Below are 449,759 nucleotides of genomic sequence, written 5' to 3'. Positions count from 1 at the left end.
CTTCGTTGGAGGAGGGGGGAAGGGAAGGTGGTGGTGGTAGTGGTGGTGTTGCTAGTTAGCTGCAGGCACATACGTCCATGTGAGCAGGCTCTGGCAGGACTGGCAGTGGATGGCAGGGTGTTTTTGAGGTGCCACTGATGGCCAGGCCCCGGCTCGGAGCTTTTAGGCCTGACGGAAGTTGCCCAGTTTAATGAGGTGAAGTGGACACCAACGGGCGACGAAGGAAACAGAGGATTGGTCGGCGTCGGGCTCTCCACCTTCGGCTGCTTCTGTTCTGTCAGCGCAGTCATCTCAGCGGACTCAGCGCTGGATCCAACTGTTCGGAAAGCGCGCCGTCCGCTGGAAAACCGATCGTTTCCTTCCAGCCCAAGGTCCTCTTAACTCGCGCGGCCTCTGGAGTACGTTGCTGGAGCACCTCCAAAAGACCCACCAAGATTCGTCTCTTCCACCAATTGATAACCCCTGACTACCTGCCCAAGGCCGACGCAAACCCCGGCCACTCACTCCTCAGTCAATGTCGTTGCTCAGAAACTGGGTGGCCATCGGCGACAAACGACACTTTAAATGCCTGCAAAGTCACAGAACTTTGTGTGCGAGCTAGGGGTCTGGAAGGAAAACATGAGATGAAACAACTTTCTGATTATCTGAAAAGGAAAAACAAAAAGTCATGAAAATGGGTACGGACATGCATCTATGTACCAACCTCGCATTGTTCTATCAACCTACAAATAAGTAAGGTGCAACTGCGTTTCGGCGAATCAATGGCCGAGGGTACGCATGTTCAAGACACCGTTGATTGCGACAGTCTATGTTTGCATCGCGTATCAACCAGTAGTATACTCAGCTCTGTCTCCTTGACTCCGCGTCTGACGAGATGTTTCCCACTGATGGCACGAATGGCACGAAGCAGGCTCATCTACTTCATTTCATGACTGCAGGTTGATCATCAAGTTGTGGTAGTACTTTGCTCCGTGGAACATCACTTTGAAACGTGGGCATGTGTTTGGCACATGAAATTCTAATCTTGTCTTGTCATTATCAAGGAGTCAGGTATTGAAAAAGGACCATCTGATTTACACTCTATCGCTCCCCATATTGCTCCCAACGATGAATCTCGTCTCTGCCGCCTCCACTAACAAAGGAGCTGTTTTAGAGAGCCTAGTATAACATACACAGAGACAACCGAAATGTTGCCATGCTAATTTAGTGGCGAACCTTGGTGTCCTTGGGAGGGTCGTACGCGAGCTTTCTCGACTTGAGCCAGGCCCACTTGTACTTCTTAACCCAGACGCTGAGGGCCCAGAGGGAGGCCGAAACAACGAGAACCTTCATACCCATGCGCTTGCGGTCGTCCATCTCGGGCTCAGCAGCCCAGTTGAGGAACTCGACAACGTCCTTGGCCATCTGCGAGGTGGAAGCGGGAGTGCCGTCCTCGTACTCGACGAGGTCCTCGTAAAGGACACGGGCCATGGCGATACCGGTACCGGGGAAGTAGGGGTTGAAGTTCATGCCGGGAGCGACGACGGCGCCCGCGGGGGGCTCCTCGGGGTAACCGGTCAACAAGCTGAAGATGTAGTTGCAGCCACCGTGGCGGGCCTTGACGATCAAGCTCAGGTCGGGGGGAAGGGCACCGTTGTTGGCGAAACGGGCAGCCTCCTCGTTCTTGTAGGGGTCGGGCATGTAGTCGGAGAGCTTGCCGGGGCGCATCTCGATGTCACCCTGCTCGTTGGGCTCACCGGGGTACTCGTTCTCCTCGGCCATGGCCTTGGCCTCGTCGACGGTCAAGACGGTGCCGACGAGAGTTCGGTAGGGGACACGGCTGAGAGAGTGGCAAGAGGCGCAAACCTCGCGGTAGACCTGGAAACCACGGCGGAGACTGCAATTCAATGTAAGCGTCATACATCTCAGATGGCCGAAAAAAATCGACGTGGTGTTCTGCTTACGCCTGGTGATCAAAGGTCTTGAACCATTGCTCGTGAACCCAAGGGTAGTTGGTAGGGTGAAGACTGAAGATGATAATTTAGCTCAATGATCGATCGCTGTCGGTCGGCCCCGGTTTCAATGTCGATTATGCCTCAACCCAAGGGATTTGGCGGCATTCGAGCAATTGTCCCTCGGCGACCGCATACGGATAGGCAAAAGACTCACCCCTCCTCAGCCGGTGCGGCAGCGTTGGCGGAAGGTCCGTAGAGGTGGTAGTACCAGGCCATGGAGCCCAAGGCGAGAGACGTCGACGTGACAGCGGCGAGGTTCAATCTAGAGGAAGCTTCGGCACCAGCGCCGCTGGAAGTAGAGGCGGCACGCTGTATCAATCATTGTCAGCGAATTTGCCCCAGAGTCCTTGATGTCCATTGATGTCCGTCGATGGCCATTGAGGCCGGGCTCGGGCGTGTTCGTTGGCGGTCGGTCGGATTGCCTCGGGAATTTCGACTCGTGATCAGTTCATCTGCGTACCTTTGAAATCGTGACAGCGCCATTTGTGAAAGTGCGCGCCGAGCGCAAGCAGGACCTTGCCAACATGATGGGCGAGCCGTATCCGCAGCTACAGAGACAGCCGCGAACAGATTGATGGGGCAATTGGTGGGAGGTCGTCTCGTGGCGGAGATCGTTTCTATGGTACAGCAGTCGAGGTAGGAGAAAATCGCTTGAGGCAGTTTTCGAGTGCCTTAGGTATGGGACGTCTCTGATTGGCTGATGGGCACGGTCAATGACATCTTCCGTTCCGGCGACTTTTCGCTTCCTTCCTCTTACCCGTAGTTGCCCGGTTGCACTCAATTGACCACACGTATTTCCGATCGCCCGTCTCACCCAAGTGAACCCAACAGCTGGCGTCTGCCAACCCTCGGACTGAGAAATGTCGCCCCCATGATTGGCCTGACTTGGATGCAACTGCAGCGATCTGCCACATGCATCACAACACGACATTAGACGATAAAATAGTCATTTCAAACAAAACCCCCTACCATACTTATTCTGAAGGGCGATAAACTTCGAGCAACATTTCCAGTAACTGCATTGAGACCGAAGTCTTCGGCAGCTCCTCCATCATGAGAAATACCGAAATGTTGTTGAAAAGGTAGCAAAAGAGTTGGGTATCAGGTGGGTTTTATTCGACAAAACTACAAACTTTTTAACCTCGCCGAACCGAATGTAGCTCCCGCAATCTACGGCGGGCAGCTATCGGTATATGCACACTTTATCCCTTCGCTAAGTCGACAGCCACGCCTTGTGGCTAGTCTGGATCCCATAGAACTCACTACCGTTGCACAAAATCATTAGGTTCGAAACTAGCTACTCAAGCACCATTCTTGCTGATGACTTCGCGGCGCTGCTTCACTGCGTTGGCCAGTTGGTCGAGCACAGAGACGGTGTCATCCCAGTGGATGCATGCGTCTGTGATGCTGACTCCGTACTTCAGGCCCTCCTTGCCCTCCTTCGGCACCTTTTGGTTGCCTATTGGGAAATTAGCATCTGCAATTACATGCAATGATCTAGACAGGTACTTACCCTCGTTGATGTTGCTCTCAATCATGACACCCATGATGCCAGTCTCGCCGCCGGCAATCTGGCCAGCGAGGTCTGCAGCAACCTTGGGCTGGTTCTTGTGGTTCTTCAGAGAGTTGCCGTGGGAGCAATCGACCATGAGTCTTTGGGGAAGACCGGCCTTCTCCAGGGCAGCCTTGGCCTCAGCAATGCTCTTGGCATCGTAGTTGGTGCCACGAGTACCACCTCTGAGAATCGTGAAGCAGTCCTCGTTGCCCAGGGTACCGACGACGGCCACGACACCGGGCTTGGTAACAGAAAGGAAGTGGTGAGGGTGTCTGACGGCGCCAATGGCATCAATGGAGACGCCGAGCGAGCCGTCAGTGCCGTTCTTGAATCCAACGGGGAAACTGAGACCGCTCGCAAGCTCTCGGTGCAGCTGACTCTCGGTGGTTCTCGCGCCAACAGCGCCGACGGACAGCAGATCGGCAAGGAACTGGGGCGAAATGGTATCGAGCATCTCGCTGGCAATGGGCATGCCCTTGTCGGTGAGGTCGACGAAGAGCTGTCTCGACAGGCGCAGACCCTTGTTGATCTTGAAGCTGTTGTCGATATCCGGGTCGTTAATCAATCCCTTCCATCCGACTGTCGTGCGGGGCTTCTCGAGGTAGGAGCGCATCACGATGAGGAGCTCGTCCTTGTGCTTCTCCTTCTCTTGTAGCAACATGTCGCAGTACTCGAGAGCAGCTTTGGGGTCGTGGATGGAGCAAGGGCCAATGATGACCAGTAGTCTCTCCTTCTTGTCGGTTCCATTGACGATAGCGACGGACTCGTCACGGCCCTCGATCACTGTTTGCTTCGACTTGGGGGTTTGGGCAATCTCATGCTGGAGCAGATCGGGCGACGTCAGCGGGTTGTAGCCGCGAACTACGGCATCAATTAGCTTGACTTGACGACTGAGAAAGTATCAATGCAGTTTGTACTTCTCCAATCTTCGCTCTCGGCCTTGTTGCCAACATTTTTGTTCTCGATGAAGAAGCTCTGCAAATAAGTGGTGAGTCACAGGTGTTGCACTTGCGCGCGGTGGCCGGGGGGTCGCGAGAGCTGACTTACAGACATGGTGGCGGCGAGGAACTTCAAAAGCAGGGTGCAATTGGACGCTGAATGCTTAGTGAATGCTGAACGAGTCGATTTAAAGGAACACTGAAATAGTTGACAAGTGAAGAAAGTGCAAAATAGACTTTTTTTCTCTTCTGGATTTGTAGGTTGCTGTGTCCAAAGGAGGGCAGCTTCGAGAGGACTGCAATACCTTACATCAGACCTGAGCACAAATGGGCGAAGACTCATTCGTCCCCCTGCCCAGTGCCACCCCGGCCGGCAGTACCCCGCCGAAGACGGACCCAGAAAAAAGTTGAACACCACCTTGACTACCACTACCACCACCAACCTACTGCGTAACCTCAAGTCAGGGCCACCCGCCTCATGCAAGCGCAAGCAAACTTGCCACCAGTGAACCAATGGGCCAACAGTGAGGGGTATCCTTGCCGCATCTTTCTCGCTGAATTATGGCCGTGACGTGAGGGTTGCCCCCTGTGGACCTGTCCAGCCGGCCTCAATGGCGCCACAAGATGGGTCTCACCGCCTGGAAAATGCCCGCGACAGCACCGAAGAACGGGCATTACTATTGCAGACTGTAGTCAGTGCTTCGACGACTTTGACTTGCCCTGAGGTGGGATGTCTACGTAGCTTCTTCTCCTTCAACCTATCGGGGACGAATATTTGGAGCACATGGTAGGAAGGTATGGTACCTTGGTTTTATTCCAAAGGCGCCCTAATTTGACATATCCTCTAACCATATCCAATCTATTACTCCAAAAACTTCAAAATCTGTATCGAACATCACCGATGTCGCTTGGAACCCCACGAACCCTTAGCATCAATCTACAACACACCACCTTCCATCAAAGTCTAGATCGTCTTTTTCAGGGGCTTGTAAGCCTCCTTCTCCATCTTCACATAGCCGTTAAATCGGCCATACACCCACTTCAAGAGACTGGTACTCGCGGTCATCAGCGCGGCTGAGAAAGTGAACAACCCCACACGCTGTACGGTGTTGAGGACATCGAAAATAGGGTAAGGGTACCTGCATCTAGTTAGCGGGCTATACAATGGGTCGAAGAGGGTAATCCTTTAATCTACCATCCGTTCCTGCTGAAGCACAGCTCGACCCAGCCCCAGTACAGGAAAGCGAAGATCATGCTAATGGCCATGGCCGAGTATGCGCGAATCGTCCATGGCGGGCTGAACAGAATAAGGTCCAGAGACAGGACCACAGCAGGGACCAGGTGGAATCCAACGTCCGGTAGCCAGTGAAGTTCGAATCCCTCGGGAATCAGCAGTCGCTTGTCAATGGAGCGGATTCCCCAGTACAAGATGCTGATGAGCACCTCAAGCGGTGCTGCCGTGGTCGACAGGGCGTTCTTTACAGCAAACAATGAAGGGCTGAGGGTGATATCGGCCAGCAGCCCTATCACAAATGTCACAAACGACAAAATCAGTCCGATATTGGTGAGGTGCTGGTAGTTTCCTCCGAAACCCATGGAGATGTCGTGAGTGAGTCCATTCAGGAAGTTGAAGGATGCGATGAACGAAACGATGCCGGTGACGTGCAGCAACAGAGACGCTGTCCGGGACGGCGACTGCAGCCGCTGTAACTGATGCTTGGCCATCTTAGTTTGTCTCGATATTGACAATGATGTTGCTTGTCCCACAGTTGTAGTTCTGGAGTAAGGTAGTTTGATTTAAAAGAAGGGATGAGATGGCACTTCCGCAACGAGACGGGCCCAAAGGAAAGGAATTGTTTAGGAATGGGAGGGAGAGAAATCCGAGGGATTGGGTCGTCGTATGTCGTTGATGCCTTGAGACGAAAACTTTATGAAGGTGAGATTTGCAACAAGGGTGACTTGTTATTTATTTGTCTTCTTTGGAAGAAAAAGTCGTTGCCGACTAATCAGGGTTCCAACTGATGCATCGTCAGGCTGACGGACCGCGGCAAGTTGCAACTGTCCGGTGCCTTCGGAAGGCTTCGTCATGAGGTCACTGATGGATCCCGGCGGCGCGGTGCCCCGTACCTGATCGCACCTCCAGTGTCACCAAAAGATCCACGGAGGCCCCCTAACCTGGAATCCTGGATGCTCCATCGCTGCCCGCGGCATGTGTTGCCGGCCGCTAAAGCCAAACTAAGAAGCAGCTCACAGTGGGTCCAGTGCCGGCAGCAAGGCTGCTGTACGTTGGCTGCCACTTCCCCGGTACCCTCATCTGATTGGATCAATTGACATAGCTTCCTGCACACTACCACAAGCTTCCTAGATTTCTATCTCAGCCTTACCACGCGACGAGCACCTGCACTCACGGTCACCACACTCGCCGTCGCTGTGCCTTTGACCTCCAGCATCGACAACATGGCTGACGACGACGCCATAACCAACAAACGAAGTCATGCGGACCTTGTTGCCCAAGATGACGGTAAGCATACACGATGCGATCTAGAATTATGTTCTAGCACTACTCTCTCCGACAAAGCTTGGACTAACGGCGTGGCTAGACAGCTCCTCCGATGACGATATGGGTCCCCAGCTCCCCTCAGAAGCACCAAAGAAGAAGAAGCGTCGCGTGCTTCCATACGAAAAGCTCTATATTGCTGCGCTGCCCAAGTCGACCCGGTACTCCAAGTCTCTGATGCACAAGGAGCAGCTGTCTTTCGTTACAGTGACGCCTCTGACGGACTTCATTATTACCTCATCTGTCGACGGTGTCGTCAAGTTCTGGAAAAAGGTGGCTGAGGGGATAGAGTTCGTCAAGGAGTTCAAGGCACATGCGGACGAGATCAGGTCCGTCTCCGTCAGCCAGGACGGGAGAAGCTTTGCAACCGCCGGGGCAGACAAGACTGTTAAAATCTTCGATGTCATCACGTTTGATCTTCTGGCGATGCTGAAGTTGACCTTTGTGCCGAGATGTCTCTGCTGGGTTCACAACCGAGGGGCTTCGCTACCTCTGCTTGCGGTGTCCGAGGAAACCAACTCCAAAATCCACATTTTCGATGGCAGGGGAGAGAGGCAAGACCCGATTCACACAATCAAGTCTCTACACAGAAGTCCGGTCTCAATCATGGCTTTCAATAGTGCCTACGACTGCGTGCTATCTGCGGACGACAAGGGCATGCTGGAGTACTGGCGACCAAGCGGCGACTACGAGAAACCGGACAATGTATTCGAATTCAAGGCTTCAACAAATTTATTCGACTTCAAGAAGGCGAAAGCAGTGCCGACATCTATCACGATTTCACCGACAGGCAAGCAATTTGCCGCCTTCTCTCAGCCAGACAGGAAAATTCGAGTCTTTGACTTTGCGTCTGGAAAGCTGTATCGAACATATGACGAATCTCTTCAAGTGATTGAGGATATGCAGCATGCTGGTTTGGCACTGCAAAAACTCGAAACTGTGGAGTTCGGCCGCAGATTCGCGGTCGAGCGAGAAATTGACTCGACAGCGTACAGAGACAAGGCGAACGTCATTTTTGACGAGTCTGGCAACTTCATTCTTTACGGCTCAATATCCGGCGTTAAAGTGCTGAATACCTATACCAACCAGATCGTCAAGGTGTACGGTAAAGAAGAGAACTTCAGAGCCGTCAACCTGGCGATATACCAAGGTCAACCGCAGAAGAAGGGTATTACCACAGTCGAGATGGGTGCTTCTGCCAATCCCCTGCTCCAGGAGTCCGAGTCCAGAGACCCCATCTTGATAACGACAGGAGTCAACAAGCAGCGATTTTACTTGTTTACCAATGACGAAGAAATCTCAAAGTCAGTGCGAGACGTTCAGAACGAGAAGCCCACAATGCTTGGCCAGAAGAAGGCAGAAGAGGCCAAGAAAGCAGAGACCGGAACCGCCGCAGTAATCCACACCAACTATGGCGACATTCACATTCGTCTCTTCCCCGATGCGGCACCCAAGGCTGTTGAGAACTTTGTCACCCACTCAAAGAGTGGTTACTACAACAATACGATCTTCCATCGTGTGATTCGCAAGTTCATGATCCAAGGTGGAGATCCACTCGGCGACGGCACGGGTGGCGAGAGTATATGGGGAAAGGAATTCGCAGATGAATTCAGCAGTCTGAAGCACGACAAGCCATACACAGTCAGCATGGCTAATGCAGGCCCAAACACCAATGGCAGTCAGTTCTTTATAACAACGGAAAAGACGGTGAGTACAACCCAACTCGGTGACTTAGATATAATGCAATCCTAACAGTCACAAACAGCCTTGGCTGGACGGGAAGCACACCATTTTCGGGCGAGCAACCCAAGGGTTCGACGTTGTCCACAAGATCGAGAACGCGCGGACGTATAAGGAGAAACCAGAGGAGGACATCAAGATCCTCAACATCGACATCGTATAGCCCGTTCCGTCGAAAGACGCCAAGTAATGAAAGACATGAGACCAAACTGCTCGACAGACCCCCACAGAAGGGCATAAGTGAAATGGAGTGGAAAAAGCAATTCGATGATGCAGCATCCCCGCAAGCCTCGCAACTGATACAGACGGGCCTCACGATGCAGCTGCATATCAGCTCAAGTCCACTCAACTAAGTGAGGCTGTATGTTGTTCACGTGGACGCGAAAAGGCCAGCATTGGGCCGCTTACGATCCCGCAATCGGCGCTGCCATACCGCAACCCAATTCGGGCCCGATCTCGCCCGCCAGCGACACCCCGTACTTATAGACGACGTTTGGGCGTACCTCATGTTCAACGGCGCGCACATCCGTTCTACGAAGTGGGCGACCCGGCCTTGTCGCAAGCGGTCTCAAACGTAGTCTACAACTTACCTTCAGCGTTGATAGTGAAGACAGTGCGCTCAACCATCTCACATATGGAAATTTCATAGACGCAGGCCTCCGGATTCCCTACCTGCGCTGCATGTTCGCGTAGCATGAACTAGCCAATCAACCTGCCTTGACCCCGCCCCTTTTCGGTTCGGCTCGTCCCTTTCTCATTGCCAGGATCGAGGTTTCTGGTCCAGTATGCCACGTCCGAAGAAGCCAGGGGCGCCGGAGCCGAAACGTCGAAGCCGAAATGGTTGTTGGTAAGTTCACAACGCTCTGTAGCGTTGATGTATATGGCCTGCTTTCAGTCTAACTATCGTCTTCAAATGACTAACATGCCCGCCCACAGGCCGTGCAAAGCCCGGAAAGTGAAATGTGGTGAGGAACACCCAACGTGTATCAAGTTCGTTTTATCTGTACAAAAGTGATGTTGGCTTTGGGACACTGTCTGCGTGAGAGACTACAATCGGTGGACGGCTAACGTACATACACAGTTGCCAACGCACTGGGGAGCCTTGCGATTATAGTGTACGACTAAATTGGGAGGGCCGTCGAACGAAGAGATCTCTTTCTTTGGGAACACTCACGGGGATCACTCAGCCATTTAAAGGCTCCTCCCGCACTGAACAACCGCCGTTCAATCATACGTTTACCATCAGCAACCCGACTCAGAATTCGGGTCCGAAGCCTTTAACGAAACGCGTCCTCGCTGCTCCTGTCGGCGTCGAGGCAGGGAAAAGAAAGCTTGAGCAGTTAGAGACTTGTGATGACTACTTGAGTTTTCAGAATACGTCCTCCCGATTGATCCAGCACCAGAATGGCGCCCTATTTGCTCCACCGCGCAGTGCACCAAACTACAATGCACGAGACCACTCCTCGACATCAAGCCTCCGTCGAATCGTTCCCGCGACTGCAAACGCTTCGTCAAGATTATACAAGAGGTCCAAATCCCTCGCTGAGACAGGTCAACCGGACATATTGAGCCAGTACGGCCGCATGTCTTCGCCAATCTCTCTGATCGGGCAAAGCTCTCCCACGTCTTTCCTAACCTCGGGTGCTATCTCAACGTCGACCGGTTCCCCCTTGACGCCCGTCTCGTTGGTGATCAAGTCTGACGATGAGACGAGATTGCCTGTCTTGAGCCTTCCTTCACCGGCGTCTCCAGAAGATAGTCGACTATCTGTGAACTATCTAATCTCGAGTTCTTCCCGCGTTATGCATGGTGCAAACAAGGGAGTAATTCATCCATCTGGTCCGCCTCTGTACAACTCTGAATGCAAACAGGATGTATCAGAAGAAGCTACATTTTATGGCTTCGATCTTGGCATTCCAGATGCTGACATTGCCCAGAATGATGATGCGGGATCCATATCCTCAACAGCATCTTCTACTAGACATTCTAGGCACTTCCTCCAAGCTATGTGTGGTGGATCCTATTCCCAACAATCCGGGACCATTAATGGCACGATGCCAAGGGTCTGGTACTATGGCCAGCCTATTCCGATATGGATACCGCGAAGCATTGAGCCCATCCCTGCCAAGTGAGTCTCTACTATCTTTGACCAGTTCGAGGCTGACTGATAGAAGGCTTCGAGAAAACCCAATGAACATCCTTGTAAGTCAGACTTTGGATCTCCAAGTAGATATTTAAATGACACTGATGACATTGATGAACAGTACTTCGTAGGTAGCCAAGTAATCTCATTGTCTCCAGTCATGAATTAATGTCTAAACGACAGCATCACTTTTTGAACCATACGGCCAGGGGTAAGGGGTTCTATTCTTCCGACTTTCAAGCTTACTGACTCAGAGATAGTTCTCGTGCCTTATGACGACCCCCAATCCAACCCGTTTCGCACGATTCTGCCGCAGATGGCTGTCGGTAACGACCACCTCCTCAGCTTACTCCTGGCCTACTCGGGTAATTATATCTCCTGTCTGCTCCATCGTCTTGATCTGACGACCTAGTCACAGCCGCCCATAGGTCAAGACTTCTCGGAAAGAAGGAACCACAGATGAGGATAGCAATCTGGGTGCAGGACATCTTTCCAGCACTGCGGCAGGCCCTCAACGACAGGGACAAAATCATTTCAAACACGAGCCTCGCCACCGCCATCATGCTCGCCTCGCTGGAGATCATCTCGCCCACGGCGTTCGGGTTCGACATCCCCTGGCAGCGGCACCTGAACCTGGCCCGGACGCTCATGTGGAGGCGGCTGGCGGACCTGCGCAGGACCGCCGAGAACGGTCTACGAGAGGACAGCGCGTGTGCCTTCCTGTGGAGCTGGTTCGCGTACTTGGATGTCTTGGGGAGCTTGAGCGGTGGTGGCGTCCCCGACCCGGATTCCTCGAGGTTCTGGCTGCTTGAGTATACGGTCCACAATCCCGGCGACAGCCAGGATGAGATTGACTGCGTCATGGGCTTCACCACGCGCTGTGTCCAGATCCTAGCCCAGATCGCGGAGCTGGCGCGCCGCTGCGACGAGCAGCGATTCGCACTAAGCGGTTCCTCGCCGCAACTCGCCTGGTATCCGAATGCGGCCTGTGTCGAGCGGGCTCAGTTGTTGGAGCAGGAGCTTTTTAACAGCATGGCGCAGCCGTCCTGCCCGTGCAGGCATATTACTACCATCAACACCCAGAGCCAGAACCTAGGCCAGGACACCGGCGTCAAAATCGAAGGGCGGGATAATAGGGGGGAGATCGTCCAATTGAACGAGGCATTCCACTGGGCTGGGCTTGTGCACCTACACAGGCGCATCCTGGGTAAGCCGCCTAGCCACGAAGACGTCCAGGGACCGGTAGGCAGGATCGTGGCGTGCTTGGAGGGTATTGCGCCTGGCGGGTCGGCGGAGACGGGGTTCTTGTTTCCCATGTTCACAGCTGGGTGTCATGCGCTGGAGAGGCTGCAGAGGAGCCAGATTTTGGAGAGGTTTCGGAGTGTGGAGAGGAATGGGATGACGCAGGTATGTTCGAACTCGAGCTTGGCTAAGAATTTTGTCTTGTAACACTGGTTTCATGATTGGTGACCTGTGAGCTGACTTTTTTTTTATTTTTTGAATAGGTCTACAAGGCGAGAGTGCTCATGGAAAATGTGTGGCTTACGGGACAGCCGTGGGAGCCTTCGCTGTGTACGGAATTCATTGGGTGACTTAAGCATCTCTCCTTCTTTTCCCTCAAGGATGGGAAATGCCAGCAGCCGGGATTATCGTATTTGAAGGAATTTCAGTTGTCTTTTTTAACTTACGAACGAAGCATGTAGTTGGATAGAGATGTTGACAGGGAGCACATCAGGGAAGCATCATACGGGTACCAGCATATTTTGTCATCTTCACGATGTTTACGAGATCATGATTCAAACGAAGTTTTCTACTTGATTTTGAGAGAGAAAGCTTGGGCTGGATATATAAGAGCTGGCAGCAATTCACGTACCAGGTCGTGATTTCACAAGTCTTTTCGTTTTATCACAGTAATTAACGGTTTTGCCTGATAATGCAGCGTAGACCTTGAACTTGTTTCTTTATAGTTCAAGGATCCAATGTGAATATCCTGATACCCTACCCGGCTGTCTTTTCAGGCTGGGGTAAGGCTGAGAGAGAGAGTGATAGTGAGAAGTTGGGCGAAACACCAGGTGATGATCTCGTGTGAGGGGAGTTTGATACCCAAGAGTCTCTGGTTTCTACCACAAAGGCGCCTACAGGTCATACATCATTCCTCCACCATCGTTAGTTCCCATCGTTACATCACAACACATCACTTACATAAAAGTCTATATATATATCTTTCAGGATTTAATCCGAGCAAAAACGAGGAGGATCAAGAAGTCAACAGCCCTAACGACGAGCTTCAAGGTCAAAAATAAGGAAAAAGAGGAAAAAAATATGTTGCGTCAATCGCGGACGGGAATTGAGCCCGACGTGGCTGGTGTATGTTAGTGATGCTGCTCGAATGTTGTGGTCTTTGGGGACAGGCAATGGCGCTTACGGGTCGAACCCACAACCTTGAGATTAAGAGTCTCACGCTCTACCGATTGAGCTAGCCGGGCAGGCTGTTTAAAGATTGGTGGTCGTGGATGGCGACGAGGTGGTTCATACTGGGTTGGATTTGTGGGATCTCCGTCGTGGGGTTTGTGGTGGATGGGGTGGATGAGGGTCTCCGAGGGCACGGAAGACCTGGTATGTAAAATGGGGCCCGGGGGTCCGCCGCGGCTTACACCAATGACTCGGAGCGAGATCGAAGAAAGAACAGACGACAGTCACATAGAAGGACAAGGGAAAGAGTCAAGTCTGGTTCCGAATTGTACAGTTTGTTTTGGGTTTGAAATTACTGCTACAAACCACCGAAGTAAATATATCGCCCATGTCCCAAAAATTGCAACAAAGGTCCAAAGTCTTTGACCCTGTTCTTTGAGATTTCCCTCCTTTCCCAACGCCCAGAATGGTATATAAAAGTAGAATCCTGTCAAAAGAGAGAGATGAAGAAAGGCGTGAGTGGGTTGGTAGGGGGTCTTGTGGTTGTTCAAAAAAAAAAAGCCAGCTCAGCTGAATACAAAGAAAAAAAGGATAAAAAAGAAGTTGTTCCTTTTTGGAACGCACACACGCAGGCTCTGACGTTCTTTCACTCGTCCTCATGATCATCACACCGTTTCTTTCTTTCCAACATCCCTCCTTTTGCTCGTCATTTTTTAGTCATCCTTATCTTGCTTGGCCGAAGGAGTATTGGTGCGGCGGTGGGCTCTTGACAGGCGCGTCGGCATAGGCGCCGGGGATGGGCACTGCGTCGTAGACGGGCTCATCCGCGGCCATGGGGGCGTGTTGCTGAGCCTGGGGCTGCTCCTGGTGGAATGACGGCGCCTGCTGCTGCTGCTGCTGCTGGAAGGGGAATGCCGGACCGGGACCCTCGGGCGAAGTGGGCGTGTACGCCTCCTGTCCCGGCTTGGTCGCCGCGCGCGCCTTCGTCGGGGGCGCCTGGAGCTGGAAGGCAGGCTTGGGCTTGCCGAAGCTGGACTCGGGCTCGACGAAGCGGGTGCCGGGGGTGAAGGGGGAGGCGCCGGCCTCCTCGATGCGGGACAGGCTCTCGAACGTCTTGTCCGGGTGGCGAGGGGACAGAGCGTACTGGGAGTAGAGGCCGGGGGACTTGAGGCCGGGAGTGTTGGGGGCGGACTGGGAGCGGAGCTGAGCGAGGTAGAGGTCGGAGCGGGCGCGGTCGCGCATGTCCATGGACTTGTGGAGGCGGCGCTTGGTGTAGTAGCGGTAGAAGACGATACTGTAGAGCAGGACGCAGATGACGTCGATAACGATCTCGATGACCATGCAGATGAGGGCCCAGTTCTGGAGGCGGCAGATGAGTGCGTAGTCGACCTTTTCGCCAAAGACCTCGGCGCGCTTGTTCTCCTTGCACGACCAACCCCACATGTCCTTGCCGCCGCCGTTGCTGCGGCTCGACTGGAAGAGGCCGGCGGCGATGGCCCACATGACCATGGAGAGAATGAACCAGCCTATGGCGAAGAGGGTGTAATAGGTTGCTACCTTCTCGGCACGTTGGTGGCCGCCGCGGCAGTAAGCGAGGAGAACGCCGATGCAGACTGCGAGGGAGATGGAAGACACTGCGAAGGATGTTAGAAAACGGCAAAGACTTGAGATCTGAATCCTCGACTCACTAGTGATAACCAGAACCTGGGGCCAGATGGCGGTTCCTTCAGCCCATGATGGTAGACCGCTTTGGGCAGGGAGACGCTTGGTAGCGTTGAAGATTTGGAAAGAGGCGGCAAGCATGGAGATGATGATCAAACTGCAGCTGAAGCTGACGCCACGAAGGGCGAACTTTGCCATACGGACGCGGGTCTTGATTTTCTACACAGTCAAAGTTAGTGTTTTGTATAGCCTGTCAGATCAGGAGTATACATACCAAGTCGCGTGCTTGCTCCTTGTCGGTCGCCGCTTCACGCTTCTCCAAGATATCCTCCTCGCGGAAAGTCGGGCTGAGCGGGTTCTCGACAATCTTCCTCGCTGGTGTTCCGGGCACCCTCATGGCACTCTTGAGCGGTGATCTGGGAGTCATGGGAACGGCGACGGACTCGCGGTTGCCGCCGCTGTTGTTGATGTAACCGAACCCGATATCCCCAGGCTGGGACTGAGGCACTTCTGATCTGACGGGGTCTGCGAACGGTGACCGTACGCCGTCGACGGGAGAGTGAACTGATGTTGCCTCTGCGAAGCGAGGCGTGCGAGGAGGCTTGAGTGATGAGTCTGAGGAGGATGAGTCTGTGGATGCTGATCGGGCCGGGGCGAGGTTGAGGGCGGCAGGCCGCCTTCTATCTTCTGTCACGAAAGTGTAAGCATACAGTGTTGAAGTAAATCACCGAACCTAGACAAGAGACATACCTTGGGAAGCCATTGCTTTGCTGTGTGACTGTGTTCCGGACGACGAAAATGGTTGCAGCAAGAGAAGCGTGTCTAGTATATAGGAAAGACACCCCTTAGACTTTGGGTCGCCAACAGGAAGACCGACTTCGGGACATGCAACAGATTTCGGTGATCAAAGCAAGAATGAAGCACGGTAGGAATCAGATTTCGGAGAGGCCAGCTGTCGGAAGGGAGAAAATAGAGGTCCAACAATTCGGTCACTCGGGGGAGCAGGTAGTTTTGAATTGGCGCCGGCAACCTCGAACAGATGAGGGACCCAAGACAGAGGCCCTCTCACGCACTGCAGGACCTGAACTGGACTGCATGGGGGCGGGCAGATCAACAAGGTGTAAGTGGGACGAAGCGGAATGGGGGAATTCCTACATGTAGCGTGGGAGGGTAGGATGGCGCGAAGTCGAGCAGGGCTCTGATAGGTGAGAGGCCAAAGTTGCAGGCCGGCGATTCGGTCGTGATGGAAATAGACGCCCACGAGAGTGGACGAGGTGGCGCCGAGCTTTGGTTGGCTCGGTGGCAGGTGCTTCGAGACTCTCTCACTCACTCTGTACTTCAAAAGTCGCCTGTTCCTAGCTCACGGATCACTGATCCGAGCGGAGACTTTGACACTGGTGAGTTTCTTATTATATGAGTCGGCGGTTACTGGATATATCGGGATATGGTCGGAGTGTGTAAAACTGTTGAACACTAGAGGCGGATTTCCTAGTCAGAGGCAGAGAGATGGAAGACCGAGAAGACCAAGGCACTGCGAGGAGGAGATTTGTCAAGCCAAGAGTTGCGCGCATTTCTCAACATCCAGACGAATATAGAATATTGGAAGCAACCCCCAAATAGGCATCCTCAAGAGAGGGGAAGAGAGGGAGATAGATAGAGTAAGTGAGAGAGACAAGGACTCGAAGCATGCACACTCGTCCATATCCCAGAGTGACCGGCCGGCCTTTCCAGCTTACAGACAGGACCAGCCAGTCTACCAGATTCCTACTCCTCCCTTCTCTACCGGCCCTCGTGCCTGCCCTCCTCGCCTCGACAAAGGCTCACTGGAGCTTGGCGGCATTTGTCGTAGCATCCGCATGGTTCGACGATGCACGTTAGGCCGGTGATTGGACATGGCTATCCAAATTGAGAGGAGGCAGGTGAAGTAGCAACGGCAGGATAAAGATATGGTTGGACGGAAGTTTGGAAAGAGGAGAGAGGCTTGCGGCCACCCTTGCTCATGTCCACGGGTCTTTGATCAACCACCGGCGCCAACTCCTCTCCAAAATCGACATTTGAACTTCGAACCCTTGCTGCCGCCCGCCTCCCCCCTGTCGGACAGCTGCAGTTATGATAGGCTCAGATGGTGCAGCCGCCTCCGAATGCCGCATGCTTGCACGTTGGCGCAACGGCCTGCGACCAATCAACGGCCAAAAGTGCGTGATGGTCTTCCAGCCACATGCAGGCTGGGCGGTAAGCAGAAGTCGGGGGAGATGGAGAATTGGGCGATTGAGCAAACACGGTAGCTAATGGCGAGGTGGCATGGCGTGGCCTTTTTTTGGTGTCTTCTTTTGTGCTCGAGTCACCCGAGTCTCTTAGTTCCTGCTTTTTTTTCTTCTTGTTCCTGGAACTGCCAGGGAGTCGGACAATGAGCTTGATTTTTGACTTCCTTCTGGCGTGGTCAACGACCGCGGGCGCTAATGAAGCTCAAGGTGGGGTCTTTCAACTGCCTGTTCCCTTTGGAGGAAGTGTGTTTGCTCTCAGCCTCTCTCACCCATAGTCTTCGGTGAGGGTTATACGTAGAGTGATGAAGCATGCAGGCTGTGCTGTAAGTTGCTCATTTGTGATATAGGTAGGTGTACGGAGTCAGTTTTGTTCGCAACCTCGCCCCCTCGTCCGCTGTTACCGGGCCCAAAATCTCACGTTGGCCATCTTTCGCTTGCGTAACCGAGAATCGCAGAAGGAACCCGTAGATCCGTAAGCTTGACCGAAGTACTGGGACACAAGCAGGATCAGGAGCTCGCTGAGCCTTGACGTGCAATTGAAAGAAGGACTGCCGTGTAATCTCAGATGTGGCAACAAAGCAGAGGCAAAACTGGCTGAAGATGCTTGCCTCTCGATGAATTCATTTCGAAGAGTTACCTTTTTGAGAGAGCCATCAGCCCCGTCAGCGATCGTCCTTGTTGTGCATGTGGGTGGTGCGAAGGAGCTACAGCCAACACGGATAATTACAGAGTAGTAAGAAAAATTACAGTAAGTAAGGCATGGCCCGTGTGCCGTCACTTTCCCATCCCGCTGCTCGTCTAATCACAAAGCGAACCAAGAAGGGTCGACAACGTTATCCGTGCTGCCATGCTTTTAACCCTCCATCATAGAGTGTGATAGAGTAAGACTACAGAATGCAGTCAAGTTTAGCCCGCATTCCCAAACCTATTTTTAGGAGATGTGTCCAATAAGATCACCAGTGACAATGAGATGGGTTACCTTTTGCCTACAGATAGGCACTTTGAGGTGGTGCCTGCCCAGCCTATTTTTACCCAACTTCTACGAGCCGTGACCTGGTGGATGTGACGGACCGCCGGGCATTTCGCTCCTTTGCGGCAAAGGAACGGCAATCTCGGTCTTATACGGCGGAGCTCGAGTCCCGGATGACGGGATGCGGGATGGATGTCGGTACTGTGAGTATGACCGGGCATGGGACTCCTCGAGGAGTCACGTAGACCGGCCCCCCCGGCTTGATAGTTTGGGATTATTGAAGGTACACGATCTGGAGAGTCGTCTTTCATAGCAAACATCTTGACCGATGAGGTACTGGCTTACTAGTTTCCCGTGGCCATAGTAACCTATCCACAGTCAATTATGACTATTGGTAGTCTGTAAGAAAAAGAATTTCGTATCCGCGCATACTCAACAATTCCTCTATTGCAATATTCAAGATACACATTGCTATAACATCTTCATTCCAAGGTAATTGTTGAGACCTGAGGTCACAGAATCTCTCGCAGCGTCACACAAACTCTATCTAAATTGGCATGACGGACATTAACATCAACTCTTGATGATGCTAGACCATGTCAAGCCCATCTTACAAATTGGGACAATGAGTGCAACGGTTTTCTATTGACTTTGCAAGAATTAGTCTATTAGTTGTAATTACGAACCTCGTGCCCTCCTTTCCCATGGTTGAGAATACTTGTGGTGCTCCTACAAGATGGCATAGACCTTCCAACATGCAAATTTTTGCAGAATATCAAGAAGACATGTCGCACATGTAAGTTTTGAGGTATGACTAATTTTGCATGATGCTATCACCAACTCTGTTCTTTCCCCAGGCAGGAAAGATACTAGGCGTGCTAGGTAAGGTAAGGTAATAGAGCAGAGGGCAGCAGGGTTGGGCGGGCAAAGGCCAGGCGGGGCACTTATCAGCTTATCAGTCCCAAACAGGTTAGCGTTGACTTTGACCACAGAATTCGAATCGACCCTCAGCGAGGTAAATTCCAGGTTGTTACTCATCGGAAGCAAATTTCACGGATCAACCTCGACGTCACGAAACCCACGAACAAGAGGCCCCATCCTCCCTCTCCGGTACCGTCGAATACCTACACCTAATCACCTGTTCACTCATCAGACGATCTAACTTCGAGAAAGAAGTACGACGTCCCCCGACCCGTCACAAGTCAACCTAGACGAATTTACCCCGCCATCCACTCACACCCCGTCGCGACAATGTCTGCCAACGGCGATAACAAGTACGACGACATCGAGTCGGAGTCCGACTCTGGCGAGTCTGTCGAGGAGCAGACCGAGCTCAACGAGGAGAAGACTCTCAAGCCCGCCCTCAAGAAGTCCTCCAACCCCGTTACCGCCGACACCACAGTTCAGCGCCCTGCTCTGCCCCCGCAAACCGATCCCAAAGACCTCGACGTCAAGACCCTCAGCCCCCTCACCCCCGAGATTATCGCTCGCCAAGCAACAATCAACATCGGTACCATCGGCCATGTCGCCCACGGAAAGTCTACCGTCGTCAAGGCCATCTCCGGCGTCCAGACCGTTCGTTTCAAGAACGAGCTGATCCGTAACATTACCATCAAGCTTGGTTACGCCAACGCAAAGATCTACCAGTGCGACAACCAGGAGTGCCCTCGGCCGGGATGCTTCAGGAGTTACAAGAGTGAGAAGGAGGTCGACCCTCCTTGCGAGCGCGAGGGCTGCAGCGGTACCTACAGATTATTGCGCCACGTTTCGTAAGTAGCTGAAGCTTAGAGAGAGAGCTTACCCCGGAATTGTGAATCGCAAGGACTCGTGGCTAATACCATATCTCCACTTAGCTTCGTCGATTGCCCCGGTCACGACATTCTCATGAGCACCATGTTGTCAGGTGCCGCCGTCATGGACGCCGCCCTGCTGCTCATTGCCGGCAACGAAACCTGCCCTCAGCCCCAGACCTCTGAGCACTTGGCTGCCATTGAGATTATGAAGCTGGATAAGATCATTATCCTCCAGAACAAGGTCGATCTTATGCGCGAGGAGGCCGCCCAGCAACACTACCAGTCCATCCTGAAGTTCATCAGAGGTACCGTTGCCGGAAAGTCTCCCGTCATCCCCATCTCTGCCCAGCTCAAGTTCAACATCGACGCCGTCAACGAGGCCATCGTCAACACTATCCCCGTGCCCCCTCGTGACTTCACCCAAGACCCCCACATGATCGTCATTCGATCTTTCGACGTCAACAAGCCCGGTGCTGAGATTGACGACCTCAAGGGAGGTGTCGCTGGTGGCTCCATTCTGCACGGTGTCCTCAAGCTCGGCGACGAGATCGAGATCCGTCCCGGTATCGTCACGAGAGATGACAAGGGTGCCCTCAAGTGCACTCCCATCTTCAGCAGAATTGTCTCCCTCAACTCCGAGTTCAACGACCTCAAGTACGCCGTTCCCGGTGGTCTCATCGGTGTCGGTACCCGCATCGACCCCACCCTCTGCAGAGCCGATCGTCTCGTCGGTTTCGTCCTGGGTCTCAAGGGACGCCTGCCCGAGATCTACAGCGAGATCGAGGTCAACTTCTACCTCCTGCGCCGCCTCCTCGGTGTCCGCACCGCCGACGGCAAGCAGGCCAAGGTCGCCAAGCTCACCAAGAACGAGGTCATCATGGTCAACATTGGTTCCACGTCCACCGGTGCCAAGGTTGCCGCCATCAAGAACGATGCCGCCAAGCTCGTCCTTACCTCCCCTGCCTGCACAAACATTGGCGAGAAGGTCGCTCTGTCCCGTCGTATTGAGAAGCATTGGCGTCTGATTGGTTGGGCCACCATCGCTGCGTAAGTTTATACCTCCTATGTTCATACAATCAAGTTGCAAAAGAAAGCTGACGTTTCTACAGTGGTGTCACTCTCGAGCCCAGCTCGTCTTAAATCGACAACCGACCCAAATCAAATCAAAAAACACAAAGTCTCAAAAGCCCATTCTTCAGCATCACAGGAGTCTAAAAAACAATCAGTCAGTCTGGTAGAGAGCCGAATGGGAGGGGCGGGGGCGCGCGGATCTGGCAAAGTTTTTGAGTACCAGGCGGGTAATGAATGCACATGAACAAGGTCACCAACTTACCGCGTAAATTCAAAATGACCAGAAGAGAGAGACACTCGAAATTCGCGAAACTGAAAGGTCCAGAGATTCAGGGTCCCATTTGATGGCGGAGAATTCGCGAGGGAAAGAAAAACACAACGTACAAGAAAAAGCTAGACGGTGTATGCTGATAAATAGGCCTGGACGATGAATGAGCCCCTTTTAACCTTTCTATTAGTTTTCTATTTCCTGACTTTGCGTGCATGCTTGACCAGGTTTTCTATCACGCCTTCAAAGGCCTCTCTGTCGCCTATCTTTTCGTCCGTCTTCTTGGTCCAGTACTCCAATACCTCCTTGGCCGTTTCCTCCATCGCCTTTAGCCTATCCACGTGCGCCTTAAGCTCGTCGTCCGTCATGCCGTTCAGGGCCTCGTCCGTCGTCGTGCAGAGCTGCTTGGCCGATACGAGGTCCAGGTCCGGCACTGGCGGCGGTCCCTTCCTCTTGGATGACGCCGTCGGTTTACCTTTTGAGTCGACAGACGTCGACGACGCGTTTGCCTCGGCCCGCACCCGTGATACGGATCGAGAATCTGATGATGTCCGCGGGGAGCCGGAGGGGACTTGTAATGAAGGCAGCACGAGCTTCTTTTGCTTGGAGGCCGGGAGGATCTCGTCCAGATCGACCGGCACGCCTAAGGAGACGAGAAAGAGACGGCGGATTCGCGAGCGGATCCAATCTGGGGGAGCCAGCGGCGGAGGTGCCACCAGCTGCGACCACAGTGACGCACTACGCGGTGTAATGAAGATGGGGTTTTCTTTCGTTAACGGTGGCGGAGAGCTGACGTCTAGGCTCTCTGGGGGAAAGAGGGTGTTGAGGTATGGGTCGACGGCTTGTAGGACGTCTTCGCCGTCCAAGCCGTCAAAGTCTGGTATATCCTGGATTGAGGTGTTAGAACAGTCAAACGAACTTGGAATAGCAATGTGCTTACGAAAGGCAGTGCTGGTACTTGTGGTAAGCTGGGCGCTGGAGCCGGAGCTGGAGCTTGGAACTCGGGTTCTTGGAATCCATCTTCAAAGTCGTCAAAGTCACCGTCGGCCTCAGCACCCTCTTCAAAGTCGTCGAAATCGTCACCAAAGTCATCATCATCCTCGTCTCCGCCTTCAGCGTCCTCTCCTTCCTCGTCATCGTTGTCAGCTGCATCGGGAGGAGGCGCAAGGCCGGCGCTGGACGGAGCAGACGAGAGTGCCGTTCTGGAGGGTTGCCGCTTTATACGAGGCGAGCTTGGTGTTGATAGCGCAGGTGATACAGGGGGGAGATCTACGAAGAATGACGCCAGGTCAACGACAAAATGCTCTTTGAATTTCAGGGATCTCTACATCGTACCGGAACTGCCACCCTCTTCAGTCTCGCCGTCAGGCTTGACAATCAAGTCGGCTGGGGCATCTGCCTTGCGCTTCTCCAAGAACTCCTCTGAGTGCGGCCCTGAATCGCCCGGGGCCTCCTCGACGACAGTCTTGGGAATGACTGGCGACTTGGGCGCACTGTCTGCCGTCGACGACGCCTCGCTGCTGTTCTTCTCCTGGATAGCAATCTCGTCCGGCTCAGCATCACCCTCCCTCAAGCGGTACGCCTCTGTTCCGGGGACCTCGCCGTACGACGGTTCATCGTCGACTTTCTCTACGCGGGTTTTGGGAATCGGAGACGTTCCGGGGCTGAGGGGAGCGGATTGCGCATCGGAGAAGTGGTCTTCTGAGTCGGAGGCGTTGGCTGCAGATTGTTAGACAAAAACGGCTGCACGATCATCAAGGGAGACATTGACAAGGGGTGGGGGTTGCTTACCCAGATCGTGTGCGCCAGGGTCGCTAGTTCCAGACCGTTTCGGCGGTGAAAGAGCCTCGTCGTCTGACATGGTTCCGTTGTGAGCCCAATTGAGAGCTGTAGGAATAATAGGGCAATGTTTCTTGAGGTTACAACAAGCTGAGGCAGCTTAGGGAGTTATCGATGGTGGGAGAGAATAGGAGTGGGCAGTGGAGGGGGAGCCTGTCGATTAGCGGATACGTAATTGTGTGGGCCGAATAGGTATAAGTAGGTAGCAACTAGCAAGAACGATATCCCCAAATCGATGATTTGAGGGCAACCGCAACTTTTGAAGAATTAAGCTTAGGCAAGGGCTTGTTGACACAAAGACGACGAGAAAGAATGGAAGCGACTTTCAGGCTCTTGGGCTGGGTGGCATAAGAAAAGCAGGCTCGCAGACGGTACCTATCAAGGCTCAAGCACCTCTTGCAGCTTCTAGACTCGCCCGCCAAGCATCACGTGGGGCACACCCCGGTTAATTTCGCGCTAGTACTTGATAGGCAGCCTGTCCCTGGTCCTGGGTCTTTGGGCAGGTGCAGCGCGCCAGTCGCGTGGAGGCAAGGCCTGAAAGGCTGGAGCATCACAAAAAAAAGCTGTCAACCATCAACACCAGTTGCAGCTCCCCCCAACAGCCGGTAGCAACCACACGTCGCGACGAGTCAGCGCATATCTACGAGCCAGATACGATTGCTTCATCGACGAACAACAGAGCTTTAGGGGGTCGATTCGCACCTCAATGCGACGACACTGAACCGAACGAAATACGATTGTCCAGACATCAGCTTGTTGTCACTAGCTCGCACATAGCTTGCGAGACTCCGTTAGGCTTCATCTCGACAGGCCCCAATCGATTCGCGAATCTTCCACACAATGTCATTCAGCTTTGGTAACACAGCTACGCCGACGTCGAACAGCGGCTCGACCCCGGCAACCTCTGCGCCCGCATCTGGAGGTCTCTTCGGCGGCGCTGCTGCCTCCAGCGGCACTCCCAGCTTTTCCTTCGGCAACCTAGGATCTGGAGGAGCGGCAGCTGGATCGACCGCCAGCACACCGGCTTCAGGCGGAGGTCTCTTCGGACAGAACACTGCACAGAAACCAGCAGGCGGACTCTTTGGCGGTGGCACGCCGGCCGCTGCTGCAGGAACGCCTGGATCGGCTGGAGGAGGTCTCTTTGGCGCCAAGCCCGCTGCCGGTGCTTCTTCGACTCCCGCATCTGGCGGCTTGTTTGGAGGAGCCGGTGCTTCTACACCTGGCACATCCACGCCTACTGGAGGGCTCTTTGGTGGCGGTGCCGCTGCCTCGACCGGCACACCGGCCGCATCGTCAGGAGGTCTTTTCGGAGGAGGTGCGGCGGCGAAGCCAGCTGGAGGTCTCTTCGGCGGTGGAAACACTGCCAGTCCTGCTCCCACTGGAGGCTTGTTCGGTCAGAATGCCGCAGCGGGCGCGTCGACCACACCCGCTCCTGCCGCAGCTGGAGGTCTGTTTGGTAACAAGGCCGCCTCAAGCACACCCGCCGGTGCTCCAGCAACCCAGGCCACTCCCGCAAAGCCTATGTTCTCTCTAGGAGGATCTACCACACCAGCCGGAGCTCCGCCTGCTGACAAGAAGCCAGCTACTGGAGGCTTGTTTGGAGCTGCTGCGGCGTCTGGATCTGCTGCGGCCGGCGCCGCACCGGCTACGGCTGCTTCGACGGCCAAACCTCCCGCCAGCGGTAGCCTCTTTGGTGGTGCGGCTCAGTCCCAGGTTGCATCTACAGCGCAGCCAGCCAGTGCCGGTGGTCTTTTCGGCGGTCAAACACCACAGCAGCCTGCTGCGGCCGGTGGTCTATTCGGAGGCTCAAAACCTGCTGCTGCCGCCGCTCCTAGCTCCGGTGGTCTTTTCGGCCAAGGCGCTGCCACCGCTACCTCAGCACAGCCGGCTTCCACTTCTGCCGCTGCTCCCGCTGCCGGCGGTGGACTCTTTGGCGGCGCAAAGCCTGCCACTCCTACAACCTCAACACCAGCTGCGGCCCCCGCCGGTGGTCTGTTTGGCGGCAACACATCTTCGACGCCAGCAGCTGCCACGACACAGGCTGGCGCAAGTACTGGAGGTCTGTTTGGCGGCGCGAAGCCTGCTGCACCCTCAGCCTCTACTCCCACCACCGCAGCGGCACCTTCGTCACTGTTTGGTGGTGCGGCCGCAGCTACACCTGCGAGCAAGCCTGCGAGCGGAGGACTCTTTGGAGCTACACCTGCAGCTGGCACCTCTCAGCCAGCTTCTACCCCTGCGGCGACTGCGACTACCGCCGCTACAACCACATCAGCTGCCGCGCCCAGCACAACGGCTGCAGCTGGTGGTCTTTTCGGAGCTAAGCCAGCAGCTACCCCGGCAGCTGGAACATCAGCTCAGAATGGCACTACGCCCGCCACCACATCTGCCACAACCGGCAACTCAAATACCCTCGCTGCCTCCACCACTGGCCCCACATCCCAGCTTCCTCGCCTGAAGAACAAGTCCATGGACGACATCATTACACGGTGGGCTTCTGATTTGTCCAAATACCAGAAGGACTTCAAGCACTACGCCAACCAGGTCGCCGACTGGGATCTGGGCCTGGTCGACAACGGCGAGAAGATTCAGAAGCTCTACCTCAACACCTTCGAGGCCGAGAAGGCGAGTCACGAGATTGAGCGCCAACTTCAAGCCGTCGAGAGCCAGCAGGATGAGCTTGAGGACTGGCTGAACCGTTACGAGGCCGACGTCAAGGAGATGTTCTCCCGCCAGATGGGACAGGGCGAGACCCTTGCCGGACCCGACCAGGAGCGCGAGCGGACATACAAGCTTGCCGAGAAGCTCACACAGAACCTTGACGAGAAGAGTAGAGACCTGTCAAAGATGGTTAAGGAGATCAACGACATTTCTGGTACTCTTAGCAAGGGCACCAAGCCTGAGGATCCCGTAAGTGATATTGATTTTTCCTCACATGTTGCACCTGCAAAGCTGACCTTCTCATCTACAGTTGAGCCAGATTGTTCGCGTTCTCAATGGTCATCTCGGCCAGCTCCAATGGATCGACTCCAACGCCGCATCTCTGCAGGCCAAGGTCTCATCCGCGCAGAAGGCGAACAACAACCTGGGAAGCCAATACGGAGCGCCGGAGAACGACGCTGCAGAGAGCTTTTACCGATCTTACATGGGCCGGCGTTGATGAAGGTCAGGACACACGGTAAAGGGTTCGTGTAGAGTTTGGTTTTTTTTTTTGCTAGGCAGCATAGGTTACGAGAGACAAGGGGCTAGGACATGCAACAATGAAAGACAACTCAGGTTCGGGGGTTGGTTGTCATTAATCGCTCAATTTGAGGTGGTCTTTCTTGAACAGAGATGGGTCGCTTAGCAACAGTTGAGTTGGATGGATTCGGCACCGCAAAGGTGGTAATGCATTGAGCAACACAAAGAGTACGTTGTACAGTAGCATAGAACTTGTGGGTGAATACCAGGTGTTTGTTTCTTGAATGGTTTACATGAGATTGAAAAGCTTCAAAATTCAGACGTTTGCTCGCGTTTACGCGGACCATCATCAGTCTCTGCTTTCCCCTTTCAGATTTAGTACATTTGTCCGGCTTTCCCTGAGCCAATCCTCTCCATTTGGTATTATCGCTTTGAAAAGACCTCCTCCGTGAAGCGGGGGGGAAATTGCATCTTTATGATTTTGAATTTAGTTGTGCTCGCCACCCTGGTTTTTGGTGATCTCGTCACTGTTTTGGGTGCCGTTGTTAGCAAATGTACAAAGTCGACGTCATTGCACGCGGATGGGGCGGGTTTGGAAGGGGGAAAAGGTGGAAAGGGGTGGAAGGATGAAAGGTGGTGGACGAACATGTGGTCAGACAGCTGCTGGAGATGGGCCTGCTGCTCGCTGAGCTTCTTTTTGAGCTCGAGGAGCTTCTCCTTCTCGCGCTGGCGGATGGCGTAGTCCTCGTTGGCCTTTTCGCGCTTCTGGAAGGCGTCACTGTGTTGGGCAAATTGTCAGCCTTTGTGCTCGTTTCCATTCTTTGGATCTGTTCGCTGTCGATTGCAGCCTCGCTTTTCGAGCTGTCGATAATGACAATGGGTCATGGGAACGACTGCGTTTGTGCGGAAGGGGGCTGCGAGAGAGAGAGAGAGAGAGAGAGAGAGAGAGTGAGAGGAGGAGCGAAGACTTACCCGCCTCCGTACTTGGAGGGAGCTCCAGTGTCGCCCTCGCTCATAGTGCGAGCAGTGGTGCTGAAGCAAGCTCTCGAGGCGAGAGTGAGGGGGCGGGCCGCGGCCTTGGTAGCAGCGATGCGCATCATTTTGAAAGAAATATCTAGAGGGTGCTCGAGGGGTTTTGGGGATTCCAATTGGAGGTGTTTATGTTTTTGTAGTGAAGCAAGTTGGCCGATGACGATGGTGCAAGTCGGACGGGTTTTGTGATAGGTTGGATTGTGGGGATCTGGGTGCTGGTAATGCCTGGAATAGCTCCTGCTCGGGGAAGGGGGGCTACGCTGCTATGCTGCTTGGGAGCTTATTGGACGAGGAGGGGATGATCTGATCCTGTCAAACTACGGAGTGCCTGGTCACTTTCTTGGTCGGGGGAGGGAGCTTCTGCTTACTCCGGTCTGTCCTTCTTCACCCGACTATGGGGGTACGAGGATGTGATACGTCATACCCGGCGTAAGCGAGGTATCTCGTTAACATGATCGTGCCGGCATTTCTCGGCTTCGACGGGTTTGGTTCACTGAACCGGAGAGCTGCGCTGAGGTTGCCTGAGTGTGCTTTCCTCAGGCCACTGAGTGGTGGTCACCTGCATGCGGCCAAATCGTCCTGACTCAATGTGCTTGCTGTACGCAGTACTCAAGATGGGCCAAGCAGTCGATGAAGCTTTGATGCAATTGTGAGCATCCGCATAATCCCGTCCTGACCAACACGCAACACAACAATTTGCCTCCATATTCTGGGCACCGTTTAACTATGCTAGACGCTATCCTTTTGCTGGGACTGAACTGCAAGAATCTATGAGCACCCACCAAGGGCTGCGAATTAGGCGTGTGGTGTTTTACCCGGTCTGCCGGTGTTGTTGCTCCGAGACGGCTTATGCATAAAATGGGACTCGCATATCTCCATTCCGATGATTCTCGTAGGTCCAGTATTCCACAGTGAGTTGCATTCTCCAGATATCCGTAAGCCCGTAGATACTCCGTAGGTCGCAGCCTTATCAGCCCTTGTTGTTATCTCCGGCAAGGCTGAATCTCCTTTTTCGACTGGGATGGTCCCCGGGACTGTGGACGAGAAATGCGGGAGATCTGTCGCTTCAAAGGCGACCGATGGGGTGCCGGTGGTGTGTAGTCATCGTGGTGCGACGTCTTCCGTCTTTGTCTCGCAGCCCGAGGTACCATTTAGTGGAGAGGAGAACGTCTGCCCTCTGCAGACCACAGAGAACCCATACGCCGTGTGTATAAGTGCTGCCTGGGCAAAACCTGAGATGGCTTCATGGCTTCAGACTGCTAGTGAGGAAGAGGAAAGGATAGCCTCTTTCTTCCCAAATCTCGTGCCATCCCCTCTGCTAAGTCAGGCAACGGCAACCGAGGAAACACACCTTCTTGGTTCAAGGGGTCCCGGCTACGAACAGCAGCATGCAACCTACATTGACGTGAAGTAAGATGTTTTGCTTTCAAAGACCTTGGGGTCAGGCAAGTCAATCCAATGTGACCAAACAACGGAATAAGTGCCTGAACTCAAAGGATGAATTGGGGCACGGTGGCCGCTCGGCGATTGCATGAAAAGAAGAGACGAGGTGGGATGAGAGAAGACAGGAGGAGTCTGGCCTCGCATCAACTTGCAGGTTGTATGATTTGAAAGCAAGTACGCAGTATGCATATGACCCAGTAGATCAAAACTCTGAGTCTGGTGGTAGAGTTTGGCCATGGAAAGCGAAGCAACAACAAACAAGGTGACGTGATCGGGGTGTAGCAAGGTCGGAGCTGGATAGGTAAGTAAAGGTCAGCGGCAGCGAACTGGTATACGAAGTTATCTTCTTGCAGGCCCTGGATCAAAACCAGGCTACTTGTGGCGAGGCATGTTAGATAGGGTATGCCTTAATCATATTTGTACCTGGATTCAAGGCCTTCCACAAGCAATGAGAGAGGAAGACCGCATTGAGCGAGGCCCGGTGTCCTGTGGAAAGAGCCCGGGGAATTGGACCCAAAGAAAGGAGCGGAAAGAGGTATGAGAATGTACCTCTGCGTACCCCCCACTATCTGTCGCAGAGTCAGGTTGGTAGCGTACCTAAGGCAGGCACGGAGAGTCTGGAGAGCCCTGGAGGCATTATGCGTACGTTTGGAAAGACTTTGGGGGCTCTGCCACTCTGGAGGGGTGCCTCTCTCAGCCGCAGAGCACAGCCGCAATACCTGACGCTACCCCGGGATGATTCACGTGAGCCGGCCATTCCAGGGCTAGCTCGCCGCAGATGGGGATTGGTTGAGACGCCCCTCGACCGTGACTGGCCAGAGCGTGGCTCACCAGCCCAGTGTGTCCCTGCCCAGTGCCCATGGAACCTGGCAGGAAGTCAACCACTCAAGTCGGCTCCCGTCCAGTCCAGTCGGTGCGGCAGCAGCCACCCCCCCCCCTCCTGCCTACCTTACCTTACGTCTACCTACCGCCCCAGCGTGTTTCCCCCCAGTCAGTCCAGTCGCCTTGCCTTGTCTTGCCTGGGCCACCTCACGTATTGTGCAGCCCAGAGCCCCTTCCTCAATTTCCATCCATCACCTTTTCGTCTCATCCATTTCTCAACTTCACAAAACTCTCGCACTACCTTTGCAAAACCGCCCACACCCGCCTCTATTTACCCTTCGTCACGCTCTCTTCCCCTGCTCCGATCCAACTCGAGTTTCGACACGGGAATCTTCCATTGACAACTTATCCATCGTTCCACTCGAACATCCCCGCCAACCTCAAAACATCGCACCAAGGTACGTGGTCCCCTCCCCCCATCCCCCCGTGCCCCCTCTGTCGTCATCGCATCCCTCGCCGCAATCTCCTTCCACCGATTCCCAACAACCGACTGTCACCGATTTGCGTCGACCGCTTCACGAAGCTGCCATCCGGCCATCTTTCTGCATCGATTGAGAGCTTCACCGACACTGCGCGCCCTATCTTGATCGGTCAGGCGCAAAACCCCACCAGGAGCGGGGGGCCGAAGCCAAGTCATGAAGTCAGCGAGGCGCATACGCTGCAACTCGTTCTTCTCTCGTTGAATTCACCCCGTCGCTCTTGCGAATTCAATTTGCGCTTCTATTTGCCAACCAGTCCAAAATTCACATTCATAATACACTTAGAACGCAATTTTGGCTTCATCTCCTGATACACGTGCTAACCAATCCCAACGTTCCAGATACCAACCGCCACAATGGGTCAGGATGATGCTGTGTACTTGGCCAAGCTTGCTGAGCAGGCTGAGCGCTACGAGGGTACGTGGCTATCTCTCATCGCACAAGATGGATTACACTGATGATTGGGCTTCCAGAGATGGTTGAGAACATGAAGATCGTCGCCTCCGAGGACCGTGACCTCACCGTCGAGGAGCGCAACCTCCTGTCCGTTGCCTACAAGAACGTCATCGGTGCCCGCCGTGCCTCGTGGAGAATCGTCACCTCCATCGAGCAGAAGGAGGAGTCCAAGGGCAACTCTTCCCAGGTTGGCCTTATCAAGGAGTACCGCCAGAAGATCGAGGCCGAGCTTGCCAAGATCTGCGACGACATTCTCGATGTCCTCGATGCCCACCTCATCCCTTCTGCCAAGTCTGGCGAGTCCAAGGTCTTCTACCACAAGATGTAAGCATTCGCGTCTATTTCGGTATTGGGACGATATGTTGACAACCACTGTAGGAAGGGTGACTACCACCGCTACCTTGCCGAGTTCGCCGTTGGCGATCGCCGCAAGGACTCTGCCGACAAGTCCCTCGAGGCCTACAAGGCTGCCACCGAGGTTGCCCAGACCGAGCTTCCCCCTACCCACCCCATTCGCCTCGGCCTCGCCCTGAACTTCTCCGTCTTCTACTACGAGATTCTGAACGCCCCCGACCAGGCTTGCCACCTTGCCAAGCAGGCTTTCGATGATGCCATTGCCGGTCCGTATCGTCATCCTCGAAGCAGGTGCAATCCACTAACGTCTCTACAGAGCTTGACACCCTTAGCGAGGAGTCTTACAAGGATTCTACCCTCATCATGCAGCTTCTCCGTGACAACCTGGTAAGTGACTCTGACCAACTCTACAAAAGAAAAGCCGCTGACAACGAATATAGACCCTCTGGACCTCTTCTGAGGCTGAGCCCGCGGCGTCAGGCACCACCGAGGCCCCCGCCGCCGCCAAGGAGGAGGGTGCCTCCGCCGAGGCGCCGGCCGCTGCTGCCGCTGAGGAGCCCAAGGCTGAGTAAGGTGTGATTGGTCTCGTAGCATTCTGCAACCTGCGTTCATCGCCGGATTTGGGTGGACTGGTGTCTACGGAGTGTGGACTGGAGATTTCGTTTTTGCGAATCGGCATCGTTTAGGCAATACACAAGAACTGTGAAGGGGTTGATTTTTCCTAGCACGGGGCTGGCTGGGGGCTAAAGAAGAGCATTTTGGAGGTTGATTCCACGTTTGCTTTTTTAGACTCTAATGCAAGGCCGTCTGGACAACAACAAAAAAAGACTAAAATTGCTTTCAAAGAAGCACATCCGGCAAAACAGTTCGAAAAAATCGTGTGATATAGTTGCGTGGCACTGTCAGTAGTTCTGACCTGGTAATGGTGGGATGTTGTCTAAATTGTTCTATACCAGTACACTTGGGTCGACAAAGGTGAAGTGGCTCGACATATTTGCATGTAGATGGACAACTTTGAGACGTCAATTCGACCATGGAAGGCCAAGAGCCCAGTCATACAGGCTGAAACTTAGGTTGAGTCTACAAAAAGCTTGAAGCACAAGTCAGACTTATGGGGTGGGCTGGAGAGACGATTGCCAAAGACAGAAACGCCAGACATTGGAGGACGGTATGTTTTTGAGAAGAGGATCTTGAACGCTTAATATGCGTGATAGAAAGATAACGGCCACGGAGTTGAGATTGGCTGAGAAGAAGGTACTCATCATGATGCGGCGAGACAATTTGGCATGAGGGCGGCACATATCGCAAAGATCATCTAAGGGATCCATTCGGTCGACGCTTGTACACTCTCAAACATGAGAGTGAACGAGCCGACAAGATGGACATGGCCTCCGATGGACATGGCCTCCGATGGACATGGCCTCATTACAATTGGTTGGTAATCACGGCGTCTTTTCAGTTTTGTTTCGTGTTTTGATTCTATGTTCGTCTGAAGAGACATCCTTCCCAAGTCATTTCATCAATCATCCGAGACAACAGCAAAATGTACCTTCATCCAAAGACTACAATCTTGACAACCGACGAGCAGCTCCCCGTTCTCACCCGCCTCTTCCAGGTCCGCCTCCGTAAAAAAGAAACCGCGTGGGTTGCCGCACCGGCAGCTACGGTACCAAGAGCACTCGGCCTCGGGATCGTCTGACGGAGGCTCCTCGACTTCCAGGTCGTCAAGATCGACGACCTCGATGCCCGTCTGAAAAGCTTTTTCCTCGTCGCCGTCGCCGCGCTGGAGACCTTGATTATTTGGTGCCAGGTCTAGAGCGCGGTCGTATTCAGCCCTCTGCTTGGGGTCCGAGAGGACCTTGTAAGCTGATGAGATTTGGTCGATTGAAAAGGTGGCGGCAGTAGCAGAAGAAGAGAGTGCTCGGGTGGTTGTACTGGAGGGAGGAGTATTCTTGAATTGTGGGTATTTGTCCGGGTGGTTTTGGAGGAGGGCGCGGTGGTAGGCCCGTTTGATGATTTGCTGCGGCCCCGCCGTAGGTGACTGTTCCTGCACGAGTTTGCGACTTATACCCAGGATCGCGTAGTGCGTGTGCCCTGTTCCCTGAGCCGCGGATGAAGAAGTCATTTTGGGCCAAGAGGGTAAGTGAGAAGAACGGCGGCGGCGGGCAGGGCCGCTTGGATTGCGGGCTGTCGTTTTTTTGGGATTGTAAGTGAAAATTTCCCTGGCGAATTGGAGTTTTTTGGGAAGCTTGTTTCTGCGGGGATCACGTGAGTGGTTTGTGGTTGAAGTGTCGACTCGAAAATGAACCTCCGAGATGGCTTTTGAAGACGTGACCAGCAGCTAGTCTTTCCAAGTCAAGTTCTCCTAGTGATTCTCGTCAATCTGCACCAGTTTCTGAACATGTGGTGGAAAGGTCAATTTTTCCCGTTGCCCGGACGTGGGGAAATCCCCAAATATGGGGTTCAAGACGGCGGGAGTTGATTGAAGTTCGTTTCTTATACATGATAATACATGGTATATGTACATCGTCTATGGTATTGACGCAGCGCAAGTGGAAAGTGCGAATAGAGTGCTTATTTGGGGAATCTTGTCCAGTTCTTCTTTCCAACCTAGTGCAAGTTTGTCAGTATACCGTTTCCAGACAAGTATCCGATGAGATTATGAATGCTTACCTTCTTCCACTCCTTGATGAGCTTCGGCATCGCCAACACAGCCGCTCTCCTCTTCTCCATTCTGCAGATGTATGATTAGTATTTCTTTCCGACTTGACCAACAGTCCAAAAGCCCAGATAGGTTTCCTCGACTGCGAATGAAGGATGTAAAGACATACCTGGGCTGCACCATCCTCTCGTGAATCTTTCCCTTGACCTTTTGCCCAACACCGGTACCCTTCACCCTTAATCCGTGTTCGACGCGGTGCGCAATCCTGTACTCGGTGCCCTTGACCGTATGGGGCAGCAGTTCCTCGACGCCGTGCTGGCGCGCGAGCTTGACGATCTCGGCCTGGCGGCGCATGGAGTAGACGGGGTCGTGCCACTTGCCCGTGACGGCGTGCTTCTGCGACTTGAAAGGGTTCGGAGTGATCTCCTGGAAACCCGTCTTGGGCGTCGCCGCGTTGTGAGGCAGGATGGCGGCGGGCGGCCAGCGGGCGAAGAAGCGCTGGAGCTGCGCCGGCAGCGTCTTTGCCAGCTGAATGTATTGCTCGGCGGCGGCCATTGTGTGTGGATGGATTCGGGATGCTCGAGGGGAGTATCTGTCTTCTTTATGTCCTCTGGTGCAAGCGCTGTGGCATTGCCAGGTCGTTGTCGTGAACGGGAGTGGAGGGTTTCGTCGGGCGATTTCTCTTCGTCAGTTTCCGTTCGGAGATGCTCTCTCAATCGATACATTGGACAAATTTGGGAGAAGACCAGCCTTATCCACCCCTGTACGTGCATACTACTGACAGGGGTGGGAGCTAAGAGCTTGGGAAAGAATTGCCGGAACCTCTGCGATCTGATTGGGTCGCATTTGTGTGGCGCCTTCTGACTTGTGGCGCAAATCGCAGCCTTCTCTCGAGGTATCTGAGATAAATCATCCATCTTTAACTTCTGAAATACACAGTCACCGGGCCCCAACTCAACTTGCAAGCTGCGGACGATTTTGCGAGAGACTGCTTCCAATCCCCTCACTTGTTGCATCCACACCGGGTAGTGAAACTGCGGACCTTGTCGCATCAAGGGGTTTCCACCATTCTCGGCACCTACTCAACACGTACTGCCATAACGAAGATCTCCGAACCCAGCAAGCCTTCCCTCATCCTTCCCTCACAGCACCACACACAACCTGAAAATGAGCACCAACCAAGCGAAGAAGGTCCCTTTGGACCTCGAAGAGATTCTCAAAAAGAAGAAGGCCGCCGATGCTGCATCATCGAAGCTACGATTCATCCCAAAGAAGGAACGAGAGCGCCAGGCAGCAGAGAAGGCCAAACAGGAGGAAGAAGAGCGCAAGCGTAAAGCCGAGGAGGATGCGAAAAAGAAGGCAGAACTCGAGAGGAAATGGGCTTCCGAAGCGAATGGCACGGGCGATAACAGAGCGCAGAATGGATATGGCAGCAGAGTTCCTACTGGTCCCAAGGCCATGAATGGCACGGAAAACGGCAGAGACGGTCGAGGTGCCGGAGGCCGCGGGCGGGAAAAGCCAGAACGAAAGACGACAACGAAGGACGGCAAGGAGAAGAAGACTGCAGAAGCTATCGAGGCCGACCTGCTGCGCAACCGGTATCTCGGACCGGAGGTGAACAAACAGTCCAACTTCTCGGTGAAGAAGAAGCGCAAGAGGGCAACGGAGTTCAAGTTCGAATGGGATGCGGAAGAAGATACCACGCTCGAAAACGACCCAATGTACGAGTCCAACTCGACAACCCTGAAATCCTACACATTCGGCAGTCTGTCTGGCGAGTACACTGAAGAAGCCGAAGAGATTGCGAGGAGAAGGGCAAGAATGATTGAGGAGAGAGACCGCGAATTCGGAAAGCAACGGGCAAAGGAGTTCATGGAGGACTTCTACAAAGCACGAGAGAAGGCAAAGGAGCGCGCAGATCGGTCAGGCCTGGGCAAGCACTGGTCGAAAAAGACACTCGAAGACATGCGGGAACGCGACTGGAGAATCTTCAAGGAAGACTTTGGCATTGCGACAAAGGGTGGCCTCATCCCCAACCCGATGCGCAGCTGGAAAGAGTCAGGATTGCCGCGAAGGCTACTGGAGATCGTCGACAGAGTGGGCTACAAGGACCCTTCGCCCATTCAGAGAGCAGCCATTCCTATCGCGATGCAGGCTCGAGATCTCATCGGTGTGGCTGTCACTGGTTCGGGTAAAACTGCAGCGTTTCTTCTGCCGTTGCTGGTCTACATCTCGGATCTGCCGCCTTTAACGGAAATTAACAAAAACGACGGAGCGTACGCCTTGATCCTGGCGCCCACGCGTGAATTGGTCCAGCAAATTGAGACGGAAGCGCACAAATTCGCCGATCCGCTTGGCTTCAACGTAGTCAGCATTGTGGGTGGTCACTCCATGGAGGAACAGGTGCATGCATTGGGCAAAGGTGCCGAGATTATTGTCGCGACTCCCGGTCGTCTGGTTGATTGCATCGAAAGACGCGTTCTTGTTCTGTCTCAATGTTGCTACGTCATCATGGACGAAGCAGATCGGATGATCGATCTCGGGTTCGAAGAGTCAGTGAACAAGATTCTCGATGCCCTGCCGGTGACCAACGAGAAGCCCGACACGGACGATGCGGAAAATGCGACCTTGATGAAGAGTTATCTCGGTGCCAGGGACAGGTACAGACAGACGATGATGTACACGGCCACCATGCCGCCGACTGTCGAAAAGATTGCGAGAAAGTATTTGCGGCGCCCGGCCATCGTCACGATCGGTAATGCTGGCGAGGCCGTCGATACGGTCGAGCAACGGGTCGAGATGGTGTCCGGCGAGGACAAGAAGAAGAAGCGGCTGCAGGAGATCCTTGCCGCTGGAGAATTTGCCCCGCCCATCATCGTATTCGTCAACATCAAGCGCAATTGCGACGCTGTTGCGCGAGACGTCAAACAGATGGGCTACTCTGCAGTCACGCTACACGGAAGCAAGACGCAGGAGCAGAGAGAGGCGGCGCTGGCATCGGTTCGCAATGGGCAGACGCAGGTTCTCGTGGCGACAGATTTGGCAGGAAGAGGTATCGACGTGCCCGACGTCAGTCTCGTCATCAACTTCAACATGGCGACCAGCATCGAGAGCTACACGCATCGCATCGGTCGTACGGGTCGCGCGGGCAAGAGTGGTGTTGCCATTACATTCTTGGGCAACGAGGATGCGGACCTATTCTACGACTTGAAGCAGATGCTCTCCAAGAGCTCCATCTCGCGTGTGCCCGAGGAGCTTCGGCGGCACGAGGCCGCGCAGCAGAAACCCACACGAGGGCACAAGAGGGCCGGTGGAGAGGAGCAGCAGTCGTCAGGCAAGGGGGGCCAGTGGGGCGCCTAATGTAGGGTAATGGGTGACGGTAGCATGGCGAGTGGATGAGGAAAGAGACTGAATAGATGAAAGTGGACTAGGTCCGGCCTCATAGATTATCGTGATAATCTGATCTGATAAAAATTTTATGTCCGAGCCATTATCGTCGGCGCCTCGGTTCTGTTAGCGCCTCTACTTTTGTGCCGTCTCTGCTGTCGCCCCTCCACACCGTCCCATATTGTTGTTTTTTGGACAAAACTGTGTCCGATCGTTGTGGGTGTTCATGTACGTCCTGAGACCTTATTTGATTCCTCAAATTCATGTCTGTCGTTGGATGTCTGTTCCAACAGATTCGTTACCTCAAGTACCTTTTTGGCCTATTGAGACTCGATATCTACTGTGTATGATCCTGGTTCCTGCCCAGATGGCGGGGCTCCGTGCTGTGCCTGACACCGACAGCGGGGAAGGATTCAGCACCCGCCTTCATCGGTTCGGGGTTTCCAAGAACTCACCCGACTGCCTAGCTCCCGCCGACCAGAGTGACAGGGCACTTCAGAGTTAACCCCACCAAGAAGAGCACTTTTACGCAATGTTCCTCCCTCGGTCTGATGTCAGGACCCCCAGGGATGTTCTAGGCTTGGAAAGTGCGCCTAGTGTCCCGTTGCAAGACGCAGGAAGCAGCGCCCGATGAAAAGGACCAGGCAGGGTACCTTATTCAGAAGCGGGAAAGGGAAAGAGGACAAGAGAATTTTCTGCAACCCGACCCAAGGTGGCTTGGCTCAAGGTATAGTACCATAGGTACATCCAAGTTGCCTCAATCATGGAAGATGGGAATGTACCGCTTCCCATGCTGACCTTGCCTTGCTGGTGCCGCCCAAAACTCCACCAGCAACTTGCAATTCCGCGCTTCCTTCCTACCTGCGCGCCCGCCCTTCACCGTTTCTTTCACATGGTGGTTCTAGTATAAACCCCATGCCATGCGCCTCTTCAAGTCATGAGCTGGCCGTTTTGACAACCACGTTGTTAATTCCCTCTCTCTCCTCTTCTGAGCTCTGAGTCTTTGGGCTGCCTCCCTCCCGCGCTCCCTCTCTCTCTTTCTCTCTAGCGCGCGGGCTTTTCAACGTTGCGAGAATTATTTCACCCAACGGGATCGACACTGACACAAACAAGCCCTTCGAATTGGTCGCAAGCTTGGTGCAAAGAATCCCCAACTTGGAAACTAAACTAAACCCTCCCCGGTATCGGTGGGTATTTTTCTGATCGAATACCACCCACCCCCGAAAAAAAAGTTCTTGGGCGTTGCGCGCTTGCTGGGTGACACACTCGTGGACACTGCCCAGCTACATTCGCTTTTGCCCCGCGGTACCCGTCCGTACTCCGTCTTCCTGTACGTTCATCCCACCTCCCTGATTCAACTCAGTACGAGGGGGAGCAGTGAGGACAGTGCTGAATAGCCTTCTATTCAACCAGACGTCCTACACTTGCTCCTTTTTTGAGCAAACTTGTTTCTTGTTTTGCTCTTTGATGTACTTGGTGGTCTCGAAGTTTCACGGCCGCAACCCAAAAAGCTGTTGAGCTGCGCGGTATCCTGGCTGGTACTTTTTCGTCGAACGACCAACTCGCTCAAACGCACAATAACCCCCTCCCCTCGTCCCACCGACCTTTGAGGGATAACTGGAGGTGCTCGATCCTTCGTCCGACCTGACGCATACCTTTGACGACCTCCAAGTAGCTCAGGCAGCTATCAGCTAGCCATCGCACCTCGCAATTACCATCACAATGGACTCGGCCGCAGTAGCGATGGAGATTCCCCACCATGACGCACCCGTGTCGCTGAAGAAGAGCCGTACCGCGGCTCTGGAGGCTATGGAGGACATCGTCTACGGATCAGTAAGTTGCCCGCTTGCAAATGAAGCCTTGAGCGAATTTCGCTGACGAGCCAATTACTACCAGGTCGCCGGCGTTGTCGGAAAATACATCGAGTACCCCTTCGACACGGTCAAGGTCCGCCTCCAATCCCAACCCGACAACCAGCCCCTCCGCTACAAGGGCCCGATCGACTGTTTTCGCCAGTCCTTCAAGGCTGAAGGCTTCCGCGGCCTATACCGCGGTATCAGCGCACCGCTCGTCGGAGCCGCGCTCGAGAACAGCAGTCTGTTCTTCTTCGAACGGATCGGTCGCGCCGCCGTATACCAGTCGGGCTGGACGCCCCAAGGCCAGGAGCTGTCACTCTCAGCCCTGTGGTTCACCGGTGCCTTCTCCGGCTTCTTTACTTCATACGTCCTGACGCCCGTTGAACTCGTCAAGTGCAAGATCCAGGCCCCTGCCGGCGCCGACGGCTTGGGGGCACCACAACAGCTGCGCCCGCTGTCTGTCGTCCGCGATATCTACCGCCACCAAGGCATCAGGGGCTTCTGGCATGGACAGATGGGTACTCTGATCCGCGAGTCGGGCGGCTGCGCTGCATGGTTCGGCAGCAAGGAGACGGTTACGAAGATGTTCAACGTGCTCAACGCCAGGTCGGCCAAGACGCAAGTAGAGAAGGACGCCTTGGTTGGGAAGCCACTACCGCTGTGGCAACAGGCGCTGGCGGGCGCCTCGGGCGGTGTGTCATACAACTTCCTCTTCTTCCCGGCCGACACGATCAAGTCGCGCATGCAGACGGCAGCTATCGGCGACGCAGCGCTGAACCGGTCATTCTGGCAGGAAGGCGCGGCCGTCTGGCGGCAACACGGCTTGAGGGGTCTGTACCGGGGCTGTGGCATTACGTGCCTTCGCTCGGCGCCCAGCTCGGCCTTCATTTTCATTGTTTTTGACGGCCTCAAGCGACATTTCCCTCTGCAGTAGAGGTCATTTTTTCCCTTTACACGTATCGAAACCCTTTTGAGATATCCCTAGACTTGGGTGGTTGTGGCTGCTGTTGTGGTAGGAAGACGGGGAGGTGGTTTTATACAATTTGGCATTTAGAAGGCGTACAAGGGGATACGATTCCGGAAACAGTATATATACTTATACATGTGCATACACTTTGGGCAGAATTGGCCCGGCTAGATGGATGTGGGTTTTTACCAAAAGTTGGGAAGAGACGTAAGCATAGACTATTGAGTCTTTCATATACAACCTTGAGTCAAAGGCTATACGATTTGATGTGTTGCCATCTACCGTCCGGGGCTTCCTCTTTGAAGACTACTCTTGCTGGCTTAACCAAGGTACCGCGCATTCTTTGCGACTTGTTGGCTTTGATGATGGTAGTAACGTAAATGCTTTACTCGACAGCTGCTGAGACCCACGTCGACCAGTCCTTCCTGTCCTATATTCTCGTCAGTTTTCATACGGCTATGTATGACCTGTGACAACTGTACGCCTTTCATCTATTACAAGCTATTCAGACATTGTCTGCCCGTTGAACGGTTTTCAATTCATACGTTGAGCACATGTTTTCATAAAGATGGATATCGAATTTATTTTCCTAGTAAATGCTCAACGTAAGGAACAGGCCAGCCAATAACCAACTAGAACGCCATAGCACGCAGATACGCCCACCAAGTCCACTCCTCCTCGTCATCTTCCTTCTCTAGACCATTGCACGAGTCACACACGCCCGCACGACAGCGGTAACAATCACAACACTACTGCTTCTTCCCAGCCTTGGCAGCCTGCTCGGCCTCGTATCGCGCCTCGGCGCCCTTGAGGTCCCAGTCGTTGAGGTAGCCCGCTCCCGCGCAGAGGTAGGTCGCGAAGGAGAGCCAGCCGAGGTAGGGGACGAGGCAGGCGCCGGCGACGGCGTCGACGGAGCCCCAGAGATAGGCGAGGTAGGAGTTTATGCCGAGGAGGGCGAGGATGTCGACGGTGGCGGCGACGGGGCGCTTGAGGAGGAAGAAGAGGGGCATCCAGATGAGGTTGAGGCCGAGCTGGATCGTGTAGAGGGTGGCACCATGTTTTGTGTCGGCGATTTGGGAGAGGGTGGAGGTTGGGGAGAGGCCCGTGTGGAAGGCACGGTAGGCGGAGTAGCCCATTAGTCTTGAAGGAGGGTTTGTTAGATACCAGAGAACAGCGTCATCGTGTTGGTGAAGTGTTTTGGGAGAGGAAGTTAGGCTTACCCGTAGAGGAGAGTCCATGCCGGACCAAACACCCACGCGGGAGGGCGGCCGGGAGGGTTCTTGATGGCGGCATAGGTCTTCTTAGTATCCTTGGCTGCATGAGCTTTATTAGTATCGCCTTTTTTGAGGGTGTGAAGTATCCTCAAGGGGAACGTACGCCGCGAAGAGAAGCCGACGGCCGTGCCGAGAGCTATGGGGAGCAGGATCGAGGCGGCTGCATTCTCGAAGACCTGGTGGGGTAAGGTCAGGGCCGGGATGAAGGTTGTCATTGTGGCCGATTTCGGTTATGTAGTCGGTGGGAAATTGACTAGAATTGTGAGAAAGGTATTAGACGCGATAATTGCGAGTGGTGTGTTTATAAGTGAAATGCAACGGTTCGTCTGGAACATGCGATGCGGGTGGTGAGAAGTAACCTCGGGGCGGGTCTCAGTCCGACATGCGAGGAAGCTATCCTCTTACAGGAGAGCTATGACGCAATGTAGAGAAAGTCTCCTGTCAGGAACCACCTCAATCTGGCGACTTCTACTTCGAATTTCGATGTTGACGAACGGGAAAGCGCAAGACAGACGTACTCACGAATCAGAAGGTGCATGTGGTGCTTGTCAATTCTTGAAAGACGATTGGGTCAAAGTAGTGAAAATTGTCACGTTGTCTATCCGCCCATTCTATCTCAGCTGAGGTGGCAGTTTGGCAGATGGGGACCCCCGTTCCTCAGATGGACATGCTTCTGCCGCTACAGGGGTGAAGCTCTGGAGATCGCTGGGATCGACCGCCGTTGTCTGCAGCTCTACAGCAATTGAATTCCACTGGACATTGACCCGCCTGTCACGGCTGGGGGCAGCTGCGACAGCATTAGCAGGTCTCGAGGAAGGCACTGATTACTGCGCTTGCCAGTACCCGGGATGCATTGTGTAGAGAAGGCATAGTCAACTCGAAAAGACTCTTTTTGGACTTGATTGACTGCGGCATCTTATCCATCATAAGGTAAGGTACTTCCCTTGTAGAAAAGGTGCAGATCAGTCAACGACTCGTATCTAGCAAGCACATATGCGAAAACGAGGACGTATGCAGTTAAGAGTGCCGTCGCTGCCGAGGATCCTCCGAAAGAAACACTAAGCCCGTTTCGCTCAAGGTGGACCTCTCCAGCCGACCCTTTGTTCGTGTCTCGCTCCCATCGTCTCGTCGCCCTCTGAGTACGGAGTCGGGTCAGCGTTCCCATCTTCAACCTCTCCTTCGTGCATCCCAAAACCCTCTACCTTTTGGATCACGACAACATCACGCGTCTTATCGTCGAGGCATACGCCCTCGCCATCGGAATAGTTCGTTCTTCCCTTTCTTTCTGCATTATCTTTACTCATCCGCAACCTATTGTCCATCCATCACCTCAATTCAATCCCCATTATTCCTGTCTTCCCTCTCCCAGACCATCCATTCTTACTCCCGCCCAACTGCCTATCCAACCATCCTCGTTTGTCAATCATTCTCAGCAGGCCTCACTTGGCATTCCGTCTTTCTTCTTCTTCCGTTTGCACCGTCATCGTCAGAGTGACGAGTCGGTTTTCAACTCATCTTTGCCCTCTGGCAGCTGCACCACTTTTTACTGCTACTTCCGTCCCGAATTCTCAATTCTTTCTCTATCTCTTCTTCCGTTTCCCTCAGAAGCCGTCCCGTATTCCGCCTGCAGAATGATTTCTCTAACCGCAATCATGTTGCCAATCAACAGGCTTCCTCCTTCCTTCCTTCGATCGAGCAAGCGAAACGAAATCACATGAGTAGCAACCACGCAGCTACCCGACGCCGACGCGATACTTAATCTGGCTGAAGAGGTCAATCGAACTCAACAAAGACGCCATTCACCGTCCCACACACTAGACTCAGCGCGACATATCCACGATGGATTCCTACTCTTCACATCGAGACTCTGCGCGCTCGCCGGGTGACAGGACGTGGAGCAGTCGCGACGACACGCGAGTCAAGGAAGAGCGAGCTGACACATTCTACCGCGGTAGATCGCCCGGTGCGTAGGATCTCTGATTTATCCCATTCAATGGCTCCGGTCGTTTCTTGTCGAGGCTTCTCCCACGACACTGAGCCTTGAATTGGCAAGGATTTACTGGTCAATTACTGACAAATCTTTCAGGCCATGAGCGTCAGCACCGTGACAGACGGCGCTCACGATCCCCAGCTGCTATCGACCGATATGAGCCAAGGGGTCGCGGTCGCGACGACTACGCTGGTGGCAGAGATCGCGATGACCGCCGGGAAAGGAGAATCCAGTCACCGCCATCCAACATTGATCGCTACGTCCCTGGACAGGACAGCAGCGCCTCTGCGCCGATGACCGTCAACCCCCTTGCGGATCCCGTCAAGCTCCCATACCAAGTCGGCTTCTCATACTTTGGCGAATGGTGGAGGATGAACGAAAAGATCAAGGAGGAGAAGGAACGCCAACGTACTGGCCGTCGCCGGGAACCGGAACGTGCCCGAGGCACACGTGAAGCCCAAGAAGAGCGCGAAAAGGAGAAGGCCAAGATTCAGGTCGCGTATGACGCCTACAAGGAAGAACTTCAAGCAAAGATGGCTCGCACTTTCGTTGGCGAGCACAAGAAGGAGCAGTGGTTCCGCGAGCGATACGTCCCTGAAATTCGTGACGGTTTCAGAGCCCAGCTTAACGAATTCCGCCGTGGCGCTTACAGCCAATGGGAGCAAGATCTTGAGTCCGGAACATTTGACGAGTTCTCGCTGGAGGGAATTCCTAAGAGCGAGACTAATGGCCTTGGAGGCCTCGTAGAGAAGGAGGAAGGTGAAGCAACCGCCGCCAACGAGATCCTGGGCGTGGGAGACCTTGTGCCAGCCAACGGCGGTGACATCAGAGACGAGAACCTGTACCAGCCTACCCTTCTCATCAAGACCATTGCGCCCCATGTCAGCAGACAAAACCTCGAGACTTTCTGCAAGGAGCATCTCGGCGAAGAAGAGGGCGGCTTCAAGTGGCTTTCTCTGTCAGATCCCAACCCCAGCAAGCGGTATCATCGTATTGGTTGGGTTATGCTTCACCCTTCATCAGAAGTTGCCCCCGCAGTCGTTGACCGCGTCGACCCCAAGGATGAGGATGGCGATATGCCTTTGAAGTCGCCTGCAGTCGTGTCGACTGCTGAGAAGGCACTTGATGCTGTCAACGGCAAGACTGTCAAGGACGAAGTCAGGGGCGATTTCGTCTGCCACGTCGGTGTGCACAACCCTCCCAGTCACCCCAGAAAGAAGGCTCTCTGGGATCTGTTCTCTGCACCCGAGCGAGTTGAGAAGGACTTGGGCCTGGTTCAACGACTTGTCAACAAGTTTGAGGAAGACTTCGGCTCTGACTTCAACGCCGTCTTAAAGATTGAGGAACGTGTCGACGATCTTAAGAACGGCGGCCGCCTTCAGCCCGCAGTCACTGCACCTAAGAAGAAGGCCAAGAAGGAGCGTGACCTCGACGTTGATGACGGCATGGAAGACGAAGAGGATGGTGCCATTGACGATGACGAAGATGAAGGTGCTGTTGAGGAGGACGACGTTGACGACGAAGACCTCCTGGTCAAGAAGAAGCAGCTGGATCTCATGATTGAGTATCTCAGACGCGTCTACAACTTTTGCTTCTTCTGTGTCTTTGAGAGCGATTCAATTCATGAGCTCACTCGCAAGTGCCCCGGTGGTCACCTGCGTCGCCCGAGGACCACCCTTAGCACTTCCGCCAAGGCCGTTGCGCGTGCTAGTGCCAATGGGGAGCCATTCCCTGGCAAGAAGCGCAGCGAGATCGAGGAGGAAGGCGAAGCGACTGAGGACAAGAAGTTCCGCGGTACTACCGGCAAGGCAGAACAACAGCTGCTTCGCGCCTACAACTGGGTCAAGACTTTCGAGGACAAGATTATGCAAATCCTTGAGCCCGAAACGGCAGACCTGCGCAAGCTTGGAGGCCGCCCCGTTGAGGATGCCGTCAGTGACGAGCTGCTGAAATACGTCAAGCAGGAGGACGAGCACAAATGGAGATGCAAGGTTCCCGAGTGTGCCAAGTTGTTCAAGGAAGAGCATTTCTGGCGCAAGCACGTCGAGAAGCGCCACAACGAATGGCTCGAAACCATTGAGCAAGAGGCAAGTCACCTTTCCCAGCTACTTGACGTCAGCTGCTAACCAACTCCACAGTTCCACCTTATCAACGCCTATGTCATGGACCCATCTCACATTGCTCCATCAAGGACTGATGCTAATTCCAACGGTCACTTCCCTCCGGCTAATGGTTCTTCTGCAACTGGAACCCCTCGTGGATTCAACTTGCAGAACTTTACTATGAATGGCATGATGCCCATCCCTGGATTCCCCATGCCACCCGGCGGGTTCCCGCCGTTCGTCGGTGGCGGACATCCCGGTATGCAGTCCGGATGGAATGCTGGTGGCGATGACCGCGGAGGCTCTGGCCCCATTCGCCGCGGAGGTATGAGCGGTAGCCGTGGAAACTACCGAAGCGGTCCCTATGACCGACGCCCGAATCCCCGTTGGGACGGTCAAATGAGGGGAGGAGGCCGCGGTGGCGCCGGCAAGTGGGGAGACGGTGCTGCCGGCGGTGGAGCGGCTGTCGGCCCACGGGAGGCCACTCAGGGACGTAGTCTCAAGAGCTACGAGGATCTCGATCACGTCGCTGGCGGCGGCGGCGGAGAGCTGAATTATTAGGACAAGAACTACTCCCATCGCTTGGAACGTCGCAAAACAGTGGTCAAGGAGGGATAGAACCATTGGTTGTTATTAAGAAATTTTGACTCGTGCGACTGGTCACGGGCGCCGAGAATGACGCTCTACCGGGGGCTTGCTTCTTACAACATGGGCATTGCATAATCATCGGGCACATCAAGTTGTACTTTGTAAAATAACAAAATTTCGGGGTTAGGTTGGGATTGCGAATGAAAACGGGTTTTAATTATTTGACCTGGATCATCAGACAAACAAAGTCTTGTCAGTATCCTCCCATACTGAGCAATGCTGATTCAAATGCCCTCTCATGTCCTTTGTTATAGATTGTGCCGTCTATGTCAATAAGCAGAAGTACAGTAAAGAGTCCACGCACAAAGTCTCCCAACAGCCAAGGCTATTCTTCATCTCTTTTTGTTTGTTGCTGGCATTGTATTGTTGCCTCTGATTGACAAAGGCCCCTTTCATTGAGGGCTTGGTATTTGAGGATGTAATTTCGCCATTTGCTCTGGGCGCAACAATTTTTTTGAGACTTATTCAACTTTGCTAGCACTGAATATCTTTTGCTGTGAGACTGTGCAGGGCAATTCTCATACAGATCTAGATAGTCAAGAGATCTGGACGCGTGTTGTCATCACTCTCTTTCACAAACTACTTCACTTTCCATGGCTGTATATGAATGCTACTAGCTCAAACAATCCCGTTCCGATATGACGCGTTCATGATGTTCATAGCCGGATCAGGACTCTTCTCTCGTCAAGTGAAAATTTGAACTGAAATTCTATTCTTTACATGAGAAATGATGTCTCGTTCTTACTGTTCGTGTCTGTATACCTGTTTGATACCGGGACATCAAACGTTGCCGGCCTGGACAGGCATGTTTGCTGCTAGGTACTTGTCTGCAAGCTTGAGAGTCGGGGGCAAGTATTGGCTTTTACCCTCAGTAGCTAAAACTCGTTTTAGGATTCTTTCCTCAACATAACATCTAGTGTTTAGCTATAGTAAGAAACACGGTCTTGATATCTACTTGGTGACAGCACTGTCACTTCCTTAGGCTGGTATAAGAACCATGACTTCTTTGTTTTCCATAGCTCAGAAGTGAAGAATATAGTCGCGTGTAGCCAGGTTCGCCTCTGGCTTCACGTTGGTGAACGTATTCGAATCCGAATACGTAGGGCGAAGGGAGCTAGCTGTCTGAGGAATGATGAACGCGATGAGAGAATGTGTTCAACATAAAGAATGAATAATATCACCAAGAAAGAACGTCGATATAAGGCAGCAGCATCACTCTCACATGCAGTCCGACTAGACCCAAACCCCGGGAACCCGCCAACCTTGCCTTTCGATCTTATCCTCAACTCCTGACTTACAAGACTACGAGAGGAGCAGAGTAAAGGGTACATAGATTATAGATTTAAAGGACGGAGCACCCCGCATTTCGAAGCTGCCGAGGCCATCCAGCTGAGTGGTTGATTAGTATGAACAAACCGAGACGCTGGTGTTTCTCAGGCATATGGTTCGACTCCTACAACCCAGCTGTTCGACAGTCAAGTTTGCCTCTGCTGACATATCATCACAAGAGCACGCAACACGTTCGGTATACATGAAGCAGGTCAAAGGGTCAAGTCTCACTGAACGCCGCGAACTTTTCTATTCTACATGGGTAACTTCATGATGCTCTCAACTCCTCACAGAAGCCTTTAGGGCCCCATCCAGCCTTTCCAAGTCAGGGCTCACACTCTCGTGGCTCTTGAGCGTCATGACTGCCGCCTTTTGCGCGACATCGATCAAGTCCTCCACCTTGCCCCCCTTTGACAGGCCAGCAATGAGAACTCCCAAGAACGTATCACCAACCCCATTGACGGATACAATCTCGTCGAGGGCAACCTTCTCAGCAGGCGGGAACAAGCGCATGTAGACGCCGCCGACGGTGGGATGATCAACGTAGCCTCTCGTAAGCAGCCACTTCTCTTCGTTTCTATCCTTGAGTCTGGGATCATTCTTGCCTAGAATCGTAGTCAGGAGAACACCCTTGGACCCCAGCTTTGTGACTAAGGTAGGGATGTACGGCAGGAGGTGAACCGTCTGCACGGGGATGCCCGCGTCAGTCATCTCCTTGGACGTAAGAGCCACGAAGCGGTCTCGCGCACCGCGCATGTTGAAGGCGTCAATGACCTCGAACCACTCGGGCGTATCAAAGAAGCCATTCTCCTTGGCCGCGCTATACATGGCGTTAAGCTCAAAATTATTGGGCGACGCGATGTCGATGCCGGGGCTGGGAAAGACGCCGAGGTGCGGGTGCTCTTTGGGAAAGAGACCGATGGACTTGGCCGTCGAGACGGGCTCAAAGGCGACCTTGCACCCTTGCTCGCGGCCGGCGTCGATCCACGCCCGGACGTCCTTGGGGCTCCAGTTGCCGTCGACGACGAGCCATGCCGGCTTGGCGCCGGCGACGGCGGACTTCCAGTAGTCTGGGAAGGAGTGGTTGGCGAAGATGCCCATGTCGGCCATGGCCATGACGAGGTTCTTCTCGGCGTCGTTGACGGCGACGTACTGCGCCGTCCGGTTCGCGACGTGGTACTCGGAGGTGAGCTGGCGGATGTAGGTTGTCTCGAGGCCTGAAGCTTTGAGAGAGGACAGGACGGTTGCGCCGGCGCTTTTCACTTCGTTAGGTGTGGAATTGTAGGTATAAGGGGGGAGCGGGCTTACACATCGTCACCGATCAAGCTACATAGGCGTACTGTCGTGTCTTTGCTTACTCTGTGAGCTGCTAGAGCGACGTTGTGACCGACGCCGCCGATGGACTGGTTGATACAAGCAGGGTTTGAGGTTTGCATATGAGGCGCGACCTCTTTCTTGTCACCCAGGGGATGGTAGTCGCAGCTCAGGTCAATCGCTACGGAGCCCGCCACAAGCACATCGGCCTTGCTGGACTTGGGTTCTTCCACTTTGACGGTAGCTTTAGGGGGAATGTCATAACCAGAAACATGCGTGCTCGAAGAACTATCTACGCAGTCAGAGTCCGAGTCCCCGGCTGAGCTATATACAACGAAATCGAAAACTTACGATTTCGAAACGCCCTCGTTCAGCAGTTTCGAGAGCTCCACCGAGATCTTGGTAGCCCGCGCCACGTTGGACCTCACCAACGCCTTGTTGGCCAGCGTGCTTCGCTCCTCCGTCAGCTGCCTGATCCTGCCGAGGACGTAGGGCGTGTTCTTGGCGCCCGTGAAGCCCTTCTCAATGGCCTCCGTGACCGCCGTCTCGATGACGGCGTCCATCTCCGCGCGGGGGATGCCGTACTCCTCGGGGATCGGGTTGGCGAAGAGCATGCCGGACTCGATGCCTAGGCTTTCCTGCGCCAAGATCATGGCGGCGGCCTCGCGCTCGGTCTGGACGACCGCGGGGCTCTTTGTGCCGCTCTCGCGGGCCCAAAAGGCGGGGAAATCGACGTTGCCGGTTCGGCCGTCGGCGAAAGTCGCGACGAAGGCGCCGTGCGTCTCGAGGAACTCGAGCGTGCGCGGGATGTCGAGGAAACCCTTGCAACCTGAGCTCACGACGGCCACGCGCGTGCGGCCGAGCTCCGTGAGGTCTGCGGAGACGTCGAGGGAGTTCTCGCCGCCGCGGTGAACGCCGCCTAGGCCGCCAGTGCCGAAGACGCGGATGCCTGCGAGTCTTGAGAGTAGCATGGTTCCGGCAATGGTGGTGCCGCCATGGACCTTCTTTCCAGTGATTCCCTGAGATATGTTAGAACTGAGGCATGGAATGTGCGCAGAAGACGTCTGTCAATGGACCAACACGAATATAGCGCAATGCTATCTAGTGACTTACCAGTCCAACGAGGTGAGCAACATCTCTCCTCGACACCTTGCCCGCCGTGCCAGAATCGACCATGAAGGCAACCTCAGCTTCCGTCATTCCAACGATAGGCTCGCCGTTCAGGATACCACACACAGCAGGAACACCGCCGCCCTGACGGACAATGTCTTCCAGGCCGAGATCATTGCCCAGCGCACCGTGTGTGTAGATTGTAGACTCCAAAGCCACAACCGGCTTATTTGTGGCAACGGCATCGGCAACCTCTTCAGAAACACGCAGGAGATTCTTCAGTCCGCCTGATTGGTATGCGGCGGCGCTCATGTGACGACGTGCTGGGTTGGCCCCAACAGTTTGGCGCGAGAGCTGCAGCTGCGAGAGAGCTTGTCTGGCCAAGCGGCAAGATGAGCGTGGGACAATCATGTTTGATAGACGACGGCGATGTGCCGTGCCCCTGGTTGCTTGGTTGTCTTGTTGTGGATGAACTGATCAATGTTTTGCTTCTTCGACAAGGAGAGTGGCCGCCAAGCTTGTCGTACTAAGCTATAAAAGTCGAGACTGCTACTGAGAGCTGAACACGATTCAATTAGGCTCGCTGGGTGCTCAACATATAAGATGAACGTCTAGCTCTCAAGAGCAGCGGAATACGGCGATATGAGAAGACGCCCTACCAAGTACCCAGAGCCGAGGTGCACGCCCTCCGAAATACAGTGGTGCTTACCTTACTTACAAGGAAGGTCCAGACTGGAACCCCACCGCGCCACGCTACCTGTGGCTTAGCGTAGGTGCATTTCGCGATCCCACGATACTCACTCTCACAACTCATAACCATGACAAAAACTTCACAAACACCACCCATTCTTCACGATAACTCATAAAATGATAAGTCTGGGCAAAAGAATACTCCTCGACGGGGAATTGAACCCCGGTCCCCTGCGAATCGCTGACTTTTCAATGACAAGCAGATATCCTCACCACTAGACTATCGGGGATGTGTGGATGTTTTCATCCAGTGATAGTTGGTTGACGGCTCAGACCCGCTGAGGGTATATGAATGATCCATCCCTTAGCGCAAGAACAGACATAGCCCTAAGCTTGGCAAAATAGTATGCCGGCCGAGACATATCTTAATCCCTTTTTATTACTACTACTTCTCTTATTGCCTCTGTCATTACACTCTTTTTTAGCTTCTTAAGACATATTGTCAATAGAATAATTACAGAGTAAAGAAAAGTAGTTGTCTTGGCGATAATTATAGTATTAGGAACAGAGCTCAAGATATACTTAGACTTGGGGATACCGATTTCTAGTCCGATCTCTTACTCCCGTCGGGGTCAAGGAAGCAGGCCTTCTCGAGGGTGTCTTTCTCTTCGTCGTCGGGGAGGTTGAAAGTAACAGCAAATAGAGTCATATACTATTACAAGACACCGTTCTGCCATTCTATTGTGGGACAGGTCGAGGCACTAAAACCCTCGGCCTCCTTATAGCTTTCTGCTTTGCAGGATAAAGTTGCCACGAACCCGGCTCGGTATATACACGGTCACTACATAAACACTACAATCAGCCTATCATGGCGCACACAAACACTGTCGACTGTGGGTTCATCACGGGCTTGATCACCGAGGGCGATGGAAAAGAGTATTCCTGCCTGAGCCACTTTATCGACCACTGGCCGACCATCGATAGCTACCTTGCCAGGGAGTCTGATAGTTTCGTCGTGCTTCTATAGAAGCTGCCCGATGGATTTACCCCTTGGTAGTAGTCGCGATGCCATCTTCATCGTCGGTGTCGCTACCACAGGCTGTGTGGCTGCTTAGGGAGTAAATAAGGTGGTAAGGCCAGATCTGGATACGAGCTCAATAGACTCTTACGCGGGTGATAGATTCATCCACTGCTCCCCTGGGCCAAATCTGCCACTCCCATAGCGAACAAAGGAAAACAATAACATATATATGTTTTTTTTAGAGAAATGCTTTAGCTTATTCTATATTGTTATATATTACTCTATCAATTGTTTTTGGCTTATTCCGTGCTGAATAGGCCTTGGTTGGAATGTGAGAGCTTGAGAGGGCCGGCGAATGGTTTTTAGCTTTATAACTAGACATAACCTCGCGAGACTAGACTTGGGCGACGACACCAAGGCCATCGAGGAGACCGGAGCCGAGCAGTCATCTCTGCCTTCATCAAGGCCCAAGAACAAGACGCAGCGACAAGCTACTCGTCGCAGGATTCATTACAAGGAGGACACAGACGGCGACATCTCTAGCGATGAAGGCGAGGACGATGACGATGACGAAGACGACGATCAGAGTACAGTCACAGAGGCCATGACCGACGATGGCATGAGTCTGTCAAGTCTCGCATCAGGAGAGGAGTATACAGCGGAGGAACTAGCCGACGCTCAGAATCAGCTGAACAACCAAAAGAGTTACGCCCTGGTGCCGACGAGGACAAGAAAGTAAGACGAGCAAAAAAGAGGAAATTAGCAGAAGAAGTAGAGGATAACTAAAAAGCAAGAAATAAAATAATATCTCTAGATACTAAGATCACAAACTACTAGTTAAGTAGGCGACATAGTCGTTTACCGCTCTATAGGTATTACAGTACCTAGCTCTCTTATCCTTCTTCTTAAGAGTATTATCTCATGAATATATAAAATACAAAGATAAGAAGAATGATGAAGACAGTGAGAACAATGAGGATAATAAAAATAATAAGGATAATAAGAATAGTAAAGGCAGTAAGAACGATAAAGATAATAAGAAGAATAAAGATAGTGGAAACCTCAAGAATAAAGATAAGAAGAATAAGAAAGTCAGGAACAATCAAGAGGTAAGTAGGTATCATGGTCGAGTGTCGACCAGCATCTTATTTTGTCACCCATTTGCCAGTTTGAGTCTCGTTAGGAGGGGTCCTAAATGCCCCGCAATCGAGCCTTATCATCACTCAAATGCCATTGGTTGAGTTGTTTCCCAGCGTGTACAGCTACGCCAATCAAATCCTCCTTGAAGATGCAAGGCTGAAAGCTCCATCAAAAAAATTCTGGACGTCCTCTGCAAGCCGCCCGTCCATTCCCACCTCGATCCGCTGGTGCGCCCACGACCGAACGAGACAAGAAAATCACCACCGACCGGCGACAATGGCAAAAGAACAACCGTTTGAGCAATCCTCCGAAGAGGAAGAGGTCACCTCCTCCGAGGAGTCAGAATTTGAGGAGGAAGTCCCCCGCCAACGCAAACCGAAACCCGTGTTCGACGAAAAGGATTCCGACGAAGAGGAGCTCGAGAAGCTGGTCCTGGGAGGCAAGGCCGATTTCCGCGAACAGCTCTTCCGCAACGATGTTCTCGGCGATATCGAACGACTCGAGAGAGAAAAGAACCTCCAGCTCACCAAGCCGGACGACGAGCCCACACTAGAGGAAGTCGCCGACCACGATCTCTTCTTCCTCGACACCGGAGTCCCCGCGGCAAAGGGCGGCGCAAAGGCGGGCAGCAAGCAAGAGCCAGCGGCCGTTGACGAGAACGCGCCTGCGTGGGAGGATAGTGATGACGAGCGATTGACCGTTTCCCTGGCGGCCGCGACGAGGTTACGAAAGCTGCGCATCACCGAGGCCGAGGACATGGTCAGCGGCGCAGAGTACAGCAGAAGACTGAGACAGCAATTCGTCCGCCTCAACCCGCTGCCAAAATGGGCGCAGGAGCCTTCGTCCGAGGGAAGGCCCGCAAAGAGGAGAAGGCGCTCCTCGGCCGCCGCCTCCGACTCCTCTATTAGCTCCGACGAAGAAGGCAGCGATACGAACCTCTCCGCGGCGCCCCTCGAGAAGTTCATGCGCGACGTCCACCGCCTCGCCGGCAAAGGCGCTGCCAACGGCGGCAAAGCCCGCCTCCGCCCCGAAGTCATTGACATCCAGCGCACGCGCGAGATCCCCGACACCCACAAGGCAGCCGTCAACAACCTCTCCTTCCACCCGCGATACCCCGTCCTCCTCTCCTCGAGCGTCTCCTCCGTGCTCTACCTGCACCACCTCAACCCGACGGCCCACCCGACGGCGAACCCGATGCTTACCTCAGTGCAGGCCAAGGGCGTCGACGTCCGCCGCGCAGAGTTCCTCTACCCGTCGGGCGACCAAATTTTCTTCGCCGGCCGGCGCAAATTCTTCCACAGCTGGGACCTGCAGACGGGCAACGTGCAAAAGACGTCGCAGATCCAGGGCCACAGGCTCGAGCACAAGACCATGGAGCGCTTCAAGCTTAGCCCCTGCGGGCGGTACATGGGTCTCGTGGCGTCGACGCGCAAGGGCGGCGGCATCATCAACATCATCAGCACCGAGTCGAGGCAGTGGATCGCTGCCGCCCGGTTGGACAGCCGGCACGGCATCGCCGACTTCGTGTGGTGGAGCAACGGCGAGGGCATGTCAATCCTCGGTCGGGATGGCTCCGTCGGAGAGTACAGCGTGGCCGAGAAGCGGTTCCTGGCTGTATGGCACGACGATGGCTGCGTGGGCGGCATCGTCATCGCGCTGGGTGGCCATCAGGGCCCCGAACTCCTCGGCGACGACAGGTGGGTTGCCGTCGGCTCCAGCAGCGGCATCACCAACATTTACGATCGCCACACGCTCGTCAAGACGTCGTCCAAGGCCGGCGAGGTCGACGTCGAGCAGCGGCCCGAGCCGACGCGCACGTTTGAGCAGCTCGTCACACCCATCACGGTGTTGACCTTCTCCCCCGACGGCCAGCTGATGGCATTCGGCAGCACAGAGTCCAAGGACGCGCTGCGCCTGGTTCACCTCCCCAGCTGCACCGTCTACAGGAACTGGCCCACGGAACAGACGCCCCTGGGCAGAATCACGAGCGTTGCGTTTGGGCGGAGCAGCGAGCTTCTCGCGGTCGGCAATGATACGGGCAAGATTAGAATGTGGGAGATTAGGAGTTAAGAAGGGTATCCAAAAAAGAAAATTCGGTTGGCATGTTTGTGTATTGAGGTTAATCATCTGGCGTGAGGGCCTGTCTTAATTACATCTTCCTGCATCAAAAACGGGCTGTCCTCTGTGCTCTCGCCATGTCGCCCTTTCACTCATCTCCCCTTTTAGCATTGGAACCTCCCAGCATTAAAATCTCATCTTGCGCCGTAGGGAGCGGAGCGGATCACCCTTGGGAAGCTCCTTGCTGGACATGAACATGCGGTTCTTGCGGCAATACCGTCCAAGCTGGGAGGGATTCTTGAAGAACTCAACCTCGCCCGGTCGGTTCTCGACACTGAGAAACTGCTTGATGCTGACGTGGACCGTCTTCAGGGCCTTTATTCATAGGAAATTCACTTTGTCAGCCGCCGATATATCACGCAGTGGTTCTTGAGGGTAACTCACCTTTCGACATTGGGTCTTGGTGGGCAGATCCGCTTCCAGACCCAGATCACCGCAGAGACGCTGCCAGTCGGCCAGCTCTCTCTTGCCAAAGTACTCCTCCCAGCGCGCGACGAGGTTCGTCTGAACCTTCGCCTGCTCCTTCTCGGTCAGCTTCCTGTTCATCCTTGGCGCGCTGTTCTCGCCGTTCGCCTTCTTCTCCTCATTAGGATCGATGTTCTTGGGGTTCTTGAGGTCATCCAAGGCCTCCTTCAGCTCAACACAATCCAAGATCGCATCATTACCCTTCTGATCATGACCGTCGTCGTTGCTGCCTCCGTTTGCATGATCCTCCCTCTTGATGTTCAACTGGATCATCATCTCCTCAATGTCGCGGAGATCGGCGCCTCCTTCGCCTCCATTATTGCCATTCTCCTCACCCTCAGCCTCCTCCTCCTTCTTGATGGTGAGCTCGCCCATCATCTTCTCCAAGTTCTGCAGCTTGGCGCCTCCTTCCTCAGTTGCGGCCTTCTCCCGGGCCTTGCGGGCAGCGTTCTTGGTTCTGCGAGTCATCGTCGGTGTGAAGGGAAATGAATGAGGCCGGATCTGAGAGAAGTAAATAGCGGATGCGAGGTGAGATGTTCCTCAACCTCAAACGAGTATGAGAATGAGCATGAGCCGATGCCGATATGACCGAAAGCGATTTTATGCGGGCGCTCCGTTTGACCCGTGTTGGTTCAATAAGGGGGATAAGGTCGCACAAACCCGCCGCGGAAGGATGGCGATCGCAAAAGGTGGGAGAAAAGATGAAGTGAGGAACGAAGACTCACTCGACTGAGAAGCAGGCGTTTATTATTCCACTCGTGTATTCAGGATAATACTGAGAGCCATGAAGTATTGCGTCTCAACTTTAGGACGTACATGGACCCTGAACGGCGCAGCATGAGATTGTCTCTGGTCTTAGCACAAACCTTGATCCCAGTCACATTTAATTACAGCAAACTCAAACCAAATCCAGTGCAAGGCAAAGAAGACGAGCAGGGGAATCATATTCATATATACGTTAAGAGACGTTCAAGTACTGGTCGATGGCGGATGGGATTCTCTGTACCGCGTGGTCGTGTAGAGACAGCCGAGCAAGTTTGACACGTCCAATAAGGCGCTCTAGGCATACAGATTGAAAGACATGCCAAGTTTAGAGTAGCCTCGGAAGAGACAAACATTTCCCCGAGATAACCATCTGCGCCTCTGGGTAAAGAAAGAACAAGCAACAAAACTTCGACAAAATTGTGTATGACACAATCACACTATTGCAGCACTACTACTCTTGAACACTATCATTCAGAAATAGACGTGGAGATCTCGTGGTTATGCACCCCGAGATAACCGTTCAAGGTGCTCGAGGCAAGGCACTCGAGGTTTAGATCCCATGCAAGCTTGTTCATTTATCTACCCTTGCCTCGAGCCTCGAGTTTTGCCCCATTGCATTTCCAACTGTTGGTGAGTGGCGGTATGGCGGGCGAGCGCTCAAGGGCGGTAAACGCAACTTTCGGGAGACAAACAGCTCAAGTTACACAGAAGTCTTGATAACAAGGCTGACCTGGATCAGAGCAATGTCACAGAGTACGCACATATACCAGATCTGTTACAAGCGAGCATATAGAATGAGTAGTTCATACCGGTTTCTAGATTTCGTGCTTTTGATTGCCTAATTCTAGTAATAGCGACGTAGACTGCGCTTTTGATCAGGCAAAACAGCCCGCCATGCATCGCTTGCGCGCTTGCGTTGAAACCCGCTGTATCAAAATAAAGTACCCCAAACGCCAATTCATGCCAACAACCGGATTTCTGCCCGGGTGGCCGCTGGACCTAGTCTCCGTGCCGCCGTCCAATTCCCCTCAAGTCATCATATCATCATATTTTTAAGAATCCTCCTGTGACGTTTATCCTTCTATCAGTCCCGGCAATGCGTTCAAAACGCGAAAGCGTTGCCCAGCCCCAAAACTCCTGCACCTCCAATTCCCCTGCTCTCGCTATTGCGTCGACTATTGCCAGGCACAAGGACCATGCCCTTATCGTTGTCGAGTGTCAACAGTACTTGCGATGGCCGTCGTTCTAGCTTCCCCTGGCTCTGTAGGGCTCTGATACCGACCAAAGCACCACGGAGACCAATGTCGAGACGACGCGGTTCCTGGAGGCCGAAGAACCCCGCAGTCGGTGATGAAAATTGACGTTTATGGCCGAATGATCCGCCGAAGGATGCGTAACTCGAGCTAGGACGGGCAAACAATGGCCGAGGGATCGACATCTTGCGCATGTGACCGAAGTAGCTGTCGCTCGAGTCGTCAAAGTGGTATGATCTTCTCTGCGGCGACCAGTGCGAGAGAGACATGGTTTCGTCGTGAACGGTCGCATCGCTGGAGAATTCGGGGAATGGTACGGTAGGCTCTGAAGGTTCTGAGTAGTCCGAATCCTCAGTTTCAGTCATCAACGGCGGAGTAGACGGTTCACGAGTTTCCTCTTTGTCGCTGAACGAGGGCACCGAGTCCGATGTCGGCGTACGAGGAGCTTCATCCGAGACGGACTGGGCCTCGGTCAGGACTGGAGGTTGTGAATCTCTGTGAATCTGCTCGGAGGAATCAAGAGTCGGCTCGACAGGTTCCAGGGGAACCGCGGACAGCTCAATGGCTTCGGGGGCAGGAGGAACGTCGGGAACAGCGGGCTCGTGTGTTTCAGGAATAGAAGGGTCCTCGGCAACTTCGGGAGGAGAATCCTCAGTTGCTTTGGGTAGCAAGGGCTCGATTGCCTCGGGAATGTGCGGGGCGGTGGTAGGTTCGATCGTGTCAGTGGAAGACGTACAAGAATCGACTTGGATAGTCGAAGCCAGAGCGGATGGCACATCCTCAAATAGAGAACCTGACTTCATCACCTCGACAGCAGGCGGTAAAGCTCCCTTCTCGAGATCAAGGGAAGGCGAAGCTGAATCAACCCGATTAGGTGACGCCGTCGCAGAATCGAGAATAAGGGGTGAGAGTGGCCCATTGTCGAAGTTGACGGGAGAGTTCAGCCCAGTCTCCGTCGCCGTTGCAAAGCTTGAAGGGCTCGACATGATGGCGAAGGCAGATGTAGAGTCTGCGTCATGGAACTCAGCATCAGAGTCGTCCTCGTCCTCTTCGACGATGGTTTCAATAGAGTACTCTAAGAAGCCTTCGAAGGATCGGGGAGGGGTAGAAGGCCTAGCTCGTGGTACGTCTGGAGTGATGACGATCACTGGCTGTTGTTGGCTTATCGACTCCTCGGCATTCTGTACTTCGGCTTCAAGCAATGCTTCCGACTCCGGTGCGACCGACTGTTCGTCGGCATCGACTGGTTCGCAGCAGTATTCGAGCCAACCTTCTAGAGCAGGCTCTTCAGATGGCTCGTCAACCTCCGCGGCAGGCGATACCGGCAAACAGGCGGCAGCAGACTGGACCTTGGGCTCCGACTCAGCAACTTCTTCGACCTGGACAATCACATCCTCTGATTCTGGCGAAGGCGACGGTTCCGAGTCGGTCAGTGACCGCTGTTCGGAACCAGAGTCGGTTGATACCAGAGATTGTCTGGAAACAGACCGGCTGCCTTTACCCAGCAGGCTGAACTGTCGTGGGCCGTTGAAGCGCTGCATCGTCGGTGTCGGCGGCCCTACTAGTGAATCGTCGACAAGGTCGCTATCGGAGGTTTCTGAACCGGCAATGTTCGGATCTGCGTCAAATTGTTGAGGGGTTCCCGAGAGCGTTCGCATAAAGGTCGGCGTGATCAAGAGGCTATCGTGGGGCGTGCCAATGTTATCGTCGGCAAGGCTTGGAGTAGACGACGAGGATGGATATGTAGTTTCGCCGTCTTCAGTCATCGAGAAGGACAAACTGCTGCCGCTGCAGTCGAGCTGATCTCTGGAAGCGATTGCTTTGGCTGGAGTTTCAGGCTGTTGCGAGGGCCCCACGGTGTCATTGACGCTTCCGGCCATCGTTTCAACCCCACTGCTATTCTGAAGCGTTTCATCTTCGAGGATCGAAGGTTCGGACGACTCAGTGAAGCTGCCATCGAAAGAGTCCGGCACGGCTCCATTAGGCGTCGGGATCGGGAGCGGGCTACTAGATGGTAAAGCTTCCATCTCTGCAGGGTCATTCGCTGCAGGAACTGGCCGCTCGACAACGCGAATGTTCTGTGGCTGAGAGTCGTAGAGAGCGCACGTGTCTTTCACCACCAAAGCAATGTCGGATTGGATTCGGCTCTTGAGTTTCGACAGGAAATTCTCCTTCACGGTCTCAGGATCTTCGTCTTGGCGCTGTCCCGTCGCGTAGTACGGCGAACGGGCCACGAGGGTCTTGTCCAAAACCAGGTGGCCACGCTTGTGAACCATCAGAGTGATACTTATATCGTTGCCTCCGAGGATATCCGCAACGCCGGTCTGCACTCTGTCCAAGATGGCTTTGACCGTTCTCCGAGAATAGCAGGCAGTTGAGTCGAGGCAGACAGCAAATGGCTTTTCGGTTTTCCAGCCGCGCCCGGACAGTTCATAAACTGTGACTCTGAGGTCGTCCATCTCGTTCAGTTCCTTGTCAGTATCATCTCGCACCGCTTCAAAGGCATGTTGGAGCTGGCTCAAGAACTGGTCGCAGTCGAGACCCTCAGGGTGCTCGAAGAGGAGCAGGTTGCTATCAAGCTCGCGGCGCAGGTGCCTGTGATCCAGTCCAAGTTGATTCCGTATTTGGAATCCGACATGAACGGCGTTTTGCTCAGAATGATGGGACTCGTCAAGGAAGTCAAATCTGTCACGAGATTGGCGGTGATGCCTATCAAACGCCATCTTCCTAGCATCCAAGGCACGTTGCATCGCTGTTGACAAAACCCACGCCATATCTTCTCCATGGGACAAGGTTAGCGGGGAGCTCTGCTTGCTCTTCAGCGTGATAGTACGTTGCCATTCTCTTTGCCTGCGTGACTTGCATCGACTCCGGAAGGATAGAGTGATCTCGTAGCCGGGGACGAATTCCCAATCTTGGGTAGCATCAATGAAACGCGATTGGGGGACGTGAAGGAGGGAGACCGGGTTGCTCAAAGGTTTGAGAATTTCCAGCTCGCTTGAGGATCGCTCACGTGTCCTCCCTTGCGTCCATCTGAAAGACTTGTCGTGAAGCTTCATAAAGGAGCCTATAATGCGGTCTGTCGAGCGAGCGATCTCCATGGCAAACGGCTTATCCATGGGGTACTTCTGGTACGAACTGAACGTTTTCGTTGCCCATGGTTCCGGGCCTCCGCGATAGATCTGGTAGGTTAACTCAAATCGAAGCGGCTTTCCTTCCCCAATTTGTGGGATAGTCCGCTCGAGGGCGGTTGAATCTCTGCGGGTGAGAAGCTCATGAGAGCAGTGGGTTAAGCGACGTATAAGTGCTTGACATAGTTGATCGGTCGGTTCGAATCCGTACGATGATTGGTATTGTCTCTCATAGGTAAGATCCAAAGACGGCTGAAACTTGATGCAGACTCGGATAGCCAAGCCACCAGCAGGCGAGGGGGTGTTGAATTTGGGGTCGTTGAGACCAGTTGCGGTTCGAGGCCGCCCCGGGCTTGAAAGAAGAAACCTCCTCTGAAAGCCCGAGGCGCCGGAATGCGACGTTGAAGGACGGACGAGATCAGACTCGGCCATGTCCGTCTAGAGTTGTGAAGGTGAGAGTAGCGCCAATGGCCATTCGGTTGGTAGTGTTGAAAAAGGGAGTTTGAATCTCAGTTCCCACCAGACTCAAACCGAACCCGTCAGATGGTGTCTGGGGGAGGGACAACGGGGGTTTTAAAAAAGCGGTTTCGACGGGGAAGAGACAAAGTAAGGTAACACTGGCTGGCCCTAATGCAGGCAGTCTCCATCAACAAGTCCATAAAAAGGACGGTAGCACCCAGAGAGGAAAGGTTGCTTGGGACCAAAGAAAGAGGAACCAAGAAAAGTGACGAAAACGGGTAGGAGAAGGAAGCGTAGGCGCTGCAGAAGCAAGAAAGCCAGAAGCACCAAACAAGAGGGCAGCACCAACCGCGCGGGCGGGTCACGCGAGGGATATGTATGAGATGTTATGGCTACGATTGTGGTGCGGTTCTGACGCGCCGATGCGAGAGGTTGGGCGACCCATGGCATGATACGCCCAGCGTAGCTTATTACAGGGGAAGCCTAGCCAACCGGAGGAGCCTCTGCGCAGGAAGCTTTTCTTTGCAGGACAACCTCAAATTACTCTTTAGGTAGTCCGCTGCTCCGGATGCCTTTCCCAACTTGGTCTACCAGTTCAGGGTGGTGGTGTGGCCGTGTTTGTTTCTGGAGTATCCGTACGACAAGGCTGATCATGGCTGATGAGCTGACAGCGAGACTGAGACAGTAGGAGCGGGAGGCAGAGAAACCACAGAAGGAATCTATCCATATTGGTTGGTGACCGAAGTGGGCGCCAGCGAGGTGATTGTCAATGCTACCCGTACCCGCATTGCCGGAGAAGAAAGCAACAAGTGAAATTCATTCAAGGCTCGGTCGGATTGCCATGGTGATTTCCCACGGGCGGCTGCATTGTTGTAGCGTCGTAGCGAATAGCGGCAAGACAACACAACAAGACAACAACATCTCAAATCCACCAGCCATATCCGCCCTTTTCGTTTCCTTGGGTGCCATATTCAGCGAACCCGCGCGAAACACAACATCGCAGACTCAGTGATGCCCCAAATGAGTCAGCAGCGGCGCAAGCAAGCAGCTTCCAAATAATGGAAGTGGCTGTTTAGTCGCCCGAAATATGCCGCTTGGTCGTGGACTCCTCACTTCTGCTCCTCTTCGCTGCATGCTGTGCCTTGAATTGCGCTGTCCTGTCCTGTTTCTGAGGCTGGCATGTGCATATTACTCCGTAGTCTCCTGCCTCATCCAACGCATTGAAATGGAGTTCGCGCTTGACATAAACACAAGGGTCAAGCGAAAGCAGGTGGGGATTGAGCGGATTCCGTACCCCTTATGGCTGCGATTTCTGCAAGTGGTCGTCGGCGTCAGCGACTCAGCAGGCCCATCGACGACTCAGCGCTCGCGTGTCCGTAATAATCTAAGGATTCAGATATCAGGCAATTGGGCAGACCCGACTCGGGGGATGCGGGCCTGGCAAACTGTCGTACAGCACACACGCAGTCTGCAGAAGGCTGGATGCTCCGGGCTGGGCGCCATGGGCTGAACCTGGGCGTCGGAAACTCTCGCTAAGGCGCCTGAAGGAACCCGAATCCGTCACCAGATCCTGGCATGATCTCCGTCCAAACCAAGCTGCCAGATGCCGGGCCAAGGGTGAAGCGTGGGAGAGGAGAATTACGGCACAGATCGGAGAGGGGCGGGCTCACTGGAGTCACTTCTGGCGCCAGCTGCTGTTCCTCCTCCTCCGGCCCCCGGTTTACCGTTCGAGATTGGAGGAGCTTGGGAATCGTGAATGTCTCCAAAAACGAATAACTCGACCCGGGCTGGTTTGCCTGACGACAGTCGGACCCGAGCGCCCGTTCTCGACCGCTGCTAGACTCAGCCGTCCGCGCGAGACATGTGCCGAAGGGATTCAGAAACCCAAAGGGATTGCATTTTTTTTCTCCCGGATGGCAAAGCTTGGAGTTGACCCCCGTAATACTATGCCTCCCAGCCAATGGTGACTGTTGCATGACTGTCAAAAGGAAGGTCTACATCGCATCGATCTCTGCGCCCAGTCAACGTCCCGCATTTCATAAGTAGGAGCTCCGCATATTCAAGAACCCGAAAAAGGACCCCAGAATGTCAAGGGTCGACCAGAATCCATGTCCAAAACCCACCTACTAACACCATGTCGATGTCGTGGTCTTGCATCTTGCCCACTCCAATGGGACAATCCACTCACAGTGGAAACCGTGGATACTCTCCTGCGACCACTCAAAGAATCGATAAAGAGAAAAAATACTCGTCGCTTGCAGGTCCGAGTCCTTCTGCGCGTGGGAATTGGCGTCATGGCGCCAGCCACGCGCCTTTTCCGCTCGCCGCCCGTCTCTGGAGTCTGCCGTTACTGGCTCCTTACCGCTCCGAGACCGAGGGTCTTTGTTCAGGCCGGCATTCCCGCTGCCGAAGAGGCATGTGGCCGCCGCCTGCCTCAGCACCTCTTTACGAATACAAGTCGTCTAAAATGTATGGTTGGTATACGTCGTCGGGCCATCTTGGCAGATAATGGGCGTCATGGAATGCATCCAGACTTGATGCAATGCAAAGTCTCAGGGTCCCACCATTCTGCTTCTTCGGTCCCCTCGGCGTCTCTATTGCAAAAAAACGCCCTCTGGAACCATGCTGCGATCTGCCAGATGCTAGTGTAGGTTCTCTGACTCGGGTGAATTGGACGGATGGTGGTCCGTCCGAAGTCGTGGGCAGCTTCGAGACTCCGCCGACGCACAGAATAGTTCGTCTCGATCGAGCAGCAGATGATGCATCGAAGCCTGGGTCCGAGCTCGAAGTTGTTCAGGATCCTGAAGTGATTCGACGGCCATCCTGGGGTAGTCGACGACGCGCCGTCGTTGGCTGCCACCAATCGTAGAGTATTCTTGTCGCGGTCCGCAAACGGTTCCACGCTGCCGAACCCTCAGTGTCTTCAGGTGAGCGGCGGTCGTCATCGATGGCTAGTTTCGAACCGTCTCTACGCGGGTGACCCTTGAAACGCCGGAACTTGGACCCTGTCAGTGTGCCAAGCATTCTCCCGACGACTAAGCTCACTTGATTAGTCCTGAGAATGGAGAGTTGAGATTGAGCCCGTGGCCATCTTTTATGTTGCGTAAGAGATGGTGATAGCAAGGCTGTTGACAAGAAATGGAGGACCCATTTATACATGATATCGGCTCTCTGCATAGGCTGCAAAGTTTGGTGGTTGGACCTCAAGCAATGCTTTCTGCTGCTACCGCGACCGCGTTACAAGGCGATGTCAGGCTATTAATTATGAGGGGTCGGGAATGTGACTCGCTTTTAGCGACAAGATACCTAAACGAAGTCAGTGCCGCCCGCCCTGCTCGTTCATTCATAGACGTTATGTTGTGACAGAGTCGAAAGAATCCGACCTACAGTCAGAAGTGATACGGATATGCTCACAGATCAACTCGATGAGGGCTCAACATACCTGGGCCTGCTTTTCATTTCTTCCCCGCATGTTTTGCTCGTCTGGAGGTCTCGCTCGTTTCAGTTCTTCCCACCAGTGTAGTTGTTAATACGTTCGACGTTTCGTTCTTCGGAGGTGAAAATTTGGCTATAAGGAGTGAATACAGGGGCAATTTGACGGCTCGCAATGTACCAGAGCGATCGCAGAGTACACGATAAATCTGTATCTGTCGAAGATGCGGGTTTGCCTCGCAGGCGTATTCCTCAAGAACACTTCTAAGTCACCGCCAGCACGATACCGTCTTAAGTATTCGAAGATGGAGCTCTTTTGAATTGCTTCTTAGGCCACATCGCCGAAATCTGATCTCCGAAACGGCACGATCAGTCTCACCCTGAGTGAAGATCATCAACCAGGGATTAGTGGCGGATATTTTTGACATACTTGCCTTCACAGTACCTTACCTAAAAGCATAGCTATAGTCAATCTTATATACTAGAGTCTTTGTCGTCTATGGCCGTTTGTCTTGCTCTTACAACTGGTTCACGAACCCGTTAATGACACGCGCTCGTACTCGATAAACGACGGCCATATATGACCAAGGGAAACTGAGTTCCGAGCTACTGGGGTTCAGTCAGCTCGAATGGACTTCAAGTAGTCGAGATGATCTGTACTTACACCTCGGGGACAGGCTTCGCGATATGACCGTGGATATGTTCATCCTGCAGATACTCCAGATCAGCTCGGCTGTCAGGGCTGGAGTAGCCTTCTTGATCCAACCTAACCCCTTCAAGGATGGAAACGCGAAGAAAAAAGACATCGATTAACCCTACAGGTTAAGTGCTCAAGACTGATGAGTCCCATCATCATGTCAGCCTTGTCATGGATGTCAACGCAATCAATAGACGCCAACCGACAGATGATGGCAGGGTTTTGTTCAAGGACATCGCATGGCATGCAAACCAAATGCTTGAGACATTTGCTCGTAGTTTCGATGTCGCCACCATCTCTTCGCTTTTTGATAGTGTGGTTAGGGGGGCTAGGACATGGAAGATGTGGAAGCTTGAGGATGGCAGGCGGAAGGTAGTGATGATTGAGACAAGATTCTCTGACCAAGAGTAAGGTAGAGTATGGATCGGGATGGAAGCCTCTAGTGTGGGAAGGTAAAGGCCGGGTAGGGTTCTTCTAGGAAAGGGGCAGGATTACGTGACGAGGCAAAAATGTCGAGTTATTAGGAAAGAACACCGAGCTGTCACATTTGATGGCAGGTGCGGCCATATATCGATGCGTCTTTGACCCGTGTTGTTCACCGTTAAATCAAGGAGATCGTTAAACAGCTCAAATGCTTGTAACAGTCTCAATAGTATTCTTTGTATCTTGGATACCCACCCCCAAGCAAACATCTTGATCGTCGTGAAATGCCGCTTTGCTGGAGTGAAAAGGAGGTCATTTCTCATCAGCTTTTCTGTATTCCAAACCCGCCCATAACTTCTTTTGCGCAAAAGCCTCATTCTCTGAGAAAGGAGGAGTGCATCTTTTCTCTTTCCCTCGAGATGGAAACTCATCCTCTACGCTCCCTAGACGTAAGATGCCTCGCCCGCCGCCTCTCATCTTCAGTCAGAACCCAAATCATACCATCCTCCTCCCCGTCATCCGGCTGAGCAGAAATCTCCTCCCATTCCTCCTCTTCCATATTGGCCACCATCAAGATCTGTGAGACCCTCGCAAACAGCTCTCTGACGCCGTAGTTGCCCTTGGACACGGTGCTGACGATGCTGGAGAAGTCGCGCTCCATGCGGATAACACCATAGGCGTTTGCCCGGGCATCCCAGACCCTGCGTTCGAGCACACGCGAGAGGTACCGCGCCGTCAGGTCATGGAGCGTCGTAAAGGTGTGAGGCGTCATGAGACGCGCGACAGGCTTCATGAGCTGGTCCCAGCCGTGCTCAAAGCGACGGGACACCTGGTCTAGCATCTCCTCCTCGTCCTCGTCGTTTTGTTGAGCAAAGTCGGCTAGCTCTTCTTCCGTCAAAGAGTAGTCCACGTCGCGGAAGGTGTCGCTGAGCACAGGCCGAAGGCGTGGTTGAACGACCTGCTTGAAAAGAACCTGGAGTCCCTCGTTGAGAAGCTCGGTGGTCTTCGTGGTGAAGGAGCTTTGCAGTGTGTTGAGAGCAGAAGCCACGAAAGCAACGTCTTTGTCGAAAGGGAATGTGTCTCTAAGTGATGCCTCATGAGCATCGCCATTTACCTTTGGCGGGTCGTTTGTGCTTCCGACGTTGGTCGTAATGATGCGTCCGAGGTACTCATTGGCAGTATCAAGACTGTTGATGAGGACGATGAACTGGATGATCCTGTCTTCTGGCGGGAATCCTCCTTGCACAATTGGTTTGGGGTAGGACTCGTCTCGCATCTTTCGTTGAATCATGCCGACAAAGTCTGAGCCGAGGACGCGACCGATGGTGGGAATGACGGATGAGATGACGTCTCTTTGAGATGTCGATATTGACTTTTGGATAACGGCACTGACGACGTACATGACGTCGTCAACCGCAGAGATGATGAATGCTTGGTTTGTGTCAATGTGCTTGTTCATACTGAGAGACAGGCTGCTCGCTGGCGACTCGTCCAGTTGAAACGCCTTTTCGACTGATCTTCGGAAGAAGAAAGTCATCATGATGTTATAGGGGGATGTAAGCTTGTCCGAAACCTTCTTCCTGAGGTTGGACTTGACGACAACTTCCGGCACGGACAGGGGAGCGTCGTCGGGTGTAGATGGGTCCTAAAGGAGTCGTTAGTAACGTGTTCGTAGTAGTAGGGAGGCAATCAACTTACGCGAGTCTTTCCTGCTAGGAACTTGGAGTATAGAGACCACCGGCCGAGCATGATTGCGATCTCACTTAGAAGGCCATCGACCTCCTTCATGTTGACGCCCTCATCCTCACTAGCTCGCGGGTTTGCGCCGGCGCCCATGGCAGGCGAGTTGACCCGCGGGGTCCCACCTCTCTGCTGAGGGAGAAAGCTCTGCACCAAGAAAGAAAAGGGGTAGCTCTTGACGTCCTTAAGCCGCCTGTCCACGTCTCGCTCATCGCTCCACGAGTCGAGGACAATGCCTCCTTGTACGTCGGCCTCCTGCTGCAAACGCTCAATGACACGAACCATCTTGCCAGAGCCATAATGCAGCTCCACAAGACCTCCGTGACCTTCCACAATGCGTGCAATATGGTCGAACAATCTGGTGAGAGCATTCGCATAGAAGAAGCCTTCTTTCCTCGCCTGGACACCGGGACTCTCCTTCAATACCGATCGCGCCGTACCGGCCACGCCTTGGCAAACATACCGCCCATATACGTCCAGACCAACGTCTCCTCTTCCAATGAGCGGGAACAGCTTGAAGAACCTCGTCACCTTGGCACCGTCTCCCTCCTTGGTCGCCTTCTCGAACTCCCTGAGGAACAGCCCGCATAGACTCTCCTTGGCGTTCTCGAGCGTCACCCACGGGGGGTCGGGAACCTCGACGGACGGTACAATCGACGCCGCAAATTTGCCCTTGGTGATATCTTCCGGCACCTGCGCCGCCCGCGCAAGGTACGCCGCGGCCGCCTCCCAGTCCTGCGGGGCACCCATGCTGCCCACGACGCCCTGGACACAAGCCTTGAGCTCGACGACCTGTTTCACAACCTCGAGTGTATCCTCGACCCGGCTCTTCTCCAAGTCCAGCTCCTTCACCTTATTGCTCAGCCGCCCCGCCGTGTCCGCGGCCGTCGAGAGCATGTCATTGCCAACGGACCGGGCAGCAATGACCTGACTACCGAGCCCCGCGCGCAGCAGGTCTAGTCGTCCTAATTCGCGGGCGAGGTCGGCCTGGGAGCCTAGGAGTGCGTCGAGACGGCTCGTGATTGTCGATTCGCGGGCGTGGAGAGCTTCGAGGGCAGCATGCACCTCGGCGACGCTCGATGCTGCGTAGATACTGCTGGTGCTGCTACAGCTAGGTCGGGCCGCAGCGCTGCTGTGTGCGCCGTCGGCGGCATTGTCGCTGTCCGCGCGATGGGAGGAAACGCCATTCGTGAGTGTTGACATTGGCGCGAGCTAGCTGACGGGTGCATAGCTACCTTGGCCTGCCAGCAGAGGTAGGGGGGTGTTGTCTGTGCCGTGAGGGTTGAGGTCCAGGTCAAGGTGTTAGCTGGCCCGAAGTGCTATGTAGGAGGTTCGGTGAACCTAGCTCACCGATAAGCGAGGTTAAGGTGTGGGCGCAAGGGAGGAACATACTTTGGGCTGATCTGCACAGCTGTCCTATTCCAGAGCATCGGACGAAAAGCAGGTAGTGATTTTGCAATTGAATTTTGAAAAGGCCGTTAAAATTATTTACCGTATTCAGAGTTTTACATATATGCTAAGGCCGTTGACTGGTACGATTCCCCCGTACCTTCGCATGAGTGATACTTCCGCGTCTTGGTCTACACTGCCTGACTGTAACCGCCCCCCATGCGCCGTCTGGCATACTTCCAGTACTTTCTAAACTCATCCGCCCAAAACACCGTGCTGCAAAGCATCAAAAGCCCCAACAGATCGAATAAGCCCAAAGCCTCTGTCTGGAAAACCTCCTGGAGCCAAGGGAAGTAAATGACAAGCAACTGGCCCGCAATACTGAGAGAGACTGCCCAGTTGAATAAGGTGTTTGAGAAGAGCCCAACCTCGCCTCGCAGAACTGACTTTGATTCGGATCGGCAGGCCATTGCGTTGAACATGTCAAAAAATACAAAGCAAGTAAAGGTCATGGTTGTATCGCGGCGATTAACCTCGCCATCGGCAAGCATCTCGCGTCTATATACGAGCATCGTGCCCGCCATAATGATGAATGCCGAGGTCATTACCCTGTAGAGCAGAGCCCTCGTGAGTACCGCATCGTTCCGCTTCCGAGGAGGCCGATTCATTACATCGGCATCAACGGATTCTACGCCAAGAGACTGAGCAGGTGGGCCATCCATGATGATATCTGGGATATTGTTAGTCTGGGCACAACCTTCTCTAGAAATGAAAAGACTTACTGATCCAAAGGATCTGCATAGCATTCAGCGGCGATTTGAATCCGAGTATTGTGCAGATAAGTACCAGAGACAAACCGGCTGCGCTTGTGCTCAGCTGGAATGTCAAAAAGTTCTGGATGTTGTTGAAGATTCCCTTGCCCTCTTCGATTGCTCTAAGGATCGTTGAGAAATCGTCATCCGTGAGAATCATATCGGCAGCCTCCTTGGCCACATCAGTCCCGTGTAAGCCCATCGAGATGCCGATGTCCGCTCTTTTCAGTGCTGGTGCGTCATTGACGCCGTCTCCAGTCATGGCGACAATATCACCTCTGGCCTGGAAGGCACGAATGATCTTGAGCTTATGGTCCGGATTCGTGCGAGCAAAGATGGTGGTGTGCTGAATGGCGTGGGAGAGCTCCTCTTCTGACATATTATCAACGTCCTCTCCCCTCAGGACTGGCCGAACTGCAGCTTGATTAGAGGCGTATTCGATTGGCTTCGCAATCGGCATGCCAAGCTGCCTGCCAATCGCCACGGCGGTCGTCTCGGCATCTCCTGTTATCATGACGACTCTGACACCTCCACGCAGAAGCCTCCTAATTGACTTGCCAACTCCTGGCCTTGGCGGATCGCTCATGCCGACCAGACCAGCAAACGTCAAGCCCCTGTAGGTTTCGTCGACGGGTTGGGGGGTGTTGGTTCGGCTAGTCGGCGCAAGTGCTGTTCTGCCCCTAGATCTAGAAACTGCGCCACTGGCGAATGCAAGTACGCGGAGGCCCTTTGACGCCATAGTCTCAGCAGCTTGCAGGGCCTCTTCACGACGCGTAGAGTCAAGGACAATCTCTCGGCCGTCCCGAGTGAGATAGGTGTCACAAGCTTCGAGAATTCTGTCGATGGATCCTTTCATGTAGGCGAACTCCTTATCGTTAGTTCCAATGGTAACACCCATCCATTTCCGCTCAGAACTGAAGGGGGTCTCCGTCAGACGCGGGCCGATAGACTCGCGAACGTCATGTTCCTTGAATCTGTCAAGCAAGTCGAGCATGGCAACGTCCGTAGGTTGGCCACACCAGCGCGTGTAAGTCGAAGTGAAGTCAGCTCCCTGAGTTGACGATAACACAGCTCTTGCAGCTGCACCGTTTTCAGTATACTGCTGTGCTAAGCGACCATTGTTCGCAATGTTACCAATCCGTAAAATACGTAGAGTAGCAGGATCGGGCTTGGTTTCCGTCGCTTCATCATCGGACTCGACATCAATGGCATCGTTAGCACCAAAGTACCACATTTTGGCGGTTGTCATGTGGTTCATGGTAAGAGTACCTGCGGCATGTCAGCAACCGGCGGGTTCAATCTCCATCTAGTCCTTCTACCACACACCTGTCTTGTCGGTACAAACAACATTTACTGAACCCAAAGTCTCTACCTTGGGCATTCTGCGTACGATGGCGTTATGGCGAGCCATTCTATGAACGCCCAGAGCCAGGGTTACGGTTACGATAATTGGCAGACCTTCCGGAATAGCTGCAACAGCAAGAGAAATCGAAATAGTAAAGATTTCCAACAGCTTCTTTCCTTGAAGCCAGCCGACTAGCGAAATGAGTCCAATGACCACGAACGAGGCTTTGCTGAGCTGAGAGCCTAGGTCGTCCATGGAGAGTTGGAGAGGCGAACGAGGACTCTCTGTTCCAGACACGCTAGTCGCAATTGTCCCGAAGTTGGTTTGTCCGCCCGTTGCAAAAACAATGCCTTGGCCGTGACCAGACCTCACCAGCGTGCCCATCCAGGCGATGTTATTCTCGCCACTCCCACCTGCATCACGATTGTCGGACAAGGCAGATGGGCTCGGAAGCTGAAGCGTGTCTGCACCATATGCAGGAGATGAGAGGCTCCGCGCCTTCGTCTCTGCGGTGATCCGCACAGGCTCGTTTTCTCCTGTGAGATTTGACTCATCAATCGTGAGATCTGCTGCCTTGGTGACCCGAATATCCGCCGGAATACGATCGCCCGTGGTGAAGTAGACCAAATCTCCCGGCACAAGCTGTGAGGCCATGACCTTTGATGAGGTTGCTTCCAGCATTTCTTCCCCAGGCGTGGTAGATCCAACTGACTCTGTGCCGTCCATAGGTCCCTGTGGTGGCCAAGTCGGAGTTTTGGCGCTGCCGGGTGTTTTGCTGATAGCTGAGCGGACCAGATGGGCGTGGGCCGGAACCAAGTGACTAAGAGCCTCTATCGACTTCTCTGAGCGGTATTCTTGCACAAAACCGACCGAGACCACGATGGTCACGGCGACTGTGATGCTGACTGCATCATCCATGTTGCCCAAAAACAAGGACGCTCCGGCCGACACGAGCAACAATAAAATAAGCGGCTCTTGGAATTGTTTGATGAAACGAAGCCATAGCGGTTCTGGGGGTTCGTGAGGGATCTCGTTCGGACCGTAGTCGCTGAGTCGAGTCAAGGCTTCGGTTGGCGATAGACCGCGGGTAAGTGACGTTTGAAGGCGGCTGGCGGCTTCTGCGGAACTCATCGAGGAGAACTCGTCGGCGGTGCTCTATGCAGACAAGAATTAGCTAGATATCGAGGACATGGACGTTAAGGGAGCCCATTACTCTTGATTGCGCTGATGTGGTTCGAATGTGGCCTGGCCTAGATCGCGATGATTCCGTCTCCATAGGTTCCATGGTCAAACCATTGATGCTCGGCATCTTGGCCGCCAGAGGCAATAAAGCTTCGCCATCGTCGGAGTCCTTCCTTTTATGCCACGGCCACTGCATATCTGCGTATGGCGAGGCAGAAATCCCTCGGTCACGACCTTGGAATAGTTGCAGAACGCCCAGCGCCGATCATCTGTCAGTGTACGAAGCGAAAAGGAGGCATGCGCCCAAGCGAAAGGATATGTCGTCGGAAGTCAGAGTACGTTCGATTTGGGAGGACTAAAGGTCCTTTGTCGCCAAGGTATCAATTGCGGGGAGCTAGGTCCGAAGACATAGTTTCGTGGAAGCTGGTGACTGAGTGAAGGCAAGCGGATGTCGTGGTAAAAGATGAGAAAACGTGTGCCTTCGGCTGGAATAGCAGATGCATGGCCAAATCTGGTACCAGGGACAGGGCGTGCGGCGTGCCAACGCGACGCTTAGTACGGCGGGTCCGTGGCTGTTGTACAGGGGGCCCTGGAACGAGGACTCGGGAGCAGTGTCGCCGCTCCGCACATCCCCGTGGATGGCTGCTCCAGTGCCGTAAGCAATCCAGACATGGGCATGCACGATATCAGTTACATGTCTCATGGCTGCAACGTCAAGTTATCCATGCCATAGGTAGGTATATAAGGGAACGAATGGTTCTAATTTGACGACTTGGTGCCAATGCCAGTGTACCTATCGTACTACTCCTGCCTTGCTCAAGTTTGTATGGGAGAGAAAATGCACGGGACCTTTCACCATCGAGGTCAGTTGCACCGAGTGAGTTTCTAGAGTTTTCAAATCGCAGCGCGAGGTGACACCAACATTCATCTTTGAAAGACAATTTGACTTGCTGCACGCCAGATTTAGCCAGGGCCTCCAGGTCCCAAAGCATGGTGATCATGTTGGGGATTCAAATTGGAGATACAGGGCCTCCAATGATATCTCGAGAGCTCACACTACCCAATTTTGGTTTCATCTCATGTGTATCTCCAAACGGACCTGTAGCAGTAGGAACTCCTCGCCTCGAGATTCCTCAGCTCAGCTTACAGTAGTAGCTGCAGCTAAGGTGTTTACCGCATATGAACGATGCGTTGTGGGTGAGATGAACGAGGCAAAAGGATATCCTGTTAGAAACCCAACTCGAGCTGCATGTTCCGCGGTACCTTGACACCTCAAGTGGTATTCACCATGCATGGTGCCTGCTTCGACTTATGTACAGCTTCCTTGTTGGTAAAGCTCCGGTCCTCCTCGTACCTGGAAATGATTAGATAAGGCATGGGAAGTTGGCATCCCTGCCATGTACTCTTCACACCGTCACAGAACGGAAAGATACCTATGACCCGCTGCTTCCGGGATGGTCGCCGGGTCAGCAAGTTGATGATCCAAGAGCGGAGCAACGGTGTCACGTGATGTGGCTGGTGCCACCAAATTCTGCGCGGACCAATCCCTGCCCAATCCCAGCCCCGTCAATTTGCGTCCACCGGCACGGCGTCGAGAGAGAGAAGACCACCACACCTTGACTCCCCCCCTCCTACTCATTTCCTCCATCTCCCTCATCGCTGCACATCGCGCTCTTGCTACTATTGCTATCGCTGCAACTTACTTTTCAGCCTTTCGCGATCCTCACGACTTGCTTCATGTCACCGCGCCTCGTACTCCGCGCGTGTTAGACTTCGCCCCGACCGCTACATCCCCAACGCGACCCGATTTCCCATAACAACGCGTTTTCGTGTTTACGAGAGCTTCCGCAACCACCCCTCCAACACCGGCGCGCGTCGCTGCCTATATACCTAACGAGGAGTAGCTCTTGCTTCTTGCCTCTTGCATCAACACCCTCGCGTCACGAATCGTTGTCGCCGCCATGTTCTATTCGGAGACGCTTCTCCAGAAGAGCGGGCCGTTGGCCCGCGTTTGGCTGTCGGCCAACATTGAGCGCAAGCTTTCAAAGACGCACATTTTGCAGTCCAACCTGCCGGACAGTGTAGAGGCTATCATTACGCCTGGCCAGGCCCCGATGGCTCTTCGTTTAAGTGGCCAGTTGCTGCTGGGTGTTGTCAGAATCTACAATCGCAAAGCCCGTTATCTGCTCGAGGATTGCAATGAGGCTTCAATGAAGATCAAGATGGTGCGCTTCTTGCCTCTTGTTTGGATATTTGACGCGTTTTACTGACTTTTTTAGGCCTTCCGCTCGAGTGACAATCACGACATGGCAGCCGCCAATCTCTACGTCAACAACCGCGAAGCGCTGCTGCTGCCTGACAAGATTACTCCACTAGACAACCTGGATCTCCCGCCGCCTCCTGATGCCGCTTGGCTTTTGTCGCAAATGGACGATGTCACAGCTACTCCAGTCGGTCGCAAGGGGCGTGTCAGCAACCGCGACATTAACCTTCAAGAGGATTTCAACAACAGCCAATTCCTCAACCAGGCGGACACCCTCGATGACGAACTGGAGCTTGCACCTATGGAAGATCTCGATCTTGAACTCGACTTTGGCATGGACATTGATGAGCGACCCACCCGCATGGATACGACCATCGAAATGGGAAGAGACGCGCCTCTGGCTCGCTCAGTCGAGGACGACATGTTCAGCGAGCTCGACATCATGCCGCGAGGCAAGGACCAGACCGAACGTGAGCCTTCACTGGGTCTGAACCTTGACTTTGGTGACGACACCGTCCGTATCGCTGACGAGGAGGGTGACATTCAAATGGGCGATGACGACTTCCAATTCCCTCTCGGCGATCAATCTGTTGTTCCCGGTCTTGCTGGAGGTCCTCTGGATATGCCTCGTGGTCGTATCTCCGAATCACCACTGTCGGAAATCGACCCGGAGTTCGCGAGAGAAGTTGAGGAGGAATACTCCCGTATCCAGCACACAGATCTCTATGAGCCAGATGAGGAGGAGGAGCATACAGTCATTCGTCATCCTCAACGAGCCAAGAAGAGGAAGGTTCTGTTGCCTGACGAGCAGACGATGCTTTCAAGCACTCACATCAAAGACCAACAAGCCAACCACGCCAACATCCTCAGAGCTCAATCGTTCTTGCCTAGAGATCCTTTCGTTCTGGCTCTTATGGAGATGCAAAAGAGTGGCGGCTTCGTCTCCAACATCATGCTTGACGGTCGCAGTGCCGGTTGGGCACCTGAGCTGAGAGGAATGCTTTCTCTCGAGGCTGTCAGCCGATCAAACGAGTTGAAGAGGAAGCGGGACAGCGGAATCGCTGATGTGGAGAGTGACAACGGCGCCACATCCAAGTCGCCTCGCCTGAACGTCGAAGAGGATGACGCGTTTGCTGTCGAAGATGCCGGTTTGGGCAACCAAAGCATAGCGGCCGATGGCACTATTATTGAGATCCCGGCTGATGAGGAGGGCATTGCTTTTGGAGGAGACGACGACAATACCGGCCGACCTGTTTCGCGCGAAGGCAGCGCCATGCCCGACTTTGACGAGACAACAGCTCCTGCCGTCCACCCTCAGGACAGTGGTCCGGTTTCTATGGGTACCAAGCACGCTGTCCACGTGCTAAGAGACATTTTTGGCCCCGACGCCGAGCACGACGCCGACAAGCGCAAGAAGACTGCCGTGGTCTTCCAAGACCTCCTTCCCGAGGGGAGAACGACGAAGGCTGACGCCACCAAGATGTTTTTCGAATGTCTCGTCTTGGCCACGAAGGACGCGATCAAGGTTGAGCAGGGCGAGACACTCGGCGCACCTATCAAAGTCCGAGCCAAGCGTGGCCTCTGGGGAGCCTGGGCTGAACGCGAAGCAGGCGGCGAGATCGCCGAGGAGGAGGAGCTCAATCAGCCCGAGCCAGCAGCAGTCAGCGCCCCGGCTGTTGCGGTGGAGGCATAGACGTTCGCTGCTTGCTTTGGCGAAGACCACTCGATTAATGCATAGCTTTTGGAGGCTTGGCATGTAAAGTAACCGTTCTTTCTCTCTGTTGGACTACGTTTTGGGGTCGGTCCTGGAAATGGCACTCTGCCAAGTGGCGTTTGGAGTAAATTGGGAGGCTGGAGAGATACCAGATGCTGTTGCGGCCTGGGAGGGTGGGAAAAGCATGATTTGGGAACCCGAGCCGCATCTTCGTCGTTTGGAGTGGCTTATTGTCGGTTTCTACTGGCTTTTTTTTCTGTTGGACTGCTAGTATAGCTTGTTTTTGATTGAGGCCATGACGGGCCTGTAAGGATACCTCAGTACCTAGTTAGCTGTTCCCATTGTCAATGAAGCTAGACATTTCAATCACCTAGATATCTTGAGTGAGCAGTCACATGCACTACACCTATGTTTTAGAGTGACGATCAACGTGCCGAAACGTGCCATGCTATTCCTGACGATTCTTGCTATATGTACTCTATCATGGACCTGTGCAACCTATGTGCAGCCACAAACAGCTCTGCCTTACCTCGAGGCTACCATGTTACCAATAAATACTCTCGATTGCAAGAGGCATGCGAGGCGACGTTTCTTCATTAAGTTGCACTTTACTCGACTGTTTCCGAATATTCGTTCTTTTGGAGTAGGCCGGCGCAAGCGCCCCGCAAAATCGGCTCCGTGACGTCCGGCCGCGTCACGGAGACTTCGACATCCTTTCAGGCGCAGTGGCCATATAAGTAACACCGACAATCCACGCAGATCACTGATTGCTAAGAATGTGGCTAGCCATTTGGTGTTTTCTTGGGATTCTAAAAAGTATGAGGGGGAAGGGGCCAATACCGATCACACAGCTACCATGGACTGAGGAATCCGGTATTTCTGAGAACTTCGCCTCTTCTTCCTCCTGCGATCTGTATAGGAGCATCATACCTAGATTTATTTCTCTCAACTATCTTGCTTCAGCTGACGCCACACAAGCCTTTAGGGGACGGACCGCAGCGTCTTACTGTCCCCGCAAACGGTCGTTGGGGGGAATGACATTAAGAAGTCTGCTCACCCAATCGGTGGGTGGTTGGGCGATGCAACAGGTGCATGTTTGCAGATCCCACAGAAGTGTCTTGACTGCAGCTTGTGCCTTCACCGCGCCTTCAGTGATTGAGAACGCCATTGCAAGGGGGGAGCTCATCAGCTTGCCCACAGGGGGGCATGCGAGTCAAGAGCATAGTGTAAATGATAAAACAGATGTGCTAATCTGTAGCTCGTCTGAGTGTTATCAAATTGTCTGATACAACAGTCCTCTTGCTCCTTCGCCAGATTTTACAAATCGACGATGTCAATACTTTATTGGCTAATCAGGGAAGTGAACTCTGAGCCGTAGCTTTACCATATACCTAGTGTGCCTGAACGATCTGCGTATATTTGCCGTTTTATTGACTATGATGTGGCTGGCTGAGAGTCCTGCACTCCTCTCTCCATGAGTAATTACTTCAGCAAGTGTCAACAAGTAATATCAAAAACACCTCATGACCTTGCTCTACCCCGCGATGAGGGCCTAAGACACGAGACATTCAGATCTAGAAATCCGACACATTGTAGTTGAAGCAGACGCTCCGGCCACGACCATGTCAATATAGTTAGTTCTTTTAATACATGGGTGCATGAAATGCTGTTTAGAATGACCCCGAAGGGGATTTAGGCCGGTGAAGTACGAGAAAGCAGTGTCCCGGTGATGTTAACTGGCACCGTCGATCAAGTTACACTGACTTCTATTACTAGGTAGATGGCAACGCCTTTCTGCTTCACCGCTTCTCGGCCATCGAGGAGAATTGCAGTTTACTTGCAGGTGTGAGTGAACCATAATGAGATCTGTGTTTGAAGCTCTAGCTGCACCAAATAGAGATTAATTCCATTTGTCAACAGCTGCTGTTGCTGCAAACTAGGAGAAATGGACCCAAGAGTCGTGGCCAGAATTCAGCCCTTAGGAAGACATGCTATGGCCGAATATGGAGAACCAGACTACCTTTCCACGATGAAACTTTCTTGGAGACTGGCTCGAAGACGAACACTTTCTCAGATACTTCTGTGTACCACTCGGCGGTCCGATTGCCGGTGATCCACCGTGATCGATCTACTGGCAGTGCATAGAGCATCAGGTCAGACAAGGGCCGGAGTGCTTGAGTAGGCGTCCAATGGCCACGGGAAACCCGAAATCAGTACTTGGCAACTCATCTGATGATGAAGTGAAGGGCATCTCACTCATGCAAGCCTTCGGAGCTTTGGCTCTTGTATGATGTTGCGGTGAGCAAAGACGACCTGTCTTCGACGCGAGTGTGCTCAGTGTCGAGTGTGACGCATTGTTCGATATTTCTTTCCAGCCAGCCACTTCCCTCTAGTATGCATCAGCATACAACTCGTTTCGTAGACCAAGACTGGTCGAGTCGAGACTTCGTGAGGAGACGTCGATGAGCTTGATACCTTCTTGACAGGTATTCAGCTTTCTCGCAGATCTTGGCGTGACTCCAAGTAGCGAGCTGAATCAAGACAAGATTGGAGGCGAGGGAATGGCGACGGAAACTTTTTACTTGATACAATTTCGTGGCTAGGTTGCAACGGGTATATAAGAAGCTGCTTTGCCCTTTCTTCTGAGCTCGAAGGATAGGATATCAGAACACACTTACACTTCGATCAAGACTTCGCCGATACCAACCTCTCAATATACCGCCATGTCTGTATGTCTTCCCATCATGTCTCCCAAAGGTCGAAGCTCCTCTAACCGCGTTGTGGATTGAAAGGCCTTCCCAGCCAACCTCGCCGCCGTAACCTTCGCAAATAGCACGCACCTATACTTCATTGACAGCTCCACTGGCAGGATCAACTACTACAAATCGCAGGACCCCAACGAGAACGCTAAACAGGCATACCATGGTCCAGACACCGTCACCATCCCGGGTGCTGCTGTGAACGACCCGTCTGTCGCGCCACTTGCTGCTCAGAACAATGCCCGCTTGGCTGTCGCCAGGTTCCTCCGCGATGACAAGGAAGAGGTATGATTATCGTAATCGATGATAGAGTGTAAAGTTCACGCGGAAGCCGCCATTTGTTGCTGACAGAGAGTCCAGATCCGCCTCTACTACCGTTCTTCGCAGAATCGCTTGATGGAGCTTTGCTTGTCTGCTGATGGAAACGGATGGCGCAAAGGCGACCTTAACGAGAAAAACTTTGCCTTGGATTCCAATGGCGGCATCGAAGCAATTGCCACACCTGACAACAAGGAGATCAAGGTCTATTGTCTCGGAGACGGCCATACGATACCTACCGTATGGTACCGTTTCAACGACAAGTGGCAGAGCCGCCTCATCAAATAAGAATGGTTGAATTGCCCGAGGTAGGCAGAAGGAGACCCGTGGGTTTGAGGAAAAAAAAAGGGGTAGTGACCTCAAAGATCCACCAGAATCTGGGCTGGCTTCAGGGTTTTTTATCCGCTGTACGGTTTTCCCTGGTTGCTAGTATAGAGTTTGTGGAACTGAAAGCAATATGATACTTTACCAATAAAAATTACATCTTGACTTGGGGAGAAGACTCATACGGTGCCTCTGAACGTGTTTAGCTTCTGGTCGAGGCTTTACGATGAGGGGAGAAGCACCAAATGAACAGTGGATCCGTGACGAGTGCTCAATAATTGATACGGAGATGTTAGTTAGGAACCTAGAACGCCCGCGCGCAGATCAAATCGCTGACGGTTAGTATTCAGCTTGAGGACCGACAGTTGCAGCCCATAACGAAGCGGACTTCAGCAGTCGCCGTCATATAAGAGAGTCTATGAGAATGACCGACGACCGGATACTGGACAGATTTTTGCGATATACAGGAGCAGAGGTACGATGTGAGAATGCAGTTTGGCATGAGAAGACCCTCACGTGTGTAGTCGCTTTGATTTAGAAGAAACGTTCTCAAATACTCAAGTAACTTCGGGACATTGAAGGTCGCCTGTTTAGTGCAAATGTACCTCTCAAAACATTTCGAAATGATATGTCCACTCATTAATAGGATTACAGGCCCATTTTCCTTTGCCTTGAGATCTTGGTCTCATTGGCCCTTCATACTCGTTATCCTAAAGGCTTCCTGCCCACAATGGAATACCTAGTCGAAAGATGTTAGCATATGCATCACACATAGAACCCTCCTCTCCTCTCATATGATGTACGATACACCGAAGTACCCGTGCGGAAAGGACTCACACAAGCCCATAAGCATGGATACTCTCATCCCTCATCTCCCTCTTCACATCCACCAAAAACGCGTCAACATCTTCCTTGGACCACCCAAACGCCCTCGTAAACGGCGCCATCGCGAACCCCTCGAGCCCGGCAACGATATTCTCCCCGCTCCACACGCCTACTTCCTTCAACCTCCTCCCTTCCTCCGTGTCCGCGGCAGGCCACCCGTTGGTAGGCCACTTGAACACGCGGACCTCGACGTCCACGAACCCGATCTCCGGATCGCGCATCACGTCGGCGAGCTTGGGGATCTCCTGGTACGGCCGGCCCAGCATCACCGAGGCCTCGTGTAAGAGGTTGCAGTACCGCGCCAGAGCCGAGGTCGTGGGGTCGAGGGTGCCGTCGTCGCAGGAGGGGCCTACGTCGACTTCTTGGAGCTCGAGGTAGCCTCCTGGTGTGAGGTTGCTGTTGCGAGAGTGTAAGAACGTCTAGGTTTGCGACACAGTCCAGGGGAGCTCAGGGGGATGAACTCAACTCGTAACAATTCTTCAGGTACTCCTTCCAGTCTGCGATGCTGGATGTCATGAGACGGCTGTGGATATAGTCAAACGGCTCGTCAAACAACCACTCCTCTTCAATGTCGTCTACTTCAAAGTCGACGTTTGGCGGCAGGCTAGAATGGAAAAAGTGTCAGTAAGGTCCTACGTCGAGATGAATAAGGGAGCTATTTCCAAACTCACAACGTAGGTTGATTAGGCGAAAGATCGATCCCAAGAACCTTTGTGTTTGCCAACTTTCATTAGCAAATAAACTCCCCCATGACCTTTGAGAGTTTCGACAAACCTCAGCCTCGGGATGCTCATCACCAAAGTCAATAGCCCATATACCCGTCCCCGTCCCAACATCGAGGACCCTACCAGGGACTTCGGCGCCCTTCTGGCACGGCGGCGCGAGTCCGAGCCTATTGTCAAACGTAAGGAGAAAGACGTTGTGCTGGAGATCTGGCAGTTGAGCTTCCCGTCAGGACCTGGATACATGGGGAGAGACGAAGGACTTCGCTTCGAACGTCGGAGGAAACTGCCGAAACGAAGTGCTGTGCCTGTATCTTGCAGCAGCAGCAGCAGCAGCACCAACCAAATGCCGGCGGTAGAAGGGAACAACAAGACTCACCTAACCTCTCCTGCTCAGCCTGGTCGTTTGGAAGAGTATATTCTGCAGAAAAGGCCGGTCAGAAACAACACCAACACCATCCATAACCCAGCCCGGACCACTGGGGCCTCCCACTTACTGCCGTCCTTGTACCGATGATACGTCCTCCCGTTCTCCATACGATACTCCAGTATGGATTCACTCAGACTCAGCCCAGACGACGTCAAGCCCTTCAGCAGGGGAAACCCCGAAACACAATCAGTTCATTATTTCTTGAAGAAAGAGACAGAAGGAAGTATGAGCCAAGAGGCAGGGGTAGGCGGGGGGTAAAGGCTGAAGGGAGTGAGATTCTAAACAGACGAAAGGCAGAAAACTCACAGGGACGTCCTCAGAATGTCCATGTTCGCAAGTGGCGTGACCGCATCCCTCTTCTTCGTCGTCGTCATCGTGAGAATGCTGCTGCCGCCCCCTCGAAGGCTGACCAAAACCACGGTCTGGATCAATCCCATAATCCGCCATCAACTTCGCTTTCAAGCTCAGAAACAGTTGATCATGCTTGGCCTGATCGATCTCTCCTCCATCAGGCTCTGATGAGTGTGACATCTGCAGGGGGTAAGGAAGACTGGCAGAGCAGAACTTTAGAAGCAACGTCGGCGGGCCTTAAGTTGTCGTCGTCGTTATTTTCTCAAAATAGCAAGGGACCAAAAATACTTTCGATTAAAAGTGACTGCGCCCAGACTCAATACACCAAGAAGAGAGAAAAGAGCGAAAGGAATCGTGTCACAAATTCCAACCAACTTCTACCTCTCTCTCTCCTCCCCCCATACCCGCATCCTTCAAAAGCCCGTCTGGCCCCCCCAAAAATGGCCAACCGAACCGAACCCCTCCTCGTCCCAGGGTCCAGGCATCTTTACCCCCCAGGCAAACATACCAGGGCTAACATTTACGAGCACACCGAACTAGGGGTGGGACAGACGCGGTTGGAGACCTTGGAGTAAAGGAAAGGAACCAACAGCATATGCACGTCTGCAAATTGCAGCTGTCAAATTGGGAATGTGAAGCGGCGTTTTCTGCAGAGGGCCCGCTAATCTTTTTCCACTCTGGCCCGCGCTACGGAATGGCACGACCGGGGAGGGAGACAAGCCGGGGGGGGGGGGGTTGTATGCAGGCCGGGCCGGCCCCCGGGTTAGTGAGCGAAGGAAAGTCAACTCTCTTAGCAGTGGGTTGGTAGACCAGCGCTTGAGCGCAGAATAAGCGCTTCAATGACTATTTGAACCGAGTTGGCTTGATCAATCGAATACGTTGGATCATGGTCGCCTACCGGACTCACGAGTACTGAAGGCTGTCATTGACGAATCGTACACACATAGAGTGAGGCAAGCAGGTGGATCTAGGCAATCCAACTCACTTCCATGACCATCACATAGCACTTCATCAATCTTTGTATCGGGAAGTTTTTGGTATTCATCCACCATGCCATCAGCGAAAAGCCCGATTGAAAGGCTTCTAGCCAAGCACAACTACCTCAAGCCAGCTGGATCAGTGCTATTCACCTAACACCCAGCTTCGTCTCCTCAGCCGCCCACTCCCCTGTCATCTTCAACACTGCGACTTCCACACAGAGTCATATCCTCCACACACAGCCCCAAACTCTAAATCATCCGAAACTGGATGACATGGCATCAAAGTACGTCGCCAGCCTGCGGCTCGTCCATCGCCAAGTAAGAAGAACCTTGCCATGTGGTTGGCCATTGCCACTCGAAGAAGATGCAAAAGAAAGGGCCAAACAGAAAATCTGAGAATACCGCGCCAATGCGACGCCTTGTAAACATGGAGAATAAAAAAAATCTGACAATTGAAAATCCAACCAAACAAAATCTTTGACCGTGGTCATTATACAGCTCCGATTTGCTCCTCGGTCATGGGTTGAAAAGACAGTGGCTCTTTGTATGCCCGAAACTCCAAAAGGCCCCCGAAAAACCGCATCTCTTTTTTGGGTGTTTCCAAACAAACGTCCAGTAGTTTTGCATGTAATAGACAAGGATTAACCATCCAAGGCACACCTTTATCAGAAACTCAAAGTAACGCCGCCTCGAATGAACTTCTGACTGCATTAGTCTTTAAATAGAAGTCGCCCCCAGTGCAGGGAGCTGTTGGTGCTCTTGGGCAGGTGTGCATATGCTCTTTTCCTTCTGTCGTTATTGTTGTCATTTCGCTCAGACGCCACTCCAGCCATCCTTTGTTGGCTGGTACGCCTTGTATCCTGGGTAGGTGCCTCCGCTGCTTTGCGGGGGTCGCTGTTCGTCTTCGTCCTCGACATGTTGGTTGCCACCGCTCGGGCCGCGGTTATAGTTGTATTGTTGCGGACGACTGTAGCCAGAGCTGAAGTCAAAACCGCCAGAATCATGCAGGTCCGGAGATGCCATGCTTTGGTCGCCAGTGTAGCTGCGCTGAGGAGCAAGAGGGCGAGTCGACTCTGAAGACGGTTGACGCGAGTTTGCTCCGTACTGGGGACGACCATAGTTCTCATTGAGAAACTGGCCTTGCTGGTTTTTCTGGTCAAAGCCGTAGTCGTTTTGAGGCGCGGGGGATCGCCGGTAGTCGCTGGGAGGGGGTGGAGGGCCGCGGTAACCGCCGGCTTGAGGACCAGGAGAGCGGCGATATCCAGCCGGGGCGGGACTGGGTCCATCGCGAGGTGGTGCTGTGAAGCTTCGGGGTATCGGTGCCGGGCTGGGGCCGTTACGGGGAGGACGGCCCATGCCATAGCCTCCCTGCTCGTAGCTGTTGCCGAAGCCCTGATCAAATTCTTGCTGAGGACGGGGGTACGTCTGACCTCTCTGGGGCCCGTAGCCATTGTTGTTGAACTCTTGGTGAGGTGTACCTCTAGCCTGCATCGCCATGCCTCCGGCAGCCATGGCCCCATTTCCATATCCTTGGTCTACGCCGAAAGAAGACGCTGACTGTCCGTACGCTCCATCACTGTAGCCGTTACCTGCCATTTCGTAGAGACCCGCAGGCTGATTGGCGTTGGTGAAGTAACCGCTGGGACCGGCCTGAGGATTTTGGCCATAAGGGCTCCTGTCACCCGGCATGGGGCTGTTCGGATGGGACATGGCGTTGGGTGCCATGAGAGGCATGTTCTGTCCATTCGGGTTCGGTGATACCGCCGGTTTGTTCATCTGTTCGAGCTCCACCTCCTCCTCAAGTGCCACCTTCTTCGAGCCTGCACCCTCCCAACTGGGCATCGCAGGAAGTGAATCGGCGTCTGCCGGATTGGCACCTGATTTGCTTACTTCGAATTCAGCATACTGGGGCGGCGCTGCAGCTCCGGAAGCCACGGGTGCTGTTGAGTTCGCCTGGTGTGCAGGCGCGGTGCTGGCATTGTTGTAAAAGGGAGCCATGGGCGCCTGGGATTTATATCCCTGATTGTTCGGTCCATACGAATTGTCGTCGAGGTGCTTGTGAGGTGTTCCCTTGGGGGTGTCGCAGCAACCGCAGCAGTTACCACAGCACTTCAAGCAGTAGCAACACTGACAGCAGCACGACAGACCGCAGCAAGCGCACCGGATGATGCACCATACGATAGAGAAAATGATCAGGCCTCCGAAGATCATGATTCCAATGACGGGCCACCTGCGCAAGTTAGTGTGTCGGAATTGAAGTGAGGCCATGACCATAACCTACTTGCAGAAATTAACGGACATGCAATTGTCCCAACTAGACAGCGCCGTCTTCACATCGTTGATCGAGTTTCCGGCGCTCTGTACTGTGTCTGTAATTCCGCGACTCTGAATGTCCGCGGCCATGCTCGACACCACTGATCCCCACACTCCTCCTCGGAGACTCCTCGCCATCGCGACATCGATCGAAGGCATTTTGAATGATTTTTGTTCGGCTTTACCTCCAACAAAGAACGTGATTTTCGGCGAATTACCCACAAAATTTGGGTACGTCGAGCTTGGTTGGTCGAGGGTGATTGATTTGCGGAATTAGAAGCGGACTATGGCTCCATCATCTCATGGGCTCGATGTTTCGTCGTTTGATCGGCTTGAACGGTGATCGGCGGACCGCTGGGGGATAAGGCGAACCGCTTCGTGGTACAAGAGAACGTCGTCGTGCAGGTGTAACGGGCGGTCGGAATCGCGCAAAACGATCTCACTTGAAGCCAAGATGGCAAAGGAAAGTAAGTGGTAGGCGTGAACCAAAAAAAGGTCGAACCTCGAGAGCCTCAGAGGATGAGAACTGAAATGAGTAGTGCCGCTGTACTGCCGGTAAATGAATGCAAGTCTTCTTCTGTCGTCACTGCCTATGGGAGGGCAAAGCGTTCGCCCCCTTGCGTGGGTGGGCTGGTGAACAGGTGGTAGGGGACGTTGTAGCGAATGGTAGCGACAAACGAGCAAAAAGCCCAGAGGCTTTCGTCTCAAAATGGCACTGAAACTGGGCGGTGCAAGTCAGCAAGCACGGCAAGGTCCAACAGGATGACCCCGAAAAATAGGCGATCCGTGGCCAACAAATTGGGTGTCTTGGTCTTATTGCTTGGTGACGCTGCTGGGTGCGAGTATTGAGAAAAGGGGTGGGTCGCAATTCGTGTCCAAGCTGTCGAGAGACACGGTTATCCCAGGTAGAAGGGAGGCTGTAGCTGAGGGGTGGTCGTTTTCGTGAGACGTGTTGAGGATAAATAAATCCCAGAGTGGCGGCGAGAGAGGCGAGGTTCCGGTATTCGTATGGCTTGCTTAAGGAATGACTTTTGAGCTGGAATTTTGCTCTTCTGCTTTGCGAAGAGAACGAACGAAAAAAGGTAGAAATGAGAGACACGAGGAGGACCGTCAAACAGCCTCGGGAATGGCCAAGGAGATGAGACGGAACGAAAAAGGAGCGAAACGGCACAGGACGCAGTCTGCCGGGTTGTCGGAGGAATATGCACCTCGGGAGGTTGTCAAGAAAAAGAGTGACAAGAGGCCGCCGTAGATGAGATGAAGATGTGAGGATATGTTTCCCTTGACCAAAAGGTCAGAAAAGCAGCAAAACGAGAGGAGGATTTGCAACGAGGTGTGGGAAAAGGAAGAAGGAACGGGCAAAGATTGGCGTGACGCACACAGAGTTACTTTGCCGGGAAAGCCACGAGGGGGACGATCAAAAGTGGCAGTCAGGCAGCCCAGGTGGTCACTGGTAGTGGTGGGAAGGGTCAAGGAGCAGCGGTAGAAACATCAGCACCTTTCCATTCTCCCTGTTTGACAGACTGAGCTGAGGTAAGGTACCTAAGAGAGAGCGAGCGCGACGGGACGCCGCGACCTGAGCACAGGGAGATTTCCAGAGGGAAATTCGAATTGCGATCGAGCGCCATGCCACACTCTAGCGGACTGAAGACCCCTGCTCAGACGAACTTGAGTGGGGGAAGCGGTTCCTGACTTCCCGTCCCCCCTTCTGCTTTGCTTTTTGCTGCGGCTTGTTCAGTCAAATCACGGCCATGCTGCCATGCTGCGCTGCTGCTGCTCGGCCTCGCATTCTCTTTTCTGTCTGCCTGCCTGTCTGCAACGCCAACACCCAACGTCCGTGTCCACTTCCACCTCAACTCCAAAACGGCTGTCTGGCAAGTCCCCATGTAATCGCGCAAGTGCCGCTTTTTCCCTCATGAAGTTCGTTCAGGGGTCGGTTCGGAGATGATTTTGGATTTGTCGACCCCAATCTTGATTGCGCCGATGAGCCGTCCCTCAAGTCCCCTCTCCCCCGGCCGATAAATCAAGATACTAACTAAAGTAAGGTAAGCACATAAGGTATCAGTTAGCGAGTATTGACTTGCAGCGTGTCTGGTCTGCCGCCGCCGCGCGTGCCCGCCACCCAACTGCACCAACCGTACGGAGCACTTCCGTATTGAAAACGAGATAACCTGGGGGCCGAGGGACCACCAGTTAGCAGCATGCAGAGTCAACATGATGAAACATGGTGCTCTTCTCGTCCTCAGGCATACGTACAGCACATTACGACTTGGCATTGGCCAAAGCGTCTGGGTCGCAACCCCCGTGACAGCGGGCACCCCTTGCTGCCTTCCCTCGCGCTCGGTTATGACGGGAATACGTAAAAAGCCAATGGTTATTTCCAGCCACACCAGTGTTCTACTCAGCCACAACCACTCGCCACATTCAGCACCCATGTGATGTGCAGAGTTGCATCAACTCGGCCGAGACGGCTGCAGAGCCCCGGGCCTTACCAGGACAATGCAGATTCGACAGTGGACAGGGCATCTCGGAGACAGGTTCTCCTTCTTGTCTCAGAAAGACCGCCGTCGCTGGCTTCGAGAACAATTCTTGGCCCCCAACCTCACCACCTTGAAATGAACGTCAGGGTCGAGCTAAATGACTAGAGGACCCCACGAAACGCCTGGAAGCGCGGAAGAGTAGCGATGGGACAGCGAGTAGGATCAGGAACGGACGCCACCGTGGTTCGAGAGACCGCTTGCGATAGCCCGAAATCTTACTCTCGCTGCTCCAAGTAGTCGATCTTCGTCAGAGGAGGCGCTCTGTCCTGGGACGTCGAGAGTAGAAGCTCCGGGCAGTGGCACCGACACGCACGTCCCAGAAGAAGAGCGCCTGGACGTCTAGAAGGGTAATTGAATTCACAGCTGCAGCCCAGCACAACGCAGGGCTCGTCTGATGTAGAAGCTATGGCTAGCAACCTAACCTGTGCGATAGCCAAGTCCAACGACCTTGCGTTGATCGTTCAGTCTTTGAATGACTTCGTGGATCAGGGCAGATGTCGCATTCCTAGGTATATTGACATAAATTGAGGGACAGGTCCGTCAAGGGCAGAAATCTTTCACATGTCGTTACCAGTCTCGGAAATTTGATTGTGGCCATGAAAGCATCAATAATGTTGAAGTTTACTATGGAGTCATGGTCCAGAGCTTTCTCGATTCTTTCTCCAGGCCAGGCTCAACCCCGAATATCATCGTCATCATACATATTGGCTGGCCCCCATCTTCCTTCCCTCTTGGCCCCTCTCGTCGTAAAAATCCTTCCAAAGAAAACCTGCCAACGCCTAACCGGGTTGTTTCGCAATCAAGGTATCATCTGTGTGTTCGCAAGTCGTCGTACTCATGACAGTCAAAGAAGTTTCACGCCTCTCCGCATCAACCCTTCCACGCCTTCGGAACCCAAGCCGCATTATCTTTCATCGACATCATCCATCTACTTTCCGGGCGGCGGGCCAGCAGGCGGGGCGTAAGAATCCCGCTGGTAGGCGTTTTGCGGCTGCTGCAGGTGAATACCCTCGTTGTGACCGCCGTAGTATCCATCGTTTGGGTTGAACGTGGTGCCAGTGTACTGAGGTTGCTGCTGAGCGGGCCCGTAAGCCGGAGGCGGGTTCTGGTAGGCGCCGCCCTGCTGGGGGTAGCCCGCGTATCCTTGCTGCTGGCCGTTGTACGGCTGGTTGTAGGCGTAGGTGCCCTGCTGGTTGTGCTTATTATTGTTGCTCATCCATCCGGTGCCGTAAAAGGGCTGGACACCGCGCTTTCTGCGACGGCGGGAGTTCATGCAGCTACATCACAAAAACATCGGTTAGCCATGATGAACGCACGCAATGGGAGGTCGTGCCAGAAGACGGGAAATAGCACTGGGGGAGTACCCTAACAAGATGAGGATCAGAAGTGCGATGCCGACGACGACGGCGGCGAGAACCCAGCGTCCCCACCAGTACCATGCGCCGCGTTCATAGCATGCTCCGTTTCTGTAGACTTGACCGGAGCTGCAGTAGAATTGTCTGCGAGATTGACGTTAGCGTCCGGAGGGCATCGCCGGGGGGTATGATGTATGCAGGGTCTCGCAGATCCATTTCGGATGGCATGCAATAAGGGGAGGAAGGAAGGAGAAGGCTTACCTCTTGTCGAGTGAGTCGATGGGAAAGGGTAGAATGTGAACATTGCCTACAGCGTCCGCCATCTTGATGACTGTGATGTTGTCGCTGGACGGGAAGTTTCTTGTTCGTGAACCTGGATGTTGAAGGTATGGGAAAGGTTGGCTCTCAGTGGTATGCCCGAACTTCTTATGCTATCGTTGGCGGACAGGGTTCTGGTGCGACGAATAAAGAAAAGACGAGATATAAACGGCAGGAGGAGCTGTCCGGGGAGAAGCTTCGTCCGACTATTGTATTTCTTGTTCGTGCTTCAGAAGAACCCAAGAGCTCACTTCTGCGTGGCGTTTGCTATGTTTTTCGTTGGCGGGGAGGGAAGATGGCGAGTGATGTTCAATGACGTGATGGCTTTTGACGTCCTGTCTGTCTGGGCGAGATCCGGTCTAGAGCTCTTGGTGGTGCAGTGCAGTGCAATGCATAAAATTTAAGGTGAGTTGTACCCGTGGAGAATAGGTAGCGTAGGTCGGTTTTGGTGGGAGGATTGCGGCCTATTTAGATTGCAATGCGAGACAGCCAAAGGTTGAATTAATCAAATAAGAATTTGGATGGTTTCTGTTATGTATCCGGATCCGCAGTGTAGGAAGGCAGCAGCGAAGCGCCAGAAGAGAGAGTCAAGACGTTTAGGTTTTTGATTAAGTACAGGGTTGATTGATGGAAAAGACTCTTGAGAAAAAAATCAGACGGGGGTACGAGGAAGAGGGGGGGGAAAAGAGGGATCCAAGTTATATTTCGCCCGACGGCGTGATGAAGAAAGCCAAGCAAACCGTCGCCAGACAAAAGCGACGTCTTGGAGGCTGGGCAGTCACTTGGCCCCAAAGCCATTGCGTGGCCTCCCTCCTCTGCCCAGACTTCGCTCACTTGGTCCCCCGGCGAAGCTTCCAGTGATGCCCACACCTTCCTCAGAGCCTGGCCACTCACGATTCACCACCGTCACCAGTCATGAGGCACCTATAGGCTAACAGGCCTACCTTACTTACCTTGCCGTGCTTGCCTTACGGATGGACTCATCATGGGTGGTATGGAATTGGAATTAGGTACAATGATTGTACTTCCATTGTCAGCCCTCAGCAACGAAAGTCCTCTCCGACCACACTCTACCGCCGAGTCACCACCAGGCATCTCCAGTGATTCGAATGAATGGGGCACCCGGACGGTTAGTTTTCCCTCCGTTCCCTCCGATGTTTTGTTTGGACGGGTTGGGTGCTTTTTCGTCTGAAACTACATATACTTACTTGTACGTATCTCTCTCGCGCGGACACTCACCAACTTCACCAAGAAGCTAACGGTCCTCCTCCAAGACACGAACCCATCAAAGCCCCATGCAAGGTACCAACTGGCCACCGCGGATCCTCTCCTCTTCCTCAGGCCATCAAGGGCCCAATACACTATAGTTCACCCAGTTCCAAACTATCCAATAACCCATCACGTCGCCCGGCAAGAGTTCTTATCGAGTCATCCGGGCTCCGGCATCGAATGTGGCTGTGTTCGCCCTCTCGCCCTCTCGTCAGCCAGAGAGGCCCGGCCAACGCCCAGTAGCCCACAAGGTGAATAACCGTGGTACCATAGCCTTCGTGAACGAATCGCAAAAGCGCCTCACACCGTTTCGGTAAACGAAAAAGACAAGAAGCAGAAGAACCTGAGCAAAAAAAGAAAGAATGGGGCTTCAAGGCGGCGCCTGACATCACCGGCACGAGCGAGGCTTGGCCGTCTCCATTCAATTATTGCGCGCCTCCCCTCATCCAACAGTGGTACATTTTGCCGCGGGCCCATCAACCGCATCCTCCTCCCAAGGGTTCCTCGTTCACCTGTGGCGATGCCGCGGTAGCGTGACCTCTCCAACTAAAATACCTGTGGTGAGATTCAGTAAATAACCTTTCCCCCCGCGAACCGCCGCTGGGAATTGGAATCATTGCTCACCAAAAAGCCTACCGTGCTTCAATAGCATGCGGCCTTCACGGCGGCCCTCTGAGAGTTGAGTTGTTGTTCACCACAACCAACACCATCCCCACCGAGCAAACTGGGCGGTGCACGCCTCGCGAGCTTATTCCAGCAAGTTTCCACAAAAAACATTGTCCTATTTGTCATTTACTCGTTGTGTTTCTCTCGTTTACTCATTCTTAGCATGGCAATCATTTTGTCATCCATTTTGCAGTCGCCGCTGCCCTGGGCTCCCCTCAGTTTTTTCGCGGCACTGCGGTTTGTTCAATATTCGTTTGCGGTTTCTCTCTGGGATTTCCAAGGGCCGGCCTCCCTGGCGGCGACATACCGGGGATGGATTCCGGCAAGGGAAGCTGAGCTCACACCGCCGCAGACCGATATCTTTCGGTCATGATCTACCTTACCTAAGCTTGCGGTACATCGTGAACCACAGGGAGAAGCTAGAACAGACCTCTGCGTTCAGTTCCTCTGCTTTCAGCTGGCGTGTCTGCCCTCGCTCACCAGTCACCCCACGCGTGCCACTGCCAGACACAACTCTAAAGAACCCGGTCACCCGCGACTCGCGAACCCCGGATGTTCTGGAAGAAACGGGAGCTGCTTAGACAGCAGAGTTGAAGGCACTGCCGCACTGGCTGGCTACTGACGCTGAGGTGGTGCGGCCGCTCTCCCCTCCCCACCTCGCTCCGCCCAACGCCGGTGACCCCACTACCTTAAGGGACCTTACCATCCGGATCACCCTAATGCTGAGATCCACCTCGCCGCAAACAGCAGTCAGCCTCTCTCGAGCTTCTTCGACAATTTTCGTGAACTTGTCCGAGATGACGAGCAGCCTCCCTTCTCTCGAAACTTTCCCTTGGAATAAGGCAACAAATACACTGTAATCCCTCTGAACAAAAATAGACCAGCCGGCAAAGGACCAATGGTCCATCTCGCCATGTGGAATGCCTCACTGCCTGGTCTCATTATCTTGCGAGCAACTCGACCCGGGGCTCGATCGACTGCACTCCGCTGCTCATCACCAAGACTGTTTCCAAAACATCTGGGCACAACTCTTTCTCGGTATGTCAGCCAGCTTGCCGCGCACTTGGGACTGTCTCAAACCGCTCCGTCACCTGAAAACTTCCGCGACACTCCGGCAACACAAACCCGGCCTAGGCGATCAACGGCCTGTTTTTTTTTTACTTCATCTCGACAGTGATTTTTGTAAAACGGCATATGTCTTTAGACATCTTCACTCTAAAAACTTCAGCAAAGACTTGTTGGGATTCAAGGTACGCTCTTGACATCAAAAAAGTGTAGTCTCTCTACGGACATACAGACCCCTCAGCGCTGTTCACCGAGTGAGGGCATGATTCCGACAAGCGCTGTGAAACACAGCCGGTCGACGAATAAACGGAATCCCGGATTTGCCTCCGGACTCGGCCCTGGCCCTCACATTTTCCCCATGTGATCCCTGACCTCTTCCCCAGTCCTTCAATAGCCAGATGAAGGATGAGGAACAAACATGCGTCGTGGCCTGATGGCAAAATCCCAAGTGACCGCTGCAGGTCTCAAAACAAAAATCGCAAAAATGGACATGCTCAGCGTCCCACTGAGAACCGCTCGTGACCCGTTAACACCGATTCATCGTGACTTTTAGTATCCCTCATGCCGGACTTTGTCGAAAATGAAACCACACCGAGTCCACACTCCCAAACGCCGTACCGCCGCTTATGTTGAAAAAGGTATGCGTGTACTTGAAAAGAAACCCCTCGCTTATTTGGGGAATGTAAACCGGGACGTAATCTTCTCGGGCTCCTTCTTGCCAGACGTCGCTGTCGTCTGCTGCTGCCGCGCCGCGAGGTCGGCAATCTTCTCTCGGGCCTTCATGAGGCTGCTGTTGTCCTGCTGCTTGAGCTTCGCGCGGATCTCGTACAGTGCCATCAGGGTCGACGCGCGGTCCATATCATCTTCGGCCTGTTCATCACCCATCATGTAAGCTCTCTGTCCCGTTCCAAGTAGTGGTTGTTGGTGGTGCTGCAAGGTGGTGGTGGTAGTGCTTCGTACATCAGAGTCCCTCTTGGGCGTGCCTGGGATGGAGCCCTGCGCTGAGTTGGAGCGCGACAAGGCGGGCGGGCTCATCATGATGCGACGGCCGAACTTGTCGACGCGGGCGGGCGAAGCGGTGCCTGTACCTGTCCGCGAGGTCTGGGAACTGTGCGTGTGAACGCGGCGGAGTTCATCGGTGGGACGCCTGGGCAGTCCGGGGGCGGCGGGGTTGGCGCTGGTCTTCTCAACCGTCTGGATGGCCTTGTTTGCGGTGACAAGAGCGGCTGCCGCGTTGGGTTCCTGTGTTGGAATGAGGTCATCAGCACTTCTGTAGATAGGGAAGATGGGTGAGTTGAGGAAAAGTTTATTGCGGATCTCCTTTCTTCCCATGAGCCCCTACAGCCGCCGAACCGCCCAGCGCATCGCATCGCAGAGGGAGTTACATGGGCGAGTCAGAGAATGCGACCGGGACGAGAATCAACAATAGTAGAGAGTAGGGAATGAGGGAAACAAACGGCTGCGTTGAGGCTGCTCAGGTCGGCAAGCATCTGCGCCAGCTGGAGGCTCTCCATGGCGACTTTTAGTATTGGGTCTGCGGATTCTCGTTGTTGGTGGTCTCCTGTCGCGTAGTGCGTAGAATGGAGAATGCTGTCAATTAACAATGCAGTGTTGATTAACGGGCTAGAAGTGGATGCAGGCAGTTAGCAGTGAATTTGGCCGAGAGGAGAGTGAAAGTGGGTGGATCTGGGCAGGGAATAGACATGGAGCATCATAGCATGGGGCATAAGGTAAAACCCACCGACACCGTCATTCCAGGCCAAGACTAAGGAGGCTTTTTGACTTTTAAGGCCAGGTACCACTGGCCACAAGTGCCTGACAGTAAGGCTCTTTGTGCCGGGTCTGTGAGAGATGTCAGAGGGGGGAGAAGGGACAGAGCGGAGGGTGCGTGAGCTAGTGTTAAGGGCTGCGCTGTTGTGTGTTTATGTGTGTGTATGTTTTTGCTAAGGTGTGATGATAATAGGAAAAGGGCAGGTATTCACCGCGTAGTGATGTTGATAAACAAATTTGGCAGCAGTGATCAGGCTGCGTGTGGAAGGTGACTTGATGTAGGAGGAATGCCACCTTGAAATGTGAGGTGTGAGGTGTGCCCTATGGCATGGGGTACGTAGTGACGATACGTATATCACAGTCGAGTACGGGAATATGGGTAAAGATCAAAGACATCAACATTTACCCCGCCGGAGACAAGGTAAAGGAACAGTTCCAAGTGGCAGATGGTAGCAGGGAAGTGTCCTTATTGGGCCTTCCTTAGCCATCCATCGGGTCCGGTGCAATGGTCTGTCACTTTCAACTCTGTCTTCCCAGGTGAAGGTACCTAGGTCGGTAGGTACCTTGACTTTAGTCCAAGTCGATGATCAAATCCACGAAACCGAGCTGGAGGGAAGGAAGGAAGCGGGGTGAGAGACACAGGGCACCTTCCCCCACACTGGGCCATTTCAGCCACATTGAGCACCCCAGGCCCTTCCTTGCTCTTCTGGCCACTTATGCGACTGCTGGAACATCTGTCGCCTGCTCTCCCCGACCGGTTGGGCGGGAAGTGTCTCCCCCGAAGCTTCAAGTCGATCCCGTCCAATCGAGGCCAGCTTCAATCCAATCCAGTCAGTTTCCAGACTGCCAGATCTCGCGTGCATTGGACTACTTTCTGCACAGGCCCTTCTTATAGGTATGCAAGCTTCAATGGTTGCCGCCGATTGACGCATCCGTCCTCCGAATCGCCTTGACCAGATTGGCAAGCCTCCGTGCTTAGTGCCGGCAGGTCTCCCGACGCACCCAACTTTCCAACCAGTATAAAATCTGACTAAGCATCCTCGAGTCTCCCAGGCCTGCGTTCCCCGGTTATTCGGAGAATCCGACACTGGCTCCGGCATCGCTTCGGCATCCTTTCCGAAGCTCGTTATCAACCTCACGCCTTCTCATAAATCAACAGACCTTGAATCTTGCAAAAATCTGTAACTCGAGGAGACGCAAATCACAACCGTCAAGATGTCCATGGTTTTCAGACGCTCAATGGCTACTGCCGCCTCATTGAAGAGGGCCGGTAAGGTCATGTGCATTGGCCGCAACTATGCGTGAGTGATTCGTCACCTGCCCCTCGACTCTCACAAACATGAGATGCAGGCACAGGGAACAGAAGAGAGGACTAACAACCAATCCACAGCGATCACGTCAAGGAGCTCAACAACACCCGCCCTAAGCAGCCCTTCTTCTTCCTGAAGCCCACCTCCTCCATCCTCCTCCCTGGAGCCGGCCCAGTGCTGAGACCCAAGGGTGTCGACATGCACTATGAGGTCGAGCTCGCTCTCATCCTCGGCAAGCAGGTCAAGGATCTCAAGGCCGATGACCACAAGGGCGCCATCGACGCCATTGAGGGTTCGTCTCACTCACTTGGGGCACATTGTCCCCCTTCCTACCCTCACAACCACTGACACACAAGACAGCCTACGCCCTCGCCATTGACATGACGGCACGCAACAACCAAAACGAAGCCAAGAAGAAGGGTCTCCCCTGGTCTATCGCCAAGGGCTTTGACACCTTCCTGCCCATGAGCGACATTATCAAGAAATCCGCCATCCCCGACCCCCACGACATTGAGCTCTTCCTCAAGGTCAACGACGTTGTCAAGCAGGAAGGCTCCACCAACCTCATGCTCTTCCAGATCCCCCGCATCCTGAGCGACATCTCCAAGGTCATGACCCTCGAGGCCGGCGACATCGTCCTGACCGGAACCCCCGCTGGTGTCGGCCCGGCCGTGCCCGGTGACGTGATCCGCGCCGGTCTCCGTGTCGGCGGCAAGGAGCTGGCCGAGGCCAAGATCGAGGTTGCCGTTGAGGAGTCTCCTAGCTCGTACGAGTTCGCCGAGACGTAAGTGTCGCTTTGATGTTGAACTATGGGAGGTGACCTATCTAGAGAAGGGGGAGGATTTGAGCGATTTATCTGCAATGTTTTACAGAAAAGTCATGTTGGGTCTCATATAAACAAAGGGCCGAGATGTGAACATCTCAGCCTGGATCATCTAGATCAATCATGATCACATGTACTTTTAAATCATATAGACCGTCTGCTCGCCTTCGCCTACAACAAATACCCAAACCTGAAAGATCACACCGCGTACCTCAGAGACAAAGTGCCTCTCTCTCACCCGCTCATCCACTCATCGAAATGTAACGCAGGCCACTTCACTCCAAGTTAGGGTCCTTAATCGATCCAGGCTTCGGCGCCGCCTCAGCGACAACACCACACGTCTTACACGTCCTCGCCCCCTCGTCGGCCTTGAACGCCTCGACAGCAGCCTTGATCTGCGTGCCGAGGTCGGTGCAGTGGAAGGCCGCCTCGTGGACGACCTCGCGGCAAGACTCGCAGTACCAGCGCATGCGATCGATGGAGCCTTCCGGTCGTCGCTGCTCGAGCACGACACCGACCGTGTCGGCGAAGCGGACGGGGTTGTGCGGGGTGTTGCCGGGGAGCAGGAACATGTCGCCCTCGCGGATGATGACGTCCTTGAAGACGCCCTCGTCGACGACCTTGAGCATCATGGCGCCCTTGTACTGGTAGAACCATTCGGGAGTCTGGTTGATGTGGTAGTCTGTTCGGGCGTTGGGGCCGCCGACGATCTAAGGCTCGGCGTCAGAAATGATGATGATGATGGTGGTGGGGGCGGGGGCGGGGGGTCAGGGGGATGAGTTTTGAGTTGTTGTGCTTACCATAACGGTGAAGTCCTCATTGTAGACGCAGTAGTTGTTGATTGGGGGTTTGAGAAGGTGAGAGTTCTCCTCTAGCCTGAGTGCGTGAGAGAGACGTTAACATCAATTGAGCCCCATTGCGAATAGCCTCACAATCGCATGCTATACAGAGCTGGGCAACGTAGGTAAAGTTGGAAACTCACCACTTGGGCAGGTTGACAGGGGGTCCAAGCATGATGGCTGCTTGTGGTGTCGTGAGTCACTTGAGCTTGTTTCGCGTTTTAATGAAAACTCTTCTTTGTAAAACTCTGGCGTGAACAATTCAACAATTGTGGGTTTCTGATGTTGAAATCGGGTGGTAAGGCTATGAGATGGTGTAGACAAGTTGTTTTTCTCCTCTCCTTCACTTCCGTGGCGAATGAGATATTTAGGCTTTGGATGACTACTACAACTCATTGATGAGGCTGCATTTATCAGCCGCCAATGCTCTCATTCCGGACGGGCCCGGCGGAGCTACTGGAGAGAGTTGCGGACCGCCCACAGCGGCGGGTAAGGTAAAGACCGACAATCTATGAAGGTATTGAGATAATCCTCCATATAGTTACAGAGAGATGTGAAATGAATATCGAGTCATCTTCATCGCTGACAAACACAACGTTGAAGGTCGGAATCACATCCTGTAGTTCGTCCTTTACGAGCTTCTAGGAAGTGATTCACCGGCACAGTTAGCCGTCGATAGGCAGTTAGTAATGATGGTCATAGACTGAAGACTCCGAGCAACCGAGAGCGAGCGGCGACAATGGCCTACGACCCCTCTCACTAAAAACAACCCCGCCATACCAACACGTCCCAGGCTCCGAGGACTCCATTGTGTAACCCCAGGTGCGATTTCCAATGAGAGAGATCAGAATGTCACTGGTAAGCCACCTGGCCAGTCCCAAGTGACGCCTGGCCTGGCACGTCTGAGGAGTGTGATGGGGGAAGGAGGGGACCACCCGCCCCGCCCTACCCGTCTCGTCCAGCGCCCACTTACCCGCCTCACGGGTTGTCGATCTTACAATCCGCCTCCAGCAAGTCTCACAGCATCAGTGCAGGGCATCACCATCTTATAAAGCTGCATGCTCCAGCCCCTGCCTGCTTAAGCAGCATTCTACGCAGGAGAGGTCCGGGCGTGTGCAGAATGGAAAGAGAAAAAGAGACATTTCAGACGAGTCAACGCCTTAGCCGCCGCGACGGTCTCTTACAGGCCTTTCCCAGCCAGCATCCCGCCTCAAGTCTCTCCTAACAGCCCCTCCGAGTCTCACGAGGACAAGCTATCTTACCTTAGCCCCAGCACGTCAGCTCCCCGCCGTTTGGTTTAGTTTTTGCTAAAGTATTCTTTGTTGTGCTCGTACACAGACAACCTGTTACTGACCACTCCCCTACACCGACACAGCAGCGGCAAGCGTGCTAAAGGTTCTGAAAGGTAAAGTGTTAGCTGGTTGGTGAGTAGAGAGGCAGCGCAAGAAGGGAACACCCCGTCTCAGAGGCTGGGAACCTGCGCACATTTGAGCGAGTTTCCATCTCATCCCCCTAAGCCACGGGCCGCCACCCCTTCTTCAGCCTTAGTCGTGAACGTGCAGGATAGATAGCTTGTACATATTCTCCGGTAAAACATTACTTTGCATTTGCAATAAACGACAAAATCATCTCCCATCCTTCGGCAATTTCTACCGTTTTGTCGTTCCCGGCAGTCATCAACCGAATCGTTGCTAGCTCCCGCTCCGTACAGATACAAGATCGCAGAACACCATTGGAACCCCTACCACCACGGTACCACCCCCGCGAAACCCGTACCCTTACCGTTATCCATTCTGGAACCGACATACCCCCGGTCCCGCATATCTCACTGAGGTGACTGACCGACTGACCGACCACGCACTGGGCAGACGCAACCTCTCCTTTTCAACAACAATCACCCATCTTGAAACCGTACCGAACGAAGCACGCAATATCCCAATCTACGTGCTAGAAAATTCCACACCGAGCTCTCGACAACCAAGCCTTCCCTCGATAACCACCCCAAGTACCGATCAATATGGACCACGCGCACATGGATCACTCAAAGATGGACCACTCCGCCATGGACCACGGCGATATGGGAGGCCACGGAATGGGAGGCGGCATGGGCGACCGGTGCAGCATGAACGTACGTTTCTTCACATAGCCCGTCATACCTGCGCATGCCATGTGCTCCCTCTACCACTTCCTCTTCGAACTATCGCGGAATGCCCTCACGGCGGTCCCTCCACGAGCCGGCCATAGAGCTCCTCTACTCCTCAACTCGCTCCTATCGGAGCTCAATGTCAAGATGAAAGCATAGCTCAAAGCTAACCCGCGTTCTCTTCTAGATGCTCTTCACCTGGGACACCAAGAACCTCTGCATCGTCTTCCGCCAATGGCACGTCCGCTCCACCAGCGGCCTTGTCATCTCGCTCCTCCTCGTCGTCGCACTCGCCGCAGGCTACGAAGCCCTCCGCGCCGCATCCCGCCGTTATGAGAACTCTGTGAACAAGCGCGTCGACTCTCTCCCGAGTAAGCACCCTCTCCTCTCCCGGCAGTCGCCATCGCACATACATATACATAAACCTGTATCATACCCGTCTTCTGTATACCAAACAATTACCTTTCGCCCATGATCCCCCACCCACATACTTCCCATCTTGCACATACACATTACCTTGAAAGCTGCGCTCCCCAACCAAGCGCCCCTCTTCCCGACCGACGTAGAGGTGGACCTAGGGCGAGCGCATACATCCCCCCACTCCCCTTTGCATCAAACGTGATACCGAACACAAATGAGCTAAGAAGTCTTCTGTCTTTCGAGGCGTCGCTGGAACCGTTACTGAGACAACCCCCTTCCTATGGACAGGACGCGAACAGGCAGAGGCCAGCAGGAGCGCACACCTCGTCAAGGCCGTCCTCTACGCCGCCCAGAACTTTTACGCCTTTATGCTCATGTGAGTTTGAACCTTTCTCCCCTTCCCAATTTTGCGTGCCATTTCGGATTCAGCTGCACTTTTGCTCTCCGTGGAAGAAAAGAAGCGAGTTCGCAAAAAAAGCGCACTTGGGACGCTTGTTGAGGGAGATTCATACCCCTTGGCATGTCGTATGGAAGAAGCGAACTGACGAGAAACAGGCTCGTTTTCATGACATATAACGGCTGGGTCATGGTCGCCGTCGCTATCGGCGCCTTCGTGGGATACGCCGCATTCGGCAGCTCAACCTCCTCGACCAAGGACAATGCATGCCATTGATAGGCTCCGTTCATTCGCGCAAGGCCCCAGGTGGCCTCAACAACCATAGAGATGCTTTTGTATTTTCCCTCGCACAATAGCTTCGTTTTTTTCTGGACATCAATGGTGGGAGGGGCGTATCTTACCACACGGGCGTTGATCGATCTTGATATTTGATAGCATTAGCTTCTGACTCCCCACAGGCCGAAGACAGGCGGCGGCGGTTGAGTCTGGCAAGAGAAGAGGAACCCCGAATAGGGAACTCGAAAGAAACAATATGCGAAAGCAAATGTTCATTCATCGTGACGGCTGCGGCTGCTCTAGCTGCAGCGGCAGACTCTATATATGTGATTTCTACATATTGATAGCGGGCGATGCGTATAAACACCCCAGAATCCTGATTCTCCGACACTATACGCTCGAAGAAATGGGTGAATTCCATCTTCTGGATCTCAGTCACTTACATGCTGAGCTCACATCTTCGCAGGCTCCGCCTTCTCCCCCCTCCCGTCCTCCGCAGTCGTACTTGTCGAACTCGTTGTCGTCTCATCCCTCTTCCGCTTCTTCTCCACCAAACTCCCCTCCCTCTCCGCCTGCAGAATAATCTCCTCGTCGCCAAAGTGCTCGTTACACTCAAACTCGGGATTTTTCCCGTACGCGATGCGCGCGCAGTCGACGAGCATATGCGCCGTCAGTCCCCACACTTTGAACCGCCCGCCGCCCTCCTTATCCTTCTCCTCCTCCAGCTTCTCGGCGAGGTTGCTCTGCGGGTGATCCACCTCCATCGCGTTCCCCGGCGTCGTGACGCGCTGGTCGTCGACGGGGACGTAAAAGTTGTGTACGCGCCAGGGGTGTTCTTTCCACTGGATCCAGCTACCGTCGTACCAGTGGCCCGGCGGGAGGACCTTGGATGACGAGGGTGGGAGGTCGGCATCCTTGGACCGGAGGAAGTTCTGAAAGGGCGCGGAGAAGACGGCTGCGACTTCTTTGGCGTCCAGGCGCGGGATCATGCGCTCCTCGACGAGGGGGCTCGGATCGTCTTCGTCCGGGTCCTCGTCGGCGTGGAGGAAGGCGACGCAGGGGCGGACGACGAGTTCCGTGCGGGCGAGGTTGTAGGGGAGGTAGCAGAGGGGTTCGATCTTGAAGGGTTTCGGGATGCGGGCGTCGTCCATGGGCAGGCCGATTTCCTCCCACGCTTCTCTTCTTGCGATTTCGTCTGGCGAGGTGGTCAGCTATACAGCCCACACACTTGTTGACAGCGTGGGTGGTGGACCCCGTTGGTATTGCGACTTACACGGTGTTTCTTGCAGCGTATCCGCCTTGCCTCCCGGGAAGGCGGCGTGCCCGGAGAAGCTCCGCAGGCTGGCCGCGCGCATCGTGATGACGACGCGCAGGTCGCCTCTGCGGTCGGCGTAGAGTAGAATCAAAACGGCCGCTCGGCGGCTCACTGGGAGTCTGTCCCAGAGAGGGAATGCGGGCGGTACATATCGTCTCAGGCGGGCGATGGCCGCCTTAGAGCGCATTAGCATCCTATTTGCGCAGAGATACATAGCCGGCAGAGGTGTTTCATGTACTGAAACGATACAATACAACAAAAGGAAAGGAAAGACAGAACAGCGAAGATGAGCAAGAGATGGCGGCGAGGGAGCGGGCGCGAGAGGAAGGAGAGAAAGGGCCAAGAGGGCACCAAGTCATGAGTTCATGGGGTGATACAGCGCTTGATATGCGGCGACATGATGATGGGCAGCAAGATAGAGCAGGAGGGGGGTAACAGGGCGTGAGAATATAGCTTCACTTTGGGGAAGCATAATACATGAATGGTGATAGGCTGAGGAACACATGAAAAAGAGCGAGATCGGGCATGACTGCAACGCTGCATCTAGGTTGCATCTACCCCAACTCCAATCTACATGGGCATCGAAGGAGGAGTTCGTGGGGAGGCAGACGGAGCGAAGAGAATCAAGAAAGTGACTAACCGCAGATACTGAGTTGAGGGGAGCCATGGCTCCAGCATCCCAGTAGCTCGTAACCTCTTCGTGGTCGTCGAGGATGAGGATACCCTCTGGGTTGGGGTTACCGTTGTCGTTGGTGTTCTTGTTGTCGTTCGTCTGGCTAGTAGCAGCAGTAGTAGTGGCGGCCGGATCCTTGGCGGCAGCGGCAGCGGCGAGCGTGGTCTTGATCTCGTGGACCTCCTGATCCGTCGGTGGCGTGGCCTCGTCTAGCTGCTGCTGATGCTGCAGGGCTGGCGACGCCGTCGCGGTGGTACTGGTGGTCGTTGTAGTAGTAGTAGTAGTAGTAGTAGTGGTGGAAGAAGCAGTATTACTGGTGTTGGTTCCCGTGGTTGCTGCAGCGTCTTCGGAGAAGGACGGAGGAGAGGTTGGGGCCGGCGAGGGGTCCGTCGCGGCCGCTTGGCTCATTTCTCGGTCTTATCTATCCGACGGGGGGTGGGGGAAGGAAGAAGAGGAGAGGAGGATGAGGGGGAGCAAGAGGTGCAGGTTTGCAACTCTATCTGCGCGCCTATGGATCGAATGGGATGAGGATGGAAGGGGGGAAGGTAAGGTAAAAAGAATCCCTAGGATGTTGTGAGGAGTATGTAAGCGTGTGCGTGTGATTGAGTGTGGACGGGAGCTCCGGTTAGAGGTCCGGACGAAGGATGACCGACACGAGGAAGCGAGGTCCAGGAAGAATGCGGCGTTCAAGCGTTCAGCGGTCGTGCGCGGGGAGTCAAGGGTAGAGGAGGAAGAGGAGGGGGCCGGCTGCGCGTGTTCTTGCCTAGAAGGTCGCGGACGTGAGACGTGGTTGGAGGAGGGTGGATGACGGAGTTGCTGTGTGCTTATCCAAGGCAATCTAAGGTAAGGTCTTTCAGACTGTGTACGGAGTATTGTGGTTGGAGTTGGAGAAAAGGAGGAGGAAACCGAGGGCCCAGAACAGTCACCTTGTGCGAACGTGTGTCTTGGGGGAAAGTTGTTGGAAAAAGCGCCGAGCCGAATTGCGGGGGTGGGGTTAGTTAAGATATCCCGAAGAGCCAAGTAGCCGGGGCAGTATGGAAGTACAGAGTGAGTCAATAGCAAGTAGCAACAGCAGTCAGATCAACCATACTTTTGAGATCTCATTATGAGATGTCACTTCTGCCCTAAAGGCTTACTTATCGTCAACTCTCATTGGGTCGGCAAGCTAAGGCATCTTGTTTCCATGGGAAGTAAGTAGTTACCATAAGGTAAAGCATGTCACCGGGTACCTTATGACTCCCAGGTACGTCGCCGCGGGTCTCTCACCTAAAGCTCGGCAGCCCGCGGCCCGGCGAACACGGAGGTCCCGCGGAGCTTGCCATAACCCGAACTTGTCATTGGCCCGGGTTGACGTCTTACATGGGAATGCGGGACCCTTTTCCGCTATTACTTATCGATTACTTTATTAGAGGTGGGGGAGCTGTTCACATCACACAGCTTCGGGCGCATTCAGACTTTGGCTTTGCATCCACCGGATTCGTCTGCATATTGTAGAAAGTAGAGATTATCTTCTTTCACTCCCTATATATTGTTCTTGGTAGGAATGTCTATCTAAGGTAAAATATTCATCTGGACTTTTGCCAGGTTTCATGGATTGGCAGAGACGTAATACGTACACTGCCCAAACAACGACAAACGCTTCTTCGCTTTTCAGAAAGGACGATGGACAGGCAGGTAGACTAGTGAGTAGTCTAGGCACCCTCCTTCCATGACAAACAAACAACGCTAAACACACAAACGCCGAGACATGACACCATCCCAGGACTTCTGGCCTGAGCCAGCTGTTCCCTCCCTTGACGCGAACCAGATGGTTCGCATCTTAAGGTACCTTACCCAGCGTCCTAAGCAGCGCAGGCAGTCCGCACCCCGAAACGCCACGCCGGCGCCGTCCCATAATGCCCGGCTTGCACTACTCAAGTGTGCTACCCTCCGGTATCACCCGGATGCTCTGCCTTAGATTTTCTCTCCGCCGTTCATCCTTAGTCAGAACCATCGAGTTCGCTGTCCTCTTGAACTGAGCCGCCAAGCCCTGCATTGAACGCCGGCTACTCATCCTCTTCAGTCCGGGTCCAGCTTGTGTAGGTGAGTCGGGCACCGGCGTAGCTGTGGTACTGCGAGGCTCTGACGTCGGCGGCAGGTCGGTCGCTGTCGTGCCCTCCGAAACTACCCTCCTGTGCTCGCCGCTCCATCGGAATACGCGAGAAAGAGCGTCCGAGTACTTGACCCGTAGACGGTCGTCGTCCATCGAGTGTGCGTGCATATCCGGGTGAAGCGACCTCAATGACTGCTTTCCCATGGTAGAGCCCGTCCCAGGGCCCAGTGATGATGGTGACTGAGGGGTCGTATTGATGCCCGTGGGTGGCCGCTTTCTACCAGACTGAAGCACCTTGGCCGCGAAACTCAGCCTATTCTTTGGTGGCCGAATAGAGCTCCGCCCGGACTCCATGCTGTCTCGGGAAGATCCCGCAGTCTTCTTCGCCGAGTTCGCAATCGATGTCGCCGTCGCGTGGTAGAGGTCCTTGGCCCCCACGTAACTGACTTCCATATGGTTATTTCGCCGTGCGGGAAGCGTCTCGAAGTGGTGCATACCAGGCGATCTCAAGCATCCAATCTCAGAGTCCCGACGTCGCGGGCTCGCTTCGTCAAAGTCTAATATCTCTACCCGAGGCGGCACCGGAGATGCAGGTATCCACGACGGGTGGTTCCTCCGTGAACTGGGACTGAAGTCCCATTCACTGCTATCAGGTTCCGAGTCGTCATCGTAGTCGTCGATCAAGCTCAAAGTTCGGGCTGGCTCCGAAGTTGATGCCGGTTTCTCCGAACTATGCTTCTCTGTGCTGTGAACACTGCTAGACTTGTCGGGTGTAGCTGGCATCAGCGTTTCCGAGACCAATGGTGAACGAGGTGGCCGAGGGGGCGTTGGAGTGAAGCCATTAAAATCAACATCCAGCCCAGTTATTTGCTTGATCTTTGCCGATGATCGGTGAAGAGTACACGGGCTTGTAATTGGTGTAGAGAGACGCCGGACGGCCAATTTTCTGATTTCTGGTTCGGGTCGACGACTCTGAGGCGAGCAACTCCTATGTTCTGATCTTGGTGATACAGGCGATAAGGGAGTCGGGCTATGCTGAATCAAAATTGTGCTGATCTCATTCTCCAGTCTCTCGATTGTCTCGGTTCCCTCAGTAGGTTCCAATCTCGAAGGGGACGGTGATGGTGTCGTCCTGGCACGACTTCGCGACCTCGAGGAATTTCTTGTAGTCGATTTTGTTTCGATGGATATAGCTGAAGTAACTGACATGGCCGACATGACAGAAAAGGCCGAAACTTGGCGATAAAATCCCGGGCGGAGAGGAGGTAGCGGCGGGAGAGGTTTCTTGTCGTAAGTGCCTCTCGGCTGCTGAGGAGGCAGCTCGCCTCCCGGCGGTATTGCAATCTCCAAACCAGGCGGAAGCTGGCTGGGAATGATTCGAGGCTCCATGATGGTGGACATCTCGAAAAAAGCGGCGGGTTTCGTCGATGTGGTGTGGTAAGAGGGAAGACGAAGCAGGAAAGTGTCGCCTAGGACGAAATCCGGGATTCTGGCGCAATATGTCCCATGCCACTGGTAGCCACCGGTTCAAATGACAAAGCTGATGACCGAGACACTTTGATCGGATGCGGCGAGACGATTTTCTAGAAGTGAACTCGAAGTTCTTTGTCGGACTTGTTGACTGAATCGGGAATGGCTAGCTTCGAGGGAATGACTCTGTCGACAAAGGAGGCTTCTATGCAAAGTGCAGGCCAAGCAGTATCTATCAGCCTCCGTCAGGTAAGGCTGCTTCGGTTCCAGTCCAAAAAATCCGCAGTCTTTAGAAACGTGCTCTTCCCCATGAAATGATTTGGGCGAGAGCCAGATTTTAAAAGAGTTTGTTCTCGAGGGGCCCGGATCACTGTATCTATATTCGAAGCAGACAAAGCCACCAGGCGCCCGCCGTCCAGATCGCATATTGCCATGCTGGACGTTGTTTGCCAACAATATTGAGCCACCTTTACGCCATCCAATGAACTCAATCAGTGACCACACCCATCCCGTTACCTGCTTAAATCAGTTTGCTTGTTTGTTCGTGTTGCACCATGGTAAAGGATGTCGGGATGCATCAAGAACTCCCCCCGGCCATGTCCTTGCAAGTCGTTGGATCACAGGGCTGACGCAGTGGTTATCCTGCTCCCTGTGCCACCCCTGGCTTCCCACCTGATGAATCACTTGCTCCATATTAGTAGACGCGGGACGGTAGGATCATGAGTTTAATCGACTTTGACAGGCGCTGAACATGGGTTCTTCGGTGGGTAAGGTTGGGGTGTTGTTGGAGGATCCCACCATGGATGCTTGGCTGGTATTCCAAAGCTCGGGTAGTACTAGCTTCATCAACCGTCAAAAGACACACAGTCATTATAACCGCGAGCCATTAAGATGGACAAAGAAGTCAAGAAAACTGTTGCGCCGCGTGCTGGGCGACAAACACGGTACTCTTCAATCCGAAGGAGCGCCTCCATATTGGAAACCGGCAAGCCGTGCTGTCTAGTGTGGAGGTAAATCGCATGGCTGTAAGTGGCATGCATCACAGCAGAAAGCTGAGCGCTCTCATCTTCTTCACCAGCAAATCTCCAGTAGCATTGTGCCGTAGAATCGAGTTTCCAAATGTGCGTTGACGACGTTGGTAAATAGGCAAGTTGCGCCCGCAGGCCTTCTTCAAACCTCTGACCCGACACCATGGCTCGAGCTAGGTGATCTCAATCGGCGGCATGGGTAGAGGAATCTCGGCCTCCCCCGCCGACCTCGCCGGACTTTGCAATCAAATGAAGATGGGTCTGCCAAGATAACCCCGTGGGGCTTCCTTAGTGATGAGCCGCTTCTCCCGGGACGAGGGCGATCTTGGAGATCTTCCGCTGGCCTTCTGAGACACGGGGATTGAATAATCGTATCCCGGCTAGCACCATGAGTATGACTGAACCCTCCTCGGCACTCCGTACACGCTGATATAACTTAGGTATTGGAAAACCCTCCAGATCTTGGCCGTTGAAACATGGAAGAACCGTTCGAGGGGTTGGATCTTGGATGCATCCGGGACAAGAAACTGCACATGGCCTGACAAAACTTCTGATTTGGTAGGTGTTTCCGCGTCATGGAACCGCAAACGGAACGAGATATTGCGAACCCCTCGTTCAGCAGACCATGGGCGGGCCGCTGCTGCTGTGTATGACGTTATCTTTGGAATTCATCTGATGTCGGTCTGAACCCCGTAGACCGAAGAGAGATAGACTTTTCTATATTTGGAAGCTTTTCAACGAGTTTATTCCATTTCCGACGTTAAAACATGACTGTCTGGTGTCTGGCCTCGAGAGTCTTCATCACATGAGTAAACTCGTCTGCGGGCTGTCGCCAACCAGTCCGTGAGTCTCTATCAAACTCTGCGACGAGACAGCGCAAGCGCCGTCCCACGCTCCGAGAGTAAATCTCTCACGAAAAAGGTCTTTGAGGCTCGGGGCGAGATCACTTGGCGGGTGCCATGAAGAAGTGGCGCATCGATTCTTTCTGACTGGACGTGCTTCGTGACGGGCCGTGGCCCGGGAACTTTTCTTCGACGACGCATTAGATGGCAAGACAAGCAGCGGGGTGTGCCCTGTAGCTCCCAATTAAGAATCAGTCTTGGTCAATGAAGTGTTGAAAATGAGCACAATTCGTCCCAATTGTGCAAAGACGAAGTTGGATGGGCATTTCCCAAGTGCTTAAGCCTAACCCACATCGGTCCATCCCTAGCTAGTCGGTCGGAGCTCCCCAAAGCGGGCTTTGTGAGAGACCTAGATGAGAAGGTCTTCATGAACCAGAGAACATTTGTACGGTATACCCAAAAGGGGCCAGAGACGGTGGATTGTCGGAAGTCGGACTTTGATGCCTGGACTGACATTGCAAGCCGCCCGCCGTCCTGCACTGCTCAGAAGGATGGCAGGAGGATCGGAACAAAATGCTGCTAGCACGACCTCCTTTTTCGATCCCATCATAAGCCTTTGGTCCTTATGCAAGTTCGTGCGAAAGGGCTGACATTCCGCCGCTAAATCAAGCACTGGCCCGTCCCGGCAAGTGGGAGCCAATGCCGTCCCATTTTGCGTCTCGATGGCGTGCAGACCATCGCAGAGCTAGTCAAGGGGTTGTCCCCCCCAAGCTGCTCTCCCTTCACAGCACCGCCAGTCTAGAAGGCGCCGGCCCAAAATCGAGCCCAGGACCTGATTTTACGTGTCTCTGGCGTACGTCAGCTCTATCAGTCGGCTTCTTAGATCCAGCTCGAACAAGGAATAATTAGCACGTGTATGTGTTGTTGGAGGTCAATGCTGTAAGAGGTAGGTAGCAAGTTGTAGCCTGGCATTCCGTGTTGCACGGCGGTTTCGTCAATAGCGTAGTCGTATGTCTTATTCCTTCAGCCCAGCTACTCGAACTACTCGCTGGGAGTAAAAACTACTGAGCTCCATCTCAAAACTTTCTTTCTGCATTCCTCTTACATTTGTCTGTCTTTCTCGTGGTGCGTTTGTGAAAATAGGCTCATGTAGCCGTGCCCCCCATTGCGATGATCCGCCGATATGTGAGCCCACGGCGACGGCCGTCGCGTTTCCGACTCCCCAGCTGGCTTTGGCTGCTTCTCGCGTTCGGTGTGATGGAGTCTGTACTTCATTGCAGAACCTTCAATGCGCCACGGCCAACCAGCGAGCAAGATCAGCCATTCTACACGTCTTGTCGCGAACCAGATGTGACAGGCAAACGTGAGAATGGAGTTTTGGTGATGTTGGCGAAGAACTCGGAGCTTAAGGAAGCCAACCATACGGTTGGCTCGCTTGAGAAGCACTTCAACCGATGGTTCCACTACCCAATCGTCTTCCTCAACAACGAGCCATTCGACGACCGTTTTATCGAGGTGTTGAACAGTACAGCGAGCGGAGGGGCGACATTTGAAGTGATTCCGCAGGAAGACTGGACATATCCCGCGTGGGTCAACCAAACAGCCGCGAAGAGCAGTATCGTTGAGCAAGGGGCGCGGGGCACTATGCATGCAGGCCAGGAAGGTTACCACCATATGTGTCGTTTCTATTCAGGGTCAGTGACAATTCCCCAACGTCCAGCTTAAGCTTCTTGGGGGCACGTACTGACTTTAAAACCTGCAGGAGTTTCTACCAGCTCGAAGCTCTGCGAAAGTACAAATGGTACTGGAGACTGGAACCCGATGTCGATTTCCTCTGCTCGATTACCTACGATCCGTTCGTGGAGATGGCTCGGCGGAAGAAGGTATACGGCTTTACAATCTCCTTATGGGAAGAATGGGACACGGTGCCGTCACTCTTTCGACACACGGCCGAGTTCAAGGAGGCGTTCGATCTGGCGTCTTCGGCATTGTGGAAGGCCATGATGGAACCGTCATGGCTTCCGTATCCACTGCGGCCGCTGATGAGCCTGCTGCCGCACCGTGATCAATCTGGCGACGCCTGGAGCGGCTGCCACTATTGGAGCAACTTCGAGATAGCAGATCTCGACTTCTTCCGCGGAAAACAGTATCAGGCTTTCTTCAAGGCGCTCGATGATACGGGAGGTTTCTATTTTGAAAGGGTAAGTGGATTTCCAACGATACTTTATTCAGTATTTTGTGGTGGGCAAAGAATCGGACTTGGAAAAGAAGGCTCGGAGATGAAGAAGCTGAGGGATGTCGTTGGAGAATTGGAATGACAAGGAAGCCAAGCTTCTGTCTTCCTTCTCCACCGTGAGCTTTGATGCTCCTTCTTCCAAGACTTGCCGAGTCGCATCGCGTCCAACCACGTTCTCTCCCCTGTGCCCGAACCCTTGGCAGCCTGAAGTCGATCACTAACCAGGATTTTGCGTCGCATTTAGTGGGGTGACGCCGCTGTACACTCACTGGCCGTCGGCATGCTTCTCGACGCGGACAAAGTGCATCATTTTGAGGATTTCGGATACAGGCACGACGAACTGTTTCAATGCCCGGCTAATGCGCCAGACGGGCAATTGCCTGGGTCTCAGACGCTTGGGAATGCGTCGTCATACTCAACACCAATTGATGGAGGAATCGGATGTCGATGTGAGTGCGACGGCAAGGTAAGGAGGAACCATAACGGGTACTGCCTAAATAAGTTGAAGGAGCCGAACACTGCGCAGCGACCTTGGTTTTCTTGGACATTGTGACGTGAGTTGGAGTGGTTGGATAGACGCGCACTGGAGGAGACACACAGAAGTATACCCATGTTTTGTTAGAATACAGAGAAGAAGGATTCGTTGATACAGAAATCTAAGCCCAGGTCAAGATCTTATTCAGATCCGCTTCCGTCTAGACCAATAACTCCAGGCACCTATAGTCACGCACGTACATTACAAGGTCTATCTCATCAAGGAAGCTGGCGTAGCTCCTAATCTTCATCAGAGTCATACTTGCCTTGGTAGTCCCCAAGCAAGATGTCGTCCACCGCAAGTCCCGACGTGTTGTTCCGCAGCCACTCTGTTTCAATCCGGAAGAAAATCCATACCCATCGTCTGAACACCTCAAGTGACTGCAATAAGAAGATGGAACTCTCAAAGTCGGTAAACTTGTCCAAGTGTGCGTTCAGCTTGAGCGACCAGGTACACCGCAGCATCAAGTCCATTCCGATCACGGCGTAGTAAATAACAGGCTGCTGGAAAACAAGCCGCCGGCGAAGCCCGAACGGGTGCTCCGGATTGTTGCGCTCACGCGCCGACGAGAATAGAGTCAGGTCCCAATCCTTGGCAACATCCCAATACCACGAGTAAAGGGAGTTGACCAGCACTGCCACCAGCCATGCTCTGTTCAATCCAGGCGCTGGCTGATCGGCCGGAACACTTCGCTGCAGTGCGCTGAAGATGATAACGGGGAACGCCGTGGCGTATTTGGTGGCGTTGGCCAGATGCTGTCCGCCCCAACCGACTGACTCCTTGTAAGGCGCTCTTCGGACTCGAAAGTACTCGATGATGCACTGCCTGAATCGTATCGCGAATGGCACTGCCATGATGAGCGGCACTATCACCGTTCCGCCGCAGTTTCTGTCCGGTCGCGCAGTTGAAGACCCAGACGGCGTGAAGAACATGCAAAGGACCACGTAGAGGTCTCCCAGGATCTTGGAGTAGCTCGTCAATACATCGGCGAGCAGGATATCTCCGAATTTCCCATCCTTTGCTTCTGCTATGCCTCCGATGCTCACGCGTCGCAGCGTAGCGAGGAACCGCGATCGTCCACCTTGCGAAAAGTTGCGGATGGGGACGAAGAAGAGGGCCGCAAGGGCGACCAGGTAGGTCATCGGTAACCAGTCATATTCGATTACGAGGGCGGGGGTTCGACGGGAGAAGATCCAGAAAGTCGAAATCGAGAGCAAGAAGACCGTCGAAAGTACGGTCGCGAGGCGGTAGGTCGATAGGTGATGCGCCGGTTGTGTTGGAGAGGATCGCGAGGGATATCGAATCAGGGAGGGCACATCAATCTTGACTTTGTGCAGGTAGTGGAGGTTGACACCCCAGCCCCAGACGGCTATGCCATAGTCAGCGTGTTAGTTCTGCCCGCGCGCAGTCGCGACCTACCGAGAACAATAATGAATCCAATGCGATAGGGTAGGGGAAAGGTCAAGCTGAACGAGTCGAGCTGCGACTCAACCTTCGGATCACCGTCCATGGCTGTTGGTAGAGGGAGAAAGAGGCATCGAGTGAAGAAAAGGAAAGGCGGGCTCTATGGAGCCAAAGTCGAGTGCAAAGGAATGACGAGAATACAAAGAAGATTCAGAAGGATTAAAATCCGAGTCGCTCAAGACGTGTGTCGCAAAGCCTCAAGATCGACTTAGAAAAGAGGATAGTTTGTCCCGTACAGTTCAGGAGGTAAATTGTCCTGTACGCCTTATCGTTATCAATCGGGCGAGTGGTCTGTGCCTCAAGGGACCTTACGTACCACTGATGGGGGGTGCAATGACGTCTGGGGTAATTCTTAGGCAACTGGGTCGAGATGCATTCGTGATGGTTCTAATTAATGCGTATTGCCAAAATGTCACGAAATGAGAATCCCATAATCATTTTGAGGATGACATCAGAGTTTTATATCTTACGTTGATCTTGTACCTATGATGGTGTTTTGCAAAAGGTAAACTTGAGGTTGAAAGCTGAGGTAATTGAGGTTATGTGCCTCCTCTCAAGTTGGAGTGTCATATCTCCAGCAATCGTTGCAATTACATGTGTGTTAGAATCTTTTGAAACTGACCATTTGATTGGTAAACTCAGCCCACTGCAGTAAGAGTCTTAGCGGGCAATGTTCAAGACTAAATTTATTTGATGTCAAAGGAAACGAGGTGTTTCGTGAGCAATCAGCGGGCATATCATCAATAGAGTGGCTAAGAAGGCGTCGTGCACTAAAGATGTAACATCTGACGGCATATCGACACCAATAGTTTCGACTCTGAGATCATTACGGATGTAGATAGGAAGAGCATTATCAACTACATTCATGTATCATGACCTATGTAGAAATAGTGAATCCTGAATGATGAACTATGTTTCCGCAGAAGTCACAGCTTCTGTGGGAGCTTCCTCCGGAGGCGCAGTACCTTCCTTCTCCGGCCTGCGTCCGGTTATGTAGTACCTAGTCAGAAATCTGTGTCAGCGCAAACTTGTGTCGCATGTGGGATTATCACACTAGGAAGGGTCGTGAATAGGTGGTCTCTTACACTGGCCAGTAAGCGTGAATAGTCCGGTCCTTGATGTCCTTTCGTACTTCCATGAGGAAGACCTCGACCTCCTCGCGTGTCCACTCATGGCCCCGGGTCAACGCGGCCATGGAGAACCCCTCGAGGCCAGTGAGCATGTTCTCACAGTTCCAGATACCGATTTCCTTCCACTTGTGGTCCTTGGGCCACGAGTTGCTCGGCCACTTGGTCACCGTCATCTGGACGTCGATGAAGCCAGCCTCCACCATGACATCTTTCAGCGGAGGAACCTTGGCAAAAGGGCGTCCAAATTTCTCGGAAGCCTCCTGAAGCAAGTCTGCCCACCTGAGCAGCGCAGAATCGGGCTTGAGCGTTCCGTCGTCGGATGTTGGGGCGAGGTCGATTTCTTGCAGTTCGACCCAACCGCCGGGCTCAAGGTTACTTCGGGTTGCGCCTGATTAGTCTTCCGTGTTTATCCAAACAGTTCCATCTGAACATAACACAAGGGCTGTTCTTACTCATAGCACTTCTTCAGATACTTTGCCCAACTGCTGATGCCTGAAGTGATGACTCTGCTGTGAATGTACTGGAAAGGTCGCGAGTACAACCACGGATCTTCAGCATCGTCGACTTCGAATCGAACGTTGGGAGGTACACTGAAAGATCTCGTCAGCTTCTGCTTTCGCGGATGCGACGGGGTAGATTTGTACTATGCAGGCAGTGTCGGAGACAAGTCAAAGGCTAGGACCTGTGAAGACTTTCACGTCAGTTACAATGCGAATTTCCTCATTTCCCGATCCGATAACTGTAATGTCCGGTAAGAGTATGAGCTAGGGGAATGCTTGCCTCGGATTCTGGGTGCTCGTCTCCAAAGTCAAGAGCCCAGATACCGCTGCCGGTGCCCACATCGAGAACTCGTCCGACCTTGGCACCAGGTTGGCAAGGTGGAGCAACACCGAGATTGTTGTCGGTGACAAGAAGCCACATTGAATGGGTCAAATCTGATCACATTTTAGATCAGAAGACAGTTCATGAGGCGAGTATTCTTTGACTCATACATACCCAGTCTCTCTAGCTCTCTATCGTCATTGGGAATGATGTACGCTACTTAAGTCAGAGGTGTTGCGCAAACGAATCACGTAAATGGACCTACTTCCGTCTTTGTACCGATGGTAGGTCCTGCCATTCTCCTGTCGATATTCGAGAATAGACTCCCGAAGGCTGGTGCTCGACGAAGCCACGCTCTAAACCGATAAAACGGCGTTCAGCAGGATTTCCGAGAGGCTTCAGCGAAGGCAGCGAATAAAGTGTGCAACGATTGCGATTAACTTACACTTCCAATTTCCGACTGTGAGTCACCTTGAACTGAGTCCTCTGGCTTGGGGGATGTTAGGACTTGCCTAGGGAATGATCTCATGTTCATAGTGGCATACCTCCTCTTGGTCGACGGCAAGCAAAACTGGTTCGTTGTCTTGGGACATATTGCACGTTCTGAAGCTCACGACTTCAAAATTCAACGAAGATAGCTGCTCACGGGAAATTATAGACCATAGCACAAGATGAAATTGCCAATGAATTATTGAAAATGATAGCAATCGAAGTCGGCGCGGGGGGGGGGGGGGAGAGCAATTGTTTTGTGGCGAGAACAGAAGAGCTCATGCGAGCCCCTCCTCGTGGCCGGGGTACGCTGCAAAACCAACAGGCAAACACGCATATGCGCCTCGGCGGTGCATTTCTCTCATTGCAGACATTTGTGGACCTGTAGGATTCACGGCCGAATGAGATCTTGGGACATTGAAGCGTTTACGGCAGCTGGAAGCAGATATCTCTAAGCGAAGGGGTGCGCTGGTGACCGGGACACTAGTTACTGGGAACCCAGAATCGGAAAGAGATCCGTATCCGCGGCACAGGTGCTCATCCATGTTTGCTGCCAAGGCCAAGACTCGACGAATAACGAGGATGGATCTTGATTTCGTTCCGCGATAAATTGAATGCGGCATAAGGCCATGCAGTCGCCGCACGTCGAGGGCTTCAGACACACCAGTGTGCAACACCAGGCCAAGACGAGAATAGAGACCGCCAGATACTTGAATGCTTTCCTTGAAGCACAAGGGTACCGACATGCAGTCACCGGATCTCCGCACCAGCACAGCACGATAGCATGATAGGCTCCTGTGCTAATTATGACCTTTCGGATCTCATGGACTTGCCATTGACGTCTGAATCCGGCTTGCTATTCGTGGATTACAGGTCATCTCATCCCTGCGATGCGCTAGGATGGACCTAGACTAAAGCAACTAGGGCCTAGGTCCCGTCCCGAACGCAACCTTGCTCAACAATATAAGGCTTGGGAATCAAGGTGTCGAGGAAAAGGCTCTTGTGTATTCATTGTATTCCTGAGAGAACAGCAACCTGCAGGTATTGCTTACCAAATTACGCAACACACTGTCAAGTTTAGCACTCTTTTCTTCCTGTTGGTACTCAACTCTGCCTTCAGCACTATCCTCGTTCTCCAGCCGGGAGTGAACCCTTCAGTTCTACGTATGGATTATGAATTTATCTCGGGTAATGAAGACGCCTATTCTAGTCGCGAGTTAATGATTCTGTCTGATGAACCCCTTATTAAGGACCGAACTCTCTGTGACGCAAGTCCATGAAGTTGAAAGTGCACACACTCGGTGTCAGACCCTTTCTCTCGATTTCTTTCTTTCTATCAATCACACGAGCCCATCTATTGAGCTGAAGGCTGAGCCGGAGGAGATAGAGACCATGGAGGAAAGTCGAGAGCCGGGTGCTGGCCAACTAATATGGTTTGCGTCCGACAATGCAATACCTGCGTCGGGTCATTATCATAACGCACATCTGAATGCTGAGAATGCTTACGCTGGCCACCATGCATGTATAGTCCTGTCTTGAATGTTTTCCCGTACATCGACAAGAAATTCCTCGACCTCGGCAGGTGTCCAATCGAGGGCTCGCGTTAAAGGTGCCATAGTGAAGCCTTCAAGGCCGCCAGAAACGTTTTCGCCGTGCCAGGTACCAATTTCTTTATACTTCGGGTCTTTCGGCCAAGTATTAGTAGGCCACTTACATAGACTTAGCGACACATCCACGAAACCGACCTCTATGAGGAGGTCCTTCAGTAGTGGCACTTCGACGTAGGGCCGACCGAACTTTTCTGATGCCTCGAGGAGGAGACTGCACCACCTCATCAACGGATGCTCGGGTGTGAGAGTGCCATCGTCTGATCTTGGAAAGAGATCAAATTCTTGTAACTCGACCCATCCCCCAGGTTCGAGATGACTGCGTTTCACCGGTCAGTATGTAACTTATCCTTAAGGTATTTCCTCTGATCGGAGTCACTAATAGAGCCAATGTGCACACACTTACTTGAAGCAACGGCGTAGATAAAGCTTCCAGTCACCAATACTGGAGGTCATCACCCGGCTGTGGATGTAAGAAAAAGGCCGCGACCAAGTCCACTCTTCCTCAGCATCGTCGACTTCAAATTTGACATTTGGTGGAACGCTATTGCAATTGTGTATGTCAGGATCTGTATTGTAAAGGCGACTCATTGGTAATATTCAACTTACTATATTGGGAGAGTTGGCGACAGGTCGATACCAAACACCTGTGGAACAGTCTCAGTAAAGTACCGTACCTTCAAAAAAGGGTCACGTCCAGAGATGGAACAGTTCCTGATATGTATTGGAGCGGCAATCTTACCTCGGACTCAGGATGCTCGTCACCAAAGTCGAGGACCCAGATGCCGGAGCCAGTTCCGACGTCAAGCACCCGGCCGACTTGAGCACCCTCCATACAAGGTGGAGCCATGCCAAGTTTGTCATCTAAAGCAAGAAGCCATAAATGGTGCTGTAAATCTAAAGCAAGAATCAGAAAGTGACTTCAAGAGGGAGGGAATGATTAGAGGAACCTACCGAGCCGATCTAATTCCTTTTCGTCGTTGGGGAGGTTGTATTCTAAAGTCGGGTGAGAGCAAGTCTTTGAATGAAGACCAAGCGTGTGTAACATACTGCCGTCTTTGTATCGGTGATACGTCCTGCCATTCTCGATACGGTACTCAAGAAGTGATTTGCGAAGACTGATAGTCGATGGAACTATGCTCTGGAGGACATAAGAACGTGTCAGTTATTGGCTGCCATCTTCTTCCGAGCATTGCCCCCTGTGACGCAGGTAGGCTCAAGCTTACATGCATATCTGCTATCCCTTCCTGTAGCCGTATTCGTTAGCTCACCTCTGGCAGCAGATCTGTCTACAAATCGAAGGCTCATTTCCTTACATCATCCACATCGAGATCAGCAACGTTGTTGTCATGAGCCATGGTGGCCGTGTACACAGATCTCTTGGTTACTACTGATGCTCTGTCTCCGAAACTTCAAGTCAAGTTCTGTCAACATCTTACGCCAAATTTTTTTGTTGAAAGAGTTAACGATGTCCGGGGTGGGACGCGGGTCTTACAATCCTTTTGTGTTAAGTTTAAAACCAACTACACAGTATGCCAATGTGATCCAGCAGACCCCAGGCGCAGACGAAAGTCACGCCAACAGGCAAACATGCATATGCGCATTAACGACGTTGCTACCAACTGCGGCGCAGACAGTTGTGAACCTGATGCAGATATGGCCCAGTAAGAGAGACCGGCTTCAGACAGGGGAGGAGGGTCTCTCCCTCATTGGATGTATGGTTATGCTTGCCATTAGTGATGACCCGGTTACTCCCATCCGCGTTTGCAAAGGATTTCAAGCCAGCACCAACGCCAGCACCAGTGATCTGTTATGTTTCAATTCAATTGCTCCGTATGCCATATGCGCTATTAAATGCCCGTCTGCCAAGCTCTCTGCTGAAAACACCCTTCTATAAAGCCATATAGCGAAGATAGCTACTCAATGCGGCCCTTTTGAAGGTTGGCTAGTCGCCTGGGAGGTCGAGCGAGACTGGCAAGATCATAAGCCCTCAGGTATCAAGCCGCCCCCGGTTGATTTCGTATGCAAAAGTTCCGTTGGAGCACTAACTTTCACAATCTCAAGTCCATGGCCACGAAGTAGAGATACGGACGCGCAAAATGCTTGTCAGCGTCTGGCCCTTATCAGTATTGAGTCGGCCCATCCCTGCGATGCTCTGGAGCCGCGCTAGGATCGATTACGCTAAGGCGTGAAGACTAATTAGACTAATACCAAACACAACCTCTGTTCGACTACAATGTCAGATCTCGCCCTTCATAACGCTTCGGCTCATGTCGATTACCCAGCTAAGCATTCCGAGCCAATCCGACTGGAAATGCCTCAAATCGTAGTCGTACTATCTTCAGGCTCCTGTTTGAGGATGGTCTAAGATGTCTCTGGACAACTTTCTTGTCTCGGATCCTGTCACTGTCACCGTCACTCCTCTTCCTCTACATATGCTCCAGTGTCAAGATGACGCTGCAGCTGGAGGTTGAGTTGGGGGAGAGGAAGGAGCCTCCGAAGAAGCCGGGGCTGGGGGAGCAGGCGTGCTCTCCTTCTCTGGCCTGCGCCCGATGATGCAGTAGCTGAAGCCGGTCAGCGTGTTCCAATTTAGTAAAATCGAGACATTTCCGTCTGTGCTACTCACGTTGGGGTATAGCTGTGGATAGTCCTGTTCTTGATATCGTTTCGAACATCAATTAGGAAAACGTTGACCTCTTCCGGGGTCCAATCAAAGGCGCGGGTAAAGCCTGCCATAGAAAACGCTTCGAGGCCACTTGTGAAGTTCTCACAGTGCAGCCTTCCGAGCTGTTTATATTTCTCATCTTTGGCCCAATCATTACAGGGCCACTTGTAGCTGGTGATCTGTACGTCGACAAATCCGATGGCCTTCAAGGTGTCCACGAGAGGTCTCGGGTCAATGTAAGCGCGCCCAAGCTGCGCCGTGGCTTTCTGGATGAGTTTGCACCACTTAGAGAAGGCATGGTTTTCTGTGAGAGTTCCGTCATCGGAAGCGACAATGACATCGAGTTCCTGTAGTTCGAGCCATCCACCCGGGGTGAGATTGCTGAGGTTGCCCCTGAGTTAGCCATATCCCTTAGACAATACTTCGGCCGTCTTATTCATTGCTTCGCAATCAAGTACAAAGAACAAGCACTTACTCGAAACACCTGCGGAGATAGACCTCCCAGTCGCTGATGCTTGCCGTCATGATGCGGCTATGAATATAGTCAAAAGGTTGCGACCATGTCCATTCTTCTTCAACATCATCAATCTCAAACCTCACGTTAGGGGGCACACTAATAATCGAGGTCAGTATTCCACAACGCTGGTGTTTCCGGGCGATGTCTGGGAACTCTTCATCACATACTAGTCAGGTAGGGTTGGTGAGAGGTCAATGCCGATAACCTGGGAAGAACACCATATCAGAATCCGGTTCGTTCCTTCGCCGTAGTACATGCAAAGGCCGAAATCTGGTGCTAGGCAGTCACATGAGATGGCTTACCTCGGCATCAGGATGCTCGTCTCCGTAATTGATAGCCCAGAGTCCACTACCAGTGCCAACATCAAGTACTCGGCCGACTTTGGCGTTCTCCTCGCAAGGCGGAGCGATACCAAGAGCGAAATCAAGAGAGATGTCCCAAAGTTCGCCTTGCAAATCTGAGGATGCTGTGAGCGTTTTGTTCAGACTGTACCCCTGGGTCATGAAGCGTACCTAATCTTTCCAACTCTCTCTCGTCATTGGGAAAGGCATATTCTTATCGAAAATTAGAGTGAATCTCCAAAACTGGGTCCATTTCGACATACTGCCATCTTTGTATCGATGATAAGTTCTGCCGTTCTCAATGCGGTAGTCCATGATGGAATCACGGAGACTAGTGCTTGATGAAGCGATGCTCTATGCAATGGCATTCTGGTGAGACGAAAAATCCTGTGACTTGACATGGGGCGGTCTCAAGCTTACGCTTCCAACTTCGGAAGTAAGATCATCTTGCTAATGCCACTGTTAGAGAAATTTCACGTAATGGCTATAGCACGGTAGGGCGGGCGCCGAAGCTGTCTCACCTCGTCTACTGCGAGAGCATCATCATGGTCGTGACACATGTCGTGTGGCTTTAAAAGATAGTTCGGAGAATAAGATGGTGAGTGTCTCTTGATCGGGCTCGCGACGTTGCAGCTGTTGTCGATTTGGCTGCGACCAAATTATCGGGTTATATCCGCTGATTCAGTGAGGGATGATCAGGAAACCCGCGCTGACGGTTGATGAAGAAAGACAACGAGGGGGCGGCAAATGTTTTCGTGACAAAGTCAGGCGATCTTTGATCCAACGCCCCTCTTCTCAACCGGGGGCTGGTGCAAGCACCAACGAGCAAACATGCATATGCATCTCGTCGGCGGAGTGTTCCCTTTGCAGAAAATTGTGGAGCAGAGGAAACAATTGACCGAATGAAGAGAGAATCGATGTGACAAGGCAACGTGCCAACAACTTCCAACTGCATATTGGCATCTAATCACTTGCCATATCCGTCGCACTACCCCTGTCAGCCGCGAGGGCTCCCAACTTCGGAAAGAGCTGCGTCTCCGTGGTCCGCGCCGAGGCTGCAACCGTGCTGAGGGGTTCCCGATTGCTTGGTCACTATTCAAATTCGAGAAAAGGAAAGAATGTTCATGGAAGTGTCTCCTCGGACAATTTCATGGAGCGCTGGGGGTCTGTAGATTTGGGTACGCAGTGCCATGAGCAATGCTGCGAGGTAAGGGGAGAGGAAATTCTCTGACAAAAACCTTCATCCAATAGCTAGTCTTAATCCCTTCGTTCTACGACCGAATGCGGTTGTTACTGAGCTGAAGCTGAAGCTGCCGCTGTGGAAGCTTCGGCATCCGCTGGAGTGCTCTGACTTTGAGGCGGAGCTGGACTGTTTTCTTTCAAAGGCTTCCTGCCTACAAGAGTGTAGCTACAGAGAATCGTCAGTCCGAGAGGGTAGACTGTGGAATAATAGTTCGAAAAACAGCAAGAACACTTACATTGGCATATATGAGTGGATCTTCTTGTCTCTCATATCTTTGCGAACACCTACAAGAAACACTTGAACCTCCTCCTTCGTCCAGTTGTGAACCCGGGTCAAAGGTGCAAGAGCCATAGCTTCAGCGGCATCAACGAAATTATGGAAATTCCATTCGCCAATTCTCTTGTAGTGCTCATCCTTCGGCCACGCGTTAGACGGCCACTTGAAGTTCTGCTGGGCCACGTTCTCGAATCCAACGTCGATCATGAGCTCCCTCATCTCTGGGATAGGAGCGAATCTGCGCCCAAACTTCTCAGCAGCTTCGCGAATGAGGGAAACAAACTGCGCTAATGGCTTCTCAGGAGGTAGAGTGTCGTCATCAGCTTTGATGACGAAGTCTCCCTCCTGAATCTCAAAGTAGCCTCCCGGGACGAGATTACTATTGCACGAGTCTTGTCAGCTCTGGTGTTTCTACGCACGCAGCTAGTTGAAAGTCGATGTGTTGCCCTCCGAGGCCCTTGGGCTTCTACAAAGATGCCAATGAAGCTCGGTGACTATGGCACAATAAGCCATGTGACGACTATGAGAAAGGGACGTACTCGTAAGCTTTCTGGATGATCTTCCTCCAATCCGAAATAGACCCGTTCATGAACCTAAGGTGGATGTAGTCAAAAGGCCGGGAATAGAGCCACTCTTCCTCGACATCGTCAACCTCAAACTTGACGTTTGGAGGCACGCTAAGATGGCATCATCAGTAGACTATTGGGCCTCACTGAAGGAAGGGCACATGCTCTTGCGGCTGAATAGGAGAAAGATCGACTCCAAGCACCTGTCTTTCTGTCAGATACCTCCGTCTGGGAAGAATTTCTTCATCAAGAGCCCTTACCTCAGTTTCTGGATGCTGGTCACCATAGTCAATAGCCCAGAGACCAGTTCCAGTACCAAGGTCGAGAACACGGCCAACCTTAGCGCCCTCGTCACAAGGAGGAGCGAAGCCCAATCTCTCGTGGAATGTGAGGATACATATTTCGTGTTGCATATCTACTTGGGTCAGTGACCAGTATGATTCAACGTAAAAAGCCGCAAGATTCACTACTGACCCTGCCTGTCCTGCTCCATGTTGTCGTTAGGCCAAGCATATTCTGGTAACCATTAGCTGCTGATTCGCAGCCCAAATATTTGGCAGAGAGCTAGCGTAGACTCACTGCCATCCTTATACTTGTGATATGATCTTCCGTTCTCGATCCTGTGCTCAAGAATGGAGTCCTTGACGCTTGTGGTCTCTGAGCGGATGCTCTCAAGGTCCTGTTCGCTATCGGAGACCTGAATCGACGGTCATCAGCAAACAATGTCTACGTGCCCAGATGCTTGCACAGATCCGTACATCGTCTTCAGCGGCCAGGTGAACTTCGGGATCCTCCTGTGTAGTAGCCATGGTAACCGTTTGCTAAGACCTGGCCGTCTTCGAATGCCACTCGAAATTGAGATGTTGTTTTGCTAAAGATTCGTGTTGGAAAGCACCTTTCAGAATGCACAAGTCGATACCAGCCCAGAGTTTCTGGGAGTGAGCAGATCCAACCGAACCCCTCATTGTTGAACCAACGTGTGGCCTGTCGCCCGCCAACTGCGAGCTATCATCCACAGTATCGGCGTGCAGGGTGCATGATGCATGTCGGCGGCGACGTTGCCCCTTTGCAGACTGGAAAAACTGGAGATATGACAGGGGGAGTAGGACGGGAAGACGTCCCCGGCGCGGACCGCGGGCTGTACACCCGTCAGGCTAGTGTCCTTCGCTTTCTAGCCGCACCAAACGACTAGAGGGTCTGGTCTCCAAAAAAAGAACCACGACACAGACAAAGTCAAACCGACGTTGCCATAGACCACCACGACCTCGAGTCCGTGTCTACAAGTCAGTATTCAAATCGCGTAATTATTTCAACCTTCTACGATGCATTATTTGCCATCAAAAAGTTGCTAGCAAACTCACTGGTGCTCGCGTCAAGCCAATTTCCACGCACGGGGTTGCACTGATCTGAGAAAGACATCGCGAGAGCAACTGGATATTTGATGACCAAGGAGCCTAACAGATTCCTACTATTTCTGCTGACCTCTCTTCGTCAGCGTCGTGTGCCTTTCCGTCTTCCCTGGGGTTGAGCTGAAAATGACCTCGTCATTTCTAAGGCGAAGCGGAAGTCTCGGCCGGCGTTGCTGCCTTCAACGGTTTCCTTCCAACAAGCGTGTAGCTACAATGATGTCAGAAAGATCAGCTCGAAGATGAAGAAAAGATGATTGACTTACATGGGAAAGTAAGAGTGAACCTTCGGATCCCGAAGGTCCTTCCGCACCTCGGCGGCGAACACCAGCACCTCCTCCTTGGTCCAGCCATGCACCCGGGTCAATGGCGCCAGGGAGACAGTCTCAACTGCGCCACCAAAGTTGTGGTAATTCCACTCCCCGATCTTCTTGTACTTGGGGTCCTTGGCCCAAGGATTCGTAGGCCACTTGAAGACGGTCAGCTCCACGTCTTCGAACCCGACCTCTGTGAGGACGTCCTTCAGATCAGGAACATGGACCAGGGGCACACCCATCTCCACGTAAGCTTCGCGAATCAGGGCGCCGAATCTAGACAATGCCTTCTCGGGGGGCAGTGTTCCATCGTCGGCGGCTGGGGACATGTCTGACTCCTGTATCTCGTACCATCCGCCGGGCGTGAGGTGGCTTTATGTTTGGAAACGCTGTCAGATATCCTTCGCGGAGTTGCACTTTAATGATAAGACTTACTCGTAGGCCTTCTTGATCATCTTCTTCCAGTCGCTGATGCCGCCCGTGATGATTCGACTGTGAATGTAGTCGAATGGCTGTGAATAAAGCCACTCCTCCTCGATATCATCAATCTCGAATCTCACATTAGGCGGAACGCTGTGAGAGACGAACGATCAGTCTTCTGGGTGTCTTGTCATGGCCAACCGGTTTCTCATGCGGAATCAACATACTCTGACGGCTGTACAGGAGAAAGGTCCATGCCCAGCACCTAAAGGACAGGTGATCGTTAGCAACCTCTCGATCATTGCGTTTAAGGAGTAAGTGGCGTCACAAAAATTGAAGACTCACTTCGGCTTCAGGATGTAGATCCGCAAAATCGATCGCCCATAATCCAGTACCCGTGCCGAGATCGAGAACACGACCAACTTTTGCGCCAGGCTCACATGGAGGGGTTATGCCGAGCTTTCCATCCCAAGTGAGATAAAAGATCTCATGCTGCATATCTGATAAGCCCTGTCAGTGGGATAAAACACTAGCCAGTGATAGTCTATCTTACCAAGTCTATCGAGCTCTGTCTCATCATTGGGAACGAGGTATTCTATCGAGCTGGTCAACCGCTGAATGCAGTCGGAGAGCGCCTGCTTTACCTACTGCCATCCTTGTACTTATGATAAGTTCGTCCATTTTCTTGGCGCCACTCGAGCATGGATGCCTTGATGCTCGTCGTCTCTGATTGAATACTCTGTCAAAAGAGCAGCATGAGTAAGGAGATCTAAGCAGTGAGAATACTGCGAGATTGGTGTCGTCCTTACCTGGAGATCAGCTTCGCTGTCGGTCACGTCAACCTGAACTTTGCATTAGTTGTCATCTACTTGGTGTTTAAAGTTGCAGTTACACGTACATGGTCTTCAGCAACAAGCTGGACCTCGTTATTCACGATAGAAGCCATGCTCGCAGGTGCTCGTTCGCGCAGTTAACAAGGTATCCAATCTTAATGTTTCTCCTTCAAACAGAAATATGGGCAACGTGAGAGCGCGAATCTTGACGAGACGCAAAAGGCGTTCGGGCAGCGGGGGAGGCACAGACTTGTCTATTTGTTGCGACCAAAACATTCGATTGTAACCCCCTCTTTCCGGCCCATGTTTCTGAGCAGGGCCAACAGAACGAAATGTGCATTGCATAATGCAAGTACGGCGGCCAAGTTGTCTCCATTTAGAAAGGAAATGTGGGACGGAGAGGGGACCGTCGTTCGTTGCTTGGTATCGAGACGCCCAAACCCATGTTAGAGCCGTTGGATGCAACGCCCGACCTTCTGAATCTGTCCGGAGCCGAGGCGAAGGTCCGAGTTACCCCGGCTTCAGCCACACGATTGATTCGCTTTGTGTATTTGACGAGCCGGGCAAAGATTGAGTTCTGTTTCTTCTGTATTGAGAGAAGAGATGATGCCGAATAGAAATAGAAGTTGGGCTTTACGGCGTCTTCTTTCTCGTTCCCGCTTCCTAACCATGTCTTGCCCCAAGGTAGTGGCATGGTTCTCACAATCTCTGTTCAATTCTCTATTCTTCCTTCGATTCTGGCTTCCGTCCAACGACAAAATACCTAAGTTGCTCAAGTCAGCATGCAAAGCGTGTTCGACAAGTGATCATGAAACAGAGATGGCTTACATGGGGACGTAAGTATGGTAGTTCTTGTTAGCCAGGTTCTTCCGGACTTCAGCCAAAAAGACATTCACCTCCTCCCTAGTCCACTTGTGGGCGCGCGTCAGAGGCGCAATAGAGATAGCCTCGAGACCGGCGTTGCTATTCTCAAAGCCCCATGCGCCCAGTTCCTTGAACGAAGGATCTTTGGGCCAGGTATTGATGGGCCACTTGTACCGGCTCAGCGTCACGTCCTTGAAGCCCACATCGACCATCAGTGTTTTCAAGGAAGACACCGAGACGTACTCTCGCCCAAAGATGGCCGCGGCCTCCTTGAGGAGGTTGCCGTACTTGGCCAAGGGGCAGTCGGCAGGAAATGTGCCGTCATCGGACTGGAACTCCATCTCTGGCTCCTGCAACTCTAGATAACCGCCAGGTTGGATGTGACTTACACGCATTAGTAGACAGCTATTGAGCAAAGGCCGGGAGTAAAAGTCGCGCTTACTTGAAACATTTAGTGAGATAAGCCTTCCAGTCTGCGATGCTTGACGACATGAAGCGACTGTGAATGTAGTCGAACTGGGTGGTGTACGTCCACTCCTCGTCAATGTCGTCGATTTCGAACTTGACATTCGTAGCTACGCTGGGAGACCCGGCCTCTTAGTCCTCTCTCCCGATAGCTTCACGAATTCAGAAACCTACATGTCTGGCTGCGTAGCAGATAAATCAACGCCGAGAACCTGTTCACAGTCAACACGCATTTAAATTTCATCACTTTTGAGCTTGCCTCGGCTTCGGGATGATCGTCGCCAAACTGAATAGCCCAGATTCCCGTGCCCGTACCAACATCCAATACTCTGTCAACCTTGACACCAGGCTGGCATGGAGGTGCTAGTCCGAGCCGACCACCGAGGGTTATGAGGCATATGTGATGTTGCATATCTAGCAGTGTCAGACAAGTAAGCCACATGCGTGAGATATCTCAAGGACTCTGTAGAGGTGACATACCCATTCTATTATTCTCTTGCTCATCGTTGGGAATCACATATTCTTGTTACCGATAGAGTCAGCACGGCTTTACAAGAGACATGGAGCGTGTTGCTCACTTCCGTCTTTGTAGCGATGGTACGTTCGCCCATTTTCGAATCGATAGTCCAAGATTGAGCCACTGAGGCTGGTGCTCGAGGAAGCAATGCTTTCAAAATCTGCTCGATTTTCTTCCAGAGCCTACGACTGCTATAAGCTCGAGAGAATGGCACCTGTCACATGGTCACAAACATACCTGTTCATCCGTAATGATTTTGATCTCGTGATCGACTTCAGCCATGATTACAAGTGTTGGTTGGGCGAGAATGACGTGCTGTAGTTTATGGACGATGAGCAAGAGTCGACAATTTGAGCAGAGGCATGGGAACCGAGGAAGAGAGGAATCTGGTCAATTTTGTGGAAAAGCAACATGCCATCGCTAACACCCCCTCAATCAGACTCGAATCAAACCAACGAGAGAAATGCACACACAACGCATGCCACCGGCGAAGTTGACCCTTGGCAGCATTCTGGGTGGACCCGAAAGAGCTGCCGCCGAATGGAAAGTGAAGTCCTCAAGGCAGGGGTATCAAAAGCGATGTCCTTGTTCTGCATGGTCCTCACACTTGCTTCCGCGGTGACTGACTCGATATGTGGCTGACTGTCCATCCCTTTCCCTGAATGCGACCGGCACAACCAACATGAACCTCGACCTCTTCTTTAGTTTCTGCGAACAAGATGACAGCACACAGGTTACTAGTCGGAAGGTCTAATACGTGTCGAGGACAGATCAACACCAAGAACCTGAGGCGGACCAAATGTCAGTATACGTCCAAAGAAACACTGTACATCGATAGGCGGAACTTACTTCGGCCTCCGGATGGTCATCGCCAAATTCGATAGCCCAGATACCAGTTCCCGTACCGAGATGAAGGACTCTTCCAACCTCAGCGCCTGCTTGGCAAGGGAGCGCAAGACCGAGCCTGCCTCCCAGCGTCATGAGGCAGATGTGGTGCTGTAGATCTATCGGAACGCGATCAGATTCTGAATCCTAGGTCAACAGTAATGTGACAACTCTCGCCTAGTCTATCCATTTCCCTCTCGTCGTTGGGGATATTGTGCTCTTGCATTTCTACTAGATTCCCGTACAAATAAAGAATCAGAACTCCAGGTCAGATTGTGAACTCAACCCCATCTTTATACCGATGATAAGTTCGACCATTCTCGAAGCAGTAGTCTAGCATCGAACCGGAAACGCTTGTGCCAGACGAGGCGATACTCTCAGAGGTAGTTAGCACATGCCAAGCCACTCACAAAGGAGAATTTAAATTGTTTACTTCGACTTCTGCCTGGTCATTGTCTATAAACTAATTTTATAATACTTGTCAGCCCACTGCCACGAGGAGGTACACACGAGGTTTTGAAGGACACAGTACCCCATCGTTGGCAGCGATGACAACTTCGTGGATAATTTCCACCATTTGGTTTTGAGTATCGAAGATTGGTGAGTTGGATTTGGAGTCACTTCTGCTCGTTGCTAACCAACCTTGTTCAATCAACCTCGCCCGAAGAACGAGGAGCGGGTAAGTCAACGAGGGATATGCCAAATTGTGTTCAGGAACAGGGGCAAGGGACTCGAGTCCCCCTCACCTTGGTGAACACGAACCAACATAACAAGACATGCAAGCCAACGGCGAAGTTGTCCCCGTTCACAAAAGGCCACGACGCCTCTATGTGGAGCCGATGAAACCGCAGCTTCATCAACCCCGGCCTGGGCAGGTAAAGAGGTTGAGCTCACGTTCCCTGCAGTCCTCGTAACCGGTGTGGATTCCTGGTCATTGTTATTTACATACACAAATAAAGTACGTGGACTGCAGACAACCCTTTTCACTCTTACGTATCAGTTGATCTTGATGTGGGCGAGTATATTAGACGGAAGCCCCCCGCCCCTCAGCGTGCCGTCCGGGAAGTGGATCTGCCTTGCGGATGGAACCGCGGATCAGCACCCGGCTCCGGCCCGATCCCCGCGGAGTCAACCAACTTGAGGCATTTCCAGTGAGCAGCTGTCCTGCCCCGTAGAGGTCTTGCAGGTACGGTTACAATAGTGCGTTCTCCGGGGATATGCTCAATGATGAAGCCGGAATAAGTAGTCCATAGTCGACGTTGGTGAATACATGATGTCATGAGAGTTCTCATCAAGAAATATGGCGGTCTTCAGGAAGTCAAAGATCTGAATATGATTCATGAGGACTGACAAGGGATGATGCGCTTAAACCAAACACCCGTATTGTTACAGCCCTATGGAGGCCATCTAGACCTGGTCCGATTATACATGTATCTAGCTCCAACTCCTAGCTTAAACAAAACAAAAACAAAAGCTCACGTCACTCCTTTGGGAACAGCTCCGCCGAGATATCCTTATCCCTTCTCTGGTGATTTGTCCGGCTAGAGCTGCTACCAATGACCGTCGGCGCGTCGCCGTCCGTGTCCGGGTCGTATTCGGCATCATCCGCATGTTTCGCCTTCTTCAGCTTCAAGCTCGCTCCATCGTCCGAATTCGCACCCTCCTCGCTTGCCGAGTCGGCGTCGTCGTACGGGCTGACACCTGCGTGTCTCGAGCTCCAATCGGGGTCATCCTCTGGGAGTCGCTCGTGTTCGTGCTGCGGCTGCTTGATGAAAGAGTCGATGATGTAATACTGCATGGCGTTCATAACGAGCGGGAAGAACATCATGACGAAGAAGATTTGCAGCTGCTCGTTGCCCTCGGTCCACCGCAAGGCCCAGTCGCCGACGCGCGAGATCCAGGGCAGGAGGAGGAAGATGATGAGGACGCAGAACTTCATGCCAAAGAGGCCGCAGAAGTAAATGAAGGACTGCTTCAACCACCACCAGGCGTTGGGAGGTGTGCCATAGTTGCCGGACCGGATCGACTCCTCAGGCTTGCCCAAGGGTGTGTAGGCAACGAGGCCTGTCAGAACGCGGAGAAGTACGATGAGGATGGGGATACCGATGGTGGTCTGCATGACGCATGTTAGTACGATGCCGGAGAGAGAAAGGAAGCGAGTGGGTTGCTTACATCAATAGCGAGATTGAGCAGGTAAAAGGAGCACGGGTTTGGTGTGTAGTCCTCGCCGCGTCTCATCAACCTCTGCGCGTTGGCCGTGGTTGCGGGGTCCAGTGTCACAGAAAAGCGCCCTGACGTCAACATTGACATGAAGATGTTGGCGATGTGGACGAGAACCGAGCCAAACACCTGCTTCGAAACATCGAAGAACCAGATCTTGACTGGACGTTGTGGCCGCTCTCTCCAGCGCTTGAAAACCAACGACAGCAAGGCAAGGCCGCCCAGGGCCGCCTGGACAATGAGGGCAAAGGAACCGAGCAGGCTGCACTCGCCATTACCACCTTCTTCGCCCTGTGTTGCAGCGTGGGTAGCCGTGGCCGCGGCGACAGCATTCGTGAAAGTCGCGACGGCGCCGTCGAGGGCTTCTGTCGGGGTCGCGATAGGGATCATTGTGTTTGCTGCTGCGTCGACTGCTGCTGTTGCTGTAGCTGCTACGAAGGCGGCGAGTGAAGTAGGAACATCTTGGGCGGCAGTCGCTATCAGGTAGGGTGGCGGAGGGGCCATTGGCCTGGCCGGGTCGGGGTGTGTTGAAATGGGACTAGCAGAGGGAGGGACAGAGAGAAAAAGGGCGGTCTCGTGCGAATGACGGGGTGATGTTTGGTCGGAAGGGGGGCGATAAAGCGGCCGTCGGTATGTGGATGACGTTCTTTTGGGGTGGGAGGAGGGTCGATCGCTTTAGGTCGAACAACGGGTTTTTGGCTGACGGATTAGGAGCGAAGGCGAGACAAGCGCATGCAACCGCGTTGTGGATTTGGGGTACCGTAGGAAAAAGGAAGGAATTTGAAAATTGGAAACCGGCGGCCAAAGGAAGAAGCAACACAAGTAATAAACCTCCGAAAAGTCTGGGTGAGGAGGGATGTTTAAGAGAAGAGGGAAGAAAGCAAAAAAATAAAGAGAAACACGGAGATAGAAAGAAGAGGAGCGGGCCAAGGTGTAGCGAGGAGCGGATAGGCAAAAAAGGTGATCGTCGTCGGGGATTGATGGGCCAGAAGGGCGGGCTGTCACGAGGCGGAGTAAGAAAGTGACATGCAGCACAGACTTGGGGGAGCTTCAGCCTTCAGCTTAGGCAACTGCGGTAGGTGAAGGGTTGATATCTTGGCACCGTGGCGCCCTGATACCGAAGTAGGTATGAGCCACGGTCAGTGAGCGATCTGGCGTTTGTGTCTGTTCGAGCGAGCACCTCAGGATGGTGATGATGATGATGATGAGCAGACCTATTGGTGGTAGCTGTTGATGAGTAAAGGTACGATACCACGGATACGTACAAAGTTGGAAGAGTACGGATGCCTCAAGGTACTGTACAATGAAATGGGAGAAAGGCAATGGCCGGGTCCTGACACAAGCTTACTTCTGATTGGGCTTAGCGTCCCCACATACCTTAACACACCTGGCTTTGCCGCCTTGGGGGATCCTCCATTAGTCACTTTCCCACGGCCCAGACTTGCCGTAAACTCGCCTGGAGCAATACTTCCTCTGTATTACGGAGCACCTACGGATACAGGCTACAGGCTACAGGCTACGGGCTAGGGGGGCGGATAGACGGAGTCAGGACAGGCACGAGGGGGGGCCACCAGCCAAGGCTTGTGTGTAATGTTGTTGGCTCCCACGGGTTTTACAGTTTGGAGCTTGGGGGCTCGGGTGGATCGAGGTGAGATTAGGAGATTTTAAAAAGGACGGAGAGACACCGCCGTCTGGATGGCACCGCCGGCCAAAGACATCACGAGATTTGTCCTTTGGCGTAAGGTACCTATCTACCTACCTAATGTAAGGAGAGGTAAGCTCAGGAGGCCGCGGCCAACGAGCGGACGACGGACCGGAGAAATCACCGCCGTTTAAGATCGACCACCCGACCTACCTACCTACCTACCTCCTTAAACTAGGTACCACCATCACCACCTATTTGTTTCTACGGATCGTATCATGCAAAGGCCAAGAGACCTTAAACCATCAATGTGGCTGCAGCGGCCAATATCCGTCCCAAAAACCATCTGCTCTGCCTGAAAAAGCCGTTGACCTGGGCAAGCCACAACAGGACAGAATGGGACACAAGTCTGCCAAACTCTCGACGCTCTCCTGCACTAACAACCTAAATGCAGGCCGGCCTGGTGCCGAGAACCCCGATTTACGAGATTCACAGGCGCTTGGCCCCATGCTTCCCCCATTTCCCCTGTCTCCGCAGACCACCGAGTCTACCCGCCGGAGCCATTGGATCGAAAGACGGCACCATCTCCGGTCCTCTTGGAAGTCAGGTACTTACTCCATAGACAATCTGCTCCATTTCGCGAAACGAAGCCCAAAAGGAAGATAGGGCAAAAGAAAAAAGGGATAGGAGGATCCGATACGAGGTCAAGAAACAAATCACAAATCCTAAACCCCAAACCCGTTCGAAAATGCGATACCGAAGCCTTTGATGTGTAACTTAGTTGGATCCCGCTATTATTCGGTCTCACTCCATTTCGTACTCTTGCACGACTCATTGCCATCTATCAATAGAACCATCGTTCCTTTGTTACAGCCAACTAACCATCCATCAAAGAAGAAAAAATCTCACAAAAAAGCCACTCCTCTGCTGTACTATACCTATGCTCCAGCCACAACCTCGCAATGTCTCGTGCTCCCAAATCATAAAGCCGCCGCTGACGGGCCAGGCGATTCTCTTCCCACAAATTTGGCTTTGCCCAGGCATCCAAACTCGTCCCGAGAAACTGGTTGCCCGGGGTTGCCCAGGGCAAACATAGCCCCCGTCTCACATCTCATCTGCATGGAAGCTGTCATGGAACGTTGACTTTAGGGGCGCGAGATTATCTCATCTGCTTGTTAGCTTTCCCGATGTACCACGGCATTTCGCATCAAAGCCACTCAGACAATGCATCTTCCAAGTCAAGTACTGCGCACTCATTCTTCAGCTCGGGGTTGGAATGGGGACGTACGGGCACTAGTGTGAGGTTATCATGGAGTGGAATGTTTCAATCTTCGACTTTTTCGACCATGTTCTGGCCGCTGAATGTCAAAAGATTGTCCTTCTTTTCATGGTATAATTACGATAGGCGAGAGTCTAATATTGCCAAGTCCCCGTTCCAAACACGCTTTTTGCATCCTATGCGCCAAAATACCTCGCAGTAGCCAACATGTTGCCATCATAATACCTTTCATCCTGTAGTGAGCCCAGTGAACATGAAACCAATCTAAAAACAAAACAATCGAAAAAAAAAGAAGAAGAAAAAAACCCCATTCCCGACCTTTAAGCTATCACCAGCTTGTCCAAAGCAACACGTGCAATCTCAATAATCTTCAGGCAGTGCCGATTCTCCTTGCTATCATCCTTGCCCTGCGGAACCATCAGGTGCTGATCCGTATGCAGCATCGGATGGGGTAGCCCGGCCGCGACCATCTCATCGAGCTTGTCATGCCGGTTATTCGACCGATCCTCCATCTGCTTGATGACGTCCTTCAGACCAAGGTGATGGTAGGGTACCGTAGATCCCGCCCCATCTGATCTCTGAAAATCGTGTCCGTAGATGTCGACTTTCAGCAAGCCTCTGACGGATAGCCTCCAGCTGTCGGGGTCCATCTCTCGGTTGTCAAACGTCTCTATCGCGCCGCAGTCGTTATCCCGTCTACTAAGCTCGCCCCACAGCCCGCCGTACTCGGCGAAACGGAACGTGATATTCCTCTTCTCTTTCTTGGCCTGGGAGGCTTCGTTGTCGATGAGCTCGAGAATCTTGGCGTAGGCGTTGGCTGTGGACGGGAGGATGGCGCCCAGCATCATCATGTTTTGGAATGCCTGCATTGGAGGCGGCTTTGTTATATCTGTAAGACTGCAGGAAGGGCAGCGGATGACGTCGTGGGCCACACGAGCGGCGGACCTAGCTATGCCCATTGCAATCTTGACATCGTTTGGCAGTCTCGATAAGGCGTCCAGGGAGAGGAAGATTTGGGATAGACAGGAGCAAGTGGTGTTGTTGTATGCTTTCGGTGCCCCGTCCACCTCTTTGCCAGTTCCATCCTCATTTTTGGTGTTGCCAGATGTGGATGATTCCGGCGTGCTTGCGGCAGCCGTGTGAGATGATGTCTCTGATGCCGCAGGAGGGGAGAGACTAGGAACCGTCTCGGGCACTTGCGCCGAGAGCAGTTCTGTAAGGCTTTTATTGATATCTTGAGGTAAATCCTCGTCAGCAGAGTCACTTTCGTCAAAGTTGATGCCACCTAACAGGTCAACACCCGCAACCCCAAACTGGAAGTCTCCATTAGGGAACCGCGGCTCGGTGTATGCCATGGTCAAGCTCGACAGCTCGGGCGGCAGCGTCGAAGGCGGCAAGCCTTCCAAGGGGGAGAGGAGGTCAAGGTAGTTCATGCTAGAGTAGTCTTGGGTGAAGAAGGCCGAGAAGTCGGTGTCTAATGTCGGTTGCGTCATGAGTGGCATCTGCGTCTGCTGGTCTTGGTTCTCGGGCTTGTCGGGGGAGGATTGTCCTTCAGCCTCCTCGACGTGTCTACGCTTCCTTGGCCGGCCCATCTGCTTCTGGGCCGAGTAGACACACCTAAGGCCCTCCCGCCGACATCTCGAGCAACCTTCAGGTTCCTTGGTGCAAGCCAGCTTTCGTGAACCTTGTATGGGTTGTTAGCATCTATTCGGTTTGGGCTTGAGACTCTCACTTACGACACTCATCACACGCGCGATGCTTTACGACACCGGCCGCCGACTTGGACGGGCTACTACTCTGAGGCATGATTTGATATGGACAAATGTGATAGGGGACTAGAGAGGCGTTGTCGTGGTTGCCTGACAATACCGATGGTTGAATTGTTCTGATTACTCAAAACTTCCCAGGGTGCTGGGAGTGCGGCTTTCGGGAGGGTTATATGTAGGTGACGGAGAGTTCGTAAAAGTTGATATGCTAATAGGGCCGATGACTCTGAATGGCAAGGTAGTGACAAGCCCAGAGGCACGACGATGAAGCCCTGGCTGCCTTAGCTCGTGGCTTGCTCTCCAGCTGAATCCCGGAGTGTTTTTCTTGTTGCTCAAGGCTGCGGTATGCACGAGATGAAAGCATGCAGGTGGTGACACCGACGGCCACGTTGGAAATGCAGACGTAGGTATTTGTGCGTGTGGTCCAGAGATCGGGATGAGAAAGACGGGGTGAGACACACGAGATGCGGTTGGGAAGCAAAAGGGCAAAGCTCTCCCGGCCCACGGCGTAATTGTTGTAGGCGAGGAGCAAGCCACGCAGCACAGCTTACCCGCGTTAGCTCCAGCCCGCCCCCTAAGACCAACGCAGTGGGGGGTGGTTGCTGTAGGGGATCCATTCGTAGGGCAAGGTACATCCGCCCAGTAAAAGTAAGGTAGGTACACAGCAAAACACTGCTTGGCCGGCCTCGTCACCAGTCACTCCAAAGTCCTTTCTTTGAAGGATTCGGAGCGGCGTCAGCACCATGCCAACCTTGCATATGATGGAAGCCAAAGTTCAGCCATAAGTACTTTTGCTAGATATATAGCTTGGTTCACCGTTGAAGCTGTCTTCACTTCTCTGAGTTCATACCAGTGGTACCTCTCTAGCAACAACCGAGACGACCTATCGCTCGAACAAAATCAAGGCTGAGCCACCTCTCAAGGTTCCCTATCCTGCTCACGCCAAGACACTTATGGTGAATGAAAGTCTTCCTCAACTTGACAGAAAGACACCATGAGATATGCTCTCCTCAGATTGGTATGCGAAAGAACTGGGCTTCAACGCCTTTCTCGTGTGTTTGCAGGATGAGATCCCCCGGTGCTTGGACTACCCTGAGGTGCCGTTCGGCGGCACTGTTATTGGTCAAGAGTGCGTATTTCGTAAAGATTTGAGTCATCGGCGTAAGTGCCTTAGTATCAGTACCATGGATGCGGACAGGGCACCGGCATCACGAGAATTCTCTCCCTTGAAGCCGTTTCGGAGCAGCCCGAAGCGTCTTACCCATCACTGGCATGGTCGGGCGGGCTGACGATGGAACATGAGAATACTCACACATAAGTCCTCCATTGGGAATGGTGAGATCTCTCCGTTGCGTCCACGATCCATCAACGTGTGTAAGGAGACACTCGGCGTCGCTGCGCCTGCTTCAGCGCGCAGTAGGCGTCTAGTTGTGCCAAGAAACCATCTCGTACCCGCTGCCAATGAGTCCAATGTTACGTTGTAGTGTCTTGAGCGCTGGAAGGTTGCGTGCGCTTAGCAAGACAATAGCTGAAGGACGCCCTGTAGGGCACCCCGTGCACTGCTGCATAGGGACAGCCCTTCCAACCTAAAGTAATAGCCGGAATGGCGCTAGGTATTTGAGTATGGTAGAGGCGTTCAGAACTTCAGGATGGGCTGACAGCCACTGTGGCGCATGTGTCATTCTCCCGGCGGGTAAATATGCATTCTTCTCGAAACTCTCTGCATGTGCGGTAGTTTAAGGCCTGTGACATTCGAATCGAAACGTTGAAACAACCAGTAAGATACTAGAGCCGGTCTCCTTGCATCGTTGTGTTCCAACGGGATGTGCGTGGGTGGAATTGGCGGTGTTGTTGTAGGGCAGATTTCGGGGCAGATTTTGGAGTCGCAGTTGGAGACGAATCGGAGCGATCCCTCCACTCTTCCGTCTCGCGTCTCGGTCGACCCCGCTAGGCGGTCTGGGAAACACTAGCATCGACCGACGGCACAGAAAAAAAATTCCCAGAAGGCGTCCGCCCAAACCGCCTGCGCTTGCATCGCGAACCGAAAGCTCCAAAAATAGCCCTTGACAACCTCTTTTGGCTGACAATTTCTTCCACCACCACAATGGGTGCACGACAAGCGTTAGGCAAGCGGAAGGAGCCGCAGGCGGATGTACCTGCTCCTGTTGACGACGAGTTTGGCGCAACGTTGGAAGGTGTCTTGTCCGGGAGCGAAGATGATTCCGACTACGAAGAAACTTCCGAGTCTGAGGGCGAAGACAATGGCCTGAACGGCGAGGAGTCAGAGGACGAGGAAGACGATGAGGACATTCTCAGCGACGAAATACCATCCGATGCCGACGACGAAGACATTGCCTCCAAGCTCAAGTCAACAAACCTAGGCAAGGACGCTGGCGCTGTCGACAACGAAGAGGACGACAAGCCCAACTATCGCGTCGTGACTGGTGCCAACGGCGAAGAGCGCTACGAGTACGACGAGATTAACGCCGAGTACGACTCCGACGACAGTGACGCCCAGGAGCCCGTCAACACAATCGGCAACATCCCTCTTTCTTTCTATGATTCTTACCCTCACATCGGGTACGACATCAATGGCAAGAAGATTATGCGCCCGGCCGCCGGTGAGGCATTGGATGCCCTGCTCGAGACCATTGAGCTCCCCAAGGGCTGGACTGGCTTGACGGACCCCCAGACCGGCAAGCCCCTCAACCTGAGCCAGGATGAGCTGGAGCTTTTGCGCCGCGTACAGATGAACGAGGTTCCCGAAGAAGGCTATGATCCCTACCCCGTGAGTATCCACAGACTATGTGCGACATGCCTTCGAGACTAATGATACCCAGGAAATGGTCCACTGGTTCACAGCACACGAGGAGAAGATGCCTCTTAGCGCGGCGCCCGAACCGAAACGCCGTTTCGTCCCCTCCAAGCACGAGGCGAAGCGCATTGCCAAGCTCGTCAAGGCCATCAAGGACGGACACATCTTGCCGTACAAGTCGGCGGAAGAGAAGGAGAAGGAGGAAGCCGAGAAGGAAGAAGTCTACTACGACGTATGGGCGAACGAGGAGGAGCGCCCGCCGCACGTCATGGACATTCCGGCACCCAAGCTTCCGCCTCCGGGCTACGACCTCAGTTACAACCCTCCCCCCGAGTACCTTCCGACAGAAGCCGAGAGGGAAGAGTGGGAGAAGGCCGATCCTGAGGACAGAGAGAAGGAGTACATGCCCGCCAAGTTTGATTCGTTGCGCAAGGTCCCCGCTTACGGCGAGTTCGTCAAGGAGCGCTTTGAGCGCTGTCTGGATCTTTACCTCGCTCCTCGCGTGCGCAAGAACAGGCTCAACATCGATCCCGCGTCGCTTCTTCCCAAGCTGCCCCGTCCCGAGGAGCTCAGGCCTTTCCCCACATCCTGCCAGACTGTCTTCCGCGGCCACGAAGGTCGCGTGCGGTCTTCGGCCATCAGCCCCGACGGCGAGTGGCTTGCAAGCGGCGGTGACGATGGTACTGTGCGCTTGTGGCATCTCCGTACCGGTCGTCAGGAGTGGATGGCCAAGCTCAGTCTTGATGAGGCTGTGAACGCTGTCCGCTGGCGTCCCAACAAGGAGACCTTCATCCTGGCCGCTGCTGCTGGTGAAGATCTCTTCTTTGCGGTTCCTCCCCGCGGTGCGGACGGCATCGACAAGGCCAGCCGTGACATTATCGACGCTGGTTTCGGTTACGCTACACAGAACCCTCAGCCCGCAGCTGCCGTCACCAAGGAACACCCGGGCAAGTGGGCCAGACCTGGCTCCAAGCTGGAGGCTGCCGGGGTTCTGCTCAAGGCCACCGTCAGGTCTGTCATCAAGGTGATCAACTGGCACAGACGCGGAGACTTCCTCAGCACCGTCTCCCCCAACGGCCAGCGCAGCGCAGTTGCTATTCACACCCTCTCGAAGCATCTGACTCAGATTCCCTTCCGCAAGCTGCCCGGTCTCGCCCAGACGGCGCAGTTCCACCCCTCGCGGCCTCTCTTCTTCGTTGCGACCCAGCGCATGATCCGCTGCTACGACCTTCAAAGACAGGAGCTCGTCAAGGTCATCCAACCCGGCGCCCGCTGGATCTCGTCCTTTGATGTGCATTCTGGTGGTGACAACATCGTGGTGGGATCCTACGACAGACGTCTCCTGTGGCACGACCTCGATCTCTCCAACCGCCCGTACAAGACGATGCGCTTCCACTCGGAGGCCATCCGCGCCGTCAAGTACCACCGCAGCTTCCCCCTGTTCGCCGACGCCAGTGATGACGGCACGCTGCAAATCTTCCACGGCAAGGTCGTGACCGATCTCATGGAGAACCCGACCATTGTGCCGGTGAAGATGCTCAAGGGTCACAAGATTGTCAACAAGCTCGGTGTCCTGGACGTGGACTGGCATCCTACGGAGCCCTGGTGTGTGAGTGCCGGCGCTGACGGCACCTGTATCCTCTGGACCTGATGAGTGAGTTCATCCGTGGTTGGAGAGGATACTTGTAAGTTTTCACAAAAAGACAGCGAGGCGTTGGGAAGAACCAAAAAGAACCAAAAGAAGGATCCTTCAACAAAACTAGACAAGTTTGCTTTTTTTTTTTTCCAAAATTTTGTTCATGTTAGATAATTCGGCCCCGATTTACCTACAACGCAGGATGGTGTTATTAATGGATGTCGAATTTGTACAAACCATCTTTTCCGATATCGTGATTTTTTAACACTCGCCGTGAACCTGGAGAGACGAGAAGAACCCCATAATATCCATATTATGGAGAGACCTTGACAAAATGCAAGATGGAATTCAGTCACTTGGCGACGGAAGACGATGCCGAAGGGACCGAAGGAGCTGGAAACCCCACGGCGCCAGCGCAGGGTGTTTGGCTGCAAGTTTAATTAGGCGTTGGCTCGTGCGTCTTCGCCGTCTCTTGTCTCATTGATGGAATTTCATGTCCTTTCTCCTTCGATGTTGGGGGATGGCCATTCTTCATCAACAAGAGAGTGGCCCTTGGCGGAACATGCGATGGGTAACGGGTTGTTCGCAAATTGGCAAAATTACAGTGCTCTTTTCAGGTTCCTCTTATCCAACTCTTCCCGCTCCTTCAATCTGAAACCTGCCATGCATCAAGAGGGCGTCACACCCACGGAGGGCAAGTCGGTCATCTTAATCCCCAGCCGTTATTGACCCTCACTCCTCTCACAATTCTCACTCCTCGTCCTATAGCTCCTCTCTGTTCCAGTTCCCTGGCGAATCCGAACCCACGTCATGCACAGACGCCATAGCCGAAGGGTTAGCTGGAGATCGCGTATCGTATGGTGCCACGGTGCTAGGTGGGATAATAGTGGTAGAGTTGTAAGGTTATTGTAAAGCGGTGGAACACCTGGCCCCGGTTCTCGACTTCCGGGAAGAGGCACGCACTCTTCTGTGTAGGGATACAAACACGGCATGAATGATAGTGGCCCAGAACCTGCAAGGCTCACAAAGGGCCAAGGTTTCTCTGCCGTCTCTTGCGTCGGATCGCCGCTGTCATCGAACCGAAAGGAGGCGATTTAGGCCCTGAGATGCCTTTTGCATAACGACGTAGCTTGTATCCGTAGTATGAAGCCTTCAAGACTTTTTCGCCCCCTCATCCTTCCTGCTTCAAGAACGGTTGACGTCCCATTTCTTTCGGGATTTGGACTGTTTACCTTTTCTGTCTCGCCCGTCTTCTCTCATCTCTGTTCGCCCACTCTATCCCTGGCAATCTACTCCAGGTGTGTGTGGCCCGTACGCTCATTTCCCTCGCGAGCACCCGATCCATCATCCCGCATCGAACGAAATCATCCTTTTCTTCTCTCTCGAATTTTCAAGGGCCGCCCGTTTCCACTTTTTCCCGTACCTTTTGTAAGAGAGATCCAGGAAACCCTGTTCCCGCTCTGTTGGATGCTTCAGGCGCGTGGGACTCTGAAATAATTAAACAAACTGCCTGCCCCGCGCAGGTGCAACGACGTTGCTAATCTTTTTCTGTCCCTCTTGTTTCTCGGTTCCCGGCTCTATTTTCCAAATCTTTCGCGGTCTTCCTTTCCGCAGCGTCACATTCAGTTCTGTTCCATCGTCATGGTCTCCTCGACGTCGTACGCCGCGACCGCGGTGGTGGCCCTGTTCGCGGCCTCCGGAACGGCCCAGAACTTCACCATTGCCAACGGCCAGATCTTCACGCCCGGGCTGGTCATTTTGGACGCGCCTCAGCCGGGGACCCCGTTGGGCGGAGGTTAGTAAACTTGCCAGACACCTTTCCCAAAACTTCAGATGAAGTCTCGCAAACAACATGAATTTTGACTTCCATCGGGCCACAAATGGTCAATACTAATACTGGTTTAACTATAGATAACCTCCATGTTGCGATTGACGTCTCGACGAACGGCAAGATGCCGCTGCCGCCGTATGCTTCGGATAGTCCGACCAAGATCTTCAATGTGACCATGTTTTTGTCAAGCTATGCTACCGGCCGCAACTTCACCATCTCTAACGGCACAGCGACGGCTAATAACGCCAGTTTGGGGGAGATTATGACACAGGAGCCCGGCAGCACGGTGAAGCACGTAAATTGGATATGGCCGGATTGTCTCGTCGGCAATGGTCAGCCCAGTTCCAGCTCCAGCGATCGCGGCGCGTACAATGTAAGTCTGGCATTTCACCTGATCTTCATGTAATTCCGATACAGCTAGGACTAACACCAACCCCCCCCCCCCAGATCTCCATCCGCCAAAACTTCCGCCTCAACGGCGAAGATCACTATACAATCTTCGACGTGCCCATCTCCGTCACGAACAGCATCGAAGAAAAGGACAGCCGGCCCTCATGCGACGCCGTCAACAACCCGCTCCTCACCCCCGAGCAACTCAACGCCACGGCCGCCAACTCGATCGGCGTGCTCTTCGCGCCGGGCGACTCCACCACGATTGAAGTTAAATCGGGAAGCGGCAGCGACGACGGGCTCGGCGGGACGAAGCCTGAGGCGACGCCCGGTGACGGTCTCGGCGCGGGAGCGAGCTTGAGGTGGAGGGACGGGGCGTATTGGTTGTGTTTGGTGAGCATTGGCGCTGCGCTGGTGCTCTGATCGGAGGGAGAGGGAGGCTTTTTGCCAGTTTCGTTGTGGACGAGCTGGCTGGTTACATTTGTGCCCATTCATGATACCCCCAGACGCGGAAGCTGTATTAGTACATATTTCTTAATTGAATCCCCCCCGACGGGAATCATAGTTCTTGTCCGTCGGCCGTCGGATGGTGCCGAAACCGATACCGATGGGGTTGTATATACATCCTTAGTATCTTACCTTTGCGCACAGATATCTCAAACGGCCGAACATTTGATGTCTTCCAGAAGTTGGCAGAAGTGAAAAACGATGATGGAGGGAAGCCAATTGGAGATAAGGTTAATTCTCTCCAACAAAAGTACGGATACACAGAAGGCTTCTCGTCTCGTAGAACTCCATGCAGAACTCAAAGACAATTAAGCAAACACCGGCCGATCGCTAGCAACGGGTCTATTACGCAGTAGGAAACTCATTCCCGGGACCTTGGTGATTCCCCACTCCCACCGGGTCGGTGAGTACCCGGAGCTGAGAGTCCTAGCCATCCGGTGGGCCCCATGCCGCACGCGCGACGAACTGCTTTCTGGAAAAGGCAATACGCACGTCAGGCCAGGCGACGAGCCTTTACACTTACAACTTGCATGTGGCCAACCACCCGCGCTTGTAGTGCACACCTACGGTTGACCATTCGGCTCAGCCTTTTTCTTAGTAGGCACTTGGGATTTATGGCACGAGGAAATGTCGATCGCAAGCTCGCAACTCACGTTTCTCTCCGGCCCTTGTCCTATCACAATACTCACTAGACGGGCTCTACATGGCTGCCACCCCAGACTTCCGCGCCGTTTCCACTACGGCCCCCCGGATTCCCCGCACTTTCTGGCCGCACTAGACCTCGGCTGCGCGTTGCATCTCCAATCTGGAAAAGGACGTCTGCACATGGTGTGGTTGTACGACTGAAGTGCGGCAAGCAATGATGGGACGGGGAAGGCGGACGGGGACTTGGATGGTCGTAGCTTCCTTTCCCACCTCACTCCCGCCAAGCATCAAGTCGGGTTGGGAGCTATTCTGCCTCTGTCACCCGGTGCGCGACGGTTAACCCTGGCCACCTTTTTCTTACTTATGACTGTTGAAACCCCCCTCGTCATTGAAACACCCTCTAAATACGGAGGGTTCGCATACTAATTGTGCGGTGGTGTCATGTTGAGATTGTCTTTCTTTTGACAATCCCTCCTGTCTTGGAAATCAGATATAACCCAAGCTCTAATTCAAGCTTCATTGCATCGCAACTCAGGGCTGTTGGTTGACGAATACTCACTCAACTCACCGGTGTTAGCAAAATCCCACCTCAGAACTACCTCTCAGTCTGTCGTTTGATTCATCAACGTTTTCGAGAAACGGAAGCCTGATCCCCCTGTGACACATCGCCAGCCTGTAAAGACAGACTTCCACGCCCCATCGCGAACCGCAGTAACAAAACACAAGCCCGACGATGCCTCTACACCAGGGCTTCCTCCCGCGCGAGGGCCTCACAGCCGACCCCATCTTCCGCCTCATCGCCAGGACTGCCCTGAACCCGTCCGTACTCCTCCCGCTCCTACTCCTCGCCCGCTACACCAAAAAGGGCGGCGATCTTGCCATCCTCCACCCCATAGCCTTTTCGCGCATCAAGTTCCTGGCGTACTGCGCCGTCACGCGTTGGGCGAGCAGTTGGCTCTCGCGGCGCGCCCTGAACAACTGGGTCGACGACCGGTACGACTGGCGCAGGGAGATTGTCCTCGTCACGGGCGGTGCTGGTGGGATTGGTGGGCATGTTGCGCGGTTGTTGGCTGAGCACGGTGCTACTGTCGTTGTGTTGGATATCCAGGACTTGACTTTCACTGCTGGTGAGTGATCCCTTCCTCTCAGTGGAGAAATCTGTGGTGATGCCCGTTTTCTGTAGGGTTCATCGTCTAACACCCGCCGACAGCTTCCAACGTGCACTATTTCAAGTGCGACATCACTTCGACTGAGAAACTCGGAGCCGTAGCCAACGATATTCGTGCAAAGGTCGGCCACCCGACGGTGCTGATCAACAATGCCGGCGTAGCGCGTGGAAAGACGGTCCTCGACTCGACGGAACGGGATATCCGCTTTACCTTCGACGTCAACACGCTTGCGCACTACTGGACGACCAAGGAATTCCTCCCGCACATGGCAAAGATGAACCACGGCATGATTGTGACGGTTGCATCGTACGCAAGCTACCTCTGCGTCCCCAACATGGTAGGATGAACTCTCGGCGCTAATCTGACTTGTCAATACAACAAAGATGACTAACTCTCACCAGGTCGACTACGGCGCGTCCAAAGCCGCCGCCATGGCGTTCCACGAGGGCATCACGGCAGAGCTCACCACCCGGTACAACGCCCCGCGGGTGCGCACGGTACTGGTCAACCAGGGCTTCACAAAGACTCCACTGTTCACCGGCTACGAGCAAGGCGTGGAGTTCATTATCCCGGCGCTGGAGCCCGAGACCGTCGCCGACGCCGTGGTCAGGCAGGTGCTCACGGGCGAGAGCGGCCACGTCGTCCTGCCCGCGTACGGCAACGTGCTGACGGCGCTGCGGGCGTTCCCGTACTGGTACCAGCACCGCATCCGGGGCGAGGCGCAGAAGCTGATGAAGAACTTTTCGGGCCGGCAGGTGGTCAAGGACGTTGAGGGGTTCTACGAGAAGAGGGAGAAGCAGGCGGAGCAGGAGAGGCCAGAGGAGAGCACCGTTTTGGTTCCGGAGCCTATTCCCGAGCCGAATGGGATTGAATGAAGATAGAGGTAAGGTTGGAGAGAGAGTACGGGGAGAATGCTGTGGTGAAGGTTCTGGGAGTCTGTGTTTGCACTGCGTACGAGATATCGGAGGTGAAGTCAAGTCACTCTCGGATCGGGAGTTGATTAATTTCCAGTGGTCAGTCATCCTGGGTGCCCTGTCCCTGCAAACACATGAGAGCCACAGCAAGGCGTCAAGTGCTGTGACTACGCGTACGCGATTACGTGAACAAGGTCATCTACTCCGTACGCTATTTGATACTTCAGGTCTTTATCCCAACTATGCCAATGTGTACAGAGAGTGATTCAAAATTCTCAAGTAAACTAATGAGCATCGGAGCTCCATGGGCTCTATCGTCGCTGTCCAAGGTAAGTCCCCTATGAGCTCAATTGCGAATTGTGCCAAGGCGTTGAGTCGCTATTCTTATCTCAATAGAAGGCTGTCGCTTTCGTCAAAGGCCCTTCCAAATTCTATTCTCATCTTGAATCTACGGAATTCAACTCATCCTTCATCGCGTCCGGCTCGCCTTATCGTTTTCGCGTAGAGCAGATCCTCATGCACTTGCGCACCCATATTCCAGGTTCTCGTTTGACTCGTTGAAGAGACTCAGCAAAGTCCGAACCAGGGTATTGCCAAGCCTGCCCCGTCGTCTAAAATCACGGGTTCCTCGGCGTTTGCTTCTCTTTCCAGGATATCAAAAAGTTGAGATGTGATGAGATATTCGTACACCCTGCAGCACGAGAACTTGCAAGTTCAGAAAGAGTAGAGTCTAGACCGACATGGTCTTTTCAATGGAAATCCGGTAGTAGCGTAAATCAAGACAAGCGAACGACAAGCAAGATGACTCGCCTCCATGTCTATCCAGAGTACGGAGTAAAACACATCCAAATTATCTCCCGAACCCCTTTGCCTATCCAAACTTCGTCAATTCGAAGGTTTCCACAATCCAAATGCCCGCCCTTGCGATTTCGATTGAGAAAAACGAAGGAGAACCAACGACGGCGAACATGCCACCCGACGGCACAGTTCGTTTAATCCCTCCCCTGGTCACCAGATCCGGCGTTGCCAGAATAAGACGACTTCCAACAACATTCACCACCAACGGTCCAACACTTCCAACGACCACCCCCCTCTTTTTCTTCCTTTTTAATTCTACCCTTTCACACTTTCCCCCGTCAGCTCGGGCCCGGTTTCTTCTCCTCGTTCTTTTCTTTTAGTTCTCAAAGCTGGTCCACGGATACGGATAGTTTGACAAGATCCGGGTTTTCGGGACCATCCCCCATCCCCATCCCTATCCCCATTCCCCCCTTCGTTCTAGTACGGGCTACACAACATGATCGACAATAACCCTGCAGTCGTGCGGGAGTTGGGCGATGGAGTAATAGATGAAGATCAATCAGATATCCAAAGTGTAAGAGCTTCGAGTCCTTCCCTTCTCTTTCCCTCGCCTTCACACCTTCCGACTTCCTTAACCTTGTGTCATTGGAAAGGGGAAGAAGAAGACCTTCAACTCAACAAGTGTGTTTTCGTATCCAGATCGTTTCGTCGAGTACAAGTCTCCGCGAATCCATTCTCAACTACCGCGTGGAGAATGGGAGAACATATCACCGGTATAAAGATGGCAGTGAGTTCCACCATATCAAGACTCTAACCTGAAGATGACCTTCGCATGGAGTTGAGGCCCTGACATGAGATACTAGAATACACCAAGCCCAACGATGAGCGAGAGATGGAAAGATTAGGTTCGCTCTCTTCTTCTCTGTATTTGCATGGTGTATCTCGACACCCATACTGGAGTACCCGAATCATAAACTGCTTTCTGTTTGATTAAACTAACCCGGACGGATGTTCCACGGCCTTAGAGTTGGAAAATGAGCTATGGCTCATATCCCTCGACTTCACCTGCGGCGTCGCCCCGCCGTGCAGGATGGACAACGAGACTGCGTGCGGCAGGGTGCTCGATGTCGGTACCGGCAGCGGTATCTGGGCCGTCAACTTTGCGGATGACCATCCAGAGGCAGAGGTAAGAAAGTCTCATGTCCCCCCACCCCGCACGGGAGGGTAAGGGGTAATCCGTCACCTTCTGTACTCTCCGTCTAACATAAAGTCTTCTCTATTGCAGGTCATTGGCATCGATCTCTCGCCGCCCCTTTGTGACTAGTATGTATTGAATCGACGTCCTTCGCTACCGGAACTTTCTCGCTCTCCTGCATTTCCTTCAGCCACGATTCTCGGGTGTTTCTAACCATGGAGTTCAAGTGTACCTCCCAATCTCAAATTCGAGATTGACGACCTCGAAGAGGAATGGACCTGGTCACGACCATTCAACTACATCCACAGCCGCGTCATGACGGGCGCCATCAACGACTGGGACCTCTACCTCCGTAGATGTTACGAGTAAGAAGTACCCCTCCATTGCTCGTCATTCAAGAAGAAACATGCAAAAACTACGCTCCCCCTTACCACGCCCTCCTGGACAGAGACTAATACAGACCCAGCAACCTCGAACCAGGCGGCTGGATAGAACTCCAAGAACTAGACGTCCACGTAACCTCAGACGACGGCACCCTGACCCCCCACCACGCCCTCTCGCACTGGTCCCGCCTTCTCGCCGCCGCCTCCCAGAAGCTCGGCAGGCCGTACATCGACCCGCGCGCCCTCGCCACGGGCGATCCGACCACGGGGCTCGCCGCCGCGGGCTTCGTCGACGTGTCCGTCACGACCTTCAAGTGGCCGCTCAACGAGTGGCCCAAGAGCGCGAAGCACAAGCAGCTCGGCCGGATCCAGCTCGAGAACGGGACGACGGGCATGGAGGCCTTTACGATGGCGGCGTTTACGCGCGCGTTCAAGTGGACACCCGAGGCTGTTAATGTGTTTTTGGTGGATGTGAGGAATGATTTGAGGGATAGGGATATTCATGCGTACATGCCGGCGTGAGTAGATCCTGCCCCCCCCCCCCCTTCCTTTCTCCCCCTTTCCCTCTGCTTGCTGTGCTCTTGTTGAGTTGTTTGGATAGGCGGACTAATTCTGTCTATAGATATTGCATTATTGGACGGAAACCTGATAAAGGGGAGTTGTTTCCATATGATAGAAGGAGAGATTATTATTAATAGGTCGTCCATGGAGCTTTGCGAGGCGAAAACCATACTTCCCTCTTTAGAATGCCGGCTCCCTATCGTTGCTAGGAGTTGAAGTGCTGCCTTGGTGTTTGAGGAGAAAGCAGGCAATAACTTCAGTAGTCACACATTAGGACGATGATGTGCTTCTTTATTGCAAGCTGGCGATTTTAATCGAAATACGTCGAAAGATTTCTCATGCTCAGAGCTCGAATTCGTATATACGTATCTCAATCTAGGACACTCCATCAAACGGCCCATAAAAACAGTCCAGCTAGAAAAAAAAGCTGCCATGGATAACATACATGGTTAGCATCACCGCGTCTTCTCACAATGTGAGAAAGAAACAGAAACTCACAAGCTCAGAAACAACATTCCCTTTTGCCTCATCCTCCTGTCTTCGAAGTCCCTGCCATCGACGCTCCGGTCTCTCGAAGGCTACTTGACTCGGCGGGCTGGCCTCCTTGTCTTCGGTACACTCTTCTCCAGCCGTTTCTACCGCGTTGTCAACTCCCAGACTTTTCCCAGACTCGGAATGCTTCTCCCAGCTGATTTGAGAACATTGAACACGTAGACGTACCTTTTTCATCGATAGATGCCCCCACGTGCTCCCAGTCCGTATCATCATAGGCAGCCTTCTCTTCACGCTCCGACTTTTCCTCATCCTTCCGTGTGACCTCAGCTTGGGGGTCCTTCAACGGCATCTTTTTCTGGTTATCAGTCTTTTTAGCGCGAAACTGAATTCTACAAATGAGACAGAGAAGCTTGCGTAGAGTCGAAAATAAAAACCGACTCTATGATCTCACAAGATTCGCTTCTTCTGCGGGCAGCGGGAAGGGGGATGAAAAGCCCACGACAACGTACGGACTCGTTTCGAATGTTGAGGCGGCTGCCTTGCGCCGCGCCGCTGCGTTGAGGTCAACAACATCAGTCACATGAGAGAAAGGCGGCACCTTGCCATGTCCGTGACGCAACTGTCCAGTTCAGACCTCGTTTACTGGCGGTGTTTTTGCTGAGCGTAAGCACATGCAGGTTGGCCCCGTTCTGTGCCCGAATCTGCGGCACAGTTTCCCTTGACTTTACCCATTTGGGATGTCGTTCCCTGGTGGTTTTCTACTGCGTCCACTATCGTGTCAAACGACTCTAGTGGCATTGATATACTCTCTCACTAAGGTCCATTATATTGCAATAAGAAGCTATTACGTGGTGAAGAAGATCAATAGTCCTTGGAGAAAAAGACACGTATTTAAGAACAATGTTGCAATTATGCAGTAGAAAGAAATCTGAAATAGACACATTATGTGTATCATCCAATGCTGGTATCAACCCGATATGCCATCTACTCGTATGCACAGGAAAAACAAGAAACCAACCCACCAGATGCAAACGCCTCATTATCCATGGTCCGCGGTGCTCTAATATCTGAAAAAAAGGCCCCCCCTCACTGCTCCATGACCTCCACGATCCCCTTCCAAAAGTTACACCGGTCCCTCTGCCCATCATCGACGTTCTCCATCCGGTTCTTATTCAACTCAAATACGTACCGCGACTGATTCCGTCCCCAATCGCCCCAGTCCGGCGCACCCGCGAGCTTATACGTATTGGGGTTGAGATCGCGCACAAACGAGATGACGTACTTCATCATCAGCGAGACAATGGGTTTGTTATACGTCCGGAAACTGTCGGGCGTCGGACACGCGTCGATGCCAAAGATGGCGGGCGCCTCAAACACGTGCGGTACGCCGAGGCCGGAGGCCGTGTTGTCGTTGTCCTGGACGTTGAAGCGGTAGGACCAGCTCGTCCCGGAGCGGTTGGCAGCCGCGTAGGCGTTCATGATGGTGTTGGCGGGGCAAATGAAGGTCGTCTCGCCGTAGGCTTGGCTGGTGGACGGGAACCAGACGTTGTGGTTCGGGAGTGGCGGCAACAGCGGGTACTTTTGCAGCATCGGGTCGGTTTCGTTCTTTGTGAGTTTGGGGTAGTTGTCTGTCATGAAGGAGACGAATTCGTCTTGGGTTGCGACGTTGGCGGCGAAAACGGATCCCTCTAAAGGAGTATGTGAGTACCTCGGTCGTGATTGCAATTGGATGACGGGACTAACCGTTACTTCCTGTCCCAAAGAGGACGGGGACTTTGATGAATGAACCCTTGTCATAGAGCCGGTACGGATAATCTTGTAGAATATCGCCATCTATACATGGAGTCCAGTAAAAGTGCGGGTTTGCCGCCCTCCCCGGAAATGGCGATGCGATATTGGCGTCCTGGATCGCTTTGATGTCTTTACCGCGCAGACAGCCCATCTGGTCCTTGTCATCTGTGCAGCCTACCTTAGCCAGCGTCTGATTGAACTGGTACTCAAGCTCCGGAACACGAGGCTGCGCGGGGAAGAAGACCGACTCGGACATGGCGCCTATGAAGAGCTTGTCGTCGCGTCCGCCGTAAGCTGCGAGGTGGAGGGCGACCGAGCCTGCTCCGGCTGAGAGGCCGTGGATGACTACATGGTTTGGGTCACCGCCAAACTGCAGTGCGTGTGAGTACGAATGAAATTGGCATGAAACATGAGAATTTACCTTTGATATATGAGTCTGAACCCATTTCATCATCAATCGCTGGTCCAAAAGTCCCACGTTCAGCTCGCCGTCTTTTCGAACCCGGTCACTCGCCAGGAATCCCCAAAGTCCGACTCTGTAGTTGAAATTTACAAAGACAACATTTTTGCCCGAGACATCTACAACTTGGGAGCCGTTCCAATTGGGATTGGCATTTGACGTGTAACCTTAAGCAGTGTCAGATCAGAGCTTAAGGAGAGAATGACACACAAGAGCATGAACACGAGTCGACTCTCATCTCTAAATGGAGCAATGTCGTATGAGTGGAGGGGACCTTACCACCGCCTTGAATGAATAACCATACAGGAAGCTTCGAGTCAGCCGTCGTGTTTGTTGGCGACCAGACGTTGGCGTATAAGCAGTCCTCGTCTTGGCCTGAAGTAGGATAAGTCACATCCGTCCCGAGACAAATGGGCCCAAACTGAGGTTCTGTCAGCGAGGTGGCACTCGATCCAACGACACGGCCCGGTGCCTTACATCGATGGCATCTGTCGTGCCCTCTTTCGGCTCAGGATCTTGAGGTGCTCTCCATCTCAGATTTCCTATCGGAGGCGCCGCATACCGCATTCCCAGAAACTGGTTCACGCCGCTCGGGAGCGAATTCCCAGAATACCTCGCGTAGCCGAGATCGACGGTGACCCTCGGCAAGTTGGCCTGTCACGCAGCGTCAGTACTCTTGTGCGACGTACCGCCAGGGAATTTTGGGGAAAAGTAGAGACATCAAATCGGACCCCATCTCGAACAGCGAGATATTCACGAATGTTGAAGTAGAGGACGACGGAGAGGGCCGCTAGGATCATGCTGGCGATGGCAACTGGCGCAGAGTATCTCCGCCAGTTGAACTTCCTCGTCTCCATGACGGGTCGAAGGAGGGGTGAACATGTTTCGAGGTCATATGGTCCCGCGGGCTGCGGCGGCGCTGCGCGATCCCACGTGAGAGCCACCGTGGGAAGCCGTCTGCTCTGCTTCGGGAGACAAGAGCCCAAAGCCGAGCGGGGGAAAGCAGCAGGAGGAGCGAGACTGCAAATGAGTGAATGCGAGAGAATGAGGCTAAACTAGCGGCTGCTGCATGTCGTTTCCGAGGAGGGATCCGTGCCAGTCTCACAGACTCTCTGCAGCAGTGAGATGGCGCGGGTAAGACGCCGAAGATGAGTCTTGAGGGGATCGTAGATGGACCTGCGGACAGTCTCGGACGAGAAGAGGCTGTAGATGTACGGGTGTTGATCGGTTCCAAAGAGAAAGGGGTGGGCCACTTTTCGGAATGACGATTGATATCGCTGAGAACGACAATATGGAATGTGTCGAACCTTGGCGGCGCCGAGCGTGTCTTTGTTCACTTTGGCTTGGCCTGCCCAACTGCTACGGCCAGGTACCCCAAATCCTCTCACCTCAGTGAAGAAGGGATCCGGGAGGTGGGAAATGCGGGTTTTCTGGGGTGATACTGCCCACCTCACGCACTACCTACACAACTGCCATCTCCCATCTACAATTCCACGCCAGGGCCCCCATGCTGGCTGCGCGCTGCAAACTTGATAGGGGGCACGGGCTGTGTCAGCGCACTGCCAAGTGACCCATCTGCAGTGACGTCGCCAGGGCCTGTGTTCTCTGTTGGCCGGCTTGACGCAGGGCACGCAGGTAAAGCTGGCCAGGAGGGTTCTGGAAGCCAGAAAGTCCTTGTAAAGAGACCCGGCGAACCCCCCCGGCCAGTCTCCAGGGGACCACTGGAAACACTGGAGCGTTGTCCAACAGTCCAACAGCAGGCCGCCGGAGAGCTGGGGTCTCGCTGTTTTCGGTAACAGGACGGCAGTGGTTCACCGAGGGAGAGACATGGGCATCGTCATCTGTTTGATCGTATCGGAGCAAAACTGCCGCAAAAATACCCCGTTGCTATCTTCTGATCAGTTGCCGACTTGTCCAAGTAGTTCACGGCCACTTAGTTCATCCTGAAAAGGGAATCATGATGAAGTTTTCCAGGCTCAAACAGCACCGGTAACAGAGAGCTCCTGGCACGAACACGGCCACGCGCGCGTAGGGGACTACGGTTCCTCCCTCTGCGCAGGGTGCTGCCGGCTTGGCGCTTCATCTGATAGATGAGGCTTCCCGCGTTCTCGTAGCCCGTCGACGAGCTTCTATCCTTGCGCGAGTCCTGGCCGTGTTCCCCTCTGTGTGCCAAGGATCAAGACTCGAGAATTTCTTGTTGATCCTTATCCGCTGTCACAGAGCTCTTATCGCTCCCTGCTTTTTGGCGTCACTGCTCCTTATTCTGTAGCATTCAGTCGGGGTAAATATGGGCATCTTTCAAGGGACCGTTGCTTAGATGAAGCAAGAAATACTGGGGAAGGTCTCCAGCAGTCATGGACTCATGGCCCATGGAAAAACTTCGCAAGGTCCAGAAATAGCGCTGGCGAGACATTCTCAACTCCCGGGTGTCCATTCTTGTCGTATTCCGACTCGGTGCTGAGTCGTGTCCGGGTTAGGTAAGCCGGCACCTCGAAAAGGTAAAGTGAGAAAGTGAAGCCAGCTGACTTGTCTCGTGATACCGTTGGTAAGACGAATCTGCTACACTGCTTCGAGCAATATAAGATGGCATCAGGCTGTCTGTCTTACACATGGCGTCCGCTGTCTCCTTTTGACGAAGGTCTCCGAATGGCGGGTTTAGCCGTGGAGGCACCCACTCAGCATGTGGTGTTCAACCACGAAATCCAAAAATAGCATCACCCTTCGCCCGGAGGGTGTTTGGCGTCTCGCTGTGGTTGGCCACTGTGAAGGGCTTGAAGGCTTGAAGCAACCACGACGATATATCTTGCCCATCCGCATTCGGAAATTCTGCAACTTCGGCGAGTCGCTGGGCTTTCCGCGTGTTGGAAGTGGACTGTTGGAAGAGAGTTGCGTCGGGCGGTTGGGCTAAGGTAGTTGGCGGGGGCATTCCACCTTTCTAGCTGAGATGTGAAAAGGCCCATCTTTCTCACTTGTAGAGTTATGTCGAGATGAGACTGGTGGCTGCTCATAAGAGACACTTGATTAATGCCTTCGGGGCTCAACTTGACACAGTTGATAGTACGCTCTCTCCCTGCATATCGCGATTCGCAGGTTGCCGCTGAGGTCCCGCATCCCTGTTTCAATGTCTTCCCCAACAGCGTCAAAGCTGCACCAGTCAGAGAACGAGTCTGCCATTCTCTGTTGGTTCTTAGCGGATAGCCAGCCGCCACCGGTTTGATGTTTTGTCTGAAGTAGCCACCAGAGACTCACGATAGCCACATGGTGATGAGGCAAGGAGAAGCCAAGATAAGCTTAGAGAGAGTAAGCCCAACGAAGTAGTAGAGTGTCTGCTGCTGTTACATGGTTTCAAGACTCAGCCTCATGTTGTCAGCTCCCAAGTGACCTGGCGAAGCCTTGTGTCTCTGAAGCAAGGCCTCTATCTCCACCTTCCCATAGGTAGGAAGACAGATTCCAATCGCCCAGATGTCAATGACAGATACAGCGGGTAAGAGGGTGCAGCTGTGGTTGCAATGGGATGCATGTTGGTTGCCTTTGATGTAGTGCTATCGGTAGTGTTGTGAACCTCGAAGCGTGTCGCAGAATCAGAGAAAGGGATCATTCACCTTCATGACCTTTGACCATTACTATTCAAAGTTCTTTTGAGCACTCCCGAGTCCCAAGTCTTAACAGAAAGGACTTGAGAACGTGCAGGTCGTCACGCCTTATTGATAGAAAGGGGGGTCCCTGGTCTGTTTGAAATATGTTTGCCTGCGGAAAGAAACTCCAAGGGCCCCATGGAACGGAAGATCTAGGCAAGGTCAGCTCGGGTTGGTCGGGTACCTTCCGATAAGGTGCCAACGCCGATGATTAGCGCCAAATCAGTGGGTAAAGTACGTTAGGAACAGGGGGGGACGGGGGGCAGAATGAGCCCAGCAGCAGGCAGACAGAAATGCACCTGGTTGTTTTGGAGGATGCCCTCACGCAACTCACCACTCACACCATCCACCCACTGATGCAAAGATAATGGGCTAACTTCAGGTGGTCCAGTAGCGTCGCTCCGCCACATGTTGCTTGCGTTCGCACGCGCAGCCGCATGTCCATGTCCCTCAGTCCCCAATTCCCAAGTCCCAGCCTAAAGACCAAAGGGCCCAATAGAGACAAAGCCTGTGATCCCACACTCAGCTCACACTGTTGTGCTTCCTGCACTTGTTGTCTTTGCGTTTGCCTCTAACGCTTCGCTTCTGCTTCTGCGTCTACTGCTGCTTCTCCTGCACCGCACTGCGCTGCCTTCCTACTTCGTCTCAACAACGGCCCTTTTCCAAAACTCCAGACGATTCATCATGTCAACTTCCTCCCGCCCTTCGCTCTCTTAGCCTCGCAGCGACAGCAACTTCGCCGCAAGCAACCAAGCAACCGGGCTGCCCTTGGTCCATCATGGACACCAGCACTGACGCTGGAGGACATGGGGAAGTGGCATCACGGTCGTCCATTGACAAACCCCCCATCCTGGCTCCGGATTCCGCTTTTGATCGCCTCCCGGACGAGATTATCCAACAGTATGGCTGTGTCCCTGCTATCTCTCTCAATCTCTCTTCTCTTACAAGTTTACTGACATTGGCCATAGGATATTGCAGCTCACCGACCCCGACTCCTTTGCGTCTCTCGTCCTCCTCAACTCGAAATGGCGATCAGTCGCCCAGCAGGCCCAGCTCTATGCCCTCCACCTCTTCAAATGCGAATCCTATGCCTCGAGCCATCCTCAGCTTCGCGATGCCGATGTCAGAGATGAAGATCTTCCGCGCCTAAGGCGACTATTCGCCAGAGAAGTCAAACGCAACCTTTTCGAAGCATACCTGCGACCCCGCGAAACCGTTATAAAGTTGATATCCAATTCCATCAGCTCCTCGTCATGCCCCGGCGGCGAGGGAATGCAATTTAGTCCGTCCCCCCGCGGTCACCACATTCTAGCCTATAACTCATCTCGAATTTACGTTCTTGATGTGCGGGGGAAGGATATCGATGTCAAGAGGGAGTTCAAGATCTTGCGCCGTCCCGTGTCGACCTGTATCAAGGACGACGGCTCGATGCTAGCCGTGTTATCTTCTGAAATGCAGGTCGATCTCTATGATCTGGAGCAGTCACCACCGCGCCGCACCCAATCTCTGATCTTGGATCATGCTCCGCGCACTATCGCCCTCTCACCCTGCGGGTCTGTCCTAGCTGCTGCGTACGAAGGGGGTATCGAAGTATCCCTAGTCAACCCTGGCGCGTTACCTACAGATAGACGCGCTGTCAAATGCGACGGAGTCGATTCCTTGTCCTTCTCGTTCGACGGCACTCAAATCCTTGGAACCACGATCCACTCATCACCACCTACCACAGTCATCCTCACAGCCCCGTATTATGACCCGGGCAACCAAATGGCCGACGATAGCATCAGCGCGCTTTGGACTACGTCTATTCTATTCCCTAATACCAGTCGTGACTGCAGTCATGCTGTGCTGCTGCAGGACTCTGCCCAAGAAGAGGCGAGCTGGACCTTTACTTACGATCGTAGTTTCGAGACGTTCAGGGCTGTACGCATCGAAGATCTGAGAAACGGAACAACATATTTCACGGGTCCGAAACCTGACCCAGGATCTCAGGCTAAGCTCACGCCTTGCACTCTTCCCGCAGCGACTTTCCATGGGGATCTTGTCAGTGCTGGGTTCCAAGGAAAAGATGTCTGGCTCTATGGTGTCCCTGAAGACCTCGACGCTGTACCCGAATTCAACTCTTCAGGGGTTGATGGGTTGTCAGCCTTGGCTGGACAAGCAAGAAGAAATAGTGGACCTCCCTCGCGTTCGTCATCGTCCCGGGCGCAAGAGAACCCAAGGATCCCCCAATGGCAAATGTTGTGTGATAAGCTCCGGAACACTTTCATCTGGGGTGCAAAGATTGCCGAACTCGACGGTGTCAGCACGGTGAAGTGGGTTGCGGGCTTTGGTCAGACATCGGCACAGGAGCGCCTCGTCATCGCAGCCCGGGGCATCTCCCCTGGAAAATCCATCATTGAGGAGGACGACATTGACTTCATTGACGGTGGCAGAGTTACCCTCCTAGACTTTGACTACAATATCGAAGATGGTGTCAGAACGGAGATTGAGATTGAAGTGGGCACCAAGGAGCCTGAGGTGCTCGAAGAGGAGCAAAGAGATATCGATACCGAAGTGGCTATTGTACGTCGCAGGACTGTGGCTCAGAAACGAGGAGATCGCGGTGCCTTGATGCGTGCAGCTACGAGCGCTGCAGCCCGGAGCAACCCTTTGCCGTCTATGCCGTCGATGCCACCGATGCCACCGATGCCGCCCATGCCACAACCCCGAGAAGAACGACAAGCCGACAACGATAACGTCGAGGACGACCCTCTCGTTCCGAGGCGAATTGGAGCAGCCCCGCGTATCAATGTGCAAGAGCCAACCTCACCTTCGGCGCCTGGGGCAGGCGAGACCGCCTCGATGATTGGAGAAGAAGAGGCAGAGGAGGCAGTCGAAGCCCCTTACTCGCATGACGGGCCCCGCTCCACCAACACTCTCCGTCGCGCTGCCACTGCTGCTGCTATGAACCGAAGCCGCCACCCGCAACCGCCGGCCGCTGGACCGGTAGAGTATCGGCGAGCTGACGGCCGACGTGAGCATCCTCACGAGAGCGACGCCGACAACTGGGTTCCACCGCCGCCTCCCTACCAAAAGGACGACCCCGGTGACTTGCCCTCTTTCCTACGGAACGCTGTCATTACACCTGGCGGTGTGCAGATACCGAGTCAGCCAGCGAGGACCCAAACAGCCGCGCCTGCCATTGGCGCATCGGCGTGGGCTCTCCCGACGCGACCTGCTCTATCTCAATCATCAGGCCGCCCTCTAAGCTATCAAGAGCCGGTCAACAGCCCCCCGGCTAATGCCAGCTATCATCTGCGTATAGCTAGTGACTCGACGCTCATGAGCCGGCCGCGCACTGCAGATTCGGCAGTTCGTCCGACGCACAGCCCTTCGGCCCATGTTGATCTTGACGATGATATCTATGACGTCTCGCCACCAGACTCCCCACGGATGGCGGCGAGAAGACAGAGCGAAACTCATGCCATCTCTCCTGACGACCAGCGGATGGTCAGCCAAGTTTCAGAGGCTCGACCATCAAGTTCTGGGACACACCAAGATTCTGAGGCAGTTTCTCCCGAGCAATCAGTCGTATCCCCGGTCGCTCAGCAGGTTCAGGCGCCTCCCTCGCTGGGTCTGGAGATTCCATCAGGTTCCTCTGCAAATACTGCGGGGCTGCGACAGCCACAATCAGCATCTACTACTGACTTGCCGTTAGTCAGACGCCTTTCCAATGCGTCAACTTGGCCTAGATCTGCGCAGCCAGGTGATGGATCTCACCTTCGTCCAGATGGCGGTCCCTTAAACAGCCACCCCTACTCCGCTCCTGCGACTGACGCAAGACTCGACGACATTGCCGGGTCTTCACTGCCACCATTCCCCATGGCAGATCAATTGGCCAGTCTGCGGGGCCATGAGCAGCTGCCTCCATCTAGACGGTTTTCTGGAAACTTCAGTTCAGTCCAGCGCGTACCAGTGGGAAGCCGCCGGCCTGGATCTCGTCGGGCATCTGTCCCACAGCCTGTCTCGCAGCCTGCTTCAGAAACCCAGGGACAAGCTCAGAACCAGACTCAAGTTGCCGAATCACAGTTCGAAGACCAACCCTTGATCATCAGCACACCTAGCGGCGTCACTGGCGCATTCGATGCGCCTACTCGTCAGCAATCGAACCGGAGAACCGAGATGCCTCTACTGGCCCCGATCCCGCGTCATCCACGCCCAACCCAATCGGGCCCGGTACGACCAACGGTGGAACGTCTCGAAACGATATACAGCACAAACTCCACAAACCGGCCTGAAGCTTCTGGCAGCAGAAGTCTGATGCCGGCATGGTTACAGGCGCCGTCGACGTCGTCTGCGGGCCGGCAGTCGCATTCTTCGGTCAACAGAAGACCCAGTCGTGCTGAGCGGAGTGCAGCTAAGAACATCAAGGACGCGAAACGGCGCGGTTGGAATGGCTCCCAAAAGAAAAAGAAGAAGAAGAAGCAGGTTGATCACGAGGTCGCGAGCTCTACTGCGTGGACGGAAGTTTCCACGTCTAGTAGGAATGCCACTCATGGTAAATCAGAGAAGGATAAGAAGTGTGTTGTGATGTGAGAACACTATTGAATGTTGGCTCATTGGAGGTATTGTGATGCGGCGACAATTGCTCCAAGGCTTTTTGCATGTTTGAATCTTCATGATTGGAAGTATAGCACCGGAGTTGGGGCATGGAAGAATACGTTTGAAAGATAGAGTGGAAGCCACTGGGCTGTACCCATTGCATTGACGATTCAGATACGGGAGGGAAAAGCGGTATTATTATGGCTTCCAGGGCATGCTATTGTCTTGTTGACTCTGCTATAAAGAAAGATAGGAAACTTGTAGCTCCTCACTCGCTGGAGATCGATGTGAGGTTGGTGCGTCGATCTATGATACCAATTTCTTTACGCACACACGCATTATACTACATATTCAAGTTTTTGAGGTTATTTTGCCTTCCACGTGTCCATCCGCTTTGAGGACGCTCATGGAGATCTTAAGAAAGTTCGTTGTGCGATGCCCTGATTCCTGGCCCGCCGCGATGCCTACCTCATTCTGCGCAAGTTTTCGCATCTGAGGATCCCTCGAAAACTGCACTGGGGAGCCAGGTACAAATAGATGGACGGTTGTAATATTGTTGAGCTCGCCGGGACCGCCTTGGCTGTAGAAATCATTTTAAGAAGGAGCGAGCCATGGGTATGATATGCATTCGGCAGGCGATAGACAGTTGGTATACTCCGACATTCCGCCCGTCATAGACCGTCCTGGTCGGAAGGGCGGACTTTGAACTGGCAACCCTGGATGGTCGCCTATAAAAGGGCATTCTCTAAGCAACTTGTTTTTTTCTGTTCATCAGTAGTTCATTCCCACAGCTTCCCGAGGAACATCAAGTCGGAGAATCATGACTTGGACGTATTGTGCTTCTCAGAATCCCAAGTCGTGAGATTCGTTGACGAATACGAGCAGGGCGCTGAATAGCTAAGGATAAGGGGTAGTAGAGTTGAGATCAGGGGCCGCTTCCTGAGTTTAACGGCAAGGCGATGAGTGATGCATTGTGGCGATGGAGTAAGGAGTATCAGCAAGGGAAGAGTACCCGCGCATTCATGATGGCTTTCCCTACTAGCAGCCTACTGAGAATGGGTTTTTGGGTGTTTGAGCTCGCTTTGAACTAAAAGATTACTGTTTGGACCTTTTTTAAAAAAAAAGTTCTGCACATGGGTGTGTGGAAGATAAATAAGAGATGCGATCCGATATGAGTAGTCCCCTTCTGGACCATGCCTTTCCACTGCCGGAATTGTGTGAAAGTTCGAGAGGCTCTGGTTTGCTCAAGCGACTTTGAACTTTAAGGGGATTCCGTGATCCTTGTTGAAGGGTTTGTGTGCATAGATGTGTGAATAGGTGAAAGACAACATGAGTTGCTGTTGCCTTTGTCGAGGATGTAACGGACGTCCCGTAACGGCTGCATCAGTAGAGCCTGGGAACCTTGTCATGATGCTTGAAGTTCGCGTGGGAGAGCTTCTCATGACTACCCATGGCATCCATCAAGCTACTGGTTCGGAAAGGTGTAGTGAGCTTCCTCTGTGGGCTGCAGAAATCGATCACATAGTAGATCTCAATGCGGCGGCTAGCTTTACGTAGTGCACAAAAAAGCAAGGTGTATTGAAAACTGGCTTTGCCTCTATACTCCACCGAGGCTGGCTTCCATGACTGGGAAGATGAAGGGGCTCTGATCGACCCGGCAGAAGGGCTCCCATTGAGTGAGGAGGACCGTTGATCAGCAAAGTAGGTGGTCAATGTAGTTCAGCCTCCGATCTGAACGACGACGGTTAAGACCCCTGAGCCGTTTCCAAAATTAGCACTCGGGAGTTAGTAGTCTACTTCGTTGCCGGTAGTGGTAGTGATACCCAAGCAAGTAGAAGAATAAAACGGGTCGAATCGACAGCGACGTGGTGTTAGGATGTCATCAGCGGCGTGCTTATTTGCTTGTGGTGCCAGGCAAGCAGAGGACCCTTCGAAATGGAATGCCAAAAATCCGGGTTTTCTTGCACCGTTGGGGGCGGTTCGGGTTCCACACCTTCTAGCGATCGGCTTTCTTGCAGATCTCGGTCGATTCTTGGCCAGAACTCCGGGGGGCGCACCCGCGGCATTCTTGACTACCCTGGGAAGCGAATACCACCCGGGCCCATACATGATTTCATTGAGCGGTGCAGTGATACCTGGTCCAAGTGGTCACTGGTGAGAGGGCCGGCTAGGCTATTCGAATCCTGCTCAGTGCTGTGTGCCAAGATTTTGTGAGGTGCTGGCTCGTTGCTGATGGTGGTTGATGTTGGGGGATATGATGAAAGAGTTGGTCTGTTTGGGCCGGAGACGTACTTAGATAACTGTTTCCCCATTTCTGGATAGAAATGCATCTATCCTTTTGGCCAAATTCTTGACAGTCTCTCACTTCTTTACTCTCGCTGTTCTTTTTACGTACTTACACTTCATTCGCTTATACTACACTCGCTATAGAAAGGAACAGAGAGAGAAAAGCAGAAGAGATGGCAAAACGCGACAGCTTGACAGTATGGCTCCCGAAAGAAATGTACGGCTCCGTAGAGCCTCTCGCCGACGATAGATTCATATGGTGCCCGATGCCCTTCGACAACTCCTTACCAGTCGAACAAACATCATTCATCGACATGGGCGGAGACGACGAGGACAACGACAATAAGGAACCCGCACGAATTCCAGACGATGACAGACCGATGATAGACTACGAGCTTCCCGCCCCGCCGCCCGCGGCCGTATTAGCGGGGCCGTCGACGGACATGTCAATGTCGGAAACCGAATCCGAAAGAGAGTTTCCGATGAGACAGATTAGTCAAAATCTCGGCCGGGGACGGCGAAGGTCCCGGAAGACAAGACCCGTCCGGCAACAGCAGCACAAGCATGCCGGGTCCGAGAGCCGAGGGTTTGCGGTACATTTGGGGTTGAATCTTGATATTGAGGTTACCCTCAAGGCGAGGATATTCGGAGACTTGGAAATTAGCGCTTTGTAAGTTGCTTCCTGGAGGCCCCGGGTTAGGGGTAGTGTGTGTACCTGTGCTAACTAACGCTGATCAAAGTGACGCATTGTGATTACGACTCTGATGAATTGAAGTGATGATAGATGATTGAAAGCGCAGCAACGTGCAAAACGTATTTGAGCGTTTACGACGCGAGGATATACACACAGAACTCGCCAAGACTGGCGTCGCCGAATCGGATGAGCTTCTGTCAGACAGCAAGCAATGCTGCAACACAGCCGGTCCGATGCTGTGGGTTCTCGTACTCTCAGAACACACCAGCACGGAACGCGATGGCCAAGTCCAAGGCAGCTCAGCTGTCAATTGTTTCTTCAAGAAAGAAGAGGACAAGGATCATCGGAGGTGATCCATATCAATCGCTTACCAGAGGACCTCTGTCAAAGCCGGACACGGTCATTCTGAAAGACTGCAGTAAGTCGTTATCATGGTGGAATCAGAAGCCAGCGGCCAGCTGTTAAGGCCACCCATATGCGTGTTTGTGGGAAGAAGAGACCGAAAAGAGAGTGAAATGCAGATTGGCAGCTAATATGTTGACGTTGGAAAACATCTGCCGCCCGGTGCGCCCCTCGGTCTAATTAGAACAGACCATGGATAGTGGTAATTCAGCTCTTGGTGCAAACCATGAGAATGAGATGGGATGCGAAACGAGACATTCACAATAATGATAGTAATTTACAACATCATGGCATGCCATTTGAGTTCATCAAGTGACTATATTACAAGACAATGCCAAAGCCTCACGAGAGAAAATGTATGCTTCACATTCTTGGTAGTGGAAACAGCTGAGATCTTCGCCCTCATCTTCAAACCCCGGCGCCGGGCTCGCCCACGGACCACACCCAACTCCCACCCAAAGAGATCGTTCTCGCCCGTCTCAATCTGGTCTAGAACATGCCCCAAACTTCAGCTGTAGTGGAGACAACTCACTATTCTCCCGAAGTGCGAACAAGGGCCCTCCCCTGAAATGTGCGTTTTTGAGCCTATGCAAACCACGCGAGACCTCTAGCGGGCTCCCGGACGCTAAGAACCCATTGGACCGTTCCTGAGGGACCTGAATGTGAGATTTTCCCGTTTGTGAGGTTTATCGAAAGGGTGCGGTAGCGTCTGGGCACTAAACCCAAACCACCAATGGCTTCCAGCCTCATCGCGGCGCAGTGATGGTGTGCAAATCTCCTTGAAGGGGTTTCGCGCCGCCCGGACGGAATAAAGGTGATTTAGCCTGCTTATCTTTTTTTCTCTCACATTCGTCTTGCCTCTGCGCTCTTTTGCTTCACTCATTCGCTCATTACGGTGTTTTGTGTTTGGACGACTTGAAGGAGAACCGACCAAGATATGACCTTAGCATGAGAATACGCCATACCCGTGTCCCAATCTCCCCTTACGATTTATGATATCCGGTGTGCCATTGTTTGGTTCCAGATAAGCGTCGATAACCGTCTTCTACTCAGCGCGCAAAGAAACAATACTCGACGATCCCGCCACTGCCGAAGTTCCCACAGCTTCGCCAAGAAAGACTCAATAGATAGCAAGAGAAGGACAGAAACGAGGTCTCCCAACTACAATCGCATCCAACTGCAGCCTTATTTCCAAGAAACACCCCAAAACGACAACAATGGCCCGCAACTCCCTTCTCTCCCGTCTCCTCCTCCTCGCCGTTCTCGCCATCCTCGCGCCCCTCACGGCGGCCCAGCTCTCAATCTACACGGGCTCCGACAAGTACAAGTACCAAGGCTGCTACAACGAGACAAACGACCTCCCCAACACGGCCCACGAGCGCGCTCTCTCGGGCGGCGCATCCAAGGTCATGGAGGGCAATATGACGGTGCCGCTATGCCTCAGCTTCTGCAGCACCGGCGCCGATAAGCAGTACACCTACGCCGGCGTCGAGTATTCTCGGTACGTGTTCTCGCTCTTCTCGCTTCTCTCCCCCTCCCTTCTTTCCTTCAAACCTCTCCGATAAGGCCATGCCCGCTGTGCGTGTAAGACGAGAAACAAGACTGACGAGTTCATATGTGCGTAGCGAATGCTGGTGCGCCCAGAGAATCTCGGGCCTGGCGGTCAAGCTCGACGATAGCCAGTGCAACCTGCCCTGCGACGGAAACCAGGGCATGGTCTGCGGCGGTGCGCTCAAGTTGAGCGTGTACATGGTCAGCGCCGGCTTGCAATCGTCGCCAGCAGCCGCGTCGTGGGCCGCGATTGTCGTGGGCGGCTTGGCGACGTACGTATTGCTGTAAAATGTGATGGTCTAGTGATGAGGTGTCTTGGTGGTGATGGGAGAGAGCCTCTTCGAAGGACGAAAGAATGGTTACACGACAGCAGCGTTTTATTGTTTCTTTGGAGGATACCCCCTGTTATGTGTGCATCTGGCCTATAGAATCTCTGAATTGATGATTTTGTCTCACTCTCGCAGCGTAAATCTCAACGTGCATCTCACATGTGAGGTCAAAAGTCAGACATCACGATGCTTTTTTCAATTGCCGCCTCAGAAACGCTGCATAAGGTAAATCGATGCCAAACTGCAAACGCAATCAATGGTATCCTATCATAACTTCGTGACGTATACGATAGCCTTACAATCTCACGGGACCCAAGCCTCTTTGCTCAACAGCCCTCTGGACAGCCGCTTTGATATCCGCGACCGTCTTCCTCCACCCCTGCTTACCCCGTCCCTCGCTGCCGTCGTCCTCCACCAGCCAGTCGAGCCACCGCACCAGCTTCGAGGCCTTTTGCATGTCTCGCTCCTCCGAGACGACCCTGACGAGATACTTCTCAAAGACCTTGACATCGTCTTGATGCGGCCCATCGTACCGCGTCCCGTCGTGCCAGACCTCGAGCATGTCTTTGATCTCCTGGATGGACTTCACGGCGGAACCCATGAAGTTCATCTTGGGGGGCGGCGCAGGGAAATGCAACTTAGTCTGTCCAGCGGGCGCAGCGTCGCTCGACTCACCATTCTGTTGCCTTCTGGGGGCGTTGAACAGGAGACCAGATCGTTTGGCCAGCCGCTTCTTGCGGTGGTCCTCGATGATCTCTTTCCGGACGTCCTCTGGGAGCTCTGCGAGGAATGCTTGATCTAGCTCTTCTGGGTCTTCTTCCTGGGCGACATTCGCAGGGCCTTTGTTCGCCAAGAAGTTCGTCTGCTGGCGATTGGCAGCTGCATCCTGCTGCCTCTCCCTGGCGTTGAACAAGTTTTTGCCTCGCTTTGTCGGCGTGATTGGCTTTTTCCCCTGGATAAGTCGGTCCTTGCGTGGTGATTGCGGCAAACGGGTTTGTTGCACCGGTTTGCGTCCATACTGCGCCAGGACCTCAGCTTTCATGTCATCCGGCAAAGCGTTGAAGACCTCCGGGTCAACTTGAGATGGGATCATCTCATCCTGAACCGCCGGGCTATTACTCCGCGATTTCACTTGGGGAGATGCCTGTCTAGGCTCCGGCTTTGGTCTTTGGCCCCTCAGAAGCTTAGCTCGTATGTCGCCTGGCAGCTCAGCCAACACCGCAGGGTCGACTTGGGAGGGAAGGATGAATTGAGTGCCCATGATGTTGAGAGGAGTGTGGGCCTTTTCGTCCCTTTCACCAGCCCGTGCTAGAGCCAAAGCAGGATGCACTTTGGGCTTTCTGGGTGTTAACGGGTCATCTGCAATGGGATCTACAGACACATCGCCCCGAGTTTGGGCATCCCTTGTCTTCTGAGGACTCTTTGAATCCTCAATCGATTCTACTTGAGCCTTCTTTGCCGACGGTTGGCCACCAAAATTTGGAAATGCCAACCGTCGTTGACTGCTTTCGAGCCCAGTATTGCTAGACTTGAGAGGCTCCAGTTTTGTCAACTGGACACCAAGACCTCGAAGGTCACCCGGGGTAAACTTGTAGGATCGAAGAATCGAGACAGCTTCCTTGGCAATGGTTTCGGCGTTGTAAGTTGCGACTCCAAACAGGACGCTCTTGCTGAATGAATCGCATTTTCCATGCCCTAGGTGTTTTGGTGGATCTCGGGGTGCGTCTTGAGCTCGTCGCATAATCTTCATTGTGAACTGCTTGCCCTTGACCTCTTCACTGAGCAGGCGTCTCTCCAGCTCTTTGCACAGGTTGAGTATAAACTCTTCGGCTTCCTGTTGATTGATGAAGCGAATGCCCCAGTTGACCTCTGCCGAGACGGACTTTCGAGATGTTTGTTCGCCCACCTCGGTCTTGTCAATGCCGCGAGCATACTCCCAAAGTTTCTCTCCCGTCTTTGGTCCAAGCGAAGAAGATAGCCGCTCCTTAGATACCTGTCTGATATCTTTGACAAACTTGACACCGATCTCCTCGAGCTTTCCACTAAGACTGTAGGCGACCCCAGGCAGGTCCTTCACCTCAAGTTCACCAATGACTTCTAACACCTGCTCCGGCTTTATCTGGAATTGCCCGGCTGGTTTCGCTCTTCGTAGCGCGACCTTTGCCAACAAAATGTTGGCTCCAATTCCAACTGATACGGCGCAGCCAGTCGCGTCTTTGATTTTGTTACGCAGGGTGAGAGCAATCTCCTCAGCCTTTTCCTGCTCTCTCCAGATATTGCCTTCGTCAACCCCTGCGCCATCGGATCCGGCAGAGGACAGAATGATTGACGTGATGTCAACGAGGGCCTCGTCGATGCTGACACTCTGGACAACTCCTCCAATATCGAGAATAGACTCGTAGAACAGTCGACTGGCTTCTTCATACGCGGGGAAATCGTATGGCAAGACCTTGATATCCGGGCACAGCTCAAGTGCTCGCTTCATCCACATGCCATTCTTGACTCCAAATTTGCGCGCAACGTAGTTACAGCTTGCAATCTCCGAGGCCGTGCCGCTGCTGTGAGCAACTACGGTTGGTTTGTCGACGTAATGTGGGTTCTTCTTGAGGGAAACAGCGCAGAAGAAGCTGTCAAAATCGACGTGGATAACGTACCGCCGTGACCCTGGCCTCCTCCGCACCGACTTGAGAGATGGCCCTTTTTCCTTGGCGAGATTCTGCATCTTCGACTTCAGCTCGGCTTTCCAGGTCGAAAGATGGTGAAGACGACTTTCCGAGTAAAACTGCTTCAAGAAATCAGGGTTCGCCGTTGATGATTTCCAGATCTTGGGATCCGAGAGAAGTATGGCATTATGTTCCTCAGATGTCATATTGTCTGATGTCTTCGGTTCCTGCTTGACTTCATCGGTTCCTCCTCGGGTGCCGTCTTCGTCAATTGTTGGCTGCGGTGCGGTTTTCGCTTCAACCTTTTCCACTTCAACTGCTTTGTCCTCCTCTGGGACTATGCCAACCATAAGCTCGTCAATCTCCATGTCATCGAATTCCTCCACGTCATCCTTTAACTTCATCGGCGGCTTCTTCATAGCCTGCGAGACGGCTGGACTGTACGAGTTTCGGCCATGTTGTTGAGCGAGCGGAGACTCGGACCGTTCAGCGAAACGGCTCAAAGAGGGCGTCGCGGGACTTGCAGTAGGCCCCTTGAACTGGCTCGTGTAGAAGCTAGCATCAGTCTGGTCCCTGTAGCCTCTCTTCACTTGTGGTGTCGATTGACTGAGCTTATTAGATTCGTCAATCTTGAAGACCTTCTGTCGCGGTCCATCGTGGTTGTTTATCCGATAATCCGACCAGGGTAGGAGTTTCCCAGCCTGAATTGAGTCCGTCACCCAGGCTGGTTTGACCAGTCTATACCTGCTGTAATCCACGGACTTCTTAGGCGGAACAGAGGACGCTATTATGTGCGTTGCCATGGTCTTCGAATCCAGGTACTGCAAAAAACCTGCGCCATGTTGCACAAGCTCGCGGTGCAAGCTGGAGCGTTGATTAGCGATATTCTTCACGTGGCAGAGATATAGATAATTACTCACATATGAAGCGGCGGTTGCGTATAGCCCATAACATGCGCAACGACGCCTTTGAATATTTGAGGCTTGTCACTTGAGGCGGCGCGCATGTCGGCGTCCAAGTTTTGAAGCTTGATCTTTTTCCGACGAAAGTAGTCGCCAAAGCCGCCGAAAGCGCTTTGCTCATACTCTTCGCCAGTCTCATCGGTGAACTCATGGTTCTCAATCCGCTTCCTCACCTGCGAGGAGTTCTTCTCAAGGCGACTACCCATTCTATCGGTTGTCTCGGGTAATGCGCAGACTCACGGCTGTATGAGTATTGGTAGTGATGGCGGCGGACTTTTGACTTGCGTCTCGACGATTTATCTTGCAAATCAACCCGTCCATACAGCTAGCTGACTGTAAAGCACCATCTTTGGAAGTTGTGAGTGAGTCTGACGTTCATTCGTTTCTCTTGATAAAGCGTAAATCAACAGAAGGGCGTGGTGACAGTTCAAGGTTGGTGAGTGACGGAGCCCCGGCCGAGGTGAATGCCTGCAGGCGCGTTAAGTGGGTGGGTCCGTCGCGCTCTGCAGCCCGCACGTCCAAAGATCTGCATGACTAATCAAAGTTCTTCAACTGACAGCTTCCGCCGACGACGCCTGATAAACTAGTCCAGCTTGCGGCCGCTCACCTCTCTGTCACCAATTCTGCGACAAAGAGCGATCATGAATAATCAACAATTTCGAAAGCTTTTGGGTGCTGACTCTGGCAAGGCTGCGTCGCCGAGCAATGCTTCAACCAAAGGCACCGCAACCCCAGGCGGCGGCGCGCTGGGATCCCGACAGCGATCTAGCATTCCCATGACTCCGTATGTTGTCTTCTTCACTTTGTGGTCCATCGGCTAATTACGTGTACCAGACGCTCCGTTGGAGTTGGTCATAGCCGAAATGAATTTGCGCGACAACTTGCCGAGAGGAACCAGGCAGGGCAGCCCCAGAAGAAATTTCGCACATCAGCCCCGAAGGGATCTAGACTCGCAGAGGGCTATGTCGACCGAGCACGAGACCGAACCGACGACGAGGAGGATGACCGCGCTAAAAGGATAAAGGCGCTAGAGGAAGCCCTGAAGAACGAGGAGATTGACCAAGCGACGTTTGAGAAGCTTAGCAGCCAAATCGCGGGAGGAGACCTCTCGAGTACGCATCTGATCAAGGGACTGGACTTTAAGCTTCTGGAAAGAATACGAAAGGGCGAAGATGTTTACGGGGACAAGAAAGGCAACGAAGAAGAAGCCGAAGCACCCCCGGAAGAGGAAGTTGACGATGCGTTCGACGAGCTGGAGTCAACAGAGGTGCAGGCTGTCGAAAAGGAAAAGGTGAAGAAGAAGGGCCAACTTGCGCCTGTAGCTCTCGCACCTGGGAAAAAGAGAACTCGCGACCAGATCCTGGCCGAAATGAAGGCTGCGAGAGAGGCTGCCAAGGCTCAGCAAGAGGCTGCCTTGAACAGCAAGTTTAAGAAGATTGGTGCTAAGCAACAGGCCGGAAGCCGCATCGAACGGGATAGCAAAGGCCGTGAAGTCTTGATCATTATAGACGAAGATGGTCACGAGAAGAGGAAGGTCCGCAAGTTGCAGCCAGGAGTCGAAGAGGAGATGCGCAAAGAGTTTATCCCGGACAAGGATGCGAAGCCGCTGGGTATGGAGGTACCCGAATTTTACCAAAAGCAACAGCAAGAAGCTGAAGAAGACGACAACGACGACATCTTTGCCGATGCAGGAGACGATTATGACCCACTAGCTGGCATGGATGACAGCTCTGATGAGGATAGCGAGGGCGAGGTCAACGACGAAAAGAAGACCAAGAACGAGAGCAGCGCCGACACAATGGCGATGCCGCCACCGCCGCGGCCAGCACAAGCGCGCAACTACTTCAAGGACTCCAAGACAGACCTTATATCTTCGCAGACTCTGCAAGGACCCTCCATGTCTGATCCGGCGATACAGGCTGCTTTCAAGAGGGCTGCGCAGCTCAAGGCGGCAAACAAAGATCCGGAGGGAGAAGCGGAGGACGACGACGAGGAAGCCAAGGCTCGTCGGGAGCGCCACAAGAGGATGCTGCAGAGTGTCGACCGAGATGCCGAAGATATGGACATGGGCTTCGGCACCAGTAGGTTCGAAGACGAGGCAGACTTTGACGATGCGCCGGTGAAGCTCTCGGAATGGGGCAACGAGGGAGACGATGACGACGGTCAAGGCGGCAAGAGCAAGAGGAAGAGAGGCCCCAAGAAGAGGAAGGGCGACGCGAACAACGCCGCTGATGTGCTGAGAGTAATGGAGCAGCGAAAGGCAGCGGGCAAATAAGTCAACTCAAGCTGTCTAACAGCTTGTACTAGAGCTGTTGCTTGAAGTCTGCTGGCTTGTTTCTTGAAATATCCTGCACAAACGCATACAGCCGTCGTTTTTACTAAATCAAAATGATACCCTTCACGCGCCCAAACTAGAGCGCGTCGACCACACAAATCGTCCTGTTTTACCGCCCAGCGTGTGAGAATGTTGATTTCTACATGGACTTTTAAACCCCTGGACCGTCGGAAGACTATCGCTACAACCCTCAGATATGTTGGGCGGTTTCTCACTACGAATCATCCTCAAGGCACAAATCCCTGAGCTCAAATACACAGCAGAACGTCGAGACAGTCAAGATTCAGGGTGACTCAGCTAGGCTCTAGCTTCCCAGAATTCCAGCGACCCGGCAAGCACGGGAGGTTGTTTTCTCGGGTGTGGATGTGTTTGTGTCTGCTGGACCTTCCGAAACGGGCGCAGGTCGAATTGCAGCGGCGCTCGGAGGGCACCGCCTCACTTATCAGAGACCGCCCGACTCCGCCCACGGTGCTTGCCTTCCCGCCGCCCCAAGAGTAATTTCGTCCTGTGAAGTGAGCTTGTGAGGTAAGAAAAACCCGGTGGACTTTATTTTGCGCAGGATTCATCCAAGAACCATGGAACCGCAAAGCTTCCCTTGTCCCATGACTCCCGACCACTGGGATTACCTAGATGAAGAAGCCGAAACAGAGCAGACATCATAGTCCTGATGGGATTGGCCAAACGTTGTGTGGAAAAGTCCAAAATCCAAGTCATTACCTAAAATTGACCTCCTGCTTCCTCTCGACTCGTCACCAGCAATTCCGCAGTCCGCAGACCCGCTGTAGACCGGCCGACTCCCCGCCCCCATCCTTGGAGCCCCAGAATACCTTACCTTTTGCGCAGTGTTCTACTCCATTCCACCACACCGTGCTCGTTTGGTTTGGTCTTATCCACCGAAAGTGGACACCAGACACGGGCTTGTAAACTAAAAGCGCAACCCCACGGCACCGGCGACAACGTCCGTGGTCTGCTCACCTTGCCGAGGGAACACCAAAAACCCACGTATCCGTACAGAGTATCATTTTCATCATAATCTTGTGCCGTTTCACTGCCTCTTGTGATAAGACACAGATCACACACACACACACACACACACACACACACACACACACACATACCTGTCATCCTCAACAACCATTTACCCTGAGCCATCATGGTTGACCTCGATTTGCCCGAAACACCGGTGCCGGTCTGGCTGGATTGTGATCCCGGCCATGATGTGAGTTGTTGTCTGTCCTAAGCTTCGCGATGTGTCACTCATCCTGTCCCTGTGATGTTACGCTGCCTCACTCAGATGTTGGTGACAAGTCAGACATACTGCAACAAATCATCACTGAACACCGTCAAGCCAGTACTAATTAGTTCCACAGGACACCTTTGCCATCCTCCTAGCAGCCTACCACCCAACAATAAAGCTGCTAGGCCTCTCAACCGTCTTCGGAAACGCCCCCCTCGAGTGAGTAAACTTCATCCTGCATCCCGCATCTCTTACACATCTCATGATCACTCAATCACAATATTAACTACGATCTCAGAAAAACCACAAACAACGCCACCTCAATCCTCACAGCAATCGGCAAACACAATGACATCCCCGTCCACGTCGGCGCCGCAAAGCCAATGTCCCGCCCGCCAATGCAGGCCGCCACCGACATCCACGGTGAATCCGGCCTGGACGGCACCGACCTCCTCCCCCAACCCTCCAAAGACGCAGACCGCTCCGTACCCGCCATCGACGCCATGGCCGCCGCCCTCTCCGCCCAGCCCGCCGGAACCGCCTGGCTCGTCGCCACGGGGTCCCTCACCAACGTCGCCGAGCTCTTCGCAAAGTACCCGGACCTGGTCGCGCACCTCAAGGGCCTGAGCATCATGGGCGGCGCCATCGGCGACGGCTTTACCGACATTGTACTCGGTGTCGTGGACGGTGTCCCCCGTGTGGGTAACTGGACGCCGTGGGCTGAGTTCAACATTATCATTGACCCAGAAGCCGCCGCTGCCGTGTTTCATAATAAGGCGCTCGCGGCCAAGACGACGCTTGTGCCGTTGGATTTGTCGCATCAGGTTCTTGCTACCGAGGAGGTGCGGGACGCGCTTCTGTATGGTACGCACGGCGGGGAGAAGACGGGCAAGGGGAAGACGACGCTAAGGCAGATGCTGGTTGAGCTCCTCATGTTCTTCGCCAAGACGTATAGGTATGTGTATACACACAGAATTCACTTACACTCGTCCCCTCCCTCCCACTGCCTCATCACGAATATCGCAGGTGATACTAACAAAGATGGCGAAAAGCGACGTCTTCGGCATCACAGCCGGACCCCCCCTCCACGACCCCCTCGCCGTAGCCGCCGTGCTGACGGGCACGCGGCACGAGATCCCCTTTCACGACTACGACGCCAAAAAGGGCAACTGCGTAAAGTACCACGAGCGCTTCGAGCTCACCGTCATCACGGAGGGCGACCTGGAAGAGGCCAAGACGGGCAAGTCGCAGCTGGGGCGGACCGTCGCGAAAGCCCTGCCGCCGGGGAGCGAGGGCGTGAGGATACCGCGCGGGTTGGATATCCCCATGTTCTGGCGGGTGATTGAGGAGTGCACGGAGAGGGCGGACCGGGTTAATGCGGGTAAGGTGGCTGGGTTGCAGGAGAATGGGACGTTGGAAAAGTAATGAGGTAATGAGAAAATCGGTGTGTGTTGTTGATCATGGTGGGTGGGACGAATATACATATTTTGATATCAATAGACGTGAGTATTCATACACTCAGTGACCGCCTATGGTCTATAGGTCGGTAATATGCTTCCTCTGCCACCATCGGATGAGGAGATCTCTTTGGCCTAATAGTTGGGACTGCCCACTCCCGACCTCAACCCAAAGAAAATTGACCCTGGTGGCTTCTTTTTGAAGGTCTTCAGTTCGAGTCCACTTGTAGACTCATTTTTTTAGTCGAGTCCAATCAGTGAGTCTAATCACGCAGCACATAAAGTGATGAACAATGTCTCTGAGGCAGCACGCTATGCTATTGCATGAAATTCATTCATTAACGTATAAATCGTAAGATCCATAAGACCATCGATTCCCTAAGAGACTTCATAGTTGACCAGCTCTTTTGGAAGTTAAAAACGGGAATTAAATGCATCGCGTATCTGTTATAATGAAGATAAGAGTTAGGGACCCTGAATTTGGACTCCATTCCATAACAGCTATTGAGATATCCTAAATCTACCTGCCAACGTCGCTTACCCGTTTACTTCTGGACATAACTTAGATAGCGATTCAATGGCAAGAATACCCTGCATAATGAGAGATCCGACGTCTCGTCGGCCCCTCCCCGGGGCAGCCGTCGTCTATTCCATATTCAAGGTAGTCAGTTCTGCCGAACGTGGAACACATCAACCACACCCAATTCAAGCCCTCGTGCGATGCGCACAATGGCTTCTAGACGTACCCTAGCTACGGTAAAGAGATGGGATTCATCGACCTTAATTAGTCTCACCTCACCACTTACTAACCCCAATAAGTCATACGTCTCTCTCCGTTTCCCGTCGGAGGGTGGAGAGTATTCCGATACCACGCAATGGGAAACGGCAACCAGTGGTGTCATGCCGCTTCGACTATACGAAGATGGACAATTCCGTGGATGGGGGTGTTATCTGATGGGAACTACAGCCCTTCGAGGACGCTGAGCCACCAGGTGCTTTCACCACCGGCCTTGATCAAAGAATGAACACCATCAAACAACTAATCTCTCGTTCAAAACTCCATTCTTCCTCATCTCATTGTGATTGTCGTGTTTAAATCCCCCGCCTACAGATAGCAAAGCAAAGGTTCCACGCCATTGAGGGTTCCTGCAAGATCTAGGTGTTAGTCCCGTAGTCAGGTGTGTGTGTACTCGTCACGGAAATGAATGACAGCCATCTCTGGCGGCTAAAGTTGTCTCCTGACGCACCAAATGTGCCTTTGTGTATTACGGCTTATCTATATGTGAAGGGTGTATCTATAACCTTCAGATTGTTGTACAAGGAAACTCTCTATCCCATTCCCGTTCTCTAAAAAGGGGTATCATGTTTTTTAAGCCCACGCGCAACTTTTAGTGTCTCATTTTCTTTCCTTCTTATCCGTGTAGAAAGACTCAAAACCGCTGGTCATCAGAACCATCAAGTCTCTGCAACACCCTCAAAACCCTCTCATATGTCCAAACCGTGATCGCGCTCCCAGGCGCAGCCTTGATAAGACTCACCATGAGACCCCGGTACAGCCCGCGAACACCCTCTTTCGCGAAAATGATGCGCATAGCGCGCACCGCGCCGGGGTACTCGGGGATATTCTTATGCACGTACCGCGCCCTCGTCGGCCCCTGGACCTGAATGCGCTTCCGCACCAGGTCGAGCGGGAAGACGGCCGTCTTGGACAGCACGCTGGCCACAACGCCGGCCGTGGCGTCGCCGCCGCCCCAAGGCAGGTGCAGATCGCCCAGCGGCAGCCGCAGACCCTCGTACAGAGCAAAGAAGATGCCCATGTACGGGACGATCTGCGCCACGCCGGGTCCGAGGCCGCGGAAGAAGCCGCGCGGGCCCTCGTCCCGATAGATATCCGCCACCGCGCGCCGGAGGCTCGTGTACACCCGGTCGTTGCCCTGCGCCGCGAATCGGGTTCGTAGGAGATCGAGGGGGTATGTGGCTGTCGTGGCGGCCGCGCCGGCGGCGGCTCCGGCGATGAAGGATTCAGCGGCGTTCGGTAGGCGGTTGTCAAACGCGGTCTTGAGGAACTGCGCCGTGGTGCGGTACGTCGTGAACTGAACGGCCGAGTAGCACACGTACATCATCTCGGCGGGGACGTTTCCCTTCCATAAGCCAGTGATGCCCTCGTTGGCGATGATGTGCCTCATGGTGTTCAGTGTGCCCTTGTACACGGGCCCGCCCCTGGCTGATCGGATCGACAGAGGGTCGGAGAGCGAGTGCGTCTGCAGCTGCAGGCGGATCTTGACGACATCGAGGGGGGCAATGACAAAGCTATCGCGACAAAAGGCGGCAATGGTCAGCGTGAATCACTAAGCCTCAACCGTTGGGTTTTGTCTTACCGAGCAAACAGGCCGGCGGTGGCGCCGGCCGTTACAACCTGCAGACGGGAGCCCTGGGCGCGAACAGTGTGTCAGCATCGTGACGTGACTTGAAGTCGTTGACAGGTCGGAGAGACCGTCACATCAGGCGTGGAAAGGTCTACATCTAGCCTTACCTCATCCTTGAGGCGTTCGCCGCTGGGCGACATGCATCCGGTAGTGTCCTCGTGGGACCTGGCGCAGAAACTCTAAGATGCAGCAGGAATGGATGACAGAGAGAAGCAGAGCGGACAGGCGGCTGCTCGCTTGCCTCTGACCTTCGGCGATGGACGAGTGGGCTTCGGGCCCGGGTGTGCGAGGTTTATCAAGGTCAGATGGTTGGTGTCGTCTGTGGGTGTCCGTCCAAGCGGCGCGATCCGAGATGGCACGGCGAGGTGTCCGTCGTGATTCGTTTCTCTATGTGGCGATGACGGGAAGCTAAAACAGCAGGAATTGAGGCTTCCGCAATGAGGCTGAGGGGTCTCAATTGATGATGAGCGTGTTTGAGAATCGGCGATTTTCTTTCGGGATTGTGAAGAAACGAACAATCTTCTAACGTCTGTTCGCTAGATGTCGCTGTTATTCTGGAATTTCCGTTGATATTCGTTGCGTGTGGAATTTTTTTTTGTTTGTACGTAAGATGAGTAGCTCTGAGTACTAGTGTTATTTAAGGTCCGAGCAGGTAAGTTTGCTTGGCCTTATCGCGCGCAAACACCCCCAGCTTCTTTACCTTGCCTGGATGGAACCGACCCCGAAATGCTAGGAGACCCCAAGCAGTGTGACGCAATTTCGACGATAGCGGGCTGTCAAGGACGGGACCTTCTCGATTCTCCCACTTGGCCACTGCAGCTCGGGGGATGTTTACTGCGGCCTGGCTCCACTGTGGGCGTGACTGCAAGCTGCAGGCTGCAACAGGGGCATCTTCCTCGCATTGAGCCTTTGCTAGATGGATGAAAAGTCACCAAAAGCAGACTAGCCAGCCGTGCCAGCACAGCCACGCAGGGTCTGGTCCCCTTCACCCGTGCGGAGGGAAACATAGCGGGCGAGATTCTTAGAGAGCGAGCGGCGATGGAAGACCACGGACAGATGCAATATGCAAATGCAAGTTCAATTTCAACATGGCATACCTACGATCGGAAAAAAAAAGTGAAGAAGAAAAGAAGAGACGAGAGGGGGGCTTGGCTATCTCACGGGACTCGCTGCGAGACTTGCCTGCGGGAGAAGGAATGTGATGACATATCTCGAGTTCTCAGACTCGCTGTCTTGTGACGATGGTAGGTGAACCCTCGTGACCTACATTGATAACACTTTGATGATTACAGAGGACACGATAAGGTAGAGCAGAGGAAGAAGAAATTACAGGAAGAGCGCCTCAGTCAGGGGCCTGTGCTGCACGGGTCACTATGTTAGGTATGCCTCAGTGATAGCGATGACAGAGGTAAACGAGGAAGAAGTCTAGAAAAGACATGGCAATGCGGTCACTGAGTGAATGCCATGTGGGAAAGCAGTCCTGACAAATGTCTTTGTCTCGTCAATGCTCGGCAACTCCTGTTACGAGACTCCGGGAAAGCCGCGAGAAGAGAATAAGGTACCGATGCCGGGTATTTTTCCAACACGTACGGATATTTTGGGAGGAGAGAGAAACAGAGACAGGGCCGGCAACGAAAGACGGAACACAGCGTAAGAGAAAAAAACAACCGTGAGACTAGGTAGCAGCTCCAAACAAGCCACGCCGAAATGAGACGAGACGTGGATGAGCAGGCAAGGACATACGGAAGTTGGAGCCGGAAATCCCATTGTGTGCAAATTGGCACCTTTGGTACCATGAGCAATGAAGAGTCTTGACACGTGCAAGAGACCTCAGCAGCGTGTCATTGGTCAGCTCGCCTTTTGTCAAGGACACCTGGGCAAGTAGCCAGTGGAGGAAAGTTCGGAGAGAGGTACTGCGCAGGGAAGTAGTCATGTCGCATTGGGTCGACCGTCAGTGGTCAACTTCCCTCCGTCCGAAACGACTGCTCAGGGCGGAGTCGCAACTGCCTTTGACCTGCTTGAATGTGCCTCCGCATTGGCCAGAACCGCCTGCCTTGGCGACTTGCCCGCCCTTGCCTCCCCTCAACTGTGGGGTCAGCCCCCCGACCGAACTCACCACCTTACGCAGTATCCGTCACCCGGGAAGGTCGACACCAGCCTTTTCCAGGTGGATCTGGACCTGTTGGCCCTTGACTTCCTTGGGATCTGGGACGGGAGAGGGGGGAACCACGGAGCCATCGAGCGTGGGGCCGCCGACTCTGCGTAACTCGACGGAGACCATACCTTCCTTACCTTAGACTTTGTCGTCTCGCCTCGCCTCTCACACCTGCTTCTCATAATAGTCGCGACTTTTCCTCCTTTTCATTTCTGCGATCCCCTCTCTCTACCGTGTATACTCTCATACCTCATATCTTACAACACTTACTTACTTACCACTTTGCCCAGACCCAACTACAAAGGCAGAGATTTCCAAGGCAGGCTGAACTGAACACCAGGATACCCAGTAGCGCTGCCGCATGTGATACCTACTGTCACGAGTGCCGCCGCCAACACATACACACAACCAACCACCACAGTCGCTCAGACTCAACCAGTGGCATCTCGCCTCCTCAAATATCTTACATTCCCCGCCCGGCAAGGAGTGGCCGCGAGGGAGCGATATCTCTGAAAGCATACCCTTACCTGTATCACAACCACAAACATGGCTTCAACTACCACACCAATGCCCAACATCGGCGGCCTGTTGGCTCCATTACTGCCTGCTCTCGTGCCAGCAAGCATCTCTAAACAGCCTGCCATCGGCGTCTTGCCTCTTCTCAGCCCTATCCTAAGGCAAAGAGTCCAACTTCTTTCAGAGGCCAGCACCGAGCCATGGCTCCGTCTCCTCGCATATGACACCGACAAGGCGGCGCGCCTGGCAGAGATTGTTCAGAGCGGCAGGCTAGAGCCTCACCCGGTATCTGGCGAGGTCGAGGTAGACTGGGAATACGACGCGAAGACGAGGTACAGGCGGCTCGATCTCGAGACCTTGCAGGCCTTTGTTGCTCTCGAGGAGCTTGAGTTGACCTTCCAACTCATCTACTGCGTCGGCGACAAGGATGGCGGCGGCGACGGCTGGAGGATCGGCGAGGTTAGCGTCACCGACAAGGCGGCACCCTTTGGAACTTTTGGCGGCTATTCGACCATCGCCGAGGCCGAAAAAGCCTATGCAGACGAAAAGTCAAAGGCGACGACGACGTCAAAGGCACCAGCCAGCTCAGCGTACAATGACGCTGCCGAGGCGGATGACGATGAGGACGATGGCTACTGGGACAGATACGACGCAACTCCTGCCCGCACGCCAGCAAATGAGTCCCCCGCCGCCGTCAAGCGTTCCCCCGCGCCGCACGTACCACAGGCGTCGCAGCTGGGCCAGTTCCGAACCGACTCGGCAGAGGATGCGTACTATGCACAATATGATTCAGTACAACCGGCAATGGACGCTCACGACCCCGACGAAGAGGTTGAGGGTTTCGAAACGGCCCCTCCTCTGGGACTCGGCGCTGTTGTAGGCCAGCATAACTCGGATCAGGGTCTGAACGAGACAAACGGCTCCTGGACACTGGCTGAACCCCCGCGGTCGCCCTCGATTCATAGTCAAATTGACGAAGACAGGGCTGCTGTGCTCCTTCATCCGCGCCCGGCTTCGAGCGCTAGCAGCAACGGCAGCCGCTTGGTCGAGAAGCTCGAGGAGAGCGTGGGCAAGCAGGACCAGAACGAGTTCGGCGTGAAGCAGCACGTGTCGAGGAGCATTCGCAGTCTCTTCCTGCTGGCTCGTTCGTCCGGTATCGACAGGGAAGAGTTTGAGCGGTTGGTGAAGACGGAATTGGATGTCCTTGGCATGATTGAAGACGACGAGGTTTGAAGCCACGAGGCTGGCGGACTTTTCTTGTATATGACGTTTCTCCTCCTCGGTGGTGCTCCGTGGGGATTTCCGCGGGATCAGGCTGTCATTCGGCATAGGGTTGGGTTGGGCTGCATGTAACGGGGCGTTTATCCATGGCCATATCTTTGAATACTAAGAATTAAAACATATATCTTGTGAAAAAAAAAACCTGTATCAGTGAAAAAAAAGTACAAGTTATAACGAGGAAGCAGCGACCATCGGGAAACGTGTTGGCATATAGCAAAGAAACGCTCAACAATTCCCGTAGTCTGATGAGCGAACCCCGGCGCTGATGATAGTTGAGTACACGTCGGGGAAGAAGATGTTGTCCAACAAAGTGCCAACGTTAGGCCTGTTGACCGAATAAAAACTTGAGGAAGAAGGAGCGTGAACAAGAACAAGAATGGGCGCCTCTAAGTTGATCGTAAAGCCATAGGTCCATAAGTTAAAGAAGTCAAAGTAGTCGCATCGAGGTAGTCGTCTATTTGGCCGGTCCCAACTGTTGTGAACCTTCCAGCATGCCGCGGTCTGGGATAGGGGGGGGGGGGGGTTCGAAATGAGTCGACGGCTGTCCAACCGTATCGCCCCTACTAGGTATAGGTAGTCTCGATCGTCTGATCTCTGACATTCCTCGCGACGAACGAATGGGGGAGACTCCGATGTAGGCTATATCTAATTACGGCACTTAAGTTGAAGATGCACTGTTTGTAGAAGATCGTTGGCATTGACTTCTCTTGTTGCTGGGAGCGGATCAGGTGATTTGCTGATTTTGGATCTTGGCCCATTGGGAGCATTCGCCAGTGGAGTGAGAAGTGTTGTCCGATGACGCTTGACGAGAGAAGATACATGTGAGTGTGTAGCAAGCCCTTCACAGAGAGCGCGCAAGGAGGATCAGCGACCTTGTTTGCTCATGGGTGGTTCTCAGTACTGTGTAAGCGCCCAGTCAGTCTTTGGCGGTGGTGTGTGTAAGACGAGCGGGCGCGCGGGCGGTTACGCAGTCGCCGTGGGCTGGAACCGAGTTCATGCCGTAAGCATTGGAATTGGCGGTTACGTTGGTGTACCTGTTCAAACGTTGGTCGTGACAATGATAGCCTACGATTGTGGAAGGATTGGCGGGACGACGAGTGGCAATGTCGATTGAAGGCTGGGTTTGTAGTCGATGTTGGTGCATTCACGGCTTAGAACCGAACCATCCGGGAGGAGCTTGAGCAGTGGCCGGTCGCTGATTGTTCCAGTCGATCAAGTCACAAGAAAATCCAACACAGGGTTATCTTTCTTCCCGAAATCTTCGGAAGATGCTCCTCATTAGTTGTCATGCCGTGCAAGTTGGAAGTTGCATCTTGTAAGTTGAAGCCATCACCAAGTGCCTCCCGGCTCATAGACCCACCCCCGAAAAAGACCCCACAAAACATCGGAACGTCTTCGCGCCTCAATCATAAGGCCACAAACAAACGCGCCAATTGGACACGCGGGAACAGCCGTCCCAAAAAAAGTTCACCATCGTCGAAGCTCCCGGCCTACAGCTTTCCCTTTCGTCGGCGACACGGTTCAACTTCCCTACCACGCCCCTCCAAACGACCGTCCTCCCCAAGATCCACCAGTGGTTGAGGAAATCCGACATACACATACCACAATAATGTTCTCACGATTAAGGTTACCGCGCATCGGCGCGAGCATCGCCGCCGCCGCCAGAGCAGCACCGGCCAGACCTCTCCAGCAGCGCTCGATACACTACGTCCCCCAGCTCTCCCACGACTTCAAGGACGGCGTGCCGGGTCTGCTGTCGGCCGACGGCTACGATATGGCGTGGAACCAGTACATGACGCTTGTCCTTGACAAGCTCAATGCCTTGATTGCAGGTCAGTCTACGCTGTTCTCCTTCTCCTAACTTGGCGATCCTAGCTCCCGTCGCATGATAATCTCGAATCGTTCCAATCACATTCAATGTGACACACAAAGCAACCAGAGATATACTAAACCACAGCAACACAGGCACCGACCTCGAACAGCGCGACGTCAAGCAAATCCTCCTCGCCTCGGCCCAGGACCCCTCCCAAGCCCCCGTCTTCAACAACGCCTCCATGGCGCACAACACCCACTTCTTCTTCAAGAACATCACCCCGAACCCGAAACCCATGCCCGAGTCCCTCGCCGCCGAGCTCTCCCACTCCTTCTCCTCCATCGACACCCTCCGCCGCGAAATGATCCTCACCGCCTCCTCCATGTTCGGTCCCGGCTTCGTCTGGCTCGTCAAGGCAGGCCACCAAGACTACCGCATCCTCACCACCTACCTCGCGGGCTCCCCCTACCCGGGCGCCCACTGGCGCCTCCAGAGCACCGACATGAACACCGTCGGCCTGGGCGGCTCCGCCAACAAGTACTTCCAGCGCAGCGCCGCCGCCCAGAGACCGGGAACGAAGCCGCCCGGCGCGCTCGACGCCGTGCCGCTTCTGTGCCTCAACACGTGGGAGCACACGTGGATCCGCGACTACGGGCTCGGCGTCGGCGGCCGCGGCGGCAAGAAGGCGTTTGCTGAGGCGTGGTGGGAGGTGATTGACTGGGAGGCCGTCAACCTCGCGGCGGACATTCCTTCCCGGCCACAGTTCATGCGGTAAACTAAGAAAGGAGGAGGTGGGGGTGAGTAGTGATCGCCGGACTTGTGGGAGCTGCGAGAGCTGGTGGAATGATGGCTGTGGCGCGACTACTATGCGACCTAAAAGCCGCTATAGGGGAGCTTAGCCAAGCTTTTTGAAGAGAGCTGGGGCGAAAGGGGGAGAAGTGAGGAGAGACCCGTCCATCGATACAGGAGATATCCCCCCTATAGTCCTGCAAGATCTTGTGTGGATAGCAGTCGGGGGCGGGCGACGGACTGGCAGACTACATGTAGGAATTATCAAAAAAGGCAAGACGAAACTGTAAGAATAGAAACCGCTGCGCATATAGAGAAGATGGGTGGTTGCAGAGTAACATGTACTATTCCTGTACTACTTTAAAGACTTCCCCCCCTTTGGCAATTAAGATCGTGCCATCACTCTGAACCGAACAAATTGTTTAGATGTGCTCTATAGATTGAGTACGACTCTTGGTCGTACCACCGGGCTCACCCCCTCGGCCTCTCCATACAGCTGCTGGCAAGGCCATACCTTCTCCTACCCTAAGCTGCCCTTGATCCATTTAGTGACAGCAAGGGAAAGGGGAAGAGAAGACCTAGGAAGGAAATTTTGATGGTCCTCAACTGGGCCTTCGAGATAATGCGCCTCGTCTAACCGCGCCCGGCTGGAGGTGATGCAAAAAAAAGCTTTGCCCTGTTGATATCTTGAAACCGATCCAAGGGGCAAGGTAAAGTCACCTCCACGCCTCTCTACGCATACATTGATGCCGCAAGCGAAGCAACGAAACAGGACCGCAATGCTCGTTCTTCATGCAGAGTTCCAGAAAAGGGCCCGGCCACTATGTCAGACGGAAACTGCAGAGAATCCCCGTGAGCTTCACCGGGTCGAATTAGCTCACCCACAAGTAAACCTTCCATTGCCCTTGCCTTTCATCTTTGCTTCGACTTGGAAAAAGAAAAAAAAAGGCTTCGATAGATGGATTCTATTCGAGTCGCTCAACTCAGCAAAGACTCTTCATCGTCTCGTCTCAAACCCCCCCCCCCCTCTTCCTCTCAACTCTGTTTCCCCTGACTGCATTTCGCGCCAGGCCAAGACTCTCTCTTGAGCAAAGACCAAAGTTCAATCTCTGATACATCACATCACAAGGGAAGTCTTCACAGCTTCAAAAGTCACGAGAAGAAAGAGCAAATGGTATTCATTTTCATAACCGAGATCCCGGAGCGTCGCCCACAAAAGCGGCTCGGCTCCTGTTCAGGTCCCCCCTATTTTCCAGTTTGCAACTAAACTCTCTCAAATAGCTATAACAAAAAGTTAACTTAGGTATCATGGTAATCCCTCCCAGTAGTAAGTAATATGTTTAGAAAAAAGGGCAAAGGAGTGTCTTTTCGTTCCATTTCATTCCGTTTCCGTTCCGTACGTGTTGTTTTCTTTTTGGTATTTTGTTTTTCTTTTCGGTTTTCATCAGAGAAATAAGAGACAGTGAGAAATAGAATAATTATGTTCAGTAAGGAACCTCAACAGAGTTGTCCAAATCAAAATCCCCGGGTTTCCTATCCTTTCCCTCCCCCCCTGTTGTAATAAATAGAGGAAAAAAGGAGTCATATACCCGGCGTCAGGTAGAGGGGGGAGGGAGAATCTGATTTCAAGGATGTAACAAATGCCGCTATCCAGATGACTTATGCAAGAGAGGAGATGAAATGGAAAAAGGAGACGAGGGAGATGGTTCAAGCTTCTCAGAGTGCCCGAGAAGCTCGACCTCTCAAAAAAGAAATCCAAAATATGGCAAAAGAGTGTACCAATGACGACCTTTCATAAGAGAAATAAAGTCCCCGAGGCAAATGTCGCTCGCTTGCTGGCTTGCTTTGCTTGAATTGAAGATGAAAAGCAGTGAAAAACAGACGTTAAACACGAAACGCAAGTCATTATCGGATATTCGGTGCTTTTCTTGGCTTTTGAGAAAGGATCATTTCGACAGGGAGGTCTAGATCATGTTGCCGTTAACACTGACCTCGAACCCATCACCCTTCTGCTTCAGCGCCTTGGCGAGCATCAACTCCCGCATCCAATCGATACGGTCATCGCGGCTCTTGACGGCAAAATGATGTGTCTTGCCCGTGCCGTTGGCGCCCTCGGCGGGGATCGACCCGGAGCTCGAGGAGTGCCCGTGCCCGAAGCCGTGCAGCGCGCTCCCGCGCTTCCGCAACTTGGCGCCCGCGGACTCCTTGTCCTTGTCCTGCGGGATGAGCTGGAAGCTAAACGCCGCAACGGGGTCGCTCTTCTCGCGGCTGTGTGACGACGAGGAGCTGAAGTGGACGGCCTTGAAGGCGGCGGAGAGCTTGCTCTGCGACGCGAGGCTGGAGCACGCGATGGCGTAGTCGTCGACGTCGACGTACTCGAGCGTGCGGTCGACCGTCTTTGCGTCCTTGTGGACGGCGAGACGAGTGCCCTTGAGGGTGCAGAAGGTGTCGTTCCACTCGTGGCGGAGCATCTTTGTCTTGCGCTTCTTCATGGGGCCCTGGAAGGTCACGCCGTCCTGCTGAGCGGCGGAGGCGGCTTGTTTGACGGGGAGGGAGGGCGCGAGGTGGGTGATGGGCGGGATAGCTTGCTCAAAGGGGGTTGTGCGCTCGATGGGGGACCAGGGGTAGTTCACACGGGGAGGGGCTTGGAGAGGCTGCTGTTGCTGAAGGGGTTGAGGGCGGACGGATGTGCGTGGGGAAGTGTGTCTGGGTGATGTGCGGGCGATGGGGGTCGCAGTGTTTTCGTTCAAGGCGGGAAGGACGGGGAACGAGGGGCGGCGGGCAGAGGAGCGGGATTGGGTGCGGGAAAGGGGCAGCTGCTGCTGCTTGGAGACGCCGGGACGGTAGTTCATCTCAGGAGGAACAGACTGGGACACGTCGCGGGCGATGCGGTCCATGGGCACGGCAGTGACGGGGACATCCATCTCGGAGAAGGGAGTCCCGAAGCGGTAGGGGTTGTTGATGGGGCTCTGCAGGTCCGGAGACATGGCCTCGGCCCGGTCCATGTGGTAGGGGACGAAGCCTTGCGGCTGCTGCTGCTGGTGGTACTGGGGTGTCGGGAGCGGCTCCGGGTGGGCTGACGGAGGAGGGACTGTCGAGGCGCGGAGAGGGCTGGCGCGAGGAGCCTGCTTACCCGGGATGGAGAGCTTCGGCAGGTGACGGAGGCGTTCAGGCTGGGCCTTCATGGCAGGGAAGCCCATCTCGAAGGGGGGTGTCGGCGGCACCGTGGTATCCTCGTGCTTCTGGAAGTCGAGGAACTGGCGCACATTGTCCTGGGGGTCCCTCGAGATGACGTTGCGGAGGGCAGCCTCTTGCAGATACTGCAGAGGCGTGGCGTTGCCGGGGCCCAGCACGTCAGAGGAAGCCACCACGGACGGGACGGCGTCCGAGACAGGCCTGAGGATTTGCGTAGGATCGAGGGCCCTGGCAGTGTGCGGATTGCCTGGGTTTCCGGTGATGACGACCTGTTCCGTGTCGAGGTCGACAAAGGGGTGCTCCTTCTTGAAGGCCTCGATGAGGCGCTGCTGCTTCCTCCACTTTGAGCAGTTCTCGCCCTTGGCGCACTGGTGCGGCTTGGGGACGACCTGCTCGATGCCGACGATGGACACGGATTCCATGGGCGTGATGATATCGTCGTGCGACGGCTTCTTGGGCCGCCTTCTGCTGCTCTTGCTCCTCTTCATCCCGCAGTCGTCCGTCTGCTGCCTTTCCGCCGCCCGGACCTCGCGAGTCTCCTTTTTGACTTCTCGGCTCGGCTCGTCTTGGATCGGCGTCGGGGCGCGTGGCGAGCTGGGTCTGCTGTCGCGCAAGACCTGAATCTGGTTCCAAACGCGCGTCCTCATGCCGAATGACGGAATGTCCAACTCCTTGAGATCCTCAAACTTCAACGTAATTAGGATGGGCCCGTTGATATCGTTCTCCACGAAGCGGCCGGCGACCGAGAGCTCAATGCCAGCATTGAGCATCGATTGCGCAACCATCTCTGGCGTCCATGAGACGAGCTCCCTCGACTCAAACTCTTCGTACGTGAACTGAAAGGGACCGCTCTGGTGTCTGGATGGGGGCATCGGCGGCTGCTGCGGTCTGATGTGTCGGAATGGTTCATCGAAAGGTCGCGCCGTCTTGGGTGTCACCGGGGACAGCGTCAGGATGGCCTCGTCAAAGTAGCTGGCGGTGGAAGCACGGAACAGGTGCGGTCCGGAAGGACCCTCAATATTCTTGTTTGGTGACTCCATCATCTCTGTCGCATACATCATCCGCCCTTGACTCGATCTTGGCGTCTGCACCTCATCGTAGGATGAGAGTGTTGTGATACTTGGCTGGCCGCCAGACTTTTTTGCGCCCACACACGTTAGCTATAGCCCTCTTGGGAACGAGGCCACTGCCGCTTCCAACAAAATCACTTACAGAGTTGACACTGATCCGAGGAGAGTTGTCTTCAAACTCGCTGAGCACGTCGTCGTCCCATTCCATGTCCATGAACTCGGTCGCCACCGACGTTGGCCTTTGCGGCTCGGCTTTGATGCCAAAGAACGTGTCGCGCATGGGCGCCTTTTCGCGCATCTCATGGCGCAGGCGACGCTCGCCTCTTTCATATTCTTGTGTGTAGTTCTAGCGGCGCAAAGTCAGCCTCAAAAGCCACACACCGCGTCGCAAAACCCCCGTTTTGACTGTCATTCCTCAACTCACCATTTTGTGTGTATGTGTGTAAGTGGTTATTCCCAGATACGGAAAGTGGGGTGGAGGAATGTTCAAGAGGGCGTGGACTGGCTATATCTGACTTGCAGTCTACAGCGTAGGACAGCCTCCTCCGTGGCAATTTTGGTACCCTTTTCTTCTTTGCTTTTTCCCGTACAGCTGGGAAACGAGGGGGGAAGCCGTTGCCGGCAGCACTCTGCTCTATGAAGCCTGTAGATACTTGGGGATAGCGGCACGCAGTGCAAGCTATGGGGAGGTTGAATACGCCTCGGGGCTAGCAAACAAGACCAGCGAAAAGGAGATGCCTAAAGGAAAAAGAGATATGAGGTCCAGCAGAGCCGAATATGCTCGTTTGGTATGTAACGGGTCGCAAAAGAGAAGAAGGAGGGGAGCCGGTACAAGGCGGGCGCCTACCGCGAGTTATGTATGTCTAGTGTGTCCATGCACGGCGGAGCAGTGTAGGGATGTGAGACTGGGGGGGTGGTTGACCGTTGAGAAGGAGGAGGAGGAGGTGGAAGCATGGTGGTTGAGAGAGAGTCGGATCACAGCACATACGCAGCAGCAGCAGAAGCACGCACAGGTATCCCATCACCTACCCATGGCATGCCCTCGTTCCCCAATATGCATGCTGGCTCTGGTGTGATTCGACCTGTGGCACTTGCACACGGCGCCGATGGTGGCACTCTGAACAGACCAGTCGAGTGTATAATAATAGCCCGGGTGGTGTGTGGGCAGGTTAGGTATCTAGGTTCTGTGTGCTAGGTTCTGTGTGCTAGGTTCTGTGTGCTAGGTTCTGGGTTGGAGAGACGACAGAGGCAGATAGAAGAGTGCGCTTGCGTGTACCTACGTGCGTGTGTGTGTGGCCGAGCGGGCAAAGGCCCAGCCCATGAATCGGCCATTCATTGAACCCTGAACAACGGCGGTGGTCCTAGGCGACGATACCGGCGTCGATTAGTTGTTGGGTGAAGATGTGAGGAGAGACAGAGAGTGAGTGAGAGAGAGAGGGAACGCTTCAAAGGCTGGTGGTTCCCCGGCCAAAGGGGGTGTGTAGCCGGGCAGCCATCCATGTGGATAGAGGTGCACAACCGGCAGCAAGCACTTTGCACTTGCAGCGAAGCACCACGCAGGACGCGGCATGTACTACGTTCGTCCCCCCCCCCCCCAATATCCCAACACAGGCAACTGGCCAGGCACAGGGCAGCACAGCAGCAGCAGTGGGCGGAAGCTGTGCTTGTACAGGCGTGGGGAAGCGTAGTAGTCAGTACTCAGCAATGGACCTGTCTCTGCTCTGTGAGGATGTGTGAATGGAAGGGGGGTGGTTCGAACTTCGAACAGAGAGAGGAGACAGAGGTTGAAGCGAGGAACGGGAGAAAGAGGGTCTAGGACGGCTCAAAGGTCGGGAAAAGTGTAAACCTGATTGGCCGGGGACGGGAAAAGAAGCTCGTGCATAGCGCCCAGCCGACGGACCTGGACTTTGGGCAAGAGCAAGAGGCAGGCGCTGGAGCTTCCCATTGGCCATAAATCCAAAGAAACAAAATGTCGTGGGATGTTATTTTAGGGAACGCTAACACGCCATTGGTTGGAAAATCGGGATACCGTGAAGTTATCTACGGGAATACATACGTACATACATCCTTGCCCCCGGCTTGCCGCTACGGCGGCGTTTAAGCGCCCGTCTTTCTCAATCTGGCGGCCACTCGCTGTTCGCTTGTCGTCTGAATAAGTGGGGCATGTCGACGACCACCCCCCGGTCGCCGGCCGTCAACGGCGTGAAGCACAAAAAAAAAGGGAAAGGCAGGAGACAGAAGGGAAAGAGGGGAATGGGGGTGTGGCACACATCCGCCGGGATGAGACCTTGCCATCCTCTTTCTCTTTCTCTCTGCTGTATCCGAACGGATACGTCTCTCACCTCACCTCACCTCACCTTCAATGCTTTTCCTTTTCACACCTTTTTTTGGGCAGTCATCCACAACTCCACAACACCCGATTGCGCACCCTCGTTCAACCCTCGCTCAGTCCACCGCCCGCAACATGGGCTCTTGCCTCTTGGTACATACACTCCGTACGTCCTCGAACTCGACTCTTCTGGCCCATAGCCCCCACACCATTCGAGCTAAAATTCCCATCACGCCCTGTCCATCACCTGCAAGGATACCACTGACAAGGACCAGGGGCAAGGACGAGCAGCTTCCCCGGCACACACACCTCTCTCTCCCCGTCCATTTCTCTTCTTTTTTCCTGATGACCTCGCACCACACAAGCTTGAAGCCGCATGCCACAGCAACAAAAAAAAGCAAAGAAAAAAGCTGCACTGCACTGCGCTGCACTGCACACTGCACGCTTTCCTCAACCCGCCCGCCCGTCCGCTCGTGGTTCGCTAGTGCCCAGCTTACATACCATTACCGATACAACCAGCTTACAGCTTTACCTTAGCTATCCATGCCAGAGTTCCCATGCTTGCTTGGCACCCTCCTCTCGCCTTTCGCGGCCTTTGCAGAGAACCCCCAAAATGCGCCGCCCACCGCCTGCTGTTCGTGGACTTGTGTCACTATCACCGCCCACGGCCCACCACCCATCACTTATCGGACCTTAGCTGTCATCACATTCCAATCTTATCAAGTCTCTTTTTTTTCCCCAGGATCAAGCCCAGCACCACACAGGCGTATTCTTAGCTATGTCTTTGACACTTCCCACCTTTAGTCTGGTCAAGGCATGTGGATCAAGACAAGACGAGACAAGCCATGTGAGCGCCCTGCCCAATCCCGTCATGGCCGTCCTCTCAACGGCCACCCGAATCCTTCTGACTGGGAAACTTTCCCAAGGAATGCAATGGCCCGTAGAAGTCCTGCATCGTGCGGCTTTTCTTGCCCAGCAGTTCGTTTTCCCGTATGGCGGGGACGAGCAAATCAGTGCTACACCGTGACCGGCCACCTTACTTGACCGTCCGTCAACCATACGCAGTAGAGAGAGGCCCAAAAAAGAAAGAAAGGGGAGAATTACAGCCACATCTACACCCCCTCTCCCCATTTCTGCCTCCTTCATGTTGCACCCTCGGCTACCTACAGCCCACCGCACACCTCCGATCCCGACGAGTCTCGACTCTCAAATGTCCACGGTCCAGGGCCAGGACCCCACCCTCACGATCAACTGACTTCCCCTCACTGGTCTTCTCAGCCACTCAGTATGCCCATCGGGCCTCCATCGGAGAAATCCCCATCAAACCGAGACTACCATTCCGTCCGGGGGTTTTCGACGAGGCCAATGGCCTTGCGAGAAGCCTCTTTTACGAAAGGTCCCAATATGAGGCGAGATTTCGTCTTCCTCTTGGAATTGGTCCTCTTGGGTGACTGGACTGACATGGGACGGTTCGGATCTTAATGGGTCCTGCCACGCCCAAAGGTGACCTTTCTTCGCCCAGTTGGCCCGTTGCGCTCCTCATCCTCCACCTTGCGTGTCACTGTCGGCGCAGTCCGTGGATCGCTTATCATTAGTCTCGCCTTGCCCTCAGCTCGCAAATCATGCGCGCCTCTGGATACTTACTTACCGCCCAATCGCTCCGTGTCAATAGCGAACAACGTGACCAGGCAGAAGCTGTAGCTGTGGCACATGACCTGCGCAACTGGCTCACCATTGCTGCCAGGCAAATTTGATAGAGGCGAAGAAATCTCTCAACAGTCAATGAATCCCCAGTCACATATCCACGTATGACTTCATACTCACAAGTCCTGCAGATGGCGGTCAAAAGTGTGACGAGAGGACATGGTTGATGCAGCAGCAGCAGGTCTCTTGGGCTTTTGCATTCGTATGTATGCACCCGTCGCTAGCTTCCATAGCTTGATGCCGTGGAATGGGAACTCTTGGCCTTGTTTGCTGGATGAGAGTCTCCATCCAGCGAGCCATACCTATCCCAAGAGGGACAAAGGGGGCTGGCAGAATGTGCTCTTGATAGGTAGACGACGATGGACGGTCTGGAGATGGTGGTACGACAAGACCTCGGTGGCCAGCTTTCTACCCCGCAGAGCCGTTGAGACAAATATGCGATACATGCCATGTCCGAAATGTGGTTGCTGCCACACTCTTGTAGGTTGGCGGATTGGGATGCGGTGATATCTGATAGAGCTGCAGTATCGGACCTTGCAGAATTTGGGAAGCTGACACCACCACTCTGCTCTCTCTCTCTCTCCGGATACAGGATCTGACTCTGCTAATCGAAGTGTCCAAAAAGCACATCTGATTGGGGCGCAGATAATGACATTGGAAGAGTCAAAGCATTGGTGAGTTGCCGTTGCTACCATGGTGGCAGCCGATTCCGGTCCCAGAAATTCCAACCCCTCTCCCGGCCGGCAATCAACCAGTTGCGCAACATCAACTTCTGTGTGTCGGTGTCGGTGAAGCACCACACATCTCCACATGTAAGGGAGCAATAATGTGCTTCGAGGAACGACAAGAGGCCAGCGCAGAGAATTCCCGCTGACTCATAAGATAGCCTAAAAGTGCTGTGAACTTGTGAAGGTCGACCCCGTACTTGCCTTAGCAGTGTGACGCTCTGCAGGGAAGCATAAAGCACGCTCCCGCTACTGCATCCCCATCTTCCATGTTCATTCCAGGTGGTGTTCGATGCGTCTCCGAGACATAAAAAAGCCGTGGCGGTATCCGACGGGACAAGAATTTGTGAATCATCTGCAGTCTTGCCTTCTTCACCGACTCTTCACGTCGTCTGGCATGCCCTTGGATGACCTCATCCGATCATTTCCGCGAGACAGGAGAACATGTGTTCAACAATGCCTCAGTGTCTCGGCCAGATCAAGAATCTTTCCTTGCGCTGTTGTCTCAGTCCCTTCAACGGCAATCCATAGAGAGCTTGTCCGACCGGAGCCGGGTCGCACAGAGAAACACCTGGTGGTGATTGAGGTTAAACAGCGACCAGTAAGAGGCCGAAATGCGAATGGCGGAAGGAGATCCCAGCAATGGAGAATTGGCTGTCGATAATTATGCTCCGCGGCCGACTCTACCCGATGGCCATTCGAGATTCAGTGTAAGACCAGGCCATGTTCCAAGGCAATTGGGCAGGGCGTCCGCATTCAATTTCTGATCCTGGAGGAGGATCATCGAATATGGCTAACCCTAACGTGGGCTGGAGCACAGTGCACCTTGTACACACCCCTCAGCCCGCAATTGAGCCCAGCAGGGGTTGATGGCTATAGTATGGTGGACGATGGTGTGGTTTGGGGGAGGCCATCCTCGAATGAATTGGCGTATTCTCGAGGGTGTTTTTACCTTGTGTGTGTTCGTGAGAAACGACGTTCTCCAGACATGTCTCCAGTGCGCAACTCATGTCCTCCAATGAGTTGGCTGGAACACGTTTTCACGCGCTCTCACATGATGGCGAACTAATGCGAGCCTCGCACTACTGTTGTGGATGGATGACTCTCCCGCTCATGTCAACCAGTGGATTTCGATGCTGGAAAGGGGATTGTGATGGTGTTGACGAGTCTCAGAACCAGAACTCGTTGCATTGTGACCGTTTGCAAGACCCTAGAAATCTCTTCGTCAGATCGCATGGCGATGCGGCGCGGATGGCCTGAGCGAGACGGATGCAGGTCATCGTGATTTCGGTCCGCAACTGGCGCTCCACTAGTGGCATGTCGAAAATGGCTGCCATCTCGTAGTTGACAGGGCGAGGCGAGCCGATACAGAGGGCGTGGCTTAACATCTGCAATGTGCTTGGCATCCATCTGCCACGAGTCGTATCGCAAGCAGTCAATTTATCCAGACAATGGCAGGCATTGTCCGTAAGATAGCTCTTCAAGGTTTCCTTTGTCATTCGTATCCTCAATGCAACATCGAATTCGTAATTCATTGTTGGTTGAAATGCATCCGATGTTGGGGCCTAGAATGCTAAATCTTCGGTGTTATTTGAATTGTCGATTGTTGAAGAGAAAGGTTGTCAGCTGCATGCCATCCCGTAATGTCTAGACATGCGACGTTGAAAATCATGCAAACTTTCCTATTGTGCCTTGGGGTCCGAAATCTGACCTCACGGGGGCCATGTTCTCTTCCAAATTGCAACGCAGTATGCGCTGTATTTGTGATTCTGTGCCGCAATACAACACAGTATTTGAGTGAATCGCGGCGTTGGGGGTTGGACCTGGAAGCTTAGATCCACAGATTCAGCGGGAGGGCGGGAGAGCATGGATCTGGTACAGTGCTCCCGTACGGTACGGAGCTCAAAGCTGACAATGTCGGCCAGGGTGTTCCTGGCCTTGTGAGATTTGCTAGGGAGTCGACCACAAAGGTTTGTCTGCCGCTTTGAATAATGCCGCGATCTTTCTTAGTTCGCGCGTCTTCTTCTCCATGTTTACGGACGTAATATTTTCGCCAAAGGCAAACAATGAGCCCAGAGACAGACTAGAGGCCGTAGGTTCCGACTAGGATCTGTGTCGATGTGCCGCGCGTGGCTGGGGTCCAGAAGCGACGCGATGTTGCGCCGTTCGCCAGCTGTTAACGGAAGAGCGGGAAGACTGGGATGCCCAGGCGTGGTTTCTGTTCTCCGCAAAATCTAGCGGCCGCATTCCCTGCAATCCGATATCTCGACCCTCAAGGTTCAAAGATGCTGTTCACATCACATCACATTAACCTAGCCACAACAGGACAGTGATTGGGGATGATGGGCACACCTCAACGCCTCAAAGTCTGTCCGCCAATCAACGGCGCGGGGTTTTGCTCGCTGCCATTGACGACTCCAGAAGATGAAAGCCGACATAGGTAGTGGAGGGAAACGATATGTGTGATCTGGAGAAAAGGAGATTGCACCGTGACAGGGGCGTCCTTCTGTCGCCTCTTTCTGGCTGAAAGCAGGTACGAACGAGGCTGTTGACCTTGCAACCGGAGTCGACGATCGCCTCAACTCAATCGAATGGTTCAATGCCACCATATCCGCAGTGTAGTATCCGTCATGTACAAGGGGAAATGAGGGCCCGAGGGTGAGGCACAAAAACAGTGTCTTGGCCACGCCGATCGTTGAATCATGCCATATTTGGCTGCGAGAGAATAAATATTTATGTCGAATAGTGTTGTTATATGTGCCGCACGAGCTGACAATGCAAATGAAAGGGTCGGATGTAGATGAGGTTGTGATAGCGAGCACCGATATCAATCAGTTGGGCACTGACAGTCTGACAGAACGGCAACCCGACCAGCGAGGCACATGTGGCGTCTGACCGGATAAACTTGCGTCTTCCGCGGGACGGACGCTGACGAACGGCGGGCTCTACTGCGGCGAAGGCGGGACGTAGTGTATCCGTACTGCGGGACGGGCAGATAATTGTTGCGCACTCCGCGAGCCATGGGCCCCCTGAGACTCGAGAGACGCGATGGGCGACGATCGTGGACATTTTGCGATGATTGTGATTGTCAGCGGGCAGAAAGGCAGGCATCATGTTGCGAAGGAAAAGAAAGAAGACCCTGGGCTGTTGGCTGATGACCGCGTGCGCAGAAACCTAGTCAAGGTAGGTACGGCACGGATGCTGTACAGGCCGGGTACTGCCTCGAGGCGGCGAGCTGTTGGTTCGAGCCGCCGATGCAAGACCGTTCGTTACTGACGGGTAGGTTTGCAGTGTACTCCGTAGACCCCGGATTAATGGCAAACCAACGCTCCGTCGAGTGTATTGGCGTGAACTAAAGTTGACGGAGTTCGGATGTAATGGCGGTAGGTAGTGTCGTTGGAGCTAATTAGGTCCTTTGGGCGATGGTGCCAGTTGGGTGGGAAGCTGTCGCCATAATTAGCCCGCATGATCTAAAAGTTGGCAGACTATCGATATGGGGTGATATCGTGACCTGGCGGGTTAAACTCCCGGATAAGAGGGACAATCCTCTCAGATTGGGGGTAAAATAAAAATAGAAGCAGACGACGGTTGTTAGTTGGCGTGACTGAATTCTGCGGGTGACAGTAAACAGCTGCAGCGGCTAGACGATGTGACGAGCTGGATGACGCATGGAGAGGTGTGCTCAAATTAGCCCACATGTCAGAGTTGCAAAAGGGCAAATAGTGTGACGCAAAGAGGGTTAATTCGATCACGCATCATGAGCTGGGCGGCTAATTAGGCCGCCAGAAATAGGACCAGATGGGATCATGGATGAGGTTTGTTCCGAGGGTGACGGATGGCCAGATGGTCAGATGAACGGTACCTATCCGTACTGCTTAAGCAAGCAATGGAAGGTACAGGGAAGTGAAGATGATCCGAGTATTCCGTCTCGGAAGGTGGTGAGGGTGGTACTCCGATGCCGTACCTTAGGGCAACGTAGCCAAGTACATAGGTAGTCCGTACCTTAGCTCACCAGGCAAGAGCGTCCTGTTGACGGGAGATCACCATCATCGGCGGACCTTGCCCGACGTGCCCCCTCCAGACAGCAAACTTGCCGTGCGGCGGGCGGCGTGCCTGCCAGATGCATACGGCAAGGAAGGTACCTTAGGTTGTCGTTCGGCAGCACTTGCACGGCACGGAAGGAAGCGGAGAGCAGGAATAGGAGGGGAAAGAGATGAAGATACGTCACCGTGATTGGCCGAAATTCGTGAGGAAAGCACAAAAGCCAGATTTTGGCTGGCAGATGGTGGACAAGCATCTGAGGAACGTGCCATGCGTGCCTTCCGCTGCAGCGCCTCTGTTTCCCTGCGAGGGCAAGAGCAAGAGACAAGAGGGGCAGGAAACATGGAGCTAAGGTGCCTTAGCATGCGAACCCCGCGAGAAGGTGCCCTGTCACTTGCCGCGCTCCTGCCGCGTATTGGCCAAAGCTCTGCCCCACCCGGAGGACTAGCTGGGGGGTCCCTGACCAATATTCCTGCACGATCTTCTCGCTTGCAGCAAACAATAGCCAATCCGGGGCCGTAGCGGTCCTTTCACAAGAGCTTAAATCCCTGCGACATCACAAGCGCTAATGAACGGTTGGTCCCGAAGCCCTGCACGAGACGACAGGTCGTCACACCTCGCCGTCGAATCAACGTCTGCGCCAGCCCTCTTGACAAAGGAACCTCGACTGCACCGACAATGACGCTAACGACGTACTCCGTACCTCTGTCAGGCTGTCCAAGCAAAGAGGTGGCAGGTGCTGGAGACTGGAGAGGGAAAAAGAAACGCAAAGCAAATACCTCAGAGGAGTAGTACCTACCTACCATCGGGAGGACGAGTAGCCAGCCGCAACCTTGTCCCTGTGCCTTTCTGCAGCCGTTATTCGCAACGACTTCGGAGTACAGCAGGCAAGAAGTAAAGAAATCCTGACGGCTTTGGCGGAGCGGAGCACCTTGCACGACATCTCCCGCGGTGCCATGATACCCCCTTGCTTGCTGCACCTGCCACCACTTTCGGCTGTAGTTGGGTATCGATGGCCAAGTACCGGCCTCGACATCTTCCACTCTCCATCAAAACCCACTCGCTCATCTTTGGAGATGGATACTCGCCTCACTCGCCTATCCTCCCCACGATCCGAGGTATTTTCACTCTCTTGATTATCTACGGATAATCCAATTACACCAAGCACAAACCCACCTGCTGACAGGCTACAGGATACAGCAAAGCACCCCTGAACTTCTCGCCATGCACGACAGAAAGTCCTAGTTCCACCGTATCAACTCCGGCAGCCACATTCGACCGACATTGAGTGGCCGTATGGACCATCCAATCCGGGAGCTGACCGCCTTTCTCGGCCTTCTCATTTGTGGATGGACTTTAGAAGGCCCTGTCTTGTTCGGTCGAGTCCAAGTCTCAAAGAAGAACATGAGGCAAGATGAGATCCAACATCGCTCTCGCCAGAGTCGGCAACCTGTTGCCAAAGTAGCAAACACTACGGGACCTAATTCGACGGGGCTTGAACTTTCACCCAGCATGGGTCTTTGGAGAACCAACAGCAATGAAGATCATTCCCAGAAAACGATCAGGCTAATTGCCATATTTGATGCCATTCAACGGGGGCTCCAGCGGTTGACTAGTCATGTTCCGCTCATGGTTATCCATCATGCAACCATGAAGCGAGGCTCCTCACATGGGATGATCGGATGAATCCACCGCGTTTGTCAGACACAGGGCTAACCTCACCAAAAAAGGCTGACAGGGCCCCATACCCATGCAAACCCGTAGGTTCTTGCCCGGCTTTCGCTTCTGGCTCTACGAATACCTACGGTAGTATTTCGATGATGGGTCCCACAAGCTCAGCGAACTGTGTTGGTGGTTGGCAAGCTTCATGCAAGTACGTGCGATCCTAGGACAGAGCTTGTTAGTGGGAGAAATGATCCACGACCAAATGTCATTTGCAAGGGGGAGCCTGGCTAACTGTAGCTCTGCTCAGTGCTTGGTCATCCGTCGGCCCCCGAAATCCTCTACTCAAATCGTGCCATCGACGGCCTGCTTGGCGGCCGAGGGGGACCATCTATCGATAGTACTTGAGGTCGGAGCCGGTGCAACGTATACAAGATAGATCAAGACCATACAGATAATCCATACGGATACTATTATGTGTTTCTGCAGCTCCGGCTGCGCAACGGACTCCCGCGGGGTGAACTCGCATCCGGGCGAACTGCTACTCGTAGCATCAAGTTTCCCCTTCCAGTCGATATTGAAGATCAGCATCTGCACCGGTCAGGGCCCGGGACGACAGAGTGGATGCGGTATCGACGGCGGACAGCCGGAGAGGCATATGGCCGGATGGAGCACAACTCGATAGCAGGTTGGCAAGTCGGGTTGGGCAAACAGGAGGCGGGCCCCATGTGGTTCTGCATGTCTCTGCGTAGGGTGGTGACCAGGTGGTCGAAGGTGTGCTTGGCACCTTGGTCCCCATGGCCTGCCATCCAGAGCCAGCCATGGCAAGCCACGATATGCATGCGTTGCCCGTTCACTCGCTCGACAGCTGCTCGCACCCATGTCGTCCATCTCGAAGCTGCCCCCCCTCTCGACGCGGAATTGTCCATTCCTATTCTATTCTCAGGTGGGGTCCAACAGTGAGTGCGACCGCCTTTGGCGGCCCATTCTCATTGGAGCCTGTAAGCGCAGGTCAAAGTCTCACGCACTCGATGTGAAGGCGGCCAGCCGGCCTGCCTTGTGCCCTAGCCTACGTTAGTCTGGAATGCAGAGCAGACACACACACACTCACGGCTCGGGGGGACGATGGAGACACACATACATAGGTGTATCCAAATTTAGAACAATATTGATGTTGGCTACGTAGTGAACACCAGGCAGACCACTCAAAGGCCCGTTGGTTGGCGCAACAAGAGGACGGTCATGATGAAGGCGGCCACAATATAAGACTTTGGACCATCCATCACGAACAATTGGATTCTGGCCTCCTCTCGTTGTTGATCTGTAGAAGTCAAGCAGAAGAAGAAGAAGAAGGAAAAGTGATCCAAGTGTTTGTTCAAGGTTTTTTCTCTCTCATTCATACAATTGTTTTTTGATACCCTCCGTCCACAATCTTCGGAAAACCCCAACCACTCGAATACCACCCGATAATCCAGTTCAAGGCAAGCCGGACTTGCTAAACGACCAGTCACTCATTCGACACCACCGAAACCAAAAAACCCACAGTCGATCACTCTCGACATATTTGCAATTTTACAATTTGCAGCGCGCCCATTGCTTACAGTTCACGAAACGAGATCAAATTTGCTGTTGCATTTTGAACGACAAGGAAGAAAGAAATAATTCAATAATCTGATACGATTTGGAACCTTGGGTTTCTGGAAACTCGACAAACCATTCGACAAACAACCCAGTCTCCCATCTCAAATTGCGTTGACAGCGGGCGAGTGAACAGACGATTCCTGACCATCGAGTCCCCCTCGTCGAGTTCTCCCCCCTCTCCAACATCGATCCCAGGTTGTCCCCGCCTTTTTTTTCACTCTTGGCTACCAGGAAAGAAAAAGAAGCGAGAGAGCACAGAGGAACGAAGACTGCTTCACCCAGCACACAAACACACACAGCACACACAAATCAGAAGAAAAGAGGAGAAGACCACAACGCGCGCACTCGCACTCTCACACCCCCAGGACCCCTGGTCGTTCTTTCCCCGGTCCAGAGCACAGTGTCGGTCGCTTCCGTCTCTACACAGTGTAACGGTTCCTGCCACGCCCCTCCACTTGTCGACCCTGGTCCCTGATCACCCCCCGGTCCACCACACATTCACACACCCTTCACCACACACCTCCCTCCCTCCTCTCTCTCTCCTCCGCCCCAGCCAGCCAGCTCTAGCTCTGTCCTCGCTGCTCGGCTTGTCATTCACACGCAGGTACCTCCATCGCGAACAGAAGAAGGGTACAAATGGCATCTCTACCCCCCAACCACATTCGAGAGGACTTCATGAGATCAACAGCTGCAGTCAACATGGCCGTCGCATCTTCTGCGAAGGCCAAGTCGGCCTGCAAAGCCAACACCACCAACAACAACAATGCCAGCTCCAAGGCAAAATCACAAATGCACCGCCGTTCAAGGACAGGTACGTTCATCCCAAGAATCCCCTTCTTTTCCCCAAATCCCATCCCATTTAGCATGGTATTAGCCATGCTTTACTTACACCCACATCCAAATCCCACTTACACGGGAGCGACTCTCCCTTACTCACCTCAAATCGTGACCTCAACGATGGTCAAACCTCATCTAAGCACTTGAGACTAATTGAATTTTCTACAGGATGCTACACCTGCAGACTGCGCCGCAAGAAGTGCGACGAGGGCTCGCCAATGTGCTCCGCTTGCAAACATCTTGGCTTGACATGCGAATACAAGCGCCCAATGTGGTGGAGCAACAACGATGCCCGCCGCAAGCACAAGGACGACATCAAGATGATTATCAAGCGCAAGAAGCTCTCAGAGAAGGCGTCGCACACAATCCAGACTTCCGTCGGCTCTCCTCCCGGCCTGTCGCACTCTTTGCCCACCTCTGCCACCTTTTCCGACCCTCTGGACCGCACTCGCTCCGCCTCCATTGACTCGCACTTCTCCCAGGCTTTCAACTTCAACAGCCCGCCAACTGTCGGTGCCGATTATGCTGCCTACAACCCCCAGATGCACCCCGACTTCATGTTCAGTGGCTTCCCCTCGCCTTACGAGATTGATGTCAAGACTGAGCGCCAGGTCTACATGAACGATGTGCCCACTCTAAGGGAGTCGACCATTTCCACTTTCAGCACCTACCACACTCCCCCACCTCCGGGAACCATCCTGCCTTCCTCCGTGCCCCTCGACGGCGAGTGGACCGAGCAGATCTACTCTGAGCGCAAGGAGTCCCTTAGCGAGGAGGCCCTCAACGTCAACTTCTTCGACTTCTCTCATGGCCCGGCCATGTCCAACCGCCAGGTCGCAGTTGAGCTTGACGAGAACGATCAGCGCCTGCTGGACCACTTTATCCAATTCGTCCTGCCCACCATCTTTCCCATCCTCGACTCCAACCAACATGGCTCAGTCGGTTCCGATCTGATCTTGCCGGCTCTGCAGAGCAACAAGGGTTACCTGCACTGCTGTCTTAGCATCGCCGCCCAGCACTACAAGGCGACCATGAACGTTCCCGGAGAGGAGATTGACCAGGACATCATGCGCCATCGGTACGCCACCATCTCGTCTCTTTGCGACGCTTTGAACAAGGACGAGAACCACCAGGAGATTCTCGAGGCTGCTTTGGGTCTTATCTTCTTCCAGTGTGTCGTCGGTCGCTTCGACGACGCACTGCCCGACATCCCCTGGCACCAGCACTTCCAAGCTGCCATCAGCTTGGTCCAGAAGCTTGACCTACCCCGCCTGGTTTCGGATCCCCATGAGCAGATAACCCAAACTCCCTTCAACATGACTTTGACCTCTTGGATTGACATTCTTGGCGCCACCATGCAGGGACAAGCTCCTACCTTTGCCCACACCTACCGCGAGAAGCACCTGTCAAACAACCCTAGCCTGGGTCTTCGCGAGCTCATGGGATGCGATGACCGTGTCATGTACCTCATTTCTGAGATCGCCTGCCTCGAGGCTCTCAAGGGAAGCGGCATGGACGACATTACTCTTTGCCAGCACGTCCACGCTCTTGGCGACCAGATCAACCTCACCGAGATTGGCGAGCCTGGTCCCAAGATGCCTTACAATAACAACGGAAGCCTTTCCCCTAAGCAGCTTTCCAAGAACATGACAGCCGCGTTCCGCCTTGCCGCTCGCATCTATCTTTGCAGCTTGGTACCCGGCTTCAATCCCGCGCAGGCTTCCTGTGTCGGCTTAGTTGAGAAGCTTGCCAACGTTCTCCAGCTTATCCCCTCGGGACCTGGAGGCTTTGACCGCAGTCTCGTCTGGGTCTACCTCGTGGGCGGCTCTGTCAGCTTGCCTGGCAGCTCTTTCCGCGCTCTCTTTGAGGACCGCGTTGCCCAGCTTGGCGATGTCTCTGACTGCGGCTCCTTCGGCCGCGTCGCCTCGCTCCTCAACGAAGTCTGGATGCAGACAGGCAACATCAAGAGCAGTGACAGCTGCGCCGGCAGCCCTGGTTCCACGCAAGGAGCTGAGGCGGTAGCATACATCCACTGGAGGGATGTCATGCAGATGAAGGGCTGGGACTTCTTGCTCATCTAGCATCCTGGCTGGTTCCGGGTTGTATAAATGTGTGCAGAAGGCTCGCCTTCCATTTGCATGGTATGTATACCGCCTCCGCAAAGGTGATTCAGGCAATCGCTTATTCCCTTTCGCGCAACCAGGGCTGCTTGGCAGCCTGTCTTGCACTGCTGGACACTTTAGAATCTTCTCTTCGATCTTCCCCATTTTGATACCACATTTTTCTACATTTACACCAACCTAATCAAAGGTTGCTTTGGGTTTACTAGAAGGACACGCCGCAAGGCACACGGAGCGGACATGAACGATGAGAGCGAAGACACTTGGATCACACTTTTTTACCTTTTCTTCTGACTGGACACTTTCACGGGTGAGGGTGCACGGGGCAGCTGGGCCTGGCTGCCAGGATGATGGATGATGACGAGGGATGATGGGAAAGGGACTGCCTGGGTGAGGCCCTGGAACATGCAATGGAAACATGAGATGCGACGAACGACTATTCTTCATTTATTCAGACGGAACACACTTTCGTCTGATATCTTGGTTTTTCTTTCTTCTCTTGGGTATACCATAGCATGAGCACGGGAAACGGGCTTCATCGGAGTTTATGTTTGGGACTTTGGGACTAGCAGTTCGGTGCATCTGGACTGGATCGGATGGATCAAAGAGAAGGGCTCTGGGAGCTGCGATGGGCTAGCTTCCCAGTTGACTTCTTCACATGGTACTCATTCGGTAGCCTTTCGGCTCTCTACGGAGCAGTTGGCAGAATCGAGCAGGATTATAGGAATCATGTAATACCAAAACATTATACCCAACAATTTCAAAAGCACTACTTTCGAATCATGCCCTGTCCCTCCCTTTACTGGGCTTTGAAAGCTGTGAAGAATTCCCTCACCAGTGGTGTCCACCGGCCGAGTCCGAGATTTGTCTGGGCCGGTCTATGCCAGGGTGGGGGGTCGAATCTTGGAAGAGTACACAGTAAGTTAAGGTAGGAAAGTTCTCCGGCTTACTGCGTACTTGCACGGGTGTGGCGAACACCACCACCTTCCCCCCTTGGAAGCACTTGGGCCGAAGCTTACGCGCAAATGGAACGATGGAGGGGAGGGTGCGTAAGACTGGAGTGACGGACGAGAGGAATCGATTACTGGACGAATTGAGCATGAGAGACAAGGAGAAAGAAAACAGCGATGGGGCGTTTTTCCTTTGGCAACTCGGGAGTAGAGGAGGGGAAAGGTGGGAGGTGAAGATGCAAGCTGCCGATCGAGGGTAGTACAAAGGGTCACTGTAACGTGTGTTTGCTCAAGGTGAGGTACCTAAGGCACCTTACAGTACAGTGTCTTCTTTGGAAGGCAATTGAAGCATGTTGCGGGAGGGTGCGGATTGTTTGGATGCGATGGACATGGCGTGGGTAGGTAATTGGCTCTGTGGGTGGTCATGAGGTAGCGCAGGTCCAAAGAATTTTCCCAATGAAATGGACGGAGAGCTTGTTCTTCTCATAGTGGGCCATATTGCTGTTCACACGCACTATAGTACACCTTACCTCGCTTGAGTGTACCGACGCGGTAGCGCCATCTCTTTTTCGGTCCTTTCTCTTCTTCGTCAATGGAGGTTGTTCTTGCGATGCCGGAGGGGGTCCGGTGGTTATGAGATGGGGGAAGGGGGTAGAGGTATGGTGGGAGGTTTGGAGGGGTAAAGAGGTCGCGCGGGCTGGTGGTACCCTGGGTTTGTGTATCCATGTCCCTTTGAAGTCTGGTGGTGTCGGTGTTGTGGAGGTGAAGAGATGGTTTGCCGGTAAGGTAGCGGTGAAGGTCGGCTTGGCTCGGTGAGCTTTGGCCCGGTGTGCGGCGGGGTGTTTTACCAGGTACCTTAGCTAGGGAGTGCCCTGCGAGGTGTGCGGTTCAAGGTGAGCTCACCTGACGTCCATCCTCGGTCTGTGTGGCTTGTCTTTGGCCGGGATCACGAATTGGGTAATCCCGTTTTTTCCCTCCCCGACACCGAGGTACTCAGGTTCGGGGTGATCACGAAAGAGGAGGGAGGGAGGGGTGAGGTAAGAGAAAGATCCGAGATCGTTGAGTGTGCAATGTTTCATGGATTGGAGGTCCGACGTCAGTGGTGAACAGGGTCGTTTGTTCCGAGTGCTGACGATATGATGAGTATTGAAAGAAGGGTTGATTGGAGACTATGGGGCCTGGGGTATTGGGAATGTGGACACCGAGTTTTGCTGGTTCTGCAAGAAACCCATCGTTGTGGGATAGAATAGAGTCAAGTCATCTGGAGGTCCATGGCATCATTCCTTTGCGTGTATTCATGTTCGCTACCTTACTGTGCAATGGGGGTGGGTGTGCGTCTGTAAAACAATACAGCTGGGGTGTTTTGAGGACCACAGTATCGAGTTAACTGTGGTCTCGAGATCCTATTCATACGGGCTTTGATATCGAGTCTCAATTGTTCAGATTACACACCCCTCTGTCATCCATCTAAGGTGTCGACGACAGGGAGAGGGGAGTTTTTGTGTTTGTGCGGGGACTTACATCTAGGCAAGGAAAGGAAAAAAGAGACAGGGAAGAGAGATAGGTCTCAGATGACGGAAAGCGAGATTCACCCAAGCTTAAGCGCTAACCACTTGCATAGCCCGAACCCGTACCCGTTCCCCACGATTTCGGGGGACCGTTCACCGCCGTTGTTGAGTCACTGAACACGCTCGAGATACGGTGTACGCACACATTTTTCCGTATATGTGTTGTGAATCACTGTGAATTGGCAAAAATGGATTGGTCCCCTTGGGGGTTGGTTAATTCTCGGCGCCGATATCGTCTTTGGGGGGGGGGGGGGTTTGGCACAAGATTGGTACCAGTATCAATTAGCGTAGTACGAAAACAGGGAAATTCAATCAAGTATCCACGTGACGATGGTGTCTGTGGTTTGCGATTTGCCCTTTCTCCCTTGCATGGGGCTTAAAACCTTGAAGCTTGGAAAAGTCGTTCCCTCATTCCTCTCTATTTCTCTGTCTTTTCATTTGCCGGGGGCCCTGCAGCGGATGAGACCACGGGATCGGACGTGCGTGGAATTCTTCGAGAGAGGTTCTGAGCGAATCCTGTATCGTCACGTGGATGAGGGGGGGGGGGTGGTGTATCCGTACAAGTGCGAGGTTGGCGAATGGGCAGAAACATGGCAATCATGGCAAGGCATTTTTGCTGCTCGTAGATCATTTGATTGGCAGTGGATGAGGGGACATAGGGTCGGGATGAGGACCGCCGTTGCGGTGGATCTTCATGGGCTTTTTTTTTTGGCGAACCCTGGGATTTGTGGCCGACACGACTTACATGCTCACCGACGGCGACGGCGAAGGTTGACGGGGGTTCTGACGATGGTATCATGTATGGAAGTTGAGAAGATCAAAGTGTTCCCAGATACACCCCCCCCCCCCTTGGTGAGCTGAAGCGAGAAGGACAACGACGATGGTGATGCTGCCTGGTGCTGTACGGACAGTGTAGGCCAAGGCCGATTTTGGCCCGTGGACGTGGTGACGGTCCCCGGTTTCCTCCATTGCGAGATGGGAGGCACGGCTCTTGACTGGAGGTATGTCGTCTGCCGGCTGCCGATCGGTCAAAAGGTGAGGCTTTCGCGAGGCGGTCCTGTGACCCATCTTCTGAGGGAACGTGAGGGAGCCGATGCATGGCCAGCAGAGCGGCTGGCGTATAAGCCTATGAGGTAGAACCAAGGTACGGGAATAGCGGCTTCGGTGGCTTCAGTGGCTGCAGTGGCTGGAACGGATGGCGTACGTCGCGTGTGGCTTGGACGGCCCCAGTGGCGGGCCATTAAAGGTTGTCGTTGTGATTCGGAGGCTAAATTTCCTCGGTCAATGTCCATACCCTTAGGTACCATGTCTTGAACCCTTGTTTTCCTTTAGTGAGGTCAAGGGTTGAGTCTCAATCCCTACGCACCACGAGCCTTCCTTCGTGTTGGTTACCCTAGTTGCTTAGCACCTAAGATACTGAACAGTGTCATGGATGGGATAAAGCGGTTAAAGGCGGACGCCCCAAAAGAGTACGAAAGTACCTGGATCTTTGCTGAAAAGAGAATGGGGCCTTGAAAGGGAAGGACGGACGCTAACAGAGCAATGGAGCGGCCCAGCGGTCCCGTTTGTCTCCACTTCTCAGCGTCCGCCACCCCGGACGCCTTTGACGCAGGGGCCATCCCTAAAGTCGGGGCCGCAATCGCCAGGAACGAATCATAGGCGCGCGTTTCGGCTGCGCGGCTACATTCTGGCACTTTGGATGACTCCTTTAGGAAATTCTATTCTTTGACTGGGCGACTCGCCAACCGCTCACAACCTCTCATTCTCCTTCAACCCTTCAACCCCTTCCTTCACCATGGACCCTTCAACCACCAAGGGGAATAGAAAGTCCCCACTACCAGGGAGACATACTCCAACGACAGCCTCTCGTTGTCGCCGGCCCAGCGACTACCCAGACCAGCACTGCCTCACGGCGAGACTCTCTGCCGCCCAACGTTGCCATCTATCTGCTGTCGTCGCTCCTCATTTGCTGATTATTGATATCCGCCAATGGTTTCCAAGCCTTTTTGGGGGCAGGGGGCCCTGAGGTCTGAATTTTGGCCGATTATGCCCTATCATACTCTCTCATGATGGGAAAAGCTCGGGGGCTATTGTCTTCCGCGTCGACATGGTGACACTGGAGACGTCCAGAGTTCGCAACACCATCGCTCCACCAATTTTTCACGCCCGCTGCGATCCAGTCGCGCTTGCAGAGCCCAAGGTAATCTCTGCAAAGCAGGAGCCCCCCTTCGTAGACCTTCGTGAGTCGCCGCGATGCCACTCGGGGGCTACTTGGTTGGCCACCGACCAGCCGGCCTTCTTAAGCGAGGTCGATCGGGTGGCATTGTTTCTTTAGGCACAGGCGAAAGCTCGTTCGTTTCGAAGCCGCGCAGCAAGTTCGTTAGTCGAACCTGAAAGAGTCTTTTACTTTTTTCTTCTTTTCTTACACTCTTGCTGCGGGAGTCCTCCGCCGAGTGGCAGTCGTAGGGGTCCGAAGAACTGGCCCCCATGCCGCCCTGCCGCGATATGGAGCCAGACCAAAAAAGATTGGGCTTGGATGACTTTTGGCTCAGTATCGAGTGGGAGCGACATCGTCATCTCATTCTTCGGGTCATCGCCCGATTCTTCTCTTTGCTCACCTTTTCATTCTCGTCATTGTTGCATCTTTCTTCCTGAAGTCATCTTTTGCTCGATCAAACTGCTTATTGGGTTCCTTTTGTGAGGCCTCTTGCCACCTGATGAACAACATAGTAGCCACTCCTTGTCTTACACCCTTTCATCTGTGAATAGCGACAATCCCATTGTACCTGCTTGTCTCTTTCAACTCGAAACCTCTTCAACCCACGACTTACTTCTACGCCTTTGTGTCTCGTTTCTCCTCCCCGCAAGGGTCTCGGGGCCTCGTTACTCTCCTTCCGTGGTCATGAACCATTGACACAAGCCGCCACCTGACTCCCGACTTACACAACTGTTGCTACGCGCCTCTGACTCTGCGGTAAAAGCTCAGACTTCACCGCCGGCCCTGCAACACCATCAAGCAACGTCCGGGCTGAAAGAGGCCCAACTATTACACCATCATAAACACAATACACTACCCCCAAACTCGGAACATGTCGAGATTACGAGAATGCACACGAGTCGCGGTGCTCTCCATCCTCATCGCCTCTGCTCATGCCGCCTCCATCCCCTCCGTCTTTGGGCGACAAGACAACACTTGCGCCGCCTCGGGCTTCACCTCCTGCGGCAACGGCCTCCCAGGAAACTTTTGCTGTGGTACGGGCAAAAAATGCATCACTCTAGCCGGGAACACCACCGTCCTCTGCTGTCCCGAAGGGGAGAGCTGCGACAGAATCTCGCCCATCACATGTAACATCAACCTCCAAGATCCCGTGGCACACCCCGATGCCTCCATCAAGACCACCGTCCTCAACGGCACACTCGCAACCTGCGGCGACAGCTGCTGTCCCTTTGGATACAGCTGCAATAGCCTGTCGCAGTGCACGAAAGACTCGGACCAGACCAAGGCGCCGGAGGAAGCCTCCACCCCGGTTCCAAAGCCGACGTCTACCGCCACCGCCGTCCCAAGCGTGATCCCGACGACCATCGCCGCCAGCACGACGCCCGCGGGTGACAACAATAACAACAATAACAACGGCAACGGCGACAGCGATAACAAGAACGGCACCTTCCCCACCGCCATCGTCATCGGCTCTCTCTGTGGCCTCCTCGTAGGCGTAGGCCTCGGCGTCGCTCTTCTCCTCTTCTGCGCCCGCCGCCGTCGCCGCGGCCCGCCTCCACTCAGCGAGAAGAAACGCGGCGGCAGTGGTGGTCCTCGCCCGTCGACGTCCACCTCGTCCTTTGGCAACATCATCTCGGAGCCCATCCCCATCACGGACAACGCCACCGTGCGGACGGACTTCATCCTAAAGACCCCGTCCACGACGCACTCCCGCTCGCGAAGCGACTCCGGCTTCGTCACATCGCCGGCGGGGTCCACCCCCAACAAGGGCCACAACCGCCTCTCCTCGACGGCGACGACGCTGGCGCACCACCCGATCGGGCTCGCGCGCAGCGACTCCGCCCCGCGGACGCCGCCCGGGAGGGGAGCAGGCACCGGAGCCGTCGCTCCCATCAGGGGTATGCGTCCCAACTCCGGGTCCAGGCGCCTCCAGCCGCCCAACGTGCCGAACCCGCTCGCGCCGCCGAAGCCGGGGTACATCAACAACAACAGCAGCAACAACCAATCACACCTCCAGCGCGAGCCGAGCAGCGAGAGCATCAGCGTGTTCGCGGACCCGCGGACGGTGGGCGGGCGGCCTGGGGTGAAGAGGAACACGACGTTTACGGATATGATGGAGGAGGCGGAGCTCGGTGACGTGCGGAGGGGGAAGCCGTATGTGCCGTACACGCCGCAGATGCCGTCGCAGCCTGCTCGATGATTTCTTTTTGTCTCAAGGGGAGTGAAGGGGGGGGAGTGGGATGTTGAGTGTGTCTTTCTTGATGATATTGAAGTTTTTGTAATGTCGGCATATTTGCTCCTTCGCTTCTTCTTCCCTTGTTTCTCGTATTTCTTCTCATATTCTTTAGAGAAACATTCAACATGCTGGACATGAAGACGGAGATTTGGAGAAGATTATAGGCCTGGCAGACATTCGCTTGACGCTTAGAAGACTTGGGCAGATTGTACCTCGCGGCAGTGGCAAAAGGGGCGTTTCATGTTTTTTTCTTTCCTTTGCTATTCTGGTCAGGATTATATACCCACGGTCGCTTTACTTGTCTTTCGTTGTTGGTGTAGGTTCAGTTATATAGGTTGATTAGTTTGAAGCCTAGGTGACACTCGAGTAGGCAGAGGATATATAAATACAAATCTTGTTTGCACGGATATCCATGATAAGGGCTCACCCGTGACGAGAACTTCCTTGAGAAATTAGACAATGGGAGGCATGGTTCATGTTAAGTAAGAGGTATTTAAATATTGGCTGTATATGGTTCTGGTGATGATCTCGAAAGAGCATAACAAGAGGTCGGCCGTGAACGACAGTCATTTAGGCATTCCATGTCCGACATCTAATAACCGAAAGCGAGGTAGAATTTCTGCGAAATGGCTTGCCATAACGGCCGAGTGTAAGTTTTATACGATGACCAGACATCGGTTCACACTCACTAAAAGTCCGCACCATACCTTCCTTCCTCGACAAGATCAACAAACTACGATCAAAACGCCACTACCGACACCAAAGATACACATCTCGAAACACATCTCCAACCTCACTTCAAGCCCACTAAAAACATTAGAACCAAAAGTGATCAACAAAAACAAACTATTCAGTAGAAAAAAAAAACGCCTAAACGTTCGGACATAGCTGCACCGCCGGGATGTCTGACACCCGGGGTTGAACCCGTGATGCCGGCAATCGATGGAGGATCTACAATCCTATGAGAACCTCACCTCCCCTCCACCAGGGGTATCTTCTATCAGGTGTTTAACCACTCGAATACAGCGGCCCAGGGCGTCCCCTGGGATTCGAGAGGTAAACAGAAAATTGTGAGTGATTAAGGGTATCAGGTGGGCGGTGTGAGAGGTATGAGGTACGGCTTGTGACCTTGGGGGGTGAGTTGGGATGAAAGGGTTCTGGTGAGAGGTTTGATGTTGTTTTCTCTCTTTCGCCATGAGGCTATGCACTATGAGGGTGAGTGGAAGGTGGTCTTATGGGAGGAGACTGGTTACAAAGGTGAACAAACGGCCAGACTCTTGGAACGTGATGAGCCATGCTCAAAGGAACCTTATATAACCGCGATGGTACACGTCGTAGTCGACCACGAGCATAACAGACGATTTCAAAAGACCAATATGTTACCATGGTTTTTTTTGTACCTTCTCCTTTACGCAGCTAGCGCCCTGTCAGATTTCGAGGCCCTAGTGCAGGTTCACAAGGCTGTACCATATCCCGGCGTGCTATGCTCTTCTTTCGGACGGAGAATCTTTAACAAGTCGACGCATTGATCACTTCCAAAGGGATGTCCCGGTAGAAACGCTCATCACTTGAACCCATCAGGAATAACTTCTATCCAAGTGCTTAGCCAAGAAAACTCATAAAGACGCAGACCTACTCTGTTCCGGTCTATCCAGCTTACCTCTTCTTAACTCCGTTGTGTGACACCACTAGACGCCTCATTGTGATATCATAAAACTCTCAACGTCTTTTACGAAAATCCCAAGTCAAAGAGTACTGGCTTGTCGTTCACATGGTATTGTCTCCAGTGACAGTATGCACCAGGAAAAAGTGACGGATTGCTAAAGAACAATGGAAGTGAAACATTCTAGAGTTTGGTTCGCGGAACATGATGAACGAGGCTTGTTCTTGGTCGTAATTTGTTTGTAGTGGTGGGAATAGATCACGACATATGGGTTTGGGGAGGTGCCGCCATGTTTCAAAACCAGTGAGAAGGGTTCTCAGCAGGTAAAGGTATATTGGCATATGGCAAGAGTAGGTAGGGAATCGCTTTCATGATATGATCTCTGTGGTCTTAGAAGTGAGCCACTACAAGGCAGGGAAACACTTGACAGGGCGGCCTCGACGTATTCTAGTCTCGCCGAGGATCATGGCATACATATGGATGCGATCCATGGTATTTGTTTGAAATTTTGTTTAATTCTTTTTCTTTTTTTGGTGTGGCTATTCTTCTCGAACTGTCTCTGCAGTTCTCATCATTTTTTGCCATGCCGACGTTTTCAACCATCATAAAACCATAGCAATCATCCCGGTACGTGCTCAAGCAACATCTCCCTTCACAATCCACTTTACGCTGCCTGGCTCGAGGTACCTACATACGCACCATACCCACCACTCCCTTCCTCACCTCAACACCAGAACTTAGGAGTGTGTAGGCATCGAGACATCAGCCTTTTGCGAAATCGCATCGGCAGACGCCCAGAAAGACGTGACCGTCTTCTGCTGCGTCAAGAAGGAAATACCGGGACGTCCGTAAAACGTGTTGGCGCCGCCCGCGGCAACACTCTTCTTGTTGCCGGTGAAGGAGAACATGGGCAGAGGGACGGGGATGGGCACGTTGATACCGACCTGGCCGGCCTCAATGTTGCGGCGGAAGGCCTCGGCGGTGGCGCCGGAACGGGTGAAGATGGCGGTGCCGTTACCGTACTCGTTCTTGTTGATGAGCGCGACGGCCTCGTCAAGCGTGTCGACGTTGAGGCAGACGAGGACGGGGCCAAAGATCTCCTCCGTGTAGCACTTCATCTCTGGCGTCACGTTGGTGATGATGGTGGGCGCGACCCAGTTGCCGTTGGGGTACTTTGCGGGCTTGTAGCCGCGGCCGTCGAGGAGGATGGTGGCACCCTCGTCCTCGGCACTCTGGATCAGGCTCTCGATGCGCTGCTTGCTCTGCGGGGAGATGACGGGGCCGAGGTCGGCACCGGCCTCGAAGCCGCCGTCAACCTTGAGCTTCTTGGCCAGCTCGGCCAGCTCGGGGAGCCACTCCTTTGTCTCGCCGACGAGGACGAGGGTACTGAGGGCCATGCAGCGTTGACCGGCGGCGCCAAAGGCTGCGCCGACGACGCTGTTGAGGAAGTGGTTCTTGTTGCAGTCCGGCAGGACGGCGGCGTGGTTCTTGGCGCCGAGGTTGGCCTGGACGCGCTTGCCGTGGGCGGAGCCCTTGTTGAAGATGTACTCGCCGGCCTTGTTGCCTCCGACGAAGCTGACTGCCTTGATGACGGGGTCCTCGAGGATGAAGTCCACCGTCTTGTGGGCGCCGTGGACGACGTTAACGACGCCCTCGGGGAAGCCGGCCTTTTGGACGAGCTCAGCGAGGATCATGGCCGCGCCAGGGTCGCGCTCCGAGGGCTTCAGGATGAGGGTGTTGCCGGTGACGGTCGCGATGGGGATGCACCAAAGGGGAATCATGGCGGGGAAGTCTAAACCCTGTTAGCTTCGCCTCTTGCTTTATTTGGTGCTTCACCAAAGAAACCATGTCGGGTTCACTTACTGAAAGGGCAGATGGCAGACACAACACCCAATGGCTCGCGGTAGCTTCTCGTCTCCATGTCCTTGGCCACCTCCAACACCTCGCCCTTCAAGAGCTCAGGCGCACCGCAGGCGGCCTCAGCAACCTGCAGACCACGGAGAACATCGCCCCTGGCGTCGGCAAACGTCTTGCCCTGCTCGAGGGTGATGCTCGCCGCCAGACGGTCCCAGTTCTCGCGGATGAGGGCGACGAACTTGAACATGATCTGCTGGCGGGCGAGGACGCTCATGGCACGCCACTTGGGGAAGGCCTTCTCGGCCGAGTCCACAGCGGACTGCAGCTCCTCGGTGGTCATCTGCGGCACGCGGGTGACGAGGTTGTTGGTGGCCGGGTCGTGGAGGTCGATGAAGTCGGTCGCGGCCGAGGTCATGAACTTGTTGTCCAGGAAGAAGGGGGTGTCTTCTGGCTTGGCAATCTTCTCGTGGGTGTTGGGGTAGGACTCGGCCGTCGAGTCCAGGGCAGCGTTGAGGTGCTTCGCCGTGGCGTGTATTCTCCTCGCCGCGACGGCGGAGGTGAGTGAGCCGGAGGAGGCCATGATGGTAGGCTTTGAGAAGAGGAGTGACGAGCGGGTGAGAGATGCTCTAGAGGTTCGGCCAGCACCGGTAGTAATGCTTCGAGTGAATGCTCGACGCATTGTGAAAGAAAGAGGGAAAAGGGAGAAGAGGGGAGAGGAGAAGGAAGAAGAGGAAGAAGGGTATAGGAGAGGTCTCTGACGACAGCCAACGATTGGGTAAACTAGAGACAGATAGTGCTACACACTGCAAGAACAACAAACTGTCCGCTCCGTCGTCTTGGGATCGTTCGTCTCAAGCCAATTGCCAGCCACTTCTTTCACAAGAGACGCGGGCACCGGAGTTGAGCGACATCGTAGTCCCTTATAAAGTCCCAGGGAACTCGGCGAGCTCCCAGAGTGTGGGGAAAGGTTGGGGTGGGGTAAGATAACGCTGCCATGGCTCCTACTGATTCCAGAATCCCTGCCCACTTTCCCCCAAGCTCCCAGTTGGCTCCTCCCAGCCGAAGCCGGCCCCAATGCCGCCTTATGCCGAGAGGGAACCGTGCTTTTTGGTGCTACAAGCGTCAGGTGGGCGCTCTTCGCCGGCGTAAACGGCGTAAACAGCGTATCACCCTACTGCGTATGCGGCGGAGAAGCGGCTGGTGGATCTGAGACCTTCATAGCGGGAGACCGGGTGCCACATTTGACCGCGGAGCTGATGACCTTATCTTGAGATGACGGGATGGACCTGGAACACAATTACATTTCGCTTTTAACATGTCATTTCACATCACATCTGAAATCGGAACGTAATGTTGTAATCAATCCCTTTGTTTTTTTTTGGTAGCTAGAATACACCTACGCCATGCTCTCTGTCTGTCCCTCGATGACCAAAAACAGGCATAGAATGAGGGAGTTAAACTGATAAAAGCAGCATCCATGATTCTCTTCGGTTCCTGATACCGCCCTTGTGCTTACGTTGAAGCACGATACTTTTAGGCCTCTGGCCTTCTCCCGGCGACGATATCAAAGAGAAAGCAAACTAATTCACAATTCAATCGCAAGAACCGTTCTCATCTAAGACGAGCTGCGGGTGTTGCGCTTGGTAGCGTCCTTCGCGACGTCGGCGCCAGAGGCAACAGCCTTGGTGGCCTTGTCCTTGACCTCCTTCGCCTTGTCCTTGACATCAGCCGCGGCCTTCTGGGCAGCGGGGGGAGCACCACCAGAGCTGGCAATGCCGACAATGATGGCAATCAGAGTGACGAGAAGAGCACCGATACCGCCAGCAACCTCGGGAACGAACTTGACGGCCTGGATGGGGTCCTTCTGGGCAATGGTGATGAAGAGGTCAAGCTTCTCCTTGATGAAGTGAACGGGGTCGTCAAGGAACTTGAGGTCGTTGGGGGACTTGGGCTTCTCGGCTTCCTTGGGCTTGTCGGCGAGCTCAGCGAGCTGCTCAATGGGGTGCTTCTCCTTGAAGGTCTCCTCAGCAAGCTTGGCAGCATCCTCAACGGAGTGGCCAATGTAGATGTTGTCGAAGAGGATGTCGTTCTGCATGGTCCAGATCTCGAAGCCAATCTGTTGATTCGTTTGTTAGCAGGCGAAAGACATACCGGTACGTTATCGGGGATACTTACAGCGCCCATGGGCTCAAAGTTGGCGGGGGTCTTGTCCTCGAAGTAGTCGGGGTTCTTAATCTTGCGAGGAGCCCAGACGCCCTTGTAGGCGGGGTTGTCAATGTACGGCGCGGTCCACTTGCCCTTGTAATCAGGGTTCTTCTTCATGGGCTTGGTCCAGGGGCCGCATCCAGAAGCCTCAGTGCACTTGGGGTTGGGAACAGTAGGGGCGACCCAGTCACCATCCTCCTCATCGTCCCAGTCCTCGGGCTTCTGGGCCTCAGGGTCAGGGATGGTCTGAGCCTCATCCTCGAGCCAGTCCTCGGGCTTAGTGGCCTCCTCATCGACAATCTCGTAGGGGGCATCCTCATCCCAGTCCTCGGGCTTCTTGGCCTCGGGGTCGGCGATGCGGGCCTCATCGACCCAGTCCTCAGGCTTGGTGTCCTTGGCGTCGTCAATCTCCTTCTCAGGGTTGACGGAGGGGGAGAAGTCCTCAAGAAGGGAGCCGGTCTTGACCTGCTCGCCGTTCTGCTGGATGATGAAAGTGTTGTTGGGGTGGACAATGAGAGTGTAGAGCTCGGTGGTCTTGACAATGCGAGCGGTGGGGGGAGAGGTAAGGTGCTTCTCCTCGTAGTCACCAGTCTTGGGGTTCTTGTGGTTGAAGATGAAGTGAACCTTGTTGGTGTGGCCGCACTTATCGGGACCGAACATGATCACATAGGGAGTGGCGTTCGAGAACTCCTCAGAGTGAAGAGCCTTGTTCTCACGGAGAAGCTTGAGGTAAGCACCACCGCACTCAAGACCGTCTGAGGGAACGATTGTTAGCACTCTGTTGTGAGGCTATAGTTTGAGCGGAGTGACGCGGAACTTACTCTGAAGCTTGACTTCGTACTGAACAACGAGGGTCTTGCCCTTGTTGTCAATCTTCTTAGGGAACTTGGCCGAGATGGCGTGGTGAGCGGCGGGGTTCTTGACAACAAGACCCTTGTCGCCCTCCATGCCCTTGTAGACGGTAGGCTCCTCGACGGACCACTCGCCAACGTAGGCCCATTCCTCGTCATCCTTGGAGTCCTTCTTGGCGTGAGAAGGGCTCCAGCGGCTCTCCCAGTCGTCGGTGAACTGCTCCAAGAAAGGAGCCTTCAGGGTAGTAGGCTGTAGAATAAAAAAACCATTGTCAGATAATCGCTTATTTCGTTGCCTATTGCGCAGGCGCGAAGCTCCAAAGAATGATTCCAGCCCGTTCCCATTGTGCATTGAGCTCATGCGTCAAGCATCAGATTGCAGCGAATGAACAGTGAGGGGGAGGAAGCTTCACTCGGAACAACAAAGAAAGCCATTGGCGAGGAGAAGGGGAGAGCTTACCGTGAAGGTGGACAACTGGGGAGTGACCGAGGTAGAGGACTCAGCAGCAGTGGAGGTCTTATCCTCACTGAGGACCTTCTGAGCATCGTCGGCGTAGACGCCAGCGAACATTGCCGCGGCGGACAACGCGGCAGCGTTGAACTTCATGTTGGGCGAGATGTGGTATCGGTGTCTCGGCTTCAGTCGGGTTCAGGTAGATGAGGGGGGGGAGGTAAGTAGCGTTAAAGCTGTTGGGTTGTAAAGGAAAGATTGTCAATTGAATGACAAAGAGGGTAGAAAGGGCTCCCGGTCGCAGTGGATGGAGAGGATTGGTATTTTCGAGGAGGAAATTCCCAAGGAGAGGGAAAAGAGTTTCGGAAGGAGGAATGGGGCGAGGAAGACGACGGATTTATCAGTCTGGAGGCAGGCACGCGCAAGCGGGTTGTGCTCAACGTGTCCTTTTTTTGCGGTAAAAGGTCCCCAGCAAACCTCAGCGACCAAAAGCAGAGAGCACCCGAAAAAAAGGCCAGGTAGGGGAGAGCTCACTAAGGTGTGGCCCGTCGGGGTAAGGTTCGGCAAGGCAGAGGTTCTAAGCCAATCAAATTGACAGAAAATTGGAGAATTTTCGGGGGTACCAGCAGCGAGAGCAGTTGCCGTAGCATGCAATCCGCTACCTAGCTTCAGGGGTCGTCGGGGTAGCACGCCGCTGCCCACCGCAGCCCAGTGTAGCCAATGCAAAGCCGCTGCGGTACCTTTTTCAGTGGGCTGCTTCTGCTGACAATGACATGCGGGCTGCGGACTGTGGCTCGGTGAGGTGAGGAAAGTGCGGGGGCCCTTGGCGACGGAACGGGATCCACTGGTTCTAACAGTGAAGGGAAGGAGGGGATATTCATGGTGCTTCGACGAGCTTCCAAAGTCTCAATTGCTGATCCTGGTTGATGGACTGAGCTCTTCCGCCCTTGGCTGGGTTGCCATTCTCTCCTTTGTACACCAGTTGGCGGAAGATGAAGAGTGAATGGTGTATCGCTCTCAGGAGCATGCACTCCGCGATGTATTGCGATTCAATCGAGGCTAGTATCTGAGGTTGGCGGCTGATCCCGAAATGTCTCGAGATGGACTGTATCAGTGCCGCGCCGTTGGAGCTGCCATTGCCATTCACTGCTTTACTAATATCACACACAGTCGACCAGGGTAGTATTATGGGTGCGCATTGAGCAGACAAGACTGCGAAAATGCACAGATATGCCTCGGTTTAAGCCAGCGCCTGATTGACACTCGCACGATACGATCCCGGCTGGGGTTCACCGGCTCGATTGATCGAAGAGATATCCGTTTCGGGCAGGCGTGTTTGTGGATTTAATATGACAGGAGTCAAGCTTCTAATTTGTCCTAATATCTCACGAAAGCTTCCTCCTGAATAAGGGCGTCAAGGTGGGCGCTCCCCACCCGACGGGATAAATAGAAACATGGGCGTTCGACCGTCGTCGAAAAAAGGCTAGGTGTCCTCTTTTTTGTCGCATCACCTGCAGGACGCCTAATCAGCCTCAACCAGCGACCGGACTAGCTGCCGATTCTTCACCAGTCTGTCTCATCATCTCTTCTAGCACCACCTGCTGGTACCCGTCCCCTTATTCCAATGCCTGAACCCGTGCCATGAGACTTTGTCAATCCCGCCGTCGCATTTACCAGCTATGACCCGGTGCCCATTTGTAGTTAGGGCTGCCGATGGATCCGAGTTGAGAGAGCTGCGAGATGGCGAGGATTGACCAGTCGCAAGAGCCTCTGTCACTGTCTTCTAAGTCGCAACTCTTTGGAGTGGAGGAGGAGCGTTCCGTGCCTTTGCGTGCTCGCCATGTGGGGAAGGCGACAACTGCCACTGGCTCAACTCTCCTCTCGCCTCACTCAGCCTCATATGAGCTTGTGTGGCTGGTGAGAAAATTTCCCGACTCTTGTGACTGGGAGAACTCGGTTTTACTGAGTTAATATATCGCAACCGTGAGCTCAGATTTTCCTGGATACCCGAGAAACAATTTTGTACCTCCAAACTAGGATCTCCGTATTTTTCACTGCGATCTACGAGTTTTAGCCCGAGCCAAATCGAGCATAACAGAGTCTCACAACTCGAGAACCCCCCGTTCGCTACCCAAATTACCCCGCGAAACTCACCTTAGAAGCCAGCCCACCATGGCGTCCACAACTGAGATTGAGAACCCCGACCTGCTCGTCACCTCAAACGACCCGGAACACCCCGCGAATCTCATTCCTTCGCTTTGCGCAAAGTTCTGGACATTAGGCTGGGTTACTGGTACCGGTGGTGGCTGCTCCATTCGAGATGAGTAAGTCTATACATCTCAAGTCCTACTTGTAAATGGGATATATTTGTCCATATCTCATTCGATAATCACGACTTGCTTCCTCGTTTCACACACCAAGAAGCCAAACATCGCATCATACCCCATTGCTCACAAACTTCACCTCACTTGTTGCACATACACACAAACCTACCTAAAACACATAAATCATGACTCTCACTTACACCCTCCCAGCGACCTCGTCTACCTCGCCCCCTCAGGCGTCCAAAAAGAACTCATGAAGCCTCAGGACATCTACGTCCTCTCTCTCGCCGCCCAAGAAGCATCCCTCAAGAATCGCGTCTACCTCCGCTCCCCGCCCTCCTATAAGCCCTCCCAGTGCACCCCCCTCTTCCTCGCCGCCTTCACCCGCCGCGGCGCCGGCTGCTGCATCCACACGCACTCCCACTGGGCCGTCCTCGTCACCCTCATCCTCGAGGGTCAGGGCCGCGCCGGCGGCAACGACAAGCTGTTCGAGATCAACAACATCGAACAGATCAAGGGCTTCGGAAAGGGGTTCCAGAAGCAGGGCAACCTCGGGTACCACGACACCCTCCGGATCCCCGTCATCGAGAACACGGCCCACGAGGAGGATCTGACCGAGTTTCTCGAGGAGGCCATGGACAAGTACCCCGACACCTACGCCGTGCTGGTCCGGAGGCACGGCGTCTACGTTTGGGGCGACAACGTCCACAAGGCCAAGACGCAGTGTGAGAGGTGAGTTTGAGTATCCCCTTCTCCGGGAGAACGAGATTATCATGTCTCTCTCCCCGTTGCAGAAGAATCGGGACGGCAATCTGCTCTTCCCATCTTGGAAACATTCCTCTTCTTCCCTCATCCCTTGTTCCTGATTTTTCATCATACCGATTGTCTGTCGCACAGTTGAAAGCGTGGAAATATGCTAACGAGGACGTTGCGTAGCTTGGATTATCTCTTCCAATTGGCCGTCGAGATGAAACAATTGGGCATCCCCTGGATCAGCGACATTCCAGTGACTGTTCCTACCCGGTCCTGAAAGAAGATTAGCAGTCGAAGAAACCGCTCTAATGACTGACGAGGGTCTTGTGACGTCCCTGCAATGAACAACGTGATCGGGGTCACTTACGGAGCACCTGTGTCTGAAACCAGACCGCCACCCGTCAAAAAGCAAATCGCATTGCGCACCGAACCAAGATATTCTTGCAAGGAGTCAACGCCTCAGATCCACTTATCACTTGGAATATGCGTTCAACTTGGTACATGGACCACATGTCACACAGAAAGACGAACACCTTCGAGCACGCACGAACTATGAGGAAGACATTGTGATATTGAAGTTTGGCAGACGTTGGTGTCCGCTAGTAACATTAACACATATCCTTGTAATCTGCCTATTAAATCATTGACCACATATATAGCAATCGTCTCCCAAATGGTATATACCCCTCTCCGTGAATCCATACATTCATCTCACTCATCCTCTCATCCACCTTTTATGTTCATCCTCCGAATGGCAGTAAAGGTATCTAGATCAGGAGAGCGGCGCCGATAAGACCGACAACACCGAATGAAGCAGAGCCGACCAGAGCGGGGGCAGCAGCGTTGGCGGTGGAAGATGAGCTGGAGGCAGCCTCGGTGCCAGAGGCAGCAGATGAACCGGAGGCGCGAGTGGCAGTGCCAGAGGCAGAGCCAGTGGCAGCGGCGGAGCCGGTAGCGGTGGCAGCAGTCGCGCTGCCGCTTGAGCCAGAGCCGGATCCAGATCCAGCGGTGGCAGCGGGAGAAGAGCCGCTGCTCCAGTAGTTCGCGGCGATGCAGTCAGAAGTGCATTTCGCGTAGCGCTCCGTGGCGGCAGCACTCCCGTCACCCTGATCACACTTGGCGACGCAGGCGGTGGTCTTGTTGACCTGGTCCTCGTTGGGGTTGGGGACCTGTGGGCACCATATGTTAGTCTTTCCGTGAAATTTCATCGGGATGACGCCGGATTTGGGTTTCGAAACGTACAGAGATACACTTGGCCTGGCAGTTGACGTCGGTGGCGGGGCAGCCAGACAGGCACTTCTCGATGACAGCCTGGGCGGAGGAGGCAGCGGAAGCGGAGGTGGTGGTGGTAGACTGAGCAGCGGCCAGGACGGCGAAAGCGCCGGTGACGATGATGGAGGTGAAACGCATCTTGACTGGTAGTAATTGGTCTGTGGTGTTACACGGGTGTATTAAGAATGGTGTAAGTTGTTGATATCCGAACGAGAACAGCGAATGTAGGCGTTTTGAAACAGGTGATCGAGCAACGAGTGTATGGCGGAGGCTAGAGAGGGAGGGAGGAAAAGAAGGGAGACCAGGAAGAGAGTGGATGGACTGGAGGTGGGTTTAATAGTGTGCAGTGTTCCGAGCGAAAATCCATCTCTGGATCCAATGTCGACCTTTTCCCGCTCGGGGTGACAAGCCAAGGCGCGCCCCCAGGTGCCATGCTATGATTAGCCTTGGTAGTGTGGTCTCTTCCCTGCGCTGCCCACCCACCCCCTTCACCTCTTCAGCTGCAAAGTTGTGTGGCCCATCGATGTTCTCCGTGTGTCGATGGGCCGGGAACACGCTTGTGTCTGCACGCAACTTGCAAGGGCGGATTCTGGGGTGGGTAGACAGGGTGTGGGTTCAACGAGGACCTGGAAAGTTTTACTGCGTACACTAGGTATTAGCAAGAAACGACGACCAAGAGAGCAAAGTAAGTGAGTACTAGGTACGGAGCAGCACCACGTACTAGAAGCCAAGCCGGCCAACAAGACCTGATTCTCCTTCGGGTTGAGCTTGTGACTTGTGACTCGACTCATAGCCGGTTGCCCCCGTCCCTTGTTGTTGATGTGGGCGGAAGGACTCAAAAGCCAAACACAAGCGAAAAAAGGGGAGCCCAAAGCAAGGTTGGATGGAGGTTGACGATCGAATTGGATCGCGCCGCGTCTGGGGAAAGATTGGGACCTGCGCCATGGACTGAGGTCAGGACGTGACCTAAGGCAGGTACGTACCGCACATAGCCTTAAGGTTAGGCACTTTGAGCCTTTTCGAAGTAAGGCAGGAACTTACGGATACACTAGGAAGGAGGCACGGAGGAGAGAACCCACTTCCTTCTTCCCTCCCGTCCGCGTCGAAAGCGAAAGCAAGAGCGAGAAAATACTCACGGTCCAAAAAAACGAGGTACAGCACTTGCAGACCAACCATGCCTGCCAAAGTGGGCCCGGACCAACTGTTTAATCCCAATTTTAAAATTGCACTTTGACTTTTTGCTCTCTCCCTCTGCCAGGATTGCCAGGGCCTCTTCGAATCTCCTCTCATTGTTTGCAACGGCGAGCCAATTGTCACCTGTCTCGTCCCTTGCAATGTCTCCATCCATCAGGACTTGCCGGGTCCAAGGCCAGCGAGGTATTACATCAGTGTGGAGGGCCGTTGGTCTGGTGGTCTGTTCGTATTCCCCTTTCGTTTTGTCGAGGCCCTCGATCGAACCTCGCCACGACTTTAGCCTCCGTCCACCACCACCACGCGGGTACAAGGTCTCATTTGACACATTGAATTTGGTATTCGAGGCATTGACGCCTCAATTTGAGCCCTGTACCCATACAGCACGCTATCGATGCAACCACGGCAATATAGCTGCAGAGGCTTACTTGTGCCTACGTGGTATTAGAGAAGAAACCCGTTCAGACGATGTTGACAGCCAAGCACAGGGGAAACATCAGCAGAAAAAAACAAAACAATAGACGATTTTCACGGACGAATGCTCAACGACCAGCGTGACACGACCCTGGCGCGTCTCCTCGAGCAATGCAGGGTTTCCTGGCAAATGGCACCGTGCCATAGGCCAAGGGCACATGCCCTTGTCTCAGGGGCCAGACGACCAGCGCTGTCGACCTGTCGACCGGACAAAGCGCTGGAGCGCCACACTCTATACCACTGCGCAAGCGCTCCATCGGGTACCTGAGAAAGCTGAGATGCGCTGCCGACTAGCACCTGAACGGCCATTCCAAGGACCCAAGATGAGCACTAGACGAGACGGAACGTCGGAACCTGAGCGAGTCTCAACCTGCCGCCAAGTTTTCTTCTCGACGGTGGGACGGCCAACTGTGGTGAAATGGTGAATAGTCCACAGCATTTGGCACTTTGCTCATCCGTTGGCCTAGGAGCGACACCGGTGACGGGTCATGACGATCCATCAGTCCACTGAGAATCCTCCCCCCTGTGACCTAGGTTCGTTTCGAAGCACCTACTAGTGACGGCTCTTTACAGGACAGGATGGATATCCGTCCAAACGAGCTCATATTCGTCCGGCTTCATTTGGGTCTACTCTATTCCCGACCGACAGCCGATCATCGTCATACGCCGTTACCCGTAAGGCCAACCACTTACACGGGTGAGGGCTGATGGGGAATACACACACAATGCACTCCCAGAGACCCAAGTGCCGTTGCCAGCTGCAGTGAGATTCAGAACAAGACCAACGATCCCAGAAATACATTCCGCCTCATTGAATTTCGTATGAAGCGGATTCTGCATGAATACGAGATGCACAGCAACCACATCGCTCAATGAACGATCTTTGATCTACATCCCACAGACAGTGCCACACGACACCTCCCAACACACCAATGCCGTGCCGGAGAGCCGTTGGACTTGCATTACGGGTTATGGCCCGCCCAGAGGATGCGCCGTCAAGCCTCCGCCTGTGGCGATGCATCACTTCAGTTCTTCTGACTCCCGTTTGCAGTAGGCAGTCGGAGATTTTGGCAACGAACATGATATTGCTACACCCTTTGTCGTCTTGGGTCGTGTGCAGCCTGCCACGGTTTGTCTCGTATATCCGGGCCCTCGAGTACATAGTAAAACATCGGCATAGGTATTTTGGATGGCAATATTCTATGGTAATGGGTCTCACCAAACCAAATCCCACGGCATGTCCGACTTTGCTCCCTGTTGCTCAATCCCAGAGAACGGAAATTTCACAACGTCATGCCGTCCTCCCCCGTCCAAACTCTACACTAGACCGCTCCGGTCCTTTCTATGCTCCTCCCTGGCGCCCAAGTTCAATGCACTGGGAAACTGGCAGAGAAAAGGCACATCCCTGCCTCGCGATCGCAGCATGTCATTGGCCGCTTACTCGCCCGGCTTTCCATGTCACTTCTCCTTTCTAGAAGTTAGAACGGCGCTTCTCGAAATAAGCTCTAAAGGGTACTGCGTGTTGGGAATTTGGGACGAACTTTTAAGCCGGGGTAAGGCTTCGAGATGTGCCAGTATGCGAAAATCATAATTGCTAAATTCCTCATCGCGGCCTGGCCGTTACTATGGAATGCCACATACATGATGAACAAAGGAACGGCGCCTTGGGCGCTTCTCCAGACTTGCAACGGGGGCACCACTAGGTTCAGGCCTCGCAGCAATACAGCTACTTAGTCGCAAACTGGGTCAAACGTACGGGTGCCGGAGATCAAAATCATTGTCCATGTGATGATATTTCTTCTTTTACCGAAACCGCTTAGGCGTTTCGTAAGAGCAGCCCCTCGACATTTGGTCGCCTGAGTACCTTACTTAGAGCTCGTCTCGCTGCCTAATCTCTTCTTGCGCTTCTTGCGCCCCTTGCTTCAGCTCATCAATGGGCACCTGGTCAACGACGGCCTCACCCTCTAGCGGCTCGCCATCGTCCACAGCCGTCTCCTCGCCGATCTCTGCCGGCATCTCCTCCACAATCTTACCCACCTTCTCGACCAGCGATTCGGGATCTCCACCGACCGCCGATCGCTGCGGCTCCCGTCCGACCTCAATGGTAGGCAGCGACTCATCCGGCAAACCCTCGACATCAATCTTGCCCTCGTTGACCACCACGGCCTCGGAGGGGCTTCCGGACCCGGCGTACTTGACCACCGCTCCGCCGCCGCCGACAGTGAGGTTATACACCAGGCGCAACGGCAGCCAGACCAGCCACCACATGGGCCCGTACAGCAACCTCCGGAACAGAAGCCACGCGCCCGTCGCCATGAGCATGTAGAGCGCCGTCTGGAGGTACCACGTATCACTCTTGTTCGAGCGGAGCAGCGTGCCCAGCAGGTCCTTGGAGCTCGCCAGCATCGTGTCGAGCGAGCCGTACGAGTCGTCGAGCTGCGCCAGCGCCGCCGAGGACTCGGTCAGCGTCTGGTGCGCGAACTCGCTGCGGGCTAGCTCCGCCGCGATGAGATCGTGCGTGCGCCGCAGCGCGCTGGTGACGTTGCCGCTGGCGCCGACGGTCTGCTTGTCCTCTTCTGTCAGGGAGCTCGTGTTGTTGTGTGTTTGGTGAACCTGTCGGTGGCGGACGACGTCGGGCTTCTGTTGCGCGCTGAGGGACGGCGAGGACGCTTCGGAGACGGGCTGCGAGTAGGATTTGATGAGGAGTTCGCGCTCGAGGCGTTGGGCCTGGGAGAGGTTGCGCCGAGCTGCGAGTTGTGCCTTGCGGAAAGTGATTCGTGAACTATGTGTGGCATCGCGTGTTAGTGACCTTTGATCTCCCGTTCGAGATCCCCTGCAATTACTGTCAACCGAGGGTAGAGCTAGGGGGATCCTCACCTCTTGATCTCCTGCTTCAACCTCTCCACGCCATCCTTGAGACGGGTCTTTGTGTGCTCCACCTCGCTCCCCGGCCTGCCGTCCCTGAGATCTTCCACCTCCTCCCCGAGAAGCTCCAGCTCGTCCTCCTCTTCCCGGAGGATCTGGCTGATTTCCGAGCTCAGCTCCGCGCTGGCGCTGTTCTCCTCGTCTGCTGCTGCGCCGCTGCCGAGCGGGACCGATCCCGGCTGGAATTTGAGGTTCTGAAGCCGGTCGATGAGGTCTTTGAGCTGGGTCGTGGTCTCTTGCAGGGCCGTCAGGCGCTCCTGCAGACCTTCGAAGGACATGGCTTCTTTTACTTCCTCTTTTCCCTTTTTCGACTTTGTGATCTGGCTCGTTTGGTTCGCTGCGTGCGCATTTACTCGGCTTTTGCAAAAGTCGGGTGGGAATGCTCTCGGGCAGCGGGGGGAGTGTTATAAGTCAAGGTGCGATGATGCAAGGTAGGGGCGTAAAGCTGGCCTTTCGCGGTGACGAAATGTGTGGTACAGAGGGATATTGCCCCCCGTTATACCAATATGCAACTTTCTGCGCCACATGGTCTCCGGCCACCGGGGGATGCGGCAAGCCACACGCGGCGGCGTCCAAGCTCCTCCCCCCGTCCTCCCGAGTCCCGACACGAGCCACGCGACCCAAATTTTTGGCGACAGCTTCGAAGCGCATTGTGAAGTACCTAATCGAAAGTTGAACCACCTCCCGCTTGACTACACCATCACCAATCCCCCCTCTCGTCCGACCTCGCCCTCAAGTCCGCTTTGAACGATACGATACCGCCCAAACACCTCACATTCTGCCATACCTACACCTCCTGCGAGACACAATTGAACCGCCAAGATGATTACCAAATTCATGACCGAGATCACGACAAAGTTCAACCCCTTCTCGCCCGCAGCCAAGTCCGCGCGCCTCTTCATGTCCAACATCCCGCCCACGGCGCGCTCTACGGGCACGACGATCAAGACTATCCTCCTGCCCCGGACGTCGACGGAGCCCGCTTCGCTTTATGTTAAGTTCAGTACGTCCCCCCTTTGCCGTCTGCACCTGCCTATTTCCTATCTCAAGCCACCAGGATGAAAGCATGGATCTTGGCTAATGAATTGCGTGTGTATAGAGGACGGCAAGGAGATTACCATTGACTGCGAAAAAATGGGCGTCAAGAACATGATTGAGGAGGTGGACAGACACTCTCGCGGTCTGCAAAAGGCTGCCGACTTGACCGACTAGACGTAAAGGCCAGAGAGGGAAGAATCCGTGTACTATTATAGCATCTTGTTCTTTTTAACGATAACCCGGCGTTTTATGTTGGAATTGGGAACGATAGATATCCCTCAGGGCTCTCTCGATTGGCTACGTCAGGCAGCTCAATGTGTAGGAGACAGACTAGACGAGTGAAGCAGATGCTGTCAAAATGCTGTTGTACAAAAACGCTTTAGGGGACTAAAACGTCTCCTACGAATAGAAAAATATGGACATCACAAGAAGCTCAAGACTTGGGTCATAAACAGCAGCTCCAATGGCACAGATTTTACGGTACTTTAACTTTTTTGGTATTCTAGTTGACGCCTTTCGGGCCCTCGAGCTCTGACTCCGTTTTCGACTACATCTACTAACAAAGTGACGCAAAAAATATGGTCTGAGCTTTCGTCTGGCTAAAGCAATCCGCCGGTACTACCAATTCAAGAAAACACAAGAGGGAGGAGGAATCCCTTATGCGGAGGCACCGCTGATGAAGAACCACTTGTCGATGGAGGCGTCGATCTTGGCGGCGGGGAGCTCCTCGTGAGCGGGCAGAGGGGGAAGCTGGCCGGCGCTGATGAGAGCGGGGGACTGCTGGACGGTGGTGTTGCCGCTAAAGACATGATTGTCAGTAAAGGGTATTCAGACAACACGTGGCTTGCTGTGCCAAGATATTGCGTGATAAAAAACTTACGTGGAGACGCTGCCGGCCTGGGTCTTGCCGGTGATGAGTCTCTCCCAAGCCTCGGCGCACTCACGGACGACGTCCATGGCGTAGCTGTGGCATTTGGTTAGCTTAAGGATAATAGGTAAGTATATCAATTGTTCAAGACGAACCTCTTGTTCTTGCACTCGCCGGTGAAGGCGAACTGGTTCTCGGGCTTTCCGTCGGGGATCTTGTAGATGCGGAACCACTCGTTGGTGGCACGGAGAAGGCCGGGCAGGTGGCGCTCGACGTCCTCGACGTCGTTGAGCTTGGGGGCGAGCGGGTCGTTCACGTCGATAACGATAACCTTCCAGTCGGTCTCCTCCTCGTCGAGCAGGGCCATGACACCGAGGACCTTGACCTGCTTGACCTGGCCGGTGTAGCCGACAAGCTCACCGATCTCGCAGACATCGAGCGGGTCGTTGTCACCCTTGGCCTTGGTCTCGGGGTGGATGGCGTTGGGGTCCTCCCAGGTCTGGAGCACAGCGTTAGATATTGTTTTTCTCGACCACAAGCTGTTATCTTTTCAGGGGCCTTTTTTCTTTCGTACCTGGGGGAAGGCACCGTAGTTCCAGAGGTAGCCCTTGTGGGGGAAGCAGTTGCGGACGTAGCGAAGCTTGCCCTTCTTGATGTCCTGCTTGATGGGGTTGAGGAGCTCCTCCTTGGAGATCTGCGGGTGGAATTGTCGGTCAGCGTCACATGCCCGTTTTCGTTCGTGTTCGTGTCAGAATGCTCATGGCAGAGCAACAGTAGCGATCACGGCACAATAGAGAAGGGGACACGAATGCTTACCTCGAGCTTGGCGTTGGTCCAGCGGGGGATCTCAACAACCATGTTCAGGATGGTCTGCTCCTGGTTGGCGTACAGAGGAATGTCGTGGAAGGGGGAGACGGGGACGCCATCCTTCTCGATGTAGACACGGTGCTCGAGGGTGTTGGGAGCACCAACCTTGCGGAGGGAGTAAGGGGAAGCCATTGCGGGCGATTGGTGATGGAAACTTGGGTCAGAGTCCTTTGAGATGGTAGAGAAGTGACGGGCAATCTGCGCGGTGCGTTGGGAGGGAATTTTGGATTTAATACCGGGGGCACCAGCAGTTTGTGACGGGCGAGGAGGGGTGCCGTTGGCGGATGATGCAAGGAGGGATGGAGGGGGAGGGGTAGGAGACCCGGACGTTAGCTTGGTGTGTGCCGCCAGGGTTGCAGAGTGATTGGCCCGGGACGGGGCCTGTATCGGGGGTCGACGAGTGAGTGTGGAAACGGGGCTGGGTCGGGCGGAAGGCACGCGAAAACTGAGTGCGCGGCGGCCAGTACCAGTACAGGCGGTGGAAGGCAGAGGCAGTGCGGATACGGGGGTGAATGAGCTGACAGAGCTGACAGTTGTCTTGCGAAGGGACGGGAGCTGCAGCTTAATGCCTCGTAGCAGCGGCATGTGTAGGTAGTGTAGTATACAAAGTGACCTTGGGGCCGGGCCGGAGGGAAATCGGTCAATGGAGAGTAGAAGAAAGGGTGATCAAAGGGGAATTCGGCGTGTGGCGTTTAGAGTTATATCACACAACAGAGGACTCTTCAGCAATTGCGGTAAGACTATTTCGGTCTCATCCGAGGTTCAATGGCAAAAAGAGGGTGAGTGTTGCGCAAGACGCTAATAGTTGTAGCCGTGGCTGGATTGTTGCCGTTCGAACAGGATGGATGCTGGATGGGTCTTTGAGGTACTCGCGGCTATCGGGGCTGCAGAGGCAAAAGGCAATTGCTTCTGGTCAGGACGGGGCAAGGAAGAAACCGGGAGAATCGTTCAGTCTGTTTTTGTCGCGACAGCAACCTGCCGACAACGTAACGCAGCCTTCAGAAAATTCTTCACTAGCCTCACCGTGGCTGGAGCTTGCTGATGTACCCCTGCAACTTTGCCCCTCAGTTACCCCTCCACAGGGTCGAGGTCTCTACCAGATGTCTCTTAAGTCTCAACCCAAGGAGATGCCATTAATTGTTCAGGTACATGACATGGTCAAGGCTCTCAAGCAGTGCCTATTTGAGTTAATTGTGATGTCAGCCTCCCAATGTGCCTATGTCTTATGTGTGCGCTACCCATACAAAAGGCTCGAGTGTCTTCCTACCAGAGTGCACCAACTTGTGCTCATATAGCTGATATTTGTTGAGTTTTTTTCTAGAACACAACCTTTAAAAGGCTTAGCTGTAAGAGGGAATTTGTTCATGATTAAGTGGGAAGGTTGTTGCCTCGGTTTTGTAAGTGAGACGGTCAAAAACCCCAGCAACAAATTATAATGAGAACTTCGGTAGAACACTACTGCACTGGTATTTGGGGAAACCCCCAAAGCAAAAAAACTTCTCTAATCCAGTATTCAAACATCGAGTTATCAAAATGACTTACTGGATGCAACGATTTCAAGTCGCGGGCGGCACTTGACATACAAAAGCAGTGCCCAACTCGCATCCAATTCAGCTAAGCGACGCCAAGCTGAATAGTCAAGAGAACTGCCAGCAGTCAAGTACCTTTCTCAAGTAACTCAAGCAGACGCACATAAAACAGCCAATGACCTACAATCAGATTAAATAGTGATCAGGGACATTTGATGGCAGATTTTCGGTAGAAAGATGGAATTCGTGGCATCTCAAAAACTTTTGGTCGGTAGTTTCCTCGATTGGTGATCCTCATTGCTTGTTCACTCGAACGCCACACCCCGATACTTGCTTATCGATAAGATACCGTGACACTTTTCTCCGTAATGCACTCTAGCCCGTCAGGGCATCGCCGAAGGAGTCAACCATCGGATTGCGCCGACCATTCCCATTTCTTTTGTACAAGACCATGTAGCTTGACTTTCCCCTCTGGCCATGTCCCTTCGCACGCTGCTCAAGACAATGGGTTCAGAAATCAAGAAAGTCCCGATTCCTCGCCGGGGTGTGGACTATAGAGGCAAGCTTGTTCTTGCGCCCATGGTCCGCTCTGGCGAACTTCCCTCTCGCCTCCTGGCCTTACACTATGGCGCAGACCTAGTCTGGGGTAAGTCGCAAGTATGGGGAACACTGAAGATTCGCACTGACAGGTTCAACAGGCCCTGAGACAGTCGACAAAGCCATGATCGGCACGACGCGCACAGTGAACCCAGTTACCAACACGATAGACTTCACCAAGATCCCCTCATTCGGCCACAAGAACCCTCCAAAGCACATGCCCGAGGCGATGATCTTCAGCACACACCCGGAGAAGGAGGCTGGAAAGCTCATATTCCAGATTGGGACGGCAGACCCAGACTTGGCAGTACAGGCGGCTAGGCTCGTGGCGGGTGATGTCGCCGGCATCGACGTGAACGCAGGTTGCCCGAAGCCGTTCAGCATTAGCGGTGGAATGGGCGCGGCTCTTCTAAAGACTCCGGACAAGCTTGTCGCAATCTTGGAGGCTCTGGTTGCGAACATTATGCCAGAATTCGAGATTGGCATCAGTGTCAAGATTCGCCTCTTGGACACACCCGAACAGACCGAAGCCCTTGTGCGTAAGCTTTGCGCTACGGGCATCACAGGCCTCACGATCCACTGCCGCACGACACCTATGCGTCCTAGAGAGCGTGCCATCCGCGAGCAGCTTCGTATGGTCGCGGAAGTATGCCACGAGGCGGGCGTTGCTTGCATCATGAACGGCGATGTCGAGAGCCGAGACCACGCAGTCGACCTGATCAAGGAGTTTGGAGTCGATGGCGCGATGATTGCTACTGCAGCTGAGGCGAACTCGAGCTGCTTCAGGACGGAATTAGACGGAGGCCTGGCGTCCTGGGAGGAAGTGGCGGCAACATACGTCAAGTACGCGCTCGAGGTCGACAACAAGTACGGCAACACGAAATACCTGCTCTGTCAGATTGTCCCGGGCAAGAGCGCGACATATCAAAAGATGAATCAGTGCAAGAGCTATACCCAAATCTGCCGCGCACTCGGGCTCGAGGATCTCATCGAGCTTGCTCAGCAGACTGATCTGAACAAAGGCGTCGACCCGGAAAAGGGGCCTGGCAAGGGTGGAAAGAAGCCCAATTCAACCGCCATGGCGGCCGGCGGCAAGATGGTCGAGAGCCGGGCTGCGCAGGCTCCTCGAAACAAGTCTCAAAGGGGTGTCGGCGCGCCCAAGGAAACACAGCCAACGCAGCCGGCTCCTGCTACCTTACAAACTTGAGATACATCACATAGCACTTCTCAACCGGGTTCATTTACATAGATAGGAGTTTGGGGCCATCGGTAAAAAAAGCATAGCGGCATCCTGGGTCCTTCATTGACAGGCCAGGTTGATGGAATGAGGGATATAGAACCCAAATACGACTTTTATACACATAATATTGGATAATGCCCACTCACCATGATTTGCTTCGCTCTGAAGACAAGCATCGAGCTGATGAAATATGTCAATTACAAAAGGAACCGATGGTAGCGACTCTTTTCGCTTCTATGGTACAGTTCCACGCTTCCTTTATTTGCCCTTCTTCACCCAGTCCTCGACGGTTTCCCGGGCATCCGTGACCTTCTCATCAACATATCGTACACCAATCTCACTGTGGAGCCTCGCCATCCTCCAGCTGTTCTCGATGCTCTCGCGAAGCTTGAGGTGACCCTGCGCAATAACGGGGAAACGCTGCTCGTACTTCCAGGTGAGGTTGGAGACGTTGCCCATGGTGATGGGCAGGACGGTCCAGCCGGCAGTGATACCAAAGGCCAGGGGCGCCGTGGCGCGCAGGATGATGCTGCGGTTGCGGGTGACGATGCTGCCGGCCATGGCGGCGACTAGGACGTAAATGGCGCCGGGCATCAGCTTCTCGCCGCTCTCGCGGGGCGGGGCGAGGGATGCGATTGTGCCCGTGAAGGACTGCTCGAGGTTGAAGGCCTTGTCCATCGTCCGGTTGACGGCATCCTCGGCACCTACGGCGTACTGGTACAGGGCGAGGCGCGCCTTGCCGATCTGGACGGCGAGACGGTCGGTAGGGGTAGGTCCTCGCGACTTGGGTTCTTCGGCCTGGGGAGGCTGCTCGGCCTTGGGGATCGGAGGAGGGAGAGTGCCACTCGTCGCGGGGAGCTCCAGGTCGTCGTAGATGGGCTTCTTGGACTGCATAATTGTCAGCTATGCTACTATCTAGGTGCTGCGAGTCGAATGCGGACGTACGTGGCTGCTCTCGGGAGCTTCAGCGTAGGCAGTTCGGGGTGCCAGGGCGAATCCTCCCAGCATAACCGTCGCTGCTAACGGCGCGGCGCGCTATGGATCTCATATTAGTCGTTACTTCGATTACTAGTTGATTGGCAAGAGAAAATTACCCGTTGTAGCAACACTCTAGCAGCCATGGTCCGCTCAATTGGTCGATTGAGGGAATTGGGTCTTGGTCTCGCGAGAATTATTTGGATGTCACGGAATGATGCTTGTGCTTGCAAGCACCTAACGCCAGGCCCACTGGACGCTGGTGCGGCTATTTCCGGAGCTCGGGAATTCGATTATGCACTGGCCTGAGATGACTGGCAGCACTGCACACCCTTGCACAAAAAATTACTCCCGCCGTCAGTCCGGATACCATCCCGGCTATGGCCTATCGATTGGTTTATCTCATTCCCATTAATTCTCCCTATCCAGAAGCATTCCCATGGTCACGGCCCTTCGTCGCATTTACGACCACCCTCCTTTTTTCTTGCTACATGTTTTACTAGAATTTTCGTCTCGATTCGTAGTTATGGTCGCGCCATCGACGGATTCTTCATAATGATCAAATCTTCAACCCGCGGCCTCTGGGTCTGCACCCAATGCGTTCGGCAAGCTTCCCGAGGCCAGCAGCGCCGGTGGATAGCCGCAGTGTCCGGCGCCGCTCACTCGAGCATCACGGCCGACCACTCACTTCCGGGAAGGAATACCGACGATGCGATCCTGCGCGAACTCTTCGACTCCCCCGACCGAGTGTCCAAGGCCTTTAAGGCGGCCGGCCCCAGTGTTGGTCTCTTCAAGAATCGATATCTCACTAGCCCGAATGGCTTCTACGTATTTGCCCGCAAGAGCTTGGACAAGGCGCAGAAGATTGTCCACCGAGTCCTCCATGCGTCGAGTGTGTCCGAATACCAGGCCGTCGTCAAGGACCTTGACCGTCTTAGCGACCTTCTCTGCCGAGTACTCGATCTATCCGACTTTGTCAGAATGACACACCCAGACCCCAGATTCCAGCAAGCAGCAGCCGGAGCCTGGTCGCTGGTCTATCAGTATATGAACCAGCTGAACACCATGACCGGACTGAGTGACCAATTGGTCAAGGCTATGGAGCAGCCCGAAGTGGTCGCGGCATGGTCAGAGGAGGAGAGGACGGTCGCAGAGATTCTCAAGCTGGATTTCACCAAGTCGGCTGTCGACTTGCCGCAGCAGGAGCGGGACCGCTTCGTGGACCTCTCGCAGCAGATAAGTGAGGTCGGATCCATGTTCGTCTCAGACATGCAGCCTGCGAAGCGGGAAGTTGTGCTTCCCTCATCGAGCTTCTACGGCTTATACCCCGGGATCGCTCGAGCGCTCACAATGAGGGGCAAGTTGCGCCTCCCCACCACCGGCCCTGAAGCTCAGGCCGCGCTCCGGAGCGTCAAGGACGAGGGGACGCGGAAGGAGGTGTACACCGCCATGCGTACCGCTTCGAAGCAGACAGTCGGTCTGCTCGAGACGATGCTCAAGCTTCGTTCTGAGCTGGCGGACCTGGCGGGGTTCTCGAGCTACGCCCACCTTTCCCTGAAAGACAGAATGATGGCAAAGTCTCCCGGCGCTGTGATGCAGTTTCTTCACGCGCTGCAAAAGTACAATACCCCTATTGTTCGCGAGGAAATGTCGGACCTCCTGAAGTTGAAGCAGACCCGACTAGACAGCACTGCTACTCAAGTCCATCCGTGGGACAAGGATTTCCTAATGGACGGCGTGCGGTCCGAGATGAGTCTGCCAGTCCGTCATCCCGATCACCTCCCGTCCTTTTTCTCCATCGGCACCGTCATGCAGGGCATGTCGAGACTGTTCACTCGTCTCTACGGTATTCAGTTCAGACCAAAGGAGTCGCAGCCCGGCGAGACTTGGCACGAGGATGTGCGACGCCTGGATGTTGTGACGGATACGGGCGATCTCATTGCTGTCCTGTACTGCGACCTGTTCTACAGAGAGGACAAGTCGCCCAACCCTGCTCATTTCACAGTGCGCTGTTCCCGAGCCATCGCCCCGTACGAAGTCGAAGAGGCTGCGGAAGACATCCACAACGCCACCTCCGATATGCCCAAGTTTGAGAGACCTGAGCAAGCCGCAAACGACGGTATGGAGAGCTTGCAGCAGGATGGCGTCCTGATGCAGCTGCCCACCATTGCCTTGGTCTGCGATTTCCCCAAGCACGATGCGAAGAGCTCCGCCCCGGCGCTCCTGTCGTACTACCAGGTCGAGACCTTGTTCCACGAAATGGGCCACGCCATCCACTCCATCCTCGCTCGCACCAAGCTTCAGAACGTGTCCGGCACGAGATGTGCCACCGACTTTGCCGAGCTCCCATCCACGCTGATGGAGCACTTCGCGGCAGACCCATCCGTGCTAGGACTCTTCGCCCGTCACTGGAAGACGGACGAGCCCCTGCCGTACCAGATGGTCGCCGAGCGGATCCGCCTGGCGAAGCGCTTCGAGGGCATCGACACGGAGAATCAGATCCTCCTCTCCCTGCTCGATCAGTCGTACCACAGCCCCGAGGTCGCCGGTCCGTCCTTTAACTCCACGCGCGTCTACCACGGCCTCCAGAAGCAGTTCTCCCAGGGCGGCGCCGACCCCGCCGGCACGTGTTGGCAGGGCTTCTTCGGCCACCTGCACGGGTACGGCAGCACCTACTACAGCTACGTCTTTGACCGCGTCCTCGCCGAGCGGGTCTGGCGCGTCGTCTTCTCCGCCGGCGCCGACGGCAAGGCGCTCAGCCGGGAGAACGGCGAGCGGCTCAAGGAGAACCTCTTAAAGTGGGGAGGCAGCCGGGACCCGTGGCAGTGTCTGGCGGATACCTTGCAGGACGACCGTCTTGCCAAGGGCGATGACAAGGCCATGGCTTTGGTGGGTAGCTGGGGCATCAAGGATGACCATGCGTGAGGGACGTATATCAGCCAGTGTATTATATATGTAAGAAGGTCCGCATCGTACGAGACTAGAGTTGTATAAGAGTAGACATGTATCAATGACTAGATCGCACTGATACGCTCATCTTGTATCAATGCCGTGATAACACTCATTCTGTTCCTAGAGGCTCGTACCTGACAGCCAGCTCTGCTTACGTGGAAAGATATAAACCGCGCCGACCGTCCCTGCCTTACCAAGCCTTCATCCGATGAATTTTCCCACCCCCGAATACACAGAGAATTCACACAGGAAGAAGCCTATATACCCCCCCTCAAGTCCACTCGCGACCAGCAACAGCAGGCGCCCCTCTAGGTCGGGGGGTCAGGATAAACTGGCTGGGTGGTGGAGTGGTCCAAGGTCAACAATCAAATTACGCCCACAGCCTACTCAACGATAGGCTCACGAGTTCCCGAGTTCGAATCCCAGTATGAGCACCAAGAGATGTAGCCCCCAATTCAGCACCGGGGGGTGAACTCTTTTTGACTGTTGTTATATCTAGTAGATATCGGCATGGCTATTCGTCTAAGATTCCCATGTCTCCAATACCATTCTCACGACGCCCGCCCCCACCCCCTTCATGAACCCGCATCCCGAACAGAACCTATCACAAACACCTCTTCTGGCAAACATCAACAATACAAGCAGAACACTACAACACCCATCGATTAGCGACACATGACTTCCCAGCAAATGAACTAAAACAAAAGTCAATAACAACGAGAGTAACTCACGTATTTATCACCATTCGCTTCCTTGTACCAACAATATCCGGACCCCATCGCTCTGCAGCAGTCGCACTCGACTCTCCTGGGCAGCAAACCACCGCCGACATTGTTAGGCGAGGAGGATTGGTCGAGAGAGCGGGCTTCTCGGACTTCTGCGGTGTCTAGGGCTGCCGCGGCGGCGGAGGAGAGGAGGAGGGGGAGGATGGTGAAGACGGAGAATTGCATGGTGGGCGATGTGGTGCCGTCTGGTGAAGTTGTAAGTGAGTCTGCCGTGTGTAGTTACACGGGTAGAGGCAATGAGAGAAGTGGGTGATTCTTTGAATGAGTTGGTGTATGGAGCTGGAGTAAAGGAGTTCGATTTGCTGCGATCGTGATCCAATTTATACATAATAACCTCGACCGTTACGTGGTTGGCACAAGTAGATACGGTAGGTGCGTAAAAAGGAGCAAATTCCCGTAAACGATGCTCTAGCCTTTGAGTTGGCTTTTGAGTTGAGCCTAGTCATATTACACGCCGTAACCTTCTGACTCTACAAATCATTGCAATGTCTACAATCTCATTTCTCTGTGTCCTCGCCAAGAGTTCTTCTACTTTATGGTTCTCGTAAAAACCCCTGTACAGCTAAACGGCCAATTGGCCGTGGTGAGAGCTTGGGGCACCAGTCGATCTTTCAAGACTGTGAATCGTCTCGTTATTCTGGGTATTGGGTTATTTCTTTAGTACCCCCAAAAAGTCAAATATAGTTTAGTCAAAGCTAGAGACAACTTTGAGACTCAACCGCCATACGCCAACAATAGACAGACCCCTTTACCATCATCCTCATTTGATTTTCCCCCTTTCGTACCTTTTCATATGATGATATTGGATCGTTGTAGAGTCTCAAGAGCTCCAGCAGTGATTTATAAATAGGTCGCACATTTCACTGTGGACGGCGTCACCGAGGGGCTGCTGCTCATCTAACACGGGCCATTGGGCAATCTTCAGAAAAAGCGTCGAAACCTTCCGGCCCATTTCCCCTGTACATCAGCTATTCTTTAATGCCAATGTGTACCTCAACGTCCACTCCTGGCTTAGCTTAGTAGTTGGTCCTGCTGAGGGCTACTCATAAACTAGAGCCCATGTGTCAGAGTAGAGGTGTTACGTCATATCTACTGGAGAACCAACATACAATCGCATCCTAGCAATTGGCAAGTAAATGGTCAACTTCAAAATCTTTATCATCGTTGTATTCAGGGAAATCATCTCTGTGCCCAGGCGTAGCAGAGAAAATAAACAGAGGACTGACTCTCCCACTGCTCCGCCACTAAACCTCCAGCGAGGCCTGAGAAAGGAATCCTGGATTTTTCCGCAGGCCAATGAGGTGACCTACAAGCTACCTAATACCTCCAAGTCAAAGAGCAGAAGCACATGTTGCGCACCTCACTCAACAAGGTGACGTCGGAAACCCCAGACCCCGCAGGTCCTTAAACTCCGGGGCCTCCTCCGAAGGCCAGCGGCCAACAGCCCTCCGAAAAGCCGGTCGTGACGAGGGCTCCGGTCATCATCCCACCGGAGCCGACTCACCACAGTGGAGTCACCCGGACCACGGACGTCGTCGGCATAGCAAACTTACCCAGCCGGACAGCTGCGCTGACACCTGTCAGTCCATCCCCAGCATATCACCTCAAAAGTCCTCCACAACAAACGTCTACCTCCACGACCACAAAGAAACGAAACAAACCAGATAGGGCAAAACCTCAAGACACCAACGGAAAACGAGGTTGTACAAGCAGGCATCTAAGCAGCGGGGGACACCCCGAGCCGATGCCTATCAGCCAGCAGACGACATGCGGAACAAGGTAGGAAGACGTTCATGAAGCGAACTCCCTCTAGCGCACAATATCCAGGTACATTACAGCTTGGGCGTATGGCATGGCGTGTGAGGCCTAGATCCCCATCACATCAGACAATAACCTTACGCCAGCCCTATCGGAATCGAATCATGCTCACGCCCCGGAACTTCGCAGCACCCTCATTGATGACCAACGGCATGCCGCTGGGCGGTGACGGTCCCCATCCCTCCCTAGACCTGTGCCGTACAAGCTACTCACTCCTCCCTTCTAGCACATGCAGGCTCCGAGCAGGGCAGCGGCAGACCGACCGGTTCCTTCGGAGGGAACAAGATCCCGGATGCTTACTGCTTAGGTTTGGGACTTGGTAAGGGACGAGAGAGAGCTGCCAGGGTGGGTACATGGGGAAATAGAAGATGACAGCTCGCATGAACCCTCCCAAACGTGGTGTCATGTTCTCGCGATCATTGCCCTAGCTCACTGCATACGTGGGCTCGTGGAGCTTAATTTAACCGGGGGAGTTGACCCAAAGCAGGGGATCTGCAATGAAATATTCCATCTATTGACATGTGTCTGCCTCATGTGGTAAATCTCATCCCTGAAAAGCTCAGCTATGGTGGAAAAAAACAAAATTGAGATCCAAGTACCCCTGCTTTGCAACAGAGCGTACTTAGCCACTATCCCCTTTAGCTCCTGAAAATGCCGTGATAACAACCGTACCGCGCCGCCACACTCCCCAACACCTGCCGGATAAGTTGGAAGAGAGAAAGTGATGATTTCGTGTCTGCGTCTTTCCTTGCATGCCTGGTGTCTCTCAGGCTGTGGATTATGTGTTCGCGTTTGTCGTGTGAAGTGGGATTTGTATGATACAAATATGCCCGAGTAAAAATGTCCCTGAATCGGACTCAAAATTAAGGGAATCTGTCTAAACTGCCATGGGGGTTGCGGTAGGGGTAGGCGATGCGCCGCCAGGCAATTGGAGGAAGCCGCCGTAGTATTCGTCTAGCCAGCGGGCAGCCTCCTCGCCGGCGTCGTCCATGCTGGAATCCCATCGGCCAACGGAACCCACATAGCCGTCAGGTCGTACGTTGACAATGGAAACCTCACCGGGACCGAGGCTACCAAGCCACTTGTTTGTGCAAAGCTGGCCACGCGTGTCCTGTTCTGGAATGTCGTCCAGGTAGAAGGTCCAGCGGCTGTCCTGCAGCAGGGCAGGCAGGTCCGAGATCTCCACATCATCTTTGGGCATTGTAGCTGTGGCTAGTGTTAGTAATTAAACTGAAATTCTGGTGAACAAGACTCACTAATCAAGGCAAATGTGAAGAGATGGCTGACGGCCGTGTATCTTTCGGGCCGGTAGTAGATGTCTTCAGACGATGGCAGTCTGGGCTGCGCAGCGTAAGAAGCACTAGCCGAGGCTGAGAGCTTGCTGATGAAAGAGTTGGCCGAGGCGATGGATTGGCAGAAAGTCTCCAGGAAAGGGCTCGACGCCTGGATATCCCACATCAAAAGGTAAATGCGGAACTGTCCGAGCATCGGGATGTCGAGCTGAATATCCACAGGATTTGAGTCGATGTATCTAGTGACCTTGGCCGGGGGAAGCAAGCAGCCAGGTCTGGCATCTCCCATAATGAGGCCTTGAGAGTCGGGCCTGTTCAGGGGGCTCTCAGAGTACTCAGCGCCGATGCCAGAAATGAAACGGACATTCGTCTTGAAGTTTTCTGACAGTGCTACCGCGTCACCTCCCGCAATCTGATTGGCGTGCTCGTAGTCGAAGTTGACCAGGTCAACAGCGATCTTTCTCCGCTCTTCTTCGTAACTCTCGAGCAGGCATTGCTTCGCGAGTCCTCGAATGCTCAGGTTGAGCTTCCACGCAATGTTCCACGAGTCATGCATAGAGGTGTTCATGCCCTGAGCAGACTTAGGGGAGTGCGTGTGACTGGCATCACCAGCGAGGAACGCCCTCAGATGGGGGTCGGTGAACCGACTGGCCACTCTCTGACCAATCTGGTAACGTCCGAACCACTCAATATACTTCCAGTCGACCTCGAAAGGCGCCATGATCTTCTTCGCTCGAGCCATGACGAATTCCTGGCCAAGCTCTCGCTTGTCGGCCTTGGGGTTCGCCTTCAGCTCAATGTAGAAACGGGTCATATTCCTCTCTCTCGGGATAATTAGAATAGAGCCGTATTCCTGAGAGTATACTAGCGTCTTGGACCAAATGTCTGGGAAATCGGTGATAAGTTCGCCATCGAGAACACCCCAGATTGCTGGTTGCGAAAGGCCAATAGCCCGTGCATCAGGAATGCTCTTTCGTACTTTGGAGTGGGCACCGTCACCTTTTTCGGGTCAGTATATGTCTTTCCCAGCGCAGCGGTTTTGTAGTAGTTCACTCACATCCAACCAAGTACTGTGTCAGGATTGTCCGCCGGTCTTGGGTTACGTTTGTGCGACAGTTAACCTGTAGGGGCCCTGCCTTGTTTTCCGGAACGCTGTAGGACTCGAATGCGGTATTCCTCCGTACCTCGACCCCGCGCTTCTTCAAGTCGTCGATGAAGAGGCCTTCAACCATACCCTGATGAACGAGCAAAATGTAGGGATCGAGGACGTCGATGACGGGAGGGTAGTGTACCTCGCGGCCCAGTCTGTGCAGCGGCTCGTCGGCAGTGCTCCGCCAGAAGGAAATATCGTAGACACGAACACCGCGGAGGAGCAGAGGGTCGGCGAGGCGCATTTGACGGAAAGTCTCGATCGTCTTGGGCTGCAGTCCGTCTGCTCTATTTCGGGTATTAGCTTACAGAGGCATGGTAGGTATGTGTGTATGGATTGTCTACCTTCCAACAGGCGTCTGGTCAGCTCTGTCGTCAATAAGCTCGACCTTAATTCCAAAGCGCCCGAGATTGGCAGCCAGCATCAAACCAGCGGGGCCAGCACCAACCACGCACACCTGGGCCTCTATAGGAGGCTCAGGCAAGCTGCGCAGGAGGGTGAGTGTGTCTACAGTGGGATCGATAGCATGGAGACGGCCAGCGGCGGTGCCGGCCAGCCCGTTCGTCGGGGCAGTCTGTCCGTTTTGGTCCTCCATTGAGCCGTCCGAGTTAAGTACACCAGGTGCCATAGTCGAGAGGCGTGTTGTGATGTCACAGTCTCACAGGACTACCGAATCGAGGTAATTGGTCGTCGGTATGTGATACTGGGTGGTTTGCAAAGTAAGTGACTAGCTAGCTAGCTATGGCAGAGGACCAATCGCCAACGAGGTCGAACGAAGACTATTGGAGAGGTAGGTGTAGGTGTTCAGGCTGGCTTGCCGCGCTCGCACGGCTTGCGGTTGAAGACTTTCGAACGTGGGGTCAAGGATGTAATGCGCGGGCTTGAGATACACCACACTGGCGCTCAAAGGCACAGACTGAAGTAGGCGTGGAGCTCGAAGCGAAGCGAAGAGGGAAACGGGATATTTTCGTACGGGCTCCAGCCGTCAAGAGGTTTAGTGTGGTGTCTCTTCGTCCGAGGGGTCTTTGTCTTGTGTGCGACGTAAGGGAAAATTGTTGGGTCCCAGGAGGTGGTATTCGAGATATAATAATAATATGAGATACGGCAGGGTCGCTGAATATGCAGCCAGACCAGGGCGGATTAGAGACCAAGGACCAGAATAGTGGGTGTGTGGTGAGGTGGGTTTGCAAGTTGCAGCGAACTAGCAGCAAGACCAATGACGGATGTTGCTGGACCAGGGCTGCAGCAGCAGACGGGACAGGCACACACGGGGAACGGGGTGAGAGAGCGCAGAGAGGGCAGACAAGACGGTGAGAAAATCAGAGAAGGGAAAGAAGGGAAGAGAGGAAAAAACAACCGACGAGTCCCTACAAGACCGAGAGAGTGGGAAGAGAAAAAAAAAAGAGGGGAGGGGCCTGCAGACTGATAGCTGGGTGGTTCGACAGAATTGGAGATTGCTTCGCGGATGCTTCAAACGATTTCAGAAAGTGGCATGATGAGCTTTTGGAGAGCGGCAGGAATCGAGTGAGAATCAGACCACCACGGATTATTTACCCATGCCTGCCATACTTTCAGCCTCTTCCCATTGGCCGACCCCCCTCCGGAAGGGACAGCAGGGTCCAGCTGGTTGGGCGCTAGTCCCGTTTCGGTGTGCTCCAGAACGTGGCAGGTGCGTTCAGTGCTCCTTCCTCTACCTACGAATACCACTACCTAGGCCTGGCGTGCCTGCTTCACACCTTCCAGAATCCACGGGTTGGACCTCTGAAGGCTGACGGATGACTGCGTTCACGCCATGGCGGGGGCAAGCCACGACCGTTTATGAGGCCACTTTTTGACTTTAGCCTCGTTTCCAGCAACACCTGCCCGGCGTTTTTAGCATCACCACTTCAAAGTTCACTTTCACTTCACCTCTCTTCCCACCTCAAGCTCCCACCCAATCCAACTCAGACCCTCTCCTTCTACACTATGACTACTGCCATGCAAGATATGGATATGGATACGTCGCTGCTCACAAATCATTCAACCTCATCCGGCCTAAGGAGTACCGTCCCATATCTTTCGATGGAGTCTTCAGTCGGATTCCAGTCTCGACCCCTCCGCTGAGGTCCGCCTATGCACCTTGGCAGCTTGTCCTCTCGGCGCCCAAGTGGGTTCTCTCGATAGAGTTGCAACCTTTGGATACCTTAAGCTGCGCTGTATAGAGTACATACATGAACGACACCATCACGAGCCAATTACTCCAGACTTTGCAGACGTCGACATCTGTCACCCTGACTCTCATATCTACCCATCCTACGGTATTATCACTGCACCACCAGCAGACTGCGGAAACATTCCAATGTCAACGTTGGACCATCCTCGTCCGGGATTAGCTCCGCCAGCGGGTACCAAGCACGGAGGTTGGATACGTGGAAACCCCCGATGCCGGGCATGGCATTATCTTCTACTCCCGTCGGCCCCTTCCCCATGTTACGCCAATGCTCATCTCTGACATGGCGAGGTGCGAACGGATACATCATACACACAGCCTAGTGTAGCAGCGCAGCCAGCATCCGACATGTCACTGTCACTGTCCCTGACGGAGCCCTATTCGTTTCTTTTTTCAACTTCTGACACCGGCTTTCTGCAACCTCCAGAGACCCCCTACTTTCTATGTTCCTTCCAACAAGTTCTAAGCAGAACCCTGGGGCCCAGTTCCCTCCCACACCGCTGCAGTAGCCTTCACAACACCATGGCAGAATCCTACGAGACTTCATGTCTACGATGACTTTCCTTTGCATAACATGCGCGGCACAGGTACGCTCTCGTATGGCAATGGCATGGTATGGCGTGGCTCCGGCCTATACCATCTGCTCTATCAACTGCCGTATCCAACGTGCCTCATCCTCATAGCTTTTTCTCGCCCAACTATCGACCAACCCGGCCGGCCTTAACACAACACCACGCGGCTGCTCTCCAGATTTTCCGATCTGACCCCACTCGCCAATGCCATGAATAGCAGACCCCGAGGGTACCGCCAACGTGGTCGTCCCCAGGTTTCTTTCTGGAAAGTCTTAGTCACTAGCACCGTCTTTGGTTCCTCGGGACTAAGACGGCACGTTGAGGGCTTTTTGACTAGACTGGCTAGTTCCATTGCCTCTTTACCCTGCTTGACCTGGCTCTCCTCCTTCTGATCGGCGAGGCCCCGCGCAAAAGGCCTGCCTGCAGACCGGAGCCGACCGTCGATTGCTTGACCCCTAGTCACGGATTGAATGCGTCTGCTTCCAAAATATCCGGATCAAACATGAGAGACAGCTCGCCTATCGGTGCAGCTATCCCAACGCTATGGCTCGATTGATAACAACGTCCCCTACGTCTCAGTGTGAACATTCTGGTTGGCTGTGAGAACGGCAAGTTTTGCCGTCTCATCATGCGGTTTGCGCGTGGACAATCGGCAAAAGGCACCAGGGAGTCTTCCCCTGCGTCACAGCTCCCACTCTCCCCGCGGCAAGTGACTTCTGGGGAATGCGAGTATCAAACACAAGCATATCGTGCGACTTGGCACATGTGTTCGAGCTAGACAAGTGCTCTTCGCTCGAGCTACGGCAAATGAAGAAGCCTTCGTTCTACTCTTGAGATGCGTAGTAGAAAGGTGCCCCTAAATGATCATACCATATGATGATGCTGGTCATACGGTATTGCTTCGGAGTGATAGTATCTTTCTTCACAGTGCTTGGACATCACCTAACCTCTTCCCTGTTTGTGATAACTTTCACATGGTATTCTCTCTGATACTGCTGAGGAATGCCGTCGCACGCATTCTTGCAATATCCTGGCAACATATGCTCAGTAGCCTCAGTCTCGCGTTCGCTTGGTATATTGTTCTTCTTCCTTCCATATGACTTCCTTGAGGACGATATACGTCCTTAAAGGCAGAAGTTGGTGATATGGAATGACCCAGTTTGAGCAGAAGCCTTGGGACAAGATCCTGGATAGTTTCAGAGTTCAAAACTGCCGCGACGGGCGCAATGATGCCAAATAGTGTTGATCTTGGTACACTCTAACATCACCCAGCACTTGTTCATCCATCGCTTTGAGCTGCGGTGCGGTATCTCCTCAATGAATTATAATTATAGAATTACAGACGCGGTGATCAGAGTCACCTAAACCTATACACGCGGACAAGCTTGCGTCTTCAAAAAGTCGACCCGAACCTCCTTCTCCCCTCCCAAAACAAGATCGAAGCTGGTGCTCCAGCCGCTCGTCGCAAGCTGCACATGGGCTTGGAAGAGCGCATACCCGCTATCCTCCTCGCCCGTCGCCGCGAGCTCGACGCTCTCGACGTCGAGCCTCCTGTGGATTGCCTCAGAACGCCGCACGAGACGCACAATGTCCATCGTCACGGCATCTCCCGCGCGCTCCTTCAACACCGCGGCCGTGACGGTGAATGTGCGCTCGTTGTTCACGCTCGTCCGGTTGACGCAAGAGGAGGCTGCTTGGTAGAGCAGCGCGTCGTCTAGCGGGAACCCGCTGCCGTCGTTCTTGTACACGAATGTAGCGTTGCTCGAGGGCGTCGTCAGGTGGACAAGGAAGCTGCTTATACCGCTCGCTGCGCTGATGGCCGTCTCAAACTGGTACCAGGCGAACGTCTCGCCCCAGAGCCCATGCGTGACGCCGCCTTCGTCGAGCGTCGCGGGGACAACAACGGAACCCTCGCCCCCTCGATCTGCGAAGCTCAGATGGACGGCCAAATCGCCAGTGTCCCGCCCCGTCCCTTCCGTCGTCCTCACGCGCACCCAGCCGCTGAACGCGAGGCTCCCGTTGCCGCTCAGCGCCAGCGTGACGTAGGGCTTGATATCGACGGGCTCCACGGGCTCCGTCAACTGCACCGTCGCGGGCACGGTATCAATCATGCGCGTAAAGACGTCGGCGCACGCCGTCCTGAACCCGTTCTTGGTACAACCCAGGTCCCTGATCGTCTTGTTCCCGTCCGACGAGAAGATGTGCTTGTCCGAGTTGAGCGTCTCGTTGTGCCCGACGACCAACGGGTTCGACGTGTTGCCTCGCACGTACTCGGTCGCGATCCGGTTATCAAAGTCGTCAAATGTGCTATCAAACTTGGTCACCGTGTCCGGGCTCGGGTCGAGGCCCGTGATGTGCGGGTTATTCCGGCTGTGCACGCCGCCGAGGGTATGCCCGCACGCCACGAGCGAAATCATCTCGCTCTGGCTGAAGCCGGCTTTCGCAAACGTCGCCAGCGTCGTGTTGAGCGGCGTCTGCGGCTCCGGTACGCCCGCTGGCCCGGCGGTGCTGGCGTCGACACGCCCCGCGCGGAAGGGCATCTTTGCGCCACCGCAGCCCGCGTTGGCGACGACGACGCTCATGGCGAGCAGGTCGGCGGCGGAGGCGCGGATCGAGTAGAGGTTGCTGAAGAAGTTGAAGGTGTTGTTGAAGGCCGCGCCGCCGTTCTCGGCGCGGCCGACCTCGAACCAGATGGAGCCGTCTAGGCCGCCTGTCCCCGCGGCGGCGTCGGTGGTGGCTACGTCGTGGAAGGCGGTGCGGATCCACTCGGCGGCGAACTGGCGGCCGGCGATGTTGCCGCCAAAGGCGCAAGGGGTCACGCCTGGAAGTCATCCGTGTGTGTTAACTAGATGGAACGCTGAGGGAAGGGGAGCGAAGGAGGGGGCGGACGAGAGATGCGGGACTGGGGGCGTAGATCACGAACCTTCGACGAAACCCCTGCTGCGGTATCCCGTCTGTAATGAGAGGATATCCTCAATCTCGTCGTACTTGGAAGGCCAGACATATGCGGCTCCCACGCTGTGCGACAACGCGGCGATGCCGCTGATGACGGCGACGACAAGTCCGTCCCTTCTCATTGTCAGAGCTAGTCTCAAATTACACCTCCAACGAGCGTCTGACCAGAAGAAGAGGAAAATTAATCAAAACGAGAGAGAACGCTGGCAGACATCCCAGGAAATAAACCCACGTCGCACGCGCGAAGATTTGGTGCTGGGTATTCCTTTATAAATCCCCATCATCGCATTGGACCCGACCCTTTTTGGCACTTCATTTTGCCCCAGGGGGTTTTTATTGACTCCATTACGTGGAAGAGGGTCAATTGGTCTTTTTGTTTTTTTCCCACTCGAGTAACTTTTTTCTAAAGAGAGCGAGAGCTCCAGTATCGCCAAGACGTCAAAGGAAAACGGATCTGGCTTGCATCGGGTCCCTGGCCCGATGGAGCATCTGTGCCCGAAACTCGTGGGTTCTTGTTGGCGGCAACAAAACCTCTGCAGTATGAAGATGCTGCTGCTTCATAGCCGCAGGTTCGAGAAAAAAACCCTCGCAGCTGAAAAGGTGTGGATAAAACGTCAAATAACTCTAAACTAGTTCTTTAGACTCGGCCGAGTTAGTCCTAGTTCCCATCGTTCATGGGATTAGAGAGCACCGATTGCCCCGGCCTCAAGAGGATAAGGTACAAGAAGAAGGGAATTCCCTTGGAAAGTCAGGAAACCCGGGCGGGATGCGAGCGTGGGAGGCTAACGTACTCCGTAGACCCGCGCGGAATGGCCGACAAAGCTGGACTATCAGATGTAAAAAAAAAAAGTTATCTGATCGACCAGGGGGGCGGTCTGTAATATTAAAGTCCCCGCTGCCGTTGTGGGGGGAGAAGGGGACTCGGCGGCGACTCGAGGGATTTGAGGAACCAACCTAAACAGGTGATCCGGCTTAGCTCTATGGTTTAAAATCTGTTCGGACAATATTCATCTCTCCTTCTTCCTTCGTTGACGGGAAAGTGGTTGATGTTAAAGGTAGGTGTTCATTTCTCCTCAATGGCATGATGATGTCAATCTTGCGTTCGAGGAAGAATGGTTCCCGTCTCAAGTCAGATGTCTTATACCGGATTATCTGTTGTCATTATGATACGGCGCAACTTTGCCATATCACCCACGCAAGACTACAACAACTCTCATCATTATATCCCGCTCGTCACAGGCCCCCTGGTCCAGAGAAGGTAGTGTAACAGCATCTCAATACAAGTACTAAAGCACCCATCTCTACCTCCTCTTGTCAATCAGCTTCCCCTCAAACCAAGCCGCAAACTTGACAGCATTGGCATCCAAATACCTCTGCGCAAAGTCAGCCACGCACACCACGCCAGGCATAAAGAAACACGTCGCCAAAAGCACCCCAAACGTAAACTGCCCGCTCGTCTCCGCCCCCGTCAGCCCCGTGAAGAAGCGCACGAGGTGCCACCCGTACAGCCACAGCAGCGACCCGTGGACGAGGTACAGCGCGTACGAGATGCGGCCAAAGTACTGAATCACCCGGTTCGTGAAGAGCGGCTGCAGGAACGGGGACCGGTCAACCGACAAGACGAGCCAGGCGGACGCGAGCGGGATCCAGAGGTACTCGCCCTCGCCGTAGCGCTCTGGCGTGATGGCGACGAGCGTCTTATAGCCCGGCGAGAGGCCCGCCGTGCCGGTGCCCTTTGGGTACGAGAGGAGCCAGAGCGCGCCGAGGAAAGAGAGGGTGCCGAGCATCTTTTTGGTTACGCTGTAGGTTGGTGACGATGTGAGGGAGAAGCTCAGCCGGGCGAAGCGGCCGTGTGGTCCCGGGGTTGCTGCTGCTGCCACGTATGGCAGGGTGTTATTGGCTATGGCAGGCTGCCAGTAGAAGTGCAGGTTGGCGCAGAGGAGCCCTGCGAGGAAGAGGAAGTACTGCCAGTAGTTGAAGTAGAGGGTGTACGCCACGAGGAAGAGGTTCATGCTGAGCCTAACCCGGGTGCGTAACCTCGAAAAGGCGACGTGAGCGAGGAAGATGACCAGAGAACAGTCAAATTCGATCGGAATCGTCCAGAGCGTAGGCTCGTACGGGTACCCCTCGCCCCTCCGCAAGTTCCTCCCAAACGGGTCCGACAGCCCGATGAGATTCATCGCCCAGTCCCAAAGCTGGTCGTAAGCACGATCGAACCGCGGCGGCCGCAGCGCCGGCACGGCCACGCCCGACGTGGGGATCTCGAACCATCCGAAATACGAAATCCACGCAATCACAAACGTCGTCATCGCGGGCGGCAGAAACAGGCGAATGTGCCGCCGAAAGGCCGACGAGGCGGCCGCGGTCGCGAACTCGGCCGTCTTGTGCTGGCCGAGGAGCTTCAGGGGCTTGTAGCTCAGCGCGAACCCGGAGATGACGAAGAAGACGCAGACGGACCAGAAGCCGGAGATGACGAGGCGTATGATGGGCAGCTGGATGAACATGGGGTCGTCGTCGCTCATGAAGCCGCGATGGATGTTCATGTTGGCTGTGACGAGGGACCAGTGGTGGCAGACGACGAAGAAGGCGGCTACACCACGGAGACCATCTGCGGTTGGGGCGGGTTTCTTGTTAGCTTTTGTCCTTTGAGACTGGAAGGCGAATTGAAGCAGAACTTACCGAGCCATGCTGTAGGATGAAGCGGCTTCTGGACGGCATTCGGATCTGAGGCCTTGAGGAAGCTTGGAATCAAGGCACGGAAGATGTTTCTGGGGTATCGGAGCCACACAGGCAGCTGCCGTGCTCGAGGATGTGTCCGAGGAACAACGACACCAAAGTCGTCGTCGTGATCCACCAGCGGGATCTCCTCCTCTGCTTCATATGCTTCTTTGCTCGGGGTGTCGAGGTCCAATGGGCCGATCCCCTCGCCGTCGTATGAGTTTGGCAAGTGCCTCAAGTGACACTCAGCCTGCGATGCCATGGCGTCAGTCCCAATATTTCCAGGCATGGCTTGTGTCGTCCTCAGTCCTGCCAAGAATGTGAAGCCTCCGCGGGATTGTTCTCCTCGTGGATCGACAGGAGAAGAGAGAGAGAAAGGGGAGCGGAAAACCGATACCAGCATGCCGCACAAGCATGAGCGGACCGGCACCACGTATTAAACCATACCGAAAGGCCGGTGATTCATCGTGCCGCCATCTCTTCCCCGTTCCCAAGCCCTCAACGTTGTTTTCTGAATATCGATCTGAAAACGATCAGCCGGGCAAGGCTAGCGGGTTCCGCCAAGATCGTCGCCGTCTAGGGCGAATCCGACGTCAATGAGGTCGTTCGTGAGGACGCATTGCGGATAGGATCGAAAGCCACGGCGTGGAAAGTGAGACAATTCGGCCAAGAAACTCGCTCCCCGTGCCGGGAATTATGTGCAGACGTCTCGGATATTGGCTTGGCTTTGGTGTCACCCGAGAGGCGGCGTAAGCTCCGTTTGCATCTGTTCCGATGTATGTTGTCAACATAGAATGGCGCGGCTGACGACTACTTACTTGTGCATGAGAAGAAGACATACATCAGCGTATCTCCTTCGTGCAAGATTGACTTATTCCATCGTGCGCGGCTTGGACCTCGACGAACACAAGCATTCCACGTCCACTTGCTCCCCGTCGCATTCATTGCCTCATGTTACACAAAACCAACTCTTTGTGATGGTAATTGGTAAAAGGCATTCATGTCAATGGTCTAGAAATGCAAAAATGATAACTGTGAGATTCGAACTCACGCCTCTTGCGAGACCAGAATACTCATCCGTTGAACGAATGAAGCTTAGTAAGCTTGAGTCTGGCGCCTTAGACCGCTCGGCCAAGTTACCTTGTTGAATTTGGAGAACAGTTAGCGCTTAATAAAGGGCGCGCAGTATTCCACCCCGCTTTCGCCAATGCTGCCCGCCTCGATGTCAACTTCAAACACACCAGACTTACAAACATAACACATAATCAGCGTGGATTTTACCAACATATCACGATGCTATTTTGTTTGTCAGTTCGCCCCGAGTCGCACGCTAGAAGCCGGTGGACCAATGACGCATTCGAATTGATGATTTATGAAAAGGGTGTTTGCGATTCATTCTGACCGTCCGTCTGGTCCTCATATCACGTCTGCTTCTTCCATGTCAGGAGATGCCACCGCGGCGAACTGTCTCTCCACTCGGTTGTACTTACGACATTTTCTGAACTTGACGCGCGCTCTGGGGAGGAGATTGCGCCTGTGCGTAATTGCTCTTTGGTAGTGTATTCCATATGAGCGAACCAAGAGACCGATTAAGTAGACTGCCATCCAATCGTATATCTCATCCTTGCGCAACGTCTCCGATGGCCCATTCCTTCCATAAGCTCGATCTCAATCCTGAGACTTCATTAATCATGTCCCCGGCTATAGAGTGAATAGCCAACTCATTGAGAAATGGAGATAGGGGCCTCGCTACTTCAAAGGCCAACCCCCCGGAAGAGCGCCGAATGGAATGTCATGAAGAGATAGTCACAGAAGCAGTAATATACTCCAATTTCCTTGCCAATTGAACCTTTTGTCTATTTTCTTCATAGAAAGCCACCCATTGTTTTTACTTCCAAAGCCCAAGAGCGAGGACTTTCTCTCCATCAACTCCCCAAATCGACCTGGCTTTAACGTACGCCGTTGCCTGCCCCTTCTCTCCTCCAGAAGATCCGGCCGGAGCCGCAGCAGAAACCGCACACTTTGGCACATTGAGATACACCAAATACGGTTGATCTCCTCCTTCACCAGCATCTCCAATAGACTCCCGATACGCCCTCCTCATCCACTCTTCCACCTCATCAAAGGACTTCGGCGCACGTGTAGCAGGGCCATTGACAGCAAGCCACGCGATTGTAGAATGCACCAACGTCCCCGACACGATAACGTGGCAAACACGTCTGTAGAAAGGAACATCAGCCGAAGGCACCTGGTCCGCTGACCGGTACTCGACAGACGACGAGGGCACCTTTGCAAGGCCGAGGTGGGCGTGCCACTCGACGCCGGCCTGGCGAGGCAGCTCCTCGACCTCGACGGAGAAAAAAGGCGGAACGGAACCCTCGGCCTCTCCGTCGTCTCCGCCGGTCGTCACAACGGCTGACCAATCCGGTAGCTTCTGCGCCGCCGCGGCGTCCTCGCCGAGAGACATGTACGCCGGGTTAAACTTGCGATCCCACAGATCGGGTCCGCCACTTCCATCGCCGTCTCCGTCCTCGTCCTCGTCGCGCTTGTGAACGGCCCTCCACGCGGCCGCGGCAAGTTGGCCTTGCCGTCTCATGTCTGCCTCCTCTGGTGTGCGCGGGAAATATGCTACCGCGCTGGTCCAGAGCTGCACTTTCATCTCGGTGGCGATGCGCCAGAGGTGCTGCAGAGATAGAGTGATTTGCATCTCCAGGTTGCCCTCCTTTTCCGTGGGCAAGATCATGCTGGCCGGGACGAGCGGAATTTGGCCCGCAATCGTTACTGCTCTGATACCGTCGTGTGCCGTATCTTGACCGCCGCTCCTCAGGGGTACATCGATAGCCTGGCTATAGGGGCCGATGTTGGCTGGCGCCCAGTACGATCTCGACTGCACATGAAGTCCATTCCGTTCACGAGGCTCCAGCGCAGGCTTTATTGTCAGATGAACGTTGATGGCACTTCCGGCCTGTAGTTCGCCACAAGAAATCGTTACTCTGGACGGAGGATTAGGGTGCTGGAAGAGTTTACTGTAGATCTTGTTGATGGCTGGAAAATCCGACATGGACTGCAAGACGATGATGGTATTGGTGATGGCCGTAGTCGGCAGCGGCGGAGTGTGGCCAGCAAGAAGCTTCTGAATCTGCTGTACTATCTCCTCAGTCTGCTGCTCGACAGAGGAGCCCTGGCCCGATACCGCTTGAGCACCAAAGGACCAGTGGATATCGTCCGAAGGAGTTCTCGGCAGAACCGGTGTTTTGCCGTTACTTTGCGTGAAGCCATCAACGGATGATGATGAGTCCGTTATTGACACCTGGCTATCCCGAGCCGCGGGCAATGACTCTAGGATAGACTGAAACCGGGGATCCAAGGCATTGGGAACCCGGGGCGGAGAGCAGCTTTCTCCCGTGCCCGCGTCAAGGGTTTGCTTTTCTCGGACACTCGCCCCTTGAAAGCTCAACCACGACGTCCCGCCGCCCTCCCTCACGGTCCGCCTGCCGGACTCCGGCACCTCGATGGCCTTTTTGAACAGCCCGGGCGGGCCGTCCAACACGAGCGTCTCGAACTCGCCCCCCTCGCCAATGACGGCGCCCTCGGCGGCGCCAAAGCGTCTGAGAGCACGCTTCACGCGCGACGCGCCCGCGATGCTGCTCACCTTCTCCCACAAGAAATCGTCATCAAGCCCCGCGCTCGCGACCTTGATGATCCTCGCGTCGAGACCGGCGGCCGCCATGTCGTGGAGCAGCTGGGCGTCCTCGACGGCGCCCGGAACCACCGGGGGCAGCACGGGATACTTCCACAGGTACGCCAGCGGCGTGAGGCCCAGGCGTAGCGCGACGGATTCCACGCGCGTCCGCTGGTACGTTGAGAGGATGGCTCCCGCACAGATAGCGTTGGCCTCTGGGTGGTTCGCCATGACGGTACGGAGGAGGGGCACCATGCTTTCCGTCTCATCCGCGTCGACTTCTGGGCCCGCGTCGCCGTCGCCATCACCGCCAGCACCACCCGACGGCACAGCATGGGAGTCGTAGTCTCTGCCCTCATACTTGGCACCGCCGTAGATGGGCTGGCGATAGAGCGGCAAGCCGGTGGCGTCTGCGTATAGGGGTATGACCTGGTGGCCGACGGTCTGGTACATGAAACTATTCAGGTCGGCTTCATCGTCGGCCCCTTTACCAGCCTCCTCCTCCACGACCTTCTCTTCCTTTCCCGTAGACTGATCTGACAGCTGAACATCCTTTACGTGATCCCTCGTGGGCTTGTAAATGATGGTTGCTGGGGCCGAGCGCGTGGCGTCGGAGCCGGCGCTGACGGAGGCGGAGGGGAAGAGATTAGCGAGTGCCACGAGTCGGTGCCCGTTCCTCTGGCAGTGCAAGGCGGAGAAGAAACTGTCCTTGCCGCCCGAGACCAGGGCGATGACATTGAGCTGTTCGGATGACATGACAGGCAGGCAGACTTCAGCCTGGCGTCCGACGTTATGCAGGCGGACGGTAGGACTGGGGGGACTCGGGTGAGTACGTCTGTCCGTGTGTCTTTACGGATATGTGTGTGCCTTGTGCCCGTGATCCGTGCTGTGCAGCGTGTAATTTCTGTGCAGGCCCTCGCGTTGGCGTATGCGTCCGGGCGTAAGGTGTGGAAAGCCTTTGTGCACAGAGTCAATGGTCCGAGATTGATGGGCTTGTCTGGGTCTCCGCGCACCACGGAGGTATGGCGGGATGGGGACTGACAGATTCGTCTAGACCTCAAGGGGACCCTTGAACGACTAGGAGCTCCGTCTTCGGGACGTCGCGGCGTCGCGAGGCCGGGACTGCGGATGGAGGTTGATGAGTGTCGAAGTGGTTTGAGCCTTTGACGTGGTACAAGACGGAGTCAGTGAGGAACCCGGTACGACGTTTGGATTTCTGACCATGGAGGGGAAGGAGGGGAACGTTCACAGAAAAGAAAAAAAAAAGACGGGCCCACTGACCGTAAGTTCGAAATGGAGCCCAATACGGAAAGCAGGAGGAAACGGTTCAACTTACAACGAAAAGGTCAAGAATAATCTATTGTACCTGCATTATTCACAACTTCACAGCAATTGCAGCTTCTCCGCTAGTACAATGCCCCCATCCTACGTGAGGAATGGAAGTCGCAATTCCTTCTGTTGCATGGATTGATGATGTGGGTAGTGGTCAGCCGTCAAGATGCTCCCCGGCTCTTATCGAATCATTCCCTGGTGACGGTATCCGTACGCATAAGATACCTTACAGAAGGCAAGACAAGCTTGACAAGGTGAAGTGAGGTGAGGCACTCCGTACCCGCCAAAACGGCACGGCAGCTGGATGCAATAGAAGCTATGGAGACCCTGCCCTCCAGTCGTTCCTTGCAGCGATTTCCTTCCATCGAGATCCGACTGGCCGGCCTCGACTCCTTCTTTGCCCATCAGTGGATGCTGTCCCGGGGGCCCTTGGGGGGAAGGGGAGGGGGCAACATACGGTACAGTACCACATTACAAACACGACTGTTGCATGATAGAAAGCCGTTACGACGACTGACTGGAGCATATCCATTCTCATACCCTTCGCTAGCCCTGGGCTATCTCTGGTCTGGGTTACGTTCGGCGCATGGGTGGTTGGGACATGGTAAACAAAGGTGGTAATTTGATATTCGTTAGTCGGGGGCCCCGGTCAGTTCCGCGCCGCTGGGGACTCGGGACTGGTGGACAACGGGTGGGGTCTTTTTCGGGGGTGGCCTGGAGGGAAATTCCAAAACCTGGCCGTCCTCCCGGGGGCCCGGCCGTCTCGAACGCCTCGGTTCCCAGGATGAGGGAATCCCTTCAGCTTTGTCAAACTCCGCCGGTCCTGTTAGTGTTAGGGGACCTGGTCTGGATTTGATTCCTTGAAGCCTTGAAGGAGAGGGGCTTTGGGGTCGCGGGCGGCGACGGGCCTTGTAGATTAGCGGGACTGCCGTTCTATGCCTGTGCCTGAGGTATCCCCCTTCGACCTCTCTCTTTCTCTCTCTCCACATCCGTAGAGTCTCATTCTCCCCTCAGGCTCACATTCAGTCTCCAGTCTCCCGAGCTCCCCCCTCCACCTCGTGCGAGTCGAGAGGTTCCCCTCTGAAGATAACCCTCGCTCGGGCGGGCCGCCCCAAGATTGCGCTGGAGTTGTCACTGGAGTTCGCTTCATGCCTCATGGGCTGATACCCTCCAAGGCCCCTCCAGTCAACCTTACACCGCCGGCACCCTCGTCCCTGAACTTCCATGTGGAATTCTAGAAAAGCTCGACTCGCGAGCGAACTCGCTTAAGACCAAAAAAAAAAAAAAAAAAAAAAAAAAGAGTGAGAGTGAGGGGGGAAAGAGGCAATGGGACGGGTTTGCGGGTTCCAATGGAACATGTACATTGAAACTGGGGCTTCCGGCACAACGGCGTTGGATTACCCGGAATGCCCGCCTTGTCCCTACGGCAGCATGGCTACCTATCAAGTTGCTTGCGCCAAAAGAGTCCAGCCCTTGGATGAACGGTGATGGGCCAGCTTTCATTTCGTTGAGGTATCATCCACCACGGGGGAACTGTCAAAGACGAGTTAGGACTTTTGTTGTGAAGTCACCTGTCCACGTTGAATTCCACCAAGAGTCCGTGATCATCATCGCCATCATGTCCATCAGAGGGCCCTTCTGTGTCATAATCACATCAGCAGAAGAGATACGAATAGTTCACTGCTAGCCTACGAGCACGGTTCAAGCACCATCCCCCATCAAGCAAAACCTACCCGTCAAACTTTCGTGGCAAGAGAAGAGATAATTGTCCGAGACGCGACGACTATCCGCAAGACCCTGTTGATTAAGCCCGGTCAATCAATCTCAAGTGCAACTTCTTGCCAGCCTAATCACATCCACTTGCCCCCGCCAGTCCATCAGGTCAACCTGACAGAGCTTGAAGCCTTGACCAGCGCAATATGGATCTTGGACGGTATCAGAATTTTCACCCAGTATCGCCATAGTTCAGAGGATGAGAATGAGATGAGGAGACGAGCCCATCTGGGATTGCTCGAGCTCAGACCCCATCCCTCATGAAGCGGTGAGAGGAAGCAATCACCAGTCCTGCAACTCTCGTCACATCTCGCTCCAAACTAAACCGTCGCTTTGCCATCTTTTTTAATTTACTGTTCCATCGCGCGGGGGGGGACCAGTAAGATGAACAAGAGCCAATAGTCACCACCAACACGGATTTGCTATTTCACATCCGTGCCCCCCATCCCATCTAAATGTGAAGTTTGCTCAAACTGCTCCGTGCACCTTGCGAGAGCCAAGGCACCCAGTAGGAAGATCCAATATCGAATTTCGTCGATTCGAACCACAGACAGGGCCTGAACTTCCTAAACTTCCTGAAGGATGCAGCGAAAACGGAGCTAGTGGGTGGCTTGGCTACCAGTCTGCGGTAAAGCGCAAGATTGACTTTCTGCTCTTCCCGCATCGTTAGTCAGGTACACGAGCCACGTTGCATGGCCCCCAAAAGACATGACCCTCGATATTAATACCAAAAAGTCAACTGAACCAACAGGTGAACTTTACGCTTTCCAACGAGCCGGGCACCCGGGCAGGCAAGCAAAGCAGGTACATATTACGGATAGGCATCCGTAGATAGGCAGGGCAAAGCCGGGGGGAAAGCTTGTACGGAGTAGTAAATGGTTTGTATTGATCCATTGTGTAACGGTGGTGGTAGTGGTTGGTCCAGGATTTGACTCGATGTTGGGCAAGTAATATCCGCGTCGAACCAAAAAAAACCGAACGAAAAGTCCAATAGCAATATCCCACTCCCGCCGCCCGGCCCCCAATCTCTCGTATCGGTGCAGGGCAAGCCTGACAGCAGTCTTTGGCAGCTCGTCACTGCGACTCGTGAGTGTGTAGTGTGTATACGACCATGCAATGCATCATTGCTGACAGAACAGGCTGACGTACCTCTCCTACGACTCGCGCCTCTCTTACACAGTAGTCAGTGGCACGGTAAAATCAAATTGTTCAACCACCGATAGCTTTTCCTTGGTGCCGTTCCATCGAACCAGAATAAAGAAGAAGTTTCGATCATCCTCCCGCCGGATAGAATTGCCTTGGTTCTAAAAAGGATCAACCCACCTTACCGTCCGACACCACATCACATCACCCCGCCATGCAAAGAAGAAGTGAGTGAATGTGACAGACCTATAGAAATAGAGCAAAACTTCGTAATCCGAAATATATCTGCCGTCAATGGTACGATTGTGGTGAGGCATGCTGTGTGTACTCGGCTAGGCTTTTTTTTTCACTTACCTACCTCGGCACTTACACCTGTAATGTGACTTGTTCATCACGTCTATCGCGCCCTCCATAGTTCCTCTCCGACTCGGATAGTAGAGCTACAGACCATATCACGGAGTATCGTTTAAACATAGCCTTCAGAGTCCTGACTAGCGAAACGACATGCGGACGGTCTTACCGAACCCGCCGGGAGTCGCCCATGTCAAATGTCCACCCAGAGAATGGCAAATAGTGTGGGAGAGAACTTGGCGAAGAGAATAAAAAGAAAAAGTGGGAGAATGAGACCGTTACAGCCGGACCTCAGTCCGCGACCGAAAATGGGGAATGGGGAGCGGAGCCCGGCCTGTCGAACAAACAAAGAAAGACGCGCGACTTACCTATGCGTACAGTCTACCCAGTCAGTTCCGCGGCAGGCTGACAAGTGTGATGACTCAAAAAACCCAACGCGCGCCTTGCTCACTCCCATAACCTAGGCGTGCTAGGCAGGTTCCCAAGTTCCCAAGGAAAAAAAGATAGTGAGACCAACACCCGTGGCGGCGTGACCCAACAAAGAGAAGAAGAAACCAAAAAACGTCACTTCAAATGTCGTCCGCCGTTGAAGGGGGCGGCGTACTGGAATCGTTTCGGGTACCTGGTGCCACACAGCCAGGTGGACTTTTTTTCTCGATCAGTCATAAACGCTGCGGCGCTAAGGCAGGTGTGTAAGTCAGGCACGTCGGGAGGGGGGGTGTTATGTTAGCTACTAAGCTGAGTTACATCCCGCTGGCGAGACAAGACAATGCCTAAGAAAAGACTTGGGAAGAAGAATGGGAATCGGGAAAAGACCTCAGAGATTCAGAAAAAAGAAACCATAAAACATCCGATTGGCGAATACAACGCGTGACGACGGTATCCTTTTCCGGGCTGGAACACCGGTTGATGTCTTGTCTTAGGTAGGAAAAAGCTGAGCCCATGTCGAAGGAATGTAAAAGTCAAGCCCCCATCGATCGATGAACTAGAACATTGTTCAGCCCCCGAGTCAGATCACACAACGCGGGACGCGAAAGGCACTTAGGGAGAGGAAGCATTGATCACAGGAAAGATGCGGGCTAGGTAGGGAAAAGTTTTTGGCAGCGCGTAAAAGTGTTCTCTTTTTTTTGTGTTCAGAAATGTGTTTGTGTGTGTACAGGTTTACAAAGTTGTTTTTGCGGCGAAAAGAAATGAAAATCCATCTTCTGTTTGTCCGATGATGAGGTGACCTGCACTCCAAGCACCCCCTCCTCCTCTGCTTCCGCCTCCGCCTCCTCTCTCTCACACTGAATTGGATCCGCGACCAACAAGATAAGAGCTCAAACGAGAAGAATCCCAACTCGATGGTGAAAAAAGTAAACACATGAAGGCGACGAACCCGCAGACGGTGAACCTTCCCGAGAGAGAGGTATCCGAGCGTCGGGTCGCCGCGCACAAGAAGAAATGTTCCCATATTCCAAATGCGATGCTGGCTGCCGGCCTCCGAACATGCTGGAGAGATTACAACGAGCGTAAAGAAAAGTACGCTTTGGCCGCTGCCAAAAAAATTGGATGGATGTTGAGTCTTGGGTTGTGTCTCTGTGTCTTCCCTCTTCCTCTGTCTCCGAAAAAATCCAAACGAATAAACAATCATGCTGCTGCTGTGAGTCTGTTTGAAACAAAGTCCGCCGTTACACGCCGTTGTCCTGTTTCCGGATTGCTCTTGCCTTTGCCCTTGCGTTCTTGAACTTTTGGTGGTGATCATCAATGCTGCCCTTGAAACAACGCATCCCTTCGACGCTGACTGTTCCGAGACCTGTGGGGGAGTCGGCGAGTCTGGCGTCGCAAATACTGATACAGTGGAAGATAATGCGTTGGTGAGAAAATGCCCAAACCCGCTTGCACTTTTCGCATGTGGCCCTTCCCAAGGCGGATCATCTTCTGGTGGTTCATGATGGTCCTCCTGTGGAAGGGCACCCTGTGTGACCCTAGTGACCTATCCGCGTAAAACATAGCGGGGCTGGCCTGAGAAGGAAAAAATATCAAAAAAGAAGTTGTCGTCATCAAAGTCGTGTCGGGCATGATCGAGAGCGACGGTTAGTCGCTGTCGATGCTGAAATTGAATGCGAAAAAAACAAGTCACTCGGACTGTTTAGTCAGAGCGCTTGCGCTTCTTCTTGCTGTTCTCATCTTCCGAGGAGAGCTCGCTGGCGCTTCCGGGAATCTCAGAGGCAACCTGGAAGAGGACCTTGCCAAGAGTGTGATAGTCTTCTGGGTGGCCCATCATGCTGTGGTCAAAGGAGTGAACGGCTGAGTCGTCGAGCTCCATGACAATGGCGCCGCTGCCGTGGGTTCTAGCGTGCTGAGACAGGTTGTCACTGCGGGAGAACTTCTTGCCGCACTCGTGGCACTCAAAAGGCTTCTCCCCGGTGTGGAGGGAGCGGTAGTGACGCTTCAGGTGCTCCTGGCGGCGGAAGCGACGGTTGCAGAGCTCGCAGACAAAGGTCTTCGAGGGGTCCTCGGTGAGGGACTGCTTGCGGCCGCGGCGGTTGACGGGAGCCGGGAGAGGCGCCGAGTTGGACTCAGAGTCGGAAGAGCTGTTGGCCTCAGAAGCGGGAGCCTGGCTGTTGGAACGCTGCTCGCTGCTAGCAGCCTGGGAAGCTCCAGAAGCTGTGTTCATGCTGGGCGCCGACTCGCTCGCGTCCTTCTTGACTACCTTGCGACGCTTGACCTGGTGGCAGTCGTTGTCGGAGCAGGAAGAGGAGGGGCTGGGAAGGCAGGCCGGCGCAGAGAAATCCGCCTCGTCAAAGTTGAACTCCTCGCCGATGAAGCTGGCGTGGCCGAGAGAGACGACGCTGGAGCCGGTGCAGGCACGGGGACGACGGACCTCAGCAGAGTGAGCGTCGCCGAGGTTGACAAGACCGTTGACGAAGTCGTCCTCAGACTCCAAATCACTCAGGTCCTCAAAGGCGGGAAGGCCGTGAGGGAAAGCAGGGTTGAAGTCAAAGGTCGGTTGAGAAGGGGCTGAGGTAGGGGTCTTGGCAGAAACTTCACTCCTGAGCTCATCACCGAGGGTGAAAGCGGGGAACTCGGGCGCCAGAGTCGGGTTGGACGTGTTGGGTACAGCAGCGACAGTGAGATTGCGAGGATCGCAAAAGTCAAGATCCTGTTCAGACGCGACAGACCTGGCGTACGGTGAGGGAGAGGGAGAAAGTGAAGGGCAAGATGCGGTGGACAGGAGGTCGCTAGTGTTGGTGTTAAGCGAGGGGACCTGGGCTGCTTGGTTTTGGAGGTAGACTGCCAAATTGAGTTAGCCTCCGAAAAACGTCCCTCAGTAAATCCCACGAAGTGCCCCGCCAAACTTGCTTTCCGGCAACCACCACCACCCAGGCCGTTGGGAATGGGGTCAAAAAATCCGCCGAGGCCCATGCAGCGCAAAAGTGTATGGAATTGCAGGTCGAAAGCATAAAAGTCGGTGCACAACGAAGAGGGAAAATTAAACGCAGTATGATTGCAACTTACCAGGTGTCATCGGGGGTGACCCGCAGCTGCTCCAGTCGACAGCGTGGTTCTCAGGCACTTCCAGCGTCTCCTTGAAGCCCTCCAGGCCGTCAATACCCTCCAAACCGGAGAACATGGGGTTCATCGGTGTCTGGAGAAGATCGTAGCTGGCATTGGGGCTGCTGATGGCACTGCCGCAGGTCGACAGCGGCGGTGTTGACGGGAAGTAGAGGCTATCGTCGCAAATCTCCGTCTCGAGCATGATGGCGGGCTTGTGGCTCATGGGTTGGGGAGATGCCATCGGCGTCATGTTCGCGGGTCCGTTACTGTACAGCGTAGGGCCCATGGGCTGCGAGCAGGACGAGTTGGGGCGCGAGTAGATGGGCGTTGAAGGCAGAGTTGGGACCATGGGGTACATGGGCATGTGCTGGGACATGGTGGGCTGCTGCGAGAAGTGACCACGGTGCCTTGAGGTGTCGAGCTTCTGTTCGGGGCGGTAGTAGAGGAAGGGAGCTTGTCCCATTGCCTGAGCCGTCATCATGGTGGCGTCCATTGTGATGCGTCTGCTTGATGATCAGTTCCTAACTTCTTCCATCCGTTGTTCTCTTATTGCTCATGCGGGACGCACCAGACAAGGTTGTCGTGTTGAGCTGTGGGTGTTAGTCGGCGGGGTGTTTGAGTCCGTCTTTACTGATTAATCGTAGGATGCGTGGTGTAGCGTAGTCGATGTTGTACACTTGATCCAAGTTCTTTCGAACTGGGTGATGGGCAGTTGGCCTAATGACGGTGGGTTTCGGTTTCTTCTGTGTGAAGGATAGGACGACGGGTCGTTGGTAGACAATGACCGTCAGGGTGTTGATGACTCGATGAGTGAAAGTGTGGGTTGTCTTAGTTGTACATGGAACTCGTCTGGAGCGTTTCTCTGTCTGTCTTCTGTTCTCGGAAGATGTCGTTGGAAGATCGAAAAGGTATGATAGAGTTGAACTGGCTTGGTGTATTATGTGCTCGAAGACGGTTGATGGATACTGAGTTGTAGTTGTGTTTAAAGGAAGGACGGGATGGTTCGAGCAGGTCGAAGTGTTTCCCAAATGTCGAGTCTCAAAAGAAGGAAGAACCGAGAGGTCATAAGAAGAAAAGATCACAGCGCACTGTAGCCGAACGGAGTGTCGATCATGAAATAGCGAGAGTGAAATGAACGTGGGTGGTGAAGGGGGATAAGTAGAAAGAGACCAAGATCAACCGACTGGCGCAAGATAAAAGTCGTCGATAGGCCGATGGTACAGGACACTGAGTACCAAGCCAAGTGGCAGACCCGACCAGACCATCCCAGACCCTAGCGCGCCTTCGAGTCGACAGACCCTCGTCCTCGAACCCCCGTCCCCTCGTCTCCTCTCTCTCTCACTCGTCTTCCCTCTCCACGCAGGCATGTCTCACCCACACAAGTCGACCAGGGCCAGGGGTAAACGAGTACGTATCTTGTGGATCCGAGTACGTAGACGACCCGGCTAGGGTGTGTGGAGATACGTACCGGAATCCCTCCTCTGTCGGTACGTAGCTCTCGGTCGCTGGGATGGGCTTCCGTTCCTAGCGCCTGGACTCGGAAGGGGGGGGAGGAGGTCAGAAGTGTGAGTGGACCGCCACACTCGTTGGATAGTGGGTGGATTTGGGAATATGTGTGGATGGATGAGCGACGGCGGCGACGGACCAGGAACAGGAACACCAGGCGAACGAGACGGTGTCATGGGTGGGTCCTGTCTGTCTGTACATATGCCCTCTGCATGTCTGGCTCTGGGGCCAAGCGGACATCAGGTGGGTGGTGCAGTTGTGCTGGTGGGCTCCTGGGTGCCACGGTGCTTTGGCCCTACCGCACCGGATGATGAGTTGTGTCGTTTTGTGGGTGGCATGCTGTGTGTGGGTGGGCTGGGACGAGAGGATGGCGCAGCCAGCAGGTCAATTCTAATTCTGGATGAGCAAAATGCAGGTACGGTACAAGATGGATGTTCGTATGGACACACCGTTCAGACAAACCACGAGCTCCCCTTCTCCGTTCTGTGGTCTGTGTTCTTCACTCCGTCTCTGCCCAGAAAGCGACGAAACGGACAAAACGGACGAGACGAGACGAGACGAGACGGGCCATCAAGCATCACCCGGATGTACCGACCGCACTCTGAAGGGAACTTGACAGCTTCCCCGTTCTTGTTTGTGTTCGGGTAGTCTTTTGCTCTATTTTGCTGCCGGCCTGTTTGAAGTACCTGACGACGAGGACCCTCTGGCTGGCTGGCCGGCTGCGTATCCGTACTGTAGGTAGTTTGCTGGGTGCCAACAGACGCCCACATACGACATCTTGCAGGAACACGCCGGCCTCGATGCCGTCAAGGCTCTTGTAAACCCAGTCTTTCAGATGAAAAATAGCCATACGTTCTGCAGGCAATATCAACCCCAACTCGTTCAGCCCAAGGCCGGAATTGTGGCTGATGTCTTCCTCGAGCAATTCTCACTTGCAAGCCGGAGTAGAGAGAAAAAGCCCCAACCAGCCGTCACGTTGCTCTCAGACGGCTACAGCAACCAAGCCAACGCTGGCAGATGGCGTTGACGGCGGCCCTGAACGGGCGTCGGGGGAGCATCTGGACCTGAGCACAGAGCAAGCACTATACATGACTATTGTATGCCGCCGTCCTTAAGAGTGCCATCAGCCGTTTGTTCGTGATTAAATGCCCAGTCCATAGTCCGTTATGCCTTGAATACTGAAAGGCAAGAACCTGGTTGCAGTACGGAGTACCGAGCAGGCCGAAGTACAGCCAACCAAGCCACAGCGGCTTCTCAGTCATTGAACGTAGACAGGCACCAAGCAACACCACCAGGAAAGAGAACGCTTAAGGTAGTTTTAATCGGCCTGCCACCAACAGAGTATACAAGATGAGACAGGTTCGAAGTACCTCGTTCGCCAGTGGGCACTGGGCAAAGAGTATCCGTACGTCGAGGTAACCCAGCGGAGCTGCATAAACCCGAGGACCATGTACTCATTCATAGGACGGCAATTCGAGGCACAAATGGATAGCGCCTGTCGATAGACACATCGCCGTCCACACAACTAGCACAGATGGCTTCCTCGATTGGTACTGGTCATCTCAGCCCAGTCTGGCGCGCGTCCGACCACACTCTTGGGCACCATCATTCGCTGGATGAACCCTCTGTCCACAGTCACACATGCAGACACACTCATGCTGCACGCCAGTCGTATCGCTCATTGTGCTAGCACACCCGCAGCGAAGCATGGTCGACGCGCGCATGCAAGGTACCAGTCCAGTGAACACTGGACGGCGATGCGCCGCTTACTGTTGATCACTCGAGAAGTTGCGTCTGGTAGCTGTAGTTACAACAGCGGCAATGGTGATGGTGAGGGAAACCAGCGTGAGCGGCAACCAGGGGAAAATACCAGCTTGTTTCTTTTGCGGGCAAAACGCCAACTGCCGTTCGTCTCCTTGATCACGGTGGCTCTGCTAATGACCCAGCAAGTTTCGCGGTTCGTGGGAGCATTCGTAATCCATTTTCATGCTTCAGAGCGGCTGAGCAGAGCTATGCTTGCCTAAAATCCCCAGACAGGCGACTATGACTGCTCCGAGATGCTCGAAACGCGGAGCATTGCGGCAATTGCTGGGCTGCCCGAGCAGCATTGACATAGACAGCTAGGATAGCCAGCGGATCGCCGTCTATCATTCATGCCAGAGCCGCAGAAACGAACAGAGCCTGTCAATTGTCATTGAACTGAGGAGACAGTGGGCTTGAGCGGTAGTATTGCAACCGCAGCTCTGGGAAAGCCGTGTGTGGCTCGTCCATCCGATGTCGTCAGGCACATAATTGCTGCGTTATTGGAGTATATTCGTGGTCCCGGCTTTCTAAGAATAAAAGCCCACAGCTATCAAAATGTTAATTCGTCCGAGTATTGGATTGATTGTGAAAATGGCCCTGGCGGAGGCCGCACACCCACTAATCCCCGTTGTGCGCCGCGTCTCCTCTTTCGGAGGCCACCGTCTTCTTCTGAAGTTCTGTACGGATAAGCCCTTGGATTCCTCGAGTGGGAACCAAAGCCAACGGCATGCGAGGGGGGCCAACAACGAGTGCCCCCCCCCGGTTCGTAGCACAACTCGATTTCTTGGAAGCGGCGAACATGTGAGTGTGCTCGAATAATGTCGATGCATACGGGCGTCGTATTCAGCTGGCCAACGCGCCAGTGAGCCCTCTCGGGGCCAGCTATGCAAGCCTCTCATCTGGTGGGTACCGTAGTTGTGCAGGAACACGAAACGCACAAAGGATGTGTGATGGAGACAAGGCCGGGCCATTCAGAACGCTGAGCAGGCGCATCTTTGGCGACCCCCTGCAAAAATTCTAGAGCAACGAGTCTAACGATGAGCTCTGCCGTGAGGTGCCATCCACCACTAGACGTCCGTCGAGTGCCGCTTGGCATATCAGTGGTCGATTTGGGCGTCCGTCACACGTTTGCTATCACCAGTCAATGACCCCGCGTCGCGCTTTGAGGATTTGGTAGTGGCTTTGCGACATCGCGTTGGCTAGCGATGACGCAGCCGCCACTAGCAAGAGTTTCTCGCGCGCCTGGACTCTCACGGATCCATATCACTCGTGAGTCTTAGTCTGGCGGATATGTTGACGGGCGTTGTTTCTGGTTTCGACTTGTTCTCCATTCTTTCACGCGTCTGTCTGCTGAGTCGAGCCGGCGCGGGGGGCGTTGGATTGCTGACTGCGTCACCCGACCACGACCCCGCCAAAGCCGAGTTGAGTTGTCTCGACAGATCTAGCATACCAATTCTGGACTGGCCGTCCCGGTTGGTCCAGCAGCTTGGTGACGGCCAAGCATCAACCCTGACACCCCTGGCATTGTTGACGGATTGGCGGGAGCCTCTTCAGACTGTACTACTCTCGGTTGCCTCGATATGCTTGAATGTTGAAGAGTGGACAGTTAAGACAGGCCGTTCGAGGTTGCGATGGCTGGGACTAAGCAAGCCTCTCGAGTGGCCCGCGGCCCGCGGCTGATGATCATGACGGGACAGGGCAGGGAGCCGATATTGATGGTGAAGCAACCAACGAAGCCAGTTGATTCATGATGCTGTCGAGTTTTGCACGGACGGTGGGCGACAAAGTGACATCCGATCTTTCAGGTCCGAGTTGGGAATCCGACCCTGGCAGGATGGAAAGTATGATTGAGAAGAGCGACAAGATTGTCGCCACCACGTCGCGGCGAGGAGGTCCATGCAGCAGGCAGTCTAGTTGAGGCAGTGCTCGGCGTGCATGCCGTCAAGTAAGGTGTGTAAGGCATGGACTATTGAGGCACCACGGAACCACGGGCACGTAAGTACGCAGCACCCATGGATCCGGAGCTGAGATGGGTTCGGTAGGGCAATGTTTAAATCCATGAAAGTAATGGCTACGGGCTAAGGCACAGGGCGGGCGGGTTGGTCTGTTCGGATGAAGTTGAAAAAACGGTGATGCTCTCTCTTTCCACCTATCTTTCGACAGAGGTAAGGCGGGTGAGGTACTACACCCGAGGTACCGAGTTGTCAATTCGAGGCAGGTACGAGTGCTCAGACTCAGGCAATACGCCACGTGACTACTTGATCTAATAGGATGGGATGGGAAGGGAAGGGAAGGAAGGAGGACTCGATGTCACCACCGTCCATTCAAACACCAACCTGAATGTCACAGGCAACCTAACCTGGAAGGCCTCACACCCCGCATGGTTGGAACAGGAAGGCACCAGACCAAGGATGTACCTGCAGATGCAGGAAGAGGAGCAGGAGCAGGATTACTTCGTACCTTAGGTGCAGATGCAGATGCAGATGCAGTTGCCAGCTGCGGCCAACCTGGAGAAGGCACAGTTGAGATGGAGCCAACTTGCATGCCATGGAACCCGAAGACTCTCGAAAGCCAAGTGCCAAGTTCCTTCCTGCCCACTTCCCTTCCATCTCTTCCCAAGTTTCCATCGAGTCTTCGTTGGCAAGGCGGCAGGGGGAGCAAGGAAAGTTGCTGCCGTTGGGAATTGGGAAACGGGAGTCCCGGTGCCCCGTTGGTCAGTCCCGTCTGCACTGGATCCATGATGCGGGAAAAAGCAAATATTCGGCTGTGAGAAGGCGCTCCCGAGTCCCCATTCTCCCACCTCATGCAGCAGCTACCTACTTCCAAGACCTGAGGTAAGTGACAACTGTGTCATAACTCACACAATCGATTCTCATTCTGAAAGCTGCGTCAACACCAGTCAGGATTTTCCCTTCGTTTTCATGGGCCGAGACTCCCGTATCCACAGTCGATGCGGGTGATGATACCATCAGGCAGGCAAGTCCTTACCTCAGCGGTCATCTTGCAGCTTGGTGCCTGCGATAGGCCCTCGACAAGAAACGCAGCAACGTCTAGATTCTGATGGCCAACCACCCAACCTCACTGCTCAGTAACAACTTACTTTACCCAGTCCCACTATACGCCGTCCTTCGTCCACCAATGCCACCATCCACCATGACATCGAACGAACTCGTCTCGCATTAGACGCATGGAGCCCGCCTTACGTACGCACTCGTTTCTGAATAAGGCATTCTACTATGTTTCTTTACTGCGTACCTTGCCTGCTTGAATGCCCACACAGCTTTGTGGTACGTGTGCGGCGTGCCCCAACTCTGACCACCTCCACCACCACCGAAATGTTGACCAGAAAAGTTTTTTCCACAGAAAAGAAAAATAATTGCTGTACCTTACAGGAAACGCAGATGCAAGGAACACCGCGAGATGCAGCCTGTCTGCGCACGCGAGGCACGACCAGCGCCTTTACCCCTCATTCGCCCTCGTCCTCCCCTTGCACCACCCCGCTTCATCCTCACCACACCCTCACGATACTCGGGTACGGATAGATGGTCGGACGGTATATACCCTGGCACCCTAAACCGATGACCAAGAATTCCCCCGCGACCTGTCACTGCTGTTCGGACTCATGTTGCACCAATTCTTGCCTTATCGATAGATATCATCCTTGACGTCCACCTCACTTGCAAGCCAGGGAGAGACAACGCCACGATACTTCGTATGAACGTTACCTTGGTGCCGGTACGCCAGGTTCAGCCTGTCAGATCTTACGTATCGGCAGTATACACTAAATCACCTTGAACTTGATGCTCGCAGGGACAGCGCTTTGAGAGGGACTCGGGCTTGGCCAGGCTCGTGGAAGTCTGCGGCGCACTAGTTCCAGCCTCCAAGCACTCCTGTCAGGATTCGATCCCTGAACGCTGCGATACTGCGGATATGCCACACTCTATCCTACACCTCTGGGGACAAGGTGCATGTGTCAACTCCACGGCCGTCTCGTCTCGTCCAGATCACAGATCCATCCGCCCGGGCCTCGCAATCTGGGATGTCAGAGGCAACCGACGGGAACGCAGTTTGCATCGGTACAATTCAGCCTATGCGAAAGCTAGCTTGTGCAGTGATGGCATGCTGGTTGGTTTTCGACTTTGCGGACCAACAGCAACTAGCACCAACCGCAAACTCATCTAGCTTCCCGATCCACCAGAGTGTATCGAATGTCGATTTGCCGTTAGCCATTGGTCTAAAGCCTCCAACAGCAAGCAAACAGATTCTGCTCTCTGTGCTGCTTCCAACAACAGCCTCTTTAAACAAGCCTTCAGGCTCTTGAGAAATGACCAGTCACTCGGAGAGCTGCGCCGCTTCAGGTCCTAGCTATAATGTGGCACAGAGCAGAGCGTCGTTTGCAACGGTCCAACCAACTCAGACTGTTTACTTTCACATGTCTCCATCCAACCGTCTGTCTCAAAGGTATCCGCATCTCTTTGTTCGCCGCCAATCCCGCACGTTTTAACGGCTCGACTTATCCTCTCCGTTGCTTTCTACCTTTCCGCATTGGGCGGCTGGGTTGGAAGCAGATTGATTTCGCTGACGCCAGAGCTGTCCCAAGATGAAATGTGGCAGCTCTATCGACTCCTCCGCTAGCCATGTTGGACATGGACAATATCCCATTGGCCATAGGAAGGGCGACGGCGATGACTTCAGTCGGCAGCTCAAGTCGCGTAACGAGAGTCTGGTTTCCACAATGCTGTCGGCTAGACCCGCAAAGGCGGGTTCCATCTCCAGACAACCTACTCAGCCGTGAACACGAAAGACTTTGCAGGAAGAGAGACCTTTCCATCGTCATCGTCAATACCTTTTCAGCTTCAGGCAACTACAAGTCTCGACTATGGTACGGCCTTCTTCCCACTAGTCTTCTAGCTGAGACGTTAGCTCTGTGCATAAAATTGCACCAGAGCACCTCCGGCACCAATGGTGCATTAGTTCTGTGGTTCTGTTGTTTGCTCCATGATCCATCCAGCTGCCACAGAGCGATGGATGGACGATGCACGCACAATGGGTCAAACAGCTGCGCCGCAGCACAAAGCGGGCACAAACCGGCTCGATCCCGCGGCTTGCACCATTGGCAACCGACTCGACTCGTTTCTGGCCTTATCATCTTGTCATTATCGCTCTGTGTGGTCCAGGTCTCTACCCATGCAGCCATGCATAGAGTCCAGGTCTCTCTCGCAGCGGAGACAGCATACATTATCAGCATATCTTCCGGTGCACATCGGTGTCGAAGCGGGCTATGCTAGACATTATGTTGCATAACTTGTATGCACCACCGGCGCTGTGTCCCTATTTGGGCATCTTATCATGATCGGTCTCGCACACGCAGATCATCTGCAATAGGTATTTGACCGTCGCACGCGTGGTTCTCACAGCTGGGAAAGTTCCGGTGAGCTTGTGCCAGGGTTCCATGTCCGGTCAAAACCCTGGCGATTATCCAATCACCAATTTGCCTCCGTTCATGCGACCACGCAACCACGTCAGGGCTTCCATACAAATGGTGTTTATCAGCCCCGGTCTTGCTGCGCGCACCCATGATTCGCCGGACGGTACTTCGGAAGAAACGGTACCACGTAGTGTACTCCGTCCTCACAGCTCAGCGTATCCGTACCTTGCATATTGCAAGCTTCGAGATGCTACAGGCCACTCAGTGCCCCGAAGGTGCCAAGGTACGAAGTACATTTCTCTTTCCATACATATGCAGGAACAGACGAACCGTTGCACCCTTGCATGCAGGTACAGTATGCTGGGCATCGCGGCATCCCACAACTTTCCAAGCTTCCTCTCCCCCTCACCAAAGCAACTAATCCCATTACTCAGGCTCTCCAGGTTGGATCTTGTCAAATCCCTCTACAATGATTTCAAAATAGCGAATGGGTATGCTCTTGGCATCAGCGACTCAGCAGCCCGAAAATGCCAGTATGATTATCGTCGAGAATGCGAACAACGTCAAGACGCTCTCGAGTAGTTTCCGACGGTCATCCCACCCACTGCCTAATTCCTTGGGGTTTGCTGGCTTGCTGAGAAGAAGGTCTCGAAGACCAGCATCGAAGGCCCGAAATCCCTCGTAATAACTTCGAGAACAAGGTGTTCTCGGTCGAACCATGGGTGGTAGTGGGGTCTGGCTGCAGCATCCCAGACTACGGGGAACCGGCAGCATAACGCTTGGGACCGTTCTAAAGCCCTACGAAGAAAAGTGGCTTTTCGAATTGTGGGTTTAACAGTCGAATAGGAGCCCGGCTTCTGCGACCGACATGGGATGGCATGGAGAACGATTGCCTGCTAATAACCTTTCTGGACTCGAGTCCTACTGAAGTTGATGGCACCAGGGCTCAACCATATGCCTGCCGACCTTTTCTGGATTAGGCCAGCAAAGTAGCCTAGGCTTGTCAAATGGCCGGGGCTCATGGATGGCAGACCAGGTGCTATCTCAGCGGAGGCCACGGGGAGGAGCCAAGTGCCTGGCTCAGAATCCTTTCGCCACCGTCAGGGTGGTTGGGCCGTTCCTGGCTGCTGGATCAGACATGAGCAAACACTGACACGATCCAATACACCGGAACACATTAAGCCCAAAACAGCCCGGGTCTTCCAACAACCCGACCTAACGTGTGGATTCACCATGTAGGAATATACTTCCGACTGCAAAATTTTCCTCCATTGACCCCGTTTTACGAAGATGTCCCAACACGGTGGTCGTGTTGGTCAACGCCTGGTCTTTTGCGTTGTGTGATGTGAGCCAGACATGTTCACACTTTAGATGTCCACTGAACAACAATCCACACTAGAATATCAGCTAACGGTCCATGGTAGATCAGCAGCCGACCATTGTCATCCGCTGGAACTCTCCGACCGCCGCTTCCCTAAAACTCCCCACCGAGAGCCATTAAAAGCCACGGATGGCGCAATTTCGATGTCCAAGGACGGAAGTTCAGCAGATCTATTCGCTGGTTGATCGAGGAGACCCCGGCGATCCGTCGTTTGATGCTCATGAAGTTCCCAATTGTACCCGCGGGCCCTTCTTTTCTCTCTGGGAAGTTCCCTTCTCCAACACTCCAATTCACCTCCAACGACTTGGGTGCCTGGCTGGTGGATATGGTACTTTGGGCGGCCCGGGTAGGAAGCCGTGGGGTCCCGGCCCAGCCAGTGGCACCGAGACCCCCAACGGCGACCAGGCCCAAAAACGGGCCTTGTTCCGGTCTAGTTGCCCCGGATTTCTGGCAAATCTAGCAAAGGCCTGCTTCAAATTTAAGCCAAGCGGCGGGCCACACCATCTGTCCATCTGTCTCTTGCTCGGCCACAAGGGTCCTCGCCGCAACCGGGCATGAGTCTGGAAGATCGCCAAAGGGACCCCCAACGGGCCCGAGATGCTTTGGAGCCTGGGGCCGCCGTTTAGCCTGACTGTCCTGACCCGACTACCCCAAGAAGTCGATGAGCATATTCACCGCTATCGCTATCGCCAACCAGTATTGTCTAGAGATAACTGCTGAGGCTAGCAGTCCGGTCACGGACTGGGCAGGGGCTTCACTTGGCGTGGAAGATCCTCCGGGATCAAGTGAATCCCTAGCGTCATTGTCAGGCAAGGCACTTCTTACTTATCAGTCTGCCAGCTAACGGCAATAAGCAACCATTGACAATCAGGAACGTTCTCGGCCAAGTCAAGCCCGTGGGGTGCCTCACTATTGTTCGTACGGTCTAACAATTACACTGAACTCACTTAATATTTGCCATTTCGACAGGGAAGGTCGAGTGGATGAATTATTCATTGGGCTGAATCAAGAACAAACTGACTTGGCTAGAGCAGCCGGAGCACTGGATAGCCGACAAGTTTTCCCTTATTACGGACACTCTCTTCTCTTCTGCCGTGGCACGCGTGGATACGTGGCGTTACAGACCGGACTCATTGTCCTCTCCCGGCTGAACGAAGCCCACATACTTTGCAGTAGTTCTGAGAAATCGGTTAATAATGGGAGCTGTCATCCTGAGGCTTCCCGACGGGGCACTCCAACTCGTCTCGTCAGGGGTACCCCGTCGCACCGGTCAATACAAGGGGTTCCTCCGGAGTGGCCAATGGGCATTCCCGCGGTCGTTAGCCCATAGGCCTCCAGGCTCCAAGACCTTCGAGAAGGTTTCAGGGCCCACATACTCCGACGCCTGAGTCCCCATCACGAAGCATCCCGCATAGCCTTGGGTATGAGGGACTTGCCTGTTTAGGGCACCATGGTTATCATGACGCAGCGCCTTGTGCCATTGGAAACAATGGAAACGGAAGACAGATGGAAGGGGTACCAGCATGAAGCAGAGGCCCCAGGTCACGATGGAGCCGTTTCTCATGTTGCATCCTTCCATTGTTCTAGAAGGCATAGCTTCGTCACCACGTATCAGACTGCCCGAGGTGATGACAAGCGGCCATATCATCCGGCCGATCTATATTGGTCACCGACAGAATACGGTAGTCTAGCCGTGGTTTCTCGATGCCAGCCAGTCGTTGGAACTTGTGAGGCGTTTCGAACATTCATCACCAAGAGCCACGAGGTATCCCAGTATACATAAACGTCTGTCACTAATCGGCCCATCCCCATTGATGACTATGTCGATCGAACCGTCTTCAAAACAGCATTTCGACCTCGGCAGAGGATTCTCCAGAAGCCACCCGCCTTTGCCCGGTCAAATAGTACACGACATTGTTAATTGATTGCAGCTCGGTGCGGTGGAGTCCCTGGTGTCACGTTGCTCGAATGAATAGTATTTTGGTGCCCACGAAATTGACAAGCCCGGAGCTCGCCATCGGCACGACCCATTCACGATTTCCAAGATAGCAACGTGGAAGACGGCCAGGCCAGGGTCCTAACAGGCCTCCCGCTTGTCCCGCCGATGGTTCGTCAGTGGTTCACAGCCAAGCGCGATAGGCTCCAATATCTGCACCAGAAAGGCGTCCACCTTCCGTGGGGTCCACGAACGGGAGATAAACTCATTTCCTTGTCTCTAACTACCGACGTTACTCAACCTTCTAGAAGTGATTAGCGTGGGGAATGGGAGATTGAGCGTCCCGGAATCCAACCTCAGCTTTTGTCATCGGTGCGGTCTCTCAGTGTCCGCACGAAGTACTGTACCGCACACTGCACAGCCATCTCAAAGCTGGAAACGGACAGGAAGCCGATGCATCTATCAACACAACGAAAACGTGGAAGTGACCTCGGCCAACGGCTGGCACATCGGGATACCTAACTAAACTAGTGACAGCTCCACGGTCAGTAGACCGAGAACATCATACCGCCAGGGTAAGAAAAACCATGGCACGAGTCGATGCGCGGGTGTGAGACGGCGGCCGGCAACGTATGCTGAATGCTTTGTCCACCTGAATGAGAGAGCGAGATGCGGGTGGTGGCTTGACGGGAGCTAGCTCGCAATACGACGACTTTCACGTGGCGAGAGACAGCTGCAGTTTGTAGCCTCAGGTGAGCGGTCAATGTCATATGCTGCACCAGAAACTTGGAAATCTTCAATGTCGGGAGCCAGTAAGAAGCCGAGGCGCTTCCAAGATATCAATGTTTGCCGGATGGGTGATCGGGGGCAAACAGCCGTTTCCGACACAGCATGCGCGAATATTGTCAAAAGTTAGGGTTTTCACCAGACTTTGGCATATTGGAATTCGAATACGATGAGAGCTGAGGCATGCCAGCTTATGGACCACAGAAAACAAGCTACAACCCCACCAACAAAACGACTAGAAGCAACAGACACGAGAAAAACTTGGCATCCCGTCTACCTCGGACTCGGAAACTTATTGGTTTTCTCCAGTCTCAAGTCTTGCGAGCCTGCAGTGCCCAACTTTCGAGGTCTTTGGCAGCCCTGAAACACGCTGTCTAGATGTTAGCCTGGGGAGAGGCAAAGTTGGAGGGAAACTTCACCTGCATCATGCCGAGTGATGAATGGCGAAGGAGTGCGTTGGTTTCAACTTCTCGGACCTGCATTACATCGATGTGTGGTGACTGATGGGCAGCCTTACTGCGTGGACAAAGACGTCCGCATGGTCGCAAATGCAGGTGGTTGAATACCTATCTGTGCAAAGTAAGGCGAGCATGCATATGGCAACACTCACTCAGCCTATGCTGCAACTTGCACCCGAGAAAACGAACGGCGTGTTCCTGAAGCAGAGATGCGGTGGAGGGGTGGGTGGGTTCCAGCCTTCGTCCGCCACCAAGAAACTCATTGCTTTCCAGCAAACCGGCTGTCTCTCCGGGCCTCCGGGTACACCGGTGTCTTCTTTCCGGGGATTAGGGCGGGCTTGGGCGGAGTGGTGGGTTGCATTTTGCAGCTTGATGCAGGCAAAGGGCTCGCTCAGGCACACGGCGCACAAGGCCGCATTCAATTTCTTGTCCCGATTTTACTACATCAAAAGTTGGCTACAAGTGGTCAATGAGACATCGCGCGAAGACCTACGTCGACGCAACCCAACGCTTAACGCAGCAGTCTCTCTAGTCAAGTCTCTCTCTCCACACGATGTGTGTCGTCGCCACAAGTTCTTGATGATCAGGGCGCCGGGAGGCATGATGTTGCGAAGCAGGGCTAGGTACTCTTGACAAAGTATCGGGACCTGTGCGGCACTATAACTCTCCATCACTGGGTCTAATACCCTCGGGGGTCGCGGCTGCGTGAAAATCATCCACCAGTCTCGCTCGAGACCCGGCCATGATGAAGCGTTCACTCACTCATGACATATTCCCCGAAATTCTATCTTGAGATACGCCTCTGGCCCTCCAATGGACCCTGAACCTGACCACGTTGATGGCTTTCTGTGCCCGACTTAAGATCAGGGTAATTGGGCTGCTAGCGGCTGGCCTGTGATGGCATCTTCCTGGGTCAAAATTACGATCTTCGGTCTCTAGTTGAAGATCCGAATGGGGCTCTGTCCAACTCGGGCGGGGGCGCCATCTTCATGCGGAAGAGGACCTTGCGTTGCAACACTACCAGAAAGCCCCCGGCGCGCGGAATACTGTGTAGAGGATTGAAGAGGGGCACTGGGACACAGAGAGAGAAACGAAAGACACCACCAGTGACGACCTATGCTTGAACTGGTTCTCACCGCTGAATATCGAAATTCGGGGTCGTCACGTCTGCCGAATAATTCTGTCGATCTTCACCCGTTTGTGCCTGGGGAAAGTCTTCCCTTTTACCGAAGACTCAGGAAAGGTGTGTCCTTCGATGTGTCCGAGGTGGCTCGGATGGGACGTGGATCGCAGTAAGACGTACGAGAGTCACCTTTGACACTTGGAAAGCAAACGCTATCCATCCGTACGGTTACGTAGCATGGGAACTACTGCGAGGCTATGAGCATCCACTATTGCTGTCGGCAGTGGCCTAGATGCAGCAGGCATTGCTTCTTGTCGGTCCTCTGCCGCTCAAGGAAAAAATGATGCTCCCATACCTAGTCAGACAGCGGCTGCGCTTCCTGCGTCCCCCGCCCGCTCGAGCAGTCAACGAACCCCGCACATTCCGGTTTGGCCCTCTGTAGCTTTCAGGCGGACGGCAGAAAGTTTGTCTACGTGGTAAGAGAATTTTTTTTTTCGTTATCAATCAATCAATTGTCGTTGCTTTTCTCGCTAAGAAATGTCTCGCAGATGCTTTGACCTTCCCTCTATCAAGAACTGTACGGCGCGGCAGGCAAAAATGAGCTGGGCAGGCGGAGCGCTGGGGGGGATCCGCGCGGTCCACGCCAGGCGACGCTGCGGCTGCGCTGCTTGACTCGATGAAGCGTCCGTGTCACATGCCGAAAGCTCTTGGGACGACACTGACAAGCCAGGGGATCCTCGAGGGGGGTTGGTGGTGATGGATGGATCATGGAGGGGAGGACCTGCGGATCGAGAGAGAGAGGTACCACTGTGTCTGTTCGCCGGTCTAAGAGGTATTGGATTTTTTGACGTTTGGCTCGGTGGCTCGGTTGGCTCGTCAAGTTCCTGTTGGCTTTGTGGCTCGAGCCCTGATGCTGACGCCTACGCTATATTGCCCGGCGGCGATTTGGTACGGGTGAGAGAAGGAGACGAGTCCGGCCAAGATCTAGGGAATTTGGGATGCCGTGGACCACTCGCTCCGCGGTTCCGCGTCGTCGAGGGGATGCGTGAGGTGCGTTTCCCCGGAGAGGCGGCGCTGTGTCAAGTGACTGGCCGGCGATGCGTCCTGGATGGTGTCGAGGGCCCGTCCTGATTCAGTCTGGGTTGGGTTGGCTCTAGTCCGTCTGACCACCGGAACGGCGGCGAGAAGCGGGTTCGCGGGGAGAGACTCCCGGGGGCGTGTGTGTTTGCTCAGGTCGCTTCTTCGTCTTCTTCTTCTTCCTAAGCAACCTCGTGGCAGCAACGGGTTCCTGGTTGTGGTCTATCAATCTAGACCAGAGTGGCGCCCTATTTTTTCCTCGCTCTCTATCGGCGGTGGCGTTTGAATGGGCTGACTCGTAGCTCCGAGACCCTTACGACCCCAACGATGGAACACACACCAGAGAGAAAGAGAGACCTCTTCTGTATGCTGTCGCCCTATCTCTGCAAAACTCACCGGACTAACGTTCGGGGACCATGAACTAGGTTTTTAGGCCGCCTCACCTTTTTTTCGTGTCTCACACAAGAGGCTCGGGGCGGGCCATTCCCAGCACACCACCACGAATTCCGTTTTTTTCTTTCTCTCTGATAGGTAAGCGGGGACTTTTTTCCCCCCTTGGGCTGAAAGACACCGGCGCGCCGGAGGACAAAGAAGCCGTTGAGAGGGGGGCGCGGCCGACGGGGGACTACGGCGACAGAACATCATGTTGGGCTTTTCCGGCTCACTAGGTAGGTACTCAACTCCCAAAAAAGGGCGCCGCGTGGTTTCAGGCGGCTTGTGGGGTTATCTCTTGTCTTTTTTCTTTGAGGGTGTCGTGATTATGTGTGTGGGTGTATGTAAGCCCGTTCCTGGACGAGTTGGGCTAAGATGTATGTGTGTGTCGTTTGGTGATCGTCGAGGGGACCGGCGTGAGAGGACTATCCCGAGTTGGCGTAGCAGGACCGGTGGGAGGCTGGTTACGTTACCGTGTTTTCTTGATCGGACGCGTTCTGCGCGACGAGGACGCGGTGAGATTTTTGCGATTGTGGGCGATGTCGTCGTCGTCGTCGGGTCATCGGTCTTGTTGGAGATAGCTGTGGCGTTGGGTTGGCGTGTGTATCGCCACGGTGTTGGGCACAGACTCGACGAGGCCGTATCTCGTTTCTGAGGTTAATCGGATGTTTTGGGCTCTCACTCGGCTCGTATATTCAATGTGAGTTCAGGTGGGCTGAGGGAATGGTCTGCATGCAGAGGTCAGGGGCTGTTGGTATCTCGAGATGTTGGGCTTGCTCCTGGTGGCTGTGTGGCCGTGTGGCCTCGGAGACAATCGGGACGTTGCTCTTTGGGGAAAGGGGGCTTTCGTTGATTGTAGGTCATCCATAAGTGTATCACTTGATCGGGAACATATAGATCCTAGTGGTGGTGATGGCTCTGATGGCTATTGTCTCTGCGAACCGTCACCGTGCTCTTGCTCTATGGGCTTTGGGGTGTTAGCGACATGCCAGACAGATGTAAAGCGTTCTATGCGTAGGATTCCTTGTGTCTTGCGATGTGTCTGAATGTAAGCGTGCTATAATCATCCCTTCCAATAAGAGGATTGGGAGAAGCAGAAAAGGGTGACTCTTCTCTGATCATGTACGGTCGATGTGCCTACGTACGCCAGAGGCTTCATTTTTTTTTACCATTGATATTAACCTCTGGGCTTAGGCACTGAGGGAAGAACACCAGTTAGTTACCTTGTGTTGTTGGGATATTGCCGGCTTTTCCCCTTTCTCTAGATGTGCGGGTGGGAGTTTTTAGCCTATACCTCTCTTTACCTACTTGAGAAATGTTTTACTGAATCGTGGTTCGCTGCTGGGTGTCGTTTTCATGCTCGCCTCGTTATTCCTCTGTTGTGAAAGGTGACTTGATACACTCTATTGACGATATGATGAGTTCAATGGGTGAAGTAAGAATCATTTCCAGTGTAGAGGGCTCTACAGGGAGACAGCAACTTAGAATGTTTACACTTCGTATGGTTGTTGTGTCGGGACGAGTTGTGTGAGGAAATGATGGCATGTTCGTCAGAGCCATCATGTCCTTTTCAGTATTCATGTGCTTCCCTATGAGATTGAGCGTAGCCATACCTTGCCATTGAAAGGACTTGAGTTTTACAAGCTTCTTTAGGCCGCCAAGATATCCCTCGTCCTCCTGTGACCTTATCTAACCGTAAATGACCCCTAGATGCCATCTCCCGTGGTGTCTTGTCAGATAAAGTGATCTTGCTGCGGGTCTTTGTGTTCCTTTTCGACACAATTGGGTCCATCAAGAAGAGTGTCAGGTACTTGAGGCAGCTATGCCTGGGTGATCCTCGTCTCAATTGGGATTTGAAGCTGTAGGGGTCTGAGTCCTGCGTAAGTAGTCGGATATATATCGATATGATGTCGAAAGAGTCCGCCATTACGGTGGAAATGTGCTCGGCGGAGATCATCAAGTGGTCTTCCGTGATCGACAAGCATTTCATCTAAGAAACGTCTTTACTCTTATGAGAACGAAGCGATGCTTCGAGAGATCTCCAGAGGTACATGTTATTCGTCCTGGACACCACCCTCCGTAACGTTGGCTCTTGGGGTTCTAACGAGCCTTTACACGTATTCGAGCTTATAGCACCTTCGTACAGGCAACTGGCCGCGTTTGCAAGTCGTAGCGTCTGTTTTGATCCCGAATGTTACGTCACGTAATCATTACTCGTATGGTGTATGGCTGAAAAAATCATGGAGATATCGTCGTTGGTAGAGGTGATCTCGACCCCTGATCGTTTGCAATACTGATCTCGACTCTGGCTGCAAGCAACTCCGTCTAGCAATCCAGTCACATAAGATCCGTTTGTGCTATGCGTTTGAGCTATCTTGTATGCTATTGTAGATGGCTTCTTGCTTACCGCTGCTTATCCCGTGACTGTCTCTGGAAATGAATGAGCATCACCGTGGTCGCATTACGAAGTCTCTTATCTGAGATCAATCATCTTACAGATAAAATGCTTCATGAAGTCATCAGTCATGTGTATCCACCGGTATGCAATACTGTCTCAATACCGCGTAACGAATGTACTTCCTGCCTGCGGTCAGCTGTATAAAGAAACGAGACAGAGAAGAAGGAGACCTTTGTAGTTTACGATGGTGCCAGCCAAGACATGGACATCAACAGATTGTCAAGGCCACAGCATATGTGAGATGGCATGAAATTGCGCTGTGTCTAGAGTAACCGTCTTAGAATGAGAAGAGCTACTACGAAATAAAAAGTCTTGAGCGTACAAGGGACGAAATTCCTGATCTCGATAGACTCGGGCAATCCAAAGAAAAGAAAAACAGACACACGGGGGGACCCTTCCTTGTGACAGGGATCCAGCTTGATGACTCTGTGGTGTCCAGTCTAGAAGGATCGAGTTTCTCAGACTTTCATTTGCTGCGTGTATAAACGTCTCAGACTCTTCTTCATGGGGTCTCTTCTGCGAAACCACAGCCCGCACTACCCAGGGCGGCGGGCTCTCATCATGCCCAGGTTCCACGGATTGAAGTCCAGAGCCAAGGGCTCAAGACCGTCTGCGATCATCGCAATGAGCCAGATAGGCTCTAATGCTAAGTGTACTTTCTTCGCCTCGAGATACCGTCGGTTACTTTCCAAAGTCGGTACAGAGACATACCAAAAGAAATATTTTCGCAACGTGGGGAAAGGTGAACAACTGCGTCTGGTTAAAGTGAATTATACAATCCTGTTCTTCGTCGCTATACGCGCATCTACAGATATTAGACGATCGCTCGGTCTTAAGACACGCCATAGAGGGCATCGCTCCAACAGTGACATTGCACTGGAACCCTTTAAGCCTACAGAATCGGCATTGTCATTTTATAGTGGCCTAGGACGTTCCAGATAGTGTTGATGTTAAGTTTGTAGGCGGCCGGGCGAGTAAGACCGAGAGCAGATAGACGTCAGGACGCAGAATTTGTTGGGACACTTCGTGAACTCTGCAGAGTCATGACTTCTGGTGATTCTGTCCGAGAGGTCACGGGTTTTTTCCAGCGAGCGGATACCCAGTCCCCAACATACACATTCACACACTAAACAAGGGCATGTATCTCCAGATCTCCCTCCCTCTCTTGGTTATTATTGACTGAATACTACGGCGGCGGAGGCAATGAATGAGAGATGCTCTTTCCATCTTGGAGTCACTTTGTGGGCTTCTGAAAACATACTAAACCAGTCTGTAAGATCGTCTTGTAGCGATCCTCGTAGTTGTGGGGGAATGGCAACGACGAGACTCGGGGCTGCTCCGGTCATCGCCAGTCCTGACGTCTGGAGATTCAATCGGCGAGAGGCAAAGAAAAAGCAGCTTTTCAGAAGTTTATTAATCCTCGAGAAAGAGATTGTTGGTGAATCGAAGCGATCATTTAGGTCGTCAGTCTATTATTTCCGCCCGACGTGGATTCTGCACACTAGTGATTACCAAGGGTACTCGAGAATCATCTTGTGAGATTGTCTACTTCCGGCAAATGTCTGTATTTTCCACGAGAGTAACCCTTTCTACGGCAAGACAGTCGTTCAAAGATCACCTCAAATAATCACCAGTTAAATTAGCTGAGAAAGACTGCGGAAGTCCAAAGTCACACAGTAGCATTCCATCTCCGCTGTGGTAGGCTGGGTGACATCGTGCTAGTCCTAGGCCGCGAGCGAATGTACTGAAAGACTGGATGGCGCATTAGACACCCCAAGGCCTGGCGATCATCAGAGTTCCTTAACACATCAAGATAGACGTATAATTAAAGTGTGTTTACTGCTGCAAAGGATAGAAGTGAGGTTGTCAGACGTCGACCGTGGGCCGAAGGTGACCCGTATCCGTCCAGCCGCCCCGACAGCCGGTCCGATTGGCGACGGGTAGGACCAGGCTCCGTGCCATCGGCATCGGCGGGGTCAAGCGGCTCCCCCCAGAATTCTAGGGGCCTAGATCTTGGGATGGTCGGCGACCAACCAGTGAACGGTAAACCCCTCCATCCCAAATTCCCCAATGGATCAAATCAGATAAAGCTCTAGAGGGGCCCAAGCTATGTCATGGGGTCCCTTTTTCCACCTGTACACGTGAAGGAGACAGAAACTCGACTCGTCTCGTCTCATTTCTTTACAGCAAGGAACTGCACTTGCCAGCCTCATATTGCTGAAACTTTATTCCTACGCTACTTTCTTTTCACCACCTTACTGCACGCTTACTCCTCTCAACTATCATCCTTTCAGTCCTCCACTGGCAAGGCTTCCCAGGTCGGTCCCCATTACCGCATCCTCCGCCGCCGGCCGAGAAAGTGCGCTAGCGAACGGCGGCATTGCATGAGGAAAACGGCACTAACGCACCTCCATCAGCCGCCCTGCGCGATCGCCCACCCAACCTTCTCCATACCTAAGCTCAACGGGGAGGAGAGCTTTCCCCAAGAGCCAAATTCTGGGCAAGAAACATTTTAGTGCCATTTTTCGCCATTTTCGCCTTTCAAACCGTCTCTCCGCCTCTTGATCACGTCACCAGACCCTTGTTCTGGCGTGAGGGACGCCATCTTCAAACCGCGTTTTTACCAGTGTGCCTCTCTATCTATTCGGTCTGAGGGCACTCGACGTCAACTGCCCATGTCTCGGACGTGATGGCCTCCGCCAAGAAAGAAGCCGCATCGATGCCGGCAGCGGTACCGGCTACTGCTTTTCCTCCTGCACCTCCTCCACCACCACCACCGTCGTCCGATGCTCATCCACCGCAATCCCAGTCCTCTGCGACCGCCTCGCCGAGAGGGTTAAGTAGGCGCTCCTCTTCCTACGACGGACGCTCGCCAGCGTCCCCGCGCTCGCTCTCCCGGAGGCAGAGCACCAACGAGCGCATTAACGAGATATTAGAGGTACGTTCTTCTACCTGTAGCTCCTTTCGCTTCTGCATCCTACCCCATCGCCAACCGAGGATCTGGGACTGTGGAACCCTCTCTGCGTGTGTTTAAACGTGTGTCGTCTACGAGCATGTACATTTCGCTCATCGCTTGGCACCGACCCTTCTGGCCGCCAATCCACGGCATTTCTCTCTGAACCCTAGTTAATTCAACATTGACCTCGCTTCTCCGTTTCCTTTTTGCCCATCCCCATGTTCTGTTCTCCTTCCTAATTCCGGATCATTCTCCCTGTCCGCCATCATACACATTTCCTACTTACACCTCACTCTCTCGCCCCAAAACAGAACGCACGAGGCCGCGCACAAGCCATGGGCGGCGGACTCTCAACAACCCGCTCCGCTCCCGCCAGCCCCCCGCGGCACTACTCCCGCGCGGACGGCTCTCACAATGAGAACGTCGGCATCATCTCCCGCGGCCCGGACCGCAATTACCAGAGCATGAACTCGGCGCCGCACCCGTCCGCCGTAACCACCACAGCGACGACCCCGGAGCTGGCCGGCATGCGGCCGCGCAAGTCGGTCCAGTCGACGAGGAACTCCCTGCCAGCGCAGGCCGAAGAGGAGGGGGAGGACGAAGACTACGATGCCGTGGTCGCGCGGGAGGAGCGGGAGAGAGAAGCGCAGAGGAAGGAACCCTGGTACACGATCCTGCTGTCCAGCTTCCAGAGCATTGAGCTGGAGAACAAGGGCAGCGTGGCTCGCGATCACCTGGCGCTCGGTACGTATTGCGCTCGCACTTTGTCACGAGAGCTCAGCCCATCCGGGTCAGCTTCCCCCTCAACCTAGACGGTTCAGCCGCCTCTCCAACCCATCACGGTTCAACGCTTCTCTACGGCTGCCAATGGCCACAGCGTATCCCTTCATGAATAACCCATCCTCCTCCATCTCCCAGGCAAACGGGGGCCAACTCCCCCGGGCGCTTTAGCTCAGTGGAACACTCAGCTGGGGACTAGGGATTTCCACATGTCTTTCGAGACGGACCTCGACCCCTTGAGTTCGACTCCACGCTATGAGCTACTCTTTTTTGCGAATTCTTTTGGCACTTTCACCTATGAAGAATCATGACAGCCGTATACAGCTCCAGCTAGCCGGGACTAACTAACTCTTCTCACCAAAAAAACAGAACGAACATTCCTCGCATGGCTCCGCACATCTCTCGCCTTCGCCTCCATAGGCATCGCCGTAACGCAGCTCTTCCGCCTCAACTCGTCCCTCTCGACGCCGGGGACCGACGACCCGAACAGTCACACCCTCCGCCAGCTGGGCAAGCCGCTCGGCGCGACGTTCCTGGGCATCAGCATCCTCATTTTGTTTTTGGGCTACCAGCGTTACTTCCGCGCGCAGCAGTGGGTGATGAAGGGCAAGTTCCCCGCGAGCCGCGGGACCATTATCATCGTGTCCATGGTGGCGTTTGCGCTGATGGCTGTGAGCTTGGTTGTGGTTGTGGTTGTGAGTCCTACGAGCAGGGAGCGGTGATTCATCCATCGTGTGACAGGTTTTGGTCTTTATACGGGGAGTTCATATGTTTGGTGCCTAGATCTGGCTGCATATGTTTGAAATGAGAGCGTTCTGCATTGAGGTGACACTTGGGATTTGAGTTGGTTGAAAGATGCGTTATCTACATTATGTCTATTTGCTTCTGATATGACGCAGTAATGAGTATATAATACCCTGATAATACACAACCGAGGATACTGTAGCTCAACCAGCAATTTTCTACGGTGACGTGAGAAATCCGCCTTGAAAGCTAGGAGACAGAGTACACTTGAATGCGATACTATAATGGCCGCGGAAAATCGACAACGTTAATATTCAAGCAAGTCCAATTTAATCCTTGCAAAATTGGGCGGCTCAGTGAGCACGTTCACTTGAAGACGAATTCGCCATTTGAGCAACCCTTTCTCAACCGGCATCATGCATATTTGTATTACATGTCATCTACCATGCCAACCTCTGTCCGACGCGAAACCCACAAAGGGCAATTGCATAAGAGACACATCGCAAGACGCAGGTATCCGGCCCGTTCGGGTACCTCATCTCATCTCATCTCCTGACCTGAAAGCTAAGAGCTGAGTGTCGAGAGCTTTCACCCCTCTAAAACCCCAACCTATCAGATGACGTCAAAAAAGCCGAGCCAGCTGCACCTCACATTGTGGGGAACCCGCACAGAACCACTTACAACAGGCGCAGACAACGACACACACTCTTTCATCTCGACCGCAGCTCCCTCACCTCACTGTCCCACAATCTCAATATCACCACCCATTTACTTGCGCGCACATGAGGTCATGAGAACTCATCCCGCCAACAAGACAACCTAACTCAGAAAGAGGCGCCAAGAAAGGGAAAAAACAAATCATTGGGACCACGTCAATAAAGGGAACAGAAAAGACCCCCCTCCCCAAAATACAAACATGTCCCCCTCAACAGGACCCCTCTCACCCCCCTCCTTCGCAACAACCCAACTCACCCTCCTCGAAGCCGAACTCGCCGCAGAAGTCTCGGAATCATCCGCCCTCGTCTCCTCGCACTCCCCCACGGCCCTCCAGCGCGCAGGCCTCGCCCTGCCCAACCTCGTCGTCACCGCCCGCCGCACAGGTCTAGGCGGCCGCACCGTTCTCGAACTATCCTCCGATCCCGCCGTTGCTTCTTCTTCCGGTGAACTACCCGAGCATGGCCTCCGTCCGGGGGACATTGTGCTCATCTCGGAGCAGCCTGCGGGAAACGCCAAGAAGAAGGAAGTCAAAGAGCTCGAGAGTAAAGGGGCGAGAGGGGTGGTTACGAGGGTTAGGAGGGAGGTTGTTGGTGTTGCTGTTGATGAGGGGAAGGGGGAGGAGAGGGAGTTTACGGGGAGGGTTTGGATTGTCAAGGTTGCTGACGATGTCACGTACCGGAGGTGAGATCTTCTGTTCTTGATTCATTCCCTTTTCAGTCGTCTGTCGGTCAAGGATCAAATGCTTGACAGAGATGGAGTCTGTCAGCTGCGTCACTTGGTGCGAGACTTCACGGAAGCAGGCTGGGCTCTCCGTGATTGACGACTTGTGGCAGTATCACAATGCTGCAGCACCTAGCGGAGGAGCAGACAGGACTAACAAGCGCCTACAGGATGAGCCAAACCATGGGCAAGATCGAAAAGATGACGGAATCGGAATACACGGCCTTCATGCGTGTCCTCTTCGGCCTCTCGAGCCCGTCGCCAGTGCCCCCGGACCTAGCATCCGACCCGGAGCTCGCAAAGATCCAATGGATCGACCCGTCTCTCAACGACTCCCAAAAGGACGCCATCCGGTTCGCCCTCGCGTCCCGCGAAGTTGCCCTCATCCACGGCCCGCCAGGCGTGAGTCTTACTTAACCCCCTAACCGACCCGATGAAAGAAACGCCATGGCTGACGAAAAAGGAGGAAAAAGACGGGCAAAACACACACCCTAATCGAACTAATCCTCCAGCTCATCAAGCTCAATCTCCGCATCCTCGTCTGCGGCCCCTCCAACATCTCCGTCGACAACATCGTAGAGCGCCTCGCCCCGCACAAGATCCCCATCCTCCGCCTCGGCCACCCGGCCCGCCTCCTCCCCAGCGTCCTCGCCCACTCCCTCGACGTCCTCACCCAGACCTCCGAGGCCGGCGCCATCGTCAAGGACGTCCGCGCCGAAATGGACGCAAAACAGGCCTCTATCAAAAAAACGCGCAACGGCCGCGAGAAGCGCCAAATCTACGCCGACCTCAAGGAGCTCCGCAAGGAATTCCGCGAGCGCGAGCGCGGCTGCGTCGCAAACTTGATTCGCGAGAGCAAAGTCGTCCTGGCGACGCTGCACGGCGCGGGCGGACACCAGCTCCGGGACCAGCAGTTCGACGTCGTCATCATTGACGAGGCGAGCCAGGCGCTCGAGGCGCAGTGCTGGGTGCCTTTACTGTCGGCCAAGAAGGCCGTTTGTGCCGGCGATCATCTGCAGCTGCCGCCGACAATCAAGTCGCTCAATTCCAAGGTGAAGCCGCCGGCAGCAGCAAAGTCAGCGGCCCCCATAGAAGACGTGGAGAAGAAGCATATCAAGGGCATGACGCTGGAGACGACCCTGTTTGATAGGCTTCTCGCCCTACACGGGTCATCCATCAAGCGTATGCTCACCACACAGTACCGCATGCACGAGAACATCATGAGGTTCCCGTCGGACGAGCTCTACGAAGGAAAGCTCATCGCCGCGGAGGTGGTCAAGGAGCGCTTGCTCAGAGACCTGCCGTACGAGGTCGAGGACACGGAAGACACCAACGAGCCGGTCGTCTTCATCGATTCGCAAGGGGGCGACTACCCCGAGAGGAGCGAGGACGACGACAAGGACGCCGTCAAGAAGGCAAAGTTCAGCTTGCACGGGGAGAGCAAGAGCAACGAGATGGAAGGGGCCTTGGTCCGGCAACACGTCCAGAAGCTGGTCGACGCGGGAGTGAAGCCAGAGGACATCGCCGTCGTGACCCCTTACAACGCTCAGGTAAGCCTGGTCAAACCAACGAACCCCCCTTCCCCCCCTTTGATTATGGATCTTCTGTTTGGAAATCTTGGGTCCGTCGCGAAGAGCCGCAAGGCATGAAAGCTGACATCGGATGAACCGAACGCAGCTCGCCATTTTAGCGCCCCTGAAAGAACGGTTCCCTGGCATCGAGCTGGGCAGCGTTGACGGCTTCCAGGGCCGTGAAAAAGAGGCCGTCATTGTCAGCCTTGTACGGAGCAACTCCGTAGGAGAAGTAGGGTTCCTGGGCGAGAAGCGCCGACTGAACGGTAAGCTTCAAACGAGAGATGATCCCGCCGGCCGCGGCCAGGCTGGGAAGATCCCAGTATGCGGCCGACCGTTAGCGCATGAATGTTAATGCGTTCTTAGTGGCGATGACGAGACCCAAACGCTCGCTGACGGTGATCGGAGATTCAGAGACAGTCAAGAGGTGAGTCGGTTTGAGAAAATTGCTTTCTTTTCCCCCTTCTTCCCCCAAACCTTCCCCTTCCCTAGTTGATTTTGGGGCGTGCGGCGCAGAGCACCTCTGCAGTCTGCACAGATGGTGGCAGGCTTATCCTGAGACATCTGCTGAGCCGCGTCAAACGTCCAACACCTCGGGCCTGTTTCTTCTTTTCTTCTTTTTTTTCTCTTGCTAACTTGGGTTGTGTCATGGTCAGAGGCAGCAACTTTCTCAAACGGTGGATGGATTTCCTCGAAGAGAACGCTGATCTACGTTACCCGGATTTATCGTCACTTCAAGGGTCCTGAAAGGTCCCTAAATTTGGGACGGTTGGGGAGATCGTGGGCTGGCGGCGTTACCGACGGACCATCTTCCATGCAAGGTCCGCCCCTCTCCAATGTCGACCTTTATGCGACGAGAGGACTCGTGGCAAGAAAGAACAGACGATCTGGAATACCGACGAACCGGCTTTGTCGATGTGGTGGCCCGCCGTGGAGGGGTAGCTGGGATGAATCCTTATGCGATGGGATGTGCTGGTTTCCCAACGATGCCAAAACAGGAAAAGGCTGCATTGTCTGACTTTTGGCGCGGCGTATCGTAGAATTTTGAATCGGCCGTCAACCATGCTCGCGGCCCACCAGGGGTTCATTGGGGGAGGGTGCGTCCGTTGACGCAAGTTGATGGGCGCCAGGGCATGGACGACTTGGGTCGCGGCTTGTCGTGTCGTGTTCGCGGTCCTGGGCAGCGGACGAAAGAAGACGGGAGAGAAAGACTTTGGGTCCTTTGGAGTGGAGGGACGGGGGCACAGATGTCAGCCGTCACTGATCAGACGAAGAAAGTGGCATCCATGTATGTTTCAGGTTACTTTCCACGTCTGGCGACCTGTGCCATCCTTGTTCGCGTGGCCAGACCCGCCATATTCTCCTACCGAGGAGGAGGGGGATGCTTGACTTGGACGTTGCCCTCTCGGTGTCGACGAGATTGTGCGCTGGAATTCACGGTGCCTTCGGGGTTATGTACGGAGTCTGCGGACTATTCGTACGGATAAAGTATTTGAAAGCAGACCTGAGACTGCAGCTGATATTGGGTTGCCCGCACCAGAACTCAACAAATCAGTCTTGATCCTTCTTGGCACAAGATATCATCTGTAATCTGACCAGGGCTCTCTCTCCTGTGTTGGGTTGAAGCCATGTCTGTCGTAAAGACAAAACCAAAGTGAAAAAGCCTGTCGCCTATCTTGTACTCTGTATATCTGGTTGCGTTGTCTCTCGCTGCGTTGTGCACTCTGCCTTAACTCCGCGCAGCGAATATATCTCGTTGGCTATCACATCTGTTATTATCAGATTGTAGCATCCCGACTGCTCAGCCAAGTTTGGGAAGCTTAGACATCCGCATGTATAGTGTGAGCTAGGACATTGCACAGCCCAGATCACTCACATTCGGTCGGCACATCAACTCGCTTCCAGAATAATGGTTCATCTCCATGTCTATGAGACATGGCTAATTCCGGGGCAAACCACCAATTGGATGTGTGTTCCGATGGCTGGGAGAGCGCTGGCGAGTAATGTGCTTTGCCAGCAGCTTAAGCCGTGTGCCATTTGTTATACTCGGCTCCTATAGATGCCGGCCGCTCGTGCTCTGGGCTGACGGGCGATCATAAGTCGGTTGTCTCGCTATAAGATGCTCCGCCAAGGTCCACTGTGCAAGACGATCAAACCGTTGCTGGAGCGGGATAGCTTCTCAGGTGTTGGATCGAGGTTGGACTAGGGGGGCTACATTGACGTGATTGACTAGGCACGAGCACTCCGTGTGGGTGATTTGGCATGGCTTTGCTACCTGTATCGCCCACGTAACAGCAATATGCATTGCATGATGTTGGTTGTCCACGAGGGGAGCCGCCGCCTTCCTGGACGAAGCTATACCGTGATCGCATATAGGCACCGAAAATAGCTGACTGGCCAATAATTCTTCCGACGCTTTGTTCTGTGCGGATCTGGCAAGGTGTTTTAAACCAGAACCTCAAGGGAAAAGAATCACGGCGGGTTCGCGGTGCCTTTAGCCGTCGCTGAAAACCCCCCACGAGTCAGGGTGAGCAGGCCAAAGAAGCCACCATATTGCGTTGCGGAGAAGCTGTCCACATCGATACGAGCCGTAGGACTGTCATCGAGCTTCGCCCAGAATTGGAATGTTTTTGATCTAGGCAGACAATAGGGGACAGCGGGGGTCCTGCTCGACGGGCAAAAGGCTTGCAAGCCATGTGGTGGTTTAGCCTCCTCTGAATCCTGCGATGTGGGGCTGTCCCAAATGCAGTTGTATGGATCCTGGCCTGTCTTTTGGACGCGAAGATGCTGCACGTCGTCGACGGGGGGGCTGGAAGACATGGCTTAGAAAGGGTTTCGCTCCTACAAGAAGGGGCTCAAAGTGAGTTGTGATGGAAACTTCTTGATTCCTACGCAGTATTGGAGTATTGAGTGAGGTAGTTGTGCCGCAGCATCCAGAGGTTGCCGCTGGCGTGAACCAAGAATAGGTAATGCAGGCAGGTGGCAGGTGCATGCAGGAGGACGTGGCATGTGGTTGCAGCGATCCAAGTGAGGAAAACTCCGTCGTAACCTGCGGCTCGGTGGCACATTGGATTCGTCCGAGAGGCTAGCAATCACATCTCTGCAAGTGCAGCGTTGCTTCTGAGGAGCTGAAGCCAGCGCTACCACAAAAGATGAAGAGTCGTTGAGCAATCGGGATTCAACCAGCTAGAATCTAGTGTGAATGGCTGTCAGGTCTGACGGCGGCGGCGCCAGTCAGAGTGACAGAGGCATCCAACCGCAAATGAGATAGTGCAAACGGCCAGGCGGACGAGACGAGTTAGTGCCGTTGATTCTTGATGGCAGGACGCTCGAAATGCCAGCATTCCGTTTGCCGGGGCCTTCGCTCACTTCCTATTGGGGTAAGGCAGGCGTTCGCTGATACCCTAGCGCGGCGTCATGATATTGGACGACTAGTTGGCGATAGAGGTCTTGGATGGCGGGATCTGGGACGCCATGTCGGGTGAAGATGCTAGCTAGGCTTGGTCGATTTCCGATGGTGTTGGCCGATGGCCGACAGACTAAGAGGTTAGACGCAGTGTGGATTGTTGGTAAGAATTACCAGCACCCTCGAGCAGCATGGCTTTGACCTCGTCCACGACTCGTCGGTCAACTTGAAGAACGACTCGGATTCATCATACAAGAGCGTGGACTTGAGAGACGAGGCCTGTCGCTGGTCGATGCCTTCACCCGATCAGCACGGATAGAGTCGGGGTTTGGTAGCGACAAGGCCAAGAACCGGGTCGAGTGATGCGAATCTAGAGTTGTAGCGGATGGCAGTATCCGTGTGTAGAGTAGTAGTATGTAGCCGTAGGCGGCATCATCAATCACACACCGACTCTCGATGACTGTCTTTGGCTCTTGTTATCGGTATGTGCAGGCTTGTTGCAACCCGAGGACCAAACGAGGATGAAGGTAGGTACTGGCAGTCTCGTATCTGGCGATGCGAGGTGAGGTTGACACACACGGACCACAAGACACAAAAGTGACCTCCGACCTGTGACCTCAACATGGATTCATGGAATGAGCCACGGCGGGACGGGCAGCGGGAGCGAGTTCCCTTGTTGGGCCCCCATGTTGATGTGGGAAAAAAAAAGAAAAGGAAGCAAAGACTGAAACAAGACGCCAAATGCGGCAGCTCCTTGGAGGAGAAGTCGGACCAGCAATCCGGGTGAAATGGAGCCGGCAGGGCCGGGAATTGCCTTTCCACAGACTCCAAACTCTTTCCACCCAGGCCGTTACTCTTCTTCTCGAATCCTCACGAAGTAGTTACCCACGGAAAGTTCTTACTCAGTGCCGCCTGCAGATATCATGTCAGGACCACAGATGGCGGCAGTCACGCAGGCAGGAGGAGCTTTCTAAAGTAGTCCCCACCAGAGGTACTTCTCAGGCATGGTATCCGTACCTGGTACCCTAGACATCTACAAAAACTTCGTACCATCCGTCGACTCCTCATCTCACAGCTGTCAGTGCAGGTGAGTCGCGCATGTGGGGGTGGTCACGGTCGTTTAACAAGCAGGTCGCGTGGATCACAATGACCTTTTAGGCATTCGGGAGGGTAAACTGTTTTGCGTTGAGGCTGAGACATTGCATATCCGTGGGAAAAGTGTGGTCCTGGAACTGGAACTGCCACTGACGAGATGAGAGAATCCAACGATTGATACCCAGGCCTCTTTTCATCGCTTTGTATGGGCACAACGGAGTACTTGCTTTTGCCAATACACTGCCCACATACCATACCTTATTCAGTCGGTGTAACGAGCCCCAATATTGGCCATTTTCGTGCCACTTCTCACGATGATTCCGCTTCAACATGCCCGCCCCCCGCTCACCACCCGTTCCCTTGATCGACGCCTGGAACATTGTTTGTTGATGGATAGAAGAGCCGACGTCGCTGGCTTGGTGCTTGCCTGGATGGCGAGTATCGAATACCGGTACAATGTGCCCAAGACCTAGGTCACTGTCTACGCCCCTCGTTCTCCCACATTCCACTCATCCCTCACGTCGCTCATACACGCCCACGACGCCCAAGACGCCCTCCTCCTGCGTATGGACGACACACGATATCTCAAACGTGACAATTGGTCAAAGTCAACGTCCACCCACGTTCCTCGTCCAATCCCGACTCATTCTCAACCACACAGACCTACCACAACAACAGACACCACACGCAACTCTTGCAGCTCACGTCTAGTCCCGGCTCTGTGTCCCCTGGCAAATGGCCTGCTCCGAAATGCACAACGAAAAGGTGGCTTGCCTTGGATGGGCAAGGACACCGAGTTCAGTTGGTCGAGGTGTCACCGTCTGCGCCTCTAGCGCGACGACCACCACTTCCAGTCCTCCGAGACTCAAGTCCACGACCCCCAACTGTCCAATGGCTCATCCAATGGCTCATCCAAGAGTCCAAAAACTCCAACATGCTCTTCCAGCCAGGGGGGTCCCACGTCCTTTCTCCTTCCCCACTGCTCTGGGCGCCCCAAGCACTGGCCTCAAACAAGGGCCATCCCCCGAGCCAGGGAAGCCAAGAACGACATGGAGCAGGGGGCGGCGAGCGAACGGCGACGGCGAAGGCCACGAGGGGCGCCGGGGGCACCACCAGGGAGGGCACCCTGACGAAATGAAATGGAAACCGTCGTGGAATGGGATGCATCGGCTTCCATTGCGGCTTCAAGCTCGTCGTTGACCTCGGACCTTTCCTGCTGCCCCATCCCGTTACTCTGCTGAGCAATTTGAGTCTCTGTTCGTTCTCTCTTCTCTCGAATCAACCCTGACAAGTTCGAGGGCAAGACATGATGTGCAAATTATGTACCATAATATGCCATGACCATTCAGTCCAGATTTGGAAAACGCGTCTGCGTGGACGGTGGCTATCCGTGCCGTAGACGCAGAAAACCAACGGCTGGCCTGTCCTTCTTCTCGAATCTTGCGGCTTGCGGCTTGCAACTTGCCCCATCACTGTATCCTAGACGCGGGCCAATACGCACCATTGACGGCGTTCCAATGGTCCGTATCCTCCTGGTCGTGCATGCATACTTGTTTCATCGCGCTAGCATCTGCGTCTGTTCTGCATCTGCCTCTCTGGTCTTCCGTAGTGTACGGATACATGGTCCCCATCAGAGCCTCCCGCCCTTGTCTTTCCATCTCCTCGAGTCCCTCCCCTTCAGGAACCCTTGCTGGTTCGTTGTAAAGTCTAGTGTGCCTCGTAAAGTACATTGTACACATCGTGCGCAAGAACAACCGATACAGATACATGCCATTGCTTTCCCTTTTCTCCCGCCCTTTCTGTCCTTGTTTGTTTCTTTTTCCTCCTGCCCTCTGCCGTGTTGTGCTTTTTGCCGTTGTAGACACGCGGAACAAGGAATAAAGAAGCATCTTCTGAACCAACCGCATCTCTTCGCTTCTTCCCCGACCAGTCTTACAACACATCTACTATTACCTATTACTTGCCTATCGGCTTATTATTCAAGTACGAATACCTGCCGTACCATATTCCTTGCTCCCTGATCTACTTCAGGTACCACTACTTTGCTCTCACGTTCCTTACGCCTCTACCACTATTCATCACGCATTCCTCTCTTGTCGTCTAATTCATACCCTTCACCAACCATTCTTCTTCCACGCCCTACCTCTCAGGCTAAGCGGCGCGCTATACGCTACCGCCCGTTCTAATCAACATTGCTCCTCCGGCCCGCCTCGTCAGCCTGTCGCAGACCTGCCCGGGTGCTCCTTTGATACATGACGCATGCGCTGCTAGGGTCCCCCCTTCTTAGTTGCTTAACTACTACCCCAATCCTCGGTCCCCTCGTGGGTTTCTCTCCTTTTGTTCGCCTCAGTTCTCGTGCCTTGATTGACCACTCGACTTCCTCCTCTCCTCTCGTACGGATACTCAGCGTCACCGCGGCTGTAGAGGGCGCATTTCGCCACCTCTCCCGCCTCTCCGATTCCGACAGGCCTAGACGACAAGCCGCATTGCTGTCTATATGCACCATGAATCAGGTTCCAGCATAGATCACCACCTGGCCTAGACATCTGGGGCGTCCGATCAAGAATCCCACCCAGCCTGGACTGGCGAACCGGGCATTGACATTGGCATTGGAACTAAACAAATCGTCACGGCACGGCACCGGACGCATCCCGTTGGCAATCCTCTTGGGTCTCACCAACAATATCTATACCCTTCTCCGTCATCTCTCTTCGGACCTCACCACACTTCATGGCATAACAGGGGTCAGCTATCAAATACAACGCTCTTCGTCCTCTGGCCTCCTTCACACTCGCTCTAGCCTAGAGCCACGCACGAAGTAATCACCAATTGCTGGCACTGCCATGGGCCTCTTCAAGTCGGCCAACCCACCCGCCGCTCCTGGCGCAGTACCTCGATCTTTAACGGGCCAGTCCATTCGGGGCAAAATATCAGGCCCGATTCCTATCCCTAGCCCAGTCGACGACGAATTCCCAATGCGCAACCCGGGTACCGGGATTGCTACGCCTCTGACCGAGGGCGACATGAAGGAGCAAATGATGCATCCGCCGCAGGCCGAACAAAGGGCCGGGTCGATTGTCTCGGTCCCTCAGCCTCAGCCCGAAGTTTCACAGGCCCCGAGAGCAGACTCAGTGATTGCACCAACGGGTTCCGCCGGTTCTGGCTCCGGTTCAGCATCATCACCAACATCGGCGACACACGCGACACAGGCCAACACGCCCCAATCACAAAGAAGAACAAACGCATCCAGCAATTTGCGATATTCCGCCGTGAGTGCGTCATCTGAACAGACGGGCGCGAGCAAGGATCGTCCACAGCGCAAAAAGTCAACATTGCGCGGCGCGTTGGGGAAGCTTTTTGGTCGCAAAAAGAAGACGGGCTCTCAGGGCTCGACCGATTCGCAGCGCGTATCGACGTACAACGCCTCGAACCAACACAAGAGCGTAAGTTTCGGCACCGGCTGCTCCCGTACCATAGCATTCTTTCTGAACTTGGAGACTGACGGGGGGACCAACAGGACACTTCCGGGTTAAGCCGAGTCAAGGAAGCCGAACCAAAGCGATCGGCGTCCTTGCCGATCACGGAGTACGACAGAGCATTACGGTCTCACTCCATAGGGCCCCAAGACATTACCGCCATTGAGAGTGCGCGCAATTCAATCAACGTCGACCCATCTCTGTATCAAGGCCACAAGAGGGCGGCCACAGCCACGACAAGTCAGATCTACTCGGCTCCTTTCAGGAGTCGCGAGGGAGAACTTGCAGGCCTCTCGCCTCGTCCTGCAAGCACTCACGTCCGCGGGAGCCGCCTTTTCACAGATGACGATGACCCCGAAGAAATTGGGCGAGCCATCACTAGTGATGTTAGCCAAAAGCGCCGATCCAGGAGTCTCAGTGGAATGCAGAATCCAGAAGGACGATCCGAAGTTCGGCGCAGAAGCGACGAAATCCGATATTGGAGAGAGAGCTATGACCCGGCCTTCATCGCATCGCCGGCGTCATCCAATATTCCAGACCATGAAAACCAGTTCACGGGCATGGCCCCTCCCATGAGCATGCCCGAATCCCCAATCGAGCAGGGACAGGTGCACACACCACCTCAACCATTCTCGTTTGGGAACTTGACGCACATGAATGTCATGGCTGGCATGAAGATCACGCAGGCGGCCAGCATCGAGACGCGCATAGAGACGCTGGAGGAGAGGATGCACCGTGTGGAGGACGTGGTGACGCATCTGTGCAACTCTGTTCCTGGATTCCAGATCCACATGAGCCAGCCGCAACGTCCTGCGCCATCGGTACCGGGTTCGAATCCATCTTCTCAGACGACAAGCACCGCAGTCAATCCGGCACTGCAGCAACTCTCGCGCCAGCAAGCTCCAGTCTCTCGGTACAGCAGCTCTGCACACTCAAAGGAGTCTCACACCTCCTTCGGCGAGACGCCCACATATGTGGGCTCTCTTCAACTCCCTGCATCCATGAATAGGCCAACCTCGAATTCCACCATCCGTGGCGTGACGAGCTTACCAGCACTATCTCGTGTCGAGCCGAACAGGGCACAAGAGACCTTCACAGCAGATCACTACACGATGCTTCTCGCGCTGCTGGAGACGGAGAGAGCCTCTCGACAGGCCCTAGAGTCTCAGGTCAAGAAGTTGACGAGACGCCTGAATATGATCTCTGGGCCCAGCGGTCACGGCCGCATGTCTCTGGCAATGGAGCCTCCCCCAACTGCCAAGTCGTTTGGCAGCGTGTCTGCCTTCGACCAGGATTCATCCGATGAGGAGGAGGAAACCGCGTCCAGGAATCGGCAATTTTTGGCTGAAGATTCTGGCGTTGGGACCGGCCCCGGAGACGAGGACTCGTACTCGGAGGTTTTCGCGACGCCAAGGGAAGAGCAGCATCACGGCTACGGCGCGTTCGGGGAGGAGTTGCGCGACGAGGACGAAGACCCCCAGCGAAAGAAGGCAGCCAGGACATTGTCGCTGAGCCAAATGACGCTAGGCAAGAAGCCGTCGTCGACAGGAGTGCGGATTTGATATTTGATTTGCGGCACTGTTTCGCATTGTTTTCCATTTTAGGTTTGTCATTATACCCCGGGAGATGTTCTCCCACTCACGAGGCGACGATGACGATTCTGTTCTCGGCAGCCGTTGAGTTGAAGGCGTCTCCTGTCTTTGCGATTCGGCACTGATCCCTGCCCGTAGCTTCTGACGGGCTCAGCATTGTCATGGTAGCGAAACATTTTTTATTTTAATTTCTTACTTTTTCTACCCGTACATACGACTGCCCATTTCCGTTCTTTACGATCTGGTCGGAACAGTCTTTGTGGGATACATTCCATTGACGAGGATTCTGTTTTCTTTTTGTTTTATCCAAGCGTGCGGATATCTCGGTGAGAGGAAAGAGGGAAAGGCCAGAGAGCCTTCTACCGGTGCAATCGAATTTCAGGACGATAATGCCCGCAAGAAGTGGAAGAGGCGACCGGTCAGGTAGCCACAACTTGGTTCTGCAGGTTGTGTGCGTGTATAACATGCAGATGTGTGCCCTCAGTTGGACACGGATTAGTTCCAATCATGACAAGACCCAAAGTGCTCCGCTGCTTTAGATACAAGATGCACCAGACGTGTGGTATACTCCGAGTGATGCACAATTCAGACAGACAGAGCAAGACAAACAAACAACGGGCCCGTATGACAAGGTTACCCAGTCGTAATCTCCGGATTGTCATCTCGGGGAAGAGAGGCCAGAATGTTTCGAGAACATCTCCAGGGCCCCCATCCTTACCGTCAGGCTAGGTAAGTGTAACGCGGATTCGGGAAGCCTAGCAGCGTGATTAGTGGCTCAGCTCGTCAACATGGTGTCAGCTCGCCCGCACTTGGTGATGGCGTTTGTCAGTGACAGCGTGATAAGTAGCCATATCGCTCCGCTCCGCCCCCGCCCGACGAAAGCCGCACTTTGCAGGTAAAAAACTTTCCACGGCTCGAGAAAAGCCAGGTCAACCGGCCGGCGACCTAGCAGAAGCTCTAGCGGGCCAGCCGTAAATCGACACTATTTGAATAATGTTTCAGTTGGAATTCCTTGGGCTTTCCAGAAAACTAGATGCTAGGCAATCTTAGCTCAATCCACTCATGAGTCGCTCTATCCATAGGTCCAGCCAACTCCGCAAAAGATTAAGATTGAATGATACGGATAGAGGATTTGTGGATAACGTAGGCAGCTTCTCCGCCAACTGGGTTGGGGAGTATGGGAGGACCCAAGGAGTGAGGATTTGAGTGGGCACCTACGTAAGCACAACTCTACCTAGACGGAGGCCGTTATCAGTGGGCTAAGCTCTTTGCACAAAAATGCGAACCACGAATACGGATACAAGGAATTGGGGGGGCATTTTTCTGCGAACAAACAAACGCACATACCACCCAACCTCTCTCTCTCTCTCCTCCGCCCGCGGTTTCTTGCCCCTCTTGATTACTTCAACTACACACGTAACTCCGTTCACCCAACCCCTCGTTGTTCGTGTTGCGCGATTGATAGCTATCAATTGCAATTGAACGTGTCGGCTTTCTGACCTCGATCGAGAAGGTCAGCGGATATCTTTGACGAGTCGAAACCTTTGCGCTTTATAAAGCGAATTCTTTCGTCGCGACAGCAAGCTCGCGCGCATTATCGCTCTCTACCGCATCCACAAAGCCGAATAGCAGAACGAGAAACCGCCCAACATGTCCGGCTGGGTCGATTGGTCAAAGACCACGCAATCCCGCAACTACCGCGGCTCAACCTCCTTTGCGACGTTCATGATCATCGGGCGTACGTCTCCTCTTGTCCCCCTCCCCCATGAGCAACTCGCGCATCGAGAGCGAGAACTCCTTGACCACGAACTCAACCGAGAAAACTAACAACTCACCAAACAGCAACCTGCTTCTTCCTAGGCATCCTCTTCGCCTCCTTCCCCTACGACTTCCCCCTCCTCTGGACCTCGGCCCCCGTCCCAGAAACCTTCTTCGCCCACCTCGAAACCCACCTCAAATTCATGCACCAATCGCCTCCCCTAATCGGCCGCCTCCTCAACATCATCGTCTTCACCGGCTTCCTCGGCTTCTTCATCAAGCTCTTCCGCCCCTCGGAAGCAAACGTCCTCTTTGACGGCGCATCCCTCGTCCTCTACCTCATCGGCGTCGGCGTCTACATTACCAACATTGTCAAGGGCCTCCGGTCCGTCAGCGCGGGCATCTGGGATGACCCCAACTTTACCGGAGAGGTCAAGGATGGCCCCGTTACGGGGGAGATCATTCTGGGCAAGGAGGATAGTTTGAAGGTGCTGGCGGCGAGTAATACCATTTTGGCGCTCGTGTTGGTTGGTGTCCTGGTGTTGCAGGCTGGGCAGTGGTATGCTGAGCGCAAGGACCGCGAGGACTTTGCGAAGCTGGAGAAGGAGGAGAAGGGGGCCAAGGGATCTGCGAGTAAGAAGAAGCAGTGAGAAGCTTTGGACTCTTCTTTCTGGGTGCTTGCGCAGGTGGGCGTTACGCGGATGCGTATAGGTCCTTCGGGGGGCTGTTGGCAAAGTGAGAGGTTGCGACATGTCATGCGATTGGTATGCCCCCTACATCGACTTTGATTGCTTTAGGGTGGCTCTATGTGACATGTGACGTTCGCATCGATGCAAATAAGGATCACAGTATGAAGCGCACCACTAGTGGGCAGAGGCAGATTATGCCTCATTCAAAATATATCATGTCTCAACGCCTATCATTTTGAATTTTGACATTCGGGCTCTATCTAAACCCTAACCTCTCGATAAGGTAACAACGACAAGCAAAGAAATCCTGCCCCCTCAACTAGCAGTCCTATCGCATCTCTACCATAGATAAATGCGTCTACCTTTTTTTTACTCCTTATCCCACTCACACACAAACCCTTACTCGAGCTTGAGCTGCTCAAACTGCTTAATCGTGTCCTCGAAACTCCTGGCCTCAGACTCGAGGTCGACGAGCTTCTGCTTGTCCAGCTTCTGGACGGCCTCGGCGACCTTCTCCTTGTAGATGGGGTCGTTGAGGACCTTGTGCTGCTTGTCAATATTGGCGCGCGCCTTGTCGAGCCTCTTCTTGGCCTTCTCAACCTCGGCGTCGAGGTCGACGCGGCCCTTGACGTGAAGGTACACAGAGGCGGAGGAGGCGACGGGGAACGCGACGCAGCCGGCGGGACGGGCGGCGTCGGAGGTAATGATGTCGATGCCCGTGACGCCCTTGCCGCTAAGGGTTTTGATGGAGGCCACCTGGTCGTTGATGGTCTGGTGCGAGGTGGCATCGTGAGACTGGATAATAACTGATGATCGTGTCAGTGGGTGGGACCTACATCGCAACATCGGCACATGTGACTTACTCTTGCTCTCCTCCTTCTGAGCGTACTCGCTCATGAGGGATCTCGCACCACGCGAGCATCCCAGGACAAGCTCGTACGCGGCCTCGGACTTGGGGTCATCAAACTTGGCGTCGTAGACGGGGTAGCTGGCAAGCATGATGGACCTGGTCTTGTCTTCAGGGCGGCGAGGCAGACGCTGCCACAACTCCTCCGTGAGGAAGGGTGTGAAGGGGTGGATCATGGTCAGCGCACCCTCCAACGCGGTGTACAGGGTCTGGACGGCGCTGGCGGCCTCCTCGGGAGTGCCATCCCTGATGATGGACTTGCTGTTCTCAATGTAGACATCGCAAAGGAAGTTGAGAATGTACTGGTACACGATACCAGTGGCCTGCTGGAAATCTCTCGCCGCCAGAGCGGTGTTGATCTCCTTGGCGGAGTTGTTGAGCTTGTGAAGGATCCACTTCTCCGCGAGAGTAACACCAACGGTGGCCTCCTTGGCGGGAACAAAGTCCGCGGGCAGGTTACCCAGGACATACTTGGACGCTTGCCAGATCTTGTTGCAGAACTTTCTCCAACCAGTCATGACCTTGACGTCAAAGTTGACATCACCGCTCGTCGATGTGAGCGCAGCCATGGTGAAGCGAAGACTGTCAGCACCGTTGCGAGGCAGACCATCAGGGAAGGCCTGCTTCTGGTACTTCTCGGCCTTGGCAACTTCGCTGGGGTGGAGGTTACCGGTGCGAAGCTTGGCGTGGAGGTCCTCGAGCTTGATACCAGCGATGGCGTCCAGGGGGTCAATGACGTTACCCAAAGACTTGCTCATCTTGCGGCCCTCTGAGTCACGGACGAGGCTGTGGCAGTACACCTCAGTGAAAGGAACCTGGCCAGTAAGCTTGATACCCAGCATGATCATTCTGGCAATCCAGAAGAACAGAATATCCCAACCAGTCTCGAGGACAGAGGTAGGGTACAACTCCTGCAGGTCTTGGGTCTTGTTGGGCCAGCCCAGGGTTGAAAAGGGCCACAGACCAGAAGAGAACCAGGTATCGAGCACGTCCTCATCTTGCTCAAGAGTGAAGTTCTTGCCGGGAAGGGCAGCCTTGGCCTTGGCCTCGGCCTCCTCGCGAGTCTTGCCAGCGAACCACCGCTTGTTGTCCAGGGAATCGGACTTCTCGCCCTCAACCTTGGCCAGGTACACAGGGCAACGGTGACCCCACCAAAGCTGACGGGAGATACACCAATCGTTGATGTTGGCCATCCAGGCGTAGAAGCTGCGCTCGGAGGACTCGGGCTTGATCTTGATTCTGCCGTCCTTGACAGCGGCAACGGCATCGTCGGCCATGCTGCGCATGCTCATGTACCACTGGGGCTTCAGCAGAGGCTCAATGACGTCCTTGGAGCGCTCGCAAAGGGGAATAGTCATGGCGTTGTCCTTCTTGTCGACGTAGAGACCGAGCTGCTTGAGCTCCTCCTGGATGGCATAACGCACGCTAAAGAGGTTAGTTTGCATGAGGGTATGCGAGATCTGCACAGTCACTTACTCGAATCTCTTCTGACCCTGGTACTTGCCACCATTCTCGTTGATGTTTCCATCATCAGTAAGAATGTTGATGAACTCGAGGCCATGCTTCTGGCCCAGGTTGAAATCGTTGGGGTCGTGGGCCGGGGTAAGCTTGACGGCACCGGTACCGAACTCTTTGTCGACATAGGTATCCGCAACGATGGGCATCAGACGACCCGGGATGATGGGGTGGATGGCCTTCTTTCCAACCAGGTGCGTATATCTAGGATCATCCGGGTGAACAGCGATACCTGAATCACCCAGCATGGTCTCAATACGGGTGGTGGCAACCTCAAGATACTCATCGGTACCCTCAATCTGGTACTTGAAATGAATCAAAACACCAAACTCAATCTTCTTCTCGTAGCCGGGGACCTCCAACAATGTCCTTCCAGTCAGCTCCTTGTTGATAACCTCGAGGTTGGAAAGGGCGGTGGTGAGCCTGGAGGACCAGTTGACAAGTCTGTTGGCGCGGTAGATGGTACCCTCCTCGAAAAGTCTGACAAAGGTCTCGGCAACGGCGGCGGACAGGTTCGCGTCCATGGTGAAGGCCTCACGGCTCCAGTCGAAACTTCCTCCCATCTTTCGGAGAGCAGCGTTGATCTTGTCGTGGTATTCGCCCTTCCAGGCCCAGACCTTGTTGACAAAGTCCTCACGGCCGAGGTCGTGACGGGTCTTTCCTTCTCTTCTCCAGAGCATGTTCTCGACAACGCTCTGTGTCGAGATACCGGCGTGATCGCAACCGGGGATCCAGAGCGTCGTCTTGCCCAACATGCGGTTCCATCGAATCATGATATCTTGAAGGGAGTCGCCAAGGGCGTGGCCCAAATGCAGGGCACCGGTGACGTTAGGAGGAGGGTGAGCGATGACGAACTTGCCCGCGGGCTTAACCTTGCCCTCGGCAGTGAATTCGGGCTCTGTTGAGGTTGTATTAGCTCACGCAAGACCTCCCACAAGAAAGGGGTGCCACCGGTATCACGTACTGAAGAAGCCTTCCTTCTCCCACCAGTCATACCAGGCACTCTCGACAGCTTCAGGGTGATACGCCTTGAAGTGGGGGTCCTCGAGGGGCTTGAGGCGCTTCTTCTCTCCCTTGGGGGTATCTTCAACGTATTCAGGGATAGCCTCTTCCTCCTTCTTCTCGGCCTTGGCCTTCTTCTCCTTGTTCTTGGATGCAGCGGGGGCTGCGGCGGCCTTTGCGGCCTTCTCGGCCAACTTCGCCTTGAATTTGGCGTCCTTTTCGGCCTTCTTGCGCTCCTTCTCCAATTCCTTCTCGGTCTTCACCTTGGGAGGTGCGCCAGCGGTCGCACCAGCATCCTGACCGGCGGCATGGGTGGCGGACGTCGAGGCAACCTGGGCCTTGGTTTCGTTTGAGACGGCAGGAGGAACCTCCTCCTTGAGGCCCTCAGTAGCGCCGACTGGGAAGGAGACACATGGGTCAGCTCAATGTCTGAAAGCGTCACAATGGCAATTGGGCCGGGAGGCATCGTGAGAATGTGGGGTGTGGGATGGGGGAGGAGGGGCTTGCGCACTGGGGTTTCCGCGTCCGCTGTCGGTGGCCATGGTGGCACGTGTCTGTAGGAAAGGTCGAAGACGGGGAGGACGTGGACGTAGACTGAGTGATGGAGGGCGCACGCGGAGTGCTCGAAGAAATATTGAGTTGGACGTGGTGGATATGGTTGCGAAGAAGCCCGGGGAGGTGGGCTTCGACTGATGGTAAAATACAAAAAAATCTCCAAAGGTCTCCGAGGAGGGGCAAGCAACTATGACTCGGCGGTCTGATTGCAGCACTTCACGGATTTGAGTCACAGGATTGGGTGTTCGAGGAGGAGGGCCTTGGAGGGGTCATGCAGCTAAAATTCGGGTGCGAGCCACAGGCGCAGGGAACCTGAGGTGCTCAAGTCCGATTTACCAGCCACAAGCAAGGGGGGTTTATCGATGACTTTGCCTTATCGATAACGAGTATCCGTTCCTCAGAGCCGATAAGGTACCAAAGTTCCATTGGGATGAGTCGCACGCCGCTTCTGCCCCTGGCACATTTTCCTGCCGACGCATTGAACCTGGGAAGCTCAAGCTCCAGCCACACCAATCAAGGTTGTTGGATAATTCATCATACATTCATTCACTTCCTACCTTCCAAAGCTGGAGCAGTTGCGGGAAGCTGACTCACACAAGACCTCAATTCATTTCAATGGGTTTGTAAGAAAGGAAGTAATCTCATCAGCATATGCGTCTGTGATTATCAATCCAGTCGCGGACGAAGAACAAGCATTCCGAGAGCTCGGCCCAGCTTGGAGGTGGTGATCGTGACGCGATGTATATCCAGAGAGCCATCCCCCGGTTCGTTCAGTGTGCCAGACATTCATTGGCTAGACGAGGATATAAAACTGCATGCTTTTCTGTCCACGGGAATGAAGAGAGCTGGCAGGTGAGCCTGCCGGGAAAAAAAGAGATCTTCCTTGCATCGAGATCTCATGTCTCATTAATACTGACCCCGTGAATAGGGTACCCTCGTTCAGAGAGTGACCAAGACTGTCAGGTCTTTACAGAAAGCAGGCCTCGAGAAAGATGACGGCGCGGTTGTAGTACTTGCTTCCCGGCCATATGCGTCGTGGCTGCTAGATGAAAAGTTTATGGCCGCATTGCTGCGACCCTTTGGGGATTCGAAATCATCCGGCGATGTGGGTCGCGAATTCAACGCTCTTACCGGCGTAGTCGATGGGCTTCACCCCCTTCGTGCATTCGGTGACATCCCACACGGATTCTCATTCTACTACGGGCCAAAGGATATGATCATGCCGAGGCTGTGGCAGGGGAAGAGCCCTAACATGCAGTCTGCTCCTCGTAGCAACGACAAGCTGAACGCTGCCATTACGTTTTCCTACGGGTCGAAGCCTGGCAGTTACGTATGCACACTTCCCTTGGCGAACACGATCTTTCAGAATGGCCTTCAGTCGACTCTCATCGCTAGCCGCTGGAAATTCAACCTGAAGGGGGGTTTGGATCTGGTCGAGCGCGAAGAGCAACGGGCTCAGGAAGTCAACATCTACACCAGAGGGAGCGATCACACCAACTCGATTCAGGCACCCCTGGTCCCCATCACGGCTCCGCGGAAGATCGTATCGGGCCTGGGCAACATCATCAGGCAGGTCGACGTAGATGGTAAAGAGACGCCTGCTTCTGCGGAGCTCGAGACGGCTGTCCAAGCGCTCTTCGATAGGCGGACGGCAGAGGGCCATGAGTTCCCTCCGGGCCCCGTAGGTGTATGGGGAGTTGTTTGTCCCCCTGGCGATGACCAAGCGGGAACCATTGAGTTCTTGAACCGGTTGTCCGAGACAGCGTCAAAGGTACGGAACGCTGGAGACGAGTGGTCCATGGTCCTGAATACGAAGGAATATATGAAATGGCTCATCAATAGGGGTGCCAGGGTCTACAAGATTCGTAAGTTGAACACCCAGCCCAACAATGAGTAAGCTCATCTAACCAGAGAATGAAGAGAGCGGCGGCGGCGGCTGGGGGAAGAAGGCAGGCCTTCTTTCGCTCGATCCCGAAGTCAAGTATTCCGCTTCCTCTGAGGAAGAGGATCTTGACAGCTTCATCCGTTCCTTTGAGAACCGGAACGACGGTGGCGGCGACGCCGAACAAGGCGTCATCGCTCCGGGCTCGTACATTCAATACTTTGTCGCTCCGCCCTTCACCGCCGCCAAAGCGAATACGGCAGCGGAAGGCGAATCTCAGTTCACCGACTCCTTTGGAGTGACGGATGACGCGCGGTTAGAGGCATCGCCAGTTCCCGCTTCGCGAGACTGGAAACAAATCCGGCACCAGTTTGGAGCGGTGACAACCCACGGGCTCTTCCTTGAGTGCAGGTCGCTGCATCCTCTCGTCCGTGAGACGAAGCTGGACGTGCCCGGAGCGTGGATCGGACATTTAGGACTCCCTGACCAAAAACGTTCCAAGTTCAGAAGGCTTAGCCTGCACACGGAGAAAGGCTTGGGAGCCTCAAGCTAAGATGTAAAATCTATGGATGTAAGACTAGGGGGGAAAACTACTGTAATTTTTTTTTAGGGAATGAGCTCTGATACGTATTTTCTCTCGTCGTCGCTGCAAAGCTTGAGCCGGTCATCCGGTGTCGTGGTGTAGGTAATCGGGAGGGTTTTGACGAAAAAGAACTGACGCAATTCTGTAACTTACAGCTCAGATCGCCGCAGGTGGATATGCATACTCTTTCTCTTCCATACATCTCATTCTTTATCAACGGGAGGTAACTCAAGCATTTAGACAGATAATTTAGACGACATAATCCTCAACGTTCCGCTTCCTCGATCATGGCCGCAACCAACGTGACGCCCTCAAAGATTGGAGTCATCTCCATCGGCGACATGGGCGTCGGCATCGCCAAGCTCCTCATTGCCAAAGGCTTCCAAGTCGCAACGAACTGCAAAGGCCGCAGGTAAATTCAAACACTCTCCACCTGTATGAAGTAAACATTCGATATCACCTTGGAACTAACATTGCTACAGCGAGGACACCCTCCAACGAGCCCGCGACGCAAAAGTAGAGCTCGTAGACACAGACGAAGCCCTAGCATCCCAGTGCGCCGTAATCCTCTCCGTCGTGCCCCCGCGCGACGCAGAAGCCACCGCGGAGCGCATCATCGACGCCCTCGCCGGCACTGCATCGTCGCGCGAGACACCCCTCTACTTCATCGACATGAACGCCGTCGCCCCCTCCACCTGCAAATCCATCGCCGCCTCCTTCGCCCGCGCCCGCACCCCCGCACGCTTCGTCGACGCCTGCATCATCGGCGCCCCGCCCAGGCCCAAATCCGCCCCCAACGCCGGCACAAACGTCTCTGCCTCGGCCCCACCGCCCGGTACCGGCGACGACGACAACGACCCGGATGCTTGGTACGTCCCGGGCATGCCCATGTCCGGCCCCGACAAGCTATCCGACCTCTCCCTCCCAGGTTCCTTCCCAGACGACGCAAATGCATCCTTCGGCGCGCGCCTAAGCGCAGCCCTAGGCGGCAACCACATCTCCGACTCCATCGGCGCCGCCTCGGGCCTGAAAATGTGCTTCGCCTCCCTCTCAAAGGGCTTCACCGCCATCGCCACCCAGGCCTTCACCTCGGCCCACAGGATGGGCGTGCTCCCCCACCTGCGCGACGAGCTCGCCGCCCGCCTCCCCTCGCACCTGCAGTCCGCGGAAAAGGGCGTCGTGACGATGCCGCCCAAAGCGTACCGCTGGGTCCGCGAGATGGAGGAGATCGCCAAGACGCACGCCGAGGAGGGCGGGTTCGGGCCCGAGTTGTTTGTCGGCGCGGCGGGCGTGTATAAGTCCGTGGCGGAGGATTCGCCGCTGGGCGGGGAGAAGATTGGCAAGAGGAAGAGGGGCACGACGGTGGAGGACGTTGCTGCTGCTTTGACGGAGGGGTTTGAGAGAAAGAAGAAGAAGACGGACTGAAGACTGATTCACTCTCCCCATAAGTACAACTTGGACGAAATGTAGATTTCAGGCAAAGGGTCAAAAGTAGCTTTGAAGACTTAAACATTGTCTCAGTTACATTTCAACGCTGCACTCGTTTTTTTGAAGTTTTCCAAAGATCGCTCTCGACGCCATTCGTACCATGAACCATATGCTGCCTGCCCAAACCTCCTAGCGCCTCCTATCCCCAGTACTATTACACCATGATCCATTATGCGCCGGCCAGGATACTCTTACACTATATAACATCATCGCACCTTCGTCACAAAATTCGTTGTCCTTATTCCAAGAACAAATATTATAATACTGACAGTGTCAGGTCACCAGAGAGCTTCGCCTTGATGTGCACCTCGACGTCCAGGTTGAGTCTGAGGTCAACAATGAAGCCTCGCTCGCCTTCGTGTAAGATTTCTCGCGGGTTCTTCTCGCGTTGAGGTCGCGGTGTAGAGAAGTCGGGACCGCCAGGAGGGAGCTCGCCACCGTCCTCGGGCATCTCAGTTATCGGAGCTCTCAGGGAGAGATTCATATCCGACGGTCGCCGACGGCACGCCGGAGGCCGCCGGATCGGTGGGAACGCTGATGATGATGATGACGATGAGCTACTCGTGGTGTCCGTGTCAGACGCCAGCGCAGACGCGCTGTTCTCGCCGAGGCGCGGCACTCTTCTAGGTGCGGCCCGTCGGTTTGAATGGCCTGACCGGAGTGGTACCGGGTCGACTAGTTGCTCATCTTCCGAAGGCATCGCTGTCGATGGTGCTGGCGCAGGCCGAGGGGCAGCTGGGCGTCTTCTGGCAGGCCTCGACGCCGACTGTCCCGAGCCTGACTGATTAGGCTTTGGGTTGGCAGCGCCCTCCCCAGCGTCGTCGGTCTCCCTGTCGCGGTCAGAGCCGTCCGACGCAGGTCTCCTACTCGAGTCTGATCCCTGTGGCCGCGACGGTCTCCTCCGCTGCTTGGGTGGTTGAGATTTGGGCCGGGGCCGTGATTGTTGCTGGTAGTTATTTGGTGTAAGTATAGTGTTATTGTTGTGTGAAGCTGGCGACGGGCCCTCCGTGTGCTGGGCTGATTCCATCCCGTGTAAGTGATGAAAAGTCTGCCCAGTAGAACCGGTTGATAGATGATGACGGAGTGTAAGTTGATCAAGAGTTGTTTAGATTAACTGTGTATATGCTGAACACGACGATGGTGGTTGCGTATGTTCCGCTTATGTCAAAAGTTAAGATGTTGGAGATTCGAGGGTTGAAACAAACCCTCGTGTCGCGCTCTGCAGGTGGTTTGCCTCTTTATGTGTCGATCGTTATTCTCACGATTCAGTCGTACAGCGAAGGGCGCAAGACGGGCCTTCGTGCTCGGGAGAGGTGATATAAGTCTGTACTATCACTAGCAGCCGTCATATTGTTGCGCTTGCCCTATCGTCGGTCCGTTTAGAGTCGCCAGGTCGATGGTAGCAATCGGTGTCTCCGTTTGAAGAAAGTGTGGTCGTGTCGGTGTTCACGGTTCACCGTCGACTCTCCATTCCGGTTGCAACGATTTCCAAGGTTTGAGGTGACGGTGGGAAGAGTGAGGCAAGGTAGACGCCGGGAGAGAGCTGGAGTGTTGTGGTGGGAGACTTGGGGGAGACGGGAAGGTGAGAGGCGCAGACTGGGGGCCGGGGGGTTGGAGTGGGCATTTGTCTTAGTGCCAGAGCTTCTTCCTGCGACGTGCAAACGCGGGCGCGGGCGAGGTGCATGCACCCTGACGTTGCAGGCCGGGACGTGCACTTGGCGGGGGACCTGGGGCAACATGGGTGATTTTTCTTGGTTTTTGGAGGACCGTTGCCAAGTTGTATGTCACACTCTTCACATGCATGGAGGGTCCCCGACGATCGCAAACTTGATTTTTTAGGGGGCGGCGCCGCGGCGGCTCACTCGTGGACCTCCCCAGATAGGCATGTCCCTTGTTTTGACGACTGCGATTTACGGACACTGCAGTTTATGTACAGACATCCAGTCAAGCCAGTCTCACCCATACCGAGACATGCCCTGCTCTTTGCCGCATAGGTGAAGGTGAGCCTGGTTGGACAACCAGGCCCTAGCACACCGAGGTACCCAGGAACAGCCGCTACCATCGATAACTCGTCCTTGTTGAGTTGCTCCAGTCTCCAGGGGGCCCAAAGCGGCGAAAACGGGGATCTGCAAACCTACCGAGTAACATCGGCAGGAATATTTCAGGAAATCTTCGGCGGACCACTCGGGCAAGTGGACACAGAAGCCACGGAGGCAATGCCGAAGAAAAGGGTCCAAGATTCCAAAATCCTTGATTGGTGCCCTGGTTCACTCGAGTCCCTGATTTTGGACCATGCGCGGACTGTAATCCGGATTCAGATCAGGTTCATCAACAAGTTGATGGTGTTATTGTTGACTTCTATACTTAATGGTCCACGATGCTATTGGTGAAGGCGCACAATGGGGGGTTTTCTGACAACTGGCTTTCCACGTGTCTCAACCAGGCTTCTCCTCTCTCGTAACTTGGTCTGAGGACTGGCCCGAGACATTCCGTGCAGCATAAACCAAGGTCAGACTGAGCTGGACCAGGGTTTACTCGATCATATCGATATCGTCGTTCGCGGCGGGGACCGCGGCAGCGGCAACGCCACCGTTCGGCTGAGGCGCAGCCTCTCCGGAGTTGCCTCCGCCAAAGTAGTCAGCCATCTCGGCATCCAGTTCCTCCTGTGTCTTCCGAGTACGACCGTCTCTACCCGAGCGGCCACCTCTTCCACCTTCTTGGTCTCTGCCGCCATCTCTACCACCGTCTCTGCCACCATCTCTACCGCCTTCTCTGCGAGCTCCAGGTCTGCGTCCGCCACCACCGCCACCGTTTCCGCGCCGGCGGGGCATAGGGCTTCGCGAACGGTTTCCACGGCTTCCGGGGACGTATCTGTCAATGCCTCTCTCAGCAGCCTCGTCGACATCGTATCTTCGTCCAGGGGACATGGATCTCGAGCGACCGCCGGGAGCAGAGATTCGCTCTGCAAGTGGACGGCCCGGCATCACCGCCGAGTCAAAGGGGTTGCGAGATCGACCGCCGGCTCCACCGCCAATGATTGACAGTTTGATGGGTTGGCCTGAGATGTTAGTCTTTGAACTGCCACTGACAAATTGACTCGAAAAAAGGCACTTACCGTTAGCATTAGCACCGTCAAACTGCTTGATCGCGTCCAAAGCATCCTCGCGGGACTCCATCGTGACGAAGGCAACGCCCTCCGAGCGACCAGCGCGATCATACTTGAGATCCAACTTCGCGACAGGGCCGATTCTGTTAAACAATTCCTGCACAAGCTTTAGTCCGGGCCACGGTATTCGACACCTTTAGGGGAGCATACTTCCAAGTCGTCAGGAGTCAACTCGTAGTGGATGTTCTCGACGCGGATTTTCGAGCTGCTCGAATCTCTGTGACATCCAATCAGCGTATGCTCGGATGGATTACGGCACAAAACTTGCCTTTGCTCAGGCTCGTCGCGTCTCCGTCGAGGGGCCGGCGCACGGCGATTGTCTGCTCCGCTTTAGCTCATGTTGTAGGTGTGGTATAGGATATTCGGTCGTACCGTGCTCTTCGAATCGATCGTGAACCCATTCACTATTCGCAGGATTAGCTCACTGCCACCTTGGGAGTTCATTCTGCGTGGAAATACCTATCGAGGTTTCTAGGCTCGTCACGGAAGGACTGTATCGCAGGACGGCGACACCTGTTAGCTGTGCCATTGCAATCGACAGGTACCGCTCCCGGCCTTCAACAAGACGGTCGGCATGGAAGCGAAAGCTGCGCGGTAGTCGTGGTCGACCGGGATGAGGAGGGAGGAGGGTCATTCAACCTGGACAATCAGCCTGGAGATCTACCAGGTGACGGGTTGTGTATGCGGCATCGTACCTTTCTAACGCCGTCGCGAGGATATTCCTGGCGTTCGCGTTCGCGTCTTCGGGGGGCACCTCTACCGTTTCCACGATTGTTGCGAGGGCCGTCGCTCTTCTGCAATTATTTTGGTCAGATCCGAGGTCGCATATCGTACAAGGCTGCGGGTTTCCTTACCTTCTCGCCAAGGATCTCGTCAAGGCTGCGGTCCAGCTTGTCCGCCATGATGATTTGTTGGGTGGAAGTATGTTCAGAAAAGAATCTATGCAACCCAAGATGTCGAATTGGGTGGTCAAAAAAATCACCTCGGTACCGTGGGAGGTGAACTTTGCTGCAGGATGTAAAAGGGACAACAATGCTGATCGCGACTCAAGTGACCGAGTGCAGTAGACGCAGCTGGTAAAGGCAGGCACGGCTGACCGCGGATTGAATGGAGCATCCGACCGCCAAAGAAGTGTGGCGCACGCTGCGCTAGGGACAAAGTGGGTACGTGGCTGAAGCCCCTCGACTCTGCTGGAACTTTGCTTAAATAGGTTAGCACCAATTGGCTTCGAGATGTAGAACAGGAAATCTGGAAATAGCTCCCCATGTTTTGACGCCTGGCGGGCTCCCCACTACAGGTCTCAGGGGTCCGAGTAATCCACTCCATTTGACCCACCTCAGACTCCCAGTGGCTTCCCATCCGCCCACCGTTATCCACTCAGTCAGTGGAGTGAACCCGCAAGTACAAGCACCAAATAGCGCTGCTGGTCGCAAGCTTTACAGGCGCTGTCTCGCTTGTCTCGCCTGTATCATCCGTGCCGTCAGCGCCCTGCATCCCCTGATGTGAGGCAGGAGGATCTCTCGGCCCGGAATTAGTCCTCGAGGGAGATGAAGCTAAGCCCCTTTTGTCGTCTGAAGTGTAACTTTACTGTAGAGCTGTCCTCCCGATGCGCCTCCCTTGAGTCGACCAGCCCGCCAGAAGTAGGAATCTCGTATCTGGCCAATTTCTTCACTCCCTCGGCGAGAGACACACGGGAAGGAGCGCTCAGTGTCATCTTTCATATCTATTGCACGGCACCCCCGATTCCCTGCGACAAAGGAAAGAAAACCGTACCTGTTCTTCTTAGGACCCAATACCCGCGATAACCAAAGCTCGCTTGCAGCTTCGCGAAAGCCAAGCCAAGCCGAAAAACCATCGAACAACCACCTCTGATCCCTCGACAACCTTTATGATTTCCGCATAGTCTCCCTACTCGTCAGATTGCCTGCCATGGCCCGTCCCATGGGGTCAGTTCGCTTGAAGAAGGCGAACCCGGTGACCCTCGTCCTCGGCGCCGTCCTCTGTATCTTTATCGTCGTCTTCCTCGTCGGACCTTCCAAGTCAACAAAGGCAGAGCCAGCCGGTACCGCCTCCCACCATCTATCACCTCCTACCGCCCCCTACCGAAAGAAGGCCAAGGGCGACACGAGACCGCCGCCCGTCGTCCGCTACAACCTCAACAATGTCACCATCACGACCGACCCCATCGGCAACCGCGAATCCGTCCTCATCCTGACGCCGATGGCGCGGTTCTACCAGGAATACTGGGATAACCTCTTGAACCTCAACTACCCCCACGACCTCATCTCCCTCGGCTTCATCCTGCCCAAGACCAAGGAAGGAAATGCAGCGACCGCGGAGCTACAAGAGCAAATCACAAAGACCCAGGGCTCAGAGAAGAACCGCTTCAAGAGCATCGTTATCATGCGCCAGGACTTTGAGCCGGCCATCGCATCCCAGGACGAGGGCGAGCGGCACAAGATGGAGAACCAAAAGGCCAGGCGCGCCGTCATGTCAAAAGCCCGCAACTCGCTGCTCTTCACGACCCTGGGCCCCCAGACGTCGTGGGTGCTCTGGCTCGACGCCGACATTGTCGAGACCCCGCCGACCCTGATCCAGGACCTGGCGGCGCACGACAAGCCCGTCATCGTCCCCAATTGCTTCCAGCGCTACATGAACACGGAGACCAAGAAGATGGAGGAGCGGCCCTACGACTTCAACAGCTGGCAGGACAGCGAGATTGCGCAAAAGATGGCCGAGACAATGGGCCCCGACGACATCCTGCTCGAGGGATACAAGGACATGCCGACATACCGCGCGCTGATGGCGTACTTGGGCACTGATGAGAAGGATAAGTCGGTGGAGATCCCCTTGGACGGCGTCGGCGGTACTGCCTTGCTTGTCAAGGCAGATGTCCACCGCGACGGAGCCATGTTCCCACCCTTCTCCTTCTATCACCTCATTGAGACTGAAGGTTTCGCCAAGATGGCGAAGCGCCTAGGCTGGCAACCGTTCGGACTCCCGAATTACAGAGTAAGTAGACCTCGTCAAGATGTCATTGATCTACACAACCGCTCACACTACTTCAGGTTTATCACTACAATGAGTAAGGGCTAGGCATCACGATGGATGTGATCTGGGAAACAAAATGACGAGTACATCACGCCTTTCATCTAGAGGTGTTCAATGGAAAACAGAAAGTTGAAACATCCCCCACCCACCTCTTAGTCGCCAACAGCATCGGTGGCGGTATTACGAATTTTACGCGCGGAACAGACCTCATTGGAAAGAAACCTCATATGCTCCTTTACCCCTATGTGCAGATTACCCCCTTTCTTTCGTATCTTGCCAAAACATAATTGCGTTCCACTTTCTTCGGATGGGAAATGGCGGCGGGGGGGTTGGGCAACGGGCGTTCTCTGCAGTACATTTCACACAGCAAACTACATAAACAAATCTGGGAGTCTGGTGGAATATCGGGGGGATTAGCTGGTTGAAGGGGGTGGGAGAAGGCTTCACTTCTGACCATTGGCTTCTTGAGGGTGTAAGATGAAAAACAACGACGCGCCGCGAGGAATCGAGAGGGGGGTGCGGTGACGAATCGTGGGTTGAGCAAGATATCCGCGGCATTAGAGAGAGCACCTATTCCATGTTTTCAAGGGCTCTCGTGTGATAGAACAAATGATATTGTATCTCAAAGTGAGCTTATCGCTGCAATTATACAATCTGTCATTGAGTGATGATGATAGCCCTCTGGGTACTCCCTACCAAACGAGCCTTCCGTCCTTTCCCTTCCCAGCCCATCCCGTTCCATGTACATTTTATGTATGTGATCTTGTCAAGTTATCTTTATCCAAAAACATAAGCCGCTGCTGAAATCCAACCCAAATTCTCTCCCTTCAGAAGACTGGACCGCATCAGTCTACCAGCCAGCTAGGCAGGGTAACGTTCTCCCAAGTCAGACTATGCCGCCTCCAAGCCACGATGACAGCGACAGCCTTCACCCCGCAAATCAACCTCCCCTCGCCTCCCCAATTCCTAACGGCCCTCCATCTACGGTCCTCTACGATCCTCTACGATCCTCTACGATCCCTCTACGGCCCATCATACCGCCCTTCGTCATCGCGGCACCAAAACTCAACCAGCGCGCGCGTGCCCAGCACGTCCCCGCCGCGCAGCAGCGCCGCGACGTCGACGTTGAGCGGCGAGTCCGTCTCCGGGTAGGCGAGCAGCGTGCGCACGGCGCGCACGCTCTCGAGGACGCTGTAGGCGGGCGTCCAGGCGTCCTTGAGCAGGTCGAGGCAGATCTCGCCCGTCTGCAGCGCAATGTTGGCGTGGACCACAGGCGTCGCGAAGCGTATCGTCGGCGGGCGGATGGGGTAGTCTGTCGGGATCTGGATGTGTAGGAGCCAGCGGCCCTCTGTGTCGTTGGATTCAATATTAGCTATGGTCCTCAAGATGGAAAGAGGGGGGCGATTGTGCAAGGGAAGAAGAAGAAGAGAGAGAAGACCTACCATCATACCCGTTCCCGATCCCCCGCCCGTTGACAACAGCCTCCCACGTCAACAGATCCTCATCGTCGACGGGGCCCAACCTCTCGATGCCCCTCTCCTCCTTCTTCTCCGACCGCCACACGTCGAGTTCCTTGATGAGCCTCTTGATCGCGCCGCGCCCGTCCGACGTGGACTTTGACTTTGACTTCTTGCTGCCACGGTCTCGTTCTCCTCCGCCTCCTGGCGCCGCGCCCGAGGGATTCGTCTGGGAATCGGGCAGGTTCTGAATGCGCCACGACATCTTCGACAAGTTGGGATTCCTGTCTCCTGCTTGCAATCCGGGCTGCGCGCGCGATGGATGGACGGACGGACGGACGGACGGAGGGGGGAGGACCTGTGGTTCGACTGATAGGCTCCTGGAGCTTATGGTTCGCAAGTAAGGGAGGGAAGACGGTCAATTGGTACGTAATCGCGTATGAGTTGATGTGGTTCACGACAGTGTTCGAGTAGATTCTCGGAGCAAGCTGGCTGTATGAATAGCTGTTGATAATCTTTTTGGATTGGGGGGAAAGCTTTGGGGCAATCCCCAAGCCGATGGGCTGGGTTTAACTTAGTTACCTTACCTTAGCAGTAGCCGAGCCACGCTCTCCAGCTTCCCCAGGGTGCCAATGAGACGTACCTTGTGACGCGACAGGATACCTAGGTGGGTCCCGTGGGTTCAGCCGAGGTTTCCCACGCCGGCTCTCGACTCCGGGTTCAGTCCGGCATCTGGCCAACATCTTCCGCATCGTCCGTACGCCGTTTGCGTTCCTTTTTGTTCCGTCTCATGCCATCATCACTGAAGTCTTCACAATGCAAATGCTTAAACTCAGTATCATTGGCAAGTGGTCAAGTGGAAAGATTCAGAGTGACTCTCAGAAATATGTTCATTAATATTTGTCTACGTCGCGATTTGTGCCATCTTCCATCGTCTAGAGGGCTGAAACAGCCGGCCGGCCAAAGAACTATGAGAGACACTGCAAAAGTGCCTCGACTTGTCTGCCTCGCCAAGTTTTCGCCTTCCTAAATTCGCATTTCATCCCCGATATGTCCAGAGAACGGAAACAAAACCATTGAACCACATGTTTCCGGCCTCCACAGTTGTCACCAAGACATATGGCCGCGAACCTGCTATGCTCATGCAACTTGCTGCTCATGCTATCATCACAAAGAACGCCAAATCCGTGTCCCAAAAAAGCCGAGTCGTCGGGGTTCCCATCTCTGCGCGTTGCGTGAAGCTTTGGTGACGACCCGGTGATGCTTTTCTTTCGCTAGCCAGGCTGCGTCGGCAATGTAGTTGCAGACGCAAATCCCGTCCTAGCGAAGAAAGACATTGTTCCGCCAGAAGGATCTGGTCGAAGAGAAAGTGTAAAGAGTTGTACAATAATTCCATATACATGCGTCATGAAGTCACATTTGTTGTTTGCGGTGAAAGCTGGCTATATCGTAGCCAGTCACCCTGACTCGTTGGTGTGCGTCTCCTATTGAAGTCTAGGATGCGGCCTCCTCTTTGCTGGGCTTCCAGAATCGCATCATCCGGCTGAGTCGTTTCGATTTGCTGGACTTGTGCTTCTTGTCACCCTCGCCATCGTATGAGACCTCCATTGATAGCTTGCTTCGCTCCCCATGAGAACTGCTGATAAGTCTACTCAGACTGGCAAGGCTGGATCGCCGCCGCCCGAATGCTGCTGAAGATACTGAGACCGGCCGCTGTTGGTCGGGTCGTATGGGCTCCTGTCTCAATTGAGAGCTGGTGGCAAAGGAGCTGTCCCTTGTCATGGTCGAGTGACTGGAGGTCAATGACGGTATATCTACGGAAAGCCTGACTTCTGGGCCCGGCTCCCCGAGAAGTAGAGATTGGAAGTTGTTCTCCTCATTGACTGAAGATGGTGCCGTAGAGATCCGCTGAGCGTCATATGACATGGGCGAACGGGGTGATGGGAAGGATGAGGCGTGGCTCATTGAATAGGGGCTGACGGGAACGTGCGAAGCAGTCGGCAGGTGGAGGGGACTAACGTCGACAGGGGCCAAGTCCTTGCTGGCGAGAATTCTGCGCGGAGACGGGGTTGCGGAACCAGTAGACTCTGCTTTTTCGTTGAAGATGGAACCGGTACGGAACTCGGGGATCTGGGCAAAGGGCTCTTCAACAATGACGTCCTCTTGCAGGGGAATGGGCGCTGTCTCCGCGCTCATCTTGGCTTCTACTTTCGGTGCGTCCGTACCAGTGACCTGATCACGGCTGATGCTGCCATCAGGGCCGCTGATAGAAATATCGTCGAGAATGGGCTGCTGGACTTGGTTGACAGCGGGCGGTGTCGCCTCGTCGCCAGAGGATTCCGCACTGTCGTTGAAATCGCCTCTGTTGGCACGACTGCTCGTGTACAGTGATGCGCACTTGCCAGGGTGCTCGTCGTCTTCTTCGTCCTCCTCGAATACGTCGGCCATTGTCGAGCTGCTGCCAAAACGATGTATGCCAAATCGGCCCACATCGAATGGTACCATCTCAGGGGCGCTTTCAGCGCGACGGTGGTAGTGCATTCCTGGCCCGCTGAAGCCTTTCATACCCTGTGCGCTGTGCAGCTGGCGCTTGGTGGAGGCTGCGGCTTTTTGGGCGGCGTCCCATTCAGGATTATTCGCAAGAGGCGTGTTGAAAGGACCCAGCGCAGCATCCAGATCAATCATGGGGAAAGATGTGTCGTCTTGGGCCGAGGCAGAGCGCGGCTTCCATTCTTGTAAGCTCTGAGGTTGGCTAGATGTATCCGTCACCATGAGTGTAGGTGTGACCGGTTCGACGTTCACTTCCGGTTCCATCAAGAGTGTGAGGGGTTCATCCTTCTGCTCGATTGTCTCGAACTGGCGGGCAGAATCGCCCGTGAGATCCAGGTCTTTGCACTTCTTGTTCCGCGGTTTACTCTTTCGTGCTAGAATTGATCCGGCCCAGTTCTTGACCTTCTTCTTCTTCTTGGACTTCTTGCCGTCTGCTCTCTGGCCGGCGTGGTCCGAAAATTCTGAGAAGCCAACCGATTCCGAGTTGGGCTCCGAGGTTGATGAGGAAGATGAGCTGGTTGGCTTGGATCCAGAATCTGAAGAACTCGAGCTCACGGGTCTCGTGCGGAGTGGTGACGCAGTTGCGTTGAAAGGGTCCAATCCGAAGAATGACCACCTCTTGGGAGTCTTGGTTGGACTAGGCATCGGGAGGCCGACAGAGCCTGCTTCAGGCACGTTGATTAGGGTAGGGATGGAGTTTCTCCTCCTTGGCGATGCCCCGACTGATTGGATGCTCTGGGATCGTTCCAAAACCGCCCCAGCAGTGCTAGGCCTGGACTCGTTGTTCTGGCGAGAAGGTGTAAGTACCAGAGGAATAATAGGCTCGGTCTCCACATGTGTAGTTGTCGTTGGGATGGAAATGATGGACGAAATGCTTCCAGATACCGAATGCCCTCCGGGTCGAGCTGTAACTGTGCTGGAAGTATCGCTTGACACCATTGATAGCGGGCGTGGGATGAACTCGAGGGTATCAGAGAACCCAACACGAGCACGCGTGACTGGCCTGGCTGCGGGAGAAGCCCTGCCACTTGATGAACCCGAATCTGCAGTGACTGGCCTGGTAAGTTCTCTGGGCACTCTGAGGACTGGTTCGGATTCAACACCCTTCAGAGTCTTCTCGACCAGACCCGCATTGTGATGGTCTAAACGCCGATCAAATTCAGCCGGGCTTGTAGGAGCACTGTTGCCCCTGAGGTTACCGGACGCTGAAGGCTGGACAATGAGAGATAGGTCATGGCTTGAGAGCGCAGCAGAGCGTCTGTGTTTGTGGCCACGACCGCCCGGAGGCTTCGGGGGCAATTGGAAGTTTGGGGACGCAAAACCACTCTCGGATCTCGTTGGGCTTGTGCCAGTTACGGTGATGGAATCTCCAGAACGGATGCTTCCTCCTACAAACTCGCTCCCTCCTCTCCTGTGTCCAACTCCAGTTGGTCTTGCAGGTGATGCCGCTAGTCTCGGGGACACAGGCGGAGGGGATAGAGGCGGGCTAAGCAAGAGGGATGTATCTGGAGACAACGAAGCGCCGGGATTGAAGGTAAAGTTGGGAAGCGCGGGTGATCTTGACGGCCGATCTGCTGCTTCTGAGTTCATGTTGAAGGTCGATCGGTCTTGGATTTCGATGGCGGACAGCGGACGTCGCCCAGTTGCTCTCGAGAAGGATGACGGTGCAGAGGCCGAAGAGGGCCTTGCCGGGAAGACGAATGGTGGGTTTGGTAGTGGAGGCATCGTTCGTGGAGAGTGTGGTCCGGAGAATGATGATGTTGAGGAAGTAGAATTATCCAGCATTACTGGAAGAGAAATCGCTTGCATCGAGGGCTCGTCCAAAACCTGTGTACTTGTGGCTATCATCATACTCTCAGGTCCGACAGTGGTTGCCATGCTTTACTGAGCCGCTCTGCGGCTACAGGTTTGATCAGCAACTAAAAGAGGGACATAAAGAGGGCGCAAATGCAAAATGGTCGTCGTTGGTTGAGAATGGAGGATCGTTTGGGTGCTCGACAGAGGACGACGCGTCAGGGGGCGTTTTGCGAAGTGATGGCGGGTTTGGTAATTAATTCTGCAAGGTGGCAGATTTAGCGAGTTGGTTCTTCTTTTCGTTTTTGATATCGCGAAAGAGAATTGGAAGAATCGATGGGCGAATAAACACCTTTCGGAACAAGTCGAATATGGCGCGCTGACGATGGGAATTGGGCGAAATTGGCGTTCACGATTGCGTACGTGACAGAAGCGGTCGACCAGGTAAGACAAATGCTATTTATCGAAGATGAAAATTGAAGGTGTTGTTAAGGAGCGGACGGCACAAGACCAGAAGCAAATCTGCAAGATCTACAACTAGAATTGAACCACGAGACAGAAGTCAAGAAACGACGACGACCTCGAAGGGTTTTGGGGGGAAGAGAGTTGATGGGAAGAAGAGGGGGGTTGCGACGCGGAAGACTAAAGAGAGGATGGGATGGATGGGTGGATTTAGGATTAGAATTGGGGACAGACACACACACACACACGCACACATACACACAACAGCGAAGAAGCGACGAGTCGGGTCCAGCGGTCGGGGTGTGTTGGCGATGGGAGAAAAGGGGGGTGAGAAGACAGGGATGAAGAGGGTGTGTGGGAGGAAAACCTCAGTTGGGTTTGGACTGGCTCGGGGAGAGGGGGGGCCAGTCTGCAGAGGGGAAAAAGAGGGAGAAGTAGTAGTAGCAGGAACAACTACGACCAGGGGGCGTGCGATTGTGATTCCAACCTGGAAGTCACAGTCAGGGCCCGGACAAGCAAGGCAGGGACGACCAGGGGCTGTTCAGGTTGATGGGGCAGCAGCCGTAGCGCACTCGCATTTCATCACTCAGAGTGCCTCAAAGACAAAGTACGAATATCCGCACCGGATTTACTATGCAAAGCAAGGTATCTCTCCTATTCACGCATACGGAACGGGGCAGGCAGACAGCAAAGAGGCACCTCGCGTCGCAGGATTTGACAGAGCACACCTCACTCAGCTTTGAACCCAGCGAGACATGGACCAGTCCTTAGGAGGTGGGTTGGACTCTTGGTAAACAGAGCATATTATGTATAGGCAAGCACTACAAGGTAAGTGTTAGGTATCTGTTGTTCATGAAAGACATGAATCCAGAGAGTCGCGTCGAAGCAAAGATGTGTATGTAAGGCGGTTACAGCTGAACAAAAATTATCGAGTACTCTTTATTCACTGTTTGGGACAGTTGTTGAAACTCGTATGCGCCTACATTTGGTTTTTTGCCTACTTACTTAGTTGAGGCACAACGCGCCGTATGTATACCTTTACACACAGAACAAGACCATGCATGCTCTACAGTTCCAAATGTATCAGTAGTTCATCAGGAGTACCTAGCTGGAAGATTCATATCCCCATCAATGAAGTCCCTGGTTCCCTACTCACTTCGACGCTTCCAGATGACATTGACATCCTCCGTCTTCCGGACCTGTCTTGGTTGTGTCTGTAACCAACGTAACGTGCAGCAGTATCGCTGTGCTGCCCTGCATTCTGCATGAAGCACTGCATTCACGCACACACGTTGCCGCAACTAGACGGGCCCTGACAGGTTGGTGTTTTGCCTTGCAGCCAATTCTGCACTGAGTTGGGTGCGCCGACCAGCCTGCCTCCAGCAAACCGCTCACTCAAAGCCGCTCAGTTCCTGAGCAACCTGACCAGGCGGCCCAGGTCCAGGTCGTCGAGGAGGGCACAGACTGGATTCTCTAGCGTATCATGGAACCTGCTTCCCGTAGTTGTGCGAAGTGTGGTGAGTGGCCGTACTAGTACCGAGTAATCGTCGCTGAGGTGAGTTGACGGTGAGATGTTGGCTGCCACACCTTTTCCTCCCCTCCTCCATGCTAGCGAGCTTTAACACCCGTACCAGTTCGCACTAAGACTCGGCCGTCGTTAGGCGGCCACAGCCCAGACCCATCTTCCTCTGCTTCCTGACCTTAGCGGCGGCCCAGTAGGTTGTTGGCTTGTTTGGCTTGGTTGACTTGACGAGGTTGCCAGGCAGAAGCTGGCACGAGAGGACTAGACAGAGCGTAGTAGAGCCTAGAGGACCCGCGAAGCTGCACCTCAGCCGTCAATGGCAACGCAACGTCTTCACCGCTTCGTGTGGCCTCAAACACACGTTCGCTATTGCTTTCCTTTGTCTCTCATGCGCGTATTTGGTACCTACCTATTTCATGACCCTTCTACTGGTAAGGCAAGATCATGGACTGGGCAAAGGGAATCTGACTTTTATCGAAATGGTTTGACGATAGTTCTGAGACTGGAACAGTGGATCTGGGCCTGCAATGAGTCGGCTTGCTGTAAGTCAAAAGAGAACCTAGGAACGGAAGTGGACTGAAGGCAGGGAATAGAGGCGCTGAGAGTTCAGTGCGCTCTGTGTCGTGCATTGTGTAAGGGACGGAGACCACGGTACCCTTGGGCTGTTGTGTTCAGGTACTTGATCGCGGTACAATAGTGAATTTTCTGTTGGCCACCACCACTGAGACTGAACTTGATTTCCTGCCCTGGTATTACGGAGTATTCCTACCTCTTTCTTTCTCATCTTACCTAAGTCCACCCCAAGCACTCAAGCGCACACACGCACACCAAGCAGGCACGGCAGGTAAGACCTTCCATGCGGGGAGGTAGCGATACGTATCTTTTCACACAGGCGGAAGGAACTCTCCAGGAGCGCTTCCCCGTCGCATCCCGCAAGTGCCTCACGAAATGCACGGTCAGAGCAAGACTCAGAGCGGGAAACTTCCCTTTTCGCAAAGAGAGAAACCACCAGATGTTGACTTTCTCTGATGGATAACTTACCAGCAAAGACTGAGCCAAGTAGGGCTCGGCGAGCGATTAAGTTCAGCCGTCAGCTACGTTAGTATACCTTAGCAGCAGCGCACATCATCAGCTCAACCACAACCACGGCACCTCCGGGTTTGGGGGGATGACAAGAGAAGGTGCCGATGGGAGCAAATCCAGACCGGTGCTATGATGGACGACCGGATGGCCAGCACATGGCAAATGCAAACGAGACGAATCATCGCAACGCCGTGCCCGACTAACAGCACCAGAGTAGCGATGGCAGACAACCGTCTCTGCAGGTACAGCAACGGCGTTGGCTCCATTCGACCACGCCCCCTCCATCTCCATCGCTGCCATCCGCCCCTTGCGGCAATTCTGCGAGAAAGCCACCACAAGACACAACTAAAGCCTCGAGAGAAGAGACGGGACGATGAGGCACCAGAAAGTTAGGCCAAGTCACTTCAAGTCATGTCATATCATGTTTTGCTCGACACCTACCACTTCCCAAGGTTCATACACCCAGCTCCCGCCCAAGCACCACCTCATCGGGGATTACACTTTCGCTTCGTCTTCTAACCTAGATTCAGTCCCGTATACTGAACACCTTCTTTGCTTCTTTTCCTCGACCCGAGCGACCCGGCCTGGTTTCAACCCCAATCAAAGACATCGGCGGCCGTACCTATGTACGAATATTGCGCGGGGGGCTTCAACTCGATTCGAATCGACAGCCACGCCGCATCTCGAAAATGGGCCGACGCCTCGGGTTCTACCTCGTCCACGGCCAACGCCAGAGCCAAAGCGGTCAAGCGATGTGTGTGGGCTCAGTGCAGCGTCCCAAAATGGACTTCTTCGATGGTAACACGGGCGCTGAGGCGGCACTGGAGCCGAATTTCTCCTCCACGTCCAGGTTCAACGGCGGCCTCTGACTGGCTTACGGTCCTGAGAACGAGAGATGGCCAGGGGTGTAAAACATATGTGCCAAGGTCCCTTCGTCACTCTTTATCCACTCTTTATTGCTGGGCTTCAGAAACGCCCGCGTACCCCCAGGCCCAGAGGAGACGATGGCTCCCCCTCCAAGCCTCAAAGACCCCTCCCATCTCCATTTTATTTCAATCGGCCAGATGACCGATAGCACCTGGCAGATCTGCTTGCTTTTTCCTTAGTCTGGAAAGGGAAATCTCTGGATCCACTGGAACCACAGCTACGAATGTCTACGAATACCTCACTATTGTGAATAGGGTACGGAGGACAAATCCACGCGAATTGGAGAGGCGTTCCGAGGGAGACGAATGCCATTGTCAATAGTTGCCTCTTCAGTTGTTCACTTTTCGCATATCGGGATGGTATGCGGACATTCGACTGAATGCCGTCCGTCTTTTCAGCAATTGGCGCACAGCATCTGTCAAATCGTCGTACTGGGACAGCAATGGCGACATGATGATTGAGGAAACATTTCATGTCCTATCATTGGCAACCACCACACACTTTCCGGATGGGATGGGATGAGATGGGATCATTACCTTATTTCTCCCATGTTCCCGTATTTGACGCCCCCGTTTCCTCAACCCACTTGGCCGCCTAGGTAGTAGTGGGGGGGCATGTCACAGTCGGAGCTGATGGAGCATCAAAGGCAACACAACCATACAACCCCACACAGGGCTATGTCTTCTTCTGTCACTGGCAGGCATGGCAGGCCAGTTCGTATGCACGGAGCGCTCGTTTACGTTCACAACGGCAACAATCGATTCCAGGGCTTTGTGCGGGTAGTGCGCGTCGAGCCATCTTTGCACAGCTTCGGCGGCGCCTTCAACGTTTGAGGAAGCCACAAACTATGATAAACCGCCCGAGGGATGGTTTATCTGAGGCTTGCAATTGCTTACAGCGGAACAAAGAGAGTATCACGCGGCTCAACTCTAAAGTCTGTTTTCATTTTCGTTGCTACGGTCGGGAGCCTCATCTTGACTCAGTCGCAAACTCGGGCGTCGGAGCCGGACCAGGAGCTCTCTTGATCGAACGACTGGGCCCGCCGAGTTTCTTCCAAGCCTGGTCTTTCCCTCGCTCTGATCAACGTCCGCCAGCCCGTTGAAAAATTAACAAGTTCTTCGTGCGACGGCGCCGTCACGGTTCAACCCATGGCATCAAAGTATGACAAAGAGGCGAAGCTATCCCCAAACGACTAGCTTTGCTTAGTGGCCTGGCCATCAACTCTTTACCCTTCAAACGTTTCCGAGTCGCCCATCGCGACGAGCATCAACAAACAGGCGGCTTCTGCCCGTTGCTGGCCTACCAAGGCCCGATGCTTTTCCCAAGCCGCCCTCATGCGGCTGCTGCTCACTCACCCTGAGAGTTGCAGATACACCTGCAGAAGCAACAGATGATAACCTTCGCGCCTCTTGCATCGCTCCAACCAATCTGGCCTGTCAATCGCCATGTTGCATTCGAACCCACTACGCGAATTCAAGTTGCATAGTGCACAGACGGACCTGCATGACGCTACGCACCAATCGAACACAGAATGAGGCACTTCGGTTTGATATCGACGAGAGGGATTTTGACAATGGTTCTTCGTTCGATACTAAATACAGGGCGGTGAGGAATAACGCATCAGTTGCATCTCTGCTGTGTATCCGTACGGATATCTATTGCCACCATGTTGAAACCCTGGGTCGATGACATGCCGAGACTGATGGTCGTATTCGATCCTGCCACGGGCAGAATCCTCCATAAGCAAATCAGGAACAGTTCTTCCTTTCAAACACTCATCTCCCAGCAGGGAACAAAAATCATCCTCGTGATGGTGCTTTGCCTCCTTGGCTGACAGCCATCTCCACCCCGACTGGGATGTTCAGTCCCCATCAATTCCCATTTCGTACTCTTCCCTTGTCAAATGTTTCTTTCCCCCGAACTCCCACCAATTTTTTTGCAAGCGCGGCTCCGGCCCAAACCATACTGACTTGCATCATTTCATATCCGATCCGATCTGCCAACTGTTCTAAGAATACCTCACCCAACTGTCCCCTACGCTTCTGCCAGCTGGTGGCCCTCTGTCGACCCTTTCAACGTTTGCTGGCGGCAATTCTGAACAAGCCGGGTCCGGTTGAATTGCGGGTGACCCAAACTAATCTCGCCTGCAAGATTGACCAGCAGCTGCTTTCAGCATGACCCCACGCCCTCGGTAATAAAATGAAGTGGTGGCCAAGTCATCACAAATTTTAGGTGCCGCCGTTGTTCAAATTTTTTATGCCAGCTGTCTTCACCTAATTCCCCGTCAATATTTGCTCCGGTATCCCTGCGCCGACCAGTAAAGACATCATCTTTAAGGATCACTAGAGGCTCTAAACATCGGGAACCTAGGGTTTAATATCTGGGATATCCAAGTTTGACGTGACAAGGCACGCGTTCGATTAATTCGGGCGGCAGGGATGCCGACTCCAGAATCTGATAGTCTTGGCCAAGTTGGCAGCTGGGGAAAGGAGGAATGTCTTTTCAGTGTCATTTCGGCAGCCTCGTGCGCCGCCACATCGTCGGACATGAGCTTGCCTGTCTAGAGGCGGTACATCTCAACCGCAATTTGATTGGTTTGTTGTTGTTCCCTTGACAAGAACCAAATCTCAACGCCATTCATCTCTGCCGACACTACACACCAGTCCTTCATGCGAGCTCCCGGCCGAAGTTCGTTTTCCTTGAGGCACCAATCGATATGATGTCTCAAAGCCAGGCCCAGCCATGAGCCACAGCCGTTAGACGGCGGCGCAAAGAGAATAACACAAGAAAAAAAAAAGGACTCAGGCTTCGGACGTCATTTCAAACGGCGGATACATCGGGTTATTGATGACGAGACTCGTTTGGAAGGCTTCTCGCAAGCGCAACAACGTAGCGAGTCAGCTTTAGGCAATAGATCCAAAGTATATCGCGAAACCAGTTGAGCATCGTCATCTAAGTCATGGAGATCGTACTCCTTGTCGGTTTCTTTCTTGATTTCCCACTACTCCCAACCTCGAGGGTCGTATCAATGTTGCTTCTGTCACGAAGCGGCGCCATTATCATGCACATCTGGCTTCTGAGCGGAGCAAGGACCCTGAGAAGCATCTTGGCACCCTTTCCTCAGCCACATGCACGGTAGCTTATTTTCTGGGTACTCGCACCGCCACAAGTGACAGCGTGCATCTTAACTGGTTGAACGGCAGAGCCTTGCGCCCCGCCCGCCGCATTCCCTCGCTTTGCAAGAAATTTTCTGTTCGGCGTGAGGGACCTTGAATGCCGCCCGCTGCACATTGAAATCTCGACTACGCAAATTAACGTTCCTCAGCCTTTGAAGTCTGCAATTCTTCAACACCTGTCATCATGTCTGCTGCGGAGCCCCAAGCTGCTACTGCCGCTGTCGACAAGCCGCTTGGCATGCGAAAGAATGGTACTTTCATCTGCCCCATTCTTGGGCTCATCCGACAGCTTGAAGCTAACTTTTTCTCCCTTTAGGCAAGCAATGGCACGAGACGAAGAAGGCATTTAGGCCGACGTCAGGCCTGACTTCCTACGAGAAGCGCGCCAAGGAGCGCGTCGCAATGGCGGCGATGAAGGCCAAGGAGAAGGAGATGAAAGACGAGAAGGAGGCAGAGCGCAAGGTATGATGATGCTTCCCTATGCTTGTTCTCCTCTCTCGGGCTACTCGGCTAACAACAATTACAGCAAAAAGTCCAGGCTATCAAGGACAGAAGAGCCGCCAAGGAAGAGAAGGAGCGATACGAGAAGATGGCCGAGAAGATGCACAAGAAGCGTGTAGAAAGACTCAAGAGAAAGGAGAAGCGAAACAAGCTCATCAATTCATGAGCTTGACTGCACACGGGCAGAGTTGCTATTGGAACGGGCACTACGATCGAATCTCGGCGCCGACAAAAGTCAGGAGTAGCGCCGGTTCCCCCGTGACAAATTCCGAAACAGACTCCGGTGGTGGAGGGAAAGAGTCGGGCCTAACGCGCCCATATTTTGCACAGCTCAGTCGACAAACGACTCGACACACACGGGGCTCATGCGAGGCCGAACGCTATATCGTCAAGCGATACCCCCGTGGAGATACCAAGGCTACAACAAGGAGCAAACCCACAGAGCGGGCAACAGGCGACAGGGAGGCGGATCCGGAGCCGGCGGGACGGAACAGAGGAGGGATGGAACTGCTGATCCCATCTGCGATGATCTACGATGTGTACTACGAAGAAAGCCCAATGAGGCTACTCATCCGAGCTTTTTCGCTCGGTGAAATCGGATCAAAGGGCCAGATGGCGGCAATGGAAGCCCAGCCAAACGTGGGCCGCGATTCATAGTTACATAGAAACAATAAGCGTATGACTTGACCCTCATTTTTGGGAAGGGGGGTTCTGGACCAGCAGTTTGCAAGTCCACCAAGGAAAGTGCCGGTGGTTTCGTTCAGACGACGTTTCATGACAACGGGGAAGGACCCCGAGAGGCGCATGTGAAAGTGCGTCATTGGCCCATACATAGAGAGGTATGCAGAAAGGCAGCAACAAACGACCAGCTTTCACTGGGGATTCTGGGAATCTCCGTGCACACTCCACCTCCACCTTTTTTCCCGATCTTCCACACTGCGACCTCCCTTCTGCAAGGAAACAGCCACACACACAAACCCAGCGCATCGCTTTTGCCCCCCAAAAGCCCAAAGCATTGACCGTTCCAGGCATAGGTCAAAAAAGTCTAAACTACGGATAGGCCGTCCCAACCAAAGAAATCGTCTGGCTCGGGGAGGGTCTTTTTTTTCAGCGCTCTTTCAGCGGGCGGCACTGGGCAACAAGCATAGGTACTCGCTGGCGTGTGCGGCTTTGCTTGAGCGCGGCGGAGCCGCAGCTGGAGCGCCTCTCTCTATCGTCCAGTTTCTTTGAAAGGGGGTGGTGGGAAAAGGACGAAAAAGCACAGGGTGAAACCATGTCTGCCAACGGCGACAGTGCTCACGGCTTTGAGCTGCCGTCGGCATCGGCCTCGACGTTGATGACGGCAGCCGCTATTGCCAACTTTTCCCAAAACCACGGTCAACAACAGCACCTATCCGTACACCACAGCCACAGCAGAAGCAAGAGCAAGAGCAGAAACAACGATAAGATAGCTTCGGTCCCGATCTCGGCGCCCGTCACTGCTGCTGCTGCTGCTGCTGCTGCCCCTCCTACCACTGCTGCCGCAACCTCGACGGCCACCGCCGCCGCTGCCGCCCTACTCCCCGCGCGACGACCGCGGCACCAGATCACGCGCTCCATCACCGAGTTCTCGCCGCCGCTGAGGATGCATCGGCACCGGCACAGTCACCACCACCACCCGACGCAGCACGCGCTGCACCTAAACGCGCAGAGCCGGAAAGATAGGGACAGGCTTCTGCTCTTGGATGAGAGAGCGCCCGGCGCTGCTGGTGCTGGTGGATTGGGTGGGCGAAGCTCGTTCGACATGACGAGGTCGGAGTATGGGACGCCTAACAGGAGTCCGGACTCAAGTCGGAGGACGAGCGCGCTTGTTGGGCCGATGATTGGGGGTGGAGAGAACCCGGCTGCTGTTACGCCGCCTTCGAGGAAGTTGAGGAAGGTGAATAATGAGGCTGCACTGGTGGAGGAGAAAGGTCGGACGGCGAATAGGGTTGCGTACGTTCTCTTCCGTGATGGTCTTTCTTTGAAGAAGCTTGGGACTGACATGTCGGTGTTTCTACGTATAGCGGCTTGAAGAACTCGCTCGTCGAGCTAAGCGGATTCTCAACAGCGACAACCCGACGACTAGACGAGACGTACTACTCGGTCCTCGAAAAGAAGAGCATGCTGCAAAACACAATCTCGGCGATCCGCGAGCTGACGGAGGCCTCGCGGCAGATGACGGGCGAGTTCGTCTCTGAGGCCGACGAGATGGCGCGGGACGTGGCGGGCCAGCTCGACACTTTCGGGCAGTTCGGCGAGCAGGAGTCGCGCATCAAGACGCTCCAGGGCCGCATCGAGTCCGGCCGGACGAGGATCGAGGGCTTAAGTGGTCGCGTCGACCTCGTAAGGCGGCGGATCGAGGGGTGGGAGAGGGCGGACCGGGAGTGGCAGGAGAAGACGCGCAAGAGGCTGCGGGCCGTGTGGATCGTCACGTCGGTGGTGTTTGCGGTGCTGATTCTGCTGTTTGTGGGCGCGCAGTACCTCGGCGGGCCGGCGGATCCCGAGGGCGCTGCTGGGAGGGTGTTGAAGGGGCTTGAGAAGGGGGCGAATCGGAGCGTGGATGGGGCTGAGGGGGGGCCCAAGTTGTCGCCTTTGTGGGAGGATAGACGGGGGCGGGAGGAGGAAGAGGATCGGTTGAGGGTGTTTGACGAGCTTTGAGGAGCTTCGAAGGATCGACTTGTGATATACTGTGTTTGAAAAGGGATTTGGCATTGCGGTTACTGCATATTAATATGATACCCACACAACAGAGGCATTATTAGATTGGTTGATTACAATATAGCTTCTTTTTCGTTTGCAAGATTGTGACTTGTTTCAACTCTCAAAGCCATTCAGTTCGCAATTCTACATAACTTACCCCTATTTCATTGCCAAAGCTTCTGCTCACTACTTTCATCGAGAGAGCTTCACGTGGGTCTGACTACCCACACCCGCGATCTTCGTGATATACAGAGGCTTTACCAGGGGGTTTATACCTCAAGCTTCATCATGGCAACAGTTGCAGATGTCCACAACCCACACCTTCTTCTCAACCTCGTGTGGCATCCTCGAGTACGATACGGCGATAATGCTCAGTCGACATCAAGCCTTGTCGTATTGTCCAAGGGCCTTGCGTTCAGGCGTATTCTAGGAAATCGGCCGAACTCTGGGTATTACTCGGTTTCTGTCTTGCTTGGGATTCTCTGCTCTATGTATCGTAGTAAACTGGCACTTGCCCCCTGTTTGGAAGTTATCCGAGCTTGTCGGCATGAGATTATCACGTAGAGTGAGATTAGACGCGTAGCGATGAAACACGACGAGAGAGCCATTGGGCCTATGGTTTTGGCTCTTTTGTTTGCAATCTCGGTGTAGATATTTGCTCGCGGTGCATTCTGATTCTGAATATCTCTTCTCGGTCTTAGCTAGACTACTGAATAGGGTTCTATGCCTTGACAGGTAGAAAGCACCGCAGAGAATATAGGTTTGATTTACCTCCTCGTTTGTCATGGCCATGGGTATGGCCATGAATCACGCGCAGTTGGTTCCGCGCAGTGCTGGATACTGCCCACACTTATCGAACCATCCAAGTTTCCAATGATTGCTCGTCAGTTTTCCACTTGTGTTTCAAGGAACTCCGACGTGAGGGAACGGTATCCTGCCATCGAGGCAATGGAATACCGAAAAGGCAGGAGCGAAGAGCGCTCGTAGCAAACTTCCGCCTTTAGCCACCTTCTCTAGCACAAACTTGTATACCTAGCTATCACCCACCGTGTTGTCTGGGGTGGCGTTATACGATGTAGTCGAGACCGGTATCGAAGACGAAGAGAATCCCCTCATGAAGCAGAATCGAAGGGCATAGCTCTTTGTTTGACATGGGGGGCTGATGCCCTGTACCTAGATTCGTCCATTCTGTTTCCTGATTGAGGCAGGCTTCCCCTTGTTTTCATGGGCGTGCGATAGACCAGCCTTGGTAGATCCTTTTTGAAGCTCAATCATTGGTTTTTATCTCTACCTAATACTGGACATGTATACTGCTCCTGTATATTACGGTGAGAGATTGCGATGGCTTTGATAATGATTTGCTTAGGATCCAACTTCGCCAACGCCTTTTCTATAGTTTCGAGCTGCTATAGTATGATGTAAAGCAAGTACTATAATGATGCAGGGATAAAGAGTATGCCGCAGTCAGAGATCGTAGTGGGTAGGTGAATTAGCAAAGTAGGACTCAACGTCTGTAAGTTCTTGGACGTGATCGGAATGAGGTTCCCGGGAAGACCGCACGTTTGTGACTCCCAGACCTGACAAAAAAGGGGTAACCCTTCGAAGGAAATGCAAGGCGGTGAAGAGGGACAACGACCTTGTTAAGAAGGAGCCATACAGTCACTGACTATAGGTAGCTTTTAGCAAAATTATTTGCTTCACCTGTCACCATCGGGTGAGGAGCCTCCTGGCGCAGTAGCTGCGACTGGTCACTTGCAACAACACACAAAGAGAGTCGACCCCGGATGATTTTGTTTTTGTGAGGTCTGAGTTCGATTCTAGCTTGCACCGCTTTTTGTTCTTTTTCTTTTCACTCCAATGATTCTTTTGACTTGATGTCTTACCACATTAGTTCTATATTAGCTTCCATACGGGCTTGAGATGATACTCGAGGCGGCTTTCTATTGATAATAACAGACGAATACACTCTTAGAATAGATTGTCCCCAACAGCTCTCTGGCAGATATGAAGCAATCAATATCGAATGAGACACACAGCCGACTGAGGAGCAGCTTTTGATACGTGATCATTTCCCCACGATCGATAAAGCAACTCGTCTTCTGAAATTGTGCGACAGGCTGACGTTTAATCTGACACATGGTCAGAGTCTACATTAATCCATCACTTGCAAGAGTATTGACGATGTAGCTTAGGGATCTGCCCCTGATAAATACTTTAGCCAGTATCGTATGCTCACAGTTTCACAACGAGAGCTCGACCGCATTCTATCGTGAGAAACCTCCACATAGGCTGCTTAAGATGGTATGCGGTGGAATTCGGCGACGATGTACCGGGTTTCTCGCTAAACCAGCGACCTACGTCCAACTCGAACATCCCTTGGTGTCACCCTTCTGCTCGCATCTGGCCCTCGACCAGCCTGACCTTTCTTCATACGTATCGGCGAGCTCTTGACTACACTGTACCACCCGTGTGCCCTGATGCTCCAAGCGAGTACGACATGAGACCTCTTACGACAATCGGAAACAGTCTCGATTGTTATAATCAAACTCATGGGTCCCCCCCCCCCCCTCTTCATCTCTGGAAATGGAAGACGCGTTCGACAAAAAGTCTACAGAGCTCACAAATTTGCAAAACAGTCATCAGTCATACAAATTATCAAATCGTGGGAAAACAATCCTCCCGTGAACTAGATCGGTAGTTGTGAAAAAGATAGTAGAGCCGGCGATGTCCCGAAGCGATGTGACATCCCGTCCGCGGACAGCCCTACGAGTACTCCGTACCAGGTACGCAATCGGGCATGCCGAGGTGCTTCCTTAAATGAGATATTATGCATGTTGTTTAGGGCCCTGGACGATCACCGAACGGGCGCCGGCTCCGAATCCCGACGGGTGCGCGGTGACCCACACCCCGTGCGTCTTACCTACAGCGTCCTTCAACTCCTGGGCTCCCGGCACCGTAGCCGGGTAGGCGCAAGGATTGGGTGGTGCGTGTGGGATCGGGGTCATTCCTGCCTCTATCTCTCTCTTGATACTTCCCTATCTGGGCTGTTCTAGCCGTTCCGATTTCCTCGGAGCGCGACAGCGTATAACACGCAGGCTGATGTTGGACGTTTGGCACTACCTTACTTACCTTACTTTTTGAACGTCGCACTAAAGGTAGATCGTCCGGGCGGGTGTCCGCAGGCCGCGGGTTCCAGAAGCCCGTCTAATGAATTCCATGCTTCCGTCGTATTACGGCGCCGAAAGAGTTTGGCGCGGTTGGGGGAACAGATTGGGAAACATAACTAACTCCCCCCGTGTTTTGGCGAACCGAGCCACGTTCTGGAGACTCTGAGCCTGAAATCAGCCTTGGAATGTTTATTGATCAATGGGAAAAGCAAGTGTTTTGTGATGTCTTTGCGAGAGTGGATACGGCGGGGATAGATGGGAACAAAGTCATCCAAAAAAGGGCCGTAGAATCTCACGAAAGAATGAGGTGTGCTTCTGAGAGCGGATACGTCAGTAAGGAAGTGGGCGGCGCTAGACGTCGATTGCCCCATAAGGCGATTCGGTCTCGTCCGGAGCCAAGCACCCAAGGAAGAGCTGATGGCGACAATGATTGCGCGTCTACGGCCTTGGCTCTTTTGCACAGCTTCGCGGCTGATGACTGAGTTGTGAGTTGACAACACAATGTTTTTTCTGGTGGGGTCAACCAAGGGAGTCTTTTTTTGCTCATGACTTGTTCGATTCGTGTCAACGAATGATGTGCTACGATGTGCAACTTCTGCAAGTCATGCCCAGTCGCCTTCTGCAACCTGATGACTATACTCTGTAGTTCCTACTTGCTTGCTTTGCGGGTCCGGTGCATTGCCTCTGTGAATCGTGTAAATGGTTTGAACAAGGAAATGGCAAGCGAAGCACGGCCAAGACTGGACGCGTCGTGTTGCCCAGAGTTGAGGTGTGGTCAACCAGGGAAGTTGAAGAAGCGGTTGTGGCTGAAGTGGGTGAGGCGTGTCGAGGAAACAGCGGCTGGGCAGCCTGGTGAAGAAGCTCAGTGGGCGTTGCGTCCGTGTCTAGCATCTCTACTAGTATTGTGTGGTGTCTCTTGTGTCTGGTCTCGGCACTCGGCTCCGCATCGCTGGGGTGGATGAGAACTTGAGAAGGTACTTGCACAGCATGCAGGTGTGCTACCCCACGACGTCATGCATCCCATGGCCAATTCTCGACAATATGGGGAGATAGGTCATAGTCACCGCCACGATTCTCGGCGCCATTCGGGTGTGCCTCCGACTCTCGAGTCGTGAGTCTTTGAGGTTATAAGGTATTGCGGTTGGGGGGCTTGGCCTCCTGCGGTGTGGCTGGGCTGTTTGAGCCCTTGGAGAGAGAAACAATTGGGAACAATTCGATGGCACACAGCCAGGCGCAGCAGCAAGTCATCGTCAGCGTCAACGAAGAATACCGTCGGGGATTACGGGCAACCTACATACAAAGTACACACATTAGTAGGAAGGTGGGCGGGGCCGGGCAGTTCCCTATCCATCCCGGACTTCCACCCAGCGCCAGCGGTGACTAAAGAGGCATGCGGGAGCGGAAAGGCTTGGCTTCTTCGTCCACCTCAAGTTGAGGTGCGAGGTGTTGCGCAGTGATAGCAACATGGAACGGATCCCTGCCCTGTCTGTGAGCTTCTTCTCTTCTTCGTTGGTTCTTATTCGCACCTCCAACTATTCTCGCGTCTCCAAACTTCGCTTCGCATCGCTGTCAGGCACCCGCAAGCCGCAACAGGAGGACCCTGAACATTGGAGTCTGTCTGTCTGTCTGTTCACACAGAGTTTACACCAAAGTTGGGCGTACAAGTACTGCGCTCAGTGTACTGGAAGAGAGAATTGGGGACTGTTGGTTTTTTTTTTGGGGGTACTTCCGCGTGTTACGGAAGATGTTCCTTGCTTTTTTAGAAACGACCCCTGCCTCGTTTTATCTGCTTTTGTCAAGTTTTGCTGTGTTTTCTCACCCCGCCAAACGACGCTTGCGTGCCGTCTCTCCGTGCTAAGGATATCCAACGTCCGTCCCGGCCGGGTTTGAGCCTTTTTCGAGGCGACTCGCGACGTGAGAAAGAAATGAAAAAACATCCCGATCTATCCCCTCCCCCTCACCTCCCATCCGTCCATTCAGCCCAGCCCTCTTCGCCTCTCGCACAGCTGACCTGACGCACAGCACACACCTACGCGCTCCCCCTTCCAACGCCCAATCACATCTTTTGCTTAGCTTCACCGAGCTCTAAGCTCATTCTGTCTCGTCTCATCCAACCTCTTGGGCGCTACGTAACCTGCCGAGCTCCCGTCATAGGTTATCTTGATGCCACCCAGCTTCTAGTTGTTAGTAGGAGCTAGCTAGGTCTCAACATCCGGGAGGGGGAGCATCTGAGGCAACACCAAGAAAAGGAGGGCTCTGGGTTCCTTGCGATTGATAATAGACACCAAAGACGGCGAGGGTAACGAGTGAGGAAAAAGGTTAGGCGGTTTGGGAACTGGGACTAAAATAAGGCTCCGGCCGGGCTCCCCCCCACTTGCTTGAACCCAACCTACAGGGCCCCGCGACGAGCACCTGACAGCACTGACTTTTGGCCAAGGTACCTTCACACTACCAAACCAAGTACCTCCTCCCTCCACCTCACCTCATTCACTGTTGCTGCCAGAGCTAGGTGCACTTCACCGCAGCACCATAGTGGGCAGCGCCTGTAACTACCCCGCCATACGCGCGTTACGTACAGCGACCCTACAGCCTACCGCCGCCTGCGCCCCCACTGCGATCTGGGCCCGCTCCCTGCCCGCCGCCCTGCGACCACAACCTAACCATTGGGATCTGCCGCGCGCACTACACACTATTGAGACCCGGCTCGTGCCCAGCCCCCAAGTACCCAGTCACCCCCCAGTACCGCTGTACCGTCCGTAAATTGATTATTACGTCGCGGGTCCCCAGCTGTTGCTCTGACGCCAGTCAGCTTGTCCACCTTCTCTCGACCCTTTCTTCCTTCCGCAAATCCGCAACCACCTTTCTCTCCTCTCTCCCACGATCTTGGCACCGAAGAAAAACGAGGGCATTCTGAGAGACCTTTGCCAGCCCCCGAGAACGGCTCAAACAACTCGAAAGAAAACAGAAACGACGCTGATGGCTTCGACATCCCAAGAACAACCGCAGAATGGCGCTGCTGTAGACCCAGCCCAAGCCCCGGTCACCAGGGAGCTTCCCCTTCGTTCAAAGAGCAACATGTCTATTCCCCCGCCGGGCCAGTCCCTGACAGGAAAGCAAGAGCATTGTAAGCCGCCTGTCATTTTCGACATGATCCAAGAAAGAGGAGAAGGTACTAACATTCCACCCCGCCAGACCTCAAGCGCGAGCTCGTTTCTGAGCAAGTCAAGTACGAAATCTCGGAGCTCAACTCCCCCACGGCTCTCAAGCGATTTGGCGCCCCCTTCAAATCCGACGTTGGAGAGGTATCCCCCCTCGACTCGGAGCTCCCCATCCTCCGCTACATCTTTGTACACCATGTTCGCGATTTCCCTTTTCTCGACAAGGCCAGAGAGAAGGAGTTTTGGCAAGACAAGCTCCAAGTAGTAAGTGCAAAAGACAAGAGGCTTCCCCCGCGCCATTACAAACCGCCCTCACTTCCTCCGGACTAGCTCCGCTGACTCGTTCCACCACCCCCAACTACAGTTCCTAGAATCTTTTGCGACAAAGAATATTTCATCCTCCGAAGACAGACTCGAAGAGACCAAGCGGCGCAAGTTGGCTATCAAATGTCAAAAGCTCGTTGAGCTGATGATGGTGTCTGGTTGCAAGACTTCGTCCGGCTTTGAGGAGAGGATACGCTTTTCCGAGATCGAGGTCGTCGACAGCAATGCCATCGACACGGGCGTCATGCATGCCTTGCCGGAAGGCAACTACATCAATGGCTGGGATGTGAACATCGCTGCCGTTCGAATCACGTCGGAGAGGAAGACTATTAGATCTCACAAGCATGCCGTAAGCTGGCTCTCCCGAGTTGTCATTGCTGGGCGAGCAATGCAGACGCTAACATCGATTTCAGGAGTTCATTATGCGCATTCACCGAAAGGGCGAGCTCGAGTTCTTCATCGGTAGAAGATATAGCGATTTCGCCAGGTTACATAAGAGACTACGCCTCGAATTGCCGGGCAAGGTTCTGCCCACTCTGCCGAAGAAGAACAAGTCGGATACGACGACTACGGGCCTGTTCTCTTCTCTGACGGGAGGTGGAAGCCCGGATTCTTCTGCCTCCTCGGTGTCGTCTGTTTCGACCATGATGACTGGTCTTACTCCTCACGAAAAGGATACCCACTCCAAGTTGTCGGTGCTAGGTGAGTATTTCTCATCCCCGTACGGTGCCGTGGATGCTAATCAGTGTAGGACACAAACGTGCTAGCTCTACTACTTCAGGTCGCAACTCGCCTCGCGTGTCAACAGACAGCAGGCCCAAGAGCCCCCTGCCATTCCTCGGAGGAAAGAAGAACGAACAAGTGACGCTGTGGCGTGAAAGCCAGCGTGTCTCTCTCAGAGCTTTCATTCGCACACTGCTCTCGAACCCCCAGATTGCGCAAACAAAGGCTATGGAGGAATTCCTCACCAGGGACCAGATCACGCCGACGGATGCCGATATCGACGATATTGAACGGAGAAAGGCAGTCGATGCGATGCGTGTGGAAGAGCAAAAGAAGTTTTACGAGGTGGCAAGGAAACGCGCTGCCGAGCTCGACATCTACATGGAGGAGTGCGTAATCCTGCACTCTGTACTCCCCACTACCAAGTACTAACCGCGTTTAGATTCCGTCAAGAGATTGTCGAGCGCAACGGTCTTACGTCACTGTTCAAGGAGATCAAGGAGAAGGAGACCATCCAGGACCTGAGCATTCAGTACCGGAAGTTCGCCGAGTGGCTCCGGATAGAGGTCGCAGCTACGATTTACCACCTGTTCCTTGCAGAAGACAATTCTCCCGAGCTTTTCGCCCAAGCCAAGAGGATCCACTCGCTCATTCCTTACACCGTCATCAAGAACGTTATCAGAATTGCGAACCCGGCTGCTGTCATGTCCGGTGTCTTGGACGTGTTCCTGGCGCAACCTTTCGGCACCCGATCTCTTCTTCAGCGCATCTTCTCATTGACCCTCAATGACGGCATCAAGAGCTTCCAAAAGTCTATCGACACGCTCGGCGCTAAGATCGGCGATGCGGCCTTTACTGGCAAGCTGAAGATGTATACCGAAGCCGAGGAGCACATCAAACTCGCAATTAGGGAAGAAGCGACTGCTGAAGATATTGACTTGATTGTCGTGATCCTCCGCTCGGATTACCTTGAGCCTGGTCTCACCTCGGAACAGATTGGCCGACTCTACAACGCCTACGTCGCTTTCAACAACGCTGTTGAGAACATTGACGAGGAGTTGAAGCAGGGTGCTCAGCTGTTCTCGTACCTCAAGCAGTACCTGAAGCTTTGCACAAGACAGCATGACAAGGCCATGATGTTGCAGTTGGTAGAGCAGCCGGTCACACTTCAGCTTTTCAGAGATCTCTTCAGCATCTTCTACGAACCCCTTGTTCGGGTCTACAAGTCGGCAAACGTTTACAGCAGTGTCACGGACTTTGCTGTGTTCATTGACGACATGATTCAGGTAGGCAGTCTCGTGAAAAACTACTGTAACAGCACTAACATGCAATGTAGGTTGTTGAGAAATGCCAAGAGCAGGACGCATCGGCGGACCCGAACCAGACCGTCCAGGCCTTCATTGATCTCTGCCAGAGACATGAGCACAACTTCTACAAGTTTGTGCACGAGGTCCACACACACGACAACGGTTTGTTTGACCAGCTGATGGGCTGGATTGAGGACATTTTGGAGTTCTTGAGGAAGGGTCCCAAAAACGGCACCTTGAATGTCAATGCGCTCTTCGAGGGAGGTGTTAGCTCCGGTGCCATCGATAAGGCCAAGGTCATCGATGAGGTTAACCAACTCATTGCATGGCAAGAAGCCAGGAAGAAGTGGCATCACGACAAGACGAGACAAAAGATGGCGGCCGAAGGAAACGGAGGTCCCGATTTGGTACCCACTGGTTTCTCTTCTTCCGACTTTGGCCTCGACCAGATGGACTTGGAGGACATGGCGTATGACGACGAGGACGGGGATGAGGAAGACGAGGCGGAGGAGGAGGACGAGCTCGACCCTATCGAGGCCGAGCGCCGCCGCCGGGCCAAGAGACGCGATAGACTCCGTCGGAGCGCCGGCGAGCCGGCCAAGCCGCCCGTGTCCGAGGTTCACAAGCTCAAGGATAACTTCCTTGTCATGTTGCGCGAGGTTCTTGCCCAGTAAGCTTTTAGAGAAAGCATGATATCCCCTGGCTCGTAACTTGGGTTCACATACATGGGTGGTTGGGTCGGCTGGGACAGGTTTCATGGGTTTGGCACATTTGAGGGTATCAAGCCGCATAAACTCTGGCGTTTAATGGTTTTTCGCGTCTACAATACCTGAATTATTTTGAATCAGTTGACGAGATTTATACATTTCATTGAGTTTTGTGACATTATTCTTCGATTTTCCCGAGGTTTGTCAGAACTCTCCGTTTCTTTCTCTGCCATTCGTTCGATACTTGGGAGAGGCGAGACTAGAGTTGATGGTACTTCAGCATATGCGGGAGCAATAACGTCAGTACATATAACTTCATTTAGCTAGCATTCTCGAGGGAAGTCATGTACTCAAATAAGGAGGACTATAGCGTGTTCTATAACGACCGAAAGCCGATTCATGTGACGGTGCTAATCTCGATGGGAGTACCTCTCATTACAGAAAAGGGGTTTTCAAACGGAAAGAAGGTGCACTGAGAATGAGAAATCATCTTCTCCATAGTTGCTATCTACTTACTACCAGTAAACCATAACAGAAGGGCGTGCGAGCGGGGGGTATCCTCAATTCCAAACTCCATTATAACCCATCTTCGTCCAACCTTGGGAGAATGGATCACTAGCCCACCTCACGGGGTAGATAGCTCTCCATACCCGAGTCTCCATCCGAAGCCTCTCTTCCTTCCCTCCTAGACCGCCTTAATCCAGACAATAACGAAATATCAAACACACTCCAAAGCAAGAAGGGACGTTGTCCGAGAGAAGCGGAGAGACACCCTCAATGCTTCGAATACAAATCCATCATGCCAGCCTTGAAATCCGCAATCTGCTCTCTCTGCGTCCTCGCCCGCGCCTCCAGATTCGCGACCCGTTCCTGCAACTCCGCAATCTTCTCGTCCTTGGCCTTGAGCGCCGTCCGCACCGTGTCCCGGCCCCGCGCCAGCCCCTTGGCCTTCATCGCGAACCGGCCCAGCACGGCTCTGACGGCGGCGACGTCCACGCCGTTTTGACCCTGGTGGATTAGGGCCATGACTTCCTCTGTTGGATCGAGCTGTTCTTCTTGTGGGGTCGAGGTTGGCGGCGAGGAGGAAGGGGGCACGGTTCCCGCTCCTGCTGTTGAGCGTCCGAGTGTCGCTGACGAGGTGCTCGTCGAAAAGGAGACATTGCCTGGGGAGATCTCCCCTACGACGTCCTCGACGACCTTGCGGCGTTTCGCGTCGGGGAAGAGGGTTCGGCTGACTGTCTGCGGCGTAGGCAGCGCACCGCCATGCACCGTACGCTGCGCAGCGGGCGTGGAAGGCGCACCGCCGCCACCACCACCAACACCACTATCCTCGATGCGGAGCTTCTTGGCGCTGCGTTCCATGGCCTCGGTCATGGCCCTCTCCTCGTCCGAGGAGACGTCGTCGTCAAGACCGTAGTCGTCGGTCCCGGCTCCTCCTCGCCCCTGCCCCTGTGCTTCTTCTCCGTTGTCGTCGTCAGAGTCAAAGTCGAAGAGGACTCTCTTCCTCTTTCTCTGCGCGGGTGTCGCGTGGAGCTCGGCTTCTTCGTCCGTGACCATGAGATCGTTTGGCTCTTCTTCCGCGGGCACCTGGACAGGTCTGTTCTTGAAGTAGGTATCCATGAACTTTTGCTTGGCGGCGCTTCTCTGCGCCGTAGGCGACGACGGCGGTTCCATCGTTGCCGTTGAAGAAGCCGCCGCCGCCGCTCTCATCGCAGAGGGTTTGATAGTGGAAGCCGTACCCGGCGTGAAACCACCTGGAGTCTGGCCAGTCGCCCGACGAGGCGTTGCAGCAGCAGCAGCACCATCTTGCGGCATGGGCGGCAACGTCATGGTCGCCCCCTCGGCCCTGTTCTCCGCGTCCTCGGCCCATAGAAAGAAGTTGCAGCCGCCGCGCCGCTTCTCGCACGTGTAGAACCACCGACCCTTGTTGGCCGTGTTCTTGCTGACTTGTAGGAATTTGGCCGTGTTTCGCGGCTGGCAGTTGCAGTACCAGTTTCCTTCGAGGAAGAGCCCGTCGAGACGCTTCTTTTGCGAAGGAGGGGGCGAGGGGGAATATGTCCTGCCGCCGCCGCGATTGGGTGTATAGGGGGTCGTCGTTCTGCTGCTGCCGCCGCCGCTATTATACGTTAGCCGTCGGCCGCCGCCGCGGCGCGGGGTCCGGTAGCTCATTTTTCTCGTAGCTGTGAAGTAACTGCTGATATCGCGGGTTCCGGTATCGATGATGGGGGTGGTAGCGGTAGCGATGGCCGTAGACGTAGCCCGCTTCCTGGATATTGGTTGAGTTTTGCTTTCGACGGCGTGGCCGACTTTAAGGTGTGGATGCGTCCACGGGAGGCGGCGGACCATGTGCGTTGTCCGGAGGGGGGTAAAAGAACGTTGGTCCGTGGTTGTCGGGGAAGCTTTAGTTTCAAGGGCGGTAGGTGCGGGAGGGTGATGTCATACTTGGGACATTGAACCCTTTTTTTGTTTACTTTGTCTCTGGTCCTGATGAAAACTTTCAATGTCGAATCCAGGTTTGGTTTTGTTGTGTATGGTTTTCCAGCTCACAACGGCTGAAGCGTTCGGAGTCTCGAGTTGCAGGTAATCGATATTTCGTATATCTCGAGGGGGGTTGAGGTTTGGTTTGGGAAACTGCCCCGCGGCTGAAGCTCCGATATTGAGGGGCTGGGAAGCCAACAGAGCAGGGGTGGATATTGGGGGCCATTGTCTGGGGCCTCCGGGGGTGGTGGATAGGATAGAAGCTTCCCCAGCCCTACGAATACTCTGAAATCCCTGTCCGCAAGATAGGTCTAGGAACTTGAGTCTGGTGACACCTCTGGTGACACCTCTGGTGATTTAGCATTTCGAATCAGATGCAGCGATATCAAAATTGACTACATTGACTGCGCGCCGCCAGCCAAACGCCCGAAGTCAAGGCCCCCAACCCTCTAACAACCAGCCAACCTCAAACTTGTTATTGAGAAAGACTCACAGCACTATCCAAGATGATCAGGAATTTAAAAAATAGCACGCACTTATATCTGTACTCACTGCTAGCCCACGGATGAGGAGTTCTTTAAGAACCGTCCCGCGCGGCTGGGATCCTCTAACCCCAGTTCCTAGATAGTGATCTTGCCGCCGTGCTCCACTATTGCACATTAGCCTGGAGATCCCGCGCGGGACCACCTCCGGCACTCTTCAAATGTCCGCTGTCCAAATTCGTCCGTCCTGTAGACTCTTTTCTCATATGCGACAAAGCTCCTTCATAGCTGCTTGATCCGCTCCTTTAAGGAAGACATATGGCATTGAAAAAGCATATTGTAAGCATTCGTAAGCGTTAGGTGAGGTGAATAGTATTTATAAGCTAAGTGCTACTGTATTGACACTGGCTTAGAAGGGCACTTACACGACTTTGGCCATGATCGTGAGAAGCTCGCATACAAGTATCATTCGCCTTTCAGACAAGAATCAAGCTGAACGATTCCATGAATGATTCATTCCATTGACTGACACTACAGCCGTGTGTTTGGAAAACCTTCCCCTTTTCTGATAGAACTTCAACACCTACAACACCGAAGCCCGGACGAAAATCCAACAACAGTCAACTCTTACATCATGTCAACCCTCCGAACAGTCCACACAATCTTCACCGCCCCCGAGCAATCCGAAGGCGCAGGCGCCCGCGTCCGCCGTTCCATCGGAAGCAACCACCTCCGCGCCTTTTCGCCCTTCCTCATGCTCGACCACCTGGACGGCGCCACCGGCGAAGGCTTCCCGGACCACCCCCACCGGGGCCAGGAGACCGTCTCCTACATCCTCAAGGGATCCGTCGAGCACGAGGACTTTGCGGGCCACAAGGGGATCTTGCACGCCGGCGACCTGCAGTTCATGACGGCCGGCAGGGGGATCATGCACTCCGAGCAGCCGATCCCGTCCGAGGACGGGAGTAGTGGAGCGGGATTGCAGTTGTGGGTGGATTTGCCGCGGCACTTGAAGATGTGCGAGCCGCGGTACCGTGATCTCAAGGCTGCGGAGATCCCGCTCGCGAAACTACACGACGGGAGGGTTACTGTGAAAGTCATCTCGGGCGTATCTGGAGGTGTCGATAGCGTGAGGGACCTGACATATACGCCGATATGGTACCTAGACATTCAAATCCAACCGGGCGGCGAGATAGCCCAGCAAGTCCCTAAGGGCTGGAACGCGATGGCGTACGTCGTCGAAGGATCTGCGCAGATCAGCTCCTCCACCGAGGACGACCGGATGGAGGCACAGCAGTTCCAAGCTGTCGTGTTTGGGTTGGAGGGCGACGCGGTGCAGATGCGAGTTCCGGACACGGCGACTGTTGGCGCGCGGATGCTTCTGATTGCGGGTGAACCCCTGGACCAGCCTGTCGTGCAGCATGGTCCGTTTGTGGTGACCAGCAGCCAAGAGGCCCGGCAAGCGCTCGAGGACTTTTATTTCCACAAGAATGGGTTCGAGAGGGCGGCGGGATGGGAAAGCCGGTCCTCGAAAAGGCTGGCGAGGTCGTAGATGGATAGGAGTACGGGTCACAAGCTTTGAGATAATACAGAACTGGTTTGAACCTACCTGTTGAGCTCGCTCCCTGATCACTCCTTGCCTTGCGGAGTTATAAAGTAGTGGCACAAGGAACTCACGTTGTAGAGAAAGTCGGCACCAGAGAAGATGGGGTAATTGGGACTTCCATCTCAACCTATAGTCGCGCGGAACCGTGGGCAAGAGAACCACCACTAGCACGACCATCTGACAATATCGTACCGACTTACAACATTGCTGAAAAGGAACAGTACGCAATCTCAAGCCAGGAGAAGCGTGTAAGTCCAACGAATCGTGAAAACCCAGCAGCCGAAGACGTCACGCGCACTCAAACACTTGGTATTCCCTTCACCTGTCCCAACGAGAATATGTTCATAAGTTGTAGTATTGGCGTCTGGAATATACTCGAGCAAGTCTTCAAGACCTAGCTCTCGAGAGGCATGAGCATACATGAAGAGAGAGAACAAAAAAAGAAGCCCTGCCAGCACAGCTAAACAAACCCACGAAAGACCTGTACACCATATATGGTAGCATTCTCGCCATTGTAAGAAAAATCGTCGCCTGCCAAATCCAAGCCTTTCCTTCCCATGATTACCTAACGACGCAACTGGACCGCTCGCTATGCTTCATTGTAGGCGGCCAAGCCAGAGAGAACAACTGATCAAGAGTTTTTTTTCCCTGTCTTGGCTCCATTTCGTTACATCTCTGGCCGGTATAGAGCAAGAGGAAAACGCGGGTATATGTAAGCCACCAAAGAAAAAACCAGCAACACAAAGGGAAAAAACAGCGATTTCGGACCGCTCTCCATTCCATGACCTGAGCCCTCACCGTCCCGGTCATACGAAATTTCTCACACGTCGTAGAAGTAGTCTTCGTCGAGGCCGTCCCTGCTAGGTATCACTCCGGCGCCTGGTGGTGGCCCGGTATACGCAGCCTCGATTCTCACATTGAGAAGCCTAATCTTGAGCCCAAAGTCGCTCACGAGGTTCACAAGCTTGTTCGTCTCGGCTGTGATGGGGGCTTGGTTGAGCAGCATCAACAGACCGTCAAGCCACTCCGACGCCAGGCTGTGCGAGACCGGGTTGAGAGTCAGGATAGCCTGCTCCTTGGCATCGCCGCCGTTGGCAGCTTCCGCGGGATTGGCGTAGCTGAAGATGGTGATCTTGGTTGTCGATTTGACTGTCACGTTGTTCTTGAGCGTCGAACTACTAGTCGCGCTGCGGCTTTCCTCATTGGAGGCTGACACATTGGACACGACTGAGCTGATGGTGCTGAGATCGACCTTTTCCGTCAAAATGTCAAGGCCCGGATCCTGTGCTGTTTGTGCCTCGAAGTCGGCGTAGTGTAGGTACCGGCGATTGTGTGACAGCTTAGCGAACCGCCAAGGGCGCGGCGTATACAAACGACGCTTGAGGTTCTCGTCTCTAGGGTTGGTGTCTCGCCGTGGTAGCGGCTTGGAGAACCAAGATCCCTGGAGCAGACATCGGATCCGCTGCTCCTTTACAAACTGAAGTGCCTCTTGCCTCAACTCCTCTCGGACTTGATATAAATGCTGACCCCACTGATCCTCAAACGACAGTTCCAAAAGCTCCATCTGAAGCTCTCGTAGTCTGGTGCAGTCGTACTCAAGCAGCTCCTCCTCGACCTCCAACACGTCCTTGGTCCGGCTTGCCTGGCCGACAACTTGCTCGATGAGAATTCGGACCAGCTCTGCCACCTTTTCAAAATCCAGGTGCTCCGCAGCGGTGGACTTCCATACGCGGAAGAAAGCTTGCAGGCCGGCCGTGTGGAGCCGCGACCACTGGAGGAGGAGCGGACGGAATAGCTTTTCGTTGTTTTTAATACCGTCCAAGCCTTGGTAACCCTTAATGTCCTCAACGTCCGACTTCTCCACCTCGAAATGATCGTATAGGATCATCGTTACTGCGAGACTTGCCCTAGCGACCGGGCACCTTTCGTTCCTTGCTTTTGTGGATTGTTCCAGAAGCATCTTCTGGAAGCTGTCCTCGTTCTTGCGCACGTAGTCTGTCAGGTCCATCATGCCCAAGAAACCAGGGACCTCAAACTCCTGTGTAGGACTCTCGGTTTCGAAGCCCAGTCTCCTCCATTTCTCAGGGTTGTGACGCCGGCTTCCCTTCTTCCCAAGCTCATTGACCTCGTCCAACCGGTGAATGCCATTGACTTGCTTCTCTGGGTTGCTGGCAAGGTGAAGTCCCTTCAGTCCCCGCCTGTGCTCGGGCCGCTCAAGGTCAACCCTCACCTCCCGCCACTTTCTCAGGAGAACCTTAGTCAAGGACTGGAACTCAAGCAGAGGATGCGCAAGATCCTGTAGTGACGAGCTCTGCATCAGGTTGTACACTGCCTTGATAAGACCGAGATCCTGCAAGCGCTTGATGAATTTTGACCACTCTTCCATCGCAGGGTTGTTCGCCTTCGTGATGTTGGTGTCACTGGATACAGCGTCGCGGATCATGGCATTGATGAGCATGAGGGCATTGGCGCACAGCGCGTGGTCGGCGGACTGGAGCTGGGCGATAACGAGCTCAAAGAACTGCGGGTAGACTGCGACGGCGGGCTTCAGGGCTCTGAAACCAAAAGATCCCGGCGTGCGAGGGGTCGTCGGGCGAGAAGACTGTGTGTGGCCGACGAGGGCGACCAGGATCGACATAGCACCGCGCAAAATGTTGACAAGAGGGTTCGTAACGATCAATTCGACAATACGCTCCACGAGATCCCCTGACGACGATCCCTCAAATATCTCCCAGCCCATGTCTACTTCCAGTAGGCGCGTCAAACTCTGCAACGAGTACGCCAACGTGTTTCCTCCCGCACTCATAATCAGGCGTCGTAGAATGACCAGGCCTCCCGAGGATATGAAAACGTCGGCAAAGGCAGGGTCGTTTATAGAAGACTGCAGCTTGAAGACGGCCATTTTCCTGGCGGCGTCCTCGTCGCTCGCGAGGCGCGACAGAAGCGCGGGAATATCGGCCTGATCCATGGTAGCGGCGTCGAGAAGGTATGTACAGGTTCGGAGCGGGAAGGAAGAGCGTCGGTGCTGTGACCGATTGTCGAACAGAAGGTCGTCAGCAGTTGGAGTACAGAGTCGCGTCCGTCGTAGTCATGGCCCACGGCTGTGAGAGAGAGAAAGCGCTCGGGTCGGGTTATATAAGGCAAAGGGTATCGGACGGAAGATCTCGAGGATTGGCGGAAGAGGGTCCGTGTCAAGCAAGATGGAACACGGGCAGAAGCTTCTCTGTAGATCCCTCGCAAATGTGGACGGAGGGAATGGCGTCGATCGTGGGTATAAAAAAAGAATTTTAGGATGCTCCGTCGACAAGGGGGAAATAGTGTACACTGAAGAGTCAAGGAAGGATTGTGAGGGTGGTGTAATTATTCGTACACTAAAAAAGGGGAGAGAAGGAGACGGGACGGGAGAGAAGAGTGTGCGTCGAGGGCTGTCGAAGCAACAGACCAGTTGTGTTGACTTTGGTCCGCGTTAGATGCGCACGGGCGGGAAGTTTGCGCATGTCCTGCAGGAGGTGGGAAAGCACAGATGCAGCGACAACGGGGAGGATCCCAGCAAGCCTCCAACTGATTTGGGGCCGTTTTGGGGTTCACTTTCACCACAGTCAGCCGGTGTTGCACCAATGGTGCTGCACGGCTTGGTCTTCTTTGCTCCACCTCTCTTCTCGGGGATGTTTTAGTGGATTTTGGGGTTTTTTTTTGCTTGGCTTCAAGTCCGAGAGTGACTGGAACGGCGGGACTGCGGCGACTGGTCGGGAAGTGAGATAGCGCGTCCAACGACTGGTTTCACCATGTCTTCCCACCGGAGACCGTGAATATTTTCATCATCTCTCGGAAGGAACCTTATTGAGATTGTTCAGCTACGCGCGGGTTTGTTGATTTTCCATCTAAGTGTGGTCTCGTGACCTGAGGTTAGACTGTACACCTCGGAATTTTGACTTCTGTCGACAAGTCATCATCATCGGATGAGTGAACCTTTAGTTACGGTGGGCAGAACATCATTTAGTCTAGCAGACGCACAAACGAATCTGAAAGCCGGTCCATAGCATTAGACCAAAATGATGATCCCTCTGTTGGCGTCTTTCAACTAGTAGTCCGATATCATTGGGTTGAGGAGAACCCAGTGTTTCAGATGAGGAGCTCAAGAAGCAACTTGTCGAAGCCAGCATTGCAATGAGGTTGAGCAAGGCGTTTTGATTGGTATCAAGCCTCTATGGCCTGTTTAGATGAGGGGAACATTGAATTGTGCCAGAACCGAGGATCATTGTCTGGACCTGGAATGAGAAAAAGCCGTTGTAAGGCTGACCTGGGAATGTTTGGATTCTATCGTAAAACAACGAGAAACCACACAATTCGCCCAAAACGTTCTAGACCATCGGCTGGCAACGCCGGTACGTACTCTGTTTATTCCAGTCCCTGAACACAATCAGCGGGGTTCCATAAGCAAGAACTGCCTAGAACCCACCACTGCTCGAGCCACACGTTTCCAGCCACAGGCCGAGCTCCAGCCTCAACATTACTAATCGTCGTGGCGCGCGAGGCTGCTAGAAATTCCAACCTCTGGTCCGTCGCATTTGTCGCGCCGCAAGCAAGCCCGTTTCCGCAGCTCCATCAAAAAACGCGGCCGCCAAACGAGACAACAGAATTTCTCCCTCCCAACGAGCAATCAAGCATCTAGAACCATCGTCCATCACTTCACCACGCGGGAGTTACATATCAGATACAAGCACACTCGAAACCCACGTCGCGACGACAGTCTTAAACCGCAACCATGGCCAACTTCCTCGCCTCCATCTTCGGCACGGAGCTCGACAAGGTCAACTGCTCCTTCTACTTCAAGATCGGCGCCTGCCGCCACGGCGACCGCTGCTCGAGAAAACACGTCAAGCCCAGCTACTCGCAGACCATCCTCATGCCCAACCTCTACCAGAACCCGGCCTACGACCCAAAGAACCGCATGAACCCGTCCCAGCTGCAGAACCACTTTGACGCCTTTTACGAGGATATCTGGTGCGAGCTCTGCAAGTACGGCGAGCTCGAGGAGCTCGTGGTGTGCGACAATAACAATGACCGTGCGTCGTCGTCCTCTTCTTCCTTCCCTCTCACCCATTCTCTTGTGGTCTTGAGAAGATGATCGTATACTAACCAAAGACACACAGACCTCATAGGAAACGTCTACGCCCGCTTCAAATACGAAGACTCTGCCCAAAAGGCCTGCGACGACCTCAACTCGCGGTGGTACGCCGCCCGCCCCATATACTGCGAGCTCTCCCCCGTCACCGACTTCCGCGAGGCCTGCTGCCGCCTCAACTCGGGCGAGGGCTGCGTCCGCGGCGGCTTCTGCAACTTCATCCACCGCAAGAACCCCTCCGAGGACCTCGACCGCGACCTCACCCTCAGCACCAAGAAGTGGCTCAAGGACCGCGGCCGCGACGAGAGGAGCCCGTCTCGCTCGCCTACCCCCGAACCCACGCGCCGTCGGTACTAAAGAGCAAGAAAGGGTGGTAATTCGGTTCAGGGGAACACAACGATTGAAAGCTGTTTGTTTGAAGCGTATCGTTGTCGTATGAGGCGGAACAGAGCGCGACGTTTCCAGACGACAAAGGATGCGGACGATGATCAAACTCTGGCATTGAAGCTCGGCTGAGCAAAACAAAGCAGGCTGTTTGGAGATTGCCGGAAGCCGGGCCGCCGGGCATTGGCATGTCGTAACATGTCTCGACAGGTCTAATCAGCAGAAGGAGGAAGAGGAAGACGAAGAGTGCAAGGCGAAACCCCCAGAAATTGAGAATTTGATACCCATCCCCCGTACCTGTCTCAAAGGGGTGGATTGGAAGACCAAATAAAAAAGAGGGTGAGAGCGGCGTTTATGGCGTTTCCGGGATGGGTTGGGGTACTATGGGAGAAACTCTTGAAAGGGCAGAGCACCATGTAACAAAACATGTGAGATTAAGTAGTGCCTCCAAATCGAAGAGTAACTACGACCCCTGCATCATCATCAACCCTTGCCTCGAATATTGGGAGTGAATCATGTCCAAAAAACTTCTCCGCAGTTGAGTGCCGTTATTACTGAGCAGTAAGCAATGCTATACATATCTACAGAGGTATCCCTTTTCTACCAAACCCCTTCCCCGGGTGTTCGCCAATGCAAAAGCTTTATAGTTTGTTACCCCCCGACCAGCCTCCCTTTCCTCCATCCCCTCTAGCCAGAGATCCGCCTCCCATGGTGAATTAATGTGATGTTTGGCAAAAAAGGGGTTCGCCAGATGGGGTGGGAGGGGAAAACAAAAACCAGAGGGACGGACGTGCGTCCTAGAATAGCTTGGCTCTGATCTACTCCAAAGCATCATGGAAGCTGTCGTTACTCTCATCGGCTCTCTTCAGCGGCGGTACGCTCTTCTTCATGTCTGTGAAGTCCATCAATGGTCCCTCTTTTGCTTGCGTTCCGGTGCTGTTGAGCATCCCTTCGATGTCCTTGGATCCACTCCGCGCCTCCTGAGCTGCCGGAGGAATACCGCTTGGTGGCTGAACAGCAGGCGCAGTTGCTATTGGGGCTGCTGGAGTGGTAGCTGGCGCGTCGCCGAAATCGATCAAGTCATTGCCTCCAACATGTTGCTGAGCGACCGGAGCGGGGGCCGGGGCCGGGGCTGGGGCCTCTGCTGTCGCAGAGGGCTTATGGGGAGGAATGGCGTTTGTCGTAGAAGGCTTCTGGCCCGGAAGAATAGGGTATATGGCCAAAATTTGCTCAGTCTGCTTCTCTGGGTTCGTGTGGTCACTATTTTGTGTCAGTATTTCTTGATCCGATGTGAGAGTTAGATGTACTCACATATGAGCATTGATGATCCACTCCAGCTCTTCCTCGCCCTCTTCAGGACCACCCGGGCCGCCCTGAACAGCTCTGAAAAGCCTAGGCTTCCATTCAACGCCTTCGCGAGCTCTTGTCTCGCGTTCCTCGCGTTGTCTGTCCTCAACCTTGGTCTTCTCGTCCGTCGCAAGCTCATGGTTGCGATCCTTTACGGCCTGAGCTGTCGGTGCCCAGAGCTTCTGAGATTCGCGCTCATCCTGCTCTTCGATGGGCCGCACCAGGGGACTGCTGGGCTTCGACCGTCTAGCGTTGAAGAACATCTCCTTATGACCGGTCTGAGGCTGTCAGCAACGTGTCAAAACTGCAGCATCATCCTGAGCCTACCTTGACATCCTTGACAAACATCTCATCGTTCCAAAAGCCCGAGAGCTCGTAAAGGACCTCGCCTGTGCTCTCATGCTTGATTGAGCCACCAATCGCATTATAGGTACCGCTGACCCAGCCCTTCACCTTGAACTCAATGTCGGCGACCAAATCGAGCTCTGGGCACCGGACAAAGCTGTGGTCGCCAAGCTCATACTTCATCTTTCCAAAGAGAATGCCTCGAGCGTACATGTTTGGCTGTGTCAAGATACTGGTCTCAAGGTCAGCGTATTATGTCACGAGCGGATTCCTAGCCAACATACTATCGTTCGCCCTTTGTCTTGTCCTTGCCCCTATTCAGGAACGACAAGACCGCTGTGCCCTCCATCAAGCTCGCCGCCGAGTTTCCGAGAAACTTGCTCCTGGGCTTGAGTGTGCCATCAACACGGATGTTGTGCTCGGGGACCATGTAGAAGTAGCTAGACTTGGGAGGGTGATGCGATGTTTGCTCGGAGATATAGTATGCCCTGGTGTTATCGAGCAGATCCCAGTAGCAGGAGAAAACCTCGCCGAGGATCGGGTTCAGGGGTTTCTTCACTCCTCTGGGTACAGGTTAGCAACGTATACGGCTTATACGGGTGGCTCGGAAGAACCGACGGTGGTTTAATATGCCATCCACTGAGGTAGAACTTGACAACGGAGACGAATCGTAGTACAGGGTCGTCGATCTCGGGTATAGGGAGGAGCATTTCGGGGTGGCACATGAAGCTACGACAAACGCACATAGTCAGCGAAGGAGGTCTCATAACCCGCATCTTTTCCGGAGACTACTGACTTTGTAATCCTCTCGAGCATACTACGGGGCTCAAGAATGAAGGTCGGCAAAACAACGCGACTCAAATCAGCTCCCGGACGAAGCTGGGAGATGATGTGGCCGAGCACTGGACTCCATGTTAGCCGAGTGCGCGTGAAGCACCCCGCGAGCAGGCAAATGCGGGCGCAACGTTTCTTGCAGAGGCTTCACTCACCGTTGCCCTGGTCGGCCTCGACCACAGTCGTGTCGTCATCTTCAGCAGCGCCTCTGGCCTCGTCGATGCTCGAGCGATTGCTAGCTGGTGGGTTGGAAAGCCAAGAGGTCAGCATGGTTGGAGGCAACTTTTTTTCTTCGATTTGCGCACGACAGAGGTCTGGAGAGTGGGAGTGGAGGCTTTTCGGCTCCCGGAAGACGCCAGAGCCAAGGTACGCGACTAGGGAAACAAGCAGGGTATAGCGAAACGGGCAACGGGCCGTAAGGGTATGTAAAGGGAAAAGGGTGTTAGAAGGCGCGCGAGTTTGCCGCTGTATGAAGTCCACAACAGGCGCGACGAGGAGGGGACGACTGGTATTATCCAGACAACGGACCAGGCAGTGACGCTAGGGCTGGTAAGACTCACTGAGGCTGGAGGCTCTGGAGCGTCTTCCTGGCACATGGACCAAACCCATGACTGCGACTGGCTCTTGGTGGGCGGTGGGTGCAGCGATGCCCCTCAGTTGTCTTTCAGACCGCTATCGGTCTTATCGGCGCGGTGCCCGGGATGTGCCTTCTTGCTGGAATGAGGGGCAGTGCTCCCCTAAAAGGCGTCTGCGGGTTGCTTGAAGCTGCAAGTAGGGGTAGAGTCGGCAAGTAAAGGATGGGGCCTCGCAGCCCGGTACGTAGTCGAGCGAGAGCGAGGGGACGGCAGTGAAGAGTGGCAGCAGTTGAACAGTGGACTTTGTGGGAACCTGTCGTACTAAAAGTAGTTGTTGGTCGATAAAGCCGAAGATGGTTTGAGTTTCTCCGGGGCAAGGGGTTTGCTGGCGAAGGAAGCGTCGGGAGGATAAAGGTTGGGGACGTATCAGTCGGATGCAAAAGTGGGAAAGAAAGAAGTCGGGTTTAATGATGTTGAGTTTAGAGAAGCGAAGGGTTGGAGAGAGAAAAAGAGGCCCGCTTGGCGAAGGGCACTGGCGGGAGGAAAGATGACCTATCGATGTCTCACTCGCTTGCTGTTTTCGATTGGGCGTTGCCGCCTCTGACAACCTGAGCTGGAACGTAAACCAGAGCTGTAGAGAATAAAATGGATGAAAAAGGTAACTGGGCGCCCACTGGGAGACCGGGCGAAGCGGAAAGGGTGAGGCGGATGTCAGATGAAGGTCGATGAAGGTAGGTAGCTGTTCCAGGTTGTTGGTTAACCAAGGCACGGCCGGAATTTGAGAAGAGACTGAGGTCAAAGATGAGTTCCCATGTCTGAAGTCGTAAGGAAGGAGCACAAAACCGTGTACAATGTAGTTTGGTGACACAAGATGACGATTGCCTGGCAGATTCCTTAGCAATTGTCAATGGCGAGAGCAGATTGGTGTCAAAACGAGGCAACTTTGGGTAAGGTCGTAGACGGAAGCTACCTCCACGCCTACCTTAGCAGCTCTTAGCTACCTGTGATGGTTAGCACCAATACAGTCGCCAGTGGCCTGGGCTGGGCTCCCATGCAGTCCTTACGTCGCTGATGTACGGAGGGGACCCCACAACAGAGGACGGCGGAGGAGGAGGGGTGATGACGTCGCGCCATTCATTGGAAAACTTTTTTTTTGTCCATTTCTCCAATGCCATCATGTTCCATTAGCTCCGTGCACCTGCCTACCTCGCCGTGCTTTCCCCAACCTAGCTGTCATCATCTCTAAAGTCCAGTGCAATGGCACCCAAGAAGAAGCCTAAAGTAGCCCGACGAACCCGAACCACCTTATGAAGAGTCACTCAAAACACTGGGGTGTTCATCTGCACTTCCGCAATATTTCCCACAAGTGACAACGGGCGGGGAGGAGCGAGCGAGCCATCGAGATGCCAACCCGCGCATCCGCATCTGTTCGCACGGGAGTGTCTGTCACCCCAGCTTCCCCCCCTCCACTCCTTTCTTCCGTCCCATCCCATGTTCAATACCATCAAATGCTGTGCTACCCTGCACCCAATCACATGCCCGCCGGCTTCTCTTCATAAGCCAATCATGCAGTGAGCGACTCCCCCTTCTGTTCAAAATGCTTGAATCCCTCGCCCACTACACGGTGCGCCCTGCTGCAGGGTACTAATTATTGAGACTTATGCGGAAAGGTATCTCATCTTGAGGACCTGGCCCATCTCGCGTCTATTTTATACATGAAAGCTTTCGACCAAATCATATGTATCAACCCAAATGAAATGCTCTACAACGAGCTAGCAATTGTCTATACGTGCATATGTTAGGTACCTAAGGGAAGCATCCCAGTTGAAGATGGAGAGGAGAACGCCGAACAAGATCTCAACAAGACCAGGTCACCTACCTTACCCAGGTGATTGGCGTGCCCAGGCATCTCACCCCCATTATGCAGGTCAATTGTGGCAGTGCTGCTACTTCCAAGCAATATTAACCACTTCGAGTTGCAGACCGAGACCTCATACCCTCAAAGTCCCACGCCCTTCGACCAAGAGGTCCACGACGTTCCAGTCTGGTGGACCACTGAATGGACAGCTCTGTTTCCATACACAGCTTACTGACGAATGGCCCGCACGGGTACCATAGCCCATGTCACTCGCGTTTTTCGGCACCATCGTATGTGTCGGATACCCGTCGTATGTCACTTAATACGCGTATCATTGTCAAGCTGTTGTCCTTTCTACCTAAGGAAAGGCACGCTGCTCGTAAGCGCATGCTTTGATGCCTGCCCTTTGCTCTACAACCACCATGATATCCTGACAGGCAGCCAAACAGTGACCAAACCCTGATGATCCGGTCGTGTTGCTGCTTAAAACCACACAAAAAAAAAAGTAGGCCGCTCTGGAGAGGCTCCCAACGATGCCTAGCCTCGCAAACCATGGCGGCTGTCCCGGGTCTTCCGGCCAGACCTGCCACATCATCCGAGTGCCTAGGCACTTGTCATCTCGGTATAAACCAGTGCCAAATCCACCCGCCATCTTCAGGCTGCGGATTCTGCCCTTTTCCGTCCCCGTGCTTAATCCATCTCTCCTTTCTCGCTATTCGTTGTTCGCAAAGCAATGTGATGAACAGATTGATGGGTATCTTGTTTTTTCCGAATGTCCAGGTCTTGCTTCCAACCACAACAATGCTTTGGATAATTCTTCGCTTTTCTCACAGCTCCTTACTTGTCAATTCGAGTGGGCTTCGTCTATCGGCCTCTCAGTGACCTGGAACCCTTGACGGTGGCCGGTAGACACTGCGTCAGCCGGTCGCGTTCTGTTCGGGAGTTAGCATGAGCCCGAGTCCATTCGGCAATGGGTCTAGGAAAACTTACCCGCTTCGTTTTCGAAGAGGAGCGTGATGTCGTCGTGCTCACCCGGCAAGTCCGGCAGGTCCAGACAAATGAATCCCATGTCGTCTGACGGTCCGTCGCTGCCGTTGGGCATGCGTGGCATGGGGAACTTGGCGTCAACAAACTTGATACCAGCTTTACTGCTCCTCGAAAACGTCTCGTATACATCCGTGCCTTTCAAAACGAAGTTCATACACTGGCCGTGGTGAAAGTCTGGGAAGAACGCGAGGAGTTGCATGATTGTGCCTTGTTGCACCACTTGGACTCGAGTCAATCCCGCCTCCCATTTCTTGTGGATCGGAACCACCATTCTTCGTCGAGAAATTGCAAAGGTAGCGGCGAGGCCGTCGAAGACGACTTGGAATCCAGTCAATGCAGCCTGGAAGGCATGGAGATCTTTCTGCGTCGGGAAGCTGTAAGTGCGAATTGTTTGGGTCGTCTGCAGCATTTGGAGCATTTCGGTCATAGCCTTGGGGATCTCCTTGCCAACAGTTCCGTCTGCTACGTTTGCAGTCATGTCGAACTGTGGCTGGCGCATCACCACGAGGGACTTGGTCTCTTGAACCTCGAGCCTCACTCGCAATTCGCCAGGTTGCAGGTTCACTCGGTCGGTGAGTAAACCCTGCTTGGATTCAACGATGACTCGTAATCTGTCGGCTAGAACTGTCCGAGGATATTCGTCGTCGGCATCTTCGTTGATGACTCGAAGGGATGTCCAGGGGATCTGGCTGACGCCTGGAAGATACTTGCTATCCTGCAACGATGTCGACATGGAGAATCCGATAAGGGGCACATCTGCGTAGATCGTCTCATCCTTTTGCACAGAAGTACCGGAAATGAGGCTGTTAAGCTGGGCCCGCTCCCCCTCATCAGCGAACGAGAGCACCATGCTCACCTTTATGCGCTTGTTCGGATCCGGGTTGACATTGTCGTACTTGAGCATCAAGGCAGCATCACCTCCGTCCGACCTAAGGAAACTGAAGGGGATTGGCATCTGTGGCGTGTAGGTGTGGTTGACACCACTCAGCGTTCTCGTGCGAGGGCCTGTCACCACGACGATTCTGTACCCCCTATGGTAAGCGCGTGGACCTGCAGCAGCATGCTCCTTATGAATCTTCTCAAACAGAGCCACATCGCAATTTGCCACGGCTTCCTTGGGAAACGCCCGGGAATTGGGATTTGAGTCGAAGTACTGGAATGACCGAAGGGTAGAACGGAAAACGCAGTGCTCGTCGGATCGAGCGTACAGTGTCGACTGCACCTGGGCACCGAAATCGTACATATTCCACAGCATTCGGTAGTCCTGCTGTGAGCACTGAACGACGATCATGAAGCCTCTGGGCAGTTTGATCTCGAGTGAGTGGGTTGAATTGCGCCAGCGGACATCGTCCCAGGTCGGGCCCGAGTTCTTATTTCCTTGGATTCGTAAGTTCACTTCACCGTGTTGACTAGCGATAACAAAGACCAAGTTATGCTGTTTGTTAGGTCGGACCATGGTCAGGAGGCAAGGGAAGTAGAATCTCTGAGAATCCATGCCTTGTTCCATCAAGAACACGTCCGTGCTCACTCTGCCGAATGTGAAGTTCTCAGCAGTATCGTTAGGGGGCAGAGTCTCCAGAATTTCGAAAGCAGAGGGGGTGCGAACAACACCCGTCATGGCTGCAGATGAATCGGCCGTGAGCAAGGCAATCATGTCAACGCTCAGTCGGGGATATTCAACCCAGATAGACTTGTCGATGGTCTGAGGCAAGAACGCCTCTTCAGGCGGAAGGAACCCGTTTCTTTTCATTGAGACGGCAAGCTTCTTGAGAGCGCCGACCAACGTTGAGCGAATCTCAGTAATGCCTGCATCGGGCGCAAGGCGCTTGTTCTCCTGCACCTCAGGTATGGCTTCCTCCACCAACCAGTAGCCTTTGGCAAGGTTGGCATATGCCTGCTGGCGATCATTCTCGTTCTGCATCTGGTCTTGAGGACTACCAGGTCGTGCACGAACTGCAACCTCTAAAGCAGTGCGTCCTTTGATGAGCCACCACAGTGCAGCACGTGATAGCTCTAGAGGTGAACAGGCCGAAATGGGTTTGATTGTCTCGGCATGCAGCCTGAATAGTTCATTAAAGTGGCGAGTGCGAGTGACGAATGTGTTCAGAGCGTCATCACCAACTGCAAGGACTGCATCATGCAAGTTGAAGGATGCCTGTCTCGAGGCAACTGTCGCAGATGGGGGCGCCATGTGGTACTGGGAATTGACAGAAGGCTGCCGAGAGAAGTTGGCAGCTGTGTTCTGCTGCTGGCTGAATTCGGTGCTGCTGGAATATATGGATGAGGGGCTTTGCTCGGGAGGCTTTCTGTAGTCATCTGGGGATCTCGGCTGGAGAGGCACCTTGCTAGGTGGCACTGGAGATCTGGTTGGGGACGCGTTTATCTGCGGTACGAGAGGCGTTTGGCCTCCATGCTCCTCCCGCTCAGCTTGACGTGCGGCCTCTGCAAATGCCTTGCCCTCTGCTTGTCGCATCTCCGCCTGCTGGTGCTCGATGAAGGACTTTCGATTCTCGTTCTTCGCGGTGGTCGGGGTGTCTAGGAATGGCGCCGAAACTGCGTTACCTGGTGCCACCTCTCTATAAGCTGGAGGGGGTTCTCTGGGCTCGATGGGCTCGTTGCTGACAGAGGAGAAGCCTGTCTGTGTTCGTCGCAGGCGGCCAGGCATGAAGTCTGAGTCCTCTTTCGGCGCTGAGGGCGCTCTCGGCGGGGAGTCGTGAACAGCAGCCACGGGTGTACGTCGTGGAGACGGAGGAGGTCGCTGCTTCTTGCGCCTCGATACCTCAATGGCTGGGATCTCCGACTCATCACCACCTTCGCCAATGATGTCGGGTTTCTGGTCCACAAAACGAACGGTCAAGCCCTTTCGGTTGCTACGCCGCGGGCTCCGAGGTGGGATGCCCGGGCTTAGGCCAGGGCTGCGGGCGGAGTACTGGTTCGGGGGGTTCAGGCTTTGCTGTGAGTGACTAGCAACAGACAAGGCTTGTGGATAGCGAGTAGCGGAGGAGATATCGAGCTTCGAAAGCTGGGGGATGGCGGTGGAAGGCGAGGCATGGTTGACCTGCAGGGTATCAGAGGGGCCGTTGAGGAAATCATTGATATTATTGCCCGTTTCTTCGGCCGTGGGCTTGCGATCTTTCTCTTTGAGGGCAAAGAGCTTCCCCATTAGACGACCCCGCCTCGAGGTCGCGGAAGGCGGCTCGTTCTCCATTGTTTGAAATCGTTATCGACGCGCGGTAATATCGAAACCATAGGAGTAGGTGGGATCCTGCGCAAAGTAGGCAGCGTCAGCAAAGTCAAGCAAGGTAGGAGGCGTGAGCTGCCTCTCCGGTGGGATGTAGTTGGAGGAGGAAGGAGGTATGGGTATCAGCAGCCAGACCAGAAATTGAAATACCTCGAAGAGTTACAGAGCAGACTACAGTCGAAGCTGCTAAAAATGTCCGCAACCACTCGTGAGCGGAAAGTGCGGTTCTTGTATTTTTGACAGTTGGCAAGTCGATTTGAGAGAAGGACGCGGCACCCGTGATAATTGTGCGAAGTGGCCTACCCAAGGTTTGGCGGTAGGTAGTCGTCTGTCAGCCCGGCGGGTGCGAAGCAAGGTAGTTGCAGCGAGAGCAGTGACAATTCAAGGTTGGAGAAGGTCTGGGTTTGGCACAACGAGCCCAGACGAATCGGGATTGTTTGCCTTGCAGCAGGTAAGTTGGTGGTGCTTGCTGCTGGCGTCACTGCAAATGCGACCGTGACTGTGAAAGAAAGGCGGTCGGTGGCTTCAGCCCAAATGGGGTGAGATTTCGACGTTGGGTTATTCAAGAGAAGCAAGGGGTTTCAGTTTCGGAGAGATCGCAAATAGGTACGCAGTGGTATTGTATTGGAAGGTGCGGAGCGGCAAGGTAAGGTAAGGTAGGCAGGCACGCAGGTAAGGTGCAGAGCAGTGCAGTCGACGCGCGGGTCTGCGGGTGCGGAGCTTGACGACGACACAGGGAAGGTAAGGTAGGTACGGATACTGGACCTGAGTCTTGGCTTCTTCACTAATAATTACCATGCGGATTCCAGGCGAAGGACGGCCACATGCACCACGTCGAGGAAGGAAGTTCCAGCGTCCTCGAGCATGGAAGTTGCAAAAGATGCAATAAAAGGCATGGGGGAGTTGAATGTGGGCAGGCGCCCGTGAAGTGCGGATACGTGAGGTGGTGAGGTGAGATTTCCAAGTTGTCTTGGACCGACTCCTCGCTAATACCTCGAAGTACCTTACCACGGTGCGTACAGCGCGTCTGTCTCCAAGTTCCTTGCCTAGGAACTTTACGCTACTTCCCCCCTCATGCGTGGACCCTTGAAGACTCCAGTCCGCCCTTTAAGTGGCCAGGGGCCGTCATTGACACTACAACAAACTCAACCCCCCTTTCCGATCCCCGCCCAACCAGGCCGGGTCGACGTGGTTGCACGTCACAAGCGAGACAGAACAGGTACCTTCTTCTGTACCAGACAGTGGAGGGGCGTTAATGGAGGTACAGCAGGGCGGGCACACCAGATGGTTCAAGTACGTACTCGGCTGTCAGGTCAGGTTGCCCCAGTATCAGCACCAATCTCGAGTGGACGGCAACCGCATCGTTTGCAAATCCCCAAGAGGGGTCGGATGGTATCTGTTCTTTCTCCACTGATTCTGATTGCGGTACTGATTCTCTTCCGACTATAGGAACTTTGGCTTACGGCTCATTTTACCTGCATGAGGGAGGGAAAGAAAAACAAAGGCAGCAAGGCGATTGTCGAGGTGTCCAGACATGGGTCTTATCAACTTGATGGACGGGCACTTTGATCGGGAAGGCTGCCCTACCCATTCGGCAACGCAAACGAGACATAAGTGAGCAGGTGTCTGTCAACCTCAGTGCACCTCACGCCATCTCCATCGTGGGACATCGTACATGGCCATTATCACGCCGCACGCACAGCATGACACCAGAGGCACGTCGCAGCACGAGCACGTCCTTCCCTCCATGGCGAAGCTTGACTCCCTCGCTGGGCTGTAGGGCGGCCATTCCGGGTTGAGTGTCCGGGGAGGATTGGAATCCCAAGCCCCAAGAGCACGGAACCTCTCTAGGGACCTTGTCCCTACCGTTCCTGGGTACGGGTGGCCTACGCAGTAGGTATACCGCACTAATACTTAGGCGCCGGCCGAAGGCAAATTCCACACTATTTTTGGGGTCCCATTCTCCAGCTCCGAGGCCCAGGGTGCACCAGGTGGGAGGGACCCGTTGTGCCGTTGCAGTTGGGGGCTCCTGCTGGACGACTGAGTCGGGTCTTGGGGCCCTGGGGGAGCATTGGATGGTCTCACTTTCGGGGTCCTCTTTGCTGGGCGAGAATAAAGCTGCTGAGTGGTGAGAATGGGTGAAGGGCGGAGACGAGAGAGCGCAGGCATTGCCGTCATTGGGTCGCGTTTTAAAATAAGAGGGAGGTCTGGGGGGTCTGGGGAGGGGCTCTTCGGCCTTGAGCGGTTCTCAACACGAACTTGTCGTACTCGCCCGTTGACAGTTCTACCTGTTAGCGAACCGAGTGAATTGGCCGCTTACTATCCGTAGATAATTGTTTCCTTTCAAGGTTGAGTGGGCTCGTAAATTCTCCCTCGTGTTCATAGTCTGCATACGACCTGTTTCCATAAAATAATTCACTTCGTATCCGTTTTAATTCCTGACCACCACCTCGCTCCAACCCAACACGGGCTGGTCCGCTGGCATCAATTCTTCAGCTGCTACTGCAGTAAGAGGTACTGGGTAGAAGCAACTTTGTAAGGTCGGTCGCCGGTCGTCTATGGAGTCGTGGTCGCGCCTAGCAAGTCGCACGTGTAGGTCACAGATCAAATGCAATGCGATACGCAGTCTCATGTACCCCTTGATTTCACGGGTTTGCATACACATCGGACAATTCAAGGTTCAGAGTTCAGACGCTACTTACATGATGATGTGCAGCCCTTAAGTTTCAGACATGGGACGAATCTATCAAGCTGTCCGAACCTTAGCCTACTTGAGCAGCAGCGTCCTTGGCGAGCCGCAACTTGGCCATCCCATCTCAAAAGGTACCTTACACTGCGGTAAGCATGTGGGTGACAAAATAAGATGTCTGGGCCGGTCAACAGACAAGGAGCCGCATTCTCAAAGTCATTGTTGTATCATAGTTGCCATACGCTGTCTAAATCGTGTTCAGTGAGAAAGACATGAGAAATGTGAAGCAATCATAGCAGCAGTGGCAATAAGTAGAAACAAGGCCGAGGAAAGTTTTGACCATGTGTCTTGTAGATTTCCTCCGAGAACTTAGGAGGCACTCTCAGAGAGGCCACATGTCGCGTGAGCAACACCCGGACTGTCCAGCCGGAGCTGTTCCCTGCGACCAGCCAAAAAGAAAAGCTTCCCGCAACAAAAACAAGCAAACAGCACATGCAAGATCCCGTCCAAGACAAGAGGTGTGGATAACAAATCTCTTCAACCAGAAAACTTAACTGCCTTGTCCGTTGCATACAGCACGTGGCATTGACGCCGCTTGCCTTTTTCTCTACACAATTCTGTCCGATGCAGCAGAAGTTCTCTTCTCCTCCTTCATGAGACATCTCTCCGAGACAAATCGATGAGGAACGAGCAACTTGGTCGATGAAAGGCATCCCGCTAAAGCATTTCGGAAACCTCGCAAGTCATGCAAGCCGCCTATCGAGCCGCTAATACGACGCAGAGCCGAAACTTCTTCACCTTAGCAAAGATACCTACGAGTCATTTTGCTTCTCTTTTCACGGACACGACGCAGACAATTACCATCAACTCCACAACACACAAAGTATGTCGAAAATCAAATCGCTTTCATCATTTCATTTCCTAGCTGTCGCTCGCACCGCAATTAAACCCAACTCAGGGATGGCCACCCGACCGTGTCTGTGTTACTCCGTACGGCTACAACGTTCAAACTCGCCCCGATCCAACAAACTAGATGCCAAGGCCCGCCACGCCGTTATCAATAGGTTCACGCATGGACCATTTGCCGGAGTCTCTTCTCAATCTTCTGACGTCCATCCAACGTCTCCCACACGTTGTGAGGCGCGTCGTCGACCGTATCCCAATGCTTCAGGTTTCTCGTCAGATGGCTGAAATCTCTCTGCTTATCCTCCCATTCGCTGTCCTTGCGAATGTTGACGCCGGAGCTGATGACCACCAGAGGGGTATTCGGGTACTGGATGGCCTTACTACTAATCACCTCGCGCTTGGTGAGTGAATCAGCTACGAGACTCTCCTGCAACTTTGAGAACAGGTACTTTCCACTCTGTCTGGCCGAACGACCCCAGACGCGGTCTGCGCTAGTGCGTCCACGGAAGATGGCGCCTGGGAGACGTTCGATTCCGAGAGGGGAGAAGACGCCACGAAGCCAGTAGGAGAAGCCTCTACCGGGGTCAGAAACCCGGTGAAGAAGGTCTTCGTGAAGCGGATCGATCAGAAGAAGGCCGTTTACTTCTCTGCCGTGTCGAGAGGAGAAGATTTGAGAGTAAACGGAACCAATTCCAGCGCTGGCAAGGATCCAAGGGCCCTTCTCACCAGCTCGTGCGAGAGCCTCGCTAAGGGCGTCAGTTGCCATGCCTGCTGACAGAGGGCTGGGGGCGGTATCGCTCCATCCGTAGCCCGGACGGTCGGCGAAGCAGTATCTTGAGATGGAGTCGTTCTTCAGAGCGTTTTGCGCAAACTGCCACAGTCCATTCTCGACTGGCAAGTCACCTCCCTCGAAGAAAACAGTAGGTAGCTTGTTGCCCGCGGCATCGGTGCCGTTCCCATCGCAGTAGACGTGAATGCGGTATTGGTCGCCATCGACCCAGTACTGCTCGCCCGGCGGGCCAAACCCGGCATCAAGAGATCGTAGAATCAGAGTGGCAGTGATAAGAATGATGACCAGAGACAGGACGATATAGGCCACCGTTGAGATGAGCACCTCGGTCCATTCCCAGACTGTGCGTCTCGTCTCAACGCGGCCAGTCAGCCTCTCCTCCTCTTCAGCTTTGCCCCATTTCACAGTTCGGTCACAGGCGAGTGCCCACAAGCTCACGACGAATGCCCCTGAGGGTGGCCTTGTCAGCAAAGGACCGGTCACATCAGATGCCAAACTCTCAACTTACAGACAACACTCGCAACTCCCACTCCAGCCTCTTCGTAACGGTTCTTCTGCACCGCAACAATGAGGATCATGTTGACAAGTAGCATGAGAGCCATAAAGATGGCCAGAACCCGGACAGCCTTGGACGGAGCCGCAAAGAACACGAGAGTAAACAGAAGCGTGAACAGTGCCACGCTCGAATAGCTGAAGGCGTAAAATCCGGAACCGCGGGTGTGCATCCCAGGCGGCGTAACGAAGGAGGAGACCAAAGTCAGAGTCCACCACGTGAAAGTGAGGGCCGTGAAGAGAACAGTCACCCATCGCAGCAATCGCACCGTCCACAGATTGTAAGGAGACACCGCCGGGTCGTCGGGCGTCAAATACTGGCGGTTGTCGCTGTCGAGCCGGTTCGGTAGGAGCCGAGTGTGTTCATCGGGTTCCCGTGCCGCGTACTCATTCGAACCTCTCTCTTCCGGAGGACCAGGTCCATCACGAACCTCCTGATCGTCGTCCTTCTTGTTCCTCGAACCCCAAAGCGAAGACATGGCTGGCGTTTTGTGTCGTAGCTATCGTCAAAGGCCTGGACAACGGGGGGGATGTTCGCACCAAGTGGCACAAGTGATATGCGGCAGGGTATCTTTCGTAAATGCAACCTTGACCGAAAAGCACAGAAAACCGATGCAAAAAAGGAAGAATACGAGGGAGAGAAAGAGGGAGAAAGCTGAGAACTGGGGGACACACGTCCAAGTAAATGGCGGTAGACTGAAGCAGCTAAGACGAACGACCGTGGACTAGGCACTAATACCTACTTACATCCCGCTCACAGACGTCTCAATGACGGCAGGGGGGGTTCCAGAGCTTCATCGAATCAATGCTGCAACCACCACTCACCAGAGGGCAGAGGCCAGAGCTTCCTGGTCATGTACGTCATCCTCTGCAATTGGGGGAACGCGACACACAGCGCTGTCACCGAAAGCGGAAAGGTGGGGAAAACAACCACGGCGCTGGCGCCGTGAGGATCGCCGATTTGAAGGCCCCATTTTCCAGCAGTCCAGTCGGGGGAGCTGGCCACTGGTTACTGCTTCAGCATACTGCACGTCCGAAATCTCCACACCCGACTCGGAGCTAAGCTCCGGCCTAGCGTGGGGGATTCACGAAGCGGTGGTAGCCAACGCGGGAGCGAGTTGTCGAGAAGCAAATGCTCGCGCCTCACTTTGGGCAGCATGGAAAGAAACAGGGAATTCAACGTTTGGTGGTGGTGACCCAGCCAGCCGCTCTTTGCTGTCCTGCAAATGCATCTGCATCTGCGGGTGCCAATGACAGTTTTCAGCTCCATGCCTGAGCTAACACGAGCATCAAGTGGTGTCTTGGTGTTCGACTTGACCAACCAACCAACCGCATGCGATCGAGCTGTCACTCACGCAATCTTGACGGGTAGGCCTCCTCCACACCACTGGTGAATCCCATCGTGACTAAATCTCTCAATCGTCCCACCCCAGTGTGCCCTACATGACTTCCGGCAAGTTTGTAGAGTTATGCCGCGATTGGGGACCGATATTGCGATACATTTTGTGACTGCCCCAATTTCCTGCCCCACGACTGCTCCAGATCTCCAAATAGGAACTATTCATCGTCAATACATCTACAGAGTAACGGATACAAGTTCCACATCATAAGACTACTGACAATTCAATGTCAAGTACGCATGTACCTTCAACGTCCTCTGTGACCGTCACCAGCCGTCAACTATTGGGAACATTACGTTGGCATGTGAATTTGGCACTCAAGGAGCATAGTGGGAAATCTTCCGCTTTCATCAGACTATGGTACTCTTAAAGACAGTCGTTTCAGGCCCTCCATCCTGTGGCGCACGAACGGCCAACAAAGTTTGAAAATTCCGCCGTAGCTTCTGTGACAGGCTCATTGCCGTGGCATCTAGAAGCAGGTATAATGCAAACGCGATTCAAGCAAATCATCATCATCTTTCAGTCGTTGTCTCGTTCATCAATCCACATACTCCCGCGTCTGCCGTGTCACAAATAAAGGCATGCCCCTTCCCCAATTTCAGCCTGTTGAATATCACGCCTATGCCCATGGGGCAATAGGGTTGACCTCCCTGCTACCCGCCGAAGACTCAGAAGAAACAGAGCCGGAGATTCTCTCGCAACCGCCATATGCTTGGCGAACCTGCTTTCGATTGGCAAACTTCTTCTTGGCAATCGTCTCGGGATCAGGCCCGCTGGAAGGCTTGATGGCCTCTTCAGGAATTGCTCCAATGGGAGCGTGCAGCTTTGCGCTGGCATCTGGGTCATTCATCGCGATCCCATGTTTGTGGTACTCTTGTTTCTTGAGCTGTTTCCAGTCTTGAGAGGACGGCTCGCCAGTACTGAACCAGTCTTTGAGCTGGCTCACCCAATGATGCTTGCCGTCTTTGGGTTTGGTCTTATCACTTCGTCTCTTCTTTGTAGGGCTTCCACTGACACTAACTGTAGAAGCGCTGTACTCCGATGTCTGAGAATGGTCGGAGAACATGCGTTTCGGAGGGGACATTCTCAAATCCATCTCCGAGATTCTGCGTCTGAGACCCATCTCGTCGTCTGAGAGATCGAGCAATGTTCCTGGATGGTTATCTTCTTCGTCTATCGCTAGCCCGATCCTATGAGGGGCAGTTCGCGTGTCGACTGTTGCTATTCCTGAGCTAGATGCCGGGCGAAGTGGGCTCGGCGGGCGTAGGTGGGTGGATGCAAGATCGACTGACTTGGCGAACTTGTGACCGAGAACAAAAGCGCGCTTCTGAGGAGACGCCTTCTTAGGTGAGCTTTCAAAGATAGCCCGAGCTGATGGATGAGTAGTTTGAGATCCAGTAAGAGAATCTCGGTCAGGATTTTGCGGCGCACTTCTATCGATTCGGGGCAGTCCTTCGGATTCAATGATCTTTTTGGTTCTCAGTGGTGTTGAGATTCCGAGTAGACTTCGCCGTTTCTTTTTCTTCTTCTCTGGAATCGGCCCCTAGCCGTAGACAAATGCCTCTGGACCAGTATCGGAAATGAAAGACTGCGAATCTGTCGATGGTTCGATCTCTTCCTCCCGTATGGGTCTGTACGATGACGCCCAGTAGAACGGGGGCTCGATGAGGCCACTAGGTGTGGATGTTCGTGCTTCTCCAAAACCGGCAGGAGGTAGGTGAATACCCAGCTGTGCAGATGAAAAGATGGAGGGTCCCGACGGTGGTCGTAAGGCCGCGGTTGGGTATGAGAAATTCCGAATGGGAGGCGAAGGTGCTGGTGAGTCGAAGGGTGAAAGCAGGTCTTCTTGGATAGGTTGAGGCGGGTTCTTCTGCTTGTTTCGATGTCGATGGAAGAGCCGCATTGTTCGGTGAGAGAATAGACTAGTCAAACTGCTATTCAAACATTCGAAAAAGACGCCCGAATTCCCCGAGATTTGCAGAAGAGACGCCAGACAGTATTCTTTGGTAGGTGAGGACGGACAGTGTCACACAATTTCCGTATAGGGCAAAGGTGAAGGTAGCTTGGAGGATTTATATGTGTGCGGAGAAGGCGAAAAGGAATGGTAGAGTTTGATAACAAGTATTCGAGGCAAAGGAGTTGGGTGTTTTGGAACTGAGTGTTGAGAAATCTGTATATTCAGTTGAGGCCGTGTCAGAGAGAAGAGAAAGAAGAACTGGCGGGCGAGGAGTAGAAGTAGAGAAGATCAGCAGAGAGAGAAAGAAGGACCTCGTGGCAGTAACGTGTAATTTGACGCCGGCCCAAAAGAAGCGGAATGGAAACAAGAGCATGGGACGGAAAGGTCTCAGAAGCCATGCATGCTCGCAGCTCGCTGGCTCGCTCTTGTGCTCTTGCCCCGCTCGTGTTGATTACCTTCCACGCTCTCCCATGTTTTTCTCAGGAAAGAGCAGGCGGATTGGCTTAGCCTGCACCTTCCATGCTTTCTTTTGGTGGATGCCATGCCTTGTCCCGCATGCCACCCCGGCGTTCAGCACCTCGTGCCCATTAGCTCCTGCCATGTTGAGGGCAGAAAGAGCGAGGCATCACGGACACCATCTACCCGACCCTGTCGATATGCCAGCCCTGCAATACGACTGGACGCCACATGTCACTAATCATACGCTAACGCCAACGTTGGCAAAGACTGTGCGGTAATCCATAAGAAACGACGTTTAGTATTCATTGTTAGGGCACCCTCACGAGATGAGTGACGTCTTCCCCGGCCGCTCCACTACTGCGGCATCGTTGAACTATGAGCAGAGCCCTTGCCTGAAGTTGTTCGAGGGCTGGGTCCATGCAAGGAATGGGACTTCCACCGTCGGACTCCTCGGTCGACCGTCGACCTAGTCATCCCTTGGTTAGGTGTCTCGTAGTGTCTCAGGAACCAAAACGCAAGACTGGCCCAGCAAAACCAACTGCTAGCCCTTTGACGGCGTGTCGTTTCGTCCTTTGTTGACCGTCTGAGATGGGGAATGTGGTGCTCTCAGCTTGAAAGCACGGCCAACCCAGCGGTATGGTACAGGGACCAAGATGCATCTCACACACTTTAGGCTTCCCGTATCGGGGCGCAGCATCCTTTGTCTACTGGCCAGCAGGTTGAGGGGGCCCGTTTGTGCGGTAGTTGGATGTTTCGAAGGAAGAAGAATGCACTGATGATCGCCAGAAAGAAATGAAACAAAATCTTCGCCGATTAGATTCAATGTTGAAGACAGACCGAGTTCAAGCTAGATATTGGCGGGTCTTTTGCGACAAGTTTTCCTTATTCGGAGTTGTGGTGCTGGGTCATATCGAGATTTCGATAGCGTGGGCTGTAAAATGGAAGAAGCAAGTTTTCTTGCTGCAGCCACAATCTGATGTATCACAGATTCAACTTGCCGCCCGCGGATTCCGTTCCTCGTTCCGGTGCACCAGATGTGCCCTCTCCTGCGTTAGGTAAAATATCACATCTTCAAGAGGCCGTCGAGCTTCTCACGAATCTAGGCAAGCTCGGAAATCTACCATGGGCTGTGCGGGAATACGGACGTACGGTAGAACAACGTTGGACGGATTCTCAGAAGCTCTGGCTAAAAAGCTGAACTGCTAGACCTGAACCGCACCAGTGCTTTCGACGTCATCGCCAGATGATCGAGATTCGAGAATACGCTCTTTTGTTGGACGTGAACTCAATGCCCATGAAGTTTCTCTCCGGAAAGAGGTTCATCGTCGATTTCTGCATCGGCGACTCTCCTCACAATAGCGGCTGAACAGAAGTCTCGGGAGGACAGCCAATCAGTCTAGTCCACCTCTGCACTTCGGACCCTGACGAAAATGAATGGAGCACCTGGCACGTGCACGCTCTTTCTAAGATGTGCTTACGGATACCGAGTGCCTAGGTAGGTAGGTAGTAAGGTACCGGTAGACCGTGCACTGCCTGCCTCCCGTCGGCGACGTGATTCCGATCTTGACAATCTTCTGCAGGCGCCCTGCTCCAATCGAGCTAGCCAGTGGCGAACCTGCATTTGAACGTCAACCTCGGAGCGCTGTTTTCATTTCCCTGTCTTGCATCCAACCTTTGACTTTGGAATCCGTTGAATGAATCGGGCGGGCCACACAAGTAGGTAGGACAATACTTCCAACAACATCAACAACACCAGCAAAGTCAACAAACAGAAACCGTCGCTTGGCGCACGCACTTTGAGTTCACCCGACCCCTACGTCCGTTGGCTTACGCAGCCCGCTCTGCGCCCTCATCGTCGAACGTATCATATCACAACGCAGTTCCTCTCTAGAAGCTTCTCACGGGCACACAAGCCCACAGGCACCTGCTTGAGAACCTGACTTAAGCTGAATGCAGCCTTCCCTGCACGGCGCTAGTATCCGAAGCTGACAAACTTCCCGAGCCATCTGCACGCGCGGCGCGCTAAACGCACGGTGCACATTCAGCTCCGATTGCACTCCCGTTCCCCCTCCTTCCCAACCCCACCACGAGACGAAACACATTCCAACTTTCAACCTTCGATTCTCCCGCTCACACACCCAGGCGCCGACCACAAGAAAACAAACCAAGAAGCACCGCTGCTCCCGAGAGCGAGCCGCAAGCCTTCTCCCAACTATGCCCGGACTCACGATACAAACAGACGCGATCTCACCGCGCACATCGAGTGCGCCGGCACCCGCGCCATCTACGTCTGCGGCTGCTGGTCCGACTGCTGCCACAACCTCTTCGGCAGGCGGAACAAACCCACCACATGCGCAGCAGACCCCTCCGCGATCCTCTCGCTCCTCATCCCCCGCCCGGCCCCCCATCAGCCCCATAACCCCGACCCTACCCCCGGCCCGTCTGCCGGACCCTCCCGCCCCTTTCGCTGCCGACCGCCCTGTCCTCACCCACTCTTCCCAGCCGTCCGCCGCTACCGCCATCCCCCCTCCGCGTCCCGAACCCATCGACTTTGATTCCAACCCCGATGTCCTCGCCCTCAAGTCAGCCATCTCCATCCTCCAGATGCAATCGAGAAAGGCCGCCGCCGATATCCAAGGGCTCAACGCCGCAAAAAACGCCGCCGTAGAAAATCCGTCAGCTTTCCTCGCCGACCTCGGCGCAGGCAAAGTGCACACGCAAGGCGACAAGCTGTTTGCTGAGTCTGATTCGGACTCAGACGACGAGACAGAGGGCAAAGCAGATGGGAGTGCCGCGCAAGGCAAGGCGAAGGAACCGCCACAGCCGTGGGAGTCACTTCCTAAGCCCCAGAACGTGGTGCGCTGTCCGCCCATCAACTGGTCACAATATGCCGTCGTCAGCGAGTCTCTCGACAAGATTCATGCGGACCAGCTGGCCAGACCAAGCCAAGGCGCTCCGGCAACGTTAGGACCCAGCGGGACATACGAGTTCAAAGGGGAGCCCGGAGGTAACCAGAGACCCTTCATCGGCGTCGCGGCCCCTTACACACCTGGGAAGGACAGGATCGAGAAGAAGGCAAGGGGAAGCAAGCGATGAGACGTGACGTTTCTTCCGTCCGAAAGATTTGAGAAAAGCCGGTTGAGGCAAGGTTGCCGGAACAAACATCCCGGGAATGGATGTATGATTGATGCTTTTCTACTGAGGTCATGAGATTACGAGGCGTTAAGCATGAATAGGGTGCATGGAAAGGAAGGCGTTTTGATGTGTTAAGCCAGGGCCATATTTCCATTTCGAGTCTGAAGAAGAAAAAGAAGAAGAAAAACAACGATATCAACTTTCGAACGTAGCTACTTTCGTCGCGTCATTATCCGAGGTATCTACTGGAGTCTAGCGGGACAATCCCAAGCCCGTTCCTGAATATGCATGATTCCTATGCCGTTAACGCCGTCCAGCCCTCTGAAAGCAACTTGAACTTGGACAAGCCAAGATCAATTTTCACTACCATCCCCGTCATGACCGGGGAAACCGATAACCGGAAAAATGTCCACCTTTGGTACCGCGTTGGTCGCGTGGTGAACACCCGCGCACCCGTGGTGATGTGCCTTAGCCTAAAGGTGGTCATGAGAAGCAATATCAAAAGTCACTGAAAAGTTTAGCTTGGAAACATAGGGCAAGATTCCGAGAGCGACTTACTCCATGCTCTGCTGCACAGATCTACGAAGCCGCCTGTTGTAGTTCTTCCGCGCCTCGGCACCTCCCCAGTAGAGGGTGTGCGCCTCAGGGTGTACCAAAGTTCGAGGGTCGTAAGCCGGATCTTCTTCTTCCAGTGCCGTAAACACAGCCTCGATGTGAGTTCGAACGTCCTCCTTCCTAAGTGAGTTCGGGAAATAGCACACTGTCCCGTCTTCTGCAATGCGATGGTGGAAAATGCGTGTGTGAAACTTGACTCGAGGTTGCTCCTCGGGGAACTTAGTACTGAAGTGGATTTTGAAGCGGAATAGGCCACCGTCGAGGTTCGTCATTGGACGCCCGAAATAGGTGATGATCCAAACGAAAGGATTGTTGTCCTCCAACTGGACGTCGTGAGGAATGTCTTGACGTTTGAATGCCTGCACCACTTGTTCATACTGGTGGCGCAAGTTGACGGAAAGTGTCATTTCCTTTTCGATCGCAACCTCGCCATCCGTCGCCCACTTGACGAGCTCATTGTCAAGCGCGGCCTTGACATTCCGCAGACGTCTTTCCAATTCTGTGTAGTTGAACTTGCCATCCATGGTGTTGCTAGCACCTTCAAACGGCATGCGAACAAACGCCTGGTGGTCCTTGACCTCGGTCTTTGCCTTCTGCACAGCAAGGAGGTAATTGTCGTAGTACCATAGGAACCGGCGCTTACATAAATCCTTAAAAGGCTCGAAAGGAACGTTCGTATCGTCGATATCATCGTTGTCGATATCCAGTTGATCTCCGTCCGCCGCAGACTGTTGGGCAATAGCGTTGCCGTCGGGTGTGAGACCAAGGTATTCCTCCATACGCTGGATGACGGAGACTCGAAGTGTTTCGTGACGTATCTAGAGCAATCATTAGTTATATTGTCTCTCATCATCCCCACACACCAGCGAGTCAATTCACCTTCTGGACGTAGTCTTTCTGATTCTTCTTATCCGATGCTTCGTTGGCCTCCTCGAATCCAGGCTCGTTCTCGTAAGGGTTTCCGGACATTAAGCTCTGGATTGAAATGAGGATAGATTCGAGGCCCTGTGCCGCAGACCATTCCTCTCCACGCTCTCCACGCCATGTGCTAGGTTCTGTTAGTCAAAAGTCCCTTGGCAAATCCCAAGCGCCTGGCTATACCCGAGGATGGACCTGCAACACACGTTAGTGCTCTTTGCTACTGAATACTCATTGCGGGAGGTAAACCTACAAGCAAACCTTGCCAGACGAGTAGATGTTGGGGTTGAATCGGCATCGACCTCCGTTCGTTGTAATACCGTTGACATTGGGCGACTTCCTAGGGTAATCTACATTTGCGTCAGTCCAACCCACCCATAATTGCCACATTATAGTAGAAGTGTACCCTTGTTGAATCTGATCGCAAACTACTTTCCCGTTAGTACTGCGAGCAAATCGGGCACTTTCACATCAAATCAGTACCTCAAAGAACCCAAACTCGTACGGAGTGTCGTGAGGTCCGATGATCAAGGCCTTAACATTGCGAACATCGACATCACGACAAGCAACAGCTATGGCTGGCAAGGAGGTCAGCATGTGGGCTCGACTGTGTTCGCGGGGAGGCTCGTACAAAGATCCGAGGTTCGCTGGATGTCGCCGAGTTCCTGTTGTGCGATCAAATGTCAGCCTTGCCATTCTTGCCCCTCCTTCATCGCTCTGGTGAGGGGCGGGGCAGCTAAGGTACCTTGGTAATCCGAATGATGGATTGATCCGCCATGATGCCAGTTGGGTCAGGCACTGCCCCTTGACAGTCAGTGAGCGTGCTTTGGCAGAAGCTTGGTTGTAGGCAGTGATCGTAGATTCTCCTTGACGTGGGGTAGGTAGTTGATGGAGAATCGAAGATGTGAGTGCGGCCTGAGAGCCTGGGAGAATGGTAGATGTCTGGTCAGTAAAGCGCTCTCTGCGACCGGGCAGATGCAACTTGAGGTGGGTTCTGTTGGTTGTCGGTTGCTTGGTTGGTGGTCGAAAACCAGGGTAGGGAGGTGGATAGGCACTACCACAGGCTACCTTAATGCTGCTCGGGCTGGTAGAAGTACAAGTTCTGGGCGGTAAGGGCTCACCTCAGTTGATGGGACACTGGGACGAGGCAGCTGCACCAAGTGCCTAAACTGGCAGTTTGGCGGGGCAGGAGGGGTAATTTTAGGGTGCGTTGATGCAGGTGAATCGCAGCGTTATTGTATGGTGAAGAGGCCTCTTTGAACTTCACAACTAAGAACTCCTTTCAAGCCCCACAGCGTAAAGCGGTGCTTTCATTGACGCGAAATTTGAGAAATGCGACGGAGCAACAAAATGGAGAAATGCCCATAGGATATCTTCTTACCTCAGCCTTGAATGAGATGTGGCTGAATGAAATACTTGATGTCACACAATCACCTCTACTAAACAGAGCCTGCTTTACCTGGAGAAGTATTGATGACAGTAGCTGAGGTGTGGCACTTGCTTTAGGCGGTGTTCACTATATTTGTCAAAACGATCCCTTACCGCTCCTAACCTTTCAAAGGTCGCCTCTGACCAGGTCTGAGTCCTAGTCATCTGGGTAAGGTCTTACTCGAAATCTTACATCGGATGCCATCGGGTTCCGTATCGGATAGTGCTTCCTTCCCCCCTTATGATATCATTATCTTACGTGTGGGCCCAAGCAGTTTCTAAGGAATTAGTAGTATATCCCTTCCACCGTACAATCATGCTTGAGAAAACGAGAACGCGATGACCAGCTTGCTTCTCGTATAGGAACCCTTTACGCCCATTTGCCCATCTGGACCTTCGTACTGTTCACATTCTCAGCCAATGGGCGATTTTTCTTTGATTGAACAAAGTGAGCCGTTGAATGAAATGAACTAAACACAAACTCACAATGAACAGAAGTAGAGCACTGTGAAAGAAGTGATGTTATGGTCGCTTTCTTGACAAGTGTAAGATAGTTTCAACATTGCACTGAGTACCTAGGTATCCCGGACTGGAGAGCTTCCGGTACGTATCTCATGTAAGGTTCCGAGGGTACCTCGAAAGTGGGACGGTCGCGGGGTTCCGTCGACGCGGTGGGTTTACACCCCTGTCGGTCAAGAAAGCTCCAATACGCGTCAAATCGACTGGGCAGCGCGTCTGACAGTTTAATTGATTTTCTACGATCGTCACTACCGCCACACACCTGAGGTGCAGAGAAGAGCTACGATTGATAGAACAGGACAAGATATCACGACCTGCAACGTCAAACCTCCAATTGAGATAACGATCAATTACACATGGCGAGCTTTTTCGACCTCAAAGCCAGGAAGGCCGCCGCGGCAAACGGCACATCGACCCAGAAGCCAGAGAAATCTGCGCAACCGCCACGAGCACAGCCGTGGGTTGAGAAATAGTTTGTCTTCCCACGAACTTGCTAGAAGTCGTACGCGTTCTCATTCACCATACTGACGTTTACCGACAGCCGTCCCAAGACTCTCAGCGATGTCACAGCACAAGACCACACCGTCACGGTTTTGCAGAGGACGCTGCAAGCCTCCAACGTACGACTGCTCCCTGATGCATTGAGGCATTGCTAACCCCGAGACGCAGTTGCCGCACATGTTATTCTACGGCCCCCCAGGCACAGGAAAGACCTCTACAGTGTTAGCTTTGGCCAAAGAACTCTACGGTCCCGAGATGATCAAGTCACGCGTGCTCGAGCTCAACGCTTCCGACGAGCGTGGAATCTCCATCGTCCGAGAGAAGGTGAAGGACTTTGCTCGCATGCAATTGACGAACCCGACGAATGAATACAAGAAGAGATACCCTTGCCCGCCATTCAAGATTATCATCTTGGACGAGGCCGACTCCATGACCCAAGACGCACAGAGTGCCTTGCGCCGCACCATGGAGACATACAGCAAAATCACGCGGTTCTGCCTGATTTGCAATTATGTCACGCGAATCATCGACCCTCTCGCTAGTCGTTGCAGCAAGTTTCGCTTCAAGAGCTTAGACCAGACCAACACGAAGAAGAGACTGGAGGATATCTCAGAAAACGAGGGCGTACAGCTGGAGGAAGGCGCAGTGGACGCCCTCATCAAGTGCAGTGAGGGCGATCTGAGAAAGGCTATCACATTCCTGCAGAGTGCTGCGCGACTAGTGGGCGCGGGCGAGAAAGACGCCGCCGGGGGTGATGCTATGGACGTCGACAAAAAGCCAGTCACGGTGAAGATTATTGAAGATATCGCTGGTGTCATTCCGGACAAGACCATCGACACATTAGTCTCTGCCATCCGCCCGCAAGGCGCTGCAGACACGTACGCAGGGGTGGCCAAGGTGGTCGAGGACATGGTGGCAGATGGCTGGAGCGCTGGGCAGGTTGTTACTCAGGTGAGCTACCCCCCAATATTTGACTGCTCGTCGCGTTGCTGACAGTTTCCCAGCTCTACCAAGCACTCGTATTTGACGAGACTATCCCAGATGTACAGAAGAACAAGATTGTTCTCATCTTTTCCGAGGTCGACAAAAGACTTGTGGATGGCGCGGATGAGCACTTGTCTATCCTCGATTTGGCCTTGAGGATATCGGGGGTTATGAGCGGTCGTGGCAACTGATCAGTACTCATATTGGGTCATGGGCTTGGTCAACACTAAGCGGCGTCCGGGTTGGCAAATTAGAGGCGTTGATAATGGCAAACAAAATCCATCTATGAGGGGTATGTAACAACTGCACAGAAAATCAAATATGATCTTCATGACCGATGAGACCGAGCTTCCCATCAATGACAGACCAAATATCATCATGCGTAATCGTGGATCCCTTACTCTGGTGTCTGATGTGCTGCCTCGCCTCCGTCTTATGTTCTGACCCTTGCGTCAACCATATGTCTTCCTCCGTCGTGTCTCCCGCCTCCATCTCGGCCTGTTTCGGCTCGTGACCTAGGAGCTTGTCAATTTCCTGAAGCGCCGTTGTAGAGCCTTCCAGTGCGACCTGGCCCTCCTCAATCTTCTCCGCAACAGTCTCCAACGTCGCAATCTTGGCCGAGTCTGCTGCGAACACCCAGGGCTTGACTCGGTCTGAAGGCACTGGCTTCTCAGCCATGGCTGTGGAGAAGTCCTCTCCGAATCCTGACTTGGGTCTGCCCGCCCCAGGCATAGGATGTCCCGGAAGAAGCTGACTTTCTTCAGCAAGATGATCCAGCGCCTGTCGAGTTTCCCTCGCCTGCTTAGCTAGAACATTGTGGATGTGCGATTTTTGTGTGATCATCCCCTTCTGTTCTCGAGAAAGCGAGAGAAGCTTCTCGAGGTAAGGTAAGAGAAGGTGCACAGTGGGTGCTGGGGGGATGGGCTGGCTTCGGCCGTTTGAAGATGAGACGTCACCGCCAGGCTTCAGGACTGGTTGCGTCTGCTCTGAGACGATGTTGAGCAGCGCTTTCCTCGAAGCTACATATTTGCTGTATTTGCTCTTGATATCGCCCAGATGCTCGTCGATAGTGGCTTGTTCGGTATGGCCGTTGTATCCATTTGCCTGGTCGTCTGCTTCTCCCGAGGCCTTACTGAGCTCCGTCTCAATCCAGTTGATCAATTCAGCTCGAGTAGCATCCAAAGCATGCGCCTTGGCCTCGTCGCTAACTTGGCCTGCCAGTGATGCTGTGTTTTGTCGAACACCATTAAGGAGTTGCTCTTCACGCTGAAGCAGAAGCTTGGCTCTCAGCACGACTTTTTCGAGCTGATCAGCTAGACCTCCTAGATTTGTCTTCGTTGCACTGGCGCTAACAGAAAAGTTGTTCACAACCTCTTTTGGAACTTCTGGTAAGGACATTGACTTTCTGAAAATATCTTCCAGGTCGAGAAAGTCTGGTGATGCTGCGGGCTGGCGTCCCAAAAGGTCCAAGTACTTTTGAATCGTCAACAGTCGCTGTTGCTTCTGGCGTAGTTTGACAAGGGCCACATGTTGCTCAATCTGATCCCCAGGGTCGGCAGCCTTGGGCCGGGATGGGGCTGCCGTTACCGCTGCATCCCGCGTGATCTCGTACTCATTGCGAGCCTTGAGGTTCGCATTCAAGGCTTTGAGGTATTCCTTCTGTAAGCCTCTGACCTCACTTGTTGGCCTCACTCTGCAAGAAGCATCAACGAGAGATAATGGCTCCTGAATGGGCCCTGGTTGACGACAGGCCTGAAGATGGAGGGCCAAGGCGCGCCGGATGTACGCTACCTGCTCCCGTGGTTTGACGTAAGGTTCAAGTGATGCCTGAACCTTTTGAATGGATTTGGGAACTGGATCCATGTCGCAGAAAGCCTCAGTTTATGCCATAGAAAATGTTCCAGTCGTGCCAAGGTAGGATGTTTCCGCCACATCAAAATTTGGCCTCAATCCTGCTTCACGTGTAAATGTTGATGGATGCTGGTACCGTGATTTACACAGCTCGGTGGTTCAGGGGTGGTGTGGATTTCTTGGGTATCGCTACTCCACCCTGTGTCGATGCAGTGACAGGTCGACGCCACGACGTCACGTGCAGCTATCTGCCTGGGCTGGAGTGCTACTAGCGCGTTTGCCGCCTAGCGCCATCTCCCGGGTTTTGCCATTGCAACCAGCAGATGAAATTTGTTTCGCGCGACAGGTGTCGAGACATCTATTACACGCCTCCACCCACCTTAGCCACATCGCGATACTGTTCTCATTGAGTCACTTGAACTTCGGGAACATACTAAAACGATACTGTAATATTTGACGAATCATCAATTTTAAGGTCAACACGGCGTTATAAACGGAATAAAGACACGGCGCGAGCCGCTCGCTGCTGTCGCTCGACAAGCTCCTGCACCAATTCGATCATCGAGCGCAATCGAGACAATACGATACCCTCCAATTCATCGCCACAATGTCAAACCAAGACCAACACCGCGATGTATCCCAGTATAAGTACTCGGCCATGTCCAACCTGGTCCTCCAGGCGGACCGTCGTTTTGTTTCAAGACGAAATGATGAGGCCACGGGCGATCCCGAGTCTCTCGCTGGAAAGCTGAGCATTCGCGACATGGGAGCTCGCGTCGCTCGCGAAATCGCACCGAAACAAAAGAAGTCGACTGGCCTTACCGGCGTGGAACGCGGTAGCTTACAGGAGGGTGAGGACGTGCTAGCTCGCGAGCAGAAGAAGAAGAAGGGCGAAAAGGCACAGCCGAGAGGTGCTGGTGTCCTGGGAACTGGAGACCTGTTCGTCGAGGGCATCCGATACCGCCCGCGCACACCGGCAACACGGGCGACGTTCGAATTGATACTGAAGATCGTTTCTGACAATCTTGGCGATGTCCCCCAAACTGCCGTGATCAGCGCCGCCGACGTGACTTTGGAGTTCCTGAAGGACGACGACTTGAAAGACACAGAGAAAAAGAGGGAAATTGACGATCTTTTGGGTGTCTCAATGAGCGCGAAGGAATTCAACGAGCTCGTAAATCTCGGAAAGAAAGTCACAGACTACGACGCGCAAGACGAGGACGAGGATATGGACGACAATGCAGAAGACGCCGACGGAGCCGAATTAGACGAAAGACAGGGTGTCGCAGTCGTTTTCGAAGATTCCGATGATGAGGAAGGAGGCATTGTGAATGAAGTCAGGGAAGAGTCCTCCGAGGACGAGGAAGCGGACGAGGATGAGGACGATCCCGCCGCCGACACAAACGATGCGATGGACCTGGAAGACGACGCCATGGTCATCGATTCAGCCCCTCGGAAGCAAGCACAGGAATCAAAGCAGGCAAAGAGTGTCTCTGCTCGAGACATCGATGCATTTTGGCTGCAGCGACAGATCGGAAAGCTCTATGCGGATTCCCACGAACAGCACGACAAGACGACCGACGCTTTGCGCATTCTTTCCGGCGAACCTGATGAGCAGGGCGGAGAGGACAAGTCACTCAGAGAGATCGAGAACGACCTCATGGAGCTTTTCGACTACGAGCATCACGAATTAGTCCAACTCCTTATTGAGAACAGGGAGAAGGTGGTTTGGCTCACTCGTCATTCAAGGGCTGAGACGGATGAAGAGCGAGCTGTGGTGGAGCGCGAAATGGCTTCCGAAGGTCTGCAGTGGATTCTTAATGAGAAGTTTGGAAAGAAGGGCGACGACCAAAAAGGACGGAAGATGGAAATCAAGATGGACCTTGATGCCCCATCATCACTCACAAATGCTCCCCCCGCAGAAGACGAGCGCCCCCAGGGATTGGTGGGTGGTTTGCAACCGCGCAAGCTCATCAACCTGGAGAACTTGGTCTTCGACCAAGGCAATCATCTCATGAGCAACCCCAAGGTCAGGTTGCCGGAGGGCTCAACAAAACGAACTTTCAAGGGATACGAAGAAATCCACGTGCCCCCTCCCAAGAAGCGCAGTGATGCCAGCGACACACTCGTTCCCATAACCGAAATGCCAGAATGGTCTCGCCTGCCCTTCGGTACCACCAAATCCCTCAACAAGATCCAGTCGAAGTGCTACCCAACAGCCTTTGGCGACGATGGCAACATGCTGATTTGTGCACCCACTGGTAGTGGAAAGACAAATGTGGCAATGCTCACAATTCTTCGAGAAATCGGCAAGAACCGCAATCCTGAGACTGGCGACATCGAGCTGGATAACTTCAAAATCGTGTACATTGCGCCCTTGAAGGCGTTGGTACAGGAACAAGTTGGCAACTTTGGAAAGCGACTTGAACCCTATGGTGTCAAGGTCTCTGAGTTGACTGGTGACCGTCAGCTTACCAAGGCTCAAATCGCCGAGACCCAGATCATTGTCACTACTCCTGAGAAGTGGGACGTCATCACGAGAAAGGCTACCGATCTCTCTTACACAAACCTAGTGCGCTTGGTTATCATCGACGAGATCCACTTGCTCCACGACGACCGTGGTCCTGTTCTGGAGAGCATCGTCAGCAGAACCATCAGGAAGACTGAGCAGACTGGCGAGCCCGTCCGTCTGGTTGGTTTGTCTGCGACACTGCCAAACTACAAGGATGTTGCTAGCTTCTTGCGTGTGGATATCAGCACTGGTCTCTTCCACTTTGATGGCAGTTTCCGTCCTTGCCCCTTGCGCCAAGAATTCATTGGAGTCACGGATCGCAAGGCCATCAAGCAGCTGAAGACCATGAACGATGTCACATACAATAAGGTCATTGAGCATGTAGGAGCGAAGGGAAATCAGATGCTCATTTTCGTCCACTCACGAAAGGAGACTGCCAAGACTGCGCGCTACATTCGTGATAAGGCTCTAGAGATGGACACTATCAATCAGATTCTTCGTCACGATGCAGGAAGTCGCGAGGTGCTCAACGAAGCGGCCAGCCAAGCCACCGACAAGGACCTCAAGGATATCCTTCCTTACGGTTTCGGTATTCATCATGCTGGTATGAACCGCATCGATCGTACAGATGTTGAGGACCTCTTCGCCCGTGGCGCTATTCAAGTCCTTGTCTGTACCGCGACCCTTGCTTGGGGTGTCAACCTGCCAGCGCATACCGTCATTATCAAAGGCACTTCAGTATACTCTCCAGAGAAAGGTAGCTGGGTTGAGCTCAGCCCCCAAGACGTCCTGCAGATGCTTGGACGTGCCGGGCGTCCACAATACGATACCTATGGCGAGGGCATCATCATCACAACCCAGAACGAGATCCAGTACTACTTGTCGCTCCTCAATCAACAATTACCAATCGAGAGTCAATTCGTCAGTAAGCTCGTAGACAACTTGAACGCCGAGATTGTGCTCGGCAACGTCCGCAGTAGAGACGAGGGTGTCGAATGGCTTGGCTACACCTACTTGTTCGTTCGTATGCTACGTTCGCCCGGCCTCTACCAAGTTGGCGCGGAATACGAAGATGATGAGGCTTTGGAACAAAAACGAGTTGATTTGATTCATTCTGCTGCTTCAGTGCTAAGGAAGTCAAATCTTATCAAATACGATGAGAAGACCGGCAAGCTCCAGTCAACGGAGTTGGGGCGTATCGCTTCCCACTACTACATCACACATGGCTCTATGGAGACTTACAACAACCTGATCCAACCCTCAATCACAACCATTGAGCTGTTCAGAGTATTCTCTCTGAGTGCAGAGTTCAAGTACATCCCCGTGCGTCAGGATGAGAAGCTTGAGCTTGCCAAGTTGTTGGGCAGAGTTCCGATCCCAGTTAAGGAGAGCATCGAGGAGCCTCACGCGAAGATCAACGTGTTGCTGCAAGCCTACATCTCACGACTTAAGTTGGACGGTCTAGCCCTTATGGCTGATATGGTCTACGTCACTCAATCCGCTGGTCGTATTCTCCGCGCCATCTTCGAAATTACCATGAAGAAGGGATGGGCGTCTGTGGCCAAGACCGCCTTGGATCTTTGCAAGATGGCAGAGAAGCGCATGTGGCCAACCATGTCACCACTTCGTCAGTTCCCCAACTGCCCTAGAGACATTGTGCAGAAGTCGGAGAGAATCGAAGTGTCTTGGAGCAACTACTTCGACCTCGACCCTCCTCGAATGGGAGAATTGCTTGGCATGCCCAAGGCCGGCAGAACTGTCTGTGGCTTGGTTGCCAAGTTCCCCAGAGTGGAGGTTCAGGCTCAAGTTCAGCCACTTACGAGATCCATGCTTCGAGTCGAGTTGAGCATCGATCCCAACTTTGAGTGGGATGTCGAAATCCACGGCCCAGCGGAAAGTTTCTGGATCTTCGTCGAGGATTGTGATGGAGAGGATATCCTCTTCAGTGACCAATTCTTGCTGCGCAAGGAGTACGCCGAGTCTGAGTCGAACGAGCACATTGTCGACTTCACCGTGCCGATCACAGAGCCAATGCCCCCGAACTACTTCATCTCAGTTGTGTCTGATCGCTGGATGCATTCCGAAACAAGATTGCCAGTATCATTCCACAAGCTGATTCTTCCCGAGAGGTTTCCTCCCCACACTGAGCTCCTTGAGCTTCAGCCTTTGCCTGTTGCGGCGCTGAAGGCCAAAGAGTATGCCAAATTGTACCCTGACTGGGACCACTTCAACCGCATCCAGACGCAAACTTTCAACTCGCTGTACAACACCGATCAGAATGTGTTCGTGGGTGCGCCGACGGGAAGTGGCAAGACGGTATGCGCAGAGTTTTCTCTACTGCGACACTGGTCTAAGGCAGACGCTGGACGTGTAGTCTACATCGCACCCTTCCAGGAGCTGATCGACTCACGCCTTGATGACTGGCAGAAGAGGCTTGGCGGTCTCCGGGGTGGAAAGACTATCGAGAAGCTCACGGGAGAAACCACTACCGACTTGAAGATTCTGGAGCGTAGCGACCTGATTCTTGCGACTCCCATCCAATGGGATGTATTGTCCCGCCAGTGGAAGCGCAGGAAGAACGTTTCCACTGTCGAGCTTTTCATTGCAGATGAGGTTCATCTGCTCGGAAACAACATGGGATATGTCTACGAGATCATCATTTCGCGGATGCACTACATCCGAACCCAGACTGAGCTTCCAATGAGAATTATCGCGCTTGGTGTTTCCCTTGCCAACGCCCGCGACCTCGGCGAGTGGATCGACGCGAAGAAGCACGATATCTACAACTTCAGCCCGCACGTCCGCCCTGTACCCCTCGAACTTCACATCCAATCTTACACCAACCCTCACTTCCCTTCACTGATGCTGTCTATGGCGAAGCCGACTTACTTGGCCATCACGCAGATGTCCGCTGACAAACCCGCTATTGTGTTTGTTCCGAGTCGGAAGCAAACACGAGCGACCACGCGTGATCTGCTGACAGCCGCCTTCATGGATGATGACGAAGACCGTTTCCTGCACGCTGAGGTGGAGCAGATGCGCCCTCTTCTTGATCGCATTTCCGAAGAAGCACTCGCCGAGTCTCTTTCTCACGGCGTGGGATACTACCACGAGGCTTTGAGTCAGAGCGACAAGCGTATCGTCAAGCACCTGTACGAGCATGGAGCTATTCAGGTGCTTGTTGCTTCTCGTGACGTTTGCTGGGAGCTCAACAGCACTGCCCACCTCGTCATCGTCATGGGCACGCAATATTTCGAGGGTCGCGAGCATCGCTATGTCGATTACTCCCTAAGCGAAGTCTTGCACATGTTCGGCAAGGCACTCCGACCTTCCAAGGACGGGAGAGGCCGGGGCGTTCTTATGCTTCCCTCAGCCAAGAGAGAATTCTACAAGAAGTTTTTGAATGAGGCTCTCCCTGTCGAGTCACATCTCCACAACTACCTTCACGATGCCTTTGTCACCGAGATCAGCACGAAGATGATCGAGTCTGGTGATGATGCCATCAACTGGACGACGTTCACCTACTTCTACAGGCGTCTCCTAGCCAACCCCAGCTTCTACAGCTTGACCAGCACTACGCAGGATGGTCTCAGCGACTACATGTCGGATCTCATCCAGACCACCCTGCAAGAGCTGAGCGACTCCAAGATCATTGAGCTTGACGAGGACGATGGCTCCGTTGCGCCGCAGAACGCGGCCATGATTGCAGCATACTACAACATCTCCTACATCACTATGCAGACGTTCCTCTTGTCTCTGAGCGCCAAGACCAAACTCAAGGGCGTTTTGGAAATTATCACATCGGCTACTGAATTCGAAGCTATCCAGATCAGGAGGCACGAGGAGGGCATTCTCCGCAGGATCTACGACCGTATTCCTGTCAAGATGGCAGAGCCTGTGTATGATTCGGCCCATTTCAAGGCCTTTGTCCTCCTGCAGGCGCATTTCTCGCGAATGCAGCTGCCGATTGATTTGGCCAAGGACCAAGAAGTCATCATTTCCAAGGTTCTCAGTCTCCTGAGTGCAACGGTTGATATTCTCTCATCTGATGGCCACATCAACGCCATGAACGCCATGGAAATGTCGCAGATGGTTGTGCAGGCGATGTGGGATCGCGATAGCCCCTTGAAGCAGATTCCTCACTTTACACCTGAGGTTGTGAAGGTGGCAAACGAATTTGGGTATGTACCAATTTATGCAGTGCTGATTTGCAAAACTAACGTCGAATTTTCTCACAGTGTCAAGGATATCTTCGATTTCATGGAAGCCATGAACCCCGAAGAGAACCCGGATTACGCCAAATTGGTCAAGCGTCTTGGTCTCTCGCAGAAGCAGTTGGGTGAGGCTGCCGCCTTCACCAATGACAAATACCCCGACATTGAGCTTGAACACAGTGTCTTGGATGAGGACGATATCAGAGCCAACGAGCCTGCGTACCTTAGTGTGCAGATCCAACGACAAGTGGAGGAGGAGGAGGAGTTTGACCCGACTGTGCACGCACCGTTCTACCCAGCCAAGAAGTTGGAGAACTGGTGGCTTGTTGTAGGGGAGCAGACGACGAAGAACTTGCTTGCCATCAAGCGTGTCACGATCGGACGGGAGCTGAAGGTGAAGGTGGAGTTTACGGTGCCAACAGCTGGTAAGCACGACCTTAAGCTGTTCCTAATGAGCGACAGTTACGTCGGAGTGGATCAAGAGCGCGAATTTTCCATCACGGCTGCGGAGGGTATGGACGTGGACGACAGCGATGAGGAAGAGGACGAGGAATAGACGGTTCGGCAGATGGCAGAACCATCTCGTCCGTACAATATCGCAATGTGTACTATATCGATCGAGAGAGGAGTTGAGGGTAATAGACAGATTTGGTCACATTCAGTTCTTCGCCCTTATCAGATGAATCATCTACAGGCGGCTCTTGTCCTCTTTCGACAGGGTTGAATGGCCTGAAGACCGGTTGCGCAGACAGTGTGCGGTGCGACAGTAGTTGCGGTGGTGCCTCAGCGGCCAAGGTGGCATAGGAACGCTGAACAACGGTGATTGATAACCTATCTCAAGTGGGAAAGGCGCAACTAAAGTCAACGACGCATCTTGATTTCTTTTTCTTCAATAAACCACAAGAGGCAATGTAACCTGATCGCGGTGTATCTCTGCCGGAGGCGTTCGGCAGGGGTCAAAGTGATATTGAAGTGAAGGAAGCGTGGCTGAGTCGAGGCAGCGAACGTTCGGTGGGCTGGGCATTGACCGGGCCACGTCCACGTTCCCTCTCACAGGCGTCGCGCAACTGAGACTCCGCGATTTAACTCGTCCCTTGGTGGATCAGCGCTAGTCACGTGTCTCCGCCGTCATCCGCGTCCAACTCCAAGAGTTTCTGCGTTCATCTTTTTCCAGGCCATTGCCTTTTTCTGCTACCACAACACGGGGAGCTCCCAATCGCGCCCATCATCCTTCCTGCAGCCAGATTATCTTCTACCATCGTCGCGACAACAAAAAATCACGAACCGCGCGTATCACGACGCGTGTTTCTTCCTTTGACCCATCGCCATTAGTCTTTGGCGTCGCGACTTGCCTATTTACCCCATCCATACCCTTGCAACCCAGCTTCCAAGCTATCGCCACATCACCGACCATGTCTGACGAGCCGACCACCAGCGGTCAATCCGCGCATGCCGCGACTGAGGAGGTGGAGAAGAAGGTTGAAGGAACCTCGCCTGCTGCTGAAGCTTCTGAGGCGCCCGCGACTGCTGCCAGCGACGCGAAACCATCTGAGTCTGAGGCAGCTGCCAAGGAGACCACCGAGGATGCGCAGAAGGACGACTCCAAAAACAAGGATTGTAAGTCCCTTTTCCGTCGCCACTTAACCTTGATATCAGCACTTGCATACTCAATTGACCATCTTGCTGACGCATTGCTTGACAGCAGCTGAGACCAAAGACGCGGAATCATCCGGCAAGACAGACGAACAATCCAAGGACGAGGACGTCGAGATGAAGGACGTGACAGACGGAGCTGAGGCGAAAGAGGCATCTGATGCCGTTGCCAATGATGCTGAGCAAGCGCCTGCTGCTGACGCCGACGCCGCTGATGCGACAGCTGATAAGTCCAAGTCGCGTCGGAGATCGTCCGGTATTCCGGAACACAAGGGCAAAAAGCTTAGCAAGAAGGCATCGAAGGCGAAGTTCTTCAACACCAATGCGCAACCCGGCGATCACTTCCTCGTCAAGCTCAAGGGATACCCTCAATGGCCCGTCATTGTCTGCGACGAGGAAATGCTCCCCGAGACCCTGCTCAAGAGCCGTCCCGTCACCGCGAAGCGTGCCGACGGCACGTATCGCGAAGACTTTGCCGATGGTGGCAAGCGTCAAAATGACCGCACATTCCCCGTCATGTACCTCCGGACGAACGAATTGTAAGTCAATTGATGATACAAGCTCCCAACCCGACCACAAGACGTTCGATGCTAACTCGTGATTGTCCAGCGGTTGGGTACCAAACTCTGCTCTCCAAGAGCTGAACTCCGAAAAGGCGACCGAGCTCCTCACCGACAAAGTCAAGAAGGTCGAGTTGCGCGATGCCTTCGAGCTCGCCATCGAGCAACACCCCCTTGATTACTACAAGGACGAGCTTCAGAAATACCAAGATGAAGTAGCTCAGAAGCAGGCCGCCAAGGATGCCAGAGAGGCCGCAAAGAAGAACAAGAAGAAGACTCCTGCGGTCATTTCGGACGATGATGTCGACATGGCTGATGCTGCGGACGAGGAGGAGGAGGTCCCCGAACCTAAGGAGAAGACCAAGTCCAAGAAGAGAAAGGCGGACGAAGAAGCCATTAGCGTAAGTTACTGGAGACGTAATAGGATTCGTCCTAAAGCTTACTTCCTACAGACCCCGGCACGGACTGATTCTGCCAAGAAGCCTAAGATCAAGCTGAACACATCCTCCACTCCTAAGACGACAAACGGGACAGCTACACCAAAGTCGGCTAAAGAGTCAGCCGCTAAGCCTGCGAAGTCCAAATCGGCCAAGAAGGAGGGTGCTGAGAAGAAGGCGGAGAAGGAAGTTCCTAAGGAGCCTGAGCTCACCGCTGAAGAGAAGCACCAACGCAAGGAGGCAAGTTAAGATCATGACACGGCTCCCAGCCTAGATGCTAACACGGACTACAGAAGGAGGTTCTCTTCTTGCGCCACAAACTTCAGAAGGGCTTGCTTACCAGAGACCAAGAGCCGAAGGAGGAAGAGATGAAGATGATGTCAGACTACATTACTAAGCTTGAGAGCTTCCCAGATCTTGAGGTCTCGATCATTCGGGCGACCAAGATCAACAAGGTCCTCAAGGCTATTCTCAAGCTTGATTCCATCCCCAAAGAGGAGGAATTCAACTTCAAGAGTCGTTCGCAGACGCTCCTTGACAAGTGGACCAAGATTCTCAGTGGTGGTGATGCCGCTGCTGCGTCCGCAACTCCGGCTCCCACCAATGGTGTCAATGGCACCTCCGGAAAGACTGAGGAGAAGAAGGAGACTTCTGCCACTCCTAACGGTGCTAAAGAGGAAAGCAAGGAAGCTGAAAAGCCCGAGGATTCTGAGAAGCAGACCGAAAAGGAGGCAAGTGCGAAGAAGTCCGAGGAGCCTGAAAAGGCAGAAGAAAAGCCCGAAAAGGCCGAGAAGCCCGCTGAAGAGCCCAGTGAGAAGGTGAGTAACAGTGTCTCATGAACATGCTGAGATGAGCTAACCAAATTCGTAGGAGGCATCTGCGGCCCCGGAAACGGATGAGGTTAAGTCTTAGGGAACCCGTTCACGTTCCCAAAAATCTTGAAAGTGAAGACAAGGCCCAGCCGACTGTGGGCGTCTCGGGCCATTTGAGCCTGGGCTCTTGCGTTTCCTGGCGTATACGGTTTCTCTCGAATCGCAAAGCGATCTCAACTTGGTTTCGGTGTAAAATTACTTGTTCCCGTGTTTCTAAGCGGTGCAGCTGGGAATCGTTAGACGACAAGCAACTGCGGCAGTGCTGATCTCAGACGGCATGCATCGTCTTCGTCCAGTGAAGCGGGTTCATTGTACAAAGGGGTGAAGGCGCCCCCAAGGGAGAGGAATCCAGCTCAGAAAGGACAGTCTTGGCATCCACGGATGCTCGCATTGCCTGCGGCGACCGCTTGTTTGGGTTATGATGAGGCAGGTGTAGGATGGCAATGGCCTAAAGTTTTTGAGGTAGAATGAAGCTCGCCTCAGGTCAAGGGTTTGCGATGTTAGGAGGGCGAGGAGACTGGTAGTCACTAGTTCAACACGGCCTTGGAGGATTGATTTAATGTCATTTATATGGAAAACGCCTTGAAAGACGTGCTTGCGTCCCGACGCACTTATCTGCCAATTCCTAGGCATCTAAATGTGCTATGTCCGTGATATTGTCACCACGGGGATAAAGGTATCCCAAGCCTCTACACACTGTGCACACCAGCGTTGCTAAGGGGTAAAGTGCAGTGCTCCACGTCTGCGACACTGTGTAAGTCCGTGCTTTGAAGATGTTGGCGACGCGTGCCAGTCAGAAAAGCGCGACCTCCATTTCAACGACATATCTTCTCACCGCCAACCGCCTATGTCAACCCACAAAATGAGTGTTGAAGATGACCAAGAACCCCAATTTAGGCAGGAAGATCACCAGGTCAGTGGTTCTGCTTCTCACATGTGTAATTGATGCTGATCTCCGTCTACAGGCCGCCTTCATCTTCCGGCCTCCTGGTGAGGAAGCTGGAGTGGATCGACCGGCCAAACGTCGCCGTTTGTCCAACAAGGCTGTCGTCGAAAAGGCGAATATCGCAACCTCGTCCTCGTTTGTGCCTTTATTGAACGGCGAAGAGCTTCCCGAGTGCGTAGCGCTCCGCGAGAAGCAATTCCAAACGAGCTGGGACCATCTTGAGTCCAAAGCCCAGGTAGGTAGAGCATTATGCCCAATTACTAGAATCTTACGCTGAGCACGAAATCTGGTAGGAAAAACTGCGTGATGCCAACTCGGCCACTCTAGATCAAGTGACTGCTTTCATTCGTGACCAGTCTGGTTCACAGTGAGTGAGAACGGCGTGGGGTTGACTTGCACGACTGACGGCACCACAGGAGCAAAATCCCGACTGCTTTTATCATCACCGGCCCAAACATCTCATCTCAAGACCTGCTGTTCGAACAGTTATCCGAAACGCTTGAGGGGAATACGCGAAGCAAGTTTGTCAGGCTCAAGTCATCGGAAGCGTCCAATTTGAAGGCTGCTCTCAAGAAGATCATTGAGGATGCCACGTCTCGGGGATCTCTGGATGACGATCATGTCGAAATTGCATCCGGACAAGATGTGGGTTTACTTTCCTTCAGCTTGAAGAATGCAATATTAAGCTCACAAACATCAGGGCCGGAAGTATCTCAACTACGACCTCGAGGGTCTGTACGCATTCTCAACGGCGCAGAAATGTGATCACATTTTTGTCTCTTTCCAGGATAGCGAAGGATTTGACAGCGCTCTTCTCTCCGATCTGATCATCCTCTTCAAGTAAGTTGCTATCACAGCAGACTTCTGAAGCATACTGACGTTTTGAAACTAGCTCATGGAGGCCCAAGATCCCATTCACACTTTTATTTGGCATCGCAACATCAGTAGAATTGTTGCAAGCGCGATTACTCAAATCCGCGTGCCAACATCTTTACGGTGCTCAGTTCGATGTCGTCCAAACAAGCGCGATTTTGGAACAGATCTTCAAGCCGACTATTGCGGGATCGGATGCTGCTCTGACTTTGGGAGAGAATTTGTTGCATAGTTTCGTGGAAAGACAGCAAGACCAGGTCGCCAGCATTCAGTCTTTTATCGCATCAATTAAGGTAAGGCTTCCAAATGAATGCTGTAGCGGCCGGGCTGACATTTATAGTACGCATATATGTGTCACTTTTATGCAAATCCGTTGAGCGTCTTTGCTGTGGAGGACGATGAAATGAACAGCGAACTTGTCCAGGACGTACATATCGAGTCAATCCGGTCGCTTCCTTCATTTCGGCGCGAGGTTGAAAAGGCCGTTGAAGCGAAGGATCTGAGATTGGCGAGGTCTTTGTTGGAGGATGATGACCTGTTGCGCGAAAAGGTTTTCGACATTCCAGAGAAAAAACGGGAATGGGTCACCCGCCTTCTCCGCTCGCTCAAGCTCATCCAGGCAACGGGTGTCGTTCAAGACGACTTTTCCTCAATGTACATGAAGGCGGTGGCCGAGGGAATTTCCCCTTCGTCCGATGGCTGGGACATTGTTGAAAGCATCAAGCGGATGCAACCGGATGACTTTGTCTCGATGCTGCAACGTGTTCAAGACGCCGTGGCCAGCGGAGATGCCCAGCTGTGTCTCACCGGATGGGAGTCCGAGGCCGGGGACCTCCCTTCTCTTGTAGAAAGCCTTCTCCGCGACTCAAAGGAGCTTCTCGGCAGGGCGCAAGAGGACGGCAGCACTTTGCGGAGCGCCTACAGTGGCCACAGCCGGGTCCTTCGCACCACCGTTGTTGCGCAAAAGGTGCAGCTCAGCCACGATTCGGCAGCCCTTTCCGAAGACGATAAAGCTTTTACTAAAATCGTGGACCGTGTCGCGGAAGTATTCCAAGACGTCATACACTGCGAACCGGCCGCAGAGATTTTCCTGCACGAGACATGGCTCTACGATTCCAAGACACCGTACCGCGACGTTTTCGTACCTCGGCCCCAGGATGTCTTTGAGCGGAGCCTGAAGCGACCGCAAGACTACCTCGCGTGTTCGTGCTGCAGCACCGACGAGGGCATCTCCACGACGATGCCCGTCACGTCGCTGCTCTATCATTTGTATTTGGAGACGGGTAACCTCATCAACGTCGCAGATCTATGGGCCGCCTTCTACGCCATGGTTGCCGGCGATACGGAGAGCGAAGGGAACGCCGATGAGCGGGGGGCGCTGGTGTCCTTTTACCGGGGCCTGGCGGAGCTAAAAGCACTCGGCTTTGTCAAGATGAGCAGGAAGAAGACGGACCACATTGCCAAGCTCAAGTGGCTTTAGGAGCTGAAAGGCTTGTCGACGACGGCCTGGGACTGTGAAACGAGGCCGTGGCGTGAGGTTGCACGTCAGACGCGGAGTCCAGGAGAGATAATTCGGCGTTTGGTGATGTTATTTTTTTGTTCAGTATCAGCAGGCAAAATTGATGCTTTACCTCTACAGACCACTCTGCGAATGATCAAAAAGACGGGTTGTAAGGCTATTTTGGAGGGGGGGACGGGTGTCTCTTTGAAGGAAATTTGTCATTGACATGGTTTTTTTAGGGTCGAGCACAGTGTTTTCGTGTTTGTGTCTGTCTAAACCTCGGACAAGGCTATTGTACGTTGACTTCTTTGTCTAGTAGTCGTCCGGGACACCACGGAACCGACTGCTCAGCCCCCCTTCACAAATCCAAGCTCCGTCCGCAAACCGCTGAAAGCACGGCTGTCCGATTTACCGGTCTTTGGCCGGGCGAGGGACTGTGCTAAGAGTAAGAATTGTAATTGAGGATAAGTCAATGTGTAGGAGGGTAGAGGAAGCATGGCGAGGAGGGAAAACGGAGTGGAATGGGCGGATCTTGTCTCGGAACCTCCATATTCGGGGCGGGCGGAGCTGGCTTCTTGTTGCGGCCGGCACGCGACTCGTTTCTAGGCCGGCCGGACTGGAATTTCTCAGACATTTCATACGCAACGAGAAGCGCGAGCCCACCACCTTGTATCCTTTCCGTCGCTGTGTCTCGCTCCTCCACCCCCTGTCGAGCTGTCACTCACCCGACCCTCTTCCTCCCCGCCCTCCGCCATGTCTCATACTGGATTTTAGGCGTATCGAGCAGATAAAGAGAGTCGGCACACCAAAACCACCTGGACTTGTAAGTCCGAATAGAGAGCGAGAGAGAGAGAGGGAGAAAGCGAGAGAACCGGCAGTCTGGGTAAGGGGGCTTGTTCTTCCCAAGCCCTCTCAGGAGAAAGTAAACGCCGCTTACAACCTCGCCTGACCTTACCCAGGATAGCAAACTCTGGCCGTCAACGGACAAAGCAGTCGTGTCTCGCCTGACGTATTAGTCGCCCTACCGCAGCCCCCCTCCTCCTCGTTTGACTTCGGGTTCCAGTCGGTCGGGTCGCTCTGGTGGAGTAATGCGTGCGAGGAAGTGTGGTCTGGATTTCTGTTGTGACGGTTTCTTTCCCGTCTTTTTTTCACTGTTCCAGCTGCTTGTGGTGGGCCCCCCATTGCCCCATTGATCCATCATCTTTCCCCCTTTGGGGGCGGGGGGTTCTGTTCTTGTTGTTTTTGTCTCTGATCAGGGTTGCTGTTCCGGATCAAAGAAAGCCATATCGAGGAAAAAGGGGGAACGGTGTGATGGGAGGGTTCAATCGGCTAGTGGCCGGGCCCCGTCCCTTTGGGTTCGGTTTGCTCACGAACATACAAGAGAGGCGGTCTTCCGCATCCTCAAGTGTGTATAGATGCTTCAACATCGATCTCTTTCAGATTCCATTACCACAAGTTTCCTATCTCGAGAATCTATAGAAGTCAACAACGTTTTTTTCACACAAACACGTATTACTTTCTAATTCCCTCTCCCGTCTGTGCAGGCATAGATCTAAAGCACAGAGCCTCCTCTTCTATTCTATTCAAAGGAACCAAAAATAAGACGGGGAGAGGACAGCATCAAAGCTGCAAGACGCCACAGTCTGTTCTCACGGAGATCTTCATTTTATATCTCTCAAAACACTTTATTCATCACTCTACTTTTTGCTGAAAACTCATCTCATCACTTGAATCACTACTACAAAATCAATTTTCTCTCTGATCGTTGCCATCGAACCGTGCTGCTGGTACCTTGATATTCATAATACTCTTTCGAAAGCATACACAAAGCTACCGAACTTAAGACACCCAAATCCCTGGAGACGAACCGCATACTTCGGAAGAGTTTGACAGGAGGATAAAAGGGGAGCTGAGAACGCAAGGGAGGAACCATAGAACTCAAGGAGGAAAAAAAGAAAACAGAAGAAAAAGATGGCAACCAGACACCACCACACCACCAGCGGCGGCATCGGCAACCGGCGAGCGGCCCGCAACGCGGCTTTCCAGGAGAAGATGCGCCAGATGCGCCTCCCCCTGGCCCCTCTGGTCCAAATGTCGACGGGCGCCGTCCACCCGGCCTTCCCCGCGACGCTGCTCAACTTTTGGCTGCTCACCGAGGACCAGCTCGACGACCTTGCGCGCTTTTACCACCAGCGCAGTCCCTCGCCCTGGTCTGGACAGTACCCCTGCCCCATCACCTGGCAGTCGGGCCTCACCGTCGAGGAGAAGCGCAGGAAGATTGGCAAGTTTATCGGTCTTAGGTACGTTGAAACGTTATAGCACTTTGAGTCTGGATTTGCGACTGACGTATATTGCGCAACAGAGGCTGTGAGACTCCCATCCGGATACGTATCAAGACCGAGGAGCAAATCATGGAGGAGGCGCGGCAGGCGAGATTAGCCGAGGACGAAGAGGCCTTGAGAAGGAAGATGCCGTGGTACTTATGATTTTCGAGACCACGAAGGTTGTCATTGATAGTTTGGGTTTGCCCTTTGGTTTTCTTGCTTTCTTGCATGGCATTGCGTTGATATCACAACACATTTCAAGGCGTTGGTGGCATAGCTTTCCACATAGAATTAGACCATCTATGGACTCACGTCTGGGGAAAAGAGGGGTCAACCAAGCATTTTAGAGACTTTCAATCAATTCATGATGCAAAACGTGCCGACTATGACCCTTAACGCCTAAAAACCGTGAAGCCGTTGAATGCTCTTTTTCCATACACCGGGGGGATGAGGTATCTAATGACAATGTGGACGGTGCGGAGCGCCTGAGCGCTTATTGATATGTGGACGGGACGTATGATGTGTGGATGGAGGTGAATTCGTGGTATAGTAGAGATGATGGCCGTATTGCTTATTTCTTGCCCTTCTTCTTCTTGGAGGGTGTGCTGGTGGTAGAGGCGGTAGAGTCAACGAGAACGGCGTCGCCATCAACACTGGGAGGGGCGGTCGAGCTCTTCTCGGACTCGTCGAGCTCCTTCATAAACTCGGTCTGGATAGTCGATCTGCGCTTCTCCCACCACGCCTTCTCCTGCTCGACGGTGTTCTGGACTTCCTCGAGGCGGTTGCGCACAATAGTGTTGGCGGCAATCTCGTTGGCGGACTGGAAGATGGACTGACCCCAGTTGGGGGCAAGGGCGTTGGCCTGGGTATTACGTTAGTAGGCAATCTCCTGATTTGAACAGAGCCCTGGGCTCTGGAGTAGGTATACTGACCTCCATCACGACGTCGCGCAGTTCATCCTCCATCTCCTTCTCTGCGCGCTGGAAGCGCTGCCACAGATCATCACCGACGCTTCCCCGCTGCAGCAACGTGCTGCAGGCCTGCTTGGCGGAACGAATCTGAACCAGACGGTGGATATCCTCGACGGCGCGGCGGAGGAGGGCGGCTTTGATGACGGTGGAGGGGATCTTGGGGGCCTTCTCGGCGCCCTCTTCCGGAGATTCGAGGTGTAGCAGCGACAGGTAGATGTTGCGCTGTAGATGGGGACCGAACCAAGGAGCAAGGTTGGCGCTCTGAGCTGTAACAATGAAAGAGCCTTGGTCAGTATTCTTGTTTTTTGAGGATATCGTCGGCATCGCGGGCTGTTCTTGCGCGAAAGAGGTCGGTAGGACTTACTGGCTTTGCGCTTTCTGTAAATCGTGGAAAAGGTCATGAAGACGCCGCCGAGAACCGTGAGGTAGGCGAAAGGGAGCACAAGGCTCATCCAGTCGACATCGAACATGGCTGCGGTTTATTGTGCGCTCGTAAGGATCGTGGTGGGAAAGTAAAGAGGATGAACGAAGGACAAGGAATTTGTGGTTGCAGGCGATTTGTCGTTGGTGTTGATGAAGCGTGTCCAGTACTGTACCAAATTGACAGGACAGCTTGCCCGTCGCATTGGACACTTTTTTGGCTGCCCACTGTAAAGTCAAAGGCCGTCCCGCTGCTTTACTCCGCCCTATCCCTGAGCCCTTGCACCTTGGATTTTCTGGCCCGAGTAATTCACAGAAAGACCAAAATCGACTGGCAAACTGACAATACAATAATTCAAAGACATATTCAACTTTCGAATCTTCCACAATACAAGTACATCTTTCTTTTTCCATGGTTCTTTGGGTGCTTGATGAATGCAGCTGGTAAAGCGGCAGCTTCCTGGACCAGGTACAAGGGTACAAAGAGCCCTTAGGTCCTTGAGCAGGGCAAGTGTGGCTGCTGGTCCGGTCGCACCTTGCCTCGAAAGCCATCCTAGTACTGTGTAAGCCTGTAAGGCCGTTCCCAACTGCCCCTGCTTGGGTGGTGAATAAGCTATGCCAGGGGCCGCTGAAGGAACGTGCATCCCCCTCCCCTCCGTCGTTTTGCCGGTCCCACAATAAGGCACCACCTTTGATGACGCTGTTGCAAGCTGCGGCGATTCACCTTTAGGTTGGCCAAGTGGTACGCACTGGAGCTCTCATGAACCCATCTCATCCCACTAAGCAACAGCGAAAGCAAAAGCTGCCACAAACTCGAGCCTTCTTTCCACTCCTTCACTCTGCTACAACGTCTCTTTTTCACGCACCAGCTTCGAAACGACATATGCAAGGCATGGGCGCTCTACTCTGAAATCAATTCTATAGATTTTCTTATTTAATCCTTATACCCCCCGACCTTTTTTCGACATTGATCACACCTTCCAGAGCTTCGATTTTCGCCATCCAAGATGCTCCTCAGACTCCGAGGGCCCGACGGCACAAGTCGTCTGAATATAGACGCCAACGACACATTTGGACACCTGGGCAGTCTGGTATGAGGCATCTGTTCTACAAGCTGTGGGAGGTCCGACTGACCCTTCTAGTTGATTCCGAATCTTCCAGAGACCGTCGACCCGAACTCCATAACCCTTTCAAATGCACCTACAGGTGGCGATGCTAAGAACTTGGTCGAGATCGCCTCCTTCAAGGTGGGACAGATCGGACTGAAGTAAGCCAGCGTCTAGCCTCTAGCCTGAGTACAATACTAACTTCTTCGCAGACATGGCGACCTCATCTTCATAAACTACAAGCTCAAAGATGGTCAAGCCAACGGTGATGCGAACGGCACCGAAGCAAGCCACCCTTTGGCATCTTCAAACCGACTCAACGGCAAGCCCATTCTGCCGACCGAAAACCTGCCGATCGATCCCCCGCCCGTGACGTCGCCGTCCGAGAAAATCAAGAATCCCTGGGATGTTGTCAGGCAGCATCCACTAGACGATCGGTTAGACAAGAAGGATGGGAAGATTCCGAGAGGCCGCGATCACAAGATGTGCCGGCACGGACCGAAGGGCATGTGTGACTACTGCATGCCTCTGGATCCGTTCAACGCGAAGTACCTGGACGAGAAGAAGATCAAGTATCTGTCGTTCCACTCGCATTTGCGGAAAATCAACTCCGCCACGAACAAGCCTGAGCTTGGAAGCTCTTACATCCCACCCCTTGTCGAGCCATACTTCAGAGTCAAGCGCGACTGTCCTTCGGGCCATCCTCAGTGGCCTGAAGGTATCTGCACCAAGTGCCAGCCGAGCGCCATCACCTTGCAGCCGCAGCCATTCCGCATGGTTGACCATGTGGAATTTTCGTCACCTGCTATTATCGACACGTTCATCGACGCTTGGAGAAAGACGGGAGGTCAAAGATTGGGCATCTTGTACGGCCGGTACACAGAGTATGAGGTTGTACCTCTCGGCATAAAGGCCGTCGTCGAGGCCATCTATGAGCCGCCCCAAATCGATGAAGTGGACGGAGTGTCGTTGAATATGTGGGAGAACCAGAAGGATGTTGACGAGGTCGCAAGGCTCTGTGGGCTGCAGCAGGTCGGCGTCATTTTTACTGACCTTCTGGACGCTGGAGCAGGCGACGGATCAGTCGTTTGCAAGAGACACGCTGATTCGTACTTCCTGGCTTCGCAGGAAATCTGCTTCATCTCACGTTTACAGGCTCAACACCCAAAGCCCACCAAGTGGAGCGACAGCGGCAAATTTGGATCCAACTTCGTCACTTGCATTGTCTCGGGCAACGAGTCAGGGGAAATCTCGATTTCATCATACCAGGCTTCTAACGATGCTGTGGAGATGGTCCGCGCCGATATTATCGAACCCTCAGCTGACCCCAACGTGATGCTGGTTCAAGAGGAAGAGGAAGACGACGGATCCACAAGCCGGACAAGATACATCCCCGAAGTTTTCTACCGTCGGATCAATGAGTACGGTGCCAATGTACAGGAGAACGCAAAGCCATCGTTCCCCGTAGAGTATCTCTTCGTGACCTTGACACACGGATTCCCGGATGAGTCCAAGCCTACTTTCACCCAATTGGGTTTCCCCATCGAGAACCGCGAGTACATGGGCGAAAGTCAAGAACACTCTGCGGCCGCTAGGATCCTCAAGTTCTCAGGCGGTCAGAAACCCGCCGAAGGTGGCTTGGAAATGTCCAACTTCCACTTACTCACCTTTATTCGCCAGATGGGCATTCTTTCCAAGGTGTGTTGGTCACGCTCATTTGGAAGTTTGTTACTTACATATTCTAGGACGAGGAGTCGCTGTTATGCCGAGTTGCATCGCAACACGACCTGGCTGGCAATTACCAGCTGCGATCTACCGAGGGCTGGAGGACTTTGCAGGCGATCCTGCAATCGACCGGTGAGCGAATCCCCAAGCGCCCACGGCAGTCCGAGGGCCATCCCGCTTCCAGTGAATTGCATGATCCATTTGGGCGCCAGTTCAGTACCACAGAAGAACCCCTTGCTAAACGATTTGCTGCCTTCAGGCTGAACGAGCGTCGCCCACCTCGGTAAGCAGAGCAATTTCGTGAGATGTGCTCTGTGAATCCGTATATTCTACGCAACTGGGTGTCATCAAGCGATGATGCGGACCCTGGGAAAAGGCTCTCTCAGAACTCTCGAGAACTCTAGATGGGAAAGGATCGGGAATGCATGCTTATGCGATTGGCCAAAGGTGACAGGCTTGGTGTTTGGGGATCAGGGAATCATGTGATGGCATGGGAGGCACAAATGGTCCTCGGGCAAGTGGAAGCGATCAAAGGCACCTGTACCTTAGTCAACAATTTCTCCGGATTAAAGGGGGGGGGGGTGGCTGGGTTCAAATAAGAAACCCAAATGAAGCGGCCTCGTCTTCTAATCCACTGTTCACGATCTTCAAGTTCAAGTCATTTCACCTCAGTGTCTGCTGTGCTTTACACGTCACAACATTCCGATCCGAAGGTGGCCATTCCTGAAAGCATAGCAGTACTCCTCATCACGACGTCTCCAAGTTCTTGATGATGTGAAAGGCCATCGTATAGTCGTTCTTGTTGCCATAGTAGTTATCCAGAAACGATTTCAAGATGGGAATAGAGCAAGAGCATGAAGTCACATACAGGAGCGGAGCAGAGGAAGAGATGTTGTTTTAAACAAGTTCTTTTCTTTTTCAACTAGAAGAAAAAGGGGTAAAATAAAAACAAAGTTCCTTATTTTTTTTAATCCACCCCCTTTGCCGATATCACCATCGCCCTTCGCCGATTTCGAGGTCTTTCTTTTTTCTGTTCGTAGAAACGAGAACATTTCCGGCTAACCTAAAACTCCAAATTTTTGAAAAAAAGATACGAATAAAGTTGGTGGTATTTACAAAGGCTTGCCGCCGAGGAAGTTGGACCACGGGCGGACTTCGGAGGGGATTCCCTCCTTGCGGGGGAGCTTCTCGCTCATGCACTGAGCAAAGAGCATGGCAGTCTGTTGATTGTTTGTTAGCAAAATCATTCACATCAAGTTGACTTTTTGTCATGGTGATCCGGGGAACTTACCTTGGGCTCCATGAACAGAGGGACGCCAAAGTCGACGGCGTTGCGACGCATGACGTAGTCGACGTCCATGACGGTCTTGCCACGGGCCTGAGCCAGGTTGAAGACACCGCGGATGTCGTACTTCTGGAAGACCTCGCGGAGGGCGCGCTTGTCCTCCTTGGGGAACTCAATAACCTCGACAGAGACCTTGCCCTTGGCGCTGGACTCGATGAACTGCTTGACCTCGTCGTCGGCGGCGAACAGCTTGTAGCCCATGGGGGCGAGGTAGTTGACGACGGTGGGGAGCCAATCCTTGTTGAGCTCACCGCCGAAGAGAAGACCTTCACCGGGCTCGGGCATGCGGAAGTTCATGGTCGACTGCAGGGAGGTCCAGTAGGCCTCGACGAGGTCCTTGCCGAAGCAAGCAATCTCACCGGTAGAGGCCATTTCGACGCCGAGGAAGGGGTCGGCACCGGCGAGACGGGTCCAGGAGAACTGAGGTACCTTGGTGGCGAGGTAGTCGCGCTTGACGGCCATGAGGTCGACGGGCTTGGGGACGTCCTGGCCGACAAGAGCCTTGGTGGCGGCATCAATGAAGTTGGTGCCCAAGACCTTGCTGACGAAGGGGAATGAACGGGAGGCACGGAGGTTGCACTCAATGACCTTCAGCAGAGGCTCGCCGCCCTCGGGGTTATCGGCCTTGATGATCTGCATGTTGAAGGGACCGGTGATGCGCCACGCCTTGGCGACACGCTCAGCGATGTCCTTAACACGGTCCATGGTGGTCTGGTCAAGGTTCGCGGGGGGGAGGACAAGGGTAGCATCTCCAGAGTGGACACCAGCCTGCTCAACGTGCTCAGAGACGGCGTGGAGGATCAGCTTGCCCTCAGAGGCAACACCATCGACGTCGATCTCCTCAGCGCCCTCAATGAACTTGCTGATGACGACGGGGTGGTCGGGGGAGACATTGGCCGCAGCCTCAAGCTTCTCCTTCAGGTCCTCCTGACTGCGAATGACAGTCATGGCAGCACCAGACAGGACGTATGAGGGACGGACGAGGACAGGGTAGCCGACCTGGTCAGCGAAGGTTTCGGCCTCCTCAACGGAGGTAAGCTCCTTCCAAGCGGGCTGATCGATTCCGATGCTGTCGAGAATCTCAGAGAACTTCTGTCTGTCCTCGGCCTTGTCGATGTCCTTGGGGTCAGTGCCGAGAACCTTGGCTCCGCCAGTCTCCTGCAGACGGAGGGCGATGTTCTGGGGCAGCTGGCCACCGACAGAGACCACGACGCCCGAAGCGCTCTCAAGCTCGTAAATATCCATCACACGCTCGTAGCTCAGCTCCTCGAAATAAAGCTTGTCAGCAGTATCGAAATCCGTGCTGTAGGTCTCAGGGTTGAAGCTGATTGCTTGTTAGCACTTGGCATTACATAGTTGAATCTTTGAGACTTACTTGATCATCACGGTCTTGTGGCCCATCTGGCGCAGAGCCTGGGTAGCGCTCACAGCGCACCAATCGAACTCGACGGAGCTACCGATACGGTAGACACCGCTACCAAGAACGATAGTGCCCTTGTCCTCAAAGGTGACGTCGTGGGAGGAGGCGTTGTAGGTGGTGTACAGGTAGTTGGTGTCGGCGGGGAACTCAGCAGCGAGGGTATCGATCTTCTTGACCCATGGGCGAATGCCGAAGGCAAGACGAGCAGCGCGAGCCTGGTCCTCAGTGCTTCCAGTGGCAAGGGCAATCTGGCGATCAGAGAAACCGAGCTTCTTGGCCTTGGTGAGCTGGTCCTTCTTGAGGTTCTCCAAACCACCAGCCGCCTCGAGCTCGTGCTGGCAGTCGACAAGGTTCTGCAACTTGTACAAGAACCACTTGTCAATCTTGGTCAGGTCGTGAACCTTCTCTACTGAGTAGTTCTCGTGGAGCATGGCCTGACCAACAGCGAGCCAGCGGCGGTCAGTGGGGTTCTGCAGCTCGAAGTCCAAGTCCTCGAACTTGTCACCCTGGAAGCCAACAAACTTGGGGTCGACCTGACGGATGGCCTTCTGGAAAGACTCTTCGAAGGTTCTGCCGATAGCCATAACCTCACCGACAGACTTCATGGCACTGCCAATGTCGCGCTTCACGTGCTGGAACTTGGAAAGATCCCAGCGGGGAATTTTGGTGACGATGTAGTCAAGGGAAGGCTCAAAGTTGGCAGTAGTGGTCTTGGTGACCGCATTGGGGAGCTCAGGGAGGCTGTGGCCCAGGCCGATCTTGGCAGCAGTGTACGCAAGAGGGTATCCGGTGGCCTTGGAGGCCAAAGCAGAAGAGCGAGAAAGACGGGCGTTAACCTCAATGACACGGTAGTCAAGGCCGTCGGGCTGGAGCGCGTATTGAACGTTGCACTCTCCGACGACGCCAAGATGACGGACAATCTTGATGGCGGCAGATCGCAGCATGTGGTACTCCTCATCGCTCAGGGTCTGACTGGGAGCAACGACAATACTGTCTCCAGTGTGGATTCCCAAGGGGTCGAAGTTCTCCATGTTGCAAACAGTGATGCAGTTGTTGTTTGCGTCACGGACAACTTCGTACTCGACTTCCTTCCAGCCCTTCAGAGACTTCTCGACCAGGATCTGGGGGGAAAGAGTAAGGGAGCGGGCAGCCATGTTGCGAAGCTCCTCCTCGTTGTTTGCGAAGCCAGAGCCCAAGCCACCGAGTGCGTAGGCGGCACGAACAATAATGGGGTATCCGACCTTCTCGGCAGCGTCGAGAGCCTCCTCGATAGTGCCAACGGCGATGGACTTGGCGATAGGGATGTCGATCTCGCCGAGGGCCTTGGCGAAAAGGTCACGATCCTCACTGGTCTCGAGGGTCTTGACGCTGGTTCCGAGAACCTTGACTCCGTACTTCTCAAAGAGACCCAGGCGCTGCATCTGAACACCCAAGTTCAGGGCGGTCTGGCCACCGAAAGACAGGAAGATGCCATCGGGCTTCTCCTTCTCGATGACATACGTCACGTACTCCGGTGTGACGGGGAGGTAGTAGACCTCATCGGCGAGCGAGTGGTTGGTCTGGATGGTGGCAATGTTCGGGTTAATCAGGACAGACTTGACGCCGGCCTCCTTCAGAGCCTTCAGAGCTTGTGATCCTTTATGAAGAGTCGTGTTAGCCAGAAAGCTCCTTGGTGTCTGTGACTCATTCTCTACACTTGTTGAGCGCGAGTTCGGCAAGCAAACGAACCTGAGTAGTCAAACTCTCCGGCCTGGCCAATGGCGAGACCACCACTGCCAATGACGAGCACCTTCTTGACATCGACGCCCGCTGAGGGCTTGATCACACCGCTCTCAAGATAAGCCTTGGGGTTCGGCGCAGATTGCGCGGCACTGGGACGAAGTGCGCTCGCGGTAAAGAGACGCTTTTGAAGCAGCTTAGCACTGCTGTTCTGGAGTTGGGCTCTGGCCAGGCCGTTGGAGGCGGCGAGGGTGAAGTTGCGGCCGGTCAGAGCCGTAGGGACTCGGCGACCATGTCGGAGGACAGCCGGAGCTCGACCTGCCAAAGAACTTGACATGGCCGACGGCATTGTGAAGGATTCAAGGGATCAATGCGACAAAGACCTTGGGGAAGAGAGAGAATACTCGAGGTCAGAGCCAATTGAATGGTTTTTGGACCAAGAGAGAAGAGGTATTATGGCCGCCGGGGAGGGAAGGTTTGTGACTCTTCCGTGAGCTTTGTTAGAGTTGTGGGGAGGGAAGATGGTCGCAGCGGTCTTCGTCTTCAGCGACAAAAGGCGGTCCGAACTGTGATAAGATAAGGAAATTTTTCTCTCAGCGGTTGTTGAATTGGCCGATCGGGGGGGCCCAACAATGGCTCAGGACGCTAACTGGGGTGGTATCACATCCGTCTCTTCCCTCAAGGCCCCGTCTGCTGCCCCGTCTACTGCGCCAGGGACCACTTGGGCGCCGTTATCGCAACTTTCTGCGTCACCGCAGTGACTGTACACACCCTCGCACATCCATCTCTCTCTCGCTGAGGGACCACCCTAGTGTCTCCCGCCCTCACCTCTAATGAGCGAGGCTTGGGATTTGGCGAAAATTTCTGACAGTGCAGGTACTGAACAAGGTTTTACAGCGTTGTCAAAACTCTCAGCAACGCATTCTCGTCTGTAACCGACAGATGCCCCGAGCCGTTCCCTGGCTTTTGGTTTGTCTTAAAGCGAGAGAGTATTTGAAGCTGGTGGTTCGCCCACTGGTTCGTCCCAGCCAACTCGAGCTTTGTGCATACCTTGCCTTCCATTCTTTCCTGCGTGTCTGCGGAGGTAGGTAGCCTTGAGCTCAAGGTGCCCAGACATTGCTGGCAGCTTGGACAACATGCACTGTTGAGTCACGGAAACAAACTCTTTCGGGATGGAAATAATGCTACATGTACAGTACATATCGGGAGTGTACCTTAATGATTGACTCAATTGAGACGGCTGGAGACCCATGGGGACTTGCAAATATTCCCCGGGCGTGCTGCAGCTGCTCCAGTCAATCTGGCAAGGACTACTCGACATTGGAGTCCTGGGGGAGTGACTCACGGCGCTCGCTCGCTCGCTCGTTCGCTCCTGCCCGTCTGCCGGGTGGCATCCCGTCTGTCGTCTACTCTCACTGAGGCGCGACGGTGCTCAGTGAGTCTTACACCCTGTGCCAGAGTCGGATTGCACGCACCTTTTCGTCCTGAATGAGGGCCCGAGCTTCTTACCGTTTGGGATGCGATCTGACGTTTGGCCTAACCAACCCCGCTACATCTGGCATTTGCCCCGCCTTTAGCACTCAGTGCCGGGGAGTCGTCAATTTTTCATCTCAACCATTGGCCAATGCCTCAACTACAGTCCGAGCAAATGCCGCTGAACGACTCGGAGGCGGCCGAATCGGTCCTGGCGCCGATGACACCAATGACACCGATATGGGATGTCAAAATCTATCATGAGGATCACCTGCCGACCCTTGCCAGACGTTGACAGCTCATTTAAATCGTCCACCTGCGGAAGGGTAGCCGTGGGGCAGCTGAATCTCACGATCGTCGATGGGACAGACCTGAGTCCTAACACCCTGGTAACCTCATGGTTGACAGCGTGACAGTACGACCTTTCAAAACGTGATTGGTATTCCATTCGCCAACATATGCCAGCCCAAGCCCATCTCATGTAAGTCGTGTCCCTTTTTCTACTTTCCCATGCCGAATCCTCTAGTTTTTGTCAAGTCTTACTGCTGGGTTTCTCTCAATGAAGTTCAAATCCACCTTGTGTCCCAACAGCTCACGAATGTTGGAGATGCCGTACTTGATCATAGTCGGTCTCTCCAGGCTCAAACCCCAACCGTATACTCTCAAATCCTTGGGCAGACCCATTGCCTCGAGCATTTCCGGTCTGAACATACCGCTGTTACCGATTTCGACGAGCTTGTTCAAGCCCTTGTGGAAGCTGAAAATCTCCATACTCGGCTCCGTGTACGGGTTGTACGCCGGCTTGAACTTGATGTCTGTGATACCCATCTTGTTGAAGAAGATCTCCATGAACTCCATCAAGCCTCCCAGTGTAAGTCCGTAATCCGCAATGACACCCTCGACCTGGTGGAACTCAGCCAGATGCGTAGCGTCGACACTCTCGTTACGGAAGACTCTGTCGATGGAGAAGTAACGGGCCGGAGGAGGTCTGCCGTCCGGTCCCTTTCTGGAAGCCAACTGATGAAGTACTGCCGTGGAGATGGCTGTCGTGTGCGTGCGGAGAACAAGCCTCTGAGCCTCGTCCGCAGCCCAGGGGTAACGGTAGCCGATTGAGCCAAACTTGCCATCCTGGTGGACCTCCTTGACGTTGTCCCAGTACGTCTTGTAATCCTTCTTGTCGTCTTCCGACTCGGGACCAGGCTTGTCCGCAACCTTGGGATCCGAGATGTAGAAAGTATCCTGGAGATCTCTCGCGGGATGTTGTTGGGGCACGAAAAGGGCATCGAAGTTCCAGAATCCAGACTCGACGAATTTGTCGGTCGGCATCTCCTCAAAGCCCATCTCGAAGAAGATTTGACGGAACTCGTGGCGGACCTTGTTGAGGGGGTGAAGCGCGCCAGAGTTCTGGTCGGATCCAAGAGCCTTGAAGTTGTACGGCTTGAAGTTGGCAGTCTTCCATGAGCCAGACGCAATCATGTCAGCCGTCAAGTCCGTCTCCTCCTTCTTGATTTCCAATGCGAACTCAGGTCCCTTCTGGATCTTGTATGCGATGACCTTCTGGGTCTTGATGAGTTTGCGCTTCTTCAAGTCGGTGATGATCTTGGGCTCGTGGGTCTTTGTCTCCAGGATCTGCTTAAGCTGAGCCTGAGTAACATCTTGAATCGAGTCGGCCTGCGCACACGGTATTAGCATGTAGTGGTGACATTTGGGGCAGACAAACTTACAGTCGCAATGAGCTTGCCGTCGCCACCCTTCTTGATCCACTTCTCCTTAAAGGCCTTGCCTTGGCCGACCTTCGTCACATTCTTGTCTCCCACAGCAGCCTCAAGCTCTTGAACCGTCAACCCCTCCAAGGCTTTCCGGACCGCCTCAAAGACACGAGCTTCGTGGCTGCCGTGCTCAGCAATTTGCTTGCCCTCGGCCTCAAGGACGGCTTCCTCCCGGTCAATTGACTCGTATGTGACCATGGAACGACTAGCGAGGCGGTCTAGTGCGGCCTTGACGTCCGTGAAGTGGAACTCTGGGAAGTGCTCGGCAGACAGGATGGGATCCTTCTGGGACAAAGCCAAAAGGATCTGGGATGTAAGGTCCCCAGAAGGACCGTTGCTTGCCGTCGCCATGATTTCGTGCGTTGTTGTCTGGATAGGTGGCTTGCACGTCGAGATGTCGATGTTCGGCTCGTTGAGTCAGAGGGGCACTTGTAAATTAGGCGGGAACTCCTGGCAGAAATTTGGCCGCTGCGAATGTCGAATCGGAGGGGAGTGTGGACCCTTGCGCGGGATGGATGGAGGGGTACTCGTATCAAAGATTCTCCTGTTCCGATATCAGCAGGTGCCCGCGCCAGTGGATCTAGCTCCTGAGCTTACCGCGTCGAGTCCTGGACAGCTTGCCTGCGTGCCTGCCTTCCATTCCTCAAGCTGTGGCGTCACACTTGGTATCCCTGCAGCTGGCTTCGGTCGGCTTTTATCCACATCTGTTCGCATCACGGTCCCAACGGTCGGGAATACCTTCATTCGTGCTTTTATCTTGACAGCCAACTCCACTTTCCCTAGCCGTCATTTGCCAATCTGCTGGAGTATGTGAAGCATCGCACTTGTCGCCACGCTGCAGGAATCCCCGCCGACACCAATGAGGCCAACGAGCTATGGTCGATGATGCCGCGCCAGAGACCCTGCCAGGCCGATCAATCCCTTTCGGGAACGACCAGGAGGATGGCAGAGGGGATCCAGAGCCTTTAAACCGCGCCGATGATGCAGAAGCTAGAGGTTCTAGAAGAAGGCGACGGCGGAAACATCGAAAGATCAATCCCGGCCTGGCAAAGAAGTTCGACTTCTTGACCCAATTACTGCGGAATCTCGACTCCATAGTCTACGCAGAGCTATGCACATTATACTACATGGAGTATGCCACTCTCCCCTTCTTATGCTTCGTCATCTCATGTTCTGACTATTATTCAGGTGCTCCATCTTCCGCTTTGCAGTTCGCGTCTATGGACAACACCACTGGCTTACACCCAAGCCTGACGACTACCCATTGACTATGGCGGCAGCCCGGTCACAAGTCATATCAGTGTTTGTCCCGAACTTGCTATGTATCTTGCTACATATATTTGCATCCCTACCTGTAGCTGGCGAAGCTGCGCGTGGCTATCTTCACGGCGGCGTCATCGTCGACTTCATCGGGCAGAAACCACCAACCTCGAGGCTGGCTTTTCTAGCTCTCGACTGTATAATACTGGCTGTGCAATGTCTCATGCTGGCTGTCCATGCCGAGCGAGAGAAGCTACGGCCTATTGTAAGGCCATTGCTTTTCCGCCTGCCCCCGGCACTAGAAGAGACGATCGGTCTTTCGACCCAAGATCACGACGCCGAAGAGCGGGGCGTTTTGAGAGATGCACCTGGACTGGACATGGAAGGCGCAGACAGTGTGGAGCTCCAGTCTCTGAGGCCTAACGGCGAAGCTGAACATGGCCAGGAACCTTCACGAAGGAGATCCTCAAGACGACGCTCGTCCTCGAATGCAGCCAGTGGGATGCATTTATTCGATGTCTTCAGTTCAGGAAACGGCGATTTGGGGGAGTTCCACATATCTCACACTATTAGACACGCTACCACTGATTACTGGGGAGCGGCAGGTCACTCGCTTCAAACCCTGGGTTATACCGCGACATTGACGAGACTGTCCGCAATGAGGAGGATACCGCAGCTAGAACGCAACCAGAGGAATCAGAGGTAGTCTAGATGGTATCATGATCGCATTCTGGTATCTTAAGCAATTTTGCGACCAACATTACCAACACCGCTTCCCTTGACCGAAACAAGTATATCGTTCGACTCGTCGTCTTCAACGTCCCTTAAACCCCAACTACTCGCGCCGAATGTCCGCAAGTCCCTGGCGAGCCCAACCATCTCTTCTGTTCCGATGACATCTCTTCCTATCCTCAATCTTCCTACGTCTTCAGATCCCATAGCCATCAACGTCATGACGGTGCTGGCTGATGCTTTGCTGACACATCCACCTTGCGCAATGGTTTCCAGCAGTTGATAGGCACAATTTTTGCCAATATCTTCAGGCACTACGCCGCCCACAGGTGGCGCTACTACATCTGCCGAGTAGAGAACACCTACAGAGCTCGACTCAGCCACCAAACTGAGACCGAAGCCAATGCCCGTTCGTGTCTTTGACTTGTCGGCCGCCGTGATAAGAGGTGCTGTATCGTACTGCGCTGCGATATGAATGTCTGAAACGAGAGCATTCAGGACCTCTCTTGCCGAGTGAATCATTCTGCTGTTGTTGGACGCTGAGACTCCCGTACAGTATGCGACTCCTCGTATCCTCCTTATCTTGCCGGGATTGCGGTTTAGGTGCAACGTTTTCGGGAGTCGGACCTGGCTTGCGAACCGGAGCTCAACGACACCACCGCCACCTCTACCATTCTTTCCAGGGCAGGATCGCGACAGCACTCTCAGCTCAATTCGCGCAGGCGGGATACCGAAGAGCCCAAAGAGTGGTAGGATGGCTGTGCGGAAGGAGTCGACAGAGATATCGCCAGTCTCAGTCGCAGATGTGATGACACCCGGGCCAGTGAATCGGATGTTGACATGCGCCTTCGAGAATGGAGCGAGGAGGCAGATTGGGAGGAGGAAGTAGGTGACGCCGCGGTTGTTGTTTGCGGGTAGGTTGTGCTCGATGACGTCGCCGTCGGATGCGCCAAAGCCAGCCATCGTTCCAGTGATCAGACCGGGGTGGTACGTGATGGTCGTACCGGTGTACGAAATTTGCATAGAGCTACCATTGGTGACGGCTTCCAGTAGTCGGAGGAATGAAATCTCGTGGGGCGCAAGACCGGGGTGTGTCGGCGACGAGCTGCGAATCTTAGAGATGTGGACTGGCCGACCAGTCAGAGTTGATATGATTAGTCGCTGCGCAAAGGACCTGTGTCCTGTGAACCGCAGGTACTCGGGAGCGGACGCCATTTTTGCCGTGGGTCGTTTGGGTGCTGGTGATATCCGCGGCCAGAAAAAAAAGAGTAGACGAAGGTGGGATCTAGAAAATTATCTTTTTCTGCCGGGATATGACCGCTGAATCTGTTACAAGTGGTAGGCGGTAAAGTGATCTAAATGTCTCTGATAAGATAAGCTCTTAATGATTCGCGACGCGCAGATGCAGGTGCACCTAGGTTCAGGGTCCATCAAAAAATCTGACCCGTTTCTCTACGTGCCATGAGCTTCCTCTCTGCTTGAAGCGCCCATTTTCTTCGCTTTCTCCTTTATCTTTATGTTGACCAACTTCGCCTCTCCTTATGTCTCATAGAACTTTTTTTCGTGACATAGCATGTCGAAACACATTCATTTGCCAATCATGCCAGTCAACTTTGGGCTCTTCTGCCCCGCCGCCATGGGCGATTCGACATAGCTCCCGTATTGCTCAACTAGGAGTCAAGCCTCGACCAGGTGCTCAGAACGCACAGCGCAAATCTTCTCCGACGCCCTCCACCCAAACCGATGCCGATCCGAGCAGAGCAGCCGCCGACCTTCTCAAGGAACTGATGCAAAAAAGAACCGACGAGCCTGTTATAAAGTTCTTCGAGAAGGGTGAATCCGGCCAGATTGAGCGGCTGGGGGACGAGGATGCTTTCAGAGAATCTATGGGTGGCGTAGACGATCTGAAGAAGGAGCTGAACCAGACTTTTGCGGCTGATATGCGGCGCACGCTCTCTCGTTTCCAGAATGAGGGCGGCTTGGGTGCTTTGGGAATCAACGATGTCGACTCGATTGCGAAAGATTTCGAAGACAAGCTCGGGAATGCCAGGAACCCCGAAGACACATTGGAGAGCTTGAACGCATACATCAAAGACTTAGAAAGCCAATTCGAGGCAAGAGGATTCGATGTCAGCCAATTCGATTACAAGAACCACGCGGCAACACTGGGCGTCATACAGGCGACTGCTCGCGTGGACCCCTCACAACGAAAGAAGCAACCCCCAATTCCGCAGATCCCTGAGAAAGTGTGGAGCTTCAACCAGCGAAAACGGATAGTACGATTGAACACGCTCCTCTCCCGAACGACTAAAGAGATGCGACGAGGTGAGGATGTTACGGCAAAGACTGCCCAGACGGTGTGGAAGACGTACGGCGCGGCGAGGCAATCTCTAGCCAAGGCTTGGGCGCATGTTCCTCAAGACGTTTGGAACCTTCTGTGGGACATTCTGTCACTTGACGATGCGAAAAACCCAAGCCGTCTCACATATCTTTCGCTGCTAGCAAGAGACATGAGCGAGGCGAAGGTTGCTTTGAGCCCTTCGCAACAGCTTGTCACAGTCGAAGCCATGTTTGTGGACGGATGGGAGGCCAAGGCCATCGATAACTGGAAGCGATGTATGTCCACCCTCGGCGACAGTGGCGCAGATACCTTCAAGGAGTTTTGGGAGCTTGGAGTGCGCATGTTCTGCCAACAAGGTGATCTTGTGCAGGGAGAACGCGCGGTGAACAAGCTGCTCGAGCGCCAACTCGATCCACGCATTCTGTTGCCGTACATTAGGAGTTGTGCAACAAATCCGAACGCGGAGCCAAGGATAAAGGCCTGGGACGCATACCGTCGAATGAGGGACCTTCTTGGCTCTTCAATGGGGCTCGAGGACTACGACCAGGTGATCTCTTTCTTCCTAACGACTGGACAAACGGAATACGCTTTGCAAGCCTTCGTCGATATGATGAGCTCTAGTACGGTCGAGCTGAGTGGACGAGACCGATTGCCTTCTCAAATCGGCAACAAATTCTTCTTCGGAAAATGGCTGAAACGACTTATCGGTGCTGGAGACCTCGATGGAGCGCATAGCGTCTTCGAATTCATGCGCTTTAAGGGCATCGAAGCGGCCAGCATTCAGGTGAATGGGCTTATTGGTGCCTGGCAAAGGTCAGGTGGCGCCGACAATTTGGAGAAGGCGGACAAGTTGGCATGGCAAATGATCGATGCTCGCGTGGAGTTCGTCGAGAATCGTCGTCGACTTTCAACCATGGAAGGGCCGGTTCGTACAGTCGAAGTGTCTGTGAAATCTCATACAGCTGCCATGCCCAAGGCCACGCTCGAAACGTTTTCCCTACTTGCGGAGAATTATCGCCTTCGAAGTCTTCATGCCGACTTAGCGAAGTTATGGGACGCTTTCAGAGAAGCAGAAATCAGCCCGGACGCCTTCATGATGAACCAGTTGCTGGAGTCCCACTCACAGAACGGCAACATCTCTGAGGCACGCCAGCTGTACCAGACTCTCGTGTATGACCGTCAGGTCAAACCTGATCCCTACACATTCATGGCATTGTGGAAGATGCTTGGTGCCAATCGTCTGCACAATATCGCAGGCGATGAGCTTGTCAACGAAACCAGAATTACACGCGAGACTTTTGCAGAAATGGTTCGCTTCGCGTCTGTGTTCAAACCAGACGGTCTCGACGGGCAAATTGCGAGGAAGATCCTCCACACATTCCGCCGACTAAAGGACAAGATCGGCATCGTCGTTGCCCTCCAGGCTTTTAAGGCTGTCTTCGACTTCACTCCGCCCGAGGTGTTGGCCCTCGAGATGATGATGGAGACTACAAGTCTTGCCTGGGAGACAACGCAGGCGCGACAGAAGCTTCGCCTCATTAAGCGCAAGATTGACTCGCACGTCGAAACCCGACAGAAGTCCATTGGAGGAACTCTGACTCTTGACGAGATGTCGCTCAAGCAGCGTGGCGAGGAGTACTCGTCTTACTTGCAGACGGCGTACATGCAAGAAGCTGGTGAGCTGGCCAAGGGCCAGGTGTCGATGGTGGCCAAGGAGATGGGCGTGTACGATATATTGGCACGCAAAGGCAGGGGCTAGACGCCACAAGTCCTCTCTGTAATATCAAGATGTAGATATTGTACACTATAATGACACTCAATACTATGATACCATGCAAGCAAAATTCCATTCCCACTTAGTCGTGATCCTCTTCCGTAACACCAGGACACCCCTCCAACTCATCGTCCGGATACGTGTACTTGCACCAGAAACAGTACCGATGCTCCCTCCTCAGATACTCCACCAGCCGCCGCAGCTTCTCAGCGTCTTCCAGCTCGTTGAACTCGTCAAGCTCGGGATCCTCCTCGTCCAGGTCCTCCGCGGTGACGTAGACAACCTGCTTCTTGCCCAGTGCCGTGCGGTCGTCGGCGTCCTCATCGTCGTCCTCGTACGTCGGCAGCCGCGACAGGCTCTGCTCCAGATCATACCTCATCCTGCGGTCCCGCTCCTTTTCCTCGCGGTGGCGGGCGAGACCCCTCCAAAGGACGTTGATCGACTTGAGCGGTCTCGACGCCGCGCCGGCCGCTCGCGTCTTTTTCGTCGTTGTCTTGTCCTTCTTGCCGTCTCCCTCGTCGTGATGACTGGTGCCGTCCTCCGCTGCCCCTTCGACAACCAGCGACTCGGCCACCTCCTCGCCCTCCTTCTCCTCCGCCATCCTCTCCGAAACCCGCTGCGCCGCAAACACCTGCGCCTGCACCCTCGCCGCCTCCCTCTCCATCCTCACCCGGTCCCGATACTCCAACGGATCGACCCTTACCCTCTTCCCCTCCCTCACCTCCTCCTCGATCCTCTCCGCCGCCTCCCTCAACTTGCGCTTCCTCTCGCTCTCCATCCCGATACCGCCCCGGTCCGCCTTGACCTCGACGGCAATCGGCTCCGTCCTGGCATCGTTGCCAGCACCAGAGCCGCCTGTCGCCCCGGCACCTGCACCTAGCGCACTGCCCGCCTTGAAGCCCATCTTGGCCATCATCGCGAACCCCTTGCTCTTCTTGGCGGCCGCGGTCTCGAGGAGGGACCGCGAGAGCGCCTTTTCGCGCGCCGCTTCCTCCTCGGCGGCGAGCTCCTCCTTGGACTTGGGCCGGCCGCGGATCTCGCCTTCGCGTTTGAGGCGCTGGCGGCGCTGCAATGAAGTTTCTGGTTGGGATTTTGCTTTGGTGGAGGCGGCTGGTTCGTCAAAGGTCATGTTCATGTAGTCGTCTTCATCGTCGGAGGCTGCCATGGCTTGCTGGATGGTGGCGGATTTGCCCTAGGGCCTGTCCACCTGAAAGTTTTGTATAGGTGTGGGGTTGATTTTTGAACGCAAGGCTTTCGCGTTCTTGGGTATTGGGTTTGTTTAATGGTGTGAGTGAGGCCGTGTAAGCGTGGACTCGGTAGGTGGTTCTTCAGTGTTATGAGGCGCAGTGTTGGTACGTTGAATCCAGATCTTCTGAGCTGGGGAATTCACGGCTGATGAACAGCTGGAGAGATCTTGAGTCGTTATACCGGGGCGGCCTCTTAGACGAACATCTGTGATAATGGTGGCAGTTCGCCTTCATCGCAATGTTGAAGTTGAGGGATGTCGAAAGAGCTTGTTGATGCACGTTCTGGGGTACCTTGGAGTGGGACCGACGTCAGCTGGCAGGCCAGGCAGTCAATGGATGGTGGAAATTTAGCTAGTTACACTGTACAAATGCACTTCATATGGACGACTTCGAAGCACCTCACACATCCGTATTACAAAACCATGAACGCTGGTGTCTCCGGGCTTTATAATGGCACTCCGTCTGCCGACTGGTCCATTTGGGTGTGGAATTTTGATTAATGGCCCTTTGCCTAATCATGTATATGAAGCCACGACTGAGCTCTCCACCCCTCTACCTCTACTGGTATTGAATACAAAAAAAGGGAATAAACTATGCCGAAAAGCACCCGTCAACTTTTTCATACCGTAACACAAAAGACCGAAGCGCAAACCGTCTACCGGTTCCTGGCCCTCTTTCTGCCGTCCTTCTCCCTCTCGTACGCATTCGCCTCCCTGCCCTCCTCGTTCTGGATCTCCGCCACGAGCCTCTTGTACTTCTTCTCGTACGCCTCGTCCTTGGCCTTCTTCGCACGCAGGTTCTCGCGGGCCATGAACTGGGCATCCTTTCTCAGTTCTCTCATGGCACCCTTGCGCTCCTTCTTGTGCTCCTTCTTCAACTTGGCCATCTCCGCACGCTCGCGATCCGGGTCGTAGTGCTTGTTTGGGTCGTACGAGTCCTCGAACTTGGGGATAAATGTCTTGATGGCAAGCGGGCGGTGGTGGTGCAGCTCAAGCGGCCGTTTTGAGAGCTGGGCAATCTTGAGCATGCGCTCCATCTTGAGCTTGGACTTGGCGAGCTGTCCACCAAGAGCCTCAGGGAACTTCGAGCGGCTTGACTTGCTGCTCAGGTGAGCCACAATGTCAAGTGCTGGCTGGAACGTCTCATTGAAAGCAGACTTTCCAGTCCAGGTGTCTGCAGCAGCACCCAAAAGCTGAAGAGTTGTGCTCAACAGGGCAATTTTCTTGGATTCAGCTTCCGCACCGCTCACCTCTAACTTGGCACAGTCAGCCGGCGAGAGCTGTCGGAGCTCCGTCTTCCGCGCGTTTGCGACGCGAATATCCGCTGCAGGCTCATGAAGAGGGAAGTTGCCAGAAAGCTTCGAGATTGCTGAGGGAGCCAAAGCACACAGGGTGTTGAGAGAGAAACTCATGACCTCTGGAACGTAGCGCTTCGAGAACTGCTGATACTGGACTGCCAAGGTCGAAAGGTAAATACCAGTGGCATAGTCGCTGAGTGTTTGAGGGATCTTACCACCGAGATAGCGCCCGATGGTAAGCATAGCAGGAGTTGCGACCTGGTGGAAGTGATCTGATGTAGGGAATGTCGATCCGATAGCAGTCAGTAGTGTCAGGTCGCCAACATGCACTGCGAGAGGGCGTTGTTGGCTGATCTCCTCAAGATGGGAACGGTACTGGTTGGCAATGTCGACGGGGAACATCTTAGCGAGGGAGTGGATGTGTCGTACCAAACTCTCCAGCACTTGGAAAGATGGGCTGCTGTTGGTCCGTGGGCCGTGACCGATCATGTCCACAAGCGCCTGAGCAAACTTGCCGAGCTTCTCCTTGTTCGCGCTGTTCAGCTTCGGGTGGTACAAAGCTCGGATACGCTGCACGATGGTAGGCAGCTTATCGCTAGGGTACTTCTGTGCCAGCGCCGAGAGTTCATCGTAGCTCTGCGGACATGGGAAAGTGTAAGGCAGCTCAGAGCTGTCGAGTTCCGCGCCTCCTTGTCCACCAGGGTTTGCAAACACAGAGCTCTTCGCTTCCTCCTCGTTGAGCAGACCTTTGGTGAATTCCTCGTCTTCGGAATCGTCGCCTTGATATTCCTCCTCTTCCTCCGATTCTTCCTCTTCGCTCTCGATAGGCTCCAGGTCCGAACCGCTGGCAATCAAATCGTCCTCAATGAGGAAGTCGTCTTCATCGTCAAAGCCGAGCTCTGTCGCCGTCGGGCGGGTCTTGGTCTTGATGCCCTTTCCGAGACCGAAATCCTCTTCCTCCTCCTCAGGAAGCCACTGGAAAGCAGGATCTTCGGCAGGTTGGTCCTCCATCTCTTCATCCTCCTCGCTTTCTTCGTCGGAAGAGACAGTTTCGCCGTTCATTCTCTTTAAGCGCTTCTCTTCGAGCTCCTTCAGCCTCTTGGATTCCTCCTCTACCAACTCCTCGTCGGTCTTTGTGCGCTCTGTTGGGGCTGCACGGCGGTCCTGAACGAGCTTCTTCAGGCGCAAATCGAATTCCTTATCGAAAGTTGCCTTGTCAACTCCAGCAATCAACTTGCCACCCTCATCCTTATTCTGCGCATCCGATTTTCCATGAGCCATGAGGAGAGCGTGGAGGTTTGGCAGCTCCTTGTCCAATTGCATTCGCAGGTCCTCATCCTCGTCCTTGGCAATCTGCCGCTCGTACTTATGCATCTTCGATTTCGCAATGACTTCTTCCATGACCTCCTTCTTGGACTTTTTCCTGTCCGGCTCGTCAACCGCTCCCTCTTCGTCTTCACCGAAACCAGCTTCGCGCAGGCGCTTGAGCTTTTTCTTCGCGGAAAGGGAGGAGTCGCTGTCGTCGTCTGAGCCAAGGTCGTCCTCGTCGAAATCGTCGGCCATATCCGGATGGTGCTCAAAGTTGAGAGCCTGACCCATGTGTGTCAATTCGCCCAGTGGTTCGGCTTCCTCGAGATCGAATAGCGATGTCTTCTTGTGTGACCTCTGCTTTTCGCGGGCGAAACGTTCGAGCATTTTGTCTTCCTCGGCCAAGGAGGGGTCGTTTTCACCGAATCGACGATCAAGAATACCGCCGACTTTGTTGCGCTTCTGCATCTCGACGAGAAGTGTCTCTCGGCGCTATCAGATTTATTAGCATCGCAAAGTGCTGCGTAGGAGCGGTAATGTAGTCTTACCCTCTGCTCGCCCAGAGACTTGGCCTCGGTAGGACGGCCATTGACTCCTCTCGCTGCGGCTCCAGTCTGAGGCCTGTTGGTTGTAACATCGAATTTGGGTCCTCGTGGGTTGTGCTTCAGGTCAAAGGGGTTGAATTGTTCTCTGATTTGTCCCAGCGCAGCACCTCTTTGAAGACGCTTGTCAGTCTTGGCCTTTTCGTCCTGCGCGAATTGGCGTTTCTGCTTCTTAGACTTCTGAGGACCAGTGATTCCCTGCTCCCTCAGGGAGGCTTTGAGCCGCTTGAGTTGCGAGCCGGCCATTTTGTCGGGCGTAAATGATACTCGGCGTTGTTGTCGCTGAGGTACGAGCAAACTCCATCAAAAAGCAAATCAGTCCTCGCACTTGCCCAAATTTTTTGAGCGGGACGGTTGGCTTATCTTATCGGGATGGTGGGGATTGACTAGGCGGTGGCGCAAGGCAGAACCCATGGATGCTTTGGCTTGAGCTCCAAGCATCCATCGTTACAAGCTACATACTCCGTACAGCTGTGTGCCTTGAGAGTTTCCCACACGCGAAAGCTCAATGCTTATGTATCGATAGGCGACCATGCTTCATAGGGCCGTTTTTCAGCATCAAAAAAGATGACTCTCATGTCATTTATCCGCGATGAGCGCATCATCCTTGTTGGCATTGGGGCCGCTACGTTTGGCCTGGTCACTATGATGACCCAGATGCTGACGTACATTCGCGACGATAACGAAGTAAAAGTCACTCCGCCAAAGACGCAGTACATTACACAAGAAACCGAAGACGCGCTTGGTCTTGATACTCTCGACAAGCTGCTATGCCACCCCAACTTCTCCATTCGAGATGTTGCCATCAAAATACTTTGCGACCGTGCTGTAAACGACAGCGGTACGGTGCGACAGCTCCTCTACGGCATCACGCGACCGGACTACGATACTCGTATGAAGAACCTTCGTGCCCTGGCAACGCTTACTGGGCAGACTAATGGTAGGCAAGGGAACCTTTCTTACGAGACGGACGAGCTGACTGACTTTTAGACTTCGCAGAGGGCCTGTCGAAGTTGCACACATGGAGAGCGTACTCTGCCCTCGTCAGATCCCTTGAACTAAGTCTCGACGATACGGAGCAAACGAAACTCGACGACAAATACTGGGACGAATACTACCTTCGCGATATGGCTGAGAGGTTCTGCCTCATGTTCGTACTCGAGCTCATCACCAAGTACGGTGCCGACATGTTGGTCAAGGCCAAGTTCGTGGAAAAGTGGTTGGCCAAACAACACTGGGGAGACACCGAAGCCGAAAGGCAGGAAAACTTCATATACTACATGGAGCACAAGAATAACCGCATCGTCGACATTGTCACGAGGATCGCACACACTACCCAAGGCGCAAAGGCGATCCTCGCCTGCAACCTCGCCGCCAAGACGAGTTTCGACCTCAACCCAGACACCAACTTGGCCGGATTCACCATTGCCTTGCAGTCCACATTGTGCAATGCAGACGTTGATGACGACGCGGAAGCGCTGCAAGCAGTCGAGCAAGTCCCTCGGACACGAGAGCACTCGGCCGAAGAACAGCGTCTTAGGCGGCTGCACCGTGAGGCAATGGTGTTCAACGACGGTACCAGACCGATAGGAAGGGATGACATAATCGAGAGAAGCCACGATTCGCCAAGCTAAACAACAAGCATGGTTCCAGCAGAAAAGCAAAGAAAAGTCCCAGCAGTACGGGCGGGATCGCGAAAGTGCCCGACAGGGACACACAATGTACGCTCAAGTATGGATTCGGAGACAGCATCAACATCGCAATGAGTAACAGGCGACGTGCCGTCAGGTTCCCTGTGGAGGAACTCCTACTCAGCACAGACCAGCGAGAGGATGGATAGCCAGGGACACTCTTAAGCCATCGATATTGAGTAGGGTAGGGTAGCCTCATGTCGTATGACATGAGTTGGACTAAAGGCACGCGTCAAGACGCGGCATATGTACTCCGTACGGAGCCTGGAGTACAGCATTCGCGTCTAATTGACTCGGGAGGTGGGAGACTCGACCAGAGAAATAAAGGGGCGGGGCTTCTTCCGCGAGCAACAAGCCTGCATGGGTGCAGCCAGCTTAGCAGCATAACACCAGCGATAGAGTTATGACAAGATACAAAGAAGAGGATCGAATTGCTTCTCAGGTTAGTACGTGAAATGCCGTTTTAACCCCACCGTCTGCAGTGCACGATGGCCCAAGGGGTCAAGGTGATAGATTCGCGAACCCAGGTAATTTTCATCCGATGATGGATGCCCTTGGGCGCTGGGGAACTTCCAGGCTCCGGCGTCGAGCTTTAAGAAATTAGCGCGTAAACGCACTGAACCGGTGGCACCCTGTGACACTGGTCAAGCCCAGCTATCCGCACCCGATTCGGAGGCTTGTTTCCAGAAGCTTTGACACTAGACCCCGGGACCCGTCTTTCATCTTCGGCTTGTACTGTAAGTTGTCGGGTACCCATTTCTCGACCGACCAGGCGGTCCTAGTACGGCTCATCCGGTTCATCGGGTCTTGAAAGCATGTGGATTGATTATCCGTGGAGTGCTCTCAGATGGATAATATCGAATGGGAATATGCATTGGGTTACGAACAAGCTGAACATGACTTGCGCCGTTCTGACTCGGATCAGTATTGTTTACTTGAGCTTGATGCAGGGGTTTGATACGAGCAGCACGGCGACGAGCCGGAATGCGGGCTCTCTCAACTTCTTGTGCTCCGTACGGAGTACTCTGTGCCTATTCTGTAGTCAGCAGCGCCGTTTGGCGGATCTGATGCGACGCTGTCCTTTCCTAACTGGTGCTGATTCGCATCATGCAGCCGCGTGACGGGCTGCAGGGAGGATCCATCTTCTTTCAACGGATAACCTGGAGGAGCCTCTTTCTCTTTTGAGAGCCGAGGACAGTCCGGAGTAGCAATGCCGCAATGCTCGGTACTACGACACGACTCATTCCCTGGCTTTCTTGGAGTCGGTTCGACCGTTGAGGATGAATACACAGTAGGTTTTCATGGGCGGGCTGCCGGGATGAGGGGGTACTGATGAGGTAACATTTGTTGTGGTAATTATGTGACCCTCCAAATCCATCAGAATTCGACCGGTGTCTGTCTAAATTTGGGAGGCGCAGACGGAACGAACTGGTGCATCGAGCCAAACTTAAGATTGCCTGGCGATATTGGACTGTGAGTGGTTGCTCGCAATAACTGCTCTGATGCTACGCCAGTCACAGTGTAAGTTGCATTGATACATTGGATAGTAATTGTTTTCCAGAGATGATAGGGCCCATGTGCGACTGCAGAAATTTTGATGAAGCACACCATCAAGATGAGAGGAGGCAGATTTTCCCACCCATGGTGTGAGTAGCTCTGCTGGTGAACCACCCGCTGCATGGCAACGAGCAACGGCGGCGTGAGGAAGAGACAGGTTCTGTACGGATACTCCTCAGACGTCGAACACGTTGAGGTGCATGTAGGCGGTCAAACTGCCCCTGCTGGACTGGGCTGGGCGTCTACATACACCTCCGCTGTCTGCATGCAGCGTTAAGCAGCCACCGGTTCGGACGATGCAAAGCTACGACAGCGTCATGGCAACCGCGAGGGGAATGGGGAGCAGCTGGGGCCACTGACGAGCCTCCTTTTGTGCCTTCTCGACGTTCCAGGGTCTTTTTTTTGTGAGATCTGCGGCCGCGCTACGATGTGTGATGGGGAAGATGAAGGAGCAATGCAGGCTGATGGCCCAATTGCAGGCGGGCATCTACTCGATCCCCTACCTTTAGGTACCTCGTCACCTCATGAAGCTTCAAGACCTAGTAAGGTAAGGTAGACGAAGCTGCCTGTCCAGTCCAGCGAAGGACTGAATCGGGATCCACGTAAACAAGTAGCTGAGCTGTTGCTCCGCGATACAAAGAGACAGCTGTGGAATGTGCCCGACCTGACGAGACCAAAACCAAGAAGACCAACGCAGACGCAGACACAGTTGAGTCTTGCTCGTTTTGTCTCGTCCCAACTCAGATATAGCTCTCTCCTTCCCAATCATTCGTCTTCCGTCTGTCTCGCCTCTTTCTTCTCAGCCCGTGTGCCACGGCGTATGTGTCTTGCTCTTGTCATTCTTTGCATCCCACCATCCCACCATCCCGCCATCCCACCTCATTTGCGAATTTGCGACTCCTACCTCTCTTCAGTCCTCACTTCAGTCCTCACTTCAATTACAGACAGAGTATTGAGTACTCGCCCGAGAATACCACCTTCCAACGACCACACACGCCTCCGTCACGGTACCTGATCCCACCGCAAGGGTAACGCTACTCCAACTGACGGATCACCAACCCATTTCCCGCTCCCCTTGACATCCATCACCCCTGCATCTCGCTGGTCTACGGATCCTTACCTAAAGAGCTGAACCAAAAAGTGGTCAACGTCTGAGACCCCATCCCAAGGAGTCAGGACGGCCGTGCTCTCTCACAAGGGCTCACAAGGGGAAAGGAGGCTCAGAGCGTCACAAAAAGCCCCTCGTCTGGCGACCACTTTAACTCTTTTGCTTGCGTCGGGCTTCTTTTGTCCTTCATCTTCTCATCGTCGCCGTCGTTGCCGACTGCCCTGGTATCTTTGCCCGGGCCTCTCTCTCTCTCTCTCTTTCGCTCTCCCTGCGACTCATACGGAACCCTTGGTATCAGTCGGCGCTGGTCAAGCTGTTCGGAGCTGTCAGATGATCTGTCAGGCTCATTGAAAGACGAACTCGCAACGACTGTTAGAGACAAATCATTCTCCACGTCAAAGACACGCCCAAGGCCCCGAGACGATCACACCTCACGGTTCTTTAGCTCTTAGCGCTCTTTCGGTATAGCGTCCGCCTGTCTATCTGCCAGTTTACCGCCTACCGCCCAATCGACCGGAATTTGTCCTGTCCGCCACGTCTTTGCGCTTGCCTTTCCCACCTAAGGCTGTCAGATATTTACGAATTAACCCTCCCGTTCTATCGCCCAACACGGCCTGCCTCGCGCCTCTCATTCGCTGCTCGGCTGCAATTGCGACTAAGGCAAGCAACCTTAGTTGACGTTGGCCCCAAGATACCTTACCTTGCGGGCGACGAGTGGGGCGTTCGGGAATCAACACCACCACCACAACCTGGAACCTGGTCTTACCCGCGCCGCCTAGTAGTGAGCCAAGGCCAGTAAAGCTGCCATCCGGCGCGCAATCTAGCTGTCGCATTACTGGCCGGCACCCTGTATGCGAGCACCCGCGCCCAATAATATTCTGGACCTGTCTGGCCTTAAACACCCAAATCGACCCGACCTGACTGTTCATCATGTCCGTCACCACAACAACAGCGACCGCCGCATACGCGCCGACCCATAGAAGTCTCGCCCACCCGCCGCGAACTCTTCGCAAAGCTACCAGCTTCACTAGCAACTTCGCCTCCTCCACAACCGCTTCCTCTCCCAGTCTTAATTCCCTCTACAACACACATTCGCGACTTACGCCCTCCCATCAATCGCTTCCGCGCAAATCCTCCTTGGCTGCTCTTACCCCCAAGTCTCTCGCCTCCATCCCCGATGTAAGCGAGTCCTATGCCTACAACAGCGTGCTAGCCGAGTCGCCCGATCGCAAAATGCCACCCGCCACGCCCGGTAGGGCCGGGACCGATTTCGTTCTCGGCGATGTCGTTGAAGTCCCCGGCAACATGTTAGGCACTGTCCGTTTTATTGGTTCGGTGGATGGAAAGAAGGGCACTTTTGCTGGTGTCGAGCTGCATCCCGAGTTCTCTCAGCGGGGCAAGAACTCGGGCGAAGTGGAAGGGTAAGTTTGCGCCCAACCAGTTTGTCAATAACATTCGCGCCTGACTGCATCTAGTGTTTCCTACTTTACTACGACTCTTCCTGGCGCAGGCATCTTTCTCCCTCTCAACAAAGCCGTGAGACGAGACTCTCCTCCTGGCTCGTCTTCCAGCTCGTTTCCTCACACTCCCACTGCCAGCACCATGGGCGGTCTCAAGGTCGGCACGCAGAACTCCACGAACACACCTCCGACGCCGTCAGTGCCGCTATTCAGCAAATCTGTTGGCCCTGGCATTGCCCCCGGCCGATCAGTCAGTCCTCAACTGAAGAAGTCGATGAGCAGGCCCTCTGTACGCCCGGAGTCGCCTGTACGAAAATTACAGATGACCCCAGGACCGAGACCATCACTGGCGACACCCGGAAAGGTGCCTTCCAAATACAGCTCTCCTGCCCCGAATCGCTTCGCGCAGAGCGTTCGTGGAACGGCTGGAGACCCGAGCAAAGGTTCACGATTAGATAGGAAGCCAAGTGTTGGTCCGCGCAGTGCCTCTGCCCTTGGCCAAACGTCAATGTTTGACGAAGAGCCGATGCCCCAGCCACCAGCCACTCTGCAGCGAACACAGACCAATGGGAGCACCAATTCGGTATCTTCCTACAGCTCCAAGTTCAGAGTACCGTCGCGGGCTGGAGCCGGCTCAAGGGCCGCGTCACGAGCTCAGAACGACGACGAGGTTGACCGGCTTAGAGCACAACTGGACGACCGTGAAAGGCAGTTGAGGGATCAAGCATCTACGTTGGCAGAGATGGAGAGCAGTTTGACCGAGCTTCAGACTCTTATGGAGAGTTCGGATCTGTCAGCACCCAATCGCAAGAGTCTCGACGATAAGGACTCGATGCAACTTCGCGCATTGGTCAGAGAAAAGAATGAGAAGATTGCGATGCTCACTGCCGAGTTCGACGCACACCGAGCCGACTTCCGAAGCACCATCGACACCCTCGAAATGGCTAGTTCCGAAACCGAACGAGTATACGAAAAGCGCATCGATGAGTTGATGATGGAAATGCGTGAGCTCGAATCGCGGACGGATGACGTAGATTCGGTCGCTCGTCAGTTGAAGCAGCTTGAGGAGTTGGTTCAAGAGCTCGAAGAGGGTCTCGAGGACGCACGACGCGGTGAAGCGGAAGCAAGAGGGGAGGTCGAATTCCTCCGTGGTGAAGTCGAGCGTACACGAACTGAGCTGCGTAGGGAGCGCGAAAAGGCATCAGCCGGAACGAACGGCACCACAGGTCCAAGCAACGGAGACCGTGGCTCCATTTCCAAGGAATTGGAGCAGAAGGAAGATGAGATTCGGGGTCTTAAGGCGATCATCCACTCTCTCAGTCGCGATTCTGTTCCTGGTGCCGACAAAGCTGAGGACCCCTCCGTACGCGAGAACGCAGTGGCTCGTGAAAGGCTGGAGCTCGAGTTGGCAGAGCTCAATGATGTCGTGAAAGACAAGAGCCGTCGCGAGGAGGAGCTCGAGCGGGAAGTGGAGAGACTTCGTAGGGGAAGCGTCACGACTCAGCTTACCGGACCTCTGACCAACGGCGGTGCGCAGCGTTCTTCATTGCGCGATTCTCGAGATACCGTCATCTTGATGCGCAACAGCGAGCCCCAGTCTCCCACGACGACGCACAAGCGTGTTCGTACACTGGACACGATGCCCGAAAGTGACGCCTACTCGTCAGTCACGGATAATAGTACTCTTTGGTGCGAAATTTGCGAGACTGGCGGACACGATATCCTTACTTGCACCAATATGTTTGGCAACGAGGGTGGCAAGACCAACGGCGATGCCGGCAAGGCCATCAAGGAGGAACTGAAGCCCATCCCCGCAGAAGACAAACCGGCTCCTCTATCGCCAATCAAGTCTAAGCCGCTTGCTCCTCCGCCGACCGTCAAGATCTTCCCAAATCCGATGGATTCCGGCCCTGTGGCTGGAAAGGAGAGCGGAATTGTCGACGTCTCCAAGTGGTGTGCCCTATGTGAGAGAGATGGACACGAAAGCGTCGATTGTCCATTCGAAGATGCATTCTAGGCGGATGGACTTTGAATCTCGACAGCAAGCGTTGTTTTGGGTTGAAAAGAAGGGCCTGGCCACTCTGGTGTGCTTGTCTTGGCCGGTCTTTCAATGTCAGAGTGCGGTATATCCCATTTTGTGTAGGATTCAAGGGCGGCTAGAGCGATGGAAGTTTTTCGTTCGTGACAGCATTTGTAGCGATGATACCACAGCTCGATGAGAATTGTGTTTCGCGGAGTTGGTTTCGCATGTTGAAGTCAACCGACAGCAGGGGATGGTGGCATGAGGTCATTGGCTTGCTTTGTTGACATTCAGTTCACCCCGAGAGGTTTCTATAATACTAATAGTAGTAGACCTTCAAAACATGAATAATGAATCCATTGCAGACACCCCTGAATCGACGGGAGATTCTCGTGGGCTGTGAAGCTCTTCGGTCGAGAAGTCAATATCATCAAATGTTCCTAGAGGACGGGCTGCATTCAGACGACAAGGGTCTTCCCGTCGCTGCCGGCCGGGGGCCTCTGGTGTTCAATGCCACTCTCCAGTGTGTGCCCTTCCACGTTTCTCCACCTCAGAGGGTCCCTGGTGACGTTTCACGGCCTTTGCGCACGACGGGGGATTCGTACCTCAAATCCTCAGCAGGGCGCAGCCCAGAGCTGGGTAATGGGTGCCAGGCACGTCTGGTGAGGTACATACTCCGTTGTTGGTCTGATGTGTCTATCCCCTTGAAGAAGTCGCCTCAGATCATGTCAAAGTTTTCGTCATATTTTTTCCCTTTAATTTCCCATTGAGAATAGTGATCTCGTCCTTAACAATTGCTTGCGGCAAGCACAGAATAATCGCATTCTTTCCCGGCGACTATACACTAGAACATCTATATACTCGATTGCAGACTCTACAACGGCCCTCCCGAGTCCCGCGTTCCCCGAAAGCGGATCCTAGGAAGCGCACTACTGGGACGTGGACCGTACCGCAGCACTACGGACCTGCGTCAGCGTCCCCGTCAACCCGTCAGTTTCCTGCCCACTTTGGTTACCGGGGGGAAAGCAAGCAAGCAGTGGCACAGCACACAGCATAGCAGCAAGTAAGCGGGCAAGCTATTAGCTGTCCTGATTCTTGTTTCTTCAATCGCGCGCCAACGCAATATCCCACGATCTTACAGCATTCGACCCCGTTGGGCCTCTTTTTGTCATTTCAATTGTTGTCCGCGTAGTTCAATCGCGAGACTTGCTTAACGACACTTTTCTCCCGACCTCATTCGTCACGGACCTCCAATTCCGGGTAGAGAATACGCTTTCTCTTCTCAAAGTGTCTGATCACCAATACGCCGACCAAGAACGGACGACTACGGAATCTCTTTGGTCTGCAACACCAGCGCTTCAACGTCTACCATACGCGAACTCGACGACAATTCCCTAGACTACCGTATCGTGCCGGGTTGAACCCCCCAGTCGTCTTTACGCAATCAATACACACCCGCCCTTCAAGATGGCGCAAATATTCCTCGACGTGCTCTATTCCTTTGGCAACTGCCTCAACTGCTTCCCCGGCTCGCCGACACTCAAGATCAACAGTCGGAGCTTCAAGATCCTCCGCCTGCTGGGCGAGGTAAGCTTCCTTCGCGCTCTCCTCTTTTCCACGCTTGACGAATTGGAACATGTACTAATCATTGAGAAAACACACAGGGCGGCTTCTCCTACGTCTACCTCGTCCAAGACACCCAAACCGCTGAAGAATTCGCCCTCAAAAAGATCCGATGCCCCTTTGGCGCAGAGTCGGTCGCCCAGGCCATGAAGGAGGTCGACGCCTACCGCCTCTTCGCCCGCAGCCCGGGCATCATCCACGGTGTCGACCACGCCATTGCCACCGAGCGCGGCGGCGAGCCCGGCTCCAAGACGGTCTACGTCCTCCTCCCCTACTACCGCCGCGGCAACCTCCAGGACCTCATCAACGCCAACCTCGTAAACCACACTGCCTTCCCCGAGCGCAGGCTCATGCTCTTGTTTCTCGGGGTGTGCAAGGCGCTCAGGGAGATGCATCACTACACCGGCGGTGGCGGGCAATCCTCGTCACAGCCCGCCGCAATGGAGAGGATGGAGATGGGCAACGGCGACGAAGACGACCAGGGCGCCGGGCCGAAGCGCAAGAAGAGCGGGAAGAAGAACAAGGGCGGGAAGCGCGTCTCCAGTATGGCGGCCGCCGCGGGCGCAGACGAAGAGGACGAGAACGAGCAGCAGAGGCCGCTGATGGAGGGCGAGACGCCCGGGTCCGGGGACGTAAAGTCGTACGCGCATCGGGATATCAAGCCAGGTTCGTTGCTCCCTAATCCCTAATCGCCCTCGTTTGCTCTTCAGAAAGACAGACGCCCAAGACTAACATTGCGACCAAAAACAGGCAACATCATGATTGACGACTCGGGCTCAAACCCAATCCTAATGGACCTGGGCTCCATCGCCCCCTCCCCGATCCCGATAACGTCCCACTCCCTCGCCATCGCCGTCCAGGACACGGCCGCCGAGCACAGCACGATGCCCTACCGCGCCCCTGAACTCTTCGACGTCCGCACGGGGACCGTCATCGACACAAAAGTCGACATCTGGTCCATGGGCTGCACCCTCTACGCCTGCCTCGTCGGCAAGTCTCCCTTTGAGGCGCGCTCCGACGAGACGGGCGGCTCCCTCAGCATGTGCGTCCTCGGCGGCGACTGGCGCTTCCCCGACGAGGGCATCAAGCGCACGGGAACCAGCGGCGGCATGAAGGGCAAAGCGGCCGCCACGGCGGACGCCGGTGCGGGAGCCGGAGAAGTCAAGATCAGCGAGCCCATTCGCGATGTCGTGAGGAAATGTCTCAATGTCGAGCCTACTGAGAGGCCAGACATTGACGAGCTCATTGACCTGGTGGAGAGCGTCATTGAAGACCTGCCTCAAGAGGGGTCGCTGTGAATGAGGTAGACGGACTCAAAGGACGAACGAAACCAAGAGGCTTGCGCAAAGAGTGATGTATTGTATAACGATGTTTAATCTTTCTACTATTCCCAAGGAAGATTCGATGGGCTTCATGTCACCACGGCGTTCTAGGGAGGGCGTATGTAGGCAAAGGAGCTAGAGAGATATTCTGGGGTCTTTTTGGGTTTTTTTTAAGAGTTTTCTGAAGTACAGGTATTCACGTCCCAGGCGCCTACTAAAAGCCTTCATTATCCATCGCAGCGCCTCCTAGCCCAAGTGTATATATTCGTGGTCCAAGATCTCGCTCAAGGTGGAGGCGAGCTGTTCGTTCACCTCGTCATACTCATCCTCATCCGAGGGACACTCGTGATCGAGACCGCAGTCGCTCAAATCTTCGTCCTACAACTCGAGGCGGTATGTTGCGATCTCGAAGGGTCGCAGAGTAATCGAGAACTTTCCACCGTCAATCTTGATTTCCTCAATGTCGTCCTCCAAAAGGTTGCACTTGAAAACGCGCTTGACGTCCCAAGTCGTCTCAATGACACCCTTGCTCTGGCCGCCGAGACTGTCGTAAACGCGAAGAATAACGTTGCGGCCCTTGCGCTTGGGGAGCTCGCCACGCGTCACATCCTCGTCGTCCTCGCCACGCTTGACGGTATCGAGGATTAGGGAGCCATCCCCAGTGAGCTTCACAGGGCTCTTGTTGAGAGATGCCTGCACGGCGCTGGGCGCAGAGAGTAGCTTCAGAGGGCTGTTGAAGGCGTAGGCTGCCCGTACAGTGGAGGAGCTCAGTGTTCCTTCGTGAGGGAAGATCGCCCAGCGAATTTGGTGCGTTCCCATGTCAGCGTGAGCATCAGGAGCCTTGGGAGACCGAAGAAGAGAGAGGCGCTGCAGGTTACCGACAGTGGCGAAACCATACTTGCTATCGTTAAGGATAGAAACTCCGTAGTTGTGCTCAGAGAGATCGGCGAAACGGTGGCAGCAGACCTCGAACTTGGCCATGTCCCAGCTGCACAATTCATTAGCAATAGCTCTGTCATGACATATTGGAAAAAGCATACCTGGTGTTGTAGTGAGTAGGTCGCTTCACAAGACCATACGCTGTTTCGTAAGAGGCCTCGGTATTTCTGACATCCACGGGGAATTCGACCTTGAGGAACTTCATAGTCTCGTGCCAGTCAACTTCAGCACTGCACTCAACCCATGACTGTTGCCCCTTGAGGGCGGCGGAGAGAGAAATAGTGGACTTGATCGAACTTTCTTCGCTGATCTTGATCTGAGTAGTCAAGCTGACGCGATGGGCCTTTTGCTCAGTAATTGACGTTGTGCCACTCGGGAGCTCCTTTCGAGTGTCGAGATGGTACACCTCGACATCCCAAGCTTGCCAGTAGAGAGGCTTGTCATCAAAAATGACATACTGATTGGCCTTGCCTCCCTTTGCGATCACCTCGCGATCGGCATTGCGGTCGTAGAGGGATGTAATGGTGCCATTCTCGACCTTGACCTTGAGCTGGTCGTTTTGTAACACAAAGACGCCGCTGCTAACTTCTTCAATCGTAACAGCTGGTTCTTCTTCAGAAATCTTGAAGGGACGAATGGTCAACAACTGGCCCTCGCCGCAGGCAACACCCGCTTCGGTCTCGGATATTTCGACAACCTCCTTGCGGTGCCAAGGGAGAGTATTCAGGGCAACCGTCTCACTAAGACGGCCGGTGGTGGCGGCGGACGCTCCAAAGACACTGTGGATATCTTCAAGAATCTTCTTGCCCGTCTTGAAGACCATGTCATAGAGCTAGCCAATCTAGTCAGCAATAGTTCAGGTGAAATCCGCTGTGTCGAGACTTACCTCGTCTGAATCATCGTAACACATCTCGATGGAGCTACCCGGAAGACAATCGTGGAATTGGCAGAGCAGAACAGCCTCCCACATATCGTCAATTTCCTTCTTGGGATACTTGTAGCTCTTGCTGGTATCACTAAGCGTCGCAATGGTGGCAAGCAGTTCAACTTCCCTGAGCAGGACCTCCGACTTGCGGTTGTTGAGCTTGTTGTTCGCCTGCGTGGTGTATGTACCACGATGAAGCTCGAAATAGAGCTCGCCGTACCAGGTGACAAACTCTGTGGCTTTCGGCTGCAGCTTGTCGAAGAAGTCATCGACGCTGTTGCCCATCTGCACTCTAGGCAGCATGCCAATCTGATCGGAGATACCGCGACACCGGCGGAGCTTTTCGAGGTGCTGCCAAGTAGGGCCGCCGCCACCATCGCCCTTTCCGAATACAAGCAAGGAGGTGTGGTCCTGGTCCATCGACTTGTGCTGGCTGACACTGCGCTTCACGTCGCCAAAGTGTGCTTCGGCAGTATAGGTCTCTGATGGTGGCATGTGGCAGATTACTTGGCTACCATCAAGAGCAACCCAGTTGAAGGTGGTGTGTGGGAAGTTGTTGATGTTGTTCCAGCTGAGCTTCTGGGTGAGGAAGCGATTCATGCCAGCAAGTCGGCACAGCTGTGGAAGCTGAGCAGCGTATCCAAAGGTGTCGGGAAGCCAGAAGGTCTGGCAACGCTCGCCAAAGTTGCTCTCAAAGAATCTCTGTCCGTACAGGAATTGTCGCACAAGAGACTCTCCACTGGGCATGTTGGTGTCGTGCTCGACCCAGCTGCCTCCGATAGGATGGAATCGGCCCTCCTTGACCTTCGTCTTGACACGATCAAAGGCGTAGGGGTACAACTCCTTCAACCATTTGTATTGCTGGGCTTGCGAACAAGCAAAGTTCAGCTCTGGGTATCGATCCATCAAATCGCACTGGTTAGACCAAGACCTGACGACTTTGCGCTTGGTCTCAGCCCAAGGCCAGAGCCAACAACTATCGATATGACAATGGCCAATGCCGTAGACTTGAGGCTCTTTGTCATCGCTGTAGACCTTGTGCGAGTCGACATTCGAACCAAGGTACTCCTGAGCAATCTTTCGACACTTTACGATCGATTCCTTGTTGCCGAGCTCAAAGGCGTCAATGACATCGGTGGCAACCTTGAGAGCTCTGTGCTGCTCCCACGAGTCCTGAGGAAACTCCCGTGCAGCATCGCCAATGATCCAGATATCAAAGTAAAGTGCTCGTGCTTCGGGGTTGACAGCAACTATGTCAGCCCGTCCCAGTTGGAAGTACTTGTTTGGGTCTGGAGGCTGAATTGAGTCTCCACCGGGAGCGTTTCCAAACATGCCGTTGCAGGCCATCTCGATGTAGATGATGTGTTCCTTGCCGTCCCTGAACTCCTTGGGCAGGATCCATTCTACCCGCTCGCCACCCCCAGTAAGACCCTGCAGCGGCTTGCCATCATCGGTCCAGATGAGGCCTTCATTATTGGCATCCCAGTGAAGTTCAAGCAAGTCCTTGTCACGAAGTTCTTTCGGAACGGTCAAGACAACCTTGAACCAATGTGTCGACCATGATGGGCCAAACCAGGCGCCCACCTCGGTCTTTTTGAATTCGTGCGAAACAGCGTCCTTGAACGTTGGTCGAGTGGTTTCGGGAGCGTCCCAAACGGACAGTTTAACATGAGGTTCGCCCGATGCGGTGCCCTCCGTCATCATGCTATAGCGCAGTTAGCGGGACGTTCCCCAGCTTTACTACGGAGCATTGTGGGGGGTTACGCACGCCAGGAGATTGTGCTTCTCCCATTGCCCGGTAGAGTAGAATTGGTTAATTCTATCCTTGTAGAGCTTTGAGATCCATTGTCCGACAGGTCGAGACGCGAGAGCTGGGTAAGAGCTCTTGCTCTTGAGTTCTTTTCCGCCGCCCATGGTGGTCTGTCCAGCGAAGCTGTCGAGTAGCCTGTCTTCGGACTGCTTCAATTGCTCGACGGTACCAGGTGGAGCTGATCGATTGTTCAATCGGCGTACACGATGGGGCACCGATAAGTGGTGATGATCGGATCGCGAAGCAGTTAAAGGTGGGCCGGCGCCTTGTTCTTCTGAAGACTGGGAAGCTCGAAAGGTGTCGTTGAGGTGTTGATTAAGGGTTTTGGAGTTGTTATGGCTACGAAAGGAGGGTGTTCTTGTTAGCTTTGACCTCGGGATTGTCTGAAAGCAGAGACGGACTCGAAGCTCTTGAGGGGGGAGCTAAGGTAGAGCACGGGAGTACCCCTGCAGTACAGATAGACAGACACTGAAACACAGCCAGTAGGAGCGTGCGGGGACAGCTCGGTGCAGCGACAAGTGCGGGGAGGTTGGGCAAAGGATGGGCGTGTGATGGAGGTGACGCAGCCATCATGCGATCCCCCTTGGAGAAGCTAAGTAGCTCGGAACACCGGGCGGAATATGCTCGGTGGATCGTCCACCATTGAGAGCACCTCACATACCTCATCTTGTCGATGTGGTGATACGAATACAGCGCCCAGCGGCTGAGAGGGGAAGGTGACGGTATAGAGGATTGTCGACAAGACCGATGTTAGGATTGTGATTCGATATCCGCCCGGGCTGAGATGGCCAGAGCAAGAAGCGCCACGGATGGAGATGAGGTAGACGAGTACAATGAGGATACGGATGGCCACCAAAAAGGAACAAGTGCCCTCGTAGAAAGGAAACAAGAAACGATGCAGAGCACAGCTTGTTATTGTGAGGTGTCGAATGCCACCTTGCAGTAAGTGTGATGTTGACGATAGAATTTGGAGACAGCCAGGATGTACCTTCGTCGGTGTAAGTCATACTTTCATTGCTTTCGACCGAGTGTACTTACCCCCAGCCGGTATACACCAACACGCAAGTACGGTTGCTTTCGACTGGCGCAGTTGCAACTTACCTTGGTTCATCCATGGTCATACAGGTATCGCGGTCCAAAATGCTCCTGCTGCGCCTGAAGTGGGCGAGTACGTAGCGCTTCTCAGAAACCTAGGTTACACATGAAGGGGGCTCCGCAACGAACTACCCTGTGGCTAAATATTGTATTTTGGTTAGAAGCACCTCCCTACCCGGATTACTCGTTCACTATCTCGACCACGTTGCATTGTTTCCCATACGCGCTTTCGACTTCAATGTCCATACAACGGATCAGATGGATAGAAATGGTGAGAGAGGGAAAGTCATATCATACAGTCAGGGTACTTGGTCATAAATATTCACAACTTCGAATTGGATCTCGTGAACAGTTGCCCAGCCATCAAACGCAATATCACGCACCACGATTTGACAAAAAATGGTCTTGTGAGCTTGAGACGCAAATACAGTTACACCAATACAACAACAAGAAGAGGTCACATCATTGGGAGACATCGGGCAGAGCAGGTGTCAGTTCTGTACGCCTTCGCTTGCATGTAAAGGTAGAACGAGGTGGATATCCGGGGCAACCTGTAGGGAGTGGGAGACGTGCAGATGAGTGCGCATATCGCTTGTCAGTCAAATGGGGAACCGGCGGCAGCTTGATCGCGATGACCAGATCACCAGTTAAGAGCCCGAGGGCACACTCTTTCATAGGAGACCCCCTCCACTTCCCATGTGCAAGAGAACAGCACCGGAAAATGTCAACCGAAGGAAGTGGCGCCAATAAAAGACAAGCCCAACCCCGGTTGGTTGGAGGGCATGGCTTGCTGTTCGTAAGCGAAAAGCGATGGTTCGATTGTTCCACGAGATTTAAAAAATCGGTGCCCGCCAACATACGATCCCCCGATTTAAGGTTTCCCCCCCTCTACTTCTATCACTTTGCAAGTTCAGAGGCAGATATCCATCAGCTTTTCAAGGCTTGAGATGATCACTCATCAGCTGAAACTTGTAGAATGGGATGATGTCAATATGTTGTAAGAATATTCGTCTTTGTTTCCTACAGACGCGGTCCAGGATATATAGATACTATGTGCAGAGTGGCCAAAATAGCAAGGTATGTAGATCGCCCAGGGTAACTAATCCAATCGTCACATCGTTGTCCATGCCCGCCGTTCAACGCCACACATTAAAAAAGCCAAAAAGCCGAGAAAGAAGCAAACCTGAAGTCCCCAAACACCAAATTCAAGATGACAAGCCAGAGTCCTTGCCCCGACTTCCGGTGCCAGTGCCTGTACCGCGGTGAACGAGTTCGGATCCATCTTCTTCGTCCTCCTCATCGTCTAGGTCCAAATCTTCATCGTCGTATTCTTCAACTTCCCCATCTTCGAGCTCATCCTCCATGAGCTGGTCAAAGTCGTCGTCGGCCTCGCTCTCACTCTCGCTTTCGTCCTCCTCGAAGCCTAGCACGCCGAGGATGGGCACTTCCACCTTGCGGTACTGACTCCTAATCATGTTGTCGGCCATCTCAAATAGCTTGGTGTCTTTGTCCGGTGGGACCTCCTTGTCCATGGAGAAGTGGGCTTCCTCTTGGTCAGCGAGGTCATCGAGCCCCGGGATGTGCGGTGATGACATGCCCTCGGGCACATTCATGACCCAGCGCCGTACTCCTTCGCCCTTTGTAACGCGGGATCGGGTGCTCTGCGCCCTCAAGCCGGTGCGGAACTGCTTCTTTTGCCTCCGGCGTCTCCGCTGAATCCGGTCGCGGATGTACCACGCCACCACCAACATGGCTGCCTGCATCATCTCTTGACACTTTTGCCTGTGCATGTTGGCCCAAGCCTGGCATCTTTGCTGCTGCGCGTTGGAGATAGCCTGGCAACGTTGCTGGTAATAGGCAGCGATACGCGAAACCATGGCGACATATCGGGGATCCATGGGCGGCTGGTTCGGGTCTGCATTCGCACTAGGAATCGACGTCGGCTTTGGAGGGGCCATGGACGGGTTGTTTAATGGGGATTGCTCCTTCTTCATTGTGACATGATCATTGGTGATGTTGGCCTCGGCGGCCTTGCGTTTCAGTTGAGCAGAAAGGGGAAGTGCAGGTTTCCGGAAGGAGAGATGCTCGGGCGGAGGTGTGACGGGAGCTAAAGGGTTGAAGTTGATTGTAGGTAGATGCGCCGCCATAAAGGGTGGATGTGATGTGAGCAGCGTTGCTCTATCGTGGAACGTGGTGTAGTTGGTTTGGTGTTATTGAGGTTCAAGTTGCAAGTGCACCGGGGCGTGTAAGCGAGTTCGGTCTGTTGTCGATCGAAGACACGTTCGTAACAGCAACGGGAGAATGGTGTCTAATATCTGAAATACTAGACAAGTCGTAGGATAAGGTATTCAGTAGTGATAGATAACAGAGTGAGGTGAGTCCGGGAGGATCGAGGACCAGGAAGGAGTCGTGGATGTTGGGAGCGGCGGGAGTAATAGTAGTGGTTGTGGTGGGCGGTGGTGGTGGTAGTAGTAGTAGTGTTGGCAGCAGATGAGACGGATAAGGGTGTGGGATGGATGGGATCCGCTGAAGACAGACAGACAGGCGAGGTAGACGTATCTAACCAAGTGTTCGGTAGGAAATGAGGGGTGACTGATTGGAAACGGGGGGCACTGAAAAAGAGATATATACCTACAAGGCGATATTTCAAATGCAAAGGGCGACATGACGGCGCATGTTGCCATGTTTGGGCCAAGGGTCTGATGATAAATTTGGAGAGTGAGCGAGAATGGGCTGAGAAGGAGTCGAAATCGGCCGATACCGAATGGCAACCGCGCCGTACTTTTGGGGCCAGGCCCGGTACGTACCCCACGTACCTCAATGCTGTAGGGCGGGCGTCCCAGGTACTTTCACCGACTTGTTGCAACTCCGCTTACAACGGCCATCCCGTGAGCCACGGGTGGGTCCTCTTGTCTTTCTCTCTCGAAGGTGCTCCTTCTTCCTTCCGTCGCACTTTCCATCCATCAAGCGGACATCGGGATTAGGGGATTGTGCTTTCCTTACAGCCATTTACCGGTCAAGCGCATTACCTTCCTGTAAAGTAAGGTACCTGCTTACCAAGGTGCCTAAGGTAAAGGGAGGTAATGGCGGTCAGACTGTACTTTCCTTTCCGTCAAAAAGCGATGTATCCGGCGCAGGTGAGGTAAGCAGTGGGTGGCATTATTGTGCTTACACGTCGTCGCAACTCTCCGGGCCCAACCTAACCTCATTACACCTCACCTCGATAGCCAGCCTGGGTGAAGTGGGTGGACTCTCATCCAAGCATCATCCAGTCGCCTGGTATGAGTGTGGCATGCTACGATCCGAACCATCCATTTCCCCATAATCCCATGTTGCACTGTCCCATCGTCTGCCTTGCGTCCACATGCGTGCACGTCCGACGATGTCTTCTCCAGATAGCCTCCAGCAGCCGCTGCCAGACCAAGCCACCCCATTATCACACATGCCGTCTCAGTAGCCACACTCGCACAACATCAACGCAACTTTCGCTTTTGAACTCCATCTTTTGTTCACATTGGCTTTCTCCCCCTTACCAAACCCCCGTTTGCAGCCCCGCACGCTGCGGATCGGGTCCTGGCATGCGGATTCTTTTCTCCATCCATCGTCAATGACAAAACACAACAGCCCATGTCTTTCCATCTTAACCGGACATTCCCATGCCGCCGCTGCCATGTGTCCAGGCCCAGACACCGCCAGCACACATTACATACAGGTAGTTGTCAAGCTAGGAAGACACCACGAGCAAAGCTACCCTGGAAAGGGCAAGAAACGCAGGGTGCTGCCGCACAATGGAGATTGGGTGTTCTGGGGCGGCGGCAACCTCTGCCCGTCTGCCCATCTTTGATTGTCTCCAGCCCACCCTCATCCGCCTTCCTGCAAGCAGTCTCAGGCTCATAGGTTAAGTTCCCCCTAAAGACCCAAAAGACCCGAAATGGTCAAGGTGATGGATCCAGCTGTTCGTTGATCCCAATGGCCGGTGAGCCACGATATGGCCATGACCGCTACGTATGATGCGACCCCCGCCCTGTCAATCTCAACATGACGGTGTTATCATTCGACCATCGCCCGCAGAGCTATGCACTATAGCACCAGCCTCACCACCAACAGAGAGTTCGCTTCCTCTCAGTGGTTGTCTAGGCGCTGTTGGCATGTCAGACACTGTGTTTTTGTGCCCGAAATTCTGGTTCTTTCGTTCACCTCCTTGCTGCAACGAGGCAACCACGATGCCGGATCGTTCCGCAACTCTGGCCCAAGAATACCCGAACCTTCCATCCAAAACAACCCGGGGCTTGAGATCTTCAACCTCGAGACGAGTTTACTGGAAAGAAATACAGTCATCCATTACAGGAGCGCACTGTTACCCACACACCATGATCCATTGAAACTCCCTATCTTGGCCAACAGGTTGTTGTAATTGTGGCCCTTTCAACTCCAACGGGCCTCCACGCTTGTCCCTGCTACGTACGACCTCTCCAACAGAATGACGCTAGACGAAACAGAGTCTCGTAAGACGATGATGCACACCAGGCAGGTACCCGTAAAAAAGAACCAACGTGCCTACCCAAATGCAACACCCTACAGCAAACGCAATCTTTGATCGTCATTGATGCTGTCCTTTCTTGGCTTTTTCGCGCTCACAGCAACTGCGATCTTGACACATCCCTCCCTTTCGCCGCAAATCTTGCTTACAAGACCGACTCTATCTGCCTCGATGGGCCAAACAAGACCTTACTTCTGCGGGTACAGGACCCCTAATTCCGATATTATCCCCTTCTCCATTAACCCCGTTTCTTCTCCGCTTGGCAACTCCATTCTTGTTTGGTCCTGCATCCGGTTGGCGAAGCTGCCGCAATGATTACGTTACCACTGCAATAGACTGGCTTTATCCAGATCCCAAGGTATCCGCAGGCATTCATTATTGCCCGCAGTCCGATTGCCTCCCGTCTATTGTGTAATTGTGTTGGTGTAAGCAGGCCCCCCGCCGTCACATCTCCGACGACACAGAGGGCCTCGTTTAACTGCCTGTTTATCGCCGATAGCCTTCAGGAACATGTCATGCCATTTCCACCCCGGTCTGTATGTATGCCATGCTACCTCAACTTAAGGCACCTCAACGCGGTGCGAACCACAAACCCGGACACCTGGACCATGTGCCCCACACAGCAGTTCACAGCGACCGGCCTGCCAGGCCCGTCTGCAAAGAATCCTCCCAATGGGAGCCAATCGATTGGGGCGGATTCAAGCTACCGTCCCGAAAAATCTCGCGATAATTCACGTCCGCGCTGCCGCTCGCATGATTTCCTTTCAACCCATTTCAACCCCGGTTTCCATCTATCTTTTACCCGAATCATTATCCCATCATTCGACTGTAACCTCCGCTTGCCGTCACAGCACCATACTACATTCCTAAGCTCCCTTGCGCATGTACCTACACTGACTAACCCAATCAACCAACAAGGCCAAAGGAAAAAACTTGGATCGACATCGCGTCCAAACAGCTCACATTCATGATATGCTCACATGTTACCCCGACCACTCACCACACTCGCCTGTCATGATCTGGTTATTCCGTTACTGACTACTGCCCGATCTTGTTCTGTCTCCGCACCTCACCTCCGCCTACGCCGCTGCAATGGAGTGACTCGCGGCTCCAGCTTCGGCCGAGAAGTTGGAGTTTCTGGACTGCCGGGCGGGAGGAGCTGGCACTTGTCCGTCTTTGCCAGGGGCAAGAAGACAAAGTCCAAAGTGAAGCTGGATGATCTACCCCAGGGCGTTTTGCCGCTGGATCCCCGTCCCGTGCAAGATGAGGGCCCGACCTATCCAACCGTGGTGCTGCAAGCGCGCCGCAACATGCAAAAATTCGACAACTGCGTGCTCTTGACGCGAGTCGGCGGTTTCTATGAGCTGTACTTTGAGCACGCCGAGGAGTTCGGCCCCCTCTTGAACCTCAAGGTTGCTCAGAAAAAGACGAGTGCTGGTCCGGTTCCCATGGTAAATTAGTTCTCCTCTCGTGTACCAGAAAAACGTGCGTTGTTAGTCTCGTGTTCTTTGGTTCTGATATGTGATGGTTACTAGGCCGGCTTTCCCTTCTTTCAGCTGGATCGGTTCCTCAAGATGCTGGTCCAGGATCTGAATCGCTATGTCGCCATTGCTGAGGAGTTTCCCAATAATGCGTCCGAGAAGGTCAAGTCCGGTGGCCTGTTGCATGATCGGAGAGTTGCTCGTGTCATCACGCCAGGAACCTTGATTGATGAGAACTTCATGGATCCCTATGCCAATAACTACGTGCTGGCTATCCATGCGACGACAGCCCAGTCCGGGGGAGGGGTAGACGAGACAGGAGCCCCAGACTCGTCCCATTCAGCCGCTGACCGGAGCCTGACTCCGGCAACTGGTGACTCTGCCGCACCACCACCGCTACCCCTGGGCCTCGCCTGGCTAGACCTGTCCACTGGCCAGTTCTACACGCAGGCCACCGATCTGTCGGCTCTATCTTCGATCTTGTCGAGGATATGCCCCAAAGAAGTCGTGCTTGACAGCGAGATCCAGGCCCAGACCGACCATGGCCTGTTACCCATTCTCGCAGAGGACCGTCATCTGGTCACGTACAGTCCCCTCGGCGACATCAGGCGTCTTTCTGATTGGACCTTTATGCTGGAGAGCGAAATTCCTCAGGCCACGCGCGATGCCTTCACCGAACGCGAGGTCACGGCCGGCAGCCTCCTGCTGCATTACGTCAAGGAGAGGCTGCTAGGGCTGAGCATGAAGCTGCAGCCGCCGACGCGACACGAGAACATGCAAATCATGAGCATCGACAAGAACAGCGTGCGCTCACTCGAGATTAAACAGACGATCCGGGACGGCAACTTTCGCGGCAGCCTCCTCCACGCCATCAGACGGACAGCTACCAAGAGCGGCGCCCGGCTCCTCAATGACTGGCTCAGCGCGCCGTCCACGTCGCTCGACACCATCAAGCTCAGGCAGGACCTGGTCGCCCGCTTCATCGAGGAGCCGGACCTGCGCGACGGCGTGGTCCTGCTGCTCCGCCGCAGCCACGACTCCCAGCGACTCGTGCAGAAGTTCGCTCTCGGCAGAGGCGACCCGGACGACCTGGTGGCCCTGGCGAACACGATCCATGCCACCAACAGTATACATCAGCTGTTGGCGGAAGCAGCCGACGAGACAACGTGCCTCGCGCACATGACGGCCCGCCTGAACCTCAAGGGGCCCCTGAGTCTCGCGCGCCGTATCAAGGATGCCATCGACGAGGAGGGCATCGTCCACCAGCATGAGATCGAGGCTAGCGAGGCAGGGCAGATGATGGCCCTCGCCCAGGAAATCGTCAGTAACGAAGGCACAGAAGACGATGCAGCTGCTCTCCCCAAGGGAGCCTCCGCCGCCGCGGCGAAGAAGAAGCGCCCCACCTCGGTCCGGGAGGCCTACGCCGACGACAACGAGACGTGGATCATGAAACCCGAAGCCAGCGCCGTCCTACGCCGGCTACACGCCGACCTAGCAGCCCTCCACGCTGAGAAGGAATCCCTCACGGAGACGCTCCGAGACCGCCACGGCGCCGCTTCCCTGACCCTTCGCTGGTCCCCGGCCCTCGGCCACTTCTGCCATATCAGGGGCAAGGACGCCGCCCGCGCCTCCACCAGCATCAGGGCCCTGAGTTCCAGCAAGTCGACGAGCTCCTTCCACGACCCGGAGTGGACGCAGCTCGGCCACCAGCTCGAGCACGCCCGGCACAGCATCCGCACCGAGGAGCAGCGCGTCTTCCACGCCCTCCGCGCCGCCGTCGTGCTCAACCTCGTCAAGCTGCGTCGCAACGCCGCCGTCCTCGACGAGCTCGACATCGCCACCTCCTTTGCCAAGCTCGCCGTCGAGCAGGGCCTCACCCGGCCCATTGTCAACAACTCCACCGGCCACACCATCATCGGCGGTCGGCATCCCACCGTCGAGGGCGGACTCCACGAGCAAGGGCGCACCTTTATCCGCAACGATTGCCTAGTAGGAGGCGGCTCCGGCTCCGGCTCCCAAGGGGCGAAGCTCTGGCTCATCACGGGGCCCAACATGGCAGGCAAAAGCACCTTTCTCCGCCAAAACGCCCTCATCACGATCCTCGCGCAGGTGGGCTGCTACGTGCCGGCCGATTACGCCGAGATAGGCGTCGTCGACGCCCTCTTCAGCCGCGTCGGGTCCGCGGACAACCTCTACCGGGACCAGAGCACCTTCATGGTGGAGATGATGGAGACGGCGCACATTTTGCGTAATGCGACGCCGCGGTCCTTTGTCATCATGGACGAAATTGGCCGCGGCACGACGCCCGAGGACGGCACAGCGGTCGCGTACGCCTGTCTGCATCATCTGGTGACCGTCAACCAGTGTCGGACGCTGTTCGCCACGCACTTCCACCGTGTTGCTGACTTGGCGGTGCGGGATGGATTGGGCGGTGGCGAGGGTGAGGGTGTGAGCGAACGGGTACGGGTAGAGATGTATTGTACGGATGTGGACGAGGATGAGGACGGCGGGTTCGTCTACATTCACAAGCTGGTCAAGGGCATCAACAGGCAGAGTCACGCACTCAAGGTGGCAAAATTGGCCAATCTGCCTGAAGCGGCTGTAAGCATTGCGAAAAAGGTTCTAGGTATTGAAAAAATCTAGGCTAAGTAAGGCGTGGTGGTCATCATGTTTGGCGGCATGGGGAACGGTGGAGAAAAGTCACTGTACGATAGGGCGGTGTGTTGTCAAAACCTGTACACTTTTGTATGTTAGCCATGATACCCACGTGGAGCTGAGGCTGAAAAGTAAAGATAACGATTGAAGTTGCTCTCTCATACGGAAATTGTGTGTGACATCAAGTAGATCAGGGTTAAAAAGCTCTTGAACATTTAAATAATCATAGGAAGCGAGGGGGAGGTTATAGAAAGAAGAAATAAGCAAGTACTAACCTTCGAGGGACGGAGAAGTGAATGCTTACGAGCATAGTCACATCACCAAGAGTCAAGAGCGAATCGTTTTTGCCGTCAAATGCGATGTGCTTGATTGACCGGCAACCCATCTATACAGCGATCAAGATCCACGTATCTTCGTAAACCCATTCGTAGCCCAGATAGTAGCCGTAACATCACCGATTTCCCGTCAAATTTAGTCGCTAGAAAGGATGTTAGCAATGGCAAACCGCGCAGAAGGGTTGGGTGAACATACAAGAGACCGCCGAAGCCGCCATCCTCATCGGACTCCTCCTCCTTCTCCTCCTCCTTCTCCTCGGCCTTGGTCTCGGCAGCGCCGCCGGAAGCAGCACCGGCAGCGGGAGCGGCAGCGGCGTAGGCGTCGGGGTTGGCGATACGGTCCTTGAGCTCCTCGATCTCGGGCCAGGAGATGTCGGTCTCGATGGCGACAGCGAGAACCTTCTTGTATCCGTTGAAGAAAGAGTGGATGACGGAGGGAAGGGTGGGGAAGTTGATGGCCAGGGAGACGGCGGCGATGGCAGTGACAGCGCCGGCGAAGGTCTTGAGGAGCTGGTCCTCGGAGATGTCGAGGACATCAGCGGGGAAGCAGTTGCCCTGGTCATAGACCTGGGCGATACCCATGCCGTAGGTGAAGGGGGAGATGTTCAGCATGTTGAGGAGGGTGGCCTCGGAGGGGCCGACCTTGGTGTTGGCCTCGACGAGCTTCAGGTCCGACACAATTTCAATGGTACCACGGGCAATCTTGGTGGGGACACCGAGAGCCTGGAAGAAAGAGGTCTTACCGGGCTCCATACCGGTGTTGCCAGCGGGAACCCAGACATCCGCGGGAGCGAGAGCACCGGCACGGGCAGGGGCGGCGACCTTGTTGGCGAGAATCTTGTCACGGACGTCCTTGAGCTCGCCGTTGGTGAAGACGAAACCGACGTTACCCTTGACGAAGGGAAGGAGACGCTCGTACTCGGGGGAGTCGGGGATGAAGGTCTTGAGGGCACGGCGAACCTAGATTTCAAACTTAGGTTAGCAAACGCGTTCTTCCAAGGTCGGCGATGCGCGATTGAGCTCCGCGTCGCGAAAAACGTACCATGGTGTTCTTTCCCATCAGGACGACACCCTCACCACGGAGGGACTGTCTGATCTCGTGCATCTGCTGAGAGCTGACATTGTCGACGGTGACGATGAAGATGGACTTGTACTCCTCGAGCAAGCCCTTGAGCTTGTCGAAGTAGCCGGCCTTGTTCGCAGTTTTGCCCCCCATATCTTCTTATTTACGAAGGCAGGTTGTTTAAGGGCAAAAGAAATTTTGGGTATTGGTTGGTGATGGGAATTTGGGTATCAAAAGTTGATGTTGTAAAAGGCAAAAAAAAGGCTGTCCCCAGAATTTGCGCTTTTTGCTTCACCAAACGAAATTTCGGTGTGTGTTGCGGCTGGGCGCCGCTGCCCCCATCAGGGCAACCGAGTGGGTCTAATCCCAAAGGAGGACAAGCGCGGGGCAGCCTGCAGGCAGATTGATGGCCCAAGCTTTGGAGAAAAAAGATACATGTTAGCTTGTACCGCTCTTTTTCCTCACAGAGATCTGGTGGTGGGGCATGTGCTCAGATGCAATGAGTCTGAAGTGAAAGTTCTACGTCCCTTGCAGGCGCAACTTCAACTCATGCCAATTGAGCGAGGACAACTTTGAATAAGTCGCATTTTCACGATGAAGGCTCCCTACAACTGCCTCGAGCCTGCGGGTAATGTGATCTTTGCTGCCAGGGGTGGAAAGATTCACTCTTTCAGCCTGGAAGACGGCGCTCACATCTCAACATGGAAGCATCCCGACGTCGAAAAGGCTGCTGCTGCTGCTGCGTCAGCTGCTGCGACGAAAGTTGAGATTGAAGTGAGCTCTGGTGTTCCCACGCCTGCAACCCCAGCCAACGAGGAGGATGGACCGCCCGCCAAACGTCAGAGAGTCGATAGCGGCGAGGAGGGGAAGGCGGAAGAGGCCCAGGAAGAAGTCAAGGATACCGATGCCATGGTTGTCGACAGCGAACCTCAGAAGGCCGAAGAGCAGAAAAGAGATAGGAGAAAGGGAACCAAGAACATGAGGCGCAACAACCGGGATGGCCAGCAAAACAACCGCGGCACAGCTTTTGCGAGAGTCCCGGACTACCCTGTCATCACTATCATGACGACCACCAGCAACGGAAGTCACCTATTGGCCATCTCGGGTCATGACAAGTCTCTTTGGGTCTTTGAGCACGACGGCAAGGGAAACTTGAAGGAGTTGAGCCAGAGGTACGTTGTCCGACTTACACCGTCATGTACATTAGCCTTAACACATAACTCGAAAGACAAATGCCTAAACGTCCCTGTTCGGTCCTCATCTGCCCAGACAGCGAAACCATCTTGAGCGCAGACAAATTCGGAGACGTCTACTCCCTGCCGCTAATCCCCTCGGAAGCATCGCAATCCTCCGACGCCGCGGCTCAGCCCGAGGCTGCCTCCGAAACGGCCCCCGCGGTTGCCAAACCATTCACGCCGGAAGCCAACTCCTTCACAGTGCACTCCAAGAGCAATCTCCGCGCTCTCCAGAGCCAGCTGCGCGAGCAGCAAAAGTCGAAGCGCGACGTCACAAAGGAACAGCCGGCGTTCGAGCACACGCTCCAGATCGGCCACGTCTCCATGCTCACTGCGCTGACGCTTGCGTCAAAGGGGTCCCGCCGGTACATCATCACGGCCGACCGCGACGAGCACATCCGTGTCTCGCGCTTCATGCCGCACGCCCACGTCATCGAGGGCTTCTGCCTCGGTCACGCCAACTTCATCAGTGCGCTTACGCTGCCGAGTCAGGATGTCTTGGTCTCGGGAGGCGGAGACAGCGAGCTATTCGCCTGGGACTGGGAGAACGGCAAGGTCCTTTCCAAATTCGATATCCTGGGGCAAGTTCAGCAAATCGACAAGGAGACTACAAAGGTCGCTGTCGCCCAGCTGCTTTCGGCCAATGTCACGGAGAATGGCTTACAGGTGCCTGTCGTCCTGGTAGTATGCGAAAGGTTCGTCACTCTTATCTCTAACACCAAATCCATGATAGCTAAGTCGATAATCAGCGTATCTGCCATCCTCGTCCTTCGTTTGGCGGAAGACAACACCCTTTCACACGTACAGACCATCTCGCTCCCTGGAAACCCGCTTCACGTAGCACCTATTGCTACCGAGAACTCAATGACGAGCATATTGGTGACCATTGACCCGTCAGAGAACGACGCCGCACTCAACGGTATCGTCTCTTTTAGATGGACCGGCGCCGCCTTCTCGTCCCAGGATCTTGGAATCCAGGACGCTAGCGTGAGTGAGGCTGAGTTCGATATGTCTCACGAGCAGGTGAGGAAATTGCTTTACAATACCGAGGACTTGCGCAAGCGAGGCGATGATGAGCATGGCGAGGAGGGAGAAGGCGAGGAACAAGCGCAGGCTGAAGGCGAGCCTGTGTCAAAAGAATAGACATGGGAAGAACTTGCGTCAAAATTTACGTTGCGGGGGGCTGCATATATCAGGCGGGCAAAAGCAAATCAGGCACGTTTATCATCAATTCGATTCAGCGAATTATCCTCTCTATGACCGTGAACGCCTTCCTACCAAGTCTCGAATGTCCGTCGAGCAAAAGAAGCCAAGTGATGTTTTGAGAATAAGCACGCGCTGGACCAGATTTCCCTGTTAATGTGTGCTGGTCCACTTGAATCCAGCCTCCATTCTCGACGAACCCGACACGGGCGTCTAGGCGAGACGTCGTGGCTGGTTGATTTCCACCATCTGAGAACGGTCTCCCAACGGCGAGCCCCTTCACCGTTTTCATGCAACCGTGTCCGTTCATTCGTGACTGGAGAAAATATGCAATTTCGTTCTGTCGAACGGGTTTGTGAAAAGAAATCTCGCCCACGCCCCCTTCCCCCCACCACGCCAGAGATGCTCGTAATACCAATACCATCGGAACATGACGTCATTTACTGAGAAGCGCACTGCACGCGCTCGGCACCGGGGTGGCCGTCCTCGTCGTCCTCGTCCATACCGCCAGCACCTCCGAAGACTCTAGCCTGGGAGGAGTTGTCGAGATCCTCGAGGTCGGCGGGCTCGGTCATAGCCTCAGGGGGAGGAACGGTTTGCAGCGAAGGGGCGGGAAGCAACTTCTGGAGAGCCTCGAAGGCCGCGGGGTCCTCTGTCCAGCCCTTCTCAGGAAACTTGACGTTGAACTGGATGTAAAGGTTGCCGAAGTCGTGGTGTCTAGGAGAAGGCATACCCTGGCCGCGAACCATCTTGACAGCGTCTGTGACGTGTTAGTAACTACGAACATGAAAGGCAGCACGGAATTTGACATACCAGGTGCAATGGCTTCACCAGGAAGGATCTCGATGCTGAGCCACCTGTCGTCGAGGTGCTCAATGTAGATAGTTCCACCGGCCAGCGCAGTCACCAGCTCAATCTCACACTGGTACAGAAGGTCGTCCTCCTTGCGAGTGAAGCGGTTGTGGGGCTTCTGCTCGATCTCGAAAACAACGTCACCAGCCTGGATACCAGGGGCCTGGTCACCCTCACCGCGGAACTCAACCTTGGTGCCACTCCTGACACCACGGTCGACGTGGACGTGGAGAACCTTGCGATCGACAATGGTCTTCTTTCCGTTGCACTGCTTGCAGCGATCCTTGTCCTTGATCGTCTCGCCCTCTCCGTTACAGTCAGGGCAGACGGTCTGGAAACGCTGGATCATAGGACCCATTTGTCTCATCATGGTCTTCATGCCGTGACCATCACAGCCAGCGCAGCGCTTGACAGCACCCTCCTTGCCGCCACGGCCCTCGCACTTGGAGCAGATGACGGACCGCTGGAGAGCCAGCTTGGAGATCTTTCCGCGGTAGACATCCTCAAGGGAGACCTTGTGAGTGTGGTGAATCGTGCGAGCCTTGGGGGGTCCGCGGTTAGGCATGCCGCCGCCACCGAACATGCCTCCAAGGCCGCCGCCGAAGCCGCCACCGGAACCGAAGAACTGAGCAAACAGATCCTCAGCAGCCATGCCGCCACCACCGCCGGCACCGCCTTCGAGACCAGCCTCGCCATATTGGTCGTAGACAGTACGCTTCTGGGAATCGGAAAGAATTTCGTAGGCGTGGGAAATCTCCTTGAACTTCTCCTCAGCATCGGGGTTGTGGGCGTTCTTGTCTGTGGAGGTCTTGTCAGCCGGCCCGTGAGGATGCGGCGGGTTTATTGGTGCTTACCAGGGTGGTACTTCAGGGCATTTGTCTTGTACGCCTTCTTCAGCTCCTGTTCGGTCGCCGTCGGCGCAACCTGTTTCAATGTTAATGATCTGTCCCAGCTCTTTGGAGGCACTTCCGTGTTCAACGTACGCCGAGGGTTTCGTAGAGCTTCGTTTCTTTGACCATCGTGCTGGTTGGTACAGTAATCCTTATCTAAGGCTTGACGATAACCGGAGTTCTGAATAGGAATCTATGGAGGGGCCTAGGTGACCAAAAGTCAGCTGAATGAATCGAAAATGGTTCGCCAGGTTTGCAGTGTCGTCTTGCGCATTCCCGCTTTTGTGATGCGAACAAGACAGGGTCGAAGCAGAGAAAACCATCGTTTTTTGGCGGCTTCGGGGTAGAGCCGTCTCAGCAGGAGAAAGAGGTAAAGCGGATTTAGTTTGGCGGGTAAAAACATAACTCCGATTCGCTTTGCGCTGCAGGAAACACCGAGAGGTACTCACTTTCTGAAAGAAGCCGAGAATGGCGATTGCGCAACTGGGTATCTGATGTAAAACTAGAAAGAGGGAGATAGTTGCGGGGGAAAGTAGGAAAAAATTGAGAGGAGATCTGTAGCCGGGCTGGCGAGGAAGTTATTGATGGGTGAGGTTCCTGGCGGGGAGGAGTACGGTGGAAATGTACCTTGGCTGAATGGACCGAAGTGCGCTAGTGACGGGACACTGGGACACTGGATTTTTCACAATAAAGGGAGAAGCAGGCTGCAAAGGCGGGTCGCCTTGCGCATGTCCCGCGCCCAAATGGCCCCAAATTGAAATCGATGGAAGAACATGGAATTCTTTCCAGCCACTGTGGCGGTGCTGATGATGCAATACCTGCAGCCTCTCCGTCCTCTCCGTCCATAGGTACCTGGTCCGAGGGGTCTTTGACGGTCCTTCGACTCCTACCTGGAGGACCAGCAGGACCCTGATCGCCCCAGAAATAACTCTTTGTCCGCCTTCCAGGGGTCTCTGATAACAATCTGTGCCATCTCTCAGCCTGGTTTCCCTTCCCCAACCAGCCTCGAAGCCTATTCTTATCCCACGCATCCGACATATCGCAGAAGTAGCCCGTTAACAATTTCCGACAATCTGGTCCCCACCACCCGACGGGAATCTTAGCTAAGCGGGGCAAAAGGTAGAGGTGGATTTCTCATCCGTCATCGTCATTCTGCACTGCGCAAGAACGGCGGACCAGTCTCCATAGGAGTATCAGTCACCGTGGGCGACTGCCTGCTCGGTGGATAGCTCAGCCTCCAGCAAACAGACATGCTCGCTTACACCAGTCTCTAGCTGAGTGCGAGACAACCTCCTTGTCGTACTGTCACATCAGCGTTCCGAGGCCGGCACTCACCCTACTAATTGCTCATCAAACAAATATGCCTGGTTGTAAGTATTCATGTTTCAACAGTTCGTTGAACGTGTGGCAACACAATATTAACTGTAAACCTCATACCTAATACTGGCAAAAAACCCCCACGACTTCGGCCGATGGCATCAGACTACGCTCATCTTTAAGTCATGCGTAGTCGCACTCTATTGTGTCGCATCGTCTCATATGGGCCGTAAAATATTTGTTGAGGTTCCCGGCCTTCCAGAACGTTGACCCGGTTGCGGGTGTGTTCAGGTCATCCTCCTCATCCTGCAGATGTCCGTGATTTCGGACCTTTGGTACCCAATGCACCTCTGGTCGTGCTCGGACAGTGTCGTCCTAGGAACGGTACACTTCTTGCTCCTTTGAAACTCGGCCCTGAATAAGCTCAGTATCTCTAAGAAAGATAATCAGCACTCTTGGGCATACCGATACTCGGTTCTCTTACCACAGTATAAATTCCTCCACTTCTCATCGATGGAAATCAGCTGGCATAGACACCAGCAGAAGCTGGCGTCTTAGCCTCACGGGTTTCGATACTTGGCCAAGGTATTCCAGAACCGTCGCTGCCAACAGGGCAAACCGATTTCAAGAGTTACACCGGCTTACTTCCCCTGCAGTGGGTCACATTGAATGAAAGAAAGTTCGCGCGATTCCTCGACGTATTGTTCACCTTCTAAATGCTTGACTACTCTAGGCTTCAAAGGCTGCCAAAGTATGATCAACAATTGCATTAGGGTCAACAGCACTGCAGGACATTATGATGATCAGCTCATACAATAACCAGCAACCGTCAAAATGCATATGATAGGCCGATCTGTAAGGTAGGTATGCGATCAAATTATTACTAGAAGCTGGTGGGGGAGATATGAGCATCTCCGTCGTCCGGGCCTACGACCAGAATCCTCCAATCAGACAAAAATGATTTGAATGTCACTGATATCGGTAGTAGGCGCGGATCTCAATGGACACCCCGCGCGGGCTGAAAGCTAGAGCCAATGCCGGCCCCAAAGCAACGAAACCCACCGTTAACTGGTTTCGCAGACTGAGTTGAGCCATGTTCTTACGGCATGTACAAAGACTGACTTCTCAAGTCAGCGAGTGGAACAACACCTGAGTCGATGGTTTTTAGATTGATTTTGCAATACCTTATCTCTGACCAAAAAAACAGCATAAATCTTGCACTGGTTGGAGGAAGTTTCGCCTCCACAGTCTGGTAGCTGCAAAGGCTGCCAATCCCCTCGGAGAAGCATCATCTCAGTTCGCGTGTTGGTGACGGCATTGGCCCGTTTGGGCATGCAAGGTTGAGCCGCTCAGAGTCTAGCCTCGAGTGTGGCACAACTTGAGTTTACTTCTTCTGCTCCTGACTTTTTGTATCGAATCTGAATATTTCAGCTCGGCCTCCCTTGTTTTATCTGAGAGGAGACTCTGTTAGGTTCTGTTCTTCTCACGTATATGTAATTACGGTTCACTTTAGTTAGCACATCATCTCATAAATTGCGAAGATGGATACGACTGTTGACTTCAGCCCCTACCGCGCCGATGGCAAGCTTGTACGTCATTGCTACCATTAGAAGTTCATGCATGGTGTACTAAGTATCGTGGCCAGTATGGCTTCGTCTGCGTTGTCACAGGAGCCGCTCAGCCTGTTGGACGGGCTATCATCGAGGAGCTGGCAGGTAGGAGTTTGTTCGCTACCTCGAAAAGGCGTCACTAATACATAGACAGCTCATGGGGCCGCTTCTATATATGGTAAGATGACAACCAAAATCTTGAACGAAACCGAGGACAGAAAATGAATGACACGGTCCAGCATGCGACAAGACGGCCAGTGATGAGACGTTCAAGCCTCTCGTCACCAAGGTGCACCAAGAGCACCCCAACACCAAGATTATTCCCTATCCATTCAACGTTGCCAAAGAAGAAGAGACTCTGGTTCTCATTGACGAGCTTCTCAATGCCTTTGGGCGCCTCGACATTTGGGTGTCATCCGCAGGCCTGCTCGGGCCCCCGTCCATCAACGAAACGACACCAGCCGACCTCCAGCGGTGTTTCGAGGCACATTCCATGGCGCCCTTCTTCGCGCTCAAGTATGCGCCTCCCGCCATGGCCAAACTGACGGAGAAGCAATCGTACCCGAACGCGGCGCCAAAGAGCCAAAAGTACGGCAGCATCATCGTCATCAGCAGCGTGGCATCGACGTATGGCGGGTGCTGGGGGCCGTGCTACACGATGGCGGCCCACGCCGCGCTTGGTGTCGTGAAAGCCGGCGTTGCTGTGCTCAAAGGTTCGGGGGTGAGGATCAACTGCATTTCTCCGGGCCAGATCGACGTTGGCCTAGATTTGAACGGGGTGAGAGTGCTCTGCTTCCCCAAGCTGAGCAGAACGGTACTGATCAGTGTTGCCGTACAGGTCGATATGAAGGGAATGAACTCCCAGTTCCCGCCTGCGGTCTTGCAAGGAAAGGAAGTAAGTCGAAAACCCCACAAAAACAAGGGCGAAGAAGGGAAGGTTAGGCCCGACGGATCTATAAACTGACACTCCTCATCCAAAGGCATCGGAAGCAAGCGTGGGCCTCGAGCGACCAGGTAACCCTCAAGAAGTAGCTCGAGTAGCCGGATTCCTAGCTTCGGGCTTCAGCTCCTATATCACGGGAGCAAACCTGGTGGTCGACGGCGGCTCTTCGTAAGTGTATCCTGTCAAGGCACATCTCGTGACCCCATAACCAAGGCATTAGCTCACGGATATCGATTACCTAGTGCCATGAACCCGCTTACGATACCCCTCGGCAAGGCGTAAGTTGGCGTTGAAGGTAGGTAATCAGCTAAGGATAGACTGCGGGGTTGTCCAGTGGTTGCAGAACGGCGAGGCGTACATGCTAAGCCATGGTCATATGGGGGGGGGGGGGGATGTCCGTCCAATCCGGGGGTCTAATGTCATGAGTGTAAGCAGCCCAACTAGGCAGGAAGTTTGGAGGCGGATACGGACGTCTGCGACGGTTGGGAGAGGACGGGAGGGTTCATGGCAAGTGCGGGTTTTCGGTTCCAAAACTGATAGCAAAAAGATTACTTTGAGGAGACGCAAACGGAATTCGGAGACGGCCGGGGGGCGCTTTTGGCACCCGGACCCCCCATAAATGGAGCATGCCAGTAGCTCTCACAGAGGGCGTTCCCACCGTAGAGACCGCCGAGAACAAACTAATAGCAGCAGCCCGTGTACCCATCATCCAAACTACACACATAGGATCATAGATTCGTCTCATACATCACGTCCGTTTCCTCATCTCTCAACCTCATTATATCACTTCCTTCCCCACACATATCTTTGCTCTCACTTAAGATCAATATGGGCTTCACACCAGAGGTTTTCGATATCGCCAATGAGTCTCAGACGGCCGAGACAGCCAAAAAGTACGGACTTACTCCAGCCGAGGTGACTGAGCTTCACCAAAAGGCAACGGCAGCAAAGGCGACGGCGTACTGCCCTTACAGTCAGTTCCGCGTAGGAGCCACACTATTGTCTAAAGATGGACAGTACACATCTGGAGCAAACGTTGAGAATGCCTCTTATCCGGTTGGCACGTGTGCCGAACGAGTAGCCTTTGGCAAGGCCATCACAGAGGGCATCCGGGGTTTCAAAGCTGTCGCCGTAGCCACCGATATTGAGGCTCCGTGTAGCCCGTGTGGCATGTGCCGGCAGTTGTAGGTCAACCTCTTGAAGATACCCTAGTCCCGCAGCCTTCGGATACATATCATGAACCATCAAGGCGACCCTTGACTGACATTTCTTTTGTTAGCATCCGTGAGTTCGTGGACCTGGAAACGCCCATCCTCATGTTCAACAAGGACGGAAAGTATGCAGTCATGCGACTGGAAGCCGTAAGTTCACAAAACCCAAGTCATTGAGCCGAACTCTTGGGCTGATCATCGTGAATAGCTTCTCCCGCTGTCGTTTGGCCCTGAGTACCTCCCACCACCAGACGTTCTGGAGAGGGCCCGGGCCGGCGGAAAATAGGCCGTTGAACGGCCCGTCGTCGTGCTATACAAGTAGGTGAGAACCTACGAGCTCATGCGCTCATCAGCGATAAGTATGTGGAAAGAGCTTTTTGCTGTAGGAACGAAACGTCCACACGGCCCCTCGTGGTACTGATGGGGATCAGATCATTGGCGCAAGCTGGTATGGGGTGATTTGGCGTTGAGATTGGGTAAGGAAAGGGAAAGCATGCTTGGCCGGGGTGATGAGGAGTGAGCTGCCCGAGTCAATCGACTTGATGCAGATGGGCAGTCGATTGAAATTCGAACCCATACATGTCTTGAGTAGGATATTGCAATAGTTTAGGACCGATGGCTACGGTCTTCAGTCATCCAATCTACAAACAGATATGTCACTCAACATGTGCCTATAGCTTGTCGTGAATTTAGGACACATATTCCCCCAAGCAAAAGTTCCGAAATACGATTTGCCTAACCCACGCTAGGAAATTAGTTCTTAGCTTTTGGGTGTTGAAAGATGGGTCTCATTACCAAGTGCTTGGTGTCTCGAGTTATTATATAGACTCGTCCGTTGAGTATCTGGGAGCCAGGCATCACGAGCGAGTAGCTTGGGAGTTAGATATCCGGAATAAGGAGAGGAGCCGGCAGGATACCCCTTGAGTATCACAGGCGTGAGTGGGAACCTCTTCTGTCAGTTTGGTCTCCTACTATTTGATCATTTGAAGACATTGACTGCATGTTGACCAATGTTCGGCGGTATTGTGCATTGCATAGTGCGCAACATCTAGCAAATATCAAGCAATGTCCGGACGTCTTGCGGATTCAACAAGACTTTACGACGGGTGCAAGCCAACGATGACTGCGAACACTCTGGCCCAAATATTCATAGCAGACATGTCCTATCAACAGATCCGGCATTGCACCACTTTGGAACCCCACGGATATGAATAGCGTCTCTACCTGGCAGTTTACGGTGGATGATGTGCTCTCCTTGAACAGACTTTCATTTTACAGTCCCTCTTTTTATTTCTTTTTGGCACCAATAAATAGCAGCCATCGCCATGTATCTGCCAAGTGTATGGCAACAAGAGTCTGTTTCTTTCAACGGGCGAGATGCTTGAATCACCTTTCAAGACCTTCAAAGAACTATGCTTTGTACATGATCTACCGCCGTGTGGTTGGCAGCGCCTACTCTTACCGCCTTCGCAATGAGACTCCTCAGGTATGCAACTTGAGGAGATCGCGCTTCTAGAAACGCACATCTTAATCAAGGCCGAAAGAAAGCATCGTCAGAACTTGTCCAAACATGATTGCTGATTTGAAGGTGCCAATTGCACAACCCGGAGATGTACTGCCAAAGCAGCCCCGTATAAGTGGACAGGGGCAGTTTCCCCATCTCACGCCCCCTTGGCAAGGGCCTGGTTATTCGTTTAGTTGCATACACTCAATAGTTTCAATGCAGGTTTCAATCCTGCTTCCTTGCAACCCTAACGAACTGCCCAAAACGAAACGAAACAGAAAGGGGAGGGGGGTTCCCAGGTGGTCCCCTCCCCGACACCTCAGACGGTCCTTTGACAGGACGGAGGAGAAAGGGAGGAAGGGAAAGGCCGGAAGGGCCAGGGCAAGGAGGGGAGGGGAGGGAGATTCTGCTGTAAGTCAGCCGCGGCGGATGAAAAAAAATTATCCCCCGGGCATGAAACTTTTCTTCCCCTCAACCAAGGTCTATCCCGCACACAACTCGAAACCCTCATCGGCCGGGCCACAAAAAATTGTCGTCTGCGCGCCGATGCACTGCACCGGTGTCTCCGGGTTGTTCAACGAAAAAAATATCATGTTCGCCATGTCGAGTGTATCACCAAGTCTGAAGGGCAATATGAAAAGGTATTGATCTTCTTAGTTTGTGGTAAGCGACACTGAGTCTCGACGAGAATGACTTTGGTGGTGACGGGGTCTTGGTGTGTTTGGCGGGGTAAAGACCGATGTTCCGCAAACGCAGCAAATCCCCCACCAAAATTTTGGCAGCACTGACATTCAGGTTCTCTCGCTGAGGTGAAGGGGGAGGAAGGGTTGTTGAGCTCTGGCCTGAGGATGAAGCCTAAGAATTGCCTCTGCCTCAGGCGCTGAGCACGGACCGACTGGTGCGGAACCTACGCCCTCTATAGGGGGCCAAATTTGCTCTTGCTTTCGCCTTCGGGCATTTGGTCAATTTGAAACGATACAGAGAAGATGTAAGTTTATTCTGAAAGACCCGGGTTCGAATCGTGCAACAGTTACTAACCTCCCTCGCAGTAGCATGGCCCCTGCACTAAGG

General features: G+C 53.8%; 155 protein-coding genes across 155 annotated transcripts; 74 read left to right on the top strand and 81 right to left on the bottom strand.

Annotated features, from left to right (window-relative positions):
• Positions 1-1,203: 1,203 nt before the first annotated feature.
• Positions 1,204-2,520, bottom strand: CPAR01_02956 (cytochrome c1; the record flags this gene model as incomplete). The annotated part of the gene is made up of 4 exons (XM_060487243.1): positions 1,204-1,876; positions 1,944-2,006; positions 2,149-2,303; positions 2,455-2,520. The coding sequence occupies 4 exons, from the start codon at positions 2,518-2,520 to the stop codon at positions 1,204-1,206; spliced, it is 957 nt and encodes a 318-aa protein (XP_060354571.1).
• Positions 2,521-3,295: 775 nt separating this feature from the next.
• Positions 3,296-4,602, bottom strand: CPAR01_02955 (3-deoxy-7-phosphoheptulonate synthase; the record flags this gene model as incomplete). The annotated part of the gene is made up of 4 exons (XM_060487242.1): positions 3,296-3,453; positions 3,508-4,410; positions 4,467-4,524; positions 4,597-4,602. 4 exons carry the CDS (start codon positions 4,600-4,602, stop codon positions 3,296-3,298), a joined length of 1,125 nt encoding a protein of 374 aa, XP_060354570.1.
• An 849-nt stretch (positions 4,603-5,451) lies between these two features.
• CPAR01_02954 (uncharacterized protein) lies at positions 5,452-6,212 on the bottom strand (the record flags this gene model as incomplete). Its single annotated transcript, XM_060487241.1, has 2 exons — positions 5,452-5,626; positions 5,683-6,212. 2 exons carry the CDS (start codon positions 6,210-6,212, stop codon positions 5,452-5,454), a joined length of 705 nt encoding a protein of 234 aa, XP_060354569.1.
• A 612-nt stretch (positions 6,213-6,824) lies between these two features.
• CPAR01_02953 (cyclophilin type peptidyl-prolyl cis-trans isomerase/CLD) lies at positions 6,825-8,947 on the top strand (the record flags this gene model as incomplete). The annotated part of the gene is made up of 3 exons (XM_060487240.1): positions 6,825-7,008; positions 7,046-8,751; positions 8,810-8,947. Coding segments are annotated over 3 exons (2,028 nt in total), but the record flags the coding sequence as incomplete, so codon positions are not given.
• Positions 8,948-9,477: 530 nt separating this feature from the next.
• On the top strand, positions 9,478-12,524 carry CPAR01_02952 (C6 zinc finger protein; the record flags this gene model as incomplete). Its single annotated transcript, XM_060487239.1, has 8 exons — positions 9,478-9,635; positions 9,721-9,787; positions 9,831-10,912; positions 10,959-10,986; positions 11,063-11,138; positions 11,188-11,292; positions 11,346-12,338; positions 12,433-12,524. Coding segments are annotated over 8 exons (2,601 nt in total), but the record flags the coding sequence as incomplete, so codon positions are not given.
• Positions 12,525-14,062: 1,538 nt separating this feature from the next.
• CPAR01_02951 (uncharacterized protein) lies at positions 14,063-15,764 on the bottom strand (the record flags this gene model as incomplete). The annotated part of the gene is made up of 4 exons (XM_060487238.1): positions 14,063-14,973; positions 15,028-15,220; positions 15,276-15,688; positions 15,752-15,764. 4 exons carry the CDS (start codon positions 15,762-15,764, stop codon positions 14,063-14,065), a joined length of 1,530 nt encoding a protein of 509 aa, XP_060354566.1.
• A 3,722-nt stretch (positions 15,765-19,486) lies between these two features.
• Positions 19,487-21,168, top strand: CPAR01_02950 (eukaryotic translation initiation factor 2 subunit gamma; the record flags this gene model as incomplete). Its single annotated transcript, XM_060487237.1, has 3 exons — positions 19,487-20,004; positions 20,089-21,075; positions 21,138-21,168. 3 exons carry the CDS (start codon positions 19,487-19,489, stop codon positions 21,166-21,168), a joined length of 1,536 nt encoding a protein of 511 aa, XP_060354565.1.
• Positions 21,169-21,561: 393 nt separating this feature from the next.
• CPAR01_02949 (uncharacterized protein) lies at positions 21,562-23,228 on the bottom strand (the record flags this gene model as incomplete). The annotated part of the gene is made up of 4 exons (XM_060487236.1): positions 21,562-22,254; positions 22,308-22,636; positions 22,703-23,086; positions 23,159-23,228. 4 exons carry the CDS (start codon positions 23,226-23,228, stop codon positions 21,562-21,564), a joined length of 1,476 nt encoding a protein of 491 aa, XP_060354564.1.
• Positions 23,229-24,046: 818 nt separating this feature from the next.
• On the top strand, positions 24,047-26,363 carry CPAR01_02948 (uncharacterized protein; the record flags this gene model as incomplete). The annotated part of the gene is made up of 2 exons (XM_060487235.1): positions 24,047-26,113; positions 26,175-26,363. The coding sequence occupies 2 exons, from the start codon at positions 24,047-24,049 to the stop codon at positions 26,361-26,363; spliced, it is 2,256 nt and encodes a 751-aa protein (XP_060354563.1).
• A 443-nt stretch (positions 26,364-26,806) lies between these two features.
• CPAR01_02947 (uncharacterized protein) lies at positions 26,807-27,483 on the bottom strand (the record flags this gene model as incomplete). The annotated part of the gene is made up of 2 exons (XM_060487234.1): positions 26,807-27,161; positions 27,356-27,483. The coding sequence occupies 2 exons, from the start codon at positions 27,481-27,483 to the stop codon at positions 26,807-26,809; spliced, it is 483 nt and encodes a 160-aa protein (XP_060354562.1).
• A 3,092-nt stretch (positions 27,484-30,575) lies between these two features.
• On the top strand, positions 30,576-31,601 carry CPAR01_02946 (14-3-3 family protein; the record flags this gene model as incomplete). Its single annotated transcript, XM_060487233.1, has 5 exons — positions 30,576-30,636; positions 30,693-30,999; positions 31,054-31,295; positions 31,346-31,416; positions 31,470-31,601. The coding sequence occupies 5 exons, from the start codon at positions 30,576-30,578 to the stop codon at positions 31,599-31,601; spliced, it is 813 nt and encodes a 270-aa protein (XP_060354561.1).
• Positions 31,602-32,548: 947 nt separating this feature from the next.
• On the bottom strand, positions 32,549-33,154 carry CPAR01_02945 (CSL zinc finger; the record flags this gene model as incomplete). The annotated part of the gene is made up of 1 exon (XM_060487232.1): positions 32,549-33,154. One exon carries the CDS (start codon positions 33,152-33,154, stop codon positions 32,549-32,551), a length of 606 nt encoding a protein of 201 aa, XP_060354560.1.
• A 449-nt stretch (positions 33,155-33,603) lies between these two features.
• Positions 33,604-34,246, bottom strand: CPAR01_02944 (uncharacterized protein; the record flags this gene model as incomplete). Its single annotated transcript, XM_060487231.1, has 3 exons — positions 33,604-33,639; positions 33,703-33,763; positions 33,861-34,246. 3 exons carry the CDS (start codon positions 34,244-34,246, stop codon positions 33,604-33,606), a joined length of 483 nt encoding a protein of 160 aa, XP_060354559.1.
• A 612-nt stretch (positions 34,247-34,858) lies between these two features.
• CPAR01_02943 (pre-mRNA-splicing ATP-dependent RNA helicase PRP28) lies at positions 34,859-37,051 on the top strand (the record flags this gene model as incomplete). The annotated part of the gene is made up of 1 exon (XM_060487230.1): positions 34,859-37,051. The coding sequence occupies one exon, from the start codon at positions 34,859-34,861 to the stop codon at positions 37,049-37,051; it is 2,193 nt and encodes a 730-aa protein (XP_060354558.1).
• Positions 37,052-38,800: 1,749 nt separating this feature from the next.
• On the top strand, positions 38,801-39,868 carry CPAR01_02942 (uncharacterized protein; the record flags this gene model as incomplete). The annotated part of the gene is made up of 2 exons (XM_060487229.1): positions 38,801-38,911; positions 38,975-39,868. The coding sequence occupies 2 exons, from the start codon at positions 38,801-38,803 to the stop codon at positions 39,866-39,868; spliced, it is 1,005 nt and encodes a 334-aa protein (XP_060354557.1).
• A 782-nt stretch (positions 39,869-40,650) lies between these two features.
• CPAR01_02941 (TspO/MBR family protein) lies at positions 40,651-41,390 on the bottom strand (the record flags this gene model as incomplete). The annotated part of the gene is made up of 3 exons (XM_060487228.1): positions 40,651-41,041; positions 41,122-41,215; positions 41,279-41,390. The coding sequence occupies 3 exons, from the start codon at positions 41,388-41,390 to the stop codon at positions 40,651-40,653; spliced, it is 597 nt and encodes a 198-aa protein (XP_060354556.1).
• A 1,624-nt stretch (positions 41,391-43,014) lies between these two features.
• Positions 43,015-45,828, top strand: CPAR01_02940 (arsenite resistance protein Ars2; the record flags this gene model as incomplete). The annotated part of the gene is made up of 3 exons (XM_060487227.1): positions 43,015-43,138; positions 43,262-45,279; positions 45,304-45,828. The coding sequence occupies 3 exons, from the start codon at positions 43,015-43,017 to the stop codon at positions 45,826-45,828; spliced, it is 2,667 nt and encodes an 888-aa protein (XP_060354555.1).
• Positions 45,829-47,523: 1,695 nt separating this feature from the next.
• CPAR01_02939 (indigoidine synthase A like protein) lies at positions 47,524-50,079 on the bottom strand (the record flags this gene model as incomplete). The annotated part of the gene is made up of 4 exons (XM_060487226.1): positions 47,524-48,499; positions 48,553-48,846; positions 48,910-49,577; positions 49,672-50,079. The coding sequence occupies 4 exons, from the start codon at positions 50,077-50,079 to the stop codon at positions 47,524-47,526; spliced, it is 2,346 nt and encodes a 781-aa protein (XP_060354554.1).
• A 1,147-nt stretch (positions 50,080-51,226) lies between these two features.
• Positions 51,227-52,118, top strand: CPAR01_02938 (uncharacterized protein; the record flags this gene model as incomplete). The annotated part of the gene is made up of 2 exons (XM_060487225.1): positions 51,227-51,294; positions 51,746-52,118. The coding sequence occupies 2 exons, from the start codon at positions 51,227-51,229 to the stop codon at positions 52,116-52,118; spliced, it is 441 nt and encodes a 146-aa protein (XP_060354553.1).
• A 677-nt stretch (positions 52,119-52,795) lies between these two features.
• On the top strand, positions 52,796-54,589 carry CPAR01_02937 (U3 small nucleolar RNA-associated protein; the record flags this gene model as incomplete). The annotated part of the gene is made up of 1 exon (XM_060487224.1): positions 52,796-54,589. The coding sequence occupies one exon, from the start codon at positions 52,796-52,798 to the stop codon at positions 54,587-54,589; it is 1,794 nt and encodes a 597-aa protein (XP_060354552.1).
• A 174-nt stretch (positions 54,590-54,763) lies between these two features.
• CPAR01_02936 (uncharacterized protein) lies at positions 54,764-55,570 on the bottom strand (the record flags this gene model as incomplete). Its single annotated transcript, XM_060487223.1, has 2 exons — positions 54,764-54,952; positions 55,022-55,570. 2 exons carry the CDS (start codon positions 55,568-55,570, stop codon positions 54,764-54,766), a joined length of 738 nt encoding a protein of 245 aa, XP_060354551.1.
• Positions 55,571-56,969: 1,399 nt separating this feature from the next.
• On the bottom strand, positions 56,970-60,683 carry CPAR01_02935 (uncharacterized protein; the record flags this gene model as incomplete). The annotated part of the gene is made up of 1 exon (XM_060487222.1): positions 56,970-60,683. One exon carries the CDS (start codon positions 60,681-60,683, stop codon positions 56,970-56,972), a length of 3,714 nt encoding a protein of 1,237 aa, XP_060354550.1.
• A 405-nt stretch (positions 60,684-61,088) lies between these two features.
• On the top strand, positions 61,089-61,265 carry CPAR01_02934 (uncharacterized protein; the record flags this gene model as incomplete). Its single annotated transcript, XM_060487221.1, has 1 exon — positions 61,089-61,265. One exon carries the CDS (start codon positions 61,089-61,091, stop codon positions 61,263-61,265), a length of 177 nt encoding a protein of 58 aa, XP_060354549.1.
• Positions 61,266-63,004: 1,739 nt separating this feature from the next.
• CPAR01_02933 (uncharacterized protein) lies at positions 63,005-63,579 on the top strand (the record flags this gene model as incomplete). Its single annotated transcript, XM_060487220.1, has 2 exons — positions 63,005-63,179; positions 63,350-63,579. The coding sequence occupies 2 exons, from the start codon at positions 63,005-63,007 to the stop codon at positions 63,577-63,579; spliced, it is 405 nt and encodes a 134-aa protein (XP_060354548.1).
• A 2,110-nt stretch (positions 63,580-65,689) lies between these two features.
• CPAR01_02932 (COG4 transporter) lies at positions 65,690-68,205 on the bottom strand (the record flags this gene model as incomplete). The annotated part of the gene is made up of 2 exons (XM_060487219.1): positions 65,690-66,907; positions 66,961-68,205. The coding sequence occupies 2 exons, from the start codon at positions 68,203-68,205 to the stop codon at positions 65,690-65,692; spliced, it is 2,463 nt and encodes an 820-aa protein (XP_060354547.1).
• A 377-nt stretch (positions 68,206-68,582) lies between these two features.
• CPAR01_02931 (calcium-transporting P-type ATPase) lies at positions 68,583-71,857 on the bottom strand (the record flags this gene model as incomplete). Its single annotated transcript, XM_060487218.1, has 4 exons — positions 68,583-69,121; positions 69,174-70,472; positions 70,530-71,703; positions 71,762-71,857. The coding sequence occupies 4 exons, from the start codon at positions 71,855-71,857 to the stop codon at positions 68,583-68,585; spliced, it is 3,108 nt and encodes a 1,035-aa protein (XP_060354546.1).
• An 863-nt stretch (positions 71,858-72,720) lies between these two features.
• Positions 72,721-72,885, top strand: CPAR01_02930 (uncharacterized protein; the record flags this gene model as incomplete). Its single annotated transcript, XM_060487217.1, has 2 exons — positions 72,721-72,837; positions 72,883-72,885. The coding sequence occupies 2 exons, from the start codon at positions 72,721-72,723 to the stop codon at positions 72,883-72,885; spliced, it is 120 nt and encodes a 39-aa protein (XP_060354545.1).
• An 806-nt stretch (positions 72,886-73,691) lies between these two features.
• Positions 73,692-75,686, top strand: CPAR01_02929 (uncharacterized protein; the record flags this gene model as incomplete). The annotated part of the gene is made up of 2 exons (XM_060487216.1): positions 73,692-73,955; positions 74,010-75,686. 2 exons carry the CDS (start codon positions 73,692-73,694, stop codon positions 75,684-75,686), a joined length of 1,941 nt encoding a protein of 646 aa, XP_060354544.1.
• A 2,744-nt stretch (positions 75,687-78,430) lies between these two features.
• On the top strand, positions 78,431-79,072 carry CPAR01_02928 (uncharacterized protein; the record flags this gene model as incomplete). Its single annotated transcript, XM_060487215.1, has 3 exons — positions 78,431-78,436; positions 78,500-78,751; positions 78,827-79,072. The coding sequence occupies 3 exons, from the start codon at positions 78,431-78,433 to the stop codon at positions 79,070-79,072; spliced, it is 504 nt and encodes a 167-aa protein (XP_060354543.1).
• A 741-nt stretch (positions 79,073-79,813) lies between these two features.
• CPAR01_02927 (uncharacterized protein) lies at positions 79,814-81,519 on the bottom strand (the record flags this gene model as incomplete). The annotated part of the gene is made up of 6 exons (XM_060487214.1): positions 79,814-79,847; positions 79,946-80,389; positions 80,481-80,597; positions 80,665-80,717; positions 80,768-80,885; positions 81,452-81,519. 6 exons carry the CDS (start codon positions 81,517-81,519, stop codon positions 79,814-79,816), a joined length of 834 nt encoding a protein of 277 aa, XP_060354542.1.
• A 1,236-nt stretch (positions 81,520-82,755) lies between these two features.
• On the bottom strand, positions 82,756-82,905 carry CPAR01_02926 (uncharacterized protein; the record flags this gene model as incomplete). The annotated part of the gene is made up of 1 exon (XM_060487213.1): positions 82,756-82,905. The coding sequence occupies one exon, from the start codon at positions 82,903-82,905 to the stop codon at positions 82,756-82,758; it is 150 nt and encodes a 49-aa protein (XP_060354541.1).
• Positions 82,906-83,289: 384 nt separating this feature from the next.
• Positions 83,290-84,948, bottom strand: CPAR01_02925 (uncharacterized protein; the record flags this gene model as incomplete). The annotated part of the gene is made up of 2 exons (XM_060487212.1): positions 83,290-84,706; positions 84,758-84,948. The coding sequence occupies 2 exons, from the start codon at positions 84,946-84,948 to the stop codon at positions 83,290-83,292; spliced, it is 1,608 nt and encodes a 535-aa protein (XP_060354540.1).
• A 3,309-nt stretch (positions 84,949-88,257) lies between these two features.
• CPAR01_02924 (uncharacterized protein) lies at positions 88,258-89,007 on the bottom strand (the record flags this gene model as incomplete). The annotated part of the gene is made up of 3 exons (XM_060487211.1): positions 88,258-88,606; positions 88,694-88,828; positions 88,946-89,007. The coding sequence occupies 3 exons, from the start codon at positions 89,005-89,007 to the stop codon at positions 88,258-88,260; spliced, it is 546 nt and encodes a 181-aa protein (XP_060354539.1).
• A 3,664-nt stretch (positions 89,008-92,671) lies between these two features.
• CPAR01_02923 (uncharacterized protein) lies at positions 92,672-93,624 on the bottom strand (the record flags this gene model as incomplete). The annotated part of the gene is made up of 2 exons (XM_060487210.1): positions 92,672-93,340; positions 93,460-93,624. Coding segments are annotated over 2 exons (834 nt in total), but the record flags the coding sequence as incomplete, so codon positions are not given.
• Positions 93,625-94,987: 1,363 nt separating this feature from the next.
• Positions 94,988-95,870, top strand: CPAR01_02922 (fumarylacetoacetate hydrolase; the record flags this gene model as incomplete). The annotated part of the gene is made up of 3 exons (XM_060487209.1): positions 94,988-95,073; positions 95,163-95,374; positions 95,443-95,870. 3 exons carry the CDS (start codon positions 94,988-94,990, stop codon positions 95,868-95,870), a joined length of 726 nt encoding a protein of 241 aa, XP_060354537.1.
• Positions 95,871-96,180: 310 nt separating this feature from the next.
• On the bottom strand, positions 96,181-96,919 carry CPAR01_02921 (3-hydroxyanthranilate 3,4-dioxygenase; the record flags this gene model as incomplete). The annotated part of the gene is made up of 3 exons (XM_060487208.1): positions 96,181-96,615; positions 96,706-96,781; positions 96,888-96,919. The coding sequence occupies 3 exons, from the start codon at positions 96,917-96,919 to the stop codon at positions 96,181-96,183; spliced, it is 543 nt and encodes a 180-aa protein (XP_060354536.1).
• Positions 96,920-98,761: 1,842 nt separating this feature from the next.
• CPAR01_02920 (ctr copper transporter) lies at positions 98,762-99,980 on the top strand (the record flags this gene model as incomplete). Its single annotated transcript, XM_060487207.1, has 4 exons — positions 98,762-98,872; positions 99,075-99,258; positions 99,527-99,683; positions 99,863-99,980. 4 exons carry the CDS (start codon positions 98,762-98,764, stop codon positions 99,978-99,980), a joined length of 570 nt encoding a protein of 189 aa, XP_060354535.1.
• A 452-nt stretch (positions 99,981-100,432) lies between these two features.
• Positions 100,433-102,376, bottom strand: CPAR01_02919 (NUDIX domain-containing protein; the record flags this gene model as incomplete). Its single annotated transcript, XM_060487206.1, has 3 exons — positions 100,433-101,175; positions 101,254-101,470; positions 101,936-102,376. The coding sequence occupies 3 exons, from the start codon at positions 102,374-102,376 to the stop codon at positions 100,433-100,435; spliced, it is 1,401 nt and encodes a 466-aa protein (XP_060354534.1).
• A 1,501-nt stretch (positions 102,377-103,877) lies between these two features.
• CPAR01_02918 (uncharacterized protein) lies at positions 103,878-105,461 on the bottom strand (the record flags this gene model as incomplete). The annotated part of the gene is made up of 1 exon (XM_060487205.1): positions 103,878-105,461. One exon carries the CDS (start codon positions 105,459-105,461, stop codon positions 103,878-103,880), a length of 1,584 nt encoding a protein of 527 aa, XP_060354533.1.
• Positions 105,462-108,570: 3,109 nt separating this feature from the next.
• Positions 108,571-110,189, top strand: CPAR01_02917 (glycolipid 2-alpha-mannosyltransferase; the record flags this gene model as incomplete). The annotated part of the gene is made up of 3 exons (XM_060487204.1): positions 108,571-109,094; positions 109,163-109,601; positions 109,881-110,189. The coding sequence occupies 3 exons, from the start codon at positions 108,571-108,573 to the stop codon at positions 110,187-110,189; spliced, it is 1,272 nt and encodes a 423-aa protein (XP_060354532.1).
• A 221-nt stretch (positions 110,190-110,410) lies between these two features.
• On the bottom strand, positions 110,411-111,681 carry CPAR01_02916 (EXS family protein; the record flags this gene model as incomplete). The annotated part of the gene is made up of 2 exons (XM_060487203.1): positions 110,411-111,540; positions 111,591-111,681. 2 exons carry the CDS (start codon positions 111,679-111,681, stop codon positions 110,411-110,413), a joined length of 1,221 nt encoding a protein of 406 aa, XP_060354531.1.
• An 863-nt stretch (positions 111,682-112,544) lies between these two features.
• Positions 112,545-114,180, bottom strand: CPAR01_02915 (uncharacterized protein; the record flags this gene model as incomplete). The annotated part of the gene is made up of 9 exons (XM_060487202.1): positions 112,545-112,635; positions 112,721-113,140; positions 113,218-113,355; positions 113,410-113,440; positions 113,506-113,700; positions 113,762-113,803; positions 113,853-113,943; positions 114,033-114,077; positions 114,133-114,180. The coding sequence occupies 9 exons, from the start codon at positions 114,178-114,180 to the stop codon at positions 112,545-112,547; spliced, it is 1,101 nt and encodes a 366-aa protein (XP_060354530.1).
• A 1,321-nt stretch (positions 114,181-115,501) lies between these two features.
• CPAR01_02914 (uncharacterized protein) lies at positions 115,502-117,041 on the bottom strand (the record flags this gene model as incomplete). The annotated part of the gene is made up of 9 exons (XM_060487201.1): positions 115,502-115,532; positions 115,583-116,002; positions 116,090-116,227; positions 116,293-116,330; positions 116,426-116,580; positions 116,638-116,679; positions 116,734-116,824; positions 116,910-116,930; positions 117,000-117,041. The coding sequence occupies 9 exons, from the start codon at positions 117,039-117,041 to the stop codon at positions 115,502-115,504; spliced, it is 978 nt and encodes a 325-aa protein (XP_060354529.1).
• A 1,088-nt stretch (positions 117,042-118,129) lies between these two features.
• CPAR01_02913 (methyltransferase domain-containing protein) lies at positions 118,130-119,766 on the bottom strand (the record flags this gene model as incomplete). The annotated part of the gene is made up of 9 exons (XM_060487200.1): positions 118,130-118,247; positions 118,310-118,741; positions 118,824-118,961; positions 119,033-119,070; positions 119,168-119,322; positions 119,378-119,419; positions 119,470-119,560; positions 119,627-119,656; positions 119,728-119,766. 9 exons carry the CDS (start codon positions 119,764-119,766, stop codon positions 118,130-118,132), a joined length of 1,083 nt encoding a protein of 360 aa, XP_060354528.1.
• Positions 119,767-120,496: 730 nt separating this feature from the next.
• Positions 120,497-122,100, bottom strand: CPAR01_02912 (UMTA; the record flags this gene model as incomplete). Its single annotated transcript, XM_060487199.1, has 7 exons — positions 120,497-120,614; positions 120,685-121,104; positions 121,265-121,383; positions 121,552-121,706; positions 121,766-121,807; positions 121,871-121,988; positions 122,050-122,100. 7 exons carry the CDS (start codon positions 122,098-122,100, stop codon positions 120,497-120,499), a joined length of 1,023 nt encoding a protein of 340 aa, XP_060354527.1.
• A 741-nt stretch (positions 122,101-122,841) lies between these two features.
• On the bottom strand, positions 122,842-124,377 carry CPAR01_02911 (UMTA; the record flags this gene model as incomplete). Its single annotated transcript, XM_060487198.1, has 9 exons — positions 122,842-122,908; positions 122,964-123,383; positions 123,447-123,584; positions 123,659-123,696; positions 123,777-123,931; positions 123,985-124,026; positions 124,080-124,170; positions 124,241-124,273; positions 124,330-124,377. The coding sequence occupies 9 exons, from the start codon at positions 124,375-124,377 to the stop codon at positions 122,842-122,844; spliced, it is 1,032 nt and encodes a 343-aa protein (XP_060354526.1).
• A 607-nt stretch (positions 124,378-124,984) lies between these two features.
• Positions 124,985-126,392, bottom strand: CPAR01_02910 (uncharacterized protein; the record flags this gene model as incomplete). Its single annotated transcript, XM_060487197.1, has 8 exons — positions 124,985-125,027; positions 125,093-125,512; positions 125,571-125,708; positions 125,768-125,805; positions 125,841-126,007; positions 126,074-126,115; positions 126,172-126,292; positions 126,348-126,392. 8 exons carry the CDS (start codon positions 126,390-126,392, stop codon positions 124,985-124,987), a joined length of 1,014 nt encoding a protein of 337 aa, XP_060354525.1.
• A 2,083-nt stretch (positions 126,393-128,475) lies between these two features.
• Positions 128,476-129,719, bottom strand: CPAR01_02909 (uncharacterized protein; the record flags this gene model as incomplete). The annotated part of the gene is made up of 2 exons (XM_060487196.1): positions 128,476-129,108; positions 129,168-129,719. 2 exons carry the CDS (start codon positions 129,717-129,719, stop codon positions 128,476-128,478), a joined length of 1,185 nt encoding a protein of 394 aa, XP_060354524.1.
• A 2,325-nt stretch (positions 129,720-132,044) lies between these two features.
• Positions 132,045-132,338, top strand: CPAR01_02908 (uncharacterized protein; the record flags this gene model as incomplete). The annotated part of the gene is made up of 1 exon (XM_060487195.1): positions 132,045-132,338. One exon carries the CDS (start codon positions 132,045-132,047, stop codon positions 132,336-132,338), a length of 294 nt encoding a protein of 97 aa, XP_060354523.1.
• A 118-nt stretch (positions 132,339-132,456) lies between these two features.
• Positions 132,457-133,942, bottom strand: CPAR01_02907 (uncharacterized protein; the record flags this gene model as incomplete). Its single annotated transcript, XM_060487194.1, has 2 exons — positions 132,457-133,820; positions 133,873-133,942. The coding sequence occupies 2 exons, from the start codon at positions 133,940-133,942 to the stop codon at positions 132,457-132,459; spliced, it is 1,434 nt and encodes a 477-aa protein (XP_060354522.1).
• A 2,064-nt stretch (positions 133,943-136,006) lies between these two features.
• On the top strand, positions 136,007-138,368 carry CPAR01_02906 (BOP1NT domain-containing protein; the record flags this gene model as incomplete). The annotated part of the gene is made up of 2 exons (XM_060487193.1): positions 136,007-136,690; positions 136,743-138,368. The coding sequence occupies 2 exons, from the start codon at positions 136,007-136,009 to the stop codon at positions 138,366-138,368; spliced, it is 2,310 nt and encodes a 769-aa protein (XP_060354521.1).
• Positions 138,369-139,994: 1,626 nt separating this feature from the next.
• On the top strand, positions 139,995-140,997 carry CPAR01_02905 (uncharacterized protein; the record flags this gene model as incomplete). Its single annotated transcript, XM_060487192.1, has 3 exons — positions 139,995-140,148; positions 140,265-140,557; positions 140,632-140,997. 3 exons carry the CDS (start codon positions 139,995-139,997, stop codon positions 140,995-140,997), a joined length of 813 nt encoding a protein of 270 aa, XP_060354520.1.
• A 1,462-nt stretch (positions 140,998-142,459) lies between these two features.
• CPAR01_02904 (short-chain dehydrogenase) lies at positions 142,460-143,770 on the top strand (the record flags this gene model as incomplete). Its single annotated transcript, XM_060487191.1, has 3 exons — positions 142,460-142,853; positions 142,937-143,232; positions 143,297-143,770. 3 exons carry the CDS (start codon positions 142,460-142,462, stop codon positions 143,768-143,770), a joined length of 1,164 nt encoding a protein of 387 aa, XP_060354519.1.
• Positions 143,771-145,103: 1,333 nt separating this feature from the next.
• On the top strand, positions 145,104-146,707 carry CPAR01_02903 (methyltransferase domain-containing protein; the record flags this gene model as incomplete). Its single annotated transcript, XM_060487190.1, has 5 exons — positions 145,104-145,181; positions 145,635-145,793; positions 145,893-145,930; positions 146,030-146,167; positions 146,269-146,707. 5 exons carry the CDS (start codon positions 145,104-145,106, stop codon positions 146,705-146,707), a joined length of 852 nt encoding a protein of 283 aa, XP_060354518.1.
• A 414-nt stretch (positions 146,708-147,121) lies between these two features.
• On the bottom strand, positions 147,122-147,590 carry CPAR01_02902 (uncharacterized protein; the record flags this gene model as incomplete). The annotated part of the gene is made up of 3 exons (XM_060487189.1): positions 147,122-147,160; positions 147,245-147,381; positions 147,467-147,590. The coding sequence occupies 3 exons, from the start codon at positions 147,588-147,590 to the stop codon at positions 147,122-147,124; spliced, it is 300 nt and encodes a 99-aa protein (XP_060354517.1).
• A 737-nt stretch (positions 147,591-148,327) lies between these two features.
• CPAR01_02901 (carboxylesterase) lies at positions 148,328-150,349 on the bottom strand (the record flags this gene model as incomplete). The annotated part of the gene is made up of 6 exons (XM_060487188.1): positions 148,328-148,929; positions 148,985-149,402; positions 149,454-149,659; positions 149,772-149,913; positions 149,970-150,146; positions 150,224-150,349. 6 exons carry the CDS (start codon positions 150,347-150,349, stop codon positions 148,328-148,330), a joined length of 1,671 nt encoding a protein of 556 aa, XP_060354516.1.
• Positions 150,350-153,905: 3,556 nt separating this feature from the next.
• CPAR01_02900 (F-box domain-containing protein) lies at positions 153,906-157,702 on the top strand (the record flags this gene model as incomplete). The annotated part of the gene is made up of 2 exons (XM_060487187.1): positions 153,906-154,027; positions 154,096-157,702. The coding sequence occupies 2 exons, from the start codon at positions 153,906-153,908 to the stop codon at positions 157,700-157,702; spliced, it is 3,729 nt and encodes a 1,242-aa protein (XP_060354515.1).
• A 2,465-nt stretch (positions 157,703-160,167) lies between these two features.
• CPAR01_02899 (uncharacterized protein) lies at positions 160,168-161,041 on the top strand (the record flags this gene model as incomplete). Its single annotated transcript, XM_060487186.1, has 2 exons — positions 160,168-160,664; positions 160,795-161,041. 2 exons carry the CDS (start codon positions 160,168-160,170, stop codon positions 161,039-161,041), a joined length of 744 nt encoding a protein of 247 aa, XP_060354514.1.
• Positions 161,042-162,307: 1,266 nt separating this feature from the next.
• Positions 162,308-162,929, top strand: CPAR01_02898 (WSC domain-containing protein; the record flags this gene model as incomplete). Its single annotated transcript, XM_060487185.1, has 2 exons — positions 162,308-162,591; positions 162,716-162,929. The coding sequence occupies 2 exons, from the start codon at positions 162,308-162,310 to the stop codon at positions 162,927-162,929; spliced, it is 498 nt and encodes a 165-aa protein (XP_060354513.1).
• Positions 162,930-163,265: 336 nt separating this feature from the next.
• CPAR01_02897 (impB/mucB/samB family protein) lies at positions 163,266-166,801 on the bottom strand (the record flags this gene model as incomplete). Its single annotated transcript, XM_060487184.1, has 2 exons — positions 163,266-166,497; positions 166,554-166,801. The coding sequence occupies 2 exons, from the start codon at positions 166,799-166,801 to the stop codon at positions 163,266-163,268; spliced, it is 3,480 nt and encodes a 1,159-aa protein (XP_060354512.1).
• A 435-nt stretch (positions 166,802-167,236) lies between these two features.
• On the top strand, positions 167,237-168,870 carry CPAR01_02896 (uncharacterized protein; the record flags this gene model as incomplete). The annotated part of the gene is made up of 2 exons (XM_060487183.1): positions 167,237-167,379; positions 167,430-168,870. The coding sequence occupies 2 exons, from the start codon at positions 167,237-167,239 to the stop codon at positions 168,868-168,870; spliced, it is 1,584 nt and encodes a 527-aa protein (XP_060354511.1).
• A 1,213-nt stretch (positions 168,871-170,083) lies between these two features.
• Positions 170,084-171,592, top strand: CPAR01_02895 (inosine-uridine preferring nucleoside hydrolase; the record flags this gene model as incomplete). Its single annotated transcript, XM_060487182.1, has 4 exons — positions 170,084-170,149; positions 170,301-170,386; positions 170,466-171,122; positions 171,220-171,592. The coding sequence occupies 4 exons, from the start codon at positions 170,084-170,086 to the stop codon at positions 171,590-171,592; spliced, it is 1,182 nt and encodes a 393-aa protein (XP_060354510.1).
• Positions 171,593-173,054: 1,462 nt separating this feature from the next.
• On the bottom strand, positions 173,055-174,190 carry CPAR01_02894 (uncharacterized protein; the record flags this gene model as incomplete). Its single annotated transcript, XM_060487181.1, has 3 exons — positions 173,055-173,934; positions 174,003-174,055; positions 174,158-174,190. 3 exons carry the CDS (start codon positions 174,188-174,190, stop codon positions 173,055-173,057), a joined length of 966 nt encoding a protein of 321 aa, XP_060354509.1.
• A 2,561-nt stretch (positions 174,191-176,751) lies between these two features.
• Positions 176,752-177,954, top strand: CPAR01_02893 (uncharacterized protein; the record flags this gene model as incomplete). Its single annotated transcript, XM_060487180.1, has 1 exon — positions 176,752-177,954. One exon carries the CDS (start codon positions 176,752-176,754, stop codon positions 177,952-177,954), a length of 1,203 nt encoding a protein of 400 aa, XP_060354508.1.
• Positions 177,955-179,611: 1,657 nt separating this feature from the next.
• On the top strand, positions 179,612-180,590 carry CPAR01_02892 (superoxide dismutase; the record flags this gene model as incomplete). Its single annotated transcript, XM_060487179.1, has 2 exons — positions 179,612-179,834; positions 179,968-180,590. 2 exons carry the CDS (start codon positions 179,612-179,614, stop codon positions 180,588-180,590), a joined length of 846 nt encoding a protein of 281 aa, XP_060354507.1.
• Positions 180,591-181,944: 1,354 nt separating this feature from the next.
• CPAR01_02891 (uncharacterized protein) lies at positions 181,945-182,049 on the bottom strand (the record flags this gene model as incomplete). The annotated part of the gene is made up of 1 exon (XM_060487178.1): positions 181,945-182,049. One exon carries the CDS (start codon positions 182,047-182,049, stop codon positions 181,945-181,947), a length of 105 nt encoding a protein of 34 aa, XP_060354506.1.
• Positions 182,050-182,568: 519 nt separating this feature from the next.
• On the bottom strand, positions 182,569-185,296 carry CPAR01_02890 (PH domain-containing protein; the record flags this gene model as incomplete). The annotated part of the gene is made up of 3 exons (XM_060487177.1): positions 182,569-184,935; positions 185,012-185,215; positions 185,294-185,296. 3 exons carry the CDS (start codon positions 185,294-185,296, stop codon positions 182,569-182,571), a joined length of 2,574 nt encoding a protein of 857 aa, XP_060354505.1.
• A 1,935-nt stretch (positions 185,297-187,231) lies between these two features.
• CPAR01_02889 (uncharacterized protein) lies at positions 187,232-187,895 on the top strand (the record flags this gene model as incomplete). Its single annotated transcript, XM_060487176.1, has 2 exons — positions 187,232-187,674; positions 187,736-187,895. The coding sequence occupies 2 exons, from the start codon at positions 187,232-187,234 to the stop codon at positions 187,893-187,895; spliced, it is 603 nt and encodes a 200-aa protein (XP_060354504.1).
• Positions 187,896-189,122: 1,227 nt separating this feature from the next.
• CPAR01_02888 (uncharacterized protein) lies at positions 189,123-189,353 on the bottom strand (the record flags this gene model as incomplete). The annotated part of the gene is made up of 1 exon (XM_060487175.1): positions 189,123-189,353. The coding sequence occupies one exon, from the start codon at positions 189,351-189,353 to the stop codon at positions 189,123-189,125; it is 231 nt and encodes a 76-aa protein (XP_060354503.1).
• Positions 189,354-194,964: 5,611 nt separating this feature from the next.
• CPAR01_02887 (uncharacterized protein) lies at positions 194,965-195,354 on the top strand (the record flags this gene model as incomplete). The annotated part of the gene is made up of 1 exon (XM_060487174.1): positions 194,965-195,354. The coding sequence occupies one exon, from the start codon at positions 194,965-194,967 to the stop codon at positions 195,352-195,354; it is 390 nt and encodes a 129-aa protein (XP_060354502.1).
• Positions 195,355-196,127: 773 nt separating this feature from the next.
• On the top strand, positions 196,128-196,367 carry CPAR01_02886 (uncharacterized protein; the record flags this gene model as incomplete). The annotated part of the gene is made up of 1 exon (XM_060487173.1): positions 196,128-196,367. One exon carries the CDS (start codon positions 196,128-196,130, stop codon positions 196,365-196,367), a length of 240 nt encoding a protein of 79 aa, XP_060354501.1.
• Positions 196,368-197,607: 1,240 nt separating this feature from the next.
• CPAR01_02885 (uncharacterized protein) lies at positions 197,608-199,889 on the top strand (the record flags this gene model as incomplete). The annotated part of the gene is made up of 2 exons (XM_060487172.1): positions 197,608-197,782; positions 197,977-199,889. 2 exons carry the CDS (start codon positions 197,608-197,610, stop codon positions 199,887-199,889), a joined length of 2,088 nt encoding a protein of 695 aa, XP_060354500.1.
• A 3,352-nt stretch (positions 199,890-203,241) lies between these two features.
• CPAR01_02884 (uncharacterized protein) lies at positions 203,242-203,514 on the bottom strand (the record flags this gene model as incomplete). Its single annotated transcript, XM_060487171.1, has 1 exon — positions 203,242-203,514. One exon carries the CDS (start codon positions 203,512-203,514, stop codon positions 203,242-203,244), a length of 273 nt encoding a protein of 90 aa, XP_060354499.1.
• Positions 203,515-205,535: 2,021 nt separating this feature from the next.
• CPAR01_02883 (uncharacterized protein) lies at positions 205,536-206,864 on the top strand (the record flags this gene model as incomplete). Its single annotated transcript, XM_060487170.1, has 1 exon — positions 205,536-206,864. One exon carries the CDS (start codon positions 205,536-205,538, stop codon positions 206,862-206,864), a length of 1,329 nt encoding a protein of 442 aa, XP_060354498.1.
• A 2,436-nt stretch (positions 206,865-209,300) lies between these two features.
• CPAR01_02882 (methylmalonate-semialdehyde dehydrogenase) lies at positions 209,301-211,099 on the bottom strand (the record flags this gene model as incomplete). Its single annotated transcript, XM_060487169.1, has 2 exons — positions 209,301-210,355; positions 210,427-211,099. 2 exons carry the CDS (start codon positions 211,097-211,099, stop codon positions 209,301-209,303), a joined length of 1,728 nt encoding a protein of 575 aa, XP_060354497.1.
• A 936-nt stretch (positions 211,100-212,035) lies between these two features.
• On the bottom strand, positions 212,036-214,083 carry CPAR01_02881 (calreticulin family protein; the record flags this gene model as incomplete). The annotated part of the gene is made up of 4 exons (XM_060487168.1): positions 212,036-212,536; positions 212,596-213,380; positions 213,447-213,726; positions 213,937-214,083. 4 exons carry the CDS (start codon positions 214,081-214,083, stop codon positions 212,036-212,038), a joined length of 1,713 nt encoding a protein of 570 aa, XP_060354496.1.
• Positions 214,084-216,099: 2,016 nt separating this feature from the next.
• On the top strand, positions 216,100-217,281 carry CPAR01_02880 (methylthioribulose-1-phosphate dehydratase; the record flags this gene model as incomplete). The annotated part of the gene is made up of 3 exons (XM_060487167.1): positions 216,100-216,251; positions 216,462-216,983; positions 217,188-217,281. 3 exons carry the CDS (start codon positions 216,100-216,102, stop codon positions 217,279-217,281), a joined length of 768 nt encoding a protein of 255 aa, XP_060354495.1.
• Positions 217,282-217,771: 490 nt separating this feature from the next.
• Positions 217,772-218,414, bottom strand: CPAR01_02879 (uncharacterized protein; the record flags this gene model as incomplete). Its single annotated transcript, XM_060487166.1, has 2 exons — positions 217,772-218,173; positions 218,247-218,414. 2 exons carry the CDS (start codon positions 218,412-218,414, stop codon positions 217,772-217,774), a joined length of 570 nt encoding a protein of 189 aa, XP_060354494.1.
• A 350-nt stretch (positions 218,415-218,764) lies between these two features.
• On the bottom strand, positions 218,765-219,221 carry CPAR01_02878 (uncharacterized protein; the record flags this gene model as incomplete). The annotated part of the gene is made up of 2 exons (XM_060487165.1): positions 218,765-218,924; positions 218,998-219,221. The coding sequence occupies 2 exons, from the start codon at positions 219,219-219,221 to the stop codon at positions 218,765-218,767; spliced, it is 384 nt and encodes a 127-aa protein (XP_060354493.1).
• Positions 219,222-221,810: 2,589 nt separating this feature from the next.
• On the bottom strand, positions 221,811-223,517 carry CPAR01_02877 (uncharacterized protein; the record flags this gene model as incomplete). Its single annotated transcript, XM_060487164.1, has 3 exons — positions 221,811-222,723; positions 222,819-223,186; positions 223,407-223,517. 3 exons carry the CDS (start codon positions 223,515-223,517, stop codon positions 221,811-221,813), a joined length of 1,392 nt encoding a protein of 463 aa, XP_060354492.1.
• A 171-nt stretch (positions 223,518-223,688) lies between these two features.
• CPAR01_02876 (39S ribosomal protein L53/MRP-L53) lies at positions 223,689-224,078 on the top strand (the record flags this gene model as incomplete). The annotated part of the gene is made up of 2 exons (XM_060487163.1): positions 223,689-223,869; positions 223,966-224,078. The coding sequence occupies 2 exons, from the start codon at positions 223,689-223,691 to the stop codon at positions 224,076-224,078; spliced, it is 294 nt and encodes a 97-aa protein (XP_060354491.1).
• A 483-nt stretch (positions 224,079-224,561) lies between these two features.
• Positions 224,562-226,224, bottom strand: CPAR01_02875 (inorganic pyrophosphatase; the record flags this gene model as incomplete). The annotated part of the gene is made up of 5 exons (XM_060487162.1): positions 224,562-224,703; positions 224,785-224,868; positions 224,928-225,271; positions 225,347-225,466; positions 225,589-226,224. 5 exons carry the CDS (start codon positions 226,222-226,224, stop codon positions 224,562-224,564), a joined length of 1,326 nt encoding a protein of 441 aa, XP_060354490.1.
• A 1,421-nt stretch (positions 226,225-227,645) lies between these two features.
• On the top strand, positions 227,646-228,972 carry CPAR01_02874 (dihydrouridine synthase; the record flags this gene model as incomplete). The annotated part of the gene is made up of 2 exons (XM_060487161.1): positions 227,646-227,814; positions 227,867-228,972. 2 exons carry the CDS (start codon positions 227,646-227,648, stop codon positions 228,970-228,972), a joined length of 1,275 nt encoding a protein of 424 aa, XP_060354489.1.
• Positions 228,973-229,263: 291 nt separating this feature from the next.
• CPAR01_02873 (uncharacterized protein) lies at positions 229,264-230,126 on the bottom strand (the record flags this gene model as incomplete). Its single annotated transcript, XM_060487160.1, has 3 exons — positions 229,264-229,893; positions 229,951-230,040; positions 230,100-230,126. 3 exons carry the CDS (start codon positions 230,124-230,126, stop codon positions 229,264-229,266), a joined length of 747 nt encoding a protein of 248 aa, XP_060354488.1.
• Positions 230,127-230,535: 409 nt separating this feature from the next.
• CPAR01_02872 (peptidase family M3) lies at positions 230,536-232,905 on the top strand (the record flags this gene model as incomplete). Its single annotated transcript, XM_060487159.1, has 1 exon — positions 230,536-232,905. One exon carries the CDS (start codon positions 230,536-230,538, stop codon positions 232,903-232,905), a length of 2,370 nt encoding a protein of 789 aa, XP_060354487.1.
• Positions 232,906-233,427: 522 nt separating this feature from the next.
• CPAR01_02871 (uncharacterized protein) lies at positions 233,428-233,882 on the bottom strand (the record flags this gene model as incomplete). Its single annotated transcript, XM_060487158.1, has 3 exons — positions 233,428-233,454; positions 233,503-233,581; positions 233,731-233,882. The coding sequence occupies 3 exons, from the start codon at positions 233,880-233,882 to the stop codon at positions 233,428-233,430; spliced, it is 258 nt and encodes an 85-aa protein (XP_060354486.1).
• Positions 233,883-236,412: 2,530 nt separating this feature from the next.
• On the bottom strand, positions 236,413-238,605 carry CPAR01_02870 (FAD binding domain-containing protein; the record flags this gene model as incomplete). The annotated part of the gene is made up of 4 exons (XM_060487157.1): positions 236,413-236,741; positions 236,792-237,826; positions 237,885-238,264; positions 238,322-238,605. 4 exons carry the CDS (start codon positions 238,603-238,605, stop codon positions 236,413-236,415), a joined length of 2,028 nt encoding a protein of 675 aa, XP_060354485.1.
• Positions 238,606-242,125: 3,520 nt separating this feature from the next.
• On the bottom strand, positions 242,126-243,835 carry CPAR01_02869 (WSC domain-containing protein; the record flags this gene model as incomplete). Its single annotated transcript, XM_060487156.1, has 2 exons — positions 242,126-243,579; positions 243,682-243,835. 2 exons carry the CDS (start codon positions 243,833-243,835, stop codon positions 242,126-242,128), a joined length of 1,608 nt encoding a protein of 535 aa, XP_060354484.1.
• A 1,179-nt stretch (positions 243,836-245,014) lies between these two features.
• On the bottom strand, positions 245,015-246,720 carry CPAR01_02868 (acyltransferase; the record flags this gene model as incomplete). The annotated part of the gene is made up of 2 exons (XM_060487155.1): positions 245,015-246,348; positions 246,393-246,720. 2 exons carry the CDS (start codon positions 246,718-246,720, stop codon positions 245,015-245,017), a joined length of 1,662 nt encoding a protein of 553 aa, XP_060354483.1.
• Positions 246,721-248,319: 1,599 nt separating this feature from the next.
• Positions 248,320-250,869, bottom strand: CPAR01_02867 (uncharacterized protein; the record flags this gene model as incomplete). Its single annotated transcript, XM_060487154.1, has 1 exon — positions 248,320-250,869. The coding sequence occupies one exon, from the start codon at positions 250,867-250,869 to the stop codon at positions 248,320-248,322; it is 2,550 nt and encodes an 849-aa protein (XP_060354482.1).
• Positions 250,870-256,843: 5,974 nt separating this feature from the next.
• On the bottom strand, positions 256,844-258,745 carry CPAR01_02866 (uncharacterized protein; the record flags this gene model as incomplete). The annotated part of the gene is made up of 2 exons (XM_060487153.1): positions 256,844-257,988; positions 258,214-258,745. The coding sequence occupies 2 exons, from the start codon at positions 258,743-258,745 to the stop codon at positions 256,844-256,846; spliced, it is 1,677 nt and encodes a 558-aa protein (XP_060354481.1).
• Positions 258,746-259,863: 1,118 nt separating this feature from the next.
• Positions 259,864-260,406, top strand: CPAR01_02865 (uncharacterized protein; the record flags this gene model as incomplete). Its single annotated transcript, XM_060487152.1, has 1 exon — positions 259,864-260,406. The coding sequence occupies one exon, from the start codon at positions 259,864-259,866 to the stop codon at positions 260,404-260,406; it is 543 nt and encodes a 180-aa protein (XP_060354480.1).
• Positions 260,407-264,108: 3,702 nt separating this feature from the next.
• Positions 264,109-265,743, top strand: CPAR01_02864 (uncharacterized protein; the record flags this gene model as incomplete). The annotated part of the gene is made up of 5 exons (XM_060487151.1): positions 264,109-264,395; positions 264,671-264,764; positions 264,954-265,093; positions 265,149-265,296; positions 265,372-265,743. 5 exons carry the CDS (start codon positions 264,109-264,111, stop codon positions 265,741-265,743), a joined length of 1,041 nt encoding a protein of 346 aa, XP_060354479.1.
• A 1,733-nt stretch (positions 265,744-267,476) lies between these two features.
• Positions 267,477-267,674, top strand: CPAR01_02863 (uncharacterized protein; the record flags this gene model as incomplete). The annotated part of the gene is made up of 1 exon (XM_060487150.1): positions 267,477-267,674. One exon carries the CDS (start codon positions 267,477-267,479, stop codon positions 267,672-267,674), a length of 198 nt encoding a protein of 65 aa, XP_060354478.1.
• Positions 267,675-268,279: 605 nt separating this feature from the next.
• CPAR01_02862 (uncharacterized protein) lies at positions 268,280-268,490 on the top strand (the record flags this gene model as incomplete). Its single annotated transcript, XM_060487149.1, has 2 exons — positions 268,280-268,304; positions 268,414-268,490. The coding sequence occupies 2 exons, from the start codon at positions 268,280-268,282 to the stop codon at positions 268,488-268,490; spliced, it is 102 nt and encodes a 33-aa protein (XP_060354477.1).
• A 6,156-nt stretch (positions 268,491-274,646) lies between these two features.
• CPAR01_02861 (uncharacterized protein) lies at positions 274,647-274,745 on the bottom strand (the record flags this gene model as incomplete). Its single annotated transcript, XM_060487148.1, has 1 exon — positions 274,647-274,745. One exon carries the CDS (start codon positions 274,743-274,745, stop codon positions 274,647-274,649), a length of 99 nt encoding a protein of 32 aa, XP_060354476.1.
• A 4,584-nt stretch (positions 274,746-279,329) lies between these two features.
• Positions 279,330-281,098, top strand: CPAR01_02860 (uncharacterized protein; the record flags this gene model as incomplete). The annotated part of the gene is made up of 3 exons (XM_060487147.1): positions 279,330-279,578; positions 279,908-280,340; positions 280,746-281,098. 3 exons carry the CDS (start codon positions 279,330-279,332, stop codon positions 281,096-281,098), a joined length of 1,035 nt encoding a protein of 344 aa, XP_060354475.1.
• A 938-nt stretch (positions 281,099-282,036) lies between these two features.
• CPAR01_02859 (uncharacterized protein) lies at positions 282,037-284,503 on the top strand (the record flags this gene model as incomplete). Its single annotated transcript, XM_060487146.1, has 5 exons — positions 282,037-282,518; positions 282,671-282,959; positions 283,070-284,107; positions 284,235-284,450; positions 284,495-284,503. The coding sequence occupies 5 exons, from the start codon at positions 282,037-282,039 to the stop codon at positions 284,501-284,503; spliced, it is 2,034 nt and encodes a 677-aa protein (XP_060354474.1).
• A 2,097-nt stretch (positions 284,504-286,600) lies between these two features.
• Positions 286,601-286,948, bottom strand: CPAR01_02858 (uncharacterized protein; the record flags this gene model as incomplete). The annotated part of the gene is made up of 1 exon (XM_060487145.1): positions 286,601-286,948. The coding sequence occupies one exon, from the start codon at positions 286,946-286,948 to the stop codon at positions 286,601-286,603; it is 348 nt and encodes a 115-aa protein (XP_060354473.1).
• A 2,011-nt stretch (positions 286,949-288,959) lies between these two features.
• On the top strand, positions 288,960-289,767 carry CPAR01_02857 (uncharacterized protein; the record flags this gene model as incomplete). The annotated part of the gene is made up of 3 exons (XM_060487144.1): positions 288,960-289,010; positions 289,103-289,236; positions 289,308-289,767. The coding sequence occupies 3 exons, from the start codon at positions 288,960-288,962 to the stop codon at positions 289,765-289,767; spliced, it is 645 nt and encodes a 214-aa protein (XP_060354472.1).
• A 404-nt stretch (positions 289,768-290,171) lies between these two features.
• Positions 290,172-290,333, top strand: CPAR01_02856 (uncharacterized protein; the record flags this gene model as incomplete). Its single annotated transcript, XM_060487143.1, has 1 exon — positions 290,172-290,333. The coding sequence occupies one exon, from the start codon at positions 290,172-290,174 to the stop codon at positions 290,331-290,333; it is 162 nt and encodes a 53-aa protein (XP_060354471.1).
• A 1,139-nt stretch (positions 290,334-291,472) lies between these two features.
• CPAR01_02855 (uncharacterized protein) lies at positions 291,473-293,667 on the top strand (the record flags this gene model as incomplete). The annotated part of the gene is made up of 2 exons (XM_060487142.1): positions 291,473-292,072; positions 292,147-293,667. The coding sequence occupies 2 exons, from the start codon at positions 291,473-291,475 to the stop codon at positions 293,665-293,667; spliced, it is 2,121 nt and encodes a 706-aa protein (XP_060354470.1).
• A 1,680-nt stretch (positions 293,668-295,347) lies between these two features.
• Positions 295,348-296,105, top strand: CPAR01_02854 (ER membrane protein SH3; the record flags this gene model as incomplete). The annotated part of the gene is made up of 2 exons (XM_060487141.1): positions 295,348-295,435; positions 295,540-296,105. The coding sequence occupies 2 exons, from the start codon at positions 295,348-295,350 to the stop codon at positions 296,103-296,105; spliced, it is 654 nt and encodes a 217-aa protein (XP_060354469.1).
• Positions 296,106-296,543: 438 nt separating this feature from the next.
• CPAR01_02853 (valyl-tRNA synthetase) lies at positions 296,544-300,110 on the bottom strand (the record flags this gene model as incomplete). Its single annotated transcript, XM_060487140.1, has 5 exons — positions 296,544-296,950; positions 297,008-298,476; positions 298,528-299,464; positions 299,531-299,965; positions 300,080-300,110. The coding sequence occupies 5 exons, from the start codon at positions 300,108-300,110 to the stop codon at positions 296,544-296,546; spliced, it is 3,279 nt and encodes a 1,092-aa protein (XP_060354468.1).
• A 751-nt stretch (positions 300,111-300,861) lies between these two features.
• Positions 300,862-302,558, top strand: CPAR01_02852 (uncharacterized protein; the record flags this gene model as incomplete). The annotated part of the gene is made up of 3 exons (XM_060487139.1): positions 300,862-300,975; positions 301,052-301,988; positions 302,044-302,558. The coding sequence occupies 3 exons, from the start codon at positions 300,862-300,864 to the stop codon at positions 302,556-302,558; spliced, it is 1,566 nt and encodes a 521-aa protein (XP_060354467.1).
• A 317-nt stretch (positions 302,559-302,875) lies between these two features.
• Positions 302,876-304,013, top strand: CPAR01_02851 (uncharacterized protein; the record flags this gene model as incomplete). Its single annotated transcript, XM_060487138.1, has 2 exons — positions 302,876-303,000; positions 303,071-304,013. 2 exons carry the CDS (start codon positions 302,876-302,878, stop codon positions 304,011-304,013), a joined length of 1,068 nt encoding a protein of 355 aa, XP_060354466.1.
• Positions 304,014-304,332: 319 nt separating this feature from the next.
• Positions 304,333-305,103, bottom strand: CPAR01_02850 (uncharacterized protein; the record flags this gene model as incomplete). Its single annotated transcript, XM_060487137.1, has 1 exon — positions 304,333-305,103. One exon carries the CDS (start codon positions 305,101-305,103, stop codon positions 304,333-304,335), a length of 771 nt encoding a protein of 256 aa, XP_060354465.1.
• A 1,504-nt stretch (positions 305,104-306,607) lies between these two features.
• Positions 306,608-308,144, bottom strand: CPAR01_02849 (RNA binding protein; the record flags this gene model as incomplete). Its single annotated transcript, XM_060487136.1, has 7 exons — positions 306,608-307,134; positions 307,192-307,339; positions 307,393-307,562; positions 307,615-307,646; positions 307,702-307,733; positions 307,938-308,036; positions 308,097-308,144. The coding sequence occupies 7 exons, from the start codon at positions 308,142-308,144 to the stop codon at positions 306,608-306,610; spliced, it is 1,056 nt and encodes a 351-aa protein (XP_060354464.1).
• A 1,027-nt stretch (positions 308,145-309,171) lies between these two features.
• On the top strand, positions 309,172-310,331 carry CPAR01_02848 (uncharacterized protein; the record flags this gene model as incomplete). The annotated part of the gene is made up of 2 exons (XM_060487135.1): positions 309,172-310,254; positions 310,311-310,331. The coding sequence occupies 2 exons, from the start codon at positions 309,172-309,174 to the stop codon at positions 310,329-310,331; spliced, it is 1,104 nt and encodes a 367-aa protein (XP_060354463.1).
• An 807-nt stretch (positions 310,332-311,138) lies between these two features.
• CPAR01_02847 (ubiquitin-conjugating enzyme) lies at positions 311,139-312,129 on the bottom strand (the record flags this gene model as incomplete). Its single annotated transcript, XM_060487134.1, has 3 exons — positions 311,139-311,274; positions 311,332-311,641; positions 311,736-312,129. Coding segments are annotated over 3 exons (840 nt in total), but the record flags the coding sequence as incomplete, so codon positions are not given.
• A 1,115-nt stretch (positions 312,130-313,244) lies between these two features.
• On the bottom strand, positions 313,245-316,085 carry CPAR01_02846 (cell wall proline rich protein; the record flags this gene model as incomplete). The annotated part of the gene is made up of 1 exon (XM_060487133.1): positions 313,245-316,085. The coding sequence occupies one exon, from the start codon at positions 316,083-316,085 to the stop codon at positions 313,245-313,247; it is 2,841 nt and encodes a 946-aa protein (XP_060354461.1).
• Positions 316,086-318,503: 2,418 nt separating this feature from the next.
• On the bottom strand, positions 318,504-318,707 carry CPAR01_02845 (uncharacterized protein; the record flags this gene model as incomplete). The annotated part of the gene is made up of 1 exon (XM_060487132.1): positions 318,504-318,707. One exon carries the CDS (start codon positions 318,705-318,707, stop codon positions 318,504-318,506), a length of 204 nt encoding a protein of 67 aa, XP_060354460.1.
• A 1,501-nt stretch (positions 318,708-320,208) lies between these two features.
• Positions 320,209-320,562, bottom strand: CPAR01_02844 (uncharacterized protein; the record flags this gene model as incomplete). Its single annotated transcript, XM_060487131.1, has 1 exon — positions 320,209-320,562. The coding sequence occupies one exon, from the start codon at positions 320,560-320,562 to the stop codon at positions 320,209-320,211; it is 354 nt and encodes a 117-aa protein (XP_060354459.1).
• A 2,886-nt stretch (positions 320,563-323,448) lies between these two features.
• CPAR01_02843 (Cgr1 family protein) lies at positions 323,449-323,931 on the top strand (the record flags this gene model as incomplete). The annotated part of the gene is made up of 3 exons (XM_060487130.1): positions 323,449-323,515; positions 323,581-323,726; positions 323,791-323,931. The coding sequence occupies 3 exons, from the start codon at positions 323,449-323,451 to the stop codon at positions 323,929-323,931; spliced, it is 354 nt and encodes a 117-aa protein (XP_060354458.1).
• Positions 323,932-324,915: 984 nt separating this feature from the next.
• CPAR01_02842 (uncharacterized protein) lies at positions 324,916-326,444 on the top strand (the record flags this gene model as incomplete). Its single annotated transcript, XM_060487129.1, has 2 exons — positions 324,916-325,739; positions 325,811-326,444. Coding segments are annotated over 2 exons (1,458 nt in total), but the record flags the coding sequence as incomplete, so codon positions are not given.
• A 6,284-nt stretch (positions 326,445-332,728) lies between these two features.
• CPAR01_02841 (PX domain-containing protein) lies at positions 332,729-335,839 on the top strand (the record flags this gene model as incomplete). The annotated part of the gene is made up of 7 exons (XM_060487128.1): positions 332,729-332,777; positions 332,846-333,075; positions 333,176-333,484; positions 333,549-333,837; positions 333,887-334,247; positions 334,301-335,144; positions 335,195-335,839. The coding sequence occupies 7 exons, from the start codon at positions 332,729-332,731 to the stop codon at positions 335,837-335,839; spliced, it is 2,727 nt and encodes a 908-aa protein (XP_060354456.1).
• An 807-nt stretch (positions 335,840-336,646) lies between these two features.
• Positions 336,647-338,218, bottom strand: CPAR01_02840 (uncharacterized protein; the record flags this gene model as incomplete). The annotated part of the gene is made up of 1 exon (XM_060487127.1): positions 336,647-338,218. The coding sequence occupies one exon, from the start codon at positions 338,216-338,218 to the stop codon at positions 336,647-336,649; it is 1,572 nt and encodes a 523-aa protein (XP_060354455.1).
• A 1,248-nt stretch (positions 338,219-339,466) lies between these two features.
• Positions 339,467-340,384, top strand: CPAR01_02839 (pirin; the record flags this gene model as incomplete). Its single annotated transcript, XM_060487126.1, has 1 exon — positions 339,467-340,384. The coding sequence occupies one exon, from the start codon at positions 339,467-339,469 to the stop codon at positions 340,382-340,384; it is 918 nt and encodes a 305-aa protein (XP_060354454.1).
• An 874-nt stretch (positions 340,385-341,258) lies between these two features.
• CPAR01_02838 (ELMO/CED-12 family protein) lies at positions 341,259-343,406 on the bottom strand (the record flags this gene model as incomplete). The annotated part of the gene is made up of 1 exon (XM_060487125.1): positions 341,259-343,406. The coding sequence occupies one exon, from the start codon at positions 343,404-343,406 to the stop codon at positions 341,259-341,261; it is 2,148 nt and encodes a 715-aa protein (XP_060354453.1).
• A 1,797-nt stretch (positions 343,407-345,203) lies between these two features.
• CPAR01_02837 (uncharacterized protein) lies at positions 345,204-345,920 on the top strand (the record flags this gene model as incomplete). The annotated part of the gene is made up of 2 exons (XM_060487124.1): positions 345,204-345,504; positions 345,592-345,920. The coding sequence occupies 2 exons, from the start codon at positions 345,204-345,206 to the stop codon at positions 345,918-345,920; spliced, it is 630 nt and encodes a 209-aa protein (XP_060354452.1).
• An 845-nt stretch (positions 345,921-346,765) lies between these two features.
• CPAR01_02836 (oxysterol-binding protein) lies at positions 346,766-349,083 on the bottom strand (the record flags this gene model as incomplete). The annotated part of the gene is made up of 8 exons (XM_060487123.1): positions 346,766-347,207; positions 347,259-347,572; positions 347,622-347,871; positions 347,924-348,202; positions 348,258-348,368; positions 348,436-348,541; positions 348,629-348,978; positions 349,034-349,083. Coding segments are annotated over 8 exons (1,902 nt in total), but the record flags the coding sequence as incomplete, so codon positions are not given.
• A 2,687-nt stretch (positions 349,084-351,770) lies between these two features.
• Positions 351,771-355,161, bottom strand: CPAR01_02835 (uncharacterized protein; the record flags this gene model as incomplete). Its single annotated transcript, XM_060487122.1, has 2 exons — positions 351,771-351,838; positions 351,897-355,161. 2 exons carry the CDS (start codon positions 355,159-355,161, stop codon positions 351,771-351,773), a joined length of 3,333 nt encoding a protein of 1,110 aa, XP_060354450.1.
• An 85-nt stretch (positions 355,162-355,246) lies between these two features.
• Positions 355,247-356,190, bottom strand: CPAR01_02834 (uncharacterized protein; the record flags this gene model as incomplete). The annotated part of the gene is made up of 2 exons (XM_060487121.1): positions 355,247-355,493; positions 355,805-356,190. Coding segments are annotated over 2 exons (633 nt in total), but the record flags the coding sequence as incomplete, so codon positions are not given.
• Positions 356,191-357,108: 918 nt separating this feature from the next.
• Positions 357,109-357,372, bottom strand: CPAR01_02833 (uncharacterized protein; the record flags this gene model as incomplete). The annotated part of the gene is made up of 1 exon (XM_060487120.1): positions 357,109-357,372. The coding sequence occupies one exon, from the start codon at positions 357,370-357,372 to the stop codon at positions 357,109-357,111; it is 264 nt and encodes an 87-aa protein (XP_060354448.1).
• A 1,577-nt stretch (positions 357,373-358,949) lies between these two features.
• Positions 358,950-361,134, bottom strand: CPAR01_02832 (uncharacterized protein; the record flags this gene model as incomplete). The annotated part of the gene is made up of 4 exons (XM_060487119.1): positions 358,950-360,028; positions 360,088-360,631; positions 360,957-360,975; positions 361,025-361,134. Coding segments are annotated over 4 exons (1,752 nt in total), but the record flags the coding sequence as incomplete, so codon positions are not given.
• Positions 361,135-362,150: 1,016 nt separating this feature from the next.
• CPAR01_02831 (uncharacterized protein) lies at positions 362,151-363,434 on the bottom strand (the record flags this gene model as incomplete). Its single annotated transcript, XM_060487118.1, has 2 exons — positions 362,151-362,902; positions 363,101-363,434. 2 exons carry the CDS (start codon positions 363,432-363,434, stop codon positions 362,151-362,153), a joined length of 1,086 nt encoding a protein of 361 aa, XP_060354446.1.
• Positions 363,435-366,161: 2,727 nt separating this feature from the next.
• CPAR01_02830 (uncharacterized protein) lies at positions 366,162-367,043 on the top strand (the record flags this gene model as incomplete). Its single annotated transcript, XM_060487117.1, has 1 exon — positions 366,162-367,043. The coding sequence occupies one exon, from the start codon at positions 366,162-366,164 to the stop codon at positions 367,041-367,043; it is 882 nt and encodes a 293-aa protein (XP_060354445.1).
• A 537-nt stretch (positions 367,044-367,580) lies between these two features.
• Positions 367,581-369,393, bottom strand: CPAR01_02829 (ubiquitin-conjugating enzyme; the record flags this gene model as incomplete). The annotated part of the gene is made up of 9 exons (XM_060487116.1): positions 367,581-367,590; positions 367,641-368,515; positions 368,577-368,745; positions 368,799-368,810; positions 368,869-368,965; positions 369,022-369,043; positions 369,099-369,193; positions 369,247-369,280; positions 369,361-369,393. The coding sequence occupies 9 exons, from the start codon at positions 369,391-369,393 to the stop codon at positions 367,581-367,583; spliced, it is 1,347 nt and encodes a 448-aa protein (XP_060354444.1).
• A 1,525-nt stretch (positions 369,394-370,918) lies between these two features.
• On the top strand, positions 370,919-372,238 carry CPAR01_02828 (replication factor C; the record flags this gene model as incomplete). Its single annotated transcript, XM_060487115.1, has 4 exons — positions 370,919-371,034; positions 371,104-371,182; positions 371,232-372,014; positions 372,068-372,238. The coding sequence occupies 4 exons, from the start codon at positions 370,919-370,921 to the stop codon at positions 372,236-372,238; spliced, it is 1,149 nt and encodes a 382-aa protein (XP_060354443.1).
• A 124-nt stretch (positions 372,239-372,362) lies between these two features.
• Positions 372,363-373,910, bottom strand: CPAR01_02827 (uncharacterized protein; the record flags this gene model as incomplete). The annotated part of the gene is made up of 1 exon (XM_060487114.1): positions 372,363-373,910. The coding sequence occupies one exon, from the start codon at positions 373,908-373,910 to the stop codon at positions 372,363-372,365; it is 1,548 nt and encodes a 515-aa protein (XP_060354442.1).
• Positions 373,911-374,505: 595 nt separating this feature from the next.
• CPAR01_02826 (Sec63 Brl domain-containing protein) lies at positions 374,506-381,180 on the top strand (the record flags this gene model as incomplete). The annotated part of the gene is made up of 2 exons (XM_060487113.1): positions 374,506-380,591; positions 380,649-381,180. The coding sequence occupies 2 exons, from the start codon at positions 374,506-374,508 to the stop codon at positions 381,178-381,180; spliced, it is 6,618 nt and encodes a 2,205-aa protein (XP_060354441.1).
• Positions 381,181-382,036: 856 nt separating this feature from the next.
• On the top strand, positions 382,037-384,186 carry CPAR01_02825 (PWWP domain-containing protein; the record flags this gene model as incomplete). The annotated part of the gene is made up of 6 exons (XM_060487112.1): positions 382,037-382,241; positions 382,327-382,816; positions 382,887-383,238; positions 383,290-383,463; positions 383,568-384,092; positions 384,145-384,186. 6 exons carry the CDS (start codon positions 382,037-382,039, stop codon positions 384,184-384,186), a joined length of 1,788 nt encoding a protein of 595 aa, XP_060354440.1.
• Positions 384,187-384,993: 807 nt separating this feature from the next.
• On the top strand, positions 384,994-387,445 carry CPAR01_02824 (origin recognition complex subunit; the record flags this gene model as incomplete). The annotated part of the gene is made up of 7 exons (XM_060487111.1): positions 384,994-385,059; positions 385,112-385,327; positions 385,386-385,459; positions 385,509-385,737; positions 385,793-385,932; positions 385,985-386,258; positions 386,306-387,445. 7 exons carry the CDS (start codon positions 384,994-384,996, stop codon positions 387,443-387,445), a joined length of 2,139 nt encoding a protein of 712 aa, XP_060354439.1.
• Positions 387,446-389,437: 1,992 nt separating this feature from the next.
• On the top strand, positions 389,438-389,952 carry CPAR01_02823 (uncharacterized protein; the record flags this gene model as incomplete). The annotated part of the gene is made up of 2 exons (XM_060487110.1): positions 389,438-389,766; positions 389,829-389,952. The coding sequence occupies 2 exons, from the start codon at positions 389,438-389,440 to the stop codon at positions 389,950-389,952; spliced, it is 453 nt and encodes a 150-aa protein (XP_060354438.1).
• A 409-nt stretch (positions 389,953-390,361) lies between these two features.
• On the bottom strand, positions 390,362-391,231 carry CPAR01_02822 (preprotein translocase subunit Sec66; the record flags this gene model as incomplete). Its single annotated transcript, XM_060487109.1, has 3 exons — positions 390,362-390,652; positions 390,723-391,027; positions 391,126-391,231. 3 exons carry the CDS (start codon positions 391,229-391,231, stop codon positions 390,362-390,364), a joined length of 702 nt encoding a protein of 233 aa, XP_060354437.1.
• A 957-nt stretch (positions 391,232-392,188) lies between these two features.
• On the top strand, positions 392,189-394,299 carry CPAR01_02821 (nuclear protein localization protein 4; the record flags this gene model as incomplete). Its single annotated transcript, XM_060487108.1, has 4 exons — positions 392,189-392,272; positions 392,324-392,448; positions 392,500-393,985; positions 394,033-394,299. The coding sequence occupies 4 exons, from the start codon at positions 392,189-392,191 to the stop codon at positions 394,297-394,299; spliced, it is 1,962 nt and encodes a 653-aa protein (XP_060354436.1).
• An 825-nt stretch (positions 394,300-395,124) lies between these two features.
• Positions 395,125-398,845, bottom strand: CPAR01_02820 (carbamoyl-phosphate synthase; the record flags this gene model as incomplete). Its single annotated transcript, XM_060487107.1, has 4 exons — positions 395,125-395,232; positions 395,304-396,681; positions 396,733-398,413; positions 398,506-398,845. 4 exons carry the CDS (start codon positions 398,843-398,845, stop codon positions 395,125-395,127), a joined length of 3,507 nt encoding a protein of 1,168 aa, XP_060354435.1.
• Positions 398,846-400,491: 1,646 nt separating this feature from the next.
• Positions 400,492-402,089, bottom strand: CPAR01_02819 (tRNA synthetase class II core domain-containing protein; the record flags this gene model as incomplete). Its single annotated transcript, XM_060487106.1, has 2 exons — positions 400,492-401,640; positions 401,694-402,089. The coding sequence occupies 2 exons, from the start codon at positions 402,087-402,089 to the stop codon at positions 400,492-400,494; spliced, it is 1,545 nt and encodes a 514-aa protein (XP_060354434.1).
• A 524-nt stretch (positions 402,090-402,613) lies between these two features.
• CPAR01_02818 (uncharacterized protein) lies at positions 402,614-403,709 on the top strand (the record flags this gene model as incomplete). The annotated part of the gene is made up of 3 exons (XM_060487105.1): positions 402,614-402,870; positions 402,927-403,547; positions 403,604-403,709. 3 exons carry the CDS (start codon positions 402,614-402,616, stop codon positions 403,707-403,709), a joined length of 984 nt encoding a protein of 327 aa, XP_060354433.1.
• A 27-nt stretch (positions 403,710-403,736) lies between these two features.
• On the bottom strand, positions 403,737-404,945 carry CPAR01_02817 (18S rRNA biogenesis protein RCL1; the record flags this gene model as incomplete). Its single annotated transcript, XM_060487104.1, has 1 exon — positions 403,737-404,945. One exon carries the CDS (start codon positions 404,943-404,945, stop codon positions 403,737-403,739), a length of 1,209 nt encoding a protein of 402 aa, XP_060354432.1.
• Positions 404,946-405,271: 326 nt separating this feature from the next.
• CPAR01_02816 (pentatricopeptide repeat domain-containing protein) lies at positions 405,272-407,830 on the top strand (the record flags this gene model as incomplete). The annotated part of the gene is made up of 1 exon (XM_060487103.1): positions 405,272-407,830. The coding sequence occupies one exon, from the start codon at positions 405,272-405,274 to the stop codon at positions 407,828-407,830; it is 2,559 nt and encodes an 852-aa protein (XP_060354431.1).
• A 97-nt stretch (positions 407,831-407,927) lies between these two features.
• Positions 407,928-409,010, bottom strand: CPAR01_02815 (G-patch domain-containing protein; the record flags this gene model as incomplete). Its single annotated transcript, XM_060487102.1, has 1 exon — positions 407,928-409,010. The coding sequence occupies one exon, from the start codon at positions 409,008-409,010 to the stop codon at positions 407,928-407,930; it is 1,083 nt and encodes a 360-aa protein (XP_060354430.1).
• Positions 409,011-409,747: 737 nt separating this feature from the next.
• Positions 409,748-412,545, bottom strand: CPAR01_02814 (Nop14-like family protein; the record flags this gene model as incomplete). Its single annotated transcript, XM_060487101.1, has 2 exons — positions 409,748-412,189; positions 412,246-412,545. The coding sequence occupies 2 exons, from the start codon at positions 412,543-412,545 to the stop codon at positions 409,748-409,750; spliced, it is 2,742 nt and encodes a 913-aa protein (XP_060354429.1).
• Positions 412,546-412,866: 321 nt separating this feature from the next.
• On the top strand, positions 412,867-413,933 carry CPAR01_02813 (uncharacterized protein; the record flags this gene model as incomplete). Its single annotated transcript, XM_060487100.1, has 2 exons — positions 412,867-413,239; positions 413,290-413,933. The coding sequence occupies 2 exons, from the start codon at positions 412,867-412,869 to the stop codon at positions 413,931-413,933; spliced, it is 1,017 nt and encodes a 338-aa protein (XP_060354428.1).
• Positions 413,934-417,585: 3,652 nt separating this feature from the next.
• On the top strand, positions 417,586-420,132 carry CPAR01_02812 (CAP-Gly domain-containing protein; the record flags this gene model as incomplete). Its single annotated transcript, XM_060487099.1, has 2 exons — positions 417,586-418,076; positions 418,131-420,132. The coding sequence occupies 2 exons, from the start codon at positions 417,586-417,588 to the stop codon at positions 420,130-420,132; spliced, it is 2,493 nt and encodes an 830-aa protein (XP_060354427.1).
• Positions 420,133-421,602: 1,470 nt separating this feature from the next.
• CPAR01_02811 (uncharacterized protein) lies at positions 421,603-423,056 on the top strand (the record flags this gene model as incomplete). Its single annotated transcript, XM_060487098.1, has 3 exons — positions 421,603-421,722; positions 421,800-422,424; positions 422,509-423,056. 3 exons carry the CDS (start codon positions 421,603-421,605, stop codon positions 423,054-423,056), a joined length of 1,293 nt encoding a protein of 430 aa, XP_060354426.1.
• A 402-nt stretch (positions 423,057-423,458) lies between these two features.
• CPAR01_02810 (glycosyl hydrolase family 38) lies at positions 423,459-427,420 on the bottom strand (the record flags this gene model as incomplete). Its single annotated transcript, XM_060487097.1, has 5 exons — positions 423,459-424,068; positions 424,121-424,851; positions 424,906-426,649; positions 426,713-427,093; positions 427,416-427,420. 5 exons carry the CDS (start codon positions 427,418-427,420, stop codon positions 423,459-423,461), a joined length of 3,471 nt encoding a protein of 1,156 aa, XP_060354425.1.
• A 667-nt stretch (positions 427,421-428,087) lies between these two features.
• CPAR01_02809 (uncharacterized protein) lies at positions 428,088-428,795 on the top strand (the record flags this gene model as incomplete). The annotated part of the gene is made up of 1 exon (XM_060487096.1): positions 428,088-428,795. One exon carries the CDS (start codon positions 428,088-428,090, stop codon positions 428,793-428,795), a length of 708 nt encoding a protein of 235 aa, XP_060354424.1.
• Positions 428,796-429,054: 259 nt separating this feature from the next.
• CPAR01_02808 (uncharacterized protein) lies at positions 429,055-429,996 on the bottom strand (the record flags this gene model as incomplete). Its single annotated transcript, XM_060487095.1, has 1 exon — positions 429,055-429,996. The coding sequence occupies one exon, from the start codon at positions 429,994-429,996 to the stop codon at positions 429,055-429,057; it is 942 nt and encodes a 313-aa protein (XP_060354423.1).
• Positions 429,997-433,369: 3,373 nt separating this feature from the next.
• Positions 433,370-436,513, top strand: CPAR01_02807 (MutS domain V; the record flags this gene model as incomplete). Its single annotated transcript, XM_060487094.1, has 2 exons — positions 433,370-433,840; positions 433,925-436,513. 2 exons carry the CDS (start codon positions 433,370-433,372, stop codon positions 436,511-436,513), a joined length of 3,060 nt encoding a protein of 1,019 aa, XP_060354422.1.
• Positions 436,514-436,976: 463 nt separating this feature from the next.
• Positions 436,977-438,076, bottom strand: CPAR01_02806 (ribosomal protein L10; the record flags this gene model as incomplete). Its single annotated transcript, XM_060487093.1, has 3 exons — positions 436,977-437,003; positions 437,053-437,820; positions 437,903-438,076. The coding sequence occupies 3 exons, from the start codon at positions 438,074-438,076 to the stop codon at positions 436,977-436,979; spliced, it is 969 nt and encodes a 322-aa protein (XP_060354421.1).
• Positions 438,077-438,517: 441 nt separating this feature from the next.
• CPAR01_02805 (WD repeat domain-containing protein) lies at positions 438,518-440,301 on the top strand (the record flags this gene model as incomplete). The annotated part of the gene is made up of 3 exons (XM_060487092.1): positions 438,518-439,095; positions 439,152-439,853; positions 439,908-440,301. 3 exons carry the CDS (start codon positions 438,518-438,520, stop codon positions 440,299-440,301), a joined length of 1,674 nt encoding a protein of 557 aa, XP_060354420.1.
• Positions 440,302-440,801: 500 nt separating this feature from the next.
• Positions 440,802-442,232, bottom strand: CPAR01_02804 (DnaJ domain-containing protein; the record flags this gene model as incomplete). The annotated part of the gene is made up of 4 exons (XM_060487091.1): positions 440,802-441,121; positions 441,175-442,011; positions 442,068-442,137; positions 442,197-442,232. 4 exons carry the CDS (start codon positions 442,230-442,232, stop codon positions 440,802-440,804), a joined length of 1,263 nt encoding a protein of 420 aa, XP_060354419.1.
• Positions 442,233-444,961: 2,729 nt separating this feature from the next.
• CPAR01_02803 (uncharacterized protein) lies at positions 444,962-446,255 on the top strand (the record flags this gene model as incomplete). Its single annotated transcript, XM_060487090.1, has 6 exons — positions 444,962-445,009; positions 445,066-445,135; positions 445,185-445,208; positions 445,270-445,925; positions 446,011-446,141; positions 446,216-446,255. 6 exons carry the CDS (start codon positions 444,962-444,964, stop codon positions 446,253-446,255), a joined length of 969 nt encoding a protein of 322 aa, XP_060354418.1.
• A 546-nt stretch (positions 446,256-446,801) lies between these two features.
• CPAR01_02802 (cytidine deaminase) lies at positions 446,802-447,470 on the top strand (the record flags this gene model as incomplete). Its single annotated transcript, XM_060487089.1, has 3 exons — positions 446,802-447,157; positions 447,253-447,334; positions 447,393-447,470. The coding sequence occupies 3 exons, from the start codon at positions 446,802-446,804 to the stop codon at positions 447,468-447,470; spliced, it is 516 nt and encodes a 171-aa protein (XP_060354417.1).
• Positions 447,471-449,759: the final 2,289 nt, after the last annotated feature.

This window comes from Colletotrichum paranaense (genome assembly GCF_030867605.1).
Source record: "Colletotrichum paranaense strain IMI 384185 chromosome Unknown Scaffold_2.1, whole genome shotgun sequence".
In the NCBI taxonomy this organism is placed as follows: Eukaryota; Fungi; Ascomycota; class Sordariomycetes; order Glomerellales; family Glomerellaceae; genus Colletotrichum; species Colletotrichum paranaense.
The sequence above is the reverse complement of the archived record's forward strand: the minus strand, read 5'-3'. Positions and strand labels throughout refer to the sequence as shown.